We start from the raw sequence: 535,606 nt of genomic DNA, 5'->3' as shown, positions 1-535,606 counted from the left end.
AAAAAAAAACCGGCCAAGTGCGAGTCAGGCTCGCGCTATGAGGGTTCCGTACTACAGTCGTAGTTTTTCGACATTTTGCACGATAATTCAAAAACTATGATGCATAAAAATAAATAAAAATCTGTTTTAGAATGTACAGGTGAAGACCTTTCATATGATACCCCACTTGATATAGTCACTCACTTCGAAAGTTGAAAATACTAATTATTAGTTCATGACCACAATTTAATTTTTTTTTGTGTGATCTAACCCTAAATTCACGGTTTTCAGATTTTTCCCCAAATGTCAGCTATAAGATCTACCTACCTGCCAAATTTCATGATTCTAGGTCAACGGGAAGTACCTTGTAGGTTTCTTGACAGACAGACGGACAGACAGACAGACAGACAGACAACAAAGTAATCCTATAAGGGTTCCGTTTTTCCTTTTGAGGTACGGAACCCTAAAAAAGCCAAAAAAAAGGATATTAGCCATTCCCCATGACTATTAGGTACAGAGCCACATCGTCAGGAGATTTAAAGTTTGTCGTCACCTTATAACAATATGCAGATGTCAAAATATTCAAAATTTTATTAGTATTCATAAAATCAAAACACAATACCATCGTAAATGTGACCAGACGTCGTAAATATAGTCTCAAATTGATGGTATTGACTCTAATTTATTGGTAAGTATTTATATCTGTATCTTGAAATATTATGAGAGCCATTAAAATGTACGAGAGGTTTTTTTTTTTGAAAATATTACAATAAAATTTAAAGCTAGCCTTTGCTAATTACTATACAAATCATTCCCGCGTGGAATGGTGCCAACAATACTGGCTGCATTTCCGCGCTGGACAGCCAGGCTGATCCGTTGCGCACAAAATGAGCCAACCCTTCTGTCACCAGATGAGAGTACCTATATGTTAACTTTAAAACTACTTGCCTTGACTGTAAAACTTGCTTTAACGGTGAAGGCAAACATCGTAAGGAAACCTGCATGCCTGAGAGTTCTCTATAATGTTCTCAAAGGTGTGTGAAGTCTGCAAATCGGCACATGGCCAGCGTGGTAGACTGTGGCCAAAACCCTTCTCACTCTGAGAGGAGATCCGTACTCTGTAGTGAGCCGGCAATGGGTTGATCATGATGATAATGATGAATTTTCTTCCATGATCAATCAACGTGATAGGACTGATAGCAATTGCGTTAGGTTTCAATTGATCAGTGATCTATACTCATATTATAAAGAGGTATAATAGTTTGTAAGTTTGGATATTGAAGATAATCTACGAAACTAGGTCCTCGTCCGATTTAAAAAAATCTTTAACTGAGCTAACATTGTGATATAACTAATTCACTATATCCATATTATAAATGAGAAAGTGTATTAATTTATTTCTTGGTTTGTTGTTTTATTCTTCAATCACGTCGCAAAGGAACAACCGATCAACGTGATTTTTTGCATGGGTAGATGAAGTTAAAGTGGTATCATCACTTACCACCAGGTGCTAACTTTTAGTCAAGGGCTAACTTTTATCTGAATAATAATAATAAAAAATCGAGAGTGACATTTTTTTATCCTGACCTCAAAATCAGTCTAACGGACAGCCCTTTCACACGGCGTCGAGTTTTTTGCAGGAATCCCGTTTTCTGCAGGATCCCGTTTGATGGCGAATGTTTTTGTATGCTAGCGTTCACACGAGCATCCCGCATGCGGGATGCTCGCTAGCATATAAACACATTCGCCATCAAACGGGATCCTGCAGAAAACAGGACCCTGCAAAAAACTAGACGCCGCGCGCTGTGTGAAAGGGCTGGGATTGGTCATGAAAAGCTATTCACTTTTGCATATTTTTATAATATTGGTAAATAGTGCGTAAAAAAATAATTGCTTGTTATTTTCAGAGCACGTAGTACACGGTAGCGTGGCCGAGCGGTCTAAGGCGCTGGTTTAAGGCACCAGTCTCTTCGGAGGCGTGGGTTCGAATCCCACCGCTGCCAATTTTTTGCCTAGTTATTTGAAATTTATACATTTTTGTCTAATTTGAAAATACTTACTAATATAATACCTATAGTTCGCGACAGATTGAGATGGCAATTGGGGTATGAGGCGAGGGGACGCCCCGCACACCCGCACGTCTCTATCCCGCTGTCACCGGATAAGCGCGGGGGTCTTGCGGCTGTGCTGAGCGTCCCCACCCCGATTGCTATCTCGACCTGTCGCGTACAAAAACTTTCAATGTTTGAAATGCATAATTCCATACTCCATTTTTTTTTATTCCGATACAAGTTAGCCCTTGACTGCAATCTCACCTACCGGTAAGTGATGATGCAGTCTAAGATGGAAGCGGGCTAACCTGGAAGGAGTATGGCAGTTTTTATTAAACCATTAGGTACTCCTTTTGTTTCTACACAGCATCGTACCGAAACGCTAAATCGCTTGCGGTACGGTTTTGCCGGTAGGGTGGTAACTAGCCACGGCCGAAGCCTCCTACCAGACCGAACCAGAAATTCCAAACCCCTGCCGGGAATCGAATCCGAGACCTCCCACTAATAACACCACGTCGTCTAAATGTGAAAGTGTGGCTATCTATCTATCTGTCTGTCTGTCTGTTTGAAGGACATACTTTTTGTCCACAAGTTTTTAAAAAACCTAAATCCACGCGGACGTAATCGAATTATTATACGAGTCATACCCGCGTGCCAACAATAAGTACTGGCTGCATTTCCGCGCTGGCCAGCCAGGCTGATCCGTTGCGCAAAATATGAGCCAGCTCTTCTGTCACCAGATGAGGTTATTAGTATATAATAGTATTGTGATAAGCAAAACAATGGCGTCCTCTAACTCAGGTCTTCTATAAATAAACAAACAAAGATAATAGCTGACATTGATGAAAGCAAATATTATGATACCTAGATACATACTTTATATGTATAATACATCAATATAAATAACAAGATATGCCCAAGCGAACAAAATTGTTCTCGGTTTTGGAACCAAATAAATCAGCGCCACCTCTTAGATACTAATGAACGACCCGTTTGAAATCCAGACGTCCGCGTCACTGAGGTTGCATTGGTGCTAAATAAACATTTTAGGACCAATGAATCGGTGCCATTTTGCTTGTTCAATGGCCCTGTCCTTACGAAGTAATATATAAGTCAATGGTATAATAATATTTGCTATCAGGCAATGTCAACCCGGGTTCAACATTATTCCGCTTAATTGGCTCCACTAATTGGTGCGTAACACAATAATTTAATTGCCATTAAATTTTACCACGTGAGAATACTACCGAGTTAGATAAACCACACGGGCGGGAAAATTGGTTTTTATACAGAGTAATATGAACACAGAGCTTTTGACTTTTTGATTGTGGTTGTAGAACCGTGATAGTCATAGAACAGATAAGTTTATGCTGTGATGTTGTTTAATGAGGAAGTTTCAGGGACAGCTTCAATAAAATTTTCATAGATATCTCTTGAATATTTCGCATAGGTCGCCACGAAAGAGGAAAAATAATACCTATTATCTTTATGATCTATGCTTTAATGTTTAGGTCGTGTCAATCAATGACATAGATGAAGAGTAAGAGCTAGCGTGCACTGCAATTTTCCTTACGTTTCTTCTTCACAAAATCTGTGAACTATAATAGAACTAACTAATTAATTTCGCATCCGATTTAAATTTAAAGATTTAAAGCATATATGATATAGATATCGGTATTATTTTTCGTCTTTAGTGGTAGTGGTGGTGGTCTTTATATTATATTCAGCGCCATCTATGAAAATTTTCTCGAACGTTGCCTGGAAACCTCCTCATTACCTACCTCGTTAAATAAAAATGCGTGAAATAACAGCCGAGTTAGACAAACCACACGGACGCGGGCCAAATTGGTTTTAACAGAGTAGAGTGAACGCAGAGCTTTTACTTTTTTCTGTTACTTCTGTTCTTGCCTGCCATCAAGCCGCTTGACCGTCAAGCCGGGAAGCCCTAATTATTGTCAAAACATCTGTTGTTTCGCAAGCTAATCTGTACTGCCTTTCTTTTCCCACCTACGCTATCACAACTCACTTGACATCTGAAATAGCTCGACATATTTACCAATACACATTGAACTCATCTTGACTCTTATCACAATAGAAATACGGTACAAAATGAATTATCAACTGGTGTAAATAACTTTGCGAAACCACGTGGACACAATATTTATTTATTAAATGCATTCCTTATAAGCTTTCTTCGCTTGATTTAGAGTTCATTTTAGTTTAACTGAGTGTTAAGATATGTTGGTTTTTATAAGTTTTCCCATGTTTCCCTCATTTGCCCGATGGAGCAAATGACATTATCAGTCAATGTCAATTTCATATTAGCGTGAATTACGTGATGGTCACGTGCTCACGTGATTTGTGGAACAGATTCGTAATTCGAATTTATAGAATTCTATTTTTGAATTATTGTTCGAACGATCCGCGTTGATTGGACTTTAAATTGAAGGAATCGACGGAGCTTTGTCGACCTCTGTGTAGTGATAGACTATGGTTTTATAAGCAAAAAGGTTGCTGGTTCGTTTCCCAGGTGGGTCAGTTTGAAAAAAATAGATAAGAATTATGTAACATCTTATTAGCGCTTCGCCACGTTTAAATACCTACAGCAGAGCTATACAGTATGCTTAGGGCTTTCGACACGAAATATACACAGTAGCCGGCAAGAAATATTGTACCTACATCCTCACCTTTAGAAAGAGATAGCGGTTTCGTAGAGCGTTGTCTCTGTCGTTGAGACCGACCAAACATCACATAGGTATGAGTGACAGAGACAATGCTCTACAAAGCCGAAATCTCATTCTAAAGGTCGTACAATATTTCTTGGCGGCTACTGTAATATACTCTATTGTGTTAACTTTAATAATAAGGCCACACGATGCGTTTCCGGTGCGTTGCGGCGCCGCACCGCCGCTGTGGCTTTGAGTATTGGGTGCCACGCGCGCACTGCGTTGCCGCTTCAGCAAAAAGTATGGTGTTGCACCGCACCACCCCTCCCCGCCTCGTCTCTCTGGGCCCAAGTCAGTTGCGATGCGGCGTGGCACGACGTCGTAACGCATCGTATGGCATGGTACAGCAATATCTATGTAGGACTAGCTTATGCTCGCGACTTCGTCCGCGTTGACTACACAAATTTCAACCCCCTATTTCACCCCCTTAGGGACAGAATTTTCAAAAATCCTTCCTAAGCGGATGCCTACGTCATAATAGCTATCTGCATGCAAAATTTTAGCCCGAGCTGTCCAGTAGTTTGAGCTGTGCGTTGATAGATCAGTCAGTCAGTCACATTTTCCTTTTTATATATATATAGATGGCGCCTGAGTGGTGCTGCACTCAGGCGCCGCGGCGCACCGCTAACGCTCGCATCGTGTGGCTTCACTCTTACGGCCGGTTCGCACTTATAAGATATATGGTTAGAGTTGCTATTTATTTCTTGAAATTGCTACTAAACTCTTTAGATTTTGCTTAAGAATTAATTCTAAACCATAGACATTTTATTTGTAAACAGAGGCACGTCAAAATGATAGAAAAAATACTACAGACGTGACAGAACAATTAACAGATTATAAATGGCAAATCTATGGTACTTACATGGCAAAACATAATAAAGATTTTATTATATTTTAGAAATAAAGTAATTGTAGATTTAAATAGAGTATAATGTGGTATTTAAAGTATATAAATTTAGTAGAGTTTAAACTCTATTGACTCTATTGAATTTAATCTTTACATGGTATCACTATATTTTTATACAGAGGGTGGGAGTTAATCCCAGCCTATAAATGGCTCTGCTTTGACGGTAGAAATCATTAATTTTCCTATTTTTAAGAAGAAGCTGTGACATACCTACAGGTACGAATATTGTTGATTTTATATTTCTATTGTTGTATATGTTGATTTATGTATTGTTCAAATGTGTAATTGGTATTTCAAAATAGACACCACCGAGTTTTTTCTTGCCAGTTCTTTCTCTCGGTAGATAATATGCTTTTTACGAACTGGCGGTAGATTTTTCTTAAAGGAAGTAATAAATTATTTAATGATAAAGCAATAAGTAATGGTAAAGATAAACTTTGATTTGGAGGGAGTTTTTCCCTGAATAAAACAGTTTATTTCCTTATACAATCTTTTATTTTGTCTCCTACCTACAACCACGCCCTAGCTTATTGATAACGAACTAAGGTTTAGACTCTCAGTAGGTTGATTCCTGACTCTATTGTCTCTATACTTCTGAGGCTAATCTAGCATCAGAAGTGGGATACGATATGGCTGAATTGTGCCTTTTCTAATGCAGTTTGTACAAGTTTCAGAAATACCGGCGAATTCGGATGGCTTTGTGAAAAGCCATCAAAGATGTTCCAACAGGCGTTGTGATGACTGACGTCCACGAGAGGTACCACAATGGACATTGGATACCCTAAATCTGGAAATCTTAATATGAAAATATGGTATGAAAAAAAAAAGTGAAAGTGAATTAAAACTTTTTTGCAAGACAATTTTTCAGGCAGGTAGGCCTTAGAAAGTTTTATTGCGTAATCATGGACCTATTAATACTCTGTGTAATGTAGTAACACAGTTTCATAGTACCTGTCGTCATTTTATTTGTTTTAAAACTAATTGTATTATAGAAATAAAGATGTGGGTACTAAATAAATAAAATTTTTGCGGGTAATTTTGTGTTCAGTATAGATGTTCTGTTTCAATGACTCAGATTAATGTTTGAAGGTGTTTAATCGCATGATGTCCCAGCTAGTAACACAAATCGATATTACGTAAATTAATGTTAAAAATTTGCAGGTAGTTAGTTGGTATGAAATTTTTATTAAATGATCATACGATAAAATGTGGTTAAATGTCAGACTGACCGAGCGGTGAAAAACTAAAGCAAGTTTGTCAGTAAATATTTACTGATGATTAATTTGTGTTCTATTTTAATTTACGTCTGACGTCTAGCCGTATATTCGTAATTTATATGATAGTGATGTTGACATTGAATCATTGAATATTGTTTTACGAGTGATGAGTCATCTTACTTTTTTTTTTAGTTATGTTCTTGAGGCATTTCCTATGTAAGTACTTCGAGAACGAAGTACTTTTCAGGTTGGCCGAATGGATGTATATAATTTATTTATGTGTTACATAATGACAGAGAGAAAAGAAGAAAAAAAAAGAACCAAAAAAAAAAAAGAAAAAAAAATTTTTTTTTGTTGTAATTTTGTTTCAAATTAAGAACAATACAGAAATACATATTGCATCATTCGTTAAATATTGATGATTCATTGATCAGAAACGCGATTAGCGTGGCCATTTTTGTAAATTTGCTATTGACTTTGCATCGGAGTTCTCACTCGCGAAACGTAGAGATGAAAGATTTGTGATACCTACCTACAATAATTAAGAAATTTTGTTGGAGTTTATTCTTGTAGTTTTTATATAAGGATAGGTTAGGCTGCTGATGTCTTATCCTGTTGCTATGCCGCTAAGTCTAGTAGCTACTGATTGTTTGATGTCATTGTTTTTTTATATATACCCACCGTTATGTAATGTGATGTAATCGAGCTGCCAATCCACACTTGGCCAGCGTGGTGGACTATGGTTAAACCTGAAACTTAAATTTAGAATATTGGAATTTAGAGATTATTGACTACCCACTTGTGTTTGATATTTTTTAATTCCGTAGGTTTTTGTTTTGAATAATACTTTTTATTTTTTGACGTTTTTGATGTTTGAAGTGTTTAACTATTTTTCATATTGATAACTTCTTTGACGGGCTTTTTAATGTAAATTATTTTTGTGTGATATTTTTTGTCATTTTAATTTTTGATACCTACCTTTATAGGTTTTTATTTACTACCTTTTTGGATTTTTATATTTTATTTTGGAAAAATGTTTTGGTATTTATTTAAAAATGTTGAAATATTAATATTTTTGTAAGTTTTTCATTTTGATGGTTTCTTTTTATGAAACAAATATTATTTTAAATTCTGATAATTTAAATTTTGTTCAGTTGCAACTTTTATTTGTTTAATATTCATCTCTATTTATTGGAATTTATTTAAAACTTTGATCAAGTGTTCGATCAAAGGAAAAATTGTATAGTGGTAGGTATATGGATCAAAACCAATGGTGTTAAGGGACAATTTTATGATGTTTACGATGTTGCCTTAAAACCAATGGTGTTGAAGGATATTTTGTAGATGATACTTTAAAACGTTGGAACCAACGGTGCTAAAAAGTATTTTTATAATATCGCTTTAATACCAGTGGTGTTAAAAATATTTTTGATGTTGGTTTAAAACCAATGGGGTTAAAGGATATCTTGTTTGGAAACATAATATGTATGTGCTGTGGCGAGAAAAATATATCTTGTATTTTTTAGAGTAAACTATGTGGTGATTTTGTGTTTAACATGTTTTTTTTTATTTTATGGTGGCCACAGACATGTTGTTTGATAAAAAATGTTTTGATGTTGTTTAACAACTTTATTTACTTTACGAATTGTTTGTTTTTATTTTGTTGCTTCGAGAACGAAGCAATTGTCAGTTTGGCCGTATAAGATATATGGTTAGAGTTGCTATTTATTTCTTGAAATTGCTACTAAACTCTTTAGATTTTGCTTAAGAATTAATTCTAAACCATAGACATTTTATTTGTAAACAGAGGCACGTCAAAATGATAGAAAAAATACTACAGACGTGACAGAACAATTAACAGATTATAAATGGCAAATCTATGGTACTTACATGGCAAAACATAATAAAGATTTTATTATATTTTAGAAATAAAGTAATTGTAGATTTAAATAGAGTATAATGTGGTATTTAAAGTATATAAATTTAGTAGAGTTTAAACTCTATTGACTCTATTGAATTTAATCTTTACATGGTATCACTATATTTTTATACAGAGGGTGGGAGTTAATCCCAGCCTATAAATGGCTCTGCTTTGACGGTAGAAATCATTAATTTTCCTATTTTTAAGAAGAAGCTGTGACATACCTACAGGTACGAATATTGTTGATTTTATATTTCTATTGTTGTACTATGTATGTTGATTTATGTATTGTTCAAATGTGTAATTGGTATTTCAAAATAGACACCACCGAGTTTTTTCTTGCCAGTTCTTTCTCTCGGTAGATAATATGCTTTTTACGAACTGGCGGTAGATTTTTCTTAAAGGAAATAATAAATTATTTAATGATAAAGCAATAAGTAATGGTAAAGATAAACTTTGATTTGGAGGGAGTTTTTCCCTGAATAAAACAGTTTATTTCCTTATACAATCTTTTATTTTGTCTCCTACCTACAACCACGCCCTAGCTTATTGATAACGAACTAAGGTTTAGACTCTCAGTAGGTTGATTCCTGACTCTATTGTCTCTATACTTCTGAGGCTAATCTAGCACACTCATCCGATGCGACTCCGTCAAAATACATTCCGAAGTTGTCATAGAACTTTTTGTAGCTTATGACATTTGACGTAGGTATTTTTTATATCCGTATTTTCACGGATTCAGATCGGATGAGTGCGTGATCGCTCTTGGGCCACAGTTCACTCTGGTTAGGCTTCGGACTTTTTTTACTGCTCGAAGGTATCACATGTTGACAACCTCAATTTAAAATCTAGACCTTTTCACCCCCAAGTCCCTTAGGTTTTAGATTTGATATCTCATTATGTGGATCGTCTTTCCCCGTCAAATAACGAGGGTACGTGAGCGCCCTGTGAATTACAGTGTCTGAGGTTTTATGTAGCTTACAATATCGTTTTTAGGGTTCCGTACCCGAAGGGTGCCAATCCAATCCAATCCATAAGCCTGTTTGCGTCCACTGCTGGACTTAGGCCTTTTCAAGAGCGCGCCACCAAACACGGTCCTCCGCCTTCCTCATGCATCCGTTCCCCACCACCTTCTTCAGGTCATCGGTCCAGCGGGCTGGAGGTACGCGGTCTCCACTCCAGAACACGTCTGCCCCACTGGGGCAGAAGGGAGCCGACGGGAGCCTATTACTAAGCTGTTGCCTGCTGCTGTCCGTCCATCTGTCTGTCCACCTATCCATCTGTCTCATGAACCGTAATAGATAGAGAGTTGAAATTTTCAAAGATTGTGTATTTCGATTGCCGTTCCAACAACAAATAATGAAAAAAATCAAAATGGCCAAAAAAAAGATTAAATAAATGTACATAGTGTTATCTTGTACAATGGTACGGAACCCTTCGTGTGCGAGTCCGACTCGGACTTGACCGGTTTGGAGCAGGCCGGGCTTAGTTGATCATGCAACCTGAGAAACATACCTATGGCGGCGCACCTGTTCAACGGCCCATTAAAATCCCGTGGGAACTCTTTGATTTTGCGAGATAAAAAGAAGCCTATGTCACTCTCCGCGTTTTTAAGTAGGTAGGTATATCAAAACAATCAAAAAATCATCATTTCTTCCTAGTTGGTTATATCTTATCTAAGCTAGATGAAAAAACTGGCCAAGTGGGTGTCAGATTCGCGCAATGAGGGTTCCGTCCTACAGTCGTATTTTGCACGATAAATCAAAAACTATTATGCATAAAAATAAATAACAATCTGTTTTAGATTGTAAGATTTTTCATGTGATACCCCACTTGGTATAGTAATCTTACTTTAAAAGTTGAAAATACTAATTATTTGTTCATGAACACATATTTTTTTGTGACGTAGCCACAATTTCGCGGTTTTCAGATTTCTCCCCTTATGTCTGCTATCCGACGTACCTATCTGCCAAATTTCATGATACTAGGACAACGAGAAGTACCCTGTAGATTTCTTGACAGACACGATAGACAGACAAACAGACAGTGTTCACAGTTCCTTTTTTCCTTTTGAGGTACAGAACCCTAAAAAGAAGAAACTGACTGACTAACATAATTCCAACGTCCAGCTCAAAATCTCTTTGTCTAGAAAGAGTGTTGTATCATCTAAATTCTAACGCATCACGAACGTTGCATAAATGGAACTGCCAACAGAATCCGGTATTGTACCTACCTGCTCCCCGTTCCGACGATACATTTCAATTTCCTTAATTACGTTCTAAAACGTCCATCATGTCCCCTCGCCATCGCACCCATATTGACGTCATAGTCATAGTGAACTGTGATTCACACTCGTAGTATGAGGTCAATAATTACTATGAGGTCTCATAGTGTGCTCGAACGCACAGTGCAGTTTCCACCAATCACTGAGTAAAGCAGTGTCACGTCAATTCTCAATGATCCACACTGTGCGTTCGAGCGCACTGTGAAACCTCATAGTGATGATCGTGAATATGGGTGATAGTGTAGGAGCGAAGTATCTTTTTCTTCTAAAATGGTATTTAGCATACTGAGTTTTACCTCTACAAGTGAATAATCTATATATATAAAAGGAGAAGGTGACTGACTGACTGACTGACTGACTGACTGACTGACTGACTGATCTATCAACGCACAGCTCAAACTACTGGACGGATCGGGCTGAAATTTGGCATGTAGATGCAGAGACGTAGGCATCCGCTAAGAAAGGATTTTTAAAAATTCAACTCCTAAAAGGGTTAAATAGGGGTTTGAAATTTTGTAGTCCACGCGGACGAAGTCGCGAGCACAAGCTAGTTTAGGATATAATCTTTACGTGGCTACTAGTACAAGTACAAAATCCGGTATTGTACCTACTTGCCTGTTCCCCGATCCGACGATACATTTCAATTTCCTTTATTACGTTCTAAAACGTCAATCATGTCCCCGCGCCATCGCACCCTGCCAGCTGAAAGGTCGAAGCATATTGACGTAGAAACGTAGCGAAGCGTCTTTTTGCTCTAAATGTTATTTATTCTGCTGCAAATATTCTTATACTTACCTACTAGAAAACCGCAGCCGCATATTGTAAATGAACGCAACTAACTATTGTTGGTAAATAAATAGTTTTATTTCGTTTAGCATACCTTTAAACCTGAAAAACCTTGTAAAGCAAATTATCTGCGACATATTGTCAGTAGAGCGTGGATTCACACTATACCTGTTCTACCTTCTTTGCTGTATACAAAGTTCTTCTTCATCATCCTCATCATGATTAACCTCTGATCCATTACTTAGCTCGGGTCCCCTCTCAGAATGAGAAAGGATTGTCTACGGATTGGCAGACTTCACAGTTCACACACTTTGAAAGCATTGAGGAGAACTCTCAGGCATGAAGATATAAAGACGTGGATTTTTAATTAATATAACTACTTTCTAATTTTAAACTAAGCTACTTTTTATCTCAGAAAGTGAAAGAGTTGCCACGGAATTTTTAAAAATCTAAATCCACGTGGATGAAATCGCGGGCATCAAGAGTCCGTACCGCGTCGGTACAGCTTTACATCAATGTGCCATAATCCTAAGAATTTTACAGTAAACATTTCACCTTCCTTACCCTTTTCCCGATTGATTGATTACTGAAAGTTCGTCTTTCAGCGTCAGATCGAGGGTAAATGTATTGTTTACCGCAGATTTTCATGTGACCTCAGTCGAAATGTGACCCTCTAACCTGAAATAATATGACGACATTCTTACATATTATGAGAACATTAGCTTATGCGGACGACTTCATACGAAGGGATTTCGATTTTCGAAATCCCGTGGAAACTGTTTGATTTTCTGGGTTAAAATATAGCCTGTGTCAATCTCCAGGCATGCAAAAAATTACGCCGATCCGTTGTTCCGTTCCGGCGTGATTGAAGGACAAACCAACAAACCAAACACGTTTTTGCATTTATAATTTGGGTAATGATCAATCTCTATGACTATCAAATTTTAATGACCTACCTACTCAAATAATTACCTATTATTATTCTCGTAGCAACGGAGGGATCAAGGTTGCATATTAAAATAATTTGTAGGTTTGGGTCACATACTACGATTATCCTCTCCAAAAGTGACCGTCAGTTTCAATTTAATCAAACTCAATCGATTTATTCAGAATTGGTAAAATGTTACGCTTACTTGGTAAAAATTGTTAATTTATGAGATGATATAGTGGTGATAATTAATACGTACTTAAAACTAAAGCTACGAGGGTTACAAATCCGCCCAGGTCTGAGAAGAGCCCACAACAAACTCAGCCGGGTAATCGGTCAAGTAAACTCGGAGCAAATTGGCGAAGTCACAGTCCTCCGACACCAACAGCTGTGACAGACGGACAGACAAACAGACACACGAGTGAGGGATCTGTTTTTTCATTCAGACGTACGGTACCCTAAAAAAACTCCTAACTCCTAACATTGAAAGCAAAAATGGCAGAGACAAAAGAGAATTAGAGCACCGATAAAAACTTTCTCATATGAAATGGTGGTATGTATTATACTTAGTGAAAGTTCTATAGTATAAAGTTTAACCCTTAAACTAACGGACGTTCCACGAGTTATTGTTCCAAGCTCCGGCGGATATTTGCTCCATTAGATTTCTAGAATATTCATCGCGTTTTTAGTTTTGATTGAAAACAGTTCTAACGTTTGGGAACGCCTAAAACAATGTTCGTTTCCTACTTTTCATTTCATATTTTGCTAGCTTATGCTCGTAACTTCATCTGCGCGGACCACACAAATTTTAAACCTCTATTTTACCCCCTCAGGGTTTGAATTTTCAAAAATCTTTTCTTATCAGTCAGTCAGTCACCTATTCCTGTTATGTATTTAGATTTGTTGTAGAACATGTTGGATGAATGTGGTAACTTGAAAAAAATCATAATTCATTGTTTAGCATTAGCTACTTTACAAGAGTGGTGATAGTGGTGAAGACGTCAGCCTTCTATTTAGGGGTCAGGTGTTCGATCCCGGGCACACAAATCTTTTGGACTTTTTGGAATTATGTGCGTTTTGAACAATTTAATATCACTTGCTAACGGTGAAGGAAAACATTGTAAAAAAACCCACGTGCGGTGACAAAAATATGTATTTTCAAAGTTACGCCAGCTCAAAGATTTAACGCGAAAAGCTTTACATCTTATACAACATGCAAAAAGCTTTTAACAAAAAAGAATTCAGAGCCGAAAAAATAAAACGAGTAAAATTGTACTTTATAGCGGACATACTGTTTGCGGAACAAAGGCTCAATTTTCAGGATAAAGGGACTCGCTCCCTATTGTACATCTCGTCTTATGATCCTACGGAAATTTCCTGCGGGGATCCGTCGCTTTTTACGGTAAACATCATGTTTCGCTACAATCAATACCATCGGTTTCTACCTCGTCCCTGAAACTTTGATCAAGGTTTCCTCTATTTCAAATGTTTGGCGTAAGGTCAAATTTATTTGTATAAGTACTTTTATTCCTCTTTTGCTACAAATATTAAAAGCTTGTCATCCTGTACACAGATAACTTACGGATAATGCGGGTTTGGCCATATTGACAGACTTCACACACCTTTGAGAACATTATAGAGAACTCTCAGGCATGCAGGTTTTCCCACGATGTTTTTCTTCGCCGTTATAAATTTTAATTGCTTTTTTTGATACTCACATAATATACACGTGTGATAGCTCAAAAAAGTTAGACATTCACTCGTCTTAACCATCGTGAGCTTTCCTTTTTTTAGTATAGGATGGTAAAATTAAGTCACGTATTAAAGTATAGGATAGTAAAATTAAGTCACGTCAGCCGTTATAGTAAGATTTAACGATATTCGCGCCAGGTTAATTAGTCAGGTACTGGGTACATTAAAGGTACCCTCAGCCATCGGCTCTGTTTTCATTTCTGGTAATTGTTCACTGAATCGGCCCTTCAGGTCTTGGTAATGAGGTCACGCGCCCGTTCAAGGTTTCGACGGTGGTCATGTCACATAAAAAAGCGATTTTGTATTATGACTTTTAAATTCTTCTACGCCTGGATCTCTTTCTGACAAATGCCCTATAGCTTTAGATGACGTGGCTGACCTTTGTTTATGTACTGGCGATATCTAATTTGCTTGAAGGAATTCAGCTGCTTACGGGATTGCGTGATATCCCTAGGAAATTCGTGAAGTATCGCCATTTTTCTACAACATAGTTGTTATAGCCTTAGCCAAAACACGGCCACAATGGTCATACCTAAGCTTCGAAAATTGATTTTGAAAGACTTTGGGGTCCCAATGTATTGAAATAGCGACCTCACAGCGTTGCGTTGGAAGAGCCTCCACTAGGTAGACGGATTATCAAACGATGCGAAGAGAGACGCTAAATGCAGGCGGTGGCATGTGGAAGTCCATGCAAAAGACCTATATACATTTGTGGACTTCTATCCGTTGACGATGACAACGTGCCGTCAAGCGATTTTAGCCTATCAGTACTAGTTCACGATTAGGGAGGGGGGGTACCTATAAAAAGTTTATTTAAACCTAGCTAGCTAGAAAAAAATCCGCTGTCTCTAGTGCTATGGCCTCTACCTTCTCTAAACAACTCAACGCTTTAATATAATCCGGAAGTTGATTTCTAAGATCAAGATCTTATAATGTGTTTTTAATCCTCTTTGCTCTATTCTGATCAAAGGTTCTTCGAGAAAGATAGGAAATTAAAAATTTAATTTGAATTTCATGACGAAAGATCAAAAAGTTATTTTTTAAATTCAGATGAAAGTTAGCCCTTGACTGCAATCTGGTGGTAAGTGATGATGCAGTCTAAGATAGAAGCGGGCTAACCTGGAAGGGGTATCGCAGCTTTTATTAAGCCCATGCCCCTTTGGTTTCTACACGGCATCGTACCGGAACGATAAATCGCTTGGCGGCACGGCTTTGCCGGTAGGGTGGTAACTAGCCACGGCGCCGAAGCCTCCAAGCGCGGAAATGCAGCCAGTATTCTTGGCACCCTTCCACGCAGGCATGATTTGTATAGTAATTAGATAAGGCTAGCTTTAAGTTTTTTTGTAATATTAAAAAAAATTTGCAATATGGGACATTATCGGTAATGCATATTACATATCATAATAATCACAGTTTGTTTGCATTTTTAATGTACAAATAAACGAGTTGTGGCTAAGGGAATAAGGTTAAGGTTCTTCTCGACTAAGGCTTCCAGATTAGAACTTCAAATTAACGGACATTAAAAATAACAAGAGGATATCCTCGTAGAAAAACTGATAGACGCTGGAGTCCTAAGATGCTGGAATGACGACAGACAAGGACAGGCGTGAACACTGAACAGATATTATCAAACGAGTCACAGGGCGCCGCAACTGAATTCGGTGCAAGACCGTGGCGTGTGGAAATCCCTAGAACAGACCTAGCCCTACAGGCCCTGATTGTCTATCGGCCGAATATCAAAGGGGTACGCCTTGGCTGTATATTACCCGTTGGGCTATGTCGGTAACTCTAGTTTTCCTACGGATCTCCTCATTTCTGATTCGATCACGTAGAGAAACCACACAAACATGCCCTGGTTTTATTATCAAATATTACATGAACTTTATTTTGAGATAAGTACCTTAAATATTTTCCGACTAAAATGTAAGGTATGGTTACTTCCTATGGCCGACCTCATATAATAAACTTCATTCAGACCGATTGCCGTCCCCAAGGTAAAGGTCATCGATTATTATTTTATTGAATTTTATGTGTCATTTTTCAAATGGTAAACTTTAGAAACAAGGTTAACACGTAAAATTAGCAAGCGATTTAGCGATTAGAATAGAATATATTAAATAGAATAGAAATGTTTTGTATTTAAATAAACTTTTACAAGTACTTTTGAATCGTCAAATACATTTACCACTGGTTCGGAATGCCTTTCTTAACGAGAATATCCAGCAAAAAAACTTAGTGGTTGCTATTTTTAAATATTCATTACGAGTACCCTTGCATTACATAACAATCAATACATAATCGTAATATAAATATTACATAATCGTAATATTTATATAGTTTCGTAGCGTGTCTACGATATGCTACGAACTAATACGTACCTTTTATTTTATTCAGATACAAGTTAGCCCTTGACTGCAATCTCACCATGCAGTCAGATAGAAGCGGGCTAACCTGGAAGGGGTGTGGCAGTTCTTATTAAATCCATGCTTCTTTGGTGTCTACACGACATCGTACCGGAACGCTAAATCACTTGGCGGCACGGTTTTGCCGGTAGGGTGGTAACTAGCCACGGCCGAAGCCTCCCACCAGACCAGACCAGAAATTATGAAATTCCAAATCGGCACCGGGATTTCCCACTAATAAGACCACAGTGCTTACCACTGCGCCAGGGAGGTCTATTTACCCATTGCCACGTCAGCTTCGCAGTCCGTTGAGCTTTGGATAAGTTACTTTGGTTTTTGTGTGGATCTTCTCATTTCTGATTTGATCACGTAGAGAAACTCCGAAAGTAGCTCTGTCCATCGCCCGCTGTAATCACAAGTTCATAATATAATGAAAGTTCAGATGTTTTTCGATAAAATGTTAATCATTATGGCCTGCGTAACTCAACATCGCGTGAAGGGTCAATTCGATAAGTTGTAACCGCGATAAGGTCAAAGCCAAAGCACTGACCCTTGACAATGAACCGGTCCGTCCGGTCAGCGATATCGCTGATTAATTTAATAATAACATAGAAATTAATTTCTTTGTCTGTCGGTACGATGCCGTGTAGAAACTAAAGGGGCGTGGGTTTAATTTACCTAACTGCCATACCCCTTCCAGGTTAGCCCGCTTCCATCTTAGACTGCATCATCACTACCACCAGGTGAGATTGCAGTCAAGGGGTAACTTGTATCTGAATAAAAAATAAATCTTTATCTTGGTGGGCGGTGTATACAATATTATAGTACCTACCGCATGCACCTCATATGAATTTTATTCTAGCTTATAACTGTCACTATGAGTCAACCAATCACCACAACTTCCTGTATCGCATACACAGTACAAACCAATCATGATGAAGTTAACAGACGTGAGTTTGTCGATTCTATTTTTGAATGGCAATTATTAGAAACGTGCCTTCTATGCTTTGTCGTTCGCTGTTTGTACCTGATTCCTTGATCCGATATTCAGGTAAAAGGTACTTACATACGAGTAGAACAGACGTGAGTTTGTCGGCGCTATTTTCGAATGGCAATTATTAGAAACGTGCCTTCTATGCTTTGTCGTTCACTGTTTGTACCTGATTACTTAAATCGATATTCAGGTAAAAGGTACTTACAAACGAATAGCGTGGGAGAGCGTATGCTAGTATGAACTATTAAGACTTGCTTTATTAAATTTCATAGAGTTCTCGGAAGTAACCCACGTATCAACTGCCAAGTTCAATAGCAACCTCGGAAGCGTCGGGTGACCTACTTCTAACCAAGGTCGCTTCCTTGCCCTATTTATAGATACGCGAACACCGCTATAAATACCTATAGGTGAGAGAAAATATACAAAGACAATATTGCGTGGGTGTCGGCCTAATTGGAACAGACGGAGTAGATTGTTTTATTTATAGAAGTTAATTAAAGTAATTTGCTTTTTTTTTGTTTAGAAAATAAATAAGTATTGGAGGAATTTTAGTATTGGAGGTTTTTTTTAACAGAAATCTGCGTTATAGGTACACGTTACGTGATGAGCCGAAACGTCAGATGATTTCTTTGAAAATCGGAGTTTCCAAAACAGACTGAAAAATCTGGAAAAGTCCGCTGCGTGCTACTTGTAACACAAAAATTTCAGGAAATCCACGCCGGAAGAATATGTATCCATATCCATACTAATCCATAGTAATATTATAAATGCGAAAGTGTGTCTGTCTGTCTGTCTGTCCGTCTGTCTGTCTGTCTGTCTGCTAGCTTTTCACGGGCCATCCGTTCAACCGATTTTAACGAAATTTGGTACAGAGATAGCTTGCATCCCGGGGAAGGACATAGGCTACTTTTTATCCCGGAAAATAAAACAGTTCCCACGGGATTATTAAAAATCTAAATCCACGCGGACGAAGTCGCGGGCATCATCTAGTAATATTATAAGTGCGAAAATATTATGTCAGATGTTGATAAAATTTGGTAAAGAGTTAGCTTACATCCCGGAAAAATCAAAGAGTTCCCCTCGGACGCATCCAAAAGAGACCAGCAGCACCCAGGCACACTGGGAGGTTACCTGACTGTCACCCCATTGTGCTAAGGTCTGTACCATCCCACGAAAACAGCACAGAACAATAATAGCGTCGGTTACGAAAAAATATGTATATTTTTCGCCTACCCGCCTATACGCGTACAAAACCTATTGTTAATGATCAAAAACGTTTCTTATTTCATAAACTGTGTCAAGTTCATAAAAATGGAGCAATCTTGTTTACTTTCATTTCATATCAGACATCAAAGGTGTAGCTTTTTTCTGCAAAAAAACTGTTCAGGTTATTCCCTTGTTAACAAAAGTTTCCAAACTGCTATGTATCGGGTTCCCTAAGTAACGAGAAACTTTGGGCCCTAGCTTAGTTCAGAGGTGACGAAATGTTGGCACGTATTTAAAATTACCTGATTAGTTATTTTAATTAAAGGGGAAAAAATAAAGAATTCCCTTTTCTACACTAATATTATAAAGAGGAAAACTTTGTTTGTTTGTTTGTTTGTTTGTTTGTTTGTTTGTTTGTTTGTTTGTTTGATTGTACTGAATAGGCTCAAAAACTACTGGACCGATTTTAAAAATTCTTTCACCATTCGAAAGCTACATTATCCACGAGTAACATAGGCTATATTTTATTTTGGAAAAAAATAGGGTTCCGTAAGATATTTGGGTTTTTCGGACACAAGGTGTAAAAAATCAACCAGAAAAGTTACTTATTTTGCGTACGCTGCCTAAACTATAAAAGATAGAACCATAAAATGTTCTAATTAATTGTAGATCTTATAAATATCTACAAAAAAGTCCGCGACACACTATACCCATCTATGTCGAGTGAGGCACAGCAACCATTTTTTTATTTAAAAATCTTGAATTTTTTTTGGACTACATTTAAACGCGTTTATTTTACTCATGCTATTAATCCTTATCAAAATAAATGATTTCATCACTAAGAACAGTTTATGGAGATAATATTTGGTCTTTGAATGATTAAAATTGGACGTTTGGTTTTGAAGTTATGGCGAAATTAAAATATTACGATTTCTGCTGCACGGCCCGTTGTCTACACTAATATTATAAAGAGGAAAACTTTGTTTGTTTGTTTGTTTGTTTGTTTGTTTGTTTGTTTGTTTGTTTGTTTGTTTGATTGTACTGAATAGGCTCAAAAACTACTGGACCGATTTTAAAAATTCTTTCACCATTCGAAAGCTACATTATCCACGAGTAACATAGGCTATATTTTATTTTGGAAAAAAATAGGGTTCCGTAAGATATTTAGGTTTTTCGGACACAAGGTGTAAAAAATCAACCAGAAAAGTTACTTATTTTGCGTACGCTGCCTAAACTATAAAAGATAGAACCATAAAATGTTCTAATTAATTGTAGATCTTATAAATATCTACAAAAAAGTCCGCGACACACTATACCCATCTATGTCGAGTGAGGCACGGCAACCATTTTTTTATTTAAAAATCTTGAATTTTTTTTGGACTACATTTAAACGCGTTTATTTTACTCATGCTATTAATCCTTATCAAAATAAATGATTTCATCACTAAGAACAGTTTATGGAGATAATATTTGGTCTTTGAATGATTAAAATTGGACGTTTGGTTTTGAAGTTATGGCGAAATTAAAATATTACGATTTCTGCTGCACGGCCCGTTGTCTACACTAATATTATAAAGAGGAAAACTTTGTTTGTTTGTTTGTTTGTTTGTTTGTTTGTTTGTTTGTTTGTTTGTTTGTTTGATTGTACTGAATAGGCTCAAAAACTACTGGACCGATTTTAAAAATTCTTTCACCATTCGAAAGCTACATTATCCACGAGTAACATAGGCTATATTTTATTTTGGAAAAAAATAGGGTTCCGTAAGATATTTAGGTTTTTCGGACACAAGGTGTAAAAAATCAACCAGAAAAGTTACTTATTTTGCGTACGCTGCCTAAACTATAAAAGATAGAACCATAAAATGTTCTAATTAATTGTAGATCTTATAAATATCTACAAAAAAGTCCGTGACACACTATACCCATCTATGTCGAGTGAGGCACGGCAACCATTTTTTTATTTAAAAATCTTGAATTTTTTTTGGACTACATTTAAACGCGTTTATTTTACTCATGCTATTAATCCTTATCAAAATAAATGATTTCATCACTAAGAACAGTTTATGGAGATAATATTTGGTCTTTGAATGATTAAAATTGGACGTTTGGTTTTGAAGTTATGGCGAAATTAAAATATTACGATTTCTGCTGCACGGCCCGTTGTCTACACTAATATTATAAAGAGGAAAACTTTGTTTGTTTGTTTGTTTGTTTGTTTGTTTGTTTGTTTGTTTGTTTGTTTGATTGTACTGAATAGGCTCAAAAACTATTGGACCGATTTTAAAAATTCTTTCACCATTCGAAAGCTACATTATCCACGAGTAACATAGGCTATATTTTATTTTGGAAAAAAATAGGGTTCCGTAAGATATTTGGGTTTTTCGGACACAAGGTGTAAAAAATCAACCAGAAAAGTTACTTATTTTGCGTACGTATTATATAAAGAGGTAATGTCGTTAAGTTTGTTTGTAGGGGGTAATCTTTAGAACTACTGAACCGATTTTAAAAATTCTTTCACCAGTAGAAAGCTACATTATTCCTTAGTGACATAGGCTATACGGGATCTTTAAAAACCTAAATCTACGCGGGCGAAGCCGCGGGGATCAGCTAGTGTAATTATAAATGTATATGTCACCGACTAACTGTATAATCTCATATCGCATTGAATACCTAGGCACTCTATAGTACACCAAAAACATTCAAGAAATGTATAAAATATTTTTTATTTCATACTTAGCCAAGGCGTTCTATACAATTCTCAAACAGCAATAGGAAATGTATCAAGTTCGGGGTAAAAAATGTCTTCAGGCATAAAATATATTCGTATACAGGTGCGATTATGTTTGTATGTCTGTCATCTAGTAATGCATAAGAGTCAAAATAGGTCAGAACGAAATCTGAGCACCCTGACTCCACGCAGTCTTGTCTGTCTTTCTCATAGAGTGCTTTTCCCATCCCAAAATCAATTTTCCTTCCAAGTTACAAAAATATCTACTTAATATATAAATATCTACAACTGAGGCTAGATCCACAGCCATTTGAAACAACATTTTCCTGTTTACTCTAGGGTAGAATGTGTTGTGTCAAAAAAAGTTTCCCGAGTTAATTTCATTTCGAATCTTCAACCAAGTTTAAAAATTCAAACCACGCACGTAAAAGGTTTCGCAGCCCTGCTTTAATCAGTTTCTAAATACAAAGTAGAATCTAGCGTTTTCGAGAAAATTACACAAAAAACAAGATAAGACACTGTTGTTAGAAACTTGAATGTTAGCAGTATTTGTTTTTTACCGACTTCAAAAAAAGGAGGAGCTTCTCAATTCGTCGGAATCTTTTTTTTTTGTATGTTTTATGTATGTTCCCCGATTACTCGAAGACGCCTGGACCGATTTTGAAAATTCTTTTTTTGTTTGAAAGGGTATACTTCAAAGTTGGTCGCATTTAAATTTGGTGAAGATCTGACGAACATCTTCCAAGGTAGATAATGGAACTCCGCAACGGATAAGAGTAAATTGCTCGCGATCAGTGTAATAGCTTAGTAAACAGTAGACTTTTAACCAGGCATAGCATATTTTAATACCATGGGGCCACTAGAAATTGTGAAATAAAAAATTAAAAATAAATAAATACCGACTTCAATACCTAGCCACAAACACTAAAAATTAAAAAATAATTTAATTTATTACCGAATTTATTATGTAACAAGAGTTAATATAGTTCCATGATAATATTTTTTGGGGTCGGTGTTTTTAGTGTTTGTGGCTTGGTATTGAAGTCGGTATTTAATTTTTTTGTAATTTTTTTAATAAAATAGTGGTACTAACTATTAAAAATTTATTGTATTTACTAGCTAATGCCCGCAACTTCATCCGCGTGGACTTTACAAATTTCAAACCCCTGTTTAACCCCTTTAGGGAGAGAATTTTCAAAAATCCTTTCTTAGCGAATGTGTACGTCATAATAGCTACCTGCATGCCAAATTTCAGCCCGATCCGTGCAGTAGTTTGAGCTGTGCATTGATAAACCAGTCAGTTAGTCAGTCAGCTTTTCGAAGTGATTTACGATAAAGATAGCTTAGCGATGCGATTTAAACTGAAACCTGTCATACTCCTTCCAAATTAGCCCGCTTCCATCTTAGATTGCATCATCACCTCCAACTTGGTGAGATCTGTCAAGGTATTAAATTATTAATGAATAAAAAAAACAGTTTTGCTTATCTGTAGTGCGACTCTAGCTTTAAATTTCATAACTGTTGAAGTTAGGAACCTAACGAGTTCGCGAGCCTTTGATACTCGAACCAATCTTGGATCGCAGTTATTTCCCTGCAAGTTTAAAGTAATTCGCTCTAGCTACGTTCCTTTGCAAGTGTACTCAGTCAGTTACTAAGAAGCACGTGCCAGGTAATCGTTTGCACGTAATATATTTAAGTACTTTCAAGTTCATCCATTTTAATAAAACTTTGATGTTCTTATAGCAATAATTAACTTTTCAACTTAAATTGTACAAGATCACGATTTTCTAAACATAAAATTTAGTACACGACAGGTCGAGATGCCAATCGGGGTGGGACGCCCCGCACGCCCGCACTGCCCCCACGCTAACCCGGTGCGGGATAGCGCGGGTGACGTGCGGCAGTGTTAGACACTGAGAATAATTACACATACACACACTCACACACAATACACACTGATACACATATGTACACACACACACTCATACACACACACACGCGTATTTTTAAGTTTCATATTCATATCATATCACTAAATTTAGTTTTGTATAAGTGTTTATTTGTTTTGTTTTGTATAAGTGTTTTGTTGATGGAGGAGGGAGAGCGGGGACCCTGAGATACAGGTTTTGCAAACTTACTTCAGGGTCCCTGGCACAATTTTAAAAAGACCTTTTAAAACTAAAACAAAAAAAAAATAGTATCCTGGCGAGCTACATACTAGATCTAACGACTTATGTAAACCGGTCATTAGTTCGACGGATTGCCAACTGCATCCATGATGCTAATGTGTTTCACATAACCAATTACGTATTCGCAATAATACTACGTCGAATTTAAATTCTCTTTTCCAGGACATTTCAAATTACATTCTGCTGAATAAATTATTTCTGTGTTTCAATAGAAAATTCAATTTAGTATTTTATTGATGCGCTTAATCCATACTGTCCATAATAATATATTAAAAATATTATAAATTCAAAAAGTGTGTTTTCCAAGGCCCAGCCGATTTTGACGAAATTTGATACAGCTTGAATCTCATCTTATTGCTTGCTTGATAGAGATAGAGACATAGGCTACTTTTAGTCTCGGAAATCAAAGAGTTCCCTTGGGATCATTATTCTATTATATTATCCCGATCAGGAATCAGATGCACTGGAATGGTCATTGAAATGTAATAATTTAAAATATAATATGTTTGTTTAAAATAAATAAAAAACCTAAATATTTGTGGTTGCACTCAGTAAGCTGGTTTAAACACTAGACAGACTACAACAATTATTAAGTGCAGTTACACTAACGTCTATCCTGTGATTGAACTAGATTCTCGCCATTCTGACGCATGCGATAGCCGCAGTGAGAGTCATGTGAGCGTAACAACTAATCAACAATTGATCTTGTAATCCATACTAATATTATAAATGCGAAAGTGTGTCTGTCTGTCTGTCTGTCTGCTAGCTTTTCACGGCTCAACCGTTCAACCGATTTTGACGAAATTTGGTACAGAGGTAGCTTGCAACCCGGGAAAGGACATAGGACATACTTTTTATCCCGGAAAATTTAAAAGTTCCCACAGGATTTTTAAAAACCTCAATCCACGCGTACGAAGTCGCGGGCATCAGCTAGTTCTTAATAATTGATGCAGTTTTCCCGCAATCGACCAGCTGGTACACTCGGTAGGATGACTGTAATTTTCGTCTTCCAGCGTACATGTATGTAGGTATATGTCCACTTCAGTGCTTGGTTAGGTTCATCATCATCAGCCTGTGGACGTCCACTGTTGGACATAGGCCTTCCCTAAAGAGCGCCACCACACCCGGTCCTCAGCCTTCCTCATCCAGCCACTTTCCGCCAGCCTCTTTATATCGTCGGTCCATGGTGCTGGAGGGCGTCCCACACTACGCTTGCTTAAACGCGGTCTCCACTCAAGGACTTTCCGGCTCCAACGGCCATTGCCTCTACGACAGGCATGACCTGCCCACTGCCACTTCGGCTTGCTAATAGTTTGGGCTATGTCAGTGACCTTGGTTCTCCTGCGGATCTCCTCATTTCGGATCTTGTCCCTCAAGGAAACTCCTAACATAGCCCTCTCCATAGCTCGCTGAGCGACTTTGAGTTTGTGGACAAGGCTGTTTGTTAGGTTACTTTGTTTCAATTACGTAATATACGTACCTACTGGTTTATGTCCCGGAGAGAGTTTGCTGTCCGTTGTTTGATGAATTACCAGCGCTTTAATCAAGCTAACAGCTGCTACGTAACCAAGTATGTTAGCTTAGAGCAGTTCTAATTAACTTGTTAAATAATAACTCCACAGTATCATCATCACCAGTAGCATCAAATCAGAAATGAGGTGATCCGTAGGAGAACTGGAGTATCTGACATACATAGCTCAACGGGTTGCGAAGCTGAAGTGGCAATGGTCAGGGGAAACAGACGTTGGGGTGTCGGGTAACAGACCGGAAAGCGCAGCGTTGGGAAATCCCCCACTAGTCAATCTAGTCATCAAATGAGTCGTGGGAAACCGCTGGATTCAGGCGGCGCAAGTTGTGTGTTGATAATTATGATGATGATGATTATAATATCTACTAGCCAATCCAGGGCATTGAGCCAGTACCGACCGGGTGCCCTCCCGAGCTTGTAAAAGTTTATACGAATAAAAAAGATTTTTATTTTATTTATTTATTTATTTGGCCCATGTAACCGCGAGGTTGGCGGGACCATGGGAGGTGGTGGGTAGCCAACCCGGCTTCGCTAGGGCATTTCTCAAAATATTTTCTTAGTGGGTGTTCGCAAACAAAAAGTCGCTCAGCGCGCTATGGAGCGCGCTATGTTGGGTAACACTCTCAGGGATAAAATCCGGAACGAGGAAATTCCCAGAAAGCGACTGACATAGCTCAAAGGATTAGCGGGCTGAAGTGGCAATGGGCAGGTCATGTCTGTCGCAGAACCGACGTCCGATGGGGCAGACGTGTTCTGGAGTGGAGACCGCGTACCGGTAAGCGCAGTGTGGGACGACCCCCCCAGCCCGCTGGACCGATGACCTGAAGAAGGTGGTGGGGAGCGGATGGATGAGGAAGGCGGAGGACCGTGTTTGGTGGCGCGCTCTTGGAAAGGTCTATGATAGATTGGATTGGATTGGATTGGGTGTTCTACGTGATAGAGAGAACCTTCATGCAAACACTCAAGTTTCTGGACCCAGAGGTTTGAACTGTGTGTTGAAATATCAGTTTCTCCTTTTATTTATATTTTCTGTACAATAATTATAAAAATTGTAGTGGTGTGTCTGTTTATATGCTTGTAGTACGTGAATTAATAACTTTACAGCGTAAGAAATGTTGTTTGCTATAATCTATACTATATCGTGTACGTTATCGTGCAAAATGTCGGAAAAATACGACTGTAGTACGGAACCCTCGGTGCGCGAGTCTGAAACGCACTTGTCCGGTTTTTTTGTTAAGAATGACCCGTCTAGAGTGCGTAGTTTGGTAATAGGTAGAGATCGCTGGTTGCGTAAGGTGTTGTTAAAAATAAAAGTTCGCTATAAAAATGTCAACATTTTATTCATAAACCAGTACAAGTACTTACATTAGCATAGATTTACAGTATAAAGACTAAGTATAATATTAAATACGAAGTTATCATAAAAAAATAATCTCTCATCCATGCAAATTGTACTCTCAATACTTTAATATAATATTTTATAAAACGAGGAAACGTATATAAAAAGCAGCAAAGATAGTGAAGTGAAGGAACCCATTAACTTGACTCGAATTTTAAATAAAGTTCAAATCCTTAGACATCTTTTGTCCTATTATACTTCATCCATCTTGCTTCAACTTATATAGCTTAGTACATTAAAGTATACAATTTTACATAGCCTCAAATGAGCGGCCTGCGGCATACAATCAGACGGCATAACATCCATCTTTTATCTTATTACATGTTTTTAACATGACACTTATCTACAACAATACATTTCATTCATTTAACTTAATAAAATAAGGTATCTATGATTTTTAAACATATTAAAAATCAACCAACTGCAGCATGTATATACGACGCTTATTGAATCAGTATTAGTCGTAAAAGTCGTAAACTGGTCGTAAATTTAGATTTAGTGCTTCTAAACCAAAACACGACATTTATGAACAGTTAGCAGTCAATGTGCTTTGGGCACAAGAACTACAATAATCAGATTTATGGGAAATCGATCTCATTTCTTATTCAATTGAAGTTACTAATGCAGTCAGTACATTAAATCAAACTACTTAACTGATACAGAAAAATAATTCATTATCTACACATTTTTTGATATGCAAGGGATCTATTAGTTATATTGATAAATACTGAAATTGGCTGTGCGAAATAACAATTTTCAAAACGTTATGATCATGAAATTTCACCCGAAAAGAATAATGTTAACATAAAATGGGCTATTATCAGCTTCAATGTTACATTTTTATGTCGGTACATAAATTCTTTTCACCCAAATTCCTTATCACAATACCAGTTTAAATGACTTGACAACCTTTGATAAAAAATTACTTTATGTTTGACCTAAATCAATAAATCATACAGAATGATAACATTTAAAGATATTAATGGTCCAAGATCATACTGCCGCCAGACGTTCCTTATTTTTTGAGAAACAAAATGTGTGGGATATAGTAGTGCTAGTGTGTACTTTTAATGTACGCATATTTGCTAACTTGTACCTGTACCTCGGGCCAGTTTAAAGATATCAGTTGCTAAGAAAACGTAAAAATATTACTCACTTTTCCTAATGTCTGGGTGCTGATTTTTTTATGTATGTTTCCTGAGTATCATAATATAAAAAGTATATGTTATTTTATGCGATTTTCAAAGCGTCTGGTGGAAATTACCACTGGCAGGAAGTGTCTGGCAGTATTGAATATTAAATTATTAACAATATTCTGTAAAACATACATGAAAATCAGCTGTCAGACTTCAAGAAAAAATTACTCATTTTTTTAAATAGGTACTTTCAGTAGCTGATACCTATAAATTGGCCCACGGCACAAGCTAGCAGATATACGTACGTTAATAGTACACACTAACACTACTCTAACCCACACATTTTGTTTCTCAGCAAATAAGGAAAGTCTGGCGGCAGTGGCATCTTGCTCTATAAGCTATAAATAATGTTGTTTTATAAACCTTCGTAAAAATACGAGAAATTTAAAAATATGATAAGTGAATATTATAATACAGTGTTGTAAATAATAATAATCAAGTAAGCCGGTTGCGCAAAAACCTGAATTTAACTAAACTCCAGTGCGATTAACTTTAAGTCAAGAAGCTCATATATCTAATTTCATAATCTAATTTTTAGTTTACATTTAATTAACATTACTAACATGAAATCAATCAAATTCAATAAATAATACAAATTCATAAAACTAAAAGATAAAAAATTTGTAACATTTATGTATTTCTATCCCTGAAAATTAATTAAGTTTTGTAATTAAAGGCCCAGTTATTTACACCAGTCCAACATTTGTCCATTAGGTTTGCAACTAAAATGTATTGTTCACGCGAAACTGTTAAAATATTCAATAACTTTGCTAATGGGTAGCAAATATACTAAACGGGAAGTTTTACTGAATTTTAGAGCTCAGGTTTTGTTTGAAAAGAATAGAAATTATATTTGTTTAGCAACCATTTTCCTATCTACGATATAGAGTATAAGCCGCAACGTCATTATTTGCAAAATCATTCACTTTCCTACCAAAAAAGACACAAAAAATTGTAAAATTATCTAAGAATAATTTTGACAAAATTGATATGTGAAATTCAGTAAGCAAAAGAGCAACAGAGATAAAATAAATTATTTAATTTATTTGCTGGAACTCATATGGCGCATCCATACCTAAGTTTTGCCTCAGTTTGTTCAACAGTCCTCAGTTAACTCAATATTAGAATTATTTTACTGTTTATTTTCTTTACTATATTTAAAAATTTATAATAAACGAAATAATAGGTGACATGGCGAAAATGATTGTCATTGTTAGTTAGATCACATAAATTGATTTAAATCTAAGTTACTGTACCTACGTAGGAATTACTAATTTTACTATGCGAGTGAAGACCAATAATGTCAATAAAGTAAAATGTGGAAGCTATAACATTTTTTTTTGTTTCAAAATGGATAAGATATACATAAAAATCATTTTTTTTTAAACAAATAATGCTTCGTGCATTTTACTACTGTGTATAATCCATTTAGATGTTTATATAAATTCTTAATTAAAGTTAAGATATAACCTGTTTTTTTTGTATAGATTAGAAAGACGAATCTTAATTTTATATAAAATATCTTCTACGGATAAGCAGACACACTATAAATAGGTATGATTTATTCATACTTAATATAATTACATATTGAGTATTGATCAATATATTTTTTTTATATCATATTTACTTTAACACGATTTAAAGCTTCAATTTCTTCTTAAATAGATAATATATATAATGATTTATAATATAAACGACATTATTTTTGAGTGTTAGGTGAAATAATAATCTTTAATATTTTATTTTTGTGCAAAATCCAACTACTTATTGTCAGACACTGAAAGAATGTTTGTAACATTCGACATTTTTAACAAAAGTTACACACCTTGCTATACATATTTGTATAATAATGATAAATTTTGTAAATCTCATTTAATTTTAGAATAAATTCTCTTTTATATATTTTAATGTCGATGACATTATAGATATGAGATTATATAAATTGCAAGTTCGGTATAATATTATATTATACTTTAAAGTTTCTATTTTTGTAAAAGACAACAATTTTACAACATTTATTTAATTTAATGATAGCTTACAATTATTATGTACATGATACGATCAAGTCTTGAATTTGAAATGTGCGTTTTTCATATAAAAATAAATATATATTATATTGATATAATATTATAACGTGTATACAATTCAAAAGGGCCGTGTTAAAAAACCAAAGAATATATTTTTTTAATAATATAATAACAACAAGTGGATAGGACTACAGGTTTTTTAGAAAAAATGGCGATGATCATTTTTTTAATCTACTATAATATAAGTAAACCTTCATTAACTATTATCTCTAATTCTACTTTAACTTATACGGGTATACATATTTCAAATTATGTTAAAGTTAAACAGTCAGAAACTATAGAATTGATTATTATGCCTTCTTGTTTGAAGTTTACTCGCAAGAAACATCGATTATTTCATAATCAATACCTAAACAGTTTTTTTTAATTTAGTTGTTAATGAAATATTTCTTATTTTGCAGGCAAGCTCAAAAAAGGGGGCACACATAAATAGAAATATGAGGAATTTAAATCCAGGTCACTACTTCAACAAATAGATACGTCTCATGTTTATAAATATCCGCTACGCTTTGATATCACTTAATATTCATTATAATATCTCCTCTACAGTAAATGGACATACAACCAATAACCCCTAATCACATCTACCTACTGCTAAATCTTTGGCATCTCGAGAAAATCCAGTAGATTCTCCTAAACTTAACCGTCGTTTGTAGATGTTAATCATCTTTAGCCTTTCAAGTTAGTCCCTTCATCTGTGAAAGAGTAAATAATTGCATTTTTTATCAATAACATCATCTCAACATACTTAAAGGATAATGCCTTCATAGAAAAATCCGAACGTCGATCAAAATAATTTAGTAATTTTTCAAAAAAAAAATGATATCCAATCCCGCCAATCTTTATCCATATAGCCATAAAATACCCATTTAGTTTCTCCAAAAACGCATAATCGTGTACGTATCCACAAACCAAATAACGTGGATAATTTCAGGATAATTATGACATGTCATTTTACTCTAATCGCTCAGCTGGTAATCACTATGAATTTGTTCATCATCATCATCATGATCAACCCATCGCCGGCTCACTAGGTAGGCCTACTGAGCACCGGTCTCCTCTCAGAGTGAGAAAGGTTTGGCCACCAAGTGCAAATTGGCAGACTTCACACACCTTGGCGAATATTTACGGAAAACTCTCAGGCATGCAGGTTTCCTCACGATGTTTTCCTTCACTGTTAAAGCAATTTGTTCATTATATCTCAATTTTGACTTGATTGTGATTGGAAAATTTTGTTCAAAATACGTGCAATTTAGTTTCCCAAAGCTTTACTAGTTACAGTTCTTGCAATTCACGAAGGCTAGTGAACTTTACTTGTGGCAACGTCGTCGTTTACATGGTCATTGCGTAAGTGTGCGTGCATGTCGGACCAATCAGTCGCGAGCAAGCGCTGTCAAACGCACATATTTAGTGTACCTTACGTATACTGATACGACTAAAACACAAGCATGAGTCAGTGGCCTTCGTGAAATGCAAGAACTATACTCAAAAGTTGCCTAAGAAGTTACCTCGAATTCAAGCAGTTCAACCCGTTGTTCTGTTGGTCATTCGTCTTGCTGGTAAGGTTGACGTTGGTGGGTGCGCTCTTGTTGAGAGGATACCACTGCGCCACGGGTTTCCTTGCGTTATCCAGCATCTCAAGCCAGTGGTCGCGACCGACGCCGATCAGTGTGGAGCCTATTGCTGTGCAGCCGATCAGCTCGTTTGGACCAATCCTGGTGAACATATTTGGAATTATAAATTGAGCTTTTTTAATAATAAGTAATTGCGAGAAAACGAGCAGGTAGGTCACTACAACAGGGTACACGTGTAGAAACTAGAAACTTAATTTTTACTTTGTAGTGGTTTTGGAAGTCGGTTTTTTAATATTTTTTATGTTATGCTCTGCTCTACGCTCTGGTATGCCTTTTCGACGTCCATTTTTCATGCCACAGGCTATAAAGTTAGCTTAGAATTATTTAATAACAAAACATCCACGCCGCCGGAGGCAACCCTAAGTTTTCAAAGTTTGACAAAAACTCTTGAAAGCATCTCATGAATAATTCTGTACCATAACTTTGTGAGAACATGTCAAAAAAAGTTAAATACAGTACTTCACAAAAGAAAAGATCTAGAATCATATTAATAACTTGCTGAACCGCCCCGGCTTCGCTCAGGTGGAGTTTAGAAAATCGAGGGGGAGGTTGAATTAAATTTTTCTCTCCGTAAGAACCTTCCTCGTACTTCAAGGAATATTATAAAACAAGAATTAGCGAAATTGGTTCAGCGGTTCTCGAGATTTGCGATGACCAACACTTTTGGTGATTCATTTTTATATTATAGAGAAGAAGATTATCCAAGACTTACAGATCGTAATCAATGACTTTGACTAGTAGCGTGACGTCATACACGTTTTCCGCTGGCAAATCGAAGACCAGAGCTTCGTTATAGACCGGACTCAGTGTGTTCTTCTTGACTGTAGTCTTTTTCTTCTTTATTCGCTTGCCTTGGCAGATTAAGCAGATTTTCACGTAGGGATCTGTATCAAAAAATATTTTTATTGTAAGCAAAAAATTTCCAGTAGCTTCCCAATATATTTACAATAATATAATTTTTATACGAAAAAACATTCACAGTTACAAAAAAATCGGTGATTTTCACGATAGGCAAACTAGAAACCGAAATAAGCTCGCTACTCCTGCGCTCCGCCTCTGGAAGGTGGGAAAGTCATTTGTGGGAATGAGTGTAATATTTTATAATAAATTTCCACAAGCAATTTTAGACTTGCCTTTACACAAGTTTAAAAAATGTGTTAAAAGTATGCTCCAAAAAAAAGCATATTATACCTATACAGTCGCAGACTATGTAAATGATAAAAAAGCTTGGATTTGACTCGCTCCAGCAATGCACGGGGCTGCCGTGGCTTGTATAGTGTGGTATAATAACATTGTAAATTGATAAATTAAAAAGAGCAACAAGTTTCTTGCTGGTTCTTCTCGGTAGGAACGGCATTCCGAACCAGTGGTAAATTAAAACTACCTGACTATTCATAAGCACTTGTAAAAGTTTACTTGAATAAAACATATTCTATTTCTATTTCTATTTCCATGCGAAGGTAGTGCTGCAATACCTAATGGTCTGCCCACGAAACTCAGAAACTTTAACGGTGCAACGAAGAAGAGCCAGACGAATATGACCACTGACCGCGATGACGCGTGGCAATCTTTATACAATTCTGTATATTTACTGAGATTTTGCTTACAGCAGAAAGATTTTGGCTAAACCTTCAGGTGGAGTGTCGCGTACACATATTATTAAAAACAAAACCATTTGAAAACCTCTCTGGCAAAAATATGATTCCGAAAATGACTCGGCTTAAAAAGTTGACAGTTCAAATCCTGATTTCAGCCAGTTGGTTTTAAATTCTAAACCTGGTTATGACCTAGAAAAATCCCGCATTATAAGTCCCGCAAATCGCTTATGCGCGTGGCCGCCATTTTAGTGACGTCAGCACTAGACTAAAGTTTCGAGCTGATGGTATATTTTTACTTAAATATACGTCAAATGACGTCAAAATGACGTTATTTCGATGTAATGAGACATAGCGCGCAATAGCAATTTGCGGGAATTGTAAATCTCAATAATAAGAAGTCATTGGTTTACCCGAGGATCCATTAATATCCATTGCTTTGAGATTCCTTCCCTTGATGACTGTCACCGTAAGCCGCCCAGCTGTGGGCAAGTAGCAGAGCGACAACATCAGCTCTCCAAGGTCTTTCTTCTCCTAGATAAAAGAAGTAAAGACGGTTAAACAAGAGTCACATAGATATAACTAGCTGACCTGCCCTGGCTTCACTCAAGTGGAATTTCGGTAAAACCTTTCTTAGTGGGGATCTACCTAGAAACTTTCAGCTGTACCTATAGTCCGCGACAGGCTGAGATAGCAATCGGAGTATAAGGCGGGGGGATGCCCCTCGCACCCGCACATCACCCACTCTTAGCCGCACCGCATAAGCGCGGGGGCACTGCGGGTACCCAGGCCGTTCCCTCCCCGATTGCCATTTCAACCGGTCGCGTACTATGTATTGCCAAGCAGTTCGTAAAGTTCCAGCGAAATGAACAAAAAAGCGGGTAGTTTGATATTGCATACTAGCCATGGGTCATCATGACAGTTCGAACTTCATATTTTCTCGCAGCACTACAGTCCCGTCGTGACCACGACTCGTGCAACTGGGTCGAAATATCAATAACTAGCTGATGCCCGCTACTTCGTACGCGTGGATTTAGGTTTTCAATAATCCCGTGGGAACTCATCAATTTTCCGGGATGAAAAGTAGCCTATGTCCTTCCCCTCGATATAAGCTAACTCTGTGCCAAATTTCATCAAAATCGGTTGAACGGTTGGGCCGTGAAAAGCTAGCAGACAGACAGACAGACAGACACACTTTCGCATTTATAATATTAAGTATGGACACAGAATATATATAATAGTGGTATGGATTTAAAATCGTGTTATGTACCCGTTATTTACATTATAACATGTCGCTAAACCACGAAATAAGCCTTAAATCATTAGTTTATGAAAAATAAATAAATAAATAAAAATCTTTTTTTATTCGAATAAACTTTTACAAGTACTTTCGAATAGTCGGATGCATCTACCACTGGTTCGGAATGCCTTTCCTACCGAGAAGAACCAGCAAGAAACTATGCAGGAATAAACATCCAGCGCATCCGAATATGTAGGTTCGGTGGAAAAACACAACAAAGCTATGAATTTTCGAGAAAAATCTCGTAGAGCAATAGTGTCGGGATTATCTCAAATGAAATTTAGTTTTATATGTCACCCAGAGATGTAACATGTACGGTGTCAGCAGTCTAAATAAGATAAAGGCTGAGATATGTGACAACGGTCTACGTGTATACAGATGGGTCATATGGAAAATTCATGACCCAATCTACAGAGCCTAGCTCTACCAACTTGGCTCAGGACTGGTTATTTTGTGGCCTTGACCATATAAGTTACCAGTCAGCCAGGTATGTCAGGAAAACTCATGATCCTACTATAGTAGGTACCTACCTTTTTTTAAAACCAGATACAAGTAAGCCATTGACTGCGATCTCACTTGGTGGTAAGTGATTATGCAGTCTAAAATGGAAGCGGGCTAGCCTGGAAGGGGTATGGCAGTTTTTATTGATCCCATACCCCTTTGCGGCTTTCTATACGGCATCGTACCGGAACGCTAAAATGCTTGGCGGCACGGCTTTGCCGATGGAGTGGTAACTAGCCACGGCCTAAGCCTCCCACCAGACCAGACATTTAGAAATTATACAATTCAAAACCCCAGCTAGTAATCGAACCCGGGACCACCCACTAATAAAACCACAGCGCTTACCACTGCGCCAGGGAGGTCGTTAAACCTACCTACCTATGTTTCTTTACTAACTTGGTTTCACGACTAGATATTTTGTGGCCTTGACCAAGTTAGTAACCAATAGGTACCACCAACCAAGCTAGGTATAACAGCCAGTTCGGTTCTATGGAAACTTAATAAATCATTCAACGAATGAAAAATTATTGCTCATGGTTATTGCCTATTGAATATCTTCTTGGTCGTGGTTGTCACTGCAACTATGGTTCACTTTAGATTTCGGCTCCACTCCTCACTGACGGTTGATACACTCGTCTACATAATAAGATTTCCATTGTTTCCTTTTTTTGATCCGTTCATCTCATACATCGGATATTGACGCCCTGAATTTCCATTAAATTCTCTTACAAACAAGTTTTTCAAGGCTAGGTAATAGAATAGTTCAAAGGAAAAGGTACTTAATATCCATGTAATGATATTCCGGATTTTTACGATGAAGGTTTTAAGATCGGGGTCGCGGGTCAGCTTCATTGAGCCAATGATTAACGATCGGAACCTGCTACCATTACGATGAGATTCCCAAATTTTTATGAGATCAAAACAAGATGAAAAATATGCCAAAAAAGCATATTTTTTTGAATAGGTAGTGCCTACATAAGCAGAACCGTAGTTATTTGCAAATGCAATAGGTATCTAATTTAAATCTAATCCTTACAGTAATATCCTCTCAATATATTTATAATAACATAATTTTTGTAAGACAAAATATTCTTAGTTACAAGAAAATTGGTGATCTACACAATAGGCTAACTAGAAACAGAAACAAGCTTTCCGCCTCAGGAAAGTCCAAAAGTCATTTGTGGGTATGAGTATTACCTTTTATAATAAAATCCCGCTAACTATGTTGGACTTACCTTTGTACAAGTTTAAAAAATCTATTAAAAATATGCTCCTGAAAAAAGCATATTACACAATTGAAGATTATCTAAATGATAAAAGAGCGTGGATTTGACCTGCAGCTCGTTCCAGCAACGCACAAGACTGCAAATACTATTTTATACATGGCATAATCTTGTACCTATATCAAATATTTGAAAAGAGCAACCGCCGAGTTTCTTGCTTGTTCTTCTCGGTAGGAAAGGCATTCCGAACCAGTGGTAGATGCATCCGACTATTCGTAAGTACCTGTAAAAGACTATTCGAATAAAAAAGGTTTTATTTTATTTTTAAGTCATTTTTAGCCCTCCGTATGCGGTCCGGTTGCTTCAGTACTGAGTGCAGAACAAACTCTAACCGGACTACTGAAAGGTCAATAACTTCTTGGACACTCTCTCCGAAATATCTTCTCTAGAATACCATAGACAGGCAACTTTGCGCCGATCTCCCAGTTTAGTATTGACTAGTGCCTCGTCACCAATGAATCTTCTAGCGCAGGGGTCGGCGAAAAGTTACGATTTACAAAATTTGCCAATTTTTAAAGAGCCAGTAAAAATTTTCTTTTCAATTTATATCATAATATTTTAAATGAAAATATTACAATAAAACTTAAAGCTAGCCTTGTCTAATTACTATACAAATCATGCCCACGTGGAATGGTGCCAAGAATACTGGCTGCATTTCCGCGCTGGACAGCCAGGCTGATCCGTTGATTATAATTATAATATTATTATAATATTAGGTTATATACTCGTACGTATGTTTGATATTTTGTCAAAACTTAAGTAGGTACACAAAATACGAAATAGTATTTATTTACACATTATATATTTATTTATTATTAATATATATTTTTATTTAGCACACAATATATTTTAGCTAAAACAGTAAAATAGTTAATCTAAAATTATTGACTAATAGATAGTTAAAAACTTACATCAATCGGAGCATTGATTTTGCATGCCTTTTGCAAATTTGGATGTAATTTTTATTTGTTAGTTGGCTTCTTAGTTTACTTTTTATTCTATTCGTGCAAGAGAACGCTTGCTCGCAAGAATGGTTGACCCGAAGATCTTCACTACTAAATTAAGGATAGATTGCACAATTTAAGGGTTTTTGTAGTAAAATAATTAATTTGCATGGAACAGAAGAGCCGCAACTTTACATCAAAAGAGCCGCATGCGGCTCGTGAGCCGCAGGTTGCCGACCCCTGTTCTAGCGTAACGATCCACCGAATCCATTGCATTTTAGTTCACTCCAGGACATTTCACCCCATCTCTATCGGCCCTTCCATACGCGTGACCAGCCCACCGCCATTTCAATGTACTAGCCCTGAGAGCTATAACTATATGTCTGGGTACACACTTAAAGCTGAGTTTAAGTAGTTATCAAGACTCAAATCCACTCAACTCCGTCTGTTTGCAATCGCCATTAGACTGTCGGAACTGCGATCTAACCACTGAATTGGAAATCGGCGTTAGGTACTTATTTGTTTTTGAAGTTTTAAGTGGTAAGAGTTACTACAAGACCCCAGGGCATGAAAAAACCTACAAAATTTTAACCTATAAAAATGACTTCGCATTATCTTTTAATGTATCCTAAGAGGTCTAACAGACCCCATCTAAATTGCCTCTCGATTGGTGCCCCATGGGTAAACGAAGTTCTCCCTTCGAGATGTTAAAGAAGATGTAATAGATCGCTTGGATGACCTTTTTTCGGCAATTCTGCCAAAATACTCGTACATCTTTTAAGTTTATCGATTTGCCTGCCTTAGATATCAAAGAAACGGTAAAGTGCAAGTCGGACTTGCAGACGAAGAATTCCGTACCCTCGTAAAAGAAGTAACACTTTTTATCATTTGAATTTTTTATTATTTTTTGTTTTAGCGGCAATAGAAATACATGCCTTTTCTGTGAAAATTTCAACTCTCTACCTATTACGTTTCACGAAATACAGGCTCGCTGACAGACAACCGAACGGACGGGCGGGAGGACGGACGGACGGACGCACAGCAAAGGCTTATTAATCGGGTCCCGTTGGCACCCTTTGGGTGAGGAACCCTAAAATCGGTGATAGCAAAAAGGTTAAGACTTCAGCGTCATATTCGGGGAGTATGGGGTTCGATCCCGGGCACGCACCTCTAACGCATTTTATGCAATTTTTCTCTTGATTTAACGGTAAAGTAAAAAAAAACGTGATGAGAGTTTTCTTAATTTCTCTTAAGTTTTGAGAGTTCTCTTACAATAATAAAACAATACAAATCACATACAATCTATTCTATACAATACAATCTATTCTGTCCAACAAACTTTACCTACCAATAAATTTTACGCACGTAGGTAGATACTTACTAATTATTAACAGACCTCGTACAAATTCGACTGTTCAAAAGCACTATTTATTCTAATCTATTTTGAATAAATAATTCTAGAATATTCTGTAACCATTTCGGAATATACTCGTAGCTTCTGGGTTTCCAGTACGCAAAGCAGTCCTAGAACCTAATTCCATATTAGCTTTTCCCCGGGGATTCTATCACGTGGAATGAATAATTTAGATCGAGCGTGACTAACTTTATGAAAATCTCGTTGCAGCATTATCTGTAAATGCAGTTTAGGCACAGAATAAACCTATAATAGTACTTGGTTTAGGTTTCCATGGGTATCATACGTCAAAAGGAATTAATGAACTGGTATTTAATTGAAAGTAGGTGAAACATAAAATGATAACATAGAAATCCCATTAAATAGGCATATGACCGTGAAAGGTGTATCTTAAATATTACTTATGTAATGAAAAACCCCTTCAAAATCATTCAACATACACACAATACAACCTTTTATATTATCCGAAATACATTCATGTTTTCTCCATACTAACTTAACTTTTTTTATTTATTTTTATTCAGATACAAGTTAGCCCTTGACTGCAATCTCACCTGATGGTAAGTGACGATGCAGTCTAAGGTGGGAGCGGGCTAACCTGGAAGGAGTATGGCAGTTTTTATTAAACCCAAACACCTTTGGTTTCTACACGGCATCGTACCGGAACGCTAAATCGCTTGGCGACACGGCTGTGCCGGTAGGGTGGTAACTAGCCACGGCTGAGGCCACCCACCAGACCAGACCAGAAATTTAGAAATTATTAAATTCCAAATCAAGATTTAGGTTTTTAAAAATCCCGTAGGAACTCTTTGATTTTCCGGGATTAAAAGTAGCCTATGGCAAAAGATCCATGCAAAAAATCACGTCGATCCGTTGCTCCGTTGCGTCGTGATTGAAGGACAAACCAACAAACCAATAAACCAACAATTAAACACACTTTCGCATTTATAATATGGGTAGTGATTAGGGAAGTATTAGAAAATAAAGTTAAATAATTGCTAAGTTGAAATAAAATGAAAAGTATATAGCGATGAAATTATAAAACTTTTCTAGTAGAAGTAAGTGTAGCCACTTACTTGAAAGTCTTTCAGTCTTTTCAAGGACCGACAATTTCCTTAGTGACTTTAAAAACAATTTTACTAAACCACTATCGCTATGATCGTTTTCAATACTTGCTACTAAAATTGCAAGTCAATTTTATTCATTTTGTTATTTCTTCGTTCTGAATCGCGTTTCCGTCGAGGACCATAAACGATTGAATAAACATGATAAGTTATTTGAAATGCAATAGAGCGCTCTTTAACAGCGGGACAAAAGATTTAGTCACGTCTGCTACTTTATGTACAAAAATTAAGAACAATTATTAACCTATTTAAGTGCAGGTGCAGACAGTCAATGAATATAGTGATATTTTGTGATCCCGTCAAGACAATAACCTTAATTTTTGTATCTTATTATGTTATCTACTTATTCGACAACGGTTTCTCGTCGCTTTTGCAACGCAGTAAATTCAAAATTATGTAGCTTGGACTGTTCATTACTTACATTATTCATCATCATCATCATCAACCGATAGACGTCCGCGGCTGGACATAGGTCTCTTGTAGGGACTTCTACTGGGTAGGGCGAGACATAAGCACTGAATATGATTTTCGTCTTCCTCATGTTCAATTTCCGAAGTAAGATATCAAGTGGGGTATCATATAAAAGGGCTTAACCTGTGCATTCTTAAACTGATTTTATAGGAAATAATATCCTATGTCCTAGCGACACGAAGCGACAAAAAGTTTAGTAACAAAGTCCCTAGCGTATCCTGCGTAAGTAGTTAGAAAGATAGATGCCAATCTTATTACAAGAAAAACAGTTTGATACTCATATAATACAAAATCTTGTCAGTGGATAAACTTTGTAACAGTACCTACTTTTATTATATAACAAATTTAAGAAGCACAAAACTTGGAAACACTGTTTCACTACCAATTTCCAAGAGAGATTTTCTTTTAAAGTTGACGAGACAAAAATTGCCTGTTGTTTTTCTGTTACACATTGTATAAAATTTTCTTTATCTAATTTTTATTTATTTTGGAAAGTTTATTGTTGGTGACATAATACTGTGGTATTCTGAAAACCTTATCTGAAAAACTAGATAATCCATTTATGAGACACTGGGTTGGTTTGCACATGCACTCTCAGTGTCTCATGGGTGGTAGATTCCTAGATAAATAAAAGTACGCATGAAACAGCCTATTTACTAACATAGTCATTAGCAATTAATTTTATTACTAACAAAATGGATATAATATCTGAAATAAAGATGATTATTTCTAATACTACAAAATATTTAAAAAAAAATACAAAAAAAAATAAAAACCGCCTTCAACACACAAACACTAAAAATTGAAAAATAATTTAATTTATTACCGAATATATCATGTACCAAGAGTTAATGTAGTTCCATAATAATAGTTTTTGTACACACGGGTAGAATTTTTGTAAAATCATTCTTAGTGGAGGTTTACCACCAATGATATGAAAAGTAGTACCTACTACCACAGAATATATAATAGTACTCGCACGTCACCCGCATTTGCCATTTGCCCGCAATGGGTTAGTGCGGGGGCTGTGCGGGTGTGCGGGACATTCGTTCCCCGATTGCCATTTCAACCTGTCGCGAACTATATTTTATGTTACGTAAGGTCAAGACTTAAAACTAGAATAGTTAGTTCACATTAATTCGCTATCACTGCTACTCTAAAGCGTTTTTATCTTATGTCTTACTCATCACCAAGCACGAAATTATCGTAACATGTGTAATGTGTACAGTCTAAATGTGGTACCATCTACATTATAAAACAAACCAAAATCCAATACAGAGATCAGAGTTTTTAAAAAAAACTAGAGGTTACCTGGGGCGGCGCAAGGATGTTCATGGTGTACTCGATCTCCTGCTGAAGATCAGCGGATTCCAGCAGGCCCTTCAGCACCACGTGGCCGATGAGGTCGTGTCGGCTGAAGCGGTCGAAATCGTACACCGAGAACTGCAGGTAGCGCTGCCGAAGCTCTTCATATGGGACACTAAGGAGACAAGAAATAGACAGGTTTTATATAATATTACTAGCTTATGCTCGCGACTTCGTCCGCGTGGACTACACAAATTTCAATACCCTATTTCACCCCCTTAGGGGTTGAATTTTCAAAAATCCTTTCTTAGCGGATGCCTACGTCATAATAGCAATCTGCATGCCAAATTTCAGCCCGATTCGTCCAGTAGTTTGAGCTGTACGTTGATAGGTAAGTCAGTCAGTCAGTCAGTCAATCAGTCAGTCACCTTTTCCTTTTATATATTTAGAAGATTAGAGACTGCCTTTATATATCTCTCACACACACAGTAAATGAGACAGACTTCATTTTATAAAAATACCAGTCAAGTGCGAGTCGGACTCGCACACGAATGGTTCCGTATCATCGCATAAGAAATAACACTTTTTAAGTTTTTTTTGTGATGTAAGTCAACAACAAATTCACGATTTTCGCATTTTTGCCGTCTCTTGTGCTATATGTTATTGCTACCTGCCAAATTTCACAATTCTGGGTCAACGGGAAGTACCCTATAGGTTTTCTTGACAGACACGACGGATGGATGGATGGACGGATGGATGGACGGTACCCTATAAGTACCCTATAAATTTTGATTCCTTTGACGGGTATACATACCTACATAGATACGACAGACAGATGGCAGAGTGATCCTAAAGGGTTCCTTTATTCTCTGGAGATACGGATCCCTAAAAATAAAGTTAGCGAATTGCAAATCTCGCTACGAACTACGGGTAACTTCGGCATTTCTTAGTTAAGATTTTAATTGTAGATTGAAGTTTCCAACTCTTGATGTTGCTTTTCATCTTGTTTCTTGATTATACTAGAAAATATTCTGCATCAAGATTGCGTAGCTTTGGAAAGTTTCACCTAGTCATTAGTTCTCTTTTCTTTTTTACTAAGACGACAAAATATTGTTTGCATTTTATTAGAGATTGTTATACATATATTATACACCCTGTAGAAACAGGGTGTACTAATTAGAAAAGTTATTGTAGTATCAAGGAATCTGATGCCTGCAATTTTTAATCTATCTCCTAAATATACAAAAGGAAAAAGTGACTGTCTAACTGACTGATCTATCAACGCACAGCTCAAACTACTAGACAGATTTGGCTGAAATTTGGCATGCAGATAGCTATTATGACGTAGGCATCCGCTAAGAAAGTATTTTTGAAAACTCAACCCCTAAGGGGGTGAAATAGGGGTTTGAAATTTGTGCAGTCCACGCGGACGAAGTCGCGAGCATAAGCTAGTATTATATAAAATTCAAAGCCCTGACTGACTGACTGACTGACTGACTTATATATTAACGTGGTCCTAGAGATTTTGAAGGTGTGTTTTTTGTAAAGAGTACCTAAGATCCACTGAGAAAGGGTTTTTAGAAATCCCACCCCTAAATGGGTTAAATGGGGGATGGAAGTTTGTATGAAAGTCCGTCATTTTTCAATTGCATGAAAATTAGTATTTGGGTTTTCGGATACAAATGAAGAAATATGTGTTTCAGGATTTTTGAAAATTCAACCGGACAAGCGAAACCGGGGCGGGTCAGCTAGTCCGTAAAATAAATAGTGTGATCCTTACCTGAACAGAAAAGTCTCATTGAATATAGGGTTGAGATTCTTGCGATGCACTTTGGTCTGGAACTTCTTCTTACGGTCTGGTAGCAGGAACACCTTGATATAGGGGTCGCTGCTGCCAGATACGTCCTTTATGGGCAAGTCGCGGGCTTCGAATATCTAGTCAAGAAAAGGAAAGTTTAGTGAAAAATAATTTCGTTGTTTGGGTTCCGTACCTCAAGGGTGCCAATGGGACCCTATTACTAAGACTCCGCTGACCGTCCGTCTGCTTATCAGCGGGCTGTATCTCGTGAACCGTAATAGGTAGAGAATTGAAATTTTCATAAAATGTGTATTTCTATTGCCGCAATAAAAAGAAATAATAAAAATTTCAAAATGGCCACCATGAAAATTGAAAACTGTTATTTCTTGTACGATGGTACGAAACCCTTCGTGTGCGAGTGCGACTCTCGCAATTGACAGATTTTTTACATGGTTCAGTCACACGAGTAGAATAGTAGATATCCGTACAGTTACGCATGAAGTTGCCTCAAAATTTGGCATAAAATAAATTTCATTAACACATTTAAACTTTTTTGTGTGATGTTACCACAAATCGACCGTTTTCGGATTTATTCCTTTACTTGTGCAATAAAACCTAACTACCTGCCAAATATCATGATTCTAGGACAACGAGAAGTAGACAGACGGACTGACGGACTGACGGACAGACAGACAACGAAGTGATCCTATAAGGGTTCCTTTTTTTCTTTTTGAGGTTCGGAACCCTAAAAAATTTTATTTATTGTTGTCAGGCATACTAAATATCGAAGAGAGAAATCTATGATTGGCTTCGTTTTAGATATAGCACAACAAAAATAATAGAATAATTAGTAATCGTTGTAATGTAATACGTTTGTATGGTGTGAAAAACCACGCATGAAGTGTAACCTTAACAAATTGAGGCAACACTTGAGTATTTTAAGAGAGAACAAGTTTTAAACACAGAACGTAAATAACTAATTTGACCTTATCACTTTATGTTCCCACTTACTTGCTCTATTTTTAGTTGGTACCTAGACTCCAAAAGTTAGTGGTAGTAAATGTCTCGCCTGCCCGCGACACCAACGCACTGGTACAATTTATAACTTCAATAAAAGTTACTTGAAAAGACAGTACCTATCTTGTTTTGTGACATTGTCTATATTATTGTCATGACATAATATGCTTTTACTTCTACTTATTTCTTCGGAATGACATACGTCAAACTACCTATTAGAACAAATAGGCTTTTAATTAATAGTCTTTTAAAAAGCGCTGACGGCCGTTCGACTCCACATCACTCTGCAAGTGTGTTTTACGCCTTACGGCGGCGGTACTCGTCCGATCCGAGTCCGTGAAAATACGTTCCTTTTTGTTTTGTATGCTAGCTTATGACATAAATTATGTCATAGATATTTTTCATATCCGTATTTTCACGGATTCAAATCGGATGAGAGCATGATCGCTGTTAGGGATGTTTTATTCATATTAAACTGTGTATAGTGTTTACATCTTACCTTTACAACAAGAGCTTCGACTTCTTGGTCGTACTTCAAGGCAAAGTGCAGCTTTCCACAGAATTCCAAATCGCCGCTATCAGTGGATGACTGACGAACCAACTCGTTCTTGTAGAGTTCCGGCTGTGGACAAAAACATGCATGTAATAAAATATGAAAATTATAGTCTAGTGGTAAAGATTCGGTTCCGTATAGGGTTGCTAAGTGCTAAAAGATTTGGCGGTCAAAATCTCTCTGAGAAATCTCATAATGCTTTTCAAATTGGAACCCTCGCAGCTTTAGTTTTAAGTACGTATTAATAAGGACCACTATTATCATCTTACAAATTAAAATTTTGACCATCAGTAAGCGTAAAATTTTACCTATTCTGAATAAATAATTTCAGTTAGAGTTTGAAGATACGTATTCAATGAAATATCTCTCAAGTAGGTAAAAATTTTAAAATGCCTCAGGCTGAGATCTATAGAGCTCACTTTGACTTTGCTTAAACTTAAGATTGAGTTAAAACGAGACAGATTTATGTGAGAGATATAGCTCTGTCTCGTTTTAACTCTGTCTTAAGTCTAAGCAAAGTCAGAGTGCGCTCTATAGATTTTACCCTAAGTGTAGCGGTAGAAGATTTCCATAACTATCAGTGCTTTTCAACATCACAGCACTTGTAGCTTATTTTTAAAATGGATGTGACACACAGATAGACAGATGGATCGGATTGAGCTACTTATTAGGTTACCTTCTATGAAACGCCCAAAAGGAAACGGATTCTGAATTTCGCAGGAAATTCTAGCAAATAAAATAGTAGTACTTTACTTAGCTATTGATATCAAATACGGATCTCGACACAATAATACTCGTGTATGGAATTAAAGTCTCATATGAAAAGGCCCGCGGCAATGGAAATACTCTTTAAGCTTGTTAAAGGCTTATTAGAGAAAATGTTTCTCTGATCACATCTAACATGCTGTTTCGTTATATCCATGCTTATTTTGCGATTTTATGTAGAGTCAAAGACAACTTCGAAAATGCGAATTTAATATTATGTGCATTGACTTATATGTTACTTCGTATGGACAGGGCTATTGAACAAACAAAATGGCACCGACTCAGTGGTGCTTTAGCACCAATGCAACCTCAGTGACGTCTGGATTTCAAACAGGTCGTTCATTAGTATCTGAGGTGGCGCTGATTTATTTGGTTCCAAAACCGTGAAAATTCTTGTCATTTATATCGATGATTATTTGTGATGTTTTCATTACGTGCAAGTTATTTGTGTTTGGTGCCACGGGTTTTGACCTTTTTTTCCTTCTTTTCAGGATTCCGTACCTCAAAAAGAAAAAGGAATCCTTATAGAATCTCTTCGTTGTCTGTCTGTCGTGTCCGTCAAGACTCGTCTAAGCAATCAAAACCTATAGGTGTTATATCTTGTACAATGGTAAGCACCAAGTAGTGTCTGTGATGGTAAGGAACCCTTCATGTGAGAGTCCAAAACTCGCACTTGACTGGTTTTATTGTTTGAAGGGGAAAAGTTGAGAACTTGCATTCGCATTCAATTTTGAAAAAGTCAATGAATTTGAGAATTTGCAGTTTTGTGCAATGACCTCGCGTTTAAAATAAATCACCAAAAGTAAATAAAATCTGTTAGGCCTTAATTTGGCTAGTAATAATTAACCCATAAAATTATTTTAATGTTATTATTTATTTCGCAGATGGAGCGGGATTAGAAGAACAAAGTTAGGCAATCAAGTTAATTAAGCAACTTTAACAAATTTAAATAAAATTGATGGATGATGATAGAGACGTAAGCCCTTCGATAATTTAAAGCTCAGTAATTGGCCAATTTAATATTTTAGGTTATTAAGTTTTTATGATTAAGTATCGAATTCGGTTAACATAATAAGGTGCTAGAATGGCGACCTCACACTGGAAAGCGCAGCGTTGGAAGACCCCCCTAAGTGGTCAGACGGCATCTGCAGACGACGAAAGGTGCCGTTCGATTCAGGCGGCGCAAGACCGTGGCGAGTGTAAGTCCCTACAAGAGATCTATGTCCAGAAGTGGACGTCTATCGGTTGATTATGTGATGATGATCGGTTAACATTATTAAAAATACGGAACCCTAACTCTTAAAAATACACGAGAGAGACATAAAACGTGTCGTAGAGAGCTGCTTTCAAAGGTAGTTTTTTTTCAAAGGTAGTATTTATTAAAGTATTTATTAAAGGTGCTTTATGTTATTTTATGCTGGCCTAGACAACCCTACATCAAAGGTAAAAGAAAACTATCGTCACAAATATCGTGGTAACGACACGAAAACAAACATAATCCAAATATCCTCCAAAACCAGCCCAAACAAAATACCCAAGAACTTCGTACATAAAATACCTAGGTACCTACTTGTTGATTTGAAATAAGCATGTTTTTCAATATAAAAGAAAAACCGTACAGCGAGTCGAAGATAGACTTTTGCAAAGCTTGTTACGGGCTTATTATATTAGATGGATCCATATGATGCCTTAGGAAAATGGTTTTCGATAAACTCTGGCTTTATTTTATTAGGTTGCAGAAAAGTTTTCTAAAGAAAATACTTAGGTAAATCTTTTTGCAGGTGACGATTTGAGCTGGATATTCTTAACTGATGGTAAATGATAATATGACCTATCTATAAAGACAGAACATTTACATTAGTATAATACCTATCTATAAAACTATTAACTAAGTTGACAGACTGCTTAATAGTATAGTTCTTGCAATTCACGAAGGCGAGTGGACTTTACTTGTACTTTGACGACCTCCCTGGCGCAGTGGTAAGCGCTGTGGTCTTATTAGTGGGAGGTCCCGGGTTCGATTCCTGGCAGGGATTTGGAATTTTATAATTTCTAAATTTCTGGTCTGGTCTGGTGGGAGGCTTCGGCCGTGGCTAGTTACCACCCTACCGGCAAAGCCGTACCGCCAAGCGATTTAGCGTTCCGGTACGATGCCGTGTAGAAACCAAAGGGGTATGGGTTTAATTAAAACTGACATACCCCTTCCAGGTTAGCCCGCTATCATCTTAGACTGCATCATCACTTACCACCAGGTGAGATTGCAGTCAAGGGCTAACTTGTATCAGATTAAAAAAAAAAAAAAAAAAAGTTACGTCGGATACGCGGGTATGTTGAATATTATTACAAGTGCATTTACAATATTATTACAAGTGCATTTACAATAGAAAAATGTAGAATTGAGATCTGTTAAAATAGCAACAAAGAATACTTTAAGGTTGATTATATTATTACATATTCTTTTCTAAAGCAAAAACATACTGAAATAATGTTTATGATATGTCTGTTTCATGATATCTTTTAAATTAAGCATAATATTATTATTGTATATGAAACTTTAGTCAAAAACGCAAAATGTGAAGTAAAAATACAGTATAAAGAAAATCTCACATTAGCTTTCATGATCATCATGATCGACCCATCGCCGGCTTACTGCAGAGCACGGGTCTCCTCTTAGAGTGAGAATGGTTTTGGCCATAGTCTACCACGCTGGCCATGTGCGGATTGGTAGACTTCACACACCTTTGAGAACATTATGGAGAACTCTCAGGCATGCAGGTTTCCTCACGATGTTTTCCTTCACCGGTAAAGCAAGTGATATTTAATTAATTAAAACTCACATAACTCCGAAAAGTTAGAGGTGCGGGCCGGGGACCCGGACCCCCGACCTCCGATTAGAAGGCGGACGTCCTAACCACTAGGCTAACACAGCTTAGTTACATTAGCTTTAGTTATACCTAATTCTGGCACGTTTGAAAAGATCCTAAGTGTAACACATACATAATGTAAAGTATGACACAAAATGCGAAAGTTCTGAGATGAAATATGATAATTAAAGCGGGTAACTAATGCCATTTTTGCACATTTGCAACGTACATCCTTTTCTGTGAAATTAATAATGGCAAGACTACATTAATTCGTATTATCTCACGAGTACACTAGCTTTCTAGCCCAAGATTTGCACGAGTTGACTTACGTATTTATAGCCCAAAGAGGGCTACTCTTTGTCATACTTGCAGCTGTGCAATTATAAATAAATAAATAAATAAATTTGAATTGCAGTACTAAACTAGATGAACCACTAATGCGTTGCCGGCCTTTCAGGAATTTGTTGGTCCCCTGGAATTGGTTGGTTCCCTTGAATAACCCCATGTTGTAATCTAATGGTAGCACCGCCGAAGGGAGAGGAGGGAATTTATCCAATAGTGACTGAGTAACGGTGCTAAAACTAACGCCACTAGCGTTTTTATTATTGAGCGTCTCTACAGACTTTTTTGCATTTGAATTCCAAATTCAGACCAAATTCAATTTGTATCTATACCTTTACGTGTCTCGACCGTGTCTTCCATGTCCGTGTGATCTTCCTTATCCTGACATTTAGAGTTTTATCAGCTAAGGTTGCTTTCAAATTGGCCGCAAAGTGCCGCGCGGGGGCAGCGCGGCTGCAGCGCTGTGGCAGCGTTGCTTTCGATCGCGATGCGATGAACTGACGGGTGTAGCGCTACAGTCGCACATTTGAATTTATATGGATTCACAAAGTAGCCTACCTAAAACCTAAAACTGCACCCAAGCTTTGGGCGCAGTTTTAGGTGCACCCTAAGAAAGGACAGGAAAAATAGTCGCGCGACCCGTCACTGGAACGTTCTGTCCTGTCGCGCTAGTGTGTGCGGCTCTTTATTAAGAGTCACCCGCCAAAAAAAAATTGTGCCGTGTATCTATTTGAACTCGAAAAGAGAAAAATGGCAAAAATAAAACTCAGTCCCAATGTAGTTAATGGAAATCCTCGTATCTTTGATGTGGGCATACGGTATAAGCAGCTTAGCGATATGCTCGAACATTACCTTTGTTATGACCGGATTATAGCTTATACATATCGACTGGCTCATTGACAAAGGATTAAGAGAGATTCACGTGTGTGTACTCATCAATTATTTGCTGACCGATTTGAGAACAGATTTTATCGATAACCGATAACTATATCTAAAAGGTTAATATAAAAAGATAAAAGCGCAGTGTGGGACGACCTCCCGCTGGACAGGTAGCGGGAAGTGGGTGGATGAGGAAGGCAGAGGATCGTGTGGGGCGGCGCGCTCTTGGGAAGGCCTATGTCCAGCAGTGGACGCAAACAGGCTGATTGATTGATTGATTGAATTAATCAGCCTGGCCGTCCAGCGCGGAAATACAGCCAGTATACTTGGCACCATTCCACGCGGACATGATTTGTAATATAACATTACTTATTTATTAGCTTTATTCATAGGCTAGATAGTAATTTTAGTAGATTACTATTATGATAAACAAAAAAAATTAAGTACATTTTCGATAATTAATTCTCAATATTAAACGATGAAAATTTTAAATTTTTCAATCATGCAAGAAAATACAAGTTACTGTTACAGTGAATGTAATTAAAAAGATAGTGGTTTACGCATTTAAAATGGGAGCTTAGTTGTAAAGTTAAGCACAATTAAGAAATAAGAGATCCTTTATCTGCTACGAAGATTAATTATATCGGCAGTGTCTCAAATAGAGCACGAGAATTATTATAGGTAGAAAACCTATAATAATTAATCTGTATTTTATTTACTAATTAAGTAAAAAGTTCAGTTCAAAATACGAAAGTTTCTTTTTAATCAATAATATCATTTACAAATAATATCATTTATAAAAACAGGTTAAATACCTATATTTTGAATAGAAGCAGGCGTTACTACTTAAAACAGACAAAGTATAACGTGCAATATGCAATATAGCACGTTATACACTATCCACCCTCCCACTACTAAAGAAGCAGGAAAAGCAAGCCATACACACCGTCAACACACAACACCACACAGATCTTCCAAAACACACTCAAGTATTTTTATCTCACGAAGCGACGCGCGTTTTACTTGTGGTACTTTACATAAAAAATACTATACGTTTCTTTCCGACACCGGAGCGTACCTACGTGTGTATTGCCTTACTTTTCTTGCTTCTTTAGAAGTGGGAGGGTGGGTGCGTACTGCACGTTGTACCATACAGTTTAATTGTCCGTTTTGGCGGACATATAAGTAGGAGTATTGCCTAATCCGTATTATTTTAAATGTTTTGTAACTTTACTTTTTTGTTATAATATGTTACATACCTACTTTGACTTTCTAGCCTGCCTACCTAATAATAAATATATTGTAAAAAATCAGTTAATATTAAACAGGCTATAGCTAAAATATATAAGTAACCAAGCAATTTCAAGTATTCCAAATAAAGAGAGAAAAAAAACATTTTTTTATTTATGCCCGAGAGACTTATTGCCCTCCAGACTGTGACATTGTGTGTGTTTACCACGATAACCTAATAGTTTTGTCTATGAGGGATAGATTTTGTCACAATACATGACATAATGTGATTTAGGATATCCAATATAAAAACGGTGAATTGAACACGATTTGCTTACAAGTACAAGCCAAAAATGTTAGTAAACTAGCTTATGGAATCAATTTAGCGAACTTCCATGTTATTGTTGAGCGATTTAGAAGCGGAAATCACAATCAGACGACTTATTAAATCCCTAATGTACATTTTTGTATGTTTCTATAAGTTATCATAAGTTTCATGTTTCTAAAAGGTGCCCAAAGGGCAAAATAGCTATTGGGTACTGCTACTTTGCTTTTCTCCTCGTTGTCTCTCCTCTCCTCTTCTGGCAACCTTGCACCGGAAAACGCAGCGTTGGAAGACGCCCCGCTACATAGACAGACGACATCAAACGACTCGCAGGAAGCCGCTGGATTCAGACGCTGCAACTTTAGTTATAGTCTGCCAATATTGGTAGAATCTGTTGACATTTTCTGGTTAGGTTCCCCTAACCAGAAAATAAATGTCATGCTTGGATGAATGAAAAGTATAACATACCTTGATAAGTCCGATGGAAGAATCAGCTCGTTCCAGACTGCAGATGCTGAACTGTATGGAGGGCAGGTCCAGGCGGTGGGATAGCTGACGCTGGAAGGTCTGGTGACGATCAGGTACTATTGGTAGCGTCGTTTGACGGAGAACCTGAACAGAAGACATAAAATTCATCACATTTATCATCTCACCCATCGCCGGCCCATTACTATTTACTGAGCACGGGTATCCTTTCAGAATGTGAAAGGCTTAGTTCAAAGGAAAAGGTGACTGATTGACTGCCTGATCTATCAACGCCATCGATATCAACGAACCGCTCAAACCACTGGACGGATCGGGTTTATGCAGATAGCATTACGATGTAGACATCCGCTAAGAAAGATTTTTGTAAATTCAACACCTAAGGGGGGTAAAATAGGGGTTTGAAATTAGTGCAGTCTACGCGGATAAAATCACGGATGTACGCTATAGTACGCGACAGTTTGAGATCCAATACTTAGTAGATTTTTTCTATTCTACGTGAATGTGATCGGCGAATAGAACGTATCTGTTTATTTTAAATGTATCTGTATTACAACCAATGTATAGTGCTTTGAATACTATTAACTAAAGTAACACTTAATGGTACTACTTACTACGCCTAAGTAGCCCCTTAATATTCCAAAGTAAGAGTCTAATAAGCACTTTTTTAACTTAACGAGCCTCATAAAAAAATTGTTGTACTTAGGTAATATTTCTTTTCTAGAACACATTTCAAGTAATGGAATAAAAAGGCTTAAATTAAGCTGCAATAAATTATGCTCAAAATTAAAGTCGAAAGCGACTATTAAGAGTAAGTCTTGGTTAGCGGAGAAACATTGCAGAATTAAAGAGTACTAGATACGATTTATTATTACAGTTGATTGTTGTTTGATGGATGCGCCGAGGTCTCGCATTAATTGTGTATTATCTATATTTATATAAAAAGTAGAAACTGACTGACTGACTGGCATATCAACTTACAGCTCTTTGACAGCAGACCAGGGCATGTTTGGAACCCTCGTAGCTTTAAGTTGATTTTAAATTATCGCCGTTACCTACCTCACCCGAATTCACCTATTTGACTTTCAAATAGTTATCTATCTATTGTAGGTCCTTACTTATATACCATACTAGCTCAGGCTCGCGACTTCATCCGCGTGGACTACACAAATTTCAAACCCCTATTATACCCCCCTAGGGGTTGAATTTTCAAAAATATTTTATTAGCTGATGCCTATTTCATAAAATAGCAATCTGTATGCCAAATTTCAGCCCGATCCGTCTAGTCGTTTGAGCTGTGCGTTCATAGTTCAGTCACCTTTTTTTTATAATATTTAGATTTTGAAATAAATAATTTGACTTTGACAGCTGAAACTGTTAGGTCTTGAAACTTGAGATTTTCTCTAGAACGTATCCTCCCCTACAAAAAATATTTCGAGAAATTCCGACGGTAACTTTGAACCTAAATCCACGCAGACGACGACGTCGTGGAAAAAAGCTTAAAATGTTCAGGAGTGTGTAACAATAATTGTCTAAATAAACGTTTTTCTTTATTTCTATTTTATTAACTTTGGAGAATGTGTAACTGTAAAAAGCTGTAGGTACTGCTGCTGTGTACTAATTATAATTTTACGTAATAATAATATGCCACATCTAGATTTTTATGAAATTCCCAGCTAACTCATCATATTGCGGTTGCGAGGCTCACTTTATTATTATTATACTGTTGTACTTGATATTAAAAATTAAATACGCTTCAGCGAATAGGTAGGTTATATGAAAAAATAATTATATTTTTTTTATAAAATATTACGTTTTATCTCCAGCCCTTTAATGTCTTTAACTTTATGATAGGAGAACTGGACTGATAAATCAGCGTATAGTTAAAACCGCCGCCGGGTATAGAAAGCAGAGCTTTGCATGTACGTTTTTTCTATAACATTATTATGTAGACTACGACTAAGAAAACATTTTTGGAAATTCCACCTTACGGTTAACACGTTGCGGTTTACCACTACCGTATCATACCGTAAGCAATTTCACCCTCACCGCCTGGTGCAATTTGACCACAATTGTGCCAGATCTTTTTTCCACGCACGTGCAAACTGTAGAACCAACTCCCTTCGGTGGTGTTCCCACTAGGTTTCAACAACAAGGGGCGGATCAACAAATTTTACAGGTTCCTCTGGTGCTGAGTATTCATGCATGAGCGGCAACAATCACTTAACATCAGGGTGGTCACCTGCTCATTTTTTTTAAAACGGTCAAGTGCGATTCGGGCTCGCACATGAAAGGTTCCGCAGCATTGTACGAGAAATCTCAAACCAGTATTTTAAAAAGTTTGCAAATTAATGACCATCTTGTTGTGATTGAGTAAACTAATTATTTTGTTGGGAACACAAATCTTTAACTTTTTGTGATGTAACCATAAATTCTCGGTTTTCGTCTTGTGCTACAAGACATTGCTACCTGCCAAATTTTATATTTCTAGGTCAATGGGAAGTATATATGTAGGTACCCTAGGTTTGGATTCCCCTGAATTTACAGACACGGCATACAGACAGGCAACGAAGTGATCGTATAAGGGTTCCTTTTTACCCGACTGCGGCGAAGCCCAAAACAGGGTTATGTGTTTGACATGTGGGTATTTTCCTTTTGAGGTATGGAACCCTAAAAAAATAGTAACTCGGTAAAACCGTTACAGAGTGAACTTACTGTCAGTAATATATTCCGTGATCAGCGCCGTTATACTTGTGCCGTCACGTCCCCGTAGTCGACAGTAAGTAAATATTTATTTGCAAAGTTCATTGATAGGCTTGCTTTGCAATTTTGATATTCATGAGTTCAACTGCCTTCACAAGAGGGGTGTAACTTACACCCTTCTTGTCTCAATGAGCCCCTGCTCTCTCTCCGGTCATATTGGATCGCTAGAATCGGTAGGTACCTGTACAGTGTGTAACCAGAAAGCTGACAAAAACGAAGACAGGTGATAGTACTGATGATCACTGATATGATACCACAAAAAAACGCGAAAAAAAATTTGAAGAAACCTACATTTTGTAAAATTTCACGATATATTGCGAATAAAACATCTGACTGACGCTTGAGGTCAACGAACATTTCATAAGTAGACCACTCGGAGTCAGTGCCGCGTCGTAGGCGGGACATTGGCCCGAGTTTTGAACGCTATACATTCATATACGGTTTGAAAAATACTAAATCTCTAAAACTACATAATGAGGCAAATGGTTATTGGTACTGGATTGTGTTTATTTAGTTTAATAATAACGCTAAGTTGCTAGCGTTCTGGTTAGATCGTGTATATTATATTTTTTTAAATAATATGGTGTAAAATGGGTGTAAATGTTATGTATCTAGACTTATTAAATTCGCTAATTTACTTTCGCGTCCTTGAAGTTACTAATTGTAGTAAGAAGATATCTAATATACTCGTAGTACGAAATAGTAATAAATAGTTCCTTAAATTATTTGGCTCCTTTGGATCCTCAGGCTGTTTATCTGTTCACTATATTTAGCTACTACATAAGGAATTTAAATGAACTACTTATTAGGTGAAATGAAACATTGCTTGTTTGAACTTGCGGTACTTTATTTCAATAATTATAGCATATAGATAAAATAAAGCTCACAAACATAAATTCGAAAATTCCGACCGAAACATGGACATAAAAATTCAAATGAAAATAAGAGTTGCATTTCCGCTCGGTTTTTCGGTAGCTAATACCGCATCTCAGAAAGTATAGAAATAGTACTTATCTTTAGTTTGTTTGGCAAACTTATCTCAAACTTCGCATGTATTTAGTATGAAACTAGTTAGTGTTCGCCCGTGGCGTGACTTCAATAAAAATTCGCTAACCCGTGGGAATTTCGAATAATCTGTCATTAATCCTAGTCTACATTACAAAGGAAACCTCTATGCATAATTTCAGCTTACTAGGTCCAAGGGTTTGAGCTGGACGTTCATAAATTAGTCACTGAGTCGGGACTTTTCTATTTAATTATTTAGGATCCATGTTTTTGAATATTATGAATTTTGTGGTTTCTGTTAAAGCCTTTGCAGGGTTTATCATCATCATCATCAACCCATAGACGTCCACTGCTGCACATAAGTCTCTTGAGATAAGAGTTAAGAGATATAGACAGTGTCGGATTATCCCTATGGCAAAATAGGCACGAGCCTAAGGGCGCGAGGTTAGGAAGGGGCGCACGCCATCATTTAGAGTTGGATTAGCGAGAGTTTGCGCTTCAGATATCTTCGTTTCTATTCAAAAATACCAGTGCAATGAGACGATTCCTCGTTATTTCGAAGTTAGTCAGTAAAAAATTTAATATGCCTGCTAGAGGGGCGCCTATGAAGTGCTTGCTATATTTTTAACATAATTAATTTATTAACGTCATGCTCTACGGAAAACGATTAATGACGTTATAATGCATAAACGACAAATATTTTTCAATTTTTTTACATAAAAAATATTTTCCAGCAGACTCAATTTTTAACCGAATTCTTGTGTTTAAAAATTGAAAAATATTTCTCGTTCGTGCATTGTGACGTCATTATTCGCTTTCCGTACAGCATCACGTTAATAATTAAATATGTTAAAAATCATGATTTTTTAATTATTCTCTTTAATAATGAATTCTAGCCCCATAAACTATCGCTATACAAAAATCAAATCATTTTATTACCACAGTCCAAGACCCTATTGAAGCTGTGATAGCCTAGTGGTTAGGACGTCCGCCTTCTAATCGGAGGTCGGGGGTTCGATCCCGGGCACACACCTCTAACTTTTCGGAGTTATGTGCGTTTTAATTAATTAAATATCACTTGCTTCGGTGAAGGAAAACATCGTGAGGAAACCTGCATGCCTGAGAGTCCTCCATAATGTTTTCAAAGGTGTGTGAAGTCTACCAATCCGCACATGGCCAGCGTGGTAGACTATGGCCAAAACCCTTCTCACTCTGAGATCATGATGATGACGACCCTATTGATAAATATGAGAGATATGAGATATAAGAGCTGACAATAATATTTACGCGACTTATATATAAGCATCACTTGTAAGACGACACTGTCAACAATCATAGGTTATCCAATCACAACCACCATGTTTAGAGAGCAATATTTACAGCAATCAATCTGTCTGGCCGATTGAATGTACCTACCTAATGGTCTGACCAAACCATGTACCTAATTTGCTCGGTCACCTTCGATGTTACTAGGGTCACTTTCATTGGCCAGTTACACTTACGACTCAAATTCAAAGTCATTTTATTTTATTTTTATTTATTTATACTTTATTGCACACAACAACAATACAAGTAAACAAAGTAAAAACATACAAGGATCTTAATCTAATAGCATTGCTAAAAAATAAAGATTTATTAAATAAAGATACGTAGCATACAAAGGCGGCCTTATCGCTAAAGCGATCTCTTCCATTGTCATTTATTCAAAATTAGCGGACAGTTGGCGTGTGCTACTACACTAAAAAAACAGGCCAATTGCGAGTCAGACTCGCGCACCGAGGGTTCCGTAATAGGGTATTTTTTTCGACATTTTGGACGATAAATCATTTTTTTTTGGCCACAATTTTTTTGTGTGATGTAACCACAAATACGCGGTTTTCAGATTTTTCCCCGAATGTCTGCTACAAGACCTACCTACCTGCCAAATTTCATGATTCTAGGCCAACGGGAAGGTACCCTGTAGGTTTCTTGACAGTCAGACAACAAAGTGATCCTATAAGGGTTCCGTTTTTCCTTTTGACGTACGGAATCTTAAAAACTAAAAATCAAATTAAAAAACTCTGAAATCATCTTCTCATTATTGCCTTTCTAATGAAACTGGTTTTGGGCACATCGGTTGGATGGTTTCAAAGTCAATAACGAACACAGGTAGGATTTTTTTGTGTTTAGCTGATTCCCGCGACTTCGTAATACGTATGGAAAAATTCCGCAGGAGCTCTTCGATTTTCCGGGATAAAAATTAGCCTATGTCACTCTCCCTGTTTTAACTAAACCCATTCAAAAAATCACGCCTATCCGTGGCTGCGTTGTGAGTGATCAAAGTACAAACCAATAAAACAACAAACAAATTTTGAGAGCCTCAATAGCTCAACTGGTAAAGGAGTGGACTGAAAACCGAAAGGTCCGCGACGGTTCGAACCCCGCCCGTTGCACTATTGTCGTACCTACTCCTAGCACAAGCTTGATGCTTAGTTGGAGAGGTAAAGGGAATATTAATCATTTAACATGGCTAATATTCTTTGCAAAAAAAAACACTTTCACATTTTGTAACATGCATAACTACCTACTTATATTATACTTTAACTTTAGTCAAACTTAACACACAGTTACAAAATTAACTCTTAGAAAAGTCAAAGCGCGCTCTCATATAGGTCTCAAAATCTCTAAAATTCAAGTGCCACGTAATCGCGAACCTTTTTTTATAAAGTGGCAGCTTTTCTTAAAGAAGTCATAAAAAAATTAATTTCAATAATAGTTAAGCTTAAAGAGAAGCAATTAGCTTAAGACATCAGACAAACGGTTATTGTTTGAATAGTTTTTCTAATCAGACCGTCACTGTTTTACATAAGTTTTTTAATTAAAGTCATTAAGCCCTTCCAAGAAACTTTCCGAGGCTTCTTGATTGTGGAAAGTTCCTATTCAAAGGGGACAGTGAAGTGAAAACAAAACAACATAAAATTATCGAGCCTTAACGTTTCCTTGTAACGTCTAACGACTGTACCCGTAGTACAAGATTTTACGTCTCACCAAACCAAACCAAATTCGAGAGTCGAAATACTTCCGCGTTACAGTAAACTGGATCTTAAATGCCTTGTTTTAAAGCTCAAGTTTGTCTACACTTCTACAGCCAGCGCTCCAAGCGGAAACATTGCGAAATTAAAATCAGTGGCATTGAATATTTGACTTCAATTCAAGGCTGTTTAGGTCCATTTTACTGTAACGCGGAAGTATTTCGACTCTCGAATTTGGTTTGGTTTGGTGAGACGTAAAATCTTGTACGGGTACTGTTAGGCAGTGGTCCGACCGCGCGCCGTCGCCCGATCTCGCCCGTACCGAGTTTGCACGGGGGATGTGCGGGTGTGCGGGGCGTCCGGTCCCCACCCCGATTGACTTCTTGTCCTGTCGCGTACTTATGGTACATCTACAATGTATTTTTATGTAAAAGCAGATTATAACTCAATGACTACTGATCACGTATAACTTAAGCTTCAAATCTAAAAAGCGGGGATTGAGAGCAGAATACATAATTCAGGAAATCCATATTCTATAGGTACTACTTCTCTACATAGTATAAAATAAAGTCGCTTCCCGCGTCTGTATGTATGTATGAACGCGTAGATCTTTTAAACTACGTCACGGATTTTAATGCGGTTTTCATCAATAGACAGAGTGATTCAAGAGGAAGGTTTATAAGTATATAGTTTAATTCTCAAAAAATTAGAGATCCCTAGAATAATGTGAATTAGGTCGGAAAAAATCGTCTCATTTGAGATAATCTCCTCACTGACACCACACCGCACACGAGTAGATATCTGACACCACATTAGTATGCACCCATGCGAAGCCGGGGCGGGTCGCTAGTAATATTATAAAATGGTGTCTATATTATGTCTGTTGCCAGCTTTTCAAGCCCATCCGTTTGATCGATTTTGACGAAATTTGGTATAGCGATAGTTTGTATCCCAGGGAAGGACATAGGCTACATCATCATCCCGGAAAACAAAGAGTTTACACGGGATTTTTAATAAGCTATATCCACGGGAACGAAGTTGCGGGTATCATCTAATATCCTATAGATATACCTAATTACAATGAAATAAATAAAATAAATAGATATAATTAAAATCGGTCCACTTTGGAATACCTATATAATATGTTACTAGCTGATGCCTGAGACTTCATCCCCGTGGATTTATGTATTTGAAATCCCACGGGAACTCTCTAATTTTCCGGGCTAAAAGTAGCTTTTGTAACTCTCCAGGTCTTTAACTATACCATGCAAGAAATCACGTTAATCCGTTGCTCCATTGTAACGTGATTGAAGGACAAACCAACAAACATACACGCTTTCGCATTTATAATATGGATAGTGATATTATGAACAAGGCATTCTGAATGTAATATAGGTATATCTACCTAAACGAATATGTATGTGGGCACAGGACAAATATATGAAAATTATGCGTGATATGTTTTCCATATTTTGTCGATCATTTGTATGTAAAACGAGTAGGTACATTGTGTATTATTTAACTTTTATCTGTCTTATAAATAGAATTTTATTTTGGATAGAAGCAAGCGTTATGTTGAGGAAGTTGCTAAATAAACTTTGCAATTAGTTAACATCTCCTGAGGATGCTCCGGTGTTGGTACTGGTAGTGAAACGTGCTTAGAGTGTGTTTTCAAGGAAATTATGGTCGTGCGTATTGCTTGCTTCATTACTTGGTTTTTCTGCATGTGTAGTAGCGGGCTAGGGTGAGCGGTTTATAGCGCACGCTGCATATTCTATCATCTACCAGATTATAGCAAAATAAACTTGTTGTTCCTCGAGATAGTTAATTATTAGGAAATTATGAAAAATATTTTGAAACCAATATTTTGTGTAGTCGGTGTATATTAACATAATGTAATATATACATTGACAAATAAAAATCCTAATTTTTAGCTATTTAATACGAACTTATTAATAAAAAATAAAATAAAATAAAAAATAAAAATAGCCTTTTACGAAATTATTACTAAATAGTAAATACAGTCTAATAGCTTAGCCTAGATGTAAGCTGAAAATCAGAGAGTCTTATGGCGGGTACAGACAGAGAGAACGACGCATAGACCTATAGACCTATAGACGCCTATAATAGCTCGACACTCCCTATCGCCAAGCTTAGGCAATTGCTTAACATAAATTCGGCCCACGTCCGACTTTTGAGTCCACCAATCACAACAAAGCATTCTCCCCTGTCCCCCGCCAACTTTTAACGATTTTGCTTTTAAGCAAAACCAATATGCGTACTATTGAGGTTCAATTCTCCGTGGAACGAAGACACGCTCGCTCGGCTTCGCTGCATATGTCCACAACTACTCATTCGCTATCAATTATTGTTGACCTTCGCTTGCCTCCTTCGCTCTATCCAAGTTAGGTACGCAAGTCGACTTTAATTGTGCCAGGTACATGTAACCTGAAACTGTGGGTGTACGAGAAGATAACCTTTTATGACACAACTTTAGGAAGCATATGCTATACATTTCCAATTGACATATTCTTAACCTTAAAGGATCGTGAACAATATTCACGTACATATGTTGTTTTGCTTCTAAGTGTTATATTCGTCATAAAAGCTTTTTGTTGTACCGCCGTTCGCTTTGCCATTAAGTGGTGTAATGTTTTCCTTCCAAAAATGTTTCTACACGACCTCTAAGTAGGTACTAACGCATGTGTTAAGGTATGCTATACATTACTAGTTTTTATTCTATCTTTTGATTTCACTTTTCATCGATTTGCCCAACGATCTCTAAAGGTGTACCTAGAATGCTAGCAAAAACTTAGCGTTGCGTTCTCGTTACATCCTGTATGTGATAATGGATGTAATTTGTAAAAGGAAAAGGTGACTGACTGATCTAACAACGCACATCTCTAACTACTAGACGGATCGGGCTGAAATTTGGCATGCAGATAGCTATTATGACGTAGGCATCCGATAAGAAAGGACTGTACATTAGCCAGAAAGAAATATTGTACATCGACTTTTACAGTGAGATTTTGGCTTTGTAGAGCGTTGACTCTGTCACTCATACCTATCGGACTCAACGACAGAGACAACGCTCTACGAACCCGCTATTTATTTCTAAAGGTAGATGTACAATATTTCTTGTCGGGTAATATATTATCACTTACCACCAGGTGAGATCGCTGTCAAGGGCTAACTTAGGGCTATCAAATAAAAATAAAGTTACCTTTTTCCCGGCGTCCTTATGTTCCTGCACGTACTCCTGCTTCAAAGGCTCCGTTTGCAGGTCGGGTAGAGAGTGGCTAATGCGTATTGCGGCTTGGCGCGAGAGGGAGTCGCAGTTGCTGTCTTCTGAGTCGCGACGTGTTCTGGTAACAATATACATAGATAGATTAGATTGGGTGGCCTAGTGGCACGGTAATGTTATAGGCAGTATTCCAACTTCATACAAACGGGCGAAACGCGAGCTAAACCTACGCGCCTCGATCTCGTGGTGCGCTCGTGGTGCAGCCAGTCGCGACTGTGCCGCAGTGACGAACGGACGGTGTTTTGTTTTTTTAATAACCGCGCAATTTTTTCAATAAAAATAATAAGGTAATAGCGCCAGTGTTTTGGGCACAATGCCCATAAATGACCATTTGGATGGCGTATATTTTTTGTAAATAAGTAATTATGTAATTATGTTTAGAATCTTTTTGTTAAATATTGTATGAAATATCTTGTAGATAAAAATAAGTTCAAGTACATATTTAATATGACAAGTACATATTTAAACACAAAGTAGGCAAATGACAAGTACATATTTAAACACAAAGTAAGCAAATGTAATTAAAAACCCGGAGGCGGGCAGCCCTATCGCATGTTCCGCGTACCGCGCTGCTGTAGGTATTTATTTCAAAGATACGGCCGAGTTACAATACTGTATAGATAACATTACCGTGCTAGTGGTTAGGACCCTACCGGCAAAACCGTGCCGCCAAGCGATTTAGTGTTCCGGCACGATGACGTGTAGAAACCAAAGGGGTGTGGGTCTAATAAAAACTGCCATACCCCTTTCAGGTTAGCCCGCTCCCATCTTAGACTGCATCGTCACTTACCACCAGGTGAGATTGCAGTCAAGGGCTAACTTGTACCTATCTGAATAAAAAAAAGGTCGGGAGTTCGATCCCGTGCACGCACCTCTAACTTTTCGGAGTTATGTGCGTTTTAATTAATTAAATATCTAACGTACGTTTGTTTGGTGTTGTTGTGTTTTGTGTAACTGTAAACTGTGCGCTATGGTCTCAAATAAAAGTTTTTTTTTTTTTTATATCCGTATTTTCACGGATTTGGATCGGAGGAGTGCGTGATCGCTCTTAGGCTGTCCGTGGTCTGACAGTCAGAATAGAATAGAATATAATGTTTTTTTATTCATGTAAACTTTTTACAAGTGCTTATGAATAGTCAGGTAGTTTTAATTTACCACGATACTGGTACACGGTACAGTCAGTTACGATACTGTTTAGACGAAGAAGAAAAAGGGTCAAAGGAATAATCTAATTTTACATGTAAGGGCCGTAAGGGTATAATAATATCTCAAGAGATTTATTTGTACAGATAAACTGTGTAGGTGAAACGGAACTTTTAGATGTGTTCTAGAAACAGAACATGTACAGTTGTGTAACATAATTTCCTTTTGCTGGTAAACCTCTGAGGTATACCCTTGTACGTATCTAGCTTACACAGCATCACGCAGTACCTACCTACAACTTGTGAGATACCTACCACTTGTGATTTTGGCTAGCTAAATAAAAAACATGTTTTTCATCGATATAAATGACAAGATATGCCCAAGCGAACAAAATTTTCACGGTTTTGGAACCGAATAAATCAGCGCCACCTCTTAGATACTAATGAACGACCCATTTGAAGTCCAGACGTCACTGAGGTTGCATTGGTGCTAAATAAACATTTTAGGACCAATGAATCCAATGAAATGAGCCATTTTGCTTGTCCTTACGAAGTAATATATAAGTCAATGCATTTGTGAGGTATTTGTGACAAATAAATTATTTATTAGTTTTATTGTATTAAAAAAAAAAAACTTTGTCATAATAAAATAGCATTCATACCTCAAAAAAAAAAAAAAAAAAAAAATTATTTATATTAAGTATAAGTCCCGCAAAATGCTAATGCGCGTGGCCGCCATTTTAGTGACGTCAACACTAGACTGAAGTTTCGAGCTGATGTTATATTTTTATTTCGGCTGACGTCAAAATGCCGTCATTTAGATGTAAATGAGACATGGTTCCAGCGCAATAGCAATTTGCGGGACTTATACTTACAAAATTGTAACGGCAGAGATAAGGCAGAAACGTCCATAAATATTGGAGGTGCACTCGTGACATTTCCGTATACCAAATAATTCCCGAGCAAAAACCGCTCAAGTTTGGCTCAACATGCAAAGCGGGTTATCTACATCGAAACAGACTACATTCGCTCACTAATCCTAGTAACAGCGAAAAGCCGAATACGCAGATACTCTCGACTCTCTCTAAAAAGTTCCTGGCAAAAACCAATTTTCAAATGCTACAAAAATTGTATTTATAGGAACGTATGAAAAGTGGTGGGTCGACCGCATCGAGAGGTCCGAAGTTCGACCCTAGGGACGCACTTCTGACTTTTCAGTCATAATTATATGCGTTTTAAGCAACTCAATATCACTTACTTTAACGGTGAAGGGAAACATCGTGAAGAAACCTGAGAGTTCTTCATAATATGTTTAAATGTGTGTCAAATCTGTCAATTCGTGTTTGACTAGTTTGGTGAACTACGGCTTAAGAGGACTTCCCATTCTGAGAGGAGAACCTTGATCAGCACAGTTGGCTGGCGTTGGGTTGAGATGATAGGAAATATATGTGTACCTATTTGAAAGTCAAGGAGAAATTAATTTTAAAATTCCTATATACCTATATATAAATTAAAATGTAAATAAAAATAATAATCTAAATATATAAAAGAAACAGGTGACTCACAGCTCAAACTAATGAACGAATCGGGCTGAAATTTGGCATGCAGATAGCTATTATGAAGTAGGTATCCACTAAGAAAGGATTTTTGAAAATTCAACCCCCAAGAGGGTGAAATAGGGGTTTGAAATTTGTGTAATCCACACGGACGAAAGTCGCGAGCATAAGAGTAAGAGCTTTCGTAATCATTATTTCAGTGTGACTGTGTGAGTAGCTAGAAATCCTAGACACGCTGTCCCTGTAATAAAGAACGTCAGATGCTATTTCTATTACCTTATTTAAAATACGGTGTAGCCATCAAGCAACCGCGAACCGTAATAAATTCAAAGATAGAGCCTTAAATGAAAAGAGGTAACCATGCAAATGCTATTTAATTTTCACCGTAGTTTGCCAATAAAGCCTTATTGTTCCCCACTGAATATAATCCGGTTTAAACCCTCGTAGGCTTTTATCGAAACTGTCTTAATACGACTCGCTTTACCCTTTACCCTTTAAGTTAACAACACACTGCTGCAGAAGGCGCAAAGAATCAGATACGCTTAAGGCGCAAGAGTCGTAAAAGCGGTTAAAGGGCAAAATACGAATGAAGCAAAGCTCGAGCTTTTAATAAAAACTTTATGAAGTAAAGCTTCTTGATATTCTTGATACAAGATTTAAGAAATTCTGAGAAGCTCGGTATTTTTCCAAACGGAAAGGTAACGTTTATTGTCACTTCCACTGAAAATTACCACCTAATAAATCTGCTGTTTTGGGGCTGCCATCTTTTATTAAAACCTTTTTCTTATTATTAGAAAAGTCCTAATGGACACCAACTGGGTAGTGCCCGACTCTTACTGGTTAAAGCTCCTACTGTCTCTTTGTTGGCTGTGTCAGCCTGGGGAATTGAAACCTAGGACCTCTCACTTACAAGACCATAGCCTTCACCACTGCGCCAAGAAGGCTGTTTCGATAAAAGCTCTAGAAGACAAACTAAGTAATAAATTGTGACAAAATGCAAGCGGCTTTTGCGGCTCTTTCGCCGCTTACAGCAGTATGCGATCAGCTTTATTGAAACTTTCCTCATACGTCTTTCCTCGCCCTTTGAGCCTATTATTTGAAGGTCACTTCCTTTAATAGTTAGGTTTAAATCCGTGAGACCTTGTTAGCGTCCTTGTCTACAATAACAGGATTAAGCAGATTTGATTTTGGGGCTTAAGTGTCTAGATTGCTAGTTAGTAGACAGGGCAAACCTTGTCTTGTCGTAGAACGTAGGCATTTTGCTAAAGGAATGGATGAAATTTTTACGGGTACCTTATTAAAAACTAGATGATGACCGCGACTTCGTCCGCGTGGATTTAAGTTTTTTTAGGTTAAAAAATTCCCATGGGAATTCTCTGATTTTCCGTGATAAAAAGTTGCCTATGTCAATTTCCGGGATGCAAGCTACCTTTGTACCAAACTTCATATAAATGTCAGCCTATGTCCTTCCCCGGGATGTAAGCTAACTCTGTACCAAATTTCATCAAAATCGGTTAAACTGTTGGGTCGTGAAAAGCTAGCAGACAGACACACTATCGCATTTATAATATTAGTATGGATTGTTACGATGTTAATATAACACCTGAGCCTCAATAGCTCAACGGGTAAAGGAGTGAACTGAAAACCGAAAAGGTCGGTGGTTCAAACCCCGCCCGTTGCACTATTGTCGTGCCTACTCCTAGCACAAGCTTGACGCTTAGTTGGATAGGAAAGGGGAATATTAGTCATTTAACATGGCTAATATTCTTAAAAAAAAAAAAACACCTGTTGATTTGTCGCTATGGTCTAAGATTTGAAGATACAAATATTCTGGTGGTGATAAAGTAACCCCAAAGGCTATTTCGTAATATAACAGTGCCAACGAGACACGAAAAGCGAATGGCTTCCTTTGTATGTTGAAATGTCGACTACATAGGGTGCAGACTTTTACATTATCTTGTGGTATGAGACGTTTCTATTATCTCGACTGGACAAACAAGGTTTTCTTTTTCATTTGATGACAAAGTTAGAAAGTTAGTACATAGTTGGAAAGAAATGATGATGGATGGAAAGTGATGATGTGGCCTAAGATGGGACGCGTTTACCTAGAAGATGCCTATTCACTCTTGTTTTAAAGATACCCGGGTTGTAATTGGTAGGAAACACATATCGTGGAAGAGTGTTCCAAACCTTAGCCATGCGTATGAGGAATGATGACGCTATATACTGAATGTACAAACCTGCCCATTATCCAACGCCATGTAGCAGCACACTGGTAGCCCACAGCAGCCAGCAGCACGGCAGCCATTGCTGCCAGCATCAACGCTGCTGCGTAGTCCACTGAACTACCTTGAACACTGGTCGTCGCTTCCAGTCCTGCTGGAGGCCACACTGCTGTAAACAAAATTATATGTGTTAGTTGAGATGCGGATTACTAGTTGACATGCGGATTATTGAAAGAAGACTCTGAACCACGAGTGTTAAACGATGCCGATCTACGAATAACTATTTGTTATTCGTAGATGCCCGTGGCGTAATGAGACAAAGCACAAAATTTAATATTATTCTTTATTCATCCATATTTTAAATGCGTGTGTCTGACTTGTCACTGAGATAGGTTAAGTACATCTCGGGGAAGGGTATAGGGTACACGACAGGCAAATGGCAATCGGGGTATGAGAGGAGACGCCTCGCCCGCCTCGCATACCCACACGTCACCCACGCTCGCCCGTATAGGGTTAGAAGGGGGCTGTGCGGGGCGTCTCCACCCCGATTGCCATCTCGACCTGCCGATTGCCTTTTGTCCCAGAAAAAGGTGTACCCACGGGAATTTTAAGAACCTAAAGCCACACGGACAAAGTCGCGAGCATCATCTATCTAATTAACTTTAAAAGGCTAACAACCTGAACGAAATTACATTATTCGAAATAATTATGATGCCAGTTATATTATATCTAATATTACATTAAATATCTACTTAATTGAATCGCCTGGCAATCAAAGGTAGTACGCTCCGTAGAAATCTTTCATGATATTAATAAAATATGATTACAAATATTCTTGGCAATAAAAATAAGGATGACGGCCTTATATTGAAAAAGTCATCATAATAATATACAGTAGATATTGAGGAGTCATTTTATTCAGTAGAACATAATTCGCAAATTAAGATCATACAGGGTGTAACCAGAACGCTAGCAAAAACTTAGCGTTATTGTTATACTATACCTAAACACAATCCAATACCAATAACCATTTGCCTCATTTTGTAGTTTTAGTGAATTAGTATTTTTCAAACCTTTCAAACAATGTATAGCGCGCAAAACTCGGGTCAATGTCCCTCCCACGACGCGGCATTGATTCCGTGTGGCGTACTTACGCAACTTTCGTTAACCTCTAGCTTCAGTCAGATGTTTTATTTGCAAACTGTTTTGTTCGCATAAAAATAAATAAAAATTGGTTTTAGAATGTACAGGTAAAGCACTTTCATATGATACCCCATTTGATAATAGCATTTGAAAATACTTACTATAATTATTATTTCATGAACACATTTAATTTTTTTTTAATGTTCCAAAAATTCACGGTTTTCGGATTTTTTCCTTTACTTGTGCTATAAGACCTACCTACCTGCTAAATTTCATGATTCTAGGTCAACGGAAAGTACTCTATAGGTTTTCTTGACAGACACGACAGATATACTTACATCATAGTATAAATAAGGATTATAAGGATTATTATTTCGTACCCTTATTGCAAAAACCGATTATCTGCATTTTTGTACCAAAATTAGGTTAATATGCCAATCGACTCTTCCAGTCACGACGAAGCTACAGGTAAAACCCATTATCTGTTACGACGCTTTTTTACGGAGATAGCTAGGGTTAAAAGCAACTACCTTCAAGTATGATTTAATTATCTTCCTAAAAAAAGAACTAAACTCATTTAAATACTTTAGATTTATAAATCTATACCACAAAAACCATGTTTCGTATTATAACACTTTTCAGATGTAGTTGCTTGATTTATTTTTATGTCTTATTATTCTGTTAATACATATTAACCTGCGGTAACTGGTTTTAGCTTTTATTATTATACTAGAAATCGCTGATGTATCTACCAGTAAAACAAACTAAACAACATTAGTTGCTTTTTGCAGAATAATAAAACACCATATTTGGTTAAAATTATTGCAGGTAAAACAACTTAGATAACTATAGCTCACTTTTACTGTATAACTGGGCTACGACGGTTTCCAAATATCTTCAGCTACTATCAATTATCTGTGTTTACTTTTTTCTTTCATTAAGTACATGTGAGACAGTTTCCGAATTAGCTTCGGTTAAAACCGACTATCCATGTATAGCCTTCTCTTGCGCACGCTTCATTCAACGCGCGCTTGTTCTTAATCGTGCGCCGATTGTCGAGCGTTGCGGTTATCATTGTCTCGTATTTAAACAATAGGAAAAAACAAAGTATTAAGTATTCGTTATCTTTGTGAAGTTTTATAAAATGAGTATCTCTAAAGATGATGAAAAAAAAAACACTTGAAAGTTCCTTAGAAAACCAAGGTAAGTCACATAATTTAAATCTTTAGGTTATAAAGCCGGTACTAACAGGTTTTGCTAACAAAATTGAAAAGTATTGTTCTGCCGAAATAATATCTAACGAGTTTGATTTGTTTCACAGATGATCTTTGGTGTAATGATGACTTACTATCGCAAGCTTATGATATGTATTTAAGTCAGTCTAAACCAACAGTGTTGATGACGTGTGATTTGCCAATTTCTACGACAGTGGAAGGTAGGTACCTACTTAAGTTAAAATCACTTTAAATATAACTAGCTGTGCACCGCGGTTTTACCCTTCCCGTAACAGACAAACAGACAGGTGTGTGTGTATATGTGTGGTGTGTTTAGATCCTAGTATGGCCACAGGAACAAACATACAAACATGACTACAGTGTTATAGGTATTTCGAAGCCATCTGTCTGTCTGTCAGTGGCAACGTAGCTCGCAAACAGGTGGACTGATGTGGATGCAGTTTTTTCAATTGAAAGCTGGTTTAAGGGAGAATGTTCTTAGCTATGTACGATGATGATCAAGTTAGCTGACTTGAATATATTATTATTATGATGAAAGGAATGTGTGAAAATGAAGTTATTTAAATTTAGCATCCTATCCAATAATATTGTTTATTTTTTGTACAATTAACTTCAACTCTTTTACTTTCAATTACAGTTGACATTTCATCAAAACAAACTATGGAAAATCACGAACCAACGGAAGAAAGCGAAAATGAATCTCTTTTTGATGGTGACTTTTCAGATCAGGACCCTTCGTATTTACCTGCTGATCTACATCATCCTACTACATCTGAATCTGAGGATTCAGAATTAATACAGTTGGATGAGTTGTTAAATCCAGACAGATGTTTAAATAAAAAAGAAAATATTAAAGAAATGCGAAGTAAAGCTATAGCATTATTGTTTGGCAAACCAAAACAACTTCCTAAAAATAATGAATCCCAATGTGTAGCCCAAACAATAACGGAAGACATATTTAAACTAACTTGGAAAGTTATACAACCACGCTCTCGATGGAGTCGACAAGATCCAGCTACATGGAAAAAGAATCTGGCGAAAAGACGTAGAGCTGAAGGCCTACCATACGTAACTAAAATGAAATATCGAGAACCAAAACTCCCTAAGCCTATTAACTGTTCTAAGTGCAAATTTGATTGTAACAGTCATGTTACCGAAAATATTCGTAAAGAATTGTGCAGGAAATACTGGAACCTAGACTACATTTCAAAAAAACAGTTTATATTAAGTATTATTGAAGTCAAACCTACAAAGAGGATTCTTTTGAATAGAAAACGATCTACACAGCGGAAGTATAGTAAACAATGTTTCTTTATAATTGAAGGGGAGAAAAAAAATGTGTGCCAAGATTTTTTTTGCAGAACATTAAGCATTTCACCGCATGTAATAGCAGATGCTGTAAAGCACCGCAATAGTTTGGGACAGTACTCAAAAGGACAGGACCCGCGCGGACGTCGTGAGCCCCCAAATAAAACGTCATCTGAGATGGTAGAAGCCGTTAAAAAGCACATAGCATCATTTCCTAGCATGGAAAGTCACTATGTGCGAAAGAAGTTGAAACGCAGATATTTAGATACTGGGCTTACATTAAGCAAAATGTACGCTCTCTATGTAGAAGAATGTAAAAACAAAAATAACGAACCAATTGTATCAGAAATGACATATCGAAGGATTTTCTCTACAGAATTTAATTTAGGTTTTTTTATGCCTAAGAAAGACCAATGTCTTTTATGTACCAAATTTAAGCGTGCCGACGGCGAAGAAAAAGGCAAACTACAGCAAGATTATGATGAACATATACAAAGGAAGGAAACATGTAATCGGGAAAAACAAAAAGATAAACAAAGAGCTGAAAAAGAAACTGATTTCTTAACAGTTTCGTTTGATTTACAAGCAATATTGCAAATTCCCAGTACTGATGTGGGTCTTCTCTATTATACAAGAAAATTGACACTTTACAATTTAACCATTTACGAAAACGCACTTCCCAATGAAGCTTACTGTTTTGTTTGGAATGAAGTGCATGGTAAAAAAGGTAGCGCTGAAATCGGAACGATTTTACATCATTATTTAACCACATGCGTGCCAAAGCATATTAAAGAAGTCAGCTTGTTTTCTGATACGTGTGGCGGTCAAAACCGTAATCAGTATATTGCCGCCATACTATTGTGGATCATGATGCAGGACACACACCTAGATGTAATAGAACACAAGTTCCTCGAATCCGGTCACAGCTACATGGAAGCTGACTCCATGCACAGCGCCATAGAAACTGCAAGGAAAAATTGTGACATCTACTGTATGTCTGACTGGATAAATGTTTTTAAACGGGCTAGGTCTAAAAAAGTTTATAAACATGAAGGTAAGAATGTTACAAAGAACGCTTACCATGTTAAAGAATTCAAATACAATGAATTTAAAGATTTGAAGGTATTGGCAGAGACTATTATAATAAATAGAAATAGGAACACAGAAGGAGACAAAGTAAACTGGCTCAAGATTAAACGAATGAAGTATCTGAAAGGAGATAATAAGATTTACTATAATTATGACATGTCCAATGAATTTATGATCTTGAACATCACTACGTCCATGAAAACCAACTTGGGCCGACCAACGACCTCTTCACCTGCAAACCATGGTTATGCCACAAGACAAGCACGACAAGACAAGAACAAGCGTATACAACCATCCAGTTCAGGAAAGATAACGATCTTTCCACCCTTACAACAACTATATAGCGGACGTCTCCCTATATCCATAGCTAAGAAGAAGGATCTAATTAATCTATGCAATAAATGTGTAATACCGGAAGAGTATCATGGGTGGTTCCAGTCTCTGGCTACTGAAGATAGCAGTGTTGATCGATTGCCAGCTGCAACTCTCTCTGACACTGATGACACATGTTCTCTGTCTAGCTTAGAAGAATAAACTACGTTTTTTAGGGTTCCGTACCTCAAAAGGAAAAACGGAACCCTTATAGGATCACTTTGTTGTCTGTCTGTCTGTCTGTCTGTATGTCTGTCTGTCAAGAAACCGGGTAGTTCCCGTTGACTTAGAATCATGAAATTTGGCAGGCAGGTAGATCTTATAGCACATTACATAGACATTCGGGGAAAAATCTGAAAACCGTGAATTTGTGGTTACATCACCCAAAAAATATTAAAATGTGGTCATGAACTAATAATTAGTATTTTCAGTTTTCTAAGTAAGATAACTATATCAAGTGGGGTATCATAATATGAAAGGTCTTCACCTGTGCATTCTAAAACAGATTTTTATGTATCATAGTTTTCGAATTATCCTGCAAAATGTCGAAAAAATACGACTGTAGTACGGAACCCTCATTGCGCGAGCCTGACTCGCACTTGGCCAGTTTTTTTATTTAAATATTAAATAAAGATATTTTTGTAAAAGTATTGTTTTTTTTTAATTAAATCTATAATATTATTAATATCTTTACATTAGTATAAAACAAAGTCGCTTCCCGCCGTCTGTCCCACTGTATGTAATCGTATGTATGTGCGCTTAGATCTTTTAAACTACGCAACAGACTTTAATGCGGTTTTCATCAGTAGATAGTGATTCAAGAGGAAGTGCATTTTCTGAATTTCTGATGAATCCAAGGGGCAGACAGAGTTATTCTAATATAATAAAACCAGATAGATTGTTTGTTCAAATGTGTTAATTTGTGTAACGGCTAGACAAATTTCAACGAAACTTTCTTTTAAAGATAGCTGAGATTATAAGGAATAACGTAGGCTATTAAAATTTACCCATTACGTGTAAAAAATCGTGGGGTGCTGCCGTTAGTACGTACAAAGTTAAATAAAATCTACTTTGCCTTCAGCCAAAAGCAACTAAAGATATTTATTTTACACCTGTACTGGCTATAGTTGAACTAAAATTATTTTTGTTTTGATGGTTATTACTATCCAAAGCAAATGAATAAATAAAAAATGCCAATAGAGCTACCAGAACAGTAATTTTGAAAATATGGTAGTTTTCCTACAGTCAGGAAAAACCAACTAAATGAGCTCCTTACCGGTTATTTTCTTCTTTTTATTGAAAATCTAGAAAGTTTTTTTTAATTATTAACCTACTTAACGTTTCTTGAATAGTTTCTTGTTTATAAAAACGATAAGTGTTTAAAAATTGATATCATTATAATTAATTTTTGTATCGTTAAAGTTTCAAATACTTATAATCTCAAAAAGTTTCGCTCAAATTTTGGTGCAGATAATCGGTTTTTGCAATAAGGGTACGATTTATTGAGGATTATTTAATTTAATTTAATTTAATTTACTATAACGATATTATTAAGTAGAAGGACAATAAGGATTTATTTTTTCCTTTTGGGGTACGGAACCCTAAAAAGAGGCCCAATGTTTGAATAACTGACTATTACTGCTATAATATTCAAGATGAAGCAAATTATTGAATATCGACGTGGCCTTCGGCACCCAATTAATCTTTCCTTATAAATAATACTCTTCCGTTAACGCTGACTTCAGCTAACAATCGTTCATCAATTACCTGTCGTTAAGCCGCATTAAGCCGAGAAAGTATATAAATAAGTGGATAAGTACCTTTAGTGGCACCATATTTTAAGAGGCTTTTGGAATTTCACATCAGCAAGTAATGACTACTTAACTTTGCACAGACAGATGCATCAAAGAAAACCTACTATTTATACTATTTAACACAAACATACTATCTATATATATAAAAGGAAAAGATGACTGACTGACTGACTGACTGACTGACTGATCTATCAACGCACAGCTCAAACTACTGGACGGATCGCGCTGAAATTCGGCATGCAGATAGCTATTATGACATAGGCATCCGCTAAGAAAGAATTTTTCAAAATGCAACCCCTAAAGGGGTAAAATAGGGTTTTGAAGTTTGTATGAAAGTCAGTCAGTTTTGAAGTTAGAAGTTTGAAGTTTTGTATTTAATATTTTTGCAATTAGCAGTATGACATATTTTATGTTTAAATCTTATTGTGAAAGATCAACCTTAAGGGTGTAAAATAGGGGTTTAAATTTTGTTTACTCCACGCGGACGAAGTCGCGGGCATAAGCTAGTGTATTATAAATAAAGTCTTTAATATTAAGAAGTTTTATTTTGATAACAATAAGGCTCTTTACGCACTGCATCCGATCCGGATCCGAGAATTCTATCCTGGTAGCCGTATGAGGAGTTACGCACTAGATGCCAATTTCGTTTACTAAAGCCGAGAGTATTTATTATCTTCAATTCGGGTATTGTTCACGGACCGAATTAGCTACGATACTTTATTACTTACTAGCTGACGCCCGCGTGGATTTAGGTTTTAAAAAGTCCCGTGGGAACTCTTTGATTTTGAGGGATAAAACGTAGCCTCCAGGTTCCCATGCAAAAATCACATCGATCCGTTGCTCTGTTGCGACGTGATTGAAGGACAAACCTTCAAACCAACAAACAAATTTATAATAGGGGTAGTGATGTGAAACTTTGCGTACTGCATCGGGTCAGTATCCGCAAGCAATATTACGCATGCAACATCCATCGAAACGGACGCAGTGTAAAATTGACATTCGGATCAGATCCTAGATTTTCGGATCTGAATTTTCTAGGATTCCGATCGGGTACAGTGCTATAAGACCCTAAAGGCTTGGTTCTACTGACTACGGTCTGAAGTTCGGAGTTCGGTGTTCGTATAATGATTGACCAATTAGAGACAAATATTATGTTTAAGAGTCGCTTATTTGACTGTCGCAAGCTGTTTCCTAGTTGCATGGTCGCAAAAACTTGTATCTAAATAGTCGGATCTGTCTAATAATGTATCGGATCGTGGAACTCAAAACTCGAAAACGACTATGATTCGTAATATGAATAATGAATATGTTACCTACAAAAAATATGTTTTTCGAACAGCTAAAGTAAGATGAATGTTATAGGTATGGTACACATTCATTTCAATTAAGCTGTTCATGTACCTATATTTTTCAAGCATTAACGGTAAACCATGTAAGACAAAGAAGATCTATTTATTTTAGTTAATTCATAAGTTGGCTGCTGATTTTTTGCATAGGTATTGTTTAAGACCTGGTAGTAACATAGGCTAGTTTTTATCCCGAAAAACCAAAGAGTTCCAGTCAAGAGTAAATCCAGGCGGACATCAGCTAGTCATCTATAATAACAATGAAATTTACAAATTCCGGTCAAAACATTTAAACATCCCTGACCTGAAATTGGGCTGAAATCGGCGAAAACAAGTTGCCCTAGATAAATACCAAAAGACCCTTTCCCGTCATAATATTTCTAAATTCTAAACGTTATACCGCAAAAGAAAATTTTCGCTACAAAAACACCTATAATTCATACAACTTTGCAGACCGCTACATAAATTATTACAGTAGGAAATAAAAATCGAAGGACAATAAACGTCCCGTTTACATTATCCTGCGAAATTATTCTCATTTATAACCGAAAACGTCTGGAACGGTAAATTACGGGGACCGAGAAAGAGCATTCGACTAAAAGTGGAAGTTTTGACTTTTGAGGCTAGTACACACCTAACGTTTAAACGCATCGTTTTGAGAAATCAGAAGCTGAAACTTTTCGGCAATACTATAAATGAGAAAGTGTGACTCTATTGTTAGCTTTGAACCAATTTTAACATTTGACAGATAAATAGATAAAACCTAAATCCGATCCGACGAAATTGCGATCCGATTTCGTCTACGCGGATTTAGGTTTTACATAAATCCCATTCGTACTCTTTAATTTAAAAATTCTTTGACTAATATTGTATTATAATATTAGTTAAAGAATTTTATTTAGATAATATTACGTACAACAAAACTTATAGTTAACCTAACCTAATTACTGTAAAAGTTTTCTGCGCTAAATAGCCAAGCTAATTCTTTTCGTGGAAATTAGAAATATTTAACGATAAAAAGCTACTTATTCGTCTTCAATTAAATAATTTGACGTTGAAACGTTTTTTAAACTAGTTTTTTCCCGCAATTTAATCCGTATGGGTTAAGATGTTTAAAGATCAAATTGGAATTCCATGCGGTTATGAAACGGGTGGTATTTAAATGACGTGTGACAAAGCCTTAACAAAAGGTCGTTGAAGGAGCGTTCAACCAAAACTTGGACAGTTTTCCACTAACAACTGTTGGGTTTGATATTTAGCAAGAGTAAAGTAATATTTGTCTTAGGATTCGTGAGGCTGGTATAAGTGACGGGAGATAGATTCAAAAGCGAGTAGAGTGGCTTTAAATACAAGAGTGCCACATGGTACTCGTTAAACCCTTTGTTATTTTGACAGGTAGGTACTATATTATAAATCCATAGATTTGGTTAGGTTATTGGACCATTTTGTAGTAGATATTAAGTACACCGTTTAGGGAATTGTTTAAAAATCACATAGCTATGAAAAGTTAGCGGTGCTAAATATTTACTACAAAGATCTAAGTAGGTATATTTTTATTTTGTTATAGGTGATGGTAGTTTTTTTTTCATTGGTTGAAACAAAAATCTGAAATTAAAAAGGAAAAGTCAATGCCCTTGAAAAATAAGAATAAATTATAATCCATATTCATACTAATAATATAAATGCTAAAGTGTGTCTGTCTGTCTGCTGGCGTTTCACAGCCGAACAGTTTAAACGATTTTTATGAAATTTGGTACAGAGTTTGGTTACATCCCGGGGAAGGACATAGGCTACTTTTTATCCCGGAAAGTCAAAGAGTTGCCACACCTTTGTGAACATAAGGAGAACTCTCAGGCATGCAGGTTTCCTCACAATGTTTTCCTTCAACGTTAAAGCGAGTGATATTTAATTACCTAAAACGCACATAGCTCTGAAAAGAGGTGCGTGCCCGGAATCGAACGCCCGACCTCCGATTAGAAGGCGGACGTCCTAAGCACTAGGCTATCACAGCTTCCTTGCTATGAAAGTTGCCATACATGAAATAAATGATTTTGATTTTATTCAAAGCAAAAGGCCCTTAATAAATCTCGACTCTAGTATCATAAGGTCGGATGTGTACTTCCGACCAAACTCACTTTTTTACATAAAGGTAATGAGCATTTCGGGCTCTTTCTGCCAAGCTGACTCCAGTATTTCTATCTCTTTTCGTTGCAAAGATAAATACATGCATAATGTCGTATCTGAACACTTTCTAAAAATTTGGAGAACCATAATTATATTTTTTGACTTGCGTATGTATGCACCAAAGCAATGGAGAAAAATGATAGATGTATTTTGAGTTCGACCATTATGCTACGAAATAAGTTTATTTGTAATACTAGCTGGTACTGCAGGTACGCACTTCTGCTTCTGAAATATGTAATAATTTTGTTAGGTAAAATCACAACAGATGTTATGCTTCGAATTTTTTGTATTAATATTTGGACTGTGAATCATTTAAGACTTTTTGCCTTGTAATATAAATAATTTTGCAATAAAATTCATGGAAGTAAGTTGAAATAAAGCTTTTTGTTTGTGACTACATTAAAGTTGATGTGATTAATAGGTAAGAGATCCATCCTATTTCACCAAAATTTTGGACTAAACTGCGGGAAAAAGTAAAGAGCCAGAATAAAGCTGAAGACATTTTGAAAATGTAGACTAGAAAATCTTTTAGGACCACGAAAATCACACCATGGAAATCTAAAAATATATTATAATAATACCCCACTAAGCAAAAAACCGTGCATTTATGGTGTTTTTTATGAATCACAGTTCAAATCATCAGTTCAAAAATTTATTGCCCTAGTTTTTAAGTTAGCCTTAAAAAATTAGAGTACCTAATCAATTTTTTCCTTCTTTACCCATCTTATAATCGACCTAATTTGATATTAATCGAGAGCAGAAATTATAAGGCACCTACAATATGTGATGATAGTGATTCCAACGAAACATACCTAATTGTAGGAAGCTTTAGATTATGTTAATTTAAATATAAATGTAGTATAAATTAATTTATTAATTAAACAACTAATAAAAGTGAAAGTAAAAAAATAAAAAAACTTAACTAAAACACGAAAGAAACAGTTTAAAAAAGTATCTGTTAAAAAGAACAGTCGAAACAAAGCAATGGAATTTTCAAGAAAGCAGAAAGTATTTTTTTAATTACAAAAGTGGCAATGCCAGATTTGACTAACAGTAATTCCTTATACCTGCGTAGTTTCTGCACCTTAAAAACGATTCATGATGCTACCAGCAGTGTTGCTACTTTAATGTGGTCTGAAAACATCAGCTGCAGCGGAAGGAATAAATCAGTATCTTGTCTTATTTCATTAATCTACTAGAGAAGAAACAAAGTATTCTCGAAATTGTTGAAGAATTGACTTTGTGGTCTGATAATTGTGTCGGTCATAATCGGAGCATGATAATCGTTATGGCTTACTTATGATTATTATAAGGATTACCACACTAAAAGGTGATAAATCACAAGCTTTATGCTAAAATGCAACATGTACCTACGTGGAGTGAGATGTAATCCATGCACAAATAGAAAAAAAGGGAACAGCTGAAAACAATGCAGATTACTAAACTAAGAGATTGGTCACAGTTTACAAGAACATGCGAAGGAAACAAAACTTTTTGATAAGTTTGATTTGGCACTACAACATATTTTTAAAGACCACATCCCTTTACAAAGGTGATATATCAGGACCGGTGATATATCAGGACAGAACGGCGGGGATTTTCAGATTTCGGAATATATTACCTGGCTACAACTAACGCAATAATGCTGGGTGTTATTATTTTATAAAAACTACTTTAAAGAAGACTTTTTTGTATTTCATTAGTATGTTATAGGTACATATAAACTTAAAATTCTTCCCCGCTTTCGCCCAATATACGACATAATGAGAAACCATTATCCACTGTAAAATATAACCAACTTTTGCAGTAGGTACCTGCTGACCTCCATTCTTACTTTACGTACCTAATCATTATAAGGAAAATCAGGCTATGTTGGCATGTTTTAGATTTCTATATTGATGTAACCGTCATGTATGCAATTCCACAAAAAATGTTTGACCCACTGTAGGTTTCTAATTACTTTGTAATTTTTTTTTCAATTTTTGGCCGTTGTTTTTAATTAATGGGCTTTATTTGTGAATTTGTAAATTTTATTTTCATTCATTCAGAAGTCACAAGGTTTACACGGATGCAATGGTCAGACTATCGGGCGAATGCAATTATTATGTATCAGATCTAACTAATCAGTTTCAGAAAAATCAGATAGGTACATTGTTGCTATCTCACAAAACTGATAAATGATTTTTGTGAGATAACTACTGTGATCTTTTGTCCGAATATTACTTATGTATAATCAGTTAAGACGTATTATGAAATATTAAGTAATAGATCCGACTTTTATTTCAAATTTGTAATAGTAAAAATTGCAGCCATAAAGTCGGTTTACAACTTATGCACACAATTTTTTAGCACAATTACGAATATTACCAGCATAAAGTCGCATATCGTCCATTTTGAAGAAATTGTGAGTTTATATTTTATTTATTAATGATAAAGTATTTCTAGTAATGGTTAATGATAGGTACAGTTAAGTGTTAAATATTACAAAAACAATTGAAATTGTATCTCTAGTAGTTTAGAAATTATGACCCGATTTCCCTAGCATTTTTGATTTGGCTCTCCTGAAAAGTAGCAAAAATCCACATCCGACCTTATGATACTAGAGTCGAGAAATGATTTAGGCTGTAGAGCCAAAAGCTTTCTCCACTTGAAGTAAGAGCTTTAGACTTAAGCCATCGGAAAAGGGAGTGTGAGACGCGAGTGTTACAAAAACATTTAGGTAGAAGAGTTTGTTGACACCGCGCGGACTGTGACCCGGTTTTCGATACAGCTATAAAGCGAACAAACTTTTCCGCCTAAAGTGAACAGTTTATGGCCCTCTAGGTACTCTTTTGCGAGCACCGGTTTAATATTTTTTGATATTACCATTTTTGTTTTATGGTTAGCTCGCAAGAAGAATATTAAAATTGTAAATTCTAACTTAATAATGTACCAACACTGTACAGTAAGCAAACTGGTAAATTAAGTATTAACTAAGACCCAATCATCGATAAAGAATCTATATAGATGAGATTGTTCGATTTTGATAGCTTTTAGGTTTGCCCTTATAAGATTTTCAGTCGGTATACACTCGTAATATTTAAAAAAAGTCAAGTCAGATTCACGCACCGAGTGCTCCGAACTACAGTACAAGTACAATTTATTATGTATAAAATTAAATAAAAATCTGTTTTAGAATGTACAGGTACCTTTCATACCACATGATACACATAGATACCACACTTGATCTTAAATTATTTGTTCATGAACACGTTTTAATTGACAATAATAAACAAAGTGATCCTATAAGGGTTCCTTTTTTCATTTTGAGGTACGGAACACTAAAAGGATTCCGACCAATTGAGAACCATCTCGTTTTTTGAAATCGGTTATAATAAGGTAAAATCGAGGAGTAAACTTAGCTAAACCTTTAACGACAAAAATATCGTGGCAATTACCGGTTTCTGTCAATCACCGATTTTATGTCGACTTCCGTAAATTTTAATGAGTAGGCAAGTAGGGCAAAATTAAGTAACCTGTCAAACAGAGACTGTCTAACCACACGATACGTTTCGTCAGTGCAGTGGTACGGGCGCCTGAACGGTGCCACTGCGTGATTCTACATAGGAATCGCTGTACCATGCCACACGATGCGTTACGACGTCGCGTCGTGCGGCGCCGCACTGCACGTACAACGGACTTGGACGGGATGGTAAGGTGCAACGCTATACTTTTTACCGGAGCGGCAACACAGTGTCCATGTGGCACCCAATACTCAAATCCACAGCGGTGCGGCGCGTATCGCCGTACCGCATGCTATTACCAAATATTATTAATTAAAACCGAATATTAAGTACCTATACACTATTTGACAACTAGTCAAATCAGTAACTTTTAATCGAACGTCAAAACGTGCACTTAGTATGCGATATTCTATGAAATACTGTAATGTGACGTCACATAATGACGTACTTTTTTAGTTTAATCGATAATTTAAAATAGTTATTTACACTTTTAAAACTATCAAAGGATTCACGTATTTTCGAAGACCCTCATTTAGTAATCACTGAGAAATAATTTATATTAATTGATGTAGTCAAATACCCAATTCCAAAGTACGACCACTGGCCTGACTTTTCTTAAAATAAATTATTGTAGTACTAGCTGATGCCCACGACTTTGTGCGCGTGGATTTAGGTTTTTGAAAGTCCCATGGGAAATTTTTTAATTTTCCGGGATAAAAAGTAGCCTATGTCACTCTCCAGGTCTTTAACTATACTCAAAAAAATCCAGTCAATCCGTTGCTCCGTTGCGACGTGATTGAAGGACAAACCACTAAACTAATGAACCAACAAACAAAGACACTTTCGCATATATAATAATACTAGCTGAACCGCCCCGGCTTCGCTCGGGTGGAGTTTAGAAAATTTATGAGGAGGTTGAATTAAATTTTTCTCTCCGTAAGAACCATCCTCGTACTTCAAGGAAAATTATAAAAAAAGAATTAGCGAAATCAGTTCAGCTGTTCTCGAGATTTGCGATGAGCAACACATTTAGTGATTCATTTTTATATTATAGAAGATAATATGGGTACTGATATTGATGTACTTAGTTAGACATCAGAATTGGACTTGTCTCGAATTTCAAGTCAGTAACAGCTATCCCAACGTAAAGAATGCTTTACACAAAGAGAATTTACTTAAATTGAATTCATATTTTCATTACAGCCAGAATCATCATTATTATTTTCATACGCCCCGAGTACCTATTGCGCTTTGTGAACGGTAAATTAGTGCGTTAATAAAACATTCGAATTTCAAGTCACTAGCAGTCACAATGTAAACAAGATTTTATATAAAGAAAATTCATAATATTGGACTCAAAAGAGATGGACAAAAAATTTTATGGACGCGTGCCCCAGAATGTACAGAGATGATAATATATGTACCATTTAACAAATGTACGGAGATGATATATGTGCCATTTAGTAGTAAAAATCTTCTATTTTAAGAAAAAAAAGTGGCATGTTGTTTTGCAGTCGTGGCATTAATTTTGTGATAGGCATAGTTCAGCCTGGGGCAAATTTTGTCCATCTCGTTTCCATCATGCTCAAAATCATAGTTAATTATTACATATTTTCATACGTCTCTTATTCGGGAGGTCGGGGATTCGATCCCGGGCACGCACCTCTTAGTTGTGCGTTTTAAGCAATTGAATATCACTTGCTTTACCGGTGAAGGAAAACAACGTGAGGAATTCTGCATGTTTAAGAGTTTTCCATAATATTCTCAAAAGAGTGTGATGTCTGCCAATTAGCACTTGGTCAGCGTGGTGGACTATGGCCTGAACCATTCTGAAAGCAGACCGTTCTCAGTAGTGGGCTGGCGTTGGGTTGAAATGATGAATTATTATGCCTCATGAACAGAAAATTAGTGCGTGAATAAAATATTCGAATTTCAAGTCACTAGCAGTCGTAATATAAATAAGCTTTTACATAAAGAGAATTTATATTGGACTCAAATTTTCATTACGCCCGAAATCATAATTATTATGGACTAAGAGCCAGCGCGTGCTAAACCTTAGTTATTTTATAAAAGATGAAAGTTTATTTGCGTATTGTCCCCTACACATGGAGGAAGGAAGGAAGAAAATATATGAAAATTAGACTTTATAATTTGACGTAAGATTTTTTACACCTTTAGTAATAAAGGTGTAAAAAAGGAGATAACAAGGAACTGTTATCTCCCAAAGCAAGCATGATCCAACCAAACGTTCCTCCCTGTGTGTGTGTGTGTGACAATACGCAGATAAACTTTCAGCTTTTATAAAATAACGAACGTCTGGTACGCGCTGTCTCTCTCTCTCTTGTAAGGGTGGTAAATTGTGCGGAATGGAAATATACCCGGATACGGAATAATCTACCACCTTACAAAGATTAGAGGAAAAAAATAATTTACTTTACTTGATCTATCTACCTAGTAAAGAATAGAAGCTAGCCGTCGACTCCCTTGTAATGTATATGAGGTGTTATAAATGAAATTTGCTAGATGTTAGGCAAAATTGTTTTTAATGTAACTTTTACCGGGGTCGCTTAATACATAGTGATGGCTAATAATGCTTAGTTATTCTAGCTTAATGCCAAGACTTAATTTAGATACATTAGAATGCCTTAGGTAGATAGTACATAAAATCTATGTTTTAAATTTAAGATGCCATTGGCATGGAATAGACAATGACACAGTAAAATTCATAAAATTGTTTCAAAATAAAAGCTCAGTAGTAAAGACAGGGTTCTTACTGTACACATACACTAAGAAGGTTCACTAAACTGTTCCAGGATACAAACATTTGCTTACTTGTAGGTGCGAAGACTGCAATGTAGCTGGACGGCATCGGCCAAGATCCAAAACTCAATTTATTTGATTCTTCACAACCGAAATGTTTCATTACAAAGATTTTCACCAAGTCTTATCCATAGAAATTAAGTTGCCAACGTGAATGTGCAAAAGAAATAAATACGAAAACCGAAAACTAAAAACGGAAACGCAAACGGAAACTAAACGGAAACTAAAAACGGAAAACGGAAAACCCTATTGAACTCCTGGCCACCAATGGTTTTGGGGAGTCCACCCACAACCCATTATCCTCATTTATTTGGGAAGGTAAAATAACTGGAACTGAAAGGGAAAATCATGAAATTAGGATTTTCTCTAACCAAACCGCCATTTTGTCGAATCCACATTACTTGATTTTTCACTCACCATAATTGATGAAACATTGAAATACGTTAAGATGACTAAATTTATATCTATTGTATTTTCCCAGGCGAAGCCATGGGCGAAAAAGAATGAGATTTTCCTGGAACGAAAAAAATTCGTCTTCACATGTTGACTCCAGAAAAATTCCTTCCTCCTTTTTCTACAACCGCACCGCACGCCGCCGCAAACAATTCTACCCTCACCACCTGGGTGTCTGGTGCACTTCGACCACCCGTTATGCCAGATCCTTTTTTCCACGCACATGCAAACTGTAAAATCAACTCCTTTCGGAGGTGTTCCCATTAGATTACAACATGGACCAACAAATCCTGAAAGGCCGGCAACGCATTGGTGGTTCCTCCGGTACTGCAAATGTGAGTGCACCTGCAAGCATCAGGTGACCCGCCTGCTTATTTGACATTTATATTTTAAAAAAAAAAATTAATATTAAAATGCGAAACTGTGTTTGTTTATTGGTTTGTCCTTCAATAACGCCAAACGGAGGAACGGATCAGTGTGATTTTTTGCATGGATATATTTAAGGACCTGTACCCGTTGTACAAGATTTTACGTCTCACCAAACGAAACCAAATTCAAGAATCGAAATACTTCCGCGTTACAGTAAAATGGACCTAAACAGCCTTGAATTGAAGTCAAATATTCAATGCCACTGATTTTAATTTCGCAATGTTTTCGCTTGGAGCGCTGGCTGTAGAAGTGTAGACAAACTTGAGCTTTAATACAAAGCATTTAAGATCCAGTTTACTGTAACGCGGAAGTATTTCGACTCTCGAATTTGGTTTGGTTTGGTGAGACGTAAAATCTTGTACTACCTACGGGTACTGGAGACTGTGGAGAGTGACATAGGCTACTTTTTATCCAGGAAAATCAAAGTTCATAATATGATACATACATTAGTATTAAGATAGGTATAGCCTACTATAATATAGTATAATGTATTCTATATGAACTAACCTTACTTAACATGATACTCTGTTAATTAAAAAGCTTTTTGCAAAGGCGTGGCTAACAGACGCGTATAACCTGGAGTAGGATCATAATAAATCAAGTTAATACTTACCTACTGGTAAATATTTATGAATACAATATTATCCTATCAGATAGTTTTTCTCAGACCCGCACATTAACCTCTATCAGTGTGCTTACATGGCAATTGTTGCTCGGCAACAAGTATGGATCAATCTGCAGCAATAAGTGGAGCAATCTGGAGCAATTATTTCGCATAAAATTGCCGAAATTGCAGTATATTACTTCATGTGATCGTGACGTCATAATTGACTAATTTGCCTGGAATTGCGGAATTTCAATTGCCCGTGCAAGCGTTTCTAGCGTTTCTGGCAGCCCGTGTGTCTAAAAAAGAAGCTTGAACTTCTTGGTCTACTGCTAGGGAACAGAAACCGATAGATGAGTTGCTTATTTCTTGCCATTGAAATAAATTGCTCAAGAAATGCAATAAGTGCTTCGAATGCGGCCCGAAAAACATCAGCCAAAAAGCTTATTACAAATTAATAAAATTATTAGGCTAAGTTGATTTTTAAATTAAGTTTTATTTTAGCATAAATGCTTTTGTTGTCATTAGAAAAATTCGAATATTTTAAATTTATCGTCGATGACTTACTACTTGATGAAGAATAGGGTCATACAAAATTTATATCAACTTTATTCGCCGTTTGTTAGGTACTTAGGAAACATGGGTCCTGACTCCTGAGAGATGGTCCAAATTAAGACAGGTAAACGAACCGGATCATAATATTCTCAGTATATTAGTGGAATGCACTCCACTATAATCCCCAACGGATGCAAAATCTAAAAAAAGACAAGCTGTACTTAATCTAAAAAAGCGTAGATTTGAACTCCATCCGTTATAACTCTCAGGCATACCTACAGGTTTCCCCACGATGTTTTTCTTCACCGTTAAAGAAATATTTTAATTTCTTAAAAACGCACAAAACATCGAAAAATTAGAGATCCGTGCCCGGAATTGAACTAACGACTCTCCGAATATCCTATTCAGTCTTCTCCACGGAATCTTAACCACGATGCTATCAAGTTGTTAATTGAAAATTCTTTTCCCGTCCTATTTGAGCAATATTAAAAAGGAAAAGATGATGATTCTAAATTGAGTTTAGAGAAAGACGTCAAAATCAACGCCAATATAATCCAATTCTAAATCCACATGCAAATAACCCTTAAAATACCATAACGTAACAACACAAGGAAAGGTCTTTAAAGAAAACCCGGATATGGAGAGATAATTTTAATCGCACACATCCAATCCGGCCGCCCGTGCCCCAGGCGGTGATATAAATGTTCCACTAGATAGGGCACTTCATAATAATAACATGTTCCAACGAACATCGGTATCAACACTCCTGTCAATCGTAATCAACTTTAGGCGTTGCCCTAATACAACGCGATTACGCAATCAACGCAAATTCGTGCGAATTTAACTCGTACGACCAAACATACTGATCTCGAATTGGTGTCCTAATTGGTATTCACGCGATGATCGCGTATTCTCGTTCTATTTGACGGAAGCACGCGATGGTCGCATCGCTTACTCGCGCGATGTTCGCGTAATCACGTTCTATTACGCCTTAGACGATGTCCATTGTTTTTAAAAATAAAACTTGCGCGATAACTCTACATTATTATTCACATAGGTAGCTTTTGTGCTTATAGTCTCAACTTATCTATGTTTGTAAAAACAGATTGCGTCTTAAGCGAATTACGATTGACAGGAGTGCGGACACCGATGTTCGTTGGAACATCTTTACATAGTATAAAATCAAGTCGCTTCCCGCTGTCTGTATGTATGAACGCGTAGATCTTTTAAACTACGCAACGGATTTTAATGCAGTTTTCACCAATAGATAGAGTGATTCAAGAGGAAGGTTTATATTTATAGTTTAAGTCTCAAAAAATTAGAGATCCCTAGGAAAATTGAAATCTCACTGACACCACATTAGTATCTACACTGCACCCATGCGAAGCCGGGGCGGGTCGCTAGTGTTCTATAAATCACCCCATCTAGTTGAACATTTATATCGTTGGGCCGCCCGGATGACCGTGACACGAAATTGGGTCAAACCCAACACCCGGCGCACGGAGTAATAAAGATGGCAAAGAATTTAATAAAACCAAAGACAAGCCTAAGTAATTAGACACTAAAGAGTAATTTTGGGCGTACCAAAAATACACCTTGTGTTTCATTATGAAAAGGATGTAATTTAGCTCTGTTAACTGAGTTACCTAAAATATTTGACAAGCTCTGACTCCGATTGGGCGTGTTACAGCCAAAACTCTTATCCAGTCTAAACTGCTTTTGACTTAAAAAAAAAAATTGTCAGTGTGGACTGCCGGCAGTATTGAAAACTTAAAACTAGGTAACTCGTAAATATATAAAATAACAGTGGTTTTTGTTTTAAATTTTCAAATTATTTGTTAAATCAAAATTTCATAATTTGTAAATTAAAACCATTAATATTATTTTAGATTTTACTTATATTGGCATTCCGAGTACTATTAACATTACCAAATCGGTGACACAGTGTTGAAGTTTTTATTTTTTTCACATACCAAAATTGTCTGGAGAAGTTTTCATTTCAAAAAAGTCTAAAGCATTTTTGACTATACCATATACGGATTGGTCAAAAATAGTTTTAGTCTAGGGGTAGGAGTTAGGACAGAAAAGATTTCGTGAAGCTGGAGGACTCAGACTTGAAGCCACTTTTACTTCCCCAATTGATATTTTTTAATCAAAAAAACTACTTACTAACCATAGTTTTTCTGTAAAAATTACTGACCAACATCGTTAGTCAAACAGTTAAAAGTAGATTTGACTGATTAAGAATTTTGCACTGTAACAGATGTGCAGACAAAGAATTACTAGTTGGAAATTTATTTACTTTACTAGGATTTACATACAGCTCCAACTTTGATCAAACCTGATCTACTTACTAAGTCTACACAATCTAGATTTTATTTGACATGAGGGCTAAAGATTTGGTTGTTCTAGATTGTTCTAGTTCTGCACGGCGTGGCAAGGGATTTTCATACGATGAATAGCTTAAGATTATAACATTAAAATTGAAATTTCAATGATGATCATCGTAGGTGCAAAAACAAACCTGTGGCATGGCATGCTCAGGCATGTCGTGTTGGCATCAGAATGCCTCGGAACCTCTTGGAATGTTTCGGAACCTCTTAGAATGTTTCTGCAGCCTTCAGGATTCCGAAGCATTTTAAGGTGGGGCTCAAACCTGTGCCTGCTCTCCGCGTCGCGTCGTCTGTATACGCTTCCGCGAGTCTGTGGTCGCCAAGGCTTGCCAACGAACGTCGCGGCATATAAGTCCCGCGAATTGCTATAGCGCTGAAACCATGTCTCATTAACAACGAAATGACGTCATTTTGACGTCAGCCGAAATAAAAATTTGCCATCAGCTCGATACTTCAGTCTAGTGCTGACGTCATTAAACTGGCGACCACGCGCATTAGCAATTTGCGGGACTTACCACGACATAGTTGCCTTTAGTATATGCTTGCACGTAGTGATGTCGAAAGATCGCCGTGCCGTACGACCAGTGGGCACGGCCCCAAGTTGCTTGCTGTTTGCTCTAGATCATTTCGTGTAACTTCTACATTAGAAGCAGAGTCCGTGACACATCACAATATACCAGGGTCCTCCCTAGATACATGTTGACCCAAATTTCACGTGAGCGAAGCGGAGAGCAAAAGCTCATTAAGAGACTAGTAACCCGCCCTAGTTTTGCTTGGGTGGTATTTCTGAAAATCTTTTCTTATTGGGAGTCTACATTATAAGGAAAACCTATATGCAAATCTCGTTTCTAGGCCCATTGGTTTGAGTTTTACGTTGATATATTGTAAGTCAGTCAACAAGCAACCGCCCGGGGCTTCGCTCCCGTGGGAATTTAGTATAATTTGGCCTTATTCTTTGTCTACATTATAAACGGAATCTCCGTGCAAAATTTTAGATTTTTTAGGTCAAAGTTGATGAATCTGTCAGTAAGGAGTCAGGAGTCAGTATGAGACATAATATTAGCTTTTTATCATCTTCGTCAAGAATATAGGATGAAGTCAGATGTAAGATGATTTAATTTTTTAAGATACCGTCGTAATTTCGCAAAACGTTTCTTAATGGCAGTCAACATTACAGTTACCACCCACATGCAAAATTTCTATATATATGACCCAGCATTTTAGGCTGTACCTACGTACCATATCAGCGACTAAACAAGTAAAGAGCATAATCCAGCTAATATCGTAGGAACACCTTTTCCCCTTAGCAAAAAGTACTAACATAAACTAAATTTCAAGGTCTCATGTTTGACCCTGACAGCTCACTGTGACCCGGATATTCAGGGTCATTGTAACCTGGTCGCTCCTAGATCTTGACCTGGTTAGCCCCTTTAATAAATTCCCACGGTTCCCGAAATGTGGGAATATACGTTTTGACGTGTAAACAGAGATATGGCCTCTGTTAGATAGAATCTCTAAACTAAAGTGACAGCCACGACGCATTCGCGAACTGAGTTCCTATGAAAAAGGAAAAGCCATTTTCTTGTAGTTTTAAATTATCACCATCCCTTTCGTAATACTCCCTACAAAAAAGGAGAGCACTATACCTTTGGACCTGTCAATATAGTTCAGTTTAGAAATTGTGTACAACAGTATTAATCAATCAAAAGGTCTTCTGAGGAGCTGTTCGTTGATAGATCAGTCAATCATTCGGTCAGTACCTTTTCCTTTTATATACTTAAAGACGCCTATTGATTGCGAGTGCGTAGCGCAGTTACTCTACAGGTGTGACATAGTGGTGTGACCTAATTTCATGTCACGGTCATCCGGGTGAACGCATTGGATTCACCCGCATTATATCCGGTTTGCCGATAGTGTCATAAATCAATGAATAGTAAGTTTCTATTTACGTTTTCAAATTATTATAGAATTTTAAATTAGGTTTGGTGGAAAACTCAACTATATGGATCTCTTATCTCAATTTTACAGTATCTTATCGGTAACTCATCCAAGTAATACAAATGAATTAAGGTACACATTGGCAAAAAAAAAAAAATTTTTTTGGGTAAAAGCTTTTTAATGTGCTAAAAAAGAATTGAAAAATACTCGGATATAATAAAAAACGAACTAAAGCGCTCAGTACTTCTCTACCGACCAAAAGATCTCCAAACAACGAAAAGTACTTTCATACCCCTTAGTAGCTCGGCTATAAGATGTTTATTACAAGGCTAGAAATAAAAACTGTACCGACACGAACATTGCAACAAGAAATCGCCCCTTCCCAGCTAAGAGCCTTTCGCAGAAACGCTAAAGAGCATTTATATTCTTTGAATATCGTACTTGTAAAAGCGCACCAACTGTATCTACCTACCTACTGAGGATTCCGTACCTAGAAAGAAAATCCATAAATCTAAATGAGTAAAAGATTGATTGACTGATCTATTAACACACAGCTCAAACTACTGGACGGGTCGTCATGAGTTATGTATGACTTATGACTTAGACAATTTAGTTTGTTTCTTGGTCCACTAAGAAAGGATTTTTGAAAATTCAACCCCTAAGAAGCTAAAATAGGAGTTTGAAATTGGTGTACTTCATAAGCTAGTTGTTTTATAAAATTAAAATATTTTGAAATTCTTTCATATCTCATAACAAAAAGAAAATTCCTGATTTACCTACTTACTGACTGACTCGTCAATGGCCATCCCAAACCCTTTGACCTAAAATACTTAAACTTTGCACAGAGGTTTCCTTTATAATGTAATGAATGCAACTCGGCTGGGCAGCGTTCAGGAAGCTTCGAGATGTCTTCTTGTAAAAAATCCCTCAGTAGGTACTTGAAGACCAAAGACTTCGAACAGTACTTGTTGACAGTGATGACGTATGGATCCGAGACATGGTCGCTGGGCCTCTACGAAAGCTCGGAGTCACTAAGCGGGCGATGGAGAGACCTACGCTCGGAGTTTCTCTACGTGATCAGAAATGAGGAGATCCATAGGAGAACTAGAGTAACTGACATAGCTCAACGGGTTGCGAAGCTGAAGTGGTAATGGGCAATGGGCAAGGCACATAGTTCGGAAAACCGAAAACCTCGCACCGGAAGGCGCAGCGTTGGAAGACCACCCACTAGGTGGGCAGACGAGTCGCACGGAGCCGCTGGATTCAGGGGGCATAAGACTGTGGCGTGTGGAAGTCCGTACAAGAGACTTAAGTCTTGCAATGGACGTCTATCAGTAAGTCGATGATGATTATTTTAAAATTCCCACGAGAGCGAACACAATAAAGATCAACAAGCATAAATAAGTATATAGCTGTTTTAGTAGTTACTGAAATAAGTAGCTGTGACGGACTGACAGACGGACGAAGTCGCAGCATAAGGATTCTTTTGAGGCGGTCGAACAATTTAAACAAATAAATAATTATACACTATGCTTCCAAGGTTCGGAACCCTTCGGTCCGCGAGCCTGACTCGCATTTAACTGTTTTTTAATCTTTTAGTACGGAACTCTAAAAACCTCGTAGCTTGTACAATTTGCTTATTACTCTGCGGTTCATGAATCGTTAACTCTGTAAAGCAAATGTCTTTTTCCAGATTCAGTGGAGTTTTTGACTAAATTGAAACGGTTTCCTACGAAGCTCTTTACAGTGATTGTTCTTTAAATGAATAAGTACAAGATTACAACATTAAAATAACTGAGCTAAGGGCGTTTGTGCACTCATTCGTATTCGGTTCGTATTCGGTTCGTATCCGTGATTCTTCGAAGTGGTCGTCATACAACTGACTGACTGATCTATATCAACGCACAGCTCAAACTACTGGACGGATCGGGCTGAAATTTGGCCTGCAGATAGCAATTATGACGTAGGCATCCGCTAAGAAAGGATTTTTAAAAATTCAACCCCTAAGGGGGTGACATAGGGGTTTGAAATTTGTGTAGTCCACGCGGACGAAGTCGCGAGCATAAGCTAGTAAAGGCATAAAATGTCATAATTTAGCTTTTTTGTTGGTGTCGTCTGTGCCCAACATACCTCACACCCTGTGGTCACACCTACCTTAAAGCACTCAAAGTCTGTGAGTTGACGTGGTACACCGTACACCCGACAGAAGTGAAGCTAACTTGTACTCCATCTCGCTCTCTCATACGGGCAACACTTGCGTTTGCCGCTTCTTCTATTTTATTGTCATTTAAATAGGTTTTCTCATTTAATTTGGTTCTTAAAAATCCTATGGGTACTCATCGATTTTACGGCACCAAAAGTGTCCTATGTCCTACCATCAAAATCGGGCCGTGAAAAACTAGCAAACAGACAGACAAACAGACACACTTTCGCTTGTATAATATTAAATAATATTAGTATGAAATGGATTTGACGACCTTAGTGGAGCAGTGTTGAACGCTGTAGTCTTATAAGTCCCGGGTTCGATTCCCGGCGGGGGAAATTTGGAACTTTATATTTCCTAAATTGTCTCTGGTATGGTCTGGTGGGAGTCTTCGGCCGTGGCTAGTTACCACCCTACCGGCAAAGCTGAGCCGCCAAGCGATTTAGCATTCCGGTACGATGCCGTGTAGAAACCGATCGGGGTATGGGTTTAATGAAACTGCCATACCCTTACAAATAAGCCCGCTTCCATCTTAGATTGCATCATCCCTTACGATCAGGTGAGATCGCAGTCATGGGCTAATTTATATCAGAATTAAAAAAAAACCTAATTGAAACAATACGGTATTTGACAGCTAGTCAAATCTGTAACTTTTTATCAAACGTCATAACGAGCGCTTAGTATGCGAGATTCTATGAAATACCGGTGTGTGACGTCACAATCATTTGACGTGCTTTTTTTAGTTTAATCGATAATTTAAAATAGTTATTACCCTTAAAACCAACAAAGGACGTGGATTTTACGTATTTTGGAAGACCCTCTATTTAATAATTACTGAGAAATAATTTATTTTTGATGTAGTCAAATACCCGATAATGGGCCTACAAGTCCCCATGGAAACTACTGGGTACATACAATCTAAACTAAGTACCTCAGTCGCCAACCCCTAAGCAAATATCTTGAAAAAATAGCTACTGAGGTAAAACAACCTGTTGCTACGTCAACTCGAGTCAAGGCTTTTCTGTATAGATACTCTATATATACGCTACGTGCTATAATAATATGAGATTGCACCTCTCACCAACGTTGATAGAATTCGAGACTTTTTTTTAAAAATACATAATAAATTATTTATTGATCAAAAACATAGAAAACAATTATATATACTTACTTACTTATACATACTTATAATAACATACCAATTTGTTAAGTAGGTTTACAGAAATACCGACTTACTTGGTTTTGCTTGCTTGATGGCTGACTTCTAGCGAATACCCGGTATGCGTGGTGTGCACGCTAATAAAAGAATGTGCCTAATGCATTGTTTTTTGTCGTATGCGAAACCCACCTTAACATTAATTCAGAGCTACTGTATCAAAAATAAGAAAATTATATGATCCTTGCTCGTTTTCTTTGAGACGACAACAAATAAGATAGAGAGATATTTATTATAAATAAGATAGGTACCTACTCGCCAAAATCCGACCTTTTCCCGGGTAATATATTATTTTCCCTATTGTCCCGTGATTTATTTGTGAAGCTGTCGCATTCGGTTATCTGCCCCATAGGTTTTTACTAGTGTATCAGACATATTATTTTGCCTACATTTTATTTTTCACTACAAATTGACGTGATTTTTGCATAGGTAAAGATAAAGACTTGGAGAGTGACATAGGCTCCCTTTTATCCCAGAAAATCAAAGAGTTCCTACGGGATTTTCAAAAACCTAATTCCACGCGGATGAAGTCGCGAGCATGAGCTAGTCTGTATATATATAAAATTCAAAGTCCTGACTAACTGACGGATCTATCAACGCACAATTATTCAAACTAATGGGCGGATCTGCCTAAAAGGCATAGAGATAGCTATTTATAACGTAGACATCCGCTAACAAAGAATTTTTGAAAATTCATGCCCTAAGGGGGTGAAATAGGGGTTTATTTATTTATTTATTTATTTAACATAACCCTTAATAACTAAAAGGTTACTGTATAATTTACAAAAAAGAAAACTATTCGTCCGGCCCTGAAGGCAAACTAGAAGTGAATATTCATGTATTTAAAAAACTACCTCGTTAAGAATTCATAAAGAAACGCAAACTGAGTTTGAGATAAATTAACATTCCTTCAAGAAAAGATCCTTCTCCCAAGATGTTTAAGTTAATTTATTACTTACATCCATCATCTAACATTTATCTACTCTTTACCACAGAAAAATATAATTATAGTACTAACGTATCTTTACCCAACTACGGCAAAGCCAAAAGAAAGGGTTATGATTTTGTAGCAGTCTATGTATGTATGTATTTATGTGTGTTGCACCGTAGCATCTACTCTACTGAGCCAATTTTAATGAATAAGGTGTCAATCGATTCGTTATTATAGTCCAGATGACATAGGCTACATTTTATGCGATTAAAATCTATATAACTAGATGTAAGATTCAAAAAAGTGGGGTCCTCCAAAACTTTTTTGTTTTGTTTTGTACATTCTAAAACAGATTTTTATATACAATTTTTATGCATTTAATAGTTAGTTTTTGATTTATCGTGCAAAATGATGAAAAAATACGACTGTAGTACGGAGCCATAGGTGAGCGAGTATGACTCGCACTTGGCCGGTTTTTCATTTCAATTAGGTTACCCTGTAATACCTACGTAATATTTATAACGGTCTAGACGCACTATTAGTGTCAAGAAAATAACTAACAAACAAAACACTTTGATTTAAAAAAGTCAATCAATAATTTATTAAAGGTAATGTTATAAAGTCTATCTCTAGTCTATAAAACATACAGAAAAACTTATAAAAAAGGGCCGAATTGAGAACCACCGCCTTCTTGGAAGTCGGTTAATAATGTTTGATGAAGTATCGTAGTCGACCCCAGACATTTATTTACCAGTCGTTATTCTCATTCTGCAAGAAATGATTATCTTTTTTACTGCCGGATAAAAGATTCCGAAGTTTTGAGAAACGAGGAAAAGAATTGTATAATGAAATCGGTATGTTGAGAATTTATGATATATCTCTCTCCGGACTTGAACAATTGCTTTTTATCGACCTTATTTGGAAAAAGGAAATAATAAAGGTCCTTTTACTTTCTGAGGATTTGAAAACGTGATTGAGATCACGTGTTCATTTGTAACTAGGTGATGTTTGCTTCATCTGAGTTGATTTAGGTTTTAAAAATACCATGGGAATTCTTTCATTTTCCGTGGTAAAAATAGTCCCTATGTCCGTTTTTGGGATGCAAGATGGACCGGATTTTTATTGCGAGAGTGAACTAGCGGTGTGGTGGTGGATTCTCAGATCCAAAATCTCTTAAAGAAATAAGTTCTAAAAATAATTACTTGTATTAAATATACAACACTGGTGTGTCAAAATTTAATATATTCAAAAACGCACTCAGATCTTCATCGTCACACTCATTTTAAAAGAATTTAAAAAATAGGTTTTTCTTTTATTTTCTTTTCCTAGATCAGGTTGATACGACTACTAACTAAAATTGATGACCAGGCGCTTGTAAAAAATACATCGTACATAGTTATGTACTTAATAAGCATTGTTTTAGTCGTAGCACACTCATAACAGGGAAAAATTTATTATCAAACCCATTTCGAATCAGAGCACTCTCTGTGAAAGGTAAAAGGTCTTGAAATAATAAACCAAAAGTAAATAAAAATACGAAAAAGAAATTCAATCAAAGTCGTGTACCAATTTCTTCGAAGTCAATTTAATTTCCAGTATACTGATATCATAATTTTATATGAACAAAGGCTGAGATTCAGAAAAACTTCAGCATGAATTTCAATGAATATTGAATACCCATTGACGGGGTGAAAATTGGTGCGATAAGAATTTGCGTCATTTTATACATATTATACGGACATCTTTTTGATATCAGAGTTGTAATTTTTTTGTTTTTTTCTTATCATTTCATAGAATTGGACCATCTGCGAATTGGACTATCTGCGAATAGGACCATCCACAAATCTGATCAATCGCGATTTGGACCAACCGCGAATAGGACTAATTGCAAAAACTTGACTTTTACGAAATTAGCATTGGACTATTCACGCCTGAACATTTACTAGTAGGTACTTAATAACTCTATGCACCATCGATCAAGTAAACAATAGTATAAGACAGGCAAGAAATATTGTACAACGACCTTATTTCGGCTTTGTAGAGCGTTGACTCTGTCACTAATACCTATGTGACGTTTCGTCGGTCTCAACGACAGAGACAACGCGAAACGCTTAGGCGTTTTCGAAATCGTTTCCACCATTCAAAACTTATTCGTGATATAAAATTGAAATGCTACTACTAAACTTTAAAAAATCGATAGTATTAATTTTTGTCAAGCTTTAATTAATAACTAAAAGTCGCTACTCGTTTGCGTTATAATTTATAAATAATGACTTAGGTATTTAAAAAATCGCTCGTTTCCTGAATAGAATATAGAATACGTTCTTCATTTTTTAAGTAGGTTAAAATTGTAAGTCTTTTTTAATCCATTAACAAAGAAAAATAAACGTATTTATGCGGCAGAGTTCGATCCATCTTAAAAAAATTTCAAATGTTCATATTCAACTTTTCCATTATAATTATTCACGAATGTATTAATTGGGACCAATTTATTATTTATTCAAGGAATTTTAGCGCAAAAGTATTCGCTGTATTTTAATCGACCTGAATCGACCTTTCGTTTCCCAATCGGGTAAAAGTATGGCATGCCAATTATTTTGTTATAATGAAAGTTCATTTCGTTGAATATTTTAACGCGATGCATACAACAGTCCAAGATATTTTTTATTAAACTACGCCGTAGCTAACCAACATATCGTATAGTAGTTAAAATTGATAGGGAAGCTTTGGAGACTTATTCTTCATAATACCAATCTTAGCATAATAATTTAGGCACTCGTCTCTCTTTCTCCGGTCGTTCCTTCATTGCTGAAGATCGTGGTCTTGGCAAACTTCCCTCGAATGGATTATCTGTTTCCACCGGCTTCTGTTGGTGGCCATTTTCACTATGTGATAAAATTCACACCTGCTGGATCCCTTTAACTGGTCAGACCACCTAGTTGGTGAGCGGCCTCTCGCTCTTTTGCCCTCCGTGTTGCCAGTCACTATTAGCTTTTCTAAGCCGTCTTCCCCCCGCCGTATGATGTGGCCGGAATATGAGAGCAGTCGTTGGTAACATATGGAGGAGAGTCGAGCAGTGATTCCGAGTTGCGAAAGGATAGACACGTTTTTGCGCTTGGCAATCCACGGAATCCGTAGCATCCGCCTCCAGCACCACATTTCGAACGCATCTATTCTTTGTCTGTCTTTTGCTTTGATAGTCCATGTCTCTACTCCATATATAAAAATTGGAAAGATTAAGCACGAACGAGATGGGTCTTGGTTTTCAGTGATATGCCTCTGTTCTAGGAGATAGGTATCTACAAAACACTTTTATTTTTAAGGTAAACAAGTACAAGATAAGGTACGTAAGTAGCTTTTCTTTCATTTTGATACTTCAAACTAAAATGGGAACCAGACCCATGATTCCACACAAAGCATATGTGTATAAAGTATGTTTGTTGATTTTCAAATAAACGCATTTTATACATGTACCTAACAACATTATCAAAATTCTGCCGCATAGATCACATTGAATAAAGCATATTATATGTACGTCAATAGAGTTCATCTCTGTCGCGAACTTTATTCACGGCCGAAGTTGCAGCATTAGTTACATAGTAAATAATATTCAGTCTTAATTTAGTAAATCACCTGAAACATCACTAAAAACCAAATAAAATTAGAAAACTTGACATAATTAAGATTGCGAAGAAAAGACAAGTGAAAGTCACTTTTTAAATTAAAGTCTACAACTACAAAATAAATCATAAAAATGAATATTTAATGTAATGAAATTTCAGATAAAGCAATAAAACATAAAAATGTAATAGCTAAGTAATATTTTTTGGTATTTCAAATAGGTTTGTTATTTTTTATCGTGCTCATAAAAAGTTTTAAATACAAGATTGACTGACAAATTGGTCTCAGTTTAGCTTTTAAGTTCATTGCTACGCAGAATTAAGTAATAAATATCAGTATACATACTTAAAAGGAAAAGCTGACTGACTGATCTATCAACGCATAGCTCAAACTTCTGGACGGATCGGACTGAAATTTGGCATGCAGTAGCTATTATGACGTAGGCATACGCTAAGAAAAGATTTTTGAAAATGCAATCCCTAAAGTGGTAAAACAGGAGTTTGAAATTTGTGTAGTCCACGCGGACTAAATCGCGGGCATAAGCTAGTGGATCTATAAATACAACAAATCAATATTTATTACAGTACGCGACAGAAAATAAAGTACATCGACCTTTAGAAAGACATTTCAGCTTCGTAGATCGTTGTCTCTGTCACTCATACCTATGTGACGTTGTCGGTCTGAACGACAGAGACAATGCTCTACAATACCGCAATCTCTTTCTAAGGGTCGATGTACATTATTTTTTGCCGCGTTCTGTAATTCTTCTACGACTCAGAATGTGAGGTCCATTTTTTCATTATCTCACTTTGCTCGAGTTTAACCAAAACAAATCAGTTAATTATTATAATGAAGTAAATAGAAATTTAAGAAGGTACTAAGTTGGAAATTTCATACAACAAAAAGGAAAGTCCTAACTCACTCACTGACTGACTCATAAACGCCCAGCCCAAACCCTTTCGACTTGGAAAGCTATAATTGTACACAGAAGTTCCCTTTATAATGTAGATAAGGGATAAAGCCGAATGTTTCGAAATTCCCGCGGGAGCAAAGCTGCGGGCAGTGGATAGTATTTTCTTTAAAATTAAAAAAAAATGCTGCGTTTTTTAAATCAAACTCTTGCGCCTATTTCACTTTTAAACATAATGACCGAATATCAATCAATTGGTGTATGGGCCATTGCACCGTCATCGTTCATAAAATCCATTGAGCCAGTACTGAGTGTACGCATGCGTATGACGTCACTTCCCTGTGATCTTGACACGGAAATGGGTCACGATCGAGTCCCGCGCAGGCTGGCGACCTTGGACCGGTAGCTACTGGCTAGAACATTCTGGATCGCAATTCGTATCAGCTGAGAAAAACAAAATGAAGGTTCCTTTTGTCTTATTGTCGTGGATTTTGTTTTTTGTTGGGAAGGTTGTTTATAAAGCTTATACCGAAGTAAATTAATTCAACGGAAACCTTGTTATGTTAAATAACAAATATTTTCCAGGCGGGCCTTTGTAATTTTGTGATATTACCGTAAAGTTAATTTATATAAATTCAAGAAATTACTCGTAGATGAAAGCTTTTTCAAGTTTATTTGAATAAATCGCACCCTAAGATCAAAACTGTATCAACTCAAAAACTTTTCCTTTTCATACAACTTCAGTTATTGGTCCTTGACTCAATTTACGTACGAAAAAGCTGAAGTAACAACACTCTATGTAATATTGAAAGCACAATTAGGTATTCCATTCCTTCTTAATCTTTTTTTAGAATTTTAATTGATCTGTAGATAATACAAAACAGTTTTTCTTAGTATCTGAAAATAGTGTTTTGAGCAAACGTGCAACAACGCAACACGTTGAAACAGTTTTGACCCAAGAGTGCGAAACAAACAAAATCGAGTACCTATGATTAAAAATATGGTGTTAAAATACCCTTCGGCAAAGAAATTAATTAGTGTATTGTATAATATATAGGTACCTACAACAATTAAATACAAATAAAATAGCCATATTTTAAGTTAAGACATTGCGAAACTATAGAGCAATTGTTTTTCATTTCATAATATATTTAACTTATGAAAATTTTGAAATGGGTAAGATAAATTTCAAATATCAAACCCTAGGCTATAACCCTTATAGACCCTATGTACTTATTATCCAGCTTTGGCTACGTAAATTCAATTAATCTGGCCCAACGGGACAAAGCACCTTTCAACTCTCATGATAATGAGACCTTTCAACTTTCCATCAAAAACACATAATTTCAAAAATAGCTATGTATGAAAAATATAATATGTCGAAAGAATGACTTTTTCCTGAAAAGGACGGTGTGATAAAAGAATACTAGGTAAGTAGGTATATAAAAGGTACATTATTCACCTGTCAACTGGAATATAGCGAAGGGGATTATTTGTGAGATTACTCTGAAAAGAAAGTCTTTGAAACGAACGAAAGTAATAAAAGTCTTTTGTGGACATTTTAATAGCTGGAGCTGTGAATGCCAAGTGGTGTAATTATCTTTAAAGATAATTTAGTCCGTCTTGTTGAAAAATTCGATTACGATAAACTTTTAGATTGGTGGAATTATTAACTGACAGATGTCCACCGCTGGACATATTTTGGACAATGTGTCTAGTGGGGGCTGCTACACTTCCCCACAAGATACATTGTCCAAATGCAGCTTGCATCCCGGGGAAGGACATAGGCTACTTTTTATCCCGGAAAATCAAAGAGTTCCTACGGGATTTGTAAAAACCTAAATCCACGCTGACGAAGTTGCGTGCATCATCTAGTAATAAAATATTTCAATAACTTCAAGCTACTTATGGAAAAAAAAGACCAGGTAAGTAGAAAATGTATAACTACAAACCACCGATGAAAATATTGTTTTTGCACGAAAATCGTAGGTACCCTTAAGTACGGTTTATTCAGCTGCCAACCAAAGCAAAGTTAAAGAGATTATAAACTGACTGAAGAGACCTAAAGGAAAGTCTTTTTCAAATGAACGAAAGTAACAAAAAGCGTTTTATTTTCACAGTGGTAAGTGGCGATTCTTCTTTTCTTAGCTAATGGCTTTTCGGTAAACCGACCGTCTTTATCAGATAATTTAACGAAAAGATCTTTTACGCTAATACTTACCACAGCTATACCAGTGCTAATACCACAGAGCAAGGATAGTATGTTATTACAGAGGTTCGAAGCCATCTAGAGTCTTGACAGAGCAATCGTACGGTAAGTGAGGGACGAGGGAGCGACCCAAGACGGCCCCAGTAATTCCGGGACCGATATTGAAAGGTCATCGTGGTCGGCATTTACCACGAGATCAAAGGCGTTGGACTACTGTATCTCTCGTAAGATAAGATAAGATAAAGTTTATTTGGCACAATAATAAATACTACATAAGCATAAGCATAACAAGACATTATTGACATAGATCAGTTATAATTCCCTATTACAAAAACATTACTGTACACCTGTTTTCCGAACTAGTAAAATCTGTGTCTCGGAAGACAGGGCCTCCAGCTCGGAGGACTGACTTATTAATATTAAACTTGGTCTTAGAAGCTGATGAATGTTAGAATAAGCCTGGGTATAGTTTTGCCAGTTGGTACATGCGGGTGTTAAAGCTATTTTGCAGACACATGGTTTAGTTGAAATTTCTGAAAATCACATAGTGGGAGTCTATCTTAAAAAGTAAACTTAATATGTTGTACAGACTTAAAAGTTTGTACAGCCAGTGGCCGTTTGACCTGTATCAGAGGAATGATAATATTATGTCAAATCAAATCAAATCTTACAAAAGCGAATCAGTTAATGTACCCAATCTATCTATACTCTAGTAATAAGACAAAAATGAATAAATAATAATATTTTAGTTTGAAAAAAAAAAACTAATTTGGTTCAATATTCAATATGAAACAACCAACCAAAGGCAACCGCGGCACTTCGGCTAATACGCGCGGTCCTTTGATCTCCGGTCATTTACTCTAGGATTTTAATTATATTTTTAATTTTTTTTAAATTACTTATTAAAAATATATTATTTATTTAACATTTTTATAAACGGTTAAGTAGCCATTGAATGCATGGTTTGCTTTCTAAAACGACAAAAGTTTTCATAGATTGTTAGATAGATTAGATTAAGGTCGCGACTTCACCCGCGTGGATTACACAAATTTCAAACCGCTATTTTACCCGCATAAGGTCCAAACGCATTTGCGCTGCGCTGCGCGGAAAATATGGCGCGCCTTGTTCCATGCAAACTCATATCAAGTGTGTTGGGACCTTTAGGGGTTGAATTTTCAAAAATTCTTTCATAGCCGATGTCTACATCATAATAGCTATATGTAGGTATGCTTAATTTCAGCCCGATCCGTTCAATGGTTTGAGCTGTGCGTAGATCAGTCAGTCAGATTTTCCTTTTATATATTTAGATACGTAGCTTGAAGAGTCTAGACCCCTTAACTCTTTTATATACTGTGTTATTGAACTGTATTTAAGTGAAATATAAACCAATATTACAGTAATAACTTTGGAAGGGAATCCCCTGTACCCGTAGTACAAGATTTTACATCTCACCAAACCAAACCAAATTCGAGAGTCGAAATACTTCCGCGTTACAGTTAACTGGATCTTGAATGCCTTGTTTTAAAGCTCAAGTTTGTCTACACTTCTACAGCCAGCGCTCCAAGCGGAAACATTGCGAAATTAAAATCAGTGGCATTGAATATTTGACTTCAATTCAAGGCTGTTTAGGTCCATTTTACTGTAACGCGGAAATATTTCGACTCTCGAATTTGGTTTCGTTTGGTGAGACGTAAAATCTTGTACTACGGGTACTGTACGCTAGTCACGCCCACGCGGTCTCGACTCTCGACTGAAAAGGGCGTGGTCCTCCCCGCGACTTCGTCCGCGTGGACTACACCAAATCCCTATTTTACCCTCTGAAGGGTTGAGTTTTCAAAAGTCCTTTCTTAGCAGATGTCTACGTCATAACAGCTATCTACATGCCAAAGGAGATGGTCACTCCTCAATACATTGTTTGCCCTAGAAAAAAAGTTTATGCGTCACGATGAAACATTTTCCTTTGGGTTAGTTTTCCTGTGTAAATTAATAATAAAAACAGTATTTTTGACCTTAGATAGTGGCGTTATTGCGTATTGAGTACCTAACCTAACATCTCACTAAAATTACCTAAAAGGTTTTGTTAGTAAAAAGCCCCGCTAGTTCCTAGGTTTCTATTTATGTCTTTCAAAATATTATTTGTAAAGTAATGTAAGTTAGGTCTCTTGGTACTTTTCACTATACAAACTTGTAACGACCCTCGGGCAATTTAGGGCCATCTCCTTTTAGCTCGATCTGTCCAGTAATTTGAGCTGTGCGTTGATAGATCAGTCAGTCAGCTTTTCCTTTTATATTAGACTTACAACATACAATTACAATACATTATTATATTTCCATTTCATTTAGTTTCATTTCTAAACCAAAAAATGAATACCCAATATAAGTCTAGAATAATAATATTAGTCTAAATATATAAAAGGGAAAGGTGACCGACTGACTGACTGATCTATCAACGCACAGCTAAAACTACTGGACGGATCGGGCTGAAATTGGGCATGCAGATAGCTATTATGCAGACTGCTAGATCTGCTAAGAAAGGATTTTTGAAAATTCAACCCCCAAGGGGGTAAAATAGACAATAAATAGAAGTCGCGAGCATAAGCTATAGAATAATATAGGCAACCCATTCATACGTTTACCCAATGACATTCTAACAAATGTCATTGCGTTTACCGAATAAAAGCTTTGTAATATGAGTGAGCAAATAGGTATATTATACGTTTTCAAAACTCATAAAACGAGCCTCTATTTCACTACATAATATCGTGTGAAAATCTACTGTTGTAGAGGTTTTTGTGAAAGTCTATAATCCATCATGTCGTAAAGCCTCCATCACTGCTCACTCGAGTGGATAGAGGGGCTCGTCCTAAAGCTTTGTCCACATGGTGACAATTTTTTCTTCTTATAAATGTGATTTGTTTATATATTTTTCATGATTTTGCAAAATAATTATCTAATAAACAGAATTTTGGTCAGTGTGTTTAGAATCAGTTGATTATTATCAAAACGTAAAATTTAAATAATTTTAACTTTGGCAATACAAAAAGGCTGTATGATTTATCATCTTTGCCAGTTCTGAAGGGGATGAATTGAATAACCAGGTTCTACTTGGTAAGGATGCCAGGTGACTACAAGATAGATGAGCCATTAATCGCCATCAGCATACCCACTAAAAACCCAGCGGTACTGTCCGCGTCAAGTACCTATGTATAAGGCGTCTCAGGATCCCGGGTATAGATGCGACTGAGATAAGCGGAGCTCAAGCTTAAAAGCCAGATAACATGCACAAGTGATAAGGTTCTATCATTATAACCAATGACTTTTATAGACTGGTAACAGACCCCCATATTTTAAAGCATGCTCATAGGTGTCGTTTTACCTAAAGCTGCCTGAACACCGCGCCTGTATCTATCTGTTTAGTTTGTACAACCACACGCATGTGTGTCAAGTCACGCACTTAAGATTTTCGGGACAATGTTAGTGATAAGACATCTACCAACATAGTGTCAACACGAAGACCATTTGACACAAAGTGTCAATTTTAATTCCCGGTACGCTCGATAGAGCGCTTTGAATCCACACAAAAAGTAACCGCCATTTTGTATGGCACACTCTTCCAGCGTACTTGTATATTTCCATTTCAGTGAGTAGGATCCATAATCATTTGTCAGGACAGTTGGCGCTGGCAGGTGTTATTTATATCCCTTAAATGGGTTTGTAGGTTGAATGAGACAGTTGTAAACCAAAGGGATTATAACGGAATACCCTTACAGAGCAAACCACTGTTCAACACGTGGGCATGAAGGTCTAAACCGCAGAGATTAAAAACTTAACTAATTGGTAACGTGATACAGAAATTAACAACCTAAACTTCTATCCAACAACTAACATAAAAGCTGAACCAACTTCAGAGTTTATTGAACTATAACTTAAGGTACTAATGGTTGAAAACTACACCGATAATAGAATTAGGTAAGTACCTATATACATATACTTCCCACGACTTCGGCCGCGGGGATTCAAGTTTTTCAAAATTCCATGGGAGCTCTTTTAGTTTCCGGAATAAAAAGTACCTAATCTTGGAAATGCAAGTTATTTCTGTAACTCGTTAAAATCGGTAAAGCGGATGGGCCGTGAAAAGGTAACACAAAGACCGACAGGCACATTTTTGCATTTATAACACTAGATTGCAATAATTTCGCGTGATCAACTAAATTGTCCGTTCACACACCAGATGCTCGAAGATCTTCACCAATCTGGTTGCAAGTAACGATAATATATACATACGTATGTACATACATACGACACATTATAATGTCAGCAGGTTTGCAACTAGCCACGGCTGACGCCTCCGACCAGACAATGAAAAACAAAAAATTTTTTTTATCTGATACTAGCTGATGCCCGCGACTTCGTCCGCGTGGAATTAGGTTTTTTAAAAATCCCGTGGGAAATCTTTTATTTTCCGGGATAAAATGTAGCCTATGTCACTCTCCAGGTCTTTAATACCATACCATCTATACCCATGCAAAAAATCACGTCAATCCGTTGCACCGTTGCGACATGATTGAAGAACAAACCAACAAACCAACAAACCAGCAAACCAACAAACAAACACACTTTCGCGTTTATAATAAGGGTACTGATTTTTAAGGGGCTTTTATATAGGTGAGTTATAGACTTAGGTATATGCCAGCCCCGTCACATCACAAACGTTAAGATGTGTGACTAAGCGGAAAGATCCGAGAAGTTACTACATTCTTATCTCAAGAAAACTTCTCCAATATGGGATTAATGTAAAAGGATCACGATCATCAATAAGGAGTACTTCGACGCAGTATGAGGACGTGTAATTGAGCTTTAAAACGCGTCCTAACCATTTTCCAGTCCGATTCTTTAATCAATAAACAGGTGGGTAGGTACAACGCGCGTAATATGAATAAAGTAAGTACCTAGCTATCTACAATTATCTGGTACAAGCAGGTGGGCGTGGCTGGTGTACCGGGGATTCCCCGCCATTTCTCTATTTAATATTTAAATACAGCTTCAAAATAAATTTTTATATTCTCACAGTAGATTAATTCCTTGAAGGGAATTTTATTGGCGACAAAATATTACGCCGTAAATTGTGAATATCCATTTCAGTACATCAACTTTTTGTATCACGGGTGATATTTTAAAGCCAGCTATTTTAAAATGTCTGTGTTATGGTGTTCCCAGATCCTTTAGCATACAAGGCAAGGTTTTTCAGTTATTATCAGGTGTTAGCGATGATAACCGGGACCGACGGAAGCCTCGCGAGGAACAGAGTGGAATACACAAAGCTGACTGCCAACCTTCGCTAGTCGAAGAGGCACGCAAAGCTTTTGGAGTTACAAAAAAAATGAATCGATTGATATGCGTTGTCACAACAGCTAGGCTACACGTGCTTTGCAGCGCAGTTAACCTCCAACTGCAGTTAAATAGTCAGCTGCTAGAGCAGTTGACTGCTCAAACTGCCCATCAATGGTCATCATCTTAGGTAAACACTTAAAGTAAAGTTTTAATTAGGAATTTAGGAAATTTAGCTTTAAAACTATCTTACTTACTTGTGCATAACACTATTCTCTACACCAATAAGCACTAAAGTTCACAACTATAAGCATAAACGTCTTAGTTATCCGGGATTTGCGACAAAAGTAAATAATACTAGTATTTCATAATATACGAAGGTTATTAAACGAAGGAAGTTCATATCCGTTGGATAAACGCTATCGTACAACGATGTTGACTTTACAACTGACAATATGAATAACTCTGTATTTTAGTTTATCTATCTCTCTACTAATATTACGAAATTGTAGCAGTCTGTCTGGACCAAGAGGCGCAATTACTGAGGTGCTGGTAATTGTGGGCCAAAACTAATCAGTAGTCTACGTCAAAATAAATTGGTCTCTAAAAAATTGGCAAGCCTGATTTCATACTAGTTTAGGTACTTCGTCCACGTGAATTTTTAATAGTTAGGTTTTAATAGAAATCCTCTTCGATTTTCCTGGATAAAAACTTATATCCGTCTCCAGGATAGAAAGCTATCCCTGTACCAAGTAGATGATGCCTGCAACTTAGTCCTTGTGGATTTAGGTTTTTGTAAAATTCCGTGGGAACTTTTTGAATTTCCTGGGCCAATATTATGCATGTTATTATTGTCATAACATAATCTTTTATATGTTTATTAAATAAATTAAATAGCAGCCTATACGTCCTACTCCGAGATGCAACCCGTCAAAATTGGTGAAACGGATGGGCTGTGAAAATCTTGCAGGCAGACAAACAGATAGACAGGCGGACAAATAGACAGACCAACATACTTCCGAATTTATATTAGTATGGATAGTATAGATAGACTTTGCAGTAATATTTGCAGTAGTAATAAGCAATAATGATGTTTACATAAATAAATAATATCTGGAAAATGGAAAAGCAGTAATCGTGAAACTCGATGCAACTACAAATAGAACAAGTACGCCATACTTAACACTTTAATACGAAAACTATTCCTAAAGGTAGGTCCTTTAGGAATAGCTTTTCTAGCAATTTTCTTTCAGACATTTCAAAACTCTCAGATGGATAGCCAATGCAACTCATAAGTTTTCAAACTTTCAAATTAAATTCCCAAAAGTTTAAAGTACTAACTACCGAGGGAGTTATCACCATTTTCTTAATTAGGTTCCATAAGACTATTAGTATATAAGACTATCTATCAGTAGGTATAATCTTACTTTTTTAAATTAAATTAAAATTGAAGATTTATTCAATCAAGTATCCGAAAACTTTGACCATAAATTCTTTCCGCAGGCATTTAACCTTATACCTATTAGGAATATTGATTTTAGGTAGGTATAATCAAAGATATTATAAAACACTAGATAGGCAAAACTCATACAATTGCATTTCAAAAAATGAAGGCAAATTCGTATACCTTCGCGTGGGAGACATAGTACCGTAGCGATACAGACTTAGCGCAGTCCTTTTGACTTTTGACAGGTTGAGATAGCAATTGGGCAGGGAACGCCCCGCACACCCGCACAGCCCCCACGCTAACCCGGTGCGGATGACGTGCGGCTGTGCAGGATGTCCCCCAGCTCATACCCCGATTGCCATCTCAACCTGTCGCGGCCTATAGGAGCGAGCTTCAAAAAATTGTATATGCTTTGAATGGTTTTCTTGTTCAGTTAAAATGAATTTTGACTGGATATGGGTGTTAACTACGTTTTGACTGTAACATTTTACTAATTCACAAGGTGAAACACGCGAACTAAACCGTTTCTAAACTAATTGTATATATCGATAGTTTCTAAGAAAAAGAAAGGATTTTGACTCCCAACTAGATTTTTTTAAAGAATTTATCACATGGACAAAATCGCAGTAAAAAGCTAAGTACCTAAGCTTGCTTACTAAGCTATCTTAGTCATTAAAATATTTGCGAGGAGAAACTAAATACCCAAAGGGATCGCGTAAGCCAGACAGAATTTCGCCGCCGCTTACAAAATTGACAATTACATAGTTGTAAAGGAGCGACGCGTCATGTGACCTAAATCCTAATTAAGATCCCTTTTATTTGACGCACCATACACCGTGGATATATACATAATCAAGTTAAGTGTTTAGCTTAACGAATCCGGTAGAGTTTGTGAGTCAATTTGAGTGTAGAATAAACTAATATTATAATGACATAACGTTAATTCTACTGAGGTGTAACACATATCTATGAACTATCTCTCTATCGTTCTATCTCTATCGTTGTAGTACTCTTATACTAAACTAGCGACCGCCCGCGACTTCGTTTGTCTAAAATATAAATTCTCTTTATTCCCTATCTCGTAGGAATTTGATCCTGCCTTATTCCTTGTATATATCATATAGGGAACCTCAGTGCAAAATTTTAGTAATAGGTCTAAAGGTTTGGACTGGCTGTTGATGGGTCAGTGAGTGAGTCAGGAATTTTTAGGGTTCCCTACCTCAAAAGGAAAAAAGAAACCCTTATAGGATGACTTTGTTGTCTGTCTGTCTGTCTGTCCGTCTGTCCATTGTGTCTGTCAAGAAAACCCACAGGGTACTTCCCATTGACCTCGAATCATGAGATTTGGTAGGTATTTCAATATTTCTGCCTTTCACCAGAGATGTGTTAAACATGTGTTAAACTGCGTAGCGAGGGATGTGTATGATATCAACCTGTTAGTTTAATCAATTTTATTGAATTGTTTGATTTGGGTCATCATTTCTTTTACGTATCCCTCTCTAAAATCTCTTTTATTCGGCACACTTGCCACTGCGGCCTACAGATACACCTTACCAAGTTAAATACTTAGTTTGAACACACCCGATAGAGTTTGTAGGTAATTTGAGTGTTACACAAACTATCGCTAACAAATGCATAGTGAATTTATTAAACTACGTTCAACCTATGAATTCATTTATTTTTTCATATATCCCCAGAATTATTTACATGCAAATATCACAATTACAAATAGATGTCGGAATATTTTTTGTTCATTTGTATGTTTATTTACATGTTTACTAGAGAACTGATTTGTTTGCACTAAATACCTACCATGTTTACTTTGTGTTACAAGAACAAAAATAAATAAACATAGTTTAGTTTAGTTTAATATTCTTTATTGTACACCAAAAAGAAAAGACACAAAAAGAAACATGTAAAAGAAGAACATACAATCAGCGGCCTTATCGCTGTGAAGCGATCTCTACCAGGCAACTAGGTTGAAGAGGATACCATACATAAACATACCGTTCATATTGATGTTTCATGAAATATCAAATTCGTGGAATTTTCCAAAATCCTTTATATAAAAGTTTCCAGAGCAATCTTATCTTAGATTAGTCTTTAATTCAATTTCAGCTTACATTCTAACATTAGAAAGGCAAGTATAAACGCCTTAAAATCCATGGTTACGGTAAGTGCTACGTTGTCGCTACGCAATCTGCGTAGCCACTTCGTAGCTAGTTCACTCTGTCGTAACTCTCTAAGATTATACTTAATAATAAACCGCGAGTTCAATAACTGTAAGCTAGGTTGTTGACACTTCAAACATTTTATACATATAAGTACTTAGTTGTAATATTAATCCCACCAAAAACATTTCATGTAAATTTGGTTGCCAAGACTCACAAGTTTAGAATGCCTTCTTTGTTAAAAAGTAATGAGATCTCTAGTAGAGCTGAGCTTCGATTTGTGCTGCCCATGGGACCTGTCCCAAGTCCAAAGTATATAGCTCTTAAATGCTCTTGACTGTATCACATTTATATAACACTAGATGATGCCCGCGACTTCATCCGCATGGATTTAGGTTTTTGAAAATCCCATGGGAACTCTTTGATTTTCCGGGATAAAAAGTAGCCTATGTCCCGGGATCCAAGGTATCTGTATACCAAAATTCGTCAAAATCGGTTGAACGGATGGGCCGTGAAAGGCTAGCAGACAGACAGACACACTTTCGCATTTATAATATTAGTATGGATTAAATAACTCTGCTTATAAGCCCTGACACTACAAACCCTACGTCTTGGTAAAAAAAAAATGGTAAAAAAACTGGCCGTTTAATGTTTGTCGACGAAAATCGATGTATTTCAGGTATCAATAAATCTTAAACGATATAAAGCTAGATAATTGATACTTGGTATGTTTAATAAGTTTGCTGAGGACACCTTATCCTGAAAAATTCAGCTTTCTAGCGTTATCGAGACATAAGCTTTGACTGTTCGAAAATACAACGAAACGCTTAGAGAAAAGGTACGTAGTGCCCCGTCCTTTAGTTTGGCTCGTCTTGGCGGGGGCACTGTCGTGCTCCCTGGTTTACATAAAAGATCAGACGTAAAATTGCTTTATCAATACTTCATATTATTATAATTGCAAAACTATGTCTGTCTGTCTGCCAGTTTTTCACGGACCATCCTTTCAACCGATTTTTATGAAAAAGTACACCTTACATCTCGGGGACGAACATAGACATACTTTTTGTCCCGGAAAATCAAACAAAATAACCTAAATCCTCGTGAACTAAATCGTCGTAGGCTAGTTAGGTAAATACTAAACTTCGAATCTGATAAATATGAAAATAATACCATTCAAAATACCTATAATAACAGTGTTGCTTTCCAAGTGACGGGTAGACAATTGCCAAACTGTCGGCGATCGGCCCTTCACAAGTTAGTTGCCAACCCAAGGAACAACAAAGTTTCTAGACTAAATAATAATATTATGATTATGTCTAATAGTGAAATCCGTTTCTAAGCGTCTTCGTAAGCGTATCTGTACTTACTCCAGATACAATACGATACTAAGTACAGTCAGTGCAGTAACGGAAACTCGTTACAAAATTTCAGCTCTCTTGGTTCAAGCTTTTGAGCGGGGTGTTGATAAGTTAGTCAGTAAGTCAGGACTTTTCTTTTTTTATAATATTTAGATGTCAATAATTGGCTCATAGTCACTCAGTGGGCGATTGATAGAGCCATACTTGGAGTTTCTCTACGTAATCAAATTAGCTATGAGAAGATCCGTAAGAGAACCAGAGCGCAGAGAGTTGCGCAGCTGAAGTGGCAATAGGCAGGGTGCATAGTTCGAAAAGCCGATAGACGTTGGGGTCCCAAGGTGGCTGGACACGGGCTAGACGACAGCAAACGCGTCGCAGGAAGCCGCTGCCGCTAGACCGTGGCGAGTGGCAGTCCCTACAAGAGACCTATGTCCAGCAGTGGACGTCTGTCGGTTGATAATTATGATGATGGTATTTAGATGTACTTGAACTGGAAGGATCTTGGAGCCTACCACATTATAATCCATAATTGAATGGAAAAGGTTACGACGTAATAATTATGTTAATGAAAAAATATAATTATTATATTTGGTAAATTAATATACTCTCATTTATATATTTTTCTCATTTTTATCATATTTTTAAAAAACAACAAACAATAAAATAACAGAAGCAACAAAAAAAAAATTAAAGTAAAGTAACAGTAAATCAAATAACAGGAACAACAAAAAATAAAATAAAATAAAATAAACAACAGAATATAAAGTAACAGAAACAACAAACGATAGAATAACAGAAACAACAGAAATTAAAATAACAAGAACAATAAAAATTAAAGTAACAAGAAAAAAAGATAAAAAAAAAAATATGATTATTATGAATATTCAGTTAAGCGTAGGTACTAATTGATATGCTAATATTAATTAAGTACCACTTCAAAATATTATCGGCGATAAGTACCTATATTATATTTTACGACTTTTAGTAACTCATAAATCAAAAACTATAAGGACAGTGACCTTTAATCTGTTTGGGTCTTTAAATAGTTATGCTAAAATTCGCTTTTTCTAACGCTCCGTTATAAAAATAATAATTAAAATTTTAGTACCAAACATGGCTTGTTTGATAATAATCTTTTTCCCAAGTTTTCACCTGCCAAATTTCATGATTCAAGGTCAACGGGAAGTACCCTGTAGGTTTCTTGACAGACCGACAGACAGACAACAAAGTAATCCAATAAAGGGCTCCCTTTTTCCTTTTGAGGTACGGAACCCTAAAAATCGCTGTCCATACGCCAGTATTAAATAAATTGCATTAACTTATATTTTATAAGCTTGTAACTTTGGAGCTTCGTCTTTCATCTGGAAAATCTTTTGTAAGAGTCCTTTCTAGGTAGGTTTAACAAAATCCCGGCGTAAAGTTCAGATTTCCTTTGAGCACACTCAAAGTGGTAAAAGTGTTCTGAAGACTATACTTCGTAAATATATTTAATCCGTAATCAGTATATTTTCTCTTCTAGGTGTATTATAAAATTAACAGGATATTTTCCCTCAACTAATATAAAACCAACTCATGGCTGCCAGTGCCTACCTATGTGTCCGCGTGAATTTAAGTTTGAAATAATAACTTTCTTAGTGAGAGTCTACGGTATAAAGAGAACTTATAAAAGTTCAAGATTTTAGATTTAGCAGAAACTGACTAACTGTCATATCAATGTACTGGACATTGATATGACAGTTAGTCAGTTTCTGCTTCGGTCTGTCAGTCAGTTATAGGTATATACATTGTACTTAATAGATAGGTTGTGATAATGTATCTATTTATTTGTGCATTACTCAAAAACCAATGCCATTCATATTTATGGATTCCTTTTGATTGCTTGTTTATGTTAAATTATATTTGAAGAATTAAATGTCAGATTTGAATACTTTTCTACGTTTTAGAGATGTATTCAAGTCTGATTGTGATCATTTAATAAGTTTCCAAAATCTTTGTAAGGTAGAAGTACTATTAAAGGCAAGGCAAATTGTACCTACCTGCCTATATTTTTGTTTTGCATTTTTTATGTTTTCTCTGTATTAGTGTAATAAGTATGACGCGAATATCGGTCGAAATCGACACTCATAAATCCACATTAATAGGTGTCTACTTTAAATTATATCAGAAACTGGAAATGTATTGCTTAATTTAATTTCAGGAACTATAAATGATAAATGCAATAATTTAAAACACGTTCGGGTAAATAATACTGTAATTTTATACGAACCGTAACGAAATTCATTTCCATTTCGAATTTCGAAAGACCATCTGGATATCCGTCAAAAGTATCTCATCATCATCATCATCACCCATTGCCAGCTCACTACAAAGCAAGGGTCTCCTCTCAGAGTGAGAAGGGTTTTTGCCATAGTCGACCACGCTGGCCTAGTGCGGATTGGCAGGTTTCACACACCTTTGAGAACATTATGGAGAACTCTCAAGCATACAGGTTTCCTCACGATGTTTTCCCTCACCGTTAAAGCAAGTGATATTTCATTACTTAAACTCCGAAAGGTGCCCGGGATCGAACCCCCGACCTCCGATTAGGAGACGGACGTCCTAACCACTACGCTATCACAGCCTAGTAGTTAAAGTACGTACCAGAAACGTTTTAAAAACACGACCTTATTGTGCTAAAGAGGTGGTTGGGCCGTGATCTAAAAAAATATTAATAGGGACATTTTGTATGAATTTCAAAACTTACCTACTAAATTTCATCTCAATCGGTCCAGTAGGAAATTGGAGCGTATTGACTGTAACAGACGGGCAGACAAATACACGAGAGATCCTATACGGGTGCCGTTTTTCGGACACTCAGACGTACGGAACCCAAAAAGGTCGTCTGCGTTAACTGTTCCATGAGGACCTAAAATTAGCAACTTACCTTTCACTAAGCAAGCATTCCAGACCAATGGTTTTAAAACCATCCGCTTTTTGACTACTCAGTAGACTTTGTTAAGTATTTGAATAAACCACACTTTGAATTTTAAATTTGAAAGTTCAAAATAAATCTTGACCTTTTAAGCAGGTTCAGGTTTCAGAATTATATTCTAAAAAGTTAGTGAACAAAATTATAAATTTCATATACAAATATTTATTTAGAAGCCATTTATTTTCATGCAACCCTAGTATCACGGTTCACGAGATACAGCTCGCTGACAGACGGACAGCGGAGGCTTAGTAATAGGATCCCGTTCACACGCTTCGGTACGGAACCTTAAAAATATATATATGTAGTTATTTTAGTAATAAGCCGTACTCTCTCTAAAATTAAATGTTTCTAAGGAATTTTACGCAAGTGAAGCCGGCATATAGAATCTCGTAATTAATAAAATGTACCTACTTACCTACCAACTTAATTATCTCAAAATTCAATGAACTTAACGATCAAGCCAAGACCTCTGTTCAGACCGATATTGAAACCGCTATGCGAACCAATCTGTTATAGAGTATCGACTAATTACATTCCAGGGATTTGAACCAATTTATCGGTAAATAATTAATTGAAGTATTCATTGCTTTCTAAAAAAAAATTTACTTATTATAGGCGCACGCTTAACGCTCATTATGGAGAAAGTTTGTATGTGAGTGTGTATGTTTGTTACTCCTACACGTAAAAAATACTGCACGGATTTTGCTGAAATTTGGAATGGAGATAGATCATAATCTACTCGTATCTCCAGTCCAAATTTCAGCACATAGCCTGGATTAATTGGCTACTTTTTATCCGGAAAAATCAAAGAATTCTCACGGGATTTAAAAAAATCTAAATCCACGCGGACGAAGTCGCGGGCATCAGTTGATTTTAAACATTAATTAACTATCTGTTTCACGTAAGTAATTTCATTTGCGTTGATTTTCGTAGAGTACTCGAGGAATGTTTCCTCCTTTCAAATCTCAATAGGTTTTGGATTTAAATTATTATTTTATAATTTTTATTAAATTTTTTATATTTTTATAAATTAGTTTTCATTAATTATTATTGTTCTTAAGTAACATTAAATGCTGATTTATATTCACTATTTAAATCGATTTATTGTTAGACTGTAAGTAATTTATTCGTAACGCCACAATAGAAAAGACACGGTGAACTCCGAAAACTGCGAAGCTGCTAAAATTTGAAACCAATTAAAATTCATGTAGCCGTGGTAATTAATGGAGCGTGCTCTTTATTAAATAAAGAACATTAATAACCATGGCCCCAGTTTACCAAAACAAAGTTAGACACTTTTTTGAAGAATAGGTACGACTTGAAAATAGAATGCTGGAAACGAAATTATTTAAAAAAATAATTTTTTTACTAGCTGATGCCCGCGGCTTTATCCGCGTGGATTTAGGTTTTTAAAAGTCCCGTGGAAAGTCTTTGATTTACCGGAATAGAGCGTATGTCACTCTCCAGGTCTTTAACTGTAAAAACCCATGCTAAAAATCATGTCAATCCGTTGCTCCGTGATTGGAGGACAAACCAACAAAGTAGTGATGGCTTTTATTTTTAACCGAATTCAAAAAGGAGGAGGTTCTCAATTCATCGGAATCTTTATTTTAACACATAAAACGAGCCGTAAATGGAAAAAATTACACAATTTTAATTAAATACACTGCATTTATCCCAAAAAAATATTGAAAAATGAAAGTGAGAAGGTACACTTTCATATTTCTGATTGCTTCACTGTTCGATAAAAATGAAAACACTTAAGTACAATTTAGAAAAACGCCGCCTATTTTTCTTTATAAAAATAAGAAACACACAGTTTAAAAATCGAAAGTGGAAACATTTCGCGAATGTACGAGTAATAATTCAATTTGAAGATGGAACGCATAAAAGGGGCACTAACCTTCTCTCGCGCGCGCGTCTCTCGAGTCGTCGACGATGAACAGGTGGTTGTTCGCTCGCCCGAGCTCGAGCTCGGCTGGCGCGGTGCTAGCGACTCGCGGTACGCCCATCACGGCCGGTGGTTAGGGCGCGAATGAAGCTGAAGTCTGAACGCACCCTGTACGACAGGGCAGGTAGGTAGGTCCTAGGATGGGAAAACTACTCCTTCTGCTCAGTGCATTAGAACCAAAAAGGAAAATATTCTTTACTTGATGTTGCCTAGCTGTGAAATCTACTGGTTAAGATGTCCGCCTCCAATTCACGAAGTAAGGGGTTCGATCCTGGGCACGCAACTCTTACTTTTGTGTGCCTTTTAAGCAATTGAATATCACTTGCTTTGACTGTGAAGGAAAACATCGTGAGGTAACCTGCATGCCTGAGAGTTCCCCGTAATATTTTCTAAGGTGTGTGAAGTCTGCCAATCCGCATCGCTCCAGCATGGCAGAGTATATGCCCTAAAATCCCAACACTTTGCCCGCTCAGTAATGTGCCGGCGATGTGTTGATCATGATGATTTGTGATGATCCCCGCGACTTCGAGTTGTTTTAGGTTTTAACTTTTTGATTTTTTGAGAGCCTGTTTTCAGGATGCAAGCTAAATCTGTACCATCAGGAGCTCTACTTGTAAATTACTGCTGTACTAGGTATCATTTGCGCGCAGGCTTTAGGATGAGCTACGGACTCTACAAAAAAGATAGAATAAAGTTCATACTCTAGCTTACAGGCGTTAGTGTTAACATCGATTTGTTATAGCAATGTGATTGAAGGACAGACCAATAAACCAACAGACAAACACACTTTCCTATTTATAATACGGGTAGGGAAATACAGTACCTAGTGTTTAAAAATTCCCACATTTTTAGGTGATAGCTCAAAAATTACCATTTGCAGTTAACTTCGTAGATATAGGATACGATGCAGCAATGTCAATGTCATCGCTCGAGATGACAATCGGGATATGAGACGGGGGGACGCCCCACACCCCCGTCACCCGCGCTAATAGGGGTTGTGCGCTGGGGGTGCGGGCCGTCCCTACCCTGATCGCCATCTCGACCTGTCGCGTACCTAGTATCGGTAAGTAATATTTGCGAGCAGGCTTTAGGATGAGCTATGGACTCTACAAAATAACAAAAATGTTACCTTACCCTACTTACCCTAGCTTTCTCCGTTGCAATGTGATTGAAGGACAAACCAATAAACCAACAAACAAACACGCTTTCGCATTTATAATATGGGTAGTGATAAACAGTATTTTAACAGTAGTTTAAAAATTCCCACATTTTAGGTGATAGCTCAAAAACTACCTTTTGCAGTTAACTTCGTTTTAGATATAGCATGGCACCAATGTCAGTGTCGAGATAGAAGGTCGTGATCTACGTCACATATACCCTCGACCTTACTCCTTCTGTTAAAGCCTCATAATACATCAATTGAGTTTTATTATGGGCCGCAAATATTGAATCCGCAGGAAAGCACTTACAGCTTAATATTGCAAAAAGTTCAGAGCCTTGCCTTTAGTACGCGACAGGTCGAAATGGCAATCGGGGAAGGAACGCCTCGTACACCCACACAGCCCCCGCACTAACTCAGTGCGGGCGAGCGCGGGTGACATATGAGTGTGCGGGGCGTCCCCCCCACCTCATACTCCGATTGCAATCTCGACCTGTCGCGGACTATACCTATGAGTTTACTCAAAATGATTTTTATTTAAGATGTCAATCCTAATACAGTACGCGGCCGAAAGTAATGTATATCGACCTTTAGAAGGAAATAGCAAATTTGTAGAGCACTGTCTCTGTCGTTGAGACCGACAAAACGTCATATTGGGTATGAGTGACAGAGACAACGCTCTACAAAGCCGAAATGTCATTCTAAAGGCCGATGTACATTACTTCCGGCCGCGTACTGTATATGAACCTTGATCAAGGATTAACATTGGCTAAACCCCTTTTGTCGAATGGGAATTTCCCATTGTAAAAATTTCCTCCCCAAAAATATTGTACTCTTTGAACCCCATACCTGTTAGTTGCCACTTTTGGATCGTATTGTGCTACGTGAAAGGCGTTTATTTCATTACCGCGTTTCAGACCAAATCGGAAGCCTATAGACAGGTGCCCGGCGAATGACCTAGATCTGTCTATGTCGTACAAAGCAGTGCTGAGAGGTTTCATTACGAACAATTGTGTGAATTTCAGATGAAATGGGATTCAAATTATTATTATTATAATAACTGTGTCAACTTTTGAGTGTTTTTAACAATTATATAAATATCACTAGCTTTAACAAAAGATTTAGTAATATCAATACGAATATTATTTTAATGAAAGTATGTCTGTCTATACTTCATTGTATAGACAGACATACTTTCATTAAAAGAATGCAAAGAATGCATTGTAAGGTCCTCCTGAGGATGCTCCGATGTCGGGGCGAAACGTGCGTAGAGTGTGTTTTGGGATTTGTGTGGTGCTACGTGGTGGTGGTGCGTATTGCTTGCCAAGTGGCTGCTTTTCCTGCATGGTTAGCAGTGAGAGGACGGGCGGTGCATTTCGCATGCTGCATGTTGCACCATACAGATTCGACCTGTTTGAGCGGATTACAGCAAATTAAGCTTTTGGTTCATTGTATACCATGGACTTCCGCAAAGTAACGCCTGCTTCTATACAACGTATGTCTGTCTGTTTGTCTGCTAGCTTTTCACGCCCATCTGTTTAACCGATTTTGACAAATTTGGTAGAGAGATAGCTGGTATCGCAGGGAAGGACATGGGCTTCGTTACTTTTCTGGACAGTTGTAATACCTGTTGTCCAGAAATGAAATTTCACACTTACTTTGCTGAACAGTGTAATAATACTGTTCGGGAAGTTTAACTTTCGAACCAATTTACAGGCATCAAAAGATGCGTGTATCTTGGGGAAATATCGTATGTAGCCATCACGATATCTTTGTATGTAGCCTGTGCCTGTCGCTACACGTATGTGTCACACTCACACACACAGTTTTATAACGTTTTATAGTTACGTCCGTTCACTATAACTTTTCCCCTGACGTTATATTTGGCACCATTGCAAATCACACAATAATAAACCCTAAGCTCTAAGGAATAAAGCAAGCAAATCAATGGTGCCAACATAAAGTCAAGGGAAAAGTTAGAGTGAACGGTCTATACATGACTTATAGTCACAAGAGTTTTATCTATCCACAGATAATGACCCCACTGATATGACATAACCGTCAAGTACATTAGAAGTTTCGTCGAAAGAAGTTGGAAGTACTACTACGTAGTACTTCGTCTCCTTCGATGACCGAGTCACCCCTCTGGCAATATATCACAATTAATGTCTTGCCTATGACAAGAGTATTTAGTACCTACCAAAATTTATAAAGCCTTCAACAGACACGACGCGTAGTAGAAGACAGGAGAAGATAATCAGTACCCATAATATAAATACGAAAGTGTGTTTGTTTGTTGGTTTATTGGTTTGTTGGTTTGTCCTTTAATCACGTCGCACAGGAGCAACGCATCGACGTGATTTTTTGCATGGGTATAGTTAAAGACCTGGAGAGTGACATAGGCTCAGCTTGTATACTTATAAAGTAGTACACAAGTTTTGTGCGCAAACACACTAAATACTCTTTAAATTCCCTCTCTTCGGTTCGCCAAGCTTAAAAGCTTAAGAATTTATTCGTAGCGCGCCTCCTAACAAACGTAAGTACCTACTTAGTTTGATTTTTATTTGAATAATAACCAATCAAACTCAATAAAATTTTAGACACGTTTAGCAATTAACATCTGTGTTCTAGAAAACCACAGAGTTTTTCAGATAAAGAGTTGCATTTTTAAAGTAATACGGGCTCAAATAATTATACGTAAATCTTATAACCTATGCAACTTTAAAACTAAACCAAAGAACTACGTACAGTACGCAGCCGAAAGTACCTAATGTACATAGGCCTTTAGAATAACATTTCGGCTTTGTAGAGCGTTGTCTCTGTCACTCATACCTATATGATGTATTGTCGGTCTCAACGACAGAGACAATGCTCGGCAAATCCGCTATCTCTTTCAAAAGGTCGATGTACATTACTTTCGGCCGCGTATTGTACGTTTGTATAGAGAGCGCTGGGAAGCGCGCTAGGAAAACTCCTCTTAAGAGTAGCAGGACGCAGGTGCTACGCAGCCATTATGCCTCGTATCTGACCAGGGCTTAAAAGTAATTAGATATATACTAACAATAAAATTCATTTCTCATTACTTACACCGAATTAATCTTGTTCTAATAGACCTTGATGACAAATATTTCACTGTTAGATATTTTTGAACATTGAACCCTAGTAGACATCTTTAGAAATAAGTATTTTAATATTCACACACTTATATATAAAGGTTTATGATGCCTTAAAATCGCAGTCTCTATTGTTCAACTCTAAGTATAATAAATCATCAGAGTAGATAAAAAAAATTAAAATTGTAGAAATAATTTTATAAATTCTGTCAAAGGATCCATTAATATTTTTCAACTGTATTGTTAACTAGCTTATTCCCGCGACTTCTTCTGCGTGGACTATACAAATTTCAAACCCCTATTTTACCCCCTTGGGGGTTGAATTTTTAAAATCCTTTCTGCCATGCCAAATTTCAGCCCGATCCGTCCAGTAGTTTGAGCTGTGCCTTGACAGATCAGTCAGTCAGTCAGTCAGTCAGCTTTTTCTTCTATATGTAAATAGGAATAAAGAGTAGGTTTAGTAATGTATTTAACATAAGCATTGCATGCATAATAAATCTTAGACTTAAGGATACATTAGAGTTCTTTTGAAAGTCGCCAAGTATTTTCAAGCGATGATATTGAAATATGATAGACTATAGGGACTATTCAAGGTGTTTAATAGTTTCCAATGTCACTCGAGCACTCGAGACAAGTTCACAGTTTGTAACCGAGTATGACATAACTTTACCCGCCTGAGAAGATGCTGACAAGATAACATCCTCGATATAACTAACTATACTTACTGTGAATAATAAACACTACCCCTATTATCACTACCCCTATTATAAATGTTAAAGTGTGTTTGTTTGTTGGTTTGTCCTTCCATCACATTGCAACGGATCGACGTGATTTTTTGCATGGGTATAGTTTAAGACCTTAATACATTGGCGAAGTAAATTGCGCCCGCTTGGTGCAGCCGCGCGCCAGTAAAAAAAAAAAAAAAAAAAAGACCTTAATACACGCGCACGAAGTCGCGGGCATCAGCTAGTTAATTATATTTATAGACTAGCTGACCCTTCTACTTCTGGCTTCTCTCGGTTGGAATTTCTGAAATATCTTTCTCACGTCGATCCGTTGCTTTGATTGGACGTGATTGAATGACAAACCATCAAACAAACACACTTTCGCATTTGTAATATGGGTAGTGATAATATGGGTAGGGATAGGTAGTGATGAACAAGAAAACAATCTCATACAACAATTTGATAACGCTACTGAATTATTTATATTCTGAAACAGCAAAATATAAGCTCGAAAAACAGTACCTTTATCAGAAATCACTTGATTATTATTTCCCGCCACAAGATGTAATTAAGAAAACAATCAGAAATCACTCGACTTCTCGATGTTATGGCAACAGTATAGCCCACGTGTAATCAAATTCCTAAACTCTGATCACTTAGAAATGTCCAATTATGTTATAAAGTCAAAAAGTTGAACGATTGACTGTGGCAAAACCTGAACCTGAGCTGTGATAGCCTAGTGGTTAAGACGTCCGCCTTCTAATCGGAGGCCGGGTGTTCGATCCCGGGCATGCACCTCTAACTTTTCGGAGTTATGAGCGTTTAAAGAAATTAAATATCACTTGCTTTAACGGTGAAGGAAAACATCGTAAAGAAACCTGCAGAGAGCTCTCCATAATGTTCTCAAAAGTGTGTGAAGTCTACCAATCCGCACATGGCCAGCGTGGTAGACTATGTCTAAAACCCTTCTCACTCTGAGAGGAGACCCGTGCTCGGTTGAGCCGGCGATGGGTTAGTCATGATAACGTGTGACTGACGGCTAACCTAGCGTCTCGTGACGGCGGTTCCGCATACATCCGATCCGAGTCCGTGCAAATACGTTCCGAAGTTGTCATAGAACTATTTGTATGGTAGTATGTCATATTATGACGTAGATATTTTTTATATTCGTATTTTCACGGATTCGGATCGGATGAGTGCGTGATCGTTCGCTCTGACTGATATCAGCATTACAAATACCTTGACATTATATTATTGCTCCGTGAGTCCATGTATAATTAGAGCCTCAATAGCTCAACCGGTATAGGAGTGGACTGAAAACCGAAAGGTCGACGGTGCAAACCCCGCTCGTTGCACTATTGTCGTACCTACTCCTAGCACAAGCCTGACGCTTAATTGGAGAGGAAAGGGGAATATTAGTCATTTAATATGGCTAATATTCTTAAAAAAAAAAAAAAAAAAAACGGAATCGACTCATGCAAACCTATCGTCAATAACCACTATAATACATGTGAGCTCCCACACGTGAGTACCTATCTGTGATTGATTATTCTGGACTTTTCTTTTTATATGTATTTCTATTTAAATTAAAATCTAACCACCTACTTACCAAATTCTACGTAATCAAACCACAAAAGAAAGAAAATAGGTTAGTTAATTGGACGTTTCTGAACGATTAGAATGTAACGCCTAATATTAATGTCGCCAATGGAACTTTCTTTTCATTATAATTAAATACTCTGCAAATATTGACCTCAGAAATTAAGTAGGAGTCATGGTCGAACTGCGTGGTATATTTTCGCCTACAAAAAGTTCATCATGATCAACCCATGACCGGCTCACTACAGAGCACGAGTCTCCCCTCAGAATGAGAAGGGGTTTGGCCATAGTCTACCACGCTGGCCAAGTGCGGGTTGGCAGACTTCATTCACCTTTGACAACGTTATGGGGAATTCTCAGGCATGCGTTTCGTCACGATATTTTCCTTCACCGTTAAAGCAAGTGATATTTTAATTACTTAAAAACATACATAACTCCGATAAGTTAGAGGTGCGTGCCCGGGATCGAACCCCCGACCTCCGATTGGAAGGCGGACGTCCTAACCACAAGGCTATCACAGCTTTTTAAATATATAATTCAGTAGTGTTATCAAATTGTTGTATGAGATTGTTTTTTTGATCATCACTACCTATCTCTATTATAAAACCCATATTATAAATGCGAAAGTGTGTTGATGTTTTCCTTCACCGTTAAAGCAAGTGATAATTAATTACTTAAAAAGCACATAACTCTGAAAAGTGAGAGATGCGTGCCCGGGATCGAACCCCCGACCTCCGCTTAGGAGACGGACGTCTTAACCACTAGGCTATCCCAAAAATTCGTGGAAAATAAACATACCCTGATGTTAATTAGCAAACTTGAACTACTAGAGTTTCTTATGAATTTAATTACTAAGTTATTATGATTTTGTTAAGTTTCAATTTCGGCAATATTACCAGCCTGTCTGGGAAACCGTACCCTTAAACATGCTTCCGTTATACCTAAATATGAACAACAGCTACAATAGGACCGACAACTTATAAACTAAACTAAAAATCCTATTTTTGTTGGTTTTTCTATATTGTAGAAAGAATCTACATGCAAAATCTCAAACTTCAAGACCCAGCAGATCAAGTGTGTATGTATGTATGTATGTCGAAAGTATTTTAATTTGTGATGCGCAATCCATACTAATGTTATTGTGTCTGTCTGTCTGTCTGATAGCTTTTTACGGCCCAACTTTTTAACCAATTATGACGGGTAAAAAGATAGCTCGCATCCCGGGCACATAGGCTATTTTTATCCCAGAACAACAAAGAATTTTACGGATTTGAAACGAATATGTAAACAAATCCGCTGGCATCATTTTAGTACAGAGATAGCTTGTATCCTGGAAATTAACATAATCTACTGTTTATCCCGGAAATCAAAGAGTTCCCAAACCCACGCGGATGAAGTTGCGAGCATTAGGCAGTTGCGGGTGACTATGTCTTCATTCCGTACCCAAAACCGTAAGAATTGATATTCTAGATTTCTTCGATTCTATTCGTGCAAAAGATCGACTAAAAACAATTATTGCAAAGTTGTTGTCAGTCATGTATTATATCAAAAATCGATATTTAACCGATATTGTGCCACAAAACCGCTACAATACTAATCATAACATTTTATGTTACGATAATGTAGATTGTAGCTACAAAAAGGGTAGCCACAATCCAGCATTTTCCGATAAAGGCGAAATTTTTGTGCTTCACTAACCAAGTAAGTTTGAACCTTGTACAAATTAATTTGAAGTATAAATACAGTCAAACGAGTGGGCATTTTGTGTATGTACATGTTTGGTACTGATTGCAATGTTATAACTAGTTATTTGTGTTACAATAGAAGTTTTCATCGCTGTAAAAATATTATGTAAATTTTTCCGATTTTCCGTTAAATATCACTATGTTATTAATGAAGAATGCGAAACAGAATGTGTAGGTGTTTTATTCTCAGGCAATAAATCATCTAGTACTGAAGTAAACTACAGTATACAGAATTGTTACGCAGCTACGAAAGATCGTCTACGACGTTTTTCATTTTGTGGATATCTATGTAATTAAATCAAAGGTTCGACACATTATGCGTAGTCTGGTGGGAGGCTTCGGCCGCAGCTAGTAACCACCCTACCAGCAAAGCCTTGCCGCCAAGCGATTTAGCGTTCCAGTACGATGCCGTGCTGAAACCAAAGGGGCATGGGTTTTAATAAAAACTGCCATACCAGGGTAGCCCGCTTCCATCTTAGACTGCATCATCACTTAACACCAGGTGAGATTGCAGTCAAGGGCTAACTTAAAACTTAACTATTACAATTTTGGTACATGAAAAATAAAAATAAATAAATAACTTGTCTGACTAATTTTATTCTCATCTAGTCCTACTATTATAGTACTACGAATTGCTACGCAGCTACGAACGCCTACGATCGTCTACGACGTTTTGTTTGGTGATGACAGTGTGTGGGTTTGCATAAACATAACAGTATACGCAACGTAAACAAAACGTGACCGAATCAGATAAATTATATATATAGCTACATTTTACGTGCAGTAGGATTGCACTGCAGTTGAAAAGTTCAGATTAGATTAGATAACGTATGCCTAAGCTACATAATATAAATAGCATTTAGGTACAAATAGCATACAACAATATTTATCAAAGATATAATTTACAAAGTTTTAGATACATTTTAAATGAGAGAGAGAGTTTGGAATGTATTGCTCTAATGGTTATAATTAGTTTTAAGCGATGTTATTTTGCGAAAGTTTAATAAAATTAATGAAATGATTGAGTTGGTTGTAAGCTTCTTCTCAGATTATAGTGGCATTGGAATCCTCGTAATTACCACTATTAGGTCCTAACTTCTATTAATTCAACTATTAATATTCAAAATAGGTAGGTAGGTAGCGGGAAGTGGGTGGATGAGGAAGGTGGAGGATGGTGTGTGGTGGCGCGCTCTCAGGAAAGCATAAGCTCGTTAACAGGCTGATTGATTGATTGATTGTATTGTGACACTAAGGCACAACGCACACCAAAAAAAGTGGAATGGAACTGAGATGCAATTTTTTTTTCACAAAAGTTCTAAATAAGCTTATACTTTGGCAAGGTGGCGCGTAGCCTGCCAAAACGCACCCAAATGCACCTAAACGCGCCACGCATCCTTCATGTTTTGTTTTCATTATATCAAATTCAGCTATATATCAAAGTTCATAAAGCTGTTATTAAAAAGTGAACTCGATATGCGTATTGGTCATCTAAAGTTTAGCGTCCACTATGCTCGCTGAGCTGTTATATTGAATCGCAATAATTCACCACTTAAATATGTTTATTATATACTTAACTGCGTCGATTAGTGTGTAAGTATATTCTTTATTGCACCAAAAAACACAAATGATAGGTAACAAAAGGAAATCTTAAAAAGTAGGTACAAAAAGGCGCTCTTATCTCTAAATAGCGATCTCTTCCAGACAACTTTAACGCTAGGAAGATAATGAACAAATGGACAATGGGAGGTGGTGTATATGTCGCAGGTATATTGTCAAATCAGTGATATTACAATAATTTCACTAGTGATATTCTGTAATTCTACGGTAGATTGACAATCAACTTCATTTCTCACAATTTAACGGTCTGGTTTTAGTGTCATTGTACCTGCTTTGACAATATACCTGCGACAAATATAACTAACCTAAATACCAATAGCTAAATAAACTAAACCATATAATATGGTCAGTCACGCGCAGCATTTGTCATGCTTTTAACCCGTGGTAAAACCAGTGGTAGATGCATCCGACTATTCGTAAGCACTTGTAAAAGTTTATACGAATAAAAAAGATTTTCATTTCATTTCATTTCATTTCATAACCAACTCATTTTGGCTCAATTCAGCGTACCTCAGGTCAATTCCAGGCTTAAGAAATCAGGTGATCCTAATTCCTAAACCATAAGGCTCAGACCTTGAGCAAGTGTATCATATAAGAGTTAACGGCGGCCGTGACTAGGTTTACGAGTTATAGCTCGCCGAGAACATCATAATATATGTGACTTACGACTACTACCATGGGTGGAAGTCGTGAAGAACAATACACTTTTTATATTCAACTAGCTTATACCCGCGACTTCGTCCGCGTGGACTAAACAAATTTTGAAACCCGTATTTTACCACCTTAGGGGTTAAATTTTCAAAAATGCTTTCGTAGCGGATGTCTAATGCCAAATATCAGCCCGATCCGTGCAGTTTGAGCTGTGCGTTGATAGATATCAACGCACCGCTCAAACTGATCTCAGTCAGTCAGTCAATCAGCCAGTCAGCTTGTATATTTACGAGTAGATATCATCAATTAATGAGAATATAGATTAAAGTTATGATAACGTAGTGGTTAAGATGCCTCTCAAATGTCAAATTTCTTTGAACTTTCTCTATTGAAAGCGTGTATAAAATGTGCGAAACCCGTGGTAGTGGACAAGTTTATGATTGCAATAAGTAGCGTCATAATACCCAGCTAGACGTTGTATGTATGAATGGCCACCTATGTGCCATATTATGCCGCACTTATGACTTCAAATTGATATCCAGTAGCCAGATAGTCAGGCTCTCTTCCTGTACCTGTCTTAAATAATGAAACGTTTTCAAGTAGGTACCTACCAAAGTATTTTAATAATCTTGATTTTTTTAATGACGTGTAATGATATAGTCTGACGCATAAAGGTACGAAGTTGATATTGATGCGCAGTTTTTGATAACAACAAACTCGCCTTTACATTTTATTTGACTTTCGGTTCAAATTAGAATAATGAAAACGAAACACAAAAAATTGTATTTGCAAATCGGTGCAGAAACCTCGAAAAAATCGGTGTACATACATTAAAAAAACGGGTCGAATTAAGAACCACCTTCTCCCTTCTTCACGTCAGGAATACGCCTTATAGTCGTAGTTCATTGGTTTATCGACCTGTATAATAAGGTAACGTAGCGTATGAGTCTGAGTGGAAGTAAAAAACCATATTATCGACAGCAGATTGAATCTTGCCGCATCGCTACTCCGCCGGCCCGAGCGGAGGAAATAGACTATCTACTGTCCACGAGATACGAACTACCTATGTCACGTTGTTATAATATATTTTAATAGGAAGCTTATATAACGTACTAACTTAATTTGTGGATATCAAAATATATAATACTATGTTATTCCCGAAATTTCGTCCTCTGCATTGATTTAGTTTTTGTATAGAATCCATTCCGTATTTTGTATAAAAATCCTTTCGTATTTAATACTTTTAATACTTAGTGGATATATCCCTAGAGTCGCAGGGAGCCGCTGAATTCAGGCGGCGCAAGACCGTGGCGTGTGGAAGTCCCTACAAGAGACCTATGTCCAGCGGTGGACATCTATCGGTTGATGATGATGACAATGATGACTTATAATATTCGTATCTTGTATTTATTATATTATCTAGTACTTATACCTAATATTATAAAGAGGAAAGATTTGTTTGTTTGTAATAGGTAAATAAACTCTGAATTTACCGAAAAATTATACCATCAACTTATTTTGTTTACCTATTTCAACAAATAAACGGGTTGTGATTTTGATTATTATTGGTAAAACTGACTTTGAAAATATGACTTTCTACGCGAACGAAGTCGAGGGAAAAAGTTAGCTATCAATAAAAAACTTCTTAGCTTGTCTACGTCGAAGTCATCAATTCACAAAGAGCTAGATTGTTTCTGTTTGTATTGTCTCTTTGCCTGATACCTACCTGAGATTGCTTCTATTGTTCCCCACACTTGCAACACACGAGTAGATATTCTACTCATGTGCTTGCAATGCTAAAGGCTTTATTTATGAGTGAAAGCGGCTTTATTTGTGAGTAAAGATATTTTCATTGTTCTTACTGTACTATAGAGAGAGAGCCAGCGCGTGCCAGACCTTCGTTATTTTATAAAAGTAAAAAGTTTCTCTGCGTATTGTCCCCAACACTGGGAGGAACGTTTGTTTGGACCATGGTAGCTTTGGGAGATAACAGGTAATAAAGGTGTAAGAAATCTTAAGTCAAAGTGTAAAGGCAATTTTTTTTTCGGAAATGTATTAGAAATAATATCATGCATTGCCAGATACTTATTGTCGTAGCAACCCCCTGCCAGACACCCATAAACTTGTAAACTTTAAGGTTGTCTGACAGGGGGATGCCAAGATGGAGGTGCTGGCTTTTAGTCCACTATAAATGTGTCGATTAGAAAACATTATATAAGGTTTATCTTCAAGAATGTATGACCATTGATATGTGTGATGTGATCAATATATTATTATAGTACGCACTTTACCCACAAAGTCCTTTAACAACATTATGGAGAACTCTCATGCAGGTTTCCTCACGATGTTTTCCTTCACCGTTAAAGCAAGTGATATGGTTTAAGTTTTAAGTTTGCGTAATAATTATCACCACTATATCTTACAAATCTAACACCATACCAGACCATCAAAATGAGTAATTTATTACCTATTTTGAATAAATCATTTGACTTTGACTTTGACTTTGATACTTAGTTAGCATTAGCACATAACATGAGTATTTTTTCGGAGTAAGTATTTTTATTTTTAATGAAATATGGAGGATCATATTTTATTCATTTTTAAATATCATAAAGCTAATGTTTAATCATGGACAGACTTCGAGACGGGTCTTGTTCATGACAACCATCGCACGGAGGAAGGTCGTATTTTTCGGTCACCTACACTACAACGAGGAAACTCCTCTACGAGTTTCCAAACTTGATCCTTGAAGGCAAGATAGTTGGGAAAGGCGCATCTGGCCATCAAAGAAGGATATAAGGAAGTCGACCCGACATGTTATTAAGTACTCGGAAATTAAGACAATATCGCAAGACCGAAAATGTTTTCTCCGGTAGATCGCCGAGAGGCTGAGATCTATAGAACACACTTTTACTTTGTACCTAACGGTTAAAAGGAGACAGCGTTATCGCGCTGGCATAAATCTGTCTCGTTTGAACTGAAAGTTAAGTCTGATCAAAGTCAATGTACTCACGCTCTAATAGATCTCAGAGTCAGATAGTACAGTTTAATGATGATGATAAAGGTGAGTGGATAGGAATAAGTTGTTCTTCAAGGACTTTTTCCTTTTGATTTTTCCGTAAAGCGCAAATATTTACGAAAAACTGTAAAAGCGAGTGAAGGTATAATTGCTATAGTTTTGTCGTTGGGCTATGAGCGAGTATGCGAGTGCAACGGGAGATTACTCGCGCCGGCCTCAAGACATACATTCACTCTCTGCGAAAAATGCGAGTGTTTAGATCGCCAAAAGAGCGTCGCTGAGCAAGTTTTTTTTACTTTGATAGCTCTTGTCGTTGCGACAAACTAAGTAGTCAAGAGAGAGTTCTCGCCGACAGTGTAGGTGCACAACTGCACATCAACGATCAACTATTAAGTAATAATATTATATTTATCTCTTTTATTGCCACTGAAACACACATCAATTGTACGTCCCCAAGCGCGAAAACAGTCAATTTCCTCGTTATTTTACAAGTAACCCTGTATATTATCTAACAGCTATAATAAAAATAATGGGTAGATGCATAATATTATACCTATTATGACATCAATACCAACCAAATACCAACAGATCAAAGCGCGCAGAACAAGCGCGTGGTTCCATGGTAACGAGATAACGAGATGTGGAAAAGGGAAAAGGCAATTGATAGCAAATATAAGCTGTGCCGAAGCTCGAAACTAATGATCGAGCAGCGGTGTATAAAGGCATGACATCATAACTTTGTACAATAGGCAACAGAAGTTTTGCAAAAAAAAATCATTACTTCCATCCTAATAACAAGCAGTGATACCTAGCCTATTTGTAAAGACGGCTGCTACTTAGTCAGAGGGTCGCGTGCACCTCTAACTTTTCGGAGTTATGGGCGTTTAAGTTTAAACTTTAAACAATTAAGTACTTATTACTTGCTTTAACAGTGAAGGAAAACATCGTGACGAAATCTGCATGCCTAACAGTTCTCCATGATGTTCTCAAAGGCGTGTGAAGTCTGGTAATCCGCACTTAACCAGCGTGGTAGACTATAGTCAAAGCCTTCTGATTCGAGGAAACCCGTGCTCAGTAGGGACGGCGCGTGGCGTGAGACCACACGAGTGGAACCGCGGGCACAGCCAGTGGCGTAGCAAAAGGGTGGCAAGTCAGGCTACATGCCACGGGCCTATGGACCAAGGAGCCCCACAGCCCTCGAGGGCCGGTGGCTGAAAGAAAAATTCATGCTCGTTATATCAAATTGCGAATACCTACCTAGATTTGATTTCGGGCGGTGCTGAAAAGGAAACAAATATATATGCCTTCCATGGCCAATATTGTAAAAAACTTCGCGTTTGCTTCGCTCGCTCTTATAGGTAGATTACACGACAGGTTGAGATTGCAGTCGGGGTGTGCGGGGCGTCCCCCCGCCTCATATCCCGATTGCCATGTCGACCTGTCGCGTACTATATGTGTGATTAGGGCGGGGCGCAGACTAACTTTCGCACCCCGGCGCGGCGCCGAATATGCTTTTAAGCCGGCCCTGGTCAAAGTCAAAGTTGATTTAAAGCCAAACTTTGTGGTAGACTGTATCCAGCTACACACCTGTTTTCGGCTGCCAGCTAACAGGCGACCGACGTTCATTATGGCAAACAAAAGCTGAACTTCAGACTTTATTGGCACAAAGGTACTATAGAGACCCCTAAGTAGTTCTAAAATAATAATAGAAGGTAGTTCATTATAGATGGGGGACGGTTTAAATTTCCGGGATGGGTCAAAAATTGTTATGGAAACAAGCCTGAGTCCATTTCAAAATTGCAATTTGCCCTTACCGAGAGGCGAACCCAGAACCTCCCATTTATAAGATTAGTTTGCGCCCGGAAGGAAGTCGAGATATCTTAATATGATAAAAAAAATATTATTCCACTTACTAATGTTTCTACTTATTTTTCTGTGCCAGCAGTGAAAACAATACAGCCATAGGAATTTATCGGTAAAGAATAAGCTGCCACTAATGAGAAACCGAAAACTTTTTTGTAAAAACAGAACGAAGGTTATTATTATAGGTAAATGCTCTACCATCTGCAAACCTACCTAAGCATATACCTACTTATTCAATAGTTACGGATGGCTACGCGTCTATTCCGTTCAGTTCAGCATTGTTAATTTGATTGAACTAATAATCCGAAATGAGGTGCTGGAATGCCGACCTCGCACCGGAAGACGCAGCGTTGGAAGACCCCCACTAGGTGGACGGGCGACATCAGACGAGTCGCTGGGAGCCGCTGGATCCAGGCGACGCAAGACCGTGGCGTGTGGAAGTCCCTACAATAGACCTATGTCCAGCAGTGGACGTCTATTGGTTGATGATGATGATGATGATAATTCGAAAAGAAAATTTTCGGGCAAACAGACCGGAAATGTAATTACAGTCGCAATATTTTATCTGCAAAGCACAATGTTTAAGATTGATGCAAAGGTCCAGTCGCTGAACGCGGATGCTAAAAATTAGCGTGTTTTTCGCTGGTCTAGGTGTACTACATACTTACGCACTTTTGGCGTTCTGGAGGTCACAAAATAGAATAATAGTTGCCTACTTTAATGAAAATATAAATTACGTAGAATTATAGATATTTTTCGGCATAATTTCTTTGTAGATTACAAAAGGCTGGCAGGCAAATCTATTTATTGAATAGAGTGGTTATACCCATTCAATTTGCGTGGGTTTCCCATTAGTTTTATTTCACCCGAGGTATTAGATATGCGAGAAAAGAGCCACTCGTCCTAAATGAGGTCCTGTCTCCAATACTGATGAATAGAGGCCAAAACTATGACTCTAAGCATATACAGAATAAAGTCCATAGTACGATAGGAATTTGATACGTCTACGTAATGATTTAGGTAGGTATTTGAAATCAAATTATGTAGAACGGTCGTAGATAAACCAATAAGTAAATAGGTAAATACTTAGCCCTTGTTACGCCCTTACTCTGAGAGAGTAGGTACTACTACCAACAATAATATTCATATTAAGTAGATTCCTCCTACATCAATGGGCACCGTATACCTATACCTACGTACTGAGTACATACTTAATAGAATGAAGTCTGTAACCTTCAAACTTAGATTTGGAATGGGACAATTAAACCTGAAAACCAGGTTTGGTTTCAGACTTAATTGCCGCATTCCGACTCTCGCGAAACAAGTGTAAAATAGCAATCAAAGTAACTGATATTGACGTACCGAAATGAAACAATAAAAGTTTTTCAGCCGGAATGGCGTAAACCTGTGTATAAAAGTTCAGCGAGCCGTAAATGCGGGCGACTAAACCCCTTTACATTTAAATGGTCCATTTAACAATTGACAATTTCGGTATTGCTACAATTGTACGCGGCCGAAAGTAATGTACACCGACCTTTAAAATGACATTTTGGCTTTGTAGAGCGTTGTCTCTGTCACCCATACCTATGTGACGTTTTGTCGGTCTCAACGACAGGGACAACGCTCTACAATTAATCTGCTATCTTCTTCTAAAGGTCGATGTACAATACTTTCGGACACGTACTGTAATACTTAGTAGGTACTAATAAGTAATAAGGTAGATATAAAAAAAGGAAAAGGTGACTGACTGACTGATCTATGAACGCATACAGCTGAAACTACTGGACGGATAGGGCTGCAGATAGCTTATGACATAGATAGCTAAGAAAATATTTTTGATTTATTTTTTATAGAGATAGCGAGCAAACGAGCAGGCGGGTCACCTGATGTTAAGTGATTACCGCCGTCCATGAACATTTGCAGCACCAGAGGAACCGCCGATGCGTTGCCGGCCTTTTAAGAATTTGTTGGTTCGCCCCTGGACCTGGAATAACCCCATGTTGGGGTAAGGGGGTAAAATAGAAGGTCGAAATTTGTATAGTCCACGTGGATGAAGTCGCGAGCATAAGCTAGTTAAATATAAATAGGGAAGTATGCCTTAGGTATTATAAGTTAGCCGTTTCCAAACGATATAGGTAGGTACCCGGGGAGACTGTCGTCCGATAGGAAAACAGTCCTCGATAGTGCTTGAAGTTTACCGCAAGACGTGTCGCAATAGCAATTTGCGTCAGTGGGGTGCGCGATGCGAGGGAGCGGAACACACCAGCCCGCGCGCCGCGCCGCACCCTAGGTTCGCCATCTGCATTAGTGTGAGTGCTACATTCGTTCACAGTAGGTACACGAGCGCGTGGAACAATATCTGCGTAAGCCCGCACTTGCATCGTAGGTCAGACGCCACTGTTTAACTGCCGGAAATTATAGGTTTAAGTTTGATTGTGGCTAATGGTATGGAAAAGAAAGAAAGATTAAATTAAGTAAGTACCTATCAAGAAATTCAATCACTAGATCAATTAAATAGATAATTACTTCGAACAAGAAAGCCTGTCAAGTTGGAAAGATAAAGATGGTAAAATTAATAGGGCGGAGGTTTCTAGACATTTTAACGATTCACTCCTAACAGTTATCGAAGGAAATAGGTACCTAAATACCTAAGTAAATGTTGGTTCTCTTAACAATTTACAGTTATTTTTGGAACAATTAGTTATAGCGGTTTGTTTTTCGATCACTTACCTTTTTTGAAGATAAAATCCGAAAAAATTCTTGCTAGAAGATTTTCAGTTGTTATCATAATATTACTTTTAGGTAGATACCTACCGCACCCAAAGGGTGCTAAAGGGACCCTATTGAGATTCCGCTGCCCATCCGTCAGTCTGTCTGTCTGTCAGCGGGCAATAACTCATGAACCATAATATTATACCAGAGTAAACTAACTACTAGTACTCCATCCAAGGTCGTATCCTAAGCCCCTTGGAATTCACCATCCATAAAATCCATTGACCTTAACAAGCGAAACCTAAAACATGCGATTAACCTCACCTCTTAACTCAACCGCGAGCTTTTCTATAAGCATGAATTTTAAAGCGATTAAGCGCAGGTCATACCACAAGCTAAGCTAACTTCATTTAGTAGCTTAGTTCACATTCACATAACTGCGGCATTCTTTATCCGAACCTGCGCGACCAAAGCGATTGCGAAGTGGGAACGTCAGCCGCGCCGCAGTCGCCTCCCACATATTTTATAAAGACGCGCCATGCACTCCTGCGCGATTACCTACAACGCAATTCGACCACGTCTGCAGAGTGGGACGCATTAATCTAGTGATTAGCAACAATGCACTAACAAAATGAGGTTTGCAATAGGCTACTTGACATTTTTTTTAAGTTGGTCTTAAATGGTTAATATTTGTCCTATTATATCAAAAAAATTAACACTATATTTTTTTGCGCCCTAAAAACCGTAAAACTTTAATTTAAAAATATATTTTTCTTAGACAGGTGAAAACACTGTCGGCCATGTTTGGCCGATAGATTATCTGTGCTCTGACGTCATGCATTTGTAAACAACAGTATAACCACAGGGTTACACTGTTGTTTACAAATGCATGACGTCAGAGCACAGATAATCTATCGGCCAAACATGGCCGACAGTGTTTTCACCTGTCTAAGAAAAATATTTTTTTAAATTAAAGTTTTACGGTTTTTAGGGCGCAAAAAAATATAGTGTTAATTTTTTTGATATAATAGGACAAATATTAACCATTTAAGACCAACTTAAAAAAAATGTCAAGTAGCCTATTATCATTGTAGACGCTCCCGAATCCCGCGTTCATGACGCGCAGGTTTGGCCGTATCTTAATACTTCGGTTTCCATCGCGAACTAAAAAGCTAAACTGAGCGATCTGAGTTAGCTAATTGGCTGAACATTTCTGTAAACTGATAATACTACTGCTACTTGAAAGGCAAGCTTCGGACTGGCAGCCCGTCACTTCATTACATCCTTAGTTCCCTCCGTAGTTTCCGGTGGGAACCCAGATTGCTTAGCTGATAAGTTGAATGTAAGCTAAGCTACGTGAACTAAGCTAAATGAAATTAGCTTAGCTTGCGGTGTAGCCTGCGCTTTGGGTAGGTACTTAAGTAAAGTTCAACCTACGTTACGAACCCGAAAGCTTGAATCTAAAGAAATGGTTAGGAATATAAAAGATAGTGACAAACCACTTTTGGGCATAATAGAGTCCAAAAGGTCAGGTTCGTCGACTTTTATTCGAAACCCATGACCTTACATTTTCAACAGTTAAAGTACAAATCCGAGATGGACGGCAGACCGCAAACTGTAAGCGACACCACTGGTTTATATGAATCTGTATGAAATTTATTCCGAGCGCGGCAACACTGCGGCCTGGCAGACTTGCATACAGATTCATAGAAACCAGTGGTGTCGCTCGCAGTTTGCGGTTTGCAGCCCATCTCGGCCTTGTACCTTTACCAAAATAAAAAATGAATGTAATATTATAAAAAGGTAGTTTGTATGTTTGTTTGTAGGAAGAATTCTCTGGAACTGCTGAACCGATTTTGAAAATTCTTTCACCAGAAGAAAGCCACAAGATTCTTGAGTGACATAGGATATATTTTATTTTCAAGAAAAATTAGAGATCCCTACGGTAATAAGCTACCCGTGAAAACCGGGGCAGGTCGCTTGGTAAAAATTAAACAACATTGAAATGATACACCAATTTATTTATTAAAGAAGTCAAACCCATCAGTGTCCATCTGTATGGAACATATTCATACGAAAATTTTCTTAAACACTAGCAAAAATTAACATCTATATATCAAACTCCTATTTTAAACCAAACGTTACTCAAATAGAAACCTAGATATTTTACAATCCTAATACGAAATTATATAAAGTTATTTTCAACACAAACAATCTATTAGATTTGGTGTTCAAATTGAGGTTAAGTTAAGGTTAAAACTAACCTCAAAAATTTGGAATGTTGACCATCCATTAATAATAGTTACTATTAAATTATGTATAATATGAAAGTAAAGTTTTGGACCATACGTGCATGAAAGATTAATCTAATCGACTGATTCTTAACTTCTTCTTAACGAACTGACTGATCTTATTATTGGCAAAATAAAAATGTATACCTAGGTACCTACTTAATTGTTCATAGGCGCAAGTTCTTATACTCATAATGTCACAAAAATCATGTCGCACGCAAGATACAGAAATTGTTCCAAGAAAAAATATACATTTCAAACACTACATTGGCGCCTACCATAATATTTTTTTAATAATATAACACTAATTATTTAGGCCGCGGCCTTTACAACAGCGGTGGTCGGGGCGGGAGCGGCGTGATCATACAATACGCCAGTTTCAATTCGTTTTACCCTATATTCTGAAGGAATTCACCTTATTACCCTAAAAAAAATCGAAATACTCTGATCTAATAAGGGCACATTATAATAATTATTGTACCTAGTAAACATCATTTCACTTTTTTAATATCATTTCACGACTTCAAATCTTCACTTATGCCGAAAAAGTGTTGTCATAATTTTTTCCACTTTGAATTATGATAACTCTATAGTCTTATACATTCGGTATCCGCGCGGTGATTACTCGCGACAGGCGTAAATCTCGCGATCATTGCTGTCAAACGTCCGGCTAGAGACAGCAATAACCACAAAGCAAAATAAGAAGAAGAGAGACAGCAAATGAACTTTCGCATTGCTACTGCTGTCGCGTTGCTGTCGCTACTGCAACGTTTTACGTAATCACCCCGCCGTATTGTATAGTCGCCCCGCTCCCGCTTCGCACACCGCTGTCGTTGAGGCTGCGGCCTCCAGTGGTTTAAAATGCGTAAAAAATGACTCATCACGCGCCATTTTAACTCTATGGGTCAACTGTCATGTCAAAAGTACGGTTCACCTTTAAAATAAGGACTATAATCATACTTTTGACATGAAATTTGACACAAAAAGTTAACATGGCACGTGAGGAGTCATTTTACACGTACTATACAATGATAGTGCCGTGCCACCTTTGTTCTGGGAGTCGTGAGATATCACTTCAGTTATGTCTGTCTATTAAATTTTAGGATGTACAACCGATTGGCACCAATGTTCAGTTAATTTTGTAAGATCTATGATATGAAATAACAGCTTTACAATACTTTATAAGAACTAAACACTAACATCTAAATTACTGCGTTTTTGTACATTCTCACCTAGACTTAACTTTAAAACCAGATAGTTTCAACTTTCAGTTATAAGCCAAGTTAAAAAAAACATACATGCGTAATAAACTATAATTCGTAGATTTTAAAAAAGCTGTTGGTACAATGTCCCTTCATCAGGTGGGTACTGCCACCAGCAGGGTGATTCGCTTACTCGGTGATCAAAAATTATAGCCATCAAACTCATTTGGGCTCCACTGTACACTGTGTCACCAGTCACCACTGTATTGTTATAGCGATATGCTATATATTATATGATATGTTATATATATGCTCGCGACTTCGTCCGCGTGGACTACCAGTAAAGTATATTTTGCCAAAAACTAAAGTTGGTTACGTTAGATTAGAAGATGAATATTCATGTACCCGGCCTAAACGAAAACAATGAAATTTTAACTAGTTTCAGCCCCCCCCCCCCCCCCCCCCCCCCCAGCTTCTCCATCAAATTGACGGTGACTCATTCTATAGCAACCCCCTCATTTGACATTGGTTGGTTTTACATTGCTGCTACACTGAGCGATAAAAGTCAAATGATGGGTTTGATTCAATGATGATCAGAGTTAGCGAATCATTCCACTGGTGGGTGCTTTACGGTTGTAGCACCTACGTACCTGAACGACTGATCCAGTACAAAGAGAAATATTTTGAACTAGATGATGCCCGCGACTTCGTCCGCGTTGATTTAGGTTTTTAAAAATCCCGTGGGAACTCTTTGATTTTCTGGTATAAAAAGTAGCCTTTGTCCTTCCCCGGGATGCAAGCTATCTCTATACCAAATTTCATTAAAATCGGTTGAACGGATGGGCCGTCAAAGCTAGCAGACAGACAGACAGACAGACACACTTTCGCATTTATATTATTAGTATTAGTATGGATTATTTAGACGTGAAATCCAAGAAAAATAAGGCTACCTAGCCTCAAATGTACAAACATTTGACACCTGCCAGTGACGTCGAAGCCACGACGTTTTGCTGTCGTGAACAGTGGTATGGTGCTAACTTTTTTTTTCAGTCACTCAATGCCTGGCGTCCCGGCGGTGGTCGCGCTCGCGGTCACGCTCGCGGTCCGCGGTCGGCGGGTCGCGGTCGCGGCGCTCGCGGTACCGCTCGTCGTAGTAGGGCGTCGCGGCCGTGCGACTCTTGCTCGTGCTGGTCTCTCCGGCACCACTCTCCACCACTGGCTCCACGGGCGACTTGCGAGGCCTACAACAAATCAATTGGGTATTTGACTACATCAAAAATAAATTATTTCTCAGTGATTATTAAATAAAGGGTCGTTTATTAAGTGGAGGGTCTTCCAAAATACGTAAAATCCCCTCCCTTTGTCAGTTCTGAGCGATAACGAGAGATAAACGTTGGGGTCCCAAGGTTCTGGAATGGCGATCTCGCCCCGGATGACGCAGCGTTGGAAGACCCCCCCACTAGGTTGACGGACGACATCAGACGAGTCGCAGGAAGCCACTGGATTCAGGCGGCGCAAGACCGTGGCGTGTGGAAGTCCCTACAAGAAACCTATGTCCAGCAGTGGATGTCTGTGGATGGGTTATGATGATGATGATGAGTGTAGGTGAAGCCTCAACGTTTTATTACAAATTTCCTGACTGTCGTGAAGTGCGCCAATAGTTATTACATACCTCTCTTCCGTCCGGCTATGTCCCCTATTGTAGTGCTCTGCGCGTTCCCGGTCCCTGGACCTGGAGCGGTCGCGTTCCCTCTCACGGTAGTCCCGGTAATACCTGCAAGTAATAATATTTACTCATCATCATCATCATGACCAACCCATCGCCAGCTCACTACAGAGAACCACTTTGGCCATAGTCTACCACGTTGGCCATGTGCGGATTGGTAGACTTCACACAGCTTTGAGAACAGGTTTCCTCACGATGTTATCCTTCACCGTTAAAGCAAGTGATATTTGATTAGTTAAAACGCACATAACTCCGAAAAATTAGAGGCGAGTGCCCGGGATCGAACCCCCGACCTTAGATTAGAAGGCGGACGTCCTAACCACTAGGCTATCACAGCTTATATTTACTCATTACAAATGATTTAATAAAATAAATAATTAAATTATACACATTCCGATGAATTAGAGCACAGCAAAGCATAAATTCAAATGGAAAGAGGCTAAACGCTGACGCATACCGACAGAGTAGAGAAGCCGAGTCTTTTTGATAACAACTTGATCTTAAACTCCGCAGGGGCATGTGGCTCGATTGCGTAGAATGACAGTTAGAATGTCACAATCATACTCACCTATGATTGGTTGATGCTCGCTGCGCGTTCGATTATTGACTGCAATGCTTTGTTGCAACAAGAATAGCATAAATTCAGCCAATCATCACAGTTTCGATTGTATTAATGATCGATGCAGGTTTTACAGAATCGACCTACTCGCCGCGGTCGTTTGACAGCGACAGTGTGACGATCGCAATCACCTCTGATTGACCGACACTCTATCGTTATTTGCTATAATGCATTATTGCAGCAAAAATACCATAAATTCAGACAATTATTATGATTGTAATTCCTGAATTGACCAGCAGTTTTGTTCCTTGATATGTTATGGAACATGGTTGAAATCGAATATGTTTTAGAAGTTATATGTGCTAGTGCGGTGGTTGTTGGGCATGCGTGTAGCTTGCTTGGTTGCTTTTTCTGCATGTTTAGCAGTGGGAGGGCGGGTGCATATCGCATGCTTCACGTTGTACCATACAGATTATAGCGAATTAAGCTGATTGTTCTTTGGGCAAAGTGAATAAAGCATTGAGTTGGTATCAAGAAATATGTCACTCTACGGCTCCATTTCACTCTACTCTGTGGGTGTGCGTTGCACCTAAGTTCATACTAACAACATGCTGCTTGGCGCATGAGCCTTTAAGGCCATTAAATTTGTAATAACTTACACTAAGTTACTAAAAAAAACAAAAACAGCTAACTAAGGGTTACTAAGAAAAAATAAAACAAATGCAAAGTTAAAAGGGAAGAAGGATCGGAGGGAGTTGTATGTTACAACTAGATATCGATAAATATTTCGTTTAAAAATTTATTTTAGTTAAATATGCAAAATAACTCGTGCTTTAGAAAAATCCATTGATACATATCTGCCTTTTTATTTTAAGTCTCATAAATTAAAAAGTCAGGTCTAAGGCTCAAGGCACATTATCAAAACCAAAACGCGCATTCAGTTAGCATTTAGCTTCACACTTTGAACATTATACATAGTTGAGATAAAGTTCACTTTTATAACTTTAAGACGTGTCCTATAGCTTCAACTCGGCAAATGCGCGTCGAGCCTAAAATAATGTGCTTATCACTACCCATATTATAAATGCGGAATGTGTTTGTTTGTCCTTCAATCACCTAGCAACGCAGCAACGGATTGACGTGATTTTTTGCATGGATATAGTTAAAGACCTGGAGAGTGACATAGGCTACTATTTATCCCGGAAAATCAGAGTTCCCACGGGTTTTTTAAAAACAAATCCACGCGGACGAAGTCGCGCGCATCAGCTAGTAGTATCAATATATCGTTTCTAGTCGTAATATACAGGTATGTAATACATAGTATAAGGCCTATTTATGAAAATAAGGCTTACGCATCACCACGGTCGCGTTCACGATCACGCTCCCTCGACCTTTCCCTGTACCTGTAATCAAAGTGATTACATTTCATTTCCATTACTTTATATTATTTGGATAATTGAAATTACTATAGGTAAATTAAATTATTGATTTGGCTTAAATCAAAACATATTTATTTATTATTATGATGAAATATGTAACCTAATACTTATGCACACCACCACAGGATCCGAAATATACATTGCTGGGGAGTCGAAGTGATGTGACACGTATTTTCTAAAGTGTTGCGAAGTAAACTGAACTTTATCTTCACTACGTAAAGTAAAAAATGAGAACCAATTAGACGCCTACATTAGCGCCTTTTTTGTTTTACACTATACAATCAAGATAAAGTTCATTTTCTAATGTAACATCATAAAGAAGACGCGTCGCTGCGACTGCTGCAATGTGCTTTGAGCCTATGTTTTATGTATTTTCACCCGTACGACTCGGTCTCTACACCTTGCAATGTGTGTTGTACCTTCACCTGTCACGCTCTTCCCTGTCACACAACCTGTCCCTGTAGCGCAACGCGGCATGCGTCTTGCGCCGCGGCACGCGGTGGTGTACGCGCGCATCCCTCTCCCTAGACTGCAACCGCTGTCTCTCTTCCCCGTACGACACGGTCTCTACGTCGTGCAATGTGTCTTGTACCCTCACCTGTCACGCTCTTCCCTGTCACGGGACCTGTCCCTGTAGCGCGACGCGGAGCGCTCCCTGCGCCGCGGCGCGCGATGGTGCACGCGCGCATCTCTCTCCCTCGACCGCGATCGCCGTCTCTCTCCCCCGTATGACTTGGTCTCTACGCCATGCAATGTGTCTTGGAGTGACGAGATAAGAATCTTGCATCTGTCATCATGTGCCACCTATAAAGGAAGGAAAATTGTATTTTGGGAAAAGTATAATTTTTGACTTTAGAAATCCTGCTTCTACATCAAGTTAAAAATTGTGTTTGCTGACGCAAATGAGGTTCTTTGAACGTTGTATTGCTTGTGTCGTAAAAGAAATTCATCGAAACGAAGCAGCGCTAATCATTCTGTTTCACACCGACACAGGGTCTGACGGGTATTCGTTACCTTGCTCTGCTTGATGAGAGAGATGGCGGTGACCAGCGTCTCGATGGCGGATGCGTACTCGCCGGCGGCCGCGTCGCTGACGGCGCGTGCGATGGCGCTGGACGACACGGTGCGGTTTCGGCCCATCACCTCCTCGAACTCCGCCTCGCTTATGACGGGGTGTGGCGGGTGCGCCGGGTGTGCGGGGTGCGCCGCGTGCGGGGGCGCGTGCGGGCCCAGCGGCGACGGGTGGTGCGCGGGCCGCGCCTCGGCACCGCCGGGGTAGCTCTGTAACACCACACCCAGCCTCAAAATAATGCTCTTTAGATTTAGACTCATTTTAGCGCCTGCTTTGCGAGGAAATGAAAGTGATACGCGACCGCTACCTATAAATCACCCACTGTGTCACCCACTTTTGACAAGACTCCAAATAATATATCACCCACTGCGCAAGTTCAAAGTCGAAAACCTTTTGACCTGACACCAACTGTAGTTTAGAAAGTACCAGGAGAGCATAGGAGCATAGGACGCTAGGCTCAGGCACTACATAAATTTCCATATAACATTTTTATGCCCAAGAGCATAAAAAACAGGTTTAATCCGCTTACTCGGCATAAAGAACTTTAAGAGCGTGAGAAGTGAAAATATACATACTGCAGGTGGTCTTCCGTACGGCTGACGCGCGCCGGGCGGCGGGCCTTGGGCGGGCGGCGGGCCTCCGTGCGCCGGGTGACCGTAGGGCGCGCCTGGTCCTGGCGGGACACCAGTTTAGTTTAAGGCCAGAACTATGTGGCGTGTTGGGTTGTAATGCGTCAGAAGCATAATATCGCTTTCATACATTTTGTATGATTAGAGAGAAACAACGACACGCCACTCCACTAATGTCTCTAACCATACTGTATGATACCGGTATGGTGGCACAACTCGACATGTATAATAAATCAGTACCCTTATTATAAATGCGAAAGTGTTTGTTTGTTGGTTTGTCCTTCAATCACGTCGCAACGGTGCAACGGATTGACGTGATTTTTTGCATGTGTATAGATAAATACCTGGAGAGTGACACAAGAGTGGTTTTTATCTCGGAAAATCAAAAAGTTCCCTCGGGATTTTTAAAAAACCCGGTCTACCAACCCACACCATGTGCGGATTTGGTAGACTTCACACACCTTTGAGAACATTACGGAGAACTCTCAGGCATGCAGGTTTCCTCACGATGTTTTCCTTCAATGTTAAAGCAAGTGATATTTAATTAATTAAAACATATAACTTCGAAAAGTTAGAGGTGCGTGCCCGGGATCGAACCCCCGACTTTTTAAAGGTCAAGTAGTAATTACCGGGGGGCGCAGGCTGCGGCGGCGGCTGTACTGCAGGTGCAGGCTGCACGGGCGGCTGCTGGTTGAAGAACGCCGGGTTCACGTGCGGCGCTGGAGCCCCGCCTGTACCATACGACGATTTATACTATGTGTGCAGTTAAACCTTCAGATAATGAAACACTGGACACTGGGACTGGACCTTGTAGGGACACTGGGCATTTTAAATCAAATCCAATCAAATCAAATTATTTATTTATATTTTTTATAATGATATAAGTAGGCATGATGTAATGCGCAGACGTACGCATTGAGGGTCAAACCTCTGTGGTTTTTTACAATGCGTGCTACCTATTATATTATGTAATTTTTCTTTCTTGTACGTTAATAATAATTTTTTTTTAAATGGTTTATTTAAAATCAGTACCCATATTATAAATGTGAAAGTGTTTTTGTTTGTTGGTTTGTCCTTCAATCACGTCGTAACAGTGCAACCGTTTGACGTTCATCCGATTCTTATAAAATTTTGTAGAGTTAACTTACATCCCGGGGAAGGACATAGGCTACTTTTTATCCCGGAAAATTAAAGAGTTCCCACGGGATTTTAAAAAATCTAAATCGACGCGGACGAAGTCGCTGGCATTATCTAGTAGTTACATACATTGCAAGTTAAATAAAAGCTTTTAAAATAACAACTCAGCTAGTACTAACCTGGATGTTGCGGCATCGGCGCGGGTCCCCTGGGCGGGCCCTGCTGGTGCGGCGGCATCTGGTGATGAGGCGGCGGCATGCCTTGCCCGGGCGGCTACAACCAAAACATACTGTTCCGTACTTTTGATATTTTTATAATAGGGTATTTTACCATTTTTTGAAAAGTGTTTTAATTTGATCCTAAGGTGATAATAAGCCACCAAAAAATTTACAAAAATTTTATTCGATCGATAAGTGCAATAAAAACGCATTTAAATTTTGCATTTTCTATTTTTACCGCGAAAACGCTGCCCGCCATCTTGTAAAGTTCATGAACCGTGATGACGTCACTTTGTCAAAAGGAATTTTCTTAGTGAAAGAGTACATGAAGAAGTACATATTTTTTGCAATTTAAAATGAGTAACTTGCCTTTTCATTCGTGTGCAATGTGCCTGCATGTGGGAATACCAGTGTAAAAACACCGAATAAGTTGTGGATTCAAGTGCCAACAGATTTAAAAGTTGGGAGAAAAACTTGGAGTACTGTACGCAGTTTGCGGAGTTTCGCTTGCCGTCTCATTCAGTACAGAAAGCGCGAATTAAAAGCGAATCGTTTCGCGCGTTTACGCGCGTACGTTGCGTCCAGAATATGCGTGCAACGCGCCCGTGAACTCGCTCTGAAGTTCGCGCCTAAACTGGACGCGAGTCTTTAGTGTCTCAAATGGCATTTGCGACGCGCTTAAAGGAGACAGTCTGGCGTACTACGCGCGTATTTCAAATTCGCGCGATGCTTGTGGACGCGATGTCGCCCAGTAGGTACCTCGCCAACGCGCGTATGAATTCACGCGAAACGATTCGCGCATTCGCCCCTTTTGGACAAGGTCATAGGCTGAGATGCATGCGCACAAGTGCAAACGAGATAGACGGAAGAGCGAGATGCGCAACGCGTGACCAGCAAGCCAACACTTGTCGCGTGATCCTTGCTAAGTTTTAAACACATAATCTGAGGAGCGATAGAGCATAGCAAAGCACAGCGCAGCATAGCTCAGTGTTGATTGGTCATACCCCTTATAGACCGCACTCAAGACTTAAGACACTTAAAACGAGACAGCGTTATATCACTGGCATAAATCTGTCTCGTTTTAACTAAAACGCAAGCCTGAGCAAATTCAAAGTACGCTCTACAGATCTCGGCCTTAGACCTTGCGTGTGGGGTGCGTCTTACCGCGCGCGGCGACAGCGGCGGCATGTGGTGTGGCATGTGGTGCGGCGGCGGGCCGTGCGCGTGCGGCGGGTGCGTGCGCGGCATCTCGTCGCCCCACTCGCCGGGCCCGCCGCGGCCGCCCGCACCCTGCGTTCGCAATAACCACAGAATTCACAATAGGTATACATTCAATGTGTGCCACTCATGAGTCATGACATACGGATCTGAGACATGGTCGCTAACTATGGGCCTCGTAAGAAAGCTCAGTCACTCAGCGGGCGATAGAGAAAGTTATGCTTGGAGTTAACTCTACCAGATCAGAAATTAGGAGATCCGTAGGAGAGCAACAACATAGCTGCGGGTTGCGAAGCTGAAGAGGCAAGGGGCAGGTCACGTAGTTTGAAAAACCGATAAACGTACCAAAATGGTAGAACGGCGACCTAGCACAGGAAAGCGCAGCGTTGGAACCATTCCTATATTTACCTTATTTAGAATTCTGTGGCATAACCCAAAACATGACCCTCCACTAGTAAAATAACACTGGAAGGCAAATTTTATAATGTATTTCTCTCTTTAAATACTAAAGACGTTTCTACCCCGCCTGGCTTGTGACATGTCAAAAAACCTGAAAATTTTAAGGTCCCCCCGCCGCACACATGCGTGATTGACAGAAACAATGGTACTATTGAATCAATTTCTAAAGTGACGGGTCTTAAATAGTGCTATCCTTTTCACAATGTTTTCTGTTATCTAATTAAATGCCTCATATTTTTAAACAATACTTATTTTTATGTGTATGAACCGTATAGGATCATAATAAGTATACATACCCCATGCGGTGACGGCGGAGGCATTTGGTGCGGCATCTGGTGTTGCGGGGGTCCGTATTGCGGAGCAGGGGCCGGCATGTGGTGGGGCCTCGGCCAGTCGGGGCCCCCTCTTGGACCTCCGGGAGGGCCTCCGGGGGCGCGTTGCATTTGTGGCGGCCCTTGGAACTAAAGATAGTTTTCTGTTACTACCACTACTTAACTGTTTTATTGTATTACTAGATGATGCCCGCGACTTCGTCCGCGTGGATATAGGTTTTTCAAAATCCCGTGGGAGCTCTTTGATTTTCCGGGATAAAAAGTAGCCTATGTCCTTCCGCGGGATGCAAGCTATATCGGTACCAAATTTCGTCAAAATTGGTTGAACGGTTGGGCCGTGAAAGGCTAGCAGACAAACAGACAGACACACTTTCGCATTTATAATATTAGTATGGATAATAATATCTGACTCCCACGACTTCGTCCGCGTAAAAATTATTTCTTGGTGAGTATGTTGTACTATGGAAAAATTTCAAGTATATAGATCCACTAATTTAGGTTGTGTTCTGTCAATCAGTTTTATACACAAAAATAGATTCAAGAAGGTTAAAATATACCATAAAGAAACTTTTTAGCTCATAATCAAACGTAACATATTGCCTTATGAAATGAGCAACTGCAGAGTTTCTTGCTGGTTCTTCACAGTAGTATCTGCTTTCTGATATGGTGGTAGATCTTTACTTGTCAAAAACATAAAATGGCAGATGAATTAAATATTTTACATTTTCGTCAAAATTAGTGGAGTGAGAAGTGGTCTCACCTGCATCGGTGGCCTGTGTTGTGGGGGCCCCTGGTGCGGAGGAGGGCCCTGATGAGGCGGCATATGGTGTGGTGGGGGGCCTTGATGCTGCTGCATGTGGTGTGGTGGGGGGCCATGGGGCCCGGGTGGAGGCCCTCGCAGCTGATGATGCGGGCCTGGCCCAGGCATCATCATGCGTGGGCCATTTGGTCCCGGCCCGTTTGGTCCGCCACCAAAGAATTCTATGAATTAATGGAAAGTTATATCAGCTGTATTTATAAAATGTTAAGATTATTAATCCAGCGCGCCGCGCCGATGGCGTTCTATAAAATTTCAGAGCCTTTCAAATTAATTAAAGGCACATAAATAATTGTAAACAACTCTGCTTAGGAAATAAATACTGAGTTACCTATTGAGATTCATTTCCTAACTAACTTCCTAACTTTCCTGCCCCCCCGCATTTTAAGATTTTGTTTTCATGCAAAACCTTGTATATGCATACTTGTATATCTTGAGGTTAAATTCTCTGTGTTACTAGGTAATTAGCTGGCAAGTCGCAACCCTACAGACTATCTATTTTTTTAAGCACTATTTTAAAGAGAATCAGGGAGAGATATAGGTAAGTTATATGTACATAGAACATACTTTGACTTTGCTCAGACTTAAGACAGAGTTGAAACGAGACGGGGTTATGTCTCTACATAAATCTGAGCTAAGTCAAAGTGCCGCTCTATAAGTTCTACGCATTAGCTATCATACAGTGACCATTGGGTAACCTTACTTTTTCATTCGTCGTCTTCGATCGTCTAATGGCAGTTTTACGAAAGCTTCATGTACCTTTAGTACGCGACAGGTCGAGATCGCAATCGGGGATGAGGCGGGGGGACGCCCCGCACGTCACCCGCGCTCGCCCGCTCTGGATTAGCGTGGAGGCTGTGCGGGTGCGCGGGGCGTCTGTCTCGATTTAAGAGTTTCTGAATTCAAATGCGTTCTATAGATCATATGGTTAAAAAAAGAAATATCAATATCTACCTCCAGGATGTGGGCCAGGCATGCCCCCCGGGTGTGGGCCTCTCATGCCGGGGTTGCCGGGTCCGGGCGGTGTGGACCTCGTCTTCGACTGACTCTCAAACTGATTCAACGCCTGTGGGACGCACACCTCAGAATATTACCACAGAACACTTAATAGAACCTTCCAAGTACAGAAGGATCACAAAGACGTTTAAAAAACGACTCTTGTAACAACGCCATGAAGTGCAATTCAGCTCGCACTTCGCTGCGACCTAAATTAAGGACCTTTCTTTCTATCTCGTAAACTTGTACCTATCTTTATCTTTCTCTCAAGAAATAAGGATAACTCAGCAATGCGATATTGCGCGCAGAATTTTGTGACATACCTATGGAAATTGAGTGTGTGCAGCTTCTTACAATTTTTATAAATATTACACATAATCGCGCGGTGATTTCGTAGTGCGGGATTACGAGTTACTCGAGAGCCTAATAAAGGGCGATTTTTCCTCTATTTTCCCATTAAAAGATTCTATCAGAAAAGATGTCTGTAATAGATATGTATATAGTAAGTACGCGTCAAGTCAGTGCACTGCACTTGAACGTACGTAGACACGAAGGCGAGAACGTGTGAGAACGTGATTTGCTGGTACTTTATCATTTCGCGCCCAATAGGTTATAGGACGGTATTGTAGCAGATAGAGCCATTATCGTCCGAAACTATTTCGTTGACGCCAACTGTACAGTAGCTACAGAGGTGGCTCTGCGAAGCCGAAACGAGTCAACTTTGAGTATAAAACATCGACTTGGCGGGGGTACTCCTGTGGCCCCAGATACTAGAATTGGCAGCCCTTACATGATCGTTTAATTACGTACACGGACCTCTTCTATCTCGTACCTATATGACAAAGAAAGGAAGATTCTAGTTTCATAATACAGTCCCAGCATGTAGCAGTCGATTATGAATGCTGCCTGTGTATGGCCGCTCTTACATATGGTATATTTCTTTAGTGACTTTCGTAGCGTTAACTGTACGTTAATATTTAACTAAGAAGTTCCAGAGCTCTAGTGACGTCACTTCACAGTGCGTATATTTCATATATAGGTACGCACTGTGAAGTGAGGGTATTTTGTGTATAGTAGGTACTGAAAACTGCCCAAACGTGTTTGCTCAAGGTACAAAACTTGAGTCGCAATGAGTTCCAGGCTCATGATATTTGTACACACATTATTTCATTTTCATGAAAGTATCCAAAAAATTATTGTATGCAACTTTGTCAAATGTAATTACCTGTTTAGTGGGCAGCGTTACAACGGGATGCTGACCGTGGATCTCCTTCTTGGACAGTCGATCGAGGACCATCCTGGTGGACTGGTCGGAACCCAGCGATATGACGCAGAATCCTTTCGACTGTCCATTTGCCCTGTTCTCGAAGAACTTCACGTCTTGAAAGTCCGTTACGCCGATATCGGCGACCGCGTTAGCTATGTCTTGATCAGTCGCCCACTGGAAAACATATGCATCCAAAACTCAGGGAAATGCTACCTCATGAAACGCGAAGCGAAATAGAAAATACATACTTCACCGTGCCTCGTTTTTTTCTAATCAGTGTCACGTATACCCCCAATGTTATATAACCACAAACCCCTACGCCAATTTTTTATAAAATACCGTCCGAAGTACCTAAATGAATTTCGACCGCGATCAACTATTATTTTTGAAGACCCTCACTAAAAATATGAGCTTAATATTCAATCTTTTGCAATCTTTCAAATCTTTTCATCTGACACATACTTTTACTATCCATCAATTCCCTAAACGTAAGAAATGTGCCTATTTCGATTTTTTTATATGAAATATTGGGTGGAAAGGAAACAGTTTTTATTTTAACCATTCTTTTATTTCTGTATCACATTCAAGTTCCATTTTAGTTATATTATTTCGCAGAGGACTAGGCAGTGAACATACTGCGGTAAAATAAGTTAAGCAAATGTAGGTTCGATTCATCCGACAGAATCGAAAGATGAATTTTACAAATCTACAAAAAGACAATAGTCCTTACTGATATTTACACTTGAAAAATTATTTAACAGCATAAATTAATTCAACCATTTTACCTTTGATATATCTAAATGACTAAATAAATGTTTAGATTTAATAATTCCAAGATCAACAATGAGTAATTTTACATGATCAGTTTAATAAGATATTAATACCCAAGCACCAGTTAAAAGCTTTGTTCAATACAACGAGTTTCTGATTTAAACAATGCAATTTTCTTTAGACCCAAGTGATACTTTAATATAAATGCATTAGGTACAGTAAGTTGTAACTTTAACATTGTAAACTGAACTATATTGGTTAACACAAGAACGATTTGCGCGAAACACAAGCCAATGTCGTTATTAATATGTAGTTATAATGTACGTCGCAATCCGAGACCGAAATAAGATAGATAACAGTATGAAATACATTAACCTTAATTGTCACATTCAATAGTAACACCAACTTACAGACGTTATTTCGCTAGTCAAATCGTTACACTAGCCCCATTATACACTGACAGTCATGGCGATACAGAAAACAATGTAAAAATAGTAACCTCATCAAGGACTAGTCAGTCGCAATTCGAAAACACACGACATAATAAAACAAAATAAACAGTACACGAGTTATAATAAAACACTACAGAGGTACAAGCATTTTCTTACCTTGCTGATAACCTGATAAAGGAAAGTATTAAGTAATTAAAGTAAATTTTATATCATTCAGAATTTTGGTTGCCAATAATAAAAATATGTAATATTGCATAATCCTCAGGCACTTGCACCAACCAATATCCTGATTTTAAACAAAAGCATATTTTAAAAAAAATAAAGCACATAATCTACCTGGCTTTTGGTCAAAATATATATTATAATATTATGTTATAATGTACGATGTATTCGAAAAAAAAAAGGTTTATACAGATTCAGCCTACAACAATGAAATGGAACTCTAGGAACTCTATGATTTATTTACTTCTCAGTGACATCAAGAATATCACATTTTCGCTAACTGCATGGTAGTTTCATAAATAATTTTTAAAAATCTAAATATTAATGTTCGGTATGAATTATGATACCTACTCTTATATTATGACGGTCACAAAACCTAATATGTATATTATGTATTCAGAATTTAATAACTATGTAAAATAATCTATAAATAAATTATGTACTATTCAATTCAATGAATATATAAGTTAAATAAATCAAACTTTCTTCACCATCCTCTCATTTACAGACACACACACACAAGTTGATTCATAAACATTCAAAATATCTTTACTACAAGTAACCACATAGAACAAGTCTGAGATATTTACAAATTCCTGTCATGGATTGTAGGTAATACAGTGAAACAACAGATCTTATAAAAAGTTTAAACTACTTATACAGAAAACAATAAAGACTAATAGGTAAGTAATTAAAATATTTCAAAAAATAACTTGCTTAGCTAATTTTCTTTACATGATATATTCTAGAAATATAAAATCCATTTTATGTAGAACGATAACTATAACAATAATAATTAACAGAGGAATGTGTAAATATCTCTTTCTATCAACATCAGAACCAAAACTTGTCACAATGTAATCTACAAACAATGACAACTTTATATTCTGGATTTGATAGTCTATGAAAACTTCAGGAACCACTACAACATGGTAAACGAAACTTCATAATTATTAATGTCCAATACCTTACCAACCAGTAAGAAAACACATCATGTTTACTTTCTCACTAATTAAGTGTAATTATGAACATAGGTTCATTATTGCATAGAGGAGTGATAATATGACTAGTAATTTTTTATTCAATCTTAGACTTATTTTTTGTTTAAATAAGTTATGGTAGCAAAAACAAGTTTAGTTATTCTTTAAAAAATGTATTGTAATTAAACTAAAAATTGTTTACTACCCGGCAAATAAATCACTGAGCTAAGGAAAGAGATAATCGGCAGCGTCGGCTTTGTAGAGCGTCGTCTCTGTCACTCATACCTACCTAATGTGACGTTTTGTTGCCGACTTGTTAGTCTCAACGACAAACTACGCTCTACGAAGCCGACGCTGACGATTGCTATCTCTTTCTAAAGCTTTATGTGTAATATTTACTGACGAGTATTATACGCATATTGTAACAGGACAATTTTCCTTTCCTGATGTTATGTCGATATAGTACTGCAAGCTTACAGAGCGCCTATATTTAAATGAGTGCTTCCTGATAAGCTTAGTATACGCAAAATTAGTAAGAGATTGTTTCATAAAAGCACCAATCGAGAGCATATTGAAATATAGGCGCTCAAGGGGTCGATTGCGGTAAAGTGACAGCTAGTGTAACGATCGCAAACACCTCTGATTGGCTGTTAGCCAAAATGCTGTTGTCGCAGCAACATAAATAAACACCCGAACATTTGAGATTGTAGCAATAATTATTCATGCAGCTTGTCCACAATCGACCAGTGGTAAGCTTTCGGTACCTATAATACGCAACAGGTCGAGATGGCAATGGGGGAGAGAACGCCCCGCACAGCCCGGTGTGGGCAAGCCCGGGTGACGTGCTGGACCCCTGCCTCATAACCCGATTGCCATCTCAACCTGTTACAGACGCATTGATTGATACCTCTGATACTGTATAAAACGTCATAATTAATATTACTATACCACACATTGAAAGATAAATAACAAAAACTGATAATTTTGGGACAATACTAGAAAACATGTTTTCTCGCAAAGTTAAAGTAAAAATTTAAATCACATGCAAATATGTCGACATTCTACTGCTGGTCTAATAACTTTCTCTGTTCCACCATGTAACAGGGATAGTAATAAAAAGTGACAAATATTACTCATGAAAACAATGAGTCAGTATAACATTTAACGATATCATAGAGATTCAAGATTTTTAAATTATTTATAAATAATAATAATTAGATGATACCCGTGAATTAATCCGAGTGGATTGAGGTTTATTAGAAATCTTGTGGTTACTCTTTGATTTTCCGATGGTAATAGAGAAGCCTATGTCCATGTTCAGGATGACAAATTTCATCAACATTGGTTAATCAGACAGACAGAGACACTTTTGCATTTATCAATATTAGCATGGATTATGTAACAATAATATTGTTACATACTAAAATGTTCTACGGTAAATGGTTAAGATAACGGTAAATACTTTTGGTTTTATCATAAAATGAGCTTGTTTTTGCTTAAAATTGATGTAGCAACAAAAAAAAATTTAAAAGAATTTACCTATTTAGGAGTTTATGTAATGAGAACAGGAAATTTTTTAGATCCCAATTCAGAAATGAAGGCAAATAATGTTATTTTACTATTAACACAATTTTCTCACGTTTAAGATGCTATTTTATGATACAGTCATACTGAACACCTGAAACTTAACATATTATAAATGTTACAAACATACAAAAGTTTTGATTGGAATTAAAACTTACAAAAATTTCCTGAACTTCAAAATGTTGCTATATCAATAATACTGAGAAATTTTGTTTTAGCACAATAAATGTAAATATATATATGCAAACATAATAGAAAATTGTATGTTTTGAGCCAATACATTTCATATTACTCTGCAGTGTCCATATCCCAATTCGTCCTCATAATTTAGCCTTATTTCTTACAAGCAACTACCCACGGCTTTGCTTCTTTATTCTTTATCCCTTGGAAATTTCAAAAAATCCGGCCTTATTCCTTGTTAGGGACATTAAATTAAACTTCTGTGCAAAATTTCAGTTTGCTAGCTCCAAAGATTCAGGCTGTGCGTTGATGAGCCAGTCAGTGAATCAGGACTTTTCTTTTTTTTATATTGTTTATAACAGGAGTCTTAAAAACTGTTTTTTATATGCTTATCTTTTTAGGGTTCCGTACCTCAAAAGGAAAAACAGAACCCTTATAAGGATCACTTTGTTGTCTGTCTGTCAAGAAACCTACAGGGTACTTCACATTGACCTAGAATCATGAAATTTGGTAGGTAGGTGGGTCTTATAGCTGGTATTAGGGGAAAAATCTGAAAACCGTGAATTTGTGGTTACATCACACAAAAAAAATTAAATTGTGGTCATAATTAGTATTTTCAATTTTCGTAGTAAGATAACTATATAAAGTGGCTTCACCTGTGCGTTCTAAAACAGATTTTTATTTATTTTTATGCATCATAGTTTTTGAATTATCGTGCAAAATGTCGAAAAAATAAGACTGCCGTACGGAACCCTCATTGCTCAAGCCTGGCTCGCACTTGGCCGGTTTTTTATACTACTTACTTATTTTTGTTTTGAGTTTTTGGACACTGCAGCTTAATAATAACATGTAATGGCACTGGAATTTCAGTAGTAAATAACCAAATGAATCAAATCGCACTTAACATTTTTAAATGGTGTCTTGTAACAAATTTTTACCTTTTAAGTTCAATATTTTGATATACGCATGTATATTGTACATTGTATTACAATAATTAATAATTGTATTGTTATAGAAGCTGTTTCTTATAATAAAGTTGCAACTACAGTAATTAATCAATGTATTTGTAAGTAAATTTCAATAGTTAAAAAACAAATAACAATTTGAATTGCAGATAAGGTTATTGAATGTTAATTTTTAATTTGAAATAAAATCTAAGATTGAAATGTTTTTTAAATTACACATGCTACATTTTTACAGCAGCTGCTTTGCTGCCATTTAAAAAAAACTTTTTGCAACTTTTACACAATTATATTTTTATCTATACATAAGTATACGGTTAACTTATAAACATTATTTTTAATACAGGATGGGATGAATTCTTTTTTAAAATCTGAAAGTATAATATAGTTTTGGACTGATTTACATGAAACTTAGGCTTAATTGAGGTGACTGACCTTCCTTTTACAATGGTAGATCTTGGTGAAAAAAGAACGACTTGATTTACAGACTTTCAATTTAGATAAGTTTATTTGTGACACATTTAGTGACATAAAGCGTGTGGCTAATTCCGTTGTACACAATCTCTTAACTAAACTAAAATAATATGTCTAAAACTATTGCTATCCCTTTCATAAAGGATAGCAATAAATTAAGACCTGTTAACTTAGTTTAGAGATTGTGTACAAGAGAATCTGCCCCATTGTGCTATTTTTTATTTATAAGTAATATCCGCAAATATTAACTCAATTTAGGCCTGCAAGTAAAAACATGAAAAAGATGCTTCACTGAGATACTTGTTGCAGTGTAGCTTGCTGCCTCCCTCCATGTAAAACAAATATGTGCAAATACACACACATGCTGAAGGAGACCTCGTGAGCTTATTGGTTCAACATGCCTTCGCATGTGTGTGTCTCTTTGCACAGGTGACATTGAGGTAGCAAACTTAACTGCAACTGAAGATATTACATGATGCATTCTTGAAATGTCCATACTGTAATTGTTTTAATTGAATACAAGGAATTTGCCAGTCGATTATTCTTTATTGGCATAATTATAAGTATAAACAAAAAAATTAACATACTGTGTGTAGGTAAAAAAATGTTACAGGACAATACCTAGTAAAATACTTTCGAGGTTTTTTTTTATTATGACCCTGTATTATATTGGAATAAGTTCATTTGGTTACTTAATCATAGAACTACCATCATTTGTTTTGTATGAACTAAATTTAGACATGTCAATCAGACAAGTAAAATTAAAAATTTGTTCAGATGAAGAAAGTAAGTAAAATGGACTGAGAATTGGCTTTAAAGGTAGGTAATAAATAACTATAAGAAGCCGGCATATATGCAATTGTACAAACTACGCGTTACTAATTCCTAAAAATCGATAAATAAAACATGGCGTTTATACCAACTCATTTTTAAATGATGGCAGTCCTAATAAAATCCGTGTCAACGCAACAGACGTTTGAAAAATAATAATTATAGTAACGTCCTATATTTACATATTATTATATCTAAAGAGAAAAATCAGGTACAAACCCAGGTGAGGTTGCCGATGTAAAGTTGGAAGCGGCGGCCATGATGGCCGTGGCTTGATACGTTGTTGTGATGATACGGAACTGAACCGTTGGTTTCCTCCGGTGGATGCTGATGCTGCGGCGGTCCGGAGTTGGGTGGCCCGTCGCCGTCTTCGGGCTTCGACGGCGCTGCGATCACGTCGTCGTACAAATCGACATTTTCACCTCCAAAGTCATCCTGTAACCCATGCCGTTATTCGTGTTAAACATTGCGCCGACCCGAAGTGATAACCTAAATAACAAAGTGATAACTTGAATAACGAATTTTTAAGCACTTTATTGACTCACCTGTCTATTGAAATCAGATTCAATATCGTCGGCGTACAAATCTATATCCACGCCTCCATCCGCCATTTTGCGAATTGAAGAAAAGCCGCAGACAGCGCAGACTCGCAGAGCCGCAGTGCCAGTGTGACCAGATTTAAATTGATGACACGGACCAGAAAAAAATTAATGAATCTACTAGATGCTGGACTGCTGCAACTGAAACCTGCTAAGCAATTTTGAAAATTTGGAAAATGCTAAAGTTGTGCTTACAAATTAACTCATATTTTCTAAGGAAATATAAAATAAAAAACCGGCCAAGTGCAAGTTAGGCTCGCGCAACGAGGGTTCCGTACTATAGACTACAGTCAAATTTTTTCGTCATTTTCACGATAATTCAAAAACTATGATGCATAAAAATAAATAAAAATCTGTTTTAGAATGCACAGGTAAAGATCTTTCATATGATACCCTTCTAGTTAGGTATCTTACTTCTAAAATTGAAAATACTAATTATATTAGTTCATAGCCACAATTCTTTTTGTGTGATGTAACCACAAATTCACGATTTTCAGATTATTCCCTGAATGTCTGCTATAAGACCTACGTACCTGCCAAATTTCATGATTCTAGGTCAACGGGAAGTACCCTGTAGGTCTCTTGACAGACCAACAGACAGACAGACAGACAGACAGACAGACAGACAGACAGATAGACAGATAGACAGACAGACAGACAGACAGACATACAGACAAACAGACGGACAACAAAGTGATCCTATAAGGGTTCTGTTTTTCCTTTTGAGCTACGGAACCCTAAAAAGAGTTAATTTTTCATCCGAGAAAAAACTCCGAGAGAACTCTCAGGCATGCAGGTTTCCTCACGAAGTTTTCGTTCACCGTTAAAGTAAGTAATATTATTACTTAAAAGTTTAAAACGCACATCACTCTGAAAAGTTCGAGGTGCGTGCCCGCCCGGGATCGAGCCCCCGACTTCCGATTAGAAGACGTCTTAACCACAAGGCTATCACAGCTTTAATATTTACATTTACAACTACCTAATTTAAATAATCTCTCATGGCTTGTAAAATCTGTATAATATTTTTGTGAAATGCTGTTGATTACGGATTTAGGGGCCATATCCTACTAAAATCAAAGGCTTCTGCTAATTCTGGTCACCCTGTCTAAAGCTGTGCGTTCCGTTCCCCGGTCCCCTCTGTAGCGCGCGCTTGTTTTTGTTTGGCAGATAGGTAGGTACAGATTAAAGATTTAATGTTTCGGCCGTAATAAAAAAAAACTATACTGAAAAACCACTTAGGTATTATTTTAGATGTCGAGCTTTGATGTAACATTCAATACCACTTCAATACAGTACCTAGATATTTGTATCAAATCCTTTATCAAAACAAAAATACATTGAGCGCCATCTATATCAGATAGTTAAAAAGATATTCATCCAAGTATTTTTCGCCAATGCTGCCATCTAGAATGTAATAGAAAAATATTGAGGACGAAACTAGCATGCGCGGGTCGAGAGGGGCGGCCCGCGACAGCAACCATCCCTCGCCATTTTCCGTCAACCTCAATCAAGTTAGCTTCTGTCAGTCGCGGTGTGTTTATGTTGTGATAATATGAAAAATTATTAGTACCGATGAATCTCAATGGGAAATCGTGTTGATTACCACGCCAGACGATGGCTCGTTTATTGTGTTTGTGGCTCTAATGCAACGTTCGGTCAGTGATGATGGCCAAGTGATTGATAAAGTGAAGTGATTTGTGTCGTATGCTGGGTTACCGCAGCATTGAGCTCCTTTCTTTGGATAAATCGTCCTCACGACGACGTCGGGCAAAGGGACTGGAAGGTGACGCACCATGTCGGCAAAAAACATTCCAGGAGACAAGGTAGGTGTGACTGAACTGTGGAGTTCTGGCCTAATGCAACGTTCAACAAAAGGTCACTTTGTGTTTGTTACCTACTGTAGTCTCCTTTCTCTTACTGAGGCGTGGACGGTCGCCAAAAAACTTGAATAATACGTGTAGAATACGTGGAATGCAGCAAATTCTTGATTACACACAATAAATACAATGGAATTTGGTATAAATTTTGTGTTGAGAAGTTTTATTGACCTAAAATAATTAAGAAATTGAATGTCAAGGTACACTATATTTACTAACTTACTATAGGTAAGTAGGTACTTCTACTACATAATGTTATTGCCCTAAAATTCTACTAAAACAAGCAAGGATAGAGATCAGAATCAAAACTAAGAAATGTTTTAGAAATGTTTTATCTAAAAATATTTTAAATACTAAAGTGACTACATCAAAGTGCTCATTTTAAAATTTAGAATGCCAAAAATAAGTACTTAACTACTCAAATATTACTTACTATTAATAAAATTTACACTGAAGAATTTAGTCTTATCGTTTTTATACAGTTTATATGACCATGATCGCTATTCCCTTGACAATAGACCTTGTGAAGTGTAAAAAAATAGATTGAAATATTAACAGTACGTAAGTGATTTCCAGGGTTTCTGCAAAAAAGTTTAAGACAAATCAAATTAACAGCAAGTAAGTAAATATTAGAAAAAACAACGTAAGAAAATTAATAGTTATAGTTAAATTCTAACAATTACTTACTAATGTTTTTTATATAAATGACTAGCGAACTGATCCAGCATTGCATGGGTGCAATGAAGCTACTTATTTATGATGTCAGTGTTATGTTATTTCAAAAGAATAAGGCAGCACTTTTGATGAAAGCTCTGTCAGCTTGTTTCTTCAAACAATAAAATTATCCTCATATTTTAACAAATGAACACAAAACAATATTAAACTATACATACCTTTCTCTTAAATCACTGTACATATTGATGAAAACTGCATTAAAATCTGCCTAGTTTATAAGGCCTAAGAGGGACAGACAGTGGGAAGCGTCTTTGTTTTATAGCTACTATGTAGCGGCTCTGTGTGGCTTAAGTTTTGAGTTTTGGTACTGAGTTAGATATTTTTAATTTATTTATCAAGCTACATACAAGCTATTTACATAATTGGGTATTTTCCTACTTTTGAATTTGATAAATATTATTACTTTATTATAAACTAGGATAAAAATAATGACATATGCTGAAAAAAATATTAAAATCCAACAAAGATTTACAAAGATACAGGCATTTTAATTTTGGAGTGGGAGGGTCTTCTATCCCTTTCTCGCAATCTCTTTGAATCCCTTATTAAAATTATGTAAGTAATTTTTTATTTTGTTAAATTAATATTGATATAGGATACTATCCTAAAGGTCAATGTCATCGTACTAACTTCTATCACAAGCTTTATGCTCTGGGCCGAATTACATTGCCAGCTAACCGAAGCAAATTTTTGATTTTTTTTGGAGCATATTGACTTCTCTATCTCCTCAATGTAAAGCACCAATTTGTAATGAGAAGAACTACCTAACTAACTTGTTACAAGTAAATAACCTTTGTACCATTGGTTGATTATTTGTGATTATTGTAATAATTATGTTCTTTAATTCAGAAGTTATAATGTAAAAAACTCAGATAGGTTCACCCAAGTAGATTTGGCGACCTTGCTTTGCTAGATCTATAACAAAACTAACTAGATACCTACTTAAATATCCATACTAATATTATAAATGTGAAAGTGTGTATGTCTGTCTATCTGTCTGTATGTCTGCTAGCTTATGGCCCAACAGTTTAACCGATTTTGATGAAATTTGGTATAGGGTTTTATCCCGGGGAACGACAACTTTTTATCCCGAAAAAGAAAAGTTCCTGCACGATTTTTAAAAACCTAAATCCACGCGGACGAAGTCGCGGGCATCACCTAGTATTATTATAAAAGTTACCTAATTATAGTGACACACAAGTCAGGTAAGATGAGACTTGTTTTAGTTCTATTGATCTATTTATTTTACAAAATATAAAATACTGGTATTTTGCAATGAAAATAAAGCAATGTTTTTGTTGTTGAAGGCTAACAAGATTGTTCTTTGTTATATATTATAATCTATATCCTGTTTAAAATGGTTGAATTTATAAAAATAGTTATTTGTCCTTAAATCACGCCCTAACGGTCCACCTCTTTGTAACAAATCTAAAAAAATAAATACTTAGTGATATTAACATATTAAGTAGGTACCTACAACTTGTCGGAAATATCTGCGCACCTCGCTCGCTGGAATGCGCTTACCCTCGCATTTTCCCGCAGCTTGCCTATTTTCGCCTATCCAGTACCCAAAGAGTATATAAACACTATGTTGTACCAGTACCGCGGCCCGTACCAGTGCCAGTACCTTTGCCAACGCAAGCACGTTGCATAACGTCATTAAGCCAGGTTCGCAGATATTTCCGACGGCTTGTAAGTATTTGTGAGCAACTCCTAGACAAAGTGTCGCTAAAACATAACGTGCGAATCCGTAATAACATGCCATAAATGTGAGGTCACAGAGAGGTCACAGACACTGGGGTGTTTTTGCTATACCATTAATTTGTAGTTAGGTATTAGTTACTTATTACGAACGAAATAAAAGTGCGTGAGCCTTAATTATGCCCTCGAGATAATTAAAAAAAACTAGTGCGTCTAGAAATTCGTAACAAAAAACTTAATTAGTCACGACTATAAATTCGATAGGAATGTGCGTGAAGTAGTCATATAAAAAAACTCATTACTTATTTAAAAACCCTATTTTGGCTATGGTAAGTACCTACTTAGTAACTGTGTTGTAGATTGTAATTTGTAGAAATCGAAAGTTGTTTCACAGAATTCGTTTGTAAGTCAAATTAAATACTTAAAGAAATAGAGCTAACTGCCGTACTCAGAGCGCTTAATCGTTACTTAAGTATATTTAAAACGAGACATAGCTATATCTCTCACATAAATCTGTCTAATACTAGTAGGTAGTTACAGCATGAAAGGAACACAATACGCGATGGTGACGTATCCAACGCCGCCCCTAGTCGGTAATTGGAATAAAAGGATCTGAGAAGGCTTGACATGCTTTTCACTGTGAAACGCGCATTGGCTCGTGCAGTCGCTCTTTGTGATGCTCATCAAAGTTCCTTGTATTACAAACTAGATGACGCCCGCGACTTCGTCCGCGTGGATTGAGGTTTTTAAAAATCCCGTGGGAACTCTTAAATTTTCCAAGAAAAAAAATAGCCTATGTCCTTTCCCGGGATGTAAGCTAAAGGTTCGTACGCATCTGAGCGGCGCGGCGCGGCGCTTCAGTGAGCTTCACGTCGCGGCACAGAGCTTCAAAATATCATTTCTATCATTTTGTATGGCGCATATCGCACTAGAGCGGCGCGGCGCGGCGCTTCACCGCGCGTTGCCGCGCGGCACGGCTGGAGAGAATATTTTGAAGCGCACCGAAGCGACGCGCAGTGCAGTGACGCTAGTGCGACATACCCAGCGGCGCGGCGCGGCGCTTCAGTATGCGTACGTCGCTCGAATAAGATACACGCGCATCTTGTTAGGTATTTAAAGTACAGGCAAGAATCGGCAAGATAGACCTCAAAATAAATAACGTAGGTTTAATTTTTGACACATGACGTGTTCCTCATGCTCTTAGAAGTATATCCTCAAAGGTCCCAACCCCTAGGATGTCGGCTTCCCCCCTTCCCAGTGTCTAAATGTATAAATGTCTCTCCGAGCGTTATGAGAAAACATCAATGGTAAAAATAATCCTGATTAAATAACTATAATATATTATGTACATATTATACCTACCTACTTCATCTAGGTAGAATTAATAGTTTCGGAAATATGCCTACCTATTGTTGTACTTGTGTTTATATTATACTAGCTTATGCCCGCGACGTCGTCCGCGTGGACTACACAAATCTCTAACCCCTATTTTACCCCCTTAGGGGTTGAATTTTCATAAATCCCTTTTTAGCGGTTGTCTACGTCATATTAGCTAGTTAGCTAGCCAGCATGCCAAATTTCAGCCCGATCCGTCAAGTAGTTTGAGCTGTGCGTTGATAGATCAGTCAGTCAGTCACCTTTTTCTTTTATATAGGTATTTAGATATAATATGTACCTGTGTTTACCTGCCTATTTTATATATTCTATTGCACATAAAACAAAGACATTTTGCGAAAATGCTTTTTCTAATGTAATTTCCACAGAACCTAAGGGACTAGCTGATGCCCGCAACTTCGTTCGCGTAGATATAGGTTTTTTAAAAATCCCGTGGAACCTTTTTGATTTTCGGGATAAAACTAGCCTATGTGTAGGCACACATAGGCTACTTTTATCCTACAGGGTATAATCTATCTCAGGTATATAGGTACGAGTAGGTAATTCCCGGAAATGTGCTCACCTATAGAAAAATCTAAATCCACGCGGACGAAGTCGCAGGCATCATCTAGTTGCATTTTTTTTTAGATTTTTAATCCCGTGTGAACTCTTTGATTTTCCGGGATAAAAAGTTGCCTACCTCTGTCAATTCCCGGAATGCAAGCTACCTCTGGTCCAAACTTCATATAAATGGGCCTTTAACAATCCCGTGGAAATTCTTTCATTTTCCAGGATAAAAAGTAGCCTGTCCTTCCCCGGGATGTAATTCAACTTTGTACCAAATTTCATCAAATTCGGTTAAGCTGTTGAGCCGTGAAAAGCTAGTAGATAGACAGACAAATACACTTTTGCGTTGATAATAATATAAGTATGGATATGCATAAATATTTTTTTATAATTTCCATAAAAACTATCATCATCATCATCATCATCAACCGATAGATATGTCCACTGCTGGACATAGGTTTCTTGTAGGATTATATTACCGACCTGTGTGGTATACCTATTGTTTCTAATGTAATTTCCACAAAAACTATTAGGCAATCGCATAAAGAATTTTGTCTTTGACATTCTGAAGTAAATGTGAAATGGTACAGAGTCATTAAGAAGGCGAGGAAACAAAATGTGATATCCTTCTTGATAGCGTGACTTTGGTATGTCAGCAATCCATTTCTTCTTCTTTTTTAGGGTTCCGTACCTCAAAAGGAAAAACGGAACTCTTATAGGATCACTTTGTTGTCTGTCTGTCTGTCTGTCTGTCTGTCTGTCTGTCTGTCTGTCTGTCTGTCCGTCTGTCTGTCAAGAAACCTACAGGGTAGGTACTTCCCGTTGACCTAGAATCATGAAATTTGGCAGGTAGGTAGATCTTATAGCTGACATTTGGGGAAAAATCTGAAAACCGTGAATTTAGGGTTAGATCACACAAAAAAAATTAAATTGTGGTCATGAACTAATATTTTAGATTAGTATTTTCAACTTTCGAAGTGAGTGACTATACCAAGTGGGGTATCATATGAAAGGTCTTCACCTGTACATTCTAAAACAGATTTTTATTTATTTTTATGCATCATAGTTTTTGAATTATCGAAATCATACGACTGTAGTACGGAACCCTCATTGCGCGAGCCTGACTCGCACTTGGCCGGTTTTTTCTCTTCGATAATTCGTTCTTCTTCTGCACAACAAAGAAATAATAATCAAATCCTCTTCACTGTCGCTCATCTTGCGACGTTGTTGCTCGTACGCGAACGGGTGTAGAAGTGACGCGCAAGTGACGCGAGCTGCCGCGTACTGAAGTTGTAGTGCGGTAGGCACCGTCGAGCGGCCTGAGGTGAAGCGTTCTGCAGTCGGACTGAAGCGCCGCGCCGCGCCGCTCAGGTGCGTACGAACCTTAACTCTGTACCAAATCTCATCAAAATCGGTTAAATTGTTGGGCCGTGAAAGGCTAGCAGACAGACAGACACACTTTCGCATTTATAATATTATTAAGTATGGATTTTAGACGCGTATTCAGTCCAGCCGTACAGTTTTCGCCGCGCAGCATACGCCACTTAAGCATGGTCCACACTTGCGTATGTATGGCTGCTGTGATTCTTGTCCGCTAATTTGGCGTGAAAAAATCCGCGAAAAAATGCCCCTTGACACTCGCAAAGTTGTTCTCTTTGTCGCAGACAAAGAAGCGTATTCGTACAAGAAACTGAGTAGCCGCCATACCATTCACACTATTTCGCGGCCATTGCGGTGCGAGTGTAGAACGGGCCTAATTTACAGGCAGTCTATAAAACTGAGTGTGTGTACCTACCTAAGGTACGCGACAGGTCGAGATGGCAATCGGGAAGGAAACGCCCCGCACACCCGCACAGCCCCCGCGCTGGCCCGTACTGGGTTAGCACCTAGGTGACATGCGGGTGTGCGGAGCGTCCCCGCGCCTCATACCCCGATTGCCATCTAGACCTGTCGCGGAATTACTTTAAACAGGATTACCTACATCATTATTATTTAATTTAAAGTAACATTATTATTTCCACCGTGTGGTGATTAATAAGATTAATAACTGCCGTAACATATTTTTAACAGCACTAACCAGGCCAAGGCATTCCCGGCAGACAGATTTACAACTTAGTATTCCGAATGTGAAGCAGAAGTTATATAATTAAAACGTAAGAATACGTTAGGAATTTTAGTTACCGTATATTTTTTTACAATTTTAATGAGTTGGGGTATTTGGATCACTATTTTTTTTATCACTAACTAGCTTATGCTCGAGAATGCGTCCGCGTGGACTACACAAATTTCAAATTTTCAAAAATCCTTTCTTAGCAGATGTCTACGTCATAATAGCTATCTGCATGCCAAATTTAAGCCCAATCGGTCCAATAGGTTGAGCTATGCGTTGATAGATGAGTTTAGTCAGTCAGTCAGTCACCTTATTAGTACCCTTATTATAAATGCGAAAATGTGTTTGTTTGTTGGTTTATTAGTTTGTTGGTTTGTCCTTCAATCACGTCGCAACCGCGGTGCAACGGATTGACGTGATTTTTTGCTTGAGTATAGATAAAGACCTGTACCCGTAGTACAAGATTTTACGTCTCACCAAACCAAACCAAATTCGAGAGTCGAAATACTTCCGCGTTACAGTAAAATGGACCTAAAGTGCCTTGAATTGAAGTCAAATATTCAATGCCACTGATTTTAATTTCGCAATGTTTCCGCTTGGAGCGCTGGCTGTAGAAGTGTAGACAAACTTGAGCTTTAAAACAAGGCATTTAAGATCCAGTTTACTGTAACGCGGAAGTATTTCGACTCTCGAATTCGTTTGGTTTGGTGAGACGTAAAATCTTGTACTACGGGTACTGGAGAGAGTCCGCGTGGATTTACGTTTTTCAAAATCCCGCGGGAAATCTTTAATTTTCCGGGATAAAAACTAGCCTATGTCCTTCCCCGGGATGCATCATGCAAGCTATCTCTGTACCAAATTTCGTCCAGAATCGGTTGAACAGTTGGGCCGTGAAAGGCTAGCAGACAGACAGACAGACACACTTTCGCATTTATAATATTAGCATAGAAGTATAGATGAGTGGTATTTGGCTCCCTATATTTTTATCACTATGATAATAAATTCACTATGACCTCGCACCGGAAGACGCAGCGTTGGAAGAGCCCCCACTAGGTGGACGGACGATATCAGATGAGTCGCAGGGAGCCGCTGGATCCAGGCGGCGCAAGACCGTGGCGTGTGGAAATCCCTACGAGAGACCTATGTCCAGCTGTGGACGTCTATTGGTTGATGATGATGATGATAATAATAATTATGGTGAATGATGATGCTACTTATGAACAACATCTTAATTGGTAACTTAGCAATCATTGCGTTTTAATTAGGTAAGTAACTGCCTACTTTGCATTGTTATCACATTTAGTGAATGTTTTTGTTGTTACAAATGTACATAATATTAACTATAACTAACTAGTTATGATATTATACAAAATACCTACATCCTACATCAGGTTTAAAGGTTCGTTTTGAAATAATACTTTAAAAGTAGTTACAAAGCTATGTTTTTTTTAATAAGAGCTAAAAAAGTGGAGGATATTTAACTATGTAAGCGAGTTTGTTTTTAGATACTTTTTAGGGTAAAGGAAAAACGGAACCCTTATAGGATCACTTTGTTGTCTGTCTGTCTGTTGGTCTGTTGGTCAGTCAAGAAACCTGCAGGGTACTTCCCGTTGTCCTAGAATCATGAAATTCGGCAGGTAGATAGGTCTTATAGCAGACATTAGGGGGAAAATCTCTAAACCGTGAATTTCTGGTTACATTACACAAAAATTAAATTGTGGTCATGAACTAATAATTAGTATTTTCAATTTTCAAAGTAAGATAACTATAATATTATATATATCAAGTGGGTTATCATATGAAAGGGCTTTATCTGTACATTCTAAAACAGATTTTTATTTATTTTTATGCATCATAGTTTTTGAATTATCGTGCTAAATGTCGAAAAAATACGACTGTAGTACGGCACCCTCAGTGCGCGAGCCTGACTCCAACTTGGCCGGGTTTTTTATTTTACTAGCTGACTCGCTTACCTCGAATAGAATTTTTGAAAAATTCTTTCATAGTACATCTTACCTAATACATTTTATACGTGTACAAACTTTGACATACCATTTCACCCCTTTAGGGATGGAATTTAGTTGTATCCGTAGGTTGTTTAATTTTCACTACCCAGCGGACGAAGTCGCAGGCATTTCTATATTGTAACTTTTTATGATTTGAAAAGAGCATCTGCTGAGTTTCTTGCTGAGAACATTATTATCTACTAGATGATGCCGCGGCTTCGCCCGCGTGGCGAAACTCTTTGATTTTCCAGGATAAAAATCTCTGTACCAAATTTCATCAAAATCGGTTGAATGGATAGGCCGTAAAAGGCTAGCATACAAACAGACAGACACACTTTCGCATTTATAATATTAGTATGGACTAGATGATGCCCGCGACTTCGTCCGCGTTGTCGTTTCCGCGGGATTTTCTGAATATATCCAATATTATGTTCAGAAAATCCCACGGGAACAGTGGATTTTTTGGCATAAAAGTAACCTATGACGTGTCCAAGGTAGAATCTATCTCCAATCCAAATTTCAGACATCCGTCCAGTAGGTTTTGCGTGAAAGAGTAACAAACATACACACACACACACATACCTATATATTGTATACTTTCGCCTTTATAATTATTTAGTGTGATTCTGTGGTCAAACTACCGCATTGCATAATCATAATCGAGCAAATGTTTGCTAATTACCGCTCATTAGTACGGACCGGGTGTTGAGGTTAACGATCTTCAATGGGATTGTCTAAATCCATTCAGAAAAGCTTCGCCGCTAGGCAAACGTCTGCCAGTTTGGCGGATGGATATTCTAGGTCGGAATGGAAATCCTTTATTTTCGTGCATATACTTAACTACGTACCACAGACCACTAAGCCTTAGTAGTTTGTGATACGTACCTCCAAACGTATTACGTATGTTTAATTTCTCGATTTTGTGTCAAAATGTACTGCCACTGGAACATCAAGCGACAAACGACAAGTGGGAACGGGAAGTAACGCCATTTATCTCTGTTGCGTCTACTAAGCGTCAGGCTTGTGCTTGGTTAGTAGGTGCGACAATAGTGCAACAGGCGGGGCTTGAACCGTCGACCTTTCGGTTTTCAGTCCACTCCTTTACCGGTTGAGCTATTGAGGCTCTTGCTTATAAATTAAGTAAGTATAACAAACTCACAGGTTTATACGTTTCATCGGTATTTCGGAAGCAGTATTAATGGCAGGTAGTTAACATAATAATAACAATTAAAGATGTCTGCAACAATGTCTGAAACATTAAATTAATACAGAAATTGGCGCAGACCGGTTTCTGAACATTACGTTAAACTAATTAGATAAGGAATACAATTTTTATTATTCGATGAAAAGCTAGCTCTTGACAGTTGACTGCCATCTCACCTGGTGGTAAGTGATGATGCAGTCTAAGATGGAAGCGGGCTAACCTGGAAGGGGTACAATGTATATGGCCGTTTTTATTAAACCTATGCCCCTTTGGTTTCTACGCGGCATCGTACCGGAACGCTAAATCGCTTGGCGGCACGGCTTTGTTGGTAGGGTGGTAACTAGCCACGGCTGAAGCCTCCCACAAGACCAGACCAGACTAGAAATTTAGAAATTATAAAAATCCCACCCCTTCTAGGAATCGAACCCGGGACCTCCCACTTATAAGACCACAGCGCTTACCACTGCACCAGGGAGATCGTCAACTAAGTGAAGCATACGATTATAACGACCTCTACCAAGAACCAACAGCTCGCTCTTTCTATTCGGTACCGTTTGACCTCTTTCCTTTGTTCTAACACTTCGTCCTTTGTTTCTTTGCCGACTTCCATTTCCTATTAAAAAAAAGTTGGCCGCAAGAGAGCACTACGGCTGTAAAATAAAACAAAGTTTGGAAGTAGCCTTGGCCCATTACCAGAGTGAACTAGAGTGAGGGAAATCTCGGTTTGACCCTGAATCGACGGCATGTCAAATATTAGGCTACAGGCTACTTTGACTCAGAGTTAAGTTTCAGTTAAAACGAGACAGATTTACGCTAGCTATAACGCTGTCTCCTTTTAACAGTTTCGGTGCTTCCACACCACAGAGTAACATTAGGTAACATTCTGTAACTTTTGTGGCAACATATTATATGAACAATAAATAACTTTTTGTTGCCTGATGTTGCCGAGTAACATTTGGAAACGTTGCTCCACAAATGTTATTCTGTGGTGTGGATGCACCGTTAATATCTTAAGTCTGAGCAAAGTCACTCTATAGATCTCAGCCTAAGATTTCCCGGAATAAATAGTAACCTATTTCCGTCTCCGAGATGCCAGCTATCTTTGTACCAAACGTCGAAATCGGTTAAATGGATGGGCAGTGAAAAGCTATATGGGTAGGATGCAAGCTATCTCTGTACCAAACGTTAAAATCGGTTAAACGGATAGACCGTGAAAAGCTAGCAGACAGACGGACAGAGAAGTTTAGAAAGAAGTTAAGAAATTAAGAATGAATTCATCATCATCATCATCATCATCATGAACAAGTCATCGCCGACTCACTAGTTCACTACAGAGCACGGATCTCCTTCGGATCGGCAGATTTCATACACCTTTGAGAACATTATGGATGGATTAAGTATGGATTATTACAGATTAAAGTCATATAGATACATATAGAAAGTGTGCTCATAGATATGGTAAATATTCAGGACAAACACAGACGCAATTTGTCACGCTCGATTCACGTCAAACTCAGCGCTGGATCCATTCATGGCGAACAATGCACGTTAAGGGAAAAGCTCGTCCATTTTTAGACGACTAGACAACCGAAATTGCGATATTTTATAGCTCGATATATATAATTATTACCTTCCAACCTATAGTACCCGACAGGTCGAGATGTCAATCGGGGTATGAGGCGGGGGGGATGCCCCGGACACCCGCACGTCACCCGCGCTATCCCGCAGTGTGTTTGCGCGCTTCACCTTGCCACACGGTGAAGCATAAACTGCTTTATATAAAATGTTCATGATGTTTTGAATCCGTGCCTCGTCGGCGCCTCGTACGTGGCACGACCCGCGCCCGCCACGTGCTGGCATAAATCATCCCTTAGGTGTCGTTTTAGAATCTTTGATGTCGCGTTGATATAGTTGATTGATTTTTTAGTCACTGGCAGTAACAAGTTAGGCGAGTTTTACAATCATTGCTACATTTTTGTGGTTACTTTTACGTTCATAATAGAAGCGGGGTTTTCCCTTTAAAAACCTATAGGAAATCCCCTTCTCAGAGTTGATCATAAAGTAACTCTGTGGTTTTTTCGGTGTTTTTAGACTAAGCTTTTTGATTTGATAATTAATAAATAAAAAATAAAAAACCGGCCAAATGGGAGTCAGGCTCGCGCAACGACGGTTCCGTACAACAGTCGTATTTTTAGACATTTTGCACGATAATTCAAAAACTATGATGCATAAATATAAATAAAAATCTGTTTTAGAATGCACAAGTTAAAGACCTTTCATATTATGATACCCCATATGATATACTTCGAAAATTGAACATACTAATTATTAGTTCATGACCACAATTTAATTTTTTTGTGTAATGTAACCAACCACAAATTCACGGTTTTCAGATTTTTCCCCGAATGTCTGCTATAAGACCTACCTACCTGCCAAATATCATGATTCTAGGTCAACGGGAAGTACCCTGTAGGTTTCTGGACAGACAGACAGACAGACAGACAGACAACAAAGTCATCCTGTAAGGGTTCCGTTTTTCCTTTTGAGGTACGGAACCCTAAAAACTATCTATTGGTATTGGTACCTATTACTGTCTGCTTAGGAAACTTCGGCCAAGTTTGTTAGTTTACTTAGACCAACCAGAAAATATCGTGAGGAAACCTGCATGCCTTATAATTCTCTAATGTTCTCAAAGGTGTGTGAAGTTTGCTAACACTTACGTGGCCAGCGTGGCGGACTCCTCATTCTGAGAGGATCAGTAGTGGGTATGTGATGGTTGATCATGATGATGATGACTTAGAGCTAGCGCGCACGACGGTAAATTTCCGTACGTTTTTTCGCCGCAAAATCTGAAAAATATAGAACAACATAGAAGTGCGCGCACTGCAGAATTATCCAACATCTAATTCCTTATCCTGTTCTTTATCCAGTACTAGCTTATCCCCGCGACTTCGTCTGCCTAGACTAAGTACATAAATTTCAAACTCTTATTTTACCTTAGGGGTTGAATTTTCAAAAAACTTTTCTTAGCGGACGTCTGCGTTATAATAGCTACCTATCTTCATGCCAAACTTCAGCCCGATCCGTCCAGTAGTTTGAGCTGTGCGTTGATATATCAGTCAGTCAGTCAGTCACCTTTTATATATCTAGACTAGCTTATTCCCGCGACTTCGTACGCGTGTACTACACATATTTCAAACTCCTATTTTACCCCTTTAGGCCTGGATTTTCAAAAATCCTTTTTTAGCGGACGTCTACGTTATAATAGCTATCTGCATATAAAATTTCAGTCAGTCAGTCAGCTTTTCCTTTTATAACTGCTGACGCTTCGCTACGTCCTATCGTCGTCCTGGCGCATTGGTTATTTGACCAGTGCGCTGCAGAAACCAAGTTACAAAATGCCCTTTGTCATAATGCCGTTATCTTGAACAAAACAAGCATCATTAGTGTTTAGTTACTACTAGTAATTGCATAGTTACTCACTTCAAGTGCAATGTCAAGGCGTCAATTAACAAAGGTTTTATTATATTAAAGCCTGAAACACACAACCGCGCGACGCGAGGTAATATGGCCAACGCGACTCCTAGAAATTCTAATAAAAGAGAGAGGGGTTTTACGCCCTGCCGTCATATTTTGAAAAGCGGAAGGCTAACTGTAAAGAGTAGTTTTTGAGTTATAGCCCAAAAAATATATAGGACTTTTCCAAAAACTGATAACTCAAAAATTAGTTATTGCAGTTAACCACTTTTCAGGGATAGGACGGTACCGCTGCGGACTGCGGAGCGCATGTTAGAGCCGTGCTTAAGCAGTCGCGAACCATCGTGCGTTGTAGTATGTCGTGCTTGTAAAGTTGTATCAGTAGATACCAGTGCCCTAAGAATGAGATTTTACTTCTCACCAATTTTGATAGTGATCGAGGGTCGAAACAAAATAACGTCAAAGCAAAATGAACCTAAAGCTTCTTGACTTAAAGAAAATTTTATACTAAGCGTACAGCTCTTCGCTCGCGCTGGGACAGCCTGCGAACGCTGCGAATTGCGATACACGTTAGTGGATGTTTGAATGATTTCGCATTCGCGCTTCGCCTTTCCCCGTTCAGTGTTGGTTTTATTGTCCGCGACAAAGAGACTCACTAACTATACTACGAAGATACGATGAAGGATAGGTAATCTCGAACAACCAAGGTCAGTAGCGGTGAGGCCTCGAAGCTAGGCCTCCTTGTGTCCGGGCATTTCCTTGCAGGTATCCTTCAATTTTTTTTGTATAGAAAGACGAATAGGTTCGAGTGTAGAGGAACATAGGTATTTATCGCGCAGAGTTCACAAATCGCGGGCAATTTCACGGTCGCGATTCGCGCGTTAGTGATTGGCCTTATAGTTTTTATTGTTTCGTCCTGCCGTGCAGTTTTCGTCACGTGTTGTGTATTTCAGGCTTAAAAGACGACGTAAACTATCGGGGTTATTAAATGTATAATAACATTTAGTGACCTTCATGTGAATGTCATGTACGTATCGATTGAGCCTAGCAACGTCAGAATGTGAAATATGAATTGATTAAGCTGGTCAAGCCACATAGGCACAAGTTGGTAACTATCTCTCTCTCCGGTCGTTCCTTCATTGCTGAAGATCGTGGTCCTGGCAAACTGCCCTCGAATGGCTTATCTGTTTCCATCGGCTTCTGTCGGTGGCCATTTTTACAATGTGATGAAATCCACACCGGCTGGACTCCTTTAGCTGGTCGGACCACCTAGTTGGTGAGCGGCCTCTCGGTCTTTTGCCCTCAGTGTTGCCCGTCACTATGAGCTTTTCTAAGCTTTGGTAACTATAGATGGTATAAATATATGTTTACTAAATGATGCCCGCGACTTTGTCCGCGATGATTTAGGTCTTTAAAAATCCCGCAGGAACCCTTTGATTTTCCGGGATGAAAAGGTGCCTATATCAATTTCCGGGTTGCAAGCTACGTCTGTACCAAATTTCATATAAATCGATTAAACGGATGGGCCTTTACGAATCCCGTGGGAATTCTTTGATTTTCCGGGATAAAAAGTAGCCTATGTCCTTCCCCGGGGTGTAACCTTACTCTGTACAAAATTACATCAAAATCGGTTAAACTGTGGGGCGGGGAAAACTATCAGACAGGCAGACAGAAAAACACACTTTCGGACTAATAATGTTAAGGATGGATATTATATATATACATGCTGTACTTTTCCATATCGATCAAAGTAATGAAATTTCTCTTTAAACATTTAAGTAGTACACACGTTCCTAACATCGCGATTCGCAGTCTATTGTCTTTCAAAAAGCAGCCAATTTATTGCTTTCCCACAAGCTGAAGGAGGCGCGGGCGGGCCCCCCTCTCTAGGGAGAAACTCTCATTCTGTAGAAGGTTTCCCTTTGCAAACACTTTAATATAGCACCGAGCAATTCGTCCGTCGTCTATCCGAGAAAAAAGGATGTGAACAAACATGAGGCATTTGAAGAAACTCTTTACTTTACGTTGTTCTCTACATCGACATGTAAATGAGCTATTTTTAAAGGCCAAATGTTGATTTTGTATTAAAGAATGGTTAAACATTTAAGTATGTGCTTTCAACATGGGATAGAACTCGTCTTTGTTAATTTGTATGTCATCATCATCATCATCATGATCAACCCATCGTGCAATCATCGTGGTTTCGTCTCAGAATAAGAAGGGTTTGGCCAAGTGCGGGTTGGCAGAATTAACACATCTTTCAGAACATTATCGTCAGGTGAATTAGCAGCCAAGGGCTGACTTGTGATGAATAATAAAAACCGGCCAAGTGCGAGTCAGACTCGCGCACCTAGGGGTTTCCGTATTACAGTCGTATTTTTTCGACATTTTGCACGATAAATCAAAAACTATGTATTATGCATAAAAATAAATTGAAATCTGTTTTAGAATGTACAAGTAAAGCCCTTTCACATGATACCCCTATTAGTATAGTTATCTTACTTTCACAATTGAAAATACTAATTATTTGTTCATGAACACATTTTTTTTGATGTTACTACAAATTCACAGTTTTCGGATTTATTCCTTTACTTGTGCTGTAAGTCCTACCTACCTACCAAATTTCATGATTCTAGGTCAACGGGAAGTATCCTATAAGTTTTCTTGACAGACACGACGGACAGACAGACAGACAACAAAGTGATCCTATAAGGGTTCTTTTTTCCTTTTGAGGTACGGAACCCTAAAAAAATAGAGAACTCTCAGGCATGCAGGTTTCCTCACGATGTTTTCCTTCATCGTTAAAACAAGCGATATTTAATTGCTTAAAATGCGCATGACTCCGAAAAGCTAGAGGTGCGTGCCCATGATCGAACCTCCGACCTCTTGCATAGGAGGCGGACGTCCTAAGTACTAGGCTATCACAGCCCTTGAAGAGACTATTTAGATAATTATTAAAAAACTTTTGTAATTGAACCTATCAGTCATTTCAATGAAATTCGGCATTTTTCTTTATATAAAGCCGTTTCACCATCAACATGATCAACCCATCGCCGGCTCACTACAGAGCACGGGTCTCTCACAGAGTCGTTAAGAGAATACTAATAGCGTTTTGTAAAATAATAGACTAAGAACTCTCTCAATCAAAACATGCTGAGCAATCTATTGATAGGTGTAACTGTGGGCAGATGAAAAAAGATTTCCCCATCTCAAATCCGACGGAGTCAGCAAATGGGTTCCAATGTTCGATAGCATTAGAGAACACATAACTTAGGCTTAGGGGGTAACGTTTTTGACGGGCCGTTAATACGAGCATTGCACCCTTGTTAGTTTACACCCACCCCTTCATAGCACGAACGTGGAAATATGTTCCGGATCGTACTTGCATAGGTAGTCGTCTATAATATAAAAATGAATCGCAAATCTCGAGAACAGCTGAACCGATTTATCAATTTTTTTTATAATATTCCTTGAAGTATGGGGATGGGTCTTACGAAAAATTTGAATCGACTGTTAGGCGGAACGAAGTTCGCCAGGGCAGCTGGTTAATAATATAATTGGAAAAACTAACCGATACCGTATAAAGTTATTGGAAAAATCTAACTTCATATCATTTACGAACGTATGCCTTGAGTTGTGGTATCTCAATTAGTTTATGTTAGATAATGCCCGCGACTTCGTCCGCGTGGATTTAGGTTTTTAAAATCCCGTGGGAATTCTTTGATTTTCTAGTATCAAAAGTAGCATATTATGTCCTTTCCCGAGATGCAAGCTATCTCTGTACCAATTTTCATTCAAATTTGCTGAGACAGACAGACAGACACACTTTCGTATTTATAATATTAAGTAGTATTTCAAACCGTGAATTTGTGGTTACATCACAAAAAAATAAAATGTGTTCATGAACAAATAATTAGTATTTTAAATTTTCAAAGTAAGATAACTAGTGGGGGTATCATATGAAAGGGCTTTACCTGTACATTCTAAAACAGATTGTTATTTGTTTTAATGCATAATAGTTTTTGATTTATCGTGCAAAATGTCGAAAAAATACGACTGTAGTACGGAACCATCAGTGCACGAGTCTGACTCGAACTTGGCCTGTTTTTAACTTAGTAATATTTCAAATTGCTTCTTAAAAGGGGCTATTAACTGAAACTACTTTTAAATTACAAGGTATCCCAGTTTATAGTATAGCCAATTACGTAATTAAAACGATGCTCAGTGTAATTGGTGGTTTTATGAAGGTTGGGACGAATTACCTACCTTTCAACTTTACAAAACTCGGGGATATTTTTTTTCATGTACTTTTAGGGACTTACGAAGGAGTGAATAAGAGAGGTACAAAGAATAAAAATCGAAGGTATGCAGACCTTTCAACGTTACAGAAGACTACTGCTTCCTTTTACTCAAGCCAGAGGGTATATTTTGTATGATTCTGTTGGTGGTTCAATCTGAATATATATATATAAAAGGACAAGATGACTGACTGACTGATCCATCAACGCACAGCTCAAACTACTGGACGGATCGGGCTGAATTTTGGCATGTAGATAGCTATTATGACGTAGGCATCCGCTAAGAAAGGATTTTTCAAAATTCAACCCCTAAAGGGTGAAATAGGGGTGTGAAATTTGTGTAGTCCATGCAGACGAAGTCGCGGGAATAAGCTAGTAAAAAATAAAAATATTTAAAAATAATTTAACTAAATGCGAAAGTAACTCCCATCGGCGGTGTTTGCACTTGATTACAACATGGGATTATTCAAGGGGCGGATCAACAAATTCCTGAAAGGCTGGCAACTGCTGCAAATTTTAAATGGCGGCGGTAATCACTTAACATCAGGTGACCCTCCTGCTCGTTTGCTCGCTATTTTTTTTAAATATTTACAATAACGTATTAAGTAAGTCGAATTAGGAACGTCCTAGTTTTCTTAAATCAGTTAAGAATTTCATACAATTCAATAAACAAAGGAGCTGATGACATTGAGGCGAAGTCTTTCAAAGCTAACCTTGTTCTAAATCTAGATTATACATAATGCGTATTGGAATCGTAAGACACTTTTCCACTTCAGAAGTCTCGTGTAACTGCCTAGATATGCTAAAACAGGCTTTGTTAAACGTTCATGAATAATATTTCCCATTTATATTATGCAAGTTTGGGATATACTTGAACTAAATTCTCCGTGACAAGTGTATTAGGTATATGTATGTAAGTCGAAGCTTTCATGTACCTATCCTATGGTAACCAATCGTACTGATTCAGAGCACAACTAAATTTTAGAGTATTCGCATCCTCTTCTTGCTAATGTAATATGAAAAGGACAGACACAGTTTGACAGTTTTAAATTAAGGTTATTTAGAGCCGTCAAACCTCGTGACTTTAGCTGCCAGTCGCGAGCCTATAGTTTAAATTTGTAGCGTGCACTAAAGTTTAAAGTCTGTAAATGTAAGATTCATCGTCAACAGAATCGGTGCCATTATATATTTAGTTTCAGTATTAGCCTTAGAGATGTCCGAACAACTTCGCATATATCGAGACGAGTACCTAGACTGAAAGTATCAGTAGTCACTACCCATATTATAAATGCGAAAGGTTTGTTTATTGTGTTGTCTTTCAATCACTTAATAGAGCAACGGATTGCCGTGATTTTATGCATGGGTGTAGTTAAAGACCTGAAAGTGACATCTAGGCTACTTTTATCCCGGAAAATCAAAGAGTTCCCATGGGATATTAAAAAAAAGTTTTTGTGCCATTTTGATCTTCTCTCTGTCCTGTCCTATTTGTGTTTGTTGTCCTTACTCCTTAGTAATAGTTATTCATCAAATCAAATCAGCTTATCCACTAGAGATGCATGTTCTCGACTCGTGCGGTTAACCTCGCAAATGACTTAGGGAACCTTCCATTTTCACTAGATATTTCATTTTCTTCCAGCTAGTCTTTACCGCATAATTCGTCGATAAATAAAAGAGTTAACGACATTGAAGTGAATGTTTTCCAACGCAACCTTGGACTAAATTTGGAATGCGTATCTGAATTATACGACACATTTACACAACAAAAAATCTAATGATGTTACTCTACAGAAGGCTTTGTTGGGACCGTTTATCTCTCTCAAACATGCTTTTACGTCGGAAACTCAATAAAATTGAGGTAAGTAGGTATATCATATATACATATACAGTAACGAACACATGGAAACTTTCGCCAAAGAAAAGGAAACTTTGAGTTTTAGGGTATTAGAGAAAGGCCTCTTGATTTGGCTGATTTTAGCCAAAAGTGAATTTGCGGGTGAAAATGATTATTATTTCTGTTGAACTTTCTGGCACAATAGAGTGTGCGCTTTGGTCTTTAAAGATCTGGATTTAATTCCTAGCTGAGAAATAAATAATAAAATAATTATTTCTAAATGGTTCAGGTCTGGTCTGGTGAGAGGCTATGACCGTACGAAAGTTTTGCCAAGTGATTTATCTTTCCAGTATAGGTACCTACCGAAAACCGATTAGAGAAAATGGGTTTAGTAAAAACCGCAATCTCAATCGCAAAAACCGCATCGTCTCATACCATCCGGTGAGATTGCAATCAACTTGTAGTTGTAGTGGAAAAAAAATTCAATTTATGTCAAAGCCAAAATTTTGATTAATTTTCGCTTCATGATATACCACCTAGACATCGTCTCTCGGCGTACAATATGACGTGATCCCTATGGTTTTGTAAAGCCGGCGAGCGTTTCATTGTAGAGGGGTAATCGGATTATTCCATATTACTTATTGGTGGAACCATATTTTCCAATATGATCCGACCGTTAGTAGTTATAGCGTCCTTTATTATGAACGATGAGCAATTTTGGATTACTGCTTAAGTAGCGCTTAGGGTTAGGGTGAATTTATCTTAGACCATGTATGGGCTGGAGAATTGTGGTGCGATATTTTATGCAACGGTGTCGCGTATTTTCACCATATTTTACCGTTACCTTATTACGCTACCTACTGCTTTAGACCGCTAACCAATAACTCTACAAAATGGCAGGTTGTCAAACTGTCTAAGTCTTAAATCCTAAGCTAATAGATTTGGAACCACGACATGTAAACTCGTTTTCTCATCCCTGCGTAATTTCTTCAAGGCTCATTTCTGTAATATTTCTTTGCAACCAAGTACTTTTTATGTGTAGATCAGTGACAATGCTCACTAAAAGTCTCACAAGAACTTTATTAGGAAATCCAAAATCATTTGGACATCCCTGAAAAATTAACTTGACAATTTCTAATACTATGAAAACCCGAACATGTTAAAAATTGACCGTTGAACCGACCGTCTGAGCATGAAATCCGACATAAAACTAATTGACTTGGGGCCACGACGTCAGACAACGTTATGAAAAGTCATTTGTCTATTGGTGACTCATCAAAAAGCGAGGGATGTGCTTAAATAATGTATTAACTTGCCAGCTGACCCAGACTAACTGGACAGTTCTACATCGTTTGAAACAACTTGTCCTACAAGTTTTAGTGATTTGTCGTTCAAGCAAGTTTTCTTCTGAAGTTATTTTGTGTGGCAAAAATATGCCGATGCAAACTCCAGTTTGAGGCATAACAGCATAAAATAAAAAAGACAGTATAAAGAACAATGACTGTTATAGTTATTTTTTATTACTTATCTATGTACTGCCAATGGGCTAGTTGACACTTTTTTTAAGTAGGTCTTAAATGGTTAATATTTGTCCAATTAGATCAAAAAAATTAACACTATATTTTTTTGCGCCCTAAAAACCGTAAAACTTTAATTTAAAAATATATTTTTCTTAGACAGGTGAAAACACTCTTGTTTTCTGCAAAGTTCACTTTAAATGTTCAATCCCTGTCGTGTCGTCGTGACAAAATATGTGAGCCGACATGACATAAAGTTGCTAATTTGGCCACATAGTTGGGGTTAAGCCGCAAACACGTTTTATGTTGCAAGTTAATTATTTCTGGCAAAATATCCCAACAAAACGTCGCTCGTGGTAGTGGGTGGAGAGACCACGCAAATATTTTCAGTTTAAGTCTTCTCGATACCTTTAACGACATAATTCTTTAACTTGGGCATGTATTCCATTCAGGCTAAAATCACTGCCTTACCCAGAATTAGAAAATAGCTAGTAAGTACTTACTTAATTATAATATTTTTATATGAAATGGCAATAATCTAATCGGGATTTCAGTGAGACCTTATGTACTGTTTTTTAATCTATAAAGCTTATCAACCTGATCGTCAAATAGATTGCTTGATCAAATAGAACAAATTCGACATGCCATTAACGAAACACATAATAAGAGTCGTAAAGATTATGGCGGCTTATCAGGAAACCTAACGCTTTGTAAAGAGATATACCAATAATCCCCAGCGATACCAAGGGGTTTCGCGCCCCCTTTTTTCAATGTGTGCCCGTCTTTCCGTCTTATTGATAACTTTTCTTTAAATCCCATCTCTATTTCTACAACCGTAAGGCTAATATTTCTTTGGTTTTGAAGTTAGCAAGGGTGCATTTTCAAGTGCAGGCACAATAATCCTTTATAACTAGACAGTCTCGCCTTACGCCTTACGCGGTCTTACGTAATTTTATTTATATCGCCTTCGTATTTTTTTGGTTGTGCCACAATCTATTTTTATCATTGAACTTGAAATTGACTTACTTTCTGGTTTTACAATTAGATCTAAATTTATCTTCGACGATAGATAATTTTGTACAAAAGTGAGTGGATTTGAATGATAGCAACATTCATAAGTTGGATTTGGCTGCCGCGCGATCCTTTTAATTCTGTTGGAGATATTGAATATCGAGATCTGCCATAAATATAATAACTAAGTATTTTGTTCATTTATCATAAACACTAAGCTTTATGTCGTGCCTGTTAGCTGCCGTGTTTAAGAAGGAATATATTTATAAGTTCAAGATCATACGCCTACTTTATAAAACAAAAGATTTCCGTAACGAAAATAGATTATGACACGTTTCTTGCTATGTTTTCAAGGAAGTTGCGAATTTGCCAAAAGTATTTTTTCAAGAAAAATTATAATTAATCACCTGTCATATAAATAATTAAAACCTGAACTAAGAAAAAACCGACTGTGGCTCCGAGGGTTCCGTACTACAGTCGTATTTTTCGCCATTTTGCACGATAAATCGAAAAATATTATGCATAAAAATAAATAAACATCTGTTTTAAAATTTACAGGTAAACCCCTTTCATATGATACCCCACTTGGTATAGTTATCTGACTTTGAAAATTGAAAATACTAATTATTTGTTCATGATCACATTTTGATTTTCTTGTGATAACCACAAATTGATGGTTTTCGGAATTATTCCGTAAAAATTATTATTACTTGTGCTATAAGACCTACCTACATATTTTTTTTTTATTTTTTTTTTGTTTATTTGAAAGTAATCAACAGCGTAAATACATAATTATTATTTAAATTTAAATCTAGGTATAACAGAAGGCCAAAAAAGATTACTTAAAATTATAATTAAACTATTTTAACAGGATAGAGTTGGAATAAATGTAGGTATATACAATAATAAAATAAAATTACAACAGTGTGTGTATGATTGTGTGTGTGTGTGTGTATGCGTGTGTGAGTGTGTGCTTATGTGTGTGTGTGTGTGAGCGTGTGTGTATGTGTGTGTGTGTGTAACTGGGAGTGTATGATTGCATGCATATTTAGATGTTAGCAACTTTTTTTTTGTTTTACGATGATAGTTTCTTAATTAATTAAATATATTAAACATGATTCTAGGTCAACGGGAAGTACCCTATAGATTTTCTTGACAGACACGACGGACAGACGGACAGATAGACAGACAACAAAGTAATCCTATAAGGGTTCCTTATTTCCTTTTGAGGTACGGAACCCTCAACTATGAGACTAGATAACCATAAACGGGAAAAATATATTTCTTAAGTTAGTAAGCATACTCAAGTAAGTATTAAGTAAGTACTTACTTACTTAAATATATAAGAGTTTTGCTTAAAAAATTTAGTTACGTCTGATATGAAAGAATGCACTGATAACATTGCTTTCAACCAACTGGAATATACCTACCGATAAAAATGCAAGCCACTGCAAATTGAATCGAACAATGGATTAGTGGAATTTTATCAGATCCGCAGTATATCGTCCCTCGGGCGTAATGGCTACATAATTCGCGTCCGGCGTGCACCGCTGACGGCGTAAGACTACGGTCGAGATGGGCCGATAGCGATCGACGATAAAATGCGGGTAGTTTTATGGGCTGGTAGGAGCCAGTTTCCCGTTATCGCCGGCAGGGGGCATTAAATCAGGCACCTCTATTCTTTCAGGGGTTTTAGCCTGGAGGCGTGCTGATACGAGCTTTTGTTACGTGTACAGCTTGTTTTAAATAACAAGTTTGTTCTTGCACAAAAAGGGATCTGTATTTGAATTTTGTCTTTGAAGATTCATACGACATTTCTCAACAATAGCCAAATATAAATCAAAAACATCAAATCAATTCTCAATATTTTTTATTAAAGTAGATCTTTTTCGTTCGTTTGATATGGAAATATGGTGACTTTTCAACCGGTTCGGTGTGCAGATCCTAAGGATGAGTAATAAGAGCTATATAGTAGCAAGATGTTATTTTGTACCGTAATACTGTCTGCTTTTTAAATTCTATACTAATATTATAAAGAGGTAAAGTTTGTAAGTTTGTTTGTAGGGGGTAATCGCTGGAACTACTGAACCGATTTCGAAAATTCTTTCACAAGTAGAAAGCTACATTATTCCTTAATGACATATATTTTATTTCAAAAAATTTGAGATACATATGAAAATTGTAATAAGCTACTCGTGCGAACTGCGAAGCCGGGGTGGGTCGCTAGTTGAACATAATCTAAAAAAATCATTTGTCAAAAAAATAGTCGTGCCAACTATGCCATCGAAGTAGGTACCTATGTCAGGGTGGAGAATTGATTTCGAAAATCGTTTGCAAGGAGTCCGCGGTTGGCTAAGCCAGCCGCGGTTTGCTAAGCCAGTTGGATATCAAGATTCCTTTGAGATTCGAGCGAAATTATCTGCCTTTGTGACGGACGTTCACTCCGTTAAACTTAAATTGAAAGTGACGCTTGCTTTAAGCACAAGTTAGATGAATAATGCGCTGGGAATGGTGGTATTGTTTTGTACGATAAATGAAACCCTTTTGTTTGTTATTTAAAATCTACCTATATACATATAGTGCGCGACAGGCGAGATGGTAATCTTGGCGGGGACACTCTGCACAGCCCCGGCGCTAACCCGGTGCGGGATAGCGCGGGTGACCTCATACCCCGATTGCTATCTCGACCTGTCGCGTACTTATACCTGGCCGTTCATCTAAATGTCAAAATTAGAATTTATAAAACCCTGGATTCATATTCTTGGATGTTAGATGAATCTATGTATTAGCACAGAATACATAATAGCACTACGGTATTAGGTCTTTTGGATTTTTTAATTGGATATTTCGTGATTAATTTTATTTAAGTGGTGTAAGTAATTGGCTTTTATCAGTGATCTACCCCCCGATTGTGTACGAAAAACGTATCCATCGTATTCGTCAAAAAATTCTGCCCTTTGATTGGTTGATTCGCTGTTTACTATTTTTCACAACCAATCAAAAGGCAGATTTGTTGATGATTACAATAACGATGAATATGTTTTTCTTACACAATTGGGGGCTGTTTGCCTGTGTATCGCCTGTATGTCGCTGTCTTTGTACCCACTTTATAAACAAACTTACTAATCCATTTTTGCATCGTCAAAAGTAATCTTATTTTACTACCCAAGTAAGTGCTAAACAAACCTATTAAATACAGTACAGTGTACATGTAGAGAATGCAGAAAAAGTTAATTAAGAAGCTGAGGTTGGGACGAGAGAGGGAGCCGTCGAGGGGACTCTGATTTTACCCGGGATTATGTTAATGTTCTGATTTGAGCTGATTCACGTTCACCTAATCTTACGGGTGATGTGGTTGCAGAGTTCAAAGAACCTTTTATCTGTAGGTGAGTATATTATAATATAATAAACCAGTCATGGCGGGTGGGACTTGCACACGAATGGTTCCGTACCGTGGTACAAGATTATGTAGGTACTTTTGAATTTACTTGGCGGTAATTTTGATTTTTTTTCTTATTTGTTTTAGAAATACACACTCTAAATTTACCCTCTACCTCTTACGGTTCTCGTGATACAGCCCACTGACAGACAAACAGACAGATAGACGGAGGGATGGACAGTGGAGGCTAAGTAATAGGGTCCTTTAGGGTAGAGTTCTTCGGGTACGGAACCCTAAAAAGAGCAACTGATGAGTAATGAGATACCAACGTAAATATAGCTCAAACCGCTTCCGCTAGCTCATAAATCTTTCCCCACAAAGAAAGGATTTTAGAAATATTAAAAAACTTAAATCCACGAACGTAGTTTTAAGGAAAAGTCATGTGCAAACTAAATCGAAAGTCGTTAGGAAGAGTTTAATTAAGTTTACAAAAAAATAAGAAAATATTACGGACTTTGTATAGTTGCAATTTATTACTGACTCTGTAAAACACATGCTATCGCAAGTTCTTACGCAAAATAACGCTTGCCTCTAAAAGACGGAAGAGCAGAAAACACAAAAGCTTTAAAACTATTTCAGGATAGCGGCAATTTAACAGCATTCTGAGAATTAGGCGGTTACTATAACAGCTTTTCAGTCTTGTCGCCTCGACGGGTAGAGTTACAAATCTCTACGACATGACATCTCGCATACGGCCATTGTAAATCTTATACATCTGTCCTGCATAACTGTGCTTCGTTTCTAATTATAATTCTAAAAACGTTTTCAATGTTATTTCGGATTGTTTATTTATGTTGCCTCTGTTACGATTGATTACAATTTTAATTGTTTCATTATCAATTATTATTACTGTTATCTGCTTGTTCAGTGTTGTTTTTTACTGATATGTTTATTGTTAACATACAACACGTCAATTTACAGTGATAACTTTAAAAAAATTAAAACTTTCCAGTTTTAAAAACCTGTATTTCATGCTCCTCCTTAGGAGGGCGCAGTTCGGTGCTTTCTTCATACAAACGTAGGAGGGTAATTACTACATTATTTGATATTGAGGCCGATTCTCTTGTGCACAATCTCTAAACTAAATTAACAGGTCTAAATCTAGTCAGGTACGATTTGGCGGCCTTATCACTGCGGTATTATTGTCACAGATTTAATTAAAAAAAATATTATGGTCAAAGAACGTTGAAAACATTAACGACACTAAACAATTGGTTTCAAAACAGCTGTAATAACGGAATTGATTGATAAAAAAGTCCATTATGTAGATGAAAGCGTTCAAGACCGATGTTCTTCCTAAGTAAAAAGATGAAAAAGTTGTAGAAAACGCCATTCCCCCGTGAACGTGCTCCATCTGATGCCGGGAGAGGCTGCATGTGGGTTTATGAACGATAAAACTTCTAGGGGCGTCTATTTATGGTGTTTTTTTCCTAATATTAGACAATAAATAATAATATGTATTACTAGCTTATTCCCGCGACTTTGTCCGCGTGGACTACACTTTCCAACTCACTATTTTACCCCCTTAGAGGTTGAATTTTCATGAATTCATTCTTAGCGGACGTCCACGTCATAATAGTTAATAGTTATATGCATACAGAATTTTAGCCTAATCCGTTCAGTAGTTTGAGCTGTGCATTGATAGATCAGTCAGTCAGTTAGTCAGCTTTTTTGTATTTAGACTAGCTTATGCTCGCGACTTCGTCCGCGACTACACAAATTTCAAACCCCTATTTTACCCCCTTAGAGGTTGAATTTTCAACGATTCTTTCTTAGCGGATGTCTACGTCATAATAGCTATCTGCATACCAAATTTCAGCCCGATCCGTCCAGTAGTTTAAGCTATGCATTGATAGATCAGTCAGTCACCTTTTCCTTTTGTATATTTTGATTTCAGCGTTTATTAAGACTATCGTAGTCGGGTTTTAGTTTTCAAGTTTATTTATTGCCAGTGACATGCATTTTGTTTATAATACTAAATCAGTGGTCACAACAGGTGTTGAAATTTATAGTACAACGAATTTATACGATCACGATCTCAACGAACAAAGATTAATTTAGAACATCTTATATTTTTATCCGTCGCTTATGTGAAGTTAACTTCACACATGTGTCACTCATTACTTGTCTTCATGCTGACACTCCCTAAGTCCCTAGTCCCTTTTACTTCTCACTTTTTTTTAAACTTTACAAGTGTAATAAGTGTATTTTTAGAAATTACTAGCTTATGCTCGCGACTTCGTCCGCGTGAACTACACAAATTTCGAACCCCTATTTCATCCATTTAGGGGTTGAATTTTCAAAAATCCTTTCATAGCGGATGCCTACGTTATAATAGCTATCTGCATGCCAAATTTCAGCCCGATCCGTTTAGTAGTTTGAGCTGTGCGTTGATAAATCAGTCAGTCAGTCAGTCACCTTTTCCTTTTATATGTTTAGAAGATATTATATTAAGTATACTTAACTTCTTTTTTTGCTGATTTCACTATATTTACGAGTAGTTAAATATTAAACATAATATACTTTATTATTTAGCTTACATCCCGGGGAAGGACATAGGCTACTTTTTATCCCGAAAAATCAAAGAGTTCCCACGGGGTTTTTTAAAACCTAAATCTACCCGGACGAAGTCGCGGGCATCATCTATTTTACCATAAAGTGTAAAAGTACTTATGAGTTACTATGTAATCGAATATGCAAGTGTCGTTGGCCGTTTCGTGTAGGAATGTATCAAATAATTTAAGTAGCACTTTTATATTCACTCTGCATTCAATAGTCTAAGTAATATGAGAACTATCCCAGACTGAGCTACTTAGACTTAATAAAGAAACAGTCTCCAACGAGATGACTATTGAATACGGAGTGAATAACACAAAACAATGTAATATTATCCTTTTATAAGGTCCATGCCCTGCAGTGCATTGCTTGTGATCAGATTTTAAATAACAATGCTTAGAGAAAGCGAATACGAAACATAATTTTAAAACATACTTACAAATAAGACTATTTGCCTCATTTCGTAGTTTTAGTGATTTAGTATATTTCAAACCCGCAATGTATAGCGCTCAAAACTCGGGTCAATGCCCCGCCTACGACGTAGAATTGACTCCGAGTGGCCTACTTACGCAACGTTCGTAGACCTCTAGCGTAATTCAGATGATTTATTCGCAATATAATATATCGTGAACTTTTACAAAATATAAGTTTTTTTTCGCGTTTTTTGTGGTATCATGCCAGTAATCATCAGTACTATCAGCTGTCTTCGTCTTTGCTAGCGTTCTAGTACAAAGACGCGTCAAGTGTCAACCTTGCTGATTTTGCGTGTAAGTAAGTCCTCGGTATAATGTAGACCTTAATTAATATTTTCAGAAATTTCATCCAAGTGAAGCCGGAGCGGGTCAGCTAGTACAACCGAAAAGGTATCAACCCACAAGCATCCGCTACATAATATTAAAGAATGCCACAATTATCCTGCTGTACCCATTGGGGTATTGGGGTACTCGGTATAACAAACATTGGTTTGTTATACCGAGACATTCCCTCGTCGTTTGTCGGGCCGTCTCGATTGTTTTGAGTTCTTCTTAATTCGGTTATGGTTTATTGTTTTGGCCTTTGAGTCGGGAGTTAATGGTGAGCGTTAATATTTGTAAACATCCAGCGTCAACAGCGAACGCGACGGAAATGCCGCAGATAGTATATTGGTTTAGGTCGCACGAACACTATATTTCTTACGAACAGACAGACTGGACGTTTAGTATAACTTGTGGTATAAAAGTTAATATGCCTCCTGCTCACTTTACTTGCAACTTCGATAAGTTAGCAACATTATTACAATTAGGTATAACTCAAAGTCAAATAATTTATTCTAATTAGGTACTATTGTACACTTTTTGGTTGTCAGTTGTAGTGGTGATAATTAATTACGTAAACTTAAAACTAAAGCTACGAGGGTAAGGAAAGTTAGGTGTGTAGCCGTGCATGTTAGTACTTAAATGGTTACTTAATTTAATATTTATTTGCATAAAGAATTACTTTGAGTTATTTGTATAGCTACATACTGGTCAAATAGCCGTGAATAGAAAACAAAGAAAATGTACTTATAAATCCTCGTGCTTATGAAATTTTTTTTGACCGTAATCACATAAATTTTCTTATTTTTTTTTCAATTCTGCGTAAAATCTTAATAAACATAAGTTTATGAAGTGATTTAAAAAAACGAAGTAACAGGTAAAAAAAAATTACGACCAAGTTATATTAAATCCTAAGTTTTCTAACCAGAAAACTATGTTAATGGGGAGGCGTACGGCATGATTTAAATCTCCATCGCCCTAGATTAAGGTAACCTACTTAAATAACTCACGGATACGACTCGCACAATATATCTTACCTCAACACGTACCTACCTACTGAAACAAGTGCCATATTGTCAGCTTGAATAATCTCCGACACAGAATCGTAGGTTGCTCTCTATTTTCGGAAGACGACCGTTTTAAATATATGTAAGACTTAAGAGTCGATTTTCTACTCACTTTGTTTTGAAAAGTTTATCAGTACGTACAAACTTACAGAGTATGTTCTTAATGACCGTTTTGTTTCCATCGCAATTGAGATTATATAATGAGATAATTATTTGCACTTACATATCTAGTTAATTACATAAATTTACGCATGGTCACCTACACTCCTCTTAAAGCTAATGTGCTAAAAGTACATATTTTAAAAATTATACAAGATAATCAAATCTTGGGTGGTTATTATCTTAGTACTATCTTGCTTATATTATGTTAAGCAAAGGAATTAAGTTCGTACAATTTAATGAAACTAAACCAAATATTCTTTATTTTGGCATTGATATAAATAAAAAGAAGTAGGGGCCCAATTAATGTACCCTAAATTACGCCATAGTAAATTTAAAAAATCACAGTTATTTGTTATGTACATATGTAAAAATATACCAATTATAACATGCTTGTACGTTCTGCTTTGTCGTATACGTAAATATAATATAACACTGTGAGATTACGCTTTTGTTTACATAAGATAAACTCTCACACACTAGTTAATTGAAGACGATCACACGCGTCCTATTGTTCGCCTGAGAAAGCATGCAATTTCGCAGCGTTGCTTGTGATGAGGTGCGCGCCTTGTTATCACTTATCATCGTTGCATAACCTTTGACATCTACTCAACTATTTCATAACATACTTTGTTACTAAATATAGTCCGCGACAGGTCAAGATGGCAATCGGGGTATGAGGCGAGGCGTTCCATCCCCGATTGCCATCTAGACCTGTCGCGTACTAGTTCAAGAGTCGTACCTGTATCAAATGCACTATTTCATTTGCACTATTGATCTTAGTTATTACTAGCTTATGCTCGCGACTTTGTCCGCGTGGACTACAAAATTTCAAAACCCTATTTCACCCCCTTAGGAGTTGAATTTTCAAAAATCCTTTCTTAGCGGATGCCTACGTCATAATAGCTATCTGCATGCCAAATTTCAGCCCGATCCGTCCAGTAGTTTGAGCTGTGCGTTGATAGATCAGTCAGTCAGTCATTCAGTCAGTCAGTCAGTCAGTCACCTTTTCCTTTTATATATATAGATTAATTAATAGATCTTGTAATATTATAAGTCTCTTAATTAAGGATGACTGTTTATGGCGTTTTAGTGCGCGACAGTCCGAGATGCTATCGGGGCGGGTACGCACCCGCACACCTGCAAGTGCACAGCCCCCGCGCTATCCCGTTGCGGAATAACGCGGGTGACATGCGGGTGTGCCGTCCCTCGCGTCGTGTAGCTATTATTGTAATTTATTTAAACTATCTTATTTCAACATAATGTAAACATTATTATCAAAAGAAACTTCTACCACTGTGATTAGTGGAAAGAGGATATGACCCTCAACAATAAGAAATACGATGCAGGGTCGAATAGAGATTCAAACAGCACAGACCATGGATTGTGAAAATCCCTTCAATGGACTCCAGTATTAGGTTTCATCGGTTGAGATGACCCGCGAAAACGCACATGAACATAGTAGGAAGTTGTTTATCATGACAAGTCAACTATTTAGAAGAAGTACGATGCAACAAACTGCAACATTCTCAATATACATTCAAACGAAAAAGTGAAATTCCACAAATTCACGGAGACCTCGTCATGACATAGAATTATTTGCATTACCTACCTACCTCTGAACTGGAACGTGGAAAGTTAAACGGGCATAATGAAAGCATTACATTGTTTTGCATATTTAATGATCTATTCGACGTGAAATGAACGTAACGTTTCGGTAAAAACATACGGCCTTTGGCGGAAACTCCAGTGATTAGAACAGAAACAATGGAGGCGAATCAAACAACTTGAACGACCTCTGACGCAGCGGTGCGTGTAGTCATCTTGTAAGCACGAGGTTCTACTTAATTGTATTTAGTACAAAGACAGAGATGATCCTATTTTCCACCTAGAAATAGAAGCTAGATATATCCTTCAATAACGCCGTAATAGCAATGTATAGATGTGATTTTATGCATGGATATATTTAAAGATCTGGAGTGTAGGACAAAATATTTTAAACCAATACCATTTACCGGCATTTTATCCCGGGAAATCAATGAGTTCTTATGGGACTTTTAAAAATTTAAATTACGCTTACGGTGTCGCGGTTGTCATGAAATAAATCCTGGTTTAGTCATAATCATAAATTAGGCTAAGGTTATTTTGTAAGTTGGCCTAGAAAATACTTTTTCTTTACCTGTTGTTATGAAATAAAGAGCTTTTGTTTAGTTTCTGGATAATTTGGGTGAATTAACTAGCTAATTATACATTGTGAATACTGAAATGAATACTATAGCCATTCCAGCGTCAATTTCGGTACTATTATCCTCTTCAGCCAAGAGAAATAGGAATTCTTCTAAAACATGAAATATTTAAAAAAATTACGGTCTTCCTCAATTCAAATATCGTTATTTGTGTGTTACCTTTCGATGTTCCTATTGGAATTCCTGAGAATTCTTATCGGAATCGGGTCTGCATTATGAAAAAACTTACTTACAAAATTCCATGTTTTTAGATCCAGCAGTTTAAGCGCACCCCAAAACGGCAAAGATTCTCTCAAACTGGGAATAATTTGTCTCACCTGACATAGCAACTTGGTCGGACAAATCTTCCGGCCGTGTAAATGGGATTTAAGTTTCTGCGTTGCTTGAAACGAAAAGCCCTTTCCTAAAACCGGTCCACTTGTTCGGAACAGGTTTCATGTTTGTAACATTGTTTTACTTTACTTTTATGGTTGCGTTAGTTTTTTAAAGAGTTAAACTTACCTAACAGGTTTTATGAACGTAGGTATGTTTTGAAATGGCCAGGGAAGCCATGAAAATTCTCGTAGGTATGTAGGTAAATAAGAAACAATGGGATTTTTACTCAGTTTTGGCTAGCTCACACTTAGCTATTTATTTTAAAAAAAACTTACTGTCTTGAAATTTATTACAAGATTTTATTTAACTTGCTATGTAAGCATGTAATGCTTACTTTTTAAAGCAATTAAATGTCACTTGCTTTAACGGTAAAGAAAAACATCGTGAGGAAACTTGCATGCCTGAGAGTTCTCCATAATGTTCTCAAAGGTGTGTGAAGTCTACCAATCCACACATGACCAGCGTGGTAGACTATGGCTTAAACCCTTCTCACTCTGAGAGGAGACCCGTGCTCTATAGTGAGCCGATAGTGAGTAGTATGGGTTGATCATAATGACATGGACTAAATTGCTATTTAGACCAAAAGCAAATCTGCTCACAATGAATCCAGCGTTTTATTAGTGCAATGAAACTAGCAATAATAAAAATTTAACAGCTTTAATGTAATTTCGAAGTCATTAATTGCAGGATGCAGCAAAACCGAGCTACAAATAGCCAAGATCTTAATGATCACTAACTCGTATCGTATGGCCGGCCGAGTTGTAAAATTAGAAGCGGCAATTGATATTAGTTGCGTAATTGTAGCTGCCGTCTGCAGTTATGGTATATATCCTCTCTACCTAGAGTATGAGACGATCGATAGAACTTAACTGGACCGAATACAGTAGTGGAATTTTGTAATTTCTAGATTTCTGGTCTGGTGGGAGGCTTTGGCCGTGGGGCTAGTTACCACCCTACCGGCAAAGCCATGCCGCCAAGCGAATTAGCGTTTCGGTACGATGCCGTGTAGAAACCAAAGGGGTATGGGTTCAATAGACTGCCATACCCCTTACAGGTTAGCCCGGTTCCATTTCCATATACTGCATCATCACTTACCACTAGGTGAGATTGCAGTCAAGGGCTAACTTGTATCTGAATATAATAAAAATGAAATTAAATTCTTAATTTATGTTCTCTACTTAATTAGTTTACTTAATATTTTTCTTCCTTTTTTCAGGTATATACCTACTCGTATCAAGGCTTGGACTGATAAACTGAATACCTACAATCTACATACTCATATATTATAGGATCCGTAAGTAAATGATGAAAGTTTCAATCCGAATAAAGCAACGACTAGGTGTTAAACTATAATACTAGGTGTTAATATGCCTACTTAGATAGTCAGTCAGTCAGATATGATTTTAGATTAGAAGCTACAATTATTATACTTTGCGTCACAGAGAATTCAACCTCAAGAGTACGCATGTACAAGGTTTTGCATGAAAACAAAATCGGCGGGGGACAAGGGTCCCCCGCCGATTGTGATTGGTGGACTCAAAAGTCACGTAATCAAGAAAATGTACAGAATGAGGGTACCGAACTGGCGTGGGCTGTCTTTTATGCTAAGCAACTGCCTAAGCTTGGCGATCGGGAGTGCCCGGCTATTAAGCATCTATAGGTGGTGGTCTGTGACTTTGTGTAAATGTTTACAAGAATTATGAAGATAGCATAGAAAATTGTATGGTGCTTTTGACAAATAACACTATTATACTATGTTACTTATCTATAGATTACAGATAGATTGAATCTTGAAAACGGACGTAAGTCAGTCGTAATAGCAAACAAACAATAGGTACCGTTGCACATTTACTAGAGCGACAAATCGCGTACGTATCTTGGTAGTGGTAATTGCTTGAGGTCGTCCGTTGGCCGTTGACCCGCTGACAGATTAACCGTTAGCTTAGCCTCATCTCTTTCCGTTCTATTCAAATTATATGCCTATTGTGTACCGATTTGTGTAATGTGTTTGTAAGGTAAATTACATTAAATTACGTAATATTGTGATTTGCAAGTTGTATTGTAATTTAACCTACTGTGCCTATAGTCCGCGATAGATCAAGATGGCAATCGGGGAGGGAACGCCCTGCACGCCCGCACAGCCTCCGCGCTAATCCGGTGCGGGTGAGCGCGGGTGGCGTGCGGGCCATCCGTCCCCCCGCCTAATATACCCCGATTGCCATCTCAACCTGTCGCGTACTATACCTATTAACGGCTCTCTATCAAACATACTCATCATCATTGTGCACGAATAGACATCCACTTTCTGGATGGTAGGTCTGTGGTAGGGACTTCTCAAGCCACGGTATTGTACCGCGTGAATCCAGCGGCTCCCTGCGACCCGTTTGATGTCGTCTGTCCACCTAGTGGAGGGTCTTTCAACGCTGCGCTTTCCGGTACGAGGTCGCCATTCTAGCACTTTGGAACCCCAACGTCTATCGGTTTTTCGAACCTTGTCCCACTTCAACTTCGCAACTCGCTGAGCTATGTCGGTTCCTACGGATCTCCTTGATTCTGATTTGATATAGGTAGACCAGAATCTCATGAAATGAAATATCAAAGCAAGCGACACTGTACTCTGTGAATGAATATTAATAAATTCACCACAGAGTAGGTACTATATATATATATATATATATATATATATATATATATATATATATAGTATAGTAAAGTTAGCAACAATTTTTTTTGCATATATAGGATATGCAAAAAAAAATTGTTGCTAACTTTGGAATTTCATTTCCGTATTTTTCTTGAGATTCCTGGTCTACCTATAACACAGAGAAACTCCAAGCATAACTCTCTCTATCGCCCGCTGAGTAACTGAGCTTATCTAAGTTACTATAGTTTAATTGGATAAGAATTTTGTATCGAACTAAACAAAGAATAGTTCTCGTATCTTCCGAAATTGGAAAACATTAATTAAATCCAAGTGATGTTTCCACTTCATACATTTAATCTAATTCAGAGTTCGCAAATCTGTTAGGGCAAGGAAATAATTGATTAACTCGAACCCTCCCCCTCACGTTTTTAGGTCATCCCCAAGATACAACCGCCTAAATCATTCTTCATTAGAAACAGTTGTATATTGCGCAATGTACTCTTTCTTGAAAATTTCTTTATATTATATGTAACTTTATTACAAACATGTATTTATTAAATTAGAAGTCCCGAACATTTTCTTCTACGGCTTCAGGGAATTTTATCATGAATCCTGACTGATATAATATTTTCCCGACTGCGCAACGCAAGGGAGTGGTTATGTGTTCATCAGTAAAAATATAAGCCTTCGATACCACTGCCATAGGTCTAGAGTTTTTTGTCCGAGAGATATTTACTAATTGCTTAAACGCACATAAATCCGAAAAGTTAGAAGTGCGTGCCCGGGATCGTACCCCCGACATCCCCGAATAGAAGCCGGACGTCTTAACCACTAGGCTATCAACGCTTTTTAGGTACATATGTTTATAAGCCATGTAAATGTATTTATTATACTCTTTTTTTAAACAAAGAATATTAGCCATGTTAAATGACTAATATTCCCCTTTCCTCTCCAATTAAGCGTCAAGCTTGTGCTAGGAGTAGGTACGACAATAGTGCAACGGGCGGGGTTTGAACCGTCGACCTTTTGGTTTTCAGTCCACTCCTTTACCCGTTGAGCTATTGAGGCTCACCGAACCGGTGATAGAGTAGGTACCTATTGTCATAATATCATAAGAGCCCCAAGTTGGCTTGTATGAAATGAATATTTTTGAATAATAGAACAGAAACTACAACCCTAGATTCACAATCGGTCTAGTCCAATCAAAACATTGAATTTCAGTTTTTTTTCTGAATGAAGCATAGAGCGGCAGCGCGGGAGACAATAGAAAGCTATTACTTACGCCAACACGCCGCGATGACACAGACGTGGGCGGTGGTCTGTACCAGCGATTTACGGCCCCGCACACATGGGGGGCATGCAACCGTTGTGATTACACCACGTCACATACTACGGGATTCTTTTGAATTGATTGAAAATCAAACGAGTCGCAGGGAGCCGCTGGAAGACCGTGGCGTGTGGAAGTCCCTACAAGGGACCTGTGTCCAGCTGTGGACGTTTCTCGGTTGATAATAATAATGAGGTTGAAAATATATCAAATGCTGGACTACTTTAGCCACACGGCATTGATCGCACAACCATCAGCCTTGACCTTCACCGCTTAAATATTATTAAAAAATTACAGAAAAAACAGTTAACCGGAAGGATTAATTCAGCAACGAATGGACGCATATTTGGTCATAGTAGTACTATTATATATATTCTGTGGTCATAGATAGACAGTTTCGAGTCTTTCGACAAACGCAGACCGCGTGAAATGTCACTTGCTTTGATGGCGTAGAAAATGACATTTAACTTTGTAGGAACCCTTGTTCCCTTACGAACTTTTTCATTTTCCGGGATAAAAAGTAACCTATGTCACTCTCCAAGTCTATACCCTATAAACTATAGGCATTCCGAACCAGTGGTAGATGCATCCGACTATTCGAAAGTACTTGTAAAAGTTTATTTGAAAATAAAAAAGATTTTTATTTTATTTATTTATACCTTATGCCAAAATCACGTTTATCCGTTGCTTTGTTGCGACGTGATTGAAGGACAAACCAACAAACAAACACAATTTCGCATTTATAATAAGGGTACTGATTATGTATACTTGTATATTTAAAATTATGTATAGTAAATTCTCGTCGCGCAAATTAAGTGGATTACCAATGCAAGTCGATACTCGTGCATTTTCCACTCGATTACACCCTGAGTGGTTCGCGATGAAAAATTACCGCTGAACGCAAGTCACGTCGTCTGCATCGCTACAGGGGCAGAGTTTGAAAGCATTAGCTACCAAGATCTTTTGAATTGAAATTGTATTGAAAAATATGTATGTATGTATATATACTTTATTGCACCACAAAAACACAAATGACAGGTTACAAAAAGAAATATTAAAAAGTAGGTACAAAAAAGGAGGTCTTATCGCTAAATAGCGATCTCTTCCAGACAACCTTAACGCTAGGGAGAAAACGAACAAATGGACAAAGGTAGGTGGTGTATAAATATATACATTGCTGATGCCCGCGACTTCGTCAGCGTGGATTTAGGTTTCTAAAATAGCAGAGTTTGAGAGCATTAGCTACCAAGATCTTTTGAATTGAAATTGTATTGAAAATTTTTTAGTTCATGGCCACAATTTAATTTTTTTTGTGTGATGTAACCACAAATTCACGGTTTTCAGATTTTTCCCCTAATTTCTGCTATAATACCTATCTACCTGCCAAGTTTCATGATTCTAGGTCAACAATGTTGTTGTTACATAAAGTAACTGTCGCAGTTTCTAATCCTCAAAATATGACATGTACTAATAATAGAGGTGTTAAACTGTTATGGAAATTGGAAAATTCACCGTTAGAAAGTCCACGATTACGTTACTTGTAGCGTAAAAAATTGGCAGTCGAAGTGAAACACAGACCGGCTCGATTCGAGCCTATGTTATTGTCGTCGACACACCAATCATTTTGCCGGACCGATGGCTCTGCAGTCCAGAGTCTATGTTTTATTTAACGCCGTCAAATAACAAGCTTGTTTCGCAACAGTTCATTTTACAACAGCGTTTTCATTTCTGGTGGGTAATTTGGCCATTTAAAAAACCGGCCAAGTGCTAGTCAGACTCGCGCATTTTCTCGACATATTGCACGATAAATCAAAAACTATTATGCGTAAAAATAAATGAAAATCTGTTTTAATAGTTAAAGACCTGGAGAGTGACATAGGCCACTTTTTATCCCGGAAAATCAAACAGTTCCCACGGGATTTAAAACCTAAATCCACGCGTACGAAGTCGCGGGCATCAGCTAGTCTCATATAAATCAAAAACGAGATACCTAAAGCTAAGAAGCATCGCGTCGAACAAAAGTGTCAGTTGAATGCGCGCCGAACTCCGTAGCCGAGCTGATAATAATTTCATGATCAATCCCGACCTCTCGGAGCGCAGTCGACATTGACAGATCATGGAGGCTTCTCCACATAAGTCGCAGCTAATTGCGTGATGGATGGGCCGTGAGGATTTCGACTCTTTGTTTTTCTTTGATTTTCTAGGGTTCCGTACCCTTATAGGATCACTGTGTTATCTAGCTGTCTGTCCGGCGTGTCTGTCAAGAAAACTTATAGAGTTACTTGCCGTAACCTGTTGACCTAGAATCTTAGGTAGGTTTTATAGCACAAGTAAAGGAAAAAATCCGAAAACCCAATCAATGCATGGCTTAAACCACTGGACGAATCGGGCTGAAATTTGGCGTACAGATAGCTATTATAACGTAGGCATCCGATAAGAAAGGATTTTTGAAAATTCAACCTCCAAGGGCTTGGAATACTTTTCCGAGATCAGTGTTTCCTACCAATTATAATCCGGGTATCTTTAGGTGGCGCAGTCAAGTCATTAACTTACAGTGTTCTACATGAAAACGTGTTAGGTAGGTATATCTTGTACGATTTTACGGAACCCTTCATGTGCGAGTGCGACTCGCACTTGCCCGTTTTTTTGTGTTACTGTTTTGTTACAATTTTATCTAGTTACATCGCGTCACTGTCAAACGTCTAGAGTTCAGATATCTGCTTTCCGCGTTTACTGTAATCTATCTCGGCTGGCTTGGATCGTGCTTGGATCTCTACATACATAAAATTAGTGTATCGTCATGTCAATATAAGCAAATATTTGTCTTTATCTTTGAATAGTGATGTAAGTCTTTGAATGGTTTATGAAACTCGTAGTACGCGTTTAATCTTTAGAATGCGTCATTGGTTATCCTTTAATTACTACCAAGCTTAATCACATAATCATAGTCGAGCACATAAAACCTGTTATCGATAAAGAAGCGTGATTTTTTGCCAGTAGATTCGTCAGAAATAAAAAGCTTATTTCGTATTCAATAATTTTAGTATCGTTTTACGTATTTTGCTATAAGCAAAAAAAATTCTCAATTTCCGTAAAAGCCGCTTTAGCCCAGAAAATTATGCGCGAAATGCGGCCTTCCGATAATAGGCTGGTCGAAATTAGGCCAGTGATTTAATATTTATGATATTGGGAATTCGGGTCAATTTGTTTCGGATCTTAAATGTCGCCGGCTTGGCCTGAATATCTATTTTACTGTTTTCATTTGACAGCGGGGAATGGATCGCCCGGCTGGGCTAGTTTATATTCAAGTCTCTTGATTTGTACAATTATTTAAGACGCTTTAGACACTGGTCCGACCGCCGACGATGAACGCGAAACGAGTAGAACTAGAAACTTAAACGAGTTGGCGATCAGCGGGAAGCGAGTGTGTAGTTTTGTCGCCGGACTATAAGCGAGTGTGCAAGTGCGACGAGCGATTACTCGCGCCATTCGCCCGCGGTCGCACAGTCTTGTGTAAACCTGCGCGCGCGTTACACGTATTCAAGCGAACGAGCATCGCTGAACGAATATCACTGAGCGAGTTTATTTTTGAAAGCTCGTCGCTCAGCGACAAAACTAGTAAAGCGAGTCATCGCCGGCAGTGTGAACAGTCAGAGAGTAACTTTTGATATATATGCATCTCTTTCGTTTACACAGAATGTACCTACATTTATTGTGCGTTTCTTGAGAGAGAAAATCACCGATAGTTAGTCATTATCTCGCCGGCGCGGCGGTCGGACCACTGCCTTAAATATAGAGTTTGTTAAATTATTCTTTTATCAGGTCTTTGGTGCACGTGTTTCGATGTAATCCTGCAAAGTTTGCGCGTTTCTTAATTTAAATAGCTTAGTTAAGGGCTTTTGCTTTGAAACGGTCGACACCTGGTTTTTATTGATGGTCAGGCATCCGTCGAGGGGGCATGGAAAATTAGCATACTAATGTAACGAGCTCGGGAGGGGGATTGTTCGTAATGAAAGCTTTTGAGGTCAAGGCTCATTTGAAAGTCTATAGTTTGTGTTTTTTTTACTCTGTGTAATGGATGAGCATACATTTAAACTCGTCTGATAAAAAGCTTACATGAGGTGGATCAATATAATGCGGTAGCATACACACAGACTCAAATTTGCCAGTCACACTTTCTCAAAACTATCGAACATCTTGATATAGATAAATATTGATTGACCTGTTTTGAAGACTACAACTTTCTACAGGTATAGTGCATTCAAAATAAGCTGGCGTGTTTCAACTTACACGTAAACAATAGGGGTAATAAACCAAACACTCATCTAAGAGCCCATTTATTTTTAAATTAGCTGGGTCGACCAAACCAACCAGTGTTGATACTTTTCAATATTCATAAAATATGTCAATATGTCAAGCGGGAAGTTTCTCTCAGAGAACCTTTCTCACTCACAACTGCAATTAAAATAAAATAATTAATAAAATACGTTCAAGAAAATTATTTGTGCATCACGACTTAGATGTGTTTGTTGAATATATTCAGATTATCGTCTTTATTATTTTCACATGGCACTGTGGAAGGTGATTTCACCCAAGGACGAAAGATATCGAAAATGAATTTCCACTGAACTAACTAACTGAACCCTTAGAACTTTAAAAAACAACTGAGTGGTACTTCTATTTGCTTATATTATTAAAAAGAATATAACATAGGAAAAGTATCAAAACCGTTTGAAACGCGAAAGTGTTTACAAAGAATTCACCCGCCACGACTTATTCCTATTGTTATTGCTAATGACGGTCTCAAGTGGAATCACGCCAGATTATTTTGAATGCACTATACAAAAGATCTTACCATATTCACACACACTTAAGTTCGCCATTTATACTTTCACATAACTATCGAACGTGATATACTTAAGATCAACATGAAATAGGTCAACTATTTCGGAGATCCTACAACTTCCTACAAGTACAAAAGCCTTACTTAGTTAAGAAATTGCATACACCTAAGTCAAACACGATGAAATTCGGATTTTATAAACATTGCAAGAAAGAATACAAAAGAATAAAGATACTGCATTATATAAATCACGATGTCTTAAATTCTAGCAGTAAATACAAACGGAGCATTATCAAATTAATTTGAAACGACACAACCAAATTTGGATTTCGTAAAGAATTAGTGACACGCGGATGGAAAGTGAGACGAGGTATCGAACCGACAACACGTTCGAGATTCATAGACTATTCATTGACATGTCCGCTCATGAATATTGAAGCGACTTTCGCGATCACGTAATTCCCTTGTCGCATCGAATTCGTTCACTGATTGGGATTTGAGACCTTGATTTTGAATAACAAACCGTCTAGCATCACCGTTTCATGTTTTCAACGTCTTTAACTATACAAATTTTAAATAGTTACCAGCTCATCATAATCAACTCATCCCCGGCCAGTCTGCCATGCCGGCCCAGTGCGGATTGGCAGATTTCACACACCTTTCAGAACAATATGGAGAACTCTCAGGCATGCAGATTGCCTCACGATGTTTTCCTTCGCAAGTGATATTTAATTGTTTAAAACGCACATAGCTCCGAAAAGTTGGAGGTGCGTGCCCGGAATCGAACTCCTGACCTCCCGAAGAAAGGCCGACGTCTAACTAGGCTATTACCGCTCGAGTTACCAGCTCTTACCCACGATTCTGTCAACGTAATCATCATCATCATTCTGCGGCACTACAAACTACCCTCTTCCAAAGTCTTCTTCCATTTATCGCGGTCTTTCATCTGCCTTCTCCAGTGTGTGTATTCGCCCACTCTCCTTAGGTCATCTACGCATTCCATCCAACGCTATTTCCCTGCCCTTTGTCTTCTGGGCTGAGGCTTCTACCTCTTAATAATTAACAATGACTTGTCAACGTTACTATTAAATGGCAAGGTTTTAACAATTCCTGTTTTTTTTAAAGTATCAACTTATTTTCTAGAATTAGTTGTTCCGTAGTTTTGAACACTTCCCGGTTTTTAAATTAATGGCTTTAAGGTGTACTACTCCTCAATATATATTACTTTAAGGTATGGATTCTACACAAAAATTGTCCCCTTCTATAAAAAAATTACATTTTTAGCTTTTACTTTTTTAAATATTTACTTTCGCACATGTAATTGTAAGAGGGTAACAGAACCTCGAAAGTTTCTTAGGGATCCGCCTATACAAGCGAACTCATGAGTAGTACGGGTGTTGCCTAATCCGAAACTACTCTCGGAAAGATCAGGGTAATGGAGAACTATGCAGCATCTCATGAATACTAAACAGATACGCTTCCTTTGGCGCCGACGAAACTAATTTTGTACGTTACAACAAGGAAACAGCTGATATAGCTACTACAGTACCCGGCAGGGAATATTGTACATCGACCTTTAGAAAGAGATAGCGGTTTTGTAGAGCGTTGTCCCTGCTGTTGAGACCAACAAAACGTCATAGTGAGTGTGACGATCGAAATCACCTCTGATAGGCTAAAATGCACGGTCACAACAATACCATGAATTCAGCGAATTTCAACGAATAAGATTGTAGCAATGATTGGTGCAGCTTTTTTGCAATCGACCAGCTGAGTTTTAGAAGTTATAGGCTCCATATTGTGATAGCCGAGTGGTAAGGACGTCCGCCTCCTAATCGGAGGTCGGGGGTTCGATCGCGGGCACGCACCTCTAACTTTTCAGAGTTATGTGCGTTTTAAGCAATTACTTATTGCTTTAACGGTGAAGGAAAACATCGTGAGGAAACCTGCATGCCTGAGAGTTCTCCATAATGTTCTCAAAGGTGTAAGAAGTCTGCCAATTCGCACTTGGGCAGCGTGGTAGACTATGGCCAAAACCCTTCCCAGTGTGAGAGGTGACCCGGCGATCGGTTGTTCATGATGATGAATGATGACTATGTTGGTAGGCTCCATTCCACTCAGACTGTAATCTGTATGTATCCGCCCTTAGAAGCAAATATCGCACGAGGGCGGTGTATTAAATCCAAGTATGCGGAACGTGTTCGTTCCCTTGACCCGTGTCACGGCCTCTTGAACAGGAGGGGGTGTCGCACGATCCATTTAGTTTGCAAAATCTTCTAAATTTTGTTACGCCATGCTATAACTGTCTCAAAATTTTATGACGGTCTTCTGTCCTTCATCTTGTTTTATTAAAGTTACCTGCATACAAAGGACTGAACCGAAAGGACGAAAGGATTTCTCATCATCATTATCAACCGATAGACGTCCACTGTTGGACATAGGTCTCTTGTAGGGACTTCCACACGCCACGGTCTTGCGCCGCCTGACTCCAGCGGCTCTCTACGACTCGTCTGATGTCGTCCGTCCACCTAGTCGGGGGTCTTCCAACACTGCGTCTTCCGGTTCGAGGTCGCCATTCCAGCACCTTGAGACCCCAACGTCTATCAGTTTTACGAACTATGTGCCCTGCCCATTGCCACTTCAGCTTCGCAACCCGTTGAGCTATTTCGGTTACTCTAGTTCTCCTACGGATCTGCTCTTTCCTGATTTGATCACGTAGAGAAACTCCAAGCATTCAGCAATAAGGATTTCTCATGAAGGTATATTTGGACACTAAACGGTAAGGCTATGGAGGTCAGGTGGCACAATGCCAAACTTCCCACCTAAGTGAACTTAAATTGATACATCAAGTACCTATTTATTCGGATTTGTTTACTTCACTGACTTATCAACTTTTGGCGAGATCTACTCTAAGTATGTTAAACCAGTCAATTATATTTATTAGACGCTCGTAAATCTTACATCGTCATCTTTATAACTTCAAAGCTTACTGGCTAGTGGCTGTCCCAGATACAGCCAGTATACTAGAGAGTATAACTTGAGTATAAGATAAGAATAACTTGTTTATAAGTTAGATATAAGTTTTGCTCAGGGAACGATGTAGTTGACGTTCTTTATTTTGTAAAGAAGCCCCAAATAAAAGAATATAAAACCAATTCACAAGTCAGCAAGGATACCTACCTACATTTCTTTCTTCCTATATCTGCCAATTAACTAACCAAAAGGATCAGCAACAGATCCTTTAAAATTACAAAACATGTTGCGTCGACTGATGTCCTAGCTTTCATTCTTCCTATCTCTACCAATTAACTAACCAAAAGGATCAGCAACAGATCCTTTAAAATTACAAAACATGTTGCGTTGACTGATGTCCTACCTTTCTTTCTTCCTATCTCTACCAATTAACTAACCAAAAGGACCAGCAACAGATTCTTTCAAATTACAAGACTTGTTGCGTCGACTGATGTCCTTAACACCTCACTGTTATATTTCTAACCGAATAAACTTTTGTGGGACTATTCTGGAAATTGTGTCATGAGAATATCCTTCAATGCAATTTCGAAAAACAGCCGACTATATCGCGAACAAACATCGAGTACCGTTAAGTGTAACAATCGGTGTGAGTAACCTTGAGTGCACTAGCGATATCGTGAGTGAGATCTTAGGCTAGATTCGCCATTCTACCTGTTTTACTTCGGACACGGAAAGTCTATTAAAGTATAAGATAACCTTAACTGCGAAGCCAACATCTTTATGAATAACTGTATCTTGGCATCCTCAACAAAGGCAAACGGTACTACACGCTGGAACAGCTTCTTACCCTGTACCAAGCACAATTCGAAAAAGCATATGGCTATCCTACGAGCTATTATGTAATTTGTAGTGGACTAGTGGTAAAATTGCGCAACGGTTGGCCGCCGGCCGTATCGTTCTCTATTATAGCCGCGATCATCGTATGTGTTATTGCACAAGTAATCAAAGCTATTTTGACGTTTCATCTAAGTAGTTGCAAGGCTGTTATTGGCAATTGGTCCTCCAATATTACTTACACAAGGGTGTTCGAGTGATTTTGCAATCCATACTTCCATACTATCCATACTAATATTATAAATGCAAAAATGTGTGTCTGTTTGTCTGTCAGCTAGCTTTTCATGGACCAACAGTTTAACCGATTTTGATAAAATTTGGTACAGAGTTAGCTTACATCCCGGACATAGGCTACTTTTTATCCCGGAAAATTAAAGAGTTCCCACGGGATTTTTAAAAAACCTAATTCCAAGTCGCAGGCATCAGCTAGTCTTCATATAAAAAGACGAACAATCTTCATATAAAAAGACGAACAGAACAACCTATCGTTAGAGAGCAACTTTATGGTTAAGATTGCAATATAATTTGTCCATTTCAATATTCAAGTACGAGCCTTCAGTACAGGTAACATAAACTATGTCACTCTCCAGGTCTTTAACTATACCCATGCAAAAAATCACGTCAATCCGTTGCACCGTTGCAACGTGATTGAAGGACAAACCAACAAGCAAACACACTTTCGCATTTATAATAAGGGTACTGATTATTAGAGATTCATAACTCAACAATCTTGTAGCTCGTTTACCCCAGATTACAGTCTTGTGCGATTTTTTAACCCCCCAATCGGACCTTCATGTATTTTTTTGCGTATCTTGGACGATTTTTAAACCCCAATAGTGCCTTTCTTTGCCAACTTTCTACAGAATTTTTTGCCAAGATTAAACAGTTATCTCCCGGGAAAGTCGTTTGTTTAAACTTATGAATTTAATACGCAGAGAAACTTCGGTATAAGCACTCCCTGAAAATGGTCCTACACACTTTTATTTGAATAACAATGTGCTGCAAAATAGGCGCATTCATTTTTGTAGCCATTTTGGCAAGGTTTCCGTTTCAGTTGCGATGCGAGAACCAGTTTTTTAGGGTTCCGTACCCCAAAAGAAAAAAGGAACCCTTATAGGATCACTTCGCGGTCTGTCCGTCCGTTGTGTGTGTCGAAATTATAATGTATTTCCCATTCACCTAGAATTATGTTAAGTCTTATAGCACACTGCACAAGTAAAGAAAAAATCTAAAAACCGTGAATTTGTGGCTACATCACAAAAAAAGGAAAATGTTTTCATGAATAAATTATTAGTATTTTCAATTTTCAACGTAAGATTTCTATACTAAGTGGGGTACCATATGGAGGGGTTTATATGTACAGTCTAAAACAGATATTATATTTATTTTTATGCTAAATAGTTTTTGATTTATCGTGCAAAATGTCGAAAAAAACGTCCGAGTAAGTACGAAACCCTCGATGTGTGAGTTTGACTTGCACTAGGCTGGTTTTTTTTAATACAAAAAAAAAGAACGGGCGGGTCATCTGATGTTAAGTGATAACCGCCGCCTATGAACACTTGCATCACCAGAAGAACCGCCAATGCGCTGCCGGCATCGATGGTTGCCGGCCTTTCAGGAAGTTGTTGGCCCGCCCTTTGAATAACCCCATGTTGTAATCTGGTGAGAATATCGCCGAAGGGAGTTGCTTCCACGGGTTGCATGTGCGTGGAGAAAAGGGTTACCTATAGTGTCATAACAATATGGAATAGAAAGTTATTATAATTTGTTAGCATTACTTAGGTAATGAATTAGGTAAGGTTATTTAACTTGACTTTAAGGATATCGTTTAAATTAAAAACCTTATAGGTAAATTCTGTCATAACAATTATTCATCAACCCGTCGCTGGCCCACTATTGAATATGGATCTCCTCCCAGTGCGGATTGACAGACTTACATTCCTTACACCTAGGTAATGAATTGGGTGGAATCATTTAATTTGTTTCTTACGATTTCAAGGATATCGTTTAAATTAAACCTTCTAGGTTATTTGCTTGGTCTCCCGTGCCGCTGCATCGTATCGATTGGTAAGAGGTCGTGTCGCAAGGTCGGTAGAAATTATTTCTACCACAACAGCCCATAACTTGTAATGGTTAGCAGATGGTACATTTTGAGACGTTCAAACTGGGCTTTTCACTTTCCCTTTCTTCAAGTCGGCTTTGTCCTTAGTGAAGCCAGAAGCTGTAGTATCGATTGGACATGGGTCGTGTCACAAGGTCGCCACCGGTGACATACTGTAGTCATCGTCAGCCTTACATTTCCCTGAAGTATAACTACTTATCTACTATTACTTCGAAGTTCTTGAATCTTGAGACTTGAAGCGTAATTTGTAAAGGTCGGCACTGCTTATCTAATGTGTTTTATAGCTTTGGAGTTTCATGGAACTAGAGATCTAGGTCATGTCTGCTATTTATGTCAATAATAAGTGCTAGTTGCTATCATATACATGTAATATATCATTCAAACTGGGCTTTTCACTTTTCCTTTCTTCAAGTTGGCTTTGTCTCTAGTGTAGCTGTGTACCGCAGTATCGATTGGACACGGGTCGTGTCACAAGGTCGCCACCGCTGACATACTGTAGTCATCGTCAGCCTTACATTTCCCTGAAGTATAACTACTTATCTACTTCGAAGTTCTTGAGACTTGAGGCGTAATTTGTAAAGGTCGGTACTGCTTATCTTATGTGTTTTGCTTTTGTAGCTTTGGAGTTTCATGGAACTAGTGATCTCGGTCATATTTACTACTTATGTGCTTATGTTTTATATCTTATTAGGTACTAGTTACTATCGTATACGTGTATGTTTATGTTTATGCTTTAGACCTTGCCTTGCCTTGATCCTTAAAGTAGATTTTCGTGGATCGCGTCAGGAGTGACTTAAGTGATAGGTACGTGGCAGGAAAAACATCGAAAAAATCTTAATATATCAAACGAAAAGCTGACTGACTGACTGACTGACTGATCCATGAACACATAGCTCAAACTACTGAACGGATCGGGCTGAAATTTGGCTTGCAGATTGACTAACTGTTATGGTGGGCTGCTAAGTAAGGATTTTTGAAAATTCAACCCCTAAGGGGATAAAATAGGGGGTTTTAAATTTGTATAGTCAACGCAGACGAAGTCGCGGGCAGAAGCTAGTACTTAATATAATGAACAGGATTATGCTTGATTAGCAAAATTAAAAAGTTGAATAAGTAACTGAAGATGATTTACTTAATGATTTCCAATGTAGAATTTCAGTAACGTATGATGTTTAACTATGATGATGACTAGGTGGACGGACGACATCAGACGAGTCGCAGGGAGCCGCTGGATTCAGCCGGCGCAAGACCGTGGCGTGTGGACTTCAAGAGATCTATGTCCAGCTGTGGACGTCTATCGGTTGATGATGTTTAATGTGTTGACTATTGAAACAATGACATATTTTATTATGTTAAGTACTCCGTACACGAAAAACGTTTTATCGTGCACTCCGAAATTGCCGCAATAAATTAATATCAATCAAAGCAGACGCATAAAAGTAACCATCGGTAATTTAATTCCAACATAATGAAAGAGTATTGATGCAAAATAACAATTAACGAATAAATAATATCCAACGCGGACCAAATCGGGTTGAATAAACATTTTGAAATTTTCGTTGTATTTTCACAGTCTGAACAATCGGGAACGATTGTTTGCCTAAAACCTTTTGCCAATTTCCAAGTGGATTGGTTCTCATGTCGATTGAACTGTAGTTACATGTATTCTTCCTATGCTGATGTCGCTTGGGTGTGCTACATTATGGTACCTACTGTGAGTGTTGTAAAGGTACCAGCGCGGTACCGATGTACGCGACCGACGTCAGCGTAAGAGGAATTCTGGCTAAACAACTGTCAATCAATAAGAGAACGGTGAAGAAGAATGATGCATTCATAGGCTTTACGGCAAATTTGTTCCCACTAAATTACCTTTTTTTTTTTGGTTGACGGGGAGAAATCGTCTAAGTTCCTACTGACAAATAGGTGCGTAACTCTTGACCGAAACCTAAATCTGTAACAAAATATCAATCTTATAGCGACCGGGTGGTCGAATATCACCAAATGGTTGTTTCTTTTGCATTTTCGACCTAAGTAGGTATATATATGAAACTGACAAAGCTAAAACCGAAAAAAATGTTGGATAATATTAGAACCAGGAGCCAAGAAAACTATAAATATGTAGCGAAGTAAAGAAAGGTTATGGAGCTTCCAGATTCAGGTAATGTCTACGATTTTGGCATCGTATTACTGATTTAACCTTTGCGCTAACTCATTAGGGTAATGGAGGTAGATTTTGTTATTTTAGGACACAGAAATATCTTTGTCTTTTCTGCGTAATTGGGTCCTAAGTCCTAACAATTACGAGTATACTTAATTAATAATAATAATAAACCGGCCAAGCGCGAGTCAGATTCGCGCACCGAGGGTTCCGTACTACATTCGTGTTTTTTCGACATTTTGCACGATCAATCACAAACTATTACGCATAAAAATTAATAAAAATCCGGACCTACTTACCTGCCAAATTTCATGATTCCGGGTCAACGGGAAGTTATAGGTTTCTTGACAGAGACAACAGACAGACAACGAAGGGATCCTATAAGTGTCCCTTTTTTCTTTTGAGCTACGGAACCCTAAAACTTTATCCAAAGATACAACATTCACAAGCTCTATTAAATGGTGCACAAATACTTAAATAGTGTACATGTTTATTTTTGTAAGGTGAATAAGGTGATATTTATTATACAGTACGCCGCAGAAAGTTATGTACTTGGACCTTTAGCCATGGGAAATGGGAATAGCAGATTTGTAGAGCGTTGTTTCTATCGTTGAGACCGACAAAACGTCATATCTAGGTGTGATTAACAAAGACAACGCTCTACAAAGCCGAAATATCATTCTAATGTACATTACTTTCTGCCGCGTACTGTACTTGATGACTGATGTAGAAATAATACTAGGTATATCATTTTCAATAACTATTTGTGTGTTTACATTTTAGAATAGGTACAGACCTACGTGTTCCAAAACTCCTTCAACTTTAAACTTATATTCATAAAAGGTGGCCTAACCTTTGAATTCAGTCTTTCAATTCGAACTCGTGACAGTATCTTGTACTCTATCTTTAGGAACACAATACCTACTCTATTTGGCAACTGGGCTGTGCGTGTGTGCGGGGCGTTCCCATCCCGATTGCCATTTCGACTTGTCGCGTACTATATCTATAGTCTGATTTTTAATTCCGTGGAATTCTGACGTTTCTTAATGTTACCAGAGATAAAACAATTCCCACAAAGAAACACTTTAAATATTGTAAATAGGTAAATTTAAGTACATAAATCAATTGCCGCATGTATGTAAGATCATCACTTGAGAACAAATCAAACGATTTGGCCGATTTTTTGTTGTTTTCGTAAAGAACAAGGTTTTTGTGAAAGAATTTCTTAAAAAATCCTAAATCATAATCTAAGCGTGTACTTTTAGGCACATCAAGATGATTAAAATTAAAAGGAACTAAAAATAAACTTAGAAATGTTCAACATATAAGTCAAGATTACATCCTCTAATCAACCGATCCCATTGCTGCCAGTTTCCACTTTCCACTGTTAAAGATTGCACCCTATTTTAGTGCGAAGTTAAGTCTTAGGGCTTTTTATATTGATAGGGATTTAATGTAATTTGGGGTAAAATGGAACTTCAGGTGGTGGTCACACTGTTTTTCATACGAATAACTCCCCTCATGTATAAAAATGACAACGTCAGAATTCCACCGAATTAAAAATCAGACTATAGTGTTTGTTCGCCCGTCCGCGGTTCGTTTGTGAAAAGTTTTCTTACTGCAGCTATAGCTAAATGCCTAACTTTTTCCCGGGACTTTTTCCGTTTGGATATAGGGTTTTTAATGATCCCTTTGAAATTAAACAAAATCCTTTCTTACTGGGCGCTATAGACAGAACCTTCGTGCCATAGTTTCAAGTTTCTAGACCCAACGCTAAGCTGTAAGTACTTTGATATGTCAGTCATTCATTTTCTCTTGTGATAAACAATAAATACTTAACTAGATTTTTTTGTAACTTCATCCGCGTGAATTAACTGACTTCCAAAAAGGGGGAGGTTTTCCGTTGTGGTGGAACACGGAAGACTACTGCCTACTCTTGAAAATACTTTTAGCTAGCATATTGGATAAAAACAGGCTGATGATTGTCAATTTTTTCCTGATTCTATATTCTGACATTACCTAATGGCTATTATATTAGAATTCAGTTTATGAATATAAACTTCCTGCTATTTATAATAAATTAAATTAAATAAGCAAATAATAATATTAAGTGATGCCATTTGAAACATCAATTAAACCTGTATTATTTGAAGAAGTATAAATATTTATGTTTACATTTTGTAAATATAATAAATGTGACAGATAATTTAGTAGCAAAACGATATCATTTAGCTTGAACGGCCGTCCAATTACGATCTTCTACAACTCCACTAAAGGCTTGGATACACACCAAGCGTAACGACCGACACGCGCGACAACGCGTAGGTATATGCGTATCTGCGGTGCCATCGCAACGAGTCCGACCTACTATCGTCGGCGATACTATCGCCATGTGGAGATAGATCTATATGAAGTATATCTTATTTGGTGGCACAAAGTTCCGCGGAAATTGTTTGATTTTCCGGGACAAAAAGTAGATGTCTTTCCTTCGAATGTAAGTTATTTTTGTACCAAATTTCATCAAAATTGGTTAAACGGATGAGCCGTGAAAACCTAGCAAACAGACAGACACACTTTCGCATTAATTATATTATTAGTATGGATTGAGTACAACAATAAGAGCCGCGTTAGCGCGTTCCCGTTGCTTGTCGCTGCAGTTACGCGTCGCGTCTGCCCAGGCCTTAATGCTTGCTGTGATAACATCTCGTATTACGCGAAATGATTTGTAGCGACATAAATCATAACGTTATCCACACTAGTTATTTTAGACATCTAACATTTCGTTTGTCAACTAACTTTGATAATATCTTGTCCAAGCTTACGGGCTATGAACTATAAAGATGTTTAAAAATCTGGACTCTATAATAATAAACATTTTGTGCATTTAGTTCCTAACGTTCTTACCAAAAATTTGTCACAGTAAAAAGAAAAAGATAAAAAGTGGACATGGAAGCACGTATCTCTATAGGAGATCTCTACCAGTGACCCTTCGCAATCGGAGTGGTTGTAAAGGAAGAAGAATAGGTACAACAAAGATAGATAAATCCATACTAATATTATAAATGCGGAAGCGTGTCTGCCTGTCTGCCTGTCTGTCTGTCTGTCTGCTAGCTTTTCAGGGCCCATCGGCTTAACCGATATTGACGAAATTTAGAACAGAGATAGCTTGCATCCAGGACATAGGCTATTTTTATCCCGGAAAATAAAAGAGTTTTCAGGGGATTTTTAAAAACCGAAACTCACGCGGACGAAGTCGCGGGTATCACCTAGTGCTTAAATAAACCAGTAAATATAAACCAGAACAAAACGTTATTAGCATAAGATCATTACTTAAATAATAATGTTTGCATTTGCATACCTACGCTTGGTGATGCGCTTCGATTCGGTCACTTTGTTTAGCAAACCTCTTCCAGCGTACCTACTTGTATAATATGTCCATTTCAGTGGTCACTTACAAGGTCAGAACATGGCCTTGTACCACTGATCGGTCGGTTCCTCAGATTCTCTTCATTCCTGATACCTAGGGGTACTCCCAAGTGGTAGTTTTGTAAAACTGGTAATTTTACACATAAGTAATATCCCGTTTTACCTGCAATACTTAGTTAGATATTATTGTTGACAAAAGAATTATAAATGTATGCTCATAAAGGTTAATCTTTCTTTATTGTTGATGCTATCAATAGTGTTGGCAATAAAGATAAAAATATTGATTACTTTTTATTTGAATTGTCTGTTTACATACGTGTGTCAAGTTATATGGAGCGACATTTTCATTTTTGTCTTTTTGGTATTTAGCCATACCTAACTACTGTATTTTCCTCTGCAGTGCAATCCTCTTTCTAAATGGTGGGCGTTGAGGATAAAATCTCATAGAATAGTATATTATATATTTATTCAAATAAATTTTTACAAGTGATTTTGAATCGTCAAAATAATTTACCACTACACTCTGGTACGGAATGTCACGGCCGGCCGTACATAATCTATTGCTGCACTCTCATCTTCAAATATAAGATAATAATCATCATGATCAACCCATCGCCGGCTCACTACAGAGCACGGGTCTCCTCTCAGAGTGAGGTTTCGGCCATAGTCTACCACGCTGCTGGCTAAGTGCGGATTGGTAGACTTCACACACCTTTGAGAACATTATGGAAAACTCTCAGTTATGCAGAACTCTCACGATGTTTTCCTTCACTGTGTTCAGATAATAATCTTCTAAATATATAAAATTCAAAGTCCTGACTGACTGACTGACTGACTGACATATATATCAACGCACAGCAACACAGGGTGTGTTCTTTGTAAAGAGTAGGTATCCACTAATAACGGATTTTTCGAAATTCCATCCCTAAGTGGGTTAAATGGGGGATGGAAGTTTGCATGAAAGTCCGTCATTTTTGAAGTTACATCGATGAAAATTGGTAATTAAGCTTTCGATTAGAAATAAAAATACGTATTTCACGATTTTTGAAAATTCTACTACCAAGGGTTTCCGAACAAGGGTTAAATAGGGGATGAAAGTTTGTATGGAAGTCCGTCATTTTACAAGTTATTTGCATGAAAATTGGTTTTTGGGTTTTCGAATAAATACGTGTTTTAGGATTTTAGGAAATTCAATCCCCACCTCGATTTACAAATTCCACCCGAGCGAAGCCGGGGCGGGTCAGCTAGTATCCTAATATAATGATACCCTATTTATGAAATCAACCCTGTCACGTATAAATTCTTCTTCTACATATATAGATATACTTATGACTCCTATGAGACTTCACTATAAGTTTCTTATTGTACCACAGCAGAAACATTTTCAGAATATAGGTAGGTACACGAGCGACCTCTTTCGAAAATAGGTCACGGTGTCACTGTATTCAGGTTCGCTTTGTTTGCGGATTTATCCGCGGACTTGTCGAGTGGTTTTGTCTCTACCTTTTGGGTGATCTGTATAAAAGTTTAATACAAAATTATTACCTGCAACGCTATTGTGTTTGGTAACATTTTTATTAAAATGTTGTACTCAGATATCAGTGGCTTTATCGTTTAATCAGAACAATGTACTCGTAACTACTTAGTTGAAATATTTCGCTCTCCTTCTATCTTTCTTGCATATTTTTCTAGTTTATGGCGAGTTTAAAAGGCTACACTTCTGAAACTCTATTATACTAATCTATATCTATACTTCTTTACTAATATTATAAAGTGGTAATGTCGTTAAGTTTGTTTGTAGGGGGTAATCTTTTTTTTAAAGAATAAGATTAAGAATAATTTATTTTGAATTTTGAATTTAGACACAAGAAACGAGTTTCCTACCCTCTGCACTTTGGAACTACTGAAGCTATTTTAAAAATTCTTTCACCAGTAGAAAGCCACATTATTCCTGAGTGCTATAGGCTATATTTTATTTTCAAAATATCAAATATATAATTCAAAAGATCCCTTCGAAAATTGCAATAATGTGAAAAAGTCTCACCTGTGAGCTTCCGTGGCGTGCGCTGCCTAAATAGTTAAAGTTACACGAAAACAATGTTCGGTAGAATTGTTCCTCTTAAACAGGTCTAGAAAAAAGTGCGTGACAGCATATATCTATCTTTTACGGTAGACTCATAATAACCATTTTTATGATTTTCTAACGTGGTCTAAAACAAAGCTTTATTTTCGAAGGTATTTTTACTATACTAATATTAATCCTTATCAAAATAAAATAGTTCGTCGTCTTACTCTTATTTTTCCAAGTGTAATGTGTCGGTGGCATTAAAATACTCCGACCAGTTTGTTTACGAATCGATAAACGTATCGCAACATCATGAATGTCTGAAAGCAATCTTCATAACTTTCGCTCTTACCCGCTACTGTAGCGATCCGGGTTCAACATAACCCCTTTTTGCTCAATATCGCTGTGAAAATTAATTAGAGCGAATCTAAAGTATTCATTATACTTTCATTATTAAAAAATCTCCATCAATATCCATACTCTGATACTAACTAATATTGTGAACGTGAAAAAGTGTAAGTATCTGTTTGTCTGCTATCTTTTCTATCTTTTACCCGATTTTGACAAAATTTTGGTACAGAGATAACTTGTATTCCGGTGAAGCTACTTTTTATCTCGGAAAATCAAAACGTTCCCACGGGATTTTTAAAAAACCGAGATCCACACGGGCGAATTTTGTAAATAATGTACTGTGATGTATTGTATATATTATATGTGTTTGTTTTCATTTTCTTAATCAATTTGCTAATGAAGATAAAATGTATCAATTTGAAATATGAAACTCATAATAAAAACTTTGATTAATTTAATATTCTATAATATGTTTTGTAAGTATTTTATTTAAGTTTTTTTGTATGTTGATAATAAAATAAAAATAATAAATAATAAAAAATAATAAAGTAACCAACATTTCTACGATGAGTTTGCAATTTGAAAGACAAAATTATTCCACCCCGTGCACAATATCCATTTTCATGCAGAAAATGGAAATTGTTCACGGGGTGGTATAATACAACAACAAATGGAAAAATTCCGGTTCACCATCACAAGAATATCGTCCTCAGTAGTTGTTAGCGAACGGAAATGATGCTAAGATCGAATGCTCGGAGCCGTTTTGATGTAACAACGCGATTTCGGGCAATCCGATAGTTTTGATTGCTTTTTGTCTTAGCGCATGATCACACTAGGGAAAATTTCGCGAGACAAAATGAGGTACACAACTTTTCCATCCACAACGTTTACAGTATCTTGCAATCGTCTGCAGTCTGATTTTATTCGTAATAGCTAATTGGACAAATATTCTGAAAACTTTCAATTAAGTCGAACTGAAAAATTAAGAAAAAATTGGAAATTGTTCACGGGGCGGTATACAACAACAGGCCTCGGCCTACCTCGCTGGCGTTGATGATTCTAGGGAGTCGAGAATGGTATTGGACTATTTTCTGAAAAACGTTTAATTTAATTTAATTTAATTTAAAACAACTTTACTGTTAATAGATTTACAGAGAGTAAGAATACAGGATACACTTAAAATACAAAGGGCGACCTTATCACTAAAGTGATCTCTTCCAGGCAACCCATACTTATGAACTTACAGAACTGTAAGACGGGGAGTCGCAATGTAGCTATAAATATAATATATATATATATAAATATATATAGGTATATATAAAACATATACACTCTAATAGGTACATACTACCAACGTTCCAACCCACATTCAAGTAATAAAACTGAGATATTATAAAAACTCTGATTACAGTTGGCCGATTACGGTAAAATAACATGTCTCGTCGCAAAAGAAATATCTCGATTATATCCTGGATATTTCGTTTGCTATATGTAATTTTACCGTAATCACCCAGCTGTAATTAGGTTTTTATTTATTTATTTAACTCCTTAAATCTAGCATTACAGGAAATAGTCCTAATGCACTAGATTAAGCCTTAAATATTATCTAAATCTAATTAATATATTAAACTAAAAATTAAAAAAAATTATATTAAACCCCCACTATCGTAGCAGATAGTCCCCGATGCAACTCTTGTGAATTCACTCAGAGCACAACAAAACAAGTCAGTTTTCCCCGCTATGACGTTAAGAGTGCGAAGCGCTCGCGTCAGCGGCGCCTTGCTGAGCTGGCTGGTGCACCCCACTGGTACCCACAGCAGCGGCGGCCTGCGTCTCTGACACACGTATCCATCCGGTACCAGAAACCTGATTTGCTCTAAAACATCCGGGCTATGCAGCGCCCCTCTTATTACTTTAAAAATATATGTAAAAAGTGCTAGTTCCCTCCTAACTCTCAGCTCATTGTACCCGACCATACCTAAAACAAATAATGTTATAGAATACAAAGGGTAGACGTGAATGGAAAGCGATCTCCCGGATCCGTTGTAAAAATGGGGGTGCCACAAGGTTCCATCTTAGGACCTTTTCTGTTCTTCATTTACATCAATGACCTTCCTTACCTCGCTAAGGACAATTACGGGGTAGTCTTGTTTGCTGATGATACATCACTTTTATTTAAAATCAATCGATACTCAACAACTTTTGATGAAGTAAACAATTCTCTCACCAAGGTATTACAGTGGTTCGAAGCTAATAACGTGCTTCTCAACGGGAAAAAGACAAAGTGTATTAAATTCACTTTACCAAATGTTAAGCAGGTGAAAACCACTGTGCAACTTAATAATGAGGAATTAGAGACCGCTAGTTTTCTTGGAATTACGTTAGATGCAAAACTTCAATGGGGCTCTCATATAAATAACTTATCGAACAGACTTAGTTCTGCCGCATATGCGGTAAAAAAGATTCGCCAGTTGACAGACATAGAAACTGCGAGACTAGTTTATTTAAGTTACTTTCACAGCATTATGTCATATGGTATATTATTATGGGGTAAAGCTGCTGATATTAATTCTATTTTTGTGCTGCAGAAAAGGGCTGTTCGAGCCATATACAGTATGGGGCCACGAGAGTCGCTGAGAACTAAATTCAGGGAAGTTAAAATTATGACAGTGCATAATCAATATATTTTTGAAAATTTACTGTACGTTCATAAAAACATAAATAAATTTTTAAAAAAAGTGACTGTCATAATATAAATACTAGAAATAAAAATAAACTTGTAATGCCCGCCTCTAGGCTCAGTAAAGTTAGCAATTAATTTGCTCGTAATTCCATACGTTTCTATAATAAGCTTCCAGAAGACATATTGGAGATGTCTCTCAACAAGTTCAAAGTTTTCATAAAACGTAAACTAATTGAAAAATCCTATTACAATGTAAAGGATTATTTAAATGATAAGCAAGCTTGGGAATGAGTTGCTTAACGACTTTGTGATAGTTCTAATAAGTTTCAATAATTTTGTAAAGTGGTGATAATAAAAAGAATACCCGGCTGAGTTTGTTGTGGGCCCTTCTCAGACCTGGGCGCGTTTGGAACCCTCGTAGCTTTAGTTTTAAGTTTGCGTTATAATTATCACCACTATATCTTACAAATCTAACACCATACCAGACTATCAATAAGAGTAATTTATTACCTATTTTGAATAAATCATTTGACTTTGACTTTGACTTTGAATGTTTTATATATATATATAGGAACTGGGATGCACGAGCTTGTAGCTTTCAATCTGCGATTGCAGGAAGACCAACGTTGACAAGTCTTTATTTTGGGTACATCTACACTAATATTATAAAGAGGAATGCTATGTATTTTTGTATGCTTATAACGAATAAACGCAAAACTACTGGACCGATTTCAAAATTATTTAACCATCACAAAGCTACATTATTCCCGAGTGACATAGGCTATATTTTTTTTAATTAGTAATAAGCTACACGTGCGAAGCCGGGGCAGGTCGCTAGTACTGTGTAACGCCTTATTTCTCTCATCCATGAATAGGAAATTAGCTTATTACGATTTCACTTTGTTATCCATTTAAAAATATCTGTCTTTGTTATGTCATAGTTGTCTGCAGGGCAGCAAAAAAAACCCTAGTGTGATCGAACGCAAACATTTCACTGGATATATTCCTTTGTTTCACCAATTCCATCTTTGTTACTTTCGTCATAACTAATAAATACATACCCTCTATAAATTTTATTGTATACAGACAACAAAAACAGATAAGTATTTTCTTTGTCGCTGTACAACTTTCGTAAATATTGGATACGTATCCGATATAATCCTCAATTTTCTTTGATGCCGGACTTAAACGAAACATCGGCGAACGAGTTCACGGAAATGATGAACTAAAAGGAGAATTTCTAGAGTTATTCATAGTACCAAACGAAAACAGTTTTAGCCTTGTTTGTTAGTTGAAGCATCACATAAAAAATGGGCCAAGTGCGAGTCGGACTCGCACATGAAGGATTCGGTACCATCGTACAAGAAATAACACTTTAATTTTTTTTTTAATTTTCACGGCTGCCATTTTGAAATTTTTATTATTTGTTGTAATAGCGGTATATTGTGTGAAAATTTCAACTTTCTAACGTAATAGCGGTTAACGAGATGCTGCCTACTGACAGACGGACGGACGGTCAGCGGAGACTTGTACTCCGCTGGGCACCCTTTGGGTACGGAACCCTAAAAACTACTGCAACTATTTTATTAGGTCATCTTTTAAGCAGCAGAAAAAGAAGCTAACAATGTTGTTTCAATTGATCCAATGAAACCGGATAGAAATCAAAGAGATCGGCTACTTTACTAATAGAGAGAGAGCTAGCGCGTGCCAGACCTTCCTTATTTTTGTTCCCAATACTGCGAGGAACGTTTGTTTGGGTCATGGTGGTTTTGGGAGATAACAGGTAATAAAAGTGTAAAAAATCTTCCTTTAAAGTATAAAGTCAATTTTTTTTTTATTTTCTTCAGAATACTATTAGAAATCACGTCATGCATTGCCAGTATGGTGGCAACCTCCTGCCAGACACGTTTAAAGTTATAAATTTTATTAACGTTTAAGGTTGTCTAGCGGGGGTTCTCACGACACTAAGTGAGCGGGGAGTGGGGACCCTCGCTGACGTGATTTCTAATACTAACCCGAAGAAAATATAAATAAATTAGACTTTATACTTTGACGTAACATTTTTTACGCCTTTATTACCTGATATTTCCCAAAGCCACCATGATCCAAACAAACGTTCCTCCCAGTGTTGGCGACAATACGCAGTGAAACTTTCAGCTTTTATAAAATAAGGAAGGTCCGGCAGGCGCTGGCTCTTAGGCCATAAGATAATCTACAAACTTTTTGTTGGCAGTCCTAACCGGGGCATCGGTGTGCAAGATTACAGAAACATGAAACTATAAAGGGCGTTGTTTAGTTAACGGTTATTACCAGTCTAAAAGCGTTCCTATGTTAGAAGTGATGTTGTTATTATTAGAATTGAGTTTTCGTAATGGATTGTGTTAAGATATCAAAGCCAGTGGGTCAACAAGACGGTTGATACATTGTTTATTGCTAGTGGTAGTTTGATGTTTTATATATAACTTTCACTGGATGTGATATTATCAGTAAGTGCTTAATATTTCTACATAGTCTTCTAAATATATGAAATGAAAAGCTGACTGAGTTACTGATCTATCAACGCACAGCTCAAACTACTGGACGGATCGGGCTGAAATTTGGCATGCAGATATCTGTTATGACGTAGACATCCGCTAAGAAAGTAGTTTTGAAAATTCAACCCCTAAGGGGGTGAAATAGGGGTTTGAAATTTGTATAGTCCACGCGGAAAAAGTCGCGAGCATAAGCTAGTCTATTATATAAAAGGAAAATCTGACTGACTGACTGACTGAATGAATGCTATAAGACCTACGTCCTACATGTCTGCTAAATTTCATGATTCTATGACAACGGGAAGTACCCTATAGGCTTTCTTGACAGACGGACAGACAGACAACAAAGTGATCCTATAATGGTTCCGTTCCGTTTTGAATTACGGAATCCTAAAAATGAAAATATGAGCAACTTATACTTACCAAAATATCGGATAGGAAGTCTAATGTCTTAGGCTGAGATCTATAGAGCGCACTCTGACTTTGCTTAGACTTAAGACAGAGTTAAAACGAGACAGATCTCTCACATAAATCTGTCTCGTTTTAACTCAATCTTAAGTCTGAGCAAAGTAAAAGTGCATTCTAAGAGTTTGGTGTTCCAATGTGCTTGCATCCTGTTTGCCTCGTACAGTTTTTAATTACTGCGGGCGGGGATTGCGGTCGCCCGCGGAGTTCTGTTTGCCGCAGTCAAATAAGTTCCCCCCTTATTATATCTACCTCCGTACTAATAGCGAACAGATCATTATTTACCTGTAGGTACGTTTAGTTATGCTATTGATTGTTGCGAAGTAATTAAAAACTCTTTATCTTTTTTCTTTGTTGCCGAGGTGAAAATGTTAAACCCTTAATATAAAACCCTTATAAGAAAATATGCTTTTCCTTCAATCAAGTCGGAGCAACGGATTGACGTGATATTTTTGCATGGGTATAGTTAAGACCTGGAGAGCGACATAGGCTACTTTTTATCCCGGAAAATCAAAGAGTTCCCACGGATTTAAAAAAAACCTAAATCCTGAAGTCTTGGGCTTCAGCTAGTCTAAATATATAAACGAAAAAGGTGACTGACTGACCGACTGATTTATCAACGCACAGCTCAAACTGCTAGATGGATCGGGCTGGGCATGCAGATAGTTATTATGACGTAGGCATCCGCTAAGTAAGGATTTTTGAAAATTCAACCCCTAAGGTCGTGAAATAGGGGGTATGAAATTTGTGTGGTCCATGCGGACGAAGTCGCGAGCATAAGCTAGTAAAAAAATAATCGTGTTCGGTGTGAGATTCTGCCGCGCCGCTTAGTTTTTGTCGATATCTTAATTCTCTCGTGTTATGTTACAATGAGGAAGTCTGGTTCTTCATCCAATTGAAAATAATTAGTAACACGGCTAAATTGGGGTTTTACGAGCACGCACTTCCAGGCCTATGTTTGTGGGATCAGCTGATACCCACTACTGCATTCGACCTTTGTTAACCAAGGATTTTACGTAAGTGTTCCTTATTGATTTGCCTTGATGTAGGCAAGTACCTACCTACTTAGAAAACTCATAAAGGTTTTCTAATCTATGAGTATTCAGGAAAAGAAACCTAGTGCGAAACTCATTATTAGAGACTAGCTTATGCCTGCGACTTCAACCGCGTGGACTACACTTTCGAACCCCTATTTTACCTTTTTAGGGGTTGAATTTTCAAAAATTCATAGCGGATGTCTACGTCATAATAGTTATCTGCATGCCAAATTTCAGCCCGATCCGTCCAGTAGTTTGAGCTCTGCGTTAATAGATCAAGTCAGTCAAGTTATCTTTTCGTTTTATATATACCTATTTATAGATAATCTTTTATACTTAAATACTAGTACTTAAATCTCTTAAGTCGTGGCATGCAAGTAATAGAGGCATATAAGCACTGCTTAGTGCTTACACTAGTCGTAATATCTCGATACTTATTTTTCATTACGAAATGCCAATAAATTGGTCCCTGCCTAAATGGCCTGAAACCCTGTGTATGCCGCTGCTTTTAGTTCCTATTAAACTTCAAGATAGTGTAATACTTCCGATTGGCTGAGACTATAACCTGTGCGTGCAAAGGATTCGTGATTAGAGAATTACAACACTACATTTTGAATTATCTATCTACCCACTGGTATTAAACGCACTGCCATAACAGTTTTAAAAAAATCTCTTACGGTGGGCGTACTTGTGAAGGATGGAGAGTGCACACATATGCCTATAGGGAACCCCTATGCATATACCCCCATCCATCAAGTATGTAGGTTTTTCTCAACTATTATCATCTAGTTTCCGGATCGTAACAATTCGCAACGGAATGCGAGACAAAATGGCTGAGAAACAAATAAAAATGTTTTCTATAAGTTGGCATTTTATGTCGCATCCCGATTTTAACTTCCACAGAATTCAAAATAATTGTAAAGACGCGTGAACTTGTCGCCAGTCAGATGAAATATAATGAGATACCATTTCTATTTCCATACTTACAATTCTCTGGTTTTCCCTTTCGCGTATACGCGTCACGTCCACAGCGTGACGACTGGGAGACGAGGTGACATAGGGTTTATTGATTCGCCACTTCGCTTTGCCCTCGATAGAATACCCGCTGAATTCGAAACCTCTCTCGGTTACTGGCGAAAATATCACTTTCTGACTTTGACACAAATATAATATATGCTTTTCCTATTCAACATTATCAACAACCCTTCATCGCTGGGTCACTACTGAACACGGGTCTCCTCTTAGAGACGGTTTTGGTCATAGTCCACCACGTTGGGCAAGCGCAGATTGGCAAGTTTCACACACACCTTTGAGAACATATTATGGAGAACTCTCAGGCATGCAAGTTTTAAAACGCACATAACCTCCCAAGAGATTGTGACTCAAAATGCTCAACGCCCATTGAGATTTTCGTCTCTGTCATTTATATTTATTTTATTTTATTTTTATTTTTTCCACAAAAAACACAATTATAAAATATTGGTTTCTTCGTGCGTAAGCGCTTGGCGGCTTGTCTGAGCACTGCACATTCCTCTGTCGCTAGTAGTCTAATATTCTAGGGTTCTAATATGGGATTAAGTAACAGAGAGAGAGCCTTATCCTAACTTCTTTCCGTGGATAGAGTAGTATAATGACTTCTGTAATTTTTAATGCTAATGGACACTTCGCTTAATGATTTATTAATAACTAGCTGCTCCGGCGAACTTCGTATCGCGTAACAGTCGATTCTTTTTCGGGATTTTTAAAATTTTTCTATCTGTAAGAACCATCCTCGTACTTCAAGGAATATTATGAAAATAGAATTAGCGAAATCGGTTCAGCTGTTCTCGAGATTTGGGATCAGCAACACATTCAGCGATTCATTTTTATATAAATACTAGTACTAGCTGCCCTGGCGAACTTCGTTCCGCCTAACAGTCAATTCAAATTTTTTAAATTTTTCTCTCCGTAAGAACCAATTTCGTACTTCAAGGAATATTAAAAAAAGAATTAGCGAAATCGGTTCAGCTGTTCTCGAGATTTGCGATGACCAACACATTTAGTGAGTCATTTTTATATTATAAAGATAATAAGTAGTAGGTAAGCCGGAACTGACGTTTAGAGCCATTTCACTTGCAAATCGAACATTATGGAGCAATTCACGCTTCATAACTTTCATTCTCATTACCGCGAACGATGACCGATTTGCTGACTTCCCCCCATTGGAATATCGTTCTTATGTAACTTTAAATGAGAGCTTACTTTAAGTTTGCTCTTATTTTAATCACGACAAATGCGTTACGACACTTTATGGTGCATGCGAAATTTTGCGAATTTTTTTTAGAGTTAGGTAATGATTTGAAATGTTTTTAGACAGGTTTGTCATAAAAAAATAATTTTGAAATGCCACTTGAAGGTGTGAAACTATATCGCTGTTCGACCTCAATTAAGTAAAAGAGCTTTGATCGGTTGATTTGAATCGGTTTGAGAACAGTATAAAATGATCTTTCACATCTTTCCTTAATTGAGAGCTCAGGTATGATTTGGTTTCAGTTTATACCACGGAACTGTAAATGACATGGAGGGAAGGTAGGTCTGTTGGCACTAGTTAGGATTTTGCTAGTGAAACAAATACTTATGAAATTGACAGTAGTATACGATAGAAAGGTGACCAGTGGCACAGCCAGTGGTGACCATTTGACATTTAAATAATTCGAATTTAGTGACACGTTCAGAACTACTAGAATCTAACTATCATGTTTTGTTTCACACTTATATGATGCTAGTCGTTAGTGAGCAAAAATTGAATAAGATATAAGTTAACTCAGTTTTTATTTTGATCAGGGTTCCATGTGTCATTCATAGTTCCGTGGGCTATACCTTAGCTTCCTGTGACATTCAAATAAATTGATAATCCAAAACGCTAGGCATCGCCAAGGTCTGCAACCCGTACTTAGTCGAAATTCCACAGATACGTACGAAGCGATTTGCCGCCTTCCTCATTTCTAATTCGAACTAGTAGGATTTGGAACGCCCTTCCAACATCAGTTTTCCCTTCCCAATTACAGTATGGGTACCTCCAAGTCAAGAGTGAATAGGCATCTTCTAGGCAAGCGCGCTCCATCTTAGGCTGCATCATCACTTGCAACCAGGTCTGATTGCAGCCAAGTGCTAGTCTATAAATAAAAAAAATCTTAAAACTGTTATATTATGATGTTATATTATTATGTCAAACCCAACTGTTCGATTATTCGAATTTAGACTAACTAAGTGCATCGCGATCAATTTTCCACTATAATTAACGCTTTATCTAACACAAATTATTGTGGGCTGTAATTTGATTTTGTGCAGATAATATTCGCTAATTATGGTCCAGTGTCACCGCCGCAGATTTGTGGTCAGTTATTTCCTTTCTCTTATTTTAAGCGCGTACTTAATTTACTATGTTCCATAATACCGTACAATGTGAGTGTGAAGTTTTTTATATTTAAGTAACTAGCTCATCCGCGTGGACTACACAAATTTCGAACCCCTATTTCACACCTTTAGGGGTTGAATTTTCAAAAATCCTCAGCGGATGTCTGCGTCATACTCGTAATAGCTATCTGCATGCCAAATTTCAGCCAGTAGTTTGAATTGTGCGTTGATAGATCTGACTGATCTATCAACGCTATCAATCAGTTAGTTAGCTTTTCCTTTTATAAATTTAGATTTAAACTTAACTGGTGGAGAAAACATATAATCGGTGGCTCAAATTTCACCTACAGATTATTGTTGTCGTACCTACCCAGCACACGAGCCAAGATGAATTGAGGAGAAAATCAGGAATGATAGTCTTAAAAACATATGCGGCTTCCTACGTTTGACGTCACTCCCCACCTAGTGGGGGTTTGACAACACCTTGGTACCCCAACGACTCTTCCTATGAACAACTAACAACGGTTATTTTACTACCTATGTGCCTCGCTCATTGCCACTTCAGCTCAGTTCCGCAACCCGATGAGCTGTAGGTTATTTACATTGCTCAACGTATCTCCTCAATTCTGAAATATCCCAAAATCTAACAAAAATTTAATTAACATAATTGTATGTCGATATGTGGATGCGGTATACAGACCCAATTTGCCTTGAAGACCCAAGTCCGTCTCCATTAATAAAATTAAACGGATCGGGACACATTCCTCGTTAGACCCGATGTGCCCGAGCAATCAAAATTCTTGAACTTGTTTTACTGCCGCCGGGCAATAGGTACTAATATATGGCGGCCATTATTGTAGAATTCGTATAGGAAATTCTCGGCTATTATCAGAAGTGGGATGGGAATTTGAAAAGACATTCCTCATTCCTTCTTCATGTATGAGCTCTTTATTAGGTAGTTATGTAACCAGTACTTTCAGTTTATCATCATCATCAACCCGTCGCTGATCCACTACTGAGCATGGGTTCCTCTCAGATTGAGAAGTGTTTAGGCCATAGACTGTCATGCTCGCCCAGTACGGTTTCATTCACTGTTAAATCAAGTGATATTTAATGAAAATATTCAGAACATAACGCCATTTACCCATTCCAAAAAAACCTGCTCTATTTTAGATGTACCGACAAAATATCGTCAAATGTAAAATCATTGTAGTATTTTAGAGTAACAAAAAAGTTGTTGATTTTTCTGCGATGAACCTCTTTTAATCAACAAGAGGACTATGAAACTTCTGATTGATATCGACTATGAAACTTAGGCATTATCAAACTACCCTCAAGGGTCTTTACTCACCAATTTAGAGCGAGGACCAAGGGAAGGGCCGTGTATAAAGGATCCAAGAGGGTCGAAATGCATCCGCTTTTGTGGTTTCCATTAAGAGATAAGACACTTTAATATTAAAGTACAGCCCGAACACCCAGAAATAACTAGGTATAATAAATTAAATGTGAAAAGTTTTTTGAAAAGAGCTTTTCAACAATGAATTAAAGACTACCACAACCTTGCGCTGGTCAAAGAATTAGGTCAAGGCTAGCCGGAGGTTTTATCATTAAAACCACAGCAGTATAAATGAATTTAAATATGATATATGACTATTGTTTACCGATGTGGATTGCCATAGTGTGCTCGCTTTCTTAATTTCAGCATTCATCAGCAGCAGCATTAATTAATGACATAATAATTAATTAATCGTCATTTCGGCACTTATGTGTGTAGTAGACAGCAAGTATGACAAATGAAAATTAACAAAAAATTCAAGACATTATAGATATATCACAAAAGTGGTAAATAGACTAGCAAGATTCGACCTAAATTAGCAGGCTAGCTGACATTGTAAGTTAAATAAAAGCTGGTACTGAACTAAACTAGCACTCGGCGAGAAATAAAAGAGCAGAAATTAATATCCGGCATCGTCTAGTCTTTCTGAAGAAATGCCGTTTCTCACGACTTATGTAATCCTCGTGGCTACATAAAATTACGTACTTTGTAACGTTTGATGTTACACGCTATACAATCACAGTTTAATCAGTGTCTTGACGTGCAAGGTCGCCATTGTAAGACCTTGGGACCCCAATGTCTATCGATTTTTCTAACTTTGTGCCATGCCCATTGCCACTTCAGCTTCGCAACCCGTTGAGCTATGTCAGTTACTCTGGGAGATTACGGATTTGATTTGATAACGTAGAGAAACTCCAAGCATAGCTCTCTTCTGTCTCTGAGCTTCTTTATGAGGCACATAGTGAAATGGGATGGGTAATCATGATAATTTTGCCTAAAAATTAATTAAATACGTATAATCATGCAGTTGCATGGCACAAGTATCTCCATAGTGGTCTAAATGGTAGTAATACATTAAAACTATAAATCGTCGCACGAGGCCATCCAAATCTGCATACGACAAGCCTATTTGGCCTCCGCATTATAATCAATTCCGAAAAGCCAATAGTTTACCGCGCTAATCCTAAATGCGGAACTCCATTGAATAGGTACGTAATACTATCATCAATTGTAAACGTGACCTAATACTCCCATTTCCCCTAACTAATGCTAAGCTTTGCATAATGTTAGGAATGAGGTGTGGGTCTTCTACAATAAATATTCGATTGAATTACTTTATGTACGTATTCAATTACAGTTTTTTCTGGTCGCTACTTCTTTTATGCCTTCCTCTTTAGACTATGTTTGCTTTGTGATGATTGGGTATCTTCAAATTCATATTTCAACTTTTTCAATTTCATATTTTATGACTTAATGGATTTTAGTAGTGCCATTATCTTTCAAGTAGAACTAAATTAAGCGGTCTTGTTATTTGATGGGTAGCACATTTTGACTTTGAAAAGGCAGCCTTACCCTCAGATGAAATCATCTCAAATAATGAAAAGCAAAATTTTTGTGTTAATGCTAAAACCAAGCTATCCATATTTATTAAACTATTCAAACTTAAACGGTTTTGTTCATACGCAGTCTGAAATCCCACAAAATATGTAATCTGCACTAGTGAATTTGCATAAAAGTCATTGTTACACATAAACAACGTTATTTATTTGTCTGTGCCGTGGACATATTAATGATTCAATGGTCACATAATCTGATGCGTCGATTTGAATTCGCGTTAAACAAAAACAAAAACAATAATGGAATGTGCGAAGCTTTGTTATCCGTAAATTCATTGCGTCTCTTTATGCAATACCTAGTTTAATAAAAAACAAAAAATAGGTTATTGGGCAAAGATCGAAACATCGCAAGGTTGTTTGGCATTCTTCCACTTCCGATTTTGCCCGATTATGTCTTCCGTAAACGTGCTTAATGTGCTATCAATTTCCTTTTGCGTTGTTCTCCAAAACTCTGTTATTTATAATGATTCTGATACGGCAAAACATGAGCAGTTTTTGGTATCAGTGTAAATTAATTTTCGCAACCTATTGCTACAAAAATCCACGAGTTTCTGCAAACAGCAAAGTAGAATTAATGTAAGTTTTGCGGTTTGTTAATAAATGTGATTCTTACCGTTGTTCTTCTTCTGTAGTACGGAACACTGCGATGCGCGAATCTGACCCGCACTTGGGCGGTTTTTTATCTGTATACTCACACTGAATTGTAACTTGTACAACCAAAAGAAGTCTTCTATCTGCTATTGTATCATCTTCTTCGCTAGGTTCTAGTATGTCTAATGTAGAGGTGTCTCTGGTATTTTATCCTCGTCGCGTTTGTGCTATTTGTAGCCCTTCTCACTAATTGATCCTTTCCATTATTGTCACTTCGAGCCAGTAAAACCTGGCTGCTTAATTTGGATTGTGTAAATAAAAAAATCCGAATGCATTGTCGCACTGATTTGGTATCAGTATTGGAGTACTGCAGTCGCCTTCAATTAGAATAATCCCGGGCATTTCATCAGCGCGATCCGCGTCGTCCCCCTGAATTTAATTATGCGACGGGCGATGCATTGCATGGGCGTTAAAGCTGATACTAAATTATATGATATTTCCAACCATTAAAATATGTAGGTAGATAAAAATACTTATTTTTAAATCAAAGGTATTGAAAACATGATTAATGATGTACAGAATTTATTTAATATTAAATCAGCGAAGTTTCAAGGCATTCCAAATAAATGACTGTACAACTTTCCGATAAAGGCTATTTGGGAAATTAGTACATTACATATTTTAAAAAAACGTAAGTATAATTGACTCATTCCTGCTACTTTTTACTTCGATGGACATAAACATAATATGCAAAAAACCCAATACGTAAGTGAATTTATATTATTTGCTAATAAGTCGTTTAATACAAAAAGTACACATATCTACAATCTCTTATGAGCATAACAAGTTGATGGTCATTAAAATTAACGACTCCAATCTCCATGGCTCTCTTGAAGCACTCGTACTCGCACAAAACGGTCACGCTTCTTCTTATTTTAAAAGTCAGGAACATATACAGTTGAGTATTCCACTTAAATTGAAAGTTCATTTATTAAAACCCGTCTACAAATAAGAGTACTTAACTAAATCCGCAATTAACTGAATATTATAACCTATAAGTAGATTCAATTAGTATTTGTTTTGATAAAAATGGGAACAGTTCAAAACTCCAATCGTCTTAACTTCTCTTGCATCCCTCTATCAAAGAAAAATCTCTCAGTACTTAAGAGCTTCTTTAAGTGATTGATTTTGGGATGTTGTAGTAGGTACGAAGTCGCACACGTTGCCATGTAGAAACTGATAAGGGATGTGGGTTCGATAAAAGTGCGATCCCTCTTCCAACTTAGCCCGCTTTTATCTTAGACTGCATCATCAGACTTACGATCAGATGAGATCGCAGTCACGGGTTAACTTGTAACCGAATTAAAAAAGGTATATCAGGTTATGTTACTCAGTACTAAAGAAGTTCATAGCTTTGTAGGTAGGTACTGTAGCCGGCAAGAAATATTGTGATCGAATGAGATCGGCTTTGTAGAGCGTTGTCTCTGTCACTCATATACCTATATGACGTTTTGTCGGACTCAACGACAGAGACAGCGCTCTACAACACCGCTATCTCTTTCTAGATGTCGATGTTCAATATTTTCTGCCGCGTATTGTAGGTTCAATATTCGGCCGCAAATCCCTTTAATTAATTGCTCTCAGATCCGGGTCTGTGATTCCAAACAACAATCTGTGAACTTAGCGGAGGCTCCACACAAGTTGTATACGTTTTGCTGATAGTTGGTAGCAGCTGAACTAAAAGTGTACCGTGCTATGTAAGTTCGTTGTCCGCGCCTCTATTCAGTGAGTACAGACCGACCGCACACCGGGTGCAGATAAAGTTGTCACCGCTTGCTGATGTGAAACCTTGCCGCCCGTGGCAGGAGCGACCAGCGAGTTTACATAAATTGCTCTTTGGACACCCTAAGCATACTACTTACGACACTGCGGCAGGGCTAATTTAGGGTGAAAAAGTGGGGAGTATCCTAGATTGCCTCCTAAACATGTCGTGTGGATCACATCTTAGGTCAGATCCTAGATCGCTCGGCAGGAGCAGATATGCATCCGATATTCCTATATTGTGGCAACAGCCCTGCCACTCTGCATGTGTGTAGAGACCACTTTAGATTGCTCAAATCTAGCTGCTTCCTAAACCGAACCTGCCGCAGTGTCGTGAGTAGAATGTTTTAAATGCAGTCGTTCTGCTATCAAAAAACTCTAAAGCTAAAGCTTTCAAAGTATGAAACGTGGAATTAATACAGCATACTATCAGAATCGTCAAGGCGTTTATTTGAAAGCACTAAAAGATTCAGCAGATTATACATCCAATATGATTGTTTCACTTATTCAGAATTCAGACGACCGAAACAAAACAAACAAACGTTTTACCTCTCATTGGCCGTCCCTTTCTCGCTATTGACTAAAATGCATTGTTGCAACAAAAATACCATAAATTCAGCCAATCACAATAATTGAGATTGTAACAATAATATTCATTGAACTTCTGGGCGCGTTTGGAACTCTAGTAGCTTTAGTTTTGGTTGACGTAATTAACTATCACTACTCCATTATTATCTTACAAGTCCAACAACTACCAAAAAATGTACGTAATGTTACTTATTTTGAATAAGTTATTTGACTTTGACTTTGAAATCGACCAGCTGGTACACGCCCATCATCTAAGCTCTCTCATCTGCAGTGAAGTCGCTTCATCTTATTACTTGGGGCTGAATATGAAATTTCTCCGCTGTTTCCATGCAACTGGAATCGTAAATGAATAGAATATCCTTTCTGTTCCCGTTCCACCCTCCGAGTTTCAATAGTGTCAGGCATACAAAACGCGCTGAAGTTTGCGAGGCCTGCCATGGAGAGGCTTTGTAAACTTGTGTGTAGCGCGGTAAACAACTTGGACGTGGGAATACACGTCGCTAAGTTTATTCACATTCACACGTACTATGAGTACCGTGCCGTTACGTACTTATATGAATCGACAGGAGTAAGCAAGAAGCTTAATTTTGCTGCCGACAAACATTTTGGAAATGAAAATATTTTGACAGTCTAGACCTAGAGATCTTAGCGTTTAAACTATCGTGAGTGATTTCCATTAGTGTTTAGCCCGTGTTTAGTCGACGCTAGCCCGACTAGTTTCGAACCCTTCCGGGGTCCTTTTTCACAGGGACTTGGTTCGCGCACGCGTCGCGGTTGAGACACTAGATATCTTGTTCTGTAGAAATTTTTTGACTACTAAAGTTGGGTTTCGTTAAGTTGACTTTTAGTTTTTAAGATTGATTGTTTATTATTAATTTCGGCTGTAAAAGATAATTGGTCTCAACTATTGAGCAAAGGTTACATGATTTATGATTAAACCATACGTACATACATCGCTAAGGTGAAACATTAGATAGAGCATTCAAAACTAAACGGAATTTCCCTTTATTGAATCAAAATCTATTAATTATACATGAAATCGAATTTGAAGGCTGTTTGTAGTAAATAGAATTTCATTTGTAGTTTCAATAAAATATTCGGTTGCGTACATTTCTACTACTGGGAAATAATGTTTCGATCGAATTACTTACTCGTTATTATTAATTGAAGTTGGAGGCTTTGATAGCAGATTGTATGACTATTTATTGTTAAGTCCTACATGCTCGACGATTAAAGTTGCCCTTTAGTCCCAGTAAATATATTTAATTTAATATTAGCAAGGGTCTTGGACTGAAGAAATAAGTTTATGGTTTATGCAAACAAAAAACTTCGTATGTTTTGATGAACAATCGGATTGAACAGTGAACACCCGTGAATTGAATTTTAAATAAAAATATACAAACCAAATGGGTATCTGCGTTTGGAATGTACATTTATAGTTTTTATCCGTTTACGTGATCGGATAGATGCGCGTCGGTATACCAGCTTACGCTGAGAGGTCGGGCGGGGTCACGGGAATCCCACCAAACCTGTGCAGCACTCACGAAATTCTAGATGTACTCGCGGTTTGTGTTTGCCGAGGGAATTTTTATTTTACGAACGAAAATGTTATGGTATTGTTCGTATAAGTTCGTCCAAAAGTTGAAATGCGCCTTTGAATATAAACAACTAACTGATGCCCGCGACTACGTCCGCGTGAGTTTAGTTTTTCCAAAATCCCATGGGAACTCTTGATTTTCCGGGATAAAAAGTAGCCTATGTGTTAATTCAGTTATAATCCATTCAAATTTCAGCAAAATCCGCCCAGTAATTTTTGTGTGAAAGGATAACAAACATACACACGCACATACAAACTTTCGCCTTTATAATATACTAGCTGATGCCCGCGACTTCGTACGCGTGGATTTAGGTTTTCAAAAATCCCGTGGGAGCTAGTTAGTACTTAGTTACATATCTATTTTACTAATCTAGGGCCTATTTGAAATTTTTCTACTAGAAAACTCAATTTTCTGTATTGTAACTGAGGTCTAGTCTTGTGGGAGGGTTTGGTCAGCTACAAGAGCTACCATAGCAAATCAAAACTGCATCTTTAATAAAGATCAGTCATCCATTTTATAAACAGTAGAAACAGCCCTATACCTTCATGCAATTGCAACTTTTCCACTGACTTAGGATTCAATGAACCCGCAAGTGTATTTATTAGAAAATCAATTAAATAAAAATGTAAAATTAATTTCAATGTTTCTCCGCTAACGACTGACTATTTCGTTTTATTTTCTTCTTGACTGGTTGTGGCAGGTCTTGCTAACTAACGTGACTGCTTTTTGTGTGCACGAGTAGGTATCAAACTCAATTGTCGGGGTCAATATTTTAAACTGCGGTCACGTTTCTTGACTCCACGCCCGCCAATGTGACCTCTTCGCCTGCGAGGAGTCAATTACCCACCAACATAAAACTGTATGAGTTATAACAGGTTCACATTCGTCGAGTAGCAATCCAGCGATCTAACTCAAAACTGTACTGCCTTTGAACAGTGCTGTGCAGTTCGTAAATGTGTCCTGAATACAGTGAGAACTGAAAATACAGTGACTTAATCAATCCAACTAGTTGCTGTTGAATTTCCTTAACTACCCCTCAATCCCTCCGACCCTCGACCCTCAATCGTGTCGTTCCAAGCAATATGTAGGTAATCTCTAATACTAGTTTCTATTTCTAGTACTAGTCTTGGTAACTCAATCTATATCCATACTTGTATATTATATTACATATATGAGAAATTGTGTCTTTTTGTTACCAACCGACTTCCGAAAAGGAGGTGTTGCCCAATTCAGCCCGTTTTTTTTCTCTTCATAGCTCAACCGCAAAGCCAAAATTTAACGTAAAGCTAGTGAACTGGCTACTACTGGCTTGTACTTGCAACATTCAGCTATTATGGTATAATGTAAACCTGCCATAAATTGAAAAAAAAATCGTTCGTGATATTAGACAGACGATAGAGCGTTTGGTCGATGCTTTTGTTTTATGATTTAAAATATTTTGTGGAAATTGATGAATTTTTATAAATTAGTATTTCGTTCAGTGTAAGGGATTTTAATATCGGGCACTTAGAGTTATTTATTACAAAATATACAACAGTTGCTGCTGCCACTTATTTGTGTTTTGCTGATAATATTATTTGAAACAGATTACTTTTTTTGTATCTTCGCCGTATAAACCTGGTCTGAGGTTCTGGATTTTTACAATAGTTACCGAAACCTCTGAAAAGTAGAGTTGGTACACTATATGGAATGATTTATTTGGTGATATGCCAAATAACGGTAACTGTTAGAAACCATAAAAAATTACAATTAAGTGTAATTGTTTAAAGAATACAAAAACTTGTCAGTTAATAAATGTCCTAGACGCTAGACAAAACAAATAAAAGCTTGCGGTCCATTTAACTTCCTCTACAAAGTTTTAATAGTGATATAAAAGTCGTTTTAAAATAGTTTTCCGGTCCGGTACCGAAGTTTTATCGTAAAAAGTTACAACCTTACAGGTAGATACGCTGACGCCCGGCACTACAACAAAACTTTAGAGCATGGACGTAGATTCTTTACCGGCTACAATTTTTTTAATTTGTTTTACCCTGACAAACTTTCAAGCTTTATTAAAATACTAGATGATGCCCGCGACTTCGTCCGCGTAGATTTAGATTTTTTGAAAATCCCGTGGGAACTCTGATTTCCCGGGGTGCAAGCTGTCGCTGTACCAAATTTCGTCAAAATCGGTTAAACGGATGGGCCGTGAAAGGCTAGCAGACAGACAAACAGACAGATGAATATACAGACAGACACTCTTTCGCATTTATAATATTAGTATTGATAAATTGTTAATAGTTCTCGTCGAGAAAGTTAAAATTGTGTAGTAGGCGATTTAGGCAGATATTATAAGGTAAGTTGCATAGAGAAATTTAAGAGCATATTCATATTTCAAGATCATAAGCATAGCGGCGTTATCTACACTGCAGATTGTAGATAGTCTTGCGCAGCCAAGAATCATTGCAGATTCAACATACAAATCTGAATAATAAGAAAAAGATCAACAGACTCATCTTGGTTGCTTGGTTACATCTTATACAAATCTTTATCACCTATACACCTACGAGTACTCTATAATTAAGCTTCTTACTAATTAGCATCACCCTAAGTTAAAGTAGTTAAGTTAGGTAAACGCGTCCCATCTTAGGCCACATCATCACTTCCCATCAGGTGTGATTGTGGTCAAGCGTACACCTATAATGAATAATAAAAAAAAAAAAGTTCTTGTTTTCTTCGTATTTATTTAATTAAGTATTTAGATAAGCCCTCAAGCAAGTATTAAGCAAAACAATACTTTTTGTTTTATTCTTTTCATGTTCTTTATCCATTATCCAAGTCTTCTAATTAGATTCCAGGGTCGCTTTTATTTAGATCAAAGCATGTTCAGACATGTGTGATACTGATCAACCAGTCACAGTTTGCATCCCGGATGCCGGTGTGACTGTGAACCCCTAGTCGAGTTCAAATGCAACAATTATGTGATTCATCAATTTAAACTAACTAAAGCTTCTTTATGTGTGTCGTTTATTCGTTTGTGTGGTTTGGGTCTTATGAGAATTCATACAGTGCATCCTAAATCCTAATACGTCCCAATTATTGGCTATGTTTTTTAAGGTTTCGTATCTCCAGAGCAAAAAGGAATCTTTATAGGATCACTTTATTGTCTGTTGGCCAGTCGTGCCTGTCATAAAACTTATAGGGTACTTCCCGTTGACCTAGTATTAGAGAATTTGTAGTTACATCACAAAAAATATAATTAGTGTCCACGACCAAATAATTAATTTACTAAATCACATTAAGATGGCGCTGTCCGTGATTAACTTTCAGTGTTGTACAGATATTGGAGCGATAATTTTTATCACACTGGTTTAAGAATTCTTGTATGATGGTACGGAACCCTTCGTGTGCATGTTCAACTCGCAGTTGAACAAGTTTTTTCTATTTAACAATATAATGCATACCGTACCGATAACATTTGTAATGAATGCATTTAACAATCATTTTATTTCAAAGGGTTAGGTACATTACGGTTTTAAACTTGCTACTTTCTACATTTTACAAATTAATTTCAGGGCAAAAGATTTAATTTCCTGTCCTAAATCACTAGTCATTAGTTAAATTGTTTCGTTTTCATAATATCTATAGAAAGTTTACAAATACAAAGGATTTAGCAACAATCGTACTGTTTCGCCTTGAAAAGTCACCTTGTCACTGACCTAGGCCAAAATATTCCTTTTAAAAACCAGTTAATTCCCTGCAGCAAGAACTTTTTGATTTATTGGTTTTTATTTGATAAATTATAACATGATTAATTACAATTTATATTATAAATAATCTGAGATCTTACAAAAATCGTCGTAAAAAATCGACTTCGCCACGCCAACCTGATGAAAGTTTCAATTCATGGTATAATCAGTATCATGGGGTAATCATCTGTCATCTGTCGGCCCGTCATGGTCGTTAGTAAATATGACATTAATTGCTTGTCACCTAGTTTCCACAGCGGTGCTATTTTTAGATACTAATCACTTTCCAGTAATATCCGCTTTCTTTATTTCACTAATCACGCGGTGTCATATTTCACTAGAAAATGAATGTCTTTTTTTTATAATATCTTCAACATCTCTCGTTTTCAACGCTTTCAATTGTTTCATTCATTGCGTGAATTGAATCGTAACAAATAATTCAAGTCATCCATTTAGAATTATTTAAACCATTACGTCATTTTGTTACTAACTTTTAACGTGACTACTTTCTGTGACGTAGTTTCATGTCATTTCTTTTCCGATTCAATCCTTGCTGTTTATCAGGTCAATTTTTATTAATTTCTTACAAATCAGTGTCTTCATTTATTTCTTTATTCAAGCTTTTATCACATCAACGTTTATTAGTTTATATCAAACCAAAACTCTACAAATCAGTATTTACAGTTATGCATTACGGTTAATAGAGTTGTGATGATATTAGAATGTTTACACGATAGAAACGTATCAATTATCTTAATGAGGGGTCTCATGCGTAAAACCGGTTGCAATTCATGCGTGGTGATTACCGAGCGCCGCGTCGTCGGGGACGTCCGTCGTGATCGGCGGGTCATCGCGCTGTGACTCATTCTGGGCGTGTCTCCTGTCTTTACTCTTTCGAGTTTCGACTCGTGCGCACCGCGACCCTGCGCGAGCGCATTGTCTACTACAGCTTTTAAACCGGTATACTTGCCAGTTCTAGGCTTGTTCCATATTGAATCTTTGAAAGTCGTTAGTACTAGTAAAGTTGTTTGTTTTAATTACGCAGTTTTCCTGCTATTAATGACTTTATCTCTTAATTAGAATCCAGCCGATTGAAATTTAATAATTACGACTATGCACTCACAATGTTGTTTAAACAAGCATGCATTTACTGCTGCAGTTCTAAAACTGGTACCTCCTAGGTAACGCCTTGTTTGCTTGCTCTATAATTGAACCTTTGAAAGTTCTTTTGTTAATTTAATTACGGAGATTTTCTGTTATTATTTCTGCTATTTATATCTTTATTAGAAATCAGTTCTCAATCATCATACCAAACTTTAATTTTATTTAATAAAAATAATCTATGTTCTTTACTGAGTGGACGAACAAAAAGTCATAGTATAAAAAAGAAAGAGATGCACTCTTTCATTGTTTTTTAAATCAGTTACTTGGTCACGCTTGAACAGTTTTACAGCCCCATGTTTTATATGTGCTACAAAAACAATGGCATTCGGCATGTTTTCGGGTGACATTCCACAATATATTTACATTCCACGCTATCTATGCATCCCAGCAACGCTGTTAGCGTTCCGGAGAACATGTCTCGGCTGTATGTAACGCCGCGGTTCGATGCCAGGGCCAATAGCATATTCAAAGCGGCTTCTACAAAGCTCTCAAATACGCTTTATTTACACCACTCGATGTAACTACGTATATCTGTATTCTGTGGAGGAACCGATGTTTGTATTACTTAACTGACAAAAGGAAGAAACCTTAGAGCTAACAATTTGCAAATCATCATATTGCTAGATATAATGTGATCAAAATTTAACCATACAGGAATCTCCCAGTTTCGCGCGTACTATTTCAGACTGTTAAATTGTGTACAATTTATCTGTGGTCATAATTAAGGGTCTACCAAAAAAAAATGGCCATAGGAAATACATGATCACTACCCCTATTATAAATGCGAAAGTGTGTTCGTTTGTTGGTTTGTCCTTCAATCACGTCGCAACGAAGCAACGGATCGACGTGATTTTTTGCATGGGTATAGTTTAAGACTTACGACATAGGCTACTTTTTATCCCGCAAATCAGAGAGTTCCCACGGGATTTTTAAAACCTAAATCCACGCGTACGAAGTCGCGGGCATCAGCTAGTTAAATTATATTTATTGTCATGGAAATCGTTAATCGGCGTCTAACTAACACAATTTATAAATGACCTTTGAGGAATGAGTCACAAAGATAGTAAATGAAAAACGTAACCGTGAAAGGGTACGGATTTAGCCGCCATTGTCAAAGTCATATTAAAAGCCATTACAAAACCCGGCGATTGTGGCCGCGTCACCTGCGGCCCACTGTACCCGCGTCACCTGCGGCCCACTGTACCCGCGTCACCTGCGGCCCACTGTACCCGCTAGTAATTGACAACCAGACAAGGGTACAACTAACCCAATATATTGCTTGTCGCCGTGCCGAAAAAAGCTTATATACCATTTGTTATGAAAAATAATGCTTCTATGGTTTACTAGCTGATGCCCGCGTGGTTTTAGGTTTTCAAAAATCCTGAGGGAGGAAAAAGTAGCCTATGTCATTCTCCAGGTCTTTAATTATATATATTTATGATAATGATGTTTGTAAAGAATACCAGGCGGTTTTTATTAAAACGATTTTTGTAAATTGCAACGCCGCGCCCAACACTGTTCGCCCAACGTGTGGATCGGGAAATTAGCTTTGTCAACGTTAGTGCCAATGCTAATGTCCCGATCCACACGTTGGGCGAACAGTGTTGGGGCCAACGTGTAGAGCCGACATAATGTTTGTGTATTATACTTGGGAATCGATATCAATGTTTTATGTTAATGCACAGTGCTCTTGTATCGCCTTCCGGCTTTAAGTTGAAAGGCAATGACCTAGATTTCCAATTAGCAAGTAACTCCGGTAGCTCGGTTTGCGCAGAGCGCCCGCTGCACGCTGCCGAAGTGAAACGAGTCCTACTGAATGAATTCGATCACAATTCACAACATACAACCAGTCATTATTTGCAGCAACTGATGCGAAATCTGTTCCCCCCACCTTCGTCCGCGTCCCGCGAGATTTGCCCGTGGATTTTCCAAAAAAAAACTTTCATGTAATAAATTCCGAAATTGCCCCTGCTGGGAATCGAACCCCGGCCCAGCCCGTATAAGACCGCAGCGCTCACCGGAGTATGGCAGTTTAGTTTCATTATTTAAAAGTATACTTACAGTACAACGAATCAGCCAGCTGAAGTGTCAGTGGGCAGGCCACGTCTGCCGCAGAACTGGTCGCTGGGGCAGACGTTCTGAAGTGGAGACCGCGTATCGGCAAGCGCAGTGAGGAGCGATCTCCAACCCGCTGGACTGACGACCTTAAGAAGGTAGTGGGAAGTGGGTGGATGAGGAAAACAGAGGATCGTGTGTGGTGGCGCGCTCTTGGGAAGGCCTACGTCCAATAGTGGACGCAAACAGGCTGATTGATTGATTGATTGATACTTACAGTAAAAGACTTATTAAGTTTTGATCAAAAGTGGTTTTATCCGAGATATAACAACTTAACCTGACAACCTGGCGGACAAAATGTAGTCTATAACTTTATAAATTTAACAGATTTTATTATAAAAACATTTTTAAAAATGTTTTCGGAAGTAATCGTTATAGGTAAGGTTGCGCGGTTGGTAGGTCAACGACTTATCCTGTTTTCCGATGGAAAGTCATTGAATTATATTGTTGTTCTTCGGTATATTTCTCAGGAACCAAGTTTGGCTATTAAAAGCCAAACTTGGTTCCTGAGAAATATAGCTACTAGCTGACGCCCGCGACTTCGCCCGCGTGGATTTAGTTTTTAAAATCCCGTGGGAACTTTTTGATTTTCCGGGATAAAAAGTAGCCTATGTAACTCTTCAGATCTTTAACTATACCCGTACAAAAATCACACCGATCCGTTATTGCGTTACAGCGTGATTGAAGGACAAACAAACAAACACACTTCTGCATCTATAATATTAGTGGTGTAGTGATGGTAGTGATAGTGCTGTTCAATGGAAATATTAGGATTTTGCATTTCAAGTAATTGCAATTGAAGCTTTTTCTACATATTACCTTGGTTGATAGACAAATTCTCTTTGTTTATAACGCTACAAAGAAGAAAAAATCATGTCAATCCGTTGCCCCGTTGCGACATGATTGAAGGACAAACCAATAAACCAAAAACAAATACATTTATAATAAGGGATTTGAATAAATTATTTGAATTTCGGAATTTTGAAATTGTGCCACACATCACATCTTATACCTAAAAGTTGGTTATCCCGGCTTTTCCTCCTCTTGACCATTAAACCCAACATGTCTCAAACTGCGCCGGAACAAACGGTGTCATGTGCGCCATAACCCGAAAAAATGTTCCAGCTCAGCATTATGCTGTTTGCCTTGATACACAAGAACATACAGCGCTGATTTTCAGCCAGGAGCTCGATTGCGGTATAGAATGACAGCTACAATGTCACGATCGCAATCGCCTCTGATTGGTTGACGCCCGCTCACTATTGGCTACAATACATTATTGCAACATGAATACCATAAATTCAGCCAATCACAACAATTGCGATTGTAATAATGATTGTTGCAGGTTTTTCGCATTCGACCAGCTGGACCCTGAACCGGGTGACGCCATGGAACCAAAGACAATATCTATATATAAATATCGTAGCAAATATTTAAAAGTAAAATATTATGCAAATATTTAAGTTTGTTCAAGCGCTTTTTGCTTTAGCTTCTTCGCAAACAGTAGCTCTCTCGTTGTAGTTTTGATTGCTTATTTACTTGTTTGTCGAGCAATTTGCATCGCATCAAAGTAACTAGTTACATCGAATGCAAGTGCAAATAATTTTGCCAAGTTTAATTAACTTGTCTCGTTTCCCGTCTCGGCACGACTGGCAACTTTATATTTGTACAATAAGTTCAATTCATGTGGAATTTCGCATAAGTATAAAATTCGGAGCTATGTGCGTTTAAGTAATTAAATGTCACTTGCTTTAACGGTGAAGGAAAACATCGTGAGGAAACCTGCATGCCTGAGAGTTCTCTATAATGTTCTCAAAGGTGTGTGAAGTCTACCAATCCGCACATGGCCAGCGTGGTAGACTATGGCCAAAACCCTTCTTACTCTGAGAGGAGACCCGTGCTCTGTAGTGAGCCGGCGATGGATTGATCATGATTATGATATTAACTTACTAGTCACTTAACTATGCTCAGTATTTTATCCTATCACTAGATTTGTTTAGTGAAATGGTCAAATTGAGTTATCGTTTACATCTTCCAGGGATTGGCTATAGGTATCCCTAAGGAATATGACTAAATACCGGTAAATATACTATTTCTCTGCGACGTATCTATTACATCTGGTGTATCTGGTATTAAAAGCGGTGATAGCCTAATGGTTAAGATGTCGGCCTGCTAGTCGGAGGGGTAGAAGTTCAATCTCGGGCATACATCACTAACTTTTCGAAATAATGTGCGATGTAACTAGATAATCTACATGCCTGAGAGTTCTCCATAATGTTCTCTTAGGTTTGCGAAGTTCCGCCAATGCGCACTTAGTTAGCATACCTAGTGGTTTATGACCTAAACCTTTTATATTCTGAGAGGAAACCCGTGCTCAGTACTAGGCCAGCGATGGACTTAAATGATGATAAGTAACGCAGCGTTCTGCCGGTCGCGAAACGTGGGCTTACGTGAACTGATAATATTTTAAATGGAATCTCACCGCGTCATCATGGGACCGTCGACAAAGCCCGCGCTATTGTCAAAATGGACTTAAATATGTCAACGTCAAACATCGCATCTGAAGCTTTAATCCCACTGAACGAGCTGGGAATATTTCCAGCTGACCTGCCGTCAAAGCGCTACTGAGATGATTTATACAATAACTGACAGAACATATAATCTAGGGTAGGTATCTATTTATTATACAGAGCCTCAATAGCTCAATGGTTAAAGGTTAACTTGAATCTCAATAGCTCAATGGTTAAAGGTTAACTGAAATCCTAAAGGTCGGTGATTCAAACCCACCCGTTGCACTATTGTCGTACCTACTCCTAGCACAATATTTACGCTTAGTTGGAGGGGAAAGGGGAATATTAAACATGGCTAATATTCTTTTTTTAAATATGTTTTCCCCTCCGCTTTTAATATACCTAGGCACCTTTAAGTCGAGTAGATAGGCATCTTCTAGACAAGCGCGCTCCATCTTAGGCTGCATCATCACTTGCCAGCAGGCTAGCTATACATTTATAACTTTTAAAAAAACCATTCCATTCCATCAGCCTGTATGCGGCTCCTCCTCCGGCTTCCACATCCATCCCCTCCGATTCACCTTCAGGTTGTCAGTCCAGCGGGATGAGTCTTCTGTCCGCCTAGTGGGGATCTTTCCACGCTGCAGTTTCCGGTGCGAAGTCGCCATTCCAGCACCTTGTAACCCCAACGTCTGTTGGTTTTTAGGGTTCCGTACCTCAAAAGGAAAAACGGAAACCTTATAGGATCATTTTGTTGTCTGTCTGTCTATCTGTCAAGAAACCTACACTTCCCGTTGACCTAGAATCATGAAATTTGACAGGTAGGTTAGATCACACAAAAAAAAATTAATTTGTGGTCATGAACTAATAATTAGTATTTTCAATTTTCTTAGTATGATAACTATATCAAGTGGGGTATCATATAAAAGGTCTTCACCTGTGCATTCTAAAATAGATTTTTATTTATTTTATGTATCATAGTTTTTGAATTATCCTGCTAAATGTCGAAAAAATACGACTGTAGTACGGAACCCTCATTGTGCGAGCCTGACTCGCACTTGGCCAGTTTTTCGAACTATGTAGACTAATAATTGTATTGGTTGAAATCGTAGCAAGAAACCTATGTTCAGCCTTAGACATCTATCGATAGAAACTACGACGATAGGTACTTAGCATGAAAGGAACTCCAACGTCTTTTCTTGAAACGTGCGCTATCGTATCGCATCTAAAAGCTTCGATTCTTTTAGAATGTTAATATATTCAGAACTTCAGAATGTTTGAAGTTTTCGCCTTTGTGTGTGGCCACTCGTAGCCCTCATCAGTGCTTTAGAGATAAGTCCTCGTTTTCCGCATAAAATTCAGGTCGCCGTGATACGTCGCCTGAAGTCTAGATACAATCTTGCTATATCTAAAACAGGTCAAGTACTATGTGTGTCTAATCCGCAAAATGTAAGAATTTTGTAGTTTGTACGTAACGAGTCTACGGTTCCTTTGCTGTTAAGGGCAATAGGCCCTTAGGTGACGCAGGACGCTCGACCGAAATTGGCAGCGCACGTGGGTAACATGTTTGCTTTTCACTTGACATTGTATGAGAAAGGTGAGAGGCACGATGATTTTCACCGAAATCAAGCGCGCGAAAAGGGTTTAGGAAAAGTATTTTTAACCGACTTCAAAAAAAGGAGGAGGTTCTCAATTCGTCGGAATCTTTTTTTTTTTTTTTTTTTTTTTTTTTTATTTTTTATGTATGTTCCCCGATTACTCAAAAACGCCTGGACCGATTTTGAAAATTCTTTTTTTGTTTGAAAGGGTATACTTCAAAGTTGGTCCCATTTCAATTTGGTGAAGATCTGATGAACATCTTCGAAGATAGATACTGGAACTCCTCAACGGATAAGAGTAAATTGCTCGCGATCAGTGTAATAGCTTAGTAAACAGTAGATTTTTACCCAGTCATAGCATAATTCCATGGGGCCACTAAAAATTGTGAAATAAAATTTTTTTACAAAAAAAATAAAAACCGACTTCGTTACATAAACACTAAAAATTGAAAAATAATTTAATTTATTACCGAATATATTATGTATACAAGAGTTAATATAGTTCCATAATAATATTTTTTGGGGTCGGTGCCAATGAGGTGCCATTGTGGAGTCCCATAAAAATATGAAGTCCAGACGATTCGCGCAGCTAAAGCTAATTGGCACCGGCACCAAAAAGTATTATTATGGAACTATATTAACTCTTGTATACATAATATATTCGGTAATAAATTAAATTATTTTTCAATTTTTAGTGTTTATGTAACGAAGTCGGTTTTTATTTTTTTTGTAATTGAGAAAAAACTACTGAATTTATGTTTGCAAAGTAAAGTAATTTCAACTAATGATAATTTTATTTTGAATTTTCATATCCCTAATCTTATTTATTTACGCCCAAAGTTGTCATAAATTTAGTGTTAAAATAGGAATCTTTTGAGGCTCGTAACTTTTAAATCAATATTTTTTTTCAATGTTTTATATATCAATGAACCTAAAAAAAGACGAGATAAATCGATATAATTCTTAATTTTGTGCGTACAATATCGAACATTGTTGTATTTTCCCTCCTACGTTTGTATGAAGAAAGCACTGAAGTGAGTCCCCTTAAGAGATTTATCCGTTTTTCATGACATTTACACCGTACTTATTTTGCAGGATAAATCTTAGCGATTGAGTTGAGAATTATTCACACGTTGTTTGTACTTCTAAAAACGTACACAGTTTAAATATTGTGACAGGTTATAGGTACATACATAATATACTCAGCATATGTACCTATAACCTGGTATATCTATATTATTATAGGTAATGATATTGATGTATGGAATGGATATAGATCATAGATTGCATGAACTGTAGGGCGATTGTCTAAAACCTGCATCAATCATTATTACAATCTCAATTGTTCTGATTGGCTGAATTTGTGCGATTTTTGTTGCAACAATGCATTGTGGCCAATAGTGAGCGAGCATTAACCAATCAGAGATGATTGCGATCGTGACATTGTAGCTGTCAAACAACCGCGGTAGGGCCACCGATATCAATACCAAAGCTGTAATATACCTACTCCATGTGGCGTAATTGCAATACAGCCCCAATCAACACCCATAACAATTAAAGCACACCAAGGATGGCTGGGCTATTTAATGTCAGTGATTGAGGCACCGTATAAGCGCTGTTCCTAATTGCAAGCGTCGTTACAACGGACCGCAACTCCTACAGTTTGTTTTGCTCGAGGCCTTATTAGGTCACTTTACGTCAGTAATTCGATAATTGACTGATGATGGGACTTCAAAGCTTTTTATTGAGGTAGCTCTTATTTGGCGTCCATTAGACGATGTTTTTCGATAAACTCCGATTTTTTTTATTTTATTAAAATCATGACTTAATGATCAACAAAATTGATTGGTACAGAATTAGAACCTATCGCCACAGTGATTTTCGCCTTATGAAAACACTGCGCTATAACTAGGTTTTGAACTTAGCTATCGAATTTGAGTTGAAAACAAAACGGAAGTGTAATAAAGATATTTTTTTATAATTTTAATTGTGTTCATGTGATCATATTTTCATAAATTATTTTGTTTGTTTCAGGTAAATAATATGGACTACGTTTTGCACCTGTCTATACAAGTACAACAGATCAACACGAACATTTTATTTTAACGTAGGTAGGTTTTTTTATCGTTATAGACAGTATAGTTAATATGATCAATAATATAGTATGATAAAACGTAAGAGTTGAGCGTGTATGTTGTTATTGCCGTACCTACGGTAAAGACAAACAGTCGTGTCCACGATGGTTCATTTACTTACCTATTCGTCAAAGTCGAAACTTCTAATAGGTATTTTGTCAGTCTAGCGATTGTTAGTAACATATCGCTGTTCTACGTATCTACCTACTAATAAAGCTTTTATAGTTTATGAGTTTATACCTACTTCTTGTAGTTTACGGAACTAAAGATCCGAGTCTGAAAATTCTTTTACTGATAAATAGCTACAATTTAGTCATAATTTATAGGCTATTTACTATCACGCAGACGATTCGCCGGCAAAAACTAATAAAACTATAAATGAAGATATATGACTCATACAATCGAAACGACGGCCTATCAAGAAACGCCTAATTGCCGATTGACCCCCGATCATCAAGTCAATCTCAATTTGGATAAACGACTCCCAACTGATTGCAATTGACTGATAGTCTTGGAAGGGGCAGAAACGGATTCGCATGCGGAAATCTCCGAATGTATTTAATCGGTTTAAATTAAAAGTACCAATTCAAAGTAAGATTATGGGCTAAGAGCCAGCGCGTGCCAGACCTTCGATATTTTATAAAAGTTGAAAGTTTCTCTGCGTGTTGTCCCCAACACTGGGAGGAACGTTTGTTTGGATGTTTGTGGATCATGGTGGCTTTGGGAGATAACAGGTAATAAAGGTGTAAAAAATCTATTCTATTTTTTTAATATTTTCTTCGGAATAGTATTAGAAATCACGTCATTGCCAGACACTTTGAATGGTGGCAAACCCCAACCAGACACCCTTAAACTTTTAAACTTTAAAAGCGTCTGGCGCGGGGCCTGTGCGCCGTGCGGGTGTGCGGGCGTTACCTCCCCAATTGCCATCACGAACTGTCGCGTACTATACCTACTCGACATCCATATTATATTTTTAATGCGCACATTTCTTTACTGACACATAATAGTACGTCATTTTCTCAATTGAATAGAAACACCGCAGCTGGCTCCACGACGAGACTCGAAACACAAAAGCAGAATCACGCTTGTAAAGAAATAGTAGCACATTTTCAAGCCTACTCAAATATATTACTGGGAATAAAAGCTGATGTAATGAAATTACAAAGCTAAGGCGTACCATAACAAAAGTTGCGTGCTCGAATGTCATGCTGTCTCGCGGATGCCAGCTTAGTCATTACTCTGTGGCAATTACTGTGTGATTCGAAGGGAAAATGTTTTGACGAAAATTATGAGTTGCTTCAACCAAAAACTACCTACTCGTATTTGTGGGTTGGGACTGGGAGTTGTGACTCATGTCCAAAGAATAATATCTCGTGGGACTTCTATGTTTTTCCCCGGGATGGAAGCTATCTCTGTACTAAATATCGGTTAAACGGATGAGCCGTGAAGCTAACAGATAAACAGATAGACAGACACACTTTCGCATTTATAAAATTAATACGGATTATACTTACTTGTGACCCTGTTACATAAATCAGTACCCATAATATTATAAATGCGAAAGTGTGTTTGTTTGTTGGTTTGTCCTTCAATCACGTCGCAACGGTACAACGGATGGACGTGATTTTTTGCATGGATATAGATAAAGACCTGGACAATGACATAGGCTACTTTTTATTCCGGAAAATAAAAGAGTTCCCATTGGATTTTTAAAAGACCTAATTCCACGCGGATCCGATGTCGCAGGCATCAGATAGTAGAAACTAAATCACATTTACAAGATTTAGGTTACAACATAGTCTATGCGTTGCAGAAGAGCCACGTGGGAGATGAATAGCATACTATGTTAATTTTGTTAATTATGAATAGCATACTACGTTAATTTTGTTAATTTTGACGTTGAATTGTAACTGAAATAATGACTTACTATTTGATAATTTAATTACTACTTTTTACAATAATTACTTAAGTAGGTACCTTAAATTTGTAAACTGATTTATTCTATTTTTATTTTATTATTGTAAACTGATTTATACTATTTTATTTTATTTTTGTGATTTTACTTTTGTAATGACATTCAAAAAGTGTACTCCGTATGTACTTACTTTGAATAAAATATTTGATTTTGATTTTTGATTTTTTTTTATGTAGGATGTATTATACGTACAAGCTACAGAGATGCAGGCGATCATTTGTATGCAAATCTCGATGCCGAAACTTGGGGAGTTTCTCCATTAACATACGTATAGCCCATGTTTCGCTCGTATATCTTGCGGCTAGGGTTCCCACACCTGCTGTTATATGTTGTTGTATGCGTAACCATCGCCTGTAAAAATTGACGTCCTCTCGTCGCGTGGAAGTCTTTTCACAAAGAGCTTTTTACAAGCACATTCGAGCCAAGAAACAACAACTTTTTTCGTGATCCACAAGAAAGAGATTTACTACCTATAATTATTATAAATGCGTAAGCGTGTTTGTTTGTTGGTGTGCTCCTTTGTCCTTAATTCATCGCAACGGAGCGTCGACGTGATTTTTGCATGGGTATAGTTAAAAACCTGAGGAGTGACAAATAGGCTACTTTTAATTCGGAAAATCAAAGAGATTCCCAGGGGTTTTTAAAAACCGAAATTCACGCGGTCGTTATCACGGGTATCAGCTAGTACTCTATTTTTACTAATCTAATGTAGTGTAGGCTATTTGAGATGCTCTCATCAAGGTAAGCTTATATTTTTACTAATCTTATGTAGTGTAGGCTATTTGAGATGCTCTCATCAAGGTAAGCTTATATTTTTACTAATCTTATGTAGTGTAGGCTATTTGAGATGCTCTCATCAAGGTAAGCTTATATTTTTACTAATCTTATGTAGTGTAGGCTATTTGAGATGCTCTCATCAAGGTAAGCTTATATTTTTACTAATCTTATGTAGTGTAGGCTATTTGAGATGCTCTCATCAAGGTAAGCTTATATTTTTACTAATCTTATGTAGTGTAGGCTATTTGAGATGCTCTCATCAAGGTAAGCTTATATTTTTACTAATCTTATGTAGTAGGCTATTTGAGATGCTCTCATCAAGGTAAGCTTATATTTTTACTAATCTTATGTAGTGTAGGCTATTTGAGATGCTCTCATCAAGGTAAGCTTATATTTTTACTAATCTTATGTGTAGGCTATTTGAGATGCTCTCATCAAGGTAAGCTTATATTTTTTCAATAGTTTTGCAAAGAAGGTAACGTTTCTATTAGACTGGGACCATAACAACTGTTGGTAATCGTCTACCTTACTCCGGAAATGTTTTGCGCCCGGAGAAAACAACACAAAAATTAATAACTTCTTTAAAAATCTTTGATTTTATACTTTATCTTATTTTTTTTAATAAATTCATGTAGCGTTGCTTTTTATTTCAAAAAGCTGACAACCCTAACAGTTTCCGAACTGCAATACTGAATACCAACTACGTAAGGTTTTCACTAAAACGTCTTTATTTTGTGACTTTACATTTTATGAACAGAGTTTGTCTAGTTTTGTACTTTATGCTTTAGCCGTAAAATTGTGATAAGATCTTCACTAACTTTCTCGTAAATTTTGGATGAAATAGGCATGACCTACTTATAAACCTGGATAGTACAAGGAACTGTATTTTTACGATATTTTATGATCGAAATGAAACGTTAGTTTTAATGTTGAATTAAGCTGGATGAGCATTAAAAAGTTACTGGACCTAGAATTGAACGGTTAGCTAGTAAGACAAGACTTCCTACTTAGTAGTTGTACAAAGTGCGACGATATTGATACAGTACTATATACAGGTTAAAAATACTTTAAGTTGTTAATAAGCAATAGGTACGGTCTAGAGATGCCTACTAGTGAAATCAGCAACTTTTTTATCAAACGCAAAAAAATTTGATGTATAAGTCCCGCAAATTGCTATTGCGCTGGAACCATGTCTCATTAACATCGAAATGACGTCATTTTGACGTCAGCCGAAATAAAAATAGACAAGCTCGAAAGTCTAGACTCTAGTGCTGTCACTAAAATGGCGGCCACGCGCATTAGCAATTTGCGGGACTTATTATTTGGCGTACTTTTTTAGTTAAATCGATAATTTAAAAAGGTTAGCAAACTTAACACTTAATAATTACTAAGAAATAATTTACTTTTGACGTAGGCATCATCCCCATTTGTGGGATGGGATTATGTTTGTTTCTTACTTTCTCTGTTACATCGCATAATTCTTAAGAAGCAAGAAGATTGTAAGCAAATAGAGTTACCTAGTTAATACCGTTTTTTTCCACGAACGAACACCAGCGTACAATCCAATTTATTCAAAACGTCATTACGCGCATAAGGGCTTAAGGCTGAAACAAACAAAGCGCGTTACGGCAAATGCACGGTAAGACGCGGGTGGCCGTGTCATACTAAACGTACTACTATTTATAATAGGAGGAACTTATGCAGCGTGTCACCCTGAATAGCGTTTTGACGACTTTCGAACCTGCATTTAGACATTCACATTTCTTGCAAGCGCATCTCAACATTGTGCGGTTGCAAGACGAGATCGAAGACGAATGTGGTGAATAGGTAGGTAGTTCGGCCCTCGCTCGCCTATCCGCGCGTCTTCTTTTAAAAGCGTGTAATTACACCTAGCGGCTGGCATGCATGTCCAGCGTGTGCTCTGCTATGTAAACGCATTCATACATCGAGTCAGCCACTCTGCAGTCGCCTCCCACGATATTTTTGGTGCCATGCACACCTATGCGACCACTGCACCTGCACGTATAGATTTGTGTCTTGGTCGGGTTTATGATGCGTAGCCTTAAGTATTCACGCAGCGTTACCGTCGCACGTCATGTTTGTTTCAGGCTTTAATGCATCGAAAGCCGCTTGGCGAGGCAGCGTTAGCATCATTTAATATGTAGGCCGATAGCAAATAGGATTATTCGAACATTCGCATCAGCTTTTTCCGCGGCTTTGCCTAAATTTGGCTGCTAGAAATGAGCTTTATTTTCAGCGAAAATACATAATTGCATTATCCATAATTCCATACTAATATATCCATATCCATACTAATAATACAAATGCGAAAATGTGTCTATCTGTCTCGTAGCTTTTCACGTTTTTACCGTTTTTGACTAAATTTGGCACCAAGACGGCTTGCATTTCCAGGGAAATACTATTTGTCCCGGAAAATCAGAGAATTCCAACGGGATTCTACAAAGACCTAAATCCACGTGGACGATCTCGTGTAATAAAAGAAAAGTTTAATTGTGATAAAAGTAGATAATACAAATAACTTTATACAGCTTGTAGTTATATTGTAGAGTTCAAAGTATAATTCATTGAACTCTCGAACGCAGAAGTACCTATTTGTGGTTATACGAAAACCCGAATTAATATTATATTCTACGCGCTCTAACTACCACAGCATAAAGTACGTCACAATACCATTCTAAATACATATATTTAATAAAAAAGAAAAGCTTACTGACTGACTCACTATATCAATGTTCAATATCCATTGGACGGATCGGGCTGAAATTTAGCTTGCAGATAGCTATGATGACGTCGACATCCGCTAAGAAAAAAAAAATTAAAACTCCACCCCTAAGGGGGTAAAATAGGGGTTTGAAATTTGTGTAGTCCACGCGGATGAAGTCGCGGGCATAAGCTAGTAATTTTATATGTACGGTATAGTATATTGTAGTGCAAACACTACCGGGATAATATTTCAAAACATCACTGGCAAACAAGTTGCATTCATTTTAATATTGCATCCTTTTGTTATGTGATCTCGCGACAAACAATGTAATAAGGGTCTCTACACACTACCACCATTTTTCATTGAGGCCATAATATAAGTACACACATAAATAAGTACGCTATGAATGGCGGCTAGTAAGACCCATTTTTGCAACTCGGTCATTTCCGGTGCCAGTACAAAAAGTCCAATTTATCTAAAGCCTGTCTGGATTGTTAACGACTGCCCAAAAATAAGGAGTGTACTCAATGTTTTCAGGGCTCATGTATGTATGTATGTATGCATGTATGTATGTAATGTGAGTTTCTTTATTCCACCATGACTTCTAAATCATAAATCAAATTTATTTCGCAAAATTGTGGGTAAATAACAGATAGTACCTACTACAAAAGTTAGACCCGAACCCAACCTAAATGATCAGATTTGGATTTATGGGTATCTTTAGAATCCTTACATCATCCCAAAAGACACTGACTATAATTTTTTTTTGATGAAAATTCAATAAGGCCACATGGCGCCATTTTAAAATTTGAATAGTTTATACCTTGAAATATTTCTTTCTTTTTAAATAAGTAGTTTCTAGCATATAATTGTGCCACTTTTTAACTTTACAGCTTTTGTAAGTTCTGAATTAGATATAGTACGCTGCAGGTCGAGACGGCAATCGGAGAGGGAACGCCCCGCACACTGTACACCCCCCGCGCTAACCCGGTGCGGGCGAGCGCGGGTGACGTGCGGGTGTGCTGGGTGTTCCCGGCCTCATACCCCGATTGCCATTTTGACCTGTCGCGGACTATAAGTAAGCTGTGATAGACGGTGCGCACAAAACTAATATCTTCCAACTCAGTATATTTCCTTAACATCTTCGAAACTTTTCACAAGGGCCCCTTTAAAGAAACTGTTCTAGTAGTGGGTAGATACCTCCGAGGAGAAGGCCGCTGCCATTAATGTGATGAACAATCAAGTCTGCGTGTAACATTTTACTCTGATGAGGTCCTGTCCATCAAGCGACACGTCTATAGAGGAAAGAACGCTCTCATCCGTTAAAAAGCTATGCTATTTTGTGTAGGTAAGGAAAAACGCAATTCCACACACTTTGACAAAATACCATTCGTCGCACGTAAAAAATAGAGCAACACATGACTTTACAGTTACACACGCGATAACGTCGCCATATATTTTTTCAACCCAGTGGCCCGCTACTTTCGCACATTGAAAAGTTGCGTATACAGCCACCCACTAAAATTGGAGAGAACGCGTGCTTCTCTTTTGTCCATTTTTACGGTTAAAAGAAAATTCTGTATTATGTTTGTAACAAATGAAGATCTCCACCAAAACCTACATCATTAACATCATCATCATCAACCGATAGACGTCCACTGCTGGACGTAGCTCTCTTGTAAGGACTTCCACACGCCTCGGCCTTGCACCGCCTGAATCCAGCGACTCTTTCATTTCATTTTGTGGCATTTTATCCGCGTGGATTTAGTTTTTAACAATCCTGTAGGAACTCTTTGATTTCCCAGGATGTACCAAGTTTCAGCGACGTTGGTTCCATTTTGATTTGATTCCGGTTGAGCCACAGATTACGTGCCTAATAGTTATTGAGCCGTGAAAAGAAGGCAGAAGATAAGAACACTTTTGTATATTTCATAATATTAGGTATGGATTTTTCCATGCACGATATAATTGCCCGTAAATGGAGTTCATGAGACCTACAGAGAACTCAAGGCATGTTATGTGACACATATACAATTAATAATTTTTTGTACTGATGTCGGTATTTTGATTTTAATTACTGAAGTTAAGTAAATATACGGCGAGTTTGGATAAACATATAATAGGGTGCGTCATGAAAGAAACCAAACAATGATAGAAATACCAAAAGGGAATACAGAGCGTAATAACAAGGACAGCAAAGTCTGGGACAGATATGAATTGTCCACAAATTGAAGAGAACACTTACCTCTTGTATTATTCATGCCAAGTCCTCTTGCCTGAAGTCGGCGGCGGGACGGGGCTAGTTAGCGCTTCAACATTTGGCACAATGAGCGCTACTCAGTGGACTCCACTGAGATTTGTGTTAGCGCTACAAGAAATACTACAATTGGTGTTTGGACAACAGTTATTCGTTAGGCGTCATCTCCATGTTTGTACTGTATATGTCGCAGGTATATTGTCAAAGCCGTGATATTACAATTTCACTAGTGATATTACAATTAAACGGTAGATTGTCAATCTACTTCATTTCTTACAATTTAACGGCCTGGTTTTAGTGATATTGTAATGTCACGGGGTCATTATAGTGACATTATAATAAATCTAGGTATATTATGAGTGAAGTTAGTAGTGGGAGACGTCAAGCGTTCTGATTGGTCAAAAAGTCCTCCTCCAGAAAAGTGTCATATTACGTGACTTATTACTTTCTATAATATTATTACAATAGTTTGTGATTTTTTAATTATAATTCTATGATTGCAAAATTGACATTGGAAACGGACCAATCAGAGACGGCCTCATAATCTAACGACCAGTGAAATTGTCAAAATATTATCATTGCCTTACAATATTACTATAGTGTCCCTGTGACATTACAATGACACTAAAACCAGACCGTTAAATTGTGAGAAATGAAGTTGATTGACAATCTACAGTTTAATTATAATATCACTAGTGAAATTGTAATATCACTGATTTGACAATATACCTGCGACATAAATACAAAAGGCAACAGTTGAAAAAATACCATTAATAACATGGCGACAATTTCCGTCAGGGTCGGTCCCCATGGCCCCATAGCATTCATTCTTTAATTAACCCTACACGCCCGCTCGTGATTCCTGAATTAGAAGAAATGGTGCGAGATAACTCGTCGGCTCATTTGTCCTTATCCCGCGGAGCAAGCGTCGCGGGAATCGGAATGAAAGTAATTTGCTTTGAGGATAATCTGAGCGAAACGCCAATGCAACTTTAGGCTTGGCTTGTCCTGTTGTTGTTGAAAACAATTTGATGAAACTCGGACTAGATTTTGCAGTAAATTTTTTTTCCCTAAAAATATGACCTCGTATGTCGTAGCTAATGAGGATGTTGTCGTCAACCGATAGACGTCCACTGCTAGACATAGGTCTCTTATAGTGACTTCCACACGTCTTGCGCTGCCTGAATCCAGCGGCTCCCTGCGACTCATTTGATCTGTTCACCTAGTAGTAAATTAGAAATATACGTTAAAAATACAAAAAAAGAAAATTAGTGCAAGTATTTCCGTGTACCATATACACACAAGTAGGTACAGTGTACGCCGCTGGCGTATTCTGATTCATAATACGAATAGGTATACAGTAGAATATTAAAAACTCCGCTCATAGTTCATACACGCGGTATTGTAGCAGGTCTTGAGCGGAAACTGGGTCAAGTGCAAGCTATTCCAAGCCGCGCTTTAATTCCTTATAGCTGAAAAACGTGAGAGCCGAAATGTTCTTTGAATATGTCTGTTACGAAAAAGTTAACCCATTTTCGTGCTGTGATTTATGATTTCTTGGTAGCTTTCTTATTAAAGAGATTTTACTATGTAATAAATTCTTTTCACTCAGTATTTACGTGACCTAAAACTGAAATTAAAAGAAAACAAAATTGGCTCTTAATCCATACTTCATCATCATCATTACAGGTCTCTTGTAGGGACGTCCACGCGCCATAGGCTTGCGCCGCCTGAATCAAGCGGCTCCCTGCGACTTGTCTGATGTTGTCTGTCCACAGTGGTGGGTCTTCCAACGCTACGCTTTCCGTTTGCGAGGTCGCCATCGTACTAATGTTTATCGATTTTTCGAACTATGTGCCCTGCCCATCCATTTAACCGATTTTGACGAAATTTGGTAGACAGGAAAAAATATAAGCATAATATGATTTAACTAGATGTTCCCTAAATGGCCGCGAAAGTTTCGGTCTTCCGTGGGAACTCTTTGATTTTCTGAGATAAAAAGTAATCTAGATGGCACTCTCCAGATCTTTAATTATGCACGTAGGTACAAGATCACGTCGATCTGTTGCTCCGTGGCGGCGTGATTGAAGGACAAACTCAATAAGAAACATTACTCATTTATAATATCGTCTAAATAGATAAAAGGAAAAGGTGACTGACTGACTGACTGACTGACTGACTGACTGATCTATCAACGTTCAACGCACAGCTCCAACTACTGGACGGATCGGGCTGAAATTTAGCATGCAGGTAGCTATTATGACGTAGGCATCCGCTAAGAAAGGATTTTTGAAAATTCAACCCCTAAGGGGGTGAAATAGGGGTTTGAAATTTATTTAGTCCACGCGGACGAAGTCGCGAGCATAAGCAAGTTAGTAAATAAAATACTTAGTTGGTTCGATTTTCACAAGGGAAAATAAATGTAGAGTAACAGGCCATTACCGCAACGGTCACGACACATGCATTTAATGCTAGTTTGTTTACACTCGTTACCGGTGACAAGACAATATTGACGGTACTTTTAATTAATATGCAACACAGCCCGCGCGAGCCGTGCCCGGGTTATAATTAGCAGGGAACCCATCAAAGGAGTACGGGGACTTTAATACCTTATTAACTTATGTATCAGAGAAACGTGTTCTACATAGCCTTATAAGGATACAAAGGTAAACGCAACAAAAGTTATGTTCTATTAAATAACTGTGCAATGGAGATTCTTAACAATGACATGGCTTTTATTTAGTGACTAGCGACCCGCCCTGGTTCCGGTAGCTTATTACAATTTTCGTTGAGATCTCTAATTTTTTAAAATAATATATAGCCTACTAGATGATGCCCGCGACTTCGCCAGCGTGGATTTGGGATTTTTAAAATCACGCGGGAACTTTTTAATTGTAATAAAAGCTAAATTTAATAATAATAAAAAGTAGCCTTTACGTACTTTATTTCACACAAATCGCCGTAATCCCACGTTTATTCGGTAAGAATTTTATACAAACTCTTCAATAAATCACTCGTGTACGAATGTAGGTAGCACGCACGTGGACAGTTATGCGACCGTTTCTCAAAGTTCACGGAAACTTTTTTAATTTCAAACGAAATGGCACCGGTATAAACGTGCACGGTTTTTATTAAAGTGTTTCCAGCTAAGATTTAACGCAGACACAAGACAATTAGCATCACAGACCACCACCTATAGACGCCAACAGCCGGACACCCCCGATCGCCAACCTTAGGCAGTTGCTTAGCATAAAAGTCGGCTCACGCCCGTTAGGTACCCTCATTCCGCAAATTGTCTTGATTACGTAACTTTTGAGTCCACCAATCGCAACAAAGTATTGTCCCCTGTCCCCCGCCAACATTGTACGATTTTGTTTGTCTTGCAAAACCGTGTATACTCTTGAGGTTGAATTCTCTGTGATTAGCATTGACGTTTACAGACATGGGAACTTGTCTGTCGCGAGCATACACGTGATTGGCCGATGTTAGATAAAATTGGACTTTGTGGCTACGAGTAATCCCGTTGTACAATGATCTCTTGACACATCTTAATTTAGTGCTGTCTTTTTTCACACGGAGCATTATGAAAAGAATAACAATACATTTAACCTGCCAAAGTTAAGTTTAGAGACTTCAACGTTTACCACATTGATTTGATTGGTCATCGAATCATATTTAAGTTATCTTTTATTACTAAAATAGTTTTGTGTTTAAAAAAAATTGTTAAATTTTGAAAGTTATAGTTAACAAAAGTTTTAAACATGTTTGTATCTATTTATTCACTCTTGTTAACACAGCAATTTTCACAAGTCCCGTCGAGATTGACATTTTAATGGGAATTTGATTAAAATAATTAACTACCATAGTACCTACCGACTATCATTTAATGACGAAATTATTTATACTTTTTATAAAAGACATACTATTTGGACGTGACAAATGCTGCTCATTTGGCCTTTAGCGTAAGCCTGTTAATGTCCCACATTCGTGTAAAGACCTCCTCATTAAGGAGTATGTGGGACGTATTACGACGATTTCCTTCACAAAAAAGCGCGCCATGAGTCATTAGTAAGTATTAAATACATACGTTTAAGTTTGACTTGTATGGCAGTTTACCAATCCGCACATGGCCAGCGTGGTAGACTATGGCCAAAACCCTTCTCACGCTGAGAGGAGACCCGTGCTCTATAGTGAGCCAGTGATGGGATGATCATGATCATGTATGGCTTTGGTGGGCTTTGCTACCCCAAGGGATTTGTACAGGAAAAGCTTAAGTAGTTAGAATTTAGATAAATTACCATACAATGTGAGGCTATCATATTCTTTAGACATGTGCGGTGCCTTCATCATTATCAACCGATACGTCTATCGGCTGATCGTCTATCCACCGCTGGACTAAGGTCTGTTGTATGGATTTCCACATACCACGGAATCTAGCGGCTCCCTGCGACTCGTTTGATGTCGTCTGTCCACGTCGTCTGTATCTCGTTTTGTCTAATGTCTGCGCTTGATTGCAAGTTTTGTCGACTTTGTTCGCTACGAAATTACTTTAATACCGCTCGCCGTGACTTTGCTCCGCGAGATACAGACAAATGGCACCAAGAGTTATCTGCGGACATTCCTTCCTTTTAATTCGCCATTTGGATGCGAAGGCTAATTAAAAGTAATACACTCTTAAGGGTGCCTGTCCACTGAGGCGAAGAAGAGCGGAAATGTGTTAATCAGATATGTAGTATCAGATTATTTTTATTGATTAGATTAGATAATGCCCGCGACTTCGTCCCTGGATTTAGGATTCGCAAGAAGCCTATAACCGTCTTTAGGATGCAAGATAATCTGTATACCAAATAGATGATTTTTTTTAAAACTTAAAATACCTATTTAACACTGGAGAGGGTATACCAGAATCATTTTTGTCAACTCACGCTTTTTATGTACCATTCAGAATGTACCCTAAAAATTTATTTTTAGAAATTTAAATATGCATCTGTATAGCGGCAATAGGTTTCTATTACTGTACTAAAGTTCAACTTTACAGCTCTTGTAGTTTATTTTTAAAATGGTTGTGGAAACGGACTGCACGAATCTATAAGGATTCCTTGTCTTACAGAACCCTAAAAAGTTGATAATTTTATGTTCGTACATAATATGTTTGACACTACTTTGATTTATAGAGAATGAAGTTAAATCAGACCAATATTACTTAATCGATTTGTGACCATTACAACTATACGTAACGTTACAATTATTGCACAACGTCTAAAATGTAAAAGCCAAGCGGCTTGATAAAAAAAAACCAGTCCTACTTTCACTCGAAGCTAGGTAGGTACAGCACGGAGCGACGATACCTCATGCCACCAAAACATAAAAACTGCTTTCACTTTACCCAACGCAATGCCAACTTTCAAAGTCACGACAAAGGATCTAAATAATTATAACGCTTTCAGACGACCCAATTTTGTTGCTGCCGAGGTCCGACGAGCAAAAGCATGGTCAAACCATGCCTTTCCTGCTATCAAATGAAACAAATTGATAGATAGCTTTATTCAACCAAACGCCTCCCATGGCCCCACCAATTTCGCAGTATATGGATCGAATCGTGAGATGACACCCGTTTAGCTCTTGGCATATTTTTCCGGGGCGCCTTCTTAACTATGACGTAGTCGGTCAGTCTGAACCAAACTTTAGCCTTTTCTCTGGTGGGAGGCTTCACACCTGGCTAGTTACCACCGTACCGGCAAAGTAACGTCAAGCGATAGATTCCGGTAGATGCTGCGTAAAAACCGATGAGTTAAAACACCATAGCCTTTCCATGTCAGCCCGCTTCCATCTTAAACTGCATCACTGAAGAGATCGTAGTCATAGGCTAACTTATCTAAGTATATAAAAGGAAAAGGTGACTGACTGACTGTCTGACTGACTGGCTGATCTATCAACGCACAGCTCAAACTACTGGAGGATCGGGCTGAAATTTGGCATGCAGATAGCTATTATGAAGTAGGCATCCGCTAAGAAAGGATTTTTGAAAATTCAACCCCTAAGGGAATAAAATAGGGGTTTGAAATATGTGAAATATAGGGGACGAAATCGCGAGCATAAGCTAAAACAGATTGTCCAATCAGGATGAATATAAGATCAGCAACATAAATTATTCTCTGTTAATAGCTAACCTAAATTAAGCTTTGACAAAGTACAATCCAACATGGTTGGCTCCAATACTGTGTACTTCTTCAGCAACTAAGTTGGATGATTTGTTGCTAGTTTAAATAAATCTGTGGTTAACTGTAGATGATACATTGTGTTTATTAGAAAGCGGGTATCTGGGCAAATGTCTTTACAACCGCGCGTAATGAAATTCTACATACAAATGATACTCGACAGGTCGAGATGGCAATCGGGGTATGAGGCGGGGGTTTATCCCGCACCTGGTTAGCGCTGGGGTTGTGCGGGTATGCAGGACGTCCCCACCCCGATTGCCATCTCGATCTGTCGCGTACTATACTTACTTATTATTTGAAGATTCGTATTACAAAATATTACTTTAGTACCTAAAAGAAGTAAAACACAACTACAAAAACTATGCGGTGTGTAATGACTAATTAAGTATTTATTTTTAGTTCTCACTCAATTATAAAGTTACTGTGGTAGGTACCTACCTATTAAAAAGTTACTGTGGCGTAAAAATGTAGTAGGTTATTAAACTGAAACCCCTTGTGTATTAATTCTAATCAAACACAAGACCCAAGGCTGCAACGGAAGTTTGGTAGGTGTAACAATTGCAGTCACCTCGAATTATTATAATTAATTATTGGTTGGCACTTTCTCACAAATTGTCTAAAATGCACAGTTGCACTAACTACTTAATCTATCTATTATATTTAAAAGGAAAAGCGGACTGACTGATCTATATGCGCACAACTCAAACTACTGGACGGATCAGGCTAAAATTTGGCAGGCAGATAGCCATTACTCATTACTTAGTCATTAGTATGACGTAGACATCCGCTAAGATTTTTTGAAAATTCCACCCCTAAGGGGGTAAAATAGGGATTTGTTTATGTAATCCACGCGAACGAAGTCGCGGGCATAAGCTAGTAATTCCGTAAATTCAGCAAAGATCGTTTATTGCGACTGTCAGACACAACACTATTTCCGTACTAGTTCTTCGGATTTTCATTACGCCAATTTTTTTTCCAAATTACGACTAGCGCAGTCTTTGTTTGCCGGAGACTAAATAAACATGATATACAGCCAGATACCTATTGCGATATTCGAGTAGGCACCAGTACATACAGACAGGACGTAAATTTCCAAACGATGTATATTAATGAACCGTTTCCTCTCCTATTTCGTATATAACTAGGTGCGTGCAATAAATGGCCAGCCCGATATTCCAACTGCTAGATTAATTATGTATGTACATACATCTATTCCGGGTGAACTCGAAAACACGGTTGCGTGCGAAGTCGGAATACATCGAAGCTGTGCTTTATTGCTCGTTTTGGGCAAAATGGGCGTCTTAATCAGCTAACTTTACTACTTAGGACAGGATTATAAGTTTGTTTTTATATCTATGCTAATATTATAAAGAGGTAAAGTTTGTAAATTTGTTTGTAGGAAGTTATATCTGGAACTACTGAACCGATTTAGAAAATTTATCAGTAACCATCGCCGGCTCACTACAGGGCACGGGTATCTTCTCAAAGTAAGAAAGGGCTTGGCTATACCTAGTCTACCACGCTGGCCAAGTTCGGATTGGCAGACTATGCACACCTTTGAGAACATTGTGGAGGCATGCAGGCTTTCTCACGATGTTTTGTGATATTTAAATACTTAAAACGCACATAACTCCGAAAAATAAAAGGTGCGTGCCCGGGATCGAACTCCCTACCTCGGATTACGAGGCGGACATCCTAACCACTATCTATCATAGCTTATTTGTATGCATAAAAGTTTTTCTCTTAATTTTTTCTACATCATTTTGATACCTCTTAACTAAATGGCCACTAATTAGTATCCATACTATAATATTATAAATGCGAAAGTGAGTCTGTCTGTCTGTCTCCAACTTTCCTGAATATCGTAAAAAAAAAAATAGAAATCCCAAAATGCACATATCAGTTTATCCACATATCTAACTGAATGAATCTTCCATTCTGGATCGGGATTTTAAAAGGAATATATTCTGTTTACCCATTTCCGTTAAATAGAAAGTCCAAGGTGTGCAGTGAAAAATTCAAATATACGGCCATCGGAGAGAGAGAGAGCTTTAGCAAAAGGATTTGCATTGAGATGGTCCCGGAGGAGGGCCGTTCCAGGAATGCTTTAGAGTTTAGCCGATACATGTAGACTTTTACGATATTTCGCCTATTTTATACGCGGCTCAGTGCACTACCGGAGTTATCTACTGGCGTTTGAATAAAATTGTTAGCTCGAAAAATGTATACGAACATGGCTAAAAATATTTTTTAGTCAATGTTTACTCATAGGCTTGCGTTTGAATACAATCATGTTTATAATAAGTCTTACTTGTTGTACTCAAACTTAGTAACTTTCAATAATACTGATACATTAACTCTCATACATATACCCTGAACATATTGCATTCCTTATTTTGTGCAATCGTGTAAAACGCAATGATGAGGTCTAGGTTGGAGCGCGCTTGCCTAGAAAGTAGCCTATTCACTCTCAAGTCATTTAAGTGGATGCTTCAATGTTCTATGCACAATATACTACTTAATTATTCAATATATTTTACGGGTTGCGGAAATTAGCACGCCAAATACATTTTAAATGCGCAAAATAGGGTAAAACTGTAAACTAAAATGCCACCCCATTCAGGGCTTATTGTAGGGGAGAGTGTGCATGAAAGAGCCAGGCTTTGAAAGAGCCGATGTGATTTTCCATTACTTATCGATATTCTACCAAAGTTTAATTTTACTCCTTAAATGGCAACACTGGATAGCTGTCACCCACAAACATTTGACAGTTCTACGACAACAAATGGTCTCACAGGACTGTTACGAAAATTCAGAAGCCAAAAAGTAAGTTTCTTTGTGTTTCTTTCATCTTTTTTTTCAAAAAGGGTATTGCATAAGTTGACAAAACTGATATACAGTATTGGCGTCTATATATTTGCCCTTGTTTTGCATAAATAATATCAGATCAGCGTTCTGGTATAGTGCCTTTTTTTTGTGGTTATATTTTAAAAAGCGTCGTGTTTTGATAGAGACAGTTATCTGTGCTTTGAAAGAGCCGGCTATTTCAATACATCGTTTAGTTTTAATTAACCCCCGACGAAAAAAGAGGGGTGTTATAAGTTTGACGTGTGTGTCTGTGTGTCTGTCTGTGTGTGTGTGTGTGTGTGTGTGTGTGTGTGTGTATGTAACGGGTGGGCAAATGAATCGTGTGGCCACAAAGGGATGATTAATTTCTTCTGCCAATTTTTTTTTAAATTTTTTTTATATTGTTTTTATTTTTTAAGTTATAGAGTATACGAAAAGGGGCTCGATTTTATGTTTTTAGACAAATTTTTATTAATTATTTAGTTTTTGACTAAGACAAAGTTCAAAAGTTTTAATTGTTGATTAAGACAATGTTTAATTATTACTGAGACTGTTTAAAAATTGTGATTTTCATAGAATTACCAAAGTAAGCTTAGTATTAATCTGATTTTAAATATTTAACATAATTTTAATTGAAAAAAAAACCGTTTAGTACCTCAAAAGTAGGTATCGGCTCTTTCATAACACATAGTAGCTCTTTCATTGACCTGCTGCTATGAAAGAGCCGATTTCGTTTTTTTTTTAAAACTATTTATATAAGAGATTATCAGTGATGTTATCCTCTTTATTTTCATTTCATAACATTGCCAATTAAAGTGATTATAAGAAAACCTAGTTTCATTTGAAAATAATATAGTAAAAGTGTGTTTTTTTTTATACTATTCAAAACTGGCTCTTTCATCCACACTCTCCCCTACTCGTGTATAGTTCGCGACAGGTCAAGATGGCAATCGGGGTTTGAGGCGGGGGGACGTCCCGCACACCGGCACGTCATCCGCGCTGCCCGCATTGGTTTAGTGCGGGGAACTGTGCGGGGCGCCCCCACCCTGATTGCCATTTCGACCTGTCGCGCTCTATACATACAAATAAAGGGCAATCGAGTGGGAATCATTTGAATAATACATGAGCGGCTAAAAGGACACATTTGGGGTTTATCGCCAAATTGGAGTTACGCTGGAAAAATTATTGCCCCGTGTTTTGATACTGCCAGTTTTAGTAGCATGTGTGAACTGCGAACATGCGTTTATTGAGCCGTACCTCAAAAGGAAAAACGGAACCCTTATAGGATCACTTTGTTGTCTGTCTGTCTGTCTGTCGTGTCTGTCTATCAAGAAACCTACAGGGTACCCGTTGACCTAGAATCATGAAATTTGGCAGGGAGGTGGGTCTTATAGCTGGCATTAGGGGAAAAATCTGAAAACCGTGAATTTGTGGTTACATCACACAAAATAAATTAATTTGTGGTCATAAACTAATAATTAGTATTTTCAATTTTCGAAGTAAGATAACTATATCAAGTGGGGTATCATATGAAAGAGCTTCACCTGTACATTCTAAAATTGATTTTTATTTATTTTTACGCATCATAGTTTTTAATTATCGCGCAAAATGTCGAAAGAATACGACTAAATTACGGAACCCTCGTTCCGCGAGCCTGACTCGCACTTGGCCGGTTTTTTTATCGGGATACCTATCTTAAACGCTGGCTATTATTATATATTTTTTGTCTCCACTCTAGACAGTTTTCAAATTACATACTTATATAGCTAGTTTTTGTCTTGATATATTACATTAAAAGAACTATGTATGTACAAAAACTATAGTTATACACTAACATATAGTTTTTGTCCCAATTTTATTAGTATTAAAAAACTTAGGCCAGTTAAGTCCATTAACACTTTACTGAGCTACAACACAATGAGTCGACTACATAAATCTGTACCGTAACAAATCATACAACGAGCACAAACAACGGAACATAATAACAAAGATATGAAAAAGAGCAGTAAGGGCCGAGGCAACTACGTGTATAAAAAGCTCTACATACGGGACCAACTTCAAAGTCCAACTTCGTATCAATCGAACTGATAATTCCATCAACGCGCAACGCTATGATCCCGGTATCGACACTTTCGGTATCGCAAACCCTGCGCCCGATATATTTGAAGGATGTTGTCAGACTTAATGATGATGCTAGTAAGTTGAAGAAGGTTTTCACGATTTAACAATAATACGGTATTTGACAACTAGTCATATCAGTAACTTTTTATCAAACGTCAAAACACACGCTTAGTATGCGAGATTCTATGAAATACCGGTGTGTGACGTCACAATCATTTGACGTGCTTTTTTTAGTTTAATCGATAATTTAAAATGGTTATTCATTACACTTAAAACCAACAAAGGACGTGGATTTTACGTATTTTGGAAGACCCTCTATTTAATAATCACTGAGAAATAATTTATTTTTGATGTAGTCAAATACCCAATTGAGTAGCCGCTAACTCCATTATTATCATTACTAACTAACTTAGCTAAAACGTTAATTGAAAATGTTTCATTGTGTTGAGGTTTAGGAGGATAGTAGTGGGATTCACTGCTGACTCGACCTTCAACTCCGACTTCCGATGGAAATGAAAATCAAGTTAGCCCGATGTAGGTATACCCGAGCAAAGTAATTATAATAATTATTACTTACTATGTTCGAAGTTTGAACGTAAGTTGGAGTAGAAGTTGGCCCCTTGTGTAGAGTCTTTAAAGGCAAGTCTGTTCGGTTAGTACCTAAAAGGCAGGGGAATTATGGGGACATAAAAATGGAAGGGAGGGAAATAAGAGACAATACCAGGGGAGCATGGCTCGTTATGAAGTCCCTGAACGTAAATATGTATTGCCAAGATATTTCCCACTCAACCAATTATTTATTTATTTTTTCGCATAAAATAATGTCGGGAATGACTAAGGTGGATACATGTATTTTCCGTTGACCAAGTATCATCATCATCTCAACCAATCTGCGCCGGCCCACTACTGAGCTAGGATCTCTCAGAATGACCAAGTATAGTATTAGCTATATTATAGCTAACATCAACGTGGTGAGCTACTTGTTCTACGATAACATTTGTCAGCGCCAAAGTTTAGCCCACTTCAATATTAAAACTTCGTTAATTTTAGAGAAGAAAAAAATAAATTTCTTTATACTTAAGAAAAGCAAACGGACAAAAAAGGCAATCGGAGGACCGACCAAGGACATCGGAGGAAAAAAGGGAGGAAACTCAATCTGATTTTGGGATTTTGTCAATACAAAACTGACTATAAAATGACTGTAACATAAAGATAGACAGAGTAAATGGGTTCCAGGATTTGCTGTAGAATCGTAATAATCCCTAAATACAATTTTAAGAATATATTAGGATATAGTTTCAGGCTAAAACTTTCGGCATTCGGCCGTTAGTAACACATTCGTAAGCAATTGTACTGGTGTTTGTAGTCAACAAATAAGGAGAGACCGAACCAAATAGGTTTGTCTGTTGATAATGTCTTCTGTGGGCAATCTAATTAAAATAAATTGCCCTCCGGTGTTGCGAACGGGGAGTACAGTTTGCCGGGATAGGTAAAAAAACTGTTTGCGCTATACGAACGAGGCGATAATGTTTGGTCGCTGGCTAGCTATTGATTAGTTTCTGCCATTGATATGCTAAACTCAAGGTGTTTTTTGTAGAGCGCGTGAAAAAATAATTATGTATTAGGATTAAACTTCAACCAAAATACAAATTATAATTTAAAACTTAGAAATTTCGTACCGAAAAACTACGATAAATATAGCGTTTGCGCAATGTACCTACTTATTTAAAAAGTTTATAGTAACATTTTTTGTTTAGGTACTAAGTAATATTGTAATTTTATGACATATGTATGTACATTTTCAAACTAATAATTTTTGTGTTTTTTGCTTGCTCGTAATTTTGTATTATATTGACGTTCGTAAGAGCTTACGCAAGCCTAGATTGAAAAATATATGACTGATTATTTCGACAAATCTAATTTTTGATAGGACAATAAAATAATGCATTTTCTATCCGACACAAGACAACGGAAAGATCAACACCAAATCAAAATAATTTCTTACTTTGAAAGCAAAATTCAACTTTTAGTATTTAATTTTTTTTTGGGATTTTATTTTCATAGTTATTTTTTTTTTATTTTTTTTTATTTTTTTTTATTTTTTTTTTGACTTAATGAACAGTGAACATTTTACACCATACTATTAGACCAAAGCACTAGATAAATACTGAGACTGGTGTTTGCAATTTGCAGCCCAAATAGACCGTAGTCTGTGCTAGGGCTGACAAAGATCTTTGCCCTCACATGATTTGTATTTTTTTAGGTAGGTACCTTCTCATTAGGTGTTAGTTAACCTTTCAGTTATATTTCTAAGGAACTGTGTATCTTTGGTGTTTCATATCAATGGCTCCTCAGTCCCCTGTGTACCAGCGGTCTGCACCGACGTTACGTATGTATTTCCCCCGGGGACGAAGCGGAGTGATGAACTCCAAGCTTTTAAATTACTTTATTTCGTTATTGAGAAATATTAAATAAATACTTTCGGTTCAACTTGAAAGACCGCGACCATAAAATGAAAACTTTTTCATCTACACTAAACTCAACTACGACTTAAGGCGGTCATATTATTGTACGAGTACACTCCGCCAATCGTAGAAAACCTTCAAAGGATTAAAAATAATCATCTGAATTCTGAGTTAGCGCATCAGTAATCACCCCGCCGCGCTGGTACAGAAGAGCAGTACAAGCATATGTACCCATGCGTGCAGTACAAGCACATATTGCCATGATAATATTTATGTCTTCCAGCGGCATTTTTACGTGACTCCAACAGCCAATTACTGTACATTATAAGTAGGTAGGTATACATCACAAAAAATATGTTCTTCTAAAAATACCTTTAAAAGAATTTCTTCCTAACAGACAAAGAAATTTAATAAAAATAGCAAAAATAAAGATTTTTCATCGACAAGGTTAATTCAAACAAGGGTTCAATTATTCTTTGATCGGACTTCCTTTCCAATTTAGCTTCCTACGCTAAATTATTAAAAAAATGCTTTGTGGAATTTTCCACTGCGCGATCTGAATTGTAAACGGTATAAATGAAGAATAAAAAATTTATATTATACTAGATGATGCCCGCGACTTCGCCCGCGTGGATTTAGGTTTTTAAAAATCCCGTGGAAATTCTTTGATTATCCGGAATAAAAAGTAGCATAATTATGTCCTTCCCCGGGATGCAAGTTATCTCTGTACCAAATTTTGTCAAAATCGGTTGAACGGATGGCTCTTGAAAAGCTAGCAGACAGACAGACAGACACACTTTCGCATTTATAATATTAGTATGGACTATGGACTAGCTTTATCCCGCGACTTTGTTTGCGTAATTTATAGTCCATGGCACTGAGGAAGGATAATGTAGTTTGTTTTTTTGAAGAATTTTTAGAATCGGAACATTAGTTCCGAAGATTACTCCCTACATCCAAAAACTTTACTTGTTTATAATATTAGTGTAAGTAGACTAGCTGATGCCCACAACTTCGACGCCGCGGATAAAGGTTTTCAAAAATCCCATGGGAACATTCAGTTGACAGACATTTCGCATTTATAATACTAACTTATCCTCGCGACTTTGTCCGCGTAGACTATACAAATTTCAAACCCTATTTTACCCCCATAGGAGTTGAATTTGCAAAAATCCTTTCTTAGAGGATGTCTGCGTCATAATAGCTATCTGCATGACACAGCCCGACCCGTCCAGTAGTTTGGGCTGTGCGTTGAGTCAGTCACCTTTTCCTTTTATATACAGGGTGGCCGGAGATGTGACGCCTAAAAGAAAAAAATTTAATACCTTATATTAAGGGGTATCCAAATCACCCCCAATGTATGTTCAGCGATTTTCAATAGTTTAGGAGATACGAATTTTTTAATGATTTTTTCATAATTTTCATCCGTCCGTGGTTTTTCTTTTGTTTTTCTTTTTCTGTAGAATGTTTTTGGACATATTTTTCGTGGTAATTAGTAACCATAAGTTCAACTATTGCCTAAAAAAATAACGGTTTACTTAGGCATTAGGGAACATGACTAAAATTCTATCGAAAGTTTAAAATTATTGTTCGAGCGCAGTAGTTACAAAAGTTCAAGACTTGAAAAAAAAATAAAAAATGGCGCCTATGGCATCTAAGTATTTCTAAAAACTTTTATGGACTTACCACTGCAGAAATAATTAAAAAAAACCTAACCTTAATAGGGGTTTATTTGATGTAAATGGTCTCCAAAGTAAATGAGTGACCTTTTTTAATTCAAAATTGATCATAAAATTTTCTATAAATTAGGAAAAATTCACGATATGTTAAAATATACTTCATTAATTTAACTGTTTTTAGGGTTCCGTACCAGAAAGGTGCCAATGGGACCCTATTACTAAGCCTCCGTTGTCCGTCCGTCCATCCGTCCGTCTGTCTGTCTGCGGGCTGTATCTCTTGAACCGTAATAGGTAAAGAGTTGAAATTTTCACAGAATGTGTATTTCTATTGCCGCTATAACAGCAAATAATAAAAAATTCAAAATGGACTCGCAGACGTAGGGTACAAGATTATGTACTTTTTATTTTTTTTAATTTATGTGGCGGTCCTTTTGAAATTCTTATTGTTTGTTGTTTATTTAAATGTTATAATTAAGTAACAACTTAATGGTGATGTAGGCAGCTTACGTCACCCTGACTCGGAAGTAGGAATCAAGCCTTAAGCAAAATTCGTTATGTATTTACATATTCAGTGTACATGTTTTTCCAATTTTACGATGCACTCAGTTTAAACGTGGGCATTTGCGATAATAGTCCTTGATACACTCATTTACCTGCCCCTTTTAAACTCTTAAAGGACCTTTTAAGCCTGAATCGTTTGAGCGATTCAATTTATCGCCACTCGACTTCTGCAGTGCCCCTTCTCTTTAAAGCGTATTAGCTTTTTATTTAAATTTTATATCAAAACTTCCTTTAACAGTGAAGGAAATGAGGAGTATTCTTATGAATTGTGTTAATTAAAGATCAACAAGTCTTATTATGATTAAAAAAAATAAAAACACGACTGTCCTGCCATGTCGCTGTTTTTTCAAAAACTTTAAGCCACTCTCGGGTTGATGTAAGTATTCTTACGATACCCCATATATGAAAATCTGTTCGGGCAATTAGAAGTTATGATAGAATAAAGAAACATACATACAAGTATATATTACATAGTACGCGACAGGTCGAGGTGGCCATCGGAGTATGAGGCGGGAGGACCGCACCGGGTTAGCGCGGGGCCTGTGCGGGTGTGTGGGGTGCCCCACCCCGATTGCCATGTCGACTTATCGCGAACTATATGTATGTATACCTATATTTGCAATATCACAGATTTAATTAGCGTATCAGGGCATCCTAAAGCGTATCTAAGGAATGGTTCTTATTATAATAATAGAGCTAGAAAAGTAACATAATCTTCAACCGATAACATAGGTAGAGTATACAATATAATATGCAAAGTTTACAAATGCAGGTTGTTTTATAACAAGAAACGTAGTACCACGGTTGCGCTCCGAGTTACGAGTATAATAAATAGAATAGAAGTGTCTTCCGATGTATTCTAAGGCTGTGTCCCCATTAGTTAGGCGAACAGTGCGCTGCTAACTGTCCGCTGCACTGGCTGACTCTGAGCGGCGCGGCATGTCGGTTGCTATCTCGATGTCGAGTCAGTGGCAATTTGGCGAACTCTTGTGACGGAAGGTAATATATCTAATATATCAGTGTAGGTACCACGCGCATCGTTTGCTGCCACAGATTACATAATTCTTTTATCTATGTTTCCTGCGAATCAGCCGCTCACTGAATGAGTTGGCAAGCGAAACGCCACAAACTGCGTACATTACGCACTGTATGGACACTGCATTTTTAACATAAAAATTAAACTGGAAGCGAACAGTAAGCCGCTCTTGTTCGCTTAGTGGGAACACGGCCTAAAATGAAACTTATCTCCTATTCTAACAAATTTAAAATGCACCACTGACAAGTTTGGCATATTATGCACCCCATCCCGTATAGTTACTATGGTAAGTTTAGTTCATACCACAAAACCGCAAGCCCGTAGTTCCGTTCACCACTTCAACTTACTTTAACCGCTTCAACAACTCTGTATTAGAAAAGAAAAAAACCGTCTTCCGTAGTAACTGCAATGAAATTATAAACAAAACAGCCCAGTGAAATTCATCATTTAATAAAGTATAGAGCTGTGTTGTATATAACCCGGCAGGAAAGATCACATAGAAATTTGAATTACGTACAATACGTGCTTGGTACTCTACATAGCGTATTACACTAGATATTGACTCGTGTTGAACAACATCTAGCCTTTAATGCAAGACAAAAGATTTAAATTCTTTGTCTAAAAAGTAAAAAAGCCATTTCCTCTTTTCATGATTTGGCCATACATTCTCATCTCTATTCAATCCAATATTACAATATTTCCCCCGCCAATTACAATATTGGGGCCTTTAAAAGAAAAGTGAATGGGCATCTTCCAGCAAGCTCCATCTTAGGCTGCATCTTAGCTACTATTAAGTGTGATTGCAGCCAAGCAAATGCCTATTTTGTTTAAAAAATCCAATTAGAACGAGATTTAAGATCCTTTTATCCAATGTTAAACATGATTCGCCCTTGTCGATTATGTGCTTCATTAAAAAGAGTAAACATTTGCCGACGCTCCGAAAAAGAAGCCGGAAATTGGGTCAATGTGTATCGAGGAGCTATTTAGCGTTCGTGTTGCGGAGAGGCCTCGTACATGGCTGAGTGGGCGTCGAGAAAAACTTCAGACCCAGTATTATTGAGGGTAGTTAGAAAAACAACGTAAAAAGCCTCTCTCGTTGTGGTTCAACGGTTGCTTTCTGTTTTTGGAGCTGTGAAGTACTCTCGATCGATCAATAAACGGAACATAAACAAACACAATACCTGTTTACCTTTTTAGCCAAACCTTTTAAAACTTTTTGTCTGCGATAGCGTAGTAGGTACACTTTACCAGATTGCCGAGATGTAGCCAAGAGTTAACTGAGTAAAGCACATCACTTGTGTGATTGACGTTTCTAATAGAATTGCTTTATGAGCAACTAGTTTATGCCCGCGAATTCATCCGCGTGGACTACGCAAATTTCAAACGCCTATTTTACCTCTTTAGACGTTGAATTTTCAAAAACCCTTTCTTAGCGGATGTCTACGTCATAATAGCTACCTGCATGCCAAATTTCAGCACCATCTGTCCAGTTGCGATCGGTGCGTTGATAGATCAGTCAGTTAGTCACCTTTTGTTTTTATATATTTAGACTACTTCGTCTGCGTGGCATTAGGTTTTTTGAAAATCCCGTGGGAACTCTTTTATTTTCCGGGATAAAAAGTAGTGTAAAAAACCTATGTCACTCTGCAGGTCTTTATCTATACCCATGCAAAAAATCACGTCAATCCGTTGCACCGTTGCGACGTGATTGAGGGACAAACCAACACACCAATAAACCAATAAACCAACAAACCAACAAACAAACACACTTTCGCATTTATAATAAGGGTACTGATTAATTAATTCTGATTTCTGACTAACATCAAAGTGTGGCACCAATTTCCTTCGGCGATGTTCTCCACTAGATTTCAACATGGAGTTATTCAAGGGGTGGATCAACAAATTCCTAAAAGGCATTGGCGGTTCCTTGAATGCTTCACATGTTCATGGGTAGTGGTAAAAAAAATGCCTATGTATCAAAACTTAAAAAGTAGTGATTGAAAATAAGGCAAACTAGCTATTATGTTTTTCTCTCATTCAATATTCTCTAGGTCATCTATAAAAGAATCAGGGGCCTTAAGAAAATCAGATTAAAAAAATTATCTCCAAATCATTTCTGAAGGACTCACTAAAACACTAGCATTTAATGAGGTTAGTGACTACTAACCTCATGAAATGCTAGCATTTAATGAGGTTAGTGACTACTAACCTCATGAAATGCTAGTGTTCTATGAGGTTAGTGACTACTAACCTCATGAAATGCTAGTGTTCTATGAGGTTAGTGACTACTAACCTCATGAAATGCTAGTGTTCTATGAGGTTAGTGACTACTAACCTCATGAAATGCTAGTGTTCTATGAGGTTAGTGACTACTAACCTCATGAAATGCTAGTGTTCTATGAGGTTAGTGACTACTAACCTCATGAAATGCTAGTGTTCTATGAGGTTAGTGACTACTAACCTCATGAAATGCTAGTGTTCTAGTAAATGCTAGCAGGGCAATCTATTCCTAAATGACAGTCGCGCAATTAACTGGTCTTGCATCTCGTCAGACAAATTAAATTAGTTTCAGTGGAAACTGCAAATACAAATAACAAAACTGCAAATTTCGAAACAATGCGAATTGAAGGACCGCTGCACTGGACAATGGTACAGCGAAGAAGCACACTTCCCTTTGATTCCAGTGTTTCAGTATTCAGGAATTTTGGCATTAGTGGCCATTGCAAAGTTTCACAAATTAAGTGGGTACTAATGAAGAATTCTGTTGTTCAAACGCAATGAAACCGAAAGGTCGACGGTTCAAATCCCGCCCGTTGCACTATTGTCGTACCTACTCCTAGCACAAGCTTGATGCTTAGTTGGAGAGGAAAGGGGAATATTAGTCATTTAACATGGCTAATATTCTTTAAAAAAAAAAGGTAATTAAGGAAACAGTTATATTATAGTAACTATATGTTCAGCAAGTTTATTAGCTATGCAAAAAGATCATCATCATCTTCAACCCAACGCTGGCCTACTATAGAGCACTATAGCACTATAAACTATCCAACAAAAATAGGGAATTCTTACAAATAAAAGCTAAGATTAGCGATATTCAAGATCTAAATTGCCACATTCATTGCCAGCTTGATGGGACACCTTTGGCCCAGGGGCAACCAGAGGTGGTCTTTTTGAGGACGTTATTACAGAGTAATTATTCATATTTAATTTTAGTTATTAGTTTTAAGTTTGACATGTGTATTTATTTTTGTAACCTCTTTAGTCTTTATAATTTTTGATTAACCACATTCATTAGGGTAACACAATTCATCTCATAAAGAATTAACATTACGAACATCTCCACACTCTTATTTATTATCATTATCAATAAAAATGACGGTAATTCTAATTAAGCTCTACTCCCATGTGATGTTATTTATCCCTTTTCATTCGGGTGCCCTCGACTGGCCCTTCAGCGTCCGCTCGTACGAAATGACTGAAACATTGGTCTCAAAGGGACTCAAGTGTATACATACTGCCTACTTATACCTTGCCATGCCATACAGCTATAGGCTTAGTACAAGTTCGCACATTTCGACAACGTTGATTGACCTATGTTGAGTAACTACTAAAACACTACAAACGGCGTCAAAGCATGATGAGCCTTAGCTTAGCTAGAAAACTCACACGTTTTATGTGTTCATACATCTATTTCTGAGTTTTTTTGCCGGCTCTTTTCTGTAGAATCTGTTTTTTGAAACGATGGTAGAGAGTTGACTTAATATCATAAGTGACCCAAGCTGTCCTAAACGAAATATATAAATTCGTTTCATTTATCGCCAGTGCAAATCAAAAACGTCGTAAAACAAAAATCGCATTGGTACTAAATAAAACTGTAATCAATCGTTATTAGGTCCCTATCACTCTGACTTTATAGCGGTTCGATGTTCTATCAGCGTTGTCGAGATAGCGAAGTCGTACTAAAGGTGCTGTTGATAGGCTGTGTCCGCAAATTATGCTTATTTCAAGCTTATTTGGTATCCGCCACTTGAATTTTCAAGTTCCTACTTATCGCTTTTTAACCAACAGCCTTGGCTTATCCAGTTGTATTTGAATAATTTTATAGATATCTCCCCTACGTTAGTATCCCAGTTTCAATCGAAATAATTGCTTGTAATTAACTAGAGGATTTAAAAGCACTTTCTAAAGGTTTATAGAATAAAAAAATCTGTCTATATATATTATTCTTAAAACGTACAAAGGAGATGTATATATTTTTAATAATACATATTTGGTTATGAGTTATGACTCAGAAATTCAGTAGGTACATTTTAGTGTGAATTTAAAATCATTTATCTTTATTTTTAGATAATGTAAGGCTTAGTCTAGTGAATTAGGACAATTTCCTGTAATGCAGATATAAGGTGGTGAATAAATAAAATAAAATAAATAAAATATTATATTTATATACTATCATATTATAATAAGGAAAGATTTGTTTGTTTGTTTGCAATCAATACACTCTGAAGCTGCTGAACCCATTAGCAAGCTTATATATAACACAGGCTATGTCGCCCGGGCAGATTAGCTAGTGATTTATATTAAGCTCATAATCTTACCTTGGTCTGTGTCGTTACATGGCGCAAGTAGGAAAAATGCCTTATTATAAACTATTTTTTTTAAGGACTCTGAACTTAGAAGTCTCTTATTTTCTCTAACAGGAAATAGAAACGGGAGTTCACAGTTCACACCGCAACTTCAAAATTTTCTTAACTTTATCGTCAAGAAGGCATTAATTTACTCATCGTGCTACCAATTAGTACAGTTTAAAAAAATACTACCTACTAATAGGTACCCAGTGACAATTATAACTGTTAGCAACACCACATACTACAGAACAGTTTAGCAAATATACAGTTGGACTATGAACCTACAATTCACTACAAAGGTACAGATAGTTCAACTCAGTTGTGCGCGCGGCCCTATGTGTGTGTACACCTTGTACATATACAGTGACTTTGTGTGCGTGACAAGAGGTACAGTCGGGTACAAATACAAATATAGTTATTTACGGGTTATACACGGGTTTTAAAAAAAAACAGTTATTTCGTAATTTAATGTTTATTTATTGAACATTATTCTGAATCGCTACTTGAAAAATCAAATGATGAATTTTCGGATTCGCTGCTCTCACCAAGGTTAAATAGGATTTCTGACTCCATGTCAAAATGTCTATAATATTCTTCTTCTTTCTTTTGTACAAGTCGACAATGCACAATGATAATTCTTTGTCCTTTCGAAGAGAGATTGCTCTTTAAAGGTGGTCCATCTTTATTACCCCATCCTTTGTTTTGCACATGATTAGTTAAGATGTAGCTCTCATCTGTATAATATACTATACACCGATTTTCTTGACGGTATCTGAGTAATTTTTTTAGGTAGGAAAATTGTAGTTTTTGGATGTCATGCCGTGCCACATTTTCTCCGTGAAGACCTAGACATTTTCGTAAACGACTGTACCCGTAAGAAAAAGCGATAAGAACACGTCTTGCTCGGACGACGACTGCCGCGTCACTGCCACACGAATGAAAGTTGTATATTTACAAGGCCACGCACACATAGGGCCGCGCGCACAACTGAGTTGAACTATCTATAGAGCAATGATTGGCACCATGAGGTAAAGCGGCAGCTAGTACTATTTGTAGTTGAATAGTAAGAGTGCTGAGTTTGGTGGATTGAGCCTCCATAAATCATTAACTGTTTTTTCTTGGACTTGAGATTGCCTGTCCACCTAGTGGGAGATCAATGTTGCGGTACAAGACCATGACATGGAAACAAGCCCTTCAAGACGACCTCCTGAAGCCGTGTACGTTCCACCTGTGGAAGTTCTTCGGTCAATACGACTATTTCAACAAAGATAGCCAAACCTGCCCCTCGATTGTGTAAGAACGTAATCAACAGCAAATTCTGCCCTTTGGTTGGTCGATTCGCTGTTTACATTTTTTCACAGCCAATCAAGGGACAGATTTTGCTACCGATTATGATAACGATGAATACGTTTTTATTACACAATTGGGGTCTGGTGTAAGGAGAAACTGACGTGGATGCTAGGAAGACTGTAGTACTACTGTATGATTGCCAAACTGTGGCGGCAAAGACCAGTTAGTCACCGTTAAACTAGAGTTTCTTGCGGTTTCTAATAGATCTATATTGGTCACGATGTAGAGGTTGATTATACGTCTCGAATCCGTTTAGCGCCAATTAACCTAATATTCCTATTTCCTCTACCTACCGAAGAAAATAATATAGATGACCATAATATTATTTATTTATCTTGTACATTTATCTTATATCATTGTTAGTAACTGTTCTCGATTTCATGATATTCTTTAAATTACCACTTACAAATGCATACAGTTACTTATAATGGTACTAACACCAACAATTTGAAATTAGTGGTTGTGGTGTCTTCGACCGTTAACAAAGTAGAACAAAACAGGTGGTCCCAACTAACACGACGCAAGGTTTTTCGTGGCGATTGGCGAACCATTAAAAAACACCCTTTCTATGTATTATATTTTACTAGCTTATGCTCGCGACTTCGTCCGCGTGGACTACGCAAATTACAAACCCCTGTTTTACCCCTTTAGGGGTTGAATTTTCAAAAATCCTTACTTAGCGGACGTCTACGTCATAATAGCTATCTGCATGCCAAATTTCAGTACGGTCCGTCCAGTAGCTTGAGCTGTGCGCTGATAGATCAATCAGTCAGTCACCTTTTCGTTTTATATATTTAGACTAGCTTATGCTCGCGACTTCGTCCGCGTGGACTAAACAAATTTCAAACCCCTATTTCACCCCCTTAGGGGTTGAATTTTCAAAAATCCTTTCTTAGCGGATGCCTACGTCATAATAGCTACCTGCATGCCAAATTTCAGCCCGATCCGTCCAGTAGTTAGAGCTGTGCGTTGATGGATCAGTCAGTCAGTCAGTCAGTCACCTTTTTCTTTTATCTATTTAGAAGATTTAGCATCGAAAGCAACGTAAATAAGAATTAAATGCTATGAAAATACGGCTGTTTTTATCAATACGCACTTGTATTGTTGCAGTAGTTATCTTCAATGGCAAAAAGCTTCTAGACCTATTCAGTATTCGGAACGTACTGTACCATTTCTAGACCTCCGAACTCAGTATTCTGAATTCTGTGCACGTATCCTATTAATCTAAGACCTAAGTCAAGTTGCACTATTATACGAGGATCAAAACCCGTTCCAGACGAAACAAACAATAATACATCAAGCAACGGTAACCGAACCGAATTTTAATTATAATTTGCAACTATCAAACTTACTTCTCATACAATAGGGTATAGTTTTGATTGGTTGGCCTTTGCATCAATACTGCTTTGTATGCAAGAGATAGCATGCATGCTGTGTTGTGTGCAAACATTTGCATTGTTAAAAATTGCTGTGCTATGCGACTCTTTAACATTGATCAATGATCATTGATATTCATCATCACCATCAACCAATAGACGTCCACTGCTAGACATAAGTCTCTTGTGGGACTTTCACACGCCACGGTCTTGCGCCGCCTGGATCCAGCGGCTCCCTGCGACTCGTCTGATGTCGTCCGTCCACCTAGTGGGGGGGTCTTCCAACGCTGCGTCTTCCGGTGCGAGGTCGCCATTCCAGCACCTTGGCACCCCAACGTCTATCGGTTGTACGAACTATGTGCCCTGCCCATTGCCACTTCAGCTTCGCAACCCGTTAAACTATGTCGGTTACTCTAGTTCTCCTGCGGATCTCCTCATTACTGATTTGATCACGTAGAGAAACTCCAAGCATAGCTCTCTCCATCGCCCGCTGAGTGACTCTGAGCTTTCTTATGAGGCCCATAGTTAGCGACCATGTCTCGGATCCATATTATGTCATCACTGGCAACACGCACTGTTGGAAGACTTTGGTCTTCAAGCACTGAGTAATTTTGGACAAAAAGACATCTCGAAGCTTCCTGAACGCTGCCCAACCTAGCATTGATATTAATTATAAGTAAAATAAATCTGGTACGATGATGAAGGTGGGAAGGAGGGGAACCTTGCTTTACTTCAGCTTCGCAACCCTTTGACCTACCATATCTTGGTTACTCTGGTTCTTTTACGGATCCCCGGCCCTCATTTCAGATTGTCTTACCAATTACAACTTGTTTAGAATAAAAGCTAGTGGACGATCAGGGTTATGATATGGAGTCACTTACTGGATCAGGGAACGCGCTCCGATGCTACGGGCCCCCAAGATGCGCTGGTAAGGTCCAGGGTAGATGATCTGGTCAAATAGCCACAAAAGGAAATGCGGAACACAACTGTATCCCAAAGTAACACTGTACTCGTATGCGTCGGTCCTAAAAGCTTTAATTTTGTTTTTTATCAAAATCTGTTCGGTAAATTGCGCTATACACAAGAAGTTTAAGAAGTTAAACATTTGTCCAGTAAACTGCGAGAGAAGAAGTACCAATTGAAGTATTCCACGACTTTCTGTTAAAAATAATACCGGAACTTCTCGGGGCAATAAATGGGAAAACTATCTTTCCGAACTTATCAGAAAACTTCGAACCTCCTTCTTGTAACTTGTTAAAACTTGTAAAAATATAGTAAACGCTTGAGAGCTTATAGTTCCTAATCCTCAAAGTAGCTACTTGCAATATTTCCCCAAGTTCCTTCATATTTTCAATTTCTTAGAAAAGCAGACGTAACACTAATGCCACTTCGGATTTCAAGATAGAACTGACGACTGGAGAGACCTTTTCAGTCCTGTAAACTTTTTTGAAATCAGAAAGTAGGAAGAATTTCAGAAAGAATTTTTATAAAGAAAAAACGACCTCTGTCTAATTTGTAATATTTTCCTTTCTTTAAAGATGGTTCAAATTGAAAGAAGATGTTACAAAGTAATTGGGTCACTAATTTAAAACTGTTCAATATATTCTTGATAGGTAAGAAATTGTGAACCTTCGAACTTTGTAGCTTTGTCAATTATTCAGCAGATCAATATTCGAACGATTTGTGTAATACTTTCCAGATGTTCAAAGCTGAAGCTTTCATCAAAATGATATACTTTATAATACTTAAACTCGTTATAATTATATAGTTTACTTGCATAATTGATTTTAGTTTGTAGTTTTTTTTCATTTAGACTACTTACTGCATAATGCCCGCGACTTCGTTCGCGTGGATTTGTTTTTAAAAATCCCTTGGGGAAAAAATGGAGATTTTCCGGGATAAAATGGAGCCTATTGTTAATTTAGCCATTGTGGCGTGAAGGAGTAACAAACATACAAACATTCTCGTCACTACCCCATATTACGAATATAAATGCGAAAGTGTTTGTTTGTTGATTTATCGTTCAATCACGGAGCAACGGATCAGCGTGATTTTTACATGCATATAGTTAAAGACCTGAAGAGTAACATAGTTTTGATCCCGGAAAATCAAAGAGTTCACACGGGATTTTAAAAACTTAAACCCACGCGGATGAAGTCACGGGTATCACCTACTTTATAATATTATTGGATATTAGGATGAACAGCCCAGTTTTTTGGCAATTTTCATATCAATCATAATATTTGAAGCGCTTGTCACATGCTCAAGATCCTAAAATATCTTCACAAAAGATTTATCGACCTTTATATTGGTGGCGAACCGTGGAAGTTTACCAATTTTCTTGATATTTACATTCAATCTGAAAGTACAAGGATTTTCACACTCTTGTGAGGGTATTTTGTTTGCACGTTGAATTCTATTGAAAATGAATAAGATGAGATAAAATTAATAAATAAAAAAAGATAAAAAAGTAGATGTTATGTACCTTCTTCATTCATCTGTAACCCCTTTAGGTTTCTTCATCGAAAGCGGTCAGAAGCAACTGCTTTTCATTTCCGAAATCACAATAGCATGTAGTACCTTTAAAGCTTCATAGTTGGCGCTGTACAGGCCAGTTAGAAAAAGGGTGCTTCTTTTAATTCCGAAAAATTAAAAGTTCCTACGGGATTTTTAAAAACCTAAATCCAAGTGCGGACATCATCTAGTATAGTAATAAACTATTATATAAAGAGGTAATGTCGTTAAGTTTGGTTGTAGGGGGTACTCTTTGGAACTACTGAACCGATTTTAAAAATTCTTTCACCAGTAGAAAGCTACATTATTCCTGAGTGACATAGGCTATACGGGATCTTTAAAAACCTAAATCTACGCGAGCGAAGCCGCGGGGATCAGCTAGTAATAAATAAATCTAGTGTCAAACCCAGGTGAGTTTAGGCAGAGATAATATATTAACGAGTACTTACTTACAAGTAGTTACTTGTTAATATATTATCTCTGGTTTAGTCGCGCGATAGTCGCGGTAGTGACAGACTGGCAACAAATCAATGGACGCCTAACGGCGGTTACGCACTCATCCGATCCGAGTACGTCAAAATAGGTACGTTCCTTTTTGTTTTGTATGGTAGCTTATGACATATGTCGTAGATACTTTTTACATCCGTATTTTCACGGATTCGGATCGGATGATTGCGTGATCGCTGTAACTGCCAATAACGAAGTCGCGGGTGAAAATTTGATATTTGAGTTCCATTCTTGAAATCTGAAGTCGTTCGCTCGTTAAGTATTTCGTCCACGTCTCGATTTCATATCTTCGGCGATCGGCGAGCGCTTTCGACGACACTGCAAATATTGGACTCGGAAATTGGATTCTCAAGTAAACTACAGTTCTCGTTACATTTATTTATTGTATGTTTGCGTACTCATTCTTTCTGTGTACCTACCTTCTTGTGTACACTGAAATAATAGGATATAGTTTAAGATTTTATTGTATCTGACTCTATAAATTTGCCTAACAATTTATCTTGTAAGGCAGCTCGTGACTTCGTATGAATTGAAAATCTGCGAAAAATTTATATAAATCTCTTTCGTGAAATGTTCTAAATTATATTGAAACCGTATTGAAATCCACTTTAAAGTATTTCAACAGGTAGGTACATAGACTAACACGGATTGCACTTTGTTTTTGTTATAAAACATAAGTTTAAATAATAACAGTTTGTTTTTCTTTTATTTCCAGGTATTCACTGAGCTGCTATAAGATGGTTTTAGAATACGTTGCAAATATTAGTAAGAATAAAATACCTAATATTACAGTAAAACTATCCTAAGAACTAACTTAAAACTTTGATTCTACGTAACATTATTTTTTGGATATATCTGTTTTTGAAAATCCTTACGTTTTTTGGTGATAATAATTTGAAAAGTAACACAACTCCCCTGTACTAAATGATTGGACTAAGGATTATTATCAATATTCAGTATGATCAAAGTATAACTTTAAGTTATTCTAATTGAATAAAGCCCGATTGTTTATCACGGCTCCCTATCGCGGGTCTATTAGACCCTTCCATTGTCTCTCGGAGCAATTACGAGCTCGCGCCCTTCGATTACTATCGGTGAGATAAACTAATTGATGGCTAGTACCCTATTATAATGTGTCTGTTTAAACAATACGATGATTATATTAGTTGTGTTTTGATAATAATTAATTATTTCCTGTCGCACCATTCTGCAATGTTCTAGAAAGTAGAAATTAGGACATTCGAGTATAGAACCCTTAGTAGCTCAATAATTCGAGTGATGGACAGAAATCCAAAAGGATGTAGGGTTTAGACGCCTATTGGACTATTATACTTCCCTAGCACACTCTTTACGCTTAATTGAACGAGATAGAAGAATGTTAGCTGGATATTGAAGAACAAGAACAGTGGAACATACGCTAAGCATGTCGACTGTATTTTTCCACCTATACCTTTTATAACTGTAGTACTTTGATACTTTTTTACTTGATTTTGAATAATCTGACTATTTATGATAGATAAAGATGCCCCTGTGTCCAATAAAAATTTGCATTTCCGATTACCGATAAACAAATATATGAAATCTAACCCTTCACATACTAAAGCATAATTAGGCTCGAAAAAACTCTGCTAAATTTATATCTTGCTCCTCCTTTTGCTCAGACGCTGTGACGTAAGCATTTCCCTGACGGTGATTATTATTTGAGTTGCCTCTATAAAACCTGGTGTTATTTCTTGGGTATTTGGACTGGTTGTAGTACCTCGTAGGTGTGGTCCTAGCACGATAATTATAGTTATAATAACCTCTCCTTACCTGTGGTGTGGGCTGATATGCGCCTCGGTGAGGGCCACTCGTACGGTGGAAGTTTCGACGTCCCCGACTGTACCTGGGGTAACGAAATGACTGATTCCGGCCTTGCGAATATGAGTAGACCCCGTTGTTGGACGATGTCCCGGCGGTGGCCAGCTCCTCATCCTCCGCTGCGCGTACTGCGTCTTTCAACTCGCTGTAATTCCTGGCTGATATTATGGTGCTCAGCCTTCGGTTACGAAGGCCATCCGCAAACCTCTTTATTGCTAGTTTCTCGTTTATAGGTCTCAATATATCACGTGCCTTCTGATTTTCTTCGGCTTGTGATATGGTGAGGCCTATAAAGAGCTCCTCCAGCTTTTCACCATAAGCGCTAATAGACATATTGTTCTGTGTTAAATTGTTTATTTGGGACAGCAATGAATTGGCAGACTTTTTTGTAAGCAAATATTTTTTCATGTCTGATAGCAAATTGTCAATAGTGGAATATTCGGAATTAAGTTTTAATTTCGCGGGTTTTGATAGTCTAGTTTTTAATATAAAAGAAATTAGCAACCCCTTGCTGTCCTGACCTTTTAGATAACTGCTATACATTTCGATGCTGTCTATTATCTGTTCTATATTCTCTTGTTTACCATCCATTACCGGGATTAAAGTACTCGCCGTTTTTAGGTCGAAGTTATCCATTTTTTCGAATGATGACTGTTCTATATTCTCTTGCTTACCAGTCATTTTTTCGACTGATGACTTATCATAGCTTAATATTTTAAGAAAAGTTTCCTCAATGTTTTCACACAGTTTTTGTATGACTAATGATGAATATTCTAAATCCTTTTCATTTAATTGCGTGATAAATGTTTTATAATTTTCGTATATTTCTAACGCTTTTCTTACCTTGCTTAATCCTATTTCCTCTAGCCTCCTATCTGGTCCTAATTTCCTAATGCTTACTCTTAAGTACTCTAATTCACTATTTATATTACTTAAATGTTTTTCCATTAAGTCTATACACTGTCCATTTTCTCAATAGTTTTTACAATAAATCTATACTGTTCATTTTCTCACCGCACTTCCCGCACTTTACGCACTTTCCGCACTTTACGCGCACATCACTTTAATTATCACACATTATACTCGACTCTCCTCTCGATCTCCTCTCGTAGACATCCGCTCCTGCAGCCTCCTTATAAAGTCCGCTCTCACTCCTTCATTAATCCAGTTCCTGTGGCATTGTCTGTATTTAGCAACTCCTATAAAAATAGCTGCTGCGCTGCATATCGCCAATATTGCTGCCATCATTATATTGTTTGTGTACATGGGGTGGTCCATGTTGGAGTCTCCATTTTGTGATATCACCTCTTTGTTCTCGCATACACACTTGGAGCACTTTGGTCCCATTTTTGTAATTATTTTAATGTTATTCCCGACACGTGTTGCTATCGCGGTGCGAGCGGCCGCTACTCCCCGTGCAAAAGTCCGCTCGCTGTCACGGTCGCCATGTGATGTTGTCGTTGGAGGTTCCGTAGAGTGGATAGATGTGTAAATCAAACACGTGTGAGCTGTTCTATGTCCCGTTTATTACTGCTACTCAATACTAATACATAACCCCACTACACATAATTATTTGTATTCTACAGGATATATTTCGGAAAGTGTGCCCATGAACTTTTTTGAAGCCACTACGTTTTGTTAGAAGTTCCTGTGACGCGAACTGTGCCCATAGTACTTAGTGGTCGTTTTGGAACTAGACAATCGTCAGTTCATTCAAACAACACGGTCTATTTGTAGCGTTACATCAAAAGTAGCGGCTCTATCAGTCAAGTATCGAGTTTTAATTACAGCTACAGTTACACACAGGACTCCGTGTAATGCTGTCGCTAATGACGTGTCATCAGTGGCCAGCTCCATCAAAGGGCCATTTTCCCATAGGAATGTCCATCGCGTCCGTTATCGGAGCGACATTACTCACGACGAATCGACTGTGACTGATGGGACTCTCGATGCTTTATGTTAGGTAATGTAGATAACTACTATCAGGAAATGATTATGAGCCTTATCATTGCTTTCGGATGTATATCTATCTCTATCTAAATATATAAAAGGAAAAGGTGACTGACTGACTGACTGACTGACTGATTGAATGACTGACTGACTGATCTATCAACGCACAGCTCAAATTACAGGACGGATCGGGCTGATATTTGGCATGCATGCATATTACGACGTAGGCATCCGCTAAGAAAGGATTTTTGAAAATTCAACCCCTGAAGGGGTGAAATAGGGGTTTGAAATTTGTGTAGTCCACGCGGACGAAGTCGCGAGCATAAGCTAGTATATCTATAAAACCAAAATTAAAAGAGGCAGCTTTTAATAGAAGCTTTTCGCATGATGATCTCAAAACTTCGTTTTGAAGAAGGCACACGATAACGATGATAATGATGATATATCTAATAAGTACATATAAAAAGACTTGTCCTGACTGACCGATTGGCTGATATATCGAAACGCAACCTAAACCGCTGGGGTTAGAAACTTCAAATTTTGACAGGCCATTCATTCACACAGTTATTTTTATCACGTAGGCATTGAGTAACAGCCCTTTCACACGGCGTCCAGTTTTTTGCAGGATCCCGTTTCTGCAGGATCCCGTTTGATGGCGAATGTGTTTGTATGCTAGCGTTCACACGAGCATCGCGCATGCGGGATGCTCGCTAGCGTACAAACACATTCGCCATCAAGCAGGATCCTGCAGAAAACGGGATTCCTGCCAAAAACTGGACGCCGTGTGAAAGGGCTGTGAGCCTTTGTCTGTCCGTTCGTCCGTCTGTCTGTCAGCGTGCTGTACATCTCATGAAGTATGAACCATAGGAAATAGGTAGAGGGTTGAAGGATATGCAGCTGGTAGCTGACCGCAGGCTGCCAATAAATAAATACGTTGCCGAAATGATTGCCGAATTTTCACCTCGTTCACAAACCACTATCTGTACCTACTCATATACCCACGGCAACATAATAATTCATTAATTTTTCATGTTGCGTTAATAATAAATTCCCCAATAAGCTGTGGTAAAGAGAGCCGATTCATATGAATTCAAGTGCAAGTAGGTCAAACGTACCTACTGTTGTGGTTTGTGTTATATTAACAGGAATTATTATTTAATTGATGATAATGTGTATTGTTATGAACACATGACAAAATATATTTCATAGAAACAGATATCACTTAGAGGAAATTATAATATTGTTGGAAGCGAGACAAAAATAAAATAGCAATTAATTGACAGACAGACATTAGCATTATGAGTCACATTTCACACACACATTTCTTTGTTGCTTAGTATTAAGAAACATTTTTGCTGTTCATTTTACTCCTGTAAGCTGTCACTTGCTAGATTAAATTAGTGTCTGATTTTCTTAAAGAACAAATGTAAAAAAAACCAAAGCTGTTTGGGGGTAAAATTTTTAAAAACTGCCTGCATCATGAAAGGAACCTACGTTAAAAATTTCAAGTTCCTAATCCCAGTGGTTTAAGACCACGTTGACAGTCAGTCAGTCAGTCAAGACAAATATTTTTATATAAATATAGATTCTGGATACGCTTTTCTTCTCTCGAATAAAATTATGAGCCAAGGGAAGACCCTAAAAAAATTTGCTATGCGTAATTTGCAATCATCTGAGAAGCTTTGTAAATCTAAGCTTGACATCAATCTTATTAAGAAATTGGTGTTTTACCAGTTGTGAGAAATTACCTAGCCTTAGCTTGATAACATAGACTTATTATACTAAAGAGATAGTAGAGCGTTGTCTCTGTCGTTGAGACCGACAAAACGTCACATATTATGTATGAGTGACAGAGACAACGGTCTACATAGCCGAAATCTCATTCTTAAGGTAGAATATATAGGTAGAATAGGTACAATATTTCCGGCTACTGTAATATTTTTACTTTTTTATGATTTGAAAATAGCAACTGAGATTCTTGTTGACTCTTCTCGGTAGAAATTTCTTTCAGAATGGGTGATATAGTCACAGATGTAGCATAAGAGATATTGGTTGTCCTACATAAAATAAAATTTATGAATTAAATTTTAATTTACTTGGCTTATCACAGCCCAAATTTCTTTAAGTTAGGAAACTAAATATAAGGGCTTTTTCTTTGATGGTTTTCTTAAGGCCCCGCACTTTTCCGTAATAACCTCCCAGTGTTCCCTTTGTCAATGTAATTGCTCCGACGTTTGCGAGCGCCTTCATTTTACACCTGACCTCAGCGCCAAATTCAGCAAAACGTAATTTGTGCGGTCGACGACACCCCCTTTGTAATCTGGAGTTACTAGAGTACATACCGGGTGATATGTGCATGCTATTCTCACTCTTGTATCTACTATAGTAGGGCTCATAATGCTACTTAAGGATGTTTTGATTGATATGCGACCTTGGGCATTGTTACACGTGAAGATTGACTATCTCGTCATACCTGTCGGGACTATTGAGAAGATGTGCCTTTGGTATATCCAAGCATTAGGTATATAGGATGTAGGCAGTAGATACCTATAGTTTTATTCTATCCTGGTATTCCAAAATACAACAATTACCTACTTTTTACATCCTTATCATTGAATTTCATATTTTTCATCAAACTACGTATACGCGAGGTATATATGGTTTATGTCAGTAGATCATGGCTCTCACATTTAACCCACTTTTGAACTAAACTTCTATAAATGGAACTAATCCACTTGTTCCATCAATTTCGCGTGCACGGCGAACTGCTGTTTATGTTGAGACTTAATAACTGCCTGAGCGCTTTTATTGAAGATAGCGGCCGTTATTAACGTCGCAGGGCCCATAAATCATCGATAATCTACGACTTTATCAGTGTTTTATCCTGTAATACCATGTTATTAAGCTAAAATTCCTCAACTAGGTACCACACCTTTAAGCAAAATCAGTTAATAGTTAAAAAAGCTCTTTAAAGTAAAAAACCGGCCAAGTGCGAGTCAGGCTCGCGCAATGAGGGTTCCCTACTACAGTCGTATTTTTTCGACATTTTGCACGATAATTCAAATCTATGATGTATAAAAATACTAACATTTATTAAAATACTAATTATTAGTTCATGACCACAATTTAATTATTTTTGTGTGATGTAACCACAAATTCACGGTTTTCAAATTTTTCCCCGAATGTCTGCTATAAGAACTCCCTACCTGCCAAATTTCATGATTCTAGGTCAACGGGAAGTACCCTGTAGGTTTCTTGACAGACAGACGGACAGACAGACAGACAGACAGACAGACAGACAGACAGACAGACAGACAGACAACAAAGTGATCCTATAAGGGTTCCGTTGTTCCTTTTGAGGTACGGAACCCTAACAAGGCTGAAACTTACTCATGAAAATTAAGTGTGTTGTACATTATAAGTTTATCCACGAGTATCCTATTATATGCCATTAAAGAATTTCAGTGTCCATCTTCCAAATCCATCATTAGGCTCTTGTTATTTTATCCCTCATTATTCCTCACATGTTATTTAGTGAAAAACCAGACTGCCCAATACTGAGGCACTAGATAGGTACATACACATGTCTATGTACCTAGTGCCACTGTGCGCACCGGCAAGTACTCGAACTAATAGAATAGAATAGAATACTCGAGTAATAGAATCCCGTTGGCACCCTTCGGAACCCTAAAATCGAATTTGGGCTAAATTAAAAAAAACCATTTTTCAGAAACGGAGAGTTGATTAAAAAGTTAGTTACATTTTTTGGCACAGGCGCAACAAAGGCTATGTTGTTGCAACATGACCCATTACACGACGTCGTGTTGTCGCCTGCCAACTAGGCCAGCGGGGTCTGAACGACCCTCCGTCGCGGACAGATGTTGCTCCCTTGTGCTTCTGCAATTGTCAGCACTATCCTTTTATAGGCGAAAGCGTGCGCGTTACAATTTTCATATTACAAAGCTCTTTTATACGTTGCTCTTCAGTCTGAAGCACCTACTATTACACGAGCTAGTGTGACATTAACAATATGAACTCTAGTCAAAATAAAAGCATATTCTTGTTACTTTTCTTAAATCCTATTGTTACTTTTAACTAAAATTGATAGCCAGACTCGTTGTTGAAAATCAAGCATCCTGTTATTAGTTAATAGTACTTTAAAACTACTGAAAAACCTTTAGCCTTCAGCAAAAGAAGCGGACTGCACATTCGGTTGGCTGTCGCGATGCAGTTATCTCACTGCATCCTCAATTTTGCAGTCTGCGTGCAGTCCAAATTCAGACCATCTATCTAGTCTATAGAATTCCATTATTAGTCACACGTAGCATCCCGTCAACTGATCCTCAAGTCTGCATTAGACGTTACTGACAAGTTCTGCCTCCTTGTGCAAACATGTCTGTATAGTGAATTTGCTGTCTCTTTAGAGTAAATATCATCGGTGGATGTATAAGGATTAGAATTCCAAAGTAGCAGTGGGCAGGCCATACATATCTGTCTCAAGACCAAAGGCTGCTGGGAACGACGCGTGGTGACTTTTGGAATGGAGACCGCGTACCGGCAAGTGCAGTTTGAGACGATCGCCAGCCCGCCGAACTGCTGATCTAAAAAGGATGATGCAAAAGGCGGATGACCGTGTGTGTAGACGCGAAATTAGAAATGCCTATGTCATAAAAAGACTGATGACGATAAGTGAAAGATTTGCGATTAAAATCACTGTTTTACAAGTCCAAGTAAAAACTAGCAATATAAATCGGGGTTCCAGGGTTAAAAGCGTAGTATCGAAGGCTGCTTTAATTAGACGTAGCACAATGGAGAGAGTTTTGCCCCAGTTAGCGTGAAGCACCATTATTCGGTAGTGGATAGCTCGCTAAAGCATAATCTGCATTTTTATTACTTTGTTGCTTCATTCTTCTTCGGTCTTACAACTACATAATATGTGGTTGTGAAGTAGGCCTGCTTAGTCTTGAAATAAATTATGTACAGTAGCCGGCAAGAAATATTGTAATCTATAGAATGAGCTAGCAGCCTCGTAGAGCGTTGTCTCTGTCGTTGAGACCGACTAAGCGTCACATAGGTATGAGTGACAGAAATAAGGCTCTACGAAGCCGAAATGTCTTTTTAAAGATCGATGTACAATATTACTTTTCGGCTACTGTAATACTAGCTGATTAGCTGATGCTGCGAAGATTTAAGTTGTTAAAATCCCGTAAGAACTCTTTGATTTTCCGAGAAAAAAAGTAATCTATGTCACTCTCCAGGTCTTAAACTTATCCATAAAAAAAAATCCGTTGTTTTGTTGCGGCGTAAAGAACAAACTAACTGTCAAACACACTTTCGCGTACCTAATAAATCTATAATAAATGGGCAGTAGAAGTATTGGCAACTGTCTGATTTTAAAAAATATCCACCGTGTCAAGGATCATCCATTTGATTGCATTTGTCGGTACAGAGGTAGATTTTATTCCGAAAATGGGCATACGCCACTTTTTATTCCGGAAAATAAAGAGTCCCCATACGAACAAAAACCTGAATACACGCGGACGAAGCCGCGGGCATCATCTCCAATCCAATCCAATCCATCAGCCTGTTTGCGTCCACTGCTGGACATAGGCCTTTCCAAGAGCACGCCAACAAACACGGTGCTCCGCCTTCCTCATCCATCCGCTCCCCACCACCTTACCGTAATCGGGAATAGCAGGGCCGCCGGGAACTGGGGGCCTTTGTCTGTTGGCGCTGCTCATTAGAAGTAATGCCCATACTGACCACGCTGGGCAGGCGGGTTGGTCAGCGCAGGGCTGTATGCCATTTCGCACCAGTGACGCTGCTGCCCGTCTCTGGTCTGTGTTATTTAAAGCCAAGCCATTTGGATGGTTATCCCGCCATTCTTCGGTCGTCATATCCTCGTTCGCTGATTCGCAGGGGGCACCGCGTGCAGGTGAGGTTGACATTTGGGGTGTTAAGATGTTAGTGCACCCCCTTACCCCCCAGTATTAAATATTGCTTGTATAACAGTGTTGTGAAAACAATCCTTCCTTGTACGTCAACACAATGAAAACAAACATTACTTAGCAGAAATCCCTCATAGAGAGAGAGCCAGCGCGTGCCAGACCTTCGTTGTTTTATAAAAGCTGAAAGTTTCTCTGCATATTGTCCGCAACACCGGGAGGAACGGTCAGCGACTATGAAGTTTGGATTATGGTGGCTTTCGAAGATAACAGGTAATAAAGTTGTAAAAAAATATTAAGTCATAGTATAAAGTCTAATCACTACCCATGTTATAAATGCGAAAGTGTGTTCGTTTGTTGGTTTGTTCTTCAATCACGTCGCAACGGAGCAACGGATCAACGTGATTTTTGTATGAGTATAGTTTAAGACCTGGAGAGTGACATAGGTTTTAATCCCAAAACTCAAAGAGTTTTCACAAGATTTTAAAAATCTAAACGAAGTCGCGGCCAATGGCTAGTTTTTTATATTTTCTTCGGAATAGTATTAAAAGTCACGTCATGCATTGCCAGACACTTAATCGCTTCACAGTCGCTGATTGTTCCTCCCTTTGTTGGGCACAATGCGTAGAGAAATTTTTAGCTTTTATAAAATAACGAAAGTCTGGCACGCGCTGGCTCTTAGTCCATCACGACGTGAGTTTGAACAATATCCACGGGTAGAGATTCTCATTAGGCTTCAACGCGTGTAATGAATTTCCATAGGGCGTGATGTATTGAACGGCAGGAAGCGTTCACGGGCTCAGATGATTAAAGGGTTGCTGACGTGTAATTACTCGAACGTGTCTTAATATTATCTCGTGATGCCTCTTAAACAGCTTCCTGAAATTTGAACATTAAACTCACGTCTTGGATTTTTTGACAAGATGAAGCTACCTATAAAAGTTATACCAGGTAATTTTTAGGGTTCCGTACCTCAAAAGGAAAAACGGAACCTTCGAAGTAAGATAACTATATCAAGTGGGGAATCATATGAAAGAACCTTCACCTGTCTAAAACACTTTTTTTTATGCCACATAGTTTTTGAATTATCGTGCAAAATGTTGAAAAAATACGACTGTAATACGGAACTCTCGTTGCGCGAGTCTGACTCGCACTTGGCTGGTTTTTTTTTGAGTTTTCTAATGTCCAATCATACTTCCACTCCGCTCATGGCCAGCCTGGTGGACTATGACCAAACCCTTGTCATTCTGCGAAGAGACCCTCAAACTGCCTCACCTTGTTGTAAGATTTTCCTCAATTGTAAGATTGTCCAACCTTTTGTGCAGACGTCAAGGATGAATGTGACATAAGGAGCGATACTATAGAATAGGTATCATCGTCATCATCACAATCCATTGCTTGGCCTCTACTGAGCACGGATCTTCTCTCAGAATAAGAAGGGTATAAGTAAATAATAATCAACCAAGTGTGGATATGCAGTCTTCACACACCTTTGAGAACATTATGGAGAATTCCCAGACATGCAGGTTTCCTCACGATGTTTTCCTTCACAGTTAAAGCAAGTGATATTTAATTACTTAAAACGCACATAACTCCGAAAACGGGATCGAACCCCCGTCCTCCGATTAGGAGACGGACGTCCTAACCACTAGGCTATCACAGCTATATACTACCTTACATTTTTGATATTGTTATTTCTCTTTATGTCATCGTAAATAACGATAATATGTAGTACATAAATGCAAAGCCTTTTAAAGGATATTATAACAAATAGTGCGATATAATTCAGTCCCGTTAGGTCCCGCAGGATTACGGCAATATATCCAATCCTACAACATTACAGTATACAGTCCACTCTCCACGCTACAGAATTCTCCTTCCACCGCATTATCTCGGAGTAGGGCTTGAACTCCGGAATTCCGGTTTTGGTGTAACTCCGGAGCTTCGAAAGTTTTTTTAAAAGCTAAAGTAAAGCTTGTGCTAGGAGTAGGTACGACAATAGTGCAACGGGCGGGGTTTGAACCGTCGACCTGTCGGTTTTCAGTCCACTCCTTTACCCGTTGAGCTATTGAGGCTCAGGTTACAGATTTGATTGTGAAACCGGAGTTATCATGAACATAACCGGAGTTTCGGTTTTCATTTTTTTAGGAAAAAGTCGAGCTTTTTTCAGCGTTTACATTTAAGTACAGTCTTTATAAGTTGTATATTTATGAAATAGTGTACAACTTATCTAATTTTATCGATAGAAAACATAACAAAAAATGTATAAGAAAATCTTACTATAATAATGTTACCAGGTTGTAAAATAAAGTTTCATTTTCATTTTTTTAACTGATTTGTTATATTTCATGCTTGACAGACTTGAACATTTATTTAAGCGCAAGAAACATTCAAATGAAATGCATTATTTAATCACATTCATTGTTTAATGGAGCTTTGAAACTCTGGAACTCCGGACTTGAAATGCTCAGCATCAAAACCTGACTCCGGAACTGATATAGTCCCATTTTCAAGCCCTATCTTGGAGGTAAAAATTCGAGTCACGTCCGTAGCTGTATTTTTCTCCATATTTCAAATACGATGCACCTATAAACTCCAAGTTACAACTAGCACGAAAAATGTCTTCTATACTTACCTAATCGAGTTTCTAGAAAATTGAATTATGTGCTATGTTTTGGCTTTAAGACATTCGTGAACTAATCATTTTTATTATAATACTAGACGATGCCCGTAGCTTCGTCCGCGTGGAAATAAGTTTAAAAAAAATCCGTTGCTAATCCGACATAAAATATATGTGTTAAATCAGGGTATAAGCTATCTCCATTTCTTCATCGCCAGCCAAATCGGTTCACTCATTGGGGCGTGAATTAATAACAAACATACACACATATATACAAACTTTCTTCTTTATAGAGGTTTCTTTTTAATCCGGTTTCCGGGAAAAAAAGCCCATGCCCGTCTCCTCCAGTGGTACCTCTGTATCACCTTAGTGGCGATCTAGGGGGTTTTGGTAGGTATCATCATCATCATCATCAACCAATAGACGTACACTGCTGGACATTTTTTTTTATTCAGATACAAGTTAGCCCTTGACTGCAATCTCACCTGGTGGTAAGTGATGATGCAGTCTAAGATGATAGCGGGCTAACCTGGAAGGGGTATGGCAGTTTTTATTAAACCCATACCCCTTTGGTTTCTACACGGCATCGTACCGGAACGCTAAATCGCTTGGCGGTACGGCTTTGCCGGTAGGGTGGTAACTAGCCACGGCCGAAGCCTCCCACCAGACCAGACCAGAAATTTAGAAATTATAAAATTCCAAACCCCTGCCAGGAATCGAACCCGGTACCTCCCACTATTAAGACCACAGCGCTCACCACTGCGCCAGGGAGGTCGTCACATAGGTCTCTTGTAGGGACTTCCACACGCCACGGTCTTGCGCCGCCTGGATCCAGCGGCTCCCTGCGACTCGTCTGATGTCGTCCGTCCACCTAGTGGGGGGTCTTTCAACGCTGCGTCTTCCGGTGCGAGGTCGCCATTCCAGCACCTTGGGACCCCAACGTCTATCAGTTGTACGAACTATGTGCCCTGCCCTTTGCCACTTCAGCTTCGCAACCCGTTGAGCTATGTCGGCTACTCTAGTTCTCCTACGGATTTCCTCATATCTGATTTGATCACGTAGAGAAACTCCAAGCATAGCTCTCTCCATCGCTCCATTGGTAGGTATAAGTCCTACAAAACCCGATGTCTTACCCAGGATGTCGGGTATATTAAGAAGATTTCCTCTCCGTTAACAGCAAAAAGCATTAAAACAATAGATCGTGAACTCGACCTTGCGCAAACCGCTCGTCGCGCAGGTCAGTAGCTCGCGAATGCACTCGGCCGCAGCGCAGTGCGCCACTCAAGCACGTTCCCACACGCTCGCCTTCGCTTCGAGACTCTCCACTCCACTCCGGCTCAAGGTTACCAAAGCGATTGGCGATTCGATCTTTCATTTTTTTGAAAAGCTTTTTATTACAGTCATCATACTTTACTATAGTCATTATGATCATCATGATCAATCCATCACCGTCTCACTACAGAACACGGGTCTTCTCTCAGAGTGAGAAGAGTTTTGGCCATAATCTATCACATTGGCCATGTGCGGATTGGTAGACTTCACACACCTTTGAGAATATTATGGAGAACTCTCAGGCATGCAGGTTTCCTCACTATGTTTTCCTTCACCGTTAAAGCAAGTGATATTCAATTAATTAAAACGCACATAACTCCGAAAAGTTAGAGGTGCGGACCCGGGATCGAACCCCCGACCTCCGATTAGAAGGCGGACGTCCTAAACACTTTTTTAATCATTCCAGTTCACCGAGGAGAAATCCGTTAATGCCCACGAATATATACGTTATTGGCTTGGGCAGAAATAGAAATGTGTGGGATGATATTGACGGTCAATACAAGCAATTAAATATCACTTGCTTTAACGTTTAAGGAAAACATCGTGAGGAAACCTGCCTGTCTGAGAGTTCTCCATAATGTTCTCAAAGGTGTGTGAAGTCTATCACTTGGCCAGCGTGGTAGATTAAGGCCAAATCCCTTCTCATTCTGAAAAGAGACTGCTCTGTACTTAGCCGGCGATGGATTGATTATGATGATAATGATAAAGGACAGCTAATACATAGTTATACCAACATAGAGGTTCGTAGTGGGATTACGATAAAAGGCTAAAACGCAGTCCGATGAAAGCATCCCGGGGGAGTGGCACGAGGCGAGGGAAGTGGGAAACACAACATGGCCGGCAAATAGGAGAAAATGCGGTGAAGTGCTCCTTTGATTAGGATTCATTGCGCCTTTGTACGCACTGCGGTGCGCGGCTCGGCCCCGGGCCCGCCTGGAATTACATCGTGCTGTAACTAGGATCCACATCTGTGCATGTAAGAAACCGGGCTATGATTACTACAGGACTGTCACCTTTGCCCCGGTAAGCCGTGTGTAGTAACTCTACATCAGTAACGTTAATACCTACTGCTTGCTATTGAAATTAAATGGCGAATCGGGAATTTGGAAACACAACATGGCCGGCAAATAAGAGAAAATGCGGTGAAGTGCTCCTTTGATTAGGATTCATTGCGCCTTTGTACGCACTGCGGTACGTGGCTCGGCCCCGGGCCACACGAGTAGATATATAGACCAGAGGGGAAGCTTCATACTAGCGGCTGGCTGTAGGTTCACTCACTCTAGCGCAGCTCACGCACACGACGTGTCACGGACGCTCCGTTTGCCGCCAAACTGGGCGCACGGAGCGTCCGTGGCACGTCGCGGTGTGCGTGAGCTAGTGTGAAGCTTCCCCTCTGGTCTATAATATCTACTCGTGTGCCTGGGCCCTCCTGGAGTTACATCGCGCTGCATCTAGGATCCAAATCTGTTCATGTAAGAACGTAAGTAACGGGTTATGATTACGGGCTTTGATTAGGATTCATTGCGCCTTTGTACGCACTGCGTGACAAAATTATCACGTCATCATATTCTGATTATCTGGTCAGCTTAACACATCTCCGCCCATACCCACTTTGATGGATAAGTTCTTAAGAAAAAAAACAAAAGAAACAATACGGGCCGCACCACCTCCTTTTTGGAAGTCAGTTAAAAATAGAATAATAACGCATCATATTTAGGATTTTTTAAAGTATCTGGAGATGCTGAATATTATGGAAAGTCCTGTAAAAATGCGCGAATTGGCTATAGTATGCGGTTGCATGCTCCGCATCCCTATTACTTTGTGATGACTGCAGTTCAAACGCTCGTGTAACTGGACCTGACGGTTATCGCTGCGCAACTGCTATGTTATTGAATTTTATTAAAATATACTAGCTGATGCCTGCGACTTCGTTCGCGTGGAATTCGATTTTTTTTAAACCCCGTCGGAACTCTATGATTTTCCGGGATAAAAAGTAGCCTGTGTCACTCTCCAGGTCTTTATCTATACCCATGGAAAAAATCACGTCAATCCGTTGCACCGTTGCGACGTGATTGAAGGACAAACCAACAGACAAACACTTTCGCATTTATAATAACTAATAATAAGGGTTGTGATTGCATCAAGTGTCGTAATACACACACTGATGCAGCGATATGCGGGCTCGGAGATTAGTTTTGTATTTCGCATTAGAGTTCAAACATCATCATCATCATCAACCCATCACCGGCTCACTACAGAGCACAGGTCTCCTCTCAGAGTAAGAAGGGTTTTGGCCATAGTCTTACCACGCTGGCCATGTGCGGATTGGTAGACTTCACACACCTTTGAGAACATTATGGAGAACTCTCAGGCATGCAGGTTTCCTCACGATGTTTTCCTTCATCGTTAAATCAAGTGATATTTAATTAATTAAAACGCACATAACTCCGAAAAGTTAGAGGTGCGTGCTCGGGATCGAACCCCCGACCTCCGATTAGAAGGCGGACGTCCTAACCACTAGGCTATCACAGCTTCACACACAGCGGTTCAACAGCTTCACAGCAGTTAAAACATAGTTGTTAGAAATACAGTTATTTGATGTAGGGTTTCAGGTTTCCATTTCGGTTTGACCTAGTTTTAAGCGTTTTCGGCCGACTGTTTCGCAATTTAATCTATATTTTTTGTTTATTTATATATTGCTAACATTTCGTCCACAGTGGTAATCCCATGGGAACTCTTTGATTTTCCGGGATAAAAAGTAGCCTATGTGTTAATCCAGAGTATAATCTATCTCCATTCCAAATTTCATCCAAATCCGTTCAGCCGTTTTTACGTGATTGAGTAACAAACATCCAAACATCCACACTTTCACATTTATAATATTACTAGTGACCCGCCCCGGCTTCGCATGGGTGCAATGTAGATACTAACGTGGTGTCAGTGAAGAGTCTGATTCGAGATTTGAGATTTCTTCCGATATGTTGTGCAAATATCGTCATATTTCAAATTAACACAAACGAATATTAAACTATACATATAAGCCTTTCTTTTGAATCACTCTATCTATTGGTGAAAACCGCATTAAAATCCGTTGCGTAGTTTAAAAGATCTACGCGTTCAAACATACAGACAGCGGGAAGCAACTTTATTTTATAGTACTATGTAGAGACTAGCTGAATCTGAACGAGTGAATCAGCTGTGATAGCCTAGTGGTTAGGACGTCCGCCTTCTAATCGGAGGCCGGGGGTTCGATCCCGCGCACGCACCTCTAACTTTTCGGAGTTATGTGCGTTTTAATTAATTAAATATCACTTGCTTTAACGGTGAAGGAAAACATCGTGAGGAAACCTGCATGCCTGAGAGTTCTCCATAATGTTCTCAAAGGTGTGTGAAGTCTACCAATCCGCACATGGCCAGCGTGGTAGACTATGGCCAAAACCCTTCTCACTCTGAGAGGAGACCCGTGCTCTGTAGTGAGCCAGTGATGGGTTGATCATGATGATGATGAGAGACTAGCTGATGCCCGCGACTTCGTCCGCGTGGGATCAGTCGAATGTTGCATTTCTAGAGCTTCCTAGATAGTTTCTCTATAAAAGGAACAGCAGAAAATTTGCGACGGCCAGTAAGCTTCGATATCAATACATACTCGTACGTCGTATTTGTTATACTTTCGTCTCGCAGTGAACGTATCAAGTGGGATTTTGTGTTTCGTAAGCACGTTTTGTAGACATATCAAGAGATTTTCTGAGAGTCGCCTGAAAAGTTGCCGGAAAATTGTTTCTCTTGTTTGGCACTTTCTGCAAAATACTTGCGCTATTTATCTTAGACTACATGATGCCTGCGACATTGTACTTCGTCTTTAAGTTATATGTCCGTCCCCGGGATATAAGCTAACTCTGTACCTTTCATCAAAACCTGTTGAACGGTAGGGCCTCAATAGCTCAACGGGTAAAGGAGTGGACTGAAAACCGAAAGGTCGACGGTTCAAACCCCGCCCGTTGCACTATAAATTGTCGTACCTACTCCTAGCACAAGCTTGACGCTTAGTTGGAGAGGAAAGGGGAATATCAGTCATTTAACATGGCTAACATTCTTTTAAAAAAAAAACACAAAAACACAAAACGGATGGGCCGTGAAAAGCTAGCAGATAGACCGACACACTTTCGCATTTATAATATTAAGTGTGGATACTAGGCACATTCTACAATGGAACCAACCACGGTAGAAGAACTTGCTATCAAAAGTAGGTTTTTGGTTCAATTCGATTTCTTACGTCAACCATGAAATGAAGTTGCTCTCTGGTGGCTTGCATCGACCATGGCTAGTGGTAGTCGAACCTGTTATACCATATAGCACTAAATTTAGAAAAGCGTGAGTTAGATAGGCTAGATAGCGGTTTTGGGCTTTTAACAAAAAAAAGGAGGTATCATAACTCTTACAAGATAGCGCAATTCCATCAATCTACATCATCATTCATCACATCACCTAGTGAGATTAAAACGCAATCAAACGCATTATCATAAAAAAATATTATGAAAGCGTACGTGAAATTCATATGTCCTTTCGTATACTAATAGCTAACTATATGATGCCGGCGACTTCGTCCGCGTGGATTTAGGTTTTTAAAAAATCCCAGGGGGAACTCTTTGATTTTCCGGGATAAAAAGCGGCATATGTCCTTCCCTGGGATGCAAGCTATCTCTGTACAAAATTTCGTTAAAATCGGTTGAACGGATGGGCCGTGAAAAGCTAGCAGCCAGCCAGCCAGACACACACATTTTCGCTCTTATAATATTAGTATAGCTAGCTATGGTAGCTAACTATGAGTATGTAGGTTCTCGTCGGTTCAGGCTTAACGACATGACAGACGTAAGCCGAGAGACTGATGCTCATTGTTGCTCCTCTGACTAAACTCCTATTACAATGTAAAGGATTATTTAAATGATAAGCAAGCTTGGGAATGAGTTGCTTAACGGCTTTGTGATAGTTCTAATACGTTTCAATAATTTTGTAAAGTGGTGATAATAAAAAGAATACCCGGCTGAGTTTGTTGAGGGCCCTTCTCAGACCTGGGCGCGTTTGGAACCCTCGTAGCTTTAGTTTTAAGTATGCGTAATAATTATCACCACTATATCTTACAAATCTAACACCAGACCAGACCATCAATAAGAGTAATTTATTACCTATTTTGAATAAACCATTTGACTTTGACTTTGACTTTGAAAGATGTAATCGTGTAGGAGATTACGTACTTTGTAGCTATTGTGTTGACGTTGTATTCATTCTATAATTTTTATTAGTATATTCTATCTCTCTTATCATGCGCTTGGTCCTGAATATTGTTTTCTACTGTATATTGGCCTTTCTATTTACGGTTGTCTAGGGAAGGCCTGTGAATATTCACCTAGTTAGAGTGGTTTTTCCCTCACACTGCCTCATCTTATTGTAAGATTTACCTCAATTGTAAGATGGTCCAATCTTTTGTGCAGACGTCAAGGACGAATGTGACCAAAGTAGTGATACTATAGAACAGGTATCATCGTCATCATCACAACCCATTGCTTGGCCTCTACTGAGCACGGATTTTCTCTCATAATAAGAAGGGTGTAAGTAAATCATAATCAACCAAGTGCGGATTTCCAGTCTTCACACACCTTTGAGAACATTATGAAGAACTCTGCCTGAGTTCTTCATAATGTTTCCTCACAATGTTTTCCTTCACCACTTCTTCGTTAGCTTAAAGCTAGTCATATTTAATTCGAAAAATGAAGTAGATAGGTATACTATGGAGGAAATTGTAAGTTCAATAAAATTTTAACAGTTTTAAAAACATAGTGTCAGTTCTAATAATTTAATTCTTCGTATTTTTTAATGCAATTCATGGTGTTTAAATGGTAAATAGTCATAAATAATAGTAGTTGAGCGTGGCTGCTGAAAGAAAGGAAAACGTCTATTTTGCAAATTGTGCCACACTTCACATGTTATACCTAACTGCAGTTGGTTATCCCGCGTCGCTTACTCCAATGCCTCAAGCAGAAGAAGTGCCGAAATAAACTGTGTCAAGCTCAGCATAATGCTACTGGAGGCTAGAGCGATGGTTGCGGCCTACACGTTTCACTTATTGGCGGCGAACAAAATCGATAAGTTCGGCACAGTTAAGCTATTTCTGATAGGGTTACCGCTTATCACTTGCCAATAATCGAGTTTTTTAGTTTTTATTCCAATACAAGTTAGCCCTTGACTGCGATCTCTCTGGTGGTAAGTATAGTCCGTAACAGGTCGAGATGGCAATCGGGGTATGAGGCGGGGGACGCCCCGCACATCCGCAAGTCACCCGCGCTCGCACCTACTGGTTTAACGCGGGAGCTGTACGGGTGTGCGGGGTGTCCCCATCCCGATTGCTATCTCGACCTGTCGCGTACTAGGTATAGTTAGTGGTATTATGTAATACAATATTTCTGAAGTACATATGATAAAGTAAGATACTTGAAGAATGATAATGAATTAGGTAAAACTTATTTCGGAACATTTTTTCTATTCTCAAGAATCGTTATGGAATTCTTGCAAAATTATTATTCCCAGCCATTTTTCAACTTTTTTTCCGTTGCTGCTGTTAGCTCTCAACGGAAAAAATTCTACTTTGTACCTAACAAAGCAGGATTTTTTCCGTAAGTGGAATATTAAAAATGCATACCTAAATTAGCAACCCTAGTTCGACCCAGTTCCCAATGGGCCAGTTCTACTCACCCTGACTCTGAAATAATATAATGGAGCCAACCGCATAACCTCGATTAGATCAATTTTATGAATGGCTCTGTTTTTACCGCATTTTGCTGTGTGTGCCGTTTGATAGCGATCAAATGTACATGCCAATTACTTTTTTGCGAAAACATACCGTCATTCATGGAATTCGTTTTCTTACAGCAAATGAATTCCATTTTTTTTCCGTGGGGAAATCCTCATGGCTTCCACCGCGCCCGGTGAGGCACGGAGGTTATGTCGGACTCTTATCTTAACTGTGCTATGAGTAAGTATACCTACAGCAAACCGCTTGTATGAAGCTCCCTCTCTGTCCTACTCTGTGGCTTAAACAAGAAAGGTCTAATTATTGTTATTACATTTTGTTTATTTCGTTCATTCTATGAGTAGGTATAGATGTTCATTATCATTACGAATTCTAGTTCTTTCTATCATAGCTATAAATATGTCAATTGATTATAGTTATCCATGGGTTTCGTTCATTCTATACGAATTCATTATTATCATTACCTAGATCCGTTATGGCTTTAAACATGTCATGACTTTTAATATTTTCAGTCTACTTTAGATTTTTTTTCTTAATACAGAGCGGCAAAAAATCAATATCAAAATCAAAAGATTTTTAGTCAATTAAACTTTCACACGTACTTTTGAATTGTTAAATGCATCTACCATTGGTTCGGAATGCCTTTCCTACCAATGAGCTACTAAACTTTTCAAAAATACTTTCTTAGCAGATGCCTACGTCATAATAGCTATCTGCATGCCAAATTTCAGCCCGATCAGTCAGTCAATCAGTCAGTCAGTCAGTCAGTCAATCAATCAGTCACCTTTTCCTTTTATATATATTTAGGTAACATTTCTAAAGCTTCACCACTGAGTAGGTATTTTCTACCGACGACGTATAGGCAATTAATGTCCATAAGTTATCAACCTTTTTATAAAAATTGAATTACAACGTTGCCCATAATATAACAATTATTTAGCATGAAATATGGCGATAATTAAAAATTCATCAGCTGGTAACGCGTTAAAGAGCAAGCCACCGCCGACCCCCGAGAGCTATTCCAGCTAATAAGCGATGCCATGCGCGTGAATTGTGTCGCCCAGCGATATTAATGTTCCACTAGATGTGGCGCTTCATAGTATAACGTGGCGGAAACATCTACGCACCTTGCTGGAATGCGCTTCCCCTCGCGCTTCCCCACAACTCGCCCCTTTTCGTCTATCCAGTACCGGTGCCGACGCGAGCGCGCTGCATGACGTCACGAAGCCAGGTTCGCAGATATTTCAGCTGGCTTATAACACGTGGTAGGTTGCCAACGAGTCACACTCAATCGTGTCACAGTGTGACTCGTTGGGAACTCATCGAAACGTGAAAACATCGGTGTTCGCTGTACTGTCAATCGTAATCCGCTTAGACGCATTTAGTTTGTCAAAATTAAACTTGCGCAAAAACTCCAAATTATTCACACAGACATTAGTAGTAGTACCTTCCTAACTTATCTATGTTGCTAGAAACGGACTCCTTCTAAAGCGGATTACGAATTACGATTTTCAGTAGTGAAGACAGCGATATTTGTTGGAATAAGTTGTTACTATAAAGCGCCCTATCTAGTTTAACGTTTATATCGCTGGTGTTGCCCGATAAATTATTCTGCCTTATTAATTAATTGGCCCCTTCCCGTATCTAATATGGGATTATGTTTGTGGGACGCGTGTTGCGAGGCTATAATTTTTCATGTTAACCTACAATCTACACATAATCTACTTCTTTTTTAAATTTAGATGCTCCTTATTCCTCTTGAATCACATCTATTGGTGAAAACCGCATTAAAATCCGTTGCATAGTTTAAAATATCTACCCGTTCATACATACAGACAGCGGGAAGCGACTTTATACTATGTAGAGATGTAGGTACTATCATATTAAATATTTTAAATATTAAATGATACACTGCCAGCGTAGGATTATCTGAATTTTAATTTTAGTTCTCTCTCAATTCATCTTTGTTACTGTCCCAATTCAATTATCTGAAGTCTCTACAAGTATAACAGGGCTTATTAAAATTCCGCCGCCGAAATTATTTTGAAGGCAAATATTGTTAGTCGACTTTAAGGCTTCCAGGCAGAGAGTAGATAATCATATTACCTACTAGAGTAGCAATTACCCCAAAATGGACTCAATCTGCTGTGGAAGCTGTGATCGCCTAGTGGTTAGGACATCCGCCTTCTAATCGGAGGTCGGGGGTTCGATCTCGGGCACGCACCTCTAACTTTTCGGAGTTATGTGCGTGTTAATTAATTAAATATCACTTGCTTTAACGGTGAAGGAAAACATCGTGAGGAAGCCTGCATGCCTGAGAGTTTTCCATAATGTTCTCAAAGGTGTGTGAAGTCTAAAAATCAGCACATGGCTAGGGTGGTAGACTATGGCCAAACCATTCTCACTCTGAGAGGAGGTTCGTGCTCTGTAGTGAGCCGGCGATGGGTTAATCATAATGATGATGGACTCAATCTGACTGGTGTACAGAATCACCATTCATTTGTAATTCAGTCAATTTTCACTGGACTTGCCTTTTTACCTTGTTAGTCAATAATATTGCTGTTTTTATTCTCTGACGCAACTCTTGCAATGAGGTAAAAAGAGATGAATGTATAAGTATTTGACTATATACCGTATCCGCAGAATGAAGTTAGTATAGCGTAGCGCTCTCTCTGTTTGGTACTATCATTTGTTTTGTATGGGATTACGTTACACAGAGAGCGTTATACTGACTTATCCGCGGAATGAAGTTAGTATAGCTCTCTCTCTCTCTCTGTTTTTGTATGGGATGACGTAAAAGAGAGAGAGAGAGCGCTATACTATACTACCGTTAGCTTTATACTAACTTCATTCGGCGGATAGACTTCCAAACTCAATCTTCCCAATCTTGATAATATTTTTGTCTTTGTAATCATTAGTGGGGTTTTTTTGCTCTTAATGTACGAGGTCCGCTGCTCCAGTTAAACTCAACATTTTCAAGGATTTTAGTTGGTCCCGCGGGGGCTTCTCAAGGAAAATGCTGTGGGGAAAATATAACTTAGTAATCATTGGTTGAATTATGAGTTCCTGAAAAACACGAACCGGGTCAATAGGCGCTTAAGGCACGCCCTGATTTATGGTGGTGCGGCCCACCTACCGCCTGAGGATGCCATTTTCTTACACTTATTTCTTAGCGGCCGAACAATTCTCGGACATCTTTATTTCCAGATATATTTTCACACAATTCTTTTATTACCTCGACCTTCTTAACGCCCTTTGTTTAACGCCTTACATTATTATTTCTCAAGCGTACCACCATCTTAGGGCGGTTTCTGACTAGCGTATTTTTTTTGCGCGTATACGGTCGTTTCAGCATACGCGCTTACACGCGCGCTACATTACGCACTTCAAAAAACCAGACTCGCGTATACGGGCATATTTCGGCGTGTTCGCTCGAACCGGCGGTGGTAGCCCGGTGGGTGGTGGTCTCTCGCGGCGCGCGCTTATACGAGCTTAGAAGCGCGTCAACGCTCGTACGAGTTGAGCGTGTGCCAAAACGCGCGCCTATACGCGCCTACATGCGCTTCCAAAAACGAGATCATACGCGCGTATGAAACGCTTGTCTGTAACCGTCCTTATACAGGTTGGTGGATCATTAGTCATTCTGCAACCGATGCTTCTGATATTTTGGATGCTTGTTTTTGATTCTAATCCATGTTTTATCAAACTTACAATTTTTAAAGTAGTTATAGCAATTATTGTAGTAATTTGAGCTGTGCGTTGATAGAACAGTCAGTCAGTCAGTCAGTCACCTTTTCCTTTTATATATTTAGATTTAGAAAATAGTTGCCCAGTAAGTGAACTAACCAGAAGCGTTTTATAGTAAGCTGCCGATTGAATGCAGCTTTCATTTGGCGTGAAACGTGATTATCTAGTCGCGTGCACCCGCTCGAGGGGCTATTGTTATCGCTCTACAGCTACACTATGCACTCTACATCACGGAAATAGAATAAAATCTTTTTTTTGGGTTCCGTACCTCAAATGCAAAAAAGGAACCCTTATAGGATCACTTCGTTATCTGTCTGTCTGTCTATCCGTCTATCCATCTGTCTGTCGTGTCTGTCAAGAAAACCTACAGGGCAATAGGTAAAATCGTTTTAAAATCTCCGCAAGTAATGATCCTATTCTGAAAACTCTTTCACTGCCTACACAGCTACATTATGCCCGAGTTCTACTATCAGTACCCATATTATAAATGCGTAAGTGTGTTTGTTTGTGTTGGTGTGTTGGTTTGTTAGTTTGTTAGTTTGTTGGTTTGTCCTTCAATCACGTCGCATCGGAGCAACCGATTGACGTGATTTTTACATGGGTATAGTTAAAGACCTGGAGAGTGGCATAGGCTACTTTTTATCCCGGAAAATCAAAGAGTTCCCACGGGATTTTTAAAAACCTAAATCCACGCGTACGAAGTCGCGGGAAAATGCTAGTTACTCACATCTTGAATCTTGATACATCTAAAAATACAAGTCACTCCTCTTTTACTACTTCCTCGATTACTACTACGTTTACTAGACGATGTTTTATTGTTTGGCAACTGGCAACGTTCCACGTCGACATTATTTGATGCGACGACGAATTGAATTTTTAGATGCGACGCAAATATTTGTTTGCCCGTTCAAGATTTTATAACTAGTTGACCGACCTTTAGCTTATTATTTATTACTAGCTTGTGCCTACGACTTCGTCTGTGGTACATAATATTATGTAATTTATAGCCTACTAGATGATGCCCGCGACTTCGTTTAATTTTTAGGGTTCCGTACCTCAAAAGGAAAAACGGAACCCTTATAGGATCACTTTGTTGTCTGTCTGTCTGTCTGTCTGTCTGTCAAGAAACCTACAGGGTACTTCCCGTTGACCTAGAATCATGAAATTTGGCAGGTAGGTAGATCTTATAGCTGACATTTGGGGAAAAATCTGAAAACCGTGAATTTAGGGTTAGATCACACAAAAAAAATTAAATTGTGGTCATGAACTAATAATTAGTATTTTCAACTTTCGAAGTGAGTGACTATATCAAGTGGGGTATCATATGAAAGGTCTTCATCTGTACATTCTAAAACAGATTTTTATTTCTTTTTATGCATCATAGTTTTTGAATTATCGTGCAAAATGTTGAAAAAATACGACTGTAATACGGAACCCTCATTGCGCGAGCCTGACTCGCACTTGGCCGGTTTTTTTGTGTGATGTAACCACAAATTCACGGTTTTCAGATTTTCCCCCTAATGTCTGCTATAAGGCCTACCTATCTGCCAAATTTCATGATTCTAGGTCAACGGGAAGTACCCTGTAGGTTTCTTGACAGACAGACGGACAGACAGACAGACAGACAGACAGACAGACAGACAGACAGACAGACAGACAACAAAGTGATCCTATAAAGGTCCGTTTTTCCTTTTGGGGTACGGAACCCTAAAAACGGAAAAATCAATAAATTATACCTAATACTGTTAGATGAAAAATAGAAGCTTGACCTAGAAATACCGGCAGTTATTCTATAGTTCCTTCTTCGCTGTTTAGACATTTGCAGCTGGCGTGTTGCCAGCGCGCAGCGCATGCAATGGCCGAACTTTGTCCGCTACGAATAGTTCACAGAACACGGGCACAGTCCGCGTGCGGCTTTGGCTATCATATCAACAATATTACCATGTATAATACGCGACAGGTCGAAATGGCTATCGGAGTGGGGACGCCCCGCACACCCGCACAGCCCCCGCGATAAACCGGCGCGGGCGAACGCAGGTGTGCAGGGCATTCATACCCCAATATTGCCATCTCGACCTGACGCGGACTATCATCATAATGATCAACCCATCGCTACTACAGAGCATGGGTCTTCTCTCAGAGTGAGTAGGGTTTTGGCCATAGTCTACCACGCTGGCCATCTGCGGATTGGTAGACTTCACACACCTTCGAGAACATTATGAAGAACACTCGGGCATGCGTGTTTCCTCACGATGTTTTCCTTCACAGTTCCCAATTTCTAATGTACTATTTAAAATTGTTCTAGCGAAATAAATATTTTTGAATTATGAATAAATATTCAGAACTCGAAGCTCATCACAAGCATACGAGTAGAGTAGGTCACCGGTGTTATGTAAAAAGACAAAACTTCAGCTGGGTAGTTCTTCAGATGTTCCTCACTCGCCAGAACTGGCTCCATGCCAAACATAACATTATGCAATCGGCAATTTTGTACAGTTGGAGTAATTCAATAAACACACTATGTCAATGTTTGTCTATTACGCGGATATTCTGATTTGTTTTATCTTAATAATTTTAAATACATATCAAAAATTGCGTAACCGGCAGGAATCGAACCTGCATCTTCTGGGTTCGCGTCCGATACCTTGACCAACTCGGCCACGGTTTCGCTTACCGCCAGTGGCGAAATTTGTGATACGTATGTTCTCTCAGTACTGAAGCGACTGATTAATGCCATCTAGTAGCGACACTTTGCAATTACCGAAACTACTTTCAAAGGCCCATATTACAATGAAGCTCTTTGAACGAGAAATGACATTATTTGATTTTTACTATATTTTTTATAATTTTTTAGTGTTCTACACTTCAAGGAAATTACTAAATAATTTATTTATTTGTTTATTTATTTATTATTTATTTGTTTAATAAATAAATAAAAAAATAAAAAAAAATAATGTTTATTAGGTACTAGCTGGTGCTCGTGACTTCGTACGATTGGATTAAGGTATTAAAAAATCCTTTGATTTTCCGGGGTAAAAGTAGCCTATATCACCCTCCAGGTCTTAAACTATACTATACCCATGCAAAAAATCACGTCGATCCGTTGCTCCGTTGCGACGTGATTGAACGACAAACCAACAAACATAGACACTTTCGCATTTATGATATGAGTAGAGTAGTGATGATATGGCTATTGATACAATATCCAACGTCTTCCTTATGATGAAAGCGTAAATTTGACTCGCGTTAGCAAAGCGCGGGACTGCATTTACTTAAACAATATCGTATAATATAATTGTAAATTGAACATTTGAAAAGGGGCAACTGCAGAGTTTCTTGCTAGTTCTTCTCGCTAGGAATGGCATTCTGGACTTGTGGTAAATTCTGTATTCTGTGACAATTTCAAAGCACTTGTAAAAGTTTATTTGAAAAAAAATATATCCTATTCTATTTCAATGGACTGTTCAAATGAGAATATTTTACTTGAACATTCTATACGTAGTATATACTATGTAAAATATGATCTTGTAGTTTTATATTTTAAATGTCCTTGATTATCTCAAGGTCACAGGCACTATGCGGCAATGTTACAGCTAATTTAAAATCCACACCCAAGTTCAGCTCGAAATACTAATCAGAAAATGTTCAGAAATTCCTTACTAGTTGAAGCATTCGTAACTTTTGGCGCGTTGCCAACCGCAAGCAGTAGGCGAAGTGTGTTCACTCCGGTAATTCGGCAAATGCGGCGGATTTGTTTCCATGCAGCGAATCATTTTTACCATGATTCGTGATATATTTTCAACTGGTAACACCTTGTTCTTGCTTGTATTTTATTGAATTCTACCTATTGTCTGACACGCCTAGGGTGAGATAGAGCGCACTCTGAGTTTGCTTAGACTTAAGACACTGTTAAAACGAGACAGAGCTATATCTCTCACATAAATCTGTCTCGTTTTAACTCAATCTTAAGTCTGAGCAAAGGTAAAGTGCGCTCTATAGATCTCAGCCCAGGTCTATTGTATCATCATCATTATCAACTGATAGACGTTCACTTTTGGACATAGGTCTCTTGTAGGGATTTCGAGACGCCACGGTCTTGCGCTGCCTGAATCCAGAGGCTCCCTGCGACTCGCGTTTGATGTAGTCTGTTCACCTAGTGTGAGGTCTTCCAATGTTGCACTTTCCGGTGCGAGTCCGGTGCGGTCTCGCACCGGACTCGCACCACTCTCTATTTGTATATTACACTATAATAGGAAGTAATATATCACTCCTAGCTACAATAATTCAAAAATATGCATCTCCCCTTGTTACTCGTGTTTTACAGTCGAAATACACGCTCGTCCCAATCGAGACGCCCATATATTATCACGACGGTAACCTAATAACATTGCAACAAGAAGGGGAACGATTCGCAAAATACATAACTGTCCAAAAGTGTCTGGTTGAGCAATTTGTACGATAAATAACAGGGACCCCTGGCAAAACACTGCAGCGTTGCGCCGCCGTGCACTACTCGTAGGCATGACCTCGTTTGTTACACTTACTACAATAAGGTTTGGGCAGACAATGCGCGACAGTGGCACCAGCAGCACGGCAAAACTTCGCGGTCGTACAGTTAACAGTGTGCTTCTAGTATCTGATTTTACATTTCGAGCGTGGAAACACAATAGCGTCAGAATAAAATGGACCTAAAAGTCCTTGATTTAAAGTCAAAAATTGAGAACTATCGATTTTAATTTTACAAGGTTTGGCTTGGAAAGTTGGCTGTAAATAATAATACTGAACTTGAGCTTAAAAAAAGGTTGTTAAGTTCCATTTTACTTTAACGTGGAAGTGTTTTGACGCTCAAATTCTATCGAGGTTGTTGAATCTTAATTGTAACACAAGGAAATGTACTTAGTGAGCGAACTGTTCAGTCTTAAATCTTAATGCCTTCAAACAATGGTAGATTATCATTATATTCATCTTCGTGACACTTTTAACACAGCAGTTTTGCTCATCATCAAACGACAGCAGATGGGCCAGACGTATCACGTAATATACGCAGCGCGTCGCTCTCGTCGCGCTTGAATGAATGATTGAATGAAATGAAAGAAAAAGAACGCTTTCTGTTTGTTCAAGCCTTAACTCTAACAATAGCTAGAGTGTACTCTTGTACCAACTGTTTTTACTGTATAGTAGGAGTGCTTAAGTTTCGTTTGATATAGCTATACTACTGTTAACTGTATTGTGAAATAAAAAGTGAATAAATGAGTTTGAGTTATGAATAATAAGCACCTTTCCCCTCCAACTAAGCGTAAAGCTTGTGCTAGGAGTATAATATATAACTATAGTAGTTAGCACCAAGTAGGTAGGAATGAACTCGCAACTTCAGCAAATCGCTTTAAAAAAGCCGACTAGATGTGCAATATAAGATACGTTGAGCGGTTAATCAAGTTTTGATTGGCATTCTGACACCTGGCCCGATTGCCAGCGCCGAGTTAGCTGTCCAAACGCCGGCGTGGGCTTACGGTTTCATGGAAAAAGCTTGAATAACTGGAAAAAATTTAAAACTTTTGTTTTTAGGGGTCGGTTCCTCAAAAGGAAAACGGAACCCTTATAGGATCACTTTGTTGTCTGTCTGTATGTCTGTCAAGAAACCTATAGGGTACTCCTCGTTGACCTAGAATCATGAAATTTGGCAGGAAGGTAGGTCTTATAGCAGACATGAGGGGAAAATTCTGAAAACCGTGAAGTTGTGGTTATATCACAAGAAAAAATTTAAATGTGTTCATGAACAAATATTACTATTTTTGAAAAAAAAAAATCGTGCAAAATGTTAATAAAATACGATTGTAGTACGGAACCCTCAGTGCGTGAGTCTGACTCGTACTTGGCCGGGTTTTTTTGTACCTAAAGATTTGCCGAATTGCTGGTTTTTACCTGCAGTTTTGAATGTTTGACAGGGCAATAAAACGTTTGGACATAAGGGCGGTTTTAGATTAGCGTTATCTTCTGCGCGTATTACGCTGTTTTGGTGTTCCCGCTTCCACGCGCGTTAGTTTTGGCGCTTTTATACATCGACGAAGTCGTGGGCATACCTACTCGTAGTAGGTACCTACAGAAGCCGGCAAGAAATAATGTACATCCACCTTTAGAATGAGATTTCGACTTTGTAGAGTGTTGTCTTTGACACTCATACCTGTGTGACGTTTTGTCGGTCTGAACGACAGACACAGCACTCTACGAAACCGCTATCTCTGTCTGAAGGTCGATGTACAATATTTTCTGCCGCGTACTGTACGGAATGTTTGGAGGTTAGATTAGAGGTACGTCTCCAAAAGCAAAAATAAAAATATTTCAAACTGGTTTTTTTAATCAAATCTTTTGCAAATTAACATTCTCGTCTTTATATGCATCAATAATTAATTAAATTAATATTCAAATATCTTCAGAATCTTGTTAGAGTTAATGTTGTCTAATTTTAATATTAAATGCAGTATAATACGCGACAGGTCGAGATTGCAATCGGGGTGGGGACGCCCCGTACACCCTCACAGCCCCCGCGCTAACCCGGTGCGGGCGAGCGCGGGTGACGTGCGGGGCGTCCCCCCGCCTCATACCCCGTTTGCCATCTCGACCTGTCACGGACTATACTACCTACATAGCTTATGCCCGCGACTTTGTCCGCGTGCACTACACAAATTTCAAACCTCTATTTCACCCCCTTAGGGGTTGAATAGTTTTGGAAGACCCCCCACTAGGTGGCCGGACGACATCAGACGAGTCGCAGGGAGCCGCTGGATCCAGGCGGCGCAAGACCATGGCGTGTGGAAGTCCCTACATGAGACCTAGTGTCCAGCAGTGGACGTCTATTGGTTGATGATGATGATGATGAGGGGTTGTATTTTCAAAAATCCTTTCTTAGCGGATGCCTACGTCATAATAGCTATCTGTATGCCAAATTTCAGTCCGATCCGTCCAGTAGTTTGAGTTGTGCGTTGATAGATCAGTCAGTCAGTCACCTTTTCCTTTTATATATTTAGATCTCTACTAAGTAGTAGTAGCGGAATCTGCAGAAAGTACATATTATGCTATCTTCTAGTACATAAGGTATCTTTACGAATTGTAACACTTCCCAATCATACAGTGGGAAAGTTAGTCAGAAGTGAATGTCATTGTATAGTACAAGTAAACAGGAAATGCAGATGCTCTAAATATCAGTAGGGTACTACATCATCCTGTCACCAGCCCGCGTAGGCGATGCACTGACCGCAGATTTCTCCAGCAATCATTTATGCTAATTAAAACTAAACGCAAACTTATCTTTGTAAGCTGCTTTCGTGATTGAATTATAGCCATTTTGTGCTATATTTAGGTAAACGTGTGCGTTTTAAGCAAATAAATATCACTTGATTTAACCTAAAACCTTGTTAGCTAACCTGCATGCTTGAGCGTTCTCCATAATGTTCTCAAAGGTTCTCCATAAGGTTCTCTATGTTAAATTTGATAATCCGAATTTTATCAGCGTGATGGACTATGGCGTAATCTACTCTGAAAGGAGACCCGTGCCAACCGTGCTCTACTGAGATTGATGACGTTTGCAATACTTATATATATTAAATATTAATGCATATCAATTAAATAAGACTATCGGCAAAGTATAGTACGGCGACAGGTCGAGATGGCAATCGGGGAGGGGACGGCCCGCACACCCGCACAGCTGTCGCGCTAACCCGGTGCGGGCGAGCGCGGGTGACGTGCGGGTGTACGGGGCGTTCCCCCAGCCTCATACCCCGATGGCCATCTCGACCTATCGCGACCCATACCTTCCTTTTACTTATCAAACTTGTGAGTTACGATCACTTCCGATACAATTTAATTATGCTAAAGTATATTAAGTAGTTTTCAAAATGATATGATAAAATATGCGTGAATTGCGCAACTGTATTACATAAACAAAAACAACTAAATATAGATCAATCTGAGCGTTATTTGTCTACGTATTTTGCCACATCGTCAACCGGCCCTGTGGCGCAACGGATAACGCGTCTGACTACGGATCAGAAGATTCCAGGTTCGAATCCTGGCAGGGTCGCACAATCTTTTTCTTTTTTTTCTTTTTCTCTTTTTTTAAAATATTTTTTTCTAATAAAATATATTTTGTTTCAGATAAACCTGCGATTAATTTTGGTGTCCGGAAAAACGAAGGAGTTCGTGTTCAGTCCGGTAGACTCAGCCGGCGACATAGCAGTTCACGTTTACGATAACTGGCCAGAAGGTAATTTCATACCTAATTTATAGTAATTGCATTTCTTAATCTCTTCACATTCGATTCATTAAATTCGTCTAAATTGAGGTAAACATGTCTAAGACTAGATACAGTATTAGAAGACCGCAACTGTCCAAAACAACGAAGTAATCCTTTAAAGGTTCCTTTTTTTCCTTTTGATGTACGGAACCCTATAAAGAAGTGTAATGTGTTCAGGGTTCATGTACGTATAGTACGCGACAGGTCAAGATGGCAATCGCGGTATGAGGTGGGGAGACAACCCGCACACTGGTACATCACTCACATTATCCCGCACCGGGTTAGCGCGGGGCCGTGTGGGTGTGCGGTGCGTACCCACCCCGATTGCCATCTCCAGCTGTCGCGTACTATGGGGTATTATGAATTTCTTTATTCCACCATAACTTCTAAATGCCAGAAAGGATTTGGATGTATGGGGTATCGTTAGACTCCTTACATCCCGAGTGACACTGCCTATAAATTTTGGAAAAAAAACTCTTAATAAACACCAGACCTGCTGGCAGACGAGTTTTCTAAACTTTTAAATTACTTGCTTAGATTGCTATAAGTATCTAGCTGAAGCTCGCGACTTTGTCCACGTGAACTACACAAATTTCAAACCCCTATTTTACCCCCTTAGGGGGTTGAAGTTTCAAAATCCTTTCTTAACAGATGCCTACGTCATAACAGCTATCTGCAAGCCAAACAGGTCGATCCGTCCAGTGATTTGAGCTATGCGTTGATAGATCAGTCAGTCAGTCAGTCAGTTTTTTCTTTTATTTATATATAAAACTGGCTTATGCCCGCGACTTCGTCCGCGAGGACTGCATAAATTTCAGACCCCTACTCACCCCCTTAGGGGTTGAATCCTTTCTTAGCGAATGCTACGTCATAATAGCTATCTGCATGCCAAATTTCAGCCTGATCCGTCTTGTAGTTTGAGCTGTGCGTTGATAGATCAGTCAGTCAATCAGTCACCTTTTCCTTTTATATATTTAGATGATGTTATGCTTACCAATGTTTTAGCAAGTTACATTTCAACAGCAAATTACTATTACTATCAGATAAGAAATTGCTGTTACAATAACCAGAATATACTTGCCCGAAAGGATATTGTGGAAACCATTATTACCAGGTCTCGTTAGTTGTTGGTTAATCTGGAATCTCCGCTAATTAAATTTACTAGTCCAAGGGATGTTGCTGAATCCTAAATTGGCTTACACTATGGCTTAGACAATACTGTTGTTGAGGGTTCCGTTGTTGCCACTAAATTAGACTTGACCATTAGTTGCCTAATTCCAGCTGAAATAGAAACAAAGGGATTCGTGCTTAACTTAGCAGCTCGACTAGTCCGGCAACAAGTCTGACAGCATCTCTACTAATTTACACACAGATTAGTAATCATACAGTTGGACGATTACCTATTTAGAACTAGCTGATGCCCGCGACTTCGTACGCGTGGAATTAGGTTTTTAAAATCCTGTGGGAACTCTTTGATATTCCGGGAAAAAAGTAGTCTATGTCATTCTCCAGGTCTTAAACTATACTCATCCAAAAAATCACGTCAATTCGTTGCACTGTGGCTGACGCGATTGAAGGACAAACCAACAAACCAACAAACAAACACACTTTCGCATTTATAATAAGGGTACTGATTCATTTAACTGATTTTTACAATCTTCGATCAAGTTCACGTTCCTTTACTAGATACTTTAGGATAATACATTCTGAATTCTGTCTACAAACTGACTGTATAAGGTTGCTAATCGGTCATCATAGTAACGAGAATTTCAAATTTTAGTTCAGCACTCAGTAGCAATATCGCTTGTTGTGGACTGTGGAGCTTGATTGAGATTGCTCAATTAGACAGTCAATCCCAGAGCTAATCGGAAATGTTGCCAACTTTCGGGTATTGCTAGTTTAAAACAATGATTATTTTACGGTAAAGGATTTCGCATTAATACAACAAACAAACAAGCCTCAATAACTCAACGAATAAAGGAGTGGACTGAAAGGACCGAAAGGTCGACGGTTTAAACCCCGCTCGTTGCACTATTGTCGTACCTACTCCTAGCACAATCTTGACGCTTAGTTGGAGAGGAAAGGGGGAATATTAGTCATTGAACATGCCTAATAAAGAATATTAGGCATGTTCAATGACTAATATTCCCCTTTCTTCAATTAAAAAAAAGGTACTTACCATAAAGTTAGTATAGTACTTTCTCCGTGTGTCTTATTCCTCATAGGTCATCTGCCATGAGCCCCGTTCTTAGGGTAATAGTACGGTGGGTAGTACCTACCCGACTGAGGACCTTCCACAATTCCGCATATATCTTGAACTATTTCATCTCTTAGGTTTAACAAACTTATTCCCGCGACTTCGTCCGCGTGGACTACTCAAATTTTCATCCCCTATTTCACCCCCTTAGGGATTGAGTTTTCAAAAATCCTTTCTTAGCGGGATGCCTACGTCATAATAGCATGCCAAATTTTAGCCCGATCCGTCCAGTAGTTTGAGTTGTGCGTTGATAGATCAGTCAGTCAGTGAGTCAGCATCTCCTTTTATAAATTTTGATAAATGAGATGGACGCAACTTGGCACAGTATCTCCGAGGCCCAGAGGAAACGAAAAAGGCAATACTAGGATCTCTAAGACTAGCCTGAATATCTTTTTACACATTCAAATTATGCAGAGAACTTTAGACAGAAAGAGTCCTAGCGCTTGAAACCGAGATTCAAGGCTAAAATAAAAAGAAAAACTCCTCCAGATTCCAGACAGACTGAACTCAAAAATTCCCTTCCACTTTCGCAGACAAAAACAGCATTGGAATTTGGCAGCGAACAGATGGCTGATACGAGTTTTTGCAAAGTTTCTTATGGGATACTATTATCGTTACGGCTTTGGCGATAGACAACGTGCTCGCCGGAGCATGGCGTGCCCGTGACACAGTCATTGAAACTACGCCTTGCCTTTAGGGTCTGCGTATACTGGAGGACGGGACGGCAGAGGATTTTAAATTTATCAATTAAATTTAATATTAATTTATCCAATCGAAATAAGGTATAGTATGCGACAGGTCGAGATAGCATTCGGGATATGACGCGGGGGGACCCCCACACCCGCACAGCGCCCGCGCTCGCTCGCACCGGGTTAGTTCAAGGGCTGTGCGGGTGTGCGGGGCGTTCCCTCCCCGACTGCCATCTCGACCTGTCGCGTACTATATTTCAATGCTCGGTGCTCCAGAGATAACTGCGCTGCGATGCTCCTAGGCCAATCATCGAGCATTGAAATAAATGACCTAACTAGCTGATGCTCGCGACTTTGTCCGCGTGGAATTAGGTTTTTCAAAAATCCCGTGGGAACTCTTTGATTTTCCGGGATAAAAAGTACTCTCCAGGTCTTTGATTATACCCATGCAAAAAATCACGTCAATCCGTTGCACCGTTGCGACGTGATTGAAGGACGAACCAGCAAAGAAACACACTTTCGCATTTATAATAATGGTACTGATTTCGATTGGATAAATAATATGAAATTCATTAAGTTTATCAATTGAATTTCCGTCCCATCCTCCAGTCTGCACAGGTCCTTAGTTGCCTATCTGCGCTCAATGGCGTTTTTGCAACGGGACCACTGATGTATGGAACCAAAAGATATGCCTACGGGTTCGAAGCGTGTACGAGAACAAATCGGTCAAGTGCGAGTCGGACTCGCAGGCACAGGAAGAGTTCCGTACCATCGTATGAGAAATAACACTATGTAGGTACTTAATTTGCCATCTTGGTTATTTGTTATTTGAAAAAAATATATATATATATATATATATATATATATATATATATTACGTGAAAGAGGATACGCGTGTAAAAGGGGTGGATAATACGTTGACGGATGACAGAAGTGAGTGGAAGAAAAATACATGTTGTGCCGACCCCACGTAGCGTGGGATATGGTAAGGATAGTAAAGAAGAAGAAGATTATTTGTTATTTTAGCAGCAATAGAAATACACACTCAGTGAAAATTTCAACGCTTTACTATTACGGTTCATGAGATATACCTTTAGCCCGCTGACAGACAGGCAGACAGACGGACGGCCAGAGGAGGATTAGTAATATCAGATAGGTGTGAATCTTCGGTGTTCTCATATCAACGGAATGCCAGCGGTAATGGGATATCCAATGGTGCGATTTAATATTCCGCTTAAAAGAATGAATCTCGCCGCGCTAATGGCGCTCGGCATAATTTATACCCGCGCCTGTTATTAAAGGAGCCATATTTCTCTTGGCAAGTCATTTCTCACTCGCGTTGAAACTCGCACGCTTATTAGGACCAATGTAAAAACTTCGCTTATTTGTAAACAGATATTTTATATTCCGCGTACAGTCATAAGGAATATTAACGCTCGGTTCACATTATTCCAGTAGGCAAAGCGATTTCACTGAGCTTTCAGTTGTCCATAAGTAGGTAGTCATCGTCAACTTGTGACAGCTGTCACCCTTCCCGCACCACTCCACTACCGCAGGAACCTACTCAGTTGTGCGTTATAGGTGTAAAATGAACCTGCATGTTATAGAGGGTTACCTCATTGTCCTTGCCTACATCACGGTAATGTTATAAGCAGTATTCCAACTTCATACAAACGGACGAAACGCGAGCTATACCTACTACCTACGCGCCTCGATCTCGCGGTGCGCTCGTGGTGCAGCCAGTCGCGACTGTGCCGCAGTGACGAAAGGACGGTGTTTTGTTTTTTTAATAACCGCGCGATTTTTTCACTAAAAATAAGTTCAAGTACATATTTAATATGAAAAGTACATATTTAAACACAAAGTAGGCAAATGACAGGTACATATTTAAACACAAAGTAAGCAACAAAAAAAAAAAATTTAATTAAAATGCCGGAAGCGGGCAGCCCTATCGCATGTTGACGTACCGCGCTGCGGTAGGTATTTATTTCAAAGATACGGCCGAGTTACATTACTGTATAGATAACATTACCGTGCCTACATGTTGACACTCGCACATCGCAGTTCTGAGTGCGCATTCCATAATAGTTGCAAGTTAAACTTTCAGAGTAAGCGAGACAATGGGGCTCCTTGGAGCTGCGACGCCGGCGGCTGTAGGTCGCAGTCGCAGTGAACACTGGTGACACACTTTGCGACGCTTTTGTCACGAGGGCTCTGAAAGCGACACTGTTGCGCGCTTATTATCCGTTAACAATTAATATAAATGAACTTTTTTTTAAAATTTAAATTATTTGTATTTAAATTATTTAAATAAACTATTAATAAACTTAAATCTAAAAAAAACAACATTAAATTAAAACTAAAATAAATTAAATTAAATCTAAAACCTCATCGAGACCACCGCAGCGAGGCATTGTACCCAAGATGCTGGCAGCATTACCCCTTTGGATGGCCAAACTAATTCTTTGACCAAGGTAGCTGCCAGCTCTCGGGTCCCCGGTTGACTCGATAACTCTTTTCGCAATTTCTTCAAAAAGAGCTCGAGCCCCCGGGCCCCACGGCCCCAAGGTCTCCACACCAAAAGGCACGAATACGAAGCTCCCATCGAGGTTTTCATATTTGCGCCTCTTGGCCTGTTCGGCGCTGATGGCCGCTGCACCCGCCATAGAGGAGGTCGCCTGAATGTGGGATGCAGCTAAAGTGTCTACACAAGTTGCATCCTAAACAAGCGACCTGCCCATATATAAATGAACTTATCAGAAAATTCTTTCCAAAAGAAAATATGAATAATTGCTAAAATTAACTGAAAATATGCATTGATTTTTGTCTAATCCTGCCCTGAATATTTGTCCTGCCCATTGCCACTTCAGTTTCGTAACAACGCTGAGCTACGCATAATATGTATGTCTATTACAGTTACATATTAAAGTCATACTTTATATGCGTCTAACTAATAAGACATCATGAGTTTACGGCATTTATGAGTAAATAGCTCATAGAGATCAATAGAGGATAAGAAAGAAAGAAAAAAAACTTTTTATTTGATCACCATCCATAGTAGAACAATATATCAAGGGAAGTAGAGCAATATATCAGAAGTACTCTTAAGTAATCTTGATAAGATACCATAAACAGTTATGTACAACGAAGGTAACTAAAACAAAAGTTTAATCTATTACAAATTACGGAACCACCCCAAAAGGCCGGAATTTGACTCATTAAATTTTCAAGAGAAGTTATTATCTTTCGGTAGCGCCCGGTAAACTCAGTGAATTCTTTGCAAGATAATAAATTTTAAATGGCCAGAAATATTCGAGTATGTTAATGTATATATACCCACCACATCTACTTTAGTTACAGAAGAATTATCTAACAACGGTGGACGAGTTAAAAGCTACCGGGGACCGGATGCGATCCTTTCTTCCTAAAACGAATGAATTCTCAGCGAGCTCCATACAAATCCATTTGAATATTAACCAGTCTTAATTTAATGAAGTTTTGTAGACAAACTCTTCAAATCAGTCTAGAAATCAGTATGGACGCATACTTGTATGTGGTTTTGAAAGATTACGGGCTCAAATATTTTTGAAACTTAATTTGCAAAGCGTGTCGACATATTTGCTTTGATTCGTAAAATTCAAATAAGAATCCTAGTTAAGAATCAAACTTCATTTTTATGGAGCTTGCTCCGAATAACTTGCCCCCAATTGTGTAAGAATAACGTATTAATCGTTATCGCAATCGGCAACAAATTCTGCCCTTTGATTAGCTGTGAAAAAAAAGTGTAAACAGCGAATCAACCAATCAAAGGGCAGTTTTGTTGACGATTACGATAACGATGAATACGTTTTTCTAACACAATCGGGGGGATGGACTGTTGAGTCTAAGAAGGTAGATATTAAAGATTTAGTTTTACTCGCAAGATATCCGATTTGATAACGTTTGTTGTAGTCAAGATCCTATTAAAGATAATACGTGTCTGATATTACTCCTAATATTGCTATAACCCTCCGCATTATTATCCCAGAAAACTCCTACCCTTATGTGATTACTGAAAAGGGGTCACGAGTCACGACCCTCAGCAATGGAGAAGGCTATAAAGAGAAATAGAGTGTCCGCTAAGCCCTCAACCGTACATTATTTACGAATGTTTGCTTTTGCAAAAAACTCATATTAAGAAGTAATTAATTTCATTATATTAAAGGCATTGTTTGGGTTTTGAGCAAATTCTGCGGTGTTAACGACCTCATCAATTAGAATCAAAGTTGAAAATGACACCAGCAGGCCTAGCATAGGCCGGGAAATTTTCTCCCCGAGGAAAGGATAAAAATTTTATCCCCTCCGATAGTTATTTCCACTCTCCGAGCATGGGCACAGGGTTGGATATAATTATCCCCGGTGATAAGGCGGGGAAAGACTAGTCCTCGGTTAATGTCAAAGTGTTATTATTTTTTATCTGTGCTTTTGATTTTGCTCGTTTTCGTTACTCGTAACTCGTCTGTGGCTGCTTTTTATTTTAAAAGAGCTAGAAGCCGGAGCCGTAAAATAGTTTAAAAAACATTCACAGAAGATTATGCACGTAAGTATTGTTATTGTTTGTGTTTACCTAACCTAACTCCACTTTTGAATTATCCAAATTAAAAAATAATCGAATAGTTGAAATTCCTAGCTATCACAGTAAGTATCACAAAGACAATTTGTGTTAGTCAGTACACAAAATTGAAGTGATAATATATTGATATTGTTAGCGACAAAGAAATGCATAAATTGTTGTTTTATTTGCAGACATGGAAATATGTACTTGAAGAAGGGCACTGGCCACTGACTGACAAGTATGATGAGGCAGCTCGGGATGTAGGACCACCGGGAAATGTCTCAATAGTGCCGTCGGTCACATATATGAGCACATAAGTGTTCAATATTAATTATCACTGTTGGGCATAAATGCTCAACAGGAATTGGACCTGAAGACTCCATAATGGGCCAGCCAGAGAGATGCGTGTATTAATTTAGTTCTATTAAATGTGTGTCTTGTATAACAAACTCAAAATAACTTTAGGTACCTACCTATTGGAATAGGTAAGTTAGGTACACATCTTATCAACATAAAATATTTTCATTATTGTTTGAGATGATGATAAAACTAACAGTTTAGCACACTGCACTGAGAAGAGTTCAATATCACTTAAAATTGGTTAAGCTGGTATGGTTTGAGCTATTAAACTAACCTAATTTCTTTATAAGCATGTCAAGCCAATGTTTTTTATCTTATGGCAGGAAATCTTTGAAGTGTTGGTGGTGGACTATGGTGAGACTGTCGTTTAACCCACTTTGTACACAGTGGGTACTTTATAAAACCAATAGCCCCGAGTAGTTTTCCTATAAATGCCAATAAATAAATAAAAAGTAAGTAGAGGATATGTACATTTTTGTAATTTGTAAATAGTTATGAATATAGGAAGTTATTCTATGGCAGTGTGGTTTGATTGAACATTAAACTTGTTACTTCCTTTTCTTAAGGATAATAGCACTACTTTTAGATCTGTTAAGTTAACATCAGAGATTTGTGTACATCCAAATAAGCATTGTTTTAATTGGTATTCCTAATATTATGCCTAAGAGTTTGTGTTTGTTACTCAATCACACAGAAAGAGTACTTAAAGCAAAATTATTTTTTGAAGAAACTTATTTTTTGTTATAGCAGCAATAGAAATAAGTACAAAATTTCAACTTTAACCTGTTACGTTTCAGGAGACAGACAGATGGAGAGCTGAGACTGTAATAGGGTCCCATTGGTACCCTACAGAACCCTAGTAGTAGTAGTAGATATAAGGATGGGTTTGCACAAGGTGGTTTTAGGTAATAGGTACTTAAAGAAATATATTTTAATGCAAATATGTATTTATTATTCCATCCCTTTTTCCCTTTTATTGTCGGGCAACAGTTAGCAGTCTGGTTTGATCCATAGATATGTGAGATTTCTTTATTTGTTACATTTTCTAGTCTGTCCTTTGGTTGTTCCATTGGAATTCTGAAACATACAATGTATACATTAATGATTTTCAATAATAATAAATTAAGAGTAAGAGGATATACTGAAATGGTCTATAAAATATAATAGGCTAACATATTTACTCTTACAAAACACATGATGAACCATTATAATTTGTAAAGTGTTATTGTGTTTGTGTATCATTATGTATTTAACTATGATATAGGTGTGTATTTTAATTTAAGAATTGTTTTGTTAAATTAGACTCCTGCCTATTTTGTTCAAATAAATGATTTTATTATAATGAGTCATTGTGTTATTTTATATTTCCAATAATCCATACTAATATTATAAATGCGAAAGTGTGTCTGCCTGTCTGTCTGCTAGCTTTTCACAGCCCAACAGTCTAACCGATTTAGATGAAATTTAGTACCTACAGAGTTAGCTTACATCCCGAGGATGGACACCGGCTACTTTTTATTCTGGAAAATCAAATAGTTCTCACAGGATTTTCAAAACCTAAATCCACACAGATGAAGTCGCGGGCAATAGTCATCCCATGACCTTGACTTGTATCTCACTGGTAACTACCATCTGCCAAGAGTCTTATAGATGTGAGGACGTAGAATAAATAGATAATAGCCGCATGTAGGACCTATTTGTAGGTACCTACTACCTACCTAAGTAGGTACCTATTCGTTTGCACAAGATGGTTTTAGGTAATAGGTAAGTACTTAGGTACTTACTTTTATGAATCCATCCATCGAATTAATCGGCTTTAGTGCTTCATTAAGCTGCTCGCACAAGTACAGCACATAATATTTGTCCATCCGAAACAAGTGTCGGAACTCAGCGTCGGGAAATTCAAAGGGATTACTTCCATCACTAATTACGTGCTCATGTTATTTTCGTTCTAAATTCTCTATTTCAAACTAATAAAAAAAGCGCGAGACATGTTTTTTGATCTTTTAATAATTGAGTTAAAGTTCTATCAGCATTATACCCACCTCAAATCTCGAGGATAAAATTATCCCTCTCAAATGTCAAAAAAGGACAGTTTATCTTCTTTTATTTGGCCCCATGCTATAGACGGTGGATAAATAGTCCCCCGAGTCCCCGTGAAATGTCAAACGGGGATAAACTTCTCCTCTCCCCTGTTGCCGTGCTCTGAGGGGTGGAGAAGTTAATGTTATCTCCTGTGCAGTGGATAAAATCGGGGGATATAATTTTTATCTTCGGCCCATGCTAGCCGTGCAGAACATAAAACAACGTGTCGAAAGAGTTGCTTGAACCAACAAAAAAATCTTAGCCAAGTGTTTGCCTTAGTCGGATGATCCAACATAACGTCACTGTCTGCATAAAACAAGCCGCCAAAGTGGCACTTGAGTGCATCCTGCGAGCTGGTAAGAGGTATCCGTACCTCTTCAGGGTACTTGGGTACTGGCATATCCCTGAATCGAATGCGGGTGGGCGGATACTCGTTGGGACCTACTTGGAATTCATGTTGCACAAGGGAATGAGAGAAAAAACTACTTCCGGACCCTTTCTATAAACTCACGATTCTGCTACAAATATTTGGACAGAAACAGAAACATGAAATTTGAAACAAAAAATTAAAATGGCGCGTGAGGAGTTAAATTTTACGCGTTATATAACTTGAAATTACTGTATCAGACAAAATTTATTTGACAATAGAACTGGCAATGACTTTGGCAATAAGAATTGACTACCTTGTAGTCTTGGGACACATTGCAAAACTTTGTTTCATTTTGTATTGTTATACCAAAAAAGCCATTTAAAGATCTCAACTTGCTAGAAATATGTGCTCATTTGGAAACTTTAGATAATAACTAAAATTAATTGTATTCGGAGGAGTGTTCTTGATACAGTGAAAAAAAATCAACTTGTAGAGCATTATACTAAAAAAATCCAAACTTAACTGTAGGTATATTGTAAGGAAAATTTTGCTAAAAATAAGTTCCGTCTTAAATGGTCTTATTCCAAAGTTTGCTACTTATTAAAGTTTTACAGAGGCGTTTGTAAATGTAGCCGGAAAGTTAGCCATTACAGATCACTTCGAGCGGAATGGAGATATCCAGACAAAGGAGGAATGCTAAAGTGCTCTTGCTAAAAAGAAAAGAATTGAAAGTGATACTACAATTAAAAATGATAGCACTTGTTACGATTATATAATGTGAGCATAGAAATAAACTAAAGAATAATAATAACAAACCGAAAAACACAAAGTTGGTACTAATTATGTTTAGGACTAGGTGGACATAATTATTATGGACATCGATTGAGTTGCATGGAGCCGCCTGGATAGATTGCGGAGTGTGGAAGTTCCTTCAATAGACCTATATCTAGCAATAACATTGGATAACTATAGTTGAGACGGCGGTAGACGACGTTGCCGTTGAACTCGAAGAATCGGTTATTATTAGGACTTTTCTACAAATAAATGAAGTTTCCCTAAATAAATAGCAGAAAGGTTATCGTAACATTTGCATCGTGTGGAAATAAAAACTGTGATTTATTTAACGATGATGAGCTCGGAGCGAAAAAGCGGTGAAATTTTACATAAAATAATAATGACTAATGACTCGTACGGAATTGCGAACAGTTGTGTGAAAACATGGGGAAACAATTAAAACAGACTGCTAGCTGCTGCCACGCAGTGTCATGGTCGTTTGTCATTGTAAATGCGATTGAATTGTATTGAATTGAAATGAATTTATGCAATCGATGTACGTACAGATAGTGTTAGCGACTAGATTAACAACAGATAGGTACTTCTCGCAAATACGTTGAAAATGCGGAATTGAGAGCAAAATCTATATAGAACCTACAGAATTTAAGTTACAAACCATGTCTCATTAACATCGAAATGACGTAATTTTGACGTCAGCCGAAATAAAAATATACCATCAGCTCGAAACTTCAGTCTAGTGCTGACGTCACTAAAATGGCGGCCACGCGCATTAGCAATTAGCGGGATTTATACCTGTTAGAAATCATGTTATAAATATTAAAATTTGTAAAGTTAAATACTATGGCCATAATTAATAGAGCGCATTAAATATAATATGAAGGAAACATTTGATTGAATGTAGAATATTGCAACCTAAACCTTATGTGATTCATTCAATCAAATGTTGTTGACAATACACATCCCTAAATTGCATATCTATTTAAAGTAACTTACTTACTAAGTTTGCTAATCGTTAAAATTACTACAATTATTTATCAAAGTAGTATTACATATATTTGTTTGTTAACATAATAATGACTTTAGTTAAGATACGTTGAAAACGAATCTTAAGAAATGAACGAAGGTAACTTCACGTCATTTCGATTAATGTCTGAGTTCATTCATGATAAACGATATAAAAAGCCGTGTGGCCGAATAGGCAAGTAGTTCTGTAATGAAAACCGACAAATAAACTTGTGAAATCGTCTTCGAGTTATTTTTCCTTCGTGGTCTTCTTACATCAGAAGCAGGGATCGATCGGCTGAACGCAGGTAATAAGTGATTTATTTTATTGTGTGAATAAGTCTAAAGCGATTTGAAAATTGAGATGTTTTTTTTTGTGTTTTAAACCTGTTCATTAATATCCATTTATGGAGTTAATTATGGAAATACCCACCACCTTCAAAAGATAATTTACGAAAAGGAAAAAGGAACAAAATGAAACTTTGCTGAGATAGGAGTGATTTTTTTAATCTACCCGTATTTCATCGATTTCCATGTTTTGATCTTTCCGTGTTACTAACGTCTCTAACCGATCTACGTAGCTAACCGATTTTCAAACTATAAATAATTAAGTATGTTAAAATCTAACGCAATAACATCTATTTCTAAGTAATGTGTGTTTTTCATCTACCCGCATTACATTGATTTACATGATCAAAATGTTTATTCGTCTTTTTTTTTCTTTCGTTCTTTCATATCGAGGACGACGATGTGCCGCAAGCCTCAGCCTGGAAGTGCGGCCAGAGACGCAGTCGCCGGTGTGGCCGGAGTACAGCCGGGAACGCGGCTGGCAACGCGGCCAGAAGCGCGGCCTCCACGCCGCGATGCGACTGGGAGCGCAGCCGGCAGGACAGCTGGGCGGTGCAGCCGGGAGCGCAAACGTCGGCGCGGCCAGAAGCGCGGTCGCTGGTGCGGCCTGGAGCGCGACCGTTGACGCGGCCGCTGGCACGGCCAGGAGCGCGGCCGGGAGCACGGCCGTCGGCGCGGCCAGAAGTGCGGCCGCCGGCGCGGCCGGGAGCTCGGCCGCCGGTGCAGCTGAGAGCGCGGCCGGGAGCACGGCCGTTGGCGCAGCCGGGAGTGCGGCCGGGAGCGCGGCCGTCGATGCGGCTGGGAGCGCGGCCGGGAGCACGGCCGTTGGCGCAGCCGGGAGTGCGGCTGGGAGCGCGGCCGCCGGTGCAGCTGGGAGCGCGGCCGTCGGTACGGCCGGGAGTGCGGCCGTTGGCGCGGCCGGGAGCGCGGCCGTCGGTACGGCCGGGAGTGCGGCCGTCGGCGTGGCTGGGTGCGCGGCCGTTGGCGCGGCCGGGATCGCGGCCGTTGGTGTGGTCGTCGGCGCGGCTGGAAGCGCAGCCGCCGGTGCGGCTGGGGACGTGACCGTCGGCGCGGCTGAGAGCGCGGCCGTCGGCGCGGCTGAGAGCGCGGCCGTCGGCGCGGCTGAGAGCGCGGCCGTCGGCGCGGCTGAGAGCGCGGCCGTCGGCGCGGCTGAGAGCGCGGCCGTCGGCGCGGCTGAGAGCGCGGCCGTCGGCGCGGCTGGGAGTCCAACCAGAGCAACCGAGGGAAGCAGAAAAGTCTGCTAATTCAAATGGTGATAATTATGCATCGATGTAAACATGTTAATATGAGTTATATAGATTTCATGAGGCTCATGAGTTTTGTAGATTTATCAATGATCAATCTCCAAAACTGCATTATGATGAAAATAAAACAATCTCTAAATTTGATTCAACAACAAAAGTTAATGAGTGCACTAAATAACATACCACTTTTGCATTCCCGACTCAGATCATGTTAAAAAAAAAAATAGTACATGGTAATTACAATCGATTAATCGCAAAACCTTAAGGGCTTGTGTGGATCTTGTAGATTTGCTTGGGTTTTCGAAAGACATGGGTAGGGACTAGGGAACATAACAGTGGAAGTACCCATAACCCAATGCATAGACTCAGAACTCTCACTCGATGATATTTTATGACACCCGATAATTTGTTTTAGTTTAGTTGAGTCTCAGAGAACAATATTATTTAAAGCATTGTCTTTTTTTAAAGATTTTGATGAAGGGATTAATAAATTAGAGAAATCTTTCACTTATTGGATTATGCCATATTAACTTTAAAAAAAAAAAAAAAAATGACATTTCTATTTATTTTGATATATAAATATAAGTAATCTATGAAAAAATCTTGAACTAGTACACTCATTAACCAAATTCAATCAATCAATTAATAATAGTACAGATAGTGAAGAGAATAAATAATTATAATAATATCTACATTATTAGCATTATTAAATGTAGTATCTCTAACGGAAAAATCAAGGGATCAAAGGATATTCCAAGCATAAAGTTAAGGGGATGTCAAAATGAACTTCCAGGCATGAACCGAGGGCATGTCCGAAGAAGTTCCAGGCATTAAATTAAGGGCGTGTCTGAAGGAACTTCCAGCATGAAATGAGGGTATGTCTGAAAAAGTTCTAGACACGAAATTAAGGGCATGTCTGAAAAAAATTTCAGGCATAAAATTAAGGGCATGTCTGAAGAAAATTTCAGGCATAGAATTAGGGATGCTTAAAGAAAATGTTAAGCATTATTTGAAAATTGAATTATATGAGTAGCAGGGAGCTGCTGGATTCAGGCGGCACAAGACTATGGAAGTTCCTACGAGATTTAAAAAAAATTAAAAAAATTATACAAGATAGATAGATAGAATTAGTAAATATGTATGAGAATTTTATTTTCTCTGTGATTTTATTTAAATCAGTGTAATTTTAATTAATGCTTCAGATTATGATAAATTAAATTATTGATTGGTTATTTTTTTTGCGACACAAGTTCTCAAGTTCTAATTATGTTTCGTTACTCAAATACTAAAGTTATTACTTTATTCATGTATCAATCCATTCTCATTTGATTATTGTAATTCTGATTTAATTGTTACAGTTTCACGATTAGTTTAATCCTGTTTTAAATGTATAAAACAATATTAAAGAAGCTAAAAATCTTGAGTAAGATTAAGATGAATTAAAATCTTAGTAATATTAGTTAAATAGATCTTAAATAATCTCAAGGATTTTATATTTAGTTCAGTTAGTTGGTAATAAAACATTTAGCTGGTATAATAAGCTTCCAGAAGACATATTGAAGGTGTCTCTCAACAATGTTCAAAGTCTTCATAAAACGTAAACTTAAAAAAAAAAAAATCTATTACAATAATACCTAAAGTACTATTTGAATGATAAGAAAGCTTGGTTGGGAATGAGTTGCTTAACAGCTTTGTGTTAGTTCTAAGTTATTTTGTAAAGTGGTGATAATAAAAAGAATACCCGGCTGAGTTTGTTGTGGGCTCTTCTCTTCTCTTCTTTTTGTTTTAAGTACGTATTAATTATCACCACTATATCATTTTACCAATTCTGGATAAACAATTTGAGTTTGAGTTTGAGGTAGTCAGGGTGTAGTCTCATGAAAGCAAAAGCACAGTGGACATAAGTACATTATGTGAAAAGAGAAGGAAATTCTAGTTAAATTTCAAATTCTTTACCACGCTCTTCTCGCCTAATACAAAGATACTAAAATATTGTCAATTATAGTTAATTATCTACTTATGCAATTAAAAGTTTGAGGACAAACTATGATTATCAGAATGGCCGAAATGTTAGAAATCATGTTATAAATATTAAAATTTGTAAAGTTAAATACTATGGCCATAATTAATAGAGCGCATTAAATATAATATGAAGGAAACATTTGATTGAATGTAGAATATTGCAACCTAAACCTTATGTGATTCATTCAATCAAATGTTGTTGACAATACACATCCCTAAATTGCATATCTATTTAAAGTAACTTACTTACTAAGTTTGCTAATCGTTAAAATTACTACAATTATTTATCAAAGTAGTATTACATATATTTGTTTGTTAACATAATAATGACTTTAGTTAAGATACGTTGAAAACGAATCTTAAGAAATGAACGAAGGTAACTTCACGTCATTTCGATTAATGTCTGAGTTCATTCATGATAAACGATATAAAAAGCCGTGTGGCCGAATAGGCAAGTAGTTCTGTAATGAAAACCGACAAATAAACTTGTGAAATCGTCTTCGAGTTATTTTTCCTTCGTGGTCTTCTTACATACCTGAATAATTTATTCTTTGAACAAAGAACACTGTATAAAACAACTAAAATAAATTACAGAAGTTACTAACTTCGATTTTCACGTGATTGATTGATATTTGAACGAACATCAACGCAATTGGTTAACATTAATCGAACCCACAGAATTCCAAAATAATAAGGTAAGGTTGGAAAGGTATCCTTCCTACTGACTTTAATACGAAATAATATAATAAAAAATAAAAAATAATAATAATAATATTGGGACAGCATATCGTCAAGTTTTAGCAACTCATATAAAAATAATTGAAAAGCACATACTATGTAAAGCATCCAAAGCAACGAAAATTAACTGTAACGCTCTGCAACTAAGTCTGTTTTTAGAATAATGGCGACAATCTTATTGGTTATTGGGTTCGAACTAGCCAATGAAAGTCGGCGACTTGTTATTAATAACTTGAAACTGTAAAGAGTAAAAACAATATCAATTTTAGGAAACTGGTGCACTAAGCTTCTATTATACCAATATAGCTAAAGACATCATATGTATAAATATGTTGTAAATGCGATGCGATGCTCTAGGGATGATAACGATGCTCTATCATTTAAAGGGACCGACTTGAAAGAAAGCAAAACAGATCAATTTTATTCTAATCAGAAACCTTTTCACTCCTGCTTCCAATAGGGAGGCGACGATCCAATCTTTTGTTTGCACTGGATTGCTTTGATTTCTAATATCGTTTGAACCTGATTGTGACATCGCTTCGGATCCTCGAGCTATGCTAATTTCGTCTTTGTCTGTTCGAGCAAACAACCTCCTTTCAATGAAGGAATCTTTGGCGTCTCACATATATTTGCCTTTTCTTTTCGTATTTGACAGCTTTTTTTCTTTCAGTGATAATAGGTACTTCGCAGTTATGTGCGTTTTAAGTAGATAATTAAATATCACTCGCTTTAACGGTAAAGGAAAACATCGTGAGGAAACCTGCATGCCTGAGAGTTCTCCATAATGTTCTGTGACGTGTGCCAATCCGCACTTGGCCTGGGACTGTAGTCAAAACCCTTCTCACTAAAATAAAATAAAAATATAAAATAAAAATCTTTTTTATTCGAATAAACTTTTACAAGTACTTTCGAATAGTCGGATGCATCTACCACTGGTTCGGAATGCCTTCCCTACCGAGAAGAACCAGCAAGAAACTCGGCGGTTGCTCTTTTCAAATCTACACTAATACTATAAAGAGGAAAACTTTGTTTGTTTGTTTGTTTGTTTGTTTGTTTGTTTGTTTGTTTGTTTGTTTGGTTGTACTGAATAGGCTCAAAAACTACTGGACCGATTTTAAAAATTCTTTCACCATTCGAAAGCTACATTATCCACGAGTAACATAGGCTATATTTTATTTTGGAAAAAAATAGGGTTCCGTAAGATATTTGGGTTTTTCGGACACAAGGTGTAAAAAATCAACCAGAAAAGTTACTTATTTTGCGTACGCTGCCTAAACTATAAAAGATAGAACCATAAAATGTTCTAATTAATTGTAGATCTTATAAATATCTACAAAAAAGTCCGCGACACACTATACCCATCTATGTCGAGTGAGGCACAGCAACCATTTTTTTATTTAAAAATCTTGAATTTTTTTGGACTACATTTAAACGCGTTTATTTTACTCATGCTATTAATCCTTATCAAAATAAATGATTTCATCACTAAGAACAGTTTATGGAGATAATATTTGGTCTTTGAATGATTAAAATTGGACGTTTGGTTTTGAAGTTATGGCGAAATTAAAATATTACGATTTCTGCTGCACGGCCCGTTGCGATTTGGGCGTCACCAAGGCGGGGGTGCGCGTGCGGGAGGGGAGTTTAGATCTATGAGTAAGGTACCCGCGCGGCTCCCGTAAATGACGCGGTTCGAAAATTCCACCCGAGCGAAGCCGGGGCGGGTCAGCTAGTATTTGATATAGGTACAAAATTATGCCATGTATAAAATAGTATTTGCAGTCTTGGCGTCGCCGGAACGACCTGCAAGTCAAATCCACGCTCTTTTATCATTTAGATAATCTTCAATTGTGTAATATGCTTTTTTCAGGAGCATATTTTTAATAGATTTTTTAAACTTGTGAAAAGGTAAGTCCAAAATAGTTTGCGGGATTTTATTATAAAAGGTAACGGTTAACACGGTTTAATTATTTCATGGGTCTCACTCTGAGAGGAGACCCATGAAATAATTACCGTGCTCTGCAATTACGCCTTGTCTTATGGAATTGTCAATAGATTAAGAACAAAATTGTTTTTCTTCCGGAACGCTTTCTATGGAAATGACGTTGCTACGAGACATTTATAACAACATCTAGAGGAAAGCACTTTTTTATTCATATACAAGTTAGCCCATGGCTGCAGTCTCACCTGGTGGTAAGTGATGATGCAGTCTAACATGGAAGCGGGCTATCATGGAAGGAGTATGGCAGTTTTTATTAAACCCATGCCCTTTGCACGAGCACAGCCGCGTTGTAGAGGATAACACTAGTTTCTCGACTGCTCATTACAATATTACGCCCACACCGCCGCCGGGCCACGGGTGCGCAAAATAGAACAATTAAGTGATGTACCTACCGAGTTATACTCACCCGTCAGCGTCGGTTGACTCAGGTCAGTAACCCTCGCGGGGACGACGTTAGGTATTTATGAGACCTGATCTTTGTTGAGATCTTAAGGCATAAACACACATAGCGTGAGGGGGAAGTGGATGGGTGAGGAAGGCGGAGGACCGTGTGTGGTAGCGTAGACGCAAATAGTTAATAGGCTGATCGGTTGACACAGAATGCAGCGCAGCGACGAGGTTTTTAAAAGTTGTAATAGAATTCGTTTCTTATGTATAAAACCGGTCAAGTGCGAGTCAGGCTCGCGCAATGAGGGTTCCGTACTACAGTCGTATTTTTCGACATTTTGCACGATAATTTAAAAACTATGATGCATAAAAATAAATGAAAATCTGTTTTAGAATGTACAGATGATATGATTTATAGTCTTGGAAAGTTGAAAATACTAATTATTAGTTCATGACCACAATTTGATATTTTTGTGTGATCTAACCCTAAATTCACGGTTTTCAGATTTTTCCCCAAATGTCAGCTATAAGATCTACCTACCTGCCAAATTTCATGATTCTAGGTCAACGGGAAGTACCCTGTAGGTTTCTTGACAGACAGACAGACAACAAAGTGATCCTATAAGGGTTCCGTTTTTCCTTTTGAGGTACGGAACCCTAATAAACGATCGATAGTAGATAGTACACGCGTACGTGCGCCTTCATTGTGACATCCTGATTCCTGTCGTACGTTTAAGTTGCACATTGTTTGTTACAGGCTTAAGAGTCGTTTTAAAAAGTCATTGCCGCGAACACGATACAGGCAATCTCGATGACTCAAATGTTCTCTTTGTTACAATTTTTAATCACCTATGGTGTGAATCAGTACCTACCCTTATTATCAGTACCCTTATTATAAATGCGATCTTTGTTGAGATCTTAAGGCCTAAACACACATAGCGTGAGGGGGAAGTGGGTGGGTGAGGAAGGCGGAGGACCGTGTGTGGTAGCGTAGACGCAAATAGTTAATAGGCTGATCGGTTGACACAGAATGCAGCGCAGCGACGAGGTTTTTAAAAGTTGTAATAGAATTCGTTTCTTATGTATAAAACCGGTCAAGTGCGAGTCAGGCTCGCGCAATGAGGGTTCCGTACTACAGTCGTATTTTTCGACATTTTGCACGATAATTTAAAAACTATGATGCATAAAAATAAATGAAAATCTGTTTTAGAATGTACAGATGATATGATTTATAGACTTGGAAAGTTGAAAATACTAATTATTAGTTCATGACCACAATTTGATATTTTTGTGTGATCTAACCCTAAATTCACGGTTTTCAGATTTTTCCCCAAATGTCAGCTATAAGATCTACCTACCTGCCAAATTTCATGATTCTAGGTCAACGGGAAGTACCCTGTAGGTTTCTTGACAGACAGACAGACAGACAACAATGTGATCCTATAAGGGTTCCGTTTTTCCTTTTGAGGTACGGAACCCTAATAAACGATCGATAGTAGATAGTACACGCGTACGTGCGCCTTCATTGTGACATCCTGATTCCTGTCGTACGTTTAAGTTGCACATTGTAGCCGATTCTCTTGCACACAATCTCTAAACTAAACTAAAATGACATGTCTAAATCTATTGCTATCCCTGTCATTATGTTGCTTGTGGAAAAGGATAGCACTAGATTTAGACCTGTTAATTTAGTTTAGTTTAGAGATTGTGTACAAGAGAATCGGCCCCAGTGTTTGTTACAGGCTTAAGAGTCGTTTTAAAAAGTCATTGCCGCGAACACGATACAGGCAATCTCGATGACTCAAAGGTTCTCTTTGTTACAATTTTTAATCACCTATGGTGTGAATCAGTACCTACCCTTATTATCAGTACCCTTATTATAAATGCGAAAGTGTGTTTATTTATTGGTTTGTTGGTTTGTCCTTCAATCACGTCGCAACGGTGCAACGGATTAACGTGATTTTTGCATGGGTATAGATAAAGACCTGGAGAGTGACATAGGCTACTTTTTATCGCGGAAAATCAAAGAGTTCCCACGGTATTTTTAAAAACCTAATTCCACGCTGACGAAGTCGCGGGCATCAGCTAGTAATATCTATATCAATTACATAGATAGTATATGTACATACATAGGCATTTAAGATAGCTAGCACTTGTCAGTAGTGTATATAGCTTCCGTATCGAACAATAAGGAAAACAAAACAATTTAAGAAGGGCAAAAACGGCAAATTGGACTCATCTACTCAAGTCGACCCTCTGTCCTTTAGCTTCACAGTTCATCTCCTATTGAATAACTAGATGGTGCCCGCGACTCCGTCTGCGTGGATTTAGGTTTTTGAAAATCCCTATAGAAACCCTATCCCTATCCCTAAGAAAAAAGTAGCCTATATCTGTGTCCGGGATGCAAGGTTTCTTTGTACAAAGTAGATGATGCCCACGACTTCATGCACTGGTTTTAGATTTTTTTTAATTCCGTGGGAACTCTATGAAGAGTGAAACTCACTTATGAAAGTGTTGTCCCCTTCTAGTCGAGGGCTGTTCGCATTTTGTATTTACCAGTATTGGTACAATTAAGACGACGATGTTTGCTGAAGCATAATATGATTTTTGGCTAATCCTTTCCTGTAGAGAGCACTACGAAAGATGGCAATACACTGACTTGTCATTTTAGTTTAGCCTAGGCTCAATTTACATTGAAAGGGAATGGAATGGAAGCGACTTTTTGTAACGAGGTTGTACATGGTATAATGAGTATTACTTTGTAGGTACAATTTTAGTCCGTTTAATTCTAGTTAACTGTGTTAACTAGCTCGAGCCAAAAAAAGGTCGCGCGTTCTCGAGCATTCCTCTAGCCTAGCGGCTCTCGGTGTCGCCTGTGGAATCCGCGAGAAGACGCGCGAAAGGGGGAGTCACAGTGCGGCGTAAGGCGTCTTACGTCTATAGTCTCAAGGCACAGTCGCAAGCATGCGCGACTTCCCATGCGATGTACCGGGTGTTAAAAAAAATTATTTATGATAGAAATGAGTGAAATGAAACTGCGTAAATAGCACACGGTAGGATTTAATAATATAAAATGTTGGTACAGAAAACTACCGCGGCTTAGCTCGTAGGTCGGCACACAAAATTTGTAGGGTCGTGGTGTTACGTTGATTTCGGCCTTTGCCCTAGCGGCAGTAATGTGTACTCCCCTCGTGTTGTCGGCCTCGTAGATGGTGTGAGGCCGGGAGTTCGGTGTCAGCAGATGTTGCCGTGGGTACCCGACGGTGCTGACTAGATGATGGGGTTTAAACCCGCCTTTAAATCCAAACTTCGCCCCTGGAAATGATAACCAAGGTGGGTTATCCTCTGGCATATAAATTTCCATTCTGGAATCGAACCCGGGTCCGTGTCGAACACAGAAGGTAAGTACTTCGACATGACAGAATTGCCGGCGTGGCGATATCAGAACGGAGATTACAATGATTTGGCTAAATAAACGGCTGAAGGCCCAAAATATTGAAAATAATGAAATTATTCACAAAAATATAAAAAAGAGGGTTGTCAAAATAATTTTACAATGATGATGCAATCTAGATTGAAAATTACTAATGAATTGGCAAATAAACTACGCTAATCGATAATGCAAAGGTTGAAATTAACTACTAAGGTTATGATTATTAAAATAAGCAAGTAGAATAATCGAAATTTGAAAAAATAACTAAGTATGAAACGTGGTGAAAAAAATGACAATGAAACAATTACGATTTACATGTTTGAGTACCATCCAAAACTTACCCGTAAACGGGAGCGTAAGAGCACTGCATAATATATTTAAATTAGAGAAAACATTTCGATAACGCACATTTTAAAGGCGTCGCGTCCACCATAAAAAAAGGTGGACGCAACAAAAAAACTTACACACCCAGCGTCAAGACGCGCGGGTGCATAATGGCGGTCTGTCAATCAAACCAACTTCAAGCCGTTCTATTCGACCTGACGTATAAAACAAGCAACAGCAAAGATTGCGTTTGGAAATGGGTGTTGCTATTTGCAACGCCTAAATTTAATAACACAGTGTATATGAATTTAAAAAAATACAAAATTACGTTTAAAAATATGATTTATAATAATAAATTAGATAAAATTATAATATAAATAATAAATTCATGTAACGCTTCGTTACATTACCCCCTTCGCACGTAAGGATTTATTTTAAAATAAAATCCGTACTTATAAATTAAATTTACTTTCCTTCAATTCCCAATCATACATTTCATACAACCTTTCAAAAATCATAGCCTTTCGCACCTTTCATATCCTTGTAATTATTCTTCAACTACCATAAATGGAGTCATGTACCTACTGCGGTCTATGACTCTGTCCCACTAACATAAAATAATAAAGTCATATGTCTAATGCGGCTTATGACTCTTTGGTAAAGAAAGCAAAAATAACCTTAAGGCTGAGAGACAATGTAGCTAGCAAATAATAATAATATATCAATAAAATTCAATAAAAATAATACTAGATTCTATAATTATAATGTACTTATACATTCATTACATAAAATAAAATATATCAATATAATAGGTACCAGAATATTATTTTTTATAATAATATATAACAAAATAAGTAATATAATATTACAAATAAACAAAAAAAAAAAAAAAATTAATTTACTATAATATTATATAAACCGAAAAAAAAATATGGTAAAGTTGTGGATGGCACAAAAAAATAGTTATAAAAATACTCCGTTCTGTTACAATCAATTTAACAGAACGCCTTGGTTTGATGTTAATAAAGGATAAATATATGTAAACAAGTTGCAAAATAAAATAAAATTAGAAACAAAAAAAAACTAACAAAAAATATATTATGCAACTGGTGTGAACGCAGCTTTATAATTGCAACGTATGTACTAATACGTAGGTACCTGCAAACTTGAACAAAATTAGTTACAAAAACACCTAACTATTAGCGCAAGGTGGGTACTAGGACGTACACAACTCTTAATAATAACATTAGGTAATTTAAGTAGCAATTATAAGTAGGTACAATAATTATGAATGTTTACTAACACATACTTTATAGATTTTAAACAAAAAGAAATGCAAAAACACCTGACAAATAATGCGAAGGTGGGTACTAATACGTACACAACTTCTGAAACATTAGGTTAGGTATGCAAAAATTATATGATAAGAATTACGGAGGTTATAATGTAAAATTGCTGCTATCACCTCAGTTGCTGCAAACCAAAAAAATTAAAGCGTTTTACATAACAAACAAGCACCGTACAAAACTATCACTATACCACTAAGGAAAAGCAGAAATCAACCACGTGAAAGGCGCCAGTGTAGCGGGTGTTAAAAAAAATTAATTATGAGAGAAATGATGGAAATGAAACGGCATAAATAGCACACGGTAGAATTTTAATAATATAAAATGTCGGTACAGAAAAACTACCGCGGCTTAGCTCATAGGTCGGTACACAAAATTTGTAGGGTCGTGGTGTTACGTTGATTTCGGCCTTTGCCTTAGCGGCAGTAATGTGTACTCCCCTCGTGTTGACGGCCTCGTAGATGGTGTGAGGCCGGGAGTTCGGTGTCAGCGGATGTTGGCCGTGGGTACCCGACGGTGCTGACTCGCTTTTATAGTCCAGACCACGCTTTTTTTAAATCCAAACTTCGCCCCTGGAAATGGGAGCGTAAGAGCACTGCATAATATATTTAAATTAGAGAAAACATTTCGATAACGCACATTTTAAAGGCGTCGCGTCCACCATAAAAAAAGGTGGACGCAACAAAAAAAACTTACACACCCAGCGTCAAGACGCGCCGGGTGCATAATGGCGGTCTGTCAATCAAACCAACTTCAAGCCGTTCTATTCGACCTGACGTATAAAACAAGCAACAGCAAAGATTGCGTTTGGAAATGGGTGTTGCTATTTGCAACGCCTAAATTTAATAACACAGTGTATATGAATTTAAAAAAATACAAAATTACGTTTAAAAATATGATTTATAATAATAAATTAGATAAAATTATAATATAAATAATAAATTCATGTAACGCTTCGTTACATTGAATTTATTATTTATATTATAATTTTACAATGATGTCAAAATAATTTTACAATGATGATGCAATCTAGATTGAAAATTACTAATGAATTGGCAAATAAACTACGCTAATCGATAATGCAAAGGTTGAAATTAACTACTAAGGTTATGATTATTAAAATAAGCAAGTAGAATAATCGAAATTTGAAAAAATAACTAAGTATGAAACGTGGTGAAAAAAATGACAATGAAACAATTACGATTTACATGTTTGAGTACCATCCAAAACTTACCCGTAAACGGGAGCGTAAGAGCACTGCATAATATATTTAAATTAGAGAAAACATTTCGATAACGCACATTTTAAAGGCGTCGCGTCCACCATAAAAAAAGGTGGACGCAACAAAAAAAACTTACACACCCAGCGTCAAGACGCGCCGGGTGCATAATGGCGGTCTGTCAATCAAACCAACTTCAAGCCGTTCTATTCGACCTGACGTATAAAACAAGCAACAGCAAAGATTGCGTTTGGAAATGGGTGTTGCTATTTGCAACGCCTAAATTTAATAACACAGTGTATATGAATTTAAAAAAATACAAAATTACGTTTAAAAATATGATTTATAATAATAAATTAGATAAAATTATAATATAAATAATAAATTCATGTAACGCTTCGTTACAGCGACTAGGCGCATTGACGCTTCCGTTCCATTCCATTCCCTTTCAATGTAAATTGAGCCTTAGAGGTTGTGTTCAAAAGAATTAGTCAAGCCCAGACCTTACACAAAAAAGGTCGAGCACGGGTTTGGTGCATTCGTACGGGTAAGCTGTAATTTAACCGAGGGTCCGCGCGGCGGCGGCGCGTTATCGGCGGCTATCGGCAGATTTGTGGTAGCGCTCGGCTAATCGCGCGAGCCCATCTCGTCGAGGGCTGTTCGCATTTACCATTTACAACATTTATACTGGCTTCAAAGAATACATTTTTACCCGACTACGGCCGGGTCATGTGTTTGACCTGTATGGTATGTATGTCCGCTTGTAACTACTGAACGGCTCAACCGATTTCGATAAATGATACGTCATTAGATTCATCTTTATGTGCGGCCTGAATTTTTTTCCCAAGACCCTCGAGTGGTGTATAAAAATAAGGGACTTTAAATTGCGTGTAGGAAAATATATACTTGCAATTTGGAGTTTGGAGTGACCAATCATAGAAATTAGAAATTATTGTTTCACCATAAACTTTTTTGGTGAAACAATAATTTCAAATTTAAAAAAAACTTTAAAATGTCAACTAAATGTAAATATTCATTAGAACTAGAGAATTTATTTACATTTACTTTTATTAATTCTTTTTTTGTGCCTAATTGATAAATAAAATTTATCATTTGAAAAGTTTTTGCTGTTTCACTACGTTACAAAGTATGTTTTTGAAATATTTACTCTCAAGTTACTCCATTGTTGAGCAACGCCATCTATACGCAGACCCGTTACATCACTTCAACAATAACTTTTTGTTTGTGTGAAGTGTTCGTATAACACAATACATTAGTGTGCGTGACTAGCACGAGCGTCGCTCCAAGTCAATATTTACGGCAGCGTAGTCATCAGCCTCCATAGCTCAGGGGTTAGAGCACTGGTCTTGTAAACCAGGGGTCGAGAGTTCAAATCTCTCTGGGGGCATCCAAGATTGGTAATGCTTTTTTAAAGTTTTTTTTAAATTTACTAATGTTTTACAATTTCATATCTATTTTGAAATATAAAAATTCACCAGAACCGTGTTCAATTCGATTTTGAACTGATTTGAATTCAACGATTTTTAGAAATCCTTGAAGCTTAGTTCGTTTACATTGTAAACTCAGTTCTATACAATGGAATATTATTGTTTTATTTATTAATCGTAGTTTGAATAATTAAATCTGAGACAATTAAATTAATTCGTAAGTTTTATTCATATCTTTAGATTCTTCATGTTACAAAATTATTTGTGATTAATTAATTTCAAATTTCAAAAGAAATTGTAGCATTAAAAATTAGTAGTTCCCACGCCAATATCTATAGTACGCGACAGGTCCAGGCAATCAAGGGAGGGAACGCCCCGCACACCTGCACAGCCCCCGCGCTAACCCGGTGCGGGTGACGTATCTCATACCCCGATTGCCATCTCGACCTGTCGCGGACTATACGTAGTAGTCTATGGCGCTACGCGTATGTGTGTACAGTACAAAAGCATAGGAATTTGTCTTCACTTTTTAAAATATAATCGCATGAGCTCTGCCTCTCGGGAGTTTTGTGATATCTTTGTCTTCATGTAACATTGATAAGGAAAGCACTTTTTTAGATTTATCATTTTAATTTAACATTCATTTGAACCCAAATTAGCACCTATGTGCTAGTTTACAGTCACAAGTCAAAACAAAATAAAGGTATGTTACACTGGGATTTTTGTTCCGCAGCGGACTGGGCGACGGAGTGCGTGTCGCGCGCGGAGATCCTGCGGCTCATCTACCAGGGCCGCTTCCTGCACAGCTCGGTGACGCTGGGCGCGCTCGGCCTGCCGCTCGGCCGCACCACCGTCATGCACCTCGTGCCGCGCGAGCATCTGCCCGAACCCAACTCACACGGTGGGTGCACAGCTTTACTTGCTTACTTAGAGCAGCTATACACGTGCGGTTGCAGTTACAACAAGACATACAGAGTAAAACACATTCACACACGCTGCCGGAACGCTAAATCGCTTGGTGGCACGGCTTGGCCGGTAGGTAGGGTTATAACTATCCACGGCCGAACCCTCCCACCAGACCGGACCATATTTGCATCCCTATAATAATATGTCGGGTTTTATACAATTCCCTTTACAGAACTTAGTCTGAGAAGTAATAAGAGTACACTAATCTTTAAACTAATAATTTTACAGAAGTACAATGGATTTGACATTTAACCAACTACAATACCCGCATTTCCCATACCTCTACCCTTCCCCTTCCGAATTGTTGTAAGTGTTAATCAAAATTTGTTCCTGCATAATATTACTTAAGTAAAATATGTACTAGTATACTATAATTACTAGTTTATTTAATATAAAAAACTATGTATTTTGTTTTGTAGTCCGCCTGTAGGTACAACTTAGAACTCGTAGTTATATTACTTACATGTACTTAATTACATAGTCCCTGTTTGTTTTTACTTGAATAAGATACACAATATAATATCATATAATAAAATGTAATATATATTATGTAGTATTTTGAGATTCTAAATTGGATCTTATGATATTTTCATGAAAATATGTACAGATATATATAACGTTTGAGTGTTTCATGATATATTATATTTAGATTTTTTTAATCTACCTTTTTCAATCTCGTTCCTTCTTTATAACTCGAATTTTTTGCTTTGCCAATGAAATTAGTTTTAATCCATATCCACTTTAAACATTTTTGGAAAACTTAATTTTTAATGATTTTTAAATACATAATACCTATATATTTCTTTTTTCAATTTCAGATCAACGACAAAAAAGTAAAGGCGGCTCGAGCAGTTGTTGTTCGGCGTCCTGTTGCATATTGTAATGCGTAGTGCGAGCGAGAAGGCACTACACCGAGCGAGCGAGACGGGTGATACGCGACGCGGACTATGTGTTCACACTCAGTGATGTAGACTAGAGTCAGGATTCCATTCGCCCTAATTACCTTAGTGTTACAGTACCTTTACGGCTAGTGTTGCCAGGTGTTCACTTTTAAATAATCTGGGGAAAATTGAAAATGTAGATAGGACTTACTTAACAAGTGTAAAATAAACCAGTATCCGTGTGAGATTTTGATATAATGTGAGATAAAAATGTCATTAATGTTGTCTACATCTGCCAGTTTGTATAAAAGTCAAACGTCGTGATTTGACAACTTCATACAAATTGGGAAGATTAACGCTAAAGATAACCATCGTTAACTCTAAAGGCACGTTTTTGCATGCGTTTTCGTACGAAATTCGATCGTGCGACCACGTACTAAAAAGCACGAACCGAATATCAAGTAGTATGGAAGAGATCATACTGGATGCGAGTTAATCTCACGTACGACTAACTAGCATGCAGTGTGAGTACTCCGACTGAATTTCGTACGAAAACGTATGCAAAGTGAGCGCGGCTTAAAATTGTCATGTTTATTAACTTGAAAAACTTACATTAGCCGCACTATGGTTGCGTTTTCGTGCGGATTTTACTTGTGCGAAATCGTACTAACAATCCCGACCTTCCTAGTACTATGGTTTTTTTTTTGGATTGAATTAGTCGTAACTACACTCAATCTGTGCCCTCCCATCGTACTTGGAAGATCGTAATCGTTCGCACGAGTGAAATTCGTATGAAAACGTATCCAAAGTGCGGCTAGCCTTAGGCTTGACTCGTACGAATATTAATATGATCAAAAGATGACGTACAAATAGGGACCTCCCCAAGCGGTTGCAACTGGCAACACTGTGTGTAACTTGCGATATTTTTAAAAGACTCGCTTCTATTCTATAAGATAACACCCCTTCACTATTTTTTAAAAAATTATTTCCTTACTAAGCGCTAGCACCTTACTTTCGGCCAGTTTCCAGTTTGCACAAATTGTATTAAAAAAAAATTAAACGCACATTTCGAAGGAGTTTTTAAAAATATCGCAAGTGCAAATTATTCGTGTAGGAGTTTTTCGTCATCACAGTGAAAATTAATTCAGAAATAGCTTTACTATACCGTGTTCGGGGAAACAAGTTACTTGTAATATAGCGTTATTTCATTCAATTGTATGGAAATAACAAGGACAGGAGAGCGTTTAAAATTATCGGTGGGTATCACAATTTTCAAACATAAGCTACTGACTGACAGACGATATCAATTTTTATTTTCCACTGTAAGTAAACGCAATCTTACTTTATTATTTGCCAATAGCGTTTGTGCTTTATTTTTTTGTCTATAACTTGTTTCCCTGGGCAGAATATAAAGCTTAAAGCGTATTGCAGGAGAGACGAAGCGACGCGGCGCGTCTTTATAAAAATGTTACGTAGTATATTATGTATGTATAAAACAGTACTATGACACACAACGAACAAGCCTAGGTTGACGTAGAAATTTGAAATTTTGGAAGAAATATTACCTTGAGTCTCCTCTCTGCACTCTTTTTTTCTAAGTGCATCCTACACTTAGGGAAATTCTGAATGTGGGGCGCACTTTTGGAATAAAAATATTTGAGAAATTTCAATGGGTTCTTTACAAATTTACATCCACATGAACAAAGTTGCGGGAAACAACTAGTAATACCTATATTAATTTGTGTTTAAAAAACAGGCGCGTATTTATTTTTATTTTGTTGAATATGTTTCTAATAACCAATATGATGTGCATAACGGAAATAAAGTTCAGTTTACTTTGCCCATTTAAGAAAATACGCGTCGTGTCGGTTTGGGGCTGCCGCAATATGCCTTGAGCCTAAGTGAATGTATAACTCACCGCGTAATTTATAGCTCATTATAGAATTATCGTGCTGCCGAATATAATATGTTTAAAAATAGGATATCTATCTATGCATGTAATGAAAGAATAAGAAAGGATGTCTGTACATTGGAAAGATAAAATGGGAAAGGTTGATAAAAATACACGTATTACTGCCATATAGAAGTGGTTGTATTACATATATTATATCTATATGGATGGGAGGTTGACGAATTTCAGTAAATGCAGGAAAAGCATTTTTAATCAATATGACAACTTCTATTTTTAGACCAATTCAATAATTTATTGTTTTATGGATTTTAACGCAATTTAAATTTTCTGAGGGCCGGGTTCGCTACTTTCAGATGAACTTTAGCTAACGAATAAATTTGACATTTTGATAGATTTCCAATATAAAATTTTAGTTTCTTGTTAACGAAAAAAGCGCTTAAATTCTTAATACATATTAATGATACTATATTATATTGGTAGGGAACTTATTGAAGGTTTTCTACAAAAAAGTATTTTAATATCATTCAGTGCAGCAGTAATGGAGAACCTACCAATGTCAAATGAGTTTGATGGCCATCAGTTAATGTTGATCACTGAGTTAGCGAACGTTGATCGCCCATTAACATTTGCAGCACCAGAGGCCAATGCCGGCTTTTGAAATAATTGGTGGTAAGCCCCATACTATAGTTTTGGGGAAACTGTGGGTTACTTAACTCAGATGGCTCGTAGGTTGGTAAAGTGCAAGTTGGGCAAGTGTGACAGTGACGTTGAATTCCTTGATGTATCATTCAACATTCCTGCGTAATATGTCACCGTCCTGCAACCCGCGGCCTACCTCACGAGCCGTCTCGGTGAAGTAACTTACAGTTTTACAATTTAAGAGCTACTGAGACGGTCAAACGGCTTGACACAAGCACGTACAGGACGCGGCCCAAAGGAATGTACATCGACCTTTAGAAGGAGATGGCAAATTTGTAGAGCACTGTCTCTATCGTAGAGACCGACAAAACGTCATATAGGTATGAGTGACAGAGACAACGCTCTACAAAGCCGAAATGTTATTCTAAAGGCTGATGTATATTACTTTCGGCCGCGTACTGTAGATTTGTTTTGCTTAATCAAACATCTTAACGCGAGCTTGATGCGCCCGTCAAGGGGCTTGATCAAGCAAACGGCATTTTTCACATATCTCGAACGTCGCTTCAAGCAAAAATATATAATCGCATCAATCACTCAAGCAAACTGTTTAAAAGTTCAAAATGCTTGACTCAAGCCAAAATCTACGTGCTTGACGTCAAGCCGCTTGACCGTCTCGGAAGCTCTTTAGGTTTGCATTGTATTGAAGTGGTCGGATCCGTTGGCATCGGCTAGTACGGAGTAAGGGTTAGGGATACATCATTTACATATTATGTGTATTATGTACCTATAGATAAAAGGAAGGTGGCGTGATTCTGGCAGATTGTATTGGCTTGCGCGCACACCGCTGTCGACAGAGTAAATTATATTATTAATTAATTATTAGTATTATTTAGGCCATCTACATGAATTTATCTATTATGACGTTGATACGGAGATATTTATAAAAGATTTAAAAATGACAAATTATGTAGCGAAACTGTGTCGCGGTTTAGCAATCATACAGAGGGGCAACGCAGGCAATTAATTTTACGTTATTAATTGCCTTAACGTTGGTATTTTAAAATTTCAAAGACCATGACTTCAGCTTTTAATGAGGTAGTTGAGTTTTAGTTTATCCAAGTGACCGCTACTGTCATCACTGTATGGTTGCTAAACTGTAACTGTATGGAGTGTGTAAATTTCTCTCGTTTGCATTGTAAATAGTGTATTTGATATCTATCTGAGGGACTATAACGGGCTATCTACTTTCCTTTGTGATAAGTTCTCGCAATACTTGCATTGTTTTTATTTGTAAAGAGAATTAAATAATCGCTATTTTACCGTGCTAGTTGTAGCTTGTACTGTATCAAATTGTAGCGGCTGACTGGCAGCATGTTTATTTTTCTAATGCTGTTGTAGCCGAAGAGAAGAATCTTTATTATAGCACAGTAATACATAGTCAACCAACACCTTATGTTAGCGACATTACAGTGGTAGCATCTACATACCCGAACGACTGATTACTAAGCAACTAATTAAAAAAAAATTGTCCAACCCACTTCTGTCGACCATCTCGGTCTTATCACCCTGCAGGATTGCTCTGTCCGGAGTCTAGATGTCTCCGTCGACCGACTGTATGAATGGTTTCGTTATGCCGTGATTTAATTATTTGTATAGAAAAAATGTGCTAACAATAAAAGAAAGCAGAAAAAATTTATAATGTTATTTTAATGAATCTCTGAAATCTTGACGACGAATTTGATGAGTGAACTTAAAAAAATGCACGGATAATACGGCTAAAAAATGTTCTTTTGATCTTTTTTTTATCATTTTTAATAATGTCAGCCCCAACGCAAAAAACAGACTAAAAAGTTTGACAACTTCTTAGTTTGTATTTACATTACACATGTAATGGGTAACATTCAGAATTTTTGAGTGTCAACTTTTTGGCTAGAACATAGAATCAAAAGGCTTACACAGCTTATCGGATGATGTTTTTAGAAATTCGTAGTGATACAAAAATAATTGTAAAATACAGTTCAATGCATATTTTGAATACGTTCAAAACGGCCGCTTCCGACTTAAATATGTGTGCTAGACTCGGTCTTATAATATTTTGTAACATTTTCTCCATAGTTTTATAATTGTTTTTCAATGCCTCCTAGCCATTGATATCTTAAATGCAAACTAGATTCACAATCTCAAAAGTGACCACATAAAGTGTGTTCCAATCTAACTTCCAAGTACGTGCATAACTAGCAAATTGGGAATATTTGCCCTACTGTATGATTACTGTACTATGATACTGATAAAAAAAATATTTTATTTAACTTAATGTTAAAAATAGATGAACTATGCCGGTAAAACAGTAAATGCTTACCGCTACTTTCTTTTACTACTTACATGAAATTTAAAAAAAAAAAATAGGAAATGTGAACACAACCCATTCAAAAAGAAAAGAGAAATAAAAATAAATGATGAATTTTCAATTTAAAATTTGGTTTATAACGGACTTCTTCCATCATTTTCTTGATGATTTTGCATTTTTGTGAATTTAGTTTTTATGCAAGATAAATGGCTCTAGCTAGTGTTACCAGATCCCGAATGATTGTTGTAAATAAATATCGAACAAAATGCTTCTTATTTTTAATTTACATCACATTTATTATGTAACTGCCTTAACTTTCATTGGCGATTTATTTAGGCTATATTTTTTATATTGGCTTTAGAGTTGTGTAATTATGTTTTTTGGGCTAAGCCGTTAATTTCTTCCTTTAGTTGATAAATTAGGGAATCCTTGTTAAAATTATTATAAATCGCGTTATTTAGAACTTTGAAAATCCATCCTGACGTTTAGCAAAGATGCGATATATTTTGTGATATAGTACAAATAAAATTATTTACACATTGAGACAGAAAAGATCATGGGCTAAGTGAAATTCTATTCGAGCAGTATTAAGTAGTAATGAAAATAGTTGAAAACGCGTCGATTATGTTATCAACAAAGAAAAAGCGAATAAGTGTTGTTACATTTGTTTTAAAAGTGAACTGAGGAAAATCTTGCCAACTTCAAGCAAAAAAATGCTTAGGAAAAAAGAAAAAAATCAAATCTAACAACATTTGATTCGATGTTTACGATGCCGTATGACTGTTTTCTTTTTAATTTTTATTTTTGGTTACTCTGTTTAGTTTGTATGTATGTATTTTGTTAAGTTGTGTAAAATATCTAGTTAATAATTAAAGTAAATTTACAACGTCACACGCATGTTTTATTTTGGTTTTCGCTTCGCCATCCTTTGTACATAGATGTTGCTTTCGCGAGTTGGAATTTCGAGTTTCATGGCCGGTTCATATTGTTCGAGTAGCATTCCAAATTCCAATCCAGTAATCAAATCCAGCGCTGAACTAGTATTTGAATAAAGTGAATATTAAAAGTGAGTAGACTTGAGTAAGTAACGCAGCTCAGTAACTAGATAAGCAGTCAGAAGCCAGCGGGATTTGGTTTGATGAGATATCCTGTCCAGCGTCATTCCAGTGTCGATAAAATTACAATGGTCATTTAAGCCCAAAGCCTAGATAAATGTAGGCAACGCCATCTATGGGTGATGCCAAACTGTCAATATATAATTTTTTTAAAGAAAAAAATCACTGTATTGTACCACACGATACACAATATCGTATCGAGGGTATTTATAATATTGTAACAATATTGGCATGCATCCAAATCTTGGAATACTGCATTACCAGAATTACAATACGATATTCATAGTCTGTGTAAGTAATGTAACACCCTCAATTTAGTTCAGCGCTGGACCCAGCAACTGAATAATGTGAAACGGCCATAACAACATAGCCGCTTTTGTAATCATCTCAAACGTGTAAAGTCGGGTGTAAACGTAGTTGGAATGGCTAAGGTGATGTCGTACGCAAATAATACGATGTCTTCAACGTATTTTAATATTTCCATAGACTATAATATAAATAAATAGCTCTTAAATTTAATCGAGTTAATGAAATAATTGTTTCTACTACACGCTAATAGAATAAGTTGTGTCACTACCGGTTCTAGGACAACGCTTAAACCACAAATAATTAGAAAATGTTAGTAAATTAAATTAAAATTAGTTGGTACCTACACTACTATTTTAAGATTTTCTTTGGTTACCAAGTATTTAGGACCCTTCTACAAAAATTGCGGTGCGTCGTCGCATCACGAGTACAACATCGCACCTCAAATGTGTTTCTAAAGTTAAAGTCAAATTATTTATTCAGAATAGATAACATGATACAATTACTGATAGTCAAAATTGTTAATTTGGAAGATGATATAGTGGTGATAATTAATTACGTACTTAAAACTAATGCTACGAGGGTTCCATACGCGCCCAAGTCTGAGAAGAGCTTACAAGAAACTCAGTCGGTTATTCTTTTTATTATCACCACTACAAAATCACCTAAACCTACATATGTCTAACGTCGTATATGTTATGATTTTCCTTTTATCTGAACATAAAAAGGAAAATGTGACTGACTGACTGATCTATCAACAAACTACTGGACCGCTCGGGCCGAAATTTAGCATGCAGATAGCTATTATGACATATGCATCCGCTAAGAAAGGATTTTTGAAAATTCAACCCCAAGGGCGTGAAATAGGGGTTTGAAATTTGTGTGGTCCACGCGGACGAAGTCGCGAGCATAAGCTAGTATATATGTATACTAATATTATAAAGAGGTATTGTCGTTAAGTTTGTTTGTAGGGGATAATCTCTGGAACTACTGAACCGATTTTAAAAATTCATTCACCAGTAGAAAGCTACATTATTCCTGAGTGCAGAGTGACATAGGCTATACGGGATCTTTAAAAACCTAAATCCACGCGGGCGAAGCCGCGGGGATCAGCTAGTATATATATATATATATATCTACTTAGTTCTATACCCTATCCGCGGAATGAAGTTAGTATGTTACGTAATCCCATACAAAAACAGAGAGAGCGCTATACTAATTACATTCCGCGGATAGGGTTATAGTTTGAATTAATTCTATCAATTTTATTATCTAGGTGTAACTCTTGACATATTATTGAGAGCTAGGATTTTTGTACATCCTGACGGTTAGAGTGTCTATGACGTCATCGTATATAATGAGGGTAGGTACTAACGCACAACGTTTAGGTTATGCTACCGTTAACTATAATAAATAAAAAATCGATGTTAAATGTTTGATGCTCAATTTTAATATTGTGGCTAATTCCGTTGTAGACAATCTCTAAACTAAACTAAAATGGCACGTCTAAATCTATTGCTATCCCTTTCATAATGTTGCTTGCGGAAAAGGATAGCCCTAAATTTAGACCTGTTAATTTAGTTTAGTTTAGAGATTGTGTACAAGAGAATCGACCCCAATGTGGCACACTTTGGCTTAAGCTTTGTATGGTAGAGCGATGACGTTGACGACAACATGACTTACAGTCGGCAGAAAATATTGTACATCAAGCTTTAGAAAGAGATAGCGGTTTCGTAGAGCGTTGTCTCTGTCGTTGAGACTGGCAAAACGTCACATAGGTGTGACAGAGACAACGCTCTACAAAGCCGAAATCTTATATAGTATAGGTCGATTGCAATATTTCTTGCCGGCTACTGTACATGTGTGCAAGCATATGTGTGGGGCGTGGAGCGTTCTCAACCCTCGTCAAGCTTCCGAAAAGCAACTAAATCGTCGTTCGCTGATGCTAAAAGCCATGTTCTGCTAGGCTCTGTCTTTTTCTTTCTTTCTTCTCTCTGGGCTCACTTAAACGTTTCCGCGCTACTGCGTGCGTACTGTGTGTTAATGGCGCCGATTCGTTGTCTTTCTCTAAACTAAATTTAGAGTATCTGCATTTTTTTAATATTGCTAAAAAATACTGAACATGAATTTTACATAATATAATAATATAAAGACTAAATTTTAGTGCACGCTATAAAAAACAATAAACTCTACTGGGACTACTCTACTCAACTAGGACTGGCAGCTAAAGTCACGAGGTTTGACAGCTCTAAATTAAATTAGGGTTGTCTTTCCTCTTCTTAGTACATTGGTAAGAAAAAGAAGCAAATACTCTAAATTTTAGTTGCGCTCAGAATCAGTACCACTTGTCCATTTATTAGAGCGGTGAATAATAATGGTCTCCTTAAGCGGTAGTGACACAGGGCGGACGCCGCGACGAAATGTAAATAAACGATATCTTTTATTTAGTCGAATCTAGGGTTACAAATTAGCTTAAATATTTTTCATAACCGTTGTATGTGGTTTGTGTAATATCGTATGAAAACCATATATTTTTTTATTTTTTATTAATTCATTTAAAATTAAATTTGGGCGTCCACTAGCCATATCTAGTTATACGCAGCATTTTACAGCAACGCAAGCGTTTTTTTTTTTTGGGATAAAGTATCTATTTGTGTGTCTTAACCATCAGGAATTCAGAATTTTGTGTATTTAAGTTTTCCAAAAGGCAATAAATGCAAAATTAGTGATAGGAATTAGGAATACGCATACAACGGTTACTAACTGTAATAAAATTCAAATACTAGGTGTCACTTGTATAACAGGTTTACTTACATAATATTATATAATTGTTAATAATAAATTAATTATAACGATGTTGATTATGATCATTTCGGTTACTAAATTAACTTCTTGTCATCAGAATTTTAACGAACTTAACTTTTTGGTGAGATTAGAGCGGACATTAACATAATAGCGCTTTATTTAAACTATCGTGAGTGATATCCATTATAAATTCAAACAAAGTTGGCTGGTCTCACGTTAGTAGTCGAAGTAAGCCCGACTATAATAGGTAGTTGAAGAAATATAAATTCTTGGAAATACAATATTCTTACAACGAAAGAAAAGGAAGCCTTTTAACGCCAACAAAATAATATGAGAATACAAAATAATATGTGAGTTAAATTCGTTAAAATTATTTTTTAATTTTCAATAATATGGAACGTGAGAAATAAAAGAATAAATAAAGTTCGATATTCCAGGGTAGTTTGCTTCGAGTCGCGAGTCGGTGTAGATAGCGCATTTTGTAACGGACAGACGATTGGTTGTACAATTATAATTACATACCCACATTGTTTGAGAGCATTGAGTTTTGATGGGGTCAAATAAAATTTTAAGAATGTAACAAATGACTTTTATTTATATAATCCTTAAATTACTGAATCACAATATAATCCTAATATTGAAAAAAGTACAATGTACAAAAGTTACACTCTTTTGAACTTGATCACAAGCCAGACTATACTTATGTATATAGGCTGGCAATATTTAAATAAGCAATTTTCCGAAATAAAATTGGAAAATATGCGCCATGCTCACGCTGGCCATATGCGGATTGGTAGACTTCACACACCTTTGAGAACATTATGGAGAACTCTCAAGCATGCAGGTTTCCTCACGATATTTTCCTTCAACGTTAAAGGCAAGTGATATTTAATAGGTTACTTAAATTTTGGCATATAGTATAGTATGGTATAGGCATGCCGTGTCGGAATGTCTCGGTACGAAACGCTTCGGCATGTCTAACGTCGTGGAATACCTAGGATACCGCGGCATAGTTACCGTCAATGTGCGCTTACATGTAGGGATGCCGAAGGATCCCCTTCCGTGCCCTTCCACCAGTGGACGCAGGGCCTTCTTCTTATACTTTGATAGCCCTGTGGCGGTTGCCACACTAGAAACTAGATGGCGCTGTTCAATCGATGACGTAGTCCCGAACAAATATACTGCCGACAGTACTCGCACTAACAGAGTGTTCGGCAATCTGGACTATATATAGAAGTTTCAAGATACAACCGTCGGCCCAGCTGGCGCTTCTGAGCACAACTAACCGCTCGGTGGGAGATCTCCCCTTTGGTACGGTCGAGCCTGCACACCGCTCCCGTACAGCCCCAAAGCTCTTGAATACCCTGTATCACTTCGACCGTCTCCGATCCATTTTGTTTGCCTCCACTTTACATTTCCTTGTCAAGTCCTGTGGCCGCCAGATACAGCAGCACTTTTTTGACTAAAGTAACATCCAAACGCTGGGCCTTAGACGAAGCCTTTATTTGTATAGTAAGTCTCGCTATGTACATTGCACGGTCCTGGATACTACCGCGGGTAGGCGAAATAGCAGGAGAGTAGGAACAGCGCTCGGTCCAACTCAATCTCGGCCGCGGCCAGCGTGCGCAGCCTCGCCTCCGCCGCGCTCACCGCCGCCAGCTCCGGCGGCGTGAGCGTCTCCAGCACCTGCGACAATGCGAGTGAGGGAATAGAGTACAGTTCGATCGCCTGTGACAAAGTGATAGTGAGGGAATAACTAATGCACTTGTGACAAAATCGTTCTGCCGCGGGAAGACAACCATTAAAACTTCACCATATATTTTGTTAAAAATAATAATTTATTATATTATGACCTTAAGTTACCTATGCTACTTCTGGATAAAGTAGCTTCTATATGTTTATCTTTTATAATAGTGTAGTTAAAGAATTATTAAAAACGGTTCAGTATTTTCATAATCGATTTTAAACAAATCTTTCCTCTTTGTAATATTAGGGCATACATTAATTTTGACAGTTGGTCTGGTAAAAAATAGTACATTATGGTACAAGTGTGTAATGTTGATGATTACCGCTGAGGCGCCATTGAGATAGCTGAGGACGGTAATAGCTCTATAACTCACTTGTGAATAAAATAGCAATGAAAAAGTCACAGTTTGATTATAGGTGTCATTATGTGTCTAATTGTGGTGAAATTAGAGCCACTTTATGAGCAAGTGTGTTGAAAAGAAATATACTCACATCATCAATATTCTGCTGCGGTTCGCCGCGCATTCTCATGCCGTGCACTATGGAACGCACGCGGCGCTGCTTGTCCAAGAGTCGCGCGTGCGACTGTCGCACGTGTGCACCCACCGAGATGATGTTGTGGAGCGCGCGGTAGCACATCTCACGCACTGTGTGCGCTACCTGACGTACAATCATCATCATCATCATGATCAACGCATCACCGGCTCACTACACGCGGGTCTCCTCTCAGAATGAGAAGGGTTTTTGGCCATAGTCTACCACGCTGGCCATGTGCGGATTGGTAGACTTCACACACCTTTGAGAACATTACGGAGAACTCTCAGGCGTGCAGGTTTCCTCACGATGTTTTCCTTCACCGTTAAAGCAAATGATATTTAATTAATTAAAACGCACATAACTCCGAAAAGTTAGAGGTGCATGCCCGGGATCGAACCCCCGACCTTCGATTAGAAGGCGGACGTCCTAACCACTAGACTATCACAGCTTATACGTACGTACAATACAAAACTGCATTAAAATCGATATAGCCAGAAGCGAGTAAATCGCGGACAATAGGCACATACATCAGGATGTAACCAGAACGCTAGCAAAAACTTAGCGTTATAGGGGCCGATTCCCTTGTACACAATCTCTAAACTAAACTAAATTAACAGGTTTAAATCTAGTGCTATCCTTTTCTGCAAGCAATTTTATGAAAGGGATAGCAATAGATTTAGACGTGCCATTTTAGTTTAGTTTAGAGATTGTGTACAACGGAATCAGCCACATTGTTATACTACCTAAACACAATCCAATACCAATAACCATTTGCCTCATTTTGTAGTTTTAGTGATTTAGTATTTTTCAATCTCGCAATGTGTAGCGTGCAAAACTCGGGTCAACGCCCCGCCTACGACGCAGCATTGACTCCGAACCTACTTAAGAACCCCTCTAGCGTCAGTCAGATGTTTTATTTGCACTATATCGTGAAATTTTACAAAATATAGGATTTTTTATTTTCTTATGTATTTTTTTTGTGGTATCATATTACTGATCATTAGTACTATCAGTACTATCACCTGTCTTCGTTTTTGCCAGCGTTCGGGTTACACCCTGTATAGAGAGAGAGAGCCAGCGCGTGTCAGACCTTCGTTATTTTATAAAAGCTGAAAGTTTCTCTGCGTATTGTCCCCAACACAAGGAGGCTCGATCAGCGACTTTGACTTGTCTCTGTCGTTGAAACCGACGAAACGTCGCATAGGTATGATTGACAGAGACAACGCTCTACGAAGCCGAAATCTCTTTCTAAAGGTTGATGTACAAAATTTCCTGCGGCTACTGTATTTTATGGCCGCTATTTTTCATAGAGGTAATTATAATATGTATTGAAATTAGCAATGAATACTTAATTTTAATATTCTTTTTCTTTATTTAAGCTCCTTCGATAAATAAAACATTTGTGTACCTCATATATCTTCACGTGGTATAAATAAATAGCTTTCGCCGTCCCGCCTGCAGAGGCCGCTTTTCTCATTGGCTGAAATCAAATTTTTCAAAAATCTTACTTATTTCCTTATCATTATAATAAGATACTAGCTTATGCTCGCAACTTCATCCGCGTGGACTACACAAATTTCAAACACCTATTTGACCCCCTTTTCAAATATCCTTGATTAATAAGGGTTGAATTTTCAAATATCCTTTCTTAGCGAATGCCTACGTTATAATAGCTATCTGCATGCCTAATTGCAGCCCGATCCGTCCAGTAGTTTGAGCTGTGCGTTGATAGATCAGTCAGTCAGTCAGTCAGTCAGTCACCTTTTCCTTTTATATATTTAGATGAAAAAATGAAATATATAAGATTAGTTAATTTTACCTGAACGCTAATAAAATGTTCTTCTAATAGTTTGTAAGTCAACTCCTTACACTCTTTGTTAGGTAACATTGCATTCTTCTGTATATCCTCCTCTTCTATGTATTTCTTGGAACGAATTAACCTGTCATCATAGCAATAAATAATAGTCATTTATGTTGTAAGTGCGCAAAGTATACAATTATAGTCGAAGCGCTAACTAAATACCCACCAGGGTGATTCGCTAACTCAGTGATCAACACTGAATGATAGCCACAAAGCTCATTTGAAATAATATTATGTTTTTTCTACATTACTGATTCACTGAGTGATATTAAAATAATTTTTCGTAGACAATCCTTCAATGGATTAAAAATAAATGTCAAATGACATTGGTGGCTATCATGCAGTGTTGGACACTGAGTTAGCGAATCAGTGGGCTGAGCCTTAGAATTGTCACCAAAAATAGGACTAAGAGATTAATTTTCAATGCGCTCATGTATCATACGTTTTTCAATACATTTTTAGGGTTCCGTACCACAAAAGGAAAAACGGAACCCTTATAGGATCACTTTGTTGTCTGTCTGTCTGTCTGTTTGTCGGTCTATCAAGAAACCTACAAGGTACTTCCCGTTGACCTAAAATCATGAAATTTGGCAGGTAGGTAGATCTTATAGCTGACATTCGGGGAAAAATCTAAAAAACGTGAATTTGTGGTTACATAACACAAAAAAAATTGTGGTCATGAACTAATAAAATTAGTATTTTCAATTTTCGAAGTAAGATAACTATATCAAACGGGCGTATCATATGAAAGGTCTTCATTTGTGCATTCTAAAACAGATTTTTATTTCCTTTTACGCATTATAGTTTTTGAATTATCGTGCAAAATGTCGAAAAAATACGACTGTAGTACGGAACCCTTGTTGTGCGAGCCTGACTCGCACTTGGCCGGTTTTTTTTCTATTTTTGTGTAAAAATCTTAGTGCGGTTCACAGAATACATCTGCTTACCAAGTTTCAACAGTATAGCTCTTATAGTTTCGGAAAAAAGTGGCTGTGACATAAATCCAGATAGACAGACAGACATGACGAATCTATAAGGGTTCCGTTTTTTGCCATTCGGCTACGGAACCCTAAAAATGGTTCTGTTCCTAACCTAAATATCCTGTGCGCCTTGGAGCCGAGCCGCTCCGTCACGGTGTGATCCAGCAGCGCCTCCAGCAGCTGGTCGGCAGCTCTCCTCGCGCACACGGCGTACTGCCCGCCGCCCGCGTCGCCGCAGCGACGCACGAACCCCGCCCCGTTCTCTTCTACGACCATAAACTGGTACTGATTCTGAGCACAACCTAATTTTAGAGTATTCGCATGCTCTTCTTACTAATGTAATATGAAAAGGACAGACACAGTTTGACAGTTTTAAATTTAATTTTTAGATGGTAAAACCCGTGATTTTAGCGCGCAGACGCGAACCTACTGTTTAAATTTGTATTGTGCACTAAAATTTAGAGTCTTTAAATGTGAAAGTCATGTACCGTTCCTTTTTTAGCATTGTTAAAAAGAAAAGAATGCAGATACTCTAAATTTAGTTTAGAGAGAGACTAGATAATCGGGGCCACTGTTGATTGTAGCTTTAGTTTTAAGTAAGTATTAATTATCACCACTATATCATATCATCTTACAAATAAAAATTTATGACAATCAGGAAGCGTAAAATTTTACCAATCCATACTTTAATATTATAAATGCGAAAGTGTGTCTGTCTGTCTGTCTGTCTGCTAGCTTTTCACGGCCCAACGGTTCAACCGATTTTGATGAAATTTGGTAGAGGTAGCTTACATTCCGGGAAAGGAGATAGGCTACTTTTAATCCTGGAAAATCAAAGAGTTCCCACGAGATTTTTTAAAACCTAAATCCACGCGGACGAAGTCGCGGGCATCATCTAGTTCTGAATAAATGATTTGAGTTTGAGTTTGAAACGAAGCTAGTAATTAATGGAGATTTGGGATAGTGAAGATCAACTAGCAAAAAATCAATGGAGGAACGCGCCAATGTAACGTACAGTGCGACAAGGCTATCTTGGCGCGTGAAGAAAATCGGAACTAACGTTGCCGTCAAGTGTCTCCTATGTTCTTGTTTGAATATTCTAAGCCTTTGTTCTCCAACAGCGCCTCCTTGTCAATGTCATTTAAGTGCCAAGAGTCTTGTAGCACTGTAGGCGCATATGTTGCTGCAGCAGCGAGTTGTCGGCGGGTCGTAGGACATTTTCGAGTAAATCTATCGCGACTACGGGAGTAGACTCGGTCGCCCAAGGAGCCAACGTCAGATACATTTGTTCAAATGAAATAATACCTACATGGATTGTTATACCCACATCCCACATCATTAAGCATAAGATATCCGTCCAAATCTATCTAGACTCTATATAGCGAAACCGTATCTTAAGTCTTAACGAAACCCAACAAAAATAACATACTTTGACTTACCGTCAGATTTAAGACTCCGTTAAAACGAGACAGATTTATGCGGAGATATAAGTCTACGTTTTCTTTGTCTTAAGTTTGAGCAATCTCTTTAGTGATATCTATAGATTTCAGCCTAACGGCGGTTACGCACTCATCCGATCCGAGTCCATGAAAATATGTTCCTTTTTGTTTTGTATGGTAGCTTATGAAATATGTAGTAGACATTTTATATGCGTATTTTAACGGATTATAAAAAAAAAAAAAAAATATCTTTATTTATCAAAAACACGTTTTTTTGTGTGCGTAATCCCAGCAAAATAATGTTGAATTTCTGGATTTGAGTTGGATAGATTTTTAGTGCGTAACGTCGTGTAATTGTGCGTGAAAGTTTTAAATTTGTGCGTCCAACCAATAAGTAGATATTCGAAAAAAACGCGTTTTGCCAGGAATACGTCATCCCAGCTACACATTTTTTTCCCAATGGACGTACAAGAAAAAAAATAGGTCCATGAATTAGTGCGTTTTAAGAGGTAAATGTGCGTGCTAAAATTAAATTTGTGCGTCATAACACTTCGAAGATATTCAGTTTTTTGCTGGGATGACGTTTAACCATTTCTTATATCTCTTAAACGGTTAAACGTATAGATGTTAAATTTTTTACATGTGTTGCTATGAATTTGTGCGTAATGTTTGTAAAAACAGAATTTAAAAAAAAATTACCGTTCAGTGTTTATAATAAAAAAATAAAATAACGTTTTTAGGTCCTAGTACTTTAAATATGACCTCTAAAGATAAACTTCTACCGTTGATTTGTCCCTTATAACGGCCCACAGTATCTTATCAAGTTTCATTGGAGTATTTTAAGTATTTATTGAATTATGAAGAAAATTACTACGACAGGACTACGATATTTTTCGACATTTAATTGGTCGAGTTTTTTATGAGTTGGCTAATTTTAAATTTCTACCAATAATTAGTGCGTCAGCTCATTTATCCATTTGCAAAAATATAGCCCAATACACAGATAAATTATAGAGATATAATCAAAAAACCTATAAGATGCGCAATGCAATGATAAACCGGTAAAGTTTGAATAGCCACAAAAAAGCGACCGTGTCATATATCGTGCTAACCTTCCAAAATTGATAGTATTGTACCATTTCTTTTCTGGTACATGTGCGCACAAAATTATTAAGCTTTTTATTAATCATTCTAATATTATAAATGCGTGCATTATTGTAAAGTGTGTTTGTTTGTTGGTTTGTCCTTCCATCACACCGCAACAGAGCTACAGATTGACGTGATTTTTGCATAAGTGACCCGTTACATTTATTCCCAAATATTAAAGAGTTCCCACGGGATTTTAACAAACAAAAGCAAACAGTCCTATTGTCTGGTCACAAGCCATAATTGAACAATAGAGTTTTCTGGAAACTGTTAAACTAAGCCACCCGTTCGTCTTCAAAACACGGCACTAAAACTGAATTTTAAAACTAATAGGTACCAAAGGTTCCGACCACAGCCATCTTTACTTACAAGCCATGCTATTAAGTTTGGCAACGTCGCAATTAGGATCCGCCGTGAATCTGTGGCATAAACCGATAGAGCTACAAGTGTACTAGTGGACAGCTTTCTATATTTATTCTATCTAGTAATATTTACAAACACTATGCACCTACTTACATTACAAATACATAAAATCATTAGTTTTTGGAATTACGTATTGAGCACATACAGCCACCTACTCTATAATTTAATGTAAGGCAGTAGGTACCTAGTAGTAGTCTTTCGTAAGAATGTAGGAACTCAAAACTTGTTTGAAACTTTGAAGATCTACCTACTATTTCACTAAAATAAAACATAAATGAGGGTTAATAGATATTTTATTTCCTATTATAATTAGATCCTGTTATTTTATTTCCTGTCCTTTGTGATTGTCCTTTTCTTGGGCTTGCTGATGTAGTTGTTGACGACGCTCGCTGTTCATACAGCTGTTCCCTTTTAGAGGGATCCATCCTAGATGTTTTTTTCGCACTTAAGTACTTAGGCAGGTTAGGGAAAATATGGGGCACTGCACCAGCTACTAGTTGATTCAACGTGATTTATCTCTATTTCTAGATTTTTTTACTATTTTGTTACCTACTGTTGATTATTTTTATTGTTATGTTAATATGACAAATTATGTTAACACAATAATTTTAGATTACCTACTTAATTTACAATCGAATCGGTATTCAGTCAGAATATTGATCAACTAAAACTTAGAAAATAAAAAATATATTGAACTGTTCTGTTGTTTTAATTTTCACTAACTATTATGTACGCACCTGTACTTAAGTGCGAAAAAAGTAATGGTACAATACTATCAATTTTGGAAGGTTAGTACGATATATGACACGGTCGCTTTTTTGTGGCTATTCAAACTTTGTCGGTTTATCATTGCATTGCGCATCTTATAGGTTTTTGATTATATCTCTATAATTTATCTGTGTATTGGGCTATATTTTTGCAGATGGATAAATGAGCTGACGCACTAATTATTGGTAGAAATTTTAATTAGCCAACTCATAAAAAACTCGACCAATTAAATGTCGAAAAATATCGTAGTCCTGTCGTAGTAATTTTCTTCATAATTCAATAAATACTTAAAATACTCCAATGAAACTTGATAAGATACTGTGGGCCGATATAAGGGACAAATCAACGTTATAAGTTTATCTTTAGAGGTCATATTTAAAGTACTAGGACCTAATAACGTTATTTTATGTTTTAATTATAAATACTGAACGGTAATTTTTTTTTAAATTCTGTTTTTACAAACATTACGCACAAATTCATAGCAACACATGTAAAAAATTTCACATCTATACGTTTAACCGTTTAAGAGATATAAGAAATGGTTAAACGTCATCCCAGCAAAAAACTGAATATCTTCGAAGTGTTATGACGCACAAATTTAATTTTAGCACGCACATTTACCTCTTAAAACGCACTAATTCATGGACCTATTTTTTTTCTCGTACGTCCATTGGGAAAAAAATGTGTAGCTGGGATGACGTATTCCTGGCAGAACGCGTTTTTTTCGAATATCTACTTATTACGCACAAATTTAAAACTTTCACGCACAATTACACGACGTTACGCACTAAAAATCTATCCAACTCAAATCCAGAAATTCAACATTATTTTGCTGGGATTACGCACACCGTTTTTTTGGCGTCGGTTACTAGTGGTCTCCACACTAGGTTAAACCTGTGACGTGGAGACCATATATGATTTCCTAGTGGGTTTTACTGAGGACTAGGAAAGTTTAGCGGTTAGAATATTTTATATAATATTACCAATTACAGTTACAAAGATACAAACAAATATAATATGATGATGAATGAGAGGAGTGATAAATAAATAAATAAATTTCGATTCGGATCGGATGAGTGCGTGATCGCTGTTAGGGTCCACTTACCGATAACTCTAAGGTACTGGTCGATATGTTGCTGCAGCAGCGGCTTGTCGGCGAGGCGTCGCGCGTGCTCGCGCAAGTCTATGGCGGGCACGGCGGTGGACTCGGCCGCCCAGGGAGCCGACGTCAGGTACATTTGTTCCAGCATTAGACGCATTAATTCACCCGCTGAAAGTATTTTTCAAGTAAAATCTTCTTTAGGCACATTGGGCGATTTTGGGATGGGTAAAAACTTCAAGGTCGCGTCACCGCCATGCCGATGGCCATCTACTAAAATCGTGTAACAAGTGCGATATTGTGGCTAATTCCGTAGTACACAATCCCTAAACTAAACTAAAACGGCAAGTCTAAATCTATTACTATCCCTTTCATAATGTTGCTTGCGGAAAAGGTTAGCACTAGATTTAGACCTGTTAATTTAGTTTAGTTAAGAGATTGTGTACAAGAGAATCGGCCCCAATGTAACTGTTTTCAAATGCTAAAAGGCAGTGCTTGACACTTCCCGCTAGTACACGGCCAATATGACCACCGAACAGAACAGCTGTTTTGAGGTGGCCATTTTCAATTTTTATTGTTACTTTTAATAGCGTTGTACGATACATGTCTGCATTGAAATTCTCTGCATTATGTAAATCCTCTCAGGCTCAGACTTATTTGCGGCTTGACTATAATTTTCCACTCTGTTAATACTGCTAATCATTATTTGTTTACCGTTTTCGTCAATTCGCCTCGTGATAGCTTTTATCATAACATCATCCCGAAAGTCCAGGTGAAATCTGTCATAGTTCACTTTCCAGTACACATCTGTAAACAAAATAGCAATTTTACTAACACAAGTACAGTTTATTTAAGATCTAGATGAGTCTGTACAGTACGCAGCGAAAAGTAATGTGCATCGGCCTTTAGAATGACATTTCAGCTTTGTAGAGCGTTTTCTCTGTCAGTCATACCTATGTATATTACGTTTTGTCGAACTCAACGACAGAGACAATGCTCTATAAATCTGCTATCTCCTTCTAAAGGTCGATAACTTTCTGCTGTGTACTGTAGTATTTTAATTTCATTGTGGGAAACAACAGTTTGACTGACGATCTAATGTGTGGTCGTTAAGACTTTCCTGCAGTCGACACAGACAGATACACTTTCTACCACCAAATTAATTGATAAATCACCCACTGCGGTGTAAGGTCAGTGGTCTTTTTTATGTGAATCAAAATGTATGTTGCTAATCATATGGCTTACATAAAGAAAAGTATATTTCTGACTAGCTTATGCTCGCGACTTCGTTCCCGTGGACTACACAAATTTCAAACCCCTATTTCACCCCTTAGGGGTTGAATTTTCAAAAATCCTTTCTAAGTGGATGCCTACGTCATAATAGCTATCTGCATGCCAAATTTCAGCCCGATCCGTCCAGTAGTTTTAGCTGTGCGTTGATAGATCAGTCAGTCAGTCAGGCACCTCTTTCTTTTATATGTTTAGAGATATTCATGTTTATTCAATTAAACATTAGGTTGAATTTGGATTGAATAGAAACTTAGATTGAAAACATAAGAGTTTGTGTCAGCAAATGTTTCTATATAAATCTATGATGAACTTACTATCCTTTACATCAGCCAGGTTGCTCGTCATAGCCTGCATGAGGTCCCTCGGGTCCAGCTCCGGGGCTTTGGTCTCGGCTGCCACAAGCGTGGGCACCTCGCTGCCTTCTCGCAGCTCTGCCAGAGGCGCCTGCTGAATGTAGCCCGCTGTCACCAGACTTATGAATGTGTCCTTGAGATTCATTAAGTTCAAGTTCTTTTCCTGGAAGGGCAATCTTCTAAATATATAAAACGAAAAGGTGACTGACTGACTGATCTATCAACGCACAGCTCAAACTATTGGACGGATCGAGCTGAAATTTGGCATGCAGATAGCTATTATGAAGTAGGCATCCGCTAAGAAAGGATTTTTGAAATTCAACCCCCCAAGAGAGTGAAATAGGGATTTGAAATTTGTGTAGTCAACGCGAAGTCGAGAGCATAAGCTTGTAAAGAAGATAAGAAGGAATGTGTACCTTGTCATCTTTGTATTTGTTCATGACGGTGACCAGCAGTGCGGTGGCAGAGCAGCTGGCCTGCTGCAGCAATTCCTCCACCAGCATCTCCGCCTGACTGCCATATTTACTCTTCATTTGCAGCAGGTACCTACAATTTCATCATGATAACCCATCACCGGCTCACTACTGAGACCTCCCTGGCGCAGTGGTAAGCGCTGTGGTCTTATTAGTGGGAGGTCCCGGGTTCGATTCCTGGCAGGGATTTGGAATTTTATAATTTCTAAATTTCTGGTCTGGTCTGGAGACTTCGGTCGTGGCTAGTTACCACCCTACCGGCAAAGCCGTGCCGCCAAGCGATTTAGCGTTCCGGCACGATGCCGTGTTGAAACCAAAGGGGCATGGGTTTATTAAAAACTGCCATACCCCTTCCAGGTTAGCCCGCTTCCATCTTAGACTGCATCGTCACTTACCACCAGGTGAGATTGCAGTCAAGGGCTAACTTGTATCTGAATTTTGAAAAAAACAGATCTCTTCTCATAATGAGCAGGGTTTAGGCCTAGTTTAGAACTAGGCAGCTATGCTGGCATAGTGTGGATTGACAGACTTCACACAGAACTATGAGAACATTATAGAGAACTCTCAGGCATGCAGGTTTCCTCACAATGTTTTTCTTCACTGTTGCAAGTGATATTTAATTTCTTTAAAACACACCTAACTCCAAAAAGTTAGGAACAGGATTTATTTACTTTCCCAATAAATAGTTAATATCACAGACTGTAGACATACATAGCAAAGTCAAAGAAAGCAACAGACCATAGCAAAGTGTGGCTGGGTTTAGCTAGAAGGTATATTTTATAGGTTTCGCTACTAATATACTACTAATATAGTAATACTAATAATACCATTAATAGTAATATTAATATTACTATTAATAGTAATATAGTAGTACTATTAATATAGTAATATTTTATAAGAAATTTGAGCAAAAAAAATTACTTTACCTTGGATATCTTATGAGTAGCAGTATATTTTCAGGCAATAGTTTGTAATCAACTATCACATCTGTGCCCTCAAAAGTAGCTAAATCAAACTTCAGTAGGGTCCTCAAGCTGTCTATAACCTGAAATTGAACTATTTTGCTGGTGAAATGTGTAGATGATAAGTAAGAAGGCATCAGTTAACAATCTCAATCTATTCCTAACAGATGATAGCCTGCTAAAAAAGACCGCTGCTAACCACCCGAGAATCGGTGAAATAATATATAATTATTCATCCGAGAGAACAAGTCTTGCAGTTGTATAGGTATATTCCACTTTGATCTTTTTATTAATTTTTTGGGGTGACTGACCGGACTGACTGACTGAATTTATAACTCTTTTTTTTTAACAACTGCTTGTCTGTCTGTCTGACTGGACTAACTGAGTGACTGACAAGACTAGCGATACGACGATCGGCTCAATAAAAATAAATTAGCCTTCCGTCGGTCAGTCGGCTAGACACTTCCAAAATAAAAATGTAGGGTAAAATAATAACTTTCTTTAATTTTATTTGATGATAGGTAATAGGTTAGCCCTTCAAGTTTAGCAGTCCAAGATAGAACCAGGAAACTTGAAAGAGGTAAAGAAGTTTAAATAAACCCATGTCCCTTATCGATTTCTATTTAGTGTAAACAAGTGTTACCTGAGTTCGAGGGAGTCCCGTCGTCTTCACAATCATATTAATGGGTTTACTTCCATATATAAACAGGTCGTGGCCGACATTCTGCACTATTTCGCCAAAATATCGATGAAGAACTTGAGAAACCACCCGACAGAGTTGATGTGACATATTACTGTGATTAAACTAAATACTGCTGTAAATAATAGTTTAATTGAAAGTATGTAGGTTTAAAGTATAATTTAATACAGCTTTTTTATGAAATAACAATCATTCTAATAGAAAATATTTGTTTTGTTTACCAAAAACTTCCTAACCTCAAAAAACAACCATTGATCCATATAGAATCACCATAGAATAAAGATGTAAAGATAAAAGAAAAGATGTTCTATTTTATGCAATATAGATAATATAAATATCTGTGGGAGTCCCCGAAATATGTCAAAAGGTCAAAACAAATTAAAGTGACCACAAAACAAAAGAAATTTTGACCTAATCTCTTGATAGGTAATCTTCACTCCTCACTCAGATGTAAAAAGTACCTACTCTGTGCTAGGCTAGTTGACACTTTTTTTAAGTAGGTCTTAAATGGTTAATATTTGTCCTATTAGATCAAAAAAATTAACACTATATTTTTTTGCGCCCTAAAAACCGTAAAACTTTAATTTAAAAATATATTTTTCTTAGACAGGTGAAAACACTGTCGGCCATGTTTGGCCGATAGATTGTCTGTGCTCTGACGTCATGCATTTGTAAACAACAGCATAACCTCCCAAAGTTTAATAAACATGACTTCTATACTAGTTTACATGAAAAATATAGTAATTATCGTTATTGTATCATCCGAGAATGTAAAAACGCATCGATAAAGACCACAGGAAAGTTGTGGATTAGAGTGCCCAGTGAAATAAATATACGTAACACGCGAAGACTTGCTTAAAAGGATCCTATATCACTAACGACTGCAACCCAAATTTATTTTTGCAAAGATCACTTTGTTGTAAGTCTTACTTAATAACTTATTCAATTTATAAAGAGAAAACGATAATTTTTACGTTTACTATGAGTTTTTAGAAATATATAAAAACTAGCTTATGCTCGTGACTTCGCCTGCGTGGACTTCATAAATTTCAAACCCCCATTTAACCCACTCAGGGGTGGAATTTCAAAAAATCCTTTCCTAGTGGATACCTTCTCTTTACCTACAAAGAACACACCCACCAAATTTCATGTATCTAGGACCAGCTGTTTAGATGTTTGATATATAAGTTAGTCAGGACTTGAAATTTTATATATATGGATACTACGTTAGTCAATAGGGATGACATTTCTTTGTTTACATATTTAATGACGTCACATCATGGCTGACAGCGTTTTCTGAGTTTCAAATAAAAATAAAAACTGTATTTTTTAAAATTGGATTTATATATCCATCCTGCGTTTTTAATAATTGTTATTGATATATTTCGTTGTCTTAAGCAAAATACTATAATAAAATATAATCATTTATTGGACGAAATTAGATATGAGTCAAGTAGCCTATTGTGATCAATATTCATAATCACAGACCAGACACATAATTAATGTCCTGTCTGTGGGCATGGCTGGATGGATCGTCGTATACGCCACTGACCTCTACTAATACACTGGACTTGCGATTGCCGACAACTTGATTTTAGGTCTGTTTTTTTAGGTTTCCGTACCCAAGGATAAAACGGTACCCTATTATCAACTATTACTAAGACTCCGCTGTCCGTCCGTCTGTCATCCCGGGTTGCCTTTGAGAATCTATGCCTTTGAGTTTCTTGTCAGAAAACCCCAATAAGTTATGAGGATGACCCGGGACCTCATGCTCCGCCGCCGAGTAACCGCGACTCCAACAGAGCAGTTAGTTTTTATTTCGATGACCATAGTTGAGATGTTAGTCCTTGACTGCGCTCTCATCCTGGTAAGCAATGGTCTAAAGATATAAGCGTTTAGAACTGGTTTGATAAAGCCACAGTAAAACGGACTCCTTGTAAGTTACGACAGGTCGAGATGGCAATTGGAGTATGAAACAGGGGGACGCCCCGCACATCATTCGAGCTATCCCACACCGGGTTTTGACACGGGGGCTGTGCGGGACGTCCCCACTGCGATTGCTATCTCAACTTGTCGCGTACCTACTATACTTATGTCAGTCAACAACTACTACAGTCAGTACTAATTGGTTTCCAAAATAGCAACGGAAAGGCGTCGGCGGCAAGGCTTGGCTGATAGGATGGCGACTAGGCACGGCCGCAGTCTCCCATCAGAACAGACATCTGCGGGTAATCGTACCAACTAACGCTTGCACTAATACCACGCTTACTACCACCACACCATGGAGGTCGTCAAACCTATAAAAACTACAGGTAGGTACCTAAAGAATATATCAAAAATAATACACAGGTTTTATTGTTAGTATATTTTAATTATTATTTCACATTAAATGATCTTTAGTCGCGGTAGTAGAGTTGCCCATGAACATAACAATATAGTCAACAAGCGCTGACCATATTATCGTATCGTTGGATCGTCAACGTTTGTAGGCCATAGTACTTCTCTATATATAAAAATGAATCGCTGAATGTGTTGCTGATCGAAAATCTCGAGAACAGCTGAACCGATTTCGCAAATTTTTTTTTATTATATTCCTTGAAGGACGAGGATGGTTCTTACGGAGAGAAAAATTTAAAAAATTGCCTGAAAAAGAATCGACTGGCGGTACGAAGTTCGCCGGGCCAGCTAGTCTATATATATATAAAGGAAGAGGTGACTGACTGACTGACTGACTGATCTATCAACGCACAGTTCAAACTACTAGACGGATCACGCTGAAATTCGGCATGCAGATAGCTATTATGACGTAGGCGTCCGCTAAGAAAGGATTTTTCAAAATTCAACCCCTAAAGGGGTAAAATATGGGTTTGAAGTTTGTATGAAAGTCTGTCAGTTTTGTAGTGTCGATAAAGAAGTTTTGTAGTTAATATTTTTGCAATTAGCAGTATGACATATTTTATTTATTAAGCTTATGTTAAAATATCATAGTTAAAAATCAAACCTAAGGGTGTAAAATAGGGGTTTAAAATTTGTGTAGTCCACGCGGACGAAGTCGCGGGCATAAGCTAGTATACGATAAAATCTAGGATATGGCCACGATATACACATATCATCATAATATAGGTATTATATGAAAAAGTGTATTAAAAAAAGATTCCGACGAATTGAGAACCTCCTCCTTTTTTTGAAGTCGGTTAAAAAGACATAGTATCAATGAATGACATTAAGTAATTAACAGTCACGCGCTCGCACTTGAAATCGAGTTGGCCGGTAACATAACAGACCAACTCAATTTCAGGCCAAAGACCAAACTAGTTTCAGAATATAAAAAACTACACTACTACCACTATGTTAGTTATTTGAACTAACACCGAAGACCCGATAGGCAGATCTTCTAATTTTATTACTATTGCTCGCGATTGGCGCGGCAATAGGCGAAAAACGATTATTCAACGCGATTTTTATTATGATGACCTTCTAACTGGAGCTGACACAGAAGTCCAGTTAGCTTACATTTTGAAGTCAGTTCAGACTATATTAAAGGATGGGTGCTTTAATTTGAGAAAATTCAGATCCAACTTACCTAGCGTCTTCCAAGACTCAAACTTAAACTTAGAAGACAATCTTTGTCTTAGCAATTCTACAAGTGCGTTAGGTTTGGGTTGGGATCCAAAACTTGACGTATTAAACTTTTCATGTCAGTCCCCTTCCGAACAGGGCGAAATTACGACCAAGCGCCAAATAGTTTCAAATACCTGTAAGATTTTTGATCCGCTAGGGCTTCTCTCCCCCGCGACCATACAATCCAAAATATTGATCAAAAATTGATAAGAGTTATTTGAACTAACACCGAAGACCCGATAGGCAGATCTTCTAATTTTTAGGTTCGGAGAAGGAACAATGAAACAACGTACTTTTCAGCGGAGAGTGTGTGTATGTAACGGTTTATTTTGACATTTCTAATATAGGTACAATTTCTGACCATAGATAATATTTAGGCACGATCTACACTAATTTCATAATATGCTACGTGTGCACTATCAACTTTTAATATGCGTTGACATAAATTCCCCCCTCTTAAACGTCTCGTTTAAGAAGAAACAAGCTCATCTGGAGAAAACAAAGGGCAAATGCTAGTCAAAGCCCTGCGCACCACTCCTCTCGCGGTTCGGATATCGGCGACTCTGGAGATGCCGTCAGTTCCTGGGAACAGAGCAGTGACTCTGCCGAGGCGCCAGTTGAGGGGTGCGATATTATCCTCTTGCAGCAGCACGAGATCTCCCACGTTCAGCTTTCCTCGGTTCGTGCGCCACTTGGTGCGTTGTTGAAGTTCGCTGATGTAGTCTCTTTGCCAGCGACGCCAAAACTGCTGGCGCACCTTTTCCAGCCTCGAGTAGCGGTCGAGGCTGTTGGAACTGAAGTCTTCGACATTAGGTGACGGCAGCGCAGTCAGCGGCCGTCCAATCAGGAAGTGTCCTGGGGAAAGAGGGAGAAGATCGTCAGGAGAGGCAGACATGGGATATAAGGGGCGACTATTCAGTATAGCCTCCACTTGCGAAAAAAGAGTACTTAATTCCTCAAAAGTCAGATTGTTATGTCCCAAATATCTTTTAATGTGATGCTTAGCGGATTTGATTCCAGCTTCCCAGATTCCCGCGAAATGTTTGGCGTATGCGGGGATAAAAGAGAATTTTATCTGTTCGTCAACTGCAAAGTCAGAAATGACGGGATTGGATTTTAAGAATTGAGTAATTTCTTTAGCAGCAGATACCAGATTTCGGCCGTTATCAGAGAAAATTTCGACTGGTTTTCCGCGCCTTGAGATCATTCTTCGAAGAGCGAGGACAAAGGCGTCTTTAGACAGGTCACTCACGGCTTCTAAATGCACGCATTTATAGCGGAAACAGATAAAAAGACATAAGTAGGCTTTAGAAGTTTTTGCACCTCGACCCTTTTTATTCAATATCGAGAACGGACCCGCGAAGTCAATGCCGACGGTCTGGAATGGAAATGCGGGCGTCACCCGCTGAGCAGGTAAATTTCCCATTAAGGGAGTCATAGTATGACCCTGGTGACGCCTGCAAATTACGCAATCGTGGACCGTGCGTCTAGCTAAAACTCTTCCCCCCATTGGCCACACAGCTTCTCTTATAGAATACAGTAGCGCCTGGGGCCCCGCGTGCAATAGACGCGTGTGCTCGTAACGGAATAATAACTTCGTCAGAGGATGTTTTCCGTCTAGTATGATTTGATGCTTCTTTTCGTATTTGTACTTGGACGAATCGAGCCTTCCTCCAACACGCATGACCTTATTTTTATCTAGGAAGGGACTGAGGGATGAGAGTTTGCTTTTTGTACTGATAGGTAAGTTTTTTAAAATACAGTTATATTCGTTCTGAAAGGAACTTTGCTGGCAAAAAATAACGAGTTGCAAAAACGATTCATTTAATTCCGATAACTTTAGGTTGCCCGTGCGCCTTGCGCCTGGGTTTCTACAATTATTTATGAATCTTAGTACATACGCGAAGCTGCGTTTCAATTTATTAAAGTTTGAATAGTTTTCGAATTTGAGCAATTCTGGTTCAATAGTAACTGTAGCTGAGTGAGTTTTTAATTCGGGTAAAGTTTCGTCGACAGCCTTAAGATTAATATTAATAGGCCACTGATTTTCCTCCATAAGTAGGAACTCAGGGCCGTTCCACCAGAGTTCGGAATTTTTTAAGTGAATAGCATCGATTCCCCTAGATATCATATCCGCGGGGTTCAGATCTGTAGGCACGTGACGCCAAGATGTGCCTTGTGTATTTTCGCAAATTTCCGCAACTCTGTTTGCTACGAACATTTTTAATTTGCTAGGACTCGTGTTGATCCAACTGAGTACGATGCTTGAGTCACACCAGTGTACGCAGTTAGATATAGGTAGGCGAATTGAGTCTAGGCACGCAACGCAAAGTCTAGCTGCGAGCTGAGCTGCGGACAACTCTAGACGAGGAATCGTCATAGGCTTCCCGGCCGGAGCTACCCTCGACTTTGAGCACAATAAATGAACGCTCGGCCTACCTGACGCGTCGATCGATTTTAAATAAATGCAAGCGCCGTACGCACTTATAGAAGCGTCGCAAAATGAATGAAGTTCGACTTTAACGTAATTATCACAGAGTACATTTCGCGGGATTTTTATCGTGAATAGAATGTCTATATTTGCTCGCGTTCGCTGCCACTCTTTTAATATATCGCTGGGGACGGGTTGGTCCCATTCTACCTTGAGGATCCATAGTTTTTGGATCAATATTTTGGATTTTATGGTCGCGGGGGAGAGAAGCCCTAGCGGATCAAAAATCTTACAGGCATTTGAAACTATTTGGCGCTTGGTCGTAATTTCGCCCTGTTCGGAAGGGGACTGACATGAAAAGTTTAATACGTCAAGTTTTGGATCCCAACCCAAACCTAACGCACTTGTAGAATTGCTAAGACAAAGATTGTCTTCTAAGTTTAAGTTTGAGTCTTGGAAGACGCTAGGTAAGTTGGATCTGAATTTTCTCAAATTAAAGCACCCATCCTTTAATGTAGTCTGAACTGACTTCAAAATGTAAGCTAACTGGACTTCTGTGTCAGCTCCAGTTAGAAGGTCATCATAATAAAAATCGCGTTGAATTATCGTTTTTATGGACCCATCTGTACACTCTTCACCTAGCTGATACAGGCATCTGGTACTCAAAAAACTAGCGCTGGCGAAGCCATAGGTCACGGTATTCAGCTGCAATGCACGAAGAGGCTGAGACTCGTCTTCCCTCCACAAAATCAATTGAAGATTTCGATCCTTCTCGTTAACTTCGATTTGCCTATACATCTTTTCGATGTCTCCGGTGAGCACGTATTTATGCAATCGAAATCTCAATATTATGGAGAAAAGAGAATCCTGAATAGTAGGCCCTATTAGCTGTAAACTGTTGATGCTAATTCCGTTACTAGAGGGCGCTGTTCCGTCAAACACGACGCGCAGCCTGGTTGATTCGCTCTTAGTCCTAAAAACTGCATGATGACACAGGAAATAGCCTGATTTTGAAGTAAATCTAGGAAGCTCGGAGCAATGACCTAGATCTAGGTACTCTTTTATAAAAGCAGCGTACTCTTGCTTTAGTTCAGGTTGCTTACGAAATCGCCTTTCTAGATTAAAAAATCTTTTCTTTGCTTGTCTAAATGAATCTCCTAAGGTCGTGGGTGAATCTTTAAGAGGTACTCTAACACAAAATCGACCTGATTCTAGGCGAGTAGTGTGAGTTTTAAAATGCTGCTCACATGCCTTCTCGCTATCGCTTAATAATAATTTTTGAGGCAACTCTTCTAGCTCCCAAAATTTGGCTATTTGATTATCCAAGCGATCGTCGAACGATTCGCTGGATGCAAAATTGCAATTAATTTGTTTAGGGTCACAATTTAATGAAATAGGACCGGAAATAACCCACCCAAATCGTGAGTTACACAGATATGGTTTTCCGTCACCTAATGATTTGACGGTGTTACCTATTACATCCCAGAATAGGTCGGCCCCTAAAAGCGCATCTACAGGCGCAGGGCTGCAAAAATTAGGGTCCGCGAGTTGAATGTTCTCGGGGAGACTAAATAGCTTGTATTCTATATTTATTTTTGGAATATTCGCCGTTAATTCTGGCATAATAAAACAAGACAAACTTGCATGATAGTCGCCTTGCAATGAGTTAAACCTAACCAAACACCTCTCGGTAACGTGATTATTTGAATTGTTACCTATACCTACGACGGTGAGATTAGTGGGTATCGCCTCTAAATTTAATTTTTCCTTGACGCGCTTTGTCAAAAGGCTAGACTGGCTTCCACAGTCTAGAAGCGCGCGAATGACTTCAGTCTTGGAGTTTAGAGGGTTCAGAACTTCTACCATCACGGTGGATAACATGACGTGAGAAGTTGCCTGCCTAGCTAGGTTCACACTAAGTTCATCGACGGAATTCTGAACTGTGGGTGCAGAGGGCTCCTCTGTGGGCTTGTGAAGCAGGGTAGAATGTGGTTTTCTGCACTCCCTACAACGACTCGAAAAGCATTGACGAGTTCGATGGTTTGACCTTAAGCAGTTCAGACATAGCTTCAGCTTCTGAGCCTCGGCTATCCGGAGTTCAGGGGTTTTGGCTAAGAATGAAGGACAGTTGTAGATTGCATGGTCAAGCTTGCAAACTACACAGCGAGCGCGATTTCTATCTGCATTATTGTATCCCGATTGAACAGCATACGAAAAAGATTTATTTTGTCTTATATTTTTGTTATAGTTATTACTATTGCTCGCGATTGGCGCGGCATTAGACGAAACACGTTTGTTTTGAGTTTTATTTTGATTAAATGATTCCAAAACATCTGCACGCTCCTTTAAAAACTTATGAAATTCATCTAACGTTGGCATATCACTCAACGAGTTTCGATGCTCCTCCCATTTCATACTAGTATGGCTGTCTAATTTAGAACTAACCATATGTATTATTAAACTATCCCACTTATCAACGGGCTGGCCAAGACTCGCTAACGCACGTAGATTTTTATTTACATTATCTACTAATGAACGCAATGACTGTTCCGATTCGCGGGACAGAGTTTCGATATTGAATAAGGCGTTGAGGTGATTGCTAATTAGCTGCCTCTTGTTATCATAACGTTCACATAATAAACTCCAAGCCTTCTTGTAGTTCAATGCACAAACTTCGAGATTGGATATAACACGCGCGGCATCTCCCTCTAAATACGAGTTTAAATAATGAAACTTATAGATAGGTAGTATGTGCTCGTTATCATGAATGAGAGACCGGAAAGTATCTCGAAATTCTAACCATTTAAAAACTGTTCCGTCAAATTTCGAGATTTGAATTAGAGGTAATTTGAACCCAATGCCTTGTGAGACGCCTAGTTCTTGCCCCGAAGAACTACTGTGCGCGTCTTCAAAGCACGGAACCTTCGAATTACGCGACAGAATGTCCTGAGCTAACGAAGTCACGCTGTCTAATTCATTTTCGATCTCCTCGCGAATATCTAGTTCGGCATCTAATGTATCCCCGCTTAACGATTCAATCTGACCTTGCACGTCACTAAACTCAGTAGCTAAGCACTCAATTTTACCTAATTTAAGTTTTAATTCGCCTAATTCCAATGAATCTAACACTGAAAGCTTATTAATCTTAGAAATATAGTTTTTAAATTTAGTAACGCGCCCTTTCACGCTGCTGCGTTTAATAATTAATTCTTTCAGAGACATATTGAAGCGTTATTATAACAGCTGTAGGTGAACAAAAACTGGTTTGTTATCGGTAGCCGCAAGATCGCTGCAAAATAATAAGTAAAACGTATATCTATCTATGACTAGGTACGTTACCTATGCACGTCGCTTGAAGTTGTCGTCCAACCGATGAACATGAACCGGTTTCCAGTCGTCCGCGCAGCTCCAATAAGTGCACGCGCCAGTTAAAAATCGTATGAATTATGATAATATGAAGTAATGAGTAGGTAGGTACGGCTAATGCGTAACGGATGAAGTGACGAATAACGTGCAAATTTTGAATTTTGTGATTGATTGTGCAAAGTGGTATGGCCCTTTGAATAGTGCGTGAAGTACGGATGATTATGGAGCAATGGATGTATGAATTAGGTGGCTGTGAAATGGAATTATGGATGTTTGGATGAATGTGTTGTGTTTTATGTGGGATAGGACACTTATCTGAAATATTGGTCCGGCCTCGTTGTTGCCGGCGTAGAAAGTGCTCCCTCTGTCTGAGCCCAAATGCTGCGGGTCCGATCAGCGTCCCGGCGATGGCTTCAGACGTCTTCTTGCGTTGAGCCTGATGCTGCGGTACGATTGGCGTCCCGGCTGGCGTCAACGATGGTTGCTTGCGTTGTGCCTGATGCTGCGGTCCGATTGGCGTCCCGGCTGGCTACAACGATGGTGATTTGCGTTGAACCTGATGCTGCGAAACGATTGGCGTCCCGGCTGGCGTCAACGACGATGATTTGCGTTGAACCTGATGCTGCGAAACGATTGGCGTCCCGGCTGGCGTCAACGACGATGATTTGCGTTGAACCTGATGCTGCGAAACGATTGGCGTCCCGGCTGGCGTCAACGGCGATGATTCTCTCGCTGGATGGCTTGGCTTCTTCCTTCTCAGGTGTCCTGTCACGGTCGCCACTATGTTAGTTATTTGAACTAACACCGAAGACCCGATAGGCAGATCTTCTAATTTTTAGGTTCGGAGAAGGAACAATGAAACAACGTACTTTTCAGCGGAGAGTGTGTGTATGTAACGGTTTATTTTGACATTTCTAATATAGGTACAATTTCTGACCATAGATAATATTTAGGCACGATCTACACTAATTTCATAATATGCTACGTGTGCACTATCAACTTTTAATATGCGTTGACATATAGTATTAAGTTAGCCTAGGACGATCTTGTTCGGCCTAACAAGTACCTAATGGAGTAAGAGCCAGCGCGTGCCAGACCTTCGTTATTTTATAAAAGCTGTAAGTTCCTCTGAATATTGTCCTCAACCATCAACCTCAATCATCAATAGGGACCAATGATCAGCGACTATGAAGTTTGGATCATAGTGGCTTTGGGAGGTAACAGGTAACAAAGGCGTAAAAAAACTTTCTTTGGAATAGTATTAGAAATGACGTCATGCATTGCATGACACCTAGTATCGTGGCAACCCCCTGCTAGACACTCTTAAACTTTAACCCTCTAACAAATAAACCTGGAATAGCGGTGGAATAGTTATACTCTGTTTTGTCTTTTGCCTTCAAATGTCAAATTACTGATGACAGAGAAAGACAAAACAGAGTAGGTATAACTATTCCACCGCTATTCCAGGTTTATTTGTTAGAGGGTAAAACTTTAAGGGCGTCTGGCAGGGCTACACTCTCATTTTTACAATTACTTTTCTGACGAATATTATGTAGCGTCTTCATTAACATCATAGCTATAAACCTTTTGGAACCCTTCGTGTGCGAGTCCGACTTGCGCTTGGCTGAATTTTGGACGACAGGGATTGAACTCCCGATACCTAAGTATCTAATTACAAATTAACTTGCCATTTTTTTACTTAATTATTATGAACAAAATAATATCATAATCGTAAAAATCCGGCCAAGTGCGAGTCATGCTCGCGCAACGAGGGTTCCGTAATATACTCGTATTTTTTCGACATTTTGACGATTTTTCTAGGTCACAAGAACATACTGTACTGTACGTGTTAGAATAAACTAAGGACAGTTATTGGACTGTAAATTAGATTTAAAAATTAATCATCAGTAGAAGTTTAAGCTAGAATAATATTACTTATTAGCCCATAGGCTAGATGGTAGTAGCAATAAAGCTGCCATTTTATAATGGTGCTTTATGGTAGGTAAATAAAAAATTTTTTTGAACGATAATTCAAAAACTATGCATAAAAATAAATAAAAATCTGTTTTAGAATGGACAGGTGAAGGCCTTTAATATGATACCCCACTTGATATAGTTATCTTACTATGAAATTGAAAATACTAATTTTAGTTCATGACCACAATTTAATTTTTTTTGTGTGATGTTACCACAAATTCACGGTTTTCAGATTTTTTCCCCTTGTCTGCTATAAGACCTACCTACCTGCTAAATATCATGATTCTAGGTGAACGGGAAGTACCCTGTAGGTTTCTTGACAGACAGACAGACAGAGACAACAAAGTGATCCTATAAGGGTTCCGTTTTTGTTTTTGAGGTACGGAACCCTAAACAAGTATCAAAATGGTTCTTGGGAATGGTTCAACGCTCAAGCACACAGAGACTATTGTAGTGTGCGTCAATACTTCACCGTTCTACAATCGAGTAGATTTAACTTGCGCTAAATGGTTCCCAAAGCGCCACACCCAGACCCTCCAACATACACTCTACACAAAGCACACCACTCGCTGTCTGTTGTCCTGAGCTTCTCCTGAGCCTCCTCCGGCGGCGGAGTGAGACATGCGGCTCACGAACATGATAAAGGCAATTCACCAGTGGTAGTGTGAGCTCTCATATGCTTCATTACACTACTTTTATGTGCACATTTGTATTCACATATCTTACAGGAATATGGCTTATCGCCAGTATGGGTTCTCATGTGCGACACTAGACTACTATTTGCTGTACATTTGTAATTGCATAACTTACACGCGAAAGGTTTTATACCCGTGTGGGTTCTCATGTGCGACACTAGACTACTATTTGTTGTATATTTGTAATTGCATAACTTACATGCAAAAGGTTTTATACCCGTGTGGGTTCTCATGTGCGACACTAGTCTACTATTTGTTGTACATTTGTAATTGCATAACTTACATGCAAAAGGTTTTATACCCGTGTGGGTTCTCATGTGCGACACTAGTCTACTATTTGTTGTACATTTGTAATTGCATAACTTACATGCAAAAGGTTTTATACCCGTGTGGGTTCTCATGTGCGACACTAGTCTACTATTTGTTGTACATTTGTAATTGCATAACTTACATGCAAAAGGTTTTATACCCGTGTGGGTTCTCATGTGCGACACTAGACTACTATTTGTTGTACATTTGAAATTGCATAACTCACATGCAAAAGGTTTTATACCCGTGTGGGTTCTCATGTGCGACACTAGACTACTATTTGTTGTATATTTGTAATTGCATAACTTACATGCAAAAGGTTTTATACCCGTGTGGGTTCTCATGTGCGACACTAGTCTACTATTTGTTGTACATTTGTAATTGCATAACTTACATGCAAAAGGTTTTATACCCGTGTGGGTTCTCATGTGCGTCACTAGACTACTGTTTGTTGTACATTTGTAATCGCATAACTTACACGCGAAAGGTTTTATACCAGTGTGGGTTCTCATGTGCCTCACTAGACTACTATTTGTTGTACATTTGTAATCGCATAACTTACACGAGAAAGGTTTTATTCCAGTGTGGGTTCTCATGTGCTTCACTAGACTACTATTTATTGTACATTTGTAATCGCATAACTTACACGAGAACGGTTTTATTCCAGTGTGGGTTCTCATGTGCGTCACTAGATTACTATTTGTTGTACATTTGTAATTGCATAACTTACATGCGAAAGGTTTTATACCAGTGTGGGTTCTCATGTGCGTCACTAGATGGCTATTTGTAGTACTTTTGTAATTGCATAACTTACACGCAAAAGGTTTTATACCCGTGTGGGTTCTCATGTGCAACACTAGACTACTATTTGTTGTACATTTGTAATTGCATAACTTACATGCAAAAGGTTTTATACCCGTGTGGGTTCTCATGTGCGACACTAGACTACTATTTGTTGTATATTTGTAATTGCATAACTTACATGCAAAAGGTTTTACACCCGTGTGGGTTCTCATGTGCGACACTAGTCTACTATTTGTTGTACATTTGTAATTGCATAACTTACATGCAAAAGGTTTTATACCCGTGTGGGTTCTCATGTGCGTCACTAGATGGCTATTTGTAGTACTTTTGAAATTGCATAATTTACACGCGAAAGGTTTTATGCCAGTGTGGGTTCTCATGTGCCTCACTAGACTACCATTTGTTGTACATTTGTAATTGCATAACTTACACGAGAAAGGTTTTATTCCAGTGTGGGTTCTCATGTGCCTCACTAGACTACCATTTGTTGTACATTTGTAATTGCATAACTTACACGAGAAAGGTTTTATTCCAGTGTGAGTTCTCATGTGCCTCACTAGACTACCATTTGTTGTACATTTGTAATTGCATAACTTACACGAGAAAGGTTTTATCCCAGTGTGGGTTCTCATGTGCCTCACTAGACTACTATTTATTGTACATTTGTAATCGCATAACTTACAAGAAAATGGCTTATCGCCAGTGTGAATTTGCATAATATGCCTCTTCAAATGACATGAATATTTACATTTGTACTGGCAAATCTTGCAAGTGAACCGTCTTACTTTAGCGTGAGTGTTTATGTGTTTAACGATGAGACTTTTTCGTGTAAATATTTTTCGACAAAAATCACAAATGAACCCTCTTGCCTCAGTGTGTGAACTATTTCGTAACGAACATTGTATATTAATGACATTCTTCAAACAATCAGTTTTACTTTGTACAGTTTTCGATACAATTACTTGTACTGTATTAGTGTCTGGTTCAACATATTCTGTTGTAGAGACGTCATCGTGACTTGTTGCCTGATAAGGGATATGTTTAGATACAATGTTTTGATTTAAACAAGACCTAACAGCTGTTCCGTCTCGTCTTGGTCTAACTTTGTTAGAGAAAACATCATTTAATTTGACAAAACAATCTGTTAATTTGTTGTTACGGCCACTGACGGTTGTGTCGGCTTCTTCAGTTGGAGGCACTTTCATTTCGTTACTCGCGGGCAGAGGAACGACTGAAATGAAACATTTTAATTATTTCCTTGTTCATAAATGTCATCATCATCATCATCATCAACCAATAGACGTTCACTGCTGGACATAAGTCTCTTGCAGGGACTTCCACACGCCACGGTCTTGCGCCGCCTGGATCAAGCGGCTCCCTGCGACTCGTCTGATGTCGTCCGTCCACCTAGTGGGGGTCTTCCAACGCTGCGTCTGCCGGTGCGAGGTCGTCATTCTAGCACCTTGGGACCCCAACGTCTATCGGTTTTACGAACTATGTGCCCTGCCCATTGCCACTTCAGCTTCGCAACCCGTTGAGCTATGTCGGTTACGCTAGTTCTCCTACGGATTTCCTCATTTCTGATTTGATCACGTAAAGAAACTCCGCACATAGCTCTCTCCATCGCCCGCTGAGTGACTCTGAGCTTTCTTATGAGGCCTATTGTTATAAATGTGTAAAATGTCAAATGATAAATAATGCTGTATCTCACCTAAGGTCTGAGCAGAATGTGCCGAAGGGCTGGGGCCTGCCTGCCTGTGAAATAATCAGAATGTATCTAGAGTGTACTGGGGAGCCACCAGCCAGCAAGTAGCTGTACTGCAGGTTAGAGAAAGGAAAAGAGTATTATGATTTCTGATACTAGTATGAGAGTATCGTACCCATACCCTTCAGTGAGTATAAAACCTGGTTGAAAAGAAGAAAGAAAGAAAGAAAGAAAATGCATTTATTTGTTGTTGGTGTCACAGATAAAAACAAAGTATAAATGTAACATGTTCATCTGTGACACCACCCCGAATGGGTGTACAGCTCAGCATAATGCCCGAAATGTAAAGGTTGCATGAACTAACACTAAAAGAGCATTCCCAACAATGGACTAACACAACAGACTGTAGCCAAAGAGGCTTTTCCTAACATAGACAAACAACAAACTATCAAACTACTCTGCCTGGAAGGTGGTGGGACTAATAACAGGGCATAGCCCACTAAAGAAACACCTTTTCGTTATAGGTGTCACCGACAGTCCTCTGTGCAGGGCCTGCATGGAGGTCGATGAAACACCGGCGCACGTGCTCCTAGAGTGCACGGGCGTGACAGAACAACGCAAACGCATTTGGGTTCCCCAACCTCACTCCATGAAGCCCTCGGCAACCTGGGCGGTCTATTCGCCTTCTGGAGCGAGCTTGGATGGCTGGAGAGAAGACTTCGGCGGGGACGGGCGATGAACGCACAACAGACGGAAACGTTTAAGAAACTTCAGTCTAGTGCTGACGTCACTAAAATGGCGGTCACGCGCATTAGCAATTTGCGGGACTTATACTGGGCAGCTATACTGACTTGTTCCCAGTGATGAGTGAAGAGTGTGAAGTGCTAGAGCTTACAGCTGTATGAGGCTTGCATACTTGTGACGTGTCACATTCAGCATCACTGTCACCATTCTGCCAAAAAAAATAAAAAATAGTGTAACTTTAACACACGATTGATCATTGAACTAACATTGAGAGGGATTCAATTTTTAATGTTAAAACTAATAGGTTAAGATTTAAATGTATGGCAATTATACTGATTCTGAGCACAACCTAATTTTAGAGTATTCGCATACTCTTCTTACTAATGTAATATGAAAAGGACAGACGCAGTTTGACAGTTTTAAATTTTATTTTTAGATGGTAAAACCCATGAATTTAGCGCACAGTCGCGAGCCTACTGTTTAAATTTGTAGCGTGCACTAAAATTTTGAGTCTTTAAATGTAAAGTTCATGTTCTGTCCCTTTTTAGCATTGTTAAAAAGAAAAGGATACAGATTTAGTTTAGAGAAAGACAATGGAATTGGTGCCAGTAACTAAATAACATGTCGGCCAAGAAGCTGCTGCTGTTCCTGACGGCAATCAGTATTGAACGGGAACTATAACATAGGGGTGATCACAATAGATCGGCAACGGTTAACGTGATACAGGGTCTGGACTCTGGAAGAGCCCTGCACAGCCGCTAATCACCAAGAAGAACAAGAATAGCACTAACTACTTGATACGTAGATACAGTAATAGGTGTAGGTAGTAGTAATAGGTAGATACAGGAACGTTTGCTTTCTCATTCACACTAAAAAGAGAGCACAGATAAAGTTACTAATGTGATAAACAGAGACGCAGCTAACCCATTTTTTGTCCCTTATCGTGTTACTGGTTTTTTTCAAGAATACATACAACTTACATACAAGGCATGCAACTTTAGTTGCGATATAAACTTTGAGAATTCGTGGAGTAATTGTATTTCTCATGAGTTATTTTCTTGTTTTCACATAAAAAACGTTTAATACAAATATTGTTGATCGGTTAATACAAATATTGACTACTAAACAATGGTAATAATTGTCGTGTTATTCATCGTTACGTCTCATACACTCGCGGTTACACAGTACTTAAATCTACCTATTATTCTATCTACGACTTGATACCACATCAATAAAAGATGGCAGCCTCAAAACAACTGATCAGTTTGGCGGCCATTTTCAGCGGAAGTGACGTGTGAATGTTATTTCCACTGAAAATAATCTGCAAGCTATCTCTCAAGTCACGCCTAAACAATTTTTATTTCAAAAATTCATTCCCCTCCACTAGTAAACAAGGTAACATATGATTATGAACTTACAAGTTGATGAAACTGTATAATAATGGAAAACTATCTCACCTCGACATTTGCACTCATATTATGTTTCATATTGAGAGCTTTGTAAAGAGCTTCATCCATTGCTCTTGCTTCCACCATAATGCTATAGTCGGATATGTCTTCATCATTAGAAGTTACAAACTCATCTTTGATATTGTCTGCATTGTTCTCATGTTCATTGACCACATCTATGTCCTCATCAACCGACATAAAGTCATCACTTCCTTCAGTTTTCACTAAAACTTGGTAGCCTGTTTCCTCTAATAATTCTGTTTGTTTGTCTTCTAAGGGCTGTTCTAGTATGTGTAAGTCACAGTGGCCAGGTCCTAGCGTTGTCAACACCATATTACTCTTTAGTTGGTGTTCTGTGCGGTTTATCATTTGGATATGTCGTTTTGTTATCTGTTGAGAGACAAGTTAAAATGTTCAATGTGTATAGTACAAAGACATGGATATAACACAAGTTCAAGAGCTAAGCTGCAACTAATAAGTTCACATTATGTATTAAGTACTCACTAATTCATGTTTTCCAACTAAGTCCATCATCAGTGCACGAGCTCTCAAGCTCTTGTCTCTAAATCTACTAAAGCTTATCAATCTCTGAGCACATTGTACACAAAGTGTCTGTTTTAGGTTTCCTTGATCACACGGCTGAAACAACACAATTAAAGTAATCAGACATTCCTTAAATAATCCCGTTTTGCCATGCACTGTTTACAGATTTATCAAAAGCATTTGACAGTGTACAGCGAGGTAGGTTCAATCTAGGGATTCAACTTTAATATACATGGCTCTATCCTGTGTGTGTATACTATACATAACAACATCATAGATTAACAACTTACAGGATGTCCGGTTAACTTTTCATATGCTTCATCCAATTTGAGTTTATTCATTAGAAACAGCTTGCTGTCAGTGTCTAGGCATATCATGCAAACCTGTAAATGCATATATAACTTAGTTACTTCTACATTACTGTTTCCATACAATGCTGCAACAGGTGAGTAGAAAAGAGACAAATTCAGAACCAATGTGTCTTAGCTATGCTTAGCTTATGAGTTACCTGCACCGTTGAAGGAATAGCACCAGTACCAATTTGCCTTAAGCCGCTTTCTGTTATATAAATGTCATCATGTAGAAAGTGTTGCGAGCAGACAACAGCAGAGTCTGATAGGTGACTGTCATGTTTGCCGAGGGCTCTGAGCCAAGCAGCACGGAGATGCAATTGCCTGGGGAAACTGGAAATTACCTTTTATGTTAAATACATAATAACAGCCTGCACTAAAGTGATTTGTTTTATGCAGTACACACACTTCATAACCCCTTGAAAGCTCTTGCTTTGCTGCAAGTGAGCTGCAGGACAGTGTTTCAATGGTGCTCATTGGTCAGTACCAATGCTCAGACCAGCAGTCGCACAGAACCACAACACAGAACTGACTACCTACCTACACAAATGTGAACTTGTTACTCGACTATGGTTACGATTACGACTTGCGAGTTCAAATCATCATAACTATGAGTATGATGAACTTAAATAATACAAGTATACGCCACTGAACTCACCCATGAAAACTAATCTCCTTCCCTGTTCCCTCTGATACATTGTCCGAAGTGTGTTTGCAGAAAGGCACACAACACCGCATTTTCGATGTTTATTGTTTTGCCTTGAATGATGAATCTCAAGCTCGAAACAGTAGGTATTAAAAACTCTGGTCGGTGTCTGTGAGCTTTTGGCGGTGGACCCCACCACAGAGTACATTATATATGACCGTGGACCCCAAGTGAGTGAAGGGCCCAAATCAAACACTGTGATTCGCCACAAGCTCGACATAAATATTAAATTTTTTTTTTTAATATTTAAATTTATTACAATAAAACTTAAAGCTAGCCTTATCTAATTACTATATAAATCATGACCGCGTGGAATGGTGCCAAGAATACTGGCTGCATTTCCGCGCTGGACAGTCAGGCTGATCCGTTGCGCAAAAACTGAGCCAGCCCTTCTGTCACCAGATGAGGCTATTAATCGCGGTGAAATGTCTCGTAAATTAAATATTAAATTCAATTTTTTATAACCACATGCGATGCTATTTTTTTTTGTTTAATTTATTTTACGGCCCTGGATAACAGTCCTTTAAGGCCTCATGCGATGCTAATAATTGCTAGTCCAAAGAGTATTATCAAAGAGGTATTATAATATACAGAGGAGATAGAATGCTAGTCTTTTTTAGTTCCGTGGAATTCTGACGTTTCTTAATGTTACCAGAGATAAAACAATTCCCACAAAGAAGAAAACTTTAAATATTGTACATAGGTAAAAAGTACATAAATCAATTGCCGCATGTATGTACGATCATCACTTGAGAACAAATCAAACGATTTGGCCGATTTTTTGAAGAATTTCTTAAAAAATCCTGAATCATAATCAAAGCGTGTACTTTTAGGCACATCAAGATGATTAAAATTGAAAGGAACTAATAATAAACTTAGAAATGTTCAACATATAAGTCAAGATTACATCCTCAAATCAACCGATCCCATTGCTGCCAGTTTCCACTTTCCACTGATAAAGATTGCACCCTATTTTAGTGCAAACTGCGAAGTTATGTCTTAGGGCTTTTTATATTGATAGGGATTTAATGTAATTTGGGGTAAAATCGAACTTCATGTGGTTACACTGTTTTTCATATAACTCCCCTGCGGCCCTACCGCGGTTGTTTGACAGCTACAATGTCATGATCGCAATCATCTCTGATTGGTTAATGCTCGATCACTATTGGCCACAATGCATTGTTGCAACAAGAATCGCACAAATTACGCCAATCAGTACGATTGAGATTGTAATAATGATTGATGCAGGTTTTAGACAATCGCCCTAATGTATAAAAATGACAACGTCAGAATTCCACCGAATTAAAAATCCTTAGATGAAATACTATCTCTACGTAAAAATCAGAGTGTGATATATAGGTACCTATGTGTGCCACGTATGCCATAATACCTTAAGGCTTAGGGTAACCTTAGCTCAATAGTTTCCGGATCTTGGATGAATCCAAGATTATGAGAGTTATGTTTTTTATTAAGTAGTTAATAAGGTGTTCTTAGATGTTACTAAATATTTTACAGTAGGATAAACCATTAATTCCATTGAACTATCGAGATCGACTCACAATGTTTGACGCGTTTTTAAAGTTACCCATAGCTACTGTACCAACTGGATTGGTGGTTCATACTTCATACCAATATGTTGTTGCCCCACTAGTTATTTTTCATAAAAATCTGGTAGCACCGGAAACGTCAAAAATGTTGTTGTTAATTTCTGGTCGGTGTTGTTAATTAAAAACACAGAGTACATTATATGATTAAAAATACGAGTAGGTATTGGTAGATAACTATAAAATTTAATTGAACTTCAGCGATCAGTAATAATTTAACTTAGTTTTCCTACTTGCTTCTTTTGAATTTATAAAGAAATAAGAAATTTACTTATCTAGGATTGTGTTTGATTTAAATTAAACAGAGGGAAGCAATATAATGAAGGCTTTTTAACCGTTTAACCACCTGCCGTGTCTAAATAATTTCATTCTAAGTAGCCGAGAACTTAATTTGAGCCGAGTATTTTTAATTACCTACATTTACTAACATGAACATAGAAAGTGCTGCTGTAAACATTTTGAAACGGGGTGTGGATTTAGATACTAAGAAACGGTACACTGAAGCTCTTGTGTGCTATCAGGAAGGATTGCAAGTATTAGTTGATAAGTTGAGAGGTAAGAACCTATGCACCCGCCTTTCTTTGACTGTACAGTGTACCTTTTATAATTTTTAGGGTTCCGTACCTCAAAAGGAAAAACGGAACCCTTATAGGATCACTTTATAGTCTGTCTGTCTGTCAAGAAACCTACAGGGTACTTCCCGTTGACCTAGAATCATGAAATTTGGCAGGTAGGTAGATCTTATAGTTGACATTTGGGGAAAAATCGGAAAACCCTGAATTTAGGGTTAGATCACACAAAAAAAATTAAATTGTGGTCATGAACTAATAATTAGTATTTTCAACTTTCAAAGTGAGTGACTATATCAAGCGGGGTATCATATGAAAGGTCTTCACCTGTACACTCTAAAACAGATTTTTATTTATTTTTATGCATCATAGTTTTTGAATTATTATCGTGTAAAATGTCGAAAAAATACGACTGTAGTACGGAACCCTCATTGCGCAAGCCTGACTCGCACTTGGCCGGTTTTTTTGAAGTTCAAACAACAAAATGCAGCTAATAGTACATTCACAAGTAGGTTTACATTCAGAACAAATGTTGGTCAATATGTAACTGAATGGACGAAGGTATTGTGGTTTCCTCCATGCATCAAAGAGCATATAAGCCGTCTGTCCCGGTTATTATCATTAACATCTGATATTAATATAAAAGTTGAACTTGAGTTTGAGTTGTATGTGGAGGACCTGGTACCCATGATATTTACTGTCACAAGAAAACCCCTACTAAGTGCTCATAATGTGATTTGTTGATAGTGTTCACAAGCTCACAACCCTTTAACAATGAGAAATACAACAAAGAGAGGGGATACAAACTGACTCATTTAAGTTTGTACCCTGGGTTATGGTTGTAAAATATATTATTTCCTAGTTGTATTAAGTGATATTTTACATGTAGTATGAAAAATCAATCTTACAGACATGCTTCTCATATAATTTTGTATAATATGAAAAGAAAATTGTGATAAACTAAATTTTCTAATTTCTTAAGTAGATTAGTAATTTTTTTAATAGGTACTAATTTCTAAATGAGTAAACATGGCTGATTCTATTGTTTTCAGTCTCTATGCTAAGCTAAAATGACCATGTTATCCTTTTCTGCAGAGAGCATTATGAAAGTGACAGCAATTCATTTAGACACATACTTACTATTAGACTACATATTTTTAATTTATAGGTGAAAATGACGAGAACAATAAGAACTATTTGAGGAAAAAGGTAGAAGAATATATGAACAGAGCGGAGGCTATAAAGAAACTGGTGTTGAAGCAGAAAGAGGAGGGAAAGTTCCATGAACAGGTGCACATAGAAAATGACTCAACGGGTCACGGGTATAAGACACTGTTCGGAAGGTTTCTTGACGAGGAGGTGGAGTATGTGGTTGTTGAGGACCCTTATATTAGGAGTTTTCATCAGGTGAGGATGTATGGAAGATTTCTTTGAACAATAGCTAGAGTGGAGTTTTTTAAATTACCCTCGACCCCCAAACTAGGTTAACCCGTGTCATGGGGTCAGTCTCTGACCAGATGTGCAATGACAATGATTATTTTTTGTATTTTAGAGTGTGTATGAGCATAATTGTTGGGTACACTAGAGGCAGTCTAAAGAAATGAATTTGTCATAACAAAAATTGCCAAAGTAACAGGTGCCTTTAGTCCGTTTAGACCACTGTCTGTTTTTTTTTTTTGTTTTCGTAGGAACTGTTTGATTTTCCGGGCCAAAAAGTTGCCTATGTCCTTCCCCGGGATGTAAGCTGTACCAATTTATGTCAAAATCTGTTAGACAGGCTGTGAAAAGCTAACCCTTTCCTCGAATGTAAGCTTTTGACAAAAACCGTTAAACAGATGAGCTGTGAAAAGCTAGCAGGCAGACACTCTTTCGCCTTAACTATAATATCAGTAAATCAAATCAAATCAAATGGTTGCATTTGTAAGATGATATAGTGGTGATAATTTTTACACAAACTTAAAAATTTAAGCTATGAGGGTTCCAAACGCGCCCAAGTCTGAGAAGAGCCCACAACAAACAGTATGGATTCAGTGTAATAAATGAATGATTTCATACTTTACAGTGTCAAAACTTCCTCCGCCTGTGTGAATTACTAGTGAAATCCTGTGACAATTTGAGACGAATACAGCTAAAAACGAGTACAGATGGAAAATCTGAAGGCAACCAGAAAGAGTGGTTCTACAACCTAAAGAATGACTTGCAGAAGTATGGAACACAGCTCATAGTGATGTACTCTGATACATTGCATGACAGACAAATTATGTGAGTATAATTCTTGCATTACATACACGGGCGATGGATAGAGCTATGGAGTTTCTCTACGTGATCAAATCAGAAATGAGGAGATCTGTAGGAGAACTAGAGTAACCGACATAGCTCAACGGGTTGCGAAGCTGAAGTGGCAATGGACAGGGCACATAGTTCGTAAAACCGATAGACATTGGGGTCTCAACTCTCAAGGTGCTGGAATGGCGACTTCACACCGGAAGACGCAGCGTTGGAAGACCCCCCACTAGGTGGACGGACGACATCAGACGAGTCGCAGGGAGCCGCTGGATTCAGGCGGCGCAAGACCGTGGCGTGTGGAAGTCCCTACAAGAGACCTGATTAATCTGTCTGCTGTTAAGCAGACAGCGCGGTCACTATCGTCAAGAGAAGCGCAAAACGGACTCATATGGAAAAACCTGGAGGAGGCGTGTGCGTTAGAAGACGCGCTGATCGTAAAGGAACTAAAGTGCGAGATTTAAATTGATTGTTAAATGTAAATTCAACACTAAAGGCTTTATTTATTTATTTAAGTAATAATCTAATGTTGAATGATGCATATTTTTTCCAGTTTAAGTTCGGGCTGGATTATCAAGATAGGCAGAGGTCTAGACTTCTACAAAGCACCGAGCAATAAGTTCTGTCTAGGCGTATACGATCTAGACATGCGGCAGTGTCACGAGACTACCGTCGACATAGTGCATTCAAAAAATGTAAAACAATCATATGGATAATAAATAATAATATTTTTTAGTCTTTTTTCACTAAACTAAGATTTTGATTACCAATAGGAACTAGGTTATTACAATTTGACATTACATCTATAGAGTGAACTTTGACTTAGCTCAGACTTAAGACAAGACACTGTTATATCGCTGACATAAATCTGTCTCGTTTTAATTGAAACAAGAATACAAGAATACATCGTACAAGAATAGAGAATACTTAGATTTTGCTCCGACTTAAGTCGGAGCAAAATCTAAGTATTCTCTATTCTTGTACGATGGTACGGAACCCTTCGTGTCCCAAGTCCGATTCGCAATTGACCGATTTTTATTATTAAAATATAAAAACCACCTCCGAACCTACAAAACTACTACTGACTAGTCTGGCCAACGAAAGTAGATTGAAAAAGCGCGGCAAATTCAAAACATGTCAGTATGACAACCCCAAAATTCGTAGATAGAGCATACAAAATTAGTGTAACAGACCGGAATAAAATAATTTGATAGAACTGAATTGAAAATTAGGAATAATTCTGTACCTATCACATTAGGTTTTTACTTTTTTTACTAATTTTGGAGCTGACAGTATGTCATACCTACTGATATTTTTTGAATATGCCGCGCTTTTTCAGTCCACTTTCGATGGCCAGTGTGGCCAGCTACGAGCTCATGTTTTCGTTTAGTAAGTAGTTGCTCACTTCTCACTAAAAATCTTCTAAGCTCAAATCAAGAAATTCAACATTATTCTGCTGGGATTACGTACACGGATGATACGATCTCCACGTGAGTAGCCGGCTTAAAAAGTTAGACCAAGGACAAAAAAAATTGTCTTTGATTAGCAGAGTCCCCGGAAATGTTTAACACAACTTTTGTCAATGATCAAACTCACCGACCAATCAAACTTCAATTCAACCAGCGGAAGAGAAGTACCCATCAAATGAGTATCAAGTACCTACCTAATTATTATTGTTTCCCAAGTTACAACATTGAAATAAATATTGTGCTTATATTTCCAAGAAGTCTACTGTCCACAGAGTACACTGAATATAGCGGACAGGGGTTCTACTGTCCAACAACATTGTACCTACTTCAATTCTTTTGCAGAACAAGATACAAGTTAGCTCTGTTTTTAGTTTTTACCGTTAATTGCATACTTTATACACGATCGACTTTCTAGCCACAATATCTACAGCGCTTAGTGAATTTTGTAATTTTCAATCATGGACATCGAGAGTGTTGCAGTAGACATTATTAAACGAGCTGTGGATTTGGATACTAAGGAACGTTACACGGAAGCTCTTGTTGTATATCAGGAAGGATTGCAAGTGCTAAATGAAAAGATAAGAGGTAAGCCAATCATCAACACCCCATCGCCGGCACAGTATTGAGTACGGGTCTCCTTGCCTTCTCTTTGTATTTCCTTGTTCGTAACTAACCACGGTCGAAGCTTCCCGTCAGACCAGACTTGAGTCAATTTCATCATCATCTCAAGCCATGATTGGGCCAGGGTTTAGCCATAGCCTACGCTGGTCAAGTGCAGATTGGCAAACTTCACACATCTTTGAAACCATTATGGAGAACTCTCAGGCATGCAGGTTTCCTCACTATGGTTTTCTTCACCGTTAAAGCATGAGATATTTTACACTTTGTGTATAGTGTATGTACTTATGAGGGGTTGGCACAACATGTCTTCAATTAGCTTATCTATCATCCCTCATCCGGCAATGCAATATTCACCCATATCCTCGTTCACGCAATGTTAATATTATCTAAATGGAAAAGGTGACTGACTGACTGACTGACTGACTGACTGATCTATCAACACACAGCTCAAACTACTGGACGGATCTGGCTGAAATTTGGCATGCAGATAGCTATTATGACATAGGCATCCGCTAAGAAAGGATTTTTCAAAATTCAACTGGGGATGAAATAGAGGTTTGTTTATGTAGTCCACGCGCACGAAGTCGCGAGCATAAGCTAGTTTAAATATATAAAAGGAATTAAAGCTGACTGACTGATCTAACAACGCACAGCTCAAAGTACTGGATGGATCGGGCTGTTGGGATGCACATAGCTATTATGACATAGACATCCACTAAGAAAGGATTTTTGAAAATTCAACTGGAGGAAGTAACAGTCATAAGCTATTTAAAAATATACTTTCAAGAGATTTTTATTTCACGGTGATGAGTCCCAACCCTAATTACAATGATTTTTTTTCTTAAAGCTGAAAATGATGAAAACAACAAGACTTACTTAAGGAATAAAATAGAAGAACACTGGAACAGGGTGGCTGCTATAAAGGAGCTGATACAAAAGGGGAAAGAGGAGGGAAATTACTGTGAACAGGTGCAAGGAACATTATAAAGATGATAGCTAGAAGAAACCGGCTTTACTCACGTATTTACGTTAGCCCGACTAGTTTCAAACCCATCCGGGGTCCTTTTTTACAGGGACTCAGTTTGCAAATTTTATTATTAGTTCGTGAAGCTGTTATTTCTGGGCAAGCCTTGCTACCAACTTGGTAGCAAGGCTTCGCCAGTAATAATAGCGAATTGGTTACAGTACCAAGTGGTTAAGTGTTCCGATAGATGCAGCATAGAAGCTGATAGATAGGTATGTGTTTAATATACATATATTAATATGCACACCTATCTTCTCAAGGTTCGCCTGTTTCCATCTTAGACTGCATCGTCACTTACCAGCAGGTTGCTTCAAAATGTATTATAGTTCATTCGCGCTTAGAAAATAGTGAATTACCGTTGTCGGCTGGCCTAGCCACGCCCCCCCCCACGTATCAAATCGCCTAAAATTATAAAGGCAAGTTTACGATGAGCACTTTAAAGGCAGTCTTTGGACTTTTGCAATAAATACGAACAATTCTAGTGATACTGATTGAAATATAATATCAATGTGGACTATCACTACCCATATTATAAATGCGAATTTGTGTTTGATTGTTGGTTTGTCCTTCAATCACGTCGCAACGGTGCAACTGATTGACGAAATTTTTTGCATGCGTATAGATAAAGACCTGGAGTGACATAGGCTACTTTTTATCCCAGAAAATCAAAGAGTTTACACGGGATTTAAAAAAAACATAATTCCACGCGGACAAAGTCGCGGACATCAGCTAGTGAACTATAATTATACAATTTTTTTAATACAAATTTCTAAAACAGGTCCACATAGAGAATGATTCCACTGGGCACGGGTACAAGAACCTGATCGGAAGGTTCCTTGATAAGGAGGTGGAGTACGTGCTCATTGAAGACCCTAATATTAGGAGTTTCCATCAGGTGAGAGGATTACAACCCAACTACAGGAGGGTATAAGTTCCGCAAATTGCTAATGCGCGTGACCACCATTTCAGTGACGTCAGTACTAGACTGAAGTGTCGAGCTGATGCTATATTTTTAATTCGGCTGACATCAAAATGACGTCATTTCGATGTTAATGAGACATGGTTCCAGCACAATAGCAATTTGCGGGACTTGTCATCTAGATATTGTCATCATCGAACCCATCGCCGGCTCACTACTGAGCACGGGGCTCCTCTCAGGTTGCTAAAAGCAAAAATAATTTTTCACGTGATTTTTCCTATCTAATTTTGATATTTTGCTCTTTACAGTGTCAAAACTTTCTATTGCTATGTGAATTATTAGTGAAATCCTGTGACAATCTGAGGCAAATACAGTTGAAAACAAACAAAGATGCCAAATCTGCAGCCAACCAGAAGGACTGGTTCTATAACCTCAAGACTGACTTGCAGAAGTACGGCATACAACTCACTATCATATACTCCGATAGTTCGTATTTCAGGCAAATTATGTAAGTAGCATCATCATCATCTCACCCCAACAACGGCCCACTACTGAGAATGGATCTCCTCTTAGAATAAGAATGGTTTATTAGAATGTTGACCACGCTGACCAAGTGTGGATTACACACACCTTTGAGAACTTTATGGAGAGCTCTCTGACATGCAGGTTTCCTTCAGTCAACGCAAGTGATATTTTAATTACTTAGAACACATATACTTATTATAACTGTCATAAGTTAGAAGTAAATTTTATTCAATCAAACCTGGGACCCTCGAAGAGTAAATAGTGGTAAATATATTAAGATCACTGTTTTGACTGATCACTGTTTATCTGATTGACTCTTATTTCTCTTTCAGCTTAAGTTCGGGTTGGATGATCAAAATAAGTAGAGGTCTAGACATTTACAAGGCGCTGAATAATAAGTTCTGTCTAGGCGTGTATGATCTAGACTTGCGGCAGTGTCACGAGACGAAGGTTAACATAGTGCATACTAAAGATATAAAAGGGCATATATCATTAGAGCGTTCGCACCGTGATGCACAACATCACAAAAACCGACGCGGCCGCCTAGGACCACTAGAGGCTAGACGCAGCGATCAGTCAAAGCCACTAGTGCCTAGACGCGGCGACAGGTCGAAACCACGAGTGGCTAAACGCAGCGACCAGTCGGAACCATTAGTGGCTAGACACGGCGAACAGTCGAAACCACTAATGCGCCTAGACGCGGCAACAGGTGGAGACCCCGAGTGGAACTACTTCTGGCGAGACGCCACACAACCAGATTTACCAGATTCTGACTGGTGAAGGTGAAAGACATGGTCTGCCCGCGAAATTCAAATTTAATTTGGCTTTTAGCAATTTGTAAACTAATACGACAAAGTAAGCTTATGGCATTCAAATTGAGCCCTTTAGCAGTATCATCTTCACAGGCTTATTTAAAAATCTTTACTTGAAAGTGTCCAGTTTAAGAAATTAGTCAAAATAATGAGTTTGACGTAAGCTGCTCACAAATTAGTCATTAATTTGACTAATTTCTTAAACTGGACACTTTCAAGTAAACATATATATATAAACCTGTGAAGATGATATTGCTAGGGGCGAAATTCGAATGCCATAAGTCTACTTTGTAGCATTAGTTTACAAATTATGAATAACTAAATTAAATTTGAATTTCGCGGGCTCACCCGTGTCTTGGGCCTTAAGTCCGTATCAGTTCTAGTTAAAGGCGATGACTAGTTGTTAAAACCACTAGTGGCTATACGCGGTGGCGACCAGTCGAAACCACTTCTGGCTAGACGCATTCAAGTAGGAATCTCATTTCATTATTATTCTTGTATCAAAGTTATTGGACCAAGTTTGTTATAAATATAGTACGCAACAGGTCGAGATGGCAATCTTGGTATGAGGCGAGGGGACGCCCCGCACACCCGCACAGCGCCCGCGCTCGCCAGCACTGGGTTAGCGCAGGGGCGTGCGGGTGTGCGGGGCGTTCCCACTCCGATTGCTATTTCGACCTGTCGCGTACTATAGATATTTATTTGTTTCTTTGTGTTTTAAATCATTTTTAGGAGCTTTTTGTTTCTTAATTTTAATATCTAAAAGTGCTTTTATAACATGTTACATATTTAAACTAGAGATCATGTTAACATGTACTATAGATTCATTTGTATGTCGTCACGATATCATGCGTCCAGAATTTTTATCATTGTTATGTATAACTTTACAAAAATATTTTAGATAAATATGTTTTACTAGATGATGCCCGCGACTTCGTCCCCGTGGATTTAGGTTATTAAAATCCCGTGGGAACTCTGATTTTCCGGGATAAAAAATAGTGTCCTTCCCCGGAACGCAAGCTATCGCTGTACCAAATTTCGTCAAAATCGGTTGAACGAATGGGCCGTGCAAGGCAAGCAGACACACAGACAGACACACACTTTCACATTTATAATATTAGTATGGATAACAAGTTTGGACATAATATACTCGTACTTTTGTAAATCATTCATAAATAATTATGATAGATAAAAAAGAGATTTAAAAAAATCATTTATCAATTAGTTAGTTATCAAGTGCCTTCTTTATAAGATAATATTAATTATATTGTGCTTTAGTTCATATTATGTTAGGCCACTACGATCCGCTGGGTGACCGAGTATTTTGTACTGACAACTTTTTATCTCAATGTAAAGGATCAAACTAGAAACTGTTCGCTTTTAATGCTGGACACATACTCGTTTCACAAATTGCTCTGTAAACGCCTTATTGTAGCTTAGTATGAGTTTAGTCATCATACATCTCGACAACGTTGATAGATTTTAAATATCGAAACACTATAACGTCAAAAAGCAAAATTGATCTATTGTAGGTCAGTTTTTACATCTGTCAGTTTGCCCTCTCGCACACATTATTGTTTATATGCATACAGCATAGGCTTAAGAAACAAGTTCATATGTAACTGGCAGATGACAAAAACGCAAACTTAAAACGGCCGCTCTATAATCTGCGTTGTTATAAGACTTGAGTTGGTCCACATCTCTACATAGTATAAAATAAAGTCGCTTCTCGCGTCTGTATGTATGTATGTATGTATGTATGTATGAACGCGTAGATCTTTTAAACTACGCAACGGATTTTAATTCGGTTTTCACCAATAGATAGAGTGATTCAAGAGGAAGGTTTATAGCTATAGTTTAATTCTAAAAAAGTTAGAGATCCCTAGAGAAATTGAAGTAATGTGCATTAGGTCGGAAAAAAATCCTCTCATTTGAGAGCTTCCGAGGCAATGACACCACATTAGTATCTACGTTGCACCCATGCGAACGCCGGCGCACAACAAACAACAACGGCGGAAACAAGCTGCCTAATGAAAATCGGTACTATTGAATGTGCTACTTTAAACCAAGAAGCAGTAGGTATCGATACTCGAAATATACGTTGTCGTGATGAAATAACTATTGCTAAGTAAATAACATCCACGGATTACAGATTCCGATATTATAATAGACAGATTTGATAATAATATTTTATTGAATTCTGCTGTAAGAGAATTTTGACTAGGTACTTATATTTGGATCATTAAAAAATAAAACATGTTTTTATAATGAGTAATATATTTTATTCTTAAACATAACAATAAGCGGTCAACCCGCGTGTACCGTTACAATATTATATTTTTATACTTCACAATAAAGTTTTTACTAAGTATACGAGTTTAAGTAGACAACTGGCCCCGATTCTCTAGTCTCTCTCTAAACTAAATTTAGAATATCTGCATCCTTTTCTTTTTAACAATGCTAAAAAAGGAACGGAACATGACTTTCACATTTAAAGTCTCTAAATTTTAGTGCACAATACAAATTTAAACAGTAGGTTCGCGACTGCGCGCTAAAAACGGGTTTTACCATCTAAAAATTAAATTTAAAACTGTCAAACTGTGTCTGTCCTTTTCATATTACATTAGTAAGAAGAGCATGCGAACACTCTAAAATTAGGTTGTGCTCAGAATCAGTGCCAGTATAAATATAATTAATCAATGCTTTAAATTACAAATACATTATTAAAGCATTGTAATCTTTTTGTTTAAATAAATAATTTTATTGTTAAATTAACAAGTTCAAGACAATTTATCGCTTTTATTGTAGGGGGAACTTTAGGTGGTCATTGGGGCCGATTCTCTTGTACACAATCTCTAAACTAAACTAAATTAACAGGTCTAAAACTAATGCTATTCTTTTCCGCATGCAACATTATGAAAGGGATAGCAATAGATTTAGATGTGCCATTTTAGTTTAGTTTAGAGATTGTGTACAAAGGAATTAGCCACATTATGTGGAAATATAATATCTAAAAGATGCCTGTTCACTCTCCAATTAAAAGGCTTAGGTAATATCTATCCAGATTTTAGATCCAACAGACACTATCAAGGAAAAGGAAAAACTAGCGGTTATTTAGGGTTTATGGGATTCAGGTAACATAGGGTTAAAACCCTTGCGGAGTCTGGTAAATTCGATGGCGAAATTGTGACATATTGTGTAGTTTTTGGCACACTTTAAGATAATAATTATGTTTTGAAAAATATCGACAAACTAATGTATACTTATTTTAATAAAAAACACCTACCTACCTATTACCTAGGCCGAACTATAAACTTTCTTTTTTCAAAGTCGTCCATAAAACTGTGTGCACTGAAGCAAGATAGAGCGGAGCGATAGATAGACCCTTCAAGTTATTGTTAGGTCTTTCAATAATGTAATTGGTCCAAACACGTCTGCTGTCCGCTCTGCTCTTCTCCGCTTCAGTGGAAATGCAGCCTAATTGCATTAATTGATCAGTAATTCTCAAAGTCGATAACTACTTAAATTTTATTGAGGGTAGTTGATTTTTTATAAAGTAAAATGTAAGACTAGCAAACAAATGTATGGCCTCCGGTAAAAACTTAAAATTAGTTATAAACATCGATATAAATGACAAGATATGCCCAAGCGAACAAAATTTTTCACGGTTTTGGAACCAAATAAATCAGCGCCACCTCTTAGATACTAATGAACGACCCGTTTGAAATCCAGACGTCACTGTGTCCTTTAGTGGTGCTTTAGCACCAATGCAGGTTGCATTGGTGCTAAAGCACCACTAAGTCGGTGCCATTTTGTTTGTTCAATAGCCCTGTCCATACGAAGTAATATATATAAACGTCAATGGTTATAAACAAGTTTTTATGTGTGACAAAAGGTGCGCCTGTATGCTCGTACATAAACGAGCTTATACGTACCTACGTCCAAAAAAACGCTAATCTGAAACAGCTTTAAGCATTGAAATTACTTGGTACATAAAGATCATACTTTGTAAGATCAACGCACACAAAAACGTTCGCACACACATACATACATTTCACAATAGGGTCGAGCTACACTACTCCGGTTCCACTCCGGTTCGTGCCGATACAAAACTACGAACCGAGGAGTCCTCATAACCGTAAGTTCAAACCGAAGTCGTTTAGCCCAAGCCTTATTGTCTAAAATAGTGGAATGTATGACTAATGCTAATTAATATAAGGCATGAATTTTTTTCAATTGTCTACAAAAATATTCAAGAGAATCTTAAAAATAAAACTGGGGATTATAAGTACCTACAAATACCTATGCAAGATAAAAACTAATTAACCTTCCGTAAGAATTGATTGAAAATAATTCGTTATTCGTCGAGCGCCAGCGTTAAGGTGCGTCCAGACGATGTTACATTTTATATAACTTCGTGTCACATTTGTTATATAACTTGTACCTATCTACACTTCTAAAAAATGTTATAAAATTATATTATGATAATAAGATATTGTGGTTTGGACGCGCTTTTAGACAGAGTTAATTGATTTTCAAAAGTAGTTGGTACATAAAGTAGTATTATACTTACTTATTCTCTTTGGTAGGTACCTGAATCATGTACCAGTGACATCAAGGATTAACCCTTAAATTAATCTAAGGATTTATCAATATGTAGGTAAATTATATAAAGGAAATACATATTACAGGCAGCAAATAGTAAAGACCTTAAACTTCGTTAAATTTTTAAAGGTGCAAATACATTACCGCGTGTTGTGGTATGTCGTGACGTGACGGAAGGCGTAAGGAGTCATTACATTTTATCTGAACTCGTACATTAGTCTATCTTGCGTCACAACCCAGACAGATCACACAGTAATTTGAATGTGGCACGATATCGCTGCAACAAATATTACTTAAGGTTGAAATAACAAGTTCTGAAAAAGACAATTTAAAAGCTGATTTTCCATCCGTTAGTTATTATTAACCGGTGTGAGATATGTAGACAGATTTCCTTTACGAAAACCGTCAAAACAATATCAGATTTAACTGGCAAACAGTTAAAATAAGGATTTGAAAAATCGGCCTTAAAAGTTCAGTGGTATAACTAAGAGCTATTACTATATTATTACTCAAAAGGGAACCTTGAGCAACTATACTATCTTTGGAATCTTTTTAGCTCAAACTTACCTCTATACAAAATGAGAAGAAATAATATTATAACTTTCATATGAAAGAAAACCTATACACTATGAAAATTCAATCATTATTTTAATTTATAACCACTTAAATAGTACACAATTGGCTCAAGGTACTTGGCGAGTGTACTCTGCTAAAAATATGGATCCTGTTGGAAACCTTAGCACATTGGCTTTGTTAATTCAGAATAATTGGTCTTTCAAAGGTGACGGAAGGGAAAATTGTCGTTTGCCAAGTGCATTGGGCCATTACGTACCTACTAGGCTGTTTAGAACAAAGTGTTACGCATCACTAGATTGAAATTATGCAAACATGTCACTGTTGTTGTGTGTTGTATTGCCACACAACGCTCGACCAATATAAGCGTACTTACCTCGAGCGACTGATATACATTAGTGCAGCGCCTTTTATCGCGCCACGACACTCAACAACACCGTTATATGTTTGCACCTAAACACGAGACAGACACGAGAGTAGGTAGAAGATACTCAACATCACACGTAACTCTCCTGTTTAGCGGAGAAAAGCATCAAAGACTCCATCAGATGCGGCCTGATCATTTCATCGACGTCTTTCTGTTCGGTGAACGCTTCAGGATGGTGCTTGTATATGGTTCGCAACGCTTTCAGACAGTGTATGAGTATTTGATCTGGGTTGATGTCTATGGGGGGCAGGGTCCGCTGCATCCTAACCAGGCGGGTAAGATGGGGAACGCCCTCTAACTGGACTATTTGTGAGGCCACGTCCGGAACTACTGCCAGTCTGGAAGGAAAATCATCTATTAGAGATTTTGTCGATATGATGTCACTTGGTTTTTGACATATTTGTGAAGGCATCCTATTTGTATAGGAATAACGCTAAGGGTCTTCTTCGCTCTGGGCTGGTTTCCGCACTTAAACGTTTCCGTCTGTTGTGCGTAACGCTAAGGGTCATAATATTATAAAATCCATCGTATAATTTTATTTTAAAAAGTAAAGACAATATCGTACGCTTGCGTGCGTGACTCATACGCGCAGCGACATAAAATACATATAAGTATATTAAGCTGCAAGCTTCAAAAAATGGCGGCTCGTTACCACGGTTGTGAGCGGTCACACTTTCTAGAGATAACCTCAGTTGCGTGACAGTGTAGTCTGTGCTGCGCGCGCGCTGCTCGGCGCGGCACGACAGGAGACGCGGCGCAAGTACACGAGAGCCACGCTCGCCGACGACGCTGACGATGACTGACTGACGCTAGCAGAGAGGTTGTTTGTTCCTGATACAATTAAGTGCTAGGGTCACACTTACCTAGAGATAGCCTCAGCTGCGTGACAGTGCAGTCTGTGCTGCGCGCGCTGCTCGGCTCGGCGCGGCGCGACGGGAGACGCGGCGCGCACGAAGCACACGAGAGCCACGCTCGCCGACGATACGTGCGATAAAAAGAGCACGCAGCGCGGCACTCGCGACAGTGACGCTAGCAGAGAGGCAGTTTGTTCCTGATAACAATGGCTCATTTGAAAACTAGGGTCCAAATAGGACGGCAATTTCTGGCAAAATAGTTTTTCTATGATTTATATTGTAAGACAGGCAAGTTAAATTAACTTTAATCATAATACCACTAGCATGCCACTTCGCCACGACAAATTATCGTGTCTCATAGGTAGGTACTTAAAAACGACGCCTTCTGTCGCTTCACGACACTCCACAACACAGTAATATGTTTGCGCCTTTAGCGCCCAAAAATCGGTCCAGTGCGATTCGACTCGCAAACAAAGGGTTCCCGCACCATCGTAAAAGACTTTTTTAAATTTGTATGGCAGCTAATTTGGTTTTTTTATTATTTATATAGAGGCAATAGAAATCAACACTGAAAAAAATTCAACTCTATCTGGTATATGGTTCATAAGATACAGCCAGCTGTGAGCTGACAGACAGACAAACGGACGGACGGACAGCGGAGGCTTAGTAATAGGGCCCGTAGGCACCCTTTGGGTATGGAACCCTAAAAATTTATGAAGCACAAAATACTTATTATTGAAGTATGTAGTTATTTATGCCTTCACCTGATTCGCCGCGCCTTTATAAATTCAGGTCTAAAAATATCTCATCCCATCGTACTATGTGAGTGAGGGAATAGAAAATGACCTGTCGATAATCGATATACTATATCCTGCGTTGTCGCAGGCTAGTTGAGATCGGCTGTCTTGGCCGAAATGGTCAGACGAACAATTACCTGTAGAAACACCGAGATATTCGGTCCACGTCGCTTCACAGCGTCCAAGAGTCGCTCTACAGTGCGATGGTGAGTGATCATCGCCACGATATCCGAGCCCGTTGTGTCTTCTTTCCTCTCCAGCTCCAACTCTCGCACCAAGTTAACGAGACACGCAGTGCATAGGAGAAGCAGTTGGCAGCAGTCCGTTCTGGATAGAAGACCTGTAAACAAATAAAACAGCTGTTACATAATATAGACGCACATTTGTTTTATTTATTACGGAACCCCAAGAATGATGAATCCGACGCACTACAGAGTCGAGTCGAGGCGCAAAATCTTTTTGATATCAAATTAAACTCGGCTTTATTTACTTTGATTGTAGTTGAAATTGGTATAGTGAATATTTGGTGAAACAAAACACGTATAGCACGCAGCAGAAAATATTGTACATCGAAAGAGATAGCGATTTCGTAGAGCGATGTATCTGTCGTTGAGACCGACAAAACGTCACTTAGGTATGAGTGACAGAGACAACGCTCTAAAAAGCCGAAATCTCAATCTAAAGGTCGATGTATTCTTGGCGGCTACTGTACACTACACTAGGGCGCGCTGATGGTGCCAAAGTCGACCTTATTGATAAGATCATACGTGTTTGATGATTTTTTTGTAAATATTTGTCAAAGATTTTATAAATTTTTTTACTTGGAATATTTTTTCCTTTAAAACTAATAACGAACTACGACCCATTTTAAAACTTTAATTGTTATAAGCTTGTAGTAGAGGCTGGCAAACGAAAGTAGCTCTGGAAATGCGCGGCATATTCAACAATTAATATCAGTATGGCAACCCCAAAATTAGTATAACAGACTGGTATAAGCTATGGTATAAACACGAATGGTATAAACTATAATTTATATTTTTTTTATATACTTTATATATTTTTTTAATAATTTGATATTTTAGAGTTCCTTTTTTCATTTCTGTCTCAGCACCATTTGAATTTGCCGTCTACCTTTTTTCGGCAAACTTTAGCTATTCAACGGTAGATGGCAGTGATGGGTTGGAAAAAAGCGACATCTAACGGTGTATTGCTGTTTTATTGCACGAAGTTAAAATGGTTAATAATACTAGATGTCACTAGTAGTAGATTAAGTTAAGTTTATTTTTTCGCGAACTCATCGTTTAAGATTTCTAATTTAACAATAAATTAAGACAAACAATTAAATCACACAACCGATAGAAGAAAAGGCACAATAAGGAAATAAAAGTACTTAGCAATAAAATTTATTTTTTTCTAATGGCCGCCAGCCACGGCGCGATCGCGGCTTCATATTATTATGTTCGATTCGATCGATCAAAGACAGATTAGGAACTGACTTAGCAGTTATATGTTCAATGATCATCATTATCAGTCGATAGACGTCCACTGCTGGACATAGGTCTCTTGTAGGGACTTCCGCACACCACGGTCTTGCGCCCTGAATCCAGATACCAACGGTTCCCTGCGATTCGTTTCATGTTTGAAAGATTAGTTACTGACTTACCGGTAATATGTTCAATGATGTTGTTCAGGAATAGATGTAACTGCGTGAGGTCGTAATGGCCTCGCAGCCACGGCGCCGTGATCTGAGTTAGAACGGTGATCGCTTCCCTCATCTGTGGTTCTGGATTCGATTGGTCAGAGAGAATGTCTGACAGGATTTCTATTCCGCCTCCCTGGTAAAGAAAAATATTAACAACAATTAGTAATTAGTAGGTAATTATGTTTTGGTTTTTAGGGCTCCGTACCTCAAAAGGAAAAAAGGAACCATTGTAGGACCACTTTGTTGCCTGTCTGTCGGTCTGTCAAGAAACCTACCAGGGCACTTCCCGTTGACTTAGAATCATGAAGTTTGGCAGGTAGGTAGGTCTTATAAGGGGAAAATCTGAAAACCGTGAATTTAGGGTTACATCACACAAAAAAAATTAAATTGTGGTCATGAACTAATAATTAGTATTTTCAATTTTCGAAGTAATATAACTATATCAAGTGCATAACCTTTGCATTCTAAAACAGATTTTTATTTACTTTTATGCATCATAGTTTTTGAATTATCGTGCAAAATGTCGAAAAAATACGACTGTAGTACGGAACCCTTTGTGCGCGAGCCTGACTCGCACTTAGGCGGTTTTTTTACATTTGTTAGCCGTATTGTATGAAATATTGGGACGCCCTTAAGCCATTATTAATTAGCATCGAGTAGATTAATTAGGGAATAAGAAATAGCCAATTTTTTTTTTTTTAAATGTCTTGTAGCTACCACTACGATCCTATACAAAATACCACTTCAAACCATTACCTTATCTAATTTTCATGAGTTTAGTTTAGTTTTATAAAGTTTCTTGATAAAAAACAAACGATAAATAAGTTCTTATCTCTTACCTCTTCAAACTGTTTGACTGCATCTCCAGTCACACAGACAGTGGCCAGCGCTCTCAAAGAAAGCGCCTTTATAGAACTCTTCTTCGTCTCTATAATAGCCGTCAGCAAAGCCCTGGGTACTCCGCAGTCCACGAACGGCAGATCAGTTATACTCTTCATGATCTTAGCGCATTTGTCGTGTAATGAAGTTTCGGGATCTTCAGTTAACATGGCTAGATGGCCGATAGAAGTTAGCGTGCTTTTGAGAATCAAGTCCGATGGTGGTTCTTCTATTATGGATACTAACGTCTGTAATGGAAGTTGTTATCTGGTTAGATTCGATAGGTTAGATAGAATGGTGCCAAGAATACTGCGCTGGACAGCCAGGCTGATCCGTTGCGCAAAAAATGAGCCAGCCCTTCTGTCACCAAATGAGGCTATTATAAATCGCAGTGAAATGTCTCGTAGTTTTTTTTAGCACAAGCAGCCGTACTCAGAGTCGCTAATCGTTACTTAAGATTGAGTTAAAACGAGACAGATTTATGTGAGAGATATATAGCTCGTTTTAACTAAACTTAAGTAACGATTAAGCGACTCTGAGTAAGGCTGTAAGACTCCATGAACTCAAGGTCTCCACGGCAAACGGAACAAAAATGTAACTCTCGATTGATTAAATAAACGATGAATTTAAATCCGACCGGATCGCCGCAAAGATTATCAACTTATCAGCAACAAAGTTGTGGACTGTGGTAGCCATTGAATTTATTCTCTGGCTCTATCGTAAGATGGCAAACCCAGAACTTCTCGGTACAAGTTAGACAATAAAATAAACTACCTGATATCGGATTATTTTAAAATTATTTATTGACAGTTGAATAGTTACAGCGCGTTTTAGCATTTTTAGGGTTCCGTACCCGAAGGATATCAACGGGACCCTATTACTAAGACTCCGCTGTCCGTCCGTCTGTCTGTCAGCGGGCTGAATCTCTTAAACCGTAATAAGTAGATAGTTGAAATTTTCATAGAATATGCAGCTAAAACAGCAAATAATAACAAAATGGCCACCATGAAAATTAAAATAAAATTAAAAGTGTACGATGGTACGGAACCATTCGTGTGCGAGTCCAACTCGCACTTGACCGATTTTTGAAATCTGATGCTTTCAAATGCTAACGGAATGTAAGTAAAATATTTGCAGGTATTTCTGCGTTTGAGAATTTATGAAACATAAAATATGTACCTAATCGGCATCAGAAATCCAGGGGATAGGCTCCGAAAGGATCCCGATTTACTATTGAACATTGCATTCTAACTATTCTAAGAACACGATATTTAATATCGAGTTGTTTATGTAAATTTCGAGATTCTATCGCGAGTACAATTTATTCTAACGATGGAATCTTGCGGACTGCGCATTAGTATTCCATCGAAGCGATTATACTAATAGCTCTTGTATTAGAAAATATAAACATTATTTTATGAGAAATTAGCGAATTATTTTGCAATTGCATTTAATATTAATGAATTGAATTCGTATTCGTGTAGTTACTGTAGACCGTAGAATATTCATGTACTTACTTTCTACAATACAGTGAATTCGCCTATGGTTATGGATTCTACATTTTGTTTTTGTATTCATTTTCTTCCTCTCCGTGATCAAATCAGAAATAACGTAAAAATTATCACCACTATATCTTACAAATGCCACAACGGACTTTCAAAAATTGTAATTTATTACCTATTTTGAATAAACCATTTGATTTGATTTGATTGAGTAACCGACACAGCTTGGGAAGCTGAAGTTGCAATGAGCAGGGCAAGTCCGAAAAACTGATAGAGGTTGGGGTCTCTATGTGCTATGTGTTTAAGCAGCCATAAAATAAAGCACTAGGCCAAGTTGATTGTTGAAATAGCTTACCTTCATTTGTTGCACCAAAACAGCTTTAGTCGTCTCTAAGAATATTTCAATAAGTGTGTCCAAATGTTTCTGTACCAGATTCCATTCTGGTTTACTCTCATTCAACTCTATTTTCACATCCTCTCCAATATCTATCAGCTTTTGGAGGTACATTTGTAAGGAAACCTTGATTTTGTCCCATCTCTCTGGAGTTTCTCCCGGTGGTTTAGTGTTCAGAGTTATGCTATGTGCCAGAACGAATTCGTTGATGTTAGCTACTAGCAGACAAATCTGTTCTTCACTTATCTGATTTGACTCCATTTGCCTGAAATTATTTCCAAACTATATAATATATAAATGCATAGGACATAGGCTCTCTACAAGATATAAAAATACACACTTCTTTACACTGCTTATTCGCGTTAAAAAGTAAATTTTGACTGCAGGACTTGAAGTAGGTAGAGGAACATTGTTTTAGAGTGGAGACCGCAAATAAGTAAACTTAGTTTGGGGCATCCTACAGCGAGATGGATATAAAGAGGGTGGTGGGAAGTGGCTAGATGAGGAAGGCTGAGGACCAGGTGTGTTGACGCTCTTTGGCAAAGGCCTGTCAGTACTGGACGGCTGAAATGAATGTTGATGGCTGTGTAGGAACACATTTTGGTAGCTTTTTACTGAAAATTGATTAGTGTATGAAATTGATAGTTTCCTATGCTACTGAACTAAATTTTTGTAGCTCAGGTATAAGTTTCCCAGACATGGGAATAGCCATTCCGTCAAAGGTAAATGGTAATCACAATGAATTACATAAATCGACATGTGTTTACACATTGATCAGGAAAATACCAACCACTCTAATAGCACAATTAAGATTCTTACCTTATAACGTCACTATACTGGTGCACTATGATCTGCCCGTGGGTCTGCACCTTCTTTATGTTCCCTGTGATTGTTGCAGAGCTAGCCGACACCATGGCTTTCATCTCGGCACCCAAAGGCTTGCTTTGCAATGTCGTCATACATTCGTTCTCACAAGACCCGATCAAGTCCGAAAGCCAATATTGCACACATTCAGGTTTCCTTTCGCAGATACGCTCTAATGTTGTCTGATCTATGCTCCTTTCTCTGAACAATATTTCATTGCGATTGTTCAAGACTAACCTGGGAAACAAGAGGTTATTATTCAAATGGTACTATAATTATTTTGTGTACCAATCGGTGGTGTCAACAAACTTTTAAATGGGACCTGCGTAAGGAACTTCTAAATTCTCTTTCTTAGAGGAAGGAAGAGCGGTTGAATTATGAAGAAAACCGATATGAAAATCTTAAGTTTCTAGCTAGACGTTATGGCTGTATGTTGGTAATAATATGTCAGTCAGTTGTTTAAATTTAAAAAAAATACAAATATCAGAGATTAAAAACATAGTAGGTAGACCGTATCAAATTGTTAATCATCTACCGAAAGAAACAATGGGCAGTGAACTTATGCCGGCATAAGTTCACGCTGTTAGTATCAATGAAAGTAACAGCCACTTACCCGCCATTAAAGTTTTCTATTAGATTAAGTCTACGAGAATTCTTCGTACTGCTATTTTGAGCGCCATTCATATACTCATGAGGTGCTAGCATTTTTGGCGTCGAAGTACAACCTAAATCTAGTTGAAGATCCGAAAAGTTCATGTCATCTATTTTTAATTTTTCCCTCTTTGAATCGTGTGTTAAATTTTTGTCTGTTTTGGAATTGGTTTCGTATGGAATGCTTTGTTTGTCTTGAAATTGCGGCGGTGGGGTTATTCGATTGCATTTGTCAATATTTTCGTTAGAGGCACCTTTATCTTTTCCTTTAACATTAGTATCACTTTCCGTTCCTACCAATCTTTCGTTATAATTAGGTATCAACATTTCTTGTTGTACTGGATACCCCACGATTACCCAAGAACTTTGATCGCAAGTCCTAGGCAGACCTAACGATGGCACTCGACTTCCATTCAAAACTCCTCCAGCTTTGTCCGTTACGACGCCGGGCTTTTCTTTTTTTGTTGTAAATAACTTAAATTGATCCTTAGCCAATCGATATTTGGATTTGGGTCCAGCTTTTTTAGTTGGTTTTAAATGGAGACTATCCATAATATTTTTACCTAGTAATGCTTTAATAGGTTTATGCATTTGCTCTTTTGGACTTAATTTTTCCGGTTTTGGTAATTCATCTTCATCAATATACCCTAAGGAATGATACCCTTCTTGAATGTCCAGTATTTGTTGGTCTAACCTCTGCCCCTCAAAATTGAGTGATTGATTAAGTCTATTTCTTTGAAATTTAGGCGTAGTTGAAATAGGAATACTTTCCTCATTTGACATACTACGTTTGTATTCTGGTTTTGCCGTTGAAATTCTTTCAGTAGGTACGTATGAAACATTAGATATAGGTGTTCGAACTCTAGGTTGGTTGTTGACCGCAATTTCATTGTTGTGTGATAGCTTAATGTATTCAAAACTTTCGTCTGATATATTTTTACTTGTCTCCAAATCTTTTACTTTAGCTATTTTGCTCGTCTTCGTACTGTCACTGTCTGTACTGGATACAAATTTTTTGATCGGATATTTCTTAGAAGGACTTAAAATATTTATATTTTTAACAGATGTATCTTTGGTATCTATTTGTATTGCACTCGTATTTGGATTATTTTCCTTATTGCTCTTTATTTTTGGAGAGTTAGTTGAAGCATTGTTAACATTTTTGGAGGAGTTCGAACTTACTGATTTTTGTATGGTTTTCGTAACCTTCTCCTTGTTCTGTGACTCATTGTTAATGTTTTTCGGAGAAGGATATTTTGATTCTACTTTACTTGTATTTTCATTATCTTTGTCTTTCAACAACTCCATATGCTCTTCATCATGATGAACTTCGCAATATTTTTGTAAATCGTAAGGAGTTTGTATTACGCTACTGCTTCTTAATCGAGGCTTTGGTGTAGGAGTTGCAGAGTTAACATTATTAGATGTGTTTAAGTTATTCACATCCTTACAATGCAGTGTGTTTTGGAAATCGTTAGCTTGTTTAACAGTAATATTCTCATTGTTATTCGAGTCGCTACTATTCGTAGATTTATTTTTATCGCTATTATCTTTATCACTATTATCTGGCGTAGAATAATATTGAGATACGGGCGGAGAGCTGTCAGAGTCCGAGAATCCTGAATCTTGACTCTTATGACTGCCGGGGCTGCCGTGTCGGAGAGGCCACTGATTTGGCATATTATTCGCTTGCGCTAAATTATCGGCACTAATGTTTCTCTGTTCAGGCTGATTTGCTATCCAGTGAGGCAGCTGAGGCTCCCAATTTTGTTCCTCTCTGCGCTCGTTTTGGTTCCACTCGGGTTGAACCACTGGACTGCCAACATTCGGCGGTGAGTCACCCCACCAGACCTTGCTTCTTGTTCGTTGAAAATTTGACATCCTAAAACAAAAAAACAAAGAGTTAAGTAAATGACTCGTGGGAAAATTGGAGGTGACGGGTGTAATGATCGGCTCAAATGACGTAATTTTTCGGTCCATTATAAGTTCACGACGCGTAATGCGTGTCGCCTTCTCATCGAAGTTTTTTTTCTCCGAGGGACATTATTTTAAAGTAAAATGTACGTATGGTGACATGGTATCAATTAAATTATACAAAATAAAGCTTTGACATTCAAAAGCACGTTGCAGGCAGATGTTGAAAACCGTTGCAGATTCTTTTATATTCGAGTGCAAGGGCATTGAGAAGTTCATACACAGCTTTGATTTCGGCACCCCTCGTTTGCTTTTGACTTAGAAACTGGGCATTGAAGTCCATGTGAACAGTTCGAAAATTCGAAGTCATTGTTATAGTCCACAAACGAATTTCGACCTAGTATCTGTTTCAATAGGACATATATCTGCTTGAGTGCTGGAATCAGCTAATTAGCCTTTTTAACTCTATATAATAAAACTTGCGGTTTGTCTCTGAGTCAATATTATAATGAGTCAGACTAACTGAATAGCGTTACATATCGGTAATGGCAGTTAGTATCAAGTAAGTCAATGTTTATTATTATTTGATAAGTCAAGTCTTGCATTATGATTGCCTACTTTACAAGTGCTTGCTAATTGCAAATACCCTGGTTGCAATAAAATTGTTTTTTTTTAATCGCATATCTTGTATATCCATACTAATATTATAAATGCGAAAGTGTGTCTGTCTGTCTGCCTGTCTGCTAGCTTTTCACGGCCCATCCATTCAACCGATTTTGGCGAAATTTGGTACAACGATAGCTTGCATTCTGGGGAAGGACATATGCTTCTTTTTATCCCGGAAAATGAAAGAGTTCCCATGGGACTTTTTAAAACCTAAATACAAGCGGACGGAGTCAAGGGCAACATCTAGTATATTTTATAATTTTTTATACTTTTAGAAATATTTTTTTATTACGTCATTTCAATCAGAGTAATTGTTTTTCCACGTTACCTATTCTACGCCCATTAACATTTAAAAGAATTTCAAATCATAAAAATACGTGTAAGTTGACCTTACATTGACTATTAATTTCCTAATTCCTATACTTACACGTGAGAGCTAATAAAAATATTTGGCAAACTATAATCAATTTGCTTCGGTATGGGAAACCTTAAGTAATTTTATTTCATACAATTGGATTTGGTAGGTACGTGTTGCGGTTAATAAATCGTTTGACACGTTAAGCTCGGGTTGTTAAGTTGTTAAACCAATTATATTCCGTACGAAATGACTCCTCACGCGCCATTTTAACTCTATGGGTCAACTGTCATGTCAAAAGTACAGCTGCGCGATTGCGGGAGAATGACAGCTACAATGTCACGATCGCAATCATCTCTGATTGGTTGACGCTTGCTCACTATTGGCTACAATGCATTGTTGCAACGAGAATCGCACAAATTCAGCCAATCAGAACAATTGAGATTGTAATAATGATTGATGCAGGTTTTAGACAATCGCCCTACAGATCACCTTCGAAATAAGGACCAAAATCGTACTTTTGGCATGAAATTAGACATATAAAGTTAAAATGGCGTGTGAGGAGTTAAATTTTACGCGTTATATGTATATTGTTGGCAACATATTTAAATCATTCTTCTATATTGTGTTATTAATATAACCTTCAAATGACAATCAACACAATATATTTTATTATTTAATAATTTTTCCTTTCTTAAAGGTTTTTAGTAAAATTTTAAGATTAAGATCGAGATAAGAAGAGAAGTCTCAACTACAAGGTACGGAACCCAGAATACCTAAATGCCTTTTTATACTTACCTTTAACTTCAAAAAGATAGGACTTTCATATAAACTTCCAACCCCCATTTACTTTAACCTACTTAGGGGTGGGATTTCGAAAAATCCTTTCATAGTTGATACCTATTACCTACTCTTTACAAAGAACATACCCTCCAAATTTCATGTCTCTAGGAGTTGATATTATTTTTAAGCCAAAAAAAGGCAGAGAGTTAAATTTTTCACAGATATACCTAAGTCAGTCAGTCAGTCAGGACTTGGAATTTTGTATATATACAGATAAAATCACGAGGTGTTACGCATAACCAGTAGCTCCAATGAGGTGGTTGCGCAAATCGTCAGCCCCGCACTAATGCTTGCGCGTACGCACTAACGACCGCTAATCACTCACAAATATTTTTGAGAATTAGCGGTCGGATAGTAAGAATGCGTGGTTTAGCTATGTGAGGACATCTAGCTAGACTCTAGGGGAGGGGGGTTATTAAAATAAATAACTTGGATTTGTTCAGTTTTTGTAGGGTTCCGTACCTACTTCAAAAGAAACAAAGGAACCTTTATATGATCACTTCGTTGTCTATCTGTCTGTCTCTCGTATCTGTCAAGACTCGTCAAACTTATAGTCTCGTTGATCTAGAATCATGGGCAGGTAGCAAATAGCTTATGGCACAAGTAAAGTAAAAAAAATGCAAAGGTTTTCTTTCTTGAACCCTTCATGTGCGAGTCCGACTCGCACTTGGCCGGTTTTTTTGGAATAGCTCATAGTTTCCATCACACTTTCTTGGAAATAATGTAATGAGTAATGACATTATGGACTTTTAGTTACATTATACATTTATTCTGTTGAAGATGGAGAAGATTCACTTGATGATTCAAAAGCACTTGTAAAAGTTTATAATTATTTCTATTTCTACATCAGCTCTGTTTCGCTAATAATAGGTATGAAAACAATTCATCATTTCCTTTTGGAAATTGCTACATTTTTGATTTTATTATACTAAAGGATAAGGAACTATAGAAATAAAAAATTGTAAAAGTAGAGAAGTCTTACAAATTACAATGCTTCTCGAGTTACGTCCCACTAGTAAAAAATAGGGGATGCGGGCTAACGGACTGAGAAATCGTTATTTTGGAACACTTATTATAATGCTAAACTTTATACTATACTATGAACTTGTTAGAACTATGGATTACAACGAGTCTCCGAAATAATGGGTTAAAATATATCAGCTTCTGAAATAAGCTAGATCTAAGAAGGAACTGGATTTATTTATTGTCTACAAAGATTTGGACTCCTGATACGTGCTCAAAGTTTCTTATGAAGTCTGCAATTCTAAAACATTTAGATAACCAAGTAGAGATAAGCAGGAAAAGTTGTACATGAAACACGCTAAGAATTTTATCATACTAACACATTATCCACATGTCTTTGACCTTCGTGATAGTCGGGCCCTTGTCGACTTCTTCCGCTTGCTGTCTCCCTGGTACATTTAGATATGCTTCAATGGTAACAATGAATGAGTGTAATTGCTAATTCGCTCGTCCAGTTGTTTTGACATTGAATTCAGTAGGTACCGCACCTTTACAGCGGTTCCGATCCGAGTTCGTGAAAATACGTTCCTTTTTGTTTTGCATGGGAGATCCTGACATTTGTAGATAATCCGGTAATTCTCACGGATGACGGATAGAACTCGGATGACGGAAGTGCAGTGCTTAATCGCTCTTACTAAGTTTCGATTACTTATTAACAACTCAAATTTTATTCATTCAAGTTATCAAGCAGGACAACTAGTTTTCCAAATCCTCTATTAGATATACGTACTTATCTGTTTGTAATGTTATAAAGAACTATATCTGATGCCTGCGTAAAATCTTTTATAAAAATCCTTTAGGAACTCTGTGGCCCCTACCGCGGTTGTTTGACAGCTACAATATCACGATCGCAATCATCTCTGATTGGTTAATGCTCGCTCACTATTGGCCACAATGCATTGTTGCAACAAGAATCGCACAAATTCAGCCAATCAGAACAATTGAGATTGTAATAATGATTGATGCAGGTTTTAGACAATCGCCCTGCTGATTTGCCGGGATAAAAATAGCCTACATATATCACTCCTCAGGCGTTTGACTATGACTATATCAATGCAAAAAATCACGTCGATCTGTTGCTGCGTTGCGGCGTGATTGAAGGATAAACTAATAAACAAACACACTTTCGCAGGTACTAGGTAGGTATGTAGTCATTACTGAACTTTACCATGATTAGCTTCTGAATAGTTATCAGATTCCGAAAGGAATTCTGAACTCTAAAATTCGTCACCCACTTATTATAAGATCTTAAATTCCTATCCGAGATAATACGGTTAAGTTTATTACTTAATAGAATTCAACTGCACGTAATAAAATCGTTCGAAAACGCAACTTGCATAATATTGTAAATTGTAATGCATAAGTGCAATTACTGTTAATAACCTAATTAAGATTGACATTAGCAAAATAACAGGCTAATGGCAAGGCTGATTTATAGATTCAGAAAAAGTAGGTGAGCATACGTTCTGAGTTATGGTTGCACTTTTTGTTGCAATTGAATCACGAATCAGAGCAACATATACGTCACTACTTGTAAATAGTAAGTTTTAGAGCACACTGGAGACATTTTGTTTCATAACTTTCTCTGTCGCCTGGTCCCTTTGTAGTTTATACCCGCCCGAGTGTACCTAATTTTTGAAAATCAGTGAGGAGGTGGATATTCCAAAAATCCTGAAACACGTACTTAGGTAAGTACCTACTTACTTCTTCATTTTTGATATACTATCAAGATAAACTTTAGAAATGACGAACTTTTATAGAATCTTTCATCCCCTACGTAAATCCTTACTCCGTGGGCGCTCTACGTCATAAAAAGAAACCTACTGTCAAAATTTCAAGTTTCTACTGTGCGTTGATAGATCAGTCAGTCAGGACTCAGGACAAGTCTTTATGTATGTATGGAAGATTCGTTTTATCGGAAAATCTCAGAAAGAGGAGAGACTGACTCACTAATTCATCAACGTACTTCCCAGATCACTGCGTTAAGATTTTGCAGGTAAATACGCTCTATAACGTAAATCCCCACTTAGAGAGACTTTTAGGAAAACTCAATGGGATTTTATAACAAAATTCTACAAGGCCGAAATCACGGGAATAAGCTAGTTTAACTTTAAAGTAAGGTAGGTGTTGCAACATTTTATCGATCGACTTGTCGTTAACGTGATCTATTAGTAAGTAGGTACCTACTCTAGTGATCGTGTAGCGAAAGCATGAACGAATTGAAGAAATGGCACATTTATTGCGCTCCAATGGTGAAGCGTCCGTGACCAATGGTTCTTATGTGGAATATAATTATTACACATACATTTTTTTCTTCCAAATCTTTTCAGGGTACCGTACCCGAAGGGTGCCAACGGGACCATATTACTAAGCCTCTGCTGTCCGTCCGTCTGTACGTATGTCTGTCAGCGGACTGCATCTCGTGGAACCGTTATAGATAGAGAGTTGAAATTTTCAGTGTGAATATTTTATTTATTTTTATTTTTAATAAAAATTTCAAAATAGCCCCCCAAGTAAATTTAAAAAAGTGATATTTCTTGTACGATGATACGGAACTCTTCGTGTGCGAGTCGCGCATGACCGGTTTTTTAGTAGGTAATATTTAAATAGTCATGCGCTTTTTATTTGCTGTTTTTTAAAACGTTTTGTTTTTCGTTTATCAACCATTTTACCGGTACGTGACTAATGAATGATCGATCTAAGATAAATTATTATCTTCGACCGATCTAGCTATGTAATCCAGATTCGCAAAATATGAGATGAGCAATCATTAGGGCCATAACAATTTCACGCAGTTAACTATAGTACGCGACAGGTCGAGATGGCAATCGGGGAGGGAACACTCTGCACAACCGCACAGCGGGCGGGCGCGGGTGACATACGGGTGTGCGGAGCGTCCCCCGCCTCATACCCCGATTGCCATCTCGACCTGTCGATACATTCTCGAAACAATAATTATCTTCCGAATTATTTGCGATATAAACAAAAAAAGGCCATAAGTCATAGAAAACGCATCCTTTCCCCGCAGCTGGCGTAACGGTCGCGTGTCATCTGCTCGTCCCCATACGCCACGCTTGGCTGTACGGCACGCGCCCTTTGCCATGCCATGATGTTATAAAGTAGGCACTGCTGTAAAATGATGACCAGCCCCGCTCGAGTAGAGTTTCTGGCAATCTTTTCTTAGAGTCATTTCCAAGAAGATTCCGAACCAGTGGTAAATGGTAAATTAAAATATTTGACGATTCAAAAGCACTTGTAAACTTGAATAAAAATAGATATATTCTATTCTACTCCGAGGGAATTTCTAAAATTTTATCTATGTACAGTAAAAAGTCGATTATCCGGCCCTCAGTTATACGGATTCGCGATTATCCGGACTACCAACCGAAAATTGTTCGGCCAAGTGCGAGTCAGACTCGCGCACCGAGGGTTCCATACTCGGGTATTTTTTCCGCCATTTTGTACGATAAATCACCAACATAAATAAAACGCTAATAACATGCATAAAAATAAATAAAACGCTGTTTTAGAATGTACAGGCAAAGCCCTTTCATATGATGTCCCACTTGACATAGTTATCTTAATTTGAAAATACTATTATAGTGAACTACATAATATTATGCACAAAACCCGCTTTTCTTCATACATTCGATTATCCAGATTTTCGATTATCCGAATCCCTAACGACAACAATTAGTCCGGTTAATCGAGTTTCTACTGTACTTGCAAAAGCTCGTTTCTAAACCCGGCGGCGTATAAAACTAAATCTGTACCTAATCCTTTAATTTTGTGCTCCTTGATAAAATGTGTGGCGTTCGAATTTTAAATTTCGTAGCTACAATAATTTATCACACGAAAGTTCGGACTTCGGAGGGAGTACCTTTGCTTTCGTTTGGAAAGCTTTGTAGGTTGTTATAGGTAAGCGTGAAAAATGTTAACAAACTGCTAGATACCCCATACTGCATAGAAAGACGTTTATGAAAAAGAAATGTGTTTGTTAGGTACTTGTTAATCTACCAAACTGTATATACTGCTAGGTGTATTGATCATAGCAATATCTAATATGTGATTAATATTTTTAAGCACTTTTTCATACACTAAAAAAAATATTAACTTGGACACCTCTTAAATTTTTTTTGAGGTGTCCGAGGTGATTCACCTATGATCCAACATAAAATTATTTCTAAGAAATAGGTGAAAGTAAGGTTTATTTATGATTAAGCAATCAAAAGGCAAAACTTAACTAAAAGGTGTTCCAAATTCATCTAACCTTTTACCTATGGCAAGTAAAGAACACACCTCTGATGAAAAATAAATAAAAACCGTTAGATTTTATCGATTAAAAGGCGAGAGCCATCGATGTAGTGATTTGATCGCTATGGTTACTGCCAGGTGCGAGCCCCCTGTTTAGCGAAGGGCCCGCGCCGCCTCTTATCACCCCGTGTTTAGATGCAACTGTAGTAATAATTATATCTTATACAGGGTGTGAAGAGAATATTATTTAAATTTTATTCTTTAAAAAATGTAATTATACTATAAGAAGGAAAAGGTGACTGACTGACTGCAATCTCACCTGGTGGTAAGTGAAAATGTATAAACAGTGTAGAACTATTTAACACTAGCTTATGCTCGCGATTTCGTCCGCGTGGACTACACAAATTTCAAACCCCTATTTCACCCCCCTAGAGTTTGAATTTTCAAAAATCCTTTCTTAGCGGATGCCTACGTCATAATAGCTATCTACATACTAATTTCAGCCTGATCCGTCCAGTAGTTTGAGCTGTGTGTTGATAGATTAGTCAGTCACCTTTTCCTTTTATATACATATTTAGATTTTGCATGGAAATTTCCCTATCCAAAGTTATGGCAAGTGTTTTAATAATGATTTATTCATTAGGTATGCTTCGATTACCATTATTAATTCTCGTTAATAATAATTGCTTATTTGTTCGAGACAGTTTGCTTAAGTGTTATAGGTTTTTAAATTCAATAAAACTTTTATTTACAATGATATAAATCATTCGAACATAGTTGATTATCATAAATTATTAAACCATAAAGTAGGTAATTAAAATTTTGTGTATCTGTGTGTCTACCTGTAGCATCGTAGCTCTCAAACGGATAGACCGATTTGAATGCAGTTTCTTTTATTCAAAAGGTTTAGCCATGATTGTTCTTAGCTATGTTTGATGAAAATCTATTTAAGCGTTGGAGGATTATCAGCAGATTTCTGAATCGGTGTAGGGATCTTAGTCATCCTGTTGATATTTAAATTACTCGCACTTGCAGATTCGATTCCTGGCCAGGATTTGGAATTTTATAATTTCTAAATTTCTGGTCTGGTCTGGTGGGAGGCCTCGGCCGTGACTAGTTACCACCCTACCGGCAAAGCCGTGCCGCCAAGCAATTTAGCATCCCGGTACGATGCCGTGTAGAAACCAAAGGTGTACTTATGGGTTTAATAAAACTGCCATACTCCTTCCAGGGTAAGCCCGCTTCCAACCTAGGCTGCATCGTCACTTACCATCAAGTGAGATTGCCGTCAAGGGTTAACTTGTGTCTGAATAAAAAAAAACTTGGCTTATATACTTGATTCCGACTAAAGTGAAATATTATAGTAACCTTGACCTGTATGGGGTGATTTAAATTTAAATTTTCACTTATTGCACTTTATCTTACACTTTCGTGACGTGTTCTAAAAGTAAACCAAGATCTGGCAATATAATATAAGTATAATCCGCGACAGGTTGAGATGGCAATCGGGGTATGAGGCCGGGGAGGGGGGGGGGGGGGGGCTTCGCACACCCGCATGTCACCCGCAATCGCATGCACAGCCGGGGTGATTACGTAAAACGTTGCAGTAGCGACAGCAGTAGCAATTGCGACAGTTCATTTGCTGTCTCTCTTCTTCTTTTCTCCTTCTTCTTATTTTGCTTTGTGGCTATTGCTGTCTCTCTCTAGCCGGACGTTTGACAGCAATGATCGCGAGATTTACGCCTGTCGCAAGCCTGTCGCGAGATACGTAATCACCCCGCCGGTTAGTGCGGGAGCTGTGCGGATATGCGGGGCGTTCCCTCCCCGATTGCCATTTCACGTAACTTCTCCGGTGGCAGGATCGCAAAGTTATCAGAGTCAAACAAAATTGTTGACATACAGAACGCATAATGACATATTGTTAGACTCTGCGGCAGCTATTGTTTATGTGTGTGTAACTTTCAACACTTGATCAAGCGATCACCGATCACGCAATCGCTACAAATTAATTAGCATACCTAATGAATGTAGAAACTTGCTCCGGTTATGTAAATTGATGGGGTTGTACTACCAGGTAAACATTTCTAATGGCAGATTTATATTTTACCTTTTTCAAACAGCGCGGCGCTCTGAATTCAACGCATATCTTTTTGTGAAACTCCTGAAGCTTCAGATATTACTTGCGAGTATTTCACTTTATGCAACAAATTTAAAATTAGACAGTGGTACTGATTCTGAGCACACCCAAATTTTAGAGTATTTGCATCCTCTTCTTACTAATGTAATATGAAAAGGACAGACTCAGTTTGACAGTTTTAAATTTAATTTAGAGCCGTCACACCGCGTGACTTTAGATGTCAGTCGCGAGCCTATTGTTAAAAACTAAATTAAATAAAGTATGTGAATTTTCTAAACAACGTTTCATTACTAAATACTCGATATACCTAGGTACCTTGTCTCTGAATATTAAATTTATTTTAGAATTGACAACACTAGACGAACAATAGAGAAATTTCAAAGTTAATAGGTATATTTTTCGATAGTAAAATAAAAGAACCATTTTGAAGCAACCTGTATAAATAAAACCGTCGTTCCTTTGACGCATTCTCAATGTCCCATACCGGTTCGTCAACATCTGTCCATACACTATAATATTTCATGAAATGCAATGTACGTTATTACGTTATTAGATAAACAACTCATACCTAATACCGAGTCGATGGAATATTACACGCTGTCTAAGTATAAAATACCTACTGAATTAATGAACTGAGAACAGCACAAATGACAAAAGGTAAATAAATATCTTAAATCTATCTACACAGTTGATAGGTACGTTATCTAAATGTATAAAAGGAAAAGGTGACTGACTGAGTTACTGATCTATCAACGCACAGCTCAAACTACTGGACGGATCGGGTTGAAATTTGGCATGTAGATAGCTATTATAATGTAGGCATACGCTATAAAAGAATTTTTGAAAATTCGACCCCTAAGGGGGTGAAATAAAGGTTTGAAATTTGTGTAGTCCACGCGGACGAAGTCGCGAGCTTAAGCTAGTCTAAAATATATTAGTAATTTTTGGTGCATTTTTAAAGCAACCTGTATAAACAAGACCGGCGTTCCTTTTGACGCATTCCCAACGTTCCTTACCGGTTCGTCAACATCTGTTCATATCCCACAATCCATACGACACTGTAACGTTACGATCCCAATACACGTTATTAGATAGTGAATAGTTGTAAGTTGATCGAGTTGGGACTTCCGCGCCCATGTGCAGGTGAAAGTTGCATTACGTAAAAATAGTGAAGAGCCAATAGCCCTTTAACTAAAGGTTAGACTAACTTGTAACATAAAATTATTATGTTTTTCCATGTTGTCAAGTAAGAGAAAGTAACGTACTTACAGTTAATGGGGGTAGAGTTAGAGTATTAGGTACCCATCGGGAGAAACTGCATGCATTTATTGTACCTCCTGTACAATCGACCTTTAGAAGGAGATAGCAGATTTGTAGAGCATGGTCTCATTGGTTGAGCCCGACAAAACGTCATATAGGTATGACTTATGAGTGACAGAGACAACGCTCTACAAAGCCGAAATGTGATTTTAAAGGCCGATGTACATTACTTTTTGCCGCGTACTGTATCATCTTCGCGAGCTTAAACTTTATAAAAACATTGCACTCCTTTTTCTGGCAGTCGAGTAATTAATATCTACCAATAAAAGTAGACAAATACGAATTATGTAAAGCCCGCGACAGGTCGAGATGGCAATCGAGGTATGAGGCGGGGGGACTTCCCGTACACCCGCACGTCAACCCGCGCTTGCCCGCACGGGGTTAGCGCGGGGGCTGTCCCCGATTGCCATCTCTACCTGTCGCGTACTTATACTTGACCTGTGGCAGACATGCATGGTTACTCCAACGTATCGTGTGGCCCGTATCAATAGGGCACGCGCCGTGCCATATGGCAAGGCAAGGCAGCGTATCGGCGTGCAAGAAAAAAGTTGCCACGTGGCGATGGTTAACTTTTTTTTAAATTTAATTGTACGCTTGTGCTATAGTTGTGGGCGTTCATGCACAAAATAGGTTTTACTTTTCTACACCAATATTATAAAAAGGTAAAGTTTGTATGTTTGATGATCCGATTCTGAAATTTCTTTCACTAATATATTATGTATAGCTAAGTACATTACCCCCATAGACTATAAACTCTAAATTAAATCACACGGGCGAAGTCAAAATGCCTCAGTGCTTGAAGACCAAAGTCTTAGAACAGTGCGTGTTGCCAGTGATCACATATGGTATGTCCGAGACATGGTCGCTAACTATGAGCCTCATCAGGAAGCTCAGAGTCACTCAGCGGGCGATGGAGAGAGCTATGCTTGGAGCTTCTCTACTTGATCTGTAGGAGAACAAGAGTAACCGACATAGCTCAAGGGGTTGCTAAGCTGAAGTGGCAATGGGCAGGGCACATAGTTTGGAAAACCGATAGACGTGGGGGTCCCAAGGTGCTGGAATGGCGACTTCGCACCGGAAGGCGCAGCATTGGAAGACTCCCCACTAGGTGACTAGGTGGACGGACTACATCAGACGAGTCGCAGGGAGCCGCTGGATTCAGGCGGCGCAAGACCGTGGCGTGTGGAAGTCCCTACAAGACGAGACGTCTATCGGTTGATGACCATGATGATGATTAACTTCAAAAACATTATCGAAGTCGCGGTCATAAACTAGCAAGCATTAAAACTCTAGGAATGGAGCCTTGGCTTTCAATTAACGTTGACATTTAGCCGGCTGCACCTGCAATTTGTGCGGACAATAATTATTCTTTCAGGCAGATGTAAAGCCCTAGAAGGTCCTAACCGTTTCCAGTTAGCGTTTTTTTCCCACTAGTGTTATTTAATAGAACCGTTTTGCCGGTTACAAAAGACTAGTAAAATGAGCAAGCAAGCAAATATAAACTAATAGACGATGCCCGCGACTTTATCCGCGTGGAATTAGGTTTTTTAAAAATCCCGTGGGAACTCTTTAATTTTCCGGAATAAAATGTAGCCTATGTCACTCTCCAGGTCTTTAACTATACTCATGCAAAAAATCACGTCGATCTGTTGCTCCGTTGCTACGTGATTGAAGGACAAATCAACAAACCAATAAACAAACACACCTTCGCACTTGTAATAAGGGTAGGTACCGATAGTACTCGACATGTCGAGATGGCAATCGGGCTATGATTACGTTCTGGTTGCATCCTGTATATCATCCTTACTCTGTGGCAAAGAGTAGTAAGACCAATCACCGCTGAGAATTCTTAATTTAAATTAAACGTCGCTCGTCGCCATCGACGTGAGACGTGAGCAATTCCTAGTGCGAAATGTTTCTAAACTATGCCCATAACATTAGAACAGCTCGGCTATAGTAGCGCACGTGCAAATACCTGGTAAGTGATTAACTCTCCTTATACGGAGACATGAGAGTTGGGAGACAAAGAACATTGCGGTGGACGTGTCTAGTCTATACATGGGGGAGAATGGATGCTTGTGTATTACTCAAATTACGGGTAGAATTGAAATGATCTCACTAATATTAGAGATATTTGCTTGACAGCGCCTCCTCGTTCGTCTCTTACTTTACGAAATCTAGAGCTTATATTATTATTCGTAGAACGCGAGGACTGAACGGAATACTAGTTAATAAAACATCTATTTATTTACTTTATAATATTATTAAGACTTCTTAATTCGTAATTAAAAAAGACGTCCGTGGAATTCTATTATTTGGAATAAAGAATATAAATTATGCTAAGAATGATTGTATACTAGATGCGACTTCGTCCGCGTGGATTTAGGTTTTTAAAAGTCCTGTGGGAACTCTTCAATTTTCCGGGATAAAAAGTAGCCTATGTCCTTCCCCGGGATGCAAGCTATCTCTGTACCAAATTTCGTCAAAATCGGATGAACGGTTGAGCCGTGAAAAGCTAGCAGACAGACAGGCAGACACACTTTGTACAAGAAGAAATCAAACTAGACTCAGCGGTTTGATCTTATGTACTTAAATCCATACTAATAGGTATTATAAATGCGAATGTGTGTCTGTCTGTCTGCTAGCTTTCAGTTAAACTGATTTTGATGAAATTTGGTAGGTAGAGAGTTAGCTTACAACCCGGGGAAGGACATTTTTTATCCCGGAAAATCAAAGAGTTCGAACGGGAATTAAAAAACCTTAATCCACGTGGACGAAGTCGCGGGCATCATCTACTTGATAATAATTATGTTAGTCAGACTTTAATCGATTCTCAGTGATTTTATCCATACAGTGTAAGTAGACGATAGTAAGATTATTATCGCTAAATGAGGATTCCCTAATGACAAACCGATATTCTAATCGGTCAGTTTACCTATACTCGTACTATAACTAAGCGTGCGATATACTATAGTTATTTTGTGATTCATCATCATCATCATCATCATGATCAACCCATCACCGGCTCACTACAGAGCGCGGGTCTCCTCTCAGAGTGAGAAGGGTTTTGGCCATGTGCGGATTGGTAGACTTCACACACCTTTGAGAACATTACGGAGAACTCTTAGGCATGCAGGTTTCCTCACGATGTTTTCCTTCACCGTTAAAGCAAGTGATATTTAATTAATTAAAACGCACATAATTCCGAAAAGTTAGAGGTGCGTGCCCGGGTCGAACCTCCGACCTCCGATTAGAAGGCGGACGTCCTAACCACTAGGCTATCACTGCTATTTTGTGATTGGTGTAGTATAATGAGTAGTGGTGGACGTGTCATCATGTCACGAATCACTTGCATGCGCCCGCGCACGTTGCGTGATGTAAAACCTTTTCTGCATAAAACACAAGTCTACTTGAGGTCCTTGCCTTTTCCTTGTAAATGTGAGCAAATTACGCCTAGAGAATAATATTGCCTACTGTTTGATTATTTTTTGAGAAGTATTTGCATCTGTCAATCTTCACTTACTTTGAACACGGTGAAGGAAAACATCGTGAGGAAACCTCCATGCCTGAGATTCTCCATAATGTTCTCAAAGGTGTGTGAAGTCTACCAATCCGTACTTAGCCAGCGTGGTAGGCTATGGCCAAAACCCTTTGAGCCGGCGCGGCGATGGGTTTCTCATGACGGTGATGGTGATGATGATGAATCCTCACTTGGCCAGCGTGGTAGACAACGGCCTAAATACTTCTCATTCTGAGAGGCGACCTTACTCATAATGGACCGGCGATGGTTTTGAGACGATGCAAGTGTTTAGGCAACATAATTATTAATTTACTAAACCATGTTTTTATCAACTACTTTCGATCGGGTGGAGTTTCTGAAAATTCTTAATTTTTTTAAATTTATAGACTAGCGCTTGGTGCAGTCAGACCTGCTGGCAAGTGTTGAGGCAGACTAAGATAGAGCGAAGGATGGAAAATCTGGAAATCCATTACGTGATCAATGGAAAGGGGTCACGGCCCTCAGCAGTGAATAAAATACCACGGACTAGAGAGTGACTAATACGATGCAGAAAAAGAACCCCATGAAGAGAGAAAACATGCTAAATCTTAAGTTTCTAGCTTTACATTGGTATGTCATTAATTTAATTAATTTCCTATAAAGATCCGATCTTACTTCCTCTCCCAGCATCAGAGTAGCTTTAATGGCTTGCAGCTTTCCCAATCGTATACGCATTGGATATGAATTATACATTTTCCGAGCACTTCCCGCGTTCTAGATCTTCGAACAGGTATGTCTAGTGACTCTAGTGTGTCGTGGTAGGTAGTGACGTATCCGCTATTAGGCAATTATCTGGAAACGCGTGTGACATTGGTACTAATTTATATTTACTTTATGTTACAACTAGCAATCCGCCCCGGCTTCGCACGGGTAGCTTATTACTATTTCCAACCTTATTCCTTATATGCATAATAAAGGGAACTACAATATGAGTAGGTTTGAACATTTTTACTTTTGTCTGATAAAATATGAAACGAATTGCTTAATCTAATCGTGATCTAATCTGAAGCATATCACTGATAAAAGATACATCTTATTGAGGTGATTACTCAAATAATGTTTTCGAAGGTTGTAACATTCTCAAAATAAACCGATATCAGTAAATAATATTGTGAACATAAGGAACACTTAATATAAATTTAAATTATACATTTTATAGCCTCAATAGCTCAACGTTTAAAGAGCGGACTGAATTCCGAAAGGTCGGAGGTTCAAACTTCAAACCCCATCCTTGCACAATTGTCGTAGATACTCCTCGTACAAGCTTTACGCTTAGTTGGAGGGGAAAGGGGAATATTGGTCATAATTAAAGAATACTTTATTTAAAAAACTAGCTCATCGCTGGCTTCGCTCAGTTAGGATTCCTGAAAATATTTGCATTGCATATACCTAGTATGGGTCTACGTTATAAAGAAAATTTTTAATTTTGTAGACCCAGCGGATACTTGTACCTAGTACTATACTACCTAAGTTGATAAATGTACCCAAGTCGTCAGTTTATTGCTATAAAGATAAAAAAAATTATGTACTTACCTATATTTTATAGATTTGTGTAATTTGACAGAACTAGGTCACAGTAGGTACATACTTAAGAATTTTATTGTTATTAACTAGGCTTTTTATCGGTTTTCTCTTTCAAAAAATGTGTCAGACAAGGTGAAAAAATATTACAACAACCATATAAAATGGCCTCAGTGAGGTTGGGTCGAGTCGAGGAAGTCATGAGGTTACGATAGAATATGGGAATATGTCAACATACGACTTTATATATTAAATTAGTCTACCTAATTCCTTTTTATTAAATCTTTTAATAGGCTTTACAATTTTGCGCTCACTTGAACAAATTCCAGAGTTAAATTATAATTAGTGACAATGGAAGGCGGAAAAACTCAAACGGATTTTTCCTTCTATCCGATGACTGTACCTGCCTATTGTCAAAAGGCCAAAAAGTTTATTGACCTATTTAACTGGTTTCAAAAAAAAAAATTGAAGCCAATTACAAAAAACGACCACACAAAATTACCAATGATTCAGATGTTAGCAGCACAGAAATCAGTAGTAGGTACTATAGAAGTGTTAAAGAAGCATGAACTATCGCCGCGCCGATGGACAGTGACCCATCACTGTATGTTACAGTAAAAGTAGACTTATTTACATAGCTTTACAACTCAAAAAGAAAAATATATAACTTAACACACTTTATAAATTCTTACATTACACACTCACACTTTACAACACACACACCCACACATCTTCACTTATGATATAATTTACATACCTATTTGTTGTTGCACGTTAATTTGTTCTTATCAATTTTTAGCTCTTACTTTGATTGATTTGATGTTATATATTTATTTATTAAAGCTCAGGGGGCGATAGAGATAGCTATGCTTGAAGTTTCTCTGCGTGATCAATTAATTAGAAATGAGGAGATGCGTAGGAGGACCAGAGTAACTGGCATAGCTCAAAACTTTTTGTTTGGTTGTGATTGTGAAGCTGAAGTGGAAATAAGCGGGAACTTTGCGATTTTGCGGGAGCGGGATTTGACGATAACAGTTTAATTTACGTTGCTTTGGGTGCTAGAGATATGTTCTTCCGAATTATATTTTGTACATTATTGTATGAGTTAAGACTGGGTGCCAAGGAATGCCATTTCTATTTTTATTCCGTGGATTCAGATGTTAGCGCAGTGCTTGTCAAAACATTTTTGCATTCAATTTATTAAGTTATACGAATTATGCCTCATGCATATTCGATGAGAGTTTAGTAACACCATTGACAGGGTTAACTGCTCAATGAACGGGATAAGTGATGCAGCACACTGGACTATTTTGAAGTTTAACTTTTTTAGACGCGACTTGATAACTTCAGACCTTTTTTGGATAAAAAGATCGCGTGTTTTGAGGTCGCCATCTTTAATTGACGTACCTATAACGCGTAAAATTTAACTCCTCACGCGCCATTTTAACTTTTAGTATCAAATATCATGTCCAAAGTACTATTTTAGTTCTTATTTTGAAGGTAAACCGTACTTTTGAGTTTGACATGACAGTTGACCCATAGAGTAAAAATGGCGCGTGAGGAGTCATTTTGTACGGACTATAAGTAAGTAGTTAGGCCATAGATTAAAACCTCTATAAATACTACATGATTAGGATAAAATTGCAGACTCATTTTCAAAAAATGTAATGCCGTGCGCATTAGCTTAATAACTTCAACTGCGCGTAAAGATTACACGCACAGTTTTTTTATTATGTCTATAATTATATAAGCACAATCATGCGATTTAATGAGTGGATTACTATTTTATGGAAGACTTAAAAATAAAAGACGATGAATGAATGAATGATTGAAAGTTTGTATACTTATTACCTATAACTTTTAAATCTATATATATAAAAGGAGAAGGTGACTGACTGACTGATTGACTGACTGACTGACTGACTGATCTATCAACGCACAGCTCAAACTACTGGACGGATCGGGCTGAAATTTGGCATGCAGATAGCTATTATGACGTAGGCATCCGCTATGAAAGGATTTTTGAAAATTCAACTCCTAAGGGGGTTAAATAGGGGTTTGAAATTTTGTAGTCCACGCGGACGAAGTCGCGAGCACAAGCTAGTGATGAATAAGTGCGATCTAGAAGAACAGTAGAGGATTTTCTGATTTGAATTTCCTCAGTAATATCTTTTACTAGCTTCTATTAGTATCTAATATCTGCAAAATCCATACGCGTCACCCATTGTCATCTCTAGAGGATTTTATAACTAGGTAATATTTTTAACACCATTAAATTATCATTAAAAAGTTTTTCGACTCAAAAACTTCGCCTTTTGAGATAGTATCTATAGGCACGGGAACAAAACTGAAATACTAATATGCTTTATATAATATTTAAAACTCAATAATTCCTTCTAAATCTTTCGTTCTGTAGATTCTCAAATATCAGATTTTCTTAAATAAATAATAAATAAATAAAAATCTTTTTTATTCGTATTAACTTTTACAAGCACTTACGAATAGTCGGATGGATGCATCTACCACTGGTTCGGAATGACTTTCCTACCGAGAAGAACCAGCAAGAAACTCGGCGGTTGCTCTTTTCAAATATTTGATATAGGTACAAAATTATGCCATGTATAAAATAGTATTTGCAGTCTTGTGCGTTGCTGGAACGAGCTGCAGGTCAAATCCACGCTCTTTTATCATTTAGATAATCTTCAATTGTGTAATATGCTTTTTTCAGGAGCATATTTTTAATAGATTTTTTAAACTTGTGCAAAGGTAAGTCCAAAATAGTTTGCGGGATTTTATTATAAAAGGTAATACCCATACCCACTAATGACTTTTGGACTTTCCTGAGGCGGAAGGAAAAGTTAGTTAGTGATAAAAGTGTTTTTGGAGTTGAAACAGTGGGGCTAATTCTGAGCACAACCTAATTTTAGAGTATTCGCATGCTCTTCTTACTAATGTAATATGAAAAGGACAGACACAGTTTGACAGGTTTAAATTTAATTTTTAGATGGTAAAACCCGTGATTTTAGCACGCACTCGCGAACCTACTGTTTAAATTTGTATTGGCACCGATTCTAAGCACAACCTAATTTTAGAGTATTCGCACCCTCTTCTTACTATTGTAATATGAAAAGGACAGAAGCAGTTTGACATTTCTAAATTTAATTTTTAGATGGTAAAACCAGTGTTTTTAGCACGCACTCGCGAACCTACTGTTTAAATTTGTATTGTGCACTAAAATTTAGAGTCTTTAAATGTGAAAGTCATGTTCCGTTCCTTTTTTAGCATTAGTAAAAAGAAAAGGATGCAGATACTCTAAATTTAGTTTAGAGAGAGACTAGAGAATCGGGGCCATTGTGCACTAAAATTTAGAGTCTTTAAATGTGAAAGTCATGTTCTGTTCCTTTTTTAGCATTAGTAAAAAGAAAAGGATGCAGATACTCTAAATTTAGTTTAGAGAGAGACTAGAGAATCGGGGCAGTGGGATATGTAGGAGTAGGTAGATAACGAACGCGACGTCAAGAAAGGTTAAGAAGGATGCAAGCAGCAAGATTTTTAAACAGGGGTGACAGGGGCAACAATAAAGTAAATATAAACCATCTGTTTTTGTTTGAAAATGTTAACATCTCTTTTAACAATAAAAACTAAGTAACTAGTTCATAAATGTGCAACTATAATACAGTTTTTGTAGTGTATTACTAAGCAGCGCGTGTGCTTCGGCCCTTAATAGTGTAAGGAATGTGAAACGAATGCGGCAAAGATCACCTGCTTGCCTAGGAACGAGTTGAATACTAATTCCTATTGCCTGGCGCAAGACCTGGGTAGATAAGCTTAAGATTGTCACAAGGCGCATAGGTGGTCCCAGTTCACCATGCTTTTTTTTAGGGTTCCGTACCTCAAAATAGAATGCTTTTTTTAGGGTTCCGTACCTTAAAATAGGATAAAACCCTTATAGGATCACTCCGTTGTCTGTCCATCTCTCTGTCTGTCTGTCGTGTCTGTCAAGACCCGTCAAGTCAAATTTTAAATATAAGTAAATAATAATTTTAGTTAGTAGATATTCATAAATTGTTTTATAGTAGAGACTATTATAGTATTATTGTCTTGTGTGGTAATAATTCTATTGTTTTTGTTAAATTATTGAGTATTAATAAGAATTACGTAAGTGTGTAAATACATTCTAGCAATCTTTACACATTCTATTATTATTTATAACCCCTATTTCACCCCCTTTCTTAGCGCATGCCCACGTCACAATAGCTATCTGCATGCCAAATTTCAGCATGCAGAGTTACGTCACTTATTATTCAAAGAATCAATTTTGTAACAAATAATAATGTTAGAATGACAAGAGAATGTTTACAGTCATTTAATAAATTGAAAAATCGCGTTATTCGCAATTATTTTTGACTACAAAGGTAGTAAGTGTAACGCCTCGTTTGGTGGCAAAGTATGTCACTAATAATTTTAAATTACAAACATAATATTAATATTTATATAATATTAATATTTTTATTAATATTTTAAAAAAATATATATATAATAATTTATATGGTAAAGCAAATCAATCTAAGCTTGTGCTAGTCGTTTAACCTTAATTTGTTGCGAAGGTCAGATGGCAACTACTCATAGGTAAGTATGGATTACTACTTAACCTATTAACTAGCAAGTCAAATATTGTAAATAGGTAAATCATAGTACATCCTAGTAAGGAAAGCTGTTTACATCAAAGGATGGGTATTTAAAAAAATATTTTCCAGGTAATAAATAGCTGGTCATTTTCAGTTCTTGGCAGTCATTGTAACTAGGAAGGTATTTATAGATTAAGTACCAAAAAAAGAGAAATTTCTACTTAATTCCTATTTAACAATATTTTTCGGCCTACGACGTTTTAAATAGGTAAGTCTTAGTTTTCGGCTAAAATGATTGGTTATTTTCTTGGTAGAGGCAACCACGCTAAGACCGTTATCTTTTGAAGCATGCTCGAAGGTGTCAGAAGGTGCGAAAATCTCACACTAATATCTATGTAGTTTATGTAGCTCACAAAATGGTGTATTGTTACATTTTGTAACTTTTATGATTTGAAAAGAGCAGCTGCTGAGTTTCTTACCGACTCTCCTCAGTAGAATCTTCATTTCAAACCAATGGTTGAGTCATAGACGTAGCACAAGAGACACTAGTTGTCCTACATGAAATAAATGCTTTTTAGGGTTCCGTACCTCAAAAGGAAAAACGGAACCCTTATAGGATCACTTTGTTGTCTGTCTGTCTGTCAAGAAACCTACAGGGTACTTCCCGTTGACCTAGAATCATGAAATTTAGCAGGTAGGTAGATCTTATAGCTGACATTTGGGGAAAAATCTGAAAACCGTGAATTTAGGGTTAGATCACACAAAAAAAATTAAATTGTGGTCATGAACTAATAATTAGTATTTTCAACTTTCGAAGTGAGTGACTATATCAAGTGGGGTATCATATGAAAGGTCTTCACCTGTACATTCTAAAACAGATTTTTAGTTATTTTTATGCATCATAGTTTTTGAATTATCGTGCAAAATGACTAAAAAATATGACTGTAGTACGGAACCCTCATTGCGCGAGCCTGACTCGCACTTGGCCGGTTTTTTTATTTCGCCTATCTGGAATAGAATAGAATAGAATATATTTTTATTCAAGTAAACTTTTACAAGTGCTTTTAAATCGTCAACTAGTTTAATTTACCACTAGTTCGGAATGACGTTCCTACCGAGAAGAACCAGCAAGAAACTCGGCGGTTGCTCTTTTCAAGAGATCAATTTCATTGCTGGAGCGAGTCAAATCCAAGCTTACTTATCATTTACATAGTCTTCGACTGTATAATGTGCTTTTTTTAAGAGCACACTTTTAATAGATTTTTAAACTTGTGTAAATGCAAGTCTAAAATTGTTTGTTTTATAATATCTTAGGGCAGAGGTTTAAAATTGGAGGCGCCGCCCGGGTGGATCGTCCTACCCAATGAGATTGATCGATAGATACTTCAGATTAAGTCCAAGAGGTTAGAAAGCAGTGCGTGGAATATAAACACCTGCAGCATTTTCGCAGAACTCATTTACGTATTTCTCAGATTTAACCGCGCCTCACCCGCTCCATACAAACGTAGCTTGGCTCTCATTTTAATATCAACCAATCGAACTCAATGGAATCTTGCAGACACGTTCGAGAAACTAATATCTGTGTCTGTAGTTCTCCAGATTTTCGTAAAAATATCTAGTTTAAGAGTTACACGAGTTAAAAGATTTGTATGTAAATCTTTGCGCGCGCGTAACTTTGAAGCTAAATATTTTAACGAAAATAACCCACAGGCAGACATCTAGAATAGGTGTCTATAAATCATTGAGTTAGCCACGAACGAATTAGCCAGCTGAAGTGGCGGTGGGCAGGCCACGTCTGCCCCAGAACCGATGGCCGATGGGGCAGACGTGTTCTGGAGTGTAGACCGCGTATCAGCAAGCGCAGTGTGGGACGACCTCCAACCCGCTGGACTGACGACCTTAAGAAGATAGCGGGAAATGGGTGAATGAGGAAGGCGGAGGATCGTGTGTGGTGGCGTGCTCTTGGGAAGGCCTATGTCCAGCAGTGGACGCAAACAGGCTGATTGATTGATTGATGGATATCATTGAGTTCGATTGGTTAGTCTTCAAATGAGAGCCCTACGTTTGTTTGGGGCACACTACGAATAAACTCCTCACAGAGTGCGCAATAAAATCAAAGTCGCAGTGACAGGCAGCCGGCTTCCATCTTAGAATTCCGATGAATCAGTTTGAATTCCGAACACGTAGCGCATCGATGGCACGCCGCGGCCGCACGGTTGGGCCCATGCGCAACAATAGACACGCCATGATCTATAAGGCACAGTAAGTATATTTTTACAGTTTCAATGGAGAAAGATGACCTCCCTGGGGTGGTGGTAAACGCTATCAGTACTCTTATTATAAATGCGAGTGTGTTTGTTTGTCCTTCAATCACGTCGCAACGGTGCAATGGATTGACGTGATTTTTTTGCATGGTTAAGTATATAGATAAAGACCTGGAGAGTGACATGGGCTACTTTTAGTCCAGGAAAATAAAAGCGTTCCCACGAAAAAGTAAAACCTAATTCCACGCTGACGAAGTCGCGGGCATTAACTAGTGGTTTTGTAATTCTAGAGTAACATTTTTGGGAATTCCTAAATTGTCATTATTCTTACCAGCTTACCATTCTATCGCCAAAGATTTGCTGCTGCAATTCGAGCGTTGCTACCTCAAATTATTTATGGTAATTTGTAAAACAAGCCTAATACCGCACTAAAACTATCTATTTATAGGTCACGAGGATTTACCGAATTCTGTACAAAAATCTAGGTAGGCATATGTAATATTAATTTTGTAATAAAGCTAAACAGTAAATTTTTCTTATAAATTTGGACAGCAAAAAAGCAGTAACTTATGCAACTCACATCGGTATAACGGTAATAAGTCGTGTTTATTCCCGAGGTGACAAGAAATTATTGTCTTTGACGTATTGAGGCCACCATAGACAATGCGCAAGACGATGGTGGCGTCCCATAAATTAATCAATCAGAAATTAACCCGCTTTTGTGATATGAATACAAGGAAATAGTATATTCAGTGTTCACAGTTATCAATTCAGACGAAACTAAAGACTAAATAAAACTATCTTAAAAGTTAATGATTTTAAGCTTATATCGTGGTTTAACGACATATTTAAATATCGACAAATAAAAACAAAAATTAATCGTGGTATGTACCCGTTATATACATTAAAATATATCTTAAAAATGATTCTGACATTTAGTGATTTGACTAAGATTAAAATGCACTCATCTGGATTAATTAACGATTATAATCTAATGTAATATAATATAGCGGTTGAAAAATGATCTATGATGATATTAAAATAAGTAGAAAGAAAGAAAAGACGTTTATTTTCCAAACTGTGCCACACATCACATCTTATAACTAAGAGCTAAAAGCTAAAAAGGTAAATATCGTACGCGTGTCACTTGAGAGGTAGCTTGTACAAATAAATTACGATCTTTATTTCTGTAAAAATATCGATTTTAATAAATTAAATGACTTTAGCCGCTTGATCTAGATTAAAGATAAGTACTAGGTACTTAAAGATTCTGTCTATAATGTAGACTGAAGAAATGAGTTTGAGAGGTCTTTAAAAAATTAAATTCACGCGAAAGAAACACGGATAAAAGCTAGTTATTACAATATCATTATAGAATACACAAAAAACTGACAAAATGAGCGAAAGGAAGACCGTTCATAAAATATTCTCACGAAAATCAATACTGGCGCGTCCTGTGCTGTCCACTAATCGATGATGATAGACTTCAAAACACCTAACGTGTGATCAAAATATCATTAAGGAAAGTGACACTTCAGTTTCACTTAATGGCGATGGAAGTGTAATTTGTCTAAATAACAATGATGCAATGCCTATGGTTATAGTTTGTTTTATTATTATAGTGATTAATCACTTTCTTTTATAATGACTTTCATCTAAATATATAAAAGGAAAAGGTGACTGACTGACTGATCTATCAACGCACAGCTCAAACTGCTGAACGGATCGGGCTGAAATTTGACATGCACATAGCTAGTATGACGTAGGCATTCGCTAAGGAAGGATATTTGAAAATTCATCTCCAAATGGGGTGAAATAGGGGTTTGAAATTTGTGTTGTCCACGCGAACGAAGTCGCGAGCATAAGCTATTATTAAGTAAGTCTCAAAATAAAAATATTCATTAATGACATAACAAGTACAGATACGTCTACACGACACTACGACACTACACGACGACGATGTGACACTATAATTTTAGTAAGACTTACACCGTTATTCGTGTACATAAAGTAGCCTTATTTTTTAAACCAAAAAATAAACTAACTAGAAATAATCACAGTATAAACTAAATAAGTAAAATCTAAATAACATATTATAATAAATATTGAAGTTACTATTAATTTAAATGACGTGTGATGATTGAGATGTTCACGGATTAAATTAAATTGTATAGTGTAAATACAAAACACAGTTACATTGGGTACAGCTAATCATACTATGTGTGTCACACATTGTCCATGTTTTGTATGGAGTGTGTATAGTAACTATAGTAACACTATTGTATGATAGTAGGACATCCGGTAAATTGCTGTTGTGGGCGATGCAATTTGTTAAACGAAATATAATATTTTATGAGAAGGCGCAATGCACGTAAAAAATAAGGACACGATCGAGCGGTTGGCCCACACCCTGTAGTCTCTAACTGGTTATGCTTAAAATCTAATACATACTAAGTATTATTACTACTATAAGTACTAAGTATTATAGAGGGAGAGCCAGCGCGTGGCAGAACTGCCAGACCTTCGTTATTTTAATAAAGCTGAAAGTATCTCTGCGTATTGTCCTCAACACAAGGAGGAACGTTTGTTTGTATCATAGTGGCTGTGGGAGACAGGTAATAAAGGTGTAAAAAATCTTACATCAAAGTATTGAAGTCTAATTTTTTTAAATATTTTCTTCAGCCTATTAGGAATCACGTCATGCATTGCCTTAAAATATGATAATATCTTCCTTAAAATACGATAAGCCCTTTGCCCAGTAAAATCCACAATTTTCATACTTAGATATTTATTATCTAGGTACCTAAATAATACCGCTATAACATAGTCCATACCTTAAATCTTAAAATTGGGACTTTTAAAGTTAAAAACTGAAATCTAAGTTAACAGCGTTTCTCATCATCGATTTATGTCACAAGAGGGGTTAAAAAGTAAAAGTGGAACTCGAACAGGTGATGATTGTAGGTACTGAATCGAAATTTATCATATCATCATATCAATCGTGGTAGGTAAGGTATGTACCCGTTATTTACATTATAATATAATCAGGTTAATATCAATGAATCAGCAAGCCTGTCGAGTTATAAGAATAGTGATGTGTACGGAGTAAAATCATTTATGTTAAAAAGAGGTTAAAAAGTGCAACGCGAATCGTAAGAGTGAATGAGTCATAAAAAGCCATTCATAAAGATAGTATTCATAAAGGCAGTACGATAGGTTCGCGGAGAATGTCGGATTTGTTCCGAGAACATTATCTTACGGAACTGAAGTGATTCACTCTGCAAATCTTGAGACCGGTTCGCGACTCACTCATGAATGGAATATTATTATGGTATCATAGTAAAAATTTATAAAGTCAATAAAAGGCGTAAGTTATTGTGAAGAAGCTCGTATTGTAAATTGTTAGCGATATTTTAAGAAAATGACATTTAGCTACGTAACTCATTTTAAATTTTATTGCAACCTTCGATAAAAAGGCGAATTTTAAATTTATGATGAAGATGATGTTAAGGTAAGTTCCAGGAGTTCAAACGATAAACTGACTAGAAACTTCAGATTTTCCAGGATTCCAACAACGTAGATCCCAGTAGATAAAAGATTTTCAGAAACACCGAGCTAAGTCAGGCATTACATATTAAATACCCACTTGTACAAGAGAAAAATTGTAATAAATAAAAGCTATAAATAAATAATTATTCAGCGACCTTTAAAACGGCAATATAATAGACAGACATGATCCGATCAATACTCATTCGATTAGATTTTATTGAATGATTTAAAGTTAACCTCCATTGAAACGTTCTACGTCCGCTATAAAAATACAATTAAATTAAACTAACATAGCGTCGCTCAAGTTCTAAAGCCGCGTAAGTATAAATCAGCAACTTTACAGAAGGGCGAAAAAACTTTTTTATTTTTATTTATTCGTACCAAAAAATAATAAGAATTAGAAGAAAAGAAATAAAATCAGTAAAGTGCGAGTTGAACTCGCACACGAAGGGTTCCGTACCATCGTACAAGAAATAGCACTTTTTAATTTCATGGCAGCCATTTTGATATTTTTATTATTTTTTGTTATAGCGGCATTAGAAATACACTTACTGTGAAAATTTCAACTACCTACCTAGCCCGCTGACAGATAGACCGACCGACCGACGGACGGACGGACGGACAGCGCAGTCTAGTAATAGGGTCTCGTTGGTACCCTTCGGGTAGGCAAGCCTAAATAGTCACTAGTCAGTAGGTATCTACCCGCATTACGTGCTGTTTCCTGAGGTTTTGGTTTAGATACCGTGCTGTTAATATTATATTTCTTCATAGAGTTTCTATTGGACATTTCTTGTTTCCATTATTGTCGAAAAGACGCGAACGCGTCTTTCGATTCCCTCTAGCGAATGGCATCAAAACAAGGAATATACTACACTCTACAAAATGTCAAAAAATGACTTACGTACGTAGTGTTTAAATAGCTGGGTATGTAATATTGAGTTGATGTTCAACGAAATGGCGGCCTTGTACCAGGTTCAATGCCATGGGAGCAGTCTATCTAAAGCCAAATGTACATAACGAGCCCAATTGAAACCAGTTGCCCGTGTAATGAAATTCAAGTTAACAGCTTCATCTCGTTCATATGTTCTTGGATTTGAGCCGTTGTTTTATGTACCTACTTACTGATTTTGAGATATCTTTTAGATATAGAATATACCAAACTATTTGTGTACGTAATGTGATGAAATAGTGATGGAATTTCTTTCACTATTTTTTTGGGAGATTTTCTAAACCCTAAAGTTGGGGTCCAAAATTCCTCAGTGCTAGAAGATCAAAATCTTCCAATAGTGCGTGTTGCTAGTGATGACTTAATATGGATCCAAGACATGGTTGGCATGAAGAAGTCTCTACAAGAGATCTATGGCTAGCAGTGGAGTTGATGATGATGGTATCTTAGGTGCCTACGAGCCCACAGGCCCACAGTCGTAGATGCATAAGTTCATCACAATTTTATTCTCAAGGCGGCTATACTAAACGCGTGTAAATCTTAAGAAACCGATGCTGTTTTAGGTTACCTACTTAAAACACTAGTGCTGTAATATGATATTATGCAATCGCTACGTCGTCGTGGGTTATCGTCGTCGTCGGGGTAAAATTATTTCAAAGCTACCTTGACGACCTCCCTGGCGCAGTGGTGAGCGCTGTGGTCTTAATAGTGGGAGGTCCCGGGTTCGATTCGGGTTTGGAATTTTATAATTTCTAAATTTCTGGTCTGGTCTGGTGGGAGGCTTCGGCCGTGGCTAGTTATCACCCTACCGGCAAAGCCGTGCCGCCAAGCGATTAAGCGTTCCGGTACGATGCCGTGTAGAAACCAAAGGGGTATGGGTTTAATAAAAACTGCCATACCCCTTCCAGGTTAGCCCGCTATCATCTTAGACTGCATCATCACTTACCACCAGGTGAGATTGCAGTCAAGGGCTAACTTGTATCTGAATAAATAAAAAAAAGCTACCTACCTAGTAAAGTACGTGCCTGATTCAGATGTAGATTGTAGATGCATAAGTTCATCACACTTTTACTCAAGGCGGCTATACCAAACACGTGCAAATCCTAAGAAACTGATGCTGTATCACAACAGGACCATGTATGGTCGTAGATAAAATTTCGCCATGCTTATAGGTACGTTCATGTTACCTACTTAAAACACTAGTGCTGTAATGTGATATTGACGCACCATCAGGGTGGTCGTTTCACGCGATGTTATCTCGTCCGGTGTAGTTGAATATGAAGATGAGTGTCGGTTATTACCACTGACCTCTACTAATAGGTACAAGTACGCTGGACTTGCTATTGCCGACTTGCGGAGTTATTCGCTAACTTAGTGATCATTTATCTTATCTATCTAAATCTATCTACCTATATAATTATGTAAAAGTGATGTTCATTGAGTTAGCGAATAACCCCTCTGTTTTTAACATAACTTGATTATCATCGGCATTTTGGCGCTGCAAATCATCTGATAGCAGCAGTCAGCGTCAAAAAAAAAACTAATGTTCCAAGTACGCTGTATATTATAGTATTCTAGTAGTGTATTATAGTCTTAGTGTCAACACAAAGACTATAATATAGTATCTTCGTGTCCGTGCACGGACGCCAGCACGGTGAAGCCATGAACTGCTTCATATAAAATGTTATCGTGATGTTTTTAATCCGTGCCTCGTCCGCTCCTCGTACGTGGCACGGCCCGCCCCTGCTACGCGTTGGCATAAATCGTCCCTTAGTCGGCACAAAAAAAAACTATCATTTTGTATGGCACACTATCTAGCGTACTTTGTGTAAGTCAATGTCAGTGGTTAGGTACGTACTACTTATTTGTTTATTGTTTTCAGACATTTGATGCTCGTGGAAAAAATAATGCGCCAATTGCATATTTGTCATTATTTAGAGAACAATATGGATATGGTTTCCTGATATTTTCCTCACCGTTAAAGCAAGTGATATTTAATTAATTAAACGCACATAACGCCGAAAAGTTAGAGGTGCGTGCCCGGTATTGAACCCCCGACCCCCGATAAGAAGGCGGACGTCCTAACCACTAGGCTATCACAGCTTACTCTATTTATCTATACACATGCAAAAAATCATGTCAATCCGTTGCACCGTTGCGACGTGATTGAAGGACAAACCAACAAACAAACAAACACACTTTCGCATTTATAATAAGGGTACTGATTTAAGATTAAGATTAAACTTATTCAGTAGTGAAATCTACTTCCAACCCAACGGTTCTGTCACCATCAAAACTGGTTCTCCACTTAACACTCCTGATTGTGATACAGATCTTAGAGCTAAGAAGAATCTACATACAATCGACGTGCAAGCTCACAATGCCCTTTGCGAGACAATCTTAGATGATGAGATGAGTGATTATAAATTATGATATTCAAATTTGAAAGAGCTGACATTATATTGACACTGACGAACACTATGGCGCAACAGTGGGCTAAAATATACGTCTTGGGTTTGATTTCTGGCTAAGCCAGTTTGAAAATGTTCTTATTTATCACCTTCTTTTTTAACGTTCCGTACCTAATGGGTAATGTCACTCCGCTGTCTGTCTGTCCGTATGTCACGGGTTTCTAGCTCGTAGACGAAATGGGTTACGAACCTGGTGCTGTAAAATGAGTTAAAAACCTTTTTAGGTACGGAAGTCGGAACCCTAAAAAGAACAGGTTTTATCATAAACTAGCTTATGCCCGCGATTTCATCCACGTTACCCCCTTCGGGGTTGAATTTTGAAAAAAACATTTCTTAGCGGATGTCTACGTTATGATAGCTACTATCTGCATGCCAAATTTCAGCTCAATCCGTCCAGTAGTTAGATCAGTCAGTCAGCTTTTCTTTATATATATATTGTATATAGATATGTTATGTACTTACTTAGATGGTTTACAAAAACTAATAGATTAATTAATTTATTTTGAATACCTTATAATAATAACACAATTCTATTAAATGAGCTTAAATCTAAAATTAAAATTAATTGGGTTAATTGTATGTTCGATACATTTATTGCAATTACTCAGTGCTCTGCATAAATGTAAATCGTCAGTAGCTAACGTCAATTATTGTTTGTAATGACACAATCGGTCTTTATTGGCACATTTGCGGTTTTCCTTGTCCATCATGGGATTTATACCTACCTATAGATCACTGTGACTTACGGATTTAATAGGTACCTTTAATACGCGACAGGTCGAGATGGCAATGGCTCTCTATCACAATCACAAAAAAACCGACCAAGTGCGAGTCAGGCTCGCGCAATGAGGGTTCCGTACTACAGTTATATTTTTTCGACATTTTGCACGATAATTCAAAAACTATGATACATAAAAATAAATAAAAATCTGTTTTAGAATGCACGGGTGAAGACCTTTCTAGATATAGTTATCTTAGGTACTTAGAAAATTGAAAATACCAATTATTAGTTCATGACCACAATTTAATTTTTTTGGGTGATGTAACCACAAATTCACGGTTTTCAGATTTTGCCCCGAATGTCAGCTATAAGATCTACCTACCTGGCAAATTTCATGATTCTAGGTCAACGGGAAGTACCCTGTAGGTTTCTTGACAGACCGACCGACAGACAGGGAATTGAACAACAAAGTGATCCTATAAGGGTTCCGTTTTACCTTTTGAGGTACGGAACCCTAAAAATCAGCCGAGTTCGAGTAGGACTCGCACACGAAAGGTTCAGTAGTACCATCGTACATACAAGAAATACCTACCTAACACGTTTAATTTTCATTACAGCCATTTTGAAACTTGTTATAGTGGCACTGTAAAAATTTCAACTTTTGTTCCTATTACGGTTCATGAGATACAGCCTGCTGACATACGGATGTTGGCTTGGCACGCTTCTGATACAAAACCCTTAAAACTGACTCAGAGAGTGAACTAAAACTTAATCGTGCACCACTAAACAGCTCACCATATAAACGAGATTAAATTAAGATAAAAATAAAATATCCATTAATTTACATCTTAATATCAAAATGACAACTTTTGATTTCATTTCAAATGTTGTTCATACGGGCCATTAGATTATACATTAGTTACGCAATACCATGTCGTATAACTAGTTTCGTAGATGGGTAACTACAATGCGTTTCAAATAAGAAGACCATATGCCATAGTACATACTTACTTCATAACTCGCATATCAAACTTAGCATTCAAACATACAAGTTTTATAGCAACAAAAACCACTATAAACTAGAACTATTAAAAATAGCAAGTGGTGATAGCCTACTTGTTGAAAGTTGAAACTTCAGTATCCTAATCGCGGAATGTGGCGTTCGATGCCGGGCACGCACATCTATATTTTTGGAGTTATAGGCGTATTAGGCAATTATCGAAAGGAAACCTGCATGTCTGAGAGTCTGCCAAGGTGAGTCTGACAATTCGCCCTTGGCCAGCGTAGTGGACTATTGGTCTATGGCTAAAACCTTTCTCATTCTGAGAGGGACGAGACCCGTGCTTAGTTGTGGATCAGCGACGGTTAGAGATGACGATGAATTTAAAAAATCTTAAATAGAAGGTACATCACATTTTAATTAAATAGCTGTGATATTCTTAGTTGAAACGCATTGTATGGTACTATAACCAGTTTCGTAGAAAAGTGGGAACGACGCGATGTACCGACACCGGTGCGATAAAATGCTGCATGCTCATTTGAATATTACGAAACATGTAATGCACGTCGCATAATGACTACAACTAGGGTTACCATGATATAAAATTGAAAAGTCCTGACAAAGAGCCCGATTTTTATTGAAGAAGATTATTTTTACCCTGGTATAGTATGGTGAGAGGCTTAGGCCGTGGCCACTTTAATATTAATAGGTATGGATGATAAGAAAGGATATGGAATAGCGACGTAGTAGTTAGATACTAGACTAGAGTAGGCTATTTATTGAAACAAATCACTACTTAATATTATTAAGTTAATTACTTAGTTTGTTGGTTTTTTCCTTTAATCATGTCGCAATGGAGCAACGGATTGACGTGATTTTTTGCATGGGTATAGTTTTAAAGACCTGAAGAGTGGCATAGACTTTTTATCCCAGAAAATCAAAGAGTTCCCACAGAATTTTTAAGAACCTAAATCCATGCGGACGCGCGAAGTCTGTGACTTCGTGCGTCCATCAGTAGTAATTAAATAATATTCAAAACCTAGAAAAATTCTAACATATCCAATACTTGGCCGGAATCCTGACAAATACCTAGTCATTCTGGCGTGCTGGTGACGCTATACCTATAACATACTTTCGTTCCAATGCTGGTTATTTCCTGTAAGTATTTTAACTGGCTTTCATTTATTCCATTGTGAAGGAATATTAAAAAAGATGTAATGTACCTACCTACTTAAAAGGAGGAGGACTAGTAGGTAGGTACTGGGAGTCATAGGACTGAGCTATATCTATTATCTACTGGCTATTTTCTTGGAAAACACCCCGAAAAGAGAAGAAATATTATAATCCTAGCCAAGATACCTTTAATATCGTTGGTAAGGTAGGTAGGTGTGGTAGCCATTAGAAAACCATTATTTTTAGGTATCGTGGTGTGTACCCGTTATGTACATTAAAATGTGTCATTATTTTTAAGGTTCCGTAGTAAACAAGGAAACCTTATAGTTTCACCATGTCCGTCTGTTTGTCCATACGCGGCTTAGCTCAGTGACTAATTTGATACATATTAATCACGCGGACAAATTCGTAGTGCCCTACAGGTAAAGTGAGGTAATTTTTTTTTGATACGCACTTAGCTTAGATATCAAAACCAAGCAGCTGTGAGAGGAAATGCACTTATGTCTATAAGTATATTATTTCATCTAAATATATAAAAGGAAAAGGTGACTGACTGACTGACTGACTGACTGATCTATCAACGCACAGCTCAAACTACTGGACGGATCGGGCTGAAATTTGGCATGCAGATAGCTATTATGACGTAGGCGTCCGCTAAGAAAGGATTTTTGAAAATTCAACTCCTAAGGGGGTGAAATAGGGGTTTGAAATGTGTGTAGTCCACGCGGACGAAGTCGCGAGCATAAGCTAGTGTCTAATATAATCTAATCTAATCAGCCTATACTGTCCCACGTCTACGTCTGGGCAAAGGCCTCCCCCCGATCCTTCCACCATTACCTATTCCGTGCCTTTTCAGGCCACGCCACGCAACTGTAAACTTATCTAATTCATCACGCCAACGTCGCCTCGGCCTACCACGCTGGCGTTAATGATTCTGGGGAGTCCAGAAAGTTATTTTATACTAGGTGATGCCCACGACTTCGTCCGCGTGAGTTTCATTTTTCAAAATCCCTTGGGAACTCTTTGATTTTCCGGGATAAAAATAGCCTATGTCCTTACCCGGGATGTAAGCTATCTCTGGTACCAAATTTCATCAAAATTGGTTAAACGGATGGGCCGGGAAAAGCTAGCAGACAGACAGACAGACAGACACACTTTCGCATTTATAGTATTAGTATGGATCACTACTATCACTACTATAAAGTAAGCAGGGCATGGATAATAAGAAATAGCTACCTGCCTAATGGAGCACGAGAACAATTGCAGCGATTATATTGTACTTACTATGTTCTGATTAAACAGATACAAAAAATATAGTCTAGATCGATGGTGTTTCAACGACATAACGGTGTAAGTAACTTGAACGCCATAGTTAAGTCGCACAGTTACCGCACAAGAAATAAAAAGTTAATGGTGCAACATTTTAGTGGCTCGAGTACCAGTGATGATGCTCTATGATTATTCTTATTTCTGAGCCGCGCCCTGCGTTTTCTCTCAGCCAATGAACTTTACTTGGGTATTTTGAGTAATTTTCTTTAGAGTGCCATACAGCCGTACTTAGAGTCGCTTAATTGTTACTTAAGGCATTCCTTATCCATATTAATTCATGCCTTAAATAACTATTAAGCGACTCTGAGTGCGGCCGTTAGTCAGTATTACATTTATCAGTAGGTATAGTACGCGATAGGTCGAGATGGCAATCGGGGAGGGAACGCCCTGCACACCCCCCGCGCTAACTGCGTAACGTGCGGGTGTGCGGAGCATCCCCCTCATACCCCGATTGCCATCTCAACCTGTCGCATAGGTACTATACATTATCACTGAGCAGTTTACAAGTATAATAATGATTTGGTATTTTATATACCTACCTCCTTATTATAAAATTTATAAAAATTGTTCCTAGAAATTGTTGTTGTTGTAAAAATATCAGTTTATAAAATTGATGGGTTTGTTTAACTACATTATTATTTTCACATTATAGGAAAAGGTTGATAAATCTGTGTACATAACACATTTTTCATATTCTTATCTATCGATGGGTTAAGTGTCTTATCAATAAAAACTAGGGTAACATTGGGGCCGATTCTCTTGTACACAATCGCTAAACTAAACTTTAACAGGTCTAAATCTAGTGCTATCCTTTTCCTCAAGCAACATAATGAAAGGGATAGGGCAATAGATTTAGACGTGCCATTTTAGTTTAGTTTAGAGATTTTGTGTACAAGGAATCGGCTCCATTGTGACAAAAGCTTTCGTCTTATCTATATGGGCAAGTTGGGTATTGGAAGGTGGGCACTATAGTAGGTTTGCAATGACTTCTATGTATACTAGTAGTACTAGTACTTAGTATACATAGAAGTCATTCTAGTAGGTCTCTGCCTACATGACAATCAGTGGCGTGCACAGGAGTTCAAGCCAGGGTATGCATTTAGGTATGAACTTATTTTACGGCAGGTTAAAATGAAAAATAAGCATTGACTTATTACAATGAGGATAAGCAGTGCGTTTATGCCTCTATGAGCTGCACGCCACTGATGACAATGGTAGAGGTCGTAACTTAATTTTAAATTATACCGTCCTTGTCTCTTTTATGGGAAGGAAGGTATTTTTATACAATGACAAGTTAGCCCTTGACTGCGATCTAAACTTGGAAGTATACTTAATTGTAATATATTTCGTTGCTTAAATTTCAAATGCAAATATAAGTTTGTAATCGCGTGATATAGGTACCTACTTAGTTAGTTTACAAAATGGATTTTCCTCTTTACTTGTGGTGTCATAGACAATCGTTTCTTGCCATAGGACAATAAGCTCAGCCATGAGTCGCCGCCGCAACGGGAAGTACCTACCCTTTAGGTTTTGATTCCCTTCCGAGTGTCAAATAAATCCATACTAATCCATACTAATATTATAAATGCGAAAGTGTGTCTGTCTGTCTGTCTGCTAGCTTTTCACGGTCCACCAGTTTAACCAATTTCGATGAAATTTGGTACAGAGTTAGCTTACATCCCGGGGAAGGACATAGGCTATCCTTTTTATCACGGAAAGTTAGCGTGGAGGTATCAAGTTGCAAATAATATTATGAAGAAAAAAAACCGGCCAAATGCGAGTCAGACTCGTATGTAATTAAAAATTAATCGTAACTAATTTTTTTTTTTTATTTTAAACAATTGAACATAAAAATTACAGATCGAAAATATCATCTAAACGACCGCAACGAGGCAGGGTGCCCAGAACGCTGGCAGCGTTACCTCGTTGAATGGCCAGACTAATATGTTGACCGAGGTAGCTGCGGTATATTATATAACTAATTAATTACAGAGGCTACAACAGCGGTTCAAGCGATCAATACAAATATAATAGGCAAGCGAGACCTAGTTAAGTCCTACATGGATTAGCCGGCCTTATTAATACACAGGAAGCCCTATCCAGGGCGGCAGCCACTCGGTCAGCGAACGGTACGTTCGATAAACCTTCCACGCGATTAGCTTCGATGAAAACTAGGTAGCTTTATAGACATCTGGGTATCTGAGTGTTATCAGTATATTATAGCGATGATAGCCTAGCTAGTGGTTAAGACGTTTGCCTCCTATTCGGGAGATCGGGGTTCGATCCCTGGCACACACCTCTAACTTAATATTGTTATCAGTCGGAGTTATGTGCGCTTTATGCAATTATTTATTACTAGATGATGCCCGCGACTTCGTCCGCGTGGATTTAGGTTTTTTTAAAAATCCCGTGGGAACTCTTTAATTTTCCGGGATAAAAAGTAGCCTATATCACTCTCCAGGTCTTTATTTATACCCATGCAAAACTCACGTCAATCCGTTGCACCGTTGCGACTTGATTGAAGGACAAACCAACAGACCAACAAACAAACACAATTTCGCATTTATAATAAGGGTACCTACTGATTATTATGAATGCGAAAGTGTAACTGTCTGTCTGTCTGCTAGCTTTTCACGGCCCAACAGTTTAACCGATTCCGATGTTAGCTTAGTTAGCTTACATCCCGGGGAAGGACATAGGCTACTTTTTATCCCGGAAAATCATAGAGTTCCCACAGGATTTTTAAAAAACCTAAATTCACGCGGACGAAGTCTTTTACTATTCGATTACAAGTTAGCCCTTCACTGCAATCTCACCTGGTGGTAAGTGATAACGTGGTCTAAGATGGTAGCGGGCTAACTTTGAAGAGGTGTGGCAGTTTGATTAAACCCCCCCCCCATATCGGTTTCTACACGTCATCGTACCGGAACGCTAGATCTCTTGGCGGCACGACTTTAATAATAATAATCATCATCTTTATTTCAGCTATTAGGTACATCCATTTTGTTAGTAATAAAATTATGACTGTTAGTAAGTAGGCTGTTTTATGCATCATTTTATTTGTCTAGAAATCTAGACTTTGCTGGTAGGGTGGTTACTAGCCACAGACAGTCACGGGCATCACCTAGTATGTTTGAATAAAACTGCCTAGGTAGCCCAGCTTTTTAATTTTTTTCTTAAGTGGTCTAGGTGCAGTAGGCTAACATTCCTCCATGAATCATGAATCATTTGGTTTTTGTGACGCGTCACTCCGATCCTAAGTGTAGGCAACACAGAAAACCTGCCATCTGTCACCCGTGAGTGGAGGTGTGACAGTGGTAGCGGCGTCGGACGGACGCAGCGAGAGAAAAAAGATGGACGATATAAAAGTAATTAAGCGAGATATAAGTACTAGGTGATTAATTAAGCTAGATATAAACTAAGTGGATGTTACAAGTGTACCTGAATATAAGACTGTGGACATCGGAACTGCGTTTGATTCATATTAGGGTCATCCCAAGACTAATAAACCCGGATTGGAGGTTAAGTTGTTTATATCAGAAGATTGGATGTGATTCATGCCCAAAAATGCGGGTCTATCCTGGAAGATGTTAAAAGTGCCTGTACAAGACGCATAGCAACATATTTATTAGGTACTTATATCGGAAATTATATGAAGAAACCTACCTGAACGAATAACAAAGTGAATATGAAATATATACAAACTGCAATGGTGCTACACTATTACTTTGGGAGTACTTGAGTAGACCTGTATCGAGTTGGAGGACTTGTCTCCAACGCAACTACTCAAGAGATTGGTTTGAGGAAAGCACCTTGCACTGTCTGGAACAAGCAGAAGTACGTAGGTCGATGGGTCCAATGCATCCATAGGTTGTATTGAAACGGTGAATCTGTGTACTTACCTTCTTACAGTGGATGTTCATTAAAGCATGGGTGAATATTAAGAGTGCCTAATGTTAGATTACTGCATCAAAATACCTAAGTAGGTATTTGATAAGTTACAATATTACCAATTGATACTTTTAGAACAGAGTAAGTGAAGGCTATAATTATTAATAGTAAGTAGATATCAGCATTATGACTTATTTGAGAGTTCAAAGTAAGGGATTATAGTTTTGTTCTGACCGCTTTAATGGATTATTATGTAGGGACATACCTAGCCCAAGATTTGATCTATGAAGTTATAAGTAGTTTAATTTCAAGACTGGATGCAACGCACCGTAGTACTAACACCTTGTATTTTAAAATCGAAATAAGGTAATAAGTGATATGAAATACTTTAAACCAAATAGGCACCTACCTATATTAAAGTAGAATCAAGAAAACAATTAGATTATTATGTAGGTAAGTACTTGATACATGAGCTAGTGTAGAAATATAAAAAATAGAGTTTATTTGCTAGAATGTGGTACAATTTGGTCTTAAATCTGTTTTGATCTAACACATTCAACCAATAACTGAGTGTGCAAATTATTACCTATAGTACATTATCATAGCATAATAAAATGTGAAAATTTAGAATGAATATCTACTTAACTTTATCTATCTAGGAAGTAATGTTAACAGTATAATTTTATTCAAGTCTTAATTTAAATCATTCAACAATCATTTAAAAAAAAGAAATATGTACATGTGCTTTAGTTAAAAATAGAAATAATAATCTTACAATAACAACGGTCATATCTACATCAATGGGTCAATCAATGGTTTTAGTGCAAAATTTGGGTTATATACAGGGGTCTGATATAATCAAGTAGGTATGTACTTGATACTGGTGTCACTTAAATGAAATATTTCCGAGATTATTCAACTGTTACCATTTTTTTCATGTTTTGACAACTTTTCTGATGATGTCCACGACCCTGTGACCCCGACTTGACGATGAGGTCGACGAATGTGAGATGAACAAGTGGTTTTGGCCTGCATCTGTGGTGGAGAAGTGCACATAACCTTCAAGTTGTGATTGGAAGCAGTCATGTACCTGCATGGATCGGATAAGAACACAGTAACTCTTGGTGTGAGGCCTGTTGTAATGATACAAAAGAAAAAAAAGCCATCCCGGCCTGCCTCATTATGATGGAGGCTGTAACCTCAAGGTATTGTTATGTAATACAGTAATAAGAAGGTAAGAAACATCTGAATACTACTATGGTTAATTGAGGCAAATCTAGTTTACCTAGTAACTAAAATAAAGTCTTAAAACTTTGAATTGAATAGTCTCAATATGAGTAGTTATTCTTCTTTAATTAAATAATTACATACTTAACTATACACATAGTAATATTTTAGTACAATTTAAGGATAGAATGCCTGAAATATGTGTCAGGTGCATGTGTTTTCATTACCTACCATTTAATGTAAGATTTTTGGATTTGGGTCTATGGTAGGCATGGTATGGTTGTGAGAATGATAGACAGTGATAGGGAGACTAATAGAGTCGATTGCCAGATGCACCCATTGAATACCTATCTACCGACTGAATAGTCTGTATTATGTACTGACAGACATAGATCAACCCGCAGGCCCTGCATAATCAAATATGATTTGAGTTCTCTACTAAGCTACTACTGGACATAAAGAAAAGATTTTGGAAAATTAGACCTGGGGTGGATCAGCTAATAAATAATTAATTGGTCCACTAGATAAAGTAGGTAACATTGAACCTATTTTGAATCTGTAGGTTTACTTATTCGACCAAATTAGAGTTATTAGATTACTTTGAATACCTAGTAAGTATAGGGTATGAAATATCAGGTTTGAATTAATCTAACTATGTACATACCAGAAACAGAAAGACATACAACACTCATGCTCACGAAAGTAGCCATGTGGATGTTGGAATTTTATTTGATTCTTATACCAATAAAATTTATATTAAGTGCTAGTATGTACTTTTGTTCCGTTTGCTCACCCTTGTGGAAATTATAAATTACATTTGCTGCAACCACCATTTAAGGAGAGGTGAGGTTATGAAAGGAAAATGAATTGAATCATTATTATATTAACCTAAAGTGAATTTAACTGATCAGATCAGATGAAAATAAATAAATGGACTTGAATTAAAATATTTATTTATCAGCATAACAGTGGTTCTTTCAAATGTTCTTAGAGTTTTATAATTAAAAAAGGTAAAATTATGTGAGCTATCACATTCATATAAAGTCACTAGTAGCTGACATCCTCTTATACTAATAGATGACATGCATTCGTGATTTTTAGAATTTGGAAAATAAAAATAATAATAAAATAAAAACACGTTTCCACTTCTCATGCTCGTAAGGTTCTATTTTACGCAGGCTATAAGAGGACTAAAGTGCGTTTCATGCTGTTATACACAAGGTATTTAGAGGTAAACAACAGTCTCTCTGAATGACATATGGATGAGAAAGAATTTATGTAATTTCTATGGTGCCAGTGAACTTTTGCACTTGTATTGAGGTTGCGACCTATACCTACCTACAAACTCATTACAGCACCCTCATTTAATCCCTACTCTTTTCGGTCAATCTATAGATATGTACTTATAGTAATATTATATTGTTACATTTCCTCGCAATCGAAGTGAAAATCAGTGTTTATAACTCGGCTCAAGTGGCTTGTTTGGTGCCCTTGTTGTACAATCTGCTTTCATAAATCAAAGCCTTTAGGTACTTACTACCTCGGAAAAACACACACTGAACAACAGGTTAACTACCAAGTACATCATATTTACTGTTGTTATTATTGGATTGGCTTACCAACTTAATAGATGATACTATCTGCTGTAATAATAGAAATTAGAAAGAAATACTAAGTTACGAAGTTCAATTTTTATGTACGAGTAAAGGAAACTTTAAAAGATGTGTCTCTAATAACAAAAGAGAGTTACGAAGGTGTTATTAAATGAAGCGGCAATGACTGTGGCAATGTTATGTATAACAGGGTCTGGATTGTTGTATTTCTTTATATAGCCTACTAACACATAATTTTATCATATCGTTGTTTCTCGGGTATAAATAATGCACGAATAATTCGATCTCTGACTTAGGTTTAGATCTGAAATAAGAAATGAAATTGTCAGTATACAGAGAAGTGTAAATCTTAACCTTGCAAGCCCCATCGGATAAATAGTGGAGAAACGGATTCCCTACCTTTACTGCCCAAATTTTGACTAGCTATTTGACTTTGGAAAAAGGAGCTTATGAGATGCATATTTTTACTAAATAAATAAATTATTAATATAATTATTATAAACAAAAGACGGATTTGTCTCTTGTGTGTGTGCCCTTAAATTATATTAAAATTTCAAACGAGTTGCACAATTATTATCACCTGCAGACATTACACGTAGGGCGATTGTCTAAAACCTGCATCAATCATTATTGTTCTGATTGGCTGAATTTGTGCGATTCTTGTTGCAACAATGCATTGTGGCCAATAGTGAGCGAGCATTAACCAATCAGAGATGATTGCGATCGTGACATTGTAGCTGTCAAACAACCGCGGTAGAGCCCACGGTGAACTAAAGATGTTTACTACTGTAGATACTCCACAAATAGTTGAGAATATCGATTTGAGTGTTGAGTTCAATAGTCTCGATAACTAGTCTTTCAAATCATTAATCAAATTACTGAAAGCCATAAAGCAAATTAAGAAGAAGATTAATCAAATGAGATATTAAGGGAGCAAACACTTAGCGGGTTTGCCATAAACGTTGACACTATAATATTCATTCTATTGACTGTACACAAATAATCGCTTCTGGTGGCTGTCTTGGGGAAGCTAATAAAAAAAAAATGGTGTTTAATATTGTTATGATATAACGTGTCATTGTTATGAATGTGATTATTATTTTTAGACTCTAAACGAACTGACAACCAGTGAATAAGAGAAAAGGATACCGACTTATGTATGGACTTAGTCCTGGTGCGATAAGCGGTGATCCCTGAGAATATTAGAAACGAATACCGACTTATGTATGGACTTACTCCTGGTGCGATAAGCGGTGATTCCTGAGAATATCTGAAAAGAATACCGACTTATGTATGGACTTATTCCTAGTGTGATAAGCGGTGATTCTTGAGAGTATTTTATGATAACCTAACGAGCAAATAAGAGAGAAGAATACCGACTTATGTATGGACTTATTCCTGGTGTGATAAGCGGTGATTCTTGAGAGTATTTTATGATAACCTAACAAGCAAATAAGGGAAACGAATACCGACTTATGTATGGACTTATTCCTGGTGCGATAAGCGGTGATTCCTGAGAATAGTTGAAAAGAATACCGACTTATGTATGGATTTATTCCTGGTGTGATAAGCGGTGATTCTTGAGAGTATTTTATGATAACCTAACGAGCAAATAAGAGAGAAGAATACCGACTTATGTATGGACTTATTCCTGGTGTGATAAGCGGCGATTCTTGAGAGTATTTTATGATAACCTAACAAGCAAATAAGGGAAACGAATACCGACTTATGTATGGACTTATTCCTGGTGCGATAAGCGGTGATTCCTGAGAATAGTTGAAAAGAATACCGACTTATGTATGGATTTATTCCTGGTGTGATAAGCGGTGATTCCTGAGAATATTTTATGATGAACCAACCGGCAAATGAGAGAAAAGAATACCGACTTATGTATGGACTTATTCCTGGTGAGATAAGCGGTGATTCTTGAGAATAGTTTATGATAAGCCAACAAGCAAATAGGGGAAACGAATACCGACTTATGTATGGACTTATTCCTCGTGTGATAAGCGGTGATTCCTGAGAATATTTTATGATGAACCAAGTGGCAAATGGGAGAAAAGAATACCGACTTATGTATGGACTTATTCCTGGTGTGATAAGCGGTAATTACTGAGAATAGTTTATGTAATATAACTTGTCCCAATTGTGTCAAAGCAATCGTGCCAAAGGAGGGCAGCATTGACTATAATATAGACCTAAGAATAAGGAATCAAGAATGACAAATGGAAGGTGACAATACTGACGTAAACAATGGATCGTATTCCGGTGACAAAAGCTGGTCCTAGTAAGAACCAACAAACGAATTGGAAAACGGCTGACGAAGCGTCTGAAAAATGACGAACAATAATAGTCTGGTAAAACCTGATTCGATAATCCCGATGCGAGTGGACGGTGATCTTCAGTATGAACTTCAGCAACTGATCGGGTCGCGATGGTGACAAGAGGGAGTCTAGTTAATTTGATGGAAAACAAGCAGACTAATTCGGGGTCGGCAAGTGGAAAGGGTGTATCCTTTTTATTAATAATAATAGATTTATCTACAGAATAGAGGTACAGAAGTAGATATCATGGTTGGAAATCACTTTACCTGTTCTAGCAGATACTCACTAATGTTCAAGGGTTACTTAAATTCAAATTAAAGTTCTTATAATTGACGTATTCCGTAATGATATATTAATTATGTCTTGCTGAATTCGGTACGTAGTAGCTAGAAGTTGTATAGACCCTTTAAAGTAGATCTAAAATGACATGCTGATTGTAAATGCTAAATATCGGTTCATGTTAATGTACATCTTCGCAGTCACTCATTGTATTACGTTGATGTTTGGTGGAAACAGCACAGTAAAGAGCAAATTCTTAAATACTATTTCAAGTAACATCTATTCCAATAGACTATATAAGCAGTTCGCGCACGAAGGCTTGCTTACTTCACTCGCTAGGTATTAATGTATGGATCGCTGATATGTTATTAAAGCGTATAAGTACACCAATGTATCACGAAATAATTTCCTACATCTTTGTCATTCATTTGTTACACACTGACACGAGACAAGCAACGGTGACCGATGCGGCAATTCACGGCTCAGCATGACGCTGGGTTGGTGCAGCGTTTGGTGCTGTTTGTCCTCAATCACCGTGTTCAAGTTAACCATATTATCATAAGAGGACGAGGGTCTCTGGCATCGTTCGTCCTTACGCGCTCAAGAATGTACAAGAATGGAAGTTTCCAGAAATCAGATTTTATTGTATGTTACATCAATTAAGTCTATAGTGCCATGAAGGACTCGTTGCTTGCGAGACAATAAAATGGGGCAACAAAACGCCGTCTGTTGCGCTCTCTATCGCACTTACGGGGCTTATGGTAGACACAGTTATGCATGCATCTGCCCCTAGTGCAAGGATGATATGGGGCATCACAGGTAACGAGTTTATAATAATACAATAATACCTTGGCTAACATCATTGTGACTTATTTTGTTATATTAATAATAGTATTTGTTGTGCTACAATCGAGATACAGTCAGAGGCAGTCGTCTCAGTTATTTGAAAATATAGGATTACATTTTACACATTGTAGATCTCATAGTGATCTGTACTGTGTGTATCATTATCAATTAGTGGATTCATGTTTCTTTAAATTTCTGGAATAATATGATTATTGGGGTCTCCTTAGAATACATTGTGGTTTGTTTCGATCTTAGTACTTATTAATAATAACAACTACATTTAACCATATTATTTATCTTGACTTCGTAGACATAGGTTCAATATTCAATAACTCAATTTGATAGGTAATTATCTTTTATTGTTATTCAAGTAGAGTACAAAATATGGTCACATAATATCTGTGCCGACATCTCTGCCTTTCTGGTCTGCAAAATTATTTTACAATCATTATTCATATACTTACCGATATTGCTTAGTATAATACTACATATATGCAATTAAAGATTGGCATATTGTTTCTTATTATTTGTTTTACGTTACATACTTATATTGTAATATATATATATATTTTTTTTATTTTATTTTTTTTCAACGGTGTCAATCAGTAGGTACCACTTGAGAATAATTAAATGTCAATTCACGATAATCAAATTGGTAATGCATGAAACACTACAAAGACATTATAATCAAGGTCAACTCATATCAAATATTCATCAATTGTATGAGAACATTGGATTATAAGATATTCTTTTAATTTATTTTTAAGTTTAAAGAAATTATGAAGTCTACAGAAGTAGTTAGGTTCATTAGTATATTGTAAAACTTTGTGATTAATTTTGTATAAAGTGTTAGTAATGGTCAATGGGATCCAACAACTCTTACCATATCTCTTAAAATGTATATACTAGTGAAAATATTGTAATTTGTGTTGCATTAGAGCATTATGTAGGATTAGAATTCATGTCATTACAGTGGTAAGAAGGAAAGGGCAAACAAACTTACTTTAATTGAAAACTGATAGTGACATTGTTTAAAATCATAGAGTACTTAGCACTCAGAATTCAAGTTGGTGATAATTCACTATCCTTCTTTTCTTTCCTCGTTGTTGTTTTGTTTAAGGTTGATTATATTTTATTCGCTTTAAATGCAAATTACCAAAGATGTTTTATAATTCTCATAATTAGTATTGCCACATTTGCCATGCAAATATTTATTCACGTATTACTAAATACAAATACAAACTTGAAGAATATGTAGTTCATAATAATATTTAAAAATAAAATTATTGATTTCACTATAATTTCCTTGTATTAAGTATTAACATAAATTGTGTTGATTTCAATATTTGATTATACTATTGTGAATTGGTTGTATACGTATATCACTAACAATAACTAGATCATACAATTTTCTTAATATCAAGCTTAAATCAGAATGACTTATAGTATTTACTATTTACTTATCTCAGTGTGATTTGTTGTGTATTTATAAGAATTAGACTTAAAGATGTTGATTGCAATGTACATAATGATTATTGATACCAGTATTTTGTAGGTCTCATTGGCACTTGTTTTGTGCACTTGTTAAATCTAACAATGTTAGCTTTGATCTGTTAGAGGAATTATTATACTAATCATATTAATTATAATATAGGACTGTTAAGGTATTCTATGTTGCTCCTATTGAGTTATGGGTATGAGGGCATTACCCTCGGTTGGAAGGCCGAGTGGTCAGATATGAGGACATATCTGGAGCAGGATGGACGACTGTAGGCAACACAGAAAACCTGCCATCTGTCACCCGTGAGTGGAGGTGTGACAGTGGTAGCGGCGTCGGACGGACGCAGCGAGAGAAAAAAGATGGACGATATAAAAGTAATTAAGCGAGATATAAGTACTAGGTGATTAATTAAGCTAGATATAAACTAAGTGGATGTTACAAGTGTACCTGAATATAAGACTGTGGACATCGGAACTGCGTTTGATTCATATTAGGGTCATCCCAAGACTAATAAACCCGGATTGGAGGTTAAGTTGTTTATATAAGGAATTAAGTATTACGTTAAAAAAGGTGGTAGCATGCGACAGGTCGAGACGGCAATCAGGGTAAGAGACGGGGGGACGCCCCGCACACTCGCACGTCACCCGCGCTATTCCGCACCGGGTTAGCGCGGGGGCTGTGCCGGTGTGCGGGGAGTCCCAACCCCGATTGCCATTTAGACCTGTCGTGTACCTATTGTAAGTGCCTAAGTACAAAAAGCTCTAAAGACAAAAAATACCTAACATGGCTACAGGTAACCTGTTTGCGATAATGAGATTTAATAGCTGCTTAAGTGAGACTTATTTATTATTTTACTAGATGATGCTCACGATGCTCACGACTTCGTCCGCGTGGATTTAGGTTTTTAAAAATCTTCAGACTCTCTTCGAACTCTTTAATTTTCCGGGTTTAAAAGTAACCTACCTATGTCCTTCCCCGGGATGTAAGCTAACTCTGTAGGTACTAAATTTCATAAAAATCGGTGAAACTGTTGGGCTGTGAAATGCTAGCAGACAGACAGACAGACACACTTTCGCATTTATAATATTAGTATGGAGTATGGGTTACCTACCTAATTGTTGCAACTAAGTGGTCGAACCTACAATATGTATAACAATTAAATAGGTAGGTAGGTAAAGTAGATTTGTTAGTCACAATGTACCTATTACTTAGTAGGTACCAAAGAAGTTGGAAGTACTAGTAGGTACAGTACCACTGTAAGTAGATATTAACTACACATAAAAATATTTTTTAAGTATGTAAATTACCTATATTTTAAGGAACAGGTTATATATTCTACAAATATTAAGTTATCACGTCACACGTGGTGCTTATATGTTAACTATATGATAAAAATAATAAAACAATTAACTTATTTCATTTTCCAACTTACCTTCAATTTGAGTTTTTAAATCGCCACTCGAAAAATCCAGTCAAATATTTTAGTAAGTGCAATATGTGTCACAAATGTACATTATGTAAACAATAAATCACACTTTTCTCTCAGTAATTTGATTCACACTGTTTTTGTTTAAATTCTAAAACACTCGCGCGGGATCACGTTTTTGCATTGTATGGACACGAACACTAGGTGCGCATAACATAACGCACAACTCCACTCGCGCGTTTACGTTCTTCGAATACAAAACAATGCGTGCCGCATGAATTGAGTCATCGCATGATTAATGTTTACTAGTGCTGACATCTGTTAAAAAGAATTTGTTGGCAATTAGTATTTTAGCGACATCTATGAGTGTTTTTAAACAAACAAGTAATTTACTACTCGCCCTTAGATGGCGCTTTTGTCTAACTCGTACTATAGCCACAAGATGGCGTTATTTGGTGAAAATTAAATAAAACATTTTTATAATAGCTTTAGGGATACCTAGAATTATTCTAAGTATCCCTAAAGTTAAGGTATATTTTATCATAATTATTTAAAACCTACTAAGATTTTTAAACATTGAAAAATGAAACCATCAACAATATTTTTTATTCATCAGATCAGTCATTCGTTCATTTATCTTGCTTGACTGTTACTCTATGGTTAAACTCACTCTTTTTCTGTCAAAATGGCTGCCGTGCAAGAGGTGCGTGCTCAATTTTATCGTGGTAATTTGTGGCTTTACCAAAAGAAATTGAAATAGTTTTCATTAAATATTTTAATTTTGGTGCTTTCAGGCGAGACGTGAACCAATTCAGGCCGTCCAGGTCTTCGGACGTAAGGTGAGTTTCCAAAAGTAGTTTCCACGTGTTTGGTTGGAAATTCTGCATGTTATTTTCAATTATTATTTTATATACAAAATTCATACGTCATACTTTTGTGTAACTACGAGTTAAATTACTCGTGATTTACTCCGGTCTCTATACAAGTCTTTCTATTTATTGGTTAGGTTAACATTGTGTCACCCTTTTCTGCCTTTGCCGTTGTAACCTAAACTAGTTAACGGTCTATAGGAAAAGGAGAGCAAAGTTTTTTGTTTTCCCAGTCATTATGACTTCTCCATATAGGTTGGTTTAAATATAAACTATATATTGTATATTTGTTATATATGTATATCTAATAATGTAATGCCAACCGTTCATAATATAACCTAAAACTACTTTTAATTGTTCATACAGCGGTAGATTTCGATGATGCCATCAGATAGATTATATTGAGGAGTAGTAGATAGCAAGCTATCTAAAATTCTTCTCCGCAGCATCAATTGTATTGTAAGAAGAGATGTTGCATAGATGTTGTTGATGTTGTTTGACTTGCATAGTCAAAACTGTTCAAAAGCTCTTAGCTCTTAAAATGATGTATTGGTTATAATGACTGAAACGTAAGTCAACTATTTGTAGCATAACTACTGACATTAGTTATAAGAACTAATCGCTTGTGACTGTGACAACCTAGTTGTTAAATCATGCCTCCATATCACTTGCTTAAGGCGTGAAGAAAGACATTGTGAGGAAACCTATAGTCCACGTCAGGTCGAGAGGGCAATCGGGGTATGAGGTGGGGAGAAGCCTCGCTTAGGGGGTGTGCGGGGCATTCCCTCCGGGGGATTGCCCTGATGTCCCTGTCCCATATTATATTGGAGAACTCTCAGGCATGTGCCTGAGAGTTCTCCAATATTCTCAAAGGTGTGTGAAGTCTGCCAATCTATACTAGGCCAGCATGGTAGATTATGGCTAAACCCTTCCCATTCTGAGAGGAGACCTTTCATCAGTACCAAGATGATTATGAATATTTTTTTTTGTTGTGCCTTATCATGCGATCAGTCCGTGGACTATGAGCAGATTGGTTGGAGGACAGTTTGGCGTGATTGGTCACAACTTCCCCAGCGGGAAAACTCCATGAGTCTCAGCTAATTATCCAATAGGTATATTATGCTTTCTCTTTAGTCGACAGATCGCCTGCGGCATTGTCAACTGCACTGCCAGGCGATTTGGATGGAAATGATGATGTTGAATAAAAGTGTTTTTGTTGTTTCAGAAAACAGCAACCGCAGTAGCTTACTGCAAGCGTGGCCATGGTGTGCTCCGAGTGAACGGCCGCCCTCTCGACTTGGTGGAGCCACGTCTGCTCCAGTACAAATTGCAGGAACCCATCCTATTGCTCGGCAAGGTGGGTTTTATGTTACTCATGATTCTGACTAACACCTAAGTATATTATGCACTAAACTAGTTGTAGCAAAAATTTGCATGTCTGTATATTATTTTCTGTTGCACATTCTTGATAAATCTTGCAAAAATAGTGAATGTGTCTAATTCTGTTGAACTCAATCTCAAAACTTAACTAAATTGACATTAATCTAGTGCTATCTTTCTCAATGGGGACCATTATAAAGTGGATAGTAGTTTAATAATATTGTAGGTAATTAATGTAAAGAGCCTTAATAACTCAACGGTTAAAGGAGCGGACTGAAATCCGAGAGGTCGCCAGTTCAAACCCCACCTGTTGCACTATTGTCTTACCTATTCCTAGCACAAGCTTAACGCTTAGTAGAGGAAAGGGGAATATTAGTCATGATCTTTGCTAATATTCTTTAGCTTTAATAAAATTATAATCTCAAAATTAAATTGGCTCAAAATTTTAATATTAAAAGCTTAGAACTAAAATATTTTTGTACTACTGCAATTATTGTTAAACATATGCATTCTGTGTTGGTTAACTTGTATTGATTTTGGTCTGCATTTTACTAATGTACAGTATGCCGCAGAAAGTAATGTACATAGACCTTTAGATGGAGAAAACAGATTTGTAGAGCATTGTCTCTGTCGTCGAGACCGACAAAATGTTATATATAGTCGACGCATTTAAAACTGAGTCGTCTAGTTATCTGTCTGTTTCGCTCGCACTTACCTATGACCTATAAGTAATTCCAACGTTAGCAACACTACTCAGTGAATATCCTATGTACATTGTACATAGTACTCTGTGGTGAATATTAATAATTCCCCACAATATTCACCACAGGATATTCACAGAGTACAGTGTTGCTAACTTAAGAATTTCATTTCTCTATTTTCATGAGATTCTGGTCTACCTATAGTCATAGGGTTTTCTTGGGAAAATTACATTACATAAGTGTAAAAATAAAACTGCATGTTGACTACACATTTTTAATTTGCTCAGTTGTTTTGTGTCTTCATAATGTTAGAATAATTAGAAGCATGTTGTGTATGTGCCACCATTAATTTTGCACTAAAACACTAGTATTTGTGATTTTTTTGTACTTTTTGCACTAGTTTCAGTGTGTGATCTAGTTTAGTTAAATGTATATGTAGAGAGTACAGCTTAAAACTTGGATATTTAAAAAATAGTATAAAAATAATAATATCTTTATGCCTTTGTTGTTATGATTGCATTAAATTTTTCTAAAATTGCATTTCTTTTTCTCAGAACTATATTGTATCAGACTATATATTCTCAGAACTATATGTTCTCAGAACTATTGTAATAAAAAAGTTACAGCATTTTTACTTATACAATAAAAAGCAGTAGTAGATGCATTTGAGGATACAAAAGTACTTTCAAAAGTTTATTTGTATAAGAATCTTTTTATTTTTTTTAAATTGCAATAAGTAAAGTTTGACATATGTTTTATTGCAATAATTAATTTTGATAATGATGAATAACTTATTCCGAACCTGAGCATCTTAAAGATGTGAAGTAAACATCCATTCTGACTTGTTCAAATATTATTTCACATCAACACAGTAAAAACCTATATTAATGCAAACTTTTGTATATTTTCAGGAAAAGTTCTCCGGCGTTGACATTAGAGTGACAGTCAAGGGAGGTGGTCACGTGGCACAAGTGTATGCTATCAGACAAGCCATCTCCAAGGCACTGATTGCCTTTTATCAAAAATGTAAGTTTCTCCCTATAGGTACATACTACATACAGTCAAAACTATCCACGGAGAGAAGTTAGTCGATCTTTCTGTTATGTAATCCCATACAAATGATAGAGGCAAAAACCTCCGTGGGCGCTAACCATTTTGAAACACCAACCAATCATAAACGAAACCTTGTTTCCTAATTTAATTTTGAATGTTTTTTGAAAACATTTTCGTATTGAATTTAGAATATTTTCTGTAAACATGTTCGTGATTGGTTGGTGACACAAAATGGTTAAGACGCACTGAGATTTTAGTCTCTATCATTTGTATAGGATTACGTAACAGAGAGAGTGCTATGCTAACTTCTTTCCGTGGGCAGAGTATAGCAATGTTTTCATCCAATTGTTTCGATTCTTCTAACATCTCGATTGTTCTCGATAATCTTGATGGATAACCATCAAGCTACATCTACGATTAGGTAACCAGAACGGAGGATTTCCGATGATTTTAATAAAAAAAAAAAACCAGAACGCTATCAAAAACTTAGCGTTAGTGTCATACTACCTAAACACAATCCAATACCAATAACCATTTGCCTCATTTTGTAGTTTTAGTATTTTTCAAACTCGGGTCAATGCCCCACCTACAACGCTGCATTGACTCCGAGTGGCCTACTTACGCAACGTTTGTTGACCTCTAGCGTCAGTCAGATGTTTTATTTGCAATATATCGTAAACTTTACAAAACCATAGATTTTATTCGCGCTTTTTTTTGTGGTAGTAATCATCAGTACTACCTGTCTTCGTTGTTGCCAGCGTTCTGGTTACATCCTGTATCTGAATCAATTCAATATAAATATTTAGTAAAAAAACCCCTTCTTTCCAAAGCTGGCTTGCACCATGTGAGTCAGTCATTTCAGAGAAGGTAGATCATATTGTGACATTTACCAAACGGCATGCGTTTTTGATACCTTGCTTGTTTGAAGTGTACACTACAAAACATTTAAAATAAGTATATTAATTTTTAAGCTGTGATAGCCTAGTGGTTAGGACGTCCACCTTCTAATCGGAGGTCGGGGGTTCGATCCCGGGCACGCACCTCTAACTTTTCGGAGTTATGTGCGTTTTAATTAATTAAATATCACTTGCTTTACCGGTAAGGGGAAAACATCGTGAGAAAACCTGCATGCCTGAGAGTTCTCCATAATGTTCTCAAAGTTGTGTGAAGTCTATCAATCCGCACATGGCCAGCGTGGTAGACTATAGCCAAAACCCTTCTCAGTCTGAGAGGAGACTCGTGCTCTGTAGTGAGCCGGCGATGGGTTGATCATGATGATGATGATGATATTCATTTTTAGGCCTCCGTACCTAAAGGGACCCTATTACTAAGCTAATGACCCATTATGAGCATTGGCCAATATTTGCCACAAACATTTGAACTTATAAACCTTCAAGTAAGCAAAGTGTTGTTTTCACAGATGTAGATGAAGCGTCAAAGAAGGAAATCAAAGACATCCTCGTCCAATACGACAGGAGTTTGATGGTGGCGGACCCTCGGCGCTGCGAGCCCAAGAAGTTCGGCGGACCGGGCGCCCGTGCCAGATACCAGAAGTCTTATCGTTAATACTGCAGGGGGGCGCACGCTTTGGTATTGCGCTGGTTCTATGCAGCGTGCGCAATATCATTGGGTGGTTTTAAAAATAAAAAATTTAAAAAATTACATTGTTTTTTATTTTATTTTGATAACTACAGTAGAGTAGATTATAATATTATAATGAACTAATAGTTACCTTCATATTTTATAATAGCCAGTGCTAGCCTAGTGGTAGATCCCGGGCACGCACCTCTAACTTTTCGAAGTTATTTAAGTAATTAAATATCACTTGCTTTAACGGTGAAGGAAAATATCGTGACGAAACCTGCATGTCTGAGAGTTCTCCATAATGTTTTCAAAGGTTTGTAAAGTCTACCAATCCGCACATGGATTGTGGTATTCTATGGCCAAAACTATAGATAATACATAATATACTGGTAGCCAAAACCATTCTGAGAAGAGACCTATGCTCTGTAGTGAGCCGGCGATGGGTTGATCATGATGATTTATAATGCTAAGTGCAAGCATTAGGTAAGTACCTATATGGTATTTAAATTTATTGATATTTCGATTGTGAATGAGTTCGACGCGGGTAGAAATTATTTACGATGACTAATAAATCAATAATCATCTCACTGTTGCACGTGGAAATTTGCATGCATACCTAGGTTTTATGTCGTTTTGCAAATGAATTCATGCGGTTATACTTTTTAAATAACACAGATTACAGAAATGTTCGCCCCAGTGTGGGAATCAAAACGTTGGTTACAAATACAAATGACTGCGCTCGAAGAAAGAAACTTTAGAAATAAGTTCCAGTGGTAGTCATTAGATGGCGCTGGACACAATGACTGCGCTAGAAGAAACCTTAGAAAGAAGTTCCAGTGGTAGTCATTAGATGGCGCTGGACGTTTGAGTTTAAATATTAAATTGCGCTGCGAAGATTCGGGCTGATTGAATGACTACCGCCGTGTTGCGTTGTTTAGTTATCGCTTCTCGGCCTTTTGGCTAAGATCAAAGTGTAGTATCTGTTCTTTTCAGCTTAATATCTGAAAGTTCCCACACTGTGGGACCAGTATATTAAACTGATTTTTGGAAATCGACGGGATGTTCGGGGCTCGCTCCACTCCCGTCACGGGTCGGCCCGGCATTGCAGTGCCGCCGGGATCGGCCCACATATATCTATCTAAATCTAATTACTCGACATTAGAGTGCTGAAAGATTATATATTAACTATCATCAATTCTCTACCAAATTATTACTATTTATAATTTTGTTATCGTATCGTACCTACTATACTACCTACTGCATTCCGATTCTTAAGTACCTAGTCTATAATCTAATCTTCTGCGTGTGACGGGCCCGGGGCCAGTAGCGTCACGTTTGATGCATAGACCATAAGATTATAAACTACTAGGCACTAGCTGACCCGGCGAACTTCGTATAATTCTTTAATTTTTTTTTAATACTTACAATTTTTAATTATTTCTCCAGAACCACCCTCGTACTTCAAGGAATATTATTAAAAAAAATATTAGCGAAATCGGTTCAGGCTGTTCTCGAGATTTCACATTTTTATTTATATAGAGAGAATAGAGCTGAGCTTGCCACTTCAGCTTCGCAACCCGTTGAGCTATGTCGGTTACATTAGTTCTCCTACGGATCTCCTCATTTCTGATTTGATCACGTAGAGAAACTCCAAGCGTAGCTATTCCATCGCCCGCTGAGTGACTCTGAGCTTTCTTATGAGGCCCATAGTTAGCGACCATGTCTCGGAATTCGGATCCATACCTATGTTACCACTGGCAACACGCACTGTTCGAAGACTTTGGTCTTCAAGCACTGAGGAATTTTGGACAAAAAGACATCTCGAAGCTTCCTGAACGCTGCCCAACCGAGTTGAATTCGGCGGTTGACCTCTTTCTCGAAATTGGACCTACTCAACTGGATTGTGTGTCCTAGGTATACCTATATACTCGTCTACAATTTCGAGTGCAGAGCTCTCAACGACCTACTGGGTGGGACCGGACATTAAGCATTAGACATGATTTTCGTCTTTCTCATGTTCATTTTTAGGCCCACCTGCTGAGAAGCTTTGCTAAGGTCATTGAGCATTGTATTGAGGTCTTCCAGACCATTCCAGGTCATACCACAGATGAGTGAATAATATAGATATGCCCTATGAATCAAATTGTATTAATAATAATAATATAATAATAATGTTCTTTATTTCAGGCAAAATGTAGGTACCTACCCATATTATTACAAAAAGTATTGAAACCACCGGTCGCCAGTTTCTCCTATGGTACCTACATATCTATAAATAGTAGTAAAGTTCTGTTTAATCTAATTTATTTCTTACTTCATTCCATCTTAGAACATAAACATAATACAATGTAGGGTGTGAAAAATCATTCACTTTAAATACATGATGTGCGTTTTATTGCATATCGGCCAGTATGCCAGCTTTTCTGCTACCTACCGCGACTACCGAAGTGTGAACGGCGATCGTTTGGACTTCGGATATCATCGTATACCCCCGAGAGGGAGCGAGTAGGACGAATGGTGCTTACCTAAAAATCGTGCGTGTTAGAAAGAGCAAAATATTATGCCTGATTTCTCGTTCCACGGACAGGGGCCCCGTTGAACTGGGTTAGCTTATAAGAGTATTTCAAAAATAAACTTTAAATAAATTAGAGTAAAGTATATTTTTCCTTGCAATAGTTTGTAGCAGTTCGCAAAATCTCTAAAATGAAATTTCACTTGCCAGCCAGTTGCCTTACCGCTATCTTTGTGTACGATACGTATTATTCATTTTGTTATTGTGCTATATTGCTACTATTTAGTGAAGTTATGCTAGTTATTTAGTATAAATAAATACAGATAAGTCTCTAGTGTGCACCCACATCTGAGTATAGTGCATTTAAGTAACTAACTAATACCTACTATTTAAATAGCTAAAGGGTATTAGGTATAGTTTAGGCAACGAACAATGAGTGCTTCCGTTTGGCAACATTTTGAAAAAGTTCGAGGCGAAACTGTGGCTAAATGTAAGTTGTGTCAGAGAGACTATTCGTACAGAACTTCTATTACAAACTTAAAAAAACATTTGAACCACAAACATCCGATTGCCTATGAAAATTGTTTGAACAACCAAGAAACCGTTAGGACGTCTGTAAAGCTTGAACATGAAAATCAAATAGTCTCAGTTATCGATCATGAAGATGAAGGTTCGTCAACCGTGTATCAACTGGATATAGTTCCATCAGACATCCAAATTGTCTCGCCGTGTAAATTGCAGCAACCTAAGCAGCAGTCAACAAGTGCGCCGATACAACGCAAAGTAGACAAAAAGCGTAAAAAGCTCATCGATAAAAAATTACTCCAGATGATCATCCAGGACTATCAACCGTTTTCAATTGTGGAAGATGAAGGGTTTAAGGGTTTTGTAGAAGCTCTGAACCCGAGCTACGAGTTGCCTGACAGAAAACTGATATCTGGAACATTGATACCGCAGCAATATTTAGAGTGTAAGAGTCAAATTATTGAATTGGTTCATAAGGCAAAAAAAGTCTGCCTCACTACGGAGTGCTGGACTTCTTTGTCCAAAGACGCATATTTAGCTGTGACAGCACATTTCCTTGTAAACTACGAGTTAGTAACGGTCTTGCTGCATTGCGAACACTTCAGTGGCTCTCAGACTGCCGAGGCATCGGCACTTGCGTCCGCTTTGTTGACGATAGCTTCAGAATGGAATATCACGGACAAAATTACTTTGGTAGTTTCGGATAATACACCGAACATGATCAGTGCGGTAGAACAAAACGGATGGCGACTTTTCAGTTGTTTCTTGCATAAGCTAAACCTAGTTATTGAAAAGGCTCTGCAAAAAATTAACGTGGTTTTAGAAAAATTGAAAAAAATAGTAGCTCATTTTAAAAAGAATTATCAAGCGACAGAGGCATTGGAGAGATACCAGCTCGATTTTGAAAACAGATCTGAAGCACTTCGCTTGATTCAGTCCGTTCCGACCAGATGGAATTCGGTTTATTACATGCTGGAGAGATTTTTAAAATTACAAGTGGCTTTACCGGTCGTGATGCCAGCTCTGAAAGCCGGGCTACCCCTTATTACAGTAGAAATGTGGGAAGTGATAAGGCAAGTGTGCATAATTCTAAAACCTTTCGAAGAAATTGCGCAAATTATGAGTGGCAACCACTATCTCCCGGCGAGCCTTGCAATTGTAATTGTAGATGGGCTGAAAAACGTCATTTCAATCATGAAAACCAAATCTATACTCGGCGTGGCGGAAGAATTCCTTAAAAAGTTAGACGAAGGTATGAACACGTACTTTCCTGAGAATGAAATCGAAGACAATATGCTTCTCGGTATATGCACATTCTTGGACCCTCGCTTCAAGAGTCATGCTTTTGTAGAAGATAAAGATCTCGAGATGGACTCTGGCGAAGAGATGTGTCAGCGTACAATGCGTGCCTATTTAATTAAGGAGCGCGTCTTGGAGCTATTGAAAACAAAATTAAGAGAAAAACGAGGCACATCCGAAGATGACTACGATCCATTATCTCATACGTCGAGACCTATGTCGAGTTCTGTAGAAGATATTGAGAACATATCTGTATGGGGGAAAATAAATAAAAGCATTGCAGCGTCAGTGACCCCTTTAGTCGATGACTTTAACACTACAGCTAAAAAAGAACTAGACATGTTTTTAAAAGAAGAAGTGGCTCAGCGAGACTCTTGTCCATTAGAATGGTGGAAATCCCATGCCTGCATTTACCCTAATTTAGCAGAGATATTCAGCGATTACGGCCACCTCGTGGTGACTTCAGTGGAATGTGAACGAGCTTTCTCAAAAGCTGGAAGTCTTGTGACCCAGAAAAGAGCACTACTTAGTAGAAAACGTACAACAGAGCTGGTATTTATAAAAAGCAATGAGGCATATTATGAGTAAAAATAATTAAAAATTATACCTACATCACAAAAGTTAATAGGTATCTAACTACATAGTTACCTACTTGATTATAATATATAAAGGTATAATTTTTAGATTGGGAATACCACTTTGCCATGAGCACAGATATCCGTGTGGAAAAGAGGTTGATGGAATTCACGGACTCTCTGGCCAAAGGAGCGCTGGCAGAGGTGTCGGGATGATGGTAAGAGACCTGATGGATTGACGCTGGTTCCCTGGGGACGGGGATCGGACGCTACGCGCGTTGACAACTTCGCCCCGTGTCATATCAGGGAGACGGCATCAACACCGGAAGCCGCAGCAGAAATGGCTGAAACTGGTAATTAGCGGCGCAAGTATGTCTCTGTTATCGAGAGCTACCTTTTTTGTTCCGTTTGCCGTGGAGAGTGGAGACCCTAGGGGCATGGAGTCTTAGTGCAATAAAAATTTACGAGAAATTTGACCGCAGTCAATACTCAACAGCAGTGGCGTGCACAGGATTTCAAGCCAGGGTATGCATTTAGGTATGAACTTATTTTCCGGCAGGTTATTTAATGAAAAATAAGCATTGATTTTTTACAACGCGGGTAAGCAGTGCGTTTATGCCTCTATGAGCTGCACGCCACTGCTCAACAGTCTCATCTGGTGACAGAAGGGCTGGCTCATTTTTCGCGCAATTATTCAATTTTTCGCGGATTAGTCTGGCTGACCAGCGCGGAAAAGCAGATTATATTCTTGGCACCACTCCATGATTTGAACTAGGTAATTAGATAGGTAACGCTAGTTAAGTTTTATTGTAAAATTTGCAATTAAAAAAATTACGACTGATTTTATGTACGTTGTTTTAACAATTATTGTTATTAAATTACGTAATGTATAAAAAGATGTGTTACATATAACAATAATATACAGTAGGTATACTTTTATTTTCAGTAGCAAACAGTAGAAAAATAGCAAGTGTGACATTAGGGACTATTATTATTAGCAAGTGAGAAATCATTGCAGTATTTCATAGGTAGGTATATTATTTTCACATAGTGAAAAGGAAATTTTACTTAATTAAGTACCTACCAATTAAAATGATGAATTGTAATGATGAAAATATTTACAACCTACGTGAAAATCTATAAGTAGGTAGCAATACCTCTAACTTTATGAATAGATGAAAGGAAATAAAATAGGTACTTGTAATTTTAACACAATTTTATTTTGTTTTCTTTAAATTTCACAAAATTTTGTCTTTGATACATACGTCATCATTTGAATACGTAATAATTAAAAATTAAATGCATTATTACAAAGTACGAGGCACTTCTGTATATCTTCTTGTACGATCCAATTATCCTTATACTATTAATTTATACCTAATATCTATACTTAGTTATTATGTTTGACAATATACCTATAGTCCGCGACAGTTCGAGATGGCAATCCGGGTGGGGACGCCCCGTACATCCGCACAACCCCCGCGCTAACCCGGTGCGGGATAGCGCGGGTGACATACCCTGATTGTCACCTCAACCTGTCGCGGACTATACCTACCACAAGAACTTTAGTGACGGTTTAAAACACAGGTGGTTTAAAACTAGATGGACTTCCCAATCGAGTGTCTGTTGTCTTAGGGTGAGATCTATAGAGCGCCCTCTGACCACCTCTGATTTAGCTTAGACTTAAGACAGAGTTAAAACAAGACAGAGCTCACATAAATCTGTCTCGTTTTAACTCAATCTTAAGTCTGAGCAAAGTCAAAGTGCGCTCTATAGATCACAACCTTAGAGCTAGCGCGCACCAAGGTGCGGTGAGTTGCGGTGCGTTTTAAAATCCGTAAATTTGAATTTAAATGTATCAAAATCCGGTGCGGAATTAATTCCGCAGTGCGCGCGCTTCCATATATTATGTACCTAGTCCTGTAGTTCACAGATTTAGCGGGGGAAAAACGTACAGATTGTTACGTCATTGAAATTTATCCGCACCCAAAGTTTTTATGGTAGGTACTTAAATAAGAATAAATTTAAACGAATTAGTAATTAGGTAGATACCTATCTTCTTAATTTTTATTTTCGATACCTTTATTTTTGATTTTTATAACCAAGTAGGGTCAAGACACATTAACGCATTTAGCAAATATGCCATGATCCTGAGTAAAATGCGACTGTTCTCAGATTAAGGAAAAATATAATAAAACTTTTTTTTTTTTGGAGAAAAAAAGAACGTAATACTTGTGTTTTAAAATCCGTGGATTTTCCATTGAGAAAATATTAGTACGTAAGTAGGTACATAATATAATAATACAATGGGATTGTCTAAAAATATCATGATTTAACCTAGGTACCTACCTACATAATTGGAAAACATGTTAAGTTGTTAACAAACAATAATTTAACGTTAGTACGTTAATGTCTTTCGTCGTATAATTAATAATGATAACAACATTATCTTATTTTAGATCAATTAATAATAACAGATCCCTTTTAGAGATTATATGTAAAATTGAAGGCTTGGACATACAGGACGCGGGACCAACGCGAGAAGATAATATAATACATACAATGAATTGTATGAAACTATTCACACTGCGGAACGCGCGTACTGACTTATACGAGCTGAAATACATCAGACGCACTCTGCTATGTGACGTTTTCCATACAATTCTTCTAGTACAAATCATACACGTATGTCGCATATGCGCGCTTTCAATGTGACGTTCAGCTGAATTGTTTTCCTTCCACGTGGTCCAAGCCAGTTTATTTAAGGACATAATATATTTCTGGCATTTTTTTTTGCAAGATATACAACTAATGATCTAACCTAGCATTTTGTATAGCCCTTTAATAACTAAACTCTGATAATTTTGACAAATATATTTTAATAATACCAAATATAGTACCTACATATTCCATGACGAAAAATTTATCTACTTTTGCATAGATTAAAAGGAAAGTATAGACAGATCAATCACGAAGAAGTATTCCCGTTGCGTGCCACGCATATAAAATATAAATCAGTAGCGTTGCGCTTTCCAGACTTAAATAATTATTTGCTGCCCATTTTAAAGCTAATTACACATTATTGGACTAGTCAAAATTAATATTAATTGCAATAACAATAGGTAATAGTATTTTTTGACAATTGAACATTTTTGTATTTAGATTTATGTTTCGAATGGGTTCAAATTACCTGAAATAAACGACTAAGTATTAAATTTATTTAATACATTTTCAGTATAGCGAGTCATCAAGACTTCTTTCTTCATCGTGCCGCGTTCGGTTTGTCCCTGGAAGTTATAATTTGCGATCAGCAATAGATCTGTCTATCTTCTTTCTTTAAGAAAAATTGGGCCCATATTTTATTGCAAAGCTGCCATAAACAAAAATACTGAAATCTAAATTATAAAGCTAGGCACACATTACTTAAACATTAATTTATTTTTCTTTAACTGACGTAAAAGGTAAACAAGTATAGTCTGCGACAGGTTAAGTTGGCAATCGGGGTGTGAGGTGGGGGGACGCCACGTATACCCGCACGTCACCCACGCTATCCCGCACGTTAGCGTGCTATCTCGACCTGTCGCGTACTATAGCTTCTCGCTGAAATACGAAGGCACTGCAGATTAAGTACCTTATTTTATCTATGGGATGGGAGGCACACTATACGCGGCCCATATAAGTAGAACCTTGTTAGTTGTTACCACGAGCGAACTGACAATGAAACCACGATACAAGTGGAAAACCTAACTCCGAAGGTCTAAAGCGCCGCGCCGGGTAAATCGCGTCGCTTACATGTTTCTCCTAGAAGGTTTCTGTGATTCATCTTTTAGTATGAGCTATCGCGCACAAGGGTGCGGTTAGTTGCGGTGCGTTTTAAAATCCGTAAATTTGAATTTAAATGTATGAAAATCCGGTGCGGAATTAATTCCGCAGTGTGCGCGCTTAAATATAGTTCTATAGTTCACAGAATTTGCGGGCAAAAACCGTGGTGCGCGCTAGCTCTTAGCTAAGGAAAACTAAAGTACTTATATTATTTATTATTTTTCTCTTCTGGCACGTCTTCGAACTTGGCGCCCATTCTCTTGAGGGCTATGACCGCTGCCACGGCCTTGGCCCAACGCTTCTTGATGACGTAACGCTTCAGCTTGGCTTTGGTGACTGTCAGTTCGGTGCATAGAGCAGACTGGATCAACCACGGATGGGTCATCGTGTCTGCAGCTGGAAGACGGTCTCTAAAGGTGGCGGTGAAAGAAAAAAGATTAAGAACATATTATTTATAGCCTATATTCAAATCCTTAAACCCGTTTACACGGCATTAACACCGCACGTTTTTTTACAGGATATAAATCTTACCGAATGCCAACGTATAGTCCGCGACAGCTTGATATGGCAATCGGGACGTGAGGCAGGGGGACGACCCGTTCACCACCCGCGCCCGCCCGCACAGGGTTAGCGCGGGGGCTGTGCGGATGTGCGGGGCGTTTTACGCGGTGTGCACTGTGCAATCATTTTGTTCGCAGGAGCGCTAAACGCGGACTGAAAAATCTAAAAATCTGGACGCGCCATGGGAGGTTAGTTCGATTTTTTCGAGGACTCAGTCAAATTATTTACTCAAAGTAGATACTGTTAGTGTCATTCACTTTTTGATAGTCAGTTGTTGTATTTGTAAGATGATAACTTTAAGTAGTGGTGATAATTAATTACGTCAAACTAAAGCTACAAGGGTTCCAAACGCGCCCAGGTCTGAAAAGGGCCCACAAAAAACTGCGATCCCGTCTGTCGATGTCATCGGCTCGTTGCAGTTGAAAGCGATTTTGACGGACAAACAAGTAACTCGAAGACTATTCTCGTCTGTGCAGGCCTTAAGAGATCGATACCTTTTAATAAAACAACAAATTCTATTAAGCCTTATATTTTAACAACATAGGTACACAATATAATAACAATAAATTATTAATAAAATCATTACAATTATCATACTTAAGTACGTACAAGGAACAAATTCATATTACGCCGGGATTTATAATATAATTAATATAAAAGTAAACATAATTAATTATTTATTATAAGATAAAGTATATAATTATTTACATAAAAGTACAAAATTATGTGCTATTGTCAATGTAATTTCATTTAGAGTTGATTCAACAGGACATGAACTTAGTATTTGACTGTACGAGATTATGTCGTGTTTGAATCTGTTTGTACAGACTAGTTTTGCTAAGGCTCAATACACATTGGTAAAGCGCAGTGATGCGTCTTTTCTAAAATTGTTTGATAAAAATAAACTGAACTTAATCTTTACTAACCATAATTTACAAATAATGTACTTATAATATAATGTGAAAATAGCGAATCTAGCATTCGCTATCGACGAATCTTCATATAAATTTCATGTACAAATAATATAGCCTGTTGTCAAATCATTATATTTTATGTGCGATCTTACTTGGCCGGCCCCTCAGAATAGTCGCCGGCCCAAACATCAAATGAATGCTCGAGTGACTAAGGCTGAGGTATATAGAGTGTACTTATTTTGACTTTGCTCAGACTCAAGAGTCAAGACTGTTAAAACGAGACAGATTTATGTAAGAAATATAAATCTGTCCCTTGTTAACTGTGTCTTAAGTCTGAGCAGAAACAAAGTACGCTTAATTGATCTCAGCTTGAGATAGCGAAAATAGCGAGTACAGGTCATGGCGGGGCGGCAAAAAAAATCATCTATCTACTCGCGACTAATTTCTGGCTAGCCAAATTAGATATATGCACCTTCAAATGCTCTGAGTTCATGTTCCGAAGTTTCAATTCGATATACATCTCAGTCTTGTCTGCGGATTCCATACAGAGCTTTGAGTATGAAGACTAGATTCGTATAAAATTGTCATTTAACTGTCATTTGTTTAGATTACCTTAACAATTAAAAAATCTCATGACCTACTTTGGTAACCTACCATTTATTCAGAAAGACTAACCCATTACCGAATTTAAGGGTCCTCTCAATTACTCAATTATACAAAAACATAATCCTTTATTACAGTACCTTCCGCTTTTAGTGATGCCCCCTAAACTTCAGGTCTAGCACGCAAGTCTAATAAATACCTTTATTTATTATTTTATTTTTTTTTTTTTTTATTTTTTAAATTCTTTATTATCAATAAATATTTTACAAAACATATATAACGTTATATTATAATGTTTAACTTAAATTATTAATACTTACAGGCTAAGTCGCGCCTCTTAAAGTTTATAAAGGAATATTATCTTACACGTTTAATCATAGATAGTTACATTTATATCACAAAACGAATTAATTGAATGCAATATACTTAAATGGTATATTCGCTTACAAAAAAAAAAAAAGTTATTATTTGTTTGAAAAAACGCGGGTACAACTAGGTAAGTTATGCCTACTCGTATTAGTAAACTGTCTCAGCTTGCATTACGAAACCGGTACACTGGCCAGTGTACGGTCCGCGTGCAGCGCTACCCTGCCCCTCGCACATGTACGGTAGGCAGGCGAGAACGGGGAATTCAAGATGATGCACACGTGTCGTAGGTATTAGTTACGCTATGCATTCACACCAGCCCGCGGAAACAATAAGCAGTGATGGGGCAATTTGTACGTTCCGTATTTATCGATATACGGCAAATCTGTGGTCTTAGTTTTACAAATATTATTTATGAGAGGATTTTTATGGTTTTTATTCATATTGTAGAATTTTAATGTCAATTTTAATATAAAATCAAGTAAAGTAGGAAATTTTATCTCGTGGTGTAAGTGGTTTAAGTTACTCTTAAAAGGAGTATTATAAGATATTTTTAATGCTTTGTTTTGTATAACTTGTAGAAGCTTGTAATTAGTAACACAAGTGCTGCTCCAAATAGGGCATGCATAAGTTATGGATGGTCTGACAAGTACACTGTAAATTTTAAGTTTAGTTTTAGGGCTAAGATTACTCTTACGATTTAAAACTGGGCTCAGAGCACCGAGTGCTTGCGCGCCCTTGACACGAAGATTTTATGACATGAGCCACGACTATGCATTTTAGGCAATAGCAGAAAAGTGGAACCTTAAATTATTGAGATCGAGTAATTTTGTCTAAATACCTATCGATAAACTACCTACCAATAAAATTGGTAGACCGATTTTAAAGACTTACAATATTTATCTTCTCTTGACTGTTATTTAGAGCCATTGAGAAATAGAGATTTAAGCCATCCTTGTTTGATGCTTTTTATGACTGTTAGGTACATTATATAAACAACATTAATATAACCTTTAGAGATAATCTTTCTGAACAATACAGTGTCATGGCACATATTCCCTGTCTTATTTATTAAAATCATTTAGAATTATTAATCTTTGTTGCTTCATTTTTCTTTTGGATCTTTTCATCAGATGATTGCCTCGCAAAGAATGCTTGTATACTTGTCATGGAATTCTGCGCAAGCTGGTTGGATTGCGACCATTCTAATGATATGGACTGGTGTCTTCCGTTATTCGATGTCCCTCCAGCAGTTCTTTCACCTTCCGCTTCTTCGCTTTCTCCCCATTTTTCAAGAAGATGAAGGAGCAAGTCTTTTGTTCTATGTGCGTTGTTTTCATCGCCTCTTTTGTAAGGCAACTGTTTCCCATTCTCACAACCATTGACTAATTGGTCTATTCTTTCGCGTCTTTTGTCGAATTCAACGAAGAATGTGTTTCTTTTTTCCAAAGGCTGATCTGGTACGTCTCTGCTTGTTGTCGTCACTCTTTTTGATCTGGATGATTGATTTGATGATCTAGCTGATTTTACCCACGGCATTTTACTCGTCATCGGTTTCTCCGATTCTTTTTCTGTAAGAAATGCTGAACTGACTCTGTTGGTTGACTTCGATGTGAATATCTTCTTTTCAATACTACTCGCGTTACCGTTAGATACCGTTTTTGTGAATGTCGAATTAATTTCTCTTTTGAAGCCATTCGGTAATTTTTTATCTTCCTTTGTGAACGTTTTAGTTTCAGTAACGTTTTTGTCTTTTTCTTTCATACTGTTGTTATTCGTTAAATCTGTGTTCATCGTCGATAGCATGAATAAATGATCTGATAATTTCTTTATTTCTTCAGCCAAGTTCTTTCTGACGAATATGTCTTGTTTCTTGTGTAAGAAGCAACTGCTGTCCGATGCTCTCCTTTCGACTGGATTGTATCTTGTCTTGTGAGTTGGATCTCTTAGAGGCGGTGGGTCTAAATCATCTTCTTCAAAGACTATATCAGGTGAGCTGCTCAGTGAACTTCTTGGGGATGGGGAACAACCACCGATGGAGGATCTCTCACAGTTTCCGTTAGCAAGTGAGAGGATTTCTTGAGCTTGAATATCAAACACATAAGGCGAGTTCGGATGTTCGCTCCATCGTTCGACAAAATTCTTGAGGTTATCCTTCGCGACGTCGAGCTCGTGTTTAGGTGATTGTGGTGCTTGCGTGGGCTTGTTCTTCTTTGCTGGGGATCGTTTGATGAGCCATTGATGACGTAAGCACTCCGTAGCACTCGGCCGTGACCTGCGACAGAGACCCTTGTTACTATCACCCCAACACCTCAGTGTGTGTACTTTGAAGGTAAATGGGAAGTATATAAGTAAAATAGGAACAGTATGATTTCTAAAAGCTAAGATACTACTGTACTATCAGGGAGTAATACTACTAGGCTAAGAAGCGTAAAGATAAAATCTACAGTGATAATCTACTTAGTATTAATCTAGTATTAAGATATTATACAAGGTCATTAGGAAAGAGGCTCTAGCTCAAAAGGGGGTCACTGTATCTTCGGTCATCATAATAAACAACTTTTGCTGTGGGAACAACCCTTAAATCTCGAAAAAAACTGATCCATACAAAATAGTAATATCACTCGACAATAGGTAATTTGTATGGACCAGTTTAAAATAATGTAAAGTTTCGTCCCATATTAAAATTGTTTGTAATATTTAAATGCATAGAGTAAAAAGTCCTCAGGTTTAGAAATGGAACCCCCTTTTTAACTAACCTTGTTTTTAGTTACGAAGAGTTAGCACATACTACAAGTAACAAATAAGATTAATGTTGAAGAGTTTTGATGAATATTAGTGACTGAAAATATGCAGTGTTGGATGAAAAGTAACAAAGGGTCTTTATCGACAGGCTGCAACCTTTTATGCAGCTTTAAGCAAACTAAAAAACTAGTTTTTAAAATCTCTTTAGGTATAGTCTGAAATAGTTTTGAAATTTTCTTGATTGCCCGAAAATTGCGTTGGTATTGCAAAAAAACCGTAAGGTAAGGTTAAAAACGTTTGTCTTAAAAAATTTCAATTTATTTTCAAAAGTTTAATTATGAAATATTTAAAATGCAGCTATATACAACATTTACTAAGGTATTTCTACTGAATTCAAATTCAAACTAAATAAGAAACCCAAGATATACCTACAGATAAAATTGACGATATTTTTTGCACAATTATAAAAAATACCGCTGGATTGTAATCGTAGGCCTATTGCGTATCTAGGCTGAGATCTATGGAGTACACTTTGATTTTGATTAGAATTGAGTCAGAGTTAAAACAAGGTAACTCTCTTTGATCTATAGATCTCACCCTCAGTGGATTTACACGTACATTTACACTACTCGAAGTGTCTAATATTTTATATTGTGTGATTTTTACCAACATTTTTCTGTATTATATCTTGGGTTCTATACGAACGATGTAAACTTACTCTTTGTCTTTCACGAGGAGTTTCTTAATGAAGTCCTTGGCGTCCTCGGAGATTTCGTTGAAGGCTTCGTCGTCGAAGTCATATTTAGCTATAGTGACGTTGGCCATTGTTTCTATGTCTGTATCGCCCATGAAAGGGGATAGACCCGATAACCTGAAAGAGAGACAAAAATAAAATTAAATCAATAACCTTCTGTTCATCTGTTGACGGTAGACAGAGAAGATCAGCAAATAAAATGATATTGCACAAGAAGAAAAATACTTACAGAACATAGCATATAACTCCAATAGACCACATGTCAGTTCCGTAGCCAATTTGGTCGAAGTTGACGACTTCTGGCGCGACGAATTCTGGCGTGCCGAATAACACTTGCAGCTTCTTTTCCGGGTCGTAGAAACGTGCGAGGCCAAAGTCGATGATTTTTATTCTGTTCCCTGCTTTTGTGAGGCAGAGGATGTTTTCAGGCTGGAAGGAAATTTAAAAGAATTAAATAGGTAAATTATGTTATGGTGAAGGTACCTATAGATTAAGTATTAATTACTATTAAATACTATTAATTCATACCTATTTATAAAATACTAAATGATGCCCACTTCAACCGCGTGTATTTAGTTTTTTTTTTAAATCCCATCCTTCTTTAATTTTCCAGGATAAAAGTAGATTATGTCCATTCCCTGGATGTAATCTTTCTCTGTACCAAAATTCATCAAAATCGGTTGGAAGGTTGCGCCGTGAAAAGCTAGCAGATAGACAGGCAGAAAGACACACTTTCGCATTTATAATAATACCGAAGTATTGGATATATAATTAGATAGTGACATCTGCCGTCATGAAAGTTGAAGCTGCGCAGGATTTGATTAAGAATGGCATGGTACCGCAAAGAAGCTAGAAAAAGTGGCGCCGATTCGGGCGACGACGGCGACGCCCGCGCCATTTTTTAAAATTAAATTTGCTCTTTACAAATTAGCTACTCGTACATTCCTGATGAGAATCGGAGAGAAAATTTATTCAAATTGCAATATTTTAGAAAAGACGCCTCGCGTTTTCGCGTCTTTTTATCTCTTCCGCAATGTGACTTGAACCTAAGGTGTGGAACACGGGACGCTTAAAACATTTAACATACACACTGCCGTACTCAGAGTCGCTTAATCGTTACTTCAGTTTAGTTAAAACAAGACAGAGCTATATCTCTCACATAAATCTGTCTCGTTTTAACTCAATCTTAAGTAACGATTAGCGACTCTGAGTACCGCGGTTACCTACTTAATTAAAAGTTCGATTAAGTACCTTTTAATAATTTTGTTATATTTAACAGAAATCAGAGAATAGAGAGCTGAGTTACGATTTCAACTTATTTATTCATTCACTGTTAACGAAAATAGAGCGTAATGGCGTTTGTACCGAACAAAAATTTAAATTACATAATATCTAGTTGACTCCTTCACCCTGACAGACACCGTCTTGGTTCCGATCCAACTCGTAAATCAGAATGGCGGAAAATATAACGCGGGAGTTTTATGATTGTCTACCGTCATATAATTGTTTATGCGTTCCAAACGTTTTTATTCCACTCATTTGTACATTGAATAAGAACATGACATGCGTTTTATTTCGGACTTGTACCAAACCCCACCCACTCTTAATAAATTTAGACGAGTAGGTAATTCGAATGTTTTCATCACTTGCATAGTATTATTTTATTGCCTTAAGAGAAGTTTTCCTAGCGCACTCCCCATATTAATATTTGTATGTAAATCTTTGAGTCAGAGATTGGAAAAACCGTAGACACAGATATTCATTTCTACCATTCTACCTACAGTGCGACAAGGCGCTCTTGGCACTTGAATGACATTGACACTTGACAGGGGGGGGCGCTGTTGGAGAACAAAGGCTTAGAAAATTCAAACAAGAACAAAGGGGATGCTTGACGGCAACGTTAGTTCCGATTTTCGCCACGCGCCAAGATAGCCTTGTCGCACTGTAGTAGGTACGTGTCTACAAAACGTAGAGTTCGGTTGGTTATTTAAATGAGAATTGAGAGCCAAACTACATTTGTTTGGTACCTTCATATCGAGATGCAAGATGTTCTGTCGGTGCACGAACTCTATGCCCTCGCATATCTGTCGCATGAACACCGTGCAGGCTCGCTCCGTCAGCACGAAATCTTCGTCGATCACCCGCTCAAACAGCTCACCGCCTGTTATACTGGAAGGACAGAAATTATTAAAATTAGTTCATTTGACCGATTTCATTTATGTATTTATTCATTCAACATAAATATAGGCAGGGAAAATCTTATCTCTACCGGAGAGATTTCATCCAGCAGCCCTAGTCAATATACCGACCCTTGCAGGATAAAATCAGTGGATGTAGTAAACGTCAATTTGTCGAAGTAGTGGGCCGGTGATGATTGTTGGGTTGAGATGATGTTCATGATGAATTTTTCGACGACCTTCTTGGCTGATTTAGTGGTGAGAGCTGACTATAAATTAGGAGGTCGAGTCGGGCCTAGATGGATTTACTGAATTTGGAGATCCAAATTTAGCCCTTTTAGCCTAGTGAGAGCAGAGGCGTCTCTAGCCCTTGTGGCGCCCGTGTGCAACCAGTATCCTGGCGCCCTCTAGTCTAGTAGGAGCAGGGTCAAAATGGAATACTAACAGTTATATTTTCAAACGGAAATTCGGATGCAAATGGTGCAATTTTAAATGATGACGGCGTCGGCCATAACACGAGCGCAGGGTCTTTGAGAGCGCCGGCATCGACGCATCTTTGGAGGTGTCGCATTAGAGGGCGCTTGGTGCCCCCTTAGACCTGGCGCCCGTGTGCGCCGCACACCCTGCACGCCTCTGAGTGAGAGCACGTTAAGTTATTATCCAAACTTTTCTGATACTGAGTATAATGGTTCCGAAAGGGCGTGTTGCCAGTGTTGATATATGTATCCGAGACATGGTCGCTAACTATGGGCCTCATAAGAAAGCTCAGAGTCACTCAGCGGGCGATGGAGAGAGCTATGCTCTACGTGATCAAATCAGAAATAACGAGAACTGTAGGAGAACTAGAGTAACCGACATAGCTCAACGGGTTGCGAAGCTGAAGTGGCAATGGGTAGGGCACATAATATATCGGTTGTTGATGATGATAATGGTTTCGAAAAATACGCATATTCTTGGCAATTTACATCACTTTGATGGTTTGCCAAAAACTCTGAAATAATAAAGAGACGTGGAAAAAACTAAGTGTAGAAGTATATAGAATTATAGATTGAGTTAGGTATAGTTGGTGTTAGAATAAACTGTTGCCACTGGTTCCACTTGGCACTGGGTTCGATTCAAGGTTGATGTCAAGAAACTTCAAAACGTAAGTAAATAAACAATCTACGAGTACTGATATGTTAGGGACACGGTCAAAATAAGAGTAGGAATGCTTTCCGCCATATTGTGACGACTTAGCTGACAAGTGACAACACATGCTACTCAGCCTGGTCCGTAGCTGACAATATATCTATCTATACCAAAGTTTGAATCAAACCATGGCCGGCTCACTAGCACTACTGAGCATTAGTCTTCTCTCCGAGTGAGAAGTGTTCGGAAATAATTAACCACGCTGGCCAAGTGCGGATTGGAAGACTTCACACATCTTTGACAAAATTATGGAGAACTCTCAGACACGCAGGTTTCCTTACGATGTTTTCCTATTCCTAGTTTTCCTTTAAGTAAGTGTTGTAAGTTACCTATAGCAGAGATAATATATTCTTGTAAATATATTATCTCTGCCTATAGTTAAAAATTAAAACAACATTTAACTGAGCTAAATCAAAGTACTTAGGTGCGCTCTATTAGATCTACTTCCCTCGGAAAAGTTAGATAAGTAGGTTTTCGCGCGAAATCGCGGCCGATAATAAGAAATTTGTTGTTTATTTATATAACAACAACAAACTTCTGTTTATTTCAGTGTAAAACTAACAATTTATTTTGAATGAATGTTCCCAATGAGTGAATGAATTGACGTCATCGGTTCAGGAGTTAGAGTTTTCTCATTTACGTCACAGTCGGCGTCCAGTCGACCGACGGTTCTTGTAATTTATTGGTAAACTACTTATTTACATTTAAAAACATTTGACGTAGGCACAATTTTATTTTTATTTTTGTATTGGCTATTTTCAGCATCCAGCGTCTACGATCTACGTTATTTCATCCAATTAATTTTATTGAACTACTTAGCTGTTGCTTTGCCAAAATTGTTGATTCTTTAAACCTACCTACTTAGCTAATACCTACTTATTTAACAACGTATATCAATATTAGGTGTAGGTATATTTTATCTCTTGATATTTTTATTTTGTTCTCAATTTAATATTTAGCCTAGCTATTCAAAGGGGGAACGCTGCCAGTATCTTCGGAACCTTGCCTAAAATCTTTGCTTGTATATATTATCTTTGCCTAAAGGGACTCGTTTTAATAATATATTTTAGTTATATTATATTTTTTTAAGGTTTTAGTTTTAGTTCAAATTTTTAAGAGGTTTAAAGTAATGTGAAGTTGTTGAAATTATGTCATTGTAACGTATATTTGCTGTTATCATTGTAATTAAAATTAACTTATTTAATATTTTCGTCGTTTATTAATGTGGAACTACCTATATATGCTTGATGAAAATACAAAGGCCAAGTACCTACTTAGTAAGTATAAGTCAAACTAGGTAGGTACTTGGCAAGTAAGTAGGTACATATATTATACTTACCTAGTTTGCAAAAAAAAAATTAAACTTGTCGTTTACGTACTGCAATATTTAACTAAATAGATACCTACAGAAAAAAACCGGCCAAGTGCGAGTCAGGCTCGCGCAATGAGGGTTCCGTACTACAGTCGTATTTTTTCGACATTTTGCACGATAATTCAAAAACTATGATGCATAAAAATAAATAAAAATCTGTTTTAGAATGTACAGGTGAAGACCTTTCATATGATACCCCACTTGATATAGTCACTCACTTCGAAAGTTGAAAATACTAATTATTAGTTCGTGACCACAATTTAATTTTTTTTCGTGTGATCTAACCCTAAATTCGCGGTTTTCAGATTTTTCTCCCAAATGTCAGCTATAAGATCTACCTACCTGCCAAATTTCATGATTCTAGGTCAACGGGAAGTACCCTGTAGGTTTCTTGACAGACAAACGGACAGACAGACAGACAGACAGACAGACAACAAAGTGATCCTATAAGGGTTCCGTTTTTCCTTTTGAGGTATGGAACCCTAAAAATAAGTAGGTAAGTGTAGTTGCTATAATAACGTAAGTCTTATGTAAAACCGTAAATAGATACAATTAAGTGGATACTTATAGAAGGTATTTAAATAAATTAGTTCCGTTTTTGTAAACTTAGTGAACCGGATAAATTGCGTTCTTGTTTACATCTCAATTAATCACGCTAATCCAATGTAAACTGAACTCGAGTGCTTCCATACTTGGCGACGTTGATCGTCCAGCTAAGGTTTGGTGTACACTTTTTAATTTTATAATTAACTAGCTTATGCTCGCGACTTCGTCCGCGTGGACAACTCAAATTTCAAACCCCTATTTCACCCCCTTAGGGGTTGAATTTTCAAAAATCCTTACTTAGCGGTTGCCTACGTCATAATAGCTATTTGCATGCCAAGTTTCAGCCCGATCCGTCCAGTAGTTTGAGCTGTGCGTTGATAAATCAGTGAGTCAGTCAGTCAGTCACCTTTTTGTTTTATATATTTAGATAACCATCAGTGTGCACCACGCGTATAGTACGAGAGTGGCGTCAAGTCGCGTCAGATATTACGGCGCACATAGTTGGCGCGACGCCATCCCGCCACTATAGCCCAACAATATACACAGGGCTGTCAAACATCACCAAATGCCGTTTCATCGGACTAAGAGAGCCTCGAAGAAATAATTCGAGAGGTCGGGGGCAACGTCTTCCTAACTAAGGGCACACGAGATTTCTGCTCGTGTGCTAAGGGCGCCTCCTGTGAGGCTCGGACCACGGCTTAGGATGACGGGATGGGTGGATTAGTCCGTACGCCCCCGAGGCTGTGGCGTAAGTCCACGTCCGGGTGACGTTAGAAATCGGGGACCTCGTCTTCGCCGGCGAAGACGCTGTAATAAAGTTGAGTTGTGTAGCCCTACGAGAGAGACAATGCTCCCTGCATTGTCGGTCAAGATTTGGTCGTCGGGATCGTTAAGGACGTGCTTAGGGCGTCTTTTATCGCGTCGTTGCATTCAAGCGGCCCAAGACCGTGGTGTGTGGAACTCCCTACAAGAGATCTAGTGTCTGTGTCCAGCTGTGGACAACTATCGGTTGATATTGATGAATGATAATAACAATTTATTTTATTTTAGCGTTTAAACTATCGTGAGAGTTTTGCATTATATGTATAGTATTTTATATAGTATAGTATTCTACGGCATTTCTACGGCTATACTCACGTATCCAGTCGACGTTAGCCCGACTAGTTTCCGAACTGACCCCCCTTGACAAAGGACCCCGGATGGGTTCGAAACTAGTTGGGCTAACGTCGACTGGATACGTGAGTATAGCCGTAGAAATATACTATATTATATTACTTTTATTATTTAAATTTTATTTAATTTAGGAAAAAGTCCCAACCCTGAAGCTGTATGCACATTGCTCTTGTCTCACAATAGACGTTATTGTAAATCAGGCTTAACATATTCAATCAACAGCCATCCCGTATTACCATAATTATATTTATAAAGCGATTCAATTTATATTTTATAGTTAAGTACCTATTTCGAATAACAAAACAGACTCCTGGTCTTCTGGTGAATAGGTATAGAAAAATCTATTTTTCAGAAAAAGTTTTCTATTCGTAATCTGTTTTTTTTTTTTTTAAAGAATATTAGCCATGTTAAATGAGCCGGCGATGGGTGTATTATGATTATGTGTCTATAGTATTTCCAATACTTTGTAACCAGATTGTAATTTAACCTTTATGTAATACGGTTTGACATTGGTCATCGATAACGACGGATAGTGGTTAACCACAAAATAAACGTCTATCATACATACTTACCTATAAGTTGCTATATGTCCCCGGAAGGTTGAGATGCCAATCGGGATATGAGGCAGGGGGACGCTCTGCACACCCACACGTCATCCGCGCTCACCCACACCGGGTTAGCGCGGGGGCTGTTAGGGTGTGCTCGGTGTTCCCTCCCCGATTGCCATTTCAACCTGTCGCGTACCTATTACTAGTTAGAGCGACGGCCTTACCACTGAAATGGTCATATACCTACGCTGGAAGAGTTGTGACATACAAATGTATTTTTTGTGTCGATTTAGCGCCCCACCGAGCGTACCGGGAATTAAAATTGACACTTAGTGTTAAATGATCTTCACGTTGAACTTAACACTACGTTGACAGATGTATTATCACTTAACATTTAGTTTCGAGTAGGTGAAGACATTAAACGAGTCGCAGGGAGCCGCCGGATTCAGGCGGCGCAAGACAGCTGCGGTGAGGATGCCCCTACACGAAACCTATGTCATATGTATAGCGAGGACACGCGATATTGATGATGATGATGCATTCACCATCATCATCATAGTCAACCCATCACAGGCCCACTACTGAGCACCGGTCTTAGCTCGGAATTAGGCCATAATCCGCCACACTGGCCAAGTGCGGATCGGCAGGCTCCACGCACCTTTGCGAACATTATGAAGATTCTTAGGCGTTGCAGGTTTCCTTACGATGTTTTCCAAAAAGTTAAAGACGTGTGCCCACGATCGAACCTCCGATCTCCCGAATAGGAGGCGAGGCTATCACGGCTCAATGATGCAAACTGAAAAATAAGTTTATTTTAGTATTTTAGCACTTAGCAACAATCGCTGACCAGCTCTTAACCTTTTTTTTAAAGGAAATTTACAATTTGCATACCTACTGTTTGTCTAACTGTAACTCTCTGAGAGTCGTGTTACTTTCGTTGATTTTTGGCGTGACTCAGCTTAACATTGCATGAGGAATGTGAAATGAATCGGACTTAACAGAATTTCTGTGTCCTCGATTGTTAAGAGTGTCTTCTAATTTGTAGATCTATCATTTGAGATAGGTAGCTATTAGGAATTATAATTTGGATGCATTCTCCAAACTAGGTAGAGTACCTACTGACTACCGAATAGTAGGGATGGGCCGACTATGGTATATGCCGACTAGCCGACTAGCCGAGTAATCGTCAAATGGCCGATTAGTCATGAGTGCGTACCTATTGAAAATGCGATTAACGATAACACTAATTTGATCATTGACATCATCGAATACAATCAAAATATATATTGTAAGATTCAACCTTAACCTTCTTAAAAAAAAAGTGAAAATTTCGTGTTTTCTATAGGTACTTAATTTGATAATAATTTGTTGAAAAGCGGCACCTGTCGGCGGCTGTCACGGGCGTCCTAATTACGGCACACGTGCGTTATCTCAACTCGTCTATTTTTGGCGCTTTTCAACAAGTCACTCTATCGCCAGAGTTTACAGTCAATTTGTGTTCACACTACACGATGATAACGTACCGGTTATAAGTCCCGTAAATTGCTAATGCGCGTGGCCGCCATTTTAGTGACGTCAGCACTAGACTGAAGTTTCGAGCTGATGGTATATTTTATTTCGGCTTTTATTTTATTAAAGCAAATGATAATTTAATTAATTAAAACGCACATAACTCCGAAAAGTTAGAGGTGCGTGCCCAGGATCGAACCCCCGACCTCCGATTAGAAGGCGGACGTCCTAACCACTAGGCTATCACAACTAAATAAACTCAGGGAATATTAAATTATGAACAAAAATAATTTAAGTAGATATAATGAATGAACATTGAACAATTTCTAGGCGACCTATCTGGTACAGAGACGCAAAAATTCTAGACTGAGGTCTTGCGTTTAGTTACGTTTGGTCACTGATGAAAGTTTCATGCCAACCTTCAGACAACGACATTGCGAAGAGAACGAGTATCAAACTGAGAAACGAGACACAGATTTATGTGAGATATACATCTGTCTCGTTTTAACTATGTCTTAAGTCTAAGCAAATAAATGATTCCTAGTATATGATTTAAAGAAAAAGGCTGCTATTTTTGAAACATGCACATTATTCGACAAAGTATGATTTGAAAATTCGCGCTCCTAGGCATGTGCCTAGTTTGCCTTAAGGGATAATCCGCCTCTGTATTAAGAGACCAGAGAGAGAAAATGTACCTAGTCAATTAATCATTAATCAAGTTTGTTTTGACATAATATGTAATTATGTTTCGTGCTTAGATGAATGTTTCGTGTTAAACAGTAAACTTCAATGGAACCACGTCATCAGCCCACGTACAATCGCAGCTGGCATGCCAGAGTGACGCGTATTGCATTCTCTAACTCTAGGGACGATGGGTATAGGGTCGATGCACATCTGAAGGAACATGCGTATAGTCAGTTTCTGTGTTAAATTATTAATAATAATTTTAGTCAGTTTTACCTTAAAGGTAAAACTGACTAAAATTACTAAATAATTTTAAATACATATCAAAAATTGCGTAACCGGCGTGAATGGAACCTGCATCTTCTGGGTTGGCAATTTTTGATATGTATTTAAAATTATTTAGTAATTTCCTTGAAGTGAAACACTAAAAAAATATAAAAAATATGACTAAAATTATTATTAATAATTTATGATATTGGACATAATATGTCCATAGAATCTTTTGATGGACTCCTTACGATTGCGAAATGTTTCATAACTAAAAATGATACGAAATTTCAAGCTACAATGCGTTGAAGGCAACGAAACAGGCCACAGAGACGCTGTACGTACGACGCACTAACGTACCTATCATCGATTGAGTGTGGAAGGTTGAATGTTTTATTATTATCCTGTTCTGACGCTACACAACCGATAATACGCGACGCATCTTCCGTCAGATGTGCATCGACCCTAAGGTAGGTAGGTGCATAACTATCTTGTGTTGCCTACAAAGTTAGAATTACAATTGGAGTGATTGTTCTACGAAGCAAGCGTTTGTCATTTTCCACCTGTTGCTAGCTTTGAAGATGTCGCAAAAGTTTTTCAAGTAGGTACCTAACTAATGAAAGACTAGATAGATTATGCACGCGACTTCGTCCAAATAAATATAGATTTTTTTAATCCCGTAGGAACGTTTCGATTTTCCGGGATAAAATGTAGCCAAGTCAGTCTTCGGATGTAAGCTATATCTCTGTATCATCTAAATAAATATAAAAGGAAAAGATGACTGACTGACCTATCAACGCACAGCTTAGAGCTGTGCGTTTCATCTGATAGACCTGCCAAATTTTATGATTCGCGATGAACGGGAAGTACCCTAAAGGATTTCTTGACAGACAAACAGACAGACAGACGTACAGACCAAAAAGTGATAATATAAGGATTCTCATTTTCATTTTGAGGTACGGAAGTATCCAATATCAGTTGGACCAGTACGTAACAACCCTCCACCTCCCATGGCCCCACCAACCCCTCGGTTATATGGGCCGAATCGCGGGGGGGCGCCCGTTCGATACATGCTCTTGGCATTTTCCCGGGGCGCCTTCTTGACTCCTTACAAATTATTTTGTCTCTTCCTTGTCCCTTATGCTCACTCTCCCCCCTTGAGGGCTAGACGTCACTAGCACAGCTGTGATCCCCGCTGCTGCTCCTCCGTGGTGCCGGCCTGGCACATGTACGCTCCGAGCTGCTTCGCCTCCTATGCCAATGGTGCGCGAACTCCCGTAGCCGGTTGTAGTTCCCCGCCGATGAGACGAGGTCCGTGTAGAAGACCGGCCCCGCTTCCCCGCGTACGATCCCATCCAACATCGTCATGTGTAAATAGAACAATCCACGTTTTGGATTCCTTTCAATAGACTGTCGTTTTCTACGGCCATTTAGATGTTAACAAGTCAAAGCTTCAACACGCCGCGCGCCGCCGCGGCCTTCAAATAGTTGGGAAATCTCCGTTCAGGATCCCGTAACAGTAGCGCACGTCAATGGCGATTGCCAAACGAAATACGTAGCCTGATGCGTATTTGACTAGTGATGGGCATAATCTAAATAATATAAAAGGAAAAGGTGACCGACTGACTGATCTATCAACGCACAGCTGTACTACTGGACGAATCGGACTGAAATTTAGCATGCAGATAGCTATTACGACGTAGGCATCCGCTATGAAAGGATTTTTGAAAATTCAACCCATAAGGGGGTGAAATAGGGGTTTAAAATTTGTGTAGTCCAGGTGGACGACGTCGCGAGCATAAGTTAGTAATCATTAATTATTGATGTCGAAACCACCACACATTTTATAGGGTTCCTCAAAATGAAAAAGGAACCCTTATAGGATCACTTCGTTGTAAAAATTCGAAAACCGTGAATTTGTGGTTAAATCACAAAAAAAATTAAAAAAAATTCATGAACAAAGATAACTATACCAAGTGAGGTATCATATGAAAGGGCTCAAATACGTAAGTACCTATAAGAAGGATAAATAATTATTAATTCAGCAAAAAGCAACGATGTTATGTTACTCAGAACGCATCATCAGATGCTTAATGTTTGTAAACATAATATTTCCGTCCAAAGTCACGGAAATTAGCATTAAAAATTACCCACACCACACTTCGGATCAAGTGACCTTATTTTTGTAATGCTCTTTTAATATCACTAAGGAAGTTATTTTAATGAGTATTTTAGGAATATGAAAATATGATATTATAAGTAGGTACCCACCTATTCCGGAATTTGTGTTGAAAACCTTGGATTCATTTTGTAAAAATCGGTTCAAACCAATTTTTAAAAAAAAATTTTTTTCAATAAAATTATATTTTGGTAGGTAGGCCTAATTAATTATATACATTACTAGCAGTTGCCCGCGACTTTGTTAGACACGGAACCCAGAATACCTAAATGGCAATTTTCATATTATTATCTTCTTCTATCATATCTAACTTTAAAAACAAAGGACTTTCATATAACCTTTTAACCCCCTTAGGAGTGGATTTTCACAAAATCTTTTTTAGGGTTCTGTACCTCAAAAAGAAAAAAGAACCCTTATAAGATCATTTCGTTGTCTGACTATCTGTCTGTCTGTCTGTCGTGTCTGACAAGAAACCTACAGGGTACTTCCCGTTGACCTAGAATACATTTTTTCTCACATCCGTTTCTTAGCTGAAACCTACGTCCTAAAAAAACCTACCTTCCAAATTTCAAGTTTGTAGGCTTTTAGTTTCTGAGATTAGGTACGTGAATAGTCACTGAGTGAGTGAGTGAGTGGTATTTCAATTTCAATCTACATTAATATCATTAGTTTTTCCTCATTACAAAGCTGAAAGCTCTGATAGGTTTATGGGCATAATACGTACCTAAGTACTAGGCTCTATGAATTAATTATTCTAAATGACAATGCATAATTATTATTGAGCTCTTTTTGAAGAAATTGCGAAAAGAGTTATCGAGTCAACCGGGGACCCGAGAGCTGGCAGCTACCTTGGTCAAAGAATTAGTTTGGCCATCCAAAGGGGTAATGATGCCAGCATCTTGGGTACAATGCCTCGCTGCGGTGGTCTCGACGAGGTTTTAGATTTAATTTAATTTATTTTAGTTTTAATTTAATGTTGTTTTTTTTTTTAGATTTAAGTTTATTAATAGTTTAATTACTTCTCTGATAAAAATCTAATAATTATTTACATATTAAGGTACCTAATAAGTAAGTAATATATTCTTAAGTAATTTTTCAGCAAAAAATTCCACATTTTTCACACGAGTGCGGAATGAATCTAGTTAACGGCCTGTCCATAAGAAAAATAGATAATTTGAATAAGAGAAATGACTCTCACAGTCACATCCCTACAAGCGATGACTCACAGCCAAAGAATGCGATTGGACCGTGGTTTGAATGGATGCACCAATTTAGAATGACTACGAAATTGCGATGCGATGCATGGCGCAGGTACATACCCATAGAGATACATGACTACATATAGAGGAGCAAACCTGATACATCTAGCGTCAAAAACCCCTATCTACCTACCTACGGATGTAAGCTAGGAAGGAATGTTTTTTCAAGTAAATTTAGGTAGGTATCATCCCGATTTTACGGTACGTTACTGTTAGATTTACGTTATACGATAAAGATGCATTATTTTAATGCACAGCTTTTGATTGTCCACGAGAAGCGAGTCTGTTTCGATGAATTTGTATTTCTCCGTCTGTCTGTCGGACTGTCCGTCTATTATAGCCTTCTAACTTTCGAATTCACAACCTTTTCGTCACAAACAAATGTGAAAAAATATTATATCTACTGCAAATTGGGTACGTCTTCTGTTATCTATGGTGGGTACGTCTAACGCTTAATCCAACTCCAAACTTACCTACATGACGAGAAGTCTTACTTTAGCACGACCACTAGTATTAAAATGTCGGACTTAAAGCTCCTTAGGAAAGAGAAAAATATGTTTTTCTCACCTGGTGAGAAGTGATGATGCAGTTTAAGATGGAAGCGGGCTAACCTGGAAGGTATCTGGCAGTTTTTACTAAACCCATGCCCCTTTGGTTTCTACACGTCATCCTACCGGAACGCTAAATCTTTTGGCGATACAGCTTTGCCGGTAGGGTGGTAACTAGCCACAAATATATCATCATCATAACCCTACCGGTCATAATATTATTGACAGACGCAGTGAAAGCAAGTCCAGCGGCAATTTCTATCGTCAAAGAGCATGATTGGTGTCCTTGTACCAGGCAGGTTGAGGCCATAACGCCGGACATAAACATAGGAAACCATTACTGCCTCTAGTAATATGACAACTCTGCGCATACGCCCACGTCTAGAATAATTACTACAAACATAATTCACATGACATTGGCATGGACGTGCATTTATTATTTTATTTAATTGTGCCGCAAATAGAATTTTCAATTAATTCATGTGAGCTTCTTCTACATCGTTACGTTGTTTTAGACCTGTCTGTATAGAAAGACGGAAGAGGTTACTTGAAATTGAAACCTTCAGGAATCATCACTGTATTATGTTGTATCATCATCATCATTTATATCTGTCAATCATCTCCCATGTTTCTCTTTGAATACGCTATTCTCAAAAAGTTCTGATAATTACTGGACGACATTGGTTTTTATATTTTACAAAACAGTGTCAGCTAGTACTTAATAAATTATTATAATTATCACTGGGTCTATTAAATTCATGCCCAAAGATTTACAATTTTGAAAAAACTAAATCAGTCATCAGTCAGTAATGGTTGATCCACTAACGATTTTGAAGCACTTTGTAACAAATTTGAATAAAAAACTTTTCTACTTGTTATTTTTTTGGTTCTGACCCGAAGGGTGCCAATGGAACCCTATTACTAAGCCTTCGCTGCCCGTCCGTCCGTATGTCTGTCAGCGGGCTGCATCTCGTGAACCATAATAGGAAGAGAGTTGAAATTTTCACTGAATGTGTATTTCTATTGCCACTATAACAAAAAATAATAATATTTTCAAAATAGCTCTACCAAAAATAAAAAAAATAAAATGTTTTATTACTTGTAAGATTGTACGAAACCTTTGGTACGCGAGTCCGATTCGCACTTGAGCGGGTTTTTCTTATTCACAGATTCCTAGAAACTGCTAATCTTATAACAGAGCTAGACAAAATAATGATGCGATTGTCCTAAAATGATCGCAATAATATATGACGGAAACGCTGGGGTGGATTCTTGGCCAACACTACTACAATCATCTATTAACGTGGACTTATATTTAGTACGGGATATATTATTTTCAGGAACAAGGTAATTATTTGTCACGACTCGCGGTACGTGACTAACTTTAAGCTATTTGGGATCACGAGATGGCGGACTAATATGGCATTCAATAATACGCTGAAGAAAATATCTAAGATCTTAGTACTTAGATAGTATTTTTATTTAGAAAATGAAATGGCACTCAATAATAAGATGAAGAAAATATCTAAGATCTTAGTATGTACTTAGATAGTATTTTAATTAAGAAAATCCAGAATAACCTATTAGACACCCTACCAACCCTACGGCGATTACGCACTGCACTTCCGTCATCCGAGTTCTATCCGTCATCCGTGAGATTATAAGTCCCGCAAATTGCTAATGCGGGTGGCCGCCATTTTGGTGACGTCAGCACTAGACTGAAGTTTCGAGCTGACGTCAAAATGACGTCATTTCGATGTTAATGAGACATTATTCCAGCGCAATAGCAATTTGCGGGACTTATACCAGCGATTATCTAAGACATAATTTGTCATGAGCTCCCATACAAAACAAAAAGGAACGTATTTTTACGGACTCGGATCGGATGTGGAACCGCCATTAAACTTTTAAAACTTTAAGGGCGTCTGGCAGGGAGTTGCCACGACACTAATATCTGACAATGCATGACGTGATTTTCCTAATAATATTCCGAAGAAAATAAAAAAAAAGTTAGACTTTATACTATGACATTTTACACCTTTACACCCTTATTACCTGTTATCGCCCAAAGCCACCAAACTTCATAGTCGCCGATCGTTCCTCCTAGTGTTGGGAACAATACGCAGAGAAACTTTCAGCTCAGCTCAGCGCATGTCAGACGAAGGTCTGACATGGGCTGCCTCTCTCTCTATGCTAATACCCAAATACAATCATCGTAGTCCGTCGTTTTTCAAGTGATATATGTGAAAATTGATATTGCTTTTGGAGAAAAATGAAGAAATACAAAGAAAACCCCGTTTATGTCACTAGGACCATCGGTTTAGGCTGTGCGTTGATATACATATAATAAGTCAGTCAGTCAGTCACTCAGGACTTTGAATTTTATATAATACACAGAATATATATTTTAGCAATATCCATTTTAAAAGCGAAAACATTTACAATTAATTCATGCTGCTTTTTTTTTTTTGTTGAAAAAATCGTTTATTTCACAAGTTTCCGCCGCCAAAGAGAGTTAAGTGTATGCCACTTTGTCCACGCAATCTCATTTCCCTCCAGAATGCCTTCTGACATTTAAATGGTCGATTTGAATGTTTTTATTCCTATTTCCTAATCTCAATAGGTTCAGTGGTCATGAATATTCTTAATTGCGATTAGGCAGGCTAGATAGACGTTTGAATTGTACTTTGTGGTGTCAACTTATCTGCAGCCATGCCCATACAGTCGACATTAAACTGTCTTACATTGTTTATTTAACACGAATGCCATGAATTCTTTCAAGAACAATAATAATTGTTTCGTACAAGTATACAAATAAGACTTAAATCTAAATATATAAAAGGAAAAGGTGACTGACTGACTGACTGATCTATCAACGCACAGCTCAAACTACTGGACGGATCGGGCTGAATGGCATGCAGATAGCTATTTTGACGTAGACATCCGGTAAGAAAGGATTTTAAATTACACCCCCTTAGGGGTTGAAATACGGGTTTGAAATTTGTGTAGTATACGCGGACGAAGTTGCGAGCATAAGCTTGATTATAAATGAACTATGACTGCGACTACATCTCCACTTTTAGGGTTCCGTGCCCGAAGGGTGCCAACGGGACCCTAAAACTAAGCCTCCGCTGCAGTCTCTCTGCCCGTCTGTCTGTCAAACTCAGCGGGCTGCATGTCATGAACCGTAGGTGTAGAGTTGAATTTCACAGAGTAGGTATATATTTTTTACTGCCGCTTTTTATAACAACAAAAAAAAAAATAATGGCCGCCATGTAGGTACATAAAAAGAAAACAATTTTGTACGATGATACGGAACCCGTCGTGTGCAAGTCCAACTCGCACTTGACCGGTTTTTAGCAGGAAATTATAAAACTCCAGATAGACGAAGCCGAACGAGAAGCCGAAAAACTCACAAGTTCCAAGAAGAAGAAGAAGAAGAAGATGATGATGAAGTTATACTCACAGTTCCAGCACGACGCACATGTATTTCCCCCAGTCATACGCGTCGTACAGCTGGATCAGCCTCGGATGCCGCAGCCGCCTCATCACGTCGACTTCTCGCTCCACATTGCGCCTCTCGTCCCTCCTGTTCACGGAGACCAGCTTGGCTGCTAGCTCCAGGCCGGTGGATTTCTCTCGGCAGAGGTACACTGTGCCGAACTTGCCCCTGAGGAAACGGGCTTCATTTAAAGCGAACTCACTTAAAGGTACGAGCACATTACTGACTTGTTGTGTGTTAAAAATTGAAATACGTTAGTACATATTATATACTAAACTTAGTGGTTTCAATCCCGGGAAACCCTAACTTTTCGAAGTTATGTTCGATTTTATGTAATTAAATATCACTTGATTTACGGGTGAAGGAAATCATCGTGAGGAAACCTGCATGCCTAAGAGTTGTCCGTAATGTTCCGGAGTTGCCGAGTTTATACGCACGGAGTTGCGGCGACTCCGTGCGTCGGCAACATCCATATAAATTACAGCTATTCTCGAGTTGCCCGTCGACTGACTTGCCGGGCAACTATCGACCGTGCGTATAGGCTCGACTCTTGAATAATAACAAGTAGGTATTTGAAAGCAACGTGTGAGTATGTTAGTACTATTGTGAGTATTGGAGTACAATAGACGACTCACCTGCCGATCTCCGACAGCATATCGTAGAAGTCGTTAACATCTGTATTTCTTTTGATTGCGACATCCCGATATGAAAATGGTGGCTCGATTTCTGCAACAAAAAATGTGAATTCTAAGTAACGTAATATTTTATCTTTTATTGTTTTATCCAATGACTAGCTTATTCCCGCCAATTGCGTTCGCGTGGACTACATAAATTTCAAACCCCTATTTTACCCCCTGAAATTTGAATTAATTTTTTTAGAAAATCCTTTCTTAGCGGATGTCTACGTCATAATAGCTATCTGCATGCCAAATTTCAACCCGATCCGTCCATTAGTTTGAGCTGTGCGTTGATAGATCAGTCAGTCAGTCATATATTACATACTAGCGACCTGCCCCGGCTTCGCATGGGAGCAATGTAGATACTAATGTGGTGTCATTGCCTCGGAAACTATCAAATGAGAGGTTTTTCCCGACCTAATTCACATTATTTCAATGTCCCTAAGGATCTCGAATTTTTTGAGAATTAAACTATACCTAAAAACCTTCCTCTTGAATCACTCTATCTACCGGTGAAAACCGCATTAAAATCCGCTGCTTAGTTTAAAAGATCTTCGCGTTCATACATACATACATACAGACGGCGGGAAGCGACTTTATTTTATACTATGTAGACATGTAGATAAGCTTAGGCTTGAGCTAAGCCCTTGACTACGATCTCACCTGGGGGTAAGTGATGATGCAGTCTTGGTGGAAACAAGACGGTGGTGGGTATGGCAGACTGATTATATTATTATTAAAACCCCTTCCCCAAAATGGTTTCACTGTTCCAGAAGGGCGTTTGTCCACACCTTTGATTCGTATTTACATAATAATATGTTCTGATCCATCAAAATATGAAATCAGTGCACAAGCGCACGTAGGTCACATCACGGCCATTTCGAAACTGATTTTTACGGATTCGTGCACAAACGCTATACAATTTGTATTTTGTAAGATACCAACATTATCAGTAACTTTGAAGAAGTAAACCCATCTCTTAAATTACAGTGACTGATGATGTTTCACATTTAATTCAGTTTTAATTTAGATTTAATAAAGTTATTTTAAGTATTAAAAGAAGAATTGTACCTACCTACCTACAATTTAAAATACTGAGTATTCTCAATGAGTCAAAGACCTTTTTTATGTTGCGTTTTATAAAAACACCTTCGCACATTTTGGGCGACTGTATTTTATATTTATTTTAAAACGAAGATTCTTATCTCACTTCCTTTTGAAACGGAAACGCAATAGTTACTGTTACTGATAGCGCAAAAGTTAAATAACCGAAACCATCGCTAGAAGATGAAAGTCAAAGACTCGCAGATAGAACAACTTCCGCTAACCTTTTTTCTCACTGTAATGACATTTTAAAAGTTAATTAAGAACCTGGAACATAGGTATAGACGTTATAAAAGTAAGATACCGATAAGAGATAGATAAAGTTATCTTGATCTAAATATAAAGGAAAAAGTGACTGACTGACTGACTGATCTATCAACGCACAGCTTAAAGTACTGAACGGATCGGGCTGAAATTTAGCAGGCAGATAGCTATTATGACGTAGGCATCCGCTAAGAAAGGATTTTTGAAAATTCAACCCTTAAGGAGTTCCCCTGCAACTGAGGGAGTTCAAAAAGAGGAGGTTAAGCTGCACATCCCATCCAAGCAGATGCTACTGGACCTGGAGGCAACCAGTATATTTTAATGGGAACTGTAGATAGTAGCGATCATAACATACCAACAAAAATCAAAATGGTACCTACCCTACAGGGACTACGAGAAGAAGGAACATGTGAATCGTTAGTTTGATATCAATGGTTCAAAATCAAACACTCTCAAGAATCAAGACTTAAAAACTCGATAATCGAGTTTTAGAAAGTGGTTTCCACTCACACCGCAGTTGACAGCCGCGTGATCGTTTGGCGAACGTCCAAGAATTCGTCAAACTTGGGTGCAATGAGCCGTCAGTTCGGCAGTCGGCAGTCAATTGTTTAGTCTGGTGCAACGGCGACGCATGTAGGGTTGTACCAGATGAACATAAAATCTGTACTCCTGATCTAACCCGTTAGTATGAAAATAATGATGTAAAATTGAAAGTTTTGACATTTTTTGCAAACACGTGTTGCTTACTATAAATCAAATTAATAATTTCATTGCAAATTTGGGTTACATAGTGGTCTTATCTAACTACACTTTCCGGCCAAAAAGTTGCAACTGGACCTGGTGGGAACCAGGGAAATATTTGAAGGAAACTGTAGATAGTAGCGATCACAATATATCAACGACAATCAAAATGGTACACTACCAGGTACTGCAAGAAGAAGGAAATATGGATCTTTAGTTTTTATATCAGTGGGTCAGAATGAAAGACTCGATGATCAGGTTTTAGAAAGATGTAAAATGAAAGTCCTCACACGGTTGTATAAGTTTGTCATTTTTTAGCAAGCGTGCGAGGTATTTTTTAGTCTGGCGTTAGGAAAAAATAACTTGCGCTGTGGGTGATTTATTTATTAATCGACTAGATAATTCCCGCGACTTCACCGTATGCTTAAAAGTTTTTTAACAATCCCGTGGAACCTCTTCGATATTCCAGGATAAAAAATATCTTATGTCCGTTTCTAGGATGCAAGCTGTGTCTGTACAAAATAGATGATGCCCGTGATTCCATCTATTTGATTTTTTTAAATTAGAATCCCGTGAGAACTCTTTGATTTTCCCGGACAAAAGTATCTCTGTACGAAATATCATCGTTATCGGTTAAAAGCTAGTAGATAGATGTCACAGACACACTATCGCATTTAAATATAGATTTTTTTAATAAGGATTCAATTTTTCAGTGAACACAATCCTGATATTTTCGATGTCCTGACTTGAAAAGTGCCTAAAAATCTTGACGTTTGGTAACCCTAATGTCCAAAGAAGTCATACATGGCGCCTGCGAAACCGTGATGTGTCGACGTTTGATAATATGATGTGCTTTGAAGTTTTTGATTGGCAAATTCAGTTCACGATTGCTTGTTTATAATTTTCTTTTCGCATCATAAAATAGGACAAAGTAGCAATTTGATGACGTTTACTACCAAAAAAAAATCAAGTCCGATCATATGAGTATACGAGTGGGATTTCTATGGAAGTTGGGAAGATTTTTTCTTAGGAAACAATACATCTCGGTATGTTCTTTATCAAAAAAAAAACTACCGACAGAAGTGAAACTCAAATCGATGAAACAACAGTGGTTTTTTTTTGGGATTTTCAAATGAATTGTATTAGCACTAAGTGTAGAGACTATAGAATCGAAAGTGAACGGGGTTTAAGTTCCGATTTAAATACTCTATTTTCATTTCGGTTAAGAGTAAATGAAACAGTAATACGCGACCATGACCTGTGGGTGTGCTCTCCCTCATACTTCACTTCTTCTGGTTATTACGTATGTACTAACCATACATCGATAAATCACCCACTGCGCAGGTACAAGGTCAAATGCCATTTAACAAGACTTATCATGAATCTGGTCATTCGCACCTCAACGTGAAACAGATCGCATCATCAACAGAACGGTCATAAGGAATTTATTGCCATGCATTATTGTCTGTTACATATTGGTGTCACGGCGGCCTCTTAAATGTTAAAAGTCGAATGTAATTCGGGATCCATGATGCATACGATACATTTGTATGCATTTGATTGTATGAAAATAGATCTTATTGTTCCTGCCTGAACAAAATGTCTGAATCATACATGCGTAGGTACCTACATTGCAGTGCCGAAGAACTAATAATATTATGATGAGTCTTAAGTCTTCTAAAATATACGCAGTCCTATATCGATAGGTCTAATAAATAAAGCCTTCTTGGAGCTGAAAAGGATGGCTTTAAAAGGGTTAAAATAATTGATAATAGTAATATTATAAATGCGAAAGTGTGTATATATAGGTTTGTCCTTTAATCACGTCCCAACGCAACCAAGCAACGGATAATTTTTAAATTTTCACCGTAAAACATGAATACTACCTACAGCTGTTAAGGACCTGGAGATTGACAAAGGTCAGGATTTTTAAACAATTTAAACGTACGGAAGAAGTCGAGAGAATTATCGACTAAATAATAATTATTCTGTTCTATGAAAAATCCGTTTTATGACCATACAGAGCTAAGCGCTAAATTTTAAGAAATTTACTCAAAACAGGAAGCTGAAGTGATGGCGATGTACATTAGACGATAGAAGAACACGAAGTAGTACTTAGAAATTCTTTGAGAAGAACATATTATGTTCTGCTTGAGTAAATCCACTCAGGGTCCAACAAAGAAGCTTTCTATATCCATGGGTTCAAAAGATCTCAGGTTGAAATCTATAAAGCGCACTTTGACTATGCTCAGACAAGATACACTGTTAAAACGAGACAGCGTTAGTCTCATTTTAATAAAACTTAAGTCTAAGCAAAAGTCTCTTTTTCGTGACACTCAGACCACCAAGTGTATTTTACATTAATCGAGTAATGGATACGTCAGAAGCGAAATAGTTTCTATAGAAGAAGAAGAAGTGTCTTATCCCGTGTGTCTTATCTGCCATTAAAAAATAAAATACAAAAATACCCTGTTGGGATGGGACATCATGAAAGCCTTTGACTGAATATCGTTACATTTTTTAATTAATATTATTGCACGATAGGTATATTTCTGTTGCTCATTGATTACACAAGTGGCTTTTAAATTTTTAATAATATACTTAAATATGCAACACAAATAGTAAATTAATTCAAAACGAAGGTCGAGAGTTTCTGCACTGTTTCCAGAAAATTCGCTTTATTGTAAAATAGGTAGGTATATACATTTTGCCTTGTAACATAAAATATTATTGTAATGTAGGTATGTCGTGAATCGTGATCGATACGAACAAAAACCATTGTTACTGTAATCTATTTTTCCTCAGCTAACTTAAAAGGTAAAGAAATCGTAGGAACGCGTAAGCGACGCGCTTTGTCTTATAAAGTAAAGTAGATATTTGGAATTGTAAAGTTTGGATTTTAGAGATCCGTAGTATGCAAGGAACCCATAGTTTGGCCATCCAAAGGGGTAATGCTGCCAGCATCTTGGGTACAATGCCTCGCTGCGGTGGTCTCGATGAGGTTTTAGATTTAATTTAATTTATTTTAGTTTTAATTTAATGTTGTTTTTTTTAGATTTAAGTTTATTAATAGTTTATTTGTTATCCATAGGTAGTTACTGAGGAACCCTTATATGTATATCTAGTTTCGTCCAATCCATCCAAGAATCCATCTGTCTCGGCTCTCGGTGAGTCAGCATTTAAAAACAACCAAAAAATAGTTACAACGTTCATGTGTGAACAAACCCTTAAAAAAAACAAAAAAAAAATGAAACAATTTATTATTGAAAACTGCTACACAGAGGCATTTTTGAATTTTGAAAAAATAATTTTCAGCTCATAAGATTTCCGCGTCAAGACTTGTATTTCGAATTCTGTAAATAAAACGTAATGGTCAATAACCTGCATTAATTACCTACAGTAATTAAATAATTAATCTTGGGATTAAATCCGGATCGCTCCAGAAAATTATCTAATACGCCAAATCTACGGAATTTATTGCCTAGCACATACTTCGCCATAATGGCTAAAAATATCTTTAATATTTATCTGTGAGTTTTGGATATTGTAGCAATGGATTCTGATAAATTGCGGACTTTGTTTCGGTGCTATAAAACAAAATCACTGGTAGAGATCTCTAATAGAGATAAGTGCTACCCTGTCCACTTTTACTCTCTTTTTCTCCTTACTGTAAATGTTTTTTATACAAATAAAATAAAAATAAATCACAGTGCTCTGTGAATCAGTATCAGATGGATTAGTTGACAGCCTCATATGCTATTCGAATATAATGTTATTGCAACTGGAAAACCATTGCAAAATGGTTTGGTGGATCTATTTTAATTAGTTAAAATAAAACCAAATTCCATTTAGTCTCATCACTTCCCTAACTAATCTGTGAAACTCATCCATACCAATATTATAAACTCGAAAGAGTGTCTGTCTGTTTGTTATCTTGTCACAGCCCATCTATTTATGACGAAATTTTGTACAGGTATCTGGTATAGCTTGTATAGAAGCTATACCTGTACAAAATACAGACGAAGACCTTAGGCTACTTTTTGTCCCGGAAAATCAAAAAATTCTATACCCTTTTATTACTTATTTTGATTAGTTCGATTAAAACATCATTGAGTTTAACTAAAAGGTTTAGTTATTTTTTTCATTTTCTAATTTTAATTTGTTCGTACCTACAACTACCTACCTTTGTAAAAATAAAAGTAAAAAAAAATCTCAATATTTAAAAGGTTTTAAATATTAAGAAATCGCACTATTGAATTTTTAATTCATAGATTTATCTTCTTAGTGAATCAAAACTTCGGTGACGTATTTTCTGTCCTGTTTGAAATAAATTGGTGGTAACAAATGGTTATCCTACTTTTACGTCTTATACTTATTTAAATTCTAAAGACTCCCGCATTTTGTGTTGACTGCTTCATGAATTAATGTTCTTCGGAAGTTATTCTTGGAACAAAATTTTGCATAATAAATGGCTGTTTAGATCATACAGTTACATCATGTACCTATGATATATAAATAAAAGGAGAAATTGACTGACTGACGTATCAACATAAGTGCCATAAGTTGGCCAACAAAACAACTATGGGGCAACAATACCTAGCATCCAAGTGTAATGTTCACTACGCTAAGAATTTCAATTCTTATTTTGTAATCAGCGAATGCTGTGAAATGCGTCATTAGTGATCTATTCGTAAGATGAATGGTTGTACGCCATACAGACATGACATACTATGCATGATGATAGCTCTCCACGTGCGAACATGCTCGACGTCTTCTCTACATACGGTCCTCTGTACGCTTAGATCTTTTGAATTACGCAACAGATTTTAATGCGGTTTTCACCTACAAATATATTATAGTGATTGAATAGGAAGGTTTATAGGTGTATTGTTGAAATATGAATAATTGTTCAAGATGTTGGAAGAAATCAAGCCGACGCGGACGACTGAGAATCTTCATCGGAAATGCTGTCTTATTCTTTTGAAACTTTGAATTAAGAAACTATCATCGTAAAACAAAAAAAAAAAAAAAAAAAGTAGCTAACATCTAAATATGCATGCAATCATACACTCCCATTTACACACACACACACACATGCACACACGCTCACACATACTCATAAGCACACACTCACACACGCATACACACACACATACAATCATACACACACTGTTGTAATTTTATTTTATTATTGTATATACCTACATTTATTCTAACTCTATTCTGTTAAAATAGTTTAATTATAATTTTAAGTAATCTCTTTTGGCCTTCTGTTATACCTAGATTTAAATTTAAATAATAATTATGTATTTACGCTGTTGATTACTTTCAAATAAACAAAAATAAAAAAAATAAAAGAAATATACCACAACTAGCTTATGCTAAAACTTCAGGCTGAGCAATAGGCAAACTATGATCTACAGATTTCAGCCTTTAACGAGTCGAAGTAATGGATCTTAGCTTAAGTTTACCCAAGCAAAACCGAATGATTGGACGAAACAACGCACATGTGTTTACGTGTGGGACCAGCATAATGATATCACGTAGCAAGGGCGGATGTGACGTAGTGTCGTTAGGAAAATAAATGGTTCTTTACGAGTAGCTACGTTGGACTAGTTCCAAAATCCAAAATGCATTACTTAAATGTGAGGTTGTTAGTGTGTATTGTTTTTTCATTGAAGACGTTTCGCGACATCAGAAGTGGGATCATAACTGGTTTTGGATGAGTTTGTGTTTACTGTTAAAAGCTCAACGGTCAAATAGTGAACTGAAAGATCATTCCTCATACCTAATATGTACTTATATGTAATGAAAGCGCATCAGTTGCACTATTGTCGTAACTATTTCTAGCACAACCTACGCTTAATTAGAGGAGAAACTAGTCAATTGGTTTTTTTAAACAGAAGATACACGAGAAAGGCAGTTCTAATTTTGAATGAATGGGAAAATGTAAATAGGAAGCACAGCATTTCATTTTTGTGATTTGCAACAAAATGATATTCATTCATTAATTTCCTGAGTTCCTGTATTTAAAAATAAAAAATTACAGAAGACTATTTGCTATATTGACTTTACTTAGATCGCGTACTATAAACTATTATAAAACGCGATAAATTACTGTGCGGACTGTGATATGATTATAAAACACATTCAAATTTAGTTTCCTGTTTCCTTTAAGCTTTTGGTATAAATGTGTTGTTTATGATAATATTAAGTGCATATTTTACTGAATAACAATAATAATATGATGGCTAATAAACTGCAGCCATGTTTACGGTTTTGAAAATAAAAATATATCTTCGTATATTATGTTTGCAAAGAATGCATTCTGTATTCGTTTTACATTGTTGAATTAATGATGTATTGTATTTAATGAGAAAATAATGAGTCCAATAACCTTTATTATTATTAAGTGCAAATAATCCTTTAAATAAAAAAATATAGGTACCTAAAAGACATATTTCCTCGTTATAATAATATTATGCACTCGCACTTGGCCGATTTTTAGGGTTCCGTACCTCGAAAGGAAAAACGGAACCCTTATAGGATCACTTTGTTGTCTGTCTGTCTGTCTGTCAGAAACCTACAGGGTACTTCCCGTTGACCTAGAATCATGAAATTTGGCAGGTAGGTAGATCTTATAGCTGACATTCGGGGAAAAATCTGACAACCGTGAATTTGTGGTTACATCACACAAAAAAAATTAAATTGTGGTCACGAACTAATAATTAGTATTTTCAATTTTCTAAGTAAGATAACTATATCAAGTGGGGTATCATATGACCTTTCTTCACCTGTGCATTCTAAAAGAGATTTTATTTTATTATTATGCATCATAGTTTTTGAATTATAGTGCAAAATGTCGAAACAATACGACTGTAGTAAACCCCCCAACTCTCGTTGCGCGAGCCTGACTCGCACTTGTCCGGTTTTTTTATACGTAAGTTCCTATGACGATCCCAATGAAACGTGACGAAAACAAAACACAAATCATCAAACAAAAGTTTACACTTTTTTCGTATTTTCGCTCGTAAGGCAGAAAGCCAGCTTGCGATCATACGTTGAAAGTAATTGGCTCAAATAAAATAAACAAAAACATTCGATTTTTGGCAGAAGATCGGAATTCGTCTTTATTTTCGACCGACCAGTTGAACGGCTGAAACTGTCTCCAACGGGAGTTGTTATACGGGATGACAAGTGACTCTGATTTGTGAGTGACCATTTGTCTGGGCATATCCCGAAAAAGAATTGAACTAATCGACTCATCATCATCCCATCAACGGCTCACTGCTGAGCACGGGTTACCTCTCAGAATGAGAAGGGTTTGGCCATAGCGTACCACGCTGGCAAAGTGTGGATTGGCAGACTTCACACACCTTTGCCTGCCTGCTGTGATAGCTTAGTGGTTAGGACATCCACCATCTAATTGAAGGTCGGGGTTCGATCCCGGGCACACAACTCTAACTTTTCTGAGTAATTATGTGCGTTTTTATTAATTAAATATCACTTGCTTTAACGGGGAAGGAAAACATCGCGGGAAACCTGCATGCCTGCGAGTTCTCCATAATGTTCGCAAAGGTGTGTGAAGTCTACCAATACCAGTCTATAATCTACTTATTATACTGGGTCAGATATCAAAATAAAGTAGTAAGTAGAATGTTTTTTAACACTTATTATTCTACTAGGACTAGGTAACTGACTACTAAACCATTCTTTAAAATGATGAAATCAAATCTACTTAATTTGGTATGGGTACTGTAGGTATTAAGTAGAACAAACAGTCGATTTGTTCGTTTTTAAATAAGAAAAGAATAATCAATATGTGCGTTCTTTTAATCTAAGGATATACAACAAACGCGAACACACTAGGTATGATTAAGAATTTATCGTAAAACGATAACAAAATAATATAGGTAATGTTCAAAGCAATTAAGTTAGAAAACCCGATGACGAATTGTACTCGAATGCCATTACTAAATCACTTATGGATAGCGTTTTACTTTATGTAATATTATGAAAGAGAAAATTGGCCTAGTTAGATAAAACGATAAAACATTTAGGCCATACCTTATCCCAAATCTTATCTTCATTCGTGACAAAGTGAATTTTAATAGCTTTCGACAACGCCAGCTTTCGTTCTTCAACAAGAGTCAACTAGGAGATTTTGCATGTAGGTTTTCGACGTATAAGAAATTACACCCGAGCAAAGTTGGAGACCGGGTCAGTCAGTTAGTTATGCATAAACACTTATAGTACGCGACAGGTTGAGATAGCAATCGGGGTAAGACGCGGGGGGACGCCCCGCACGTCATTCGCGCTATCCCGCAACTGGTTAGCGCGGGGGCTGAGTGGCTGTTCGGGGCGTTCCCACCCCGATTGCTATCTCGACCTGTCACGTACTATTATTACTAATACATAAGAGGCGAAAATGATCCTAGTGCTTTTGCAAGTCTGCCAATGGCCAGAACCCTTCTCATTCTGAGAGGAAACCCGTGCGCAGTAGTGCGCTGACAATGTTGATGCTTTTCTATATTATCTATTTTTCTATCTTTTCTTCTATGACGAGTGTTTTACATGTCTGTATTAATTTTAGCAACTAAAAATAAGATTTTTCTACTCATTATTATCTCAATATATACATTTTTAATTAACTTATTATTGTGTTGAAAAAGCATTAAAATATACTTAAAACTTTAGGTATTTATCATCATCTCAACTCGGAAGAAGGTTACAAGAAATTTTAAGTTTTTACCCGGCTGTGTTTGTTGTGGGCTCTTCTCAGACCTGGGCGCGTTTGGAACCCTCGTGGCTTTAGTTTTAAGTTTGCGTAATAATTATCACCACTATATCCAAGATCTGACCATCAAAAAGAGTAATTTATTACCTATTTTGAATTTAAATCATTTGACTTTTTGACTTTTGACTAAGTAATCAGTTTCCCTTAGATGAATTATAAAGTTTGATGATTTATGCAAGGAATTTTCAAATGCAATCAAGGTAAACATAACGAGTGAATCGACTGGCTAATTAGGTCAATGCCAAACGTATAAAGCTGATAAAGCCCAATTAGTCGCTCAGCCAAGCGTAACTCCTATAGGTATCACAAATAAGGTGCACACGGGACAAGTTGCTTTGATAAAATACGAGCACTGCTTTTCTGAACTTTGTATAATGCTGCATTTTGTCAACCGAGCAAGAGATTAAGGTTTGAGATCTATAGAGCAAGCACACTTTGACTTTGCTCAGACTTAAGTTTCAGTGAAACGAGGCAGATTTGTGTCAGCGATGTTACGCTGTCTCGTTTTAACAGTGTCTTAAGCTTCAATTCAATTCAAATTTCTTTATTGCGAATATGGGTAAACAGTGGAGATGTTACAAAAACAAAAAAGTAACATGCAATATGTTATGATATACCTAACAACGTATGGATGTTTTATACTATCTCTATTATCTTAAGTTTGAGCAAAGTCAAAGTGCGTTCTATAGATTTCAACCTCTGAGTTTATTAGTGTCACCTATGACGGTGGTTCTAGTACCGATTTTTTTTGCTACAAGCAATGTGGTGTAAACGTGGTAATCACAATCGTTTTTGCAAGCCTAGTATCAAGTATATAAGATCACAATCACTCTCAAATCACACTCAAACTGTTTCTTTCGGCTAACGTTTTAGCCAAACTAACTGACATTAAGTGTGTGATGATCGAAATCACTCAAATGTGTCTAATTTTTTTATTCGGCTAACATTTTAGCCAAACTAATAACCAAAAGGCTTCAAAATGGTCAAGTAACACAACGTGAAAATAGCAAATTCCGTGCTGTTGGATTTTCTTGAATAAGCCCAGTTTTTTTTTGCACAAATTCGGTGTTTTACTTAAAATTAAGTACCAAGAAGTAAGAAAACAGAGTCTCACCTCCAACGGGATCCGTTTCATCGACGTGAATCATGTCAATTGATCTGAAACAAACATAGTGATTGATCAATACATTACACCGTCAACTGTACTCTGTATTAGGCAAGAAATACACCTATTCAAAACTCGAAAACGAAAACATTCCATGACTCATTCGATACGAAAATAATCATTAACCAAACCGTGTAATTCCGTCTGTGTCAAGTTCCCAGATCATTATACGAATATAAGTATGATATATTTTCGTTAACTTGACTAATTTACATTGCTGCGGAAGTGATATTAGTCAAATGTCACTTTGCACTTTCTTTTTCATCTCAAATCGTGACTTCATCATTATTTAGTTGAACGTTTTCGTTTCTACTGCTAAGTATATTTTATAACGCAAGTCTATATTGGGGTACAGTTAAGAATTGTTTCTTTTGTCCTCTGCCCATCCATGCCCACAGCCCATGGTAGTCTTTTATATAAACTAGCCGCCGCATTAACATAAGCTAAGTGGAATGAGATAACTCGAAAAATGACGGTCTTTCATACAAAGTTTCATCCCCAATTTAACCCTTTTGGGTCTTAACAAGATATAGACAGAGCTAAGTATATTACACGTAACATTACATAAAGTTATCTTAAATTCAAAGTTGTATGGTCTATTTAGCCTTTGCATTGTCTTGCAAGTTAGTCTAATTGGTAACTTTGTCTACGTCCGTTCTGTCTAGTCCTATTAGTTCTTTAGTGGGTACACTCTGTGTCGAATTCAAGGACATTTGTTAACTTTGTTTACCTACATCTGTCTAGTCCTATTAGTTCTTTAGTGGGTATACTCTGTGTCGAATTCAAGGACATTTGTTACATTTTCACCGAGAGGTTTCCAAGTTTACTATTATAATTTAGCCAATTTATTTGAGTTAATTATTAGCTTTTTCTGTGTTTGTTATTTTAGTTTCTATCAATTCGAACGAATTCAACACCAAGATTGCTTTTTTATACATTTTCGGCGTTTTCCATTTTCCAAATTTACCACTAGCCCATCTATACCGGGTGTAACTAGAACGCTAGCAAAAACTTAGCGTTATTGTTGTACTACCTAAACACAATCCAAAACCAATAACTATTTGTCTAATTTTGAAGTTTTAGTAATTTAGTACTTTTCAAACTCGCAATGTATAGCGTGCGAATCTCGGGTCAATGCCGCGCCTACGACACGGCATTGACTCCGAGTAGCCTAGTTACGCAACGTTCGTTGACCTCTAGCGTCAGTCAGATGTTTTATTTGCAATATATCGTGAATTTTTGCAAAACATAGGAAATTTTTTTCCGCGTTTTTTTTATCATATCAGTAATCATCAGTACTATCACCTGTCTTCGTTTTTGCTAGCGTTCTGGTTACACCTTTTATAATGTATTCGGTTCAACTATTAGCTTTTTCTCTGCATTTTTTTGTTTCTATTAGTTAATTAGTTGTACAGCTGTGACGAATTCAAGGACAAGATTGCTTTGTTTATACATTTTCGGCGAGGTTTCCAAGTTTACTATATAATTAGCCAACGTATTTGGGTCAACTATTCGGCTTACGGCGCGTTGTTATGATTCTCTGGCGACGGCGGCCGATGCACAAATATTATTAGAAGCGTCTATTTAGTATTCTAAACAATGTAGAAGATAAAATTTTCATATCATCATCATCATCATCAACCGATAGACGTCCGTTGCTAGACATAGGTCTCTTGTAAGGACTTCCACACGCCACGGTCTTGCGCCGCCTGAACCCAGCTGCTCCCTGCGACTCGTCTGATGTCGTCCCTCCACCTAGTGGGGGTCTTCAATCCAACACTGCGTCTTCCGGTGCGAGGTCGCCATTCTAGCACCTTGGGATGCTTTCTTTGACGTTCACCCCAACGTCAAAGAAATTTTCATATGTGTAGCTTGATATTTTCACCAAATATATTGATAGGTACATAGTGATATCATATTCTATAGGTTATGTGTATATTTGAAGAGACGAGATCCGTAGATATAAACCAGAGTAAACCACATGAGCTGTAAAGCTGAAGCTGGCATAGCTCGGAGCATCGATTAACGTTGGGGTCGCAAGGTGCTGGAATTGAGAACCTATAACCCTAGACCTACCCTAACCCGAAACCCTAGATACCAGAAAACGCGGACGTCTACTAGGTGGTCAGACGAAAGCGATTGAGTCGTACAGAGCCGTTAGACGAGATAGTGGAAATCACGAGTCCAGCCCAGTCCAAATGTCCAGCTGTGGTACTTGACATAGGTTCATCAGGTAAGATGTACGTGAAGTATCACCCTCCTCCGCGCCCTACCTCTCAAGTCATCCCACTGTACATAATATAGGTCCTACTTTAGAGCTAGCGCGCACCACGGAAAATTTCCGTACGTTTTTCCCCCGCAAAATCTGTGAACTATAGAACTACATGGAAGTGCGCGCACTGCGGAATTAATTCCGCACCGGATTTTGATAGATTAAAACTCTTTGCGGATTTTAAAACGCACCACAACTCACCGCACCGTGTGTGCGCTAGCTCTTAGTTTAAATGAAAATCGAACAGTCAGGCAATTTACTAATTTGATTTTTAAATCATATTAAAATTCGCTTTAAAATAATGTGCGTTTACTTGGTGTCCTACACATTCGTAACGATGCTCTCATAAATAATTTTCAAGTGTTTAAAAATGCGTTAAGACATGATAGAGATTAATGTGTAGATCTCCAGTTCCGGCAGATTACACTGAAAACTCGGCGAGCAGAAACGGGGCAAGGTCACTTTGTTTTGCACATAATATAATCCATACTAATATTATAAATGCGAAAGTGTGTCTGTCTGTCTGTCTGCTAGCTTTTCACGGCGCAACAGTTTAACTGATTTTGATAAAATTTGGTACAGAGTTAAGGAAAGGACATTTCGGAAAATTAAAGAGTTCCCACGGGATTTTTAAAATGCGATCTCACCTGGTGGTAAGTGGTTATGCTGAGATGGGTAACTTGGAAGGGATATGGTAGTTTTTATTAAATTCATACCCTTTTCATACCCTAATTTATCGGTTTATACACGGTATCGTACCGGAACGCTAAATCCGGCGGCTTTTCGTGCTCTCCAAGGGACGGGGGTGAACATAACATTATTTTGTCCGACCTGGAAATCGAATCTAGGGCCTCATGATCCGCAGATGAATAATCTAATCACTAAACCAACGAGGCACTTAACTACCATGCGTGGAATGCAGGATAGTAACACCTAGTGTCGGATTGCAAGATGTAAATGAGACGCGTTGACTCTCACTGTCCAAGTGATAGTAAACTTGCAGGTACAAAGCTTATTGTACACTAGCTGATGCCCGCGACTTCGTCCGCGTGGATTGAGGTTTATAAAAATCCTGTAGGAATTCCTGGAACTACTGAACCGATTTTGAATTTTTTTTCACTAGTAGAAAGCTACATTATAAGCATGTATCAGTATGTATCAGTTATTTGAATGTATGTATATTAGTATATTATAGTATATTATAGTATAGTATAGTATAGTATTATAGTATATTATAGTATAGTATTATAGTATACACACCACCTGGGAAAATATTCAGAGGAAAATTAGACTGCAGTCTAATTTTCCTCTGAATATTTTCCTATCCTTAAGGTTGCTTGGTAGAGATCGCTAATTAGCGATAAGGCCGCCTTTTGTATCTTCGTTCTGTCTGTGTTTTTTATTCTTTAATGTAGTCCTTCTTGTGGTTGTGCAAATAAAGTGTATTTATTATATTATTATTATTTCTGAGTGACATAGGCTATATATTTTATTTTCAAAAAAATTAGAAATCGCTACGAACTTTTTAATAAGTCACCCGTGCGATTAAACTATAAACCATCGTCCATATATCGTCCAATCGTCAACTATTCGTTTATCACTCGTCGTTTGCCGATATATAAACCGCCCACGCGAAGAATTCCGCCTTGACTCGTGAAAGCTTCCACTGCCGAATCGATCCGCAATATTATTAACTCATTAAAACACAGATATTGCATACAACGAGATAGTTATACTACGTAATAAATTATTTATCGACGGTCAATGGATTGTATATTGTCATCATCATCATCATCATCATCATCATCATCAACCAATAGACGTCCACTGCTGGACATAGGTCTCTTGTAGGGACTTCCACACGCCACGGTCTTGCGCCGCCTGGATCCAGCGGCTCCCAGCGACTCGTCTGATGTCGTCCGTCCACCTAGTAGACCCCCCGTCTTCCAACGCTGCGTCTTCCGGTGCGAGGTCGCCATTCCAGCACCTTGGGACCCCAACGTCTATTGGTTTTACGAACTATGTGCTCTGCCCATTGCCGTAGGAGTAGGACCAAGGAATTTCGATTGCACATTTTCGTGACTATAAATAGAGAAAGGATTTCTAGGGTTTCGTAGTAAAAAAACCGGTCACGCTAGTTAGACTCACGCACTGAGCGTTCCGTACTACAGTCCTATTATTTTTACATTTTGCACGATAAATCAAAAACTATTATTCATAAAAATAATTCTCTAGTTAATAATAACGCTCATAGCATAGAAAAGTTAAGAGGTGCGTGCGCGCGATCGAACCCCTGACCTCCCGAATAGGAGGTGGACGTCTTAACTACTAGGCTATCACCGCTTTTCACCGATTCCTGTATAGAATAGAAAAGGCATGCACGTGACATTACAAGTTACAACGTAGGTAAGTTTGTTCCAAAACCTCAATGTGAGTTAACCGGCTCTGATAGACTGGGTCGACGACACCGCTTTCCAAACCTGTTCTGATAACCGCATGCTACACATTACCAGTGTTAGCGACAGTAAGACACATACGTGTTCTTATTTACAAGGCTCTTTTATATTTTTCATACCACTCTCTCTAGGTGTGAAAAGTAGAGTATTGAACGTTTTAAAAACTATCGTGCGTGATTTCCATTATATTATATAATATCTGTCAACGGCTGTACTCACTCGACGTTAGCCCGACTAGTTTCGAACCATCCGGGGTCTTTTTCAAGTTTGCGCACGCGTCGCGATTGTGACTGCGCGCCGCGCGTGCCGCTGCCCGCAGAGCCTGTTGTGAGGGTGGCTGAGGCGAACTGACTCCCTTGAAAAAGGACCCCGGGTGGGTTCGAAACTAGTCGGGCTAACGTCGACTAAATACGTGAGTGCAACCGTTGACAGATATTATATACTTATAATAGAGTATTGAACTTGGGGGTAATACTGCCTTAGTCTTGGCGCCCCTAAACCCCGCGCTTCACTCAGGATTCTAGATGCAACCCCCTCGCAACGCTCGGGAGTTACTCTAGGATCCCTCGTCACGCTTGGATTTAACTTTGGAACGAAGTCGCGGGCATCAACTAGTATGCGAATAAAGTACGAGTGCATTTGGATGGCTACTCTATTTTTATATCTTACTTTCTAAACGTGTCAATTTGATATTGAGTTAGTTAAATAAAAATTCAATCTCATTATTATCTAATCAGCATATTATCTATATGTATGATTCAATTGCATTAATCATGAACCCCCCTATCTGTTTACGTAATTAAGTATTAGGTATATTATGCTTATATATTGCAATATTAATTAAGTAATGTTATCTATTTAATTGCGACTCAATAGCTACATACGTTTTCGTATTTCATAAAGTAAGTAAATATCACACTATTATTATAAAGGCGAAAGTTTGGGTGTATGTATGTATGTGCATGTTTGTTACTCTTTAGCGCAAAAACTACTGGACGGATTTGGCTGAAATTTGGAATGTAGATAGGTACCTAGCTTATACCCTGGATGAACACATAGACTACTTTATATCACAGAAATCGAAAAGTTCCCGGGGGATTTTGAAAAACGAAAATCCACTCGGACGAAGTCGCGGGCATCAGCTAGTTATTTAATGTAGTACATATACTAATATAATATAGTAGGTACGTATACTTTTAGGTAAATATAAGAATAAGCGCAGAGTTCAGTCTCTTCCTTGTTTACCCGACTACGGCAAAGCTAAAAGGAAGGGTTATGATTTTGGCAGTCTATATGTATGTATGTATGTAATATGTATACCATCTATGTGTGTTCCACTGTAGCGGCTAAACTACTGGGCCGATTTTGATGAATGAGGTGTCAATTGATTCCTTGTTATGGTCCGGGTGACATACATTTCATCAAACAAAATCGATCTGACGGATGTTACATCCAAAAAGTAGGGGTCTTTAAATCTTTTTTTTTGCTATTGTATCGAATGGGATGTCAAATGAAAGAGGAAATAATACTGAGTTCATAAAATATATATAAATATAGTATACTAGCTTGTGCTCGCGACTTCGTCCGCGTGGACTACACAAATTTCAACCCCCTATTTCACCCCCTTAGATGTTGAATTTTCAAAAATCCTGTCTTAGCGGATGCGTACGTCATAATAGCTATCTGCATGCCAAATTTCAGCGCGATCCGTCCAGTAGTTTGAGCTGTGCGTTGATAGATCAGTCAATCAGTCACCATTTCCTTTTATGTAAGTAGACCTATTTAGATTTTGATAAAATTATTTATGACGCTCTGTTCAGTCGTTTGTACTTTGGAAGTAAAGTAAAGTAAAGTACCTACGTGCGTTTTAATTTTATGTCGGGATCAGCTTTTTATCCGCGTCCGTAATTTCGCGTTTGCCCAGAAATAACCCGGTGGCCTCGACTTGACTCCAATTGACATTTGAAACAAACCGAGCGGTATTTAGAATCGAAAATATTGCCGCTTTCAGATCGAGTGACTTATAGTACGCGACAGGTCGAGATGGCAAATCGGGGTATGAGGCGGGGGGACGCCCCGCACACCCGCGCCAGCACGCACCGGGTTGGCGAGGGGGCTGTGCGGGTGTGCGGAGCGTCCCCACCCCGATTGCCATCTCTTACTATCTAGGTGGGTACCACTGTGCATTGGTTCGAAATGCCTCTCCTACCGAGATGAAACCGATCCTATTTCCTACCGAAATAGGGAGAGAGTGACTTTTAGCTCATTATTCAGGTTTTGGAGGAAACGGGGTAGATTACATACGGTAAGATGATGACGTGTGGCAGGTGAATAAAAATAAAACTTTTTTTAGGGATTAGTACCTCAAAAGGAAAAACGGAACCCTGATAGGATCACTTTGTTATCTGTCTGTCTGTCTGTCAAGAAACCTATAGGCATTAGGTTACTTCCCGTTGAGTCATGAAATTTGGCAGGAAGGTAGGTCTTATAGCGGACATGAGGGGGAAAATCTAAAAACCTTGTGGTTACATGACAAGAAAAAATTTAAAATGTGTTCATGAACAAAATATTGCTATTTTCAAATTTCAAAGTAAGATTACTATACCAAGTGGGGTATCATATAAAAGGGCTTTACTTGTACATTCTAAAACAGATTTTTATTTATTTTTAGGCATAATAGTTTTTGATTTATCGTGCAAAATGTCGACAAAATATGCTTGTAGTTACGGAAACCTCAGTGCGCGAGTCTGATTCGCACTTGGTGTTTTTTCTTTCCTTCTTTTTCTTTATGAGACCTCAGTGCTTATACCCTTGTCATGAAATGACTCGCTCTTATGACTCGCCACTTGGCCTACTTGTTACATCTACAATTCGCTGGCCTTCGCAAATAACGAGAAAGTTGTCTAATTAATGCCGGTCGCCAGAATTAACGATTCGCAAATTATATTCAACAATAATACGCTCTATTTACATTGATACTGAAGTTCGGCATACTGGTTCGTGGTTATTTTCCATAGCGACAGCCTTCGAAAATGTTTATCATGCGAAAACTTTACATACCTACCTACCTACCAATCCATCTTTAAAGGAATTTAACATTGCTACATTCGTTTTAATTAATTTATTGATGATTTACCAATAAACAGAACTAGCTGAGCCAGATCTCGTCCGCGTGGATTTAGATTTTTGAGATCCTATGGGAACGCTTTGATTTTCCGGGATAAAAAGTAGCCTTTGCAAGCTAGGTATATCTGTACCAATAGGTTTTATTTTTTATTTTTATTCAGATACAAGTTAGCCCTTGACTGCAATCTCAAGTGATGATGCAGTCTAAGATGAAAGCGGGCTAACCTGGAAGGGGTATAGCAGTTTTTATTAAACCCATACCCCTTTGGTTTCTACACGGCATCGTACCGGAACGCTAAATCGCTTGGCGGCACGGCTTTGCCGGTAGGGTGGTAACTAGCCACGGCCGAAGCCTCCCACCAGACCAGACCAGAAATTTTAGTAATTATAAAATTCCAAACCCCTGCCAGGAATCGAACCCGGGACCTTCCACTATTAAGACCACAGCGCTCACCACTGCGCCAGGGAGGGGTTGGATTTCCATTTCCACGTCTTCATCCATCTTAAGGAATTTAACATTTGCAACATTCGTTTTAATTAATTTACCGATGATTTACCAATATACGTAGGTAGGTACCTATCTAGATCTGACCCAGACATCGTCCGAGTGGATTTGGATTTTTTAAATCCTGTGGGAACGCTTTTCGGGGATAAAAGTAGCCTTTGCAAGCTATATCTGTACGAAATAGGTTCGATCCCCGCGTCTTTGTTCATGATACTCATGATTACATATACATGATACATGATTTGACTCGCTCCAGCAATGCACGGGGTTGCAATTGCTTGTACAACGGTATAATAATATTGTAAATTTATCACTTGAAAAGAGCAACCGCCGAGTTTCTTGCTGGTTCTTCTCGGTAGGAACGACATTCCGAACCAGTGGTAAATTAAACTAGTTGACAATTCAAAAGCGCTTGTAAAAGCTTACTTGAATAAAAATATATTCTATTCTATTCATGAAGATTTGTTTTTTAAATCCCGCGGTTGATTTTCCAGGATAAAAAGTGGCCCATAGATAGGAGTATATTACCTATATAGGTAGGTTCTTATTATTACGTTCTTACGTATTTACGTGTCACTATACATATAAGTTCCATGACGTGGAACATCCTTACAAGCTGCCTATGCTTCCACGGAGTGGGTAACGTTGTGAATACTAATCATACATCTGTTGTTTTTTTAATTTCGAGGTCCTTGATCCGTTTGACTATGTACCTACAGTACGCGGCAAAAAGTAATGTACATCGGCCTTTAGAATGACATTTCGGTTTTGTAGAGCGTTGTCTCCGTCACCAATATGACGTTTTGTCGGTCTCAACGACAGAGACAGTGCTCTACAAATCTGCTATAGGTATATCATTCTAAAGGTCGATGTAGGTGCCTACATTACTTTCTGCCGCGCACTGTACCTACCTATCCGACCAGCATGTTTGAACGTTCCATAACGATGATTTTTGCAGCATTCCGGGTACTAATGGCATCCTATTACTAAGCCTCCGCTGTCCGTCCGTCTGTCTGTCAGTGGGCTGTATCTCATGAAAGGTTATTTTTGCAGCATTTCGGGTACCAACGGCACCCTAGGTAGGAGGTACTAAGCCTCCGCTGTCCCTCCGTCTGTCTGTCGGCGGGCTGTATCTCATGAATATAATAGGTAGACGGTTGAACTTTTCAGTGTGTATTCTATAGCCGTTATAACAACAATAATTTTATAATGACCATGAAAATTAAAATTTAAAAAACATTGGTAGGTTAAAGTAAGTAGGCCCGGTTTCGCGATCGTCAAGTCAACGCATGTGACCGCTAGACAGAATTCCGTGTAAATTATCGCCACCACATCACATGCAGTCCGGGAAAAGTCAACTTTAGAACCTTATAAGTACACTCACCTTCTGCAACTTCAGCTCAAACACATGGGTAAGGGCGTACACAAATAATAAGAATCGTATTTAAAAAAACACAAAATAAAACCGAACGCACACACACGATGATGACGCACTGGCACCAAAGACAAAATCGTACGGCTACGTTTCGTAATCGTAACACTGCAACTGGACGCGAAAAAAAAAACAATTTGTCAAATGATGTTTTTGAATTTGGAATATAGCGCTCCGCCGTCGCGTCGCGAGCGCTGGATGCCGACTGGCGCTGCGCAAGCGACGGCCGCCGGCGAATCTAATTTTATCGCGCCAAGTAATACGAGATAAACTTATAAAGCCGTTCTTTATTGGGGAACTTTTTATATTTTATAGTAAGTACTAAGTACTTAAGTAAAATTCCCGTTGACCTAGAATCATGAAATTTGGCAGAAAGCTAGGTCTTACAGCAGACATGAAGGAAAAATCTGAAAACCGTGAATTTTTGGTTGCATCACAAGTTTAAGAATATTAAAATGTGTTCAATAAATATTGCTATTTTCAACTTTCAAAGTAAGATTACTAGGTATACCAAGTGGGGTATCATATGAAAGGGCTTTACGAGTGCATTCTAAAACAGATTTTTATTTATTTTTAGGCATAATTAATAGTTTTTGATTTATCGTGCAAAATGTCGATAAAATACGATTGTAGTACGGAACCCTCAGTGCGCGAGTCTGACTCGCACTTGACCGGTTTTTTTGTTTGGTATGTGAAATCGAGCAGACAGCCTCCCCGTCAAACGCTGGCCGCATACGTTGCTTAATGTTGGCCTTGTTGAAAGTTTCGCTTGGTGCATTGAACTTTAGCATTTGTCAAAGCTCCTGCGTAGCTTATGGTCTATACTGTCTCTATGGAGGAATATGAATGACTTTATATTGGAGTGCTGGTAAGTTGGTGGGAAAATTTGAGGAGATAGGTTACTTTGCTAAAAACTCGAAGTTCGGTAAATAGAAAGTACTTTGCCATGCCAAAAAAGCTGTGATAGCCGTTAGAACGTCCACCTTCTAATCGGAGGTCGGGGGTTCGAACCCGGGCACGCACCTCTAACTTTTCGGAGTTATGTGCGTTTTAATTAATTAAATATCACTTGCTTTAACGGTGAAGGAAAACATAAACATTTAGAGGCTCAATAGCTCAACCGGTATAGGAGTGGACTGAAAACCGAAAGGTCGACGGTTCAAACCCCGCCCGTTGCACTATTGTTGTACCTACTCCTAGCACAAGCCTGACGCTTAATTGGAGAGGAAAGTAGTCATTTAACATGGCTAATATTCTTTTTTTTTTTTTAAATCGTGAGGAAACCTGCATGGCTGAGAGTTCTACATAATGTTTTCAAAGATGTCAACCAATCCGCACATGGCCAGCGTGTTAGACTATGGCCAAAACCCTTCTCACTCTGAGAGGAGACCCGTGCTTTGTAGTGAGCCGGCGATGGGTTGATCATGATGATGATGACTTTGCCATATTCGAAAGTGATAATATAAAAACACACTAAGTCGAGGCCATTAAAGTTGCGTGGAAGCTATCAGCTGTGTACCCAGCTGCCCACAAGATAGTATGTTAGGTAGGAAACAAGTTGTTACATTGATAATATTGATACTTACCTACCTATGTATTTAGGTACAGTAGGTATATCAATGGTGCCCATACTTTTTGACATGACTGCTGCGAAGGCTCACTGCTTGAAGACCAAAGTCTTCGAACAGTGCGTGTTGCCACTTGCCAGTGATGACATGTGGATCCGAGACATGGTCGCTAACTATGGGCCTCATAAGAAAGCTCAGAGTCACTCAGCGGGCGATGGAGAGAGCTATGCTTGGAGTTTCTTTACGTGATCAAATCAGAAATGAGGAAATCCGTAGGAGAACTAGAGTAACCGACATAGCTCAACGGGTTGCGAATCTGAAGTGGCAATGGGCAGGGTACATAGTTCGTAATACCGATAGACGTTGGGGTCCCAAGCAGTGGCGTGCACAGGGTTTGAAGCCAGGGTAGGCATAAGCTAGGTAGGAACCTGTTTACTGGCAGGTCATAATGAAAAATATGCATTGATACTCCCAAGGTACCTACTGGAATGGCGACCTCGCACCGGAAGACGCACTATTGGAAGACCCCCCACTAGGAGGACGGACGACATCAGACGAGTGGCGTGTGGAAGGGTTGATGACGATGATGATGATAATGATGTAGAAGTAAATATATCCTGTAGAAGTAAACATAACCTGTCTTGTCCAATTTTTAACCGACTTCCAAAAAGGAGGTGGTTCTCAATTCGGCCCGTTTTTTCCACTGGCACTTGAACTAGAAGCCCTATGATGGTATATTGCAAGATATGAATAAAGGCTTTGTACTTATCAATCTATTGTTACTTTCTACGGAAAGAGTGACTTTTTATCAGAATCACTATTTCCGTTAAGGAATAACGCGAAGCGAAACAATGGCGCTTCTTTTAGAAAGTTTCATTCGAGATTCAGACAATTTTATTGTAAGTACTTACTATAAAATAATAAAATATGTATCTATTTAATGTTAACTAGCTTATGCTCGCATCCGTGACGTTGACGTAGGCATCCGCTAAGGAAGGGTTTTTGAAAATTCAACCCCTAAGGGGGTGAAATAGGGGTTTGAAATTTGTATAGTCTACGCGGACGAAGTCGCGAGCATAAGCTAGTTAGAGATAATATTATTGGACACGCTAACTGTGTATGATTTGATACAACATAACATCACCGAAATAAAACTATGTCTGTCTGTAAGTACACACAAGGTGACCGCAGGCGCGTCTTTGGCGCCACGGAAGTGACATACAGAATTACAGTATAGAGACCATTTTATTGTGAAAAGTGTAGGTAATAACAGTAAAATATTGTCGTAACATTTAAAATGAATTAAAAAAAACCGGTCAAGTGCGAGTCGGAGTACAAGAAAAAACAGTTTTAGATATTTTTTTGCGATGTAACCCCAAATTCACGGATCCCGGATATTTCTCTTACTTGTCCTTACTTATAAGAATTGATTGCTACCTGCCAAATTTCATGATTGTAGGATAGGTACCCTATAGGTTCCCTTGACGGGTCTTGACAGACAGTCAGACAGGCAACGAAGTGATCCTATAGGTACGTGTTCCTTTTTTCTCTGGAGATACGGTACTCTAAAAATATAAGTGTAAAAAAGCTGATGAACAAACTGGTGTGATTACAAGAATTATACTCGATTTATATACAGGAGGAGCAAAAAAACAAGAATTACACGAATTTTTTACAGAAGGAGCAAAAAACTGAATGAAAGCGGTTGAAACTAGTAAAATTACCGTACCGTTTGGATCAAAATCACAAACATTGGGCTTTTTTTAGCACAGTTTTAGGCCGTTTTCCTTGAAACCCCAGTTCTAGTGGTTTAGGCTGTGCGTCGTTAGATCAGTCAGTCAGTCGGGAAAAGTCTGTTTAAATTAGGTAGGAAAATATGTACACGGGAAAACTTATACCTACATGACTCGCAAATTGCAATGTCCTCTATAGTACGCGACAGGTCGAGATGGCGGGATATGAGGCGGGGGGACGTCCCGCAAACTCACACGTCATTCTCGCTATCCCGCACTGGGATAGCGCGGGATCGAGCGCAGGTCGAAATGGCAATCGGTATGGGGAAGCCCCGCACACCCGCACAGACCCCGCGCTAATCCTGTGCGGATAGCGTGGGTAACGTGTGGGTGTGCAGGACGTCCCCCTGCCTCATAAGTCATACCCCCATTGCCATCTCGACCTGTCGCGTACTATGTAGAGGTACCTCAAGTTAAATACCTAGGTTGATATAGTGACGAACGAATTTACAAAAATTCCATATTTCCATATTTCAGACTACCTATTTACCTAATATTGTTCGTCATTACGTACGACCGTGTGTCACAGAGCAGGGATTAGTCACGCATCCTTCTAAAGGCTGATAACCGCATACGCTATCCGAATCAATTATAATGCTTGCAACCGCAGAACCGTTGAATAATAGTTTAGAGATGTTATAAAACTCCAGATAGGTAGGTACTAGGCAATTAAAAAACCCGGCCAAGTGCGCGAGTCAGACTCGTGCAACGAGGGTTCCGTATTACAGTCGTATTTTTTCGACATTTCGCACGATAATTCATAAACTATGATGCATAAAAATAAATAAAAATCTGTTTTAGAATGTACAGGTGAAGACCTTTCATATGATACCCCACTTGATATAGTTATCTCACTTCGAAAGTTGAAAATACTAATTATTAGTTCATGACCACAATTTAATTTTTTTTGTGTGATGTAACCACAAATTCACGGTTTTCAGATTTTCCCCCAAATGTCAGCTATAAGATCTACCTACCTGCCAAATTTCATGATTCTAGGTCAACGGGAAGTACCCTGTAGGTTTCTTGACAGACAGACAGATAGACAACAAAGTGATCCTATAAGGGTTCCGTTTTTCCTTTTGAGGTACGGAACCCTAAAAACGGCCAAGTGCGAGTCAGACTCGCGCAGGCGAGCGGCGAGGGTTCCGTACTGACCGTACTACAGTCGTATCTATATAAAAATCTGTTTTAGAATATGTACAGGTAAAGCCCTTTCATATTATGATACCCTACTTAGTATATTAATCTTACTTTGAAAGTGGAAAATACTAATTATTTATTTGTTCATGAACACATTTTAATTTTTTTTGTGATGTAACCACAAATTCACGGTTTTCGGATTTTTCCCCTTACGTGTGCTATAAGACCTACCTACCTGCCAAATTTCATGATTCTATAGGTCAACGGGAAGTACCCTATAGGTTTCTTGACTCTCACTCTTGACTCTTTATTAGTTTAAACACGGCAAATAGTTATGTACTTGCAATAGTTGTTAATAGTTCCTTAATCTAAGCGTAAATCATTATAATTTAATTTGATTGGCAAAGAAATCAATCCGCCATGCGTTAGAGTCGTGCCGGGCCTGAAAAAACTGTCTCTGTAGTCTGTACCTATTGAGTGTCGAAATAAAATTAGGGCGAGCTGCCAAAAATTTATAAGCTTTATCTTTCCCAAACAGAGTTAGTACTTTTATTTAGGTACCTACATCTATAAACACGCCACATGCCCCTAAGTACGCTAAAACTGCGCGCATCACCTCACCACCACCATTAACTCCCCATAGTCAAAGAAAAATAAAACAGAAGCATTGCGTACCTATAGTCCGCGACAGGTTGAGATGGCAATCGGGGTATGAGGCGGGGGGACGCACACCACCCGTGCTCGCCCGCACCGGGTTAGCGTGAGGGCTGTGCGGGGCGTCTCCTCCCCGATTGCCATCTCGACCTGTCGCGTATGCCGCATCGTAAATTATTCTTCGTGATAAGCGTTGCATATTTTATACTGTATTGAGATGTCCCGGGGCATGCCGAAAACTTTTTTGTCAGAAATTCTTAGGAAAAACCTTGGATGAATGGTATGGGAAAAACCAAACCCGAAGTTTGAAATTGACAGTTATAGTGCCTCGGAGAGCAAGAAAAGCTGTTGGTCTTGCGTCGGATTTCTCTCGGGTTATGTCGGATTGCCGTTCCATCTAACTATGAGAGTGCGCGAAGTCATCCTGTTTAAGTTCACAGATGTGCACTAAATGTTGGCTAACTAGTCATAATAATAATTATGCAACGTTTAAAGTAGTATTGAAAATAGTTAATGTATTAAAAAAATCGCATAGATCTGTGCATATATATACGATTTATCTATAGAGAGTCGTAGACCTTGCCCTGTGATGTTGCCACGATAACATATCAACGCGGCAAATAAGCAATGCTGTTTGTTTTCAGTTACCATGGTGACAAAACATAAACAAACATTTTCTTTTCAAAAAACAGGGGCTGTTCTTTGGAAAGATTCGCACGAAATCGAATAGGTACAAAGTTTCCTACTTAGGATACCTAACCACTGAGAAACGTCGATGCTGAGAAGATATCTGCAGATTAACTGACCATTAAAGTGAAGATAGTGTTAAAAGCATCAATATTAGTAAGCAAAGAGGGAGTTTAATAGTTCTGCCTTCTAGTTCCACTCTTCCTCAAGTGTTATTCTGAATACCCTTCTCTGAAGGTCTCTCGTTAACCATGGACCTCAATATCATGGACAAGCTGCGTATTCTAAAAATAGATACAGAACTACGTCCACAAATCAAAATGAAATCAATGAGTCGCTATTACTTCATAACCTCAACGAATCCAGGTGAACAGTTCTTCGTTTTCGCCTCCACCGCCGCTTGGCTGATACGGAAAACTGGCAAAGAATTCGAACAACCCAATGAAGAAGACGATCCCAATTCTATCACAGCTTCTATTTTAGATGTACTAAGAGAAAAAGAAATAGTAGTTGACTTCTCTTCACATAAACTAAAGCAAGGCTATGGAAACCAAGTGTGCTACATCTTAAACGTATTAGCTGATGAAGCTTTGAAAGTACATAACTTTGAATGGCAGAAACCTATAGCGAACATCCCCGATACAGAAGAATCAGTTGATGACTTAGATCAAGTAGAAGATGAAACTGAGATCATATTGGATAAAATTGAGGATGAAATGGGTATTTATTCAGGCGAATCAGAGGGTGAGGAATTTGGTAATGCAGAGGAAAAGGAGATTAATAATTTAGGTAATAGAGTACATGATTGGGAAGCTTGGAAATTGGAGTTGGAGAGAGTAGCTCCAGCGTTAAGGTTGAAAATATCAGCCGATGGAAGAGACTGGAGGGCGAGACATGGTCAAATGAGATCATATCGTGACGAACTGTTTGATAGATTCAAAACAACTGGAACACAATTGAACAAACTTCACAGCAACATCAGTTCTGTAATGGACAAAATAGCAGCTAGAGAGAATATTTTGAATGAACAATTCGAACCTTTAGTACGAGAATATGGGAGACTTCTCGATGAATTAACCAAAGTTACGAATGAATACAACGAAGTTAGTGTTGGTGTGACTGAAAGGCAAGAGGTGTTGAATGAGTTGACAGCTAAAGTAGACAACATAAAGCAGAGAACTGAATCTAAAGGATCGTCAATGAATGATAACTCTCCATTGGTCACAGCTAAAAAGGGAGTAGAAACATTGAAGAAAGATATTCAGGAACTAGACTTCCAGATTATAATCTTGCTATGGCTACTAATATCGAAGGAAAATCCGAAAAGCAACAATTATTTCGCCAACGCTGAATCTAGAATAGTTAATACTGAAGTTTACTAATTAGGTAATATTTACTAATAAATAAAAGAAATGTTTAATAAAAAAGAAATTTTATTGAATAAATAATATGTTGTAACAGTACAAAATAATATAACCAATACGCAATACAGCTAGCGTGCGCTATATTAAACTAACTTGTAAAATAAGCTTATTTTATACAAAAGTCGACTTTTCCTTTACAGTAGAAAAATATACATTTATATAACAACACTTAATAATTATGACTATATATATATATTTTTTCAGTAAAATAAGAGTATTGCATTTACAAAATATAATATGTTTTGGATTTAAAAGGAACATGCGATCTAATTTTTTTAATGATAAAAAATGAATATAGCTTACGACTAATATTTAGGAGTTTTACAATCACGTAAAAATTGACAATAATAACATTTTTATTCTATGAGTATTTGATTAATGGATGTAAAATAATAAAATAAAATAAAATGGTAACAATGCTGTACTTACGTAAATATTAATTTAAGCAAGAACATCGATATAAATGACAAGATATGGCGAACAAAATTTTTCACGGTTTAGAAACCAAATAAATCAGCGCTACCTCTTAGATACTAATGAACGACCCGTTTGAAATCCAGACGTCACTGAGGTTGCATTGGTGCATAAGCACCAATGAGTCGGTGCCATTTTGTTTGTTCAATAACCTTGTCCTAGCTTTTTCAAAGTTTCAGAGAATAAATAACTTTTGTGCGACGAATATTCTTTTTTTACTTAGCTCAATTATGTACACGAAAACATTTCGATCGTCAAAATGCATACGAATAAATTGCATACAATACAAATAATAATATGTAGATACTTAGTTAACTATACATGATAATTCAATAATTGAAAGTTACTTAGTTTTTAAGTTCAAATAAATAAAATTCTATTTTCATCAATATTATTTTGTAATTAAATCAAGTTTTCCATAGTCTTTCGAATTCGTTTAGGAATACGAAAACATATTGATAGTAAAAATCCATGTAAATAAATTAATAAATAATAATAATTAATTAGTTTAAAAAGTGACATAATTACTTTCTAAGTTCTAATAAAAAAATGATTTTATTAAGATTATTGTGTAAATAATTGGAGTATTTATATTCTTTGGAATTCGTTTGGGAATTAATACTGTGATTGAAATAATTTTATATGCAATACAAAAATAATATTCCGAAATGCCTAATATTTGCTTTCAATAAATAAAATGTTATGAACATGGATGCATATTCACTTTTCTTATAAACATAGTCACAATATTGACAGGGAGTAAGAAGACAGTGTGACAAGGCTGTCTTGGAATTTGAATGACATTGACAGGGGGCGCTGTTGGAGAACAAAGGCTTAGAATCTTCAAGCAAGAACAAAGGGGACACTTGACGGCAACGTTAGTTCCGATTTTCGCCACGCGCCAAGATAGCCTTGTCGCACTGTAGGTACAGTGCCAATTATAATAACATACAGATTAAAAAGCTCTATAAATCGACTATGCGCATTTGCTGAAGTGGTTTACCGGTCCCTGTAGACCATTTAAGTTTTTTTGACGCAAAATATAAATCTTATAATTATACATAATACTTAAAAGTCAGAATATTAGGCTACATATAGTCCGCGACCGGTTGAGATGGCAATTGGGTATTTGACTACATCAAAAATAAATTCTTTCTCAGTATTTATTAAATAGAGGGTCTTCCAAAATACGTAAAATCCACGTCCTTTGTTGGTTTTAAGTGTAATAACCATTTTAAATTATCGATTAAACTAAAAAAGCACGTCAAATGATTGTGACGTCACACACCGGTATTTCTTAGAATCTCGCATACTAAGCGCGCGTTTTGACGTTTGATAAAAAGTTACTGATTTGACTAGTTGTCAAATACCGTATCGGCGTATGTGGCAGAGGACGCCCCGCACGTCACTGGCACGCGCCCGCACCGGGTTAGCGCGGGGGCTGTGTGGGTGTGCGGGGCGTTCCCTCCCCGAATGCCATCTCGACCTGTCGTGTACTAAGTATATACATAAGTCTTATTACGTTGTATTTTCATATATGATTGATTAAAAATATACAAAAATGCGAATATATCTAAATGCTATGTTTTAAGATTATCATCGAGGCTGACGTTGTACTTTCTTTTGAGGTCGTCCAAAAACTCATGCTTCAATAGTTCGAGGCAGCTAGAAAAAATATAACGTTTATTGATGGCAAAAATATACCACAGAATAAAGAGATTACTCCCTTCATCATTCTACTACTTGAAACTCTAGAAACAATTTTACGGTTTTCGGATTTTTCCCTTTGTACTAATCTTCAGTTATAAGCATCGATATAAATGACAAGATATGGTCAAGTCAATGGTTATAACTAAGTGTTATATACTCACATGCGGTAATGTCGATCGGCTCTAAACGCTGTGATGTCAGGCGAGGGAGCGTGAGGAGTGTGTACGACGAACGCGTCAGGTAGTACGACTAGTTTGTACCCCTGAGCTCGCAGCTCTACGCTGTGAGACACCTGGAATTTTGGTAAGTCCATGTTGAGAGAAGTTCAACTCGAGCGCTCTCTACAAACGAACGCACTTTGCTTCTCATCTGAATATTGTCCAATCAAAATCAGAAGACACATATTAGATACTAGGAGATGCCCGCGACTTCGTCCACGTGGCTTTAGGCTTTTTAAAAATCCCGTGGGGACTCTGCTTTTTCGGGATCAAAAGTTGCCTACTATATGAATTTTCAGGACGCAAGCAACCAAAAATCGGTAAAATTGATGGGCCCTTAAGAATCCCGAGGGAACTCTTATACTCGAGGGAAGACTATATCCGTTTCGGGATCATGCAATCTATCCCTGTACTAAATTTTGTCCAAATTTGTAAAAAGGATAAGCTGTGTAAAGCAAGCAGACAGACAGACGCACTTTTATCATGTTCACAGATATCTTTAAAATGCCTTCTGATTTTATAACAAACGTACATCAGAGTTGCTACTTTTATGTTGTTTAGACTTACAATCAAGTTTCTATCGAAAGTAGTTTCCGCGACAAGATATATTCGGGGATAGATAGAAGAAAGTGTCGCACATTTTAACTACTACATCAAAGGCCGCGATTACATCTGTAAGTTTGACTTACGTAAGTAGCTTACGTACAGTCCAAGACCCTATTATTTGACAACAAATTGACAGCAAATTTACTACTGTAATGAGTAGTATTGTTAAAATAGTGTTTACATTAGTAAATTGTCGTAAGTCATGTAAGCTATTTACGCGAGTAAAACTTACAGGTATATCTGCGGCCTAACGAGCGTAAATGATTACAAAAAAAGTCATTAATTGTGGTTACCTTATTCCACCCGAAGCCCGAAAACCGTGTGTCATACTTGGGCACTGTTCTGTGCACCACTAGATACGGCTCATAATCCGATTCCCACTCAACCTAAAATAACGTTTAATTTTAACCAGGCGATAACATTAATAATTATATTCTACGCGTCGCTCCCAGAAAATTTGATTTTGTTTAGGTATCGCTAAATCTTGCAAAAAAATAAAATTTACATTATTTTCACAACAGACAAAGGGAAATTCATTTAAGTCAAAATTCATTCAGAAAAAGTTTACGCAGTCGACAAAGGGGTTTGCCAAGGTAGTCCATCAATGAAAGAATTGTAAGCTAGTATGTGGTAGTGCATCAATAAAAGAATTGTAAGCATTCGTATTGGGCATCATAGATTAATAAACAAGCACTATTTTGTACATAGAACTCGAGGAGGGACTTTAGTAAAGCAAAAATAGAAAGTTTTAAATTAAAAAAAAATTATTTCAAGCAATAAAAGTTTTATATAATTTTATAAAAATTGTTTAAAAATAAACCATGTTGATTGAGTTTTTTTTTCTAGCTTTTAATTCTAGAGTTTCAGGAATACGTAAAAACAAAAGGTTGAAAAAAGGAATCCTTACGTCATAAGGCGCTTTAGAAGTGGTCCACTTGTTGTAGTTAGTGGCTCGATGTCCCCTGGGCCACTCTCGCGCTCTGAAGGGGGCTACGTCCCCGGCCGCGTGTCTCAGAGACAGCCGGGACATGAGTTCCTTCTTGTACCTTGGCGGGGACGCGCGGTACCTTTGCGTTTCAAATGCTGGCACTACGAGGCACTGTCAAAAGTAAATAGTTCAAGGTTTTCAAAGGGTTTTTTAAAGCGAAAATTGAAAATTGGACTGCGATCTCATCTGGTGGTAAGCGAAGATGCAGTCTAAGATTGAAGCAGGTTAACTTGTAAGGGGAAGGGGTACATATAAATAACTTATGATTCCTGTTACGTAGATACTCTTTGTTTTTTTCTGGAAGAGCCTATGCCTATATTAGTAAATTTGTCGTAAGTTAATCATGTAAGCTTGTAAGCTACTTACGTGAGTAAAAATTACAGATGTAATTTTTAAAAGGGCCTTAGACCGCATCATTCACTTTCCACCAGGTGCGAGAGACAGTCACGGGCTAACTTGTAATGGGTTTTTTTAAATTGTTACCTTTTTTTGAGGATACGGGTTGATCAGTTTGGTCGCGGTCCTCAGATGGTGGTACAGGCCCGCCATGGGCACGAAGTCCGCGTCCATCAGGAACACGTACGGCGTGTTCACGTTCTCGAGGGCCACGTTCCGGAGGTAGTTCACTGGGTAATGCAACTGAGAAAATTATATCTATACAGATCATAGACTGGACCGGGCGTACGAGTATAGGGAATTAGAGGATGCCCGCGACTTCCGCGTGGGTTTTTTTTAAAATTCCGTTGGAACTATTTGATTTTCCAGGATAAAAATGTTGGCTATGTCAATTTCCAGGATGCAAGCTAACTCTGTACCTAATTTCATCAAAATCGGTTAAACTGTTGGGCCGTGAAAAGCTAGCAGACAGACAGACAGACACACTTACGCACTGCACTTCCGTCATCCGAGTTCTATCTAAGAAAAAAATATTTCTTACCGAATCGTGCTTGAAAACTAAATGGTAGCCAATATTAGTCCTAGTGCTAAGTGTTGAAGACCAATCTCGTATAAAACTCTCCAATTTCGTGACTTCGCAGTCCGATAGATATATTGCGGCACTCAGCGGACCTTGAATAGGATTTTCAAAAATATTATTATTATATGAGAAAAGGTGTTAATTTTATTTCCATTTGATACATTACATGCATATTTTTAAAAATGTTCCCAAAAATAAAATTACAGAAATAACAAAAATAAAACAACAAAAAATAAAACGACAGAGACAAAAAAAATATGGAATAACAAGAACAACAAAAAATAAAATAACAGATACAACAAAAAAATAACAGAAACAAAAATATGATCAAAACGACCCAAGCTGCCGGTGTGTTCAGGGCTCCTGGTTGAGGAACCTCCTCACAATGCGTGCTGTCTCAAGAAGTACTGCCCTAACTGTATCCTGCCCTTGATTAACAATTGAGTGGTAGTTTTTTGAGATGTTGGTCGAAATTATTCGCAATAAGTCTGGACTCGCTCGTACTTTTACTACTCGTGATTTTTTATATTTTATTGTATTCTTGGCTAAGTTATTATTATTTTATCTCATAACTTAAAAATAAATCTATTTTCATATATTTCTTATACCTTCCCAATGTTTGACCAATCTCTCCAAGAACTGCAATCTATCCATCGACAACTGCAGCACGAGTGTAACATCGAAGTTGTCTATGTCCATGTAATTGTAGTCCATGTAATACACGTGTGTGCGCAGCTTAATCCGTTGCGCTGCGCGGAAGCTCAAACATAAGTCGGAATGGTTCATCTAAAAGGTTTTCAGATTGTTGATTAATAAGAAAACATCCAGGCATGAGTCGCAGGCATCATCTTATTTAAAATAAATAAAATATTTAACTAAGAAAATGGGGCAGATTCTCTTCTTTTGTACACAATCTCTAAACTAAACTAAATTAACAGGTCTAAATCTAGTGCTATCCTTTTCCGCAAGCAACATTGTGAAAGGGATAGCAATAGATTTAGACGTGCCGCCATTTTAGTTTAGTTTAGAGATTATGTACAACGGAATTAGCCACAATATCTCTTTAACTAACATGTAAAACAAATGATTCCTTTAATCATATAAGGCCGCGATTACAACTGTAAGGTTTACTCACGTAAGTAGCTTACGTAATTAATTTACTAAATGTAAATGTGTTTACATTAGTACATTTGTTGTAAGTTAATTACGTAAGTAAGCTACTTACGCGAGTAAAACTTACAGGTGTAATCGCGGCCTAAGTAAATGTACCTTGTAAGTGACCACCTCTGTTTGTGAACATCTATGCAGCTTTTCCCTCAGCAGATTTCCATCAAAATTGACATAGGACTGGTGCATGTTTCTAAAAAAATCCGAATCTCGTATCCTGATGCTGTACTTGCTGGGAGAGTTCCAATGGATTATCTGAAATTAAAATGTTACGTTTTTGTCTATCCAAAAAACCTAAGATAATTTTAATGTTGGTACAACTGCTGCTATCAGTGCTATCACCGCCAATTAAAAACAAGGAACAGGAAAACTAATTAAAAACAAGTCATCAATCGCAGGTACAGCGTACTTGTATTAGTAGAAGTCAGTGTTAAAAAGAGGCTAAGTGCTAGTCAGACTCGCACACCCAGGGTTCCGTACGTTTGGGTATTTTTTTAACATTTTGGACGACAAATCAAAAACTATAATTGGTAAAAATAAATAAAAATGTGTTTTAGAATGTGCAGGTAAAGCCTTTTCATATGATACCCCACTTGGTATAGTTATCTTGCTCAGAATATTGAAAATACTAACTAACTACAAATTCACGGTTTCCGGATTTATTCCTTTACTTGTGACCTACCTACCAAATTTCACGATTCTAGATCATCGGGAAGTACCCTATAGGTTTTCTTGACAGATACGATGGAGAGACAAACAGGCAGACAGACAACGAAGTGATCCTATAAGGGTTCCTTTTTTCCTTTTGAGGTACGGAACCTTAAAAATCATAAATAAATCTTACCTTAACATTCTTGACATCCTCTCCGTAACAGTTCTTTGCTAGCGTCAGCATGGACATCTGGACATTGTACTGACAGCTTATACTATAAACTATGTACGGATTCATCTTTATAATAGCATTTATGACGTCCTGGTCAGCTAGCGTGGTTTCCTTTAACCTGTCCAAGTTCATTTTGACCGTTTTATGCCACGTGGCCGTCCAGTTGGTGGTTCTCCTTATTTTGTACAGGTCTAGTAACATTACGCCGGTGTTGAAACCGCGACCGAGCGCCGGCCAGCGGGTCTCAGTGTTGGAATACCAGTTGCTTTCGTTTTCCACTAAACCTATGTACTGGAATATCAATGTTTTTGGTTAAAATCCATACCCCTTCCAGGTTAGCCCGCTACCATCTTAGACTGCATCATCACTTACCACCAGGTGAGATTGCAGTCAAGGGCTACCTTGTATCTGAATAAATAAAAAAAAGACCAAAATATGTCCAGCAAATTGCTAATGCGCGTGGCCGCCATTTTAGTGACGTCACCACTAGAGTGAAGTTTCGAGCTGATGGTATATTTTTATTTCGGCTGTCGTCAAAATCACGTCATTTCGATGTTAATGAGACATGGTTCCAGCGCAATAGCAATTTGCGAGACTTATACCACAGAATACTTAAATAAACACCTTACAAGTACAGGAGGCTCACTCCGCAAGATGTTTCAATAAATAGTGACTCTTGTTATGACATAATAAAATGCAATTCAGCTCGCACAGTGCTCTGGCCTGTGGCGTTTCTCTTTCTATGGTGTTGACTCTATCTCTCTCTTTCTCATAAAAGATGTAAAGGAGGGCGCCGCCGTAAATATATTTCTTGGGTGATGTGACTTTGATGGCTCAAAAATCAGTATAGTGCATACATTTTGAGAAAGGACATTTGATCAATATAGTGCATAAATTTTGAGAAAGGATATTTTATCTATGTGTCAATTGTCATTTCAAAAATACGATTTTACTACCCGTGCGCGATAAGTTGAGACTCGCCTGGAATGCAACCCTCCGCCCGCTTCCCCTGTAACTTCCCCTCAAGCTCCCGTGTTGTACTGTAGACAACGCTATTTTTTTAACATCTTAGTCTCGTACTTGCTTACGTCACACAACGACGACGCGCTCCGATTTTATAATCTTTTCGTTAATATAGTTATTAGAGTTACTGCTTGTTATTTTGTGTGTTAAGTTTATTGTTATAATGAAGGGTAAAACTTTACATAACAAGTGGAGAGAGAAATCTCGTGTTAAAAGTGTTGGACTGAAATTGCAGAGTCGCGGGTGGAAACTTGTTGTAATTTTTTTTTGTCTACAGTACAACCACGCGTCTGTGGCGTCACCGCCCCCAGGTCTCAACTTATTGCGCACGGGTAGTAGTCCTTAATCTCAGGGTAAAGCATAGTTTTGACATGACATCACAAAAATAGTGTGTCCATTCACAAAATTTATGCAATATTCTGAAGACTTTTCTTAATAATTAATGTAATTACCTGATCGTCCGTCATATTTGTAAACATATGCCACAGCTCAGCAACATCACATAGAAATGTCAAATCGGAATCCAGTACAATCACTTGATTCAGTGAGTTGGGTAGTATGCTGGGGAAGAGAAGCTTGACCAGTGCATAGATGCCGGAATAATGCCTGTTTGGTATCCATCTCACTTCTGATAGTCGGTTCTGGACATTGTAACACGTGTAATTTACTGAAAAACAATCATTTCAAGCTTCTTAGTAGGATTTGAACCTTATTTTTAAAGCATTTAGAAGGAGATTCTGATTGGTTGACAATGGTACAGTGCGACAAGGCTTTTTTGGCGCGTGGCCAAAATTGAAACTAACGCCGCCATCTTGTGAAGTGTCACGCTGTCCCCTTATATGAGGTGTTCCTTAGTAAAAAATCTGAAATTGACTGTTTTTTTATACAATAGAGCCATGCCCTATACATAACATCACAACCAATCCTGATAATAGATACAGCATAAATGTGTCTGAATCTTAAAACTATATTTAGCACTAGGTAAATACAGGGTGTAACCAAAACATAGCGTTTTGTTATACTACTTAAAACAATCCAATACCAATATAGTATTTTTCAAACCCGCAATGTATAGCGTGCAAAACTCGGGTCAATGCCCCGCTTACGACGCGGCATTGACTCCGAGTGACCTATTAACGTAACGTTCGTTGACCTCTGGCGTCAGTCTGTATTTGCAATATAACGTAAACTTTTACAGAATAATAAGATTTTTTTGCGGTTATTTTATGGTATCATATCAGTAATCTTCAGTACTATCACCTGTCTTCGTTTTTGCCAGCGTTCTGGTTACACCCTGTATAGTATTTGAGCAGGTAAACATGATAAGTTGCAAGTCCATGGCCTATAAATGATTTTTATTATTCTTTCTCGATTTGGAAAAAGGAACGGCTCTCACAATTTCTCTTTCAGTTAAAATGTGATAAAACATACTCGATTTTCAACATTACTAACAATTAATTAGTAAAGATATTTACCATCAGGCAAGTCCCACGTATCAAACAGTTTGCTGATAGTGTGTTGTGAGCCTGTACCGACAATGAAATGGAAGTGCAAGGGGTTCTGACGGTGATGCAGCAAGGATTTGAGCATGGGAGTGATAAGCCTTGTACATTTGCCCATACACACCAGCGCTATGTGCACTGTTTCACATAGAGTGCCCGATGTGTCAGGGATCTGAAAAATTCCTTAAAAGTTCTGATCCATAATCTAAATATGACGAAGGAAAAGGTGAGTGACTAACTGACTGATATATCAACACACAGCTCAAACTACTGGTTGGATCGGTCTGAAAGGCTTGCAAATAGCTATTTCTTAGCAAATGCAGACATCCATTAAGAAAGGATTTTTGAAAATTCAACCCATAAGGGGGTAAAATAGAAGTTTGAAATTTGTGTAATGCTCGCAAATAAAGTCACGGCCATAAGCTTGTACAGAATACTTAAATAGTATAGACAGTGCATGCCAAACAAGTAGCCAGTCGATGCCGGCTTAGCTGGCATCATCAGGTTACCTAGCTCACATAGTTCATTTAAAACCACACCACAGATATGTGAACAAAACTATACACAGTTAGCTTAGCTTAGCTTATAGTGTGGCCTGCGCTTTGTATTTTTAGCCAAATATACCATTACAATTATTTTAATTTTATTTACTACAGAACCGCCCACAGAATTAATTACACACATATATTAAGTACTATCCTTTGCTTTCTAGGTCTCATGTAAACCTATTTATGGGCAGTTATAGTCGACGCATTTTAAACTGAGTCATCAAGTTATCTGTCTGTTTCGCTTGCACTTACCTACGACCTGTAAGTGTGAGCAAAACAGACAGATAATAATTCGACGACTCAGTTTAAAATGTGTGTGTTAAGAATTGTAATCAATAAGTTTATCTTTTACTAGCTTTCGCTAGCGGCTTCGTCCGCATAGACTACACAAATTTCAAACCCCTATTTCACCGCCTTAGAGGTTGAATTTTCAAAATTCCTTTCCTAAAGAATGTACACGTCATAATAGATATCTGAATGCCAAATTTCAGCCCGATCTGTCCAGTAGTTTGAGCTGTGTGTTGATACATCGGTCAGTCAGTCAGTCACCTTTTTCTTTTATATATTTAGATATAATGTTGAACAATAACAGAAGTAAACTTACCTGAGGAACTGAATAACCACTTTCCGACTCTGCAATATGATAAGATCTCGGCATTATGTTAAGAGAGAGTCGCTTCTTTATCACCTTATTCTCAGTCTCCAATACATCAATTCTTGATATTAACCACCAATAATAGACCACGGATACAGCAACCCATATCCCTAACGGCACACCTAGCCAGGGTCGAAAAAATAGACAGTTGAAGACATTCCTAGAGGTGAAATTCATTTTAAAGTCATGTTTTCAACTTTTCCTCCAAGATATTGTGATTGTTTAGTATTTGCATGTTTACTTCTGTGATTTCATCTTTTAAAAGTAGTTGTACCACCGGCTTCTGCAACACTGAAGGAGAGTGGAAGTGTTTGAGTTTTGTCCGTACTTATAATTATTTTTTACTATTTTTTTTTAGTTTTGTTTTGAAAAATCTTAAACCCACCCAGGGTTGTGCGCGGCATGGCAGTACACAAAAATGTTTATGTAAATAGAGAGAAGCGGTATACCTATTTTAAATTTACCTATCCAATTTACTTACGTAAAAGTTATAGATGAAATGAACGCGACTAAGGATTTGATGGAACTCTGAAATGTCGCAATAAATGCCTCTTGCTGGTGCTATAATAGGTCACTCGAAATATGCATGATCATTTTAACGAGAAAGATTTCAGATCTTTGCATTCAAATGTAAATTAATATCTACAATAATTCCCTAATTAATCTTAATTAATAGAAATAAATATTGAATAGTAGCTAACTCAACTCTCAAGTGCTCAAGTGTTTGACAACACAGACCAATAACATATAGGATACAGACCACCAACTCCATAGACGATGTTTGTTTCAGTAGTAAGGGGAAGTGGGAGGCAAGGAATTTATATAACAAATTGTCATTGTTGTAGTGATCGTCTGTCTCACATTTTATTGGTTTTTACTATGAGAATCCACAGGACCATCTCTTTCTAACTTTATATAATATATAGCAATTATATGCCCGGATTGTCGTAAATTAGGGATGGCGTGACAGCAGGAAAACCGTAACTTTTTAGTGATGTCCTTTTTACAGATTTTAACGGTTTTGCTATTAATTACCGATTTTCAGTATTTATCGGTAATCCTACAAATAATTTATTAAGAAATTTAGTTTTTCAAAAAAAATCAATCAAATTTATCAAAATATAAAAACTTTATTTAGAATAGACAATAACCATGTTCCAGTTGTAGTTGACGATAAGTGTTCATCTGTATTCTTAAGCTGTGGGCCACATCTCTGCTGAAGACTTGCACAGCAAGTTTCACCTGTAATGCATGGTTATTTTTTTATAGATAATTATGTTAATAAACTAAATTTGATAATGCAATTTAGATTTAAAGTAGACATTGGGTTTAAAATATAATTAAAGAATTTAAATGAGTAGTTTGGAAATTCATTAGGATTCAAATTTTTATTCAAAAAATTATCTTTTATGCTCATAATTATACTATCCTAATCCTAATGTTAATATTATAAACTAGCCGATGCCCGCGACTTCGTACGCGTGGATTTAGGTTTTAAGAATCCTGTGGAAACTCTTCAATTTTCCAGGATAAAAAGTAGCCTATGTCCTTCCCCGGGATGCAAGCTATCTCTGTACCAAATTTAGTCAAATCGGTTGAACGGTTGAGCCGTGAAAAGCTAGCAGACAGACAGACAGACACACTTTCACATTTATAATATTAGTATGGATGTGAAAGTGTGGATGTTTGGATGTTTGTTACTCAATCACACAAAAACAGCTGAACGGATTTGGATGAAATTTGGAATGGAGATAGATTATACCCTGAATTAACATATAGGCTGCTTTTTATCCCGGAAAATCAAAGAGTTCCCGCGGGATTTTGAAAAATGAAAATCCACGCAGTCGCTGGCATCACCTAGTATGCTCATAATTATCTTCGACACTATTGGGCGCCGACCCTGGTTATTGGTACTTCTTGTTTTTATGGTGTCTATGTGATCACGTGATGAGATTTTTGTAAGCTGAAACTTAAAATTGACCAACAACAGGGTCTACAACCCATAGTTTCAGAGACAGTGCTTTCAAAAACGTGATAACATAGACACCACGAAAACAAGAAGTTTTAGTACCAATAACTAAGGTCTACCATCTAAGGCGCACCATAGTTTTATTGGATTTTTTCCATGGCAAGGACATTATCACAAAGCTAGTGTTACAAAACAAATGTTCAGTTACTTGCCTTCAACTTGTCATATCAATTTGGTTTCACATGCTTGTCTGTTAATTTGGTAGACCATCCAACACCTGCCACACCATCAACAGCAAACAGCTTCTCGATGTAGTCCCACTGAGCACGCTGACTCCCGATGAGCAAGTCCTTCTTCTGAAAATTATTGTGGAAACATTTGAGTAAATGTGGGACATCATATATATGATATATTTATGACTCAGTGGTTAAGAGTAATGAGTAATAGAAGTTGTTGGCTCTAAAATGAAGTGCTGAATTAAATCTGGTGACTTCTGTTTGTCAGGAATCGGGATAATTGGCAAGGGCAACTAAATCTATAGGACTTGAAATAACAGAAGCTTGCTCATTCCTACTTTGTTTGTCTGTTTGTGAAGTCGATGGGATATCGACTATGTTAACATCGAGGGGTTTACCAGTCTGTAAAGGGGATATCTCTAGAAATTTGTCAATTTTAAAATGTACTATACCAGGGTTTTTAGAAGACTGTGTAATATGCAAATTCAGCGTGGGAATTGAATCTTTTGTCAATCTATTATTTACGATATACCGAGGTAAGAAATGGGATTCGCAAATCCTGACATTTTTTAATTGCCTAAGGGAGTACTTACGCAAATATGTACAGTTAATCAACCATGCTTTCCATCTAGTAGTGTCGGTAAAAAGTACGGCGTACGTAAATGTAGGGTGCTTTTACACTTAGGTACACTACACTGCCTCATATCAGATAAAAAGGATACTAGGTATTTAGAAACACTAACAATTATTACTAAGCCTAAATT

At 37.7% G+C, this 535,606-nt stretch overlaps 13 protein-coding genes and 4 non-coding genes across 30 annotated transcripts; 9 read left to right on the top strand and 8 right to left on the bottom strand.

Moving 5' to 3' along the window:
* The first annotated feature begins 1,900 nt into the window (after positions 1-1,900).
* Positions 1,901-1,982, top strand: TRNAL-AAG (transfer RNA leucine (anticodon AAG)). The gene has a single exon. It is a non-coding gene; the product is annotated as a tRNA-Leu (tRNA).
* Positions 1,983-26,927: 24,945 nt separating this feature from the next.
* On the bottom strand, positions 26,928-116,680 carry LOC117992968 (synaptotagmin-10-like). 5 transcript variants are annotated; one of them, XM_069506238.1, is made up of 11 exons: positions 116,568-116,680; positions 67,129-67,279; positions 62,110-62,251; positions 52,093-52,236; positions 45,166-45,288; positions 43,632-43,786; positions 41,858-42,026; positions 33,923-34,043; positions 32,627-32,798; positions 31,789-31,995; positions 26,928-30,975 (listed from the first exon to the last, which is right to left on the bottom strand). In XM_069506238.1, the coding sequence occupies exons 1-11, from the start codon at positions 116,674-116,676 to the stop codon at positions 30,972-30,974; spliced, it is 1,497 nt and encodes a 498-aa protein (XP_069362339.1). In that variant the 5' UTR covers positions 116,677-116,680; the 3' UTR covers positions 26,928-30,971. The 5 variants fall into 5 exon arrangements, with proteins under 5 accessions (XP_069362339.1, XP_069362338.1, XP_034836592.1 ...); XM_069506237.1 differs by having other exon boundaries at positions 67,129-67,282; positions 116,568-116,679; XM_034980701.2 differs by lacking the exon at positions 116,568-116,680 and adding an exon at positions 106,971-107,053 and having other exon boundaries at positions 67,129-67,282.
* A 20,138-nt stretch (positions 116,681-136,818) lies between these two features.
* Cpsf6 (cleavage and polyadenylation specificity factor subunit 6) lies at positions 136,819-157,310 on the bottom strand. Of its 5 annotated transcripts, none has more exons than XM_069506208.1 (15): positions 157,182-157,310; positions 156,856-157,071; positions 150,139-150,354; positions 148,872-148,983; positions 147,861-148,081; positions 147,065-147,229; positions 146,256-146,381; positions 145,053-145,146; positions 144,366-144,467; positions 143,683-143,780; positions 143,050-143,316; positions 142,634-142,839; positions 141,949-141,999; positions 139,984-140,085; positions 136,819-139,552 (listed from the first exon to the last, which is right to left on the bottom strand). In XM_069506208.1, the coding sequence occupies exons 1-15, from the start codon at positions 157,245-157,247 to the stop codon at positions 139,366-139,368; spliced, it is 2,229 nt and encodes a 742-aa protein (XP_069362309.1). In that variant the 5' UTR covers positions 157,248-157,310; the 3' UTR covers positions 136,819-139,365. The 5 variants fall into 5 exon arrangements, with proteins under 5 accessions (XP_069362309.1, XP_069362310.1, XP_069362311.1 ...); XM_069506209.1 differs by having other exon boundaries at positions 143,683-143,774; XM_069506210.1 differs by lacking the exon at positions 141,949-141,999.
* Positions 157,311-158,710: 1,400 nt separating this feature from the next.
* UBL3 (ubiquitin like 3) lies at positions 158,711-347,199 on the top strand. Its single transcript, XM_034980702.2, has 4 exons — positions 158,711-159,058; positions 312,741-312,849; positions 340,297-340,464; positions 341,348-347,199. Exons 1-4 carry the CDS (start codon positions 159,029-159,031, stop codon positions 341,410-341,412), a joined length of 372 nt encoding a protein of 123 aa, XP_034836593.1. The 5' UTR covers positions 158,711-159,028; the 3' UTR covers positions 341,413-347,199.
* TRNAR-ACG (transfer RNA arginine (anticodon ACG)) lies at positions 312,594-312,666 on the top strand. The gene has a single exon. It is a non-coding gene; the product is annotated as a tRNA-Arg (tRNA).
* TRNAT-UGU (transfer RNA threonine (anticodon UGU)) lies at positions 339,451-339,523 on the top strand. Its single transcript has one exon. It is a non-coding gene; the product is annotated as a tRNA-Thr (tRNA).
* Positions 347,200-350,922: 3,723 nt separating the features above from the next.
* On the bottom strand, positions 350,923-364,670 carry Polr3C (RNA polymerase III subunit C). 4 transcript variants are annotated; one of them, XM_069506234.1, is made up of 12 exons: positions 364,548-364,670; positions 364,255-364,426; positions 363,576-363,694; positions 362,593-362,722; positions 362,138-362,339; positions 361,248-361,340; positions 360,540-360,704; positions 355,771-355,960; positions 354,637-354,757; positions 354,226-354,297; positions 352,773-352,940; positions 350,923-352,220 (listed from the first exon to the last, which is right to left on the bottom strand). In XM_069506234.1, exons 2-12 carry the CDS (start codon positions 364,399-364,401, stop codon positions 352,083-352,085), a joined length of 1,545 nt encoding a protein of 514 aa, XP_069362335.1. In that variant the 5' UTR covers positions 364,402-364,426; positions 364,548-364,670; the 3' UTR covers positions 350,923-352,082. The 4 variants fall into 4 exon arrangements, with proteins under 4 accessions (XP_069362335.1, XP_069362336.1, XP_069362334.1 ...); XM_069506235.1 differs by having other exon boundaries at positions 364,533-364,552; XM_069506233.1 differs by having other exon boundaries at positions 364,255-364,653.
* A 3,650-nt stretch (positions 364,671-368,320) lies between these two features.
* LOC117992699 (uncharacterized) lies at positions 368,321-374,572 on the bottom strand. The gene is made up of 2 exons (XM_034980408.2): positions 373,450-374,572; positions 368,321-368,787 (listed from the first exon to the last, which is right to left on the bottom strand). Exons 1-2 carry the CDS (start codon positions 373,583-373,585, stop codon positions 368,402-368,404), a joined length of 522 nt encoding a protein of 173 aa, XP_034836299.1. The 5' UTR covers positions 373,586-374,572; the 3' UTR covers positions 368,321-368,401.
* Positions 374,573-374,752: 180 nt separating this feature from the next.
* LOC117992697 (zinc finger protein 271-like) lies at positions 374,753-383,417 on the bottom strand. Of its 2 annotated transcripts, XM_069506181.1 has the most exons (8): positions 382,963-383,417; positions 382,463-382,637; positions 382,245-382,337; positions 381,916-382,050; positions 381,421-381,801; positions 380,071-380,171; positions 379,226-379,269; positions 374,753-378,745 (listed from the first exon to the last, which is right to left on the bottom strand). In XM_069506181.1, exons 1-8 carry the CDS (start codon positions 383,040-383,042, stop codon positions 376,335-376,337), a joined length of 3,420 nt encoding a protein of 1,139 aa, XP_069362282.1. In that variant the 5' UTR covers positions 383,043-383,417; the 3' UTR covers positions 374,753-376,334. The 2 variants fall into 2 exon arrangements, with proteins under 2 accessions (XP_069362282.1, XP_069362283.1); XM_069506182.1 differs by lacking the exon at positions 382,463-382,637 and having other exon boundaries at positions 382,963-383,047.
* Positions 383,418-384,691: 1,274 nt separating this feature from the next.
* LOC117992696 (MIT domain-containing protein 1-like) lies at positions 384,692-393,404 on the top strand. Of its 2 annotated transcripts, none has more exons than XM_069506083.1 (5): positions 384,692-385,169; positions 390,404-390,525; positions 391,359-391,475; positions 391,808-392,007; positions 392,357-393,404. In XM_069506083.1, the coding sequence occupies exons 1-5, from the start codon at positions 385,043-385,045 to the stop codon at positions 392,802-392,804; spliced, it is 1,014 nt and encodes a 337-aa protein (XP_069362184.1). In that variant the 5' UTR covers positions 384,692-385,042; the 3' UTR covers positions 392,805-393,404. The 2 variants fall into 2 exon arrangements, with proteins under 2 accessions (XP_069362184.1, XP_034836297.1); XM_034980406.2 differs by lacking the exon at positions 384,692-385,169 and adding an exon at positions 388,880-389,520.
* Positions 393,405-395,101: 1,697 nt separating this feature from the next.
* On the bottom strand, positions 395,102-455,143 carry insc (inscuteable). Its single transcript, XM_034980645.2, has 9 exons — positions 454,871-455,143; positions 406,047-407,966; positions 405,389-405,670; positions 404,531-404,834; positions 402,634-402,921; positions 401,756-401,927; positions 400,230-400,432; positions 399,305-399,492; positions 395,102-398,779 (listed from the first exon to the last, which is right to left on the bottom strand). Exons 2-9 carry the CDS (start codon positions 407,963-407,965, stop codon positions 398,512-398,514), a joined length of 3,624 nt encoding a protein of 1,207 aa, XP_034836536.1. The 5' UTR covers position 407,966; positions 454,871-455,143; the 3' UTR covers positions 395,102-398,511.
* Positions 455,144-455,434: 291 nt separating this feature from the next.
* Positions 455,435-460,529, top strand: RpS16 (ribosomal protein S16). Its single transcript, XM_034980650.2, has 5 exons — positions 455,435-455,567; positions 455,659-455,703; positions 456,959-457,090; positions 458,726-458,840; positions 460,288-460,529. Exons 1-5 carry the CDS (start codon positions 455,550-455,552, stop codon positions 460,431-460,433), a joined length of 456 nt encoding a protein of 151 aa, XP_034836541.1. The 5' UTR covers positions 455,435-455,549; the 3' UTR covers positions 460,434-460,529.
* Positions 460,530-461,391: 862 nt separating this feature from the next.
* Positions 461,392-461,584, top strand: LOC117993046 (U2 spliceosomal RNA). Its single transcript, XR_004675138.1, has one exon. It is a non-coding gene; the product is annotated as a U2 spliceosomal RNA (small nuclear RNA).
* Positions 461,585-463,192: 1,608 nt separating this feature from the next.
* Positions 463,193-466,835, top strand: LOC117992923 (E3 SUMO-protein ligase ZBED1-like). The gene has a single exon (XM_069506215.1). The coding sequence runs from the start codon at positions 463,396-463,398 to the stop codon at positions 465,373-465,375; it is 1,980 nt and encodes a 659-aa protein (XP_069362316.1). The 5' UTR covers positions 463,193-463,395; the 3' UTR covers positions 465,376-466,835.
* A 5,556-nt stretch (positions 466,836-472,391) lies between these two features.
* LOC117992922 (myosin light chain kinase, smooth muscle-like) lies at positions 472,392-514,841 on the bottom strand. The gene is made up of 8 exons (XM_034980646.2): positions 514,571-514,841; positions 504,777-504,820; positions 492,715-492,805; positions 492,044-492,247; positions 477,155-477,296; positions 475,357-475,556; positions 475,092-475,244; positions 472,392-473,903 (listed from the first exon to the last, which is right to left on the bottom strand). Exons 2-8 carry the CDS (start codon positions 504,808-504,810, stop codon positions 472,706-472,708), a joined length of 2,022 nt encoding a protein of 673 aa, XP_034836537.1. The 5' UTR covers positions 504,811-504,820; positions 514,571-514,841; the 3' UTR covers positions 472,392-472,705.
* Positions 514,842-520,688: 5,847 nt separating this feature from the next.
* On the top strand, positions 520,689-521,845 carry IFT57 (intraflagellar transport 57). The gene has a single exon (XM_034980556.2). It carries the CDS (start codon positions 520,715-520,717, stop codon positions 521,843-521,845), a length of 1,131 nt encoding a protein of 376 aa, XP_034836447.1. The 5' UTR covers positions 520,689-520,714.
* Positions 521,846-521,884: 39 nt separating this feature from the next.
* Positions 521,885-533,376, bottom strand: LOC117992844 (xylosyl- and glucuronyltransferase LARGE1-like). Its single transcript, XM_034980555.2, has 13 exons — positions 533,119-533,376; positions 532,587-532,928; positions 531,408-531,606; positions 530,385-530,599; positions 528,871-529,200; positions 528,129-528,281; positions 527,468-527,645; positions 526,821-526,951; positions 526,367-526,522; positions 525,803-525,994; positions 525,189-525,281; positions 524,233-524,363; positions 521,885-524,026 (listed from the first exon to the last, which is right to left on the bottom strand). The coding sequence occupies exons 2-13, from the start codon at positions 532,812-532,814 to the stop codon at positions 523,942-523,944; spliced, it is 2,091 nt and encodes a 696-aa protein (XP_034836446.1). The 5' UTR covers positions 532,815-532,928; positions 533,119-533,376; the 3' UTR covers positions 521,885-523,941.
* Positions 533,377-535,606: the final 2,230 nt, after the last annotated feature.

This window comes from Maniola hyperantus, chromosome 22 (assembly GCF_902806685.2).
Source record: "Maniola hyperantus chromosome 22, iAphHyp1.2, whole genome shotgun sequence".
In the NCBI taxonomy this organism is placed as follows: Eukaryota; Metazoa; Arthropoda; class Insecta; order Lepidoptera; family Nymphalidae; genus Maniola; species Maniola hyperantus.
The sequence above is the reverse complement of the archived record's forward strand: the minus strand, read 5'-3'. Positions and strand labels throughout refer to the sequence as shown.

Excerpts from the sequence above, each read along its gene's own strand:
- LOC117992968 (XM_069506237.1), bottom strand. The coding sequence starts at position 116,676 with ATGGGCGTACCGCGAGTCGCTAGCACCGCGCCAGCCGAGCTCGAGCTC. Across the intron at positions 62,252-67,128 it reads TGGCGTTGGATAATGGGCAG|AACACGTCGCGACTCAGAAG; the intron begins GTTTGTACATTC and ends TATTGTTACCAG. Across the intron at positions 52,237-62,109 it reads ATAAGGACGCCGGGAAAAAG|GTTCTCCGTCAAACGACGCT; the intron begins GTAACTTTATTT and ends TCTTCTGTTCAG.
- Cpsf6 (XM_069506208.1), bottom strand. The coding sequence starts at position 157,247 with ATGGCGGATGGAGGCGTGGATATAGATTTGTACGCCGACGATATTGAA. Across the intron at positions 148,984-150,138 it reads TAACGCTGCCCACTAAACAG|GCGTTGAATCAGTTTGAGAG; the intron begins GTAATTACATTT and ends TGCGTCCCACAG. Across the intron at positions 145,147-146,255 it reads CGCCGCTGTCGCCGCGCGCG|CCGCCCGGGCAAGGCATGCC; the intron begins GTAAGACGCACC and ends TTTTGGTTGTAG.
- UBL3 (XM_034980702.2), top strand. The coding sequence starts at position 159,029 with ATGTCGGCAAAAAACATTCCAGGAGACAAG. Across the intron at positions 159,059-312,740 it reads AAAACATTCCAGGAGACAAG|ATAAACCTGCGATTAATTTT; the intron begins GTAGGTGTGACT and ends ATTTTGTTTCAG. Across the intron at positions 312,850-340,296 it reads TTACGATAACTGGCCAGAAG|CGGACTGGGCGACGGAGTGC; the intron begins GTAATTTCATAC and ends TTTGTTCCGCAG.
- Polr3C (XM_069506234.1), bottom strand. The coding sequence starts at position 364,401 with ATGTCACATCAACTCTGTCGGGTGGTTTCTCAAGTTCTTCATCGATAT. Across the intron at positions 360,705-361,247 it reads GAGGCGAATTGACGAAAACG|CGGGTGAATTAATGCGTCTA; the intron begins GTAAACAAATAA and ends AAATACTTTCAG. Across the intron at positions 354,758-355,770 it reads AAGGCGCACAGGATATTTAG|GTTAATTCGTTCCAAGAAAT; the intron begins GTTAGGAACAGA and ends CTATGATGACAG.
- LOC117992699 (XM_034980408.2), bottom strand. The coding sequence starts at position 373,585 with ATGTCTCTGAAAGAATTAATTATTAAACGCAGCAGCGTGAAAGGGCGC. Across the intron at positions 368,788-373,449 it reads CGAATTAAAACTTAAATTAG|GACACTTCCTGATTGGACGG; the intron begins GTAAAATTGAGT and ends CTCTTTCCCCAG.
- LOC117992697 (XM_069506181.1), bottom strand. The coding sequence starts at position 383,042 with ATGCGGTGTTGTGTGCCTTTCTGCAAACACACTTCGGACAATGTATCA. Across the intron at positions 382,638-382,962 it reads AAGGAGATTAGTTTTCATGG|TTTCCCCAGGCAATTGCATC; the intron begins GTGAGTTCAGTG and ends GGTAATTTCCAG. Across the intron at positions 378,746-379,225 it reads ACATTCTGCTCAGACCTTAG|TCGTTCCTCTGCCCGCGAGT; the intron begins GTGAGATACAGC and ends GTTTCATTTCAG.
- LOC117992696 (XM_069506083.1), top strand. The coding sequence starts at position 385,043 with ATGAACATAGAAAGTGCTGCTGTAAACATTTTGAAACGGGGTGTGGAT. Across the intron at positions 390,526-391,358 it reads AGGGAAATTACTGTGAACAG|GTCCACATAGAGAATGATTC; the intron begins GTGCAAGGAACA and ends TTTCTAAAACAG. Across the intron at positions 392,008-392,356 it reads TCGTATTTCAGGCAAATTAT|CTTAAGTTCGGGTTGGATGA; the intron begins GTAAGTAGCATC and ends TTTCTCTTTCAG.
- insc (XM_034980645.2), bottom strand. The coding sequence starts at position 407,965 with ATGTCAAATTTTCAACGAACAAGAAGCAAGGTCTGGTGGGGTGACTCA. Across the intron at positions 405,671-406,046 it reads ATAGAAAACTTTAATGGCGG|GTTAGTCTTGAACAATCGCA; the intron begins GTAAGTGGCTGT and ends CTTGTTTCCCAG. Across the intron at positions 400,433-401,755 it reads CATCATTGAACATATTACCG|GTCTTCTATCCAGAACGGAC; the intron begins GTAAGTCAGTAA and ends ATTTGTTTACAG.
- RpS16 (XM_034980650.2), top strand. Across the intron at positions 455,704-456,958 it reads TCCAGGTCTTCGGACGTAAG|AAAACAGCAACCGCAGTAGC; the intron begins GTGAGTTTCCAA and ends TTGTTGTTTCAG. Across the intron at positions 457,091-458,725 it reads CCATCCTATTGCTCGGCAAG|GAAAAGTTCTCCGGCGTTGA; the intron begins GTGGGTTTTATG and ends GTATATTTTCAG.
- LOC117992923 (XM_069506215.1), top strand. The coding sequence starts at position 463,396 with ATGAGTGCTTCCGTTTGGCAACATTTTGAAAAAGTTCGAGGCGAAACT.
- LOC117992922 (XM_034980646.2), bottom strand. The coding sequence starts at position 504,810 with ATGATTCACGTCGATGAAACGGATCCCGTTGGAG. Across the intron at positions 492,806-504,776 it reads TGAAACGGATCCCGTTGGAG|AAATCGAGCCACCATTTTCA; the intron begins GTGAGACTCTGT and ends TTTTTGTTGCAG. Across the intron at positions 473,904-475,091 it reads CTCCTCGTGAAAGACAAAGA|GTCACGGCCGAGTGCTACGG; the intron begins GTAAGTTTACAT and ends TCTCTGTCGCAG.
- IFT57 (XM_034980556.2), top strand. The coding sequence starts at position 520,715 with ATGGACCTCAATATCATGGACAAGCTGCGTATTCTAAAAATAGATACA.
- LOC117992844 (XM_034980555.2), bottom strand. The coding sequence starts at position 532,814 with ATGAATTTCACCTCTAGGAATGTCTTCAACTGTCTATTTTTTCGACCC. Across the intron at positions 524,364-525,188 it reads CGGGCTTCGGGTGGAATAAG|GTGTCTCACAGCGTAGAGCT; the intron begins GTAACCACAATT and ends CCAAAATTCCAG. Across the intron at positions 524,027-524,232 it reads GCCGATCGACATTACCGCAT|CTGCCTCGAACTATTGAAGC; the intron begins GTGAGTATATAA and ends TATTTTTTCTAG.